This window comes from Bos grunniens, chromosome 15 (assembly GCF_055505025.1).
Source record: "Bos grunniens cultivar Pamir isolate PY7600 chromosome 15, Bosgru_T2T1.0, whole genome shotgun sequence".
Classification (NCBI taxonomy): domain Eukaryota; kingdom Metazoa; phylum Chordata; class Mammalia; order Artiodactyla; family Bovidae; genus Bos; species Bos grunniens.
In genome coordinates, this window is record NC_141179.1 from 40130723 (window position 1) to 40707438 (window position 576716).

The 576716-nt window shown below is 43.0% G+C and overlaps 2 protein-coding genes across 27 annotated transcripts; both read right to left on the reverse strand.

Moving 5' to 3' along the window:
• Nucleotides 1-112125: 112125 nt before the first annotated feature.
• On the reverse strand, nucleotides 112126-115995 carry RASSF10 (Ras association domain family member 10). Its single transcript, XM_086339970.1, has one exon. The coding sequence runs from the start codon at nucleotides 114565-114567 to the stop codon at nucleotides 113032-113034; it is 1536 nt and encodes a 511-aa protein (XP_086196096.1). The 5' UTR covers nucleotides 114568-115995; the 3' UTR covers nucleotides 112126-113031.
• A 56576-nt stretch (nucleotides 115996-172571) lies between these two features.
• On the reverse strand, nucleotides 172572-446967 carry TEAD1 (TEA domain transcription factor 1). 26 transcript variants are annotated; one of them, XM_086339985.1, is made up of 15 exons: nucleotides 446416-446553; nucleotides 445673-445816; nucleotides 387642-387746; nucleotides 359019-359274; nucleotides 252131-252195; nucleotides 249705-249767; nucleotides 249553-249615; nucleotides 235775-235909; nucleotides 234752-234798; nucleotides 233798-233859; nucleotides 232671-232795; nucleotides 214442-214615; nucleotides 194370-194510; nucleotides 186449-186601; nucleotides 172572-180610 (listed from the first exon to the last, which is right to left on the reverse strand). In XM_086339985.1, the coding sequence occupies exons 4-15, from the start codon at nucleotides 359173-359175 to the stop codon at nucleotides 180497-180499; spliced, it is 1299 nt and encodes a 432-aa protein (XP_086196111.1). In that variant the 5' UTR covers nucleotides 359176-359274; nucleotides 387642-387746; nucleotides 445673-445816; nucleotides 446416-446553; the 3' UTR covers nucleotides 172572-180496. The 26 variants fall into 26 exon arrangements, with proteins under 26 accessions (XP_086196111.1, XP_086196108.1, XP_086196115.1 ...); XM_086339982.1 differs by lacking the exon at nucleotides 387642-387746 and having other exon boundaries at nucleotides 446416-446832; XM_086339989.1 differs by lacking the exon at nucleotides 445673-445816 and having other exon boundaries at nucleotides 446416-446792.
• Between the last annotated feature and the right edge of the window lie 129749 nt (nucleotides 446968-576716).

Genomic DNA, 576716 nt, shown 5'->3' on the forward strand with positions numbered 1-576716 from the left:
AGTTACTTCAGTCATGCTTGATTCTTTGTGACCCTATGTCCTGTAGCCTGCCAAGCTCTTGTGTCCATGGGAATTTGGACAGCCCTAGTTCCTGTATTAAACTTTTCATTCCTGGAATACCTAGACAGTCGTTTTCCTGACTGAAACCTGGTAATACATTTGACTGTAAGAATTACTTCATAATTCAGTCACCACTCATAAAATTTAAAGCAGGAAGTCTAGTTTCCAAATCAGTGCAGAAGATCAAGGCAAACAAAATACTGTCCATAAACAGAAGATGTAAGGAATAAAGCAAGATGACAGGAGTAACACCAGTCATAACAGTTATGTCCACAAACGTTAACACTTTTAAACCCCTTTACAAGTAGGCAAAGATTCAGGTTGGAGCAAAACAATAAAGCAATTCAATGACTGCTCCACCAAAGATGACTTAAAATGATACTGAAAGATTGAAAGTAAAACAGTGCAGTATGGACATGCATGCAAATGCAAGCAAAAAGAAAACAAGAAAGTACTTCCCTGGTGGCCCAGTGGTTAAGAGTCTGCCTGCCAATTCAGGGGATACCAGTTCAATCCTTGGTCTGGGAAGATTCCACATGCCTTGGGGCAACTCAGCCTGTGCACCACAACTGCTGAGCCTGCACTCTAGAGCCCATGAGCCACAACTATTGAGTCTACATGCCCTAGATCCTGTGCTCTGCAACAAGAGAAGCCACAGCAATGAGAAGCCCACGCGCCTTAACTAGAGGGTAGCCCCGGCTCCCTGCAACTAGCAGAAACCCACGCGCAGCAACAAACACCAACACAGCCAAAAATAAAGTCAAGAAATAAAAATTTAAAAAGAAGACAAGCAAGAATTTAAGGTAATGAAGATTAAACAGGATAATTAGACGTTTTCAAGTGTTTATACAACTCACTGTAAAAAAGTCCAAACAATATAGAATCAAATAAAAGTAGTGGTAAACACTGCTACCATTTTGATGCTTATCCCTTTAGTCCTCTATCATCTATATACTATCTATCTGTCTATCTATCATCTATGTTATAGTGACTCTAAGATGTATCTGTTTTTTAAAGTACCCTTATTTCCTGTACATCCAAGAAAGGAAAACCCTACCAGTTAAATTATGACATGCTGGAAATTGTGAGATGCATCCCAATTTTAAATATTAAAAAATACTTGAATCTTACAATGGATTTATTTCTAATCTATTTTTTATAAGAATTGATTTGTATAAGATTTTTCTTGTTTGTCTATCATACTATCTTCTGTCATTTTCTTTCTTTTCCTAATGATATGACTTGGAAGATTGTTCTGTTTCAGGCTATAATTATCTACCTCAGTAGAAATGCTACATGGCATTTCATAATTTACATCTATCATCATTTATTCTTTTTTCTAAATGTCAAGCAATATTTACGTTCTTTTCTCTTTTTTTGCAGCGACAAACAATGCTACAATGATCACTTTATACATTCTTATGGAGCATTTGTGTGCCCGTTTTTCTAGAATAGACAACTTACTCTCTATGTACCTTTCAAACTCTGGTAGAGCTGGCAGATTGTCCTCCACCAAGGCCACATCACGTTATCACCCCATCAATACTTGCTTCCTCAAAATGGATATTGTTATCATTATATACATTTTTGCTGATTTGGTAAGTCATCTCCACTTTCTTGATTACCAGAGAGGCTGATGGACTTCTAATGTTTCATGTCCATCATATTTCTTCTTGCCTTTTTATATCTTATGCTCATTGGAATGTCTTTTATTTTCTTCTTGATTTGTAGATTTCCTTACGGTTAAGGGTAATAGTCCAGTCCGTTGACACATTATGTATCTTGCAAATATTCTCTCCCCTTGTGCTGCTTAGGGCTTAATGAAGTGAAAGTCACTCAGTTGTGTCCAACTCTTTGTGACCCTGTGGGCTATACAGTCCATGGAATTCTCCAGGCCAGAATACTGGAGTGTGTAGCTTATCCCTTCTCCAGTGGATCTTCCCGACCCAGGAATCAAGCTAGTGTCTCCTGCATTGCAGGTGGATTTTTACCAATCTAGCTATTAAGCTTGTGCTGCTATTTTTACTTTATTATGATGAAATCAGTCATATGATAAGTCATAGTTGATATTATCAATTATGTTAATCATTTCCTTTATAGATTTTAGATTTAATGCCCTGATTAAAATATACTTCTTGGACTTCCTTGGTGGGAGAGTGGTTAAGAATCTGCCTGGCAATGCAAGGGACACCGGTTCGATCCCTGGTCTGGGAAGATCCCACATGCTGCAGAGCAACTGAGCCTTCACTCTAGAGCCCTTGAGCCAGAAGTACTGAGTCCATGCTCTGCCACTACTGAAGCCCGGGTGCCTACAGCCTGTGCTCCACAACAAGAGAGAAACCGCCACAATGAAAACCCCATGCATGGCAACATAAAGTAGCCCCTGCTCACTGCAGCTAGAGAAAGCCCGTGTTCAGCAATGAATGCCAGCCACAGCCAAAAAATTCTTTTTTAAAAATCTAAAAAATACAAATGTATTATTTTAGGTAAAATATTCAGAAGGTAGATTTAGGCTGGCATGGTCAGCGACCCAATGAGGTTTTCCTGAATTTGACTTCTTTTCATCCCATCATTGATACTGGCTTTATTGCAGGCTGCCAGCAAGATGGCTACAGCAGGTACAGATTTCAGAGGCAGAGTTCATAGCAAATCCAGGGGAACAAAAGGGATTGCATTTTTCTGTCTCTCATCTTCTTTTCTTTTTTTTTTTGGCACGTGGCTTGTGGGATCTTATAATAGTTCCCTGACCAGGGATTGAATACAGACCCTCAGCAGTGAAAGTGCAGAGACTTAACAATGCCAGGGATTTCCCTTGCCAGGGATAGAAATGATTTGCTATCATTCCTAAAATCTTTGCCACACAAATGAATGAAAACTTATAACTTACTTATATCTGCATTACCTTGACTGAATAGTGAGCGTGAGTATCTCTCATATGTTACTCTCCATTCAATTTTTCTCTTCCTGCGTCTTACTTGTTTATACCTGTTCCCATCTCTCTACTGGGTTCCTGTCTTTTACTTTTTAATTTGCAAGCTTTCTTTACATATTTGGGATACAAATACTTTGCAACATGTATAAACATTTCTTCCATTCCGTGGCTTATCTTTTCATATTTTAAAACTGTGTCTTTTGATGTACCAAAGGTTTTCATTTTAATATAACATAATCATGTTCATAACTCTTTTCCTCATGGTGGATCTTGTCAAAAAATTCTTCACTCCCCACAAGGACATAAAGACATAATATAAGGACATAATATATACTTTCTGTTAATAGATTTAAAGGTCTGTGCATTACATTTGTGTCTTTAATTGTCCTAGGAATGACTTTGGATGGAATGTGAAGTAGGAATCTAATTTCTTTTTTCCCCGCTTAAAAATCCTATTGTGCCCAAACCATTTATTGACAATTCTTCCTTTCTGTACTTGGTTATTATACCTCTTCTGCTGTGTTGTACTAGAATTCCTGTCATTTGTGTTTTAGTTGCCAAGTTTTCTAGTTTGTTCTTCCAGCCTATTGCTCTCTTCCTGCTTCTAGAGACAACTTGCCCCATAATGTGGAGGACTGTGCATGCATGCACACACTATGTGTGTGTGGTGTGTGTATCTGATAGAAATGGATGGGGTTTGATCCTGGGGTAGAATGTCAGGTCTGAAAGATTTTCTTGGGTATCAGAAAGCTTCCCCCTTTCAAGAAGATCTACGATATGGGTCATACATGCCAAGATCCAGGGAGCAAAACAATAGGCACACCCCACAAACCTCAGGAATTTCAGGAATTCTGTCACCTCAATGCCATAAAGACCTTGGTTTGCAACATCTAGATTTCTTGCAAGGAACTGATGGGAACAAGTCAAACTCAACCTTTCTGTGCTTTGTACTTGGAAGTATAATCACAGGTACCTCACGATGGTCCACGCAATGTGAGTTTGAGAGTAAGGTAAGATGTCCTAATTCTGTGACATGCTATGTTGATGGGTGGTGAAACTGCCTATGATTATTCCTCTCCTTTCGGCTTTTCCGTATTTTCTAAATTTCCTTTAGTGCACATATTGCTTTTGTTTATATATCTACTAGAAATGTATTCAGCTAACAAAATAGAAAATTTGACTAACAGTAGTTTAAACAAATAGGGATTTATTTGTCTCAAAAATAAGAAGTCATGAGGTAGAGAGCCCAGGGCTGAGCCAGTGCCACGCTGCTGTCAAAGACACACTTTCAGTCTCAGATGGAGGCCTTCATTCTCACGGTCGTAACCTCATGTCACAAAGTGGCTGCTACTTCTCCAGTTTGTACTTGTGCTAAAAGATCACAAGATGGCTGCTGGTGCTCATGTTAAAAGAAGGAAGAAAGAAGGAAAGGAAGGAGGAAGTGATAACACCTTTACTAGGAAACAGGAGCTTTTCCAGAACTCCATCACAATAGCCTGCTGTCTTATTGGCCACAGCTGCCCCTTAGTGCAAGGGAGTCTGAGAAGGTGACAGTTTCTAACAGGGTGCATTGTTGCGTGGGACATTCTAGGAGTTGGTAGAGGATGGCCTGAAGGCCTGATGCTTGTTTCTGTAAATAAAGTTTTATTAGAACACAGCCACACTTATTCATTTACACATTACTGAAGGCTGCTTTTGCTACAAGAGTAGAATTGAGTAGGTGCAATAGACCATCCGGCCACAAAGCTAAAAATGTTTATCATCTGATCCCTTACATAAGAGGTTTGTGGGCTCCTAATCTAAGGGAGGAGGGGAAAAGGATAACTATTGAGAGGCAATCAGTAAGTAAGAAAAAGAAAAAAAAAGGTCCATCATTATGTAGGCAGCCAGTAACACCTGAGAAATGACTGTCATCGTCAGGAAAGCAATTTGTCTGAATGTACACATTCCACAAAGAAAAGGACAGATGTTTGAAAAGTTAGAAAGGAACTCACTGGAACAAATACATTTCTATACAATTTATACAGTTTCCAGACCCTGCTGGGCACCAGCCTTGATGTCTGAAGGGCAATAGTTTAATCCTCTAACCCTATTATTTTCTCATCATTTTCTGCTCATTAGGACAGAGGAGAAATCTCTTCAGGTTTCCTGAGACCCTTCCTAGGCTCTTTAAAAGGAAAGCAGTAAGGTGAGCTGGCTGTATGAAGCAATCTCTGCTCTCTGTCCTCACCCTGTAATGAAAGGGAAATGGAACACTGCCTTGTAAGTTACACCGAAAGGAAATAGTTCTCCTTGTATCTGAAAAAAAGTGTGGTGGTAGCTGAAAAAGAGACCATAGGATCCTGGGGAATGTCCCCTCTGAGCTATTGTACAAGCCCCAGTGGTCACTGGTATCTCAGCTCAGGTTCCTTATAACAATTTCACTGTACAAATAGATCACTTTACACCTTTGAGTTGACTTGACTGTGAAAGATCAGCGCACGTAACCCAGCATACGAAGAGTGCTGATCTTTCTTGACTCTAAGTTAGAAAAATAAATCCATCCCAAGATGAACCCAAATTCTCATGACAATCTCTGGTTGACCTTGATTCAGCGATGAGACATAATATGAGAGGGGGGCAATCCACTTCCAGGACACCCTGGCTCAGATTCTTCCTACAGGGACCATCTGCCAGTAATGATTATCAAGACAGCTCCTCACAATCTGCAATCCAGATACCTAAGGCAGTGTTTCAAGACTGAGGCCAATGATGGCCCCTTTGTTCATAAGGAATCCACCATCCTCTTGGTTGCCACAGGGATCTGTTCTCACATGCAAATCTGAAGAGGGGAGTTGGTGAGTTTCAGCTAGTGAATGAACTGTGATAGTCAATTGCTGATGTCTGGAGCACTTGTATGCAAAAGAGTCCTGAGTCTGTGAGCTGAGTGTCACTGATTTGAGACATCTACATGAATGTGGAAGGGAGAAGTGGTGTCACAAATACAGGTATTAATATTTACTGTGATTGCGTATAGTGTAGCCTTAACTTCCCTGTCATATGGTTCCTGCCGACCTCTCCAGGCTCCTTCTGATCCAAATTTACCAAAGACTCCTTCAAGGTCAGTTCAACCCTAACCTTCCCTGTCACTCTTTTTCTAATTCAGTCAGGCTTCCACCTCTGTATTCCAAAAGCACCAAATATATATATCAACAATCCCATGTTGATGAAATGATCTGTTTTGCCTCTGGCTCACCAACCACATTGTACAGTTTTTAAGAGAAGCTATGCCAAAGAATTGATGCTTTTGAACTGTGGTGTTGGAGAAGACTCTTGAGAGTCCCTTGGACTGCAAGGAAATCCAACCAGTCCATTCTGAAGGAGATCAGCCCTGGGATTTCTTTGGAAGGAATGATGCTAAAGCTGAAACTCCAGTACTTTGGCCACATCATGGGAAGAGTTGACTCATCGGAAAAGACTCTGATGCTGGGAGGGATTGGGGGCAGGAGGAGAAGGGGACGACAGAGGATGAGATGGCTGGATGGCATCACTGACTCGATGGACATGAGTCTGAGTGAACTCTGGGAGTTGGTGAGGGACAGGGAGGCCTGGCGTGCTGCGATTCATGGGGTCGCAAAGAGTCGGATACGACTGAGCGACTGATCTGATCTGATGTAAACTCTGTATCTAGTACAACCTTTGGCACATAGTAGGCACTGAATAAGGTTTTGCTGTTTTGCCCAGATTTCCTTCACAGTTGGAGACTGTGGGTTTTGCCGAGAGCAAGGATCAAACTAAGGAAATCTTCATAGAAGAGAGTCTATATGAGCTGAGTTTTGAAGGGCAAGGAGTGATCAGCTAGATGAAATAGGAGAATGAGCTTAATGGGAAGAGAAAGCAATGTTTGCAAATGCAGCAAGGCATGAAACAGTGTCACGTGTCCAGGAAATTGCAAGCAGCTCCGTCAAGAAGGAGCAAAGGGTGGAGAAACTGGTGTTGGCCAGATAATAGAGTCTTGTGAGCTAAACCGAAGACACCAAGGCTCATCTTAAAGCTGAAGAGAACCATTGAAAGTTTGTAAGCAGGGGAGCAAAGAGTGATATCTGAATTTAAGAAAGGTCATTCTGGTTAGAGAGTAGATGATGGCTTGGTAAAGGGAAAGTTGGAGGCAGGAACCATTTTTTTCAAATTAGAGGATAATTACTTTACAATATTGTGATGGCTTTTGCCATACATCAACATGAATCAGCATTTAGTATATCTGTGTCCTCTCCTTCTTGTGGAGGTTAGTCAGGAACCATTTTTATTGCAACAATCCAGGGGAGAAGAGTAGAGAGTGGAGAGGAGCAAATGATGGAGAGATTTTTAGAAGCTTGAGGCTGTAAGCAATGGTGTCTCTTTGGATAGTAGAGTTGAGGGGAGGCTCTGAGTTGGGTAACTAGGTAGAAATGATGCATTTCACCAAGATGAGCCTCTGGAAGAGGAGCAGGTATGTGGAGAAAGATGACAAGTTAATTTAGGTTGTATTTTTGTCATCAACATTCTCAAGCAGTTGGAATTGGGAATTGTTGAGTAGGGATTATATTGGGTTGGCCCCAAAGTTCATTCGGGTTTTTCCATAACATCTTATAGAAAAATGCTAATGAACTTTCTGCTGAACCCAAAATTATCACCTGTAAAATAAAGAGTCGTGTCCAACTCTTTGCGACAGTCTATGGAGTTCTCCAGGCCAGAATATTGGAGTGGGTAGCCTTTCCCTTCTCCGGGGGATCTTCCCAACCCAGGGATCAAATAGGTCTCCTGCATTGCAGGCAGATTCTTTACCAGCTGAGCCACCAGGGAAGACCAAAATAATGAGCAGCTTTTACCAAAAGCTAAATCCATTATCTTGTAGCATCTATTGTTGCTAATAGGAATTCTTATGCTGGTTTGATTCTTATTCCTTTGTCTATTGATGATTTTACTTGTTCAGAAGCTTTTTTGTTTTTATTTGTTTTTTAATGTCTTGAAAGTGAAAGTGTTAGCAGCTCAATCGTGTCTAACACTTTGCAATTCCATGGAGTGTAGCCACCAGGCTCCTCTGTCCATGGAATTCTCCAGGCAAGAATACTGGAGTGGGTAGCCATTTCCTTCTCCAGGGGATCTTCCTGACCCAGGGATTGAACCTGGGTCTCCTGCATTGCAGGCAGATTCTTTACCATCTGAGCTACTAGGGAAGCCCTTTGTTGTCTTAGGTGTGGGTTTTTTAGTTTTGTCATGTTCAGAGCTCACAGAGCCTTTCAATTCTAAGTCTCATGCCTTCCTTCTACAATGGAAAACATTCTTGTACTATTTCTATCAATTAACATTAATTCCATCTGCACTGGATCATCTGGATTGAGTCTCTATGAATCTTCTGTTTTCCTTCATATTTGCTATATGTTTATATTCTTATATTTTAAAAGAGTTTCTAAACTTTATTATCCAAACGTTTTTTTGGATTTTTGCTTTGGTAATCAATTTTTTTTTTAATTTCCAAAACATTTTTCTTTCTGGTTGGTCTTTCTTCATGGTATCTTTCTTAAAATAATTATTTTATGGTTGCAATATTGTCTCACATTTTTTTTCTGAGGATATTTATTGGGCTTTCTTTCCAAAACAAATTTCTTCCTGTTTTTCTAAAGTATGTATTCCCTGTGAAGTAAGTTTATTGGTAAATCTTGGCCTTATTTTAATCATGACAGGTTCTCTGATGTCTGGCTCTATCATTCAGAGTTCTCACAGGAAACTGATGACAAACTCAAATTGAAAACTTGAGGAAAGTTTAATAGATTATTCATAAAGATGTGAGAAAGGTGGAGGAAAACCAATGAGAGATAAGGCAGAATCCTGGGGCTAGAACTGCTGGAAGCCATCACCTCCCCAGAGCAGAAAGGGCAAGAGGAGGCATAGGAGGTAGCTGTATAGGGAGAGCTGTGTAGGAGGAGCTGTGGTCTCTTAGAGGGAAAAGTCAGCCCACAGCAACTAAAAAGGGAAGGATGCATGGAAATAAACAGCCTGACATCACTCTTCTCCTCTTTCCCGTCTCCCACCAGTAATTCCCATCACATTACCAAAAAGGAAGCTGGAGGGCAAGGAAGCTCATCGATGCAGTCTGCACATGCCAGCCTCCTGGGCACACAGCAGGGAGAAGGGCAGAGAGTGGACCTGGGGGACAGGCAGAGGTATCTAGCACAGTGATGGTCCGCAGTGAGCTGTTCACAAGGGAGTCCAAATAATAGAAGACTGGGGGTCCTGGGGTACGTGGGTGGGACTTCTGAACAATGTTTTCTTTAGGGCAGGGAACTTGTCATTAAATTTAGGAACTCCAAAACTGCAGAATGTGGAGGACGTTACTATAGGGTGCAAATATCCCCCGTAACTGCCCAAGTTCTTCCTAGATACATGACTCACATTTTCTTTCCTTGAATATCTTAAATAGATGACTTCACTACCTGCATGTTAAATCTTCTTTGTCTATCTTCAAGTATATATATCTAATTCTTTTAATCTTTCTCTTAATTTTAGTTTGATTTCTTAAAATTATCTCTTTTGGTTATTTACTCTTGTGTTCCTTCTAGTTTGTTCTTCTTTTCTAAGACTATTTTTTTCTTCTATTTATGATTTTTTCCTTTGAGTGTCATCACCTCATTTCTGAGGTTTCTGACTTTCAGTTTATGACGTTTTTTTTTTTTTTTTTAACATGTCCTTCACAGTTTTCTTCTCGTCTTTTAGCCAATTTTGAAATAGAAACTTATGGTTTTGATTTTTCCTGTGGGTATATCACTCTAGCATTCTTTCATCTTTTTTTTTAATATTTAATTGAAGGAAAATTGCTTAACAATGTTGTGTTGGTTTCTGCCATGCAACAATGTGAATCAGCCATAAATGTACACATATCCCCTCCCTCTTGAGCCTCCCTGCCACTCCCCGCATCCCACCCCTCTAGGTCATCACAGAGCACCAGGCTGAGCTTCCTGTGCTATACAGCAACATTCCACTAGCTATCTATTTTACACATAGTAGTATACGTATTTGGAGAAGGCAATGGCACCCCACTCCAGTACTCTTGCCTGGAAAATCCCATGGACGGAGGGCCTGGTGGGCTGTATGTAGTCCATGGGGTCACTAAGAGTTGGACACGACTGAGCGACTTCACTTTCACTTTTTACTTCATGCATTGGAGAAGGAAATGGCAACCCACTCCAGTGTTCTTGCCTGGAGAATCCCAGGGATGGGGGAGCCTCGTGGGCTGCCGTCTATGGGGTCGCACAGAGTCAGACATGACTGAAGCGACTTAGCAGCAGCAGCAGCAGTATATGTATTTCAATGCTACTCTCAATCATTTCATTGATGATATGATTGTTGTTATTCTTTTTTCTTATAATAATTTTGTATTATATTGATCTCAGTAATTTTCAGTTGCTCATTTTAATGCAAAATTAACTTTCCTGAACTTTTAGAATGGGTAGTGGTTCAAGTTCACAGAGTTCACTTCTCTATTGTTTTCATGTGGTGAAGAGGAAAGCAAATCCAAACCTTAAAAAAGTATCTATTGCACTTAAGACAAATCACTGTTTCCTCCATGACAGAAGGAATCAAGTACAACCAATTGCCTGCAGGGTGGAGTACCATCTTAGGAATTCAGGGTTGGGAAGGAAATGGCAACCCACTCCAGTGCTCTTGCCTGGAAAATCCCATGGACGGAGGGCCTGGTGGGCTGTATGTAGTCCATGGGGTCGCTAAGAGTCAGACACGACTGAGCGACTTCATTTTCACTTTTCACTTTCATGCATTGGAGAAGGAAATGGCAACCCACTCCAGTGCTCTTGCCTGGAGAATCCCAGGGACGGGGCAGCCTGGTGGGCTGCCGTCTATGGGGTCGCACAGAGTCGGACACGACTGAAGCGACTTGGCGGCAGCAGCACCGCTATTGGCCGGTTGAACACTCAGCAACAGCTAGTTAGCCTTGGTGAGAGAGAATCCACTTTGCTGAGTCGGACAAAGCTTCCATCTCTGCAACCATGGTGACTCTGGAAGAGGTTGAAGGACATCCATAGGGCAGTTCCTCTTATCTGCCTAATTATTTATCTCTTTTCTGATTACCTTTTATGTCTTAACATTTTCCTTGGTTAAGACTCTTCTGACTGGAATTCTAACTCTGATACCTATTATGGCAATCCTGCTGAGTTTTTAATTTAGTGCTACTACATGGCTTCTAATATCCTGGGCTTCTTGACCCAAATTGAAATTAGGAGGTCACTTTTAACTGCCGCACTTCATACCCCAAAGCCTACTACAGTGCTGTTCCAAGACACTGGGTTTCCTTTCACCAACACCAAAGGGCAAAAGTTAATGGAAAATTACAGTAAACTGTATAAGGTGGGACCACTAAGGCCAATAAGCATATAAATATCAATAATTAAAAGTTACAAGCTAAAACAACAAGATATCATTTTCAACTGTGAAATTGACAGTTGTGCTTTTAACGAAGCCCAGTATTGATAACGGCATGAGACTCTCATGCACTGCTGGTACAAATGGAAGTCTTTTTGGAAGGCAAATTCGGCAACATTAAGAGCTTTCAAAACTGTCGCAACTTTGATAATCTTCATATATCAATTCCATCCCAAAGAAAGTATCCTAAGAAAATAATCATACGCACAGAGAGATTTATGTACAAGAATTTTCATTGCATCAGTATTTATCATGGCAGATTTTAAGAAATAACTACAACTTCTATCTGTGTGGGGGATGGTTAAATAAATGATGGTACAGCTATCATACATTGAAAGCACATTCTAGATCTGTTCATTCAGTATGGTAGCAGCTAGACACATGTGGCTGTTGAACACTTGACGTGTGGATAATCTGAATTGAGATGCACTCTAGATATGAAAAAAATTGGAGTTTTGAAGACTTGGAATTAAAAGAAAAACTTAAATATCCCTTCGGTAATTTTTTGTATTGGAACACATTGAAATGATAATATTTTGGACATGCTGGGATAAAGTATATCATTAAAATTAGTTTGACCTGATTTTTCTTACTTTTTTAAATGTAGGTATTCGAATATTTAAAATTAATATGTGGCTGAGTAGGTATTTATTGGACAACACTGTTCTTGATAAAAATTACAATATGGAGGAAAGTAGGTTTCAAACAATATTGTTAGGCAGGATGTTTTTATGTTTTAATATTACGTGCAAACCAGCTTGCAAACTTGTCACGGGGCAAACTGACATCATGGGCCTCCTGATGAGATATATCAAAAAGAACACAGCATCATTCAGGAAGTATTCCTGCCTAAAACATATGGCCTAAATCTAATCGGGAGGAAACATCAGACAAACGCAAACTGAGTACACTCTAGCCTGTGCTCTGTGAATATATCAACATCACAGAAGACAAACAAAGGCTGAGAAATGCTCCTATATCAAAGAAATTTAGCAATCAAATGCCACATTTTAAAAAATGCTCTAAAGGACATTTATTGTCCAGACATGTGATAAAATCTGAATAGGGACTGTAAAATTATATTATTTTCATGTTAACTTTCCTGAGTTTGACCACTGTGCTGTTGTTAAGTAACAGCATGTCCTTGTTTATAGAAAACACACAGTGAAAAGTATTAGAGGTAAAGGATCACAGTATCTGCAATTTATTCTCAAATGGTTCAGCCAAAGTTATTGTAGGTATATATCTATGTATGAATACAGAGAAAAAGCAAAAAGGAATTCATTAAACCATTTTTGCATCTTTTCCATATTTAAAAATATTTTGAGAGTGGACTGTTAAAATTTTTTTTGAGTATAAATTTAAAATATTTGAGGGGAGCTTCCCTGGTGGCTCAGTCAGTAAAAAATCTGCCTTCAATGCAAGAGACTCGGGTTTGATCCCTGGGCCAGGAAGATCCCCTGGAGAAGGGAATGGCTATCCACTCAAGAATTATTGCCTGGAGAATTCGATGGACAGAGGAGCCTGGTGGGCTACAGTTTATGGGGTCACAAAGAGTTGGACAAGACTGAGCAACTAATATTTTCACACTTAAAAAAAAAAAAAAAAAGCATATGCGAGGCAGTAGTGTGGAAAGTGCCAAAAAAAAAAAAAAAAAAAAAAAACCTTTCATTCTTAAGCAGTAGCACACTTAGATCCAAGCAAGAGGGGCCCCTGCCCTGAACCTTGCATTTTAGAGGGTCAAATCCTAGTCCCTCTCTGGCTGTGCCCCTCCCAATAGGAGAAGAAGACTGCAGGGCTAAAGGAAAGTACCCTTCCAGGGCCCATCAATCCCATTCTAGAACATTCTCTAAGTAGCCAGACCTTGGAATTCCTTACCATATGATGCAGAGCCCATTTCAGACTTGTGTGTGCCTGTCACCTGGGTCCATGTTCCTAAGAGAGGCCCATGCTGATGGGGTGCATGTCCCTTGTGGGTACCCTGCCCACATGCAGGCTGGGGGAGAGAGCCAAGGCTGCTATGTGGGCAGGGGAAGAAATCTGAACTTCTGACTTGAGGTCTGACAGACACGAGATTTAATCCCGTCTCTCCCGCTTGCTGGCTCTGTACCCCTGGCTAATTCATTTAATTTGAATTTTGGCTTCTTCATCTAAAAATGGGGACAGTTAGACTTACCTAGAATCGCCACGTCAAATGGAATAATGGGTGGGGAAGTTCTCAGTCCAGGGCTCAGATTAGGGTAGGTATTCTGTAAATGCCTGTAGATTACAAATCTGGGATTTTCCCACTGAGCTAAGCCTTTGAGTTAAGGTATTATGTCTCCACAGAGCTTCACAAGGCAGGCATGTACCCAGAAGGGGTAAGACCTCACCTTGGCTCTATGCTTGGCATCTGCTAGACAAAGAGAAAGTACTTTGGTCCTGAACTGTCAGCCTTGGTAAGGGGACGGTGGTCCTGACAGAGAGCTGGTGGCAGAGGAGATGGTCCCCAGGGCAGGGATGCCTGGGGGTTGCAGGGGGCATGTAAGAAAGCCCAAATCAGGGGTGGCCTTTCCTGGGGCTCAGAACTTGATGTGCAAATCCAGCAGGCCCTGGGAATCCCTGAGGCAGCGAGAACTCTCTCCACCCATCCTTCCCAAGAGGGAGTGGGGTTGAGCCCCAAGGCCAGAAGCACACTCCCTCGCCCCAACTCTTCAGTCATTCCACTCTGACAAACCTCCCTTGCCCTAATTCCCTCCCCACCCTCTCCCACTCTGTCATCCTAGCACATTTCCACTCTGACCTACAAATTCAATTACCCTCCTTTGAAGAGCTCTCACAACACTTGTAAATAATTGTAACCTAAAGTGATCTATTTTTCCATAGGTACACATGCCAAGTGCTATCCTAGCAGTCTGGGGAGGAAGGGAGTTAGAGGGGGAGGTGCTGTGTGCAAGGAATCCCAGGGGCTCTTGATGGTGGGGGTGGGGTGGGGGGGTATTGCACAGCTGTAGAAGTGGGAGGGATTCTAGAGGAGCATGAGCTGTCCACAAACATCCACTCTCCTTCCAGGCACATGGCACAGCTGCATGTCTCTGCTGTTGCTTTAGAACCAGGCAGGGAGAGGGAGAAAGTTGGAGGGTGGCAGGGACAGTGGGGTGGGGAGGACATGTGAGAAGAAGGAAATATTTAGAAGTTTTTTTCTCAATCTTCTTTACAGGTTGTGAAGGAAGAAAATGTGAGGAGTATGGTTCTGGTGATGTGAGTTGGGAGCCTAAGGTGTGTGTATTTATATGTATATTTGTGTGTGAGAGAGAGACACACACAAAGGAGCCAGAGAGTCTTTAAAAGTGGGTCAAGCCAGAACCAGGCTGAATAGCCGGCAGCCATGAGTCTCTTTGTGCTGATCTATGTCAGGCATCTGTCTTACCCAGATCACTGAGGGCACCAGGGCAAGGCCTGGATCCGGGCATTGTGATTCAAACTGCATATGTTCTTTAACTACATCTACTTGATGAAAGGGCTTCCCCAGTGGCTCAGTGGTAAAGAATCCACCTGCCAACACAGGAGCCTCAGGAGACGTGGGTTTGATCCCTGGGTCAGAAAGATCCCTTGGAGGAGGAAATGGCAACCCACTCCAGTATTCTTGCTGAGATAATCCCATGGACAGAGGAGCCTGGTGGTCTACAGTCCATGGAGTCTCAAAGAGTCAGACAGGACTGAGCATGCATGCACACACTTGATGAAAAGTCTAAGCCAAAATAGGAAGGATTTACAAGATCCCCACTCTCCCACAATAGAGGCCTTTTGCTAAGATTAGGGCTTATTGAGTTTTGAAGTGAATGCAGTTAAGACTCCCAAAATTCATAGAATATATTATGCCTTCCTCTAAGCACTTTGGATCCCATCAATTCCACTGAACATCTCTGAGGTTAGAAAGTGACTCTCAGAAAGAAGAAGAGATAACCTCCTCCCCCCCCCCAAAAAAAAAACTATGCTAAAATCAGTGCCCAATAAAAATCCTAAGAAATAACCCTAGGAACAGATCTGGTATCAAGAACAGATCTCAAGTAGAGCCACTGGCCCAATACCTTGCTTACCTGCATGTGTTCTGACCTGAATAGCACCGTCTATAATTAACTATGCTGACTGTACTGGCATTAGCAAATCAGCTAATCAAGTCAGGGTGATTAGTTGTAAAACAAAACAGAACAAAAAAAATCCCGGGCTTGCAAATTCTTTAGCTCCTTGTTGTAATTTTCACTCCCACAGTTGGTTGGCCTGCATTTTACCTTGCCCAACCTAGACAGGAAAGCACGGATATCAAACCAGTCAATCCTAAAGGAAATCAACTCTGAATATTCATTGGAAGGACTGATGCTGAAGCTGAAGCTCCAATACTTTGGAGACCTGGTGCGGAGAGCTGACTCACTGGAAAAGACCCTGATGCTGGGAAAGATTAAAGGCAGGAGGAGAAGGGGATGACAGAGGATGAAATGGTTGGATGGCATCACTGACTCAATGGACATGAGTTTGAGTAAACTCTGGGAGATGGTAAAGGACAGGGAAGCCTTGTGTGCTGCAGTTCATGGGGTCGCAAAGAGTGGGACATGACTTAGTGGCTGAACAACAACAAACCTAGACAGGAGCCTTGTGTGGATAATCTGGACACCAAGAGGAAGAAAAGGAAAGGGTGGGAAGAACAGATGTGATGAGATGTTATGTTTCCAAACAAATAATCCAGTGCTGCATAGGTTGCAAGGAAACCAAGATTCTGCATTTAGCATAATCAAAGAAGGGAAAGAAAGAGGATCTCAAAAGATCTGCCTCTGAGACACCTGGAGGGACTTGTGATTTTCTCTGATATTCTACACTGAACTTGAAGCGTTCTCAGTCCTTGACAATGGTGGGTGTGGGTGGGGAGGGAAACAGAGTAGACCCAGTGTGAGCAGAGAATGTAAGGTAAAGAGGACAACCAAAAAACCTTCCTTCTTACCTTTCCTCTGAAGCAGCCTGGAGGAAAGCAGGTGGGCAGTGCAGGTGTGTCCCACATGGTGCTGTATGGAAAGTAATTTTAAAAGTTAGGAGCTGGGCTGCCAGCTCTGGGCATTGAAGGTTGTCTGGAGCCATTGGAGAAAGGGTTAGGGGCTCTGATCTGTATAGCATTAGTCAGTCATATCTGACTCTTTGTGACTCCATGGCTGTAGACTGCCAGGCTCCTCTGTCCATGAAGTTCTCCAGGCAAGAATTCTGGAATGAGTAGCCATTCCCTTCTCCAGGGAATCTTTTAGGCCCTGGTATCTAATGTGAGTCTCATACATTCCAGGCAAATTCTTTATTGTCTGAGCCACCAGGAAAGCCATCTTGAGCTCCGGCATCAAAAAGGAAATGAAAGTGAAAGTCACTCAGTTGTGTCCAACTCTTTGCGACCCCATGGACTGTACAGTCCATGGAATTCTCTAGGCCAGAATACTGGAATGGGTAGCCTTTCCCTTATCCAGGGATCTTCCCAGCCCAGGGATTGAACATAAGTCTCCTACATTGTGGATGGATTCTTTACCAGCTGAGCCACAAGGGAAGCCCAAGAATACTGGACTGGGTACCTATCCCATCTTCAGAGGATCTTCCTGACCCAGGAATTAAACCAGGATCTCCTGAGTTGCAGGCAGATTCTTTACCAGCTGAGCTACCAGGGAACCCAGCATGGGACAAAAACCACACTGCCTCAAAGCACTTCTCTCTCCTTTGACTGCCACATTGTAGTCATCCACAAGACTTAGCTTCACCTGGTTCCCTCCCAAAGCCCTGGATCAATTACACTGCCTGGTGCTTTGTGTGTGCATGCTCAGTCACTCAGTCTTGTCTGACTCTTTGCGACCCCATAAACTGTGGCCCAAAATCTTGGGTTCCAAAATCACTGCAGATAGTGACTGCAGCCATGAGATTAAAAGATGTTTGCTCCTTGGAAGAAAAGCTATGACAAATTTAGTGTATTAAAAAGGAGAGACATCACTTTGCCGACAAAGGTCTGTAGAGTCAAAACTATGGTTTTTCCAATAGTCATGTATGGATGTGAGAGTTGGACCTAAAGAAGGCTGAGAGCTGAAGAACTGATGCTTTCAAGCTCTGGTGTTAGAGAAAACTCTTGAGAGTCCCTTGGACAGCAAGGAGATCAAACCAATCAATCCTAAAGGAAATCAACCCTGAATATTCACTGAAAGGACTGATGCTGCAGCTCCAATACTTTGGCCACCTGATGTGAAGAGCCAACTCATTGGAAAAGACCCTGATGCTGGGAAAGACTGAAGGCAGGAGAAGTGGGTGATGAAGGATGAGATGGTTTTATGGCATCATCAATTCAACGCACATGGTAGTGGTGATTTAGTTGCTAAGTTGTGTCTGACTCTTGCGATCCCATGGACTGTAGCTTGCCAGACTCCTCTGTCCATGGGATTCTCCAGGCAAGAATACTGGAGTGGGTTGCCATTTCCTTCTCCAGAGGATCTTCCTGACCCAGGAATCAAACCCAGGTCTCCTGCATTGCAGGCAGATTCTCTATCGACTGAGCTATGAGGGAAGTCAACACACATGAGTTTAAGCAAACTCTGGGAGATAGTAAAGGACAGGGAAGCTTGGCGTGCTGCTGTCCACGGGGTTGAAACTGAGCAACAACAACAAAACTGTGGCCCTCCAGGCTCCTCTGTCCATGGGACTCTTCAGGCAATATCTGAAGTGGGCTACCATTGCCTCCTCCAGGGGGTCTTCCCAAATGAGAGATCAAATCCCACATCTCCTGCATTGGCAGCCAGGTTCTTTACCCCTGAGCCACCTGGGAAGTCTGCTTGGTATTCATACGTCACCCCCACTCTAAATCCCAGACCCCGCATGTACTCACCCACCCCCTTTAATGACTGGGTCCTGATATCCTATCTCCCCTAGGGTTCAGTCACTACCTGGATCCCCACTGTTCTTTATCTTCCATGTCCTGGGTGCTGACCATTCCTGGAATGCTGTGTCTGAGCACAGAATCTCACCTCTAGGAAGAGAATGGATCCTTCAGGCTCAAGTTTATCCAGACCATGGTTCCTCTGCTTTGCCCATTCTAGAACCAGAAATGTGCTTCTAAAACTCAGATGGGACGTCCCAGTTTTAGCACTCATATTTAACAATATAGGCTTTTGAAAACAAGACTTGAAACATCACGTAGATAACATTGCGGTTTCTGAGAATGATGAGGCCTCTGTTCTCTTAGAGAATTACACCCAAGAAACACAAAGGACATAGAGTGGCCAGGGACCTCGTTTCATCCGGAGTTGATAGACATTTGAACTCTGGCCTCATCTTGGGACATCTTCCCAGTGAATTCTGATGTGATGGGGCGAGGGGGCCTCACTCCCAGGTTTTAACTCTATCTCCTTCTGGACCTGTCTGGGCCTCAGGGTCTGAATATTATATTTTGAGAGTATATTCATCCATCTATTCATTGATTCAGTCTTTCAGTATATATACGTGACTTAACTAAGTACGAGACCCTACCCTGGGCTTATAGCTTCAGGAGAATAATAACATACTGTGGTTATGAGTGTAGACTTTCGCCTTGGTTCAAGTTCTGGAATTTATACTCCTGAGTTGTATCATTTTGGCCTAATTATTAGCTTTCTGAACCTCAGTATCCTCATGAGTAAAAAGGAAAAATTATAGTATCTAATTCATGGAATTTTATTATGCTTGATATATAGCAACTACTTGATATCTGTCAGTTATTTTATTTTATGCTAATCCTACTTGGGTTACCAGCCACTTCCCACCATGAAATAAAGAAATTTCTGTCATTCTCAGGCAATAAAACAGTACGAATTAAAAATCTTTGTCTTTGCTGTGTCAACCTAGATAGCCTGGGCTGTGTTTAGGTTGTTTACTGTCTTACTTTCTAATCTGCCGGGAGCAGAGGAGCTTTATCATTTAGGTAGGAATGAGGTAGAATTTCAGAGAACCTTCTTTGGGGATCTTAGAGGGCAAAAGCCTGCTCGTTGTCTCAGGCCCACCCTCCTCAGCTTCTCAAGCTGGGCAGCCACATGCTGCCCCCAGGTCCTGAGCTTGTCCAAAGTAAAGCAGGACATTCATCAGTGGCATCAGGCCCTCCAACTTATAGGGTTTCAGAGACAGTTGCTAAGTCAGTTTTGGATCCGAGTCTGCCAAGTGGTGGCAACTCTCGTGCCCCCTGTTTCAGGTCTCCTTCTGTGTCAGGAACTTCTAGACTACAGAGCGTTCTGGGCATCTGTGTATCCTCCACACCCTAACAGAGCACACCCTCCATGCCTCTTCCTCTGTGTGGGCATACTCCCAAGCCCGAGCCTCTGCCTGCATTTCCTCGCCTTAATTCCCATGTAGGGCCACACCTCCTCCCTGGGCCAGGGGCCTTGCTCTGCATCTCAGCCTGTGGCCAAGGCCCCAGTTCCTGACCCAGACTCTGAATGCTCCTCCTCCAGGCTGAAATCTTTCTCCCATCTCCCTGCTGACTGCTCCATTTGCATCCCCCTGGCTCTTGTGGTTAGATGCGACCCAGCTCACTGCTCAGTGAGCAGTTTGGAAACCATCTGTTTGCCACCATATTGCTTCTGTTATCCTTGGGGCTGATGACATCACCTGGGCTTGAATTCCTGAGTCTTTCCATCAGGACAGCTTATCCAACACCCAGACCACTCAGTGAGGACACATGGGCTTTGGAGAATCCAGTGCCTGCGATGATAGGATCTTGGGAAAGCTGAAATTTCTATGCCCCAGTTTCCTCAAGTGTAAAATGGGAAAATAAGGCCTCTCTCATAGGCCCATTATGAGGGTTCAATGAGATAATACATATGGAGCACCTAGCACAATGGCTGACACATAGTAAGCATCACAAAAGACAACCATCCCTGAAAGCTTAAAAATGGGATAAAAAGACAGTTGCTTGGCTCAGGGTAAAGTTTTAGGTTCACATATTTCTCACTGAAGCTGAGACCCCAATACTTTGGCCACCTGATGCGAAGAGCTGACCCATTTGAAAAGACCCTGATGCTAGGAAAAAGACTGAAGGCGAGAGGAGAAGGGGATGACAGAGGATGAGATGGCTGGATGGCATCATCAACACAATGGACATGAGTTTGAGTAAACTCCGGGAGTTGGTGATGGATAGGGAGGCCTGGCGTGCTGCAGTCCATGGGGTCACAAAGAGTCAGACATGACTGAGCGACTGAACTGACTGATTTCTCATCGATGCTCTCTTCTTCACACAGTTCTTCTGCCCCCAACTAGTATTCAGGACCCATGGGAGCATCTGAAGGAGTCTGAGGTGGGTAGAATCTGTGCTCCCAGGTGCTAGGCAGAGTGGTTTGGGGGTTCAGCCACCTCTTGGTCACCAAAGGTGCAGATGCTGCCAGGACTCCAGCCTCAAAGCTCTGGGCATGAGTACAACCCAGGGAAGAGGAGGAAGATAATGGGCCAGAGTTGGGGTAGCTAGGTAATGAGGACTCAGGAAATGGGAATGGGATCACTCAGCAATGGGCCTCCTTGCAAGTAGGGCAGAAGCAAATCTAAAGGCTCTTCTGTGCTAGGACCACCTGGCCATGATAGCACCCTAAAGACAGGCTGTTCCTCCATCTTATCTGTTCCACACTTTGAAGACTCGTGGGCAACACTGGGCTGTGAAGGCACTGCTCCACATTGGTTCTATCTGCTCAGCATGCAGCTTCCAGATTCCGTTTTATCAGCCCTCCAAGGCTCACAGGCTCTAATTATGCTTCCTGCCAGAAACGCATTTTGCAGATCAGGTGGTGATAAGAGCAATTAGGCTTGGCCTGTGGGTCAAAGCTGCCTCTGATCCCAGTCTCTCAAAGCACAGCATGGCCCCTTATCCCGAGAAAGAAAAGTAGAAGGGATTTATCAAGTCATTAAGCCAAGGGCCAAGAAGGACCCACAGCAGGTTCCTAGAATTTCTTTCCTCTGTTCTCAAGGTCAACTTGACTATTGCCTTAGTGAGAGAAAGGAGAGAACCCTGCCTAGATCAGGGCTTGGCAGATTCAAGTTCAAAGGTTGGCTCAGCCTCAAACTCCTCATATGATACTAAATCAAACTAAAAATGCAGATGCTCAACACTACCATCAGCAACGACATCCCACAACTGTAGGATTATGCCATCACACGGGGCTGTTAGTACCTGCTCCACACATGTCGTCCCTATGGTGCTCTGGGTCAGTGGACCAAAGCTGTTAGAGAACATACGAAGTCTGAATACCAAGTCACGGACTCTCCACTCAGAGCCTTTGAAACCATGTCAGCCTGGACACAGAATGATTGTCAGCGTGATGTGATCAGCTATGTGAGGGTACAGTCAGCTGTGAAGGTGCTATATGAAACCAGGTGGTCTGTTAGTACTCTGATGCTGCTTCCCAATCTCACTCACTTGAGAACCAGAAAGGGACTTCCGTGGGTCTCACCGGTTTCCCAATCAGGAAAGTCCTCTCCAGTGGAATGTAAACTCCACAAGGGAAGCAGATTTGGTCTGTTGTGTTCACTGCTGTATGCACAGCACAGGGTACATAGTAGATAGTCAATTAATATCTGAAAATGAATGAATGAATGAACTTCATGTGGCCAAGCCCACCAGCATCGGCCTGGAGCCAAGCTCTCCACAGAAATTTGCCTCCGCTGTCTACAATAACTGGGCACACTCAGCCTCGGGGCACACTCGGCCTCTGCTGAATATCCTCCTCAATCTTCTAGACCTTAACTAAACACAAGAATCACCAGAGGAGCTTCTGGAATAACACTAGCGTCTAGACCCCACCTCTAGACTTATTGGGGATAAGACCTTGGCATTGGTATATTTTTAAATTATCAATGAAAAATTAATAATTTCTCATGTGAGAACCATTGCTCTAGACAGAAGAAAGGATAGTTCCCCAAGGACAAAATGGGAATGGGGTAGGGAGACCAGACGAGGTCAGGATTCAGGGGGATCAAGTTCATCTGCATTCCTGCAGAGACAGATTCTTTGAATTTGATTAATCAAGGAATCAGAATAAAGATATGGGCTTTTTCTTCCCCAGGAGGAACCTAAGTCAACCAAAGCTGCTGCTGAAGGCTCCCTTTGCCTTTCCTCCCATAGACACTAAAAGGACACAATTTGCCCCCACATCTACCCAGCAGCTCTTTCAGGACTGCTCTGAACATACTTTGCTCACTTGAGACCCCCAAACAGGGACTGTAACATTGACTGGGCTTACCTGGCTGAGGTCCTCCTCCTTAATGATACCTAGAGGGATTTTTTTTTACCGAGGACTAGAAATTAAAGATAGCAAAACTATTTTGTGCTAACAAATAAACCCACACTAATGAGCTATGCACAGTGTTTATAAACACACACACACACACACCACACATATATGTGTGTGCACACACCAATCATAAAGTGTAACTTTATCTTTGGTATAGATCTGGTGCTAACTTCTGTAAACCAGTTTATTGAATGGGATGAATTCAATGGTTGTACAAACAGAAAACAGGTTAGTTTTTCTCTTATCCTTTAACCACACTGCCTTCCTTTCATGGTTTTCTGGTCACTTTTGCCTATTTAAAGAGTTCAGTCTAATTTAAAACTTGAATCATTCAAAGGTTATAACTGACAAGGAGTTAATATCCAAAATATATAAGCAGCTCATACAACTCAACACCACGAACACAAACAACTCAATTTAAAAAATGAGCAGAAAACCTGAATATATATTTTTCCAAAGAAGACATACAGATAATCAACAGGCAGATGAAAGATGCTCAAAATCATATCATCAGAGAAATGCAAATTAAAACCATGATGAGATATTACCTCATACCTCACACCTCAATTATCTTCCCACTTTTCTTCCCAGAATCATTCTTTCTAGAATGAAAAGTGAAAGTGAAAGTCACTCAGTCATGTCCGACTCTTTGCAAACTCTGGACTATACAGTCCATGGAATTCTCCAGGCCAGACTATGGAAGTGGGTAGCCTTTCCCTTCTCCAAGGGATTGTCCCAACCCAAGGATAGAACCCAGGTCTCCCGCATTGCTGGTGGATTCTTTATCGGTTTAGCCACAAGGGAAGCCCAAGAATACTGGATTAGGTAGCCTAATCCCTTATCCAGTGGATCTTCCCAACCCAGGAATTGAACCGGGTCTCCTGCATTGCAGAGGGATGCTTTACCAATTGAGCTATCAGGGAGTCTATTATCAAAAAGACCACAAATAACAAATGTTGGCAAGGATGTGGAGAAAAGGAAACCCTTGTGCATTGTTGTCGGGAACGTAAACTGGTGTAGCCACTAGGGAAGCAGTGTGGTGGCTTCTCAAAGAAACCTAGAAGTATCATATGACCTGGAAATTCCACTCCTGGGTATGTGAAAACAAAACAATTATTTGAAAGGATTTATCCAGTGTCCACAGCAGCATTATTTACAGTTGCCAAGATATGGAGGCAGCCTAAGTGTCTATCAACAAAATGAATGGACACAGAAGACGTAGTGCTATATATATGTGTGTGTGTGTGTGTGTGAAATACTACTCAGTCGTAAAAAAGAGTGACTACTTGAAATTTGCAGCAAAATGGATGGACTTGGAGGGTATTATGCTCAGTGAAATAAGTCAGACAAAGACAAATACTGTGTGATATCACTGCTGCTGCTGCTGCTGCTGCAGCCCACCAGGCTCCCCCGCCCCTGGGATTCTCCAGGCAAGAACACTGGAGTGGGTTGCCGTTTCCTTCTCCAAAGCATGAAAGTGAAAAATGAAAGTGAAGTCGCTCAGTTGTGTTTGACTCCTAGCGACTCCGTGGACTGCAGCCTACCAGGCTCCTCCGTCCATGGGATTTGCCAGGCAAGAGTACTGGAGTGGATATCACTTACACGTGGAACATAAAAAATAAACTAGTAAACATCAGAGAAAAGAAACAGACTTACAGGAATAGAGAACAAGCTGGTGATTACCAGTGGGGAGAGGGTGTGGGGAGGAGCAAGATAGAGGCAGGAGGTTAAGAGGTACAAACTGCTATGTAAAAAATGAATAAGCTACAAAGATATACAGCACAGGGAATATAGGCAATTTTTCATAATAACTATAAATGGAATGCAACCTTTGAAAACTGTGAATCACTATGTTGTATATTTGAAACATATACTATTGTATGTCAACTATACCTCAATTTTTATAATTAAATAAGTTAGGGTGAATGAGATTCTTCCAGAAAATAGCAGGAATTGAGGGGTGAAGTCTTATTCTGAATAAAGAGGAAGTGAAGACTGGGAAACAAATACAATGGATAAAGAATTTAAAAGAAAAAAACCAAAATAATTAATTGGTAAAATAATAAAAAAAAAAAAGCTTGAAACACACCTAGTTGCAGGTGTCTCACGCCTACTGTCCTTCCTCTAAGCTCAGGTTGGACCTGTGGCTTGCAGATCGTCAGTGGGAAGTAGAGGAATGCTGTATTCCTTCCCTCGTTCTTCACTTCCTCCCCACTTCCTGATGCAGATTCCTCCGGGGCTGGGCAGGGGAAAAATGTCTATAGTCTCACCTGTCCTCAGGTGCCAGAGGACTGACACCTTCTGGCAACTGTACGTGTTGAAAGACTAGCTCCACTACAGGTTCGCCAACTAGAGAGATGCCCTCTCTGGTCAACATTTTGCAATACTCTTAGCAACTTCCCCCAACAACCCACTTGGCAGCCTTCAGTCACCTCTTAACTGCTAGATCATCCTCCCTGACAGAGTTCCAGTTGATCTCAAGCTTAATTATCTTCCCTAGTGCATGTTTCGGAAAAGGCAATGGTGCCCCACTCCAGTACTCTTGCCTGGAAAATCCCATGGATGGAGGAGCCTGGAAGGCTGCAGTCCATGGGGTCTCGAAGAGTCGGACACGACTGAGCGACTTCACTTTCACTTTTCACTTTCATGCATTGGAGGAGGAAATGGCAACTCACTCCAGTGTTCTTGCCTGGAGAATCCCAGGGACGGCGGAGCCTGATGGGCTGCCGTCTATGGAATCACAGAGTCGGACATAACTGAAGTGACTTAGCAGCAGCAGCAGCAGCAGTGCATGTTTATTGGGAGAAGGAAATGGCAACCCACTCCAGTGTTCTTGCCTGGAGAATCCCAGGGACAGAGGAGTCTGGTGGGCTGCAGCATGATTTTCTTTTGGGCTAAACATGCACTGCTGCTGCTAAGTCGCTTCAGTTGTGTCCGACTCTGTGCAACCCCTGAGACGGACATGACTGAAGCGACTTAGCAGCAGCAGCAGCAGCAGTAGCAGCAGTGCATGTTTAGCCCAAAAGAAAATCATGCTTTCTTTTCACACTAAACCTTTTTCCTGCTCACTCTTGTTATCCTGCCTTAGTTGGTGACTTCAGCCACTCCTTTGCCTTCCAAATTTAGAGGCAGGTAAAGTGGGAAAGGGTGCCATTGTCACTTTGTGAACAATGACACTTTGTGAACAAATGTCACTTTCTCCCCATGACTCTCCAGATAGACCCATAGTTTCTGCAGCTCATCAGGACTGTGAGATACCAGCCCTCTTTTTTGCAATCTCGTCAGTTTCTCTTCACTTAGTTTGGGAGAGATGGGAAAGGGAAGAGAAACATCACAGCTCTCCCAGCTTAACTGATGACTCCTTACCTCAGTGACTCTCCTAGAGAGCCCCTTGCCAAATCTCTGCTTTTCCATATAATCCCAGTTGGGTTAATGGTGGCTGGACCTACTTTTGTTAACCCTTGAGAAGTCCTGAATGGATATGTTTAGCACCTCTCTAGAGTATTGGGTACTTCTCACTGTGCCAAAATTTTGAATCGATAGTAAGAGTTCAATTTCATATCATTTTATGTTAACATCCAATTCCCAGAATCCTCAGATAAGGAAAAACTGGTGGTAGCAACAATGCTGACCCACCAAGACCCTTCTTTGTGATGATATGCTATTGATACATCAAGGACACACAGTGATCTGAGTCCCTGGAAGCCACTGCTAGTCTGAGTCACACTGGGCACTCTGAGTTGAAATGCTGTTGCCCAGACTGCTCAGCCCCAAGGGGTGTTGTGCTTTCATTACAGTAACAATTTCTATTAATCACTTATTGTCTCACCATGGATATGTTGGAGGTACATGTGTGTACTAAGTCACTAAATCGTGTCTGACTCTTTGTGACCCCATAGATTGTAGCCCACCAGGCTCCTCTGCCCATTGGGATTTCCCAGGCAAGAATACTGGAGTGGGTAGCCATTTCCTTCTCCATGGGATATTCCCAACCCAGGAACTGAACTTGCACTTCCTGCATTATAGGCAGATTCTTTACCACTGAGCCACCAGGGAAGCCCCATATTGGAGATGTCTCTCTCTTTAAAATAGATCTTTATAGATCTTCTTGGATTTAGCCAGAAAAAGAAAGATAAATGTCCTGAGCTGAATGCTGCCTAGAATCTTTTCAGGATCTACTCAGAAATCTCTCCACGTTTGTTTCTTGGGTCATCTTCCCAAATGTTTATCAGCTGCGTCTCCTGTGTGACCCACTCCAGGTCTCTTGGGAGTTCTGCTGATCTGTATTTCATGTTTACTTTATTGTGGGTTACATACTTTTTGCTTTTCTCTGTCCTCCCTATTCTCTTCTTCTAGTCTCTTTTTAAACGCTTTCTTTGTTTTTCCTGCTTGTACCTCAGTTATGCCGGAGACACCCAAGATCAAAGACGTTTCTGAGTCCTGACTAAAAGTTCAAAACAGTTGCATCCGTGGCTGCAGTGCAAAATGCTGTGGTCTCAGTCCTTCTAACTGGGCTGGGGACACTATGGTCAGCTTTGGGCCATTTACATGCTGTAGTCATGTTGGCAGAGACTGTTGATGTCCCACCTATATGCCTCTACCCTTCTTTCTCTGTGCAGCCAGCTGACTTCCAACTGTGACACCTTGCCCCGGAGGCTTTCTCCAGCTGCTGAGCATACCTGGAGCAGGTCAGGTGCGAGGAATGAATACCCTACCCTCTCTTTCCCTCAGGAGCATCACCCAACCAATGGCTGCAAGGGGCCAGTGACTAAAGAACTCATTTCCCTTGCTCCTCTGGCAGGATAACTGCCAAGTGCATAATCTACACTGGCTCCCAGGGTCGCTTCCCCTGAAGGGAGGGAGCTCCAGTTGCCACACTTTCATTGGCTGCCTTCCCTTCCCTGTTCAAGTTTCTTAGCTTCAGTATGCTGGCTTAGGGTATGCTTCTAAGGAAAGCCCAACTTAGAATGATCCTGAGACAGAATCAAAAATTCAGTTGAACAGATTGGCAGGACCAATGGACTCAGACTCAGGACTAAGCAGGTCTTCCCAGGGACATGCCTCATCTGCGTTGCATCTTTCAAGGTAAGTCTGCATAGAGACAGGACATCCTTAAGAGGGCACACCTAGAAGCAGACATCCAGGAAAGGATGAGGATTTTATTCCTTCTCTTCTTCCTTCCTTCTTCTTTCACCTCCTTCTCTTCTTTCTCCACAGTCTCCCACCTTTAGAGTATGACCCCAGGCTCTGTAATTCAGCCATTCCTCCCTCCTTTCAGAGCACCCAGCCTCAAGCTGACCTGCGTATGGGTCCCAGTCTCCCTCCTCTGTCCTGTGAGTGGCTTGGGGATCATCCAGCCTGCTACCTTCCATAAGCACGCCCAAAAGTGCCAACCATTGTCTCAGGTCTTTTGGAAGGAAGTCAGCAAAATGATTCACTGATGAAAGAATCTGGACTTATGAAATAAATTGAAAGTCAAATCGAGGCTTTTTTTTTTTCCTACTAGATGATGGGAAACATCTTATCACTCTGTCAGCTGTGTCATGAAAATGACTAACTTTATTTAGTATCAGTAAAGGTGATTTCAGGACTTCAGACAGAAGGCAGTAAAAAGACGTACTACCTGTGGGAGGTGGGAGGGAGGTTCAGAGGGAGAGGACTTCTGTCCTCTCCATAGGCATCTACGGCTGGTTCACATCAATGTATGCAGAAACCAACATGATATTGTAAAGCAACTATCTTCCAATTAAAAATAAATAAAATTTTAAAATAGTCACTCTATAGCAGTGATCGGCTGGGAGAGGGTGGCACTCATTTCTTCCTCCGAGGGTTTGGAATCCCTTGGAGCTGCTCTTTGACTGGATACTTGAGTCCATATGAAACCACACAAGAGTTCCAAGATGCCCTCTGACAGGGGTGTAAGTAGCCTGAAGGGGCTATTGAAAGCCACTGTTACTGACAGTATCCCCACAACAGCACAGCCCTGAACAAGTCCCCCTGGAGCAGGTGGTGTCTGGTACCCACCCACAGTGTGTGTGCAGAAGGGCTCTGGCCCCATCTGTTACACACGGGTGGGTCAAGCATCATTGTCCTCATAGCACAGGAGCTGGAGGGATGCTTTACCTGCATGTTTTGCAGACACACTCAAATTTTCTGTGTCAGGCAGAGTGATTTATGTGCATGTCTTCATTGATGGCATTTAATTTTTAGCACCTTGCTAGGCATGCTGGGTGATCTCAATCATGAGATCACGAGTGCCTGTCTCACTTGGAGCAAAAGTGGGAAAACACCCTCTCTCTCCTGTGCCGTCCAGAAGTCCTCTTCTGACCCTGGCATCTTCCCACAGAGATGAGGAGCCTGTCTTTCTCGTCTTGAGAGCACTGGTTTGCCCATAAAAGTTTCATCAAGGATGATATTTTTAGAGTACCTCCTTTTTGGAGAGTTTTTCTTGTTTAGAAAGAAAGGAAAAACATTTCAGCTCTCCTACTTTTTTAAAGGAACAACAAGCAGCATAAACCTGATTCAATAAGTAAACCTAGTAATAAAAGTGTCTTAGATTTCCAGTTGTACATAGTTGAGGAAGGGGTAGAGGAAAACGAGAAGAAAGGAATGGAGCCAGGAGGACACAGGATGGGCCCTGGCAACAGAAAGGGATCCATGGGAAACTGGAGAGAGAGATGGAGACAGAGAGATGGACAGGGGGAAAAAGAGGGAGAGGCAGTGGGCAGGGAAAGAGCAGGGACAGACGATGGCATGTTGGGGGACAGGAGAGAAAGACAGCAAAGAGAGGGCAGAAAGGCAGAAACGGGCAGAGGGCATGACCTGCTCCCAAGGCTTCCTGGTTCTCCTTTCCCTCTTCACCAGTTTCTCCAACAAGGGTCTAGTCCAGACTCCCACTTTCTCATTACCCAATTGAAAACCCCCTCAGGCCTCCATTTGGGCGCCCACTCCCACTCACCCTGCTCCTGCGAGGCTTCCACAGGCCAGATTAACGCTGCTCTCCTTCAGTCAATGCCGGATTGACACTGCACCCCTCCCTGACTGCTGTACCTCTATGGCTTCCAAGACTAAGGAGGCTGGGTCTATGGCATACAAAGGTTCATACCAGTCTGTTGTCTATTTTAGTCTTTTAAATATTTATGTATGTTTTGGCCGCACCGGGTCTTAGTTGTGGCACACGGGAGCTTTTAGTTGCAGCACACGAACGCTTAGTTGCAGCGTGTGGAACCTAGCTCCCTAACTAGGGATCGGACCTGGGCCTCCGGAAGTGGGAGCACAGAGTCTTACCACTGGATCACCAAGGAAGTCTCCCCTCTCCCACCCCAGTTCTGTTGTTTATTAGCTGTTACACATAGGGCACGTCCTTGACCCACTTTGAGTTTTCACATCTGTGAACTGGCTGTAATAACAGTACTTGGCTCACTTCCACCATCGGATTCTGCAGTGTTTTTTGGATATATATGTAGGTTGTGCACATGTGTGTTTATATACGATAAGAGATAAGGAACATAAAGACTCACTGTGATCTATAACGCAAGTAAGCGTGCTTCGGTTTTTTTCTCCTGCTGTCACTTTCGTCTCTCCTCCCTGCTTGCTCTTCTGTGTCTCATCCACTTTATCCCCTTTAAGCAGACATTCCCCAAGGCTTGTCTTTTGTTTCTTTCAGTTCCTAGCCTCTCCTTTACTTCTTTTTCTGTAAACTACAGAAAGGACATCTCCAGCCCCCTGCTTTCTCTGCAGCCACAATCCAGGTTTTGCAGCCTGTGTGTCTCAGCGGCATTTTAGATCAGCATGCCCCACGTGGCATGGGTAGAATGTCTGCTTGCCCCAGGCTGCCACTTCCTTCTAGAGGAGTGGGGAAAGACAGACTGTGGACAGATAGGCTCAGTGTCAAGTCCTGGCAATGCTGTGGATGTGTTGCCTTGCAGTCATCTTCTGGGTTCAGTTTGCTCACCTCCAACATGGGAGTAATAAAACCCAGCTGAGAAGTAGGATGAGGCCTCATAGTGATGAAATATTGAGTGACAGCACAGGAGGGCAGGTCGGGGGCTAGATATTCTACAGACATTTCTCAGGCACAAGTGAGTGAGGGGCCACAGGAGGACAATGTTCCCCTGGGCAGGTGGCAGGTTTGATTCCAGCAAGTTGGCAAAATAAGGTAGAGATTAAGAGCACAGAGTTAAGAACCAAATCTTGGCTTTCCTACTTACTAGCTGTGTTGCTTTGGGAAAGTTACTTAACTTCTCTGTGCCTCAGCTTTCTGTAAATGGGTTGTCATGAGGTTAAATCATCAAAAAAAAAAACATATAAATTAACGTGGGCTCCTTATAATGTGCCTGGCATGAAGAAAGCATAAGTATTTTATTTAACAGCTGTTATGTTAGCCATCAGTGGCATTATTAATCGATGGCTACATGTTTGTTTCTTCCTTGGGAGGCTTTGTGGGCCCCACGGCAGCTAGAAACCAAGGGGCCTGAGGACGAGTCCCGTATGCCTCCCGCTGAGCCTTGCTTCATCTTTCTGCAGACCACAATCCTCTATCTCTGAAGTGAAACCAGGTGGGCATTCTCACTCCCCATCCCATCCTCTGCCGTGGGGCCCTGGGACAAACTACTGCACGTGTACCCAGATCTATGACGCCATCCGGCAAGGCGGACGTGTTTGTACAGGCAAGGGGATGACGGCAGGAGGGAGGCATGGAGGAAAAATGCCTCCAGGGCCATTTCGCCTACCCTGTGACTCAGGTGTATGGCATCACGGGTCACTCCTGGCCCTGTGGCCAGCCAGGTGGAGCCAGGGCCTGGCAAGCAAAAGAGAAGTAGGTTTGAGGAGACAAGGATGGGACTGTGGGTGGCTCACACCCTGTGGAGGGGCTGATCAGGTCCTAAGGGCAGTGAGGAGACACATGAGCAGAGTTTTATTTCAGAAAGTTCTCTGTGGCTCCAGCTGGGAAACAGGGCTGAGCTGGGAAGTGAGGTGAGCAGGTACAGACCCTCGATCTCAGTGGTGGCAGTGGGGAAGGAGCAGAGGGAACATACAAGTTCAGCTTTAAAGGAGGAATTGGTTGGACTTGGTGACCAATAAGTGCCAAGCTGTGGGGAGGAATGTGGGGCTTCTCAGGTGGCATGAGGTCTCCAGAACAATAGATGTGAGGGCACTTTGTCGATGGTGCCAAGTTCTATACTTTTCAAGGATGTTTCACTCTGAGGAGACTCCACAAGGAAAAGGGCAGAATTGTAGTGCCTGCCACCTCCTTTACACAGAGTGGCTGCCTGCTGGGAGAGAATGCCACATCTGAGCTGGGGAAGTGGAGGGACAACTTCCAGGCCAGGCCAGCCAGGACACCACCCTCTCTACCACTCACATGCTTGCCCAGAGCTCTGGGGTGGCATGAAGTCTTAAACTGCAGTTTTTCCAGCGGTCATGTATGGATGCAAGAGTTGGACCACAAAGAAAGCTGAACACCGAAGAACTGATGCTTTTGAACTGTGGTGTTGGACAAGACTCTTGAGAGTCCCCTGGACTGCAAGGAAATCAAACTAATCATTCCTAAAGGAGATCAACCCTGAATATTCACTGGAAGCACTGATGCTGAAGCTGAAGCTCCAATACTTTGGCCACCAGATGCAAGAACTGACTCATTAGAAAAGACCCTGATACTGGGAAAGATTGAAGACAGGGGGAGAAGGGGGTGACAGAGGATGAGATGGTTGGATGGCATCACTGACTCAATGGACATGTGTTTGAGCAAGCTCCAGGAGATGGTGAAGGACAGGAAAATCTGGTGTGCTGCAGTCCATGGGGTTGCAAAGAGTTGGACACAACGGAGAGACTGAACAACAATGACTATTACTATTATTACTGATTATTTATGCTTACTATCTTACACATCCCCCTCTGGCTCTTTTCTCTTTTTGTTTTTAACATTTCCAACACTTCCCAGTCCTCCTTCTCCCTCAAAGACTTGTCCGAGGTACAGTTAAATCTTCCCTGATATATCTCAGAGAACTTAGCGGAGTCAGAATCAGGAAAGAAAAAGGACCTTCTGGTCACTGAGGCCTGCTCAGCACCAGCCACATAATTACACTGCTTGGCAGAGTCCTTGCAGCCCTAAAAGGAGGTATCACTACCCTCACTTTACAAAAAGTGTAAAATGAAATAGAGACAGGTCAAGTGGCATGATTGATGATCACATAGAAATAACCAGGGAGGCCAGGATTAAATAGGGGGCTGTCTGATTCCAAAATCTGGGCCCTTCTAACTAACAATCACATAAAACTTCCCATCCCTTGTGGGGAGGAGCAGCCATCCTTTTGGTGAATCACCCGCAGAAGGAAAGTAAGTCATTCACTTTTGTGTGAACTTCCAGATGGAACTACCAAAGGAACAAAGAGTGTTTTCGACCTAAATAGCCCAGACTTGCTGTGTGTGGGAAACAGGGTCACTTTGTGTGCATCCCATCCCTTCCTAGAGTGGCCTGGACACAGAGACAGTTGTGAAATGGAAGGTTATAAAAAGAGCCAGGCTGAGGATGTGTGCAGGCAGACACTTATCTTCACTACACCCGGAGCCCTAGCCCAGCGTTTACCATGACCAGGCTGCCAAGGAGGAGAATTCCAAGTCATAAACCCTCGTAAGGGCACAGAGCGCCTGCTCCACCCTGACAAATGGGAAACACAAATCTCATCCGCTCACTTCCATCCCTTCTAGGTCCAGCCCCGGGAGGAAGTGTCAGCAGAAATCACAGCCAGCCCTTGAGCGTGCACTTTATCTCTTTCCTATTCATGATCTCATTCTACCACATGTGAAGGTGGAGTCAAGTCCTGGGATCAAATTCAAGCTCTTCCATTTACTGACTGTCGGTTTTGGGTAAGTTACCTCCCTCGATACAGCCTTCTGAGACTTTCAGTGGGTAGACGAGATATTCCTGCTTGTTTCCTATGAAGGGATCAAGTCAGTGTGACTTCTGGTGACCAGGCTGCTAGCCAGCACTCTGCATCATTATATTTCAGATGGACCTTCTGACTTGCCCTCCTTGATCTCCAGGAGAAGGTAGAGCCACACTCTGCATTACCTGCTGGCAGAGTCTGAAGAGAAGCAGTTTGCTACTTGTTCATTCATTCATTCACCCTGCTAGGCACTAGGGGTCCCACTGTAACAAGACAGATCAAGGCTCCTGCCCTCTCAGTCTTAGTGGAATGACATGAGATTTGGGTAGGTCGACCGGGGCTCTGCTCCCAGCCCTAGCATTTACTGTCTGGATGATCTCACCCATTCCTAAACTCCCTGAACTCAGTTCCCTCGGGTGTCAGGTGTGTGCAATGACGCCACCCTCACACAATTCAATAAATGGGAGGATTTACTCAAATAAATGTGAGTGCTTTAACTATAAAGATCATATCGACTTTAGCTATTACTGTTAATAGTAACTATTGTTATTATTACTGCTATACTTTTCCATTCAGGAAGTTTTCTCTGCCTGACCTGTGCACAGTGCCAGACTCTGAGTAAAATTTTCTTTGCACAGCCGGATTGGACAACATTGATTGACTCTGTATCATGAGCCTACTATTTTTGAGAGATAAATTCACATTCTACACAATCCACCCATTTAAAGTACACAATTCAATGTTTTGGTTTGTTTTCTCTTTTTATTATTTTAACATGGTTGTAGGACCATCATTAAATCAACATTTTCCTTGCCCCTAAAAGAAACTTTATGCCCCTTAGCAGTCACTCTCATTCCCTCCTAAGGAGGGAACCAGTAGTCTTTTTGTCTCTATAGATTGGCCTGTTCTAGATCTGACACAGAAATGGAATTGTACAGTATGTGGTCCTTCTTTCACCTAGCATAATGCTCTCAGGGTTCATCCGTGTTGTAATACGTATCAGTATTTCACTTTTTTTATTGCTGAATAACATTCTATTTAATAGGTAAAACACATTTAATTGATCCTATCATTAGTAAGAGACAGTGGGTTATTTCCCCTTTTGGGCTATTATGAAAAATGCTATGAATATTCATGTATAAGTTTCCATATAGACGTATGTTTTAATTTCTCTTGTGTATATATGTTAGACTTGAATTGCTGGTTGTATGGTAGCTCTAAGTTTAACATTTTGAGGAATGGCCAGACTGTTTTCCAAAGAATCTACACCATTTTACATCCCCTCCAATACTATGCTAATGTTCCAATTTCTCCACACTCTCATCAACACTTATTATTATGTCTTTTTGATTACAGTCATCCTAGTAGATGTGAAACGATATCTCATTGTGGTTTCGATTTGCATTTTTCAGAATACACAGAAGAACTGTACAAAAAAGATCTTCATGACCCAGATAATCATGATGGTGTGATCACTGTCCTAGAGCCAGACATCCTGGAATGTGAAGTCAAGTGGGCCTTAGAAAGCATCACTACGAACAAAGCTAGTGGAGGTGATGGAATTCCAGTTGAGCTATTCCAAATCCTGAAAGATGATGCTGTGAAAGTGCTGCACTCAATATGCCAGCAAATTTGGAAAACTCAGCAGTGGCCACAGGACTGGAAAAGGTCAGTTTTCATTCTGATCCCAAAGAAAGGCAATGCCAAAGAATGCTCAAACTACTGCACAATTGCACTCATCTCACACACTAGTAAAGTAATGCTCAAAATTCTCCAAGGCAGGCTTAAGCAATATGTGAACCGTGAACTTCCTGATGTTCAAGCTGGTTTTAGAAAAGGCAGAGGAACCAGAGATCAAATTGCCAACATCTGCTGGATCATGGAAAAAGCAAGAGAGTTCCAGAAAAACATCTATTTATGCTTTATTGACTATGCCAAAGCCTTTGACTGTGTGGATCACAATAAACTGTGGAAAATTCTGAAAGAGATGGGAATACCAGACCACCTGACCTGCCTCTTGAGAAACCTGTATGCAGGTCAGGAAGCAACAGTTAGAACTGGACATGGAACAACAGACTGGTTCCAAATAGGAAAAGGAATACGTCAAGGCTGTATATTGTCAGCCTGCTTATTTAATTTATATGCAGAGTACATCATGAGAAACGCTGGACTGGAAGAAACACAAGCTGGAATCAAGATTGCCGGGAGAAATATCAATAACCTCAGATATGCAGATGACACCACCCTTATGGCAGAAAGTGAAGAGGAACTAAAAAGCCTCCTGATGAAAGTGAAAGAGGAGAGTGAAAAAGTTGGCTTAAAGCTCAACATTCAGAAAATGAAGATCATGGTATCCGGTCCCATCACTTCATGGGAAATAGATGGGGAAACAGTGGAAACAGTGTCAGACTTTATTTTTTGGGGCTCCAAAATCACTGCAGATGGTGACTGCAGCCATAAAATTAAAAGACGCTTACTCCTTAGAAGAAAAGTTATGACCAACCTAGACAGCATATTGAAAAGCTATCTAGAGACATTACTTGGCCAACAAAGGTCCATCTAGTCAAGGCTATGGTTTTTCCAGTGGTCATGTATGGATGTGAGAGTTGGACTGTGAAGAAGGCTGAGCACCGAAGAATTGATGCTTTTGAACTGTGGTGTTGGAGAAGACTCTTGAGAGTCCCTTGGACTGCAAGGAGATCCAACCAGTCCATTCTGAGGGAGATCAGCCCTGGGATTTCTTTGGAAGGAATGATGCTAAAGCTGAAATTCCAGTACTTTGGCCACCTCATGTGAAGAGTTGACTCACTGGAAAAGACTCTGATGCTGGGAGGGATTGGGGGCAGGAGGAGAAGGGGACGCCAGAGGATGAGATGGCTGGATGGCATCACTGACTCGATGGATGTGAGTCTGAGTGAACTCTGGGAGTTGGTGATGGACAGGGAGGCCTGGTGTGCTGCAATTCATGGGGTTGCAAAGAGTCGGACACGACTGAGCAACTGAACTGACTGAACTGAATGACTGGTGGCTTCCCTGATGGCTTAGACAATAAAAAATCTGCCTGTAATGCAGGAGATGCGGGTTTAGTCCCTGGGTTGGGAAGATCCCCTGGAGAAGGAAGTGGCATCCCACTCCAGTATTCTTGCCTGTAGAGTCCCATGGACAAGGGAGCCTGGAGGGTTACAGTCCATGGGGTGGCAAAGAGTCAGATAGGACTTAGCAACCAAACAACAACGAACAAGGACATTGTAAAGCTTTTCGTGTGCTTATGGGCCCTCCATATATCTTTTCAAAACTACTTTTATTTATTTCTTTCGGCTGTGCTGGGTCTTTGTTGCTGCACATGTTTTTATCTAGTTGCAGTGCCCAGGCTTCTCTTGGGCAGAGCACGGGCCCCAGTGCGTGCGGGCCTCAGCAGCTGTGGCACGTGGGCTCAGCAGTTGCGACTCCCAGGCTCTAGAGCACAGGCAGCAGTTGTGGAGCTTGGGGGTTTGTTGCTCCACAGCATGTAGGATCTTCCTGGACCAGGAATTGAATGCATGTTTCCTGCATTGGCAGGTGGATTCTTCACCACTGAGCCACCAGGGAAGCTCCATTTGCATGTCTTATTTGGAGAAATGTCGGTTCAAATTCTTTGCTCATTTTAAATTTGTATCATCTATATTTTTATTATATAGAAATATATAGAAATAGAATATATAAATAGAAATATAATTCATATTATATTATGAATTGAAAGAGTTATTTACATATTTTGCATACAGGCCACTTATCAAATATTTACCAATAATTGTCCCCATTCTTGAGTTGCCTTTTCACTCTCTTGATGATATTATTTGCAGCACAAAAGTTTTACATTTTGATGAAGTCAATTTATTTTCCTTTTGTCTATTATGCTTTTGGTGTCATAGAAGGTCTACTTTTCAAGTGGATTCTGCCTTTTAAAACATGTGTCTATTATTTAAATAAAACTTTGATAGTAAATATCCAGCACTAATTCTAAATTAGGAAAAAGCAATAGATCATCACTATGACCTTGAAAAACTTACAGTAATTGAATAAACCTGACTGAAACCTTCTTGTTATAGAAGAAATGGGGAAAGAATGGAGTTTTCAAACTGGCAGGATGGCATATGAGGTGTGCTTACCATCGTCAATGCAAAACACTTGTGGAGGTAGGGTTGGGTGGGGCTTGCTATAAGAGAGAAAAGTATGAAAAAAATGTACCAGGACTGAGATATCAAGGAAGGAAGCAGCCTGTTACATCTCCTACATCTGCATCCGAGGGCCAAGCAAGGCCAAGACTGGATTTAAAGGCCACCTTTATCACCCTTCCCTCCCCACTTACCAACTGGGAGAGGCTGTGCGGATGATGGAGCTCTTCAGGAGGTTGGACAGGACACCAAGGTCTTTGAGCATGCCATTTCCTCTGTCTGGAATGTCCTCCACCCCTAGTCCATCCCCCAGTCAACTCCCAAACCTATTTTAATTCATATTTCATTTGTTACTTCCTAGGAAAAATCTTCCCTGACCTCCACACACCAACATTTCCAAGAAAATCAGTTACCTCTGAATAACTTTTCATAGGTACTGTCCTTTCCCTTCATGATGTTTTTCACAATTTCTGATTATATATTTAACTATTTCATAATGCCAAAGAATGCTCAAACTACCGCACAATTGCACTCATCTCACATGCTAGTAAAGTAATGCTCAAAATTCTCCAAGGCAGGCCTCAGCAATACGTGAACCGTGAACTTCCTGATGCTCAAGCTGGTTTTAGAAAACGCAGAGAAACCAGAGATCAAATTGCCAACATCCGCTGGATCATGGAAAAAGCAAGAGAGTTCCAGAAAAGCATCTATTTCTGCTTTATTGACTATGCCAAAGCCTTTGACTGTGTGGATCACAATAAACTGTGGAAAATTCTGAAAGAGATGGGAATACCAGACCACCTGACCTGCCTCTTGAGAAACCTGTATGCAGGTCAGGAAGCAACAGTTAGAACTGGACATGGAACAACAGACTGGTTCCAAATAGGAAAAGGAGTACATCAAGGCTGTATATTGTCAGCCTGCTTATTTAATTTATATGCAGAGTACATCATGAGAAACGCTGGGCTGGAGGAAGCACAAGCTGGAATCAAGATTGCCGGGAGAAATATCAATAACCTCAGATATGCAGATGACACCACCCTTATGGCAGAAAGTGAAGAGGAACTCAAAAGCCTCCTGATGAAAGTGAAAGTGGAGAGTGAAAAAGTTGGCTTAAAGCTTAACATTCAGAAAACGAAGATCATGGCATCTGGTCCCATCACTTCATGGGAAATAGATGGGGAAACAGTGGAAACAGTATCAGACTTTATTTTTCTGGGCTCCAAAATCACTGCAGATGGTGACTGCAGCCATGAAATTAAAAGACGCTTACTCCTTGGAAGGAAAGTTATGTCCAACCTAGATAGCACATTCAAAAACAGAGACATTACTTTGCCAACAAAGGTCTGTCTAGTCAAGGCTATGGTTTTTCCAGTGGTCATGTATGGATGTGAGAGCTGGACTGTGAAGAAGGCTGAGAAAGGAACACTTGTCTGAGAAAGGAACTTTGCTTTCTGGAAATCCGCAGCCAAATCAGCCCAAATCCAATCCTGACAAACACGCCTCCTAAGACTGCAACACTTGCCTTTATCGCCTATTTAGTTACATCTTATTTTAGAAAATGTGAGTGTTTTTTTAGCTCAAACATTCCATTTACCTCCACAAACAACTTCTGCGCAGGCACTATGAGTCAGATGTGGTATTGGATACCAGAACACCTGGGTAAACATGCTGTGGTCCCTCTTTTCAAGTAGCTCACAATCTAAGAGTGAGACAAATTGTCAACACATAATTATGACGCAGATGTGAGTGCCTTGATGGAGTCTTAAAGACAGAACTGAAAAGAAAGTGATTCCTTTTGTCAGAGAAGTGGGCTGGGGAGGCCTCCTGGAAGAGGTGATTCTTGAGTCTTAAAGTAGGAATCAGAATAATCAAGGGGTCACAATGAGATCAAGAAACGGAGATGCTTCAGGTAGATCCGAGTTGTGTTGAAATGGTCAGAGCAATATTCAAGCTGGAAATATCCTAAACTCGAGATAAAATGCTCTTGAGAATGAATTCACCATTTGTTCACAACCCACATCTGACAGGGGTCTCCAGGACCTGCTGATTCCATCTCCTGAGCATGTCTTTAATTCTTCTCTCCTGCCCTATTGGCTTTGCTCCAAGCCAGCCCCTCACAAACTTCCCCAGTTCTACCACACAGTCTCCTAACTGGTCTCCCTGTCTGAAGCCTCTAACACATCCTCCATCCAGCACATCTCACATCAGGAAGAAGTGGATTCAGAGATGCTAGCAGTGGACTTGATCTCTCTCTGTCTTGACTCTGTTTCCCTTTGTGTTAGTTTCACTCTCAACCTAGCCATCTCCCTCTGTAGCCCACAGCCATAGGTCAGTAGGCTTCCTGCTTCAAAAAAGAGGATTTCCTCCTAACAGTGTCAATAACAGTCTAACAGTGTATGTTCATTTCTGAATCAATCTCTTAGAATCAAATAATGAAATACAGCCTGCCCTCCATATCTGCAGGCTCAACATTCATAGATTCAATCACGGATCAGAAATATTTGGAAAAAAAAAATTACAGAAAGTTCCAGAAAGGAAAATTTGAGTTTGCCACACACCAGCCACAGTTTAAAATAGCATTTACGTTGTATTTGGGGCTTCCCTGGTGGCTCAGATAGTAAAGAATCTGCCTGCAATACGGGAGACCTGGGTTCAATCCCTGGGTTAGGGAGATCCTCTGGAGAAGGGAATGGCTACCCACTGTAGTATACTGGCCTGAAGAATCCTGTGGACAGAGGAGCCTGGCAGCCTACAGTTCATGCGGTCACAAAGAGTCGGGCACAACCGAGCGACTAACGCTTTCACTTTATATTGTATTTACAACTATTTACATAGCATCTATATTGTATTAGGTGTGACAAATAATCTAGAGATGATTTAAAGTATACCGGAGGATGCAGGTTATATGCAAACACTTTGCCGTTTTAAATAAGGGACTTGAACATCTGTGGATTTTGGTATCCGCAGGGTGGGGGGACCAATGCCCCTTGGTGCTGAGGGACAATTTACACTTATTGGCCAGGCCTGAATCATAGGTCCACTCGGGGACTGGAAGGAACCGTATGAACTGGCAGTGGTCGGGGGGGGGTGTTTCCTCTAAGCAAAACAGAGATATTATGACCAGCTGAAGGGCGAGTGAGGGTTGAAGGGGGAAAAGGAATAGTTCACTGCAGTGATTGTCTGAAACACAAATCTGATCACCCTGCTCCACTGTCTTCAGGATATGGTGAGCAAGGCCTTCAAGATGCGGCCCCAGCCCCCATCTCGGCAGGGAGTCCTTGTCACTGCCCCCACACCCTCATGCTTCCTGCTTTCCACCAAAGCTCCCCGCTGCATGGAGCAGCATGACCCACTCCGCCTGCCCTCCACGCGGCTGCGTCTCCTTCCTCCAGTGTAACACTGCTCTGCACCTGTTCACCTGCCCCTCCTCATCCCCACCCTGTTGCTTAGTGAATGTTGGTTAAACTGAGTAATGAATTAACCTGCCAGGCAAAGGAGGCTTTGAAGAAAGTTCCCAAGCCTGATTCCTCTGGATATAATTTTATTTATTTATTTTAAATATAAATGTATGTATTTTAATTGGAGGCTAATAACTTTACAATATTGTAGTGGTTTTGCCACACATTGACACGAATCCGCCATGGGTGTACATGTGTGGATATAATTTTAGAATAAACTGACTTAGGGTCCTTGCACTGGAGAGAAAAAAAAAAACAAGCTCTACTTAAGTTTTTCCCTGATTCACTGAAGAGCAAATACGTTTCACTTTTCTTTTCATGAGTGTTCATCCTGCACTCATGCGTCAAGACCCTGCATGTTCTCAAGGACTCCCGCCTCGGCCAGCAGGCAGTGCCCAGGCCCGGCCATCCCCCGGCTCCAGGGTTCTGCTCCTGGTCTTGGATATCACTGTGAGGCTTCAAGCACGTGCAATGGGCCCTGCAGGGACGGGAGCTGCTCTCCACTGCTGCCAGGGTGGCCTGGGTGCCACCGTTTTGCCCACCCAGACTCGTCTGTAGCTCTCCCTGGGTCTAAGGCTGCGTGCCACCAGGGACCGCCCTTTCCCCAGGGGCCCCGCCCCCTCAGGTGTGATCAGGGCAGAGGAGGTGAGGAGGCTGTGCCTCTGACCCCGTCGTTGTGCAAGTAGCTATTACTGTCTATTTTACCAAGACAGAAACTGAGTCTCAAAGTGACAAATAACTTGCCCTGTGTGCTTTTGTCTACACAGCTAGCTAGATATGTAATGTCTCATTCCTCATAACTGCTCATTAACTAGATTTTAGAGAAACATAGGAGTGAGCAGTTATGTCTTGTGGGCTTGTGGATCTCTGCTTGGAGACAGTGCAGGCCACCTGCGACCACCACCCCACCCCTCGGACTCCATTGACCTTTCTGTCTCACTCTCAGTTAGCCATTCATTTACTTATGAATACCTATCTTCTAGGTACTGCTCTAAGCTCTGGGACACAGCAATAAAAAAGACAGGCATCAGACTTTACCTTCCAGTAGGTATGACAAAAAGTACATCAATACGTTATATAATTTCAGATACTTAATGAATGTTATGCAAAAAAATCAAGTGTAATTGATATTCTAGATCTTAAATTGGTTGGTGGGCTCATAAGTATTTATTACATTATCATGCTTCATAGTTTATTTATTCTTTTCATATTTTCTTTGTATATTCTCCAAATTCAGTATTATGAATAATAATGTTGTGCTTATGAAAGGATTAGGGTAAGGGGATGGAGAGAGATTGGGACGGGGAGTGAGGGGTGTCTCAGGGGAAGTCATCAGACAAGATTTCTCCACAGATGAAGCTATGACAAACCTGCACAATGTATTAAAAAGCAAAGACATCACTTTGCCGACAAAGTCAAAGCCATGGTTTTTCCAGTAGTCATGTACAGATGTGAGAGTTGAACCATGAAAAAGGCTGAGCGCTGAAGAATTGATCCTTTGGAATTGTGATGCTGGAGAAGATTCTTGAGAGTCCCTTGGACTGAAAGGAGATCAAACCAGTCAATCCTAAAGGAAATCAACCCTGAATATTCACTGGAAGGACTGATGCTGAAGCTGAAGCTCCAATACTTTGGCCACCTGATGCAAACAGCTGGCTCTTCAGAAAAGACCCCCATGCTGGGAAATACTGAGGGCAGGAGAAGAAGGGGTGACAGAGAGTGTGATGGTTGGACGGCATCACCGACTCAATGGATGTGAGCTTGAGCAAACTCAGGGAGACAGTGAAGGACAGGAAAGTCTGGCATGCTGCAGTCTGTGGGGTCACAAAGAGTCAGATACAACTGAGCTATTGAACAACAATAGAAGGATGAGAGAGAGCACGCAGTGCAAAGTCTGAGCCAGGAGTGATCCCCAAGGCAGGACAGGGAGGGTGGAGGCCCCGCTGGGAATGACTCGGGGCCTCCAGAAGCAGCAGAGATTGGAATGAATGGAGCCCTGTGACTGAGAGGGAGAAAGGGAAGGAGGAGGTGGGCTGAATAGGCAGGGTGTACCCCGAGCAGAGATCTTGGGCACAAGGATCCTAGGCTCATGGCATGCGGATATTATTCCAAGTGTAATGGGAGGTGGGTTTTGTTTTTAAAAGGTTAGTCTTTCGGGAGCACCACAGGAAACAGCTGCCTCTCTCATTTCTCACCTTGCCTCCCCTCTGTCCTCACACAGTCAGGATCTATGTGGACAAGCCAGAGGCCCTTGTCCCTCTTTCCATCTTTCCAGACTCATCAACTCTGAGAATGTGGGCTTTGTTTTTATAGGGCAAGGAGGCAGAACCAGTAAAGGTTTAACTTTATGCTGCTTTTACAGGTGACAGTTAAATCCATGTTGCCAGTAAGTTTCGGGTTCAAATATGTCTGTGAAATGTTGTTCTAGTTACTTGATTTATATTGACCATTAATGTTTTCACCAAACCATATCCTCCCTTAATTACGCTAATAACTTCACTCCTGTCATCTTTGTTCAGCCCCTCAACAATCCTCCAGAGATGCCTGCCTGGACTCCAGTCTTTAAGTGAGAAAACAGAATGGGGAAGAGGGGTTAGTGAAAAGAGCCTGGTCTAGAGACCTGGCTTTAACACCCGCCATGTCTCTTTTCAGCTGAGTGACCTTGGACAAACCATTCAACTTCTCTGAATCCATCCTCTCATCTGTAAAACCAGAATAAATCCTTTCCCAGAAATAAAGTATGGAAAAAAGCACCAAGGACAGTGACTGGCATGTAAGAAGAGACCTGTAACAATGACTTCAGTCTGATTTTAATTAAATTCTTAAATAAAAATTCTAAATCTATTAAATAAATTTGACTATCGCCGGTGCTGCTTCACTGACCACTCAGCAGCTTTCTTACTATTTTTTTTAATGGCTACACATACTCCTTGTAGACTATTTGTAAAATACTAAATAAATAGTATAAAGTAGGAAATAGAAATCATAATCCCATCACTCAGAGATAATTATGCTTAAAATACCCATGTGAGTCACTTTTCATCAGTTTCCTAAGTGACTAGAATATTCTTGAAAACATGAGTAGTAAACAAGTAGACAAATCTCTGCTCTGTAGAGATGGACTGTAGGGTGAGGAGGGGAGGTGACAGGAGTAGGTCTGAGGCTGCTTCAGGGCAGCTGGGCCAGGGTGGGTGGGAGTCATGGAAAGCATCCAGGTTCAGAATGTATTGGGAAGGAAGAGGAGGCAGGGCTTGGAGATACATTCGGTGTGAGTGATCAGAGAGAGAGAGATCACAGATAATGCCTAGTGTGCAGACTGAGCAACCGGCTGAAGAGGGTTGCCGTTTACTGAGATGCAAGAACTGAAGGAGAGGCAGATCTGGGAGAGCATCCCTGGCCACAGGGACATTCTAGATTCTTGGTCTCATAGAAGACTTTCATCGGGGGATGAGAGATGGTGGGGCAGAGCTGACAAAGATAGCTGACACATGATCCCTGAGATGTTGTAGGATGTTTTCCCAACAGCACCTCATGAGCAATTAATTCAGAGGCAACCCCACGGACTCGAGTGCCAGATTTTGGTCCAGAACTAGGCCTCTCACCTTGTTAAAAAAGATTCATTTGTTTATTTTTGGCTGTGCTGGGTCTTCATCGCTGTGTGTGGTCTCTTCTCTAGTTGCGGGGAGCAGGCTTCTCACTGCGGTGCTGTCTCTAATCGCTGAACCCGGGCTCTAGTCTCACAGGCTTCAGTAGTCGCGGCATGTGGGCTCATTAGTGTCAGCTCATAGGCTCCGAGCACTGGCTTGGTAGTTGCACGGGCGTAGTTGCTCTGAAGCATGTGGAATCTTCCTGGACCAAGGATCGAACTGCATTGGCAGGTGGATTCTTAACCACTGGACCACCAGGGAAGCCCCTCCCATCTTTTTTGAAGGAGGAAATTGTAGACACAACTTTCAGCAGTTAAATGCTGACACGGTGTGCATTCCTCATTCCACAATTAATTTCTGACTGCTTTCTATATGCCCAACACTGTTCTAAATACTGGGCATACAGCATCCATCCTGGGGCCCTTATGGAGCTTATATTTTAGTGGATAAGATCATAAATAGTAACAGTATGTTCAATAGTTGTAAGTACCATGGATAAAAATAGAGGAAAAGGTTGAGGGTTGTAGAGAGGTGGCTTTGCAACTTAAATTATCTTGGTGAGAAAGGCCTCTCTGGTTAGGTGACATCTGAGCACGCGGGGATGAGTCTGGGAAATGGGGAATAACCAGGGAGACTTGGCCCTCTTGTGGTGACTGATCCCTCATAGCTCAGTTGGTAAAGAATCTGCCTGCAATGCAGGAGACCCGGGTTCAATTCCTGGGTTGGGAATATCCCCTGGAGAAGGAAATGGCAACCCACTCCAGTATTCTTGCCTGGAGAATCCCATGGATGGAGGAGCCTGGCAGGCTATAGTCCATGGGGTCGCAAAGAGTCGGACACGACTTAGTGACTAAATCACCACCACAGTGAAATAGGTTCTGGTGGTCTAAAGGCAGAGAATGGCAGTAAAGCTGGAATGCCAAGGGTAAACAAGGTCTATTAACTAGAGTTCTCAAGGGAAACAGAACCAATAGGAAATATATATTATGTACATTTACACCCACAAAGAGATTTACTATAAGATATTGGCTCATGCGATTATAAAGGCTAAGAGATCCCAGGATCTGCTGTCTGCAAGCAGGAAACCCAAGAAAGTTGTACTGTACTTTGAAGGCCTGAAGGACAGAGACCCAGTAGAGTGGATTCCAATCCAAGTGTGAAGGCCTGAAAAGTAGAAAGATCTCCGTTCCAGCTCATGCATTCAAGCAGAGAGCAAAGTCAACTTTCCTCTGCCTTTTTATTCTTTTCAGACCCTCAGCATACGGAATGATGCCCACTCACATTGGGGAGGGCCATCTACTTTACTCAGTATACAGATTACAACCGTTCCAGAAACACCCTCACAACCACAGCCAGAAATAATGTTTAACCAACTATCTGGGCATCTCATGATCCAGTCCACTTGACGTATAAAATTAGCTATCACACAGAAATAGGAAGGAGGGTGGGTTAGGAGCACCCAGGGCTTGTGATTGCTGTCTGGACTCCTGATGATGGAGGTAGGGAGGCCGGAGGAGGGCATCTCACAGGGAACAAGGATTGCTATAGGCCAATCCTCTGATTTCTGCTGATGGTGGCCTGTGAGGCCAGGGGAAGGCATTCTTACTTTGCAGAGGACTGTGGAGAGAACTCAAGCTGGGAATCCAGGAAAGGGGCCTAAGGTCAAGGGCAAGAAGGTCAAGGCCCTCAGGGAAACAGGCAGTGTTACTTCTCCAGCAGGCCAAAGATGATGGGGAGCTTGGGGGCAGGCAGGAGCCCTCTGCCCAGACTATAAACATTGGCCAGTTGTGCAGTTTCATACTATAGGCTATTGTACACTATACCATAAGTAGGTGGCATTGCTATGTCATCTGTGCTGTGGCCCAAGAGGCTGCCTGGACTCTCACAGTCTGAATGAAACCTCTAACCATTTGTAAAGTATAACTGAAGAGATATAAATAAAGTTTAGCCAAGTTATTTATATTCATAGTATTCTCGGAGCATAATAGAAGGTACTTATCCTTCATGTCAGAAGCGTGGCCAAGAAGAGCTACCCAACGTCCGAGGCCAGGGGTGGCGGCCTAGAGGAGCAACCCCACGTCCAAGAAGCGGTGGCTGCATGGGCGCAGGAGGGCCTAGAGGAGCTACTCCACGTTCAAGGTCAGGAGGGGCTGCCATGAGGAGATACCCCTCGTCCAAGGTAAGGAGCAGCAGCTGCACTTTGCTGGAGCAGCCGTGAAGAGATACCCCCACGTCCAAGGTAAGAGAAACCCAAGTAAGACAGTAGGTGTTGCCAGAGAGCATCAGAGGGCAGACACACTGAAACCATAATCACAGAAAACTAGTCAATCTAATCACACTAGGACCACAGCCTTGTCTAACTCAGTGAAACTAAGCCATGCCCGTGGGGCCACCCAAGATGGGTGGGTCATGGTGGAGAGCTCTGACAGAATGTGGTCCACTGGAGAAGGGAATGGCAAACCACTTCAGTATTCTTGCCTTGAGAACCCCATGAACAGCATGAAAAGGCAAAATGATAGGATACTGAAAGAGGAACTCCCCGGGTCAGTAGATGCCCAATGTGCTACTGGAGATCAGTGGAGAAATAACTCCAGAAAGAAGGAAGGGATGGAGCCAAAGCAAAAACAATACCCAGTTGTGGATGTGACTGGTGATAGAAGCAAGGTCCGATGCTATAAAGAGCAATATTGCATAGGAACCTGGAATGTCAGGTCCATGAATCAAGGCAAATTGGAAGTGATCAAATAGGAGATGGCAAGAGTGAACGTTGACATTCTAGGAATCAGCGAACTGAAATGGACTGGAATGCATGAATTTAACTCAGATGACCATTATATCTACTGCGGCAGGCAGGAATCCCTTGGAAGAAATGGAGTAGCCATCATGGTCAACAAGAGAGTCCAAAATGCAGTACTTGGATGCAATCTCAGAAAAGACAGAATGATCTCTGTTCATTTCCAAGGCAAACCATTCAATATCACAGTAATCCAAGTCTATGCCCCAACCAGTAATGCTGAAGAAGCTGAAGTTGAATGGTTCTATGAAGACCTACAAGACCTTTGAGAACTAACACCCAAAAAAGATGTCCTTTTCATTATAGGGGACTGGAATGCAAAAGCAGGAAGTCAGGAAACACCTGGAGTAACAGGCAAATTTGGTCTTGGAATACGGAATGAAGCAGGGCAAAGGCTAATAGCGTTTTGCCAAGAGAATGCACTGGTAATAGCAAACACCCTCTTCCAACAACACAAGAGAAGACTCTATACATGGACATCACCAGATGGTCAACACTGAAATCAGACTGATTATATTCTTTGCAGCCAAAGATAGAGAAGCTCTATACAGTCAACAAAAACAAGACCGGGAGCTGACTGGGGCTCAGATCATGAACTCCTTATTGCCAAATTCAGACTTATTGAAGAAAGGAGGGAAAACCACTAGACCATTCAGGTATGACCTAAATCAAATCCTTTATGATTATATAGTGGAAGTGAGAAATAGATTTAAGGGACTAGATCTGATAGATAGAGTGCCTGATGAACTACGGACAGAGGTTCATGACATTGTACAGGAGACAGGGATCAAGACCATCCCCATGGAAAAGAAATGCAAAAAAGCAAAATGGCCTTCTGGGAAGGCCTTACAAATAGCTGTGAAAAGAAGAGAAGCGAAAAGCAAAGGAGAAAAGGAAAGATATAAGCATTTGAATGCAGAGTTCCAAAGCATAGCAAGCCTCTGTGGGAGAGGGAGAGGGTAGGAAGATTTGGGAGAATGACATTGAAACATGTAAAATATCATGTAAGAAACGAGTTGCCAGTCCAGGTTCGATGCACGATACTGGATGCTTGGGGCTAGTGCACTGGGACAACCCAGAGGGATGGTATGGGGAGGGAGGAGGGAGGAGGGTTCAGAATGGGGAACACATGTATACCTGTGGCGGATTCATTTTGATATTTGGCAAAACTAATACAATTATGTAAAGTTTAAAAATAAAATAAAATTTAAAAAAAAAAGAAGAGATAAGAAAGCCTTCCTCAGCGATCAATGCAAAGAAACAGAAGAAAAGAACAGAATGGGAAAGACTAGAGATCTCTTCAAGAAAATTAAAGATACCAAGGGAACATCTCATGCAAAGATGGGCTCGATAAAGGACAGAAATGGTATGGACCTAACAGAAGCAGAAGATATTAAGAAGAGGTGGCAAGAATACACAGAAGAATTGTACAAAAAGATCTTCATGACCAAGATAATTACGATGGTGTGATCACTACCTAGAGCCAGACATCCTGGAATGTGAAGTCAAGTGGGCCTTAAAGCATCACTACGAACAAAGCTAGTGGAGGTGATGGTTGAGCTATTTCAAATCCTGAAAGATGATGCTGTGAAAGTGCTGCCCTCAACATACCAGCAAATTTGGAAAACTCAGCAGTGGCCACAGGACTGGAAAAGGTCAGTTTTCATTCCAATCCCAAAGAAAGGCAATGCCAAAGAATGCTCAAACTACCCCACAGTTGCACTCATCTCACACGCTAGTAACTTCCCTGGTGGCTCAGATGGTAAAGCGTCTGTCTACAATGCAGGAGACCCAGGTTCAAGCCCTGGGCTGGGAAGATTCCCCGGAGAAGGAAATGGCAATCCACTCCAGTACTACTGCCTGGAAAATCCCATGGACAGAGGAGCATGGTATGCTACAGTTTATGGGGTCGCAAAGAGTCAGACACGACGGAGCAACTTCACTTCACTTCACACTCTAGTAAAGTAATGCTCACAATTCTCCAAGCCAGGCTTCAGCAATACGTGAACTGTGAACTTCCAGATGTTCAAGCTAGTTTTAGAAAAGGCAGAGGAACCAGAGATCAAATTGCCAACCTCCGCTGGATCATGGAAAAAGCAAGAGAGTTCCAGAAAAACATCTATTTCTGCTTTATTGACTATGCCAAAGCCTTTGACTGTGTGGATCACAATAAACTGTGGAAAATTCTGAAAGAGAAGAGAATATCAGACCACCTGACCTGCCTCTTGAGAAACCTATATGCAGGTCAGGAAGCAACAGTTAGAACTGGACGTGGAACAACAGACTGGTTCCAAATAGGAAAAGGAGTAAGTCAAGGCTGTATATTGTCAGCCTGCTTATTTAACTTATATGCAGAGTACATCATGAGAAACGCTGGGCTGGAGGAAGCACAAGCTGGAATCAAGATTGCCGGGAGAAATCTCAATAACCTCAGATATGCAGATGACATCACCCCTATGGCAGAAAGTGAAGAGGAACTAAAAAGCCTCTTGATGAAAGTGGAAGAGGAGAGTGAAAAAGTTGGCTTAAAGCTCAACATTCAGAAAACTAAGATCATGGCATCTGGTCCCATCACTTCATGGCAAATAGATGGGGAAACGGTGAAACAGCGTCAGACTTTATTTTTTGGGGGCTCCAAAATCACTGCAGATGGTGACTGCAGCCATGAAATTAAAAGACGCTTACTCCTTGGAAGGAAAGTCATAACCAACCTAGATAGTATATTGAAAAGCAGAGACATTATTTTGCCAACAAAGGTCTGTCTAGTCAAGGCTATGGTTTTTTCAGTGGTCATGTATGGATGTGAGAGTTGGACTATGAAGAAAGCTGAGTGCTGAAGAATTGATGCTTTTGAACTGTGGTGTTGGAGAAGACTCTTGAGAGTCCCTTGGACTGCGAGGAGATCCAACCAGTCCATCCTAAAGGAGATCAGTCCTGGGTGTTCATTGGAAGGACTGATGCTGAAGCTGAAACTCCAATACTTTGGCCACCTCATGCAAAGAGTTGACTCATTGGAAAAGACTCTGATGCTGGGAGGGATTGGGGGCAGGAGGAGAAGGGGACAACAGAGGATGAGATGGCTGGATGGCATCACTGACTCATTGGACGTGAGTCTGAGTTAACTCTGGCAGTTGGTGATGGACAGGGAGGCCTAGCCTGCTGTGATTCATGGGGTCGCGAAGAGTCGGACACGACTGAGCGACTGAACTGAACTGAACTGAACACTTGTTTTATCTGTGTATTTAGAGTTTTCTTAGGAATTGGATAAATTCCAATTCCCTTCCTTTTTTTCTTTTGCTTCAAGAATGAGAATCTTATGTATCAAAGGCCTCTTGAGGTTGTTCTACAAGTCACTGATGCTCTTTCTTACTTTGCTTTTTCCCCCTGTGTTTTATTTTGGATAGACTCAACTGCTGTGTCTTCACAGTTAACTAAACTTTTCTCCTGAGATTTCTAATCTGCTATTAATCTCAGGTAGTGCATTTTTCATCTCACTCTGTAGTTTTCATCTTTAAAAATTTTATTTGAGTCTTTTTAAAGTCTGTTTCTACTTATTTTTCAAACATATGGAATGCAGTTATAATAACTCAATTTCTTTTTCTGCTATTTTGTGTCACTTGTTGGCTTTGACTGATTGCTTTTTCCTCATATTTGGGTCAAGTTCTCCTGGTTGTTTATATTCCTAGAAACTTGTATTGGATGCCAGACACTGTAAATTTATCTTGTTGAGCATAAAATTTTTTATATTCCTATAAACATATTTTTGAGCTTTGTTCTAAGAAACAGTTAACTTATTTGAAAACAGTTATCATTTCAGTCCTTGCTTTTATGATTCATTAGATAGGCTCAGAGCAAGACTCAGTCTGAAAGTGCAAGTGAAAGTCACTGAGTTGTGTCCAGCTCTTTGCCACCCTGTGGACTATACAGTCCATGAAATTCTCCAGGCCAGAATACTGGAGTGCATAGCCTTTCCCTTCTCCAGGGGATCTTCCCAACCCAGGGATCAAACCCAGGTCTCTGGCAATACAGAAAGATTCTCCACCAACTGAGCCATCAAGAAGCCCAAGAACACTGGAGTGGGTAGCCTCCAGCGTAGCCTATTCCTTCTCCAGCGGAACTTCCCGACCCAGGAATCGAACTGTGGTCTGCTGCATTGTAAGTTAATTCTTTACCAGCTGAGCTACAAGGGAAGCCCAAGACTCAGTCTAGGAATAAATATTCTCCACTACTGAGGAAAGAACTTCTAGCATGTTCCCCTCCCTGCCTCATGGATTACGTGCTTTTGCTGTGTGGCTAATGGAAACATGACTGTTTCTGGCCCTATGTGTGCATATTCCTTTAATCTTTTTTTGATGATTCTTTCTCCAAACTTTGACAGTTTTCTCACATGTATGTGCTGATCATATCCAGATAAAAACTTAAGAGAGACTCTATGCAGACCTCTCTCCATGCGGCTCTCTCCTCTTTGGAACTTTTCCCTGTACTGCATATCATAGCTGCTTTAGTCTCCCTTCTCTCTTAGCTTCATCTTCTCAGTTCAAGTGCTGGGCTTTCCAGGTGGCGCTGGTGGTAAAGAACCCTTCTGCAATGCAGGAAACACAAGAGATGAGGGATCTTCCTCTGAGTCTGGAAGATCTTCTGGAGGAGGGCATGCCAACCTGCTCCAATATTTTTGCCTGGAGAATTCTATGGACAGAGGAGCCTGGTGGGCTACAGCCCATGGGTTGTAAAGAATCAGACAGGACTTAGCACACACATATACACACCCCTCCCTGAGCTATGGAAACGGTCTCAAGGTAGCAAGCTTGGGCAGTTACAGGGCTCACCAAGTTTGTTTCTCATATCATAGGGATCACTGTCTTTCATTACCTGCTATCAGTATCCTGAAACTTTTATATATTTTGCCATTCTTAGTTGTTTCAGGAAGGAGGGTATATCCAATCCCTATTATTCCATTTTGATCAAAAGTGGAGTCAACTTTGATTTTTCTTCCTTCTTCTACAATGAGATTTGTGTAGGAAGATTCCTTAGAAATTATCCATAAGTTGTCAAAGGTATCAGGTTACTCTCCATAGACCCAACTTAACAAGCATGACAATTTTTAAAAAATAAATAATTGAATAAGAAACACCTCTTGACTCTCCTAGAAGCTTAAGGCATTTTTTAAATGTTCACTACTTGGCCACTGACCTTCAGAAATTGAATGTAATGGAGCCATGGTTATATTAATAAATTGCTCTAGCAAGACTTATAACTCTGTCATCCCAACTGTTGAAAAAATTGATGTAGCACCTCTCTACAGCCTGCGGGCTGAGAGCAGGGTAGGGTGGGGCCTGAAAGGGGCGCACAACCCAGTGAATTCATCTGTAAATTGGAGATTTCAAAAGACAGACTGATAAATGGAGAGTCATAAATTTATGATGTTTATCTTCAGAGATTTAGAGCAGTGGCTTAAAGGCGCTAATACAGATGTAATCTTAGTTTCAAACAGTTCAAGGTAGCAGCTGCATTTGTGAATCTGAGATTAAAGTCTTCCTGGGGCCCCTGACAGAGCCATCAGTGTTCTTGCCCGCAGGCAGCTGCAGGGCTAGTGGTTCGGGTGGTTTTCTGAGCTGCAGGTGGTAACATGGAACCTGTGTGGGTGTTAGGCTTTTAGGGAAGACAGCCTTGGGGTGAAATCCTAGCACTGTCATTTACTCTATTCCGTGAGCTGGGGCAAATCACTAGTTCTCTCTGAGCTCTGTTCCCCCAGGTTATATTTTTCTGTGACTATGGCAATCGCTACATCACATGTAATAGAGTAATATCAGTTCTCTCAAATGTCCCATTTTTAAAATCCCATTCAAATCCTCTACCTTCTGTTAGTAATCCTCTCTGACACTAGCTTCCAGCTCTCTTATTTGCAAGAGAAGGCAAAAGCTCAGGCATCTTATCTGAATTTGTGTGTTCCCAAATTGTTGAAATCTTATATTTACAGATTTGAATTGGGTTAGTTCTAGTGATGGTTACTCTCATTTGCACAAATCTTCCTAGTTTCATTTTGGGTGATATCCTCTTTCCAAAGACTGACTGGACAGATCTTTACTATACAGCTTATTACATTACTTTTGGAATTATTTGCTATTTCTACTGACTGCCCCACAAGAAGATGAAACCCTTAAAAGCTAAGATCTTAAGTATTATTCACCTTGGTGTTACCAACACCTGCAATATCAAAGACAAACATAGCAGGCTTTTCTAGAATAATCAATAAATGGACCAACCGAAGACAAAATGTGCGTGATATCTGGGAAAGATACACCTGAAATGGACCCAAGGTTGAAGACTAGCAAGTTAAATGCCTTATTGGGAATAATAATTTAAGTGAAGCCAGTCAGAACCCAAATATTATGCGGGACATTTTTTCTGGAAACCTTTCTGAAAAAAGCAGTTTGATAGAAAGAAGTGTAGACCCCACTATCAAATGGGCTTAATTTCAAATACCAGCTCTTCTATTTGTTCTGGCCTGGAGAATCCCAGGGACGGGGGAGCCTGGTGGGCTGCCGTCTATGGGGTCGCACAGAGTCGGACACGACTGAAGCTACTCAGCAGCAGCAGAAGCAGCAGCTCTTCTATAGTTAAAATATGTGACCTGGGGTAAATTATTAAATCCATCTGAGCTTTAGTTATATTTAAAATGTAAAAAGGGAGGAAAAAAATAATGTAGTAATCATTACTGTTTTTCATTGAATGTTTCTGGTGTTTCTTCTTTAGATGATTGATAAGGACTGTATTCTGGGCATGGTCATATAATTGACTTCATCCAGACACATGGAAGTGTTTAAGCTACTGTAAGATTTGCCACTGTTTCTTCCTCTTATCCTAAACACAGGGAATGTTCCAGAGGTGAAATCTTCACCACCTGGGTCTCCGAGTAGGTATGAAGTGCAACAGAGTCCCCACAGACCTAAAGAAATAAACTTTTGTTGTTTAAAGCAACTAAGACTTAGAGCTTGTTTGTTACTACAGTATAAATAAGGTCACTGTTACTGATACAAGTTGATAGGCTGTGTCAAACTGATAGGTTGTTGAAATAATTTAGAGGTTTTTTAAATGTCTGTGTCAGTTTTTAAGTCTCTGTGGGCCTGATGTTGCTGAGTCAGTAAAAGATGTAAAAAGTGTCAAATTATTGGGTTGGTCAAAAAGTTTGTTCACGTTTTTCATAACATCTTATGGAAAAACCCAAATGAACTTTTGGGCAATGGCACCCCATTCCAGTACTCTTGCCTGGAGAGTCCCATGGACGGAGGAGCCTGGTGGGCTGCAGTCCATGGGGTCGCTGAGGGTCGGACACGACTGAGCGACTTCACTTTCACTTTTCACTTTTCACTTTCATGCATTGGAGAAGGCAATGGCAACCCACTCCAGTGTTCTTGCCTGGAGAATCCCAGGGACGGGGGAGCCTGGTGGGCTGCCGTCCATTGGGTCGCATGGAGTCGGACACTACTGAGGTGACTTGGCAGCAGCAGCAAAGACCAATAAATCAACCCAGATTTATTGGTCAAATGACTGAAAAGATGGATGATTGGGCTTTATAGAAAGACAGATCTGGATTCAAATCTCAGCTCTCTCTCTTACTATATGACCTTATACAAGTTACTTATCATGTCTGTGGTTTATTTTCTATATCATAGCATAGTTTTGTGTTCAGCTGTGTTATAAAGCTTCATGGTGGCACTCAACAAAGAGTAGAACACTTTTCTGTTGCAAAATAGCTTTCACAACGATCAGAGTTAATACTCTCCACAAAGTGGAGGCATATTCTTGGCATGAAAGGAGTTTTCTAGTATATCAGTATCATAGAAAATGTGCTGATGAACATCATTATGCCTAGAGAGTCTTCCTTTTGTTGGATGTTTTCAAAGTTTGGATTCACTGAGTCAGAGAATATATCCATGGAAAAGTCATCATCTTTGAGGGGTGCTAGTTCCAGGATGCAGTCCCAGCTAGTGCAAAATGGAGCATAATTCTTACTTTTGTTAATATTTACTTATTTGGCTGTGCTGGGTCTTGGTTGCAGCATGTGGGATCTTTATTTACAGCATGTGCAATCTAGTTCCCTGACCAGGGAGAAAACCCGGGTTCCCTGCTTTGGGAGCATGGAGTCTTAGCTACTAGATCACCAGGGAAGTCCCAAGATGGGAGAATAATTATAAGAGCCCAAATTCAGCTGATGAACTTAGATTGGATTAAAGAATCTGCTTGGGCTTGTGGGCTGATTCTGTTTAGCTAAGTTGTTTTCTGGTGAAAACTCTTTGCTTGTTTTAAATTCATCTTCAGTCTTCCATCCCACCATTCTGTCTCATCTCCCAAACCCATCAGAATCACCTCTGGAGTTCAGTCCCCTTATTAGTGAATGATATGATCTGAGGTTGGTACAGCTGGCTGGGGTGTTGGATAATCACTTCCTGTGCAGTGTGTGGACCCATCCTCACTCCTCAGATGCCCTGAGCAACTTTTTATATCTTTCTGCACTGAAGTTTTCAATGTATTTATCATGTGAGCTGTAAATACTGATTCAACTTACAGCAAAAGAAGGTAAAATCCACAGTACTATAAGAGATGGCATTTCTAAGAATGAGATATGAACACTCAGGACTCTTCCTAGAACCAAATTGTGTGTGTGAGTGCACACACACATACACACACACACACACGCATACGTATATATATATTTCTTTCTCAGGGTTTTCACGCCCCAGTGTATCCAGATCATTCAATGTTTCATGTCCAAAAGCAGACTCATGGACTTCCCTGGTGGTACAGTGGATAGGAATCCACCTAGGATCCAGAGGACATATGTTCCATCCCTGGTACAGGAAAATCCCACATGCAACAGAGCAGCTAAGTCCATGCACCAGAACTACTGAGCCTGTGCACTAGAGCACTTAAGCCACAACTACCAGGCCTGTGAGCCTCGACTTCAAAAGCCTGTCCTCCGCAACAAGAGAAGCCACCGCAATGGGAAGCCTGCGCACCGCAACGAAGAACAGCCCCCACTTACTGCAACTAGACCAAGCCCGTGCACAGCAATGAAGACCCACGACAACAAAAAATTAACTAACTAAATAAATTACAAAACTAACTCAGGATCTTCTGCTTTCTCATAGTTGGCCTTTTCCAAAGTTCTTTAACCTGGTGAATGGTACCAGCCATTCATCCAGTTGGGCAACAGCAGAAACCCAGGAACTACTCTCAATTCTTCCTTTTACCTCAACACGTCCACCCCGTCCACATATGATCCTTCCAGTCCTGTAGCATTTCAACTACTACACCATCCCTGAGCCAGGCCACTTGATCTCTACTGCCCACCACACTGTTTGAAGCACCATCATCTTTCCCCTGGCAACTAGTTAACCTCTTGTGGTAGAAAAGGGAATATGCAGCGCAGATCCCCCTTCAAAGGAAGACTTACTGCCCAGCTATGGGGAGTGTAGACAGCAGATAGGCTTAAATCCTGCAGAGTCTGCTGCAGCCACCTCACCTGGGGTCATGCCCTTCCCAGGGCACCCCAGACAGGTGACAGGGAAGTATATACACTTGGTCATTTCAGTTTTATGCAGATCAACTTTGATGAACAGTACTCTGGAGCTTCCTAGCAGGCCTACTGAACCTTTGTCACTGTCTCTGTGAGTCCTTCTAGAGGACTCCACTCGCACAGTCCCCTCTCCACTCTTTCTGCTCACTGCAGTCATGGTTAACTTCTTAGAGTGTAGGTTGAGTATCACTCACACACTTACACTCCTCCATACTGCCCCACTGACTGAAGGCCAAAGCTCCAAATCCTGAACCCTGATGTTTGATCCTTCCACCCTTCCCTACTCATCTCACACTCCTCCCTTGTCCTCCCTTTGCCACACTGGCTCTATTATTAATAGTCGCCCGGGGCTGCTCTAACAAAGAACCGCAGACTGGGTGGCTTAAACAATAGAAATGCATTGTCTCACACACAGCTCTGGAGGTTGCTGCTGCTGCTGCTGCTGCTGCTAAGTCGCTTCAGTCGTGTCCGACTCTGTGCAACCCCATAGATGGCAGCCCACCAGACCCCAGGGTCCCTGGGATTCTCCAGGCAAGAACACTAGAGTGGGTTGCCATTTCCTTTGCTCTGGAGGTTAGAAGTCCACAACAAGATGTCATACAGCCATGCTTCCTCCAAAAGCTGGGAGGGAATCTTGCCTTCTTTCTTCCTAGCTTTTGGTGGTTTGCTGGCAATCTTTGGCATTCTTCAATCTGTAGATGCATCCCTCCAACCCTCCATCAATGTGTGGTATTTTCATTGTGTTCTCTGTCTTCACATGACTGTCTTCTTATAAGGACACAAGTCATGTTGGATCACAGGCCTATTGTATCCCAGTTTGACCTCTTACTAACTGAACCTTCAACAAACCTATTTCTAAATAAAGTAATATTCTAGGGTACTAGGGATTGGAACTACAATATATCTTTTTCTTTTTTCTCCAAACATATCTTTTTGTTCAGCAGGACACAAGTCAACCCATACATTGGCATGTGTTCAATCCCTGAAACAAGCCACACTTATTGTGCTTCAGGTCTTTTGTATAGACTTTCCACAGCTTCATACGTTCCACAGCTTCCCACTTTCCTATCCAAGCCACTCATCCTCTCAGACTCAGTTAAAAATTCATTCTCCTGAGGCAGACATTTTTATCTCACCCTTCCCCTGAGCTATAAACAGGTCAGCTCTTTTTCACTCACAGACCTTGTGTTTTCTTTCACAGCACGTACCGCCACTTGTAATTGTATATTTGTTTGAGCAAATATTTTCACAATGACTGTCTCTTCCACTGGCCCAGAAGCTCTGTGAGAGTAGATTGTGTGTCTTGCGTACTGCGTATATCTCCAGTGCTGAGCATGGTGTCTGGCAAATTAACAGGTACCTGCCTGCCTGCCAAGTCGCTTTAGTCATGACCGACTCTTTGTGACCCCATGAACTATAGCCCACCAGGCTCCTCCATCCATGAGATTCTCCAGTAAGGATACTTGAGTTGCCTTGCCCTCCTCCAGGGTATTTTCCCAACCCAGGGATCAAACCCTCTGCCTCCTGCATTGCAAGCAGATTCTTTACTGTTAAATCACTGGGGAAGCCCTCAAAAGGCACACAATACATATATATTAAATCAGTGATCTCAGAAAACTTTTATGGAGCTCTTAGGTTTTAACTTTCCTTAGAATTTTGAAGTCTTAGGTGCCCCTGTTTCCAGGAGATATGTATTACACTAGCCCAGTCAAGACTACAGCTTGCTGAACAAGTGGGGAAGAGGAAGAGAGTCAGTCCCAGATAAACGTGCTTGAAGTTGACCCCCAGCTACTCCCATGAAAGAGAGCAGACAGAGCCCTCTTTCAGGGGCCAGTAGAAAATCACCACTCAATTAGAGACCTCTATTCTCCTGCTGAATTGTGAGCTTTCCTGAAATCAGGACCTTCTAGAAACTTAGGCTCCTCATTGGGTTTATGGGATTATGCCAGAAGGCTTGATGAATAACAAGAGGCAAGACGCAATTTCTTAAATATTCTACCTAAAAAAAAAAAGAGGATACCTCATTCATTCAGGTGACATTCTAGAAAGCAGAGCAGTGGATACAGTCCAAATACATAAGAATAACTATTTGGGGGAAGGCGCCAAGATGGCGGAGGAGTAGGATGGGGAAAACACTTTCTCCCCCACAAATTCATCAAAAGAGCATTTAAACGTCGAGTAAACTCCACAAAACAACTTCTGAATGCCGGCAGAGGACATCAGGCACCCAGAAAAGCAACCCAACTCCTCGAAAGGAGGTAGGAAAAAATATTAAAGACAATAAAAGAGACAAAAGAGGGAGGGACGGAGTTCCGTCCCGGGAAGGGAGTCTTAAAAAGAGAGAAGTTTCCAAACACCAGGAAACTTTCTCACTGCCGAATCCGTGCCGAGCTTTGGAAGCACAGAGGACAACATAACAGGGAGAAAAAATAAATAAACAGTTAAAACTCACAGATTGCGAGCCCTACGGTAACTCCTCCAGCGGAGAAGCAGCGCAGACGCCTGCATCCGCCATTAGCAAGCGGGGGTTGGGCAGGGAGGCGCGGCGCGGGCTGCATCGCTGAGAGTAAGAATCTGGCCTGAATACCTTGAGCACTATCTGAGCGAAATAATTTGGGCTAGCAAACCAGACTGTGGGATATCTACCATGCGAAAAGCCAGCCCTAACCTAAGACACCGCCAGCCCACGCACGGAACAAAGGACTAAACAGAGGTAGCCGGCTGCAAACCTTCCCCCTCCGGTGACAGGCAGCCAGAGCCGGAAGGGGGCAATCGCAGCCCCAGAGAGACATTATCTATAAAACTGGCTTCTTTGCTAACTAAAACTTATTGGGGGTCTGGACGGTTAACATCTGCCTGAGAAGGTGCGCCGGTTTTACACCCAGATAACCAAGTGGCGGGGAGGCGATAAGTCGCAGCATTGGCGCTCGCCAAACACCTCATCACCTGAGCTGCTCGGACCTGGGAAGAGCACAAAACGCAGCCCCAACTGAGTCTGCGCCTCTGAGGACTACCTGAGTGCCTGAACCTGAGCGGCTTGGACCTGGGAGGTGCATGCAACCCAGGGCCAGCCTCGGATTGTTCCCGGCGGAACAACCTAGAGCCTGAGCAGTGTGGGCAGGGAGGCTACACGCGCCGTGAGCGGGGGCAGACCCAGTGTGGCTGAGGCACTGCGAGCGCACGCCAGTGTCATTTGTTTGCAGCATCCCTCCCTCCCTCCCCATAGCGCGACTGAACAAAGAGAAGAAATACAGCTCCACCCACCAGAACACCGACACAAGCTTCCCTAACCAGGAAACCTTGACAAGCCACCTCTACATACCCACACACAGCGAGGAAACGCCACAATAAAGAGAACTCCACAAACTGCCAGAATACAGAAAGGACTCCCAAACTCAGCAATTTAAACAAGATGAAGAGACAGAGGAATACCCAGCAGATAAAGGAACAGGATAAATGCCCACCAAACCAAACAAAAGAGGAAGAGATAGGGAATCTACCTGATAAAGAATTCCAAATAATGATAGTGAAATTGATCCAAAATCTTGAAATTAAAATGGAATCACAGATAAATAGCCTGGAGACAAGGATTGAGAAGATGCAAGAAAAGTTTAACAAGGACCTAGAAGAAATAAAAAAGAGTCAATATATAATGAATAATGTAATAAATGAAATTAAAAACACTCTGGAGCCAACAAATAGTAGAATAACAGAGGCAGAAGATAGGATTAGTGAATTAGAAGATAGAATGGTAGAAATAAATGAATCAGAGAGGATAAAAGAAAAACGAATTAAAAGAAATGAGGACAATCTCAGAGACCTCCAGGACAATATTAAACGCTACAACATTCGAATCATAGGGGTTCCAGAAGAAGAAGACAAAAAGAAAGACCATGAGAAAATACTTGAGGAGATAATAGTTGAAAATTTCCCTAAAATGGGGAAGGAAATAATCACCCAAGTCCAAGAAACCCAGAGAGTCCCAAACAGGATAAACCCAAGGAGAAACACCCCAAGACACATATTAATCAAATTAACAAAGATCAAACACAAAGAACAAATATTAAAAGCAGCAAGGGAAAAACAACAAATAACACACAAGGGAATTCCCATAAGGATAACAGCTGATCTTTCAATAGAAACTCTTCAAGCCAGGAGGGAATGGCAAGACATACTTAAAATGATGAAAGAAAATAACCTACAGCCCAGATTATTGTACCCAGCAAGGATCTCATTCAAGTATGAAGGAGAAATCAAAAGCTTTTCAGACAAGCAAAAGCTGAGAGAATTTTGCACCACCAAACCAGCTCTCCAACAAATACTAAAGGATATTCTCTAGACAGGAAACACAAAAATGGTGTATAAACTCGAATCCAAAACAATAAAGTAAATGGCAACGGGATCATACTTATTAGTAATTACCTTAAACGTAAATGGGTTGAATGCCCCAACCAAAAGACAAAGACTGGCTGAATGGATACAAAAACAAGACCCCTACATATGTTGTCTACAAGAGACCCACCTCAAAACAGGGGACACATACAGACTGAAAGTGAAGGGCTGGAAAAAGATTTTCCATGCAAATTGGGACCAAAAGAAAGCAGGAGTCACAATACTCGTATCAGATAAATTAGACTTTAAAACAAAGGCTGTGAAAAGAGACAAAGAAGGTCACTACATAATGATCAAAGGATCAATCCAAGTAGAAGATATAACAATTATAAATATATATCCACCCAACATGGGAGCACCGCAGTATGTAAGACAAATCCTAACAAGTATGAAAGGAGAAATTAACAATAACACAATAATAGTGGGAGACTTTAATACCCCACTCACACTTATGGATAGATCAACTAAACAGAAAATTAACAAGGAAAAAAAAAAAAAACAACATGTATCTATAAAGCTCACAAAGCAAAGCACAGTAAAATGAGGTATGGCAATAAAAAAAAAAAAAAAAAAATCACCACTGAAATCCCATATTGAGCAGGTGATATGCAGGGCAATTTCACATACTTTGTCTTATTTAATCCTAATGGTAGCCCTGTGATAGACATAAAAAAAAAAAAAATGAAAATAAGAGAGGAGAAACTCTATGGGTACCATTTCCCGAACTTGTACTTTCAGCTTGAGGACCCAGTGTGGGAGGAATAGGGCATGGAATTGTTGCAAAGAACCCTTAAATCCTTAGACATGTTGTGCATTTTCTGAGAATGGAAATAAGCATGGTTTCCCACTTCTAGACATACTATTGGATTTATTGTTGATGCAACCAATAAAGTGTGAGCTCATCTAAAAAAAAAAAAATCCCTTATTAGATATATGATTTATAATATTTGTGCCTAAAATATGTAGATACCATCCATGGTCAATCCTAAAATAGTCTGCAAAAAAAAAAAAAAAAAAAAAATAACTAGGACTTTTTGGAGTCAGAAAGACCAAACTCCCAACCCTAGCCCTGTCACCTCCTGGCTGCAGACCCTTGGTGTATGGGTCTCTAAGCCTCAGTTTCCATCTCTTTAGTGGGATGGGAAGACTTACCTCACTGAGTTATAATGAAGATCATGTACCACTCAACAGAAAGCAGTTTTATAGCTACAGATAAATATATAAAGCAGTTTTCATGTCACTGTGGCAGATTCTTTCTAAAAAAAAAAAAAAAGAATAACTATTTGGAGAAGGTTGCGGTTGGGGGAGGTGGAGAGGAAAGTTCCAGTTAAGATATGATTGAAGAGGACTTCCCTGGTGGTCCAATGGTTAAGAATCTGCTTCCAGTGCAGGGGACGTGGGTTTGATCCCTGCTGGGAACTAAGATCCCACATGTCTCAGGGCAACTGAGCCCACTTGCAGCAACAAGAGAAGCCCCCCGCACCGCAACAAAGACCCCCTCCCCCTAAAAAAGATACTATTGAAATACATCTATTAAATGAAGGGTGACTGCTGGTTAGCTGGTTATTTCTTGAGTTGAGAGAAGTGAGTAGTTCTTATTTGATGAAATTTCATTTCAGCTCCTCATGTGCTGCTCTTCCTTTTTTCCCTTCCAGATGCCTTTTGGGTGAGGCACATTTCCCTCCTATTTTTTTTCACTCAGGGGCTCTTAGGTCCCTCTGTCATCAGCTATAGCCATTGCCATCCCATCCTCGGCTGGGACTGGGATTTATCAGGCTGATGGGGACAAAGTGTGTCTCAGTTGGAAGTATTCTCATTCCTCAGTGCTGTGGTGGGCCAGAGTGGAAGGACCTTTCCAGAGAAGCAAGTCTAAAAGGAGTAGTTAATATTTTGGATTCTGTTCTTTTTTTTTTAACCTTCCCAAGTAAACTTTATCATAGAAGGACTCAGGAAGATTAGATTCTGTGACAGAAAGAGTGTACTAAGAATTAGCAAGCTATTAATTAGCTATGGCAATCACACTTCAGGCAGCAGGGTAGTAGGTTGCCCCCAAGGCTACTATCTTGAGAGCTGCTTTTCTAAATTCTTTAGTCTCCTCTTTTGTTATCGCGGTCTAAGCCTGAAAGACATGGCTCAGACAGTGCTTCTGTGGTGTGGGAGGTACCTAGGGTATCTAGGGTATCTAGCCAGGTACATTCCAAGTGAGCAGAAATGGAGCAAAAGACGAGCTCTCCACTTTCTAGCCCAGAAAGTAGCAGGAGACAGAAGGAGCACCCAGAGGCCAGAGAACAAAGCTGTGGGTCTTGCTGGCCACCTCCCAGCAGACCCAGGAGAGGGTGTGTTAGTTAAGTCTGGGGGAGCCAAGAAGCCTGGAGGTTCTGTTCTGCAGCCCAGTGAAGACTGGGAGGAGGCTGGTCCTCAGGCCGTCCACCCTGAACTGGGAACCAACTCCTCACCCTGGGGCTCAGCACAGTCAGGCAGAGGCAGGCCCATGGTGTAAGTTTCCTAGGTCATCTTCGGTCCAGTGGTGGAGACAGGCTTCAGAAATACCCAAGAGCCCAGAGGAATTTGCCAGAAGCATCCCCAAGGTTAGACTCAGGGATCTAAGTACCCAGGACAGTCAAAGCCAGGCAGATTCTTGGCCCAAGACCACCAAGGTCAGAGTGAATCAGCCAGAGGGAGCTAGAAGGCCCTGAACAAGCTGGGCAAGGCCAGATCACAAGTCGCCCTTCTGCAGAGACCAGAGGAAGCCAGGAGCATTGGCACAAAGACCCTGAATCCTCCCCATAGCCACAGTCGTGGGGTTGCATAAGCCACCACCACCCCTCACACACAGGTCTGGACACATCGTTGGGAACTCAAAAGAGACCAAGGAAGAATTTTATCTGTGAGACTGAGCAATTTTTTTTTCATCCAAGAGAGGTTAATTTAAAACTTTATTATTGGGTTTAATATCAAGTTAGGCTTTAATTTGAACACTTACGTTTTCCTTGCTAACCAGTTGGCTGTGGGCTTGGAGGAAGTCTGCATTAGATACTGGAAAAACAAAGTATGTTTTTCTCTGTGCATCCAAGCTACAGTATGAAGTTAATATTCTGCTTCTGACACATAAGAAAAAAGAAACCATGAAATCACTTGTCAAAAATCTCCGCAATGTTTACAAAACCAAGCATTCAGTTGCTGAAGTGTTGGATGGGCCACATTCCTGAAGCCCCCATAAACAAGGCTGACTGCAACTTTGACAACTGTAGAAAAGACAAGAGAAAGTTCAAGGGGTGAACCAGGATGGTGGACTCCTCCCACAGTTATCCTGTTCTCCACATTATCGAGAGGTGCCAACACTCAGGGCTTCCCAGGTGGCGCTAGTGGTAAAGAACCTGCCTGCCAATGCAGGAGACATAAGAGACGTGGGTTCGATCCCTGGGCAGGGAAGATCCCCTGGAGGAGAGCATGGCGACTCACTCCAGTACTCTTGCCTGGAGAATCCCAAGGACAGAGGAGCCTATCGGGCTACAGTCCACAGGGCAGCAAAGAGTCAGACACGACTGAAGTGACTGAGCAGGCACACACGCCCACGCTCAACCCCCAGTCAAACCAGTGCTCCAAGGAAAGGCTAGTCTGCCTGTGGTGGGAAGCAGGTGACTTCTGAGAACATGAAACCTGCCCTTTCACTTCCCCTCCTTGGCAATACCTGTAGGGGTTATGTCAGCAAAGCAATTTAAAATGACCAAGCCCACAATATGGGATGAACAACACATACCATACAAATGGCTGACTTACGCATAAATATAGTTAAGTAGTGATGAAATAAAAATTCCTCCTCTAAGGCAAGTCAAGGAAAATTTAAACATAAATTTTTTTCTCTGCCCTTTGGCCTCCTCTCACCCCTCTGGCATGCATTGTCTATCTGCACTGTGCCTCGACCAAACTATTGGCTGAAATACCCTCTCAGTCGTAAGAAGCAACGTTCTCCTAACATCAACAAGACAACTTAAAAGATAACATTCCCTCTTAATCCTGTAAGGGGCCATGATGACCCATGATCCACTACTTAAGTGTAGATCTGGATTGTGTAAACTGTCAATAACACATCATTTAATATACAGCCCTCTACGTCAAACACAAAACTGTGTTTTGACCTCTAATGGGCAAAATGCTCCTCGGAGCTTTCTGAGACACTGCTCCTGAAGTTATAATACTCAGTTTGGCTCGAATAAAATTTTCCATTTCTTTCTAAGATCAACTGATCAATTTTTCATTGACAGTAGCAAAAAAATTACATGATTAAAACATTTGTTCACTACCGGGTCTTCCCCACTAGGACAAGCCACAGGGACTGTGGGCGTCTCTTTCTTATTTTTTTCTAACTTTCTTTCTTCAGCTATCCTTGGGATTCTTTCACAGGTCTCCTTGTGTATGCTGTGCTGGGCCACATTCCACCTCAATCCCAGCCCATCCTTTCAGGGCTAAAATAACAATAATTGGTGAGCTCTGGGGCATTCTACCTGCAAAGCATTCATCTTCCGTTTTTGCTGTTCAGTTGCTAGGTCATATCTGACTCTTTGTGACCCCATGAACTGCAGCATGCCACACTTCCCTGTCCTTCACTATCTCCTGGGGTTTGCTCAGACTCATGTCCATTGAGTTGGTGATGCCATCCAACCATCTCCTCCTCTGTTTCCCTCTTCTCCCACCTTCAATCTTTCTCAGCATCAGGGTCTTTTCCAATGAGTCGGCTCTTCGCATCAGGTAACCAACGTATCCTAGGTTCAGCTTCAGCATCAGTCCTTCCAATGAATATTCAGGGTTGATTTCCTTTAGGATTGATTGGTTTGATCTCCTTGCAGTCCAAGGAACTCTGAAAAGTCTTCTCCAGCACCACAATTTCAAAGCATCAATTCTTTAGTGTGCAGCCTTTTATATGGTTCAACTCTCGTATCTGTACATAACTCTAGCTATTCCTGTTTTTGTTTCTATTTGCGTAACAAACTCACGTGTAAATCATGGTTCTCCCCCAGTGAAGGCCCACTTAGTAAAGTACCTATCACCAAAGGTCAGTGAATGTCCACTTGTCAACACTGCTGAGCACAGCTCTCTTTTTAGCTCCTGATAGGAAAGGACAACTCCCAGGCTAGGTGCCTCTGCTTCCACATCCCATTATTCATAAGTTTTTACTCTGAATACTGTGTATGCCCCACTACTGAGTGTCCTGCTGGCTGCAGCATGGGAACTCAAAATCATCCATGTACTTTTTTTCTGCTTAGTTCTGTGTCTCTGCAAAGGTAGATGGAATCCATTCTTACACCTGCACACTTATCCACGTGCTTATTGTTAGCAATTCTGAGCACTTGATACTATCATTAGAAAACTCTACAAGAGTATAATCCAATTCTACGGAAAATTCCTTAAGCACAGGGATGTTGGCTTATACAGCTGTCCACCTGTAACTGTGGGGATTGGTTTCAGGACCCCCTGAAGATGCCAAAATCCAAGGATGCTCAAGTTGGTTATATAAAATGGCTTAGTACAGTGGCCCTCTGTATATGAAGATTCCATACACATGGAGAAGGAAGACCAACTGTACTTCCTTCATTTCCCTCAGTTCAGTTCAGTTCAGTTGTGTCCGACTCTTTGTGACCCCATGAATCACAGCATGCCAGGCCTCCCTGTCCATCACCAACTCCCAGAGTTCACCCAAACCCATGTCCATCAAGTTGGTGATGCCATCCAGCCATCTCATCCTCTGTCGCCCCCTTTTCCTCCTGCCCCTAATCCCTCCCAGCATCAGAGTCTTTTCCTATTTCCCTCAGGGACAGGCAAAAAAAGTTACCATTTTGATTTCAGATCACTTCACATCCAATTAATATTTGATATCTAACTAGTGTTTACAGTAGACCTGAGTCCTTCTTACATATTTTCTTATTTAGTCTTCACAACAATTATGGACTATTGGATGGTCTCAACTTTACGGAAGAGGAAACACTGACTCAGAAAAGTCAGTTGACTTGCCCAATCACTCAGCTAGAAGGTGGTGATCCTGGAATTAGAATACACACTCCTCCTGCTTCACAGTACCGTGCAGTGCTATTTTCTACACTGCAGCTGTTTCTCCGGTGGTAGTCCTTGCCCTGAAGAAGAAAGTCTGTCTAAGGTCAGCAGATTTGCCCCATCAGGACAAAGTCCTTGGTGTGCACAGGCAGCATCCAGCTTCATAAAGCAGGGCCTGGAGTCCCCTCCTGTGACAGGCACCAGTCTAGCAGGTTCCCAGGTCTCTGACTGTGTTAGCAAGCTGGCCACAAAATAGCTTCTGATGCATGTAGAAGGGCAGTGTGGGCCCATCTCACTACTTCTGCCAGGAGTGGGTTACGGGGGAGAAGGCTGTCTTGGCTGGGTCCTCTTACTCACAAGGCCCAGGCTAGTGGCTTCAGCATTAGCTCTCTCCACTGAGAGGACAATATGGGGGCTTCCCTGGTGACTCAGTGATAAAGAATCTACTTGTCAATGTAGGAGACATGGGTTCAGTCCCTAGGCCAGGAAGATTCCATGTGCCATGGAGCAACTAAGCCCATGATGCTGTGCTCTAGAGCCCGGGAGCCACAACTGCTAAAGCCGGCGCTCCCTGAAGCCTATGCTCCACAACAAGAGAAGCCCCTGTGGTGAGAAGCCCCCGCACCAGAGCTAGAGAGCAGCCCTTACTCACCACAACTAGAGAGAAGCCTGCACAGCCACAAAGGCCCAGCACAGCCAAAAAGAAACACTTTCTTAAAAAACTTCAACAACAAAAAGAGGGCAATATGGGAACCCAGTTCTTCCAACACAAGGAGGGGGTGACAAGCAACACTTCCACACCCTGCCTGTCCTTAACCATGGTCTTGCAGAGCCCCAGGTACCTGCCCTTGAGCAAGCAATGGGGCCATCTATGTTATCCATCCAGGCTTAGCAGGAATTGCCAGAACTAGAAACAGCTGGGACCTAGGTAGGTCTATCCTCTCCCCATTGGTGTAGAAGCTCCATGAGAGCTGGGATTTCAAATGTCTGATTTCCTGCTGTCCTCGGTGTCTTGAACTGTGCCTGGCATATAATAGGCACCCAGTAGATACTGTTGAACGAATGACTGGATGGATGAGCAAAGGTACCAAGAGGCATGCTGTGTCTTGTGTGCACAGAATCCCGTCTGCAAGGGAAACGCAGACACAGGCCTCCCCTTAGACCCTGCCAGCCCCACTCCCTTCTTCAACACACACCGTTTCCTGGAAAAAACATCTCTGAATGATCTCTAAGCATTGCCCTTATGCTGTCACCCTCTTTTTCCAAAGGCAAGAAAAACTCGTCTATCAAGTTTCCCTTAGACGGAGCAGAAACAACTGTCACCAGCTTCAGAACCGTGGTTCTCGCAGGAGCACCTGCGCCCTTTCAGCTTAACACTTCTCTCTTGAGGCAGAGGAGAGACGGAAGCCATGCCACAGTCCGAGCATGGGTCTCCCAGCCTCCAGCTGCCCGAGACAGGCCCCACCACGAGGCCAGGCCCCAGTGGTCATCTGAGAGAGGTCATAACCTCCTGTGCACTCCGGAGACTCTCATCTAGGCGGCCTCCTGGTTCTTTGTCTGAGGAAGTCTGTAATATGTGTGACCAAGAGTCTAACAGGGTATTTGCCTAGAGGAAACTTTCTTGACTTTGCTAAGCCTCAGTTTTCTCATTTATAAAGTAAGAATAACAATAGTATCTGCCTTGTAAAATCATGATGCAAACTAAATAAAAGAAAATACACAAAGTGTTTGGCACATAATTAGAGCTCAATAAATGATAAGCATTATTTTTCCTGTTAGATATGGTTTGTTCCTGTGCTTTTGTTGTGAAAACAAACAAATGAACATAGTTCACAACCTGAAATAAGTAGAAAAAGTTCACTTATCATTATTAATTCATTCAACCAAGACTGCATCAGGCGCCATGCCAGGTCCTGCGCAGGATAGGGAAGGTCTTTAAGCTCTTTAAGTTCTCTGTGTGCTGTCATTCAGAGTCTGACTCTGTAACCCCATGGACTGTGGCCTGCCAAGCTCCTGTCCGTGGGATTTCCCAGGCAAGATTCCTGGAGTGGGTTGCCATTTCCTTCTCCAGGGGGTTTTCCTGACCCAAGGGTTGAACCTGGGTTTCCTGCATTACAAGCAGATTCTTTACCGTCTGAGCCACCAGGAAACCTTCACTTAGGTGGATCCCTGAAATGAATCACATATACTCTCTGTTTGCCTGTCTCTCTTTTAGTCTCCCAAACTCAGCCAAATGGAACCTCCTTTGGGAACACTTTCCTTGAATGGATACATCCCATGCTGGATTCCTTGGGAAGCAAATTCTGAGATTAGCATGTAGGAAATCCTGTGGAATGAAGGAAAAGAAAGAAGGGACATGATAAGCAGCAGTGCAATTCCAACAGGGGACCTCTGCACCCCACAGACCTGTCAGGTAGCAATGAGTGAGCCAGGCCTTCATATCCCCAAGTTGCATCAGTCACTGGATTCAGGCGGCCTCTGGAAGGTATGACCTTGGGTGAGGCTGTTTTCTTCATTTCAGACAATCCCCAGAAAGGGCTTTCAGCAGATGGGGATCTGGAAGCCCTCCCTGAAGCTGGGGAATGAGCCCTTCATTCCCAAAAGTGGATTTGAGCAGTGCAACGTAGCATCCACAATATACTCCAGCCTAGATGTTATGGGTTAAAAGAGATGTTGATTTCCAATGGCTTGATTCCTATCTCTCAACTGGTATATTACATGAATAGAAAAAAAAGAAAGGATTTTACCAGGCCCTTGAATTCCCAACTGCATTAAAATCTGTGTTATCCTCAGGACTTCCCTGGTGGTCCAATGGCTAAGACTCCATGCTCCCAATGCAGGGGACCTGGGTTCTATTCCTGGTCAGGGAACCAGATTCCCACATGCGGCAACTAAGAGTTCCCATGATGCAACTAAAGAGCACACACGTCACAGTGAAGATTGAAGACCCCACATGCTAAGACACGGCACGGCCAAATAACTAAGTATTTTATTTAAATAATTATTTAAATACGCACTGTGTGCGTGTGTACTCAGTTGCTCAATCATGTTCGACTCTTTGTGACCCCACAGACTGTAGCCTGCCAGGTTCCACTGTCCATGGGATTCTCCAGGCAAGAACACTGGAGTGGGTTGCCATTTCCTCCTCCAGGGGATCTTCCCAACCCAGGGATCAAACCAGTGTTTCCTGCAACTCCTGCATTGGCAGGTGGATTCTTTTACTACTAAGCCTCCTGGGAAGCCCCTTCCATTGAGGCTGCTGCTGCTGCGGCTGCTGCTAAGTTGCTTCAGTCGTGTCCGACTCTGTATGACCCCATAGACGGCAGCCCACTAGGCTCCCCCGTCCCTGGGATTCTCCAGGCAAGAACACTGGAGTGGGTTGCCATTGCCTTCTCCATTGTGTGAAAGTGAAAAGTGAAAGTGAAGTCGCTCAGTTGTGTCCGACTCTTCGTGACCCCATGGACTGCAGCCTACCAGGCTCCTCCGTCTATGGGATTTGCCAGGCAAGAGTGCTGGAGTGGGGTGCCATTGCCTTCTCCGCCACTGAGGCTAGACGTCAACAAATGTCAAGGGCTTATAATAAAAGAAGTAAATCAAGACTGGGGAGGCTGGAGGGTAGACAAGGGTTGAGTTTATCTCTGGACTGGCCTCGGCATAATTTAAGACCATTTTTGATGCTTCCATGGCTTTTTTGAAGAGAGAAGAGGTCAGGCAGATTTCAGTCTCACGAGAAAGAGCATGTTTCCCTGGGCTGTCAGGTAGGTCTGCTGCCGTTATCAGTTTGGCACAGACTGTCTTAGGAAAATGTAGCCGGTGGTTCTCTGTCTGTCGGCATGCTCCGACAAGGCCTAACTCTAGACACACTGAGAATAAATGTCTATCTGAGTGAAGTCTGGGATCACGAAGCGGATTTGCAAACATGTTTTCAATTAAAGTCTGTTCTCAGGAAACTGCAGCTGCCTTTCCACCCTAGAAAGAAAATCTCCAAAAGTCCAACTCCAAACTGAGAACTGAACTTGCATTTCAGGCTTGTAACAGACTTTTATCAAGGGTTTCTGAGTGCCCAAGATATGTTTCAGATTTCTTATTATTACCCTAATTAATTATTATTACTAAAACTTTTATGAATCTTGAGAATTATGAACACATCCTAAACTCATTGTAGTAGGTTTGTTTACTGTGAGGGCACACAGGTGAAGCAATTCTGAAGCTGTTGTATATATTTTATAGGATTGAGAAGTAAAGGAATATACTAATGTTGAGATCCAAGGTGTCCACTGTGGAAGAAGGGACATACAAGTATGAATGGATAAACATGTGTATGCTAATTAACTAGATGGTGGGACTCCTTTCAAATTATCATAATGTGCATGTTAAACATCTTACAATTTTATCTGTCAATTATACCTCAATAAAAATGAAAGAAAAAATATGGATTTGGAAAAGGCAAGAAAATATTCCATGAGGAAGGAAATGGAGGTATAAGTGTAAAATCATGATTTCTAAAACAAGTATATGTGTGTGGATACACATTTTGTGTGCACATATGTATCGGAGAAGGCAATGGCAAGCCACTCCAGTACTGTTGCCTAGAAAATCCCATGGATGGAGGAGCCTGGTAGGCTGCAGTCCATGGGGTCGCTACGAGTCGGACACAACTGAGCGACTTCACTTTCACTTTTCACTTTCATGCATTGGAGAAGGCAATGGCAACCCACTCCAGTGTTCTTGCCTGGAGAATCCCAGGGACGGCAGAGCCTGGTGGGCTGCCGTCTATGGGGTCACACAGAGTCGGACACGGCTGAAGCGACTTAGCAGCAGCAGCATGTATGAATATATATTATATTTACATACATGTATATATTCCCTAAGCTTGCCTGCCAAAAGGGTCAAGAAGCAAACCCTCCTTTCCCCTCATAGCAAGGAGCACACCTATTTGCCCCAATCTTGTTCTCTAACACCATCCCTCACTAGGAGGAAACAGGCTTCTCAGAGAAATGACCAATTTCAGAGTTGAGGTGAGGTAGGGAGAAAATAAGGCTAGAATATCCCATTATGCCAAGAATGCTCATGAGGGAGAAAGAGAGAGAGAAACTGGGGCATGCCACAAGGGCACAGGAACCAGATTAGAGGGACTACCACTGGCCAAGTCAGTTAAGTCCACTAATGCATCATAAAGCGTGTGGAAAAAACAAGACTGTGTTTGTCCTTACCAATAATGAATAAGATAGATAGATGAATGAATGAATGCATGGAGAACTCTTGCTTACAGTAAAATGTAGAAAGCCACCTGGTGAATGTGGAGGTAGTCCTGTGGTTGGAAAATGCTCGTTTTGCAACCATCATGATCAAGATAGGATGAAATAAGAACCATAAATGAAAATAAAGCCTAGGAGGAAATTTTGACTAAAGAGTAAAATATTTGAACCATCTCTCAGGTATCTCTCCCACAGACTGTTTATTAGGAAGGGAAAAAAAGTAACTAAAGAGTGGAGAAATCAAACACCTTGATTGGGTGATCAAAATTAACATCACCAAGAGGGACAGATGGACATCATGAGCCTCCAGATGTGACACCCTGAGGACATGATATGATACTGCAGTGTTCTGGCCAAGAATGCATGACCTGAATTTAATCATGAAGAAATCAGATAAACCTAAAATGAAGACCATCCTATAACCCGAAGGGGAGAGAGGTTGAATTCTTCAAAAATGTCAATGCCATGAAAGACAAAGAACTGTTGTGAAGGAAGAAGACCAGAGACTAAAGACAGGACAGTAGCAAGTGTTAGGGAGGATGTGCAGAAACTGGAACCCTCATACACGGTTAGTGGGACAGAAACCGGTGTGGCTACTTTGGAAAACAGTCTGGAAGTTCCTCAAATTTTAAACATTGAGTTACCATGTGACTTACTCAGCAATTCCATTCCTACATAGATACCCAAAAGAAATGAGAACATATATCCACAGAAAAAGACTTGTACATGAATATTCATAGCAGCATTACTCATGATAGCCAAAAAAAAAAGGCAAATGAGCAGGAACCGATGAATAGATAAAGTAAATGTGATGTATTCATACAATGGGTTATTTATTATTTGGCAATGGAAAAGAATAAAGTGCTGATAGATGCTGCAACATGGATGAACCTTGCGAACATGCTGAGTGAAAGAAGCCAGATACAAAGGACCACATGTTGTTTCATTCCATTTATATGACGTGTCCAGAACAGGAAGATCTCTGTGGGCAGAAAGCAGATAAGTGATTGCCTAGATCTAGGGAAGGATGGCACAGAATGCTAATGGGTGAAGGCTTTGTTGGGGGTGACAAGAATGTCTAAACTTTGGTTATGGTGATGGCTGCACAATTCTGTGAAGAGACTGAAAACCACTGAACTGCATGCTTTAAAATGGGTGAATTTTATGGTATGTGAATTCTTTCAATAAAGGTGGTTTTAAAAGTCTAATGTTCTTTAAAATACCGGGGTAGCAACAATATTTAGCATATGATCTATCTCTATAGACAGCAATTTAAAAAAATAAAACATGCACACACAAGGATGGTTTGGGAAGCCTGGAGGACACTGGTGACCCGGGCACTGGGCAAGAGCAACTTTAGTGAAGAGGTAAAGATAGGAAGCCGACTGGACTGGGTCAGAGGAATGGAAGGTGAGGAAGCAGACAGAGTGGGTTTATATTGCAGACAGCTCTTTCAAGAAGCCTCCATGTAAAGGGCAGTAGAGAGATGGAGGGAGAGATAGACGGGCATGTGAGGGCTGGAGGAAGCTTTACTCATATCAGAGAGCTGCAGTGTTGAATACTGTCCAGTGGGAAAGGAGATGAAGGAGTTGAAAGAAGATAATCCACAAGGCAAAGTCCAAGAGAAGTCATGGGATCCAGAATCCACATGATACCCAGAAGCACACTTTCTCCATCAAACAGGAGGGATAAGAACAGGTGAGGGGCTGGTATAGACAGGGCTAGAATTTAGCTTCAGTAAGATGAAAAAGTTCCTGACAGTTGACTTCTACCTGTGAAAAGGGACAAAGGATTGGAGGTTTGAAATTTCACATCCCAAGTTGATTACCTACTAGCTGTGAGATCTTGGCAACTGTGAGCTTCTCTGAGCTGGTTTCTTCCAGTCCCCGGTTCAATCCCTGGGCTGGGAAGATCCCCCCTGAAGAAGGGAATGACAACCCACTCCAGTATTCTTGCCTGGAGAATCCTATGGACAGAGGAGCCTGGCAGGCTACAATCCATGGGGTCACAAAGAGTCGGACATGACTGAGTGACTAACACTTTCACTTACTTTCAAAGGGGATTATACCTTGCAATGTGCTTGTGAGGATAAAATGAGATAACACAGGTAAAATGCAAAGCAGAATGACTATCATACAACAAATGTTGGGCTCTCTAACAAATTTTTAGTTCATTTCTATAAACTTGCTCAATCTGTTATCATCCCCAAATACATGCAAAAATAAGAACTTCTTAAAGACAATAACCTGGGACTTCCCTGGAAGGCCAGTGGTTAAGAATCTGCCTGTCAATCAAGTGACAAAGGTTCTATCCCTGGTCTGGGAAGATCCCACATGCTGCGGGGCAACTAAGCCCATGCACCACAGCTACTGAGCCTGTGCTCCAGAGCCTGGGAACCCCAACTACTGAGCCCACGTGCCACAAGCACTGGAGCCCACGCACCCTAGAGCTGTGCTCCACAATAAGAGAAGCCACCACAATGAGAAGCCCATGCACTGCAACTAGAGAGCAGCCCTTGCTTGCTGCAACTAGAGAAAGCTCGTGTGCAGCCAAATAAAAGGGCTTTCCTTGTGGCTCAGCTGGTAAAGAATCCGCCTGCAATGCAGGAGACCTGGGTTCGATCCCTGGGTTGGGGAGATCCCCTGGAGAAGGGAAAGACTATCCACTCCACTATTCTGGCCTGGAGAATTCCATGAACTGTATAGTCCATGGGGTCGCAAAGAGTCAGACACAACTGAGAGAGTTAATAATAACCTTATTTGATTAATCATACTCCCATAACCTGTAACAATACTTGGCACATAATCAGTTCAGTTCAGTCGCTCAGTCATGTCTGACTCTTTGCGACCCCATGAACAGCAGCACGCCAGGTCTCCCTGTCCATCACCAACTCCTGGAGTCCACCCAAACCCATGTCCATTGAGTCAGTGATGCCATCCAACCATCTCATCCTCTGTCGTCCCCTTCTCCTCCTGCCCTCAATCGTTCCCAGCATCAGGGTCTTTTCCAATGAGTCAACTTTTCGCGTGAGGTGGCCAAAGTATTGGAGTTTCAGCTTCAGCATCAGTCCTTCCAATGAACACCCAGGACTGATCTCCTTTAGGATGGACAGGTTGGATCTCCTTGCAGTCCAAGGGACTATCAAGAGTCTTCTCCAATACCACAGTTCAAAAGCATCAATTCTTACATAATAGATGTTTGATAAATATTTGCTTCCTAAATTCAGATTCAGTTCCTCTTCTCTGAGTAGATGTCAAGTGTCCAGCCCCATGGTAGGAATTTTCACCCATATCATCTCATCAACTCCTCCCAGCTACACTGGAAATGGGGTGCTGTCATCTTCCCTTTACCAGCAAAGGATCTGAGCCTGGGAGAGGTTAAGTCAACCAGACAAAGGTGGAACTCCCAGCCAGCTCTTTATTCCAACATCAGAATCTTTCCACTGTCTCCCGGGCACCTGACTTTGTTTTCGTCTTTTGCTTTGCTTTGTTTTGTTGTTTCTCCTCTCTTAGGCTGGCTGATAGGCGTGTCTCCAAGATGTTGCCTAGAAGAACCTGTGCAAGCCTCACAAGGGCCAGAAGTTAGGCATTCTGCTCACCCATCCTAACTGCCCCCACCCCACCAAAACGGCCCTCCCTTCTTTCTCCTGCCCTTCCCTGACCTGATGAAGATGACTGAAACCACAATTAGAAGGTTTAAAGGCTTCATTTTAGTTATTTCCAGACCCAATATATAAAGAAGAGAATAAAGGGTGATCTTAACGACTAGTAAATTATCACTGAGCAAGTGAAAACCTCACCTTGTAGCTTTGACATAACAGAAAGGCTTTGGAATGCTGAAATGCCTGAACTTATTGCAGGTGTGAAAAGGAAAAAAAAAGAAAAGGAAAGAGGGGAAAACAGAATCTTTTCCAGGATATGTTCTGTCTTTCTAAAAATTTCTTAACATTTTAATGAAAAGTGTTGAACATACAATTATAGTCCTATAATTGTATAATCACCTAGTAGAGAAATTAGTATAATGAACCCATGTACCCAGCAATTAGCAAGATTTTGCTGCACTGGCTTCATCTCTCTCTCTTTTTTAAACTTGATTTCTGACTTCCTGTCATTTCACATTTCACTCCCTACTTCAGGATGCATTTTTTTAAATGGGATTTTAAAAAAAAAAAGAAAAAAAATCACAGGACTATTTGTATACCTACCAAGCTGACAACGATCTAGTATCACCTGATACCAAGTCTGCTTTCAAATTTCTCTGATTCTTTAACTTTTTTCTTTCTCTCCTTCTTTCCTTCCTCTCTCCTTCCTTCTTTCTTGCCTTCATTTGGTGCATTCGAATCACAATGCCAGACCCACTCACTGCATTTGGCTGTTCTGTCTCTTAAAACTTTTTAAGAGAGATAGTTTCTCTTTCCTAAGTCCTTTCCTTGCTTTTGATGCTAACGCATTGGGAGGAACTAGATCTATTGTTCTGAGAACAATTTCTCAGAACAATAAACAAATTTGAGAAAATAAATTCTGTATTAGTTTATTTCCTTCTGATAAAATGTAACTTGCTCTCTCCCTCATAATTCCTGTACACTGGAAGCTGGCTTTTCTTGGGCCGGCTTTGGGCGTTTTGGCCCTGACTCGCTGAGGCGATGCTGCATGCTCCACACTGGGCCACACCAGGAGGCGACAGCTCTGTTTGTCCTGCTCCTGGAGATGCTGAAGTTGGTCAGTGGCTTCAGGTGGTTGTCCTGCCCTCTTCTGGGGTACAGCAACCATGAAATGAGCTATCAAAAGTCAAACTGAGAGTGACCATTAATTCATTCAGGAGTTGTTACCTGAGTTCCTACCGTGTGCCAGCCACTCCCTTAAGGAGATGGAGAAATAAATAAAAGAACACTTTTCCCGGCCTTGAGAGAACACACTGCGATAAAGGAAGCGCTGTGAACTGCCCTGGCCCCATTACTGGCTGCCTCTGCTCTAGGTTCACAGAGTTCTATACACACAAGATGCAGCCCCCGGGAAAAGGAGTACCATTTTCTCCTAAGACATCACTTGTAGCCTTCCCGGACTCCTGGCCATCATGACCTTTCCTGCGGGAAACTAAGGGAATAAGGATATTTTCTCTAATAACCACAAGGTGCCTAGGCTGAGTCTTCCTTGATACCTGAAAAGTTTGACTTCATAATTCAGTGAGCAATTGGTCTTTTTGCTGTTTGTGCCAAATTTTAAAAAGTAGAAACTCTCACCTCCAGAGAAATGAAGAGGTCTTGAGAGTTGCTTTGAAACATTTATGTGTTAAGTACCATGTGGCTGCTTATGAATGGGGAGACTGAAGTCTGTACTTGGCAAAATTAGAATTTTACAATTGTGTCAACTCAGCTTTTATGTGGTGTCCAAATGCCTTGTCCTTCAAAACCCTGGACAAGACTTCTCTGCTGGAATTCTATTTTGTATTCCACTCTTTTGTGGTGGGGGACAAACAAGGAATATTGCTCACTATACCTCAGAGGATGTCAAGTGTATTCTGAGGTCCTGTATTCTTTAAAAGAGGCTCTGCCAAGTTACCTGGTATCAGGTACCCCTCTTGGAGGTGAAGAGAGTGGAAGCAGCTGAGGACACTCCACTCTAGGCCACTTCTTCCTCTGAGTGTTTTTATTATGGATCATACACCTTTATTATTTTTATTATGGATCATACACCTCAGCACGCTGTGGAAAATTCTGAAAGAGATGGGAATACCAGACCACCTGACCTGCCTCTTGAGAAACGTATATGCAGGTCAAGAAGCAACAGTTAGAACCAGACATGGAACAGACTGGTTCCAAATAGGAAAAGGAGTACGTCAAGGTTGTATATTGTCACCCTGCGTATTTAACTTATACACAGAGTACATCATGAGAAATACTAGGCTGGAAGAAGCACAAGCTGGAATCAAGATTGCCGAGAGAAATATCAATAACCTCAGATATGCAGATGATACCACCCTTATGGCAGAAAGTGAAGAGGAACTAAAAAGCCTCTTGATGAGAGTGAAAGAGGAGAGTGAAAAAGTTGGCTTAAAGCTCAGCATTCAGAAAATGAAGATCATGGCATCTGGTCCCATCACTTCATGGCAAATAGATGGGGAAACAGTGTCAGACTTTGTTTTTTGGGCTCCAAAATCACTGCAGATGGTGACTGCAGCCATGAAATTAAAAGACGCTTACTCCTTGGAAGAAAAGTTATGACCAACCTAAATAGCATATTGAAAAGCAGAGATACTACTTTGCCAACAAAGGTCCATCTAGTCTAGGCTATGGTTTTTCCAGTGGTCATGTATGGATCTGAGAGTTGGACTGTGAAGAAAGCTGAGTGCCAAAGAATTGATGCTTTTGAACTGTGGTGTTGGAGAAGACTCTTGAGAGTCCCTTGGACTGCAAGGAGATCCAACCAGTCCATTCTAAAGGAGATCAGTCCTGGATGTTCTTTGGAAGTATTGATGCTAAAACTGAAACTCTAATACTTTGGCCACCTCATGTGAAGAGTTGACTCATTGGAAAAGACCCTGATGCTGGGAGGGATTAGGGGCAGGAGGAGAAGGGGACGACAGAGGATGAGATGGCTGGATGGCATCACTGACTCGATGGATGTGAGTCTGAGTGAACTCCGGGAGTTGGTGATGGACAGGAGGCCTGGCGTACTGTGATTCATGGGGTTGCAAAGAGTCGGACACGACTGAGCAACTGAACTGAACTGAACACCTTTAAAGGGCTTCCCTGGTGGCTCAGACGGTAAAGAATCTGCCTGCAATGCAGGAGACCAGAGTTCAATCCCTGGGTCAGGGAGATCTCCTGGAGAAGGGAATGGCTACCCACTCCAGTATTCTTGCCTGGAGAATTCCATGGACAGAGGAGCCTGGCAGACTACAGTCCATGGGGTACAAAGAGTTGGACAGGACTAAGCAGCTAACACTTTCACTACACCTTTAAAAAGCAATGAAAGCAGTTTATTGCAAAAAATTCCCTCTGTTTGCATTTCTAACAGTATTTCCTAGCCAGCTCTGGAGGTGGAACAAATTCTTTCCTCCACCTGCCCCTCCTTTCCCCTCTCTCCTTCCTGAGTGCTGGGCCAAGCCTGGAGACTGAAATTACAAGTGACACATCCATGCTGCCTGTTGACAGAGGAGGCTGTGGCCTCCACCCAACGCCTCAGGAACCTCCTCCACACAGAGTTCACCCTGTCCTCACCAGGGGTCAGAACCTTCCATCCAGGTTGGATTGATCAGAGTTCCCTTGACCCAGTTGCCTCGGCAACAGCCCTCAGTCTGAAGAGAACAAGGGTGGGAACTGCCACTCTCCTCACCCACTCTGCAGCCCAATCAGCCTCCAAGAACCGGTCGCTCCGACACCAGCTGTGTCGTCCCCAGTCACCTCGTTTCACACAATCTTCTTTCTTCTGTTTTGTTGCTAATTTTACAGAACTTGAACTCACATACCAAATAATTCCTTAGGAGACCACTGAATGTATGTTTGGGGACTTATGAGAAAACTTTGAAGAATACAATTGCCAGGGGGCAGAGTTAAGGTGACTGAAGGGCTACAGTCCCCAGGGTCGCAAAGAGTTGGACACGAGTGAGCACACAACACAGGGCTAAGGGGAGAGAGGGGTGGTTGGGCATATGCTTGTCTATGTAAAGTCTGTCACACACAAATATGCCGTATGTACTCGCAGTGATCTTGAAGCAACAGTTGCAGAGTCATAGAGGCTTTCCCTACCAGCTGGCCTCGCGTTTAGTATCTTCTATAGGAAGACATTTTGATTTATTAGCAGATCCTTACATCTGGGTTATAAATTAATACTTTATTTAAACAAATTTACAAGCTCTAAGAGTCAGACATTCTTCTCCCACTGAATCATATGAGTGTCCTTTCCATTAGAAAGAGGGAATAAAAGAAGGTGGAGACCTATAAAATCTAAAGCATTATGGAAGACCTTCTATATGCTCAGTCCTTTGCTAGAAAACAGGACGGTCTAGCTCTTCCTAATGTGCCTGAATTCGGATCTTAAGCTGACCACTTGTCTGTCTTCTGCAGGTGAAGCCTTGGAGACCACCTCGTCATACATAAATTAGGAAAGAAACAGCACTCATCAAGGTGTTGAGAGACCTTTTTTTTTTCAAGCATGTGTACAATAATCGGCTCCTAGTGGCACTCATTACTGGTTAGTCCTCTTTCTTATCATGTTGAAAATATGGAAGATTTTTCAGAATTCATTAAATCCATACAACCCACTTTGGAACATGAGCTTTGAAGTCCAACTCCCTGAGTTTAAATCCTGCTTCCCTGTCTTAAAAGCCCTATGACCTTGATCATTTTCACTAACTTTGCTGTGCCCCAGTCCCCTTATCTGGTAAGTGGGAATAGTGGCAATACTTATCTCATTGGGTTGTTGTCAGACTTCCTGGCACACATAAAGGTGCTCAATAAATATTAGCTCCATTCCAGGAGCTGAGAAGTGTGAAAGTTGGAGCAAAATTACACTTTCTACTTAACTTTGTTCTACTTTGTCATTATAAAGAACTTTCTCAGTTGAAAAAAAAAATGCTGTCACTTTTCTCTAAGAGCAAAACTTGCCCATTAAAGAGCTACTTGAATTGAAATGTATTATCAAGAGACCTTACTTTTGATGGATTGTGGAAAGTTCTGTATAGCACACAACTTGTGAAATGAACTGGGTTATGGTTGTGTAAACTCTTCCCACTCTAAGAAGCTTAGTGCCACTAGGGGTTCTCCAGCAACAATGCACGCTTTTGTTGGGGTTTGACATTAGAAGTGTTTGATTGTTCAGTACCTCTTGTTTGAAGAGTTGCTTTACTACAACTTAATGGCAAATTCCATTCTGGATTTCCTGCCAACAAATCTATAAAGCTTTGTTTGAGACTGAAAGCATTCAGAACTTCTTCTTAAAAAAACAAACAAAAAAAAAGCTGGGAGGTGCTGGGTGTATATTTAAAAGAAAAAAAAAAGGAGGAGAAGAGAAATTCTGTGGGTGTAGGATGAGTGTTTGCTGTAAGAACTTGCTGGTCGGCTCCAGAGTGGAGCAATTAAGAAAGGTTTAAGAGGGCCAAGATGAAGAGTGAGGCAAGGCGAGCAAGCAGCTCCATCATCGCCCCGCCCAGAAGAAACAGCCCTGCTCTGCCCGGCGCATTCAACAGCTGGTTCCTGTTCTGAACGGAGGTGATGACAAAGTAGCGTGGGGGCATTCTAACCAGGATGTGACATTACATAACTGCTGTTCTGCACGGCCTGCTGCAGGTGTCATGGGTTAATATCCAAGACTGGCGTTCCAGTGTTAGGCTCAGGAAATAAATGCGTGGTGGTTTTCTTGCCAATGTTCACAAATGGCATCTGGTCAAAGAGCCTTTCAGGCCTATGTTCCCAAGGCTGTATCCGTGTAAACCACCCCGTATTCATGTTGGAATAATGCAGATTAAAAATACATTGAAAGTGCCCACCAAAAGAGAACTTCTTAAAATGTGGATAAATATCATACATATAATGATAAGTGAAAAGAATGGTTGCCAAAAGGTATGTAGCTGTATGAAGCAATTTATGGGACTTTCAAGATGAGGCTGAATAGCCCTCTATATCCACAGGTTCTGCATCGTTGGTTTCAAGCAACTGTGAGTAGAAAACATTCAGAAAAAAACTTCCAGAAAATCCCTGAAAGCAAAACTCGCATTTGCCCACTCTCTGGCAACTATTTATACAACATTATATTGTATTTACAATGTTTACATTGTATTTATGACTATTTACATAGCATTTATTTTGTATTAGGTATTATAAGCAATCTAGAGATGATTTAAAGTACATGGGAGGATGTGAGTAAATTATATGCACAAACCACACCATTTTATATAAATAACTTGAGCATTCATAGATTTTGGCACCCAAGATGGTCTTAGAATCAGTTCACGGATACCTAGGGATGACTGTATTATTTACAGAAGCATTCACAAAGTACAAAAGCATGACCAGAAACCCCAAATACCAACTTCAGGATAGTTGGTCAGCTCTGCAGAAGGATAAAGAGATGAAGGAAGGGAGGAGATAAAGAGGAACAAGCCCTACCTGTATTTGAAGGGTATTTCCTCTTTAAATCCAAAATGAAGAGATCTGAGACTAATAAGTCAAAATGTTACATTTATTAAACCTAGGTGACAGGTGTGTGGATATCTGTTATATGTTCTCTACTTTAATGTTTTCAAATATTTCATAATTTAAATTTTTATTAGAAAAATAATTGTTGATCTATATCATGAAATAGCAACCCATGTTTGATCCCTGGGTGGGGAAGATCCCCTGGAGAAGGAAATGGCAACCCACTCCAGTACTGTTGCCTGGAAAATCCCATGGACAGAGGAGCCTGGTGGGCTATAGTCCATGGGATCACAAAGAGTCAGACACAACTGAGTGCATATATATGATGGAATACCATGCAGCATTAAAAAGAATAAGGCAAGTGTATAGGTTATCAGACAAATATGTGCAAGAAATATTTTAGATCAAAAAAGCAGGCTGCTTACATTGCCCAGGCCAGAGTAGAAGCTAGATCCAGGTGGAATGGGGGCGGTACAGACAGATAGGGGAGAGCCTCTGGGCCACATCTTTCTCCTCTTCTCTCCCTATCCTCTGGGTCACATATGCCAGCCAACTGAGGTGGGGGCTGCCACCATGCCCCTGACCTCCTGGGCCAACTTCTACACAGGGGTCAAGCTGTTTGTGACTGGGGGTGTGTAGCTGGGGCACGGGTGCAAGGCCTGTCAGGGTGCCCTGTGGAGGCCCCCATCATCCCTACTTCATTTCCCATATTTCCCCTTGGGCATCCCTGACTAGGACTCTCCCACCCCAAACTCAGTCTCCTGAATTTCAGCTCCTAACCCCATAGACTTGAAGCCTACTCACGAATGTGCCAAACCTCCCCACATGTTACCAAGGAAGTAATTTCCAGCCAGAAAGAGGAGGCATCATCACAAAAGCAAGAACAAATACAAAACCAAGACAAAGTAGGTTGCTGTGTAGTATGAAACTATCATCTATTTTTGCATAATAAAATATACATATGTATACACAAACACACACACATCTAAAGTTTTCTGCTGGACTCTACTCATATTCAATGCCTAAAATCTCCATTGGATGTCATTCAAGCAACCACAAAAAACCTACTGGGTCCAAAACTTACTGGATCTTCATCTTTCTCTCCATACATTCTCATCTTCTATTATTCCCCATCTCAGCACGTGAAACCATCATCCACTCTGGTGAAAATCCCAGGAGTCAATGACAAGTTCCCCCTTTCCCTCAGGGTCTGCTGGTCCTATCTGTCTGCTCTCTAATCCATCTTCTCACTTTCCTTGTCATCCTCCCCCCTCACTCCTGCTGTAAGTCCATTATCAATCACTGGAGGCCTGCAAGGGGTTCCCAACCAGCTCTCCTGACAGCAGCTGTTGATCCCTACGACCCATTCTCCACATAGCCAGAGTGGTCCAGTAAAGACCTAGTGAAAGTAAAAGTTGCTCAGTTGTGTCTGACTCTTTGCAACCCCATGGATCATACAGTCCATGGAATTCTCCAGGCCAGAATACTGAAGTAGGTAGCCTTTCCCTTCTCCAGGGGATCTTCCCAACCCAGGAATCGAACTGGGGTCTCTTGCATTGCAGGCAGATTCTTTACCAACTGAGCTATCAGGAAAGCCCTGTAAAGACCTAAGTCATTCCTTAACTAATTAATACCCATTAATACTCCCGCTGTTCTCAACTCCCTGATCATGGGTCTGGATCTGCCACTTTCCTCTGCCTCTTTAGGCACCATGTCCCCCTCCCTCCCCTGCACTCCAGGCATCCTGGAGGACTTTCATTTCCTGGGGATCATCACTCTCCCTCTAGGATCAGTGCATAGGCTGCTCCTCTTGCTTCAAATGCTCGATCCTCTTTTCCTTTGTAATCAGATGTAACCCATGCTGCTGCTGCTGCTAAGTCACTTCAGTCGTGTCCGACTCTGCGCGACCCCATAGACGGCAGCCCACCAGGCTCCCCCATCCCTGGGATTCTCCAGGCAAGAACACTGGAGTGGGTTTCTATTTCCTTCTCCAATGCATGAAAGGGAAAAGTGAAAGTGAAGTCGTTCAGTCATGTCCGACTCTTCTCGACCCCATGGACTGCAGCCTACGAGGCTCCTCCACCCATGGGATTTTCCAGGCAAGAGTACTGGAGTGGGGTGCCATTGCCTTCTCCAGATGTAACCCATAAGTTTAGTTAAAATGCCCACACTGAGGGAAAATCGAATAAATGTATTTATTTGTTAACTCAACAGTGGCCACTAGACTGCACAAGGTCAGTTTTCATTTCAATCCCAAAGAAGGGCAATGCCAAAGAATGTTCAAATTGCCATACAGTTGCATTCATTTTACTTGATAGCAAGGTTATGCTCAAAATTCTTTAAGCTAGGCTTCAGCAGTACCTGAGCTGAGAACTTCCAGGAGTACGAGAAGGGTTTCAAAGAAGCAGAGGAACCAGAGATCAAATTGCCAACATCTGCTGGATCATAGCAAAGGCAAGGGAATTCCAAAAAAATCATCTACTTCTGCTTCATTGACTATGCTAAAGTCTTTGACTGTGTGGATCACAACAAACTGTGGAAAATTCTTAAAGAGATGGGAGTACCAGGCCACCTGACCTGTCTCCTAAGAAATGTGAGTGCAGGTCAAGAAGCAACAGTTAGAACCATATGAGGAAAACTGACTGGTTCAAAATTGGGAAAGGAGTACAACAAGGCTGTATATTGTCACTCTGCTCATTTAACTTCCGTGCAGAGTACATCATGAGAAATGCTGGGCTGGAGGAAGCACAAGCTGGAATCAAGATTGATGGAAGAAATACTGACAGCCTCAGATAGGCAAATAATATCACTCTGATGGCAGAAAGTGAAGAGGATCTAAAGGGTTCTTGATGAAGGTGAAAGAGAAGAGTGAAAAAGCTGGCTTAAAACTCAACATTCAAAAAACTAAGATCATGGCATCCGGTCCCATCACTTCATTGCAAATAGAAGGGAGAAAAGTGGAAGTAGTGACAGATCTTATGTTCTTGGGCTCTAATATCACTTCAGACAGTGACTGCAGCCATGAAATTAAAAGACGCTTGCTCCTTGGAAAGAAAGCTATAAAAATCTAGACAGCATATTTAAAAGCAGAGACATTACTTTGCAAACAAAGGTCCACACAGTCAAAGCTATGGTTTTTCCAGTAATGTATGGATGTGAGAGTTGGACCATAAAGAAGGCTGAGCGCCAAAGAATTGATGCTTTTGAATTGTCTAAAACAATTGAAGAAGACTCTGAAATTGGAGAAGACTTTTCAGAATCCCTTGGACTGCAAAGAGATCAAACCAGCCAATTTTCCTAAAGGAAATCAATCCTGAATATTCACTGGAAGGGCTGTTGCTGAAGCTGAAGCTCCAATACTTTGGCCACTTGATGTGAAGAGCTGACTGATTGGAAAAGACCCTGATGCTGGGAAAGACTGAAGCAAAATGACAAGGGGGCAACAGAGGATGAGATGGTTGGATGGCATCACTGACTCAATGGACATGAATTTCAGCAAAATCTGGGAGACAGTGAAGGACAGGAAAGCCTGGCATGCTGTGTTCCATGGAGTCACAAAGAGTCAGACATGACTGAACAACAGTTTCTTGAGTAGCTTATTTATTTAATCCAGCGAATATCTATTGAATGTCAACTGTGTGCCCAGATCAGTTCTAGATGTTATGGTTCCCTTGTTTGGCTTCTACATCTCAAGCCCAGTTGCTTTAAGGTTTACATTAGAGGTTTCATTTTGATTTCAGTCCTTTGTACAGGAACATCCAAGGCTAAGCCCAGTTCTGCTATGTGATGGCTGAGACTCAGTGGAAATGCAAACACATTTTCATTTCTCATAAGACCGAAAAACTTTTTACTATAATAAACCATCACCTTCAGGAGACAAGGCTAAACAGCCATCACTGCAATCATTTTTCTCTTACTTATAGACAATTACAAGTCCAGAAAACAAGTAATTTTCACTGTGTTCCCACTGATCACTTGTTCTGAGATTTCTGCTTCCAGCCTGTCCACTGTTCCCAATAGTGGTGGCTCAACACCAACTTTGGTAGAGAATCTGCCTGCAATGCATGATACCTGGGTTCAATCCCTGGGTCAGGAAGATCTCCTGGAGAAGGGAATGGCTACCCACTCCAGTATTCTTGCTTGGAAAATCTAATGGACAGTAGAGCTGGCAGGCTACAGTCCATGGGGTTGCAAAGAGTCAGACATGACTGAGCTACTAACACTTTCACTGAGGAATTTCAGTTGGAGCCCAGGGTGAGCAGTTTCTGGGACATATAGACAAGTACCTTATGCACTGTGTGCCCTGCCCATCAGTTTTCTCATCTCCTTGGGCACAGTTCAGATCTCATTTCAAAAGCCTCCAGGCAAAAGTCTGTGAGGAAAACATCTGTTCGTAAAACCAGAATTATCTATGTTGATTACCAATATTCATTCAACCCAGTTTCTGTTTTTCCTTTTTAATCTCCCTAAAAGACCTAGCTGGGAGGGATTGGGGGCAGGAGGAAAAGGGAACGCCAGAGGATGAGATGGCTGGATGGCATCACCGATTCAATGGATGTGAGTTTGAGTGAACTCCGGGAGATGGTGATGGACAGGGAGGCCTGGCATGCTGCAATTCATGGGGTCGAAAAGAGTTGGACACGACTGAGCGACTGAACTGAACTGAAAAAACCTAGACATTACTTTGCCAACAAAGGTCCATCTAGTCAAGGCTATAGTTTTTCCAGTAGTCATGTATGAATGTGAGAGTTGGACTATAAAGAAACCTGAGTGCTGAAGAATTGATGCTTTTGAACTGTGGTGTTGGAGAAGACTCTTGAGAGTCCCTTGGAGAGCAAGGAGATCCAACCAGTTCATCCTAAAGGAAATCAGTCCTGAATGTTCATTGGAAGGACTGATGCTGAAGCTGAAACTCCAATACTTTGACCACCTGATGCGAAGAACTGACTCATTTGAAAAAACCCTGATGCTGGGAAAGATTGAAGATGGGAGGAGAAGGGGATGACAGAAGATAAGATGGTTGAATGGCATCACCAACTCAATGGACATGAGTTTGAGTAAACTCCGGGAGTTGGTGATGGACAGGGAGGCCTGGTGTGCCACAGTCCATAGGGTTGCAAAGAGTCAGACATGACTGAGTGATTGAACTGAATTGAAAAGACCTGAGTATGTAAGAAAATACTCAGTGAACATCTGACTAATTGTGGAGATGAGTGGATGTAGTTAGTTTAGCATAGTGTTTAAAGCAACGGCTTCAGAGTCAGAGAAAGCTTGCTCAACATGCTCTTTCCTTCATGATCGGCCCTTTGTTTCCAGACAAACTCCTACTCATCCATCAACACCCACCTTAAATAATTCCTTCTGCAAAATTTTTCCCAGTGCAATCAATGTAAATAGATATTCCTTTTTTCCTGGGTTCCCAGAGCATGTCTATTATGTTTAGTTTAGCACTTATTATGTTATCTTGAAATTATCTGTAAAATTTATGTCTCTTTCCATTGAATAACTGGGCTTCCCTGATGGCTCAGCAGTAAAGAATCTGCCTAAGACACAGGAGACTTGGGCATGATTCCTGGGTCAGGAAGATCTCTTGGAGGAGAAAACAGCAACCCACTCCAATATTCTTGCCTGGGAAATCCCACAGACAGAGGAGCCTGGCAGTCCATGGGGTTGCAAAAGAGTCAGCCAAGACATAATGGCTAAACAACAACACAACTGAATAACTAGGTTCTACAAGGCCAGAAGCACACCTTATTCTATTTAGTATGGGGTCTGTCATATATCATAGTGATCAAATATGAGCATTAAATAATCAGTCAGACCTGGGTTCAAATCCTGACTTTACCTCTTACCAGTTATTTAACCATGAGAAGTTAGTTCATCTTCATAAACCTGTTTCCTTATCTAAAAGACATTTTCCTTTAAGAGTTGTTGAAAAATTAAATTGGAAAATTAAATTGGGTATTAAATTAGGTATTGTTGAAAAAATTAATTAAATATTTGACCTGGTAACTGGTTTGTACTGAAGGATTTTTTAAAACTCTCACTTTTATTACTAACTGCAAAACCTTGACTGTGTGGATCACAATAAACTGTGGAAAATTCTGAAAGAGATGGGAATACCAGACCACCTGACCTGCCTCTTGAGAAACCTATATGCAGGTCAGGAAGCAACAGTTAGAACTGGACATGGAACAATAGACTGGTTCCAAATAGGGAAAGGAGTATGTCAAGGCTGTATATTGTCACCCTGCTTATTTAACTTATATGCAGACTACATCATGAGAAACGCTGGACTGGAGGAACCACAAGCTGGAATCAAGATTTCCAGGAGAAATCTCAATAACCTCAGATATGCGGATGACACCACCCTTATGGCAGAAAGTGAAGAGGAACTAAATAGCCTCTTGATGAAAGTGAAAGAGGAGAGAGAAAAAGTTGGCTTAAAGCTTAACATTCAGAAAACGAAGATCATGGCATCTGGTCCCATCACTTCATGGGAAATAGATGGGGAAACAGTGGAAACAGTGTCAGACTTTATTTTTGGGGGCTCTAAAATCACTGCAGATGGTGATTGCAGCCATGAAATTAAAAGACACTCCTTGGAAGAAAAGTTATGACTTTTATAATATAAATATAATATAAAGCATATTGAAAAGTTATGACTTTTATAATATAAATATAATATAAAGCATATTGAAAAGCTATCTAGAGACATTACTTGGCCAACAAAGGTCCGTCTAGTCAAGGCTATGATTTTTCCAGTGGTCATGTATGGATGTGAGAGTTGGACTGTGAAGAAAGCTGAGTGCCAAAGAATTGATGCTTTTGAACTGTGGTGTTGGAGAAGACTCTTGAGAGTCCCTTGGACTGCAAGGAGATCCAACCAGTCCATTCTGAGGGAGATCAGCCCTGGGATTTCTTTGGAAGTAATAATGCTAAAGCTGAAACTCCAGTACTTTGGCCACCTCATGCAAAGAGTTGACTCATTGGAAAAGACTCTGATGCTGGGAGGGATTGGGGGCAGGAGGAGAAGGGGACGACAGAGGATGAGATGGCTGGATGGCATCACTGACTCGATGGACGTGAGTCTGAGTGAACTGCGGGAGTTGGTGATGGACAGGGAGGCCTGGTGTGCTGCGATTCATGGGGTCGCAAAGAGTCGGACACGACTGAGCAACTGAACTGAGTTGAACTGAATTGCACAAATGTTTGTTAGTCAAAATAATAAATGCATGGATCTAAACCTCTGATGATAACCCCTTCATGTCAGCTGAAGAAGATACTGTGAGTGAAGTATAGGAAGAAATGTCATTAATATAGTGTTTACTTTTCTCATAAAATATATGGGTGTTTTAAAAGGTCACTCATTAAGAATACCTGTTAGGAAAAAATAGCCTAATTGTTTTAAACTACTTCTTGAGTTAGGTAAAAATCAAACTCAATTTAAATGCTGAAAGTCTTATAATGTTCATTTCAATCTGCCTGTTCAGGCAAGCGATGTTCTCTGGGAGCCTGCAAGAGACAGCTTAATTAGTGGTCCTTAGCAGAGATGCAGCTGATTACACACCACTTAAAAGCATTTCAGGTCAATTTTTTTTTCAGTTTGTAATCTTCTACCTTTATCCTTCCCTGGCAATTTTTCTGCTTACCCCTGATTAAAGTTTAAGAGATAGACACATTTTCATAAAATTTTAAAGCCTGTTATTTTGCCTCAGGCTCTTCATCTTTTCTTAATTATGATCATAGTAGCACGAATCCCCAGAGTGCCTACTATGTGCTAGCCAGTCAGTGTGCTGTCAGATATACCATATATCTCCTTTCCCCAGAGCTTATCACCATCTAACATACCAGATAATTTGCTTCTTCTTTATTTCATTGTTAATCATCTTTTTCCTTCCATCCCACCCTTCACTTCTAGGAAAGTAAGAGCCCAAAGTCAGGGATCTTCGTTTTGTTTCCTGATATATACCAAAAGATTAGAACAATGCCTGGCACATAGTAGATGCTCTATAAATATTTGTTGAATGAATGCATCTTCACAGAACCCTGAGGGAGCTAGTCTGACCATTATTTTAAGGTTGGGAAACTGAGGCCCAGAGATTTAAAATAAAAAGCCTGGCATCACAGAGCCAGTAAGCAGCAGCAGAGGCCCTTGGACTCAGACTGATCGGACTCTAAATTCTCTACTTTCTCCACAGGGGAATGCCATGTTTCAATCAAGTTCTCTTCTGGACACATACTTCCCCTGTACCCGGACTGACTTCAGACGGGATTTAAACTGGAGGATGGCAATGGCAGGGTACACATGATTGTGTTGCCAAGGCTAGAAAAGGAGACAGGTCAGACTGCTGGCCACCAGTGGGTAGCTGAGAGCCAGGTCGCCTGACCATAACACCCTCTGGCTCTGTACTCAAAGAGAACTTTCTGGTCTTCTCAAATTCTATTTTTCCTGCATGCCAGAAGTTAATATAATCACCCCCACCTCTTAAAGATCTCCCTGACTTTCTGTGAAGATTCATGGTGGTTGGGCAGAGACTTCAGGTCTTTGGAAAAAGGTGTTCTCTAAATGCCAGGTGTTATCATTAAGATCACTTACTGCTATTCATACCTTTTGATATTTGGAACTGGACACCTTGATTCCTGAACCTCTTTAGTCAAAACTCAAACCTATTTAATCCCCAGCTCCTTTCCTTTTTATACTGTGAGTTGTGAAAATGTTGGCTGAGTTCCATATTCCCATCCTGGATGTGGATTTTAGTGAGTGAGTCAAACTGAGAAATCATGACCTGTTGTGAGAGGTTTGGTACCCTCTCCTCATCACATATACTTCCTTGGTGTGCACTTATGGTCAGTCACGTCTGACTCTGTGGCCCCATGGCCTGTAACCCACCAGGCTCCTCTGTCCACGCAAGACAGAGTTTCCAGGCGAGAATACTGGAGTGGGTTGCCATTTCCTCTTCCAGAGGATCTTCCCAACCCAGGGATCAAACCTGCATCTCCTGTGTCTCCTGCATTACAGGCAGATTCTTTAACACTGATCCTCTGATTCCATAGCTTCAGCTGCTGTTTACTGATTGATTTCCCAATCAGCATCACCCTCCCACTTTGCTTTCCAAACTCCAAACTCTTTTTTTTTCTTTTTTCTGGACACACCACATGGTAGAATCTTAGTTCCCCAACCAGGAGGGATCCATCCGACCAGCACCTCCTGCACTGGAAGGCAGAGTTTCAACCACTGAACCACCAGAGAAGTCCCCAAACTCATTTGTTCAGAACTGCCTTCTGTGTAGCTCCACCTGGATGTGCGAAAAGCATCTCATATCCAGCATGTGCAAAACCCAGTTTCTCATCTTATCCCCAACTCTTAAAGACCCCTCTCAATTTTTTCTCTAAATGAATGGTACCTGTCATTTTTCACTCCTCAATCCTCATTTCTTCACCACCCACATCCAGGCATTAAGCTTTTTCTGTTCCAAATGAGAAATCCCTTACATTTGTTTACTACTCTTGGTGTCTGCCCAGTTCTGACCTCAAGCAACTTCCTCACTGGTCTTTCTGGACAGTCTCTTCCTTTTACATGTGGCTACCACAGATATCTGCTGACATGACAAATCTGATGACGTTACATACTCCAACTCTAGGGTCTTCAGAACTGGCCCAAGTCCATCATGCTAACATCACATGCCCCGTCATGCGCTAATACCTTGTCTTCATCACCGTCTTCCATCTCTACCCTATCTTTAAACTCTTCACCTTCCCCTACATGCAATGGTCTTCATTTCTTCATGCCTTCACACACTCTGTTCCCTTTGTCTGGAATACCTTTCCTTTTCTTAGTCACCCAACACATTCACATACATCTTTTGGATCCCATCTTCTCTGCTTTTGCAAATCCCCCGCAGGTGGAATAACATCCTTCTCTGTGGTTCTATAGCCATTTATAAATGCCATCTTTTATTAGCCAGGGTTCTCCACAAAAATAGAACCAGTAGGATATATATGTAGGAAGTGATTTATTATAAGGAATTGGCTCATGTTATTATGGATGCTAAGAAGTCTCCCAATCTGCTGTCTGTACCTTGGAGACTCAGAAAAGCCAATGGTTGATTCAGTCTGAATCTACAAGCCCAAGAGCCAGGAGCACTGAGGGTGGGACAAGACTGATGTCCCAGCTCAGCAAGAAGAGATGGATTCTTCTTTCCTCCAACTTTTTGTTCTATTCTGGCCTTCAACAGGTTGGATGATGCACAATGGGGAGGGAAAACTGCTTTACTGAGTCCACCAGTTCAAAGGTTAATTTCATCCAGAAACGCTTTCACAGACACATGCAGAAATAATCTTTAGCCAAATATATGGGCACCTGTGATCCAGTCAAGTTGACAAAAAAATTAAACATTACATCTCTCAAAAACAATTTTTACTAATAGCACCCTAAACACATATTTTGTGATGGGGACTTTTCTGACACTCATTTAATACCTGCAGTAACCCAGAGAGTAGTTGTAATCTTTACGTGTGTGCTAAGTCACTTCAATTGTGTCCAGCTCTTTGCAACCCTATGGACCACAGCCCGCCAGGCTCCTCTGTCCCTGGTATTCTCCAGGAAGGAATACCGGAGTGGGTTGCTATGCCCAGAAGGGGATCCCCAGGGGATCTTCCTGACCCAGGGATCGAACCCACATATTTTGCAGCTCCTGGTTTGCAGGTAGATTCTTTACTGCTGAGCTACTGGGGAAGCCCCATATCTTCATTTTATTCTCATGAGACTAAGACCAAAGTTAAGTCACTTGCCTGAGGTCACCCAGCTGGGAAATGGAATTGCCGATTCAGCTGGAGAGAGTCTACACACAGTCCATGCACTTGAACACTACCCGTTTCGTTTCTCACTCTGAGATTTGTGTATCTGTTGAGACTGTAAGTCTGTTGGTTTCACCTTCAACTATTATGCCACCCTCCCACTTTCTCTTGACTTTGTTGATTCACTAGTTCTCTGGATCTACAAGTCTATTTCTGTTTTGTTTGTATGTTTGTTTTTAATTTGTTTTTCAGGTTCCATATATCAATTCAGTTCAGTTCAGTCGCTCAGTCGTGTCTGACTCTTTGCAATTCTATGGACGGCAGCACACCAGGCCCCCATGTCCATCACCAACTCCCGGAGATTACTCAAACTCATTTCCATTGAGTCAGTGATGCCATCCAACCATCTCATCCTCTGTTGTCCCCTTCTCCTCCCACCTTCAATCTTTTCCAGTATCAAGGTCTTTTCAAATGAGTGAGTTCTTTGCATCAGGTGGCCAAAGTATTGGAGTTTCAGCTTCAGTATCAGTCCTTCCAATGAATATTCAGGACTGATTTCCCTTAGGATGGACTCGTTGGATGTCCTTGCTGTCCAAAGGACTCTCAAGAGTCTTCTCCAACACCACAGTTCAAAAGCATCAGTTCTTCGGCACTCAGCTTTCTTTATAGCCCAACTCTCACATGCATACATGACTACTGGAAAAACCATAGTTTTGACTATACAGAGTTTGTTGGCAAAATGATGTCTCTGCTTTTTAGTATGCTGTATAGATTTGTCATAGCTTTCCTTCCAAGGAGTAAGTGTCTTTTAATTTCATGGCTATAGTCACAGTCCACAGTGATTTTGGAGCCCAAGAAAATAAATTTGTCACTGCTTCCACTTTTTTCCCATCTATTTGCCATGAAGTTATAGGACTGGATGTCATGATAGTTTTTTGAATGTTGAGTTTTAAACTAGCCTTTTCTCTCTCCTCTTTCACCCTCATCAAGAGGCTATTTAGTTCCTCTTCAATTTCTGCCATTAGAGTGGCATCATTGCATATCTGAGGTTGTTGATATTTCTCTCAGCAATCTTGATTCCATCCTGTGATTCATCCAGCTCGGCATTTCACATGATATACTCCGTGTGTAAGTTAAACAGTCAGGGTGACAATATACAGCCTTGTTGTACTCCTTTCCCAATTTTGAACCAGTCCATTGTTTCATGTCTAGTGCTAACTGTTGCTTCTTGACTTGCATACAGGTTTCTCAGAAGACAGGTAAGGTGGTCTGATATTCCTATGTCTTTAAGAATTTTCCACAGTTTGTTGTGATCCACACAGTCAAAGGCGTTAGCATAGTCAATGAAGCAGAAGTAGATGATTTTTTGGAATTCCCTTGCCTTTGCTATGATCCAGTGGATGTTGGCAATTTGATCTCTGGTTCCTCTGCCTTTTCTAAATCCAGCTATACATCTGGAAGTTCTAGGTTCACATACTGCTGAAGCCTAGCTTGAAGTATTTTGAACATTACTTTGCCAGCATGTGAAATGAGGGCAATTGTAGGGTAGTTTAAACATTCTTGGGCATTGCCCTTCTTTGAGATTGCAATGAGAAGTCACCTTTCTCAATCCTGTGGTCACTATTGAGAGAATATCACCCCTCAAAGAAACTCTCGGTTATTTCCATTCTGCTTACTGCAAATGACTCTTGGTGAAAAACCGTGTTGTATCTAGATGCAGACAGGGCTGTGCTCACGGATGCCAAGAAATCAAGATATAAAACATGTATTGCAATAAAATCTGACCACAACTTCCAAATGAATCAGGAGCACGGCTTCACAGGCAGGCCAATGCATCTCACATATTAAGTATCCTTTGTTGTTTATAGCTATAGAAGCTGCTGAGGTTGGGAGTAAGGGGAAGAAACCTGCCCAGCCTTTCCTGTTGATGAAATTCCAGTGGAGTCTGGTTCTCAGGTTTGGTGATTATTGAGCCAAGTCTGGGAGATCTGACACTGAGCCAGGCTCTACTTTGCTGGCAGACCTGGAAAGCTTGGATGGGGTGGCTCAGAGGAGGGACCAAAAGACAGTGTGACTTGCTTAGAGCCTCCTACACAGTAGATGTTCAATATATATTGGCTCCCCAAATAGCCGAGGCATTCAAGAAAGAATTTACAGAAGTATGACATTTGAATTAAGTTATAAGGGTGCTTGCAAGAGTGGGAAGAAGGACAGACATTTGATATAGGAAGGATAGTGGTGTGCAAAAGGAGAGAGGTATGAACAGTAACCTCAAGTTGTTCAGTGAGGCTAGGGGAGGGGGGAAGTGGGAGATGAGGCTATTAAGATGTTTAGACTTTCTTCAGTGGATAACAGGAAGCTTCTGATGAATGCAGAGCACATGAGTGACATAATCAAAGTCATGGGCTCATTCACCCCTCTCTTTCCTAGTCACTATTCCAACATAAGCTTCCCCCACAGTCAGTGTGGCTTCCACTGATATACCTCTCTGTTCTCTCGTCACCCTCCCTCTCTCCATCCCAATTCTTGATATAATCACAGAAACCTTCAACATCCACGTGGATGTGTCTCCCAACACCCGTGGCCTCTCAGCTCTGATGACCTTCAATGTCAGCCATTGTCTTTAGCCATCCACGCCCAGAGTCTCATCACAGACCTTCTCCCCCTTGAGGATCTCAAAGCCCAGTTGCTCTCTCCCTCTGTCATCCATTGAGCAGGCAGAAGAATCAATCATGTCATTCCCCTGCTTGAAGCTTTGCAGTGATTCTCAGGGCATTACAAATAAAACTCCAAACTCCTGCCTGTGGCCTTCTGGACCCTATATGTTCTGGCCCTTGCCAGCTTCTCCAGTCTCATCGTGGGTCACTCTCCCCCTCACCTTCCATTCTACCTTTGCTCTTCATCCTTTAACCGCTACAGTCACATCCCCACTCTCCTCACACCAGACTTCTCAAACGAATTCTCATTACTTGCTCTCCCCATCTTTCCACTTCCCACTCACTTCTCAAGCCACTAAATGTGGTTTCAGCACCCCTGGTCTTCTGACATTCCCTTCTCCAAGGCTACGGTTACAAACGGCCAAATAGAATGAGTACTGGTAGCCACCCTTGTTTTGAAACTCACTTTCCCTAAACTTGATTTCCACAATGTTGCTTTTTCTTTTGCCTGCTTCTGTTTTTTTCTTAGTCTTTGTGAATTCTTCTTTTTTTTTTTTCTTTTTACTACTTAAACCTCCATGTTATCTAGAGCTCTAACTTCAGTATCTCATATTCCCACTCTACATTCTTTGAGCATCTGATTCCCTGTGCATGGCTTCCCTCCCCCTATCAGATGCACCCACAGGCACCTCAACACAACAGATTCCAAGCTGAGCTCACCATCTCCCACTCCCACTTCATGCCAAGAGCCAGTCCACACCATTCAAGAAAAGCACTCACCCATATCTTCCCATTTGCCCAACCTGAAAATCTGGGAATCATTCCAGGTTGCTCATTCTCCCTCATCCTCCACCAGTGATTAACCTCCACATGTGAGTGAGGCAGGGCTTCCCTGACGGCTCAGACGGTAAAGAATCTGCCTGCAGTAAGAGAGGCCTGGGTTCGATCCCTGGGTCGGGAAGATCACCTGGAGGAGGGCATGACAACCCACTCCAGTATTCTTGTCTGAAGAATCCCATGAACAGAGGAGCCTGGTGGGCTGCAGTCCATGGGGTCACAGAGTCAGACATGACTGAGCGACTAAGCACAGCACAGTGAGTGAGGCAAGTTTCTAAAAGTCTCCATCCCTGCTTAAGCCCATCCTCTAGTTCAGGCCCTCCTCATCTCTCTTCCAAACTTTTGGACCACCTGATTACTGTGTTCCCTGTCTTTGTTTTTTTATCTCTTGTCCTCATTGTGAAGTGAAGTGAAGTGAAAGTTGCTCAGTTATGTCTGACTCTTTGTGACTCCATGGACTATAGTCTATGGAATTCTCCAGGCCAGAATACTGGAGTGGGTTGCCTTTCCCTTCTCCAGGGGATCTTCCCAACCCAAGGATCAAACCAGGGTCTCCTGAGTTGCAGGTGGATTCTTTACCAGCTGAGCTATCAGAGAAGCCCATTGTCCTCATTGGATCATGTCTTACACAATTTTGCATCCTCTGGGGCTGCCACAGTGGCTGGCATGTGGTGTGTACTTACAGTGGGTGTCAGTGACTATACAAATGAACATGTGAATACACAACTAAAAGAAGGAATAAATGGGCCAAGGCACTTGGCATTGCCTAGTCCAAAACAATAAGTCTACAAAATTAAAATTCATGTCACTTGCACAATGACTTTGTGAGGTACTTATTCTTCTTCTTAACTTTTCTAGGTTAATAATTTAACCTAAACCATAGAATTAGTAAGTCAGAGAATCAGCAAGTGGAAGAGCCTGGATTTTAACTTATGGCTCCAAATCTTAAACTCTTCACCATGTCTTAGAGTTTTTCTCAGCAGTTGCAGCATTATTTATTTATTTATGGCCATACTGTGTGGCTTGTGGGATTTAGTTCCCCGACCAGGGATTGAACCTGGGGCCTTGGCTGTGAGAGCACAGAGTCCCAACCACTGGACCACCAGGGAATTCCTAGCAGTTGCATTATTTTTAGGTCCCACCAACCATCTGGGATTAACCAGATTATTTTACTTTGCAGCATTGTTTCTAAACAATACAGTTTTGCCCTCAGAAGAGGAAATGTATCCATTTCCTTAAAGCACAGAGGTTTGTCTTCATTCTTGCTCCAAACAATGTGTGATCATGTGCAACTGCAGGTCGACCTTTCAGTCCTGATGTGTATGTTCAACAAATGGCCCTGGATACCAAAAATAGGAAGAATTGTATGCTACTCTGTGGCTTGAAACTTTCACTTCCTTGGTGATTTTGTCAGCCAATCATCTCCTAGAAAAGCTGACAGAAAAAGAACCTCACCCAAACAGAGTTTGATTTCCTGCACCGTCTTCTCTCATACCACCTCCTCCTCCCATATTCCCTACCTCTGTGACTAGCCACCCGTTTCCCAGACCAGAAACCTGGTTATCATCCCTGAGTCTTCCTTTTGCACATCCAATCCAGCACCTAGCCAATCTGTTCCACCTCCTCAGTGTCCCCGGGGTCTGTTCTCTCTTCATTCCATGACTACTGCCTTCTTTCAGGCCTCCACCTGAATCTCTGTTGCATTAGGAATCAGTCTCCTGTCACATCTCTCCATTTTCTGGTTTTGCACACACGAACTGTCATCCACATTGTAGCCAAGGTTATGATTCAAGCAGACACATCTGCTCATGGCAGATTTCTGCCTTTGAACCTCTAATGTCTTCCCTTCTGTCTCAAGATTAAGTCTACAGTCTTCATCATGGCACACAGGACCTATCACAGTCAAGCCCCTACCCAGCTCACCAGCCTCCTCTCTCCCCACTTTCCACCTCTCAACTCTGGCTTTGTGCTGTCTTCTTCTGCACTTTGCATTAACTGGTCCCTCCCTGTCCCCCTCCAACTTGGTCAACTCCAACCAGTCCTTCAAATCTCAGTCTGGGCGTCATCTGCTCCCAGTGTCTCTGACTTCCACAATCTGGGTTAGATGCCTCCTTAATTTTCCCACAGGAGCCGTATAGCATATTGTGATTGTCTACTTGTTTGTCTGTCCTTTATCCCCACACCTCTTACTTCGTGAGATCTGTGAGAGTCAGGAGTGTATCCTGTTTACCTCTTTGTCTCTAGTTTCTGAGCCTGTGGGTGCTCATGAGTTTAAGTCAATGAATCCTTATCCTCACCTCCCCTTCCCTTGCCACTATAGTGGGGGAGACACCGGTAGAACAGCCAGTGTAAATGGAGCTGTGTGTAAGGCACCCCGGGAGCAAGGAGAAGGGAGCCATGGCAGCTTCAGATGTCTCAATGAACAGTATGGCAGAAATACGCCTGGGATTTAACTTTTGGAAAAACAGCAAATGGAAAGAGCACCCCAACTTACAATCCTGAAGAGCAACTTAAGAATAATTAATAAAATTAATAACTCTAGGCCAGTGGTTCCATATGAGGACGTGTTCTAATATCAAAAAGTTTAGATATATCTGAGTAATAGTAGTTGACACAGAAAATCTTAAGATTCCTCTAACTTCAGGAAGGATTTTATGTATTCATCATAATGCCATCTACAAAGATTCACAAATTAGCAGTACATGAATGTGAAAGATGGTTTATTATGCCCTCTGACTGCCTGCTGTAGGTATGGGTTGTGTGGATCCCCTGTAAAAACTCCACAGGGCCCCAAGCAAACAGGGGTTTAGACTCACTTATGCTACAGTAGCCCTTCATGCTTCTCAGCTACCCTTTCCTCCTGGATCTGGACTGACTCAGAAAATGCACTCATGTAGAAGACAGTCATGGCTGGAAAATGAGTAACTGGTTAACACCTTCACAACTAAGTAATTAATTCAGGCATTAAGAGATTAGTTCAAAACTTGAACACAGAATGATCAGATTAAATACTTTCCTTTAAGCAATTGATCAAAGCCTCACTCTACTCGAAAGCCTGCTTTGCTGCCAATGGCATGATGAGAAGATCATCTGTCCCAGAGACAGAGGTCACTTTGTTATCCCCGAAGGTCTACAGATTGGTTGGTTCAGGGTCAGGCTGAACCTACTCCAGTGATTCAGTGCAACCTTCACTCTCACGGTTTTAGATCCTATTTTCAACAGCTATGTTTACCCAAGATATAAGAAAACAGTCTCCCACAGTACATTGCTCATACCTTAATTATGACTTTATTCTTTTTTTTAGTTATTTAAGTTATATATACTTGCTTAAAAAGTCAAATGATACACAAATTTATAAAATAAAAAATTGCAGTTTCTCATATCACTCCCTGATCCTATTTCCCAAAGATAACCAGAGAAAATAGCATAACAAAGTTTATTATTCTGTTTTATTAAAAAGAAAAAAAAATTCATATGTATTTTCTATATTTATCTTCTGCAATTTTTTTCAGTTTCTACTATTACAATCCTCAAACCAATACATAAACCCAGAGAACAGTATAATGTATCCCTGTATACCTATCACCTATCTTCAACAAATATCAACAACTTGCCAATTTTATTTATCTCTCCTGACCATCCAACTTTTCCATGCAATATTCTCGCAAATCTCAGACATTATCTTATTTCACCATAGTATTTTACTTTGTTTTGCTAACAGGTAAAACCTTTTAAAAACAATCATTTTGCCATTGTTATATCTAAAAATAGCAATCAACCTTTAATAAATAGTCTGCTTCTATTTTTCCTGATTGTCCCTAAAATTTTTTTAACCCTTGGTTTGTTCAAGTTACTATCCCAAATAAAGTCCATAACTTGTTGGAATATCTCTTAGTCTCTTTCAGTTACAATGGTTTATTTCCATTCCCTCTTTTAGGTTATTTATACATGGATTTTTGCCCTATAGAATTGCCCAGTCTAGATTTAACTATTACATGCTCAAAATATTATTCCACATATTCTTCTCTTCTCCCTGTTTCCTATAAACTCCACAATAGAACTAGACTCTTGATTAGATTCAGACTGAATTATTTGGGGTGGAATATTTAAAACATGGGGCTAAGTGCTTTCTAGTTTATCATAGTAGGAGGTACATCATGACTGGACGTCCCTCGGATGTCAGTGTTGTCAACTGATCCATCCACTATAAAGTTTCCCATTAACTTGACACCTGCTCATTTTAATATCATCAATGATCACTATCTATATGCATTAATTTGTTATGGGTTGCATATGGGTAATTTTCTAATTTATCATTTCTTCTGCATTTGCTAGATGAAATTCTTTTGTAAAGAAAAACCTTCCCTCATCAACTGATGACTTAGAAACACAGCATGTACAAGAAAGACAGAAAAAAATGTTCTCTTTATCACTAACTTCCAGAGTAACAACTTGGTATCCTAGCCACCTCATATTAATCAAAGTTGATCAATAGGTTAACTTTTTTGTAATATCATCGTGAACTCCTAGTCTTTCATATTTTTGTTTCAATTCATGGTATGTTTCAATTTACTATAACTGTTGTTCTCACTGAAATTTGTTTTTTCCTGTCTTTAACTTTGAAGCCCCTCCAGGTTACCCCTGAGTTTATATATAGCATAAAATTCTCTATAGTTTCCTTGCTTTCTGGAATGCAGGATATAGCAAACCTATCTTATCTATTTCTCATCATGAATTTGGAATCAACCATTACTTCAAGGAGTCTTTTTAATAGAAAAAAATGGTATTTAGATATCAAATATAGGTGCTAGCGATCCTCCTGGGCAGAAACTGATTCCAGACCTTTTCTGTAGACAAAGCTAAGAAATGTCTAATTTTTAGAGTTGTGAACTAAGTTTATACTATTGCCATTTCCTTGCTTTTTTATTTGACAATATAATATACATGATTGTTTTCATGTCAGCAATGCAGATCTAATTATTTTAGTAGCTGTGTAATATCAATTTAATAATATGACTATAACATGGTTTACATAACCAGTTTTCTCTTTAGGAAAAATATTAGTTCAAAAGGCTTAATAAATTTAAAATCCCAATACCAGTGTCTTAAAGGGCATGTTAAATTACTTAATGCTACCTATTTTACTGATTTTTGCTGTTGCAGGCTTAACCCCTAGGCCTGGTATACAGCATGAACTCAACATTTGCGTGTTGACTTGGATTGAGCAAGCCAAGGCTCAAAGAAGAAGGTGTGGAAAAGAAGAAGTCCAGGCTAAGGCCTCTGTAACAACTCCAGAGGACCTTGGGGAAAGCTCTATGCCTCTGGCCCAAAGAGGACAGCAGACTCATCTCACAGATTAAGCCCATCTCACACCTAAGCCCAACCCACAGATTAAAGCCAAGTTCAGCGGAGCCTTGCCAGGATCAACCAACCCTCAAATGACTCACAGGTGCATAAGTGGGAACAAATGAATATTATTTTAAGCCACAGTGAATTTGAGAGTAACTTGTTATACTTTATTATTATCATATTCTTGGACAGAATGACTTAATAAAGATCAATTCTGCTCAAGAATATATATATATATTTACTGTGATCCCAATAAAATATACTGAGAAAGATTATTAGCTACATAAGATTTTCTATAACTGAAATTATAGATGATATCAAAATGAAGAGGGTGAGAGACCAGAGAAGTGAGACTAGTATGTTAAGATTCTTATCTTGCTTGGGGGCAAACACAGCACTTACAAATTTATATAGAGGTCAGAAAAAATAAGCAGAAGTATGCTTGGAAAATAGAAGAGCAAAATTAAATGTATAACTTTGAAATCAGTCAAAGAAAAATCTATCCATCCAATGAAAGAAAAAAAAAAAAAAAAAAACAGAGAAAAAAAAAATCTTGTAAGTGACTTAAGTGGGAATGACACAGAAAGAACCTCCAAAAAGCTACTTGTCAATAAAAGCAATAAGAATACTGTCAAAAAAAAATCATCAAAAACCTAATTGTAAGAGCTAAAACTATAAAACTCTTAGAAGAAAATGGAGGGAAAGCTTCTGGACATAGGATTTGTAAGGATTTCTTGGATAGAACACCAAAAGAACATAACAAAGGAAAAAATAAGTAAGTTGGAGTCCATAAAAAAAAAAAACTTTTTTTTAAACTTATGCATCAGACACATCAACAAAGGCAATAAATGGAATGGGAGAAAATATTTATAAATCATAGATCTGGGAAGGGACTGCTATTCAGAATATATGAAGAACTCCTACAACTCAACAATAAGAGTGACAACAACAAAAACAATCTAATTCAAAGTGGACAAATGACTTGAAAAGATATTTCTCCAAAGAAGATAACAGAGGTTATCAAGGGCTGAGGAGAGGAAAGAGGATGTGGCACATATATACAATGGAATATTACTCAGCCATTAAAAATGATGAAATAATGCCAATTGCAGCAACATGGAGAGACCTAGAGATTATCATACTAAGAAGCCAAAGACAAATATCACAAGATATCGCTAATATGTGGACTCTTTAGAAATGTTACAAACGAATTTATTTACAAAGCAGAAATAGACTCACAGACTTAGAAAGCAAACTTATCATTATCAGGGGGAAAGAGGAGGAATAGACTGGGGGTTTGAGATTGACGTGTACACACTGCTATATTTAAATAGATAACCAACAAGGACCTACTGTATAGAACACAGAATTCTGCTTAATAACCTAAATGATAAAAAGAATTTGAAAAATAATAGATATATGTATGTGCATAACTGAAAACTTCCAAATGTACAGGGCAAGGGAACCAGAGATTGAATTGCCAACATTCATTGGATCATAGAAAAAGCAAAGAAATTCCAGGGAAACATCTACTTCTGCTTCATTGACTACACTAAAGCCTTCGACTGTGTGGATCACAACAAACTGTGGAAAATTCTTAAAGAGATGGGAACACCAGACCACCTTACCTGCCTCCTGAGAAACCTGCATTCAGGTCAACAAGCAACAGTTAGAAATGGACATGGAACAATGGACTGGTTCAAAATTGTGAAAGGGATACATTCAAGGCTGTATATTGTTACCCTGCTTATTTAACTTATATGCAGAGTACATCATGAGAAATGCTGGCTGGATGAATCACAAGCTGAAATCAAGATTGTCAGGAGAAATATCAACAAGCTCAGATATGCAGATGACACCACCCTAATGGCAGAAAGCAAAGAGGAACTAAAGAGCCTTTTGATGAGGGTGAAAGAAGAGAGTTTAAAAGTTGGCTTAAAATTACATTCAAAAGACTAAGATCATGGCATCTGGTCCCATCACTTCATGGCAAATAGATGGGGAAACAATGGAAACAGTGACAAATTTTATTTTCTTGGGCTCCAAAATCACTGTGAACTGTGACTACAGCCATAAAATTAAAAGATGCTTGCTCCTTGGAAGGAAAGCTATGACAACAGCATATTAAAAAGCAGACATCACTTTGCCGACAACGATCTGTATAGTCGAAGTTACAGTTTTTCCAGTGTCATATATGGATATGAGAGTTAGACCATAAAGAAGGCTGAGCACCAAAGAATTGATGCTTTCAAACTGTGGTGCAGGAGAGGACTCTTGAGAGTCCCTTGGACAACATATTAAAAAGCAGAGACATAACTTTGCCAGCAAAGGTCCGTCTAGTCAAGGCTATGGTTTTTCCAGTAGTCATGTGTAGATGTGAGAGTTGGACTGTAAAGAAAGCTGAGTGCCAAAGAATTGATGCTTTTGAACTGTGGTGTTGGAGAAGACTCTTGAGAGTCCCTTGGACTGCAAGGAGATCCAACCAGTCCATTCTAAAGGAGATCAGTCCTGGGTGTTCACTGGAAGGACTGATGTTGAAGCTGAAACTCCAATACTTTGGCCACCTGATGTGAAGAGCAGACTCATTTGAAAAACCCTGATGCTAGGAAAGATTGAAGACAGGAAGAGAAGGGGATGACAGAAGATGAGATGGTTGGATAGCCTCACTGACTCACTGTACATGAGTTTGGGTAGACTCTGGTAGTTGGTGATGGTGTAGTTGGAAGCCTGGTGTGCTGTAGTCCATGGGGTTGCAAAGAGTCGGACATGACTGAGCAAAACTAAACAACTGGATGGCAAGGAAGTCAATCAATCCTAAAAGAAATCAACTCTGAATATTCATTGGAAGGACTGATGCTGAAGCTGAAGTTCCAATACTTTGGCCATCTGATTGGGAAGAGTCTATTGGAAAAGACCCTGATATTGGGAAAGACTGAGAGCAGGAGGAGAAGGGGATGACAGAGGATGAGGTGGTTGGATGGCATCACTGACTCAATGGACATGAGTGTGAGCAAACTGTGAGAGACAGTGAAGGACAAGGAAGCCTGGCATGCTGCAGTCAATGGGCTCACCAAGTCGGACACAACTTAGTGACTAAACAACAACAATAACTGAATCACTTTGAAATTAACACATTGTTAACACATTGTTGATCAACTATACTTCAATATAAAGTTTAAATTTTTTTAATTAAAAAGATATAGCATTTCCCATTAAAAGGAATCAGAGCTTCTTATGGTGATGGTTGATTTCAGGTCTGAGTCAGAAAACATATAGTCTGAGCTTGGAACATCTTGACACAACGAAGAGCAAAGGAAGCTATCAAAGATTATGAAAAATGTGTGAAAAGGATTCAGAACTAACCAAAGAAGCTCCCACTCAGCCAATAATAGTACCAAAAACATAGTAGACTGAAACACATTAAGTATTTTAAGTTCAAAATTTAATAATGATTCCCAAAAGGATGAACAAAGAATAAAAATCTCATTAGCCACCTTTGGAGAATGCTAGGGGAAAATCACATTATTTTGAATACCATAAATAAAAATAAAATGTAGAAATGTTGCTTTTATCCTATATTTCAGGATAATCAACATTTAAACTGTTCTTCAGGGTGACATTTGACAAAGGGAGAATCTTTCTTTAGAAGTATTCCAGTTAATGAGTGAGACAGGAACCAGGGAGGGAGAGGATAAAAAAAGTGAGGTAAAGGAAAAGACAGAGAGAATGAAGGAGGGTGGGTGGAGAATGTGAGGCTAATATTAATAGAAGAAAATATAGTGTCATACTTTTATGCAATTTCTTAACCAAGAACTCTAAACCACAAACCATAAGGGAAAGATGGGGGTGCTAGATTTGACTATATTAAAATCAAATCATTTTTTCAACAACAAATACCAGAGATACAGCTAAAGATGAAGGACAAATTAGAGTAAGATATTTACACTTGTTCTAAGATTAATAAGAAAGTAACATTCAGAAGAAGTAAGGAACTCTTGCAAATCTGCCAAAAAGAGGACCCAAAGGAAAAATGGTTGATAACAACAGGCAATGAACAGAAGAACCCAAAGGATAATGAGCATACGAAGGCCAATTTCACCTAGAATTCAAATAGAAATGTCAAGTAAAGCAAACTTGTAAACAGTAGAAAGTTGGATAATATTAAGTGCTGGTAAGGCTATGTGGGAAATGGGAATCTTCACTGCTGATGAAAGCCTGACCTGGTGGAGCCTTTTGGAAGAGCAATCAAGCCATTTAGCACTAAAACAGCCAGGTTTTAAACCTCAAATTCTCACATATGGCCATTGATCTCTGTCTGCAACATTGCAGACATTACTGCAACATTGTTTGAGGACTTGGTTACAATCTAGATGTCTCTCACTAATGGTAGTTGCTCAGTTCTGTCCAACTTTTGGCGACCCCATGGACTATAGCTCATCAGGCTCCTCTGTCCATGGAATTCTCCAGGCCAGAATACTGGTGTGGGTTGCCATTTCCTTCTCCAGGGGATCTTCCCCACCCACAGATCGAACCCAGGTCTCCTGCATTGCAGGCAGATTCTTTACCTTCTGAGACACCAGGGAAGCCCACTAAGGAAATGTATAAATTAAAAGTAACAGTATACTATACAGGTCAGAAATAATGAACCAGATTTACAAACTGCAGTGTGGAGTGCTCACACAAACACAATATCAAGTAAAAAAGAGAGAAATGTAATGAGCTTTGTAGCTCAACAAAGGTCAGGTATATTAAACATAAGCCCACAGACTGTTTCTTTCTACTTTCCAAGGATACATAAACGCACATAAGCAAACAGATTGTGCCAGTACATTGCTCAACTTCAGGGTTACTAGTCACACAGTTTCTTATGTGAATGGTGCCCTCTGCTGCACAGTTCCAGAATACAGCAGGAATGCTGCCCCCTGGAGGTGTGCAACATGACAGCCCTGAATGTGTTAAGACGGCTTTGGAAGATTATAGACTAAATACGCTAAAATAGGTGTCTATGGTGAGGAGAAAGGAAATGGAAGTAGGATTGGGGGAGGAAACATGAAGTAAAAATTACAAGAGGGACCTTGTACAAACTGAGGATGGCAGTGTGACTTTAATGAAGAAATACAATCTACTCAACTCTGTGGTCTTAAGGTGGGAAAGGATGACTCTGAAGACAGGTCTTATGTTGGCTAACCAACAACCTTATAAATTGTGCTAAGAAATGTGGGTTTTATCCTGAAAGCAAGAGGGAATCCTGGAGATGTTTGAAACAGGAAAATTTTGCATGGGACTGGATGAAAGGGGCAGAGACTGGGGCAGTAGTCCTTCACAGCAATCCACTCTAGGTGTCCATATGTGCAGTGGAGTCAGCATGGACACAGAAATGCCCTAAATCAGGTGTGCTTGCCCAACACCACAGGCACAGGGATCTTTGGAAGACCTGACTCTGCTTCCCTTCACCCTTCTCCGATCCTCATGTACCAGGGGCTCACTCAGGAACAAGGCCTGGGTAAAAGCTGGGGACAGCTCCAGCGCAGTCATGGTTGGTACCGCCTTCCAGATGTGACTGTGAACAGGGCACAGCTATCTGTGCTGATGGCCAAGGATTCCATGCTGCTGACTATGCACCTTGTCCTTGGGACACTCAGTCAAAGCCTCCGTGGTGACACAGAGGGTGCAGATTTTATGTGAGAATACTGGCGAAGTCTTCAACTCTCAGAGAGATGCCCAGAAATTTACATAGGAATTTCTCCTCCTTCATCTTGTCCTAAATATCACACTTACTGGCCCTATGGTTTTGAAAAAAATCATTCCATCTCCCTGGTGGAAACACCTGGACAAAACTTAATAGTCTCTGAGTACCACTTTCTCCAGTGCCAACACTCTGTGGGCCGTGAGCAATCTTTTTTCTGAGTGTGCAGAGCTTCTCTTGGGTAAATGTACCTGGAGTGATGCAGCAAAATGGGCATAGATTTTAGTCAAGCTTAGGTTAGATTCTTGCATCTAGTACTCACCACATGGGTGGCCTTAGCTTCTTTATCTATAAAAACTGGAGGTTAAAAAGGTCTATCACAAACGACGAATGCAGGAAAAAATGCCTGGGAGCTCAGCATGAGGACCTGGCATTTGGAAAGCACTCAAGAATAGACAGTCCCTCCTCATTCCCCTTCATTTCTTTTTAGGAGAACGCATTTCACAAACACTTTCACACTGAAAGTCTCACAAATTGTCATGATCAAATTTTCCCTTTTCAAGAATTTAAGGGTGAATTCAAGTATAGTATCAAATATAGAAAGAAATGCCTAGAAAAATCTAAACTGTTAATAGAGGCTGTTAGTAAATAAGTGGGCTTATGTATTTATTTTGGTTTAATTTTTGATAGGATGGATAGGGAGAAGCATGAAATCAAGTATGTTCTATGATATCACCTATGAAGATAATCTTTTCTACTAGACTCAAGATGGAAAAAAGACAGTGAATATTTTCTTTCTATAAATCTGATTCCATTCATTAATCCCCTTAAGTTGCTCTTATAGAGTTTTTGGCCCTCCTGCTCAGATGGGTCCCCTAGACAAGATTGCTACTAATAAGCAAGAGTTCAGGGAAATTAAGGAAGAAGGAAGAATAGAAAGCACCTTGTCCTCTTAACACTTCTGGTCGGATGACCTGCCCTTCAGGCTGTATGGATATTTTAAGTCAGTGGTTGCCAGTCCTGGATTCCAGAGGCCACAATGAATTAACTAATTAATTTTGGTTAAAATACTTTCTTAACAAAATATAATACCTAGTGAGAGTCAAGGTGTGGTGAAATATGTACTGTTATGCAAGGCAGATTGTAATTAGACCAAATCTTTTGAAAGGCAATTTGGCAACCGAGTATCAAGCCTTTAAGTGTTTGTACTCTTTGACCTGAGAATTCTCTTTTTGGGAACCTATCTTATTGGTGGAGAGCAGTATCTAATTAGGAGAACAGATAAGTACACAAAGAAGCTATCACAGTGCTGTTTTATAATAGAAAAGATATTGGGAACAACCTAATAACATGAGAACAATTACACGCAATGGGCTGCATCCAGTGCGGGGGTGGAGCCGTATACAGGGAGTCTGTCGAAATCTGAGCCTAAAAGCGTTCGGACAATCTCATTAAAATTATATTAAAAAAAAAAAAGAAGCAAAATATGAAATCTTCACAATTCAAAAGGTCTGGAAGGAAATATACCAAATGTTGATAATGATAACTTTAGGTGATGTGGTTTTGAGTGACTTCCTTCTTATTTGTCATTTTTAGGACCACCATAAAGACTATAGAATATAAATTTTTTAATTAGCAAATCATCATCACCATTATCGTGTTTTATGAGAAAGTAAACAGATAGAGATGCCAGATAAAATCTTTTTGGTTTGGGAGATGGCTGAGAATGGGATCACTAAGATCAAAGATACAATAAATCCTATCAATTCCAAAAAAAGATGGAGTTGGTTGGTAAGGAGTCGGCTCCATTTCATCCTCTCCTCCATAAGCTTGCTGATTCCTCCCCAGGAATTCTGCTAGACTTGGAGCACAGGAGAGGAGGTGGTTTTCCCAGCACACTTAAATCCTGGTGCTGGTGCATTCACTGTCAGGCATTCATTCTCATTTCTTAGTGGCATGCTGATTGTTTTAAAAGTGAATGAAATGTTAAGACTATCTAGCATTTGCTAGGCACTTTCTAAACACAGGCACTGTTTTGGTACTTTTTATCCCCATATTTCACCTTCCTCAGACTTGCAAGAGTTCTTAGTAAAAGGAACCATTGTTCTTTTTTCACCCTGTTCTCCTTTCTCCTACCCACACAGAAAGTGCCTTTGGGGGATATAATAATTGATTTGGATGAAAGAAAAAATGGGCAGACTGGGTCACCGTTTGTTATGAACAAAACTTCCTTCACTGCCTGAAGAGATAACTGGAGAAGCATCTTCGGGTGGCCAGCATGGGAAGGTTCTAGAAAGAGGGCACCAGAAAGCCCTGCAGGCCTCCTCCCTGTGATGTGGCTTATTTGCTTTATGGGCTTCAGGCATATTTGCTGACATCAGCAACCCGTCAAAGTTTAAAATAATAATAGTGAAAAGGAAAACAGCCCCTTTCTGCCAGGCAGTCCTGCTCTGCCAACTTCTGTGTTCTCTTTTGAGTTAATAAAAGTTCAAGAACCACCTCCCCTGCCACCCTAGGGGCGGGGAAAAAATTACAATAATTTTAAAACCACCAGGTCAGGCTATTGCCAGCATAAACCATTCAAACAAGTAGCGTTTGTCACACTCTAATGAGGATTTTACCTCTGCCTCCAAAAGAAAGCTATTATTAGGCTTTGTGTTTATGGGATCAGATGATTGTCTGGGGACAGTGGGTTTCTTTTGGTCCCTTCCTCATTTTAATCATGCTCAAGACCAAAGCCATAGGTGTTTTCTGCATCAGATGAAATGAAAAAACCATAATTATGCCAGCTAATGTCTTTGGAAAACATCAATTAAGAAAACGGGCTTTTAATTCCCATTTTGCTTGAAAATCTGAAAATATCCACACATGTTGTAATAGCATGGTGGTGGTGGAGGGTGCAGGGAAGCCTGTCTCTTAAAAGGCAGACAGCTCAAATGGTTTGAGGAGGTCAGGTGAGCAAATCGCTCTTGGCAACAAGTAGAGAATCTCTCCAAGGAAAGCAAGTTCTCTACAAAGTCAGGCCTCTTAAGTTATCTTCCCATGTAGTACTGAAACTGGAGCCAGCCCCTACACAGCGAGGCTGATGCCAGGCTGGCACCGCACACACACCCCATTGTTAATACCTCCTCAGCAGAGATTAGATCCCGCATTCCTCAGAAGCTCTGAGCTCCGGAGGGAACACCACCAGCAGGCTCCTTCCACCCCGGCAACAACTAGCTACAACTGATAAGTTTTCATTGAAATAACTGGAACAATTACACTGAGTCCCCACAGGGCTCCGTCACTAGCTATTAAGAGAGAAGCACTGCGCTTGCTTGCTGTGGTGTCTGCAAAGGTGTGAGCCAGACAAGAGCAATTCAAGTCTTTAGCTCCATTTTATATGCTTTTATCTATGGCTACGTGCCGTTGTGCACCAAATTTTTCACCTAAGATGTACTATTAGATTGTTTTACGTTATGTTTTCTTTTCAGGTCTTATCTAGTAAACTTGATATTTACACTATCTCAATTTAGGTTTGGACAAGTAACTAATTAATCTCTGACCAAAGATAGACTTGGGTTTGTTTGGTAAAATCTGTTGAGGTCATGGCTGGTTTTAATCATGTAGCTTAGTTAAAAAGTTGAACGCTAACAAAGATCTTTGCTTTCAAGGCTTACCTTTCAATCAGAGTGCTCATTAAACAGCAAATGTAGTTGTACTTGAATTCTGCAACTTCCCTTTTATTTTTTCTGGAATAACAGTGTCTGAAGGATTAAGTGGCAATAAGAATAAAAGGACAACACACATCACCTTTGCAGGAGCAAATCGTAAAAGGCCTAGATTAAATTTTAACCAGAGGTTATGTCCACCCTGATTCTATATCTCAAAGGGTTAGGTTTGGCTTTGAGAATAATAAAAGGTGAGTTTGAAAAAAAAGGACCCTATTTTAACATATACTGTATCTGCTAGGAGGAGACAGAGTTAGTCTTTGAAAGAAAATAAAAGGCAAGGAGTTTAGCAGATGGGTAATTCCCAAATATGCAGAAATGTAAACAGCCAGGATTTGGGTGCCTATGGGTTTTTATCAAAGATGTAAGGCTGAGGCCAACACCAGTGCGTCCTCTTTGGCTAGTTTTAACACGTTCACAGTCACAATTAACATTCAAGGAATTTCCTTTTCACCCAAGTGTTTCTTTAAAAAGTATTTTATACCACAAACTAAAGTTCTAGCTGCCATCAGTCCTTCCCATACAAAAAATTGATGGAATCGCCATAATACTTTTTTTTTCTTTTTTTGAAAATGGGCTCGGACCACGTCAATTTCCTGGGGCGTTTGTTATCCAATATAAGGGGGTTTTCGCCTCCTCCCTCCTTCCTTCCCCTGAGAGAGCTTGTAATGCAGACCCAGCTTCCTTGTCCAGCAACACCTCCACTTTCACTCCGCGGCCTGAGCAGCGCCGCTGCAGGCCCGGCGTCCCCCACCCTCCCCCTGCCCAGTCAGAGGGCTGCTGGCCGGCAAAAGCTCGGGGCCCACTCCCCTCCGAGTTTCAAGTCCCTGAGCCGGCCACGCCGGAGTTCTTCAAGGAAGGGAGAGCCGGCGGTCTCCCCCTCCCACCCTGCTCCTCCTACACAAGGGATTCGCACACGGGCACCGAGTCCGAGTCCTGGCTGTGCATGGAGCTCAGCCCGGTGTCCGAGTCCTCGTCGTTACCAGGACAGCTCTTGGCCAGTCCGCGGGCCTGGTCCACCCACACCTCGGCGCAGGCCTGCGGCCCGGGGTCCCGCGAGGGCCCACTGGACACCGGAGTCCCATCGGGCGCTACCGTCAGCTCCAAAGTGTGCAAAGTCTGGAGAAGGCCCTGGAGCTCGCGCTCCTTGCTGTCCCACTGCTGCTGGCTGTAATCCAAGTCCGACTTGACGGCCTCCAGGTCCGTGTTGAGCCGGAGCCCGATGTAGAGGCTGGTGCTGAGCTGCGTCCGGACCCGCTCGCGCTCCAGCAGCAGCTCACCGTCGAGGCCGCCCTCGGCGTCCGGGGGCTCCTCCCGGGTTGCGAGCTCCTCCTGGCGCCTCCTCATCCACCTCTGGTTCAGCTCCTCCTGGATTTCGGCCGAGAGGCGCTCGAGCAACTCCTCCTGCTGGGCCCGCTGCTCCTGCAACTGCAGTAGGTCGTCGCAGCGCCGGGCCAGCTCCTCCAGCGCAACCGCCTTCGCCTCGCCGTCCAGGGGCGGCGTCGTTGTCGTCGCTGCCGCCGGCTCGGGATCCGGCTCCGGCTCCGGCTCCTCTCCTGGGCCGGTACCGTCGAGTTCGATCCCGGCACCCACCAAGTAGGTGTCCTGCACGTAGTTCACTCCGTGCCGCCGCATGCGGTCCAGATGCACCTTGGCTTCGTAGCGGTCGATCTCTCGGTCCAGCTCCCGAAGCCGCTGCACCTGCTGACGGATGGTGTGGTCCTGGGAGAGCACCAAGTGCACCAGCGTCTCCATACGCTCCACCGAGGCGCTCTCGGTGGCCCGCGGCGACGACGACGAACAGGATGAGGCTGCGGACGACGAAGTGGACGAACAGGGCGACGACGGCTGCTGCTGGCGCCGCCGGTTGAGCTTGGCCAGCTTGCGGAAGGCCTTGCGCACCACCCGTCGCTGCTTCTCCTGGGTCATGGCTAGGCTGGGCCGCGCTGGGACCCCCCGCGCGGAGCAGGGGCGCTCGCGACTGAGCACGACGCGCGCCTCGGCACTGCGGGGACCCGCGTTGGGCAGCGACGCCTCGCTGCGCACCAGCACGAAGCGTACGTTCTCTTGTTCTTCGCCCCAGGCGGCCCAGAGGCGCAAGATGCGCGTCTTGTTGGGCAAGATGCGCTCAAAGCCCCGCCACTTCTCCACAATGCAATAGCACTGCGGGGGCCCGCACAGCATGCCCTGGGGCAGCGCCTCATCGTCGTCGTCCTCGTCGTCCTCGTCCAGGGGTTCCGGCAGCTCTCCTGGGCCTGGCGGGTCGGCGGCCGCCCCCCGCCGCCGGCTCCGCCGCTGCCGCCGTCGCCTCCGGCAGCCATCCTCCAAGAGTACCCGCACTACGTCCGAACAAGTGGTGCGGCGGGAAAGGCCGGACACCAGTTTCTCCTCCTGGCAGATCCACACTGATATCTTCTTCTCCGAAGGATCCATGGCGCAACCTGGACGCAGGTAGTGCGGGGTTGGGGGGGGCCGAGTCCCACTAGGGTGGCAGGGGCAGCAGGCAGCCCAGCAGCTCTGGAAGAAGGATTGGCGCTCGGGACCCTCGCTCTCTTCAGCACCGGCCCTTCTCCCCGCTGCGCACGGAAGGCAAGCTGAGGCGGTGCTCCGCCGGGACGGTGCGCTCCAAGAGCCGCGCGCCCGGGCTCGGGCTCCCGCGGCTCGGCTCTGCCCAAGGTTCCCCGGGCCTCCGGGTTTTGCTCCTCCCCACGTGGCTCCTCCCCCTCCCGCTCCCAGAGCCGGGAGCTGCTGCCCGAACTCCGGAGGCGCCGAGCCCAGGCCCTCCCCTCTCTGGCGCTGCGGGCGTGGGGACTCTGCAGCGCGTCGCTGTGAGAAGGGGGCTCCGGGACCCCTCCTCCGCAGGGCCTGGAGCCTGTGCCTAGGCGCGGATTAGTTCTGCGTCTCTCTGGGCCCACTGGCTCCTCTCCTTGAGTCTAGAGCTAGCTTGGACTGACTTTCGCATTTTTCTCGGCGCCCCAGGGGCGTTTCCTGGACTTTCAGAGCAGCGCCATCTGACAAGTGCCCCGGCGCAGAGAAACCGAGACGCTGGGCATCTCTAACGAAGATTAACCTGCCCTCTAGCTGGGATCTGTAACTGCAGCCTACAACGCGGAAGGCCTTCAGTCTTCTTAGTCTGGAGGCAGTGTGCTCCAGGAGCAAGTGTAGATTAGATTAGTAAAGTCTCGACTTGCGGGGTACTTCCTGGCATCGTCGTGTCTTTGACTCCTCACGTAGCCTCGGCGTCGCATAGCCTTCTTGGTAGGGAGACCCCTGATTCTAGAGGGAGTTCCAGGCCCAAGCTCTTTTGCAAATCACAGCTCTTTTCCCAGATCCCACCTTCATAAAGAGAAACCTGGTCGTTACCGCGACAGTTTCTGGCATTACCCGGTACCCAGATGTGGTCAAGTGGAGATAAGAGCCAACTTGCACAGCTCAAGAAATCCAAGACCAAAATGCAAATAAGCTTTTTTTTCATCCTCAAATGCTGATGAGGATGGTTCATTGTGTGCAAGTCTTGCTCCCAGCTTGTCCTTGGAGCACAGGCTTGATAAGATCACTTCTTTGCTTCAAGACCTTGAATGGCTCCTCACTGCCTCTTGAATAAAATATTTTATTTATTCATTCATTCATGCACTTGATAAATATTTGAGTACCCACTGTGCTCCAGTATTCAACACAGGTGCTAAACGTGTCCAACACAGGACCTTCTGTGCTCTGATAACAGGGAGCATGAGGTGCCAGAGGAATACTAGAATAGTATCCTACTCAATCTGCAAGAGTTGAGGAAGGATTTCTGAGGAAGTATCATCTTGGCAAGACTGAACGCACCATTTGAGTCAGCCAAAGGAAAAATAAATAGATGGGACAATTCCATGTGTCGGTATTTGGACTGATCCTAAGGGCAATGAGAAGTCATGGAGTGTGGATTCTGAGGTCAGACTGCCTGCGGAAAAATCTCAGCCTGTCACTTACTACCTCTTCAACCTTAGAAAAAGTATTTCATCTCTCTGCTCTTCACCTGTGAAATGGCGGTAAGACAAATACCTGCCTGATGCAAACTATTTTATATAGGATGGATAAACAACAAGGTCCTACTGTATAGCACAGGGAACTGTATTTAATATCTTGTCATAAAACATAATGGAAAAGAATGTGTATATATATATATATATAACTGAGTATATATATAACTGAGTATATATGTAACTGTGTATATATGTAACTGTGTGTATATATATATATATATATATATATAAAAGAACAGAATCACTTTGCTGTACAGCAGAAATTAACACAACATTGTAAATCAACTATACTTCAATTAAATGTTCAAAAAACCTACCTAATAACTCTAAAAGGACTGCTATGAGGATTAGATGCTTGGACCTGTTAAGTCTACAATAGAAATTTTATTGGAGGATTAGAACTCACATGGTGTATTAGTCTTCTATTGTTGTTAACAAATTACCACAAATTTAGTGGCTTAAATAACACCCTTTTTATTAGTTCTGCAGATCAGAAGACCAGCATGGCATGTCTGGGTCTTCTGGCTCATGGTCTCCCAAGGTTTAAAGGCAAGGTTTTTGCTGGGTTGAGCGCTCATATGGAGGTTCTGGGAAAGAATCCATTTCCAAGCTCACTCAGGTTGTTGGAAGAATTCGGTTCCTTGCAGTTGTAGAAATGAGGTCCTTGGTTCCTTGCTTGCTATTGGCTGGGGTTACTCTCAACTCCTGGAAGCCTCCCTCAGGTCTTTTCCATATCACACCCCCCTTCATCTACAAGCCATCAACAGCATGTCAAATCCTTTGATTCCTCCTTGGCTTGAAGTCTCTGTGACTTCCCCTTCTTCTTTTTTTTTTTTTTTTGTGACTTCCCCTTCTGTTACATGCTGGAGAAAACTCTGCTTTTAAAGGGCTCGTTTCATTAGGCAGAGTCCCCTGGGATAATTTCTCTGTCTTAAAGGCTGATTAGTAGCCTCAACTAACTGCAAAATCCCTTTTGCTGTGTAAGATAATCGCCAGAGTAACACGAGGGGGTGGAGATCATGGGGCCACCTTAGATTTCTGCCTACGAGAGACCCTAATGTGACCATTCTCCATTTTGAAAAATCACTCTTTGCATTGAGGATGATGGGTGGGGGTCAGGGTGAGATGCCAAGTGGCCCTTTAGAAGACTGTCATATTCATTCAAGGAGGAGATGGTGGCCTGCCCTGAGAACAGTGGCAGTGAGAGGACTGGACAAAATTGAGCTGTCAAGGGAGGCTGGAGATGCAGGACTTGGTAGTGGATTCAAAGGGCATTTTCATCTCCCTAGCATGGTATTGGGGTCTCTTATAATCTGGTCCAGCCCACTCCCTAGCTCCTCCCTCACATGCTTGGCTATCCCTGCCTCCTTCCCCTGTCCCTCATGATTGCTAGAGCTTTGTTATCAGCTGCAGTCCCTTTGTTATCAGCTGCAACCCCTCCTAGATTTTAAGCTCCACAAAGGGAGGGATCATATCTTCTTTGCTCGCTTTTGAGTCCTCTGCATTTAGCACATTCTAGGTTTACTAGGTATCTATTGAATTTAAAAAATGGATGAATGAATGAATCCTACATTCTTGCAAGTCAACACCTCATTCATTCAGAGAAGCATCTGCATCCTGATGCATTCGTGCTTTTGTACATGCTTTCTCTGCTAATTAGGACCACTCTTAAACAACTGAAAAGTCCTACTCATCCTTCAGAAGTTCAACTCAAACAACATGAGGTGTAGGAATTCTTTCTTTCCTCCTCCAAGTTGAACGGGCTCCTTGTTTCTCTTTGCCTCTCTTGGTGCACAGGTTACTTTGCAATGTGATGCATTTTTTTTTCCTCATGTCTGTTTGTCCCTCAAGACTTAAGAGCTCTTTGAAAGGGTGAATTGACTACCTTATTTATATTTTGGTCCTTAGTGCTTGTTGCCTGGCACATGGTAGGCCCTTAATCTTACTTAATACTGTAAGGAACACTAAGATAAATAATAGCTACGATATTGTGCTGTCCTCAGTCAGTTCAGTTCAGTCACTCAGTCATGTCCGACTCTTTGCGACCCCATGGACAGCAGCATGCCAGGCTTCCCTGTCCATTACCAACTCCCGGAGCCTACTCAAACTCATGTCTATTGAGTTGGTGATGCCATCCAACCACCTCATCCTCTGTCATCCCCTTCTCCTCCTGCCTTCAATCTTTCCCAGCATCAGGTCTTTTCCAATGAGTCAATTCTTCTCATCAGGTGCCCAATGAACTGGAGTTTCAGCTTCAGCATCAGTCCTTCCAATGAACACTCAGGACTGACTTTCTTTAGAATGGACTGGTTGGATCTCCTTGCAGTCCAAGGGACTCTCAAGAGTCTTCTCCAACACCACAGTTCAAAAGCATCAATTCTTCGGCGCTCAGCTTTCTTTATAGTCCAACTCTCACATCCATATTTGACTACTAGAAAAACCATAGCTTTGACCAGACGGACCTGTGTTGGCAGAGTAATGTCTATGGTCTTTAATATGCTATCCAGATTGGACATAGCTTTTCTTCCAAGGAGCAAGCATTTTTTAACTTCATGGCTGAAGTCCCCATCCAAAGTGATTTTGGAGCCCCCCAAAATAAAGTATCTCACTATTTCCATCATTTCCCCATCTATTTGCCATGAAGTGATGGGACTGGATGCCATGATCTTAGTTTTTTGAATGTGCTGTCCTCAAGGTTATTATAATTTCTTTTTCAGTTCAGTTCAGTCACTCAGTTGTGTCCAACTCTTTGCAACCCCACGAATCGCAGCACGCCAGACCTCCCTGTCCATCAATAACTCGAGGAGTTCACTCAGACTCACGTCCATCGAGTCAGTGATGCCATTCAGCCATCTCATCCTCTTGTCGTCCCCTTCTCCTCCTGCCCCCAGTCCCTCCCAGCATCAGGGTCTTTTCCAATGAGTCAACTCTTCACATGAGGTGGCCAAAGTATTGGAGTTTAAGCTTTAGCATCAGTCCTTCCAAAGAAATCCCAGGGCTGATCTCCTTCAGAATGGACTGGTTGGATCTCCTTGCAGTCCAAGGGACTCTCAGGAGTCTTCTCTAACACCACAGTTCAAAAGCATCAATTCTTCGGCGCTCAGCTTTCTTCACAGTCCAACTCTCATATCCATACATGACCACTGGAAAAACCATAGCCTTGACTAGACAGAGCTTTGTTGGCAAAGTAATGTCTCTGCTTTTCAATATGCTATCTAGGTTGGTCATAACTTTTCTTCCAAGGAGTAAGCGTCTTTTAATTTCATGGCTGCAGTCACTATCTGCAGTGATTTTGGAGCCCCAAAAAATAAAGTCTGACACTGTTTCCCCATCTATTTCCCATGAAGTGATGGGACCAGATGCCATGATCTTCATTTTCTGAATGTTGAGCTTTAAGCCAACTTTTTCACTCTCCTCTTTCACCTTCATCAAGAGGCTTTTTAGTTCCTCTTCACTTTCTGCCATAAGGGTGGTATCATCTGCATATCTGAGGTTATTGATATTTCTCCCGGCAATCTTGATTCCAGCTTGTGCTTCTTCCAGCCCAGTGTTTCTCATGATGTACTCTGCATATAAGTTAAATAAGCAGGGTGACAATATACAGCCTTGATGTACTCCTTTTCCTATTTGGAACCAGTCTGTTGTTCCATGTCCAGTTCTAACTGTTGCTTCCTGACCTGCATACAGATTTCTCAAGAGGCAGGTCAGGTGGTCTGGTATTCCAATCTCTTTCAGAATTTTCCACAGTTGATTGTGATCCACACAGTCAAAGGCTTTGGGATAGTCAATAAAGCAGAAATAGATGTTTTTCTGGAACTCTCTTGCTTTTTCCATGATCCAGTGGATGTTGGCAATTTGGTCTCTGGTTCCTCTGCCTTTTCTAAAACCAGCTTGAAAATCTGGAAGTTCACGGTTCACGTATTGCTGAGGCCTGGCTTGGAGAATTGTGAGCATTACTTTACTAGCGTGTGAGATGAGTGCAATTGTGCGGTAGTTTGAGCATTCTTTAGCATTACCTTTCTTTGGGATTGGAATGAAAACTGACCTTTTCCAGTCCTGTGTCTTTTTAGTAACAGATAATTACATGAAATCCCTGTCATAGGAATGTTATATATGACATTCCTGCAGGAGTAATTAAAGGGTAGAGTGATCAAGGGGTCCTGGGAAGGTTGAAGAAGCAGGGCTTTAATAAGTGAAGAAAAGGAGTTGATGGGAGAAGTTACATGAATTAAAGTGTTGAGGTGGCTGTACAAATGGCTGTGTATCAGTGTTTTAGAGTACAGGTTCTGGGGTTGTCATGCCTAGATATGAATAGTAGCTATAAGCTTTATAAGCTTTAATTTCATCATCTGGGACAAAAGGAATAATAGAACCTCCTTATAGAATTGTCATGAACATGAAATTATGTACAACACATAAAAAATTTAGTATGGTATCTGGCATACAATAAATGCTCAATAAAACATAGCTAGTTTTATCCACACATTTTGAGTACCCATCCAACCTGTGTCGGGGGCTGCGTGCTAAGGGTACAGCCGTGAATTAGACAAGCATTGTCCCTGCCCTTACAGAGATCACAATCAAGACTAGTTTAGTATTTTTTTGATTAGAAATATATTTGTTAGATTAGGTGAGGCTGTAGTAATAATAGAGTTAAGCATGTATAATGGCTCAAATGTAACAAAGGTTTATTTTTCTCTGACACAATAGTCAAAAGCAGATATCCTGGTTGGTAGGTCGCTTTATTCCAAACACTGATACAGGGATCCTGGTTCCTTCCATCTCTTGACTCCGAAGTCGTCTAGGCTTCATCATCTAAGTCCAGCCAGAGGAAAAGCAGAGGAGGAAGGGGCATAGCCTTTTCTTCAAGGCCTTGGCCAAGAAACGAAGCACACTGCTTCCCCTCACATCCCACTGACCAGAACCCAGCCACATGGCCACTTGCAATGGGAGGGAGGCTGGGAATGTAGTGAGTGTCTCAAAAGAAGAAGTGGGTTTTTATGAATAGCTAACTACCTGCCAGAAGATTTTTTATAAGAAATTGGAGATGATGCAGAGGGATAAGTTTGAAAGTCTGTTGCAACAGGAAGTCCACAGGCCAATTCTGGCCATCTTAGATGGAGCAAACCCTTTCCAAGTGGCCATGATCCCAACACCCTCTGTGTCTCTTATACGACCCAGTTCACCTACCTCCACAACTTGCCTGCCCACCGTAACCATTTGAGTTTGTGACTCCTGCTTCTGCACCTCCTCCTAGGATTATCTCACCAACCACCAGGGAGTTAATACTAGCAGTATACCATGGCTCCCAAATCTAGACATCTCTTTCAGATCTCCTTGTCTCCAACTATGCACAGGCAACTGCTTGCTGGGTAGCTCCACTTAGATGGCCTCCAAACACCCTAGACATTTGTCAAAAAGATAAATTGCACTTAGCATCTTTCTTCCCAAACCCTTTCTCCCTGCTGAACCTCTATTTCAGAGAATGGCCCCACCATTTTGGGGCTTCCCAGGTGGTGCTAGTGGTAAAGAATCTGCCTGCCAAAGCAGGAGACACAAGAGATGCAGTTCGGTCCCTGTCTCGGGAAAATGCCCTGGAATACGGAAGTGGCAACCCACTCCAATATTCTTGCCTGAAAAATTCCATGGCCAAGAGGAGCATAGGCACCTACAGTCCATGGTGTTGCAAAGAGTTGGACACGACAGAGCGACTGAGCACACACACCCCACCATTTACCAGATGAGATGAAACCTGAGACCCACCCTGCATCATCACTACCTACCTTGTTTCACACAATATAATGAGTTATCCGAGAGCAGAACTGTTTTGCTTTCTGCTTTCTCTCCAGTGCCGAGCACACAGCAGGCATTCAGTGTTGCAGAATGAATGCATGAACAAATGAATGAACAGCTTTCAGTTCAGTTCAGTTCAGTTCAGTCGCTCAGTCGTGTCCGACACTTTGAGACCCTATGAATCACAGCACGCCAGGCCTCCCTGTCCATCACCAACTCCCGGAGTTCACTCAGACTCACGTCCATTGAGTCAGTGATGCCATCCAGCCATCTCATCCTCTGTCGTCCCCTTCTCCTCCTGCCCCCAATCTCTCCCAGCATCAGAGTCTTTACCAATGAGTCAACTCTTCGCATGAGGTGGCCAAAGTACTGGAGTTTCAGCTTTAGCATCATTCCTTCCAATGAATAGCTTTAAGCCCTTATTATTTCCTACCTGGATCCTGCACTTTGCCCTATGCTAGTTTCCTTGTCTCTGTCTTCTTGCCTTTCTCCCATACTCCTGCTGACAAATGTTTGATGGCTCCTCATTACCTTCAGGATCCGATCTAGCCCCATGAGCAGAACCTGTATACCCTCAGGATCTGATGTCTGCTTCACTCTCAGCCTGTACACTCCAGCCACCCCCTTCTTCACTCTCTTCCTTCTGACCCCCTGGCTAATTCCTACCTACCCTCCAAGTTTCAACTTCACTGTCACCTCTTCCTAAAAGTCTTCACTCACAACAACATCTGCTCCAGGAAAAAATCTAAACAGGTCTGTGCTTTAGGAAGATTAATCGTTTTCAGTATGTAGGATCAACTGAAGTTATGATACACTTTTGTTAAGAAGTGTGAAGGGGAGGTACTTAAAAATTCAGACTGCTGTCACTTAAACCAAGAAACTGCCTCCCAGTACATCATGGCCATTTTCAGTCTTAATCCTCAGGGCTGCACTGTCTAATAAAAAGCCACTACACATATGCTCCTACTGAGCACTTGAAATATGGTTAGCTGAACTGAGCTGTGCTATGAGTATAAAATGTACACTAGATGCCAAAGACTCAGCATACAAAAAATTTAATAACTCAGTAATATATTGATTACATGTTGAGATGATACTATTTTGGAAATACTTGAATTTATTTTACCTACTTCTTTCTTTTTCACGGATGAAACAACACATTTATTTTGATGGATTTTGTTTTTCAGGCAACATAAGAATGATATGTAAGTGATGTTTAGTTACCAAAAAAAAGTATAGGAAAACAAAATGTAGATACTTCTACCGCATTTACCTGTTTCTTTTTAATTCTTTTTTATTGTGGCTACCAGCAATTTTAAAATGTCCATACAGATCATAGTATATAATATCCATTAGACTGTGCTGCCTGGGGAAAGGCCCAGAAAATTGAAGCAAATTCTTTGAATCTCTCCAAGTGTGGAGTTATCCTGAATATCCTAAACAATTGCATTTTTGCCTAGGTTACAGCAAGAGAAAGCCATTGCATACCTTTTCTGGATTTGTAGTTTGAATGTTTCTTTTTGTTTCATGATGTCTCTTAGAAGTTTCTTATTACAACCTACGCTACACCCATCAGGCTGTCTAAGAAGCACATTCTCTGAGTCCAGTACTACAGCGGATCCAACTGAAAGTCAAAGTGGTTACTTCCCAGACAGGACTTCAGCATTCTTGCTTATTTACCAGCCCAGACCCTTGATGGAGATTCAGGCAGTGTCCTGGGCCAGAAAACACACAGGTTTCACAATAGGGGAAAATATACAAAATTATACTTATGACCTGGATGCAGGGAAGGCATTCATAAACAGTACATAAAAAATCAAAATTCACAAAAGAAAAGATCAATAAACACGACCACAAAAAAAAATGTAAAGGGTTGTGAAGATTAAGGGTGCTATTGGCTAAGGGGGAATCTAGTTGAGTACCTGGATTAAAGAATGTGCTTCACAATGGAGTTTTGCTTTCTCTTCTCGTGCTGGCAGAGCCCTTTGCTAAAATGTCCTTATGCTGAATCTCAAGGATGGTGTGCCATTTAACACTGTGGTTTTTTAGTCCCTTACCTTTCTAACACCTAGGAGAGGGAGCACATAGCTTCCTTACCCTTGAGAAAACTGAGGCCACGGGGAAGGGATTGACCACTTTCCCAGTTCACAGAACTCTGTGGGAATTGGCGTTTTGTCTGGAGTTTCTACCCGTCTAACCTATCAGTCACGGTTCATGGCAGCTGTGGAACACCCCAAACAGGAACTTCCGCCCTTAATTATATAGAGGCTTGCAGAAGTGTGACTGGACTTACTGCCTGAATCAGTTCCACTTAATGATTAACTGTAGAAAATAATCCGGAAAATTATGTTTACAAAAACATTTGGTTGCTCTCAAATGCACTAGAGGGAATCTGGGAACTGCCATGCTCATCCAAGGAACCCATTCCTGGTCAAACCAAACACCTGGCTGGGGACATCCTCTGGGATGTTGCTTCTTAATTTGGGTCAATGGTCCACCTGCCCAGAACTGCCTGTGGTGTTTATTAAAATGCAGATTCCTGGCTTCACTCTAGACATAGTGAACCAAAGTCTCTGGAGGTAAGCCCTCAAATTTGCATTTAAAGCAGTCTCTTCTGATTCTTACTCACACTAAAGGTTGACCCCAACTTTTCTAGAAAAAAGAACCAGAGACAAGAATGCTCTTAGCGAGAATGCTCTTTGGCCATCTTGGCCCCGTAGATGGTAATCATATATAAATGACAAATATACACAATAGAGTGCTGACAATAAATGACAAGTGAGAAAGAGATGCCCCTGAGAAGAAGGAGAGGGTAAGAGAGAGGACAGAATGCGGGGGGGGAGCTGCTCAGTTTTTACCCTCTGGAATCTTTACTTTTTGGTGGGAGCCTAGATTACAAGATGATAACATAGAAATGTTTAGGTAAGGGAGTCTAAGGTAGCAATGAGTGTAGTCACCTGAAAGACATCCTGGAAGATATTTAGCATTCCTAGTCTTTGTTCCAATGAAACCAACCTAGTTCCTGATTCACAAATCATCCTGCAAATGTACAGCACGGACAGTCAAAGAGAAATCTCTCCAGCAAAAAGGCATCATCTAGTCAATGGTCTATGACATCACCATTGAAGACTAAGTCAAAGAGGGTTTTGTGTGATTAATTTTCATTATCTGTTGTTACCCAGTTAATGAAAGGTGATACTATTAACCAGTGTGTGAACGAGACAGTGTCTTCATTGCCACATCTGAAACATTTCCCAGCTTTTTCAGGGTAGAATAGAGCTGACCCAAAGTGTGGCCTTTCTTCAGTATAGAGAGATATAAACCCTTTCTCTCCAACTGCCCAACACCAAATTATTGTGTGTCAGCTGCTCACCACCCAGGACACAATATAAGGCCTGTACTTGAGTTACTGCTATTTTATGTGAGCAAAATGCTAGCTTTCTTTTCTCAGGAAAGTGGATTGATTTGAGAGAAGTTTCAATACCACATTTCTTGGTCTGAAAGCATGATTGTTTAATAGCTGGTTGTGAACTGCATGGAACTTGGCAACTCCCTTTAAGAAATAGTTAGAAGATGTTGAATTTGATTAAATGGAACCTTTGATACAAATAACTTTGAGACAATGAAATGTCTTCACAAGGAGATGTTCTTTTTCCCCCACTGAGGAAGAAATGGAGACATGTTTCTATTGTCAGTGCGTCCTGTCCATCTGATTATAAAGGAAGGCTGTGGGCTAGATAAGCAAAAATGGGTTACATCTGGGAAGCCAGCAGTGTCTGCCTGCTAGCTGAAGAAGTTCCCCTTTGTTTCACTCTTGAAGCACTGCGTTGTTTTCTTGGACTGTTGCTCTGAATTAAACCTGAGTTCAACTATGGATCCCTTACACTTGATTTTGTGATTGCAAGACCTACACAAATGCAAACCTAGAATATAATTGAACTCTTAAGAGCTAAAATCTCCACGAATAAGAAAGAAGCTACTTGATCCTACAAAAGATTGTCTGGTTGCTTTCTCTTTTGTATCCACTGTTAAACTAAAAAAATAAATCACTAAATTATCAGTCTGTCTTCACTACTTGGGAGTACACATTGAAGAATTTTACAAAACAAAATTGTGTCATAAAAAGTATTTCATTCATGTGATTCAGCCATCCCATTTCTCCATGTGTATATACCCAAAATAATTGAAAGTGGAGTCACGAATAGATACTTGCACACCCACGTTCAAAGCAGCATTTTTTAAATAGCCAGCCAAAGGTGGAAGTAACCCAAATGTCTATTGGTGGATAGTTGGATATATAAAATGTGGTATCAATACATACAATTCAGACTTAAAAAGGAAGAAAATTCTGACACATGCTACAACACAGATGAGTGTTGAGGACATTATGCTAAGTGAAATAAGCCAGTCATAAAAAAAATAATAATACTGTGTGATTCCACTTATAAGGTACCTAGAATAGTCAAATTCATAAATACAGAAAGTAAAATGGTGCTTACCAGGGCCTGGCGTAGCGGGGAATGGAGAGTTACTGTTTTATGGATATGAAGTTTCTGTTTTTCAAGAAGAGTTCTGGATATGGAGGTGGTAATAATAGAACAGCAGTGTGAATGAACTTAATGTCACTGAACTGTGTACTTAAAAATAGTTGCAAATTTTATGTTATGTACATTTCACCACCATTTAAAATCATAATACTTAAAAAAAATATTTTAGAATTTTTATGCCAAAACTCTTGTCAAAGGAAGCTTCAACTTTTCAAAATGGAAAATACTTTTCACATGACTTTCAAAGTAAATACAATATCTTGCTAATGCTCTGCACCTTTCAGGAAACTAATAAATTTCTGACCACTGTTCATTTGAAGGAAAAACTTATGTCTTCCTTCTGCTTTTATATCCTTTCTCCCTGGCTCCATGTATTTGTCAGCTTTGTCAGGGATCTATGCTGATTTGTGGATTTATTGCTCCAGTCTTTACGAGAAACTTAGGTAAATAGTTGCAAGCTTTGGTGAGCTTGAAAAATGATAGCTGGGTACAAGTCTTTTATGTTGAGAAAACTGTGACTACAAAGTATATTCTTAATAAAATTAATGTTCTCTGTAGTTCACTGAGCCATGCACAGAATAAACAGCACAATTTCTGCCCGGAGACAGTTGATATGAACACATGCTGTCCTAGGAGATATTTGCTTATTAAGCAATGGCAAAGAATAGAGCTAGAGGGACCCAAAGACATTGTTTTTGTGCCTGTTTCCTGGAGCTACAGGTTTCTAAGCAGGTCTCCTAGGAGCAACAGAAGACGGGGCTCTAAGCACCCCATTCCTATATCAGCTGGTGAAGCTTAATTTGTGTATATTTTATACACTGGGGCTCCATTCCACACAAAAGTTTGAAATTCACTGGCCATGAAAATGTGTTGCCTGACTCTACATCTTTCCTTCTCTCCTTTTCACTTCCCAATCGCCCAAATTCCATATGGGAATCAATGCAGCTATAGGGAGGCTGACTCTAATCTCAGCGATGGGAATGGACCTAGCACCACATGACCTCAATCCCACCAATCATCACATTTCATCCCGTCAGTGGTTGGTTCAGGGACAGGCACATGACCTCAGAGGGTGTGGTTAGAGTAAATCTCAGAACTTCTGCTGATAACACTGGCACAAAGATGTTTTCTTTGTGCTATTCATGAATGGGGGCATATAGAAACAGGAAACAGCTAGAAGCCCTTTTGCAACCAAATGATCTGCTGAGGTCTGCCTAAGATGAAGCCACACCAAGGAAGCAGTAACAAGAAATGGTGAGGGGAAATCTGGTTCCTGGTTGAGTTGTTTGAGCTAACCTTCAAGCTTTTCAAATCTTTTTGGGCTTTTCAATTACATAAACCAGTAAATTCCCTTTATAAGTTAAGTCAATATGAGCCAGTTTTTCTGTTACTTAGAAACAAAAATATCTGAACTGTTATACCATTGATTCCTTAATTTTACAGATAAGGACACTAGGACCCATGGATACTATGTGGATAGTTAAGAGGCATAGCCTTCCAGTTCCAGGTCATTTTCTTTTTAGTGTCCTAATCATTTAGAGCATGTTTGTGGTGTGTTCGACAACAATGAATAAAATGTTAATTCTCTTTATGACTAAGCATTCATTGGATGTGCTCTAAAGGACTAAGACCAATTTTCCTCATGTCTGACTTCTGGCAATCAATCACATTGCTTTATGGCCACTCTGTGTATTATGCACCCTGATGACTCATTAAAAAGAAGGATTAAATAGTTGGAAGAAGGTGTGGGGACCTCACAGAAGAATTTAATTGGTAGCTAGTTTACCAGCAACTTAGGATGTTACTTTGTCATTTTCTTCTAAATTTGTCATTCACTTTCATTTCTTGATAATCACCCCTTATTACCAGTTCTTATCTTTCCAAACACAGCCCCACTGTCCTGTCTTCCTACCTTTTGAGGCTTCTTCTACAGCTAGAATTTCCAGATTCTATAGACTCTTCTATATGGGCTTCCCTGGTGGCTCAGCTGGTAAAGAATCTGCCTGCTATGTGGGAGACCTGAGTCCGATTCCTGGATTGGGAAGATACCCTGGAGAAGGGAATGGCTACCCACTCCAGTATTCTGGCCTGGAGAATCCCATGGACTGTATAGTTCATGGAGTGGCAAAGAATCAGACATGACTGAGTGACTTTCACTTTCATAGGCTCTTCCTATAAACTCTAAAAAATCCTATCATTTTTATCTACACATACCATCTCCCTCACCCAGACACTGGTTTTATTTTGGGGGAAGGACTTTGTTATCTACCCCAACCCTAAAATTACTTAATAGTCAGTGAGTCTTCAAAGAAATGTCCTAAAGTGGGGAGAAAAGAGAAAGGAATCCACGTTTTATGGGCTAGGAGGGGTACTTGATGTCTTACAGATATTCTCACAGTCACCTGACAGGAAATAGGTAGTAGGGTCCTAGTCTAAAAAAATAAAGAAACCGGGTTGGGTGAGTTATAGGGTCGACACTCAGATGGGTGGGTGCAGTTCCAAAGACATTTCCTTCCACTGCCATGCTGGGCAGTAGACTTTTTTGCCAGCTCCAAATAATAGTGACCACCTGGATCCAGGGATGGGAAAACTGAGGCCTCATCCAGGCCTAGAGGGAAAGATAGTGGAGATGTCTGTCAAGCTTGCCAAAGGGGAGAGTAGCTGCCCACATGCCACATATTTCACTTCTCTGCATCCTGATGACCCGGCCAGTTCCAGAGGTTTCCCAGGAAGAAGGTCAGGTGCGTTGAAGAGTCTAGATATAAGGCTTGTAAACTCAAATGTGTTAGCAGGGATGGTTTTGTGTAAAGGTGAGGATGCATTTGTAGTGTGCTTGTGAGAAAACTAGAGGTCAGAGGGCGAATTGCTGTCTACTGGAGGTGAGTCATGAACCAAAAGGCAGGTGAGAAGTTCAGGCCCTGAAAAGACCAGTGCACTTTTGCATGGGATGCACTGGGGCCGCACAGCAGCCTCCTTTTTCAGACTCATATTGACGCACAAGTACATGAATGTTACCCTCTGGAGTGACTCACTAAGAGGAGCCAGTTCACCTGCCACCACACAGACTGACTCACAGGGTCTTTCAGTCAAAGCATACAGTGTGGCACAAGAACCCCGAGTGAGAAATGGCCAGTCTTCTTTCCCTGAAGAAATAGGGACGTCAGGAAGGGGAAGAGGATAGTAAGCTAGCAGTCAGGGAAGCCACGTCCTAGCTGCTGCTTTGAAGACATGTTCACCGTGCCTGTCCCTTAGCTGGGTGGTGGATGACCTGCAAGTGACATGCCCAGTGGTTGCGTAGATGATGGTCTTCATGTGGGGTTATTCAAGATACACAAAAGCAAAGAGGCTGGATCTGGTCCCAGAAGACATTCCATAAAGAGTCAATGAACGAATGGGCAATGGAATGGAAACTAATGCAAATCATGGATTCAGAAGACCTGAGCCATATTCATCTTATTTCCTCATCTGAAGAATATCTATGATTTTCAGTTGTCTGGGGAGGGATCTTTGATTGCAGAAGGCAAGGAGGGAAATTTTGAGTTCAGTAAGAAGTGGGGGTATGTGGGGCTGAAAGCAGCCCGTGTCAGAATGATGGGCCAGGAGACAAAGTGGATTTGCCCAAGGGATGGACACTGCAAATGACCTGGGAGGCTGAGCAGGTTAAATTCTTCCATTGGGATAGACTGTGGGTTTATCTGAGCAGGAGGTTAGCTGTGGGTTAACTGCAAAGGAGGCCATTCTCCAGAATGAATAACAGTGGATTTAAAGACAGACTTTGAAGTAGACAAATTAAAGACACCAGATCTTTGTGGTGAGTTTAGTATGATATCTAGATTCCAGGGCTCTGCTTCTCAATTCTGGCTAAACCCAGAATTACCTGGGAGCTTTTCAAACTTATCAGTGCATGGACCCTTCTCCCAGAGATTCAGATTCAACTGGTCTGAAATGAGGCCATGAATCAATTATTTTTTAAAAAATGTATTGATGTATAGTTGATTTACAGTGTTGTGTTGATTTCTGCTGTATAGCAAAGTGACTCAGGTACACATACAGGTTTTTTTTTTTCCCATTCTGGTTTATTACAGGATGTTGAATACAGTTCCCTGTGCTATATAATAGGACCTTGTTGTTTCTCCATCTTATATATAGTAGGATGCTCACTCCAAATTTCCAATCCTTCCCTCCCTTCACCTCCTCCCCCTTGGCAATGCAAGTCTGTTCTCTAATCTGTGAGTCTGTTTCTGCTTCAAAGATATGTTCATTTATGTCATATTGATATTTTACATTCTTCATAAAGTGATATAATATGGTACTTGTCTTTCTCTTTCTAACTGACTTAGTATGATAATCTCTAGGTCTATCCACGTTGCTGCAAATTATTTCATTCTTTTTAATGGCTCAGTACTATTCCATTGTGTAGATGTACCACATCTTCTTTATGCATTTATCTGTCGATGGGCATTTAGGTTCTTTCCATATTTTGACTATTGTAAATAGTGCTGCTCTGAGCGTAGGAGTGCATGTATCTTTTCAAATTATAGTTTCAGCTCAGTATATGCCCAGAAGTGGAATTGCTGGATCATATGGTAATTCTGTTTTTAGTTTTTTGAGGAATCTCCTTACTGTCTTCCATAGTGGCTGCATCAACTTATAATCCCACTAACAATGTAGGAGGGTTCCTTTTCCTCCATACCCTCTCCAGCATTTCTTATCTGTAGACTTTTTAATGATACCCATTCTGACTAGTGTGAGGTGGTGCCTCATTTTAGTTTTGATTTGCATTTCTCTAATAATTAGCTATGATAAGCATCTTTTCATGTTCCTATTGGCCATCTGTATATCTTCTTTGGAGAAATGTCTATTTAGGTCTTCTGCCCATTTTGCAACTGGGGTTTTTTTGTTGTTGTTGTTGTTATTGAGTTGTGTGAGCCTGTCTGTATATTTTGGAAATTAAGCCCTTGTTGGTTGCATCATTGCAAATATTTTCTCCTAGTCCCTAGGTTATATTTTCATTCTATTTATGGGCTTCCCTGGTGGCTCAGATGGTAAAGCGTCTCCCTGCAATGCGGAAGACCTGGGTTCGATCCCTGGGTTGGTCGGGAAGATCCCCTGGAGAAGGAAATGGCAACCCACTCCAGTACTCTTGCCTGGAAAATTCCATGGATGGAGGAGGCTGGTAGGCTACAGTCCATGGGGTTGCAAAGAGTCGGACACGACTGAGTAACTTCACTTTGCTATACAAAAGCTTTTAAATTTGATTAGGTCCCATTTGTTTGTTTTTGCCTTGGGTGACTGACCTAAGAAATGCATACAATTTTTGTCAGAGAATATTTTGCCTATGTTCACTTCTGGGAGTTTTATGATGTCACATCTTATACTTAAGTCTTCAAGCCATTTTGAGTTTATTTTTTGTGTATGATGTGAGGGTGTGTTCTAACTTCATTGATTTACATGTGACTGTCCGACTTTCCCAGCACCACTTTCTGAAAAGACTATCTTTTCTCCATTGTATGTTCTTGCCTCCTTCATCAAAGATTAATTGTCCATAGGTGTGTGGGTTTATTTCTGGGCTCTCTGTTTTGAGGAATATATAGATACAGATATATTTTTTTGACTGCACAACAGTTTGTGGGATCTTAGTTCCCTGACAAGGGATCAAAGCCACAGCCTCAGTAGTGAAAATGAGAAGTCCTAACCTCTGGACCACCAGAGAATTCCCAGGAATCAGTATTTTTAAAAAGATTCCAGGTGGCTCTTAGGTGCCACTAAGGTTAAGAATCTGCACTCTAGATATAACTCAAAGTAAGTAAGTTTTCAGGAGTCCATGCCTGAAATATGAAATTTTGAACGAACTCAAAAGAGACATTTGGGGATTATTGATCCACACAGTATATATCCTTGGTTTCTTACCAGTCCCTAGTCTCAAAATCTGGCAGATGCCAGGGTGACCTCCATCCATGAGAGAGTCCCTAGAGGGGCCAACGGGAGATACACTCATGGAACCATCCTGTAAGGTATGGTAAGTAAAGGTATGGTGTGGTAAAGTAAAATCTCAGAACTTGAGTGGCCTGACACTGTAGCAGGAAGAAAGCACACTGGAGGGTGCGGCACAGTGGAACAAGCAGGAGGCCAGGAATCAGAAGTCTTGTCTTTCACTCTCAACTCTGCAACTCCGCCATCCGGTAATCCTGGGCAAGTCAGTTCACCTCTCTGGGTCTGAGCTCTGTTACCTGTCAACTTCAGTCTTAAAGTTTCCTTCCCTATGGCTCTCTGACCATAACTCTTTTCCTAAGGCCAGGCCAATTTGAGGTCTCTAGGCCACTTGAGTTTCTGGGGAGAAAGGGTAATGGGAGGAGAAAGTGTAATAAGGAAAAAAGTAGAAAAGGTGGACAGAGGTTACTTGAGCTTTTAAGAGACACTGACAAGGTTCTACACCAAAAGACATTCTAAAATTTATTTGGTTCTAGATACAGAATTCATCACCAGTCACATCCACAACTGGGTGTTGTTTTCGCTTTGGCTCCATCTCTTCATTCTTTCTGGAATTATTTCTCCTCTGATTTCCATTAGCATATTGGGCACCTACCGACCTGGGGAGTTCATCTTTAAGTGTCCTATCTTATTGCCTTTCCAGACTGTTCATGGGGTTCTCAAGGCAAGAATACTGAAGTAGTCTGCCATTCCCTTCTCCAGTGGACCACGCTGTGTCAGAACTCTCCACCATGACCCGTCCATCTTGGGTGGCCCTACACAGCGTGGCTCATAGTTCACTGAGTTAGACAAGGCTGTGATCCATGTGATCAGATTGGTTAGTTTTCTGTGATTTTGGTTTTCATTCTGTCTGCCCTCTGATGGAGAAGGATAAGAGGCTTATGGAAGCTTCCTGATGGGAAAGATTGACTGAGGCGGAAACGTTCTGATGTAAAGTCCGATGCTGTAAAGAGCAATATTGCATAGGAACCTGGAATGTTAGGTCCATGAATCAAGGCAAATTGGAAGTGGTCAAACAGGAGATGGCAAGAGTGAATATTGACATTTTAGGAATCAGCAAACTAAAATGGACTGGAATGGGTGAATTTAACTCAGATGACCATTATATCTACTACTGTGGGCAAGAATCCCTTAGAAGAAATGGAGTAGCCATCTTAGTCAACAAAAGAATCTGAAATGCAGTACTTGGATGCAATCTCAAAAATGACAGAATGATCTCTGTTCGTTTCCAAGGCAAACCATTCAATATCACAGTAATCCAAGTCTATGCCCCAACTGGTAATGCTGAAGAAGCTGAAGTTGAATGGTTCTATGAAGATCTACAAGACCTTCTAGAACTAACACCCAAAAGAGATGTCCTTTACATTATAGGGGACTGGAATGCAAAGTAGCAAGTCAAGAAATACCTGGAGTAACAGACAAATTTGGCCTTGGAGTACATAATGAAGCAGGGCAAAGACTAATAGAGTTTTGCCAAGAGAACGCAATGGTCATAGCAAACACCCTCTTACAACAACACAAGAGAAGATGCTACACATGGACATGACCAGATGGTCAACACTGAAATCAAATTGATTATATTCTTTGTAGCCAAAGTCAGCAAAAACAAGACCGGGAACTGACTGTGGCTCAGATCATGCACTCCTTATTGCCAGTTCAGACTTAAATTGAAGAAAGTAGGGAAAACCACTAGACCATTCTGGTATGATCTAAATTTGATCCCTTACGATTATACAGTGGAAGTGACAAATAAATTCAAGGGATTAGATCTGATAAACAGAGTGCCTGAAGAACTATGGACAGAGGTTTGTGACATTGTACAGGAAGCAGTGATCAAGACCATCCGCAAGAAAAAGAAATACAAAAAGGCAAAATGGTTGTGGAAGGAGGCCTTACAAATAGCTGTGAAAAGAAGAGAAGTGAAAGGCAAAGGAGAAAAGGAAAGATATACCCATTTGAATGCAGGGTTCCAAAGAATAGCAAGGAAAGATAAGAAAGCCTTCCCCAGTGATCAGTGCAAAGAAATAGAGGAAAACAATAGAATGCAAAAGACTAGAGATCTCTTCAAGAAAATTAGACATACCAAGGGAACATTTCATGCAAAGATAGACACAATAAAGGACAGAAATGGTATGGACCTAACAGAAGCAGAAGATATTAAGAAGAGGTGGCAAGAATACACAGAAGAACTGTACAAAAAAGATCTTCATGACCCAGATAATTATGACAGGTCACCTAGAGCCAGACATCCTGGAAATTCGAGGTCAAGTGTGTCTTAGGAAGCATCACTATGAACAAAGCTAGTGGAGGTGATTGAATTCCAGTTAAGCTATTTCAAATCCTGAAAGATGATGCTGTGAAAGTGCTGCACTCAATATGCCAGCAAATTTGGAAAACTCAGCAGTGGCCACAGGACTGGAAAAGGTCAGTTTTCATTCCAATCCCAAAGAAAGGCAATGCCAAAGAATGCTCAAACTACCACACAATTGCACTCATCTCACACACTAACAAAGTAATGCTCAAAATTCTCCAAGCCAGGCTTCAACAGTACGTGAACTGTGAACTTCCAGATACTCAAGCTGGATTTAAGAGGAATCAGAGAGCAAACTGCCAACATCCACTGGATCATTGAAAAAGCGAGAGAGTTCCAGAAAAACATCTATTTCTGCTTTATTGTTTATGCCAAAGCCTTTGACTATGTGGATCACAATAAACTGTGAAAAATTCCTAAAGAGATGGGAATACCAGACTACCTGACCTGCCTCCTGAGAAATCTGTATGCAGGTCAAGAAGCAACAGTTAGAACTAGACATGGAACAACAGACTGGTTCAAAATTGGTAAAGGAGTACATCAAGGCTGTATATTGTCACCTTGCGTATTTAACTTATATGCAGACTACATCATGAGAAATGCTGGACTGGATGAAGCACAAGCTGGAATCAAGATTGCCGGGAGAAATATCAATAACTTCAGATATGCAGATGACTTCACCCTTACGGCAGAAAGTGAAGAAGAACTAAAGAGCCTCTTGACGAAAGTGAAAAAGGAGAGTGAAAAAGTTGGTTTAAACTCAACATTCAGAAAACCAAGATCATGGCATCTGGTCCTACCACTTCATGGCAAATAGATGCGGAAACAATGGAAACCAGTGAGACTATTTTGGGGGGCTCCAAAATCGCTGCAGATGGTGACTGCAGCCATGAAATTAAAAGAAGCTTGCTCCTTGGAAGAAAAGGTATGACCAACCTAGACAGCATATTAAAAAGCAGAGACATTACTTTGCCAACAAAGGTCTGTCTAGTCAAAGCTATGGTTTTTCCAGTGGTCATATATGGATGTGGGAGTTGGACTATAAGGAAAGCTTAGCACCAAAGAATTGATGCTTTTGAACTGTGGTGTTGGAGAAGACTCTTGAGAGTCCCTTGGACAGCAAGGAGATCAAACTAGTTAATCCTAAAGGAAATCAGTCCTGAGTGTTCATTGGAAGGACTGATTTTGAAGCTGAAACTCCAATACTTTGGCTACCTGATGAGAAGAACTGACTCATTTGAAAAGACACTGATGCTGGGAATGATTAAAGGCAGGAGGAGAAGGGGTCGACAGAAGATGAGATGGTTGGATGGCATCACTGACTCGATGGACAAGAGTTTGAGTAAGCTCTGGGAGTTTGTGATGGACAGGGAGGCCTAACGTACTACAGTCCATGGGGTCACAAAGAGTCGGAGATGACTGAGTGACAGAACTGAACTGGACTGAGATACAGAATTCACTTAAATTGAAGGAGAAAAGGTGAGACTGAATGTGCACTTCTCTGCTTGGAGAAAGACCTAACGTGATGATGGTGATAATAATAGTAATAATTGGACATTCTGTAGCACTTGACAGTTTATAAAGTGCTTTCACATGTTAATAATTACAACTGTGCCTTACTTTACAGTAAAAAAAAAAAAAAAAAAAGCTTTTTCATGTTCTCCCACCTGTATGGGTTGGTATTGACTGGAAATGTAAATAGGTTGTTAGTGGAAGTAAGAGGGATGGAGGTTCAGCACCAGCATCTGGACAGTGAACAGTTCAAAAGATGACCTGGCACACCTGCCTCAACACCCCTGTGTTCAACCTGGTGGTCACCTAATTGTGATCACGTGCAAAATTGGAGCGGTGCAGCCCTGCTTACTTTCCTGGGAAGTATGTCTTTCCTACGTCATCACTGAATCCTTACTTTTGTTTTACTTCTCCTTCCATTTACATTCCAATAACAAGCAGTCAGGAGAAGGCAATGGCAACCCACTCCAGTACTCTTGCCTGGAAAATCCCATGGACGGAGGAGCCTGGTGGGCTACAGTCCATGGGGTTGCGAAGAGTCGGACACGACTGAGCGACTTCACTTTCACTTTTCACTTTCATTTCACTTGGAGAAGGCAATGGCAACCCACTCCAGTGTTCTTTCCTGGAGAATCCCAGGGACGGGGGAGCCTGGTGGGCTGCCGTCTCTGGGGTCACACAGAGTCGGACACGACTGAAGCAACTTAGCAGCAGCAGCAGCAACAAGCAGTCATTTTGTCTTTTCTCTCTAGAGAGAATCCTAGCCTGCGAGACAGAAAATCTGGGTCCTGGTCCCAACTCTGCCATTTAATTATTTTGTTTCATCTGATCCTCACTTTCTTCCCTGAGAGCAGAGTTGAACCAGCTCTTTTCTACCCCACTAGGTCTACTTTGGGCTTCCCCAGTAGCTCAGACGGTAAGGAGTCTGCCTGCAATGCAGGAGACCTGGGTTCAATCCCTGGGTCAGGAAGATCCCCTGGAGAAGGAAATGGCAACCCCCTACACTATTCTTGCCTGGAGAATCCCATGGGCAGAGGAGCCTGGCGGGCTACAGTCCATGGGGTCACAAAGAGTCGGCCGTGACTGAGCGACGAACAGTTTCACTTTCAGGTCTACATCAGGCTTCCCGGGTGGTGCCTGCCAATGCAGGAGATGCAACAGATGCAGGTTTGAGCCCTGGGTCAGGAAGATCCCCTGGAGGAGGGCATGGCAACCCACCCCAGTGTTCTTTGCCTGGAGAAGGCTCAAATAGAGTAATATACGTCACAACGTTTTGAAATTTTGAAAAGCACAATCCAGATAGACCTGAAAGAATGTGCACTATTGTTATCCAGGGGCTTCGCAGGACCAGGGATTTGTTCCCATTGCCTCCAGAACATGCCAGTGCTGTGCTGGCCTCCTGACATCCTACGGCCCTCCTCCCATCACACAGTCCTTGACAGGGCCCATTGACAGGGCCCCAGAGCTACGCCAACCTCCTGAGCATCCCCAGATAGCATCCCTGGTTTTTACAGTGCTCTTATGGGCTTCACTGCTCCAACCTTCCATCTCCTGCCCACATCTGCCCCAAGTCTTACCTGAGTTAGGTATTTCCTTGCTGCTGCTGCTGCTAAGTCGCCTCAGTCGTGTCCGACTCTGTGCGACCCCATAGACAGCAGCTCACCAGGCTCCTCCGTCCATGGGATTTTCCAAGCAAGAGTACTAGAGTGGGGTGCTATTGCCTTCTCCAAGGTATTTCCTTAGGGAATACTAAATATTTCTGCTGTCAGTCTGTAATCATAATTAGGAAGATAAATCAGCAGCCCCAATAAAGGAGGTTCATATGTTACAAAGCCCAATATTAAATATATTCTTGGAATGGCAACTAAGGTTAATACCTTCACTCCCCTCTTAGTCCCTCCCTTGAAAAGTCCCTCCACTTTCTCTTTTCAACCATCTTATCCTTTTAAATTTTTATTGATACCCCAAAAATGTGTTTATTTATTTTAACTCAAGAGTCCTGACATGTTACTGAGGAAATTTGTGGTTAATTGTAGCCAGGGACTAATATTTAACAACAACACATTTTATAAGTTCTTGGAAGATGAAATAGATTCTCAATTTTTTTTAACAGTGTGTCCATAAATTAATCTACCACCAATTTCAGCCATACATGTAGAGCCTGTAACATTATGGTATTTATATAACTACATTTTTCTGAGAAAAGGAAAGTTTACTACATCAAACTCTGTTATATTCTTTTTTTTTTTAATTAATTTTTTAAGTGAGCATTCATGGACTAAATCTTTGTTGGTTATGATACACACACAGTGAAAGAGAGCAAGAATTGATTATTTGATTCTCTATTTTAAGTATTAAAATCTAGTTCATAAATAAAATACGTTTTTGCCTAATTTTGGTAAAAGTTAAATCCCTTTTAATAGAATTACCTTTAAAATGACCAACAGACAAATTTTATTGAAAAATTTTTAAAAAGAAATTTAGAGCTAATGATTATCGGACACTTGTTAACTGTCAAGCACAGGGCTAGGCACTTTGCCTCCATCATATAATTGAATTCGTGCAATCCTGTGAAGTAGACATTTTTAAATTTGGTTGTTCAAACATCAGGATATATTTTCTAATAATAATAGAAACCATTTCTTAGAGTTTACTATGTGCTAGATACTGTGCCAGACACATATATTTGCACTTCATCTCCACTATAGCCCTGAAAAGGAGGCTTTATTTTCCCACTTTGCAGTTGAAGACCCTAGGGTTGAGACTGGTTAAGTGAGTTGCCAAGGTCATAGAACTAGTAATTAACAAATCTAAACTTTAGCTTTAGTCTTCTGATCACAACACCAGGATCCACCAAGCTCCCTTCAGGTTATCCATTCATTCATAAGTCTGGGTCCAACAGATAAAATAATTCATTTCAATTTGCTCAGATTTTAGAGTCCTTGATCAAGGGACTATTTACAATGCAGGGTTAAGGGAACAAAAGAGGGATGGTTAAGCACCAAAAGATGACTGTATCAAGTCCAGTAGAAAAACAGAAACGAAAACCATGAGGGTGTGAACAGGAAGAATTCAGTATAATGGATTGATTAACCAGTCATGGAAGACTAAAAGGGCAAAAGAGAACATTTCTAAACAATTAGATCAAACCACTAAGGGAAGGCCTCTTTGCCTCTGGGCAGTAGCAGCTACTATAATCCTGCAATAAGAGGCTGAAAAGTTAACAGTTGGTCAGTGAGTCACTATATGGATTCCACTCCAGGTTCAGGCTTTAGTAAGCAGTCGAAGGTCAATTTAAGTTCAGGCTATGCTTTTAGACAGCCCAGTGGGTACCACAAAAACCCAGCATATGCTATACTGCCATTTGTCCCAGCAATTCTGTTCCTGGGCATTTATCTGAAAAAACAAAACCAATAGTTTGAAAGGACCCAGGCACCCCAATGTTCTTAGCAGCCTTATTTACAATTGTCAAGGTATGGGAGCAACCTAAGTATCCATCAACAGATGAATGGATAAAGAGGATGTAGTATATACATACAATGGAATACTACTCGGCCGTTAAAAAGAATAAAATTTTGCCATCTGTGACAACATGGATAGACTTGGAAGGCATTATGTTCAGTGAAATAAGTCAGGAGAGAAAGACAAATCCTGTATGATATTACTTATATGCGGAATCTAAAAAATACAACAAACTAGTGAACATATAAAAGAAACAGAGAAAAAACTTCTGGCTACCAGGAGGGAGAGGGAAGGAGGAGGGGAAGGTAGGGGTGGGGATTAAGAGGTGCAAACTATTATGTATAAAATGAGCTATAAGGATATACTGTACAACATGGGGAATATGGCAAATATTTTATAACAACTATAAATGGAATGCAGCCTTGAAAATTATGAATCACTATATTGTAAACTTGAAACTTATATAATATTGTATATCAAATATACCTCAATATAAACAAACAAACACTAAACCTGTCATCCACTAACTCCTGCCGCTTTGGTACCCACAGAAACAGGGCTACTGGAGCATGATCTTATAGAAACCAGTCAGGATCTATTCCAGTTTCCCTGACCTAGGAAGTGAGTCTCTTTCAAATGCCAGAGAGGAATGGTTCCTAAACAAGAGCAGTTTTATGAGAGAGGGGGAAAAGGCCAGCAGAGTATGCAGGGACCTCCCAGACCCAAGTCATAGAGGCACAAAACCTATCCCCAGGGACTTGAGTCCAACAGGCCAAGCTGATAGATTCATCTGAGACTTAGAGTTCAGGACTAGGAAGAGCTTAAAAGTTAATGCCACCCTACACACACACGGGACTATTTGGAAGGAAAGATGTATACTAACAGCAGAGAATAAACAGGTGAAGTATGGCTTAAATCTACTGAGACTCCTAGAAGCACTGTAGCTGCCCCCCCAAAAATGTCAATGATTCATTGTTGGGGTCACCAAAAGAGGGATGCGGAGGTAATAGAGGGGAACAACACGGTAGACACAGCTGCTGAATGGGTGGCCCTAAGAGGCCAAACCCACCCAATTGTTTCCCACTCTACACAAAGGAAGACTTAGACAAAGCCTGAAAATGGGGCTTCAACAAAGCTCTAGGAGGCCATGTGTTTCTAGTTAGTGAACACAGGCAATACTTTCTCCAAAGTGCAGCTTGTCAAGCCACCAGGGAGGCTCATCAGGGAACTCACTACAGAAGGGAAGCTCTGTATAGTTGGTTGGTTGAGGTCATGGTAACTTCTGGCACGAAAATATAATCAGTCGGATAGTTGAGACCTGCCCCATCTGCACAATGAACAACCTCAACGTCAGGCTCCTGAGAGGCCCCCAGATAAGCCCCATCCAGGACATACCCTGAAGATTAGCTGATTGATTTCAATGTCACGCCAAGAGCATTAAACAACTTCAGGTGTCTCTTGGTATTAGAGGATACATTTTCCGGGTGGGTAGAGCATTCCCCGGAGAAGGCAATGGCACCCCACTCCAGTACTCTTGCCTGGAAAATCCCATGGACAGAGGAGCCTGGTAGGCTGCAGTCCATGGGATTGCTAAGAGTCGGACGCAACTGAGCGACTTCACTTTCACTTTTCACTTTCATGCATTGGAGAAGGCAATGACAACCTACTCCAGTGTTCTTGCCTGGAGAATCCCAGGGACGGGGGAGCCTGGTGGGCTGCCGTCTATGGGGTCGCAGAGTCGGACACGACTGAAGTGACTTAGCAGCAGTAGCGGCAGAGCATTCCCCACTAGAACTGAAACAGCAGCCACAGTGGCTAAAGTATTACTAAGAGAAATAATCCCCAGGTTTGGGCTCCCAGGGCCCCTATAAAGTGATAATAGCCCAGCATTTGTGTCTCAAGTGACAAAAGGGATAACAAGTACCCGCTGCATAAAATGAAACTTGCACACAGCCTGGACACCCCAATTGTTTGGGAAAAGGAAAGCGACCTATTTAGAACTTAAAACAACCTTAGCAAACTTGTACACTAGGAGACTCAAAAAACACTGGATTAAGTTACTCCCAATTGCCCTGCTCCACATGTAGTTAGCCTCAAGGGATAACTCAAAGTGCATTTGAACCCATGTATGGGAGACTCGGGCTTCCCAGGTGGCTCTAGTAGTAAAGAATCCACCTGCCATTGCAGTATAGATAAGAGACACAGGTTCAATCCCTGAGTCGTGAAGATTCCCTGGAGGAAGGCATGACAACCCACTCCAGTATTCTTGCCTGGAGAATCCCATGGACAGAGGAGTCTGGTGGGCTATAGTCCATGGGGTCGTCAAGAGTCAAACACAAGCCACTTAGCATGCACACATGGTAGACTCATTCCCCAGCCCCAAAGTAGGGATACCTTAGCCCCTTGAAACAGAACAACTCAAGTACACCCTCCAGCTAGGAGAAACCGTGAGTCCTCACATACGTGGTGACCAGGTGCTGCCTGGACCATGGACCTGGCCCTCCCCCAGTTCTAGCTAGGAGATCAGATGAACCTAAACACCTGGAAAACTGGCAGCCTGCAAGGTCAGCTCACTCCTAAGAGGACCAGTCTCCACTGGGTGATCCTAACCAGCTATCCTTCCCTGAAACTGCAGGATCACTCCATGGGAACATCACAAGGAGGCCCCTGAGCCCCAGCCTGGGCAATAGACTCCCTGACTCCTTGAGTGAACCTCCCTCTGACCCAAAGTGTCTCTTCAAAAAATCATGAAAAGGGTTGCCAGGGATATTTAGCCATGGCAGTGAACCTTGACATCAGGGCACAATTACGCCTACAGACAAAGACCAAGATACCTTCATTTGTAGGAAAAATGGAATGCGTGACCATTATTCTTCTGCTAACATCTGGGCCATGCATCCTAAACTGTCCGGAATCCTCCATCTCCAAGAAGCTAAAACTCCCAATGGCGGTCGCTCAGGGATTCGAACAGTTATCCTGTGACAACCAAGTACATGTAAAGGCAGCAGGGGAAGCTCTGCTCCTCCACTCAGGGTTATGTCGACGCCCCAAACCAGCTAAGCAGTTATAGAAGACGGACCTGCACCCCTAGTGCCCCTCAAGAGTGATGATCGGGAAGAAAAACCGAGGAGGGACTGGCGGGGGCAAAGTCCATTAGCAATTCCCAGCAAATTAACATAGAATATTGGTAATAAAATAAAGTCTAACCTTTTCTCCTTCGTGCTTCATCTGGTTTCACCTGCTTGTAGGGGGCTGCGTGCAGAGGCCTTGCACTGGGCATTTCAGATGTGGAGTGTGCGGACAGCTCAGCTTGGGACCGGGTGCAGAAGCGCTGCACTCGACGCTCAGTTCAAGACGGCGGTGGTGGGGGTGGGGGCGTGCGCAGAGACGCGGAACCTGGATGGGCAATCTGGAGCCTGAGCAGCACAGCTGCGGCTGCCTCCTTGCGCTCCACTTTCTTCCTTCCCCTCCCCGCTGACTTGAACCCTATAAAGCAGCCCCACTCATGGCCTGCCTGGATGAATGGGTACTCTACAGCAATAGTCCCCAACCTTTTTGGCACAGACACGGGTGGAAGACAATTTTTCCGCAGATTGGAGGGGGAGTGGGTGGTTTCAGAAAGATTCAGGTTCATTATATTCCTTGTGCATTTTATTTCTAATCTAATGCCACTACAGATCTGGCAGGAGATACAGGTCCATGGCTCGGAGGTTGGGGACCCCAGCCTCCTCCATTTTTTTTGATAAAAAAACAGGTTCCTTTGCTTCTGAACTGAAGTTGGTCTGGTTCTACTGGCACGAGCAACAGAGGGCAGAAGATCCCTTGCTGGGGACCAACTTGAGAGAGGGTCGGTAACAATGCTGTGCTTAGAGCTAGGGAAACACAAGGAGGAGATAGGGATTATTCACTAGGAAAAACTCCATAGAACTGGACTCAGATCTGTGTGGTAGATGCTACCTACCTGCTGGCCCTGTTCTTCTGGCCCTAAAAGCTCCAGAGTTGAGAGCATGGACATCACAGAGCTAATTCCCACATCTGTGAGAAGAGGTGCCTTAGCAGGTACTGGTTAGGTGAGAGGGCACAGTGAGGCTGACGGTGGGGGTGTGAACAAAAACCTGAAACCTGGAACCAAGGGCCACTGCCGGGTGACAAACTACTGCTCAGAGCATTCTGACAGGAGCAGGAAGCCAACACTGGGAGATGTGAGACCTTTCTTCCCCTTACTGCCTCCCAGCTCCGTTCAGTGCCCCTTGTTAACTGAACCTAACAGTGAGCCACTGGCAAGGGAGTGAAGAAATGACAGGGTCCTAGCCCCAGGATGAAACTGGCGAGCCTAGAAGGATGGGTTTGGAGCAGAGAAATCAGAGCCGAATAATGAGCACAGCCTGCCATTGGCAGCTCATCATTCATGCACACTCTTCCACACATAAACTGCTACACAGCAATAGAGTTGCATGCTTCTGCCTAACAGAATGCAACTATCCTTTGTACAAATGAAGCACCCTTACTTCTCCCAGAGAAGAGAGGCACAAAATCTCAAAATTAAATGTGTCCATTTCAGGATCTTCACTGGTGGTTCAGAAGGCAGAAAGCGTCTGCTTGCAATGCAGAAGACCCGGGTTCGATCCCTGAATCGGGAAGATCCCCTGGAGAAGGAAATGGCAACCCACTCCAGTACTCTTGCCTGGAAAATTCCATGGACTGAGGAGCCTGGTGGGCTACAGTCCATGGGGTCGCAAAAAGTCAGACATGACTGAGCGACTTCACTTTCACTTTTTCATTTCAGTTCTGTATAACAGTCACAGTATCTGTCTCTGGTTGATGTGCGGAGCAGTCCTAACTGAATGCTTTGTAACCAAAGAGTAATTTTAAAATTTGCCACCATCACTAGTACTTATATAAATTATAAGGGAAAGGAAGGAAGACAAGACATAAGTGTTTATTAAATATATGTGTGTTCAGTCATGTCTGATTCTTTGTGACCCTATAGACTGTAGCTCACCAGGCTCCTCTGTCCATGAGACTCTCCATGCAAGAATACTAGCGTGGGTTACCATGCCCTTCTCTAGAGGATCTTCCTGACTCAGGGATCGAACCCATGTCTCCTGAGTTTCCTGCATTGCAGGCAGATTCTTTACCCACTGAGCCACCTGGGAAGACCATTTATTAAGTATAAATGTGTTCAAACAAAGTCACTTATATGTGGAATCTAAAATTTAACACAAATGAACCTATCTATGCAGAAGGAACAGACTCAGAGACATAGAAAACAGATTTGTGGTTGCTGAGGGGGATGTATTGGGAGGTTGGGGTTAGCAGATGCAAAACCAATTTATATAGAATGGATAAACAGCAAGGTCCTAATGTGTAGCACAGGGAACTATATTCAACATCCTGTGATAAACCGTAATGGAAAAGTATATTAAAAAGAATGCATACATGTATATAACTGTAATCGCTTTGCTGTATGGCAGAAATTAACACTACAATGTAAATGTATACTTCAATTTTTAAAAAGTACATCTTTGCAAACATGTAAAGAAAAAAAACCCATGCAGAGTGGTGACAGTCCTTGTTTCTGTAGCTGATCACCGGGCAGGGTTGAAATTTATAACTTCCTTCCCCTGTTACTCATTCTGTGCTTCCTTCCTTTGCTCTCAGCCAGCACATCAGCATGTGTGTTTTCTTTACCTGCTATAATGACCTCAGCTTTCATTTCTACAGGGTCTGAATCTTCAGTGGTTCTGACCATCTTTCCATTAAGTATTACTATTGGACATGGAAGTACTAAGAGGTGCCCTAAGCATCCCCTAGGTTCCAGACATGGTCCTCTGTGTCCACATTGTGCGGCAGGCATCCAGCTTCTCCTTGGTAATCAGAACTTGCCTCCCCAACACAGAGTCAGTCGGTTCAGTCGCTCAGTTGTGTCTGACTCTTTGTGACCCCATGGACTGCAGCACACCAGGTTTTCCTGTCCATCACCAACTCCCAGAGCCTACTCAAACTCATGTCCATTGGGTTGATGATGCCATCCAACCATTTCATCCTCTGTCCTCCCCTTCTCCTCCTGCCTTCAATCATTCCCAGCATCAGGGTCTTTTCAAATGAGTCAGTTCTTTGCATCAGGTGCTCAAAGTATTGGAATTTCAGCTTAAACATCAGACCTTCCAATGAATATTCAGGATTGATTTCCTTTAGGATGGACTGGTTGGATCTCCTTGCTGTCCAAGGGACTCTCAAGAGTTTTCTCCAACACCACAGTTCAAAAGGATCAGTTCTTTGGCACTCAGCTTTCTTTAGAGTCCAACTCTCACATCCACACGTGACTACTGGAAAAACCATAGCTTTGACTAGATGGACCTTTGTTGGCAAAGTAATGTCTCTGCTTTTTAATATGCTATCTAGTTTGGTCATAACTTTTCTTCCAAGGAGCAAGCATCTTTTAATTTCAGCGTGGAGAATAATTCTCTTTTTACCTTTTAGTTTTGTGACCCAATGAGCTCATGATGGTTCACTTCAATGGAATGTGCTGTGTCCTCTCGTGGAATCATTCTTCCCACTTGGGTACTCAGAGCCCCCAAAACATCCGAACAAAGTTCTTTGAATAAGTGCTTCCAACCCTTGATACCTGGACCTGATATTTTACCTATGTGTGAAAACAGAAATATGTATTGGTTGTTGATTCAAACAAAGTATATCCTGCATCCTGTTAAAAAAAAAAAAAAAAAAAACCTCCAAACTTTCATGGTGTTATCTCCTGCTTGGTGCCACAGATAGGTCTGCAGTAGGCTATTCCACTCTACCATCTACCTGGACTGCTGCTTCTTACGAGGTAGGAATGGTATAGACAGATCCCATGGACAAGGACCTCTTGCCTCACTTCTTTTGCGGTAAAATGTGTTCCTTGATGAGAAGAAATGCTGTGGGGGAACGATGATGGTGCATAATGTATTTTACCAGTTCATGGACTCAAAATGATTTAGTATCAGCCAAACTGTGCAACAGCTTCAAGGCAATACCACCCCTGGACCTGAAAGGGAATGGGGCAGAAATTGTACCTCTGAGCCCAGTGAGAGCTAGAGATTTGGAGGAGGCACTTCCCTCCCATCCAGCCAGAAGCAGCTGTGGCCATAGAGGGACACAGCTATCACCGGAGGCATGGCGCTGAAGCAGACAGGAATCTGCAAAGAGGTGCTCCTGGCTCACCTCCTGCTGCCCTTTGATCTCTAGCCAATGTCTCCCTTTGTCTGAACTGCCCACGTCTTCCTTTGAATCCAAAGGGAACCAGAGACTTCCCTGGTGGTCCAGTGGTTAACGATCTGCCTGCCAATACAGGGGACATGGGTTTGATCCTTGGTCTGGGAAGATGCCACATGCAACTCAGCCCATGCGTCGCAACTACTGGGCTCGCTCGCCCTAGGGCCCTTGTTCCACCACAAGAGAAGGCACCACAACGAGTAGCTCCGCACCGCATCTAGAGAGTAGTCCCCACTCACCACGACTAGAGAAGCCCGCACAGCAGTGAAGATCCAGTGCGGTCAAAAAGAAGAAAAGTGGGGGCGCAGAAAGCCAAAGGGCTGCCGTGATGCTTCCCATAGGGGATAGGCTCCCCCAGCCCAGAGCGGGCTTGCAGTGAGGAGGGGTGGTAGGGAGGGAGTAATCAATCCACAGAAAGAATAATTCAGGTAGAAGAAATCTGGAAGGAATCTCTTGTAACCTTGAAGTCCTAGGTGGGAAACTGAAAGGTTTAGGATCCCAATTCTCATGCTCATTGCTTCTTTGGGTCATAGTAGATTGGCAGAGGGTGACATGAATGTAAAGTCTGGCACAAAGATAGAGCTTAAAAATTGGTGGTTATTAATAATAAAACTACAAGGAAGGAAGAGGGAGAAAGTTTATCCAAAGAAGGTAGAATAATGATGACATGAAATAACGCTGAGGTTCTAAAGGCCAGGTTCTCCCTGTCTTCTTTGTCTTGGAATCTGGGCGCCAAGCCTGGGCCTGGCAAAGAACAATCACTCAAGGCTGATAAATGAATCAAAGTGACATGGAAACAATTCTAATGAAAGAGAGGCTCAGAGGTCTGGAGCAGGTGGCAACACACAAGACGGAGTTAACAAACCAGCCAAACTTGAAGTTCGTTTTTTTTAATTAATTAATTAATTTTTGGCTGTGTCAGATCTTAGTTGCAGTATGCAGGATCTTCATTTTGCTGCACGGGCTCCGTGGTGTGTGGGATCTAGGGCTCATGGGCTCAGTAGTTGCGGCTCATGTGCTTAGCTGCCCTGCAGCACGTGGAATATTAATTCACCAACCAGGGATCAAACCCACATGCCCTGCATTGGAAGCAGATTCTTAACCACTGGACCACCACCAGGGAGGCCCCCAAACTTGAAGTTTTAACCTAAGGATGCACACTTGATCTCACTCACATCTTTGGAATATGGGGGGACTAGAATTACAGCTTAATATGGTTAGAGAAGACTGAGACTGTTCAAAGCAAAACAGTGGAGGAAGGGGATGGACAGAGAAATCTAAATATACCTCTATCTGTGAGTGAGTACCCAGGTGAGGAAGCCAGGCAAAAGCGTGAGAAGGCTGTGTGGGAGCACCCTTGGGGCCATTAGCTTGAGGAGGCTATGAACTGAGATCACTTTAATAATAATTAACATTTATTAAATGCTTATTGCAAGCCAGGTACTTTTTTGTAAATCATCATTTTTGAGGGCCCAACATCAATCTCATAAGGTTAGTACTATCATATGTATTTTGCAGAATTGGAAATCAAGACTCAGAGAGGTTAAGTAACTTATGTATGGTAACACAGCTAACATGGGAGAGACAGGATCTGAACCTGAGTCTTATGAATTCGAATTTATGCGCTCAGTTACTTCTTGTGGTAGCCGGCTTCCAAGATGGCCCTTCACTGATCTTGGCCTGTTGGTATTCATACCCTGTGTGGGCCACTTCCCCACTGTTGGTGTGACCAGTAGAATACAGCAGAAGTGGTCCTATGGCACCTCCAAATCTAGGTTATGAAAGACATTGTCTTTCATAATGTCCGATTCTGTCCCTCGGATCATTTTCTCTGGGGAGGTTGCTGCCATGTGGTGAGAAAAGGCAGGCCCGGTTGGTGAGGAACTGAGGCTTCCAGCCAACAGCCAGCAAGGATCTAAGGCCTCCTGCTAAGCCACATGAGTGGGCTTGAATGTGGATCTTTCAGCTCAGTCAAGCTTTCAGACGACTGCAGTCCCTGCTGGCATTCTGCTTGTAACCTCATGAGATAGTGTAAGTCAAAACTATCCAGCAAAACCACTCCCAAATTCTGACCCACAGAAACTGTGAGCTAATACATGTTTTCAGCCACAATGTTTTCAGGTAATTTGTTTTGCAGAAATATATAAGCAATATAATATTGCAGCAACAACGCAAGCAAGGAATCCTAATGTCTTTCTCAAATTTGTAATGTTTCTCATCTGAGTCTTGATAAATGAGTAAGATCTCACTTGGAAAGCAGGCAAAAAACATAGCATGTGCAAAAATCAGTACAATGCAGCACTTGAGAACTTTTAAACAGTATGGTTTTGTTATGAAAAGAATATGTTTAGGAACAGAAAGAAATGGTGGGTAGCCTGTCAGGGGTAGATTATGAGGCTGTTGTTTATATCACTGTAAGATGCTTGCATTCTATCCTGTAGGTAATAAGGAACTCCTGTAACAATAATGGACCAAGGCAGTGCGGAGGAGAGATTTTTAAAATAATGTAAGAAAAACAAATACTGAATATTTATTGGCAGGACTGATGCTGAGGTTGAAGCTCCAATACTGTGACCACCTGATGCGAAGAAGTGACTCATTTGAAAAGACCCTGATGCTGGGAAAGATTGAGGGCAGGAAGAGAAGGAGACAACAGAGGATGAGATGGTTCAATGGCATCACTGATTCGATGGACATGAGTTTGAGCAAGCTCCAGGAGTTGGTGATGGACAGAGAAGCCTGGCGTGCTGCAATCCATGGGGCTGCAGAGTAGGAATGACTACTGAACTGAACGGCCCGATTTTTAAAATAGCAAAAGATTTGAAGATACTTTACTAAAGAGAATATAGGTACGGTATGGCAAGCAAATATGCTCATTTCATGTCTGACTATTTGTAATCCCTGTAGCCTGCCAGGCTCCTCTGTCCATGGGATTCTCCATGCAAGAACACTGGAGTGGGTAGCCATTCCCTTCTCCAGGGGATCTTCTCGATCCAGGGATCAAAGTGCATTGCAAATGGATTCTTTACCATCTGAGCCACCAGGGAAGTCCCTATCATTCCAGTATACATCTGTATAATCAATATGGGGTTTTCTGTATATGCCCATGTAAGTTTGAATTGGAATGGTTTCTGACAGCATTCATTTATCACTGTAGGTCAACAATTATGAATGCAAAGGATTTTTTTTTATCAAATCACATCCAACAGTTTATGCATCTTCTATAGTTCTTGAATTTTGACTACTCTCAAATAGAAAAATTTCTTTATCACATACCACAAACCCCTTTCATGATGCTACATTTGAGAAAAAGTAGAAACACTTGAAACTTGATGCTCAGTCCACATTTCTCCTCCAAGTTAAAAAAAATATTGATGTGAGACCACAGGGCTGAACACGAGTCTTACTGGGCTAGTCCTAGTGGGAGATAGTGAGAGCTGAACTGGACAGAAATGTGGCTGTGGACAATACATAAAATAGAATTGGCAAAAAAAAAAAAAGCCCTGTGGGTTCAGCAGAGGGTGTGTGTATGAGAGAGAGAGAGAGATGGAGACAGACAGATAGACAGACAGATAGAGACAGAGAGACAGATTGGAAGGAGAGAGAGAAATCGTCCTGGGACAAAGGACACTGATTTTTTGGTTCTTTTATTCTTAAGAAAGATACCAGACAAGACCTGGAATCAACACATAGAAAAAATGTAAAAGAAAAAACTTTAAGAAAAAAATGGGATTTATTTCCCCCCTCTTTTCTGCACAGAGGAAAGTTTAAGCTCTCCTCACCGAGTTTTTTCTTCTAGGGTGTTGAGATCTGTGGGCCCAGTACAGAAAGCTCCTGGTTTAATTGAGGCTTCTGCTCCCCCAGGGCTAAGGCTCCCAGGAGGATAAGGAATTTCAGGAAAGCTCTAAATGTGAGGTAGCCTCTCTACAGAAACCATCCTCCAAAGGAGGGGTAGCAGGAGGCTCCCCTCAGGGCTCTTTGAGCAGCTCCAGTGTCTGAGGTCTATGGGTGGGCTGAGCAGTCTCTCATCAGGGACTCCGAGGAGAGTGATCCCCTGTCCATCACCTGCAGAACTTTGTTCCCGCACTTCAGAGCCTCCTCCTGTTATTTGAAGGATTTTCTGCCTTCTCAAGTTCCTTTGTCAACAGCTCCAGGAAGGAGCCCCGGATGCTGGGGCAGAAATGAATGCAAGCTCACACTCTACTTGTGACTGCTTAATCATTGCCTTGATCACCACTCCTGCACTGCCTTTGTTTGGAACAGTAACATGTGGGAAAACTTCCCTTTCTAGGTTGAAATTAACAGCAAGGCAGAGAGAGGCCATTGGTGAGCAGAACCTCAAAACTCACATGGAGAAAGAACTCTGCTCGAGCGCGTGTGAGTGAACCATAGAGGAATCAGATAAAGTGATAGCAATTATCATCCTGCGGTCAAGACACTTCTATAATATTTGACAGCTCCCTATATACCCTGCCCTCTCTTGGACTCAAGAGACAGACTACCAAGACAGGCAGCTCAAAAGAAACTGAAGCTTAAAAAAAAAAAAATACTTTGTGTTCAACAGAGGTGATAGTGCAGAGGTAAGACACGGGAGGGAGGCAGGGGTACTTTCTTTCACTTCTTCCCCTTTTGCTTTTTAAGCAGCATTTATCACTCTCTGCTTTTATCTTGTCCGTGTATTTGAATTTACTATTATCTGTCTCCTCTTCTAACTTGAAAACTCCATGGGAGCCTGGCTATTTTCAGTCTCTTTATCGTTGCATCTCCAGGCCCTTGAACAGAAAGAAGTAGGCTTTAAATAAATATTTGCTGAATAATAAATGATGTCCCCAATGGTGGGCTCTCAAGAAGGTGGGCTTGTGATGGTTTTCAGCCCCAGCCTGACCACATGGCTGGAATGTATTCATGTCACTTGTCATCCCAGTTAGAGGCTCACTCGGGGAAACAAGCATCACTTAGAGGTGCAGCCATCTCTGGGGGGTAGGAGAGGGAGGGGTGGTTAATGGCAGTTCTTATCTTCCCCTGTGCCCAGTGTGGGTGCTTTCCCAAGGATAGGGACCTCAGATCCCTGGCACTGAAAAGATGGGTCTGAAGGGCAGGAGGGCATTTGGGAGTAGCATAGCCTTGATGAATCCATGCAGCCCTACGTTTAGGACAGTGAGGAAAGCTCCAGAAGCTAGAGAGGGAGGAGGACAAGTGTCTGGACTGCTGTACTTACAAAGTTTCCAGATAGCTGGGCTTATACCTCTGAAAGAAAATGAATTTTTTTCCTCCTTCTTCTCCAAGAGATTCTGAAACACAGGAGGAAACAATCTCACAGGAAACAGCAGAAATAAACAAAGAAACCACCCCAGGCTCCGCAGAGCCTGGAACGTGGGTCAGACCTGGCTGCTTTATCCATTCACTTATACATTCATTTAACCAGTGTTTATTCAGCACAAATTTGAGCTAGAAATCATGCCATTGTGTCCTCAGGAGTTTCTGACCTGTAGACTCCAGAAACTTTTGTGATCTATAGAGTAAAACAATGTTTTCTAAGGAAATGATGTTCTGATAGCTGAATATCATATTCAAATTACTGTATGGAATATAAGCCATTTTAATTATTTATTTTTAAATTTTTGTTTCTTTTTTAACATTTTGGTTGTACTGGGTCTGCGTTGCTGTGTGCGGGCTTTCTCTAGCTGTGGCAAGTGTGAGCTACTCTTCCCTGGGGCTGCTGGTTGCGGTGGCTTCTCTTGTTGCAAAGCAGGGGCTGTAGGGGCTCAGGCTTCAGCAGCTGCAGCATGTGGGCTCAGCAGTTGTGGCGCACAGGTTTAGTTACTCTGCAGCATGTGGAAACGTCCCGGCCCAGGGGGGATGTCCCCAAACCATTTTTAAATTGAGATTTGTCTGCATTGCCTTACACCATTCATGAATTCTTCCCAGGCTGATGGTATGCTCCTTGAAGACAGGCCTGGGTCTAACCATTGCGGTAAATATTGCTCACCTGGGCTTAATTCTGCTGCTTTGGCTGTTGCTTTGTTGTTTGCTTATTTCTACGGTTTCTTGTGAGATTGTTTCCTTGTACATTTTATAATCTTGAATTGTAGGCTAATATTTGAGGGTGTTTAACAGTGGGATTTCTGTGTAGTGTGGGTTGTAACTCTGTCTACAAAGCGGTTTTTGCATTTGCTTCTGCCAGCCTTGTCACCAGCTCAGGGTGTTTTTCATGTGAAGGACTTCTCTGCCCCTCAGCTAGTGTAAATTTGAACTTGTGAAATTTGAATAACCCCTGTGGGTAGAACCTTTTAGTTATAGTTGGCTTCTCAGAAGGGAATTTTCTTTTTCTTACCCAGAGCCTTTTACTGGTGAGCAGACTTTTCCAGAAGATGCCTGTAAAAGTTATTTGCTTTAGGCAAGGGTCTCAGTTTAAGGCCTTGTTCTTGTCCCCAAATGGGCAGTAAAACTTAAGCTGGACAACTCTGCCTCCAAGGACAGCCAGAGCATCAGATATTACCTGAAACTCTGTTTTTCAGCTTCCACTCCATTCCTGGACCCTGAGCATTTCCTTCCTTTATCTTTTCCTTTTGCAAAAGCATATTGCAGAAACAGGTGTCTGTATTGATCCTATGACTGTCCTCTAATGGTACATAATTCACAACAGACATGTTTCAAAAACCAATCAATAGATTTTTCAAAATGTGCTATTGTAAGTCTCCATGTAGGACACAACGAGGGAGAAATACTGTGAACCACTGAGGCTCAGGCAATCTCACATGTGTTGTCTTATTCAAGTCTCATAACAATCTTGTGAGATCATTATGATCCCCATTTTACACATGAGGAAGCTCTGGCTCCAGATGAAGTGGCTTGCTCAAAATCACATCTCTAGTCAATAAGAGGACTGGCATTACACTCATGTCTGTCTGACTCCAAAACCTGTGCTCTCCCACTCTGCCATGCTGAGGGTCATCACAGAGCCAGAGAGAAGACATAACCAGCAAAAGGCTCAATACACTACAAAAGTAGAAAAATAAAATGATAAAAACTACACTGCAAGAGATATTACTAGGCCACAAGGACATGAGTGCTGCTGGTGAATAAACCAGGGGGCTATGGCTTTAGTGAACTTTAGGGGCATAGTGAACTGGGAGGAGAGACTTGACGTGGGCCTTGATGATACTAACTCAGTGGAGAAGGAGAGAAGCACGTTCCTGACAAAGGTGGGAGCTTAAGAGGCACGACAGTGAGAAAGCACGTGCCTGCTGGGATCTCCATGAGTAGACGTGGTTATATAGAAGTATGGTCGGGAGATAAAATGGGAGAAATCTGAGGGAAGTATGGAAGAACTTGACCGCCAATGGATGAGGACTATATTGAGTAGGTAATAAAGAGCCTTTGAAGGCTTTTTTTTAGCTGGGAAAGATGTAGCCAGGACAGTGATTCGAGAATATGTAAATGAAAGTTATATACGAGATTGGCGGGGAGAGAATGAAGCAAAGGGGAGAAACTAGTGAGCCTGGGTTAAGGTGGGAGCAATGAAAAGGAAATGGAAAGGATAGATAGACATTTCTCCTGAAATATCCTGAGAATGTCAGGGGAAATCAAAAGGAAATGGAAAGGATAGATAGACATTTCTCCTGAAATATCCTGAGAATGTCAGGGGAAATCTCCTACTCTCCTACTTTACTTAGTATGTATTCAGTGAGCAGTAGTTTTATTATTAGTTCAATGCCTTCATTTTACAGATAAGGCATCTGAGATCCAGAAAGTGTTTGGATGGCCAAAAAGTTTGTTCAGGTTTCTCATAAGGTGCTACGGAAAAACCCAAACGAATGTTTTGGCCAACCCAATAGTTTCCCCAAGTTTGCAGTTAGTGGCGGAGCCAACAGCCTCCTGGATTCATATTCCTTAGCTCTTTCCACATAACCAAAGAAATCACCTACAATTCTCAGGTAAAGTGGTCATAGGGGTGTTCAAGCTTTGACTATAGATTGGCTGAGTTGATGAGAAACCTGGATATAAGGAATCAATAGCGGCTCTGAAATCTCCCTATAGCCTCCTGACGTGATCAACATCGGCCTTCTTGTCTAGTTTCTTGGGATGCTCAGCAAAGGCAATCCTCATTCAATGCTCCATATTTCTCTCATAGCATTTTCATATTCTACCAGAATTTCAAATTTTGGGGTACCAATCCTTGTCATTCTTTTCATACCCAAGGCACGGGACAAAGTTATGCTGTCTATTTGTTTTGCTTATTATTAGTTGTCCTATAATAGGCTTCCCAGATGGCCCAGTGGTAAAGATTCCTCCTATAAGTCTAGGTGGCTGATTCTATTAGTTAATACTCTAGGTGATAATATAGATTTCCCTCCAAAAAATAAACAAAACCAAAATATCTTTCTGAGTATATTAAGATAAAGTTTTGTAACTTTGGACCACACCCTCTCTCCCCTACTTTGAATAGATGAATAGCCTGTCCTTGTCAGGATGAATGGAGAACGTTTACCTTTGTCAACATTTATTGGTGCAGTACTATATGCTGCCGTTTCTTTAATAAGACAGTAAATCTTTAGCAGAGTTTATAGGCTGTCTTTAATCCAAAGACCTCAAAGTAACTTTGCTAACACTGTGTCATTATTAATCATCCAACTTGCCCAAGGAGGCAAGCGATGATTGTTTCAGAGGAGAAACTGAGGTTTTAAGGAGGTTCTATGACTTCTTGGGGTCATGAACAGGTTCAGAAAGAGTTGGGCACACTGCCCACATTCCTATCTTCAGGCCAGGACCCAGCCCTCCTCCAGCTCTCTCTAAACATTTCCTTTTGATAGAAAATGCAATTGGCTACCTTGATCTATTAAGCAGAAATGAACTCTAGACCCTCCTTCAACAGCTTGAGGAAACTAAAGTTTATTTTTGAAGTGACTTCAAGTCATAAAAAGTTTGATTCACTATATTAAATAGTAATATTAAATAGATAAACAGCTTTGTAGTCATAATGATAGCTTGGGCTTAAATGGTGCCTGTTCACATTGCACCATTTGAAAAGCCCTGCAATTCACAGGCTTCTGAAGACTGTCATTTTGGTTGCCCCGTCTTTTTGACTTCAAGTATCCTTTTCTTTCTCACAAGTCTTTCCTCCACCTGCCACGTTCCTTCATACACACCCTTTCCTTTTATTGAGTCATATCTTCCTATGCATCAGGCAATCTCAAGATAAGAGAATTGCCTTGCTTTAGCTAGATATGAAGAAAGACTTCAGGTTCTCTGGAATAGGCTGTGACTTCCCACTCCATGGGATTCTTCATGAGGCTTTCATAGGGATGAGTATAGATCCAATCTTGCTTGGAGATAAAGGATCGAACTTACAAAGAATGTTTAGAATCATCAAACATTCAAATTGTCCTCTAAATATCCCAATGCCCCTTATGTTGAGATTGGGGTTTTGTAACTAGTCAGATCAATGGAAGGAAAGACAACTGAGAATGGAATTCTTCCACCTCTCAAACTGCTGAGTGACTTTGGAGGCCATGCCCTCCAGGTGGTACCCTACAAGGCAGAGGATGGCTGCCCAACGACTTCAGACTTTATGTGAGCAAGAGACAAACTTTTGTCAGGTTAAACCACTGAGATTTCAATCAGTTGTCAATTATCCTGACCAGTACCTGGAGTAGAATATCACCATAATAAAGACATTTAAGGTGTGCGGCATTAGCAGTCAAGCTGGAGGGATGGCAATCCATGATATGCGCAAGTGGCAAAAAGTTGAGTAAAGCTGGGCCAACAATAACTTGGAAAGCAGACTGTGAGCTGACTGAATTTGTAAGTCAAAGGCAGAAGTCCACAAACTTTTCTGCAAAGAGCTAGATAATAATCTTTTCCATTTTACGGACCATATAGTTTCTTTTGCAGCTACTCAGTCTACCGCTGTAGCACGAAAACCACCACCATAGACAATATGTAAATGAATGAAGCATAGTTATGCTCCAATAAAACTTGCCATGGGCTGCATTTGACAAGACACTTCAATAAAGAGATGAGTTCCAGGAAAAGGGAACCCGCCTACTCTGTTGGTGGAAATTTAAGTTGGTGCAGCCACTATGGAAAACAGTATGGAGTTTCCTCAGAAAACTAAAAATAGAATTACCGTATAATCCAGCAATCCCACTCCTGGGCATATACCCAGACAAAGCTATAATGCAAACAGATACATGCCCCCTGTGTTCACAGCAACACTATTCACAACAGCCAAGACATGGAAACAACGTGAATGTCCATCAACAGATGAATGGATACGGATGTGGTACATACACACACACGCACACACACACACACACACACACACACACACACTGGAATACTGGCAGCATAAAAAGAACAAAAGAATGCCATTTGCACCAACATGGGTATAACTAGAGATTATCATACTAAGCGAAGTCAGAAAAAGACAAATACCAAATGACATCACTTAGATGTGGTATCTAAGATATGGCACAAATGAACATATCCACAAATAGGCTCACAGACACTGAGCTCAAGCTTGTGTTTGCAATGGGGAGGCTAGGGCGCGGGGTGGACTGGAAATTTGAGACTGGTAGATGCAAACTCTTCCATGTAGAATGGATAAACAAAAAGGTCCTACTGTATAGCACAGAGAACTATATCCAGTCTCGTAGGATAAACTATAATAGAAAAGAATATTTAAAGAAGAATGTAATATGTGTAAACGGAGTCACTTTGCAGTACAGCAGAGATTGGTACAACATTTAAATCAACTATACTCCAATTTTTTAAAAAGTGAGAGTGAGAAAAGTTCCAGAGCTATTGGCTGATTTGCAGACAGGAATTAAAGGGAGAAGTTAGAGATTTGGGTTCCCAATCTTCCATAAACTATAAGTGGGCTAAGACTGCTGTGAAACTGCCAAAGCCCATTCAGATGTGGAGGAGGGGGATAAATGCATGAGGAGTGACCTCCTAGAGAACAGAGCAGGAATGGGGGTGGGAGGTTAACATTTGAATAAAGGCATTAACAAAGTGAAAGACAAGTCAATTAGATCATAGGAGAACAGAATCACAAGCAAGTGCAAAGGCCCTGAGGCAGGAGTATGCCTCATATTTTCAGGAAACCTCAAGCATGGCTTAGGAAATAACATTGAACTATTAAAGATAAAGGGGTACCAGGCATAAAGAAGGGGTATGATACATGCAACTAACCCTCAAATGGTTCAGAAAAAAAAACATACAAAGGACATATGTGTATACACATATACAGAGGTTGTGTACGTACATGAGTGCATTGGTATATATATAGATGTCTGCTGCTGCTGCTGCTAAGTCACTTCAGTCGTGTCCGACTCTGTGCAACCCCATAGATGGCAGCCCACCAGGCTCCCCCGTCCCTGGGATTCTCCAGGCAAGAACACTGGAGTTGGTTGCCATTTCCTTCTCAAATGTATGAAAGTGAAAAGGGAAAGTCAAGTCACTCAATCGTGTCCGATTCCTAGCGACCCCATGGACTGCAGCCCACCAGGCTCCTCTATCCATGGGATTTTCCAGGCAAGAGTACTGGAGTGGGGTGCCATTGCCTTCTCCGTTGGAGGGCCTTGGGCATCACCAAAAACATCCATTAGTTCCAGAGTTTCTGCAGCCAAGCTCAGCATTAGCAGGGTGGATGGGGGTTTGAGGTCATTACTGGGAGAAGGCTGCCTTCTGCAAGAGTGATCAAGGGAAAGAGCCCAGAGGGTGCTTTCAGAAGCTTTTCTTTCAATTCACACCCCTGTTCTACCCTGAAAGCCTCTAACAGCCCAGAAAATCCAGGGGCAGCACATAACACTCGCCTGTGTCTGAGACTGGCGATCACAACTCTTGGAGCAAGCACAGAGTGGTCAGCAGATGGTCCCTAAATCTTTCTCCCGCGTGGATATCCTCCTTGTCTCCTCTCCTCTTGAAGGCACCCACCTTCTACATTCTTTTTTTGTTTTTTAAGTCATTTTCAGGACTTCCCTAGTGGTCCAGTGGTTAAAACGTTGCCTTCCAGTTAAGGCGGGGCAGGTTCAAACCCTGGTGGGGGAGCTGAGATCCTACCTGCCTTGCAGCCAAAAACCAACCAAAGAAATGTAACAAAACTGAAGCAGAACTGTAACAAATTCAATAAAAATGGTCCACATTAAAAAAAATCATTTTCAACAGCCTTGGAATGCCAGTTCCAAACAGCCTCTGGCATCGTGGTAGGCATCTCATAGGCACTTTTCATCTCTAATCACCCCTGCTCACCTATTAAAAGATACACTTTCAAAGCGATAGGAGTAAGTTACTCATTCAAATGCTGTTAACAAATAACAGGATTTAAGAGTGTAATAGGTAGTTACTCAGCTTTGAAAATTTGCCCTGAAGAGTTAAAATTTCTGCCTCATTGACAAGGGTGGGGGGCGGGAAGGTCCTCGTGGGAGGAATTTTCAGCCCCTGGAATTTTCTGTCTGATCTCTTTCCCCTGCATCTGAGCTGGAACGCGAGATCCAGCAGGAGATTGCAGGAGAGGGAGGGCTGGGGACAGTTTTGGTACCTGCAGGTGTTCATCGGCTGCACCAGCCAGGGCTACTCCCCCACCCCACGCCAACAGACACCCGCCAGGACTTGCCAGAGCCCATGTCAGGGGAGCCAGCTTGTAAATTACTCTCTGGCTCATCCTTCCAGGTTGGACAGGATCACAGGCAGGCGGAGTGTAGAGGTGCTGCAGCCCAGGCTTCAGGTGGAGGGCTTCTTGGAAGAAATCCATCCAGGAAAGACTGACAGTGCAGTGAGACATGCCCCAGCCTCCCAGCCAACTCAGCAGAGCTTCCTCCTCATCACCACCACCTCCAAAGCAGCCGGGAGCCAAAAGCTGGGGTACTGCACCCCCTCCCACCTCTGTTGTAAAGATTGCTTTTTCTTTTAATAAATATTTCCTGAAGTCCTGCACGGTGAGAATGTGACACTGAGTCCTTCCCTGTGAGACATCCTGCCGTGGGGACAATGCCTCCAGGGAGACTGCAGAGTCTGGTTCCTCGAGTTAAGTGCCCGGTAAGTGCCAATTCTCTCCTGGGGTTTAAGAAAATCTTCAGGCCCCCAGGGTCGTATTAAGAGGTAAAGTGTGAGGCCTAAAGTGAAGTCAATAATAATTAGGCAGCAAGAACGGTAAGGGGGTCAAGACTCCACCTTAAGGGACTTCATCTGAGTCGGTTAATCACCGAGAATTCCCAGGTTTGGCTAGTCTGTGTACAGGTTCAAGTTTAAAAGAGTACTCGTGGTACAGAAATTCAGAAAATATTTCTTGTACACATTGAAACTGAAGTGAAAGTGAAAGTCGCTCAGTCGTATCAGACTCTTTGTGACCCCATGGACTTAGTCCATGGAATTCTCTAGGCCAGAGTACTGGCCTAGAGTGGGTAGCCTTTCCCTTCTCCAGGGGATCTTCCCAGCCCAGGAATCGAACCCAGGTCTTCCACGTTGCACTTTACCAGCTGAGCCACAAGGGAAGCCCCCGATGCTATATTGGGGGCTATAAGCTATTGCTGTATTTAAAAAAGAAAACCAACAAGAACTTAAAGAGTCGGACAGGACTGAGCAAATAAACCACAACACAATTTCTCTGGGTTTCCCTGGTGGCTCAGACAATAAAGAATCTGCCTGCAATGTGCGAAACCTGGGTTTGATCCCTGGGTGGGGAAGATCCCCTGGAGAAGGGAATGGCTACCCACTCCAGCATTCTAGCCTGGAGAATTCCATGGACAGAGGAGCCTGGCGGGCTACAGTCCACGGGGTCACAGGGTTGGACATGACTGAGTGACTAAGCACAGAGCAACAAGGACTTACTGTATAGCCCAGGGAACTCGGCTCAATAGTCTAGAATAACCTAAATGTGAAAAGAATTTGAAAGAGAATAGAAATAAATACATAGAAATATTTCTCAAAGGAAGAAACAATGATTAAATTAGAGGTGGGCGAGAGGGGTGTTAAGACCAAGGCAAGAGTTCCCACTTGAGGTGGCTCCTGAGCGTGGAGGCACAGAGCTGAGAGGCCAAGGCGGGTACAAAAGCCACTCAAACCCCGTAGGAGCTTCAAAGAGGGTGGGGAGGGGAAAGAGGCTGAAGGAGAAAGAGCAGGAAGGGAAGAGTCAAAGGTCAAGTTCTCAAGTTCTCCTTTTCTGTGGTGAGAATAGCGGTCTCTCCGCAGGGGAAATTCAGTTTGCCTTCAAGTCCCCCTTCTCATCAGGGATTTGGCCTCATCCAGCTCCCCAGTCTGCCCCAGGCCACCCACCGACAGACTGGGCCTCTTAGATTATAGCTTGAGAGTACATGAATTCAGGACCCAACCCAGTACTTTAGGTATCTCACCTCAGAATCTAGAAATCCAGGCCTTAGCTCCCTGTGATCTTAACTCGCCTTTCTCTGCATAAATCACTTTTCAGAGTTCTTGTCTTGGATCTAATTGACACTGATCTACATTTTTGTGATAACAGTTTAATTACATTTGCATGTATCTATGGATTTTCACATCCAGCCAAAAAGGATTGGAGGCAGCCTCTAAAGTTTTCACTCCTTTGATGAATCTGGCTTTTCACCCCGCTTCACAAACAGCTATACGCACAGCTACAAAAGAGATGAATTTTCTAGTTTAACTGTAGAACAACATGCAAAGCACCTTTGAAATCTGGCTCCGAGGTTTAAAATATGTGCATCTACTTAGTATCCCATGACGTTGCAGACAATATAGGGCAGCCTGGTCACCGAGGACTGGTACTGTGGATGACCTCGGTCTGCTGCCTGTCAGAGCTGTTGAAATCCTGGGCTTTCTCAAAAGTACGCCCACCTCCCGCCCCCCAGCACGAGGCTGATTCTTGTGCAGGAGTTTGGATTCAGGGTTTGGGACACCCGGGAACAGGACCTCCTTGATCTGGTTTCTTTTGTGGTTGTTGTTCCGTCGCTCAGTCACGTCCAGCTCTTTGCGACCCCATAGGCTGCAGCACGCCAGGCTTCCCTGTCCTTCACTATCTCCTGGAGTTTGCTCAAACTCATGTTCTTTGAGTCGGTGATGCCATCCAACCATCTCATCCTCTGTTACCCACTTCTCATTTTTCCTTCAATCTTTCCCAGTATCAGGGTCTTTTCCAATGAGTCAGTTCTTTGCATCAGTGGCCAAAGTATTGCGGCTTCAGCTTTAGCATCAGTCCTTCCAATGAACATTCAGGGTGGATTTCCTTTAGGATTGACTGGCTTGATCTCCTTTCCTTGCAGTCCAAGGGACTCTCAAGAATCTTCTCCAGCATCATGCAGAGGAAAAAAACAGACAAAGTTTGTGCTGGAGAGAGGTATTTTGTCCACCCCACTGGGTACTGGAGGAGGAGGGATTCTCTTCTCTTCCAGAAGTCTCCGCAGTGCCCTGGATCTCACCAGCTCAGGACTTTCCCAGCCACACTGATGCCCTGTTTTGAAGAAGGTCCATCCATCCAAGTTGGACCTGTAATTCTTTGCTAAAAAGCCTCCTGGCTGCCACCAAGCTCATCAGGGGAGGGCCCAGCATTGTCCTTAGCAGGCTTGCTGTGCGGGGTCGCACCCTGGGGGGCTCCCATGCTGTGGGAACCCAGCAGAAACCCCTTTGCACATTTACAGAGGTTGCTGTTGGGGTAGGATGACAACAGGATTTGCTTTTCTGGGAAATTCAAGGAAGTCCCTGGGCATCTTCCCCCTGGGGTAAGAAGCACAACCTTCTCTTTATGCCAGAGACTCAGGGCCAGATCCGCTCTCCCAGCCTTAAGGAGACCAAAAGGGGGGCATTTTCCCTCATTTTTTTGTTTGTTTATAAATTTTAAATATATTCCCTCTCTTCCAAAAGCATCTGAGTGGACTTAGGGAAAGCATGACACAGAAGTTATTTAAACAGCAAATGCAGCAGCCTCTTTTGCCAGAGCAGAATCAGATCAGATCAGATCAGTGGCTCAGTCATATCCGACTCTTTGCAACCCCATGAATCGCAGCACGCCAGGCCTCCCTGTCCATCACCAACTCCCGGAGTTCACTCAGACTCACGTCCATCGAGTCAGTGATGCCATCCAGCCATCTCATCCTCTGTCGTCCCCTTCTCCTCCTGCCCCCAATCCCTCCCAGCATCAGAGTCTTTTCCAATGAGTCAGCTCTTCGCATGAGGTGGCCAAAGTACTGGAGTTTCAGCTTTAGCATCATTCCTTCCAAAGAAATCCCAGGGCTGATCTCCTTCAGAATGGACTGGTTGGATCTCCTTGTAGTCCAAGGGACTCTCAAGAGTCTTCTCCAACACCACAGTTCAAAAGCATCAATTCTTCTGCACTCAGCCTTCTTCACAGTCCAACTCTCACATCCATACATGACCACTGGAAAAACCATAGCCTTGACTAGACGAACCTTTGTTGGCAAAGTAATGTCTCTGCTTTTCAATATGCTATCTAGGTTGCAGAATACTTGCTTTCAAATAAATTTTCAAAAGATCCATCATCAGTCTGATAAATCAGTTGGAATCCCGATTCTAGCGCCCTCAGCCTAGCCGCTGCAGAGTACTCCTCTCTTACACTATTACTACCGTTATCCATTCAGTCCTGCATTATCCAGCTACCAAGGCAAAGCTAAGCTGCACACCAGCTAATGAATATCATTCCTCAGAAGGGCAAGGCAGCACAGCGATGGTTTTTTGTTTTGTTGTTTTATTGTGACTGCCCATCAATAAAGTATGCCCCGCCTCTCACATCTGTCATGCTCTTCTCATTCAGGATGGCTGTCTGCTCCTGCTGTGTATTTGAGTTCACAATCCCTGGATCAGGACATGTCCATTGATGATGACAAATTTTAGCTCTGTCTTATTTTGACACCTGTGTGTTTTGGGACTTGCCACGAGGCTGCAAAGTCCTCTTTGTACTGCTACTACTAAGTCGCTTCAGTCGTGTCTGACTCTTTGTGACCCTGTGGACCGTAGCCCGCCAGGCTCCTCTATCCATGGGATTCTCCAGGCAAGAATACTGGAGTGGGTAGCCATGCCCTCCCCCAGGGGTTCTTCCCAACCTAGGGATCAAATGCACGTCTCTTATGTCTCCCGCATTGTCAGGTGGGTTCTTTACCACTAGCGCCACCTGGGAAGCCCGGTAATTTACATAAATCAGAAGCTGACCGGGAATGAGGAGTGTTCCCTAAAGCTAGTTTTCACTGGGCTGAATCAATGCTGACCTCCTGAGAACAATAGGAGAGAGCAGAGTGAGATGTTGGATTATTGCTTAAAAAAAAAGAAACAGAAAGAAAATTTGAAAGTTCTTTCTTTGCTTGATGGGAGATGCAATCCAGGTCCCAGGCCTTGGGTGGATGAGCCATTTCCTGTGTGCAGCCTTCCCCGTGCCTGGGAGAGGGCTGGGGCATAGCCTGGGGGAACTTGTTTCCATCTGACAAAGCAAAGGCAAGAAAAAAAATGCTATTTTTCTTTTTCACTTTTGTAGGGGCATAATAAACCTGTGAAAAGAGGGTGCCTTTTTGAATCCAAGTAGAACAGGGTTCAAATCCAAATTTTCTTACTTCGTAGCTGTGTGACCCGTGGAGAAATTATATCAAGTTACATTTTGAGGCTCGTTTCCTAGGAGAAAATGTAAATGACTCAGGTTGGTGCTCGGTGATGACCTAGAGGGGTGGGATAAGGGTGAGGTGGGTGGGAGGAAGGTGCAAGAGGGAGGGGATATATGTATACAAATAGCTGATTCACTTCAACGTTCAGCAGAAACCAACACTGTAAAGCAATTATACTCCAACAATAAATAAATAAATAAATGCCATGAAAATAGAGCTCTGGACAGCGTGCTCTAAGGGTTAAAAGTCATCTCTGGAAGACCCTGTGCCAGACCCCAAGGCAGGCTCATCCCAGCAGGTCTCACCATTGGCAGGAGCAACAAGGCATAGGGCATTGCTCATCCGGCTGCGGGGCTTATACTTTCAAGGTAAAAGGAACTGCTCTCAGTACAGACAGGCTTTACTGGAGTAGCAGAACGCCAGGCGCCACCTCGCCTAAGGTGGGGCTCAAGAGTTGATGATTTTCAAAGATAAAAACAAGCAGACAGACAACCGACAGCACCCACAGCCTCGCAGCCCATAAACGTTCAGAAAAGTTGGCTTCAAACCCTAGTCCTCCTGGGTGAGAAACTGTTAAGTGGTAGTTTGCTGCCCTCTGCTGTTCCCCTCGAAAACTCCAGCATGCGTCTGGCTGTGCTGCTGGACTCTGAATCCCAAGGAGTTTGGATGGCCAGGGCTTACCTACCCTTCCGAAAAGTGTACCCCAAGAGGGAGGGCAGGTAGCATCAGGACAGGCTACAAAGTCTGAGGGGTCCAGGGTAAAATGCAAATCACTCTGTTAGAAGATGAATTTCAATACGGGGACAACAGAGTATTAAACCAGGCAATGGGCACTTGGAGGAGGGGGCCCTGTGAACTCCATGTGTGACACACACACAGAGCTGGCATGCCTCATGATTACCTGCTCTTGATATTGAACTTCTGGATCCATGTCATAGTCTTCATAGGTCCCCAAGGAGCTGAAATTTAGTAGAACATGTTAGGGGAGAGAAGGTGGGGAAAAGGCCTCCTCTAGTAAGCCAGACTCAGGGTGGAGGGGTGGTGGTGCTAAGTTTCTTTTGGCCAGAATGTAGCTGTCGCATAAATCTAATCTGGTTACTGCTGTAGTTTGAGGCAGTGTATATTGGGTTGGTCGAAAAAATTGGTTTGAGTTTTACCATACGATGTTATGGAAAGGTCCAAATGAATTTTTTGGCCAGGTAAAGAATCCGCCCACAATGTAGGAGATCTGGGTTTGATCCCTGGGTTTGGGAGATCCCCTGGAGAAGGAAAGGGCAACCCACTCCAATATTCTTGCCTGGAAAATTCCATGGACAGAGGAGCCTGGTTGGCTGCAGTCCATATGGTTGCAGAGTTGGACATGATTAAGTGATTATCACTTTCACTTTCCATAGATCTATCTATCTATCTATCTATATATACACACACACACCACAACTGTCCTGGCCTTGGGAACCAATTCAGACTCAGGAATTAGACTGCTGAAGATTCAAAATCAAACTTACAGAACAGGCTACATGGAAAGATTACCCTGGTGGCTCAGTGTTAATCTGCCTGCAATGCAAGAGACACGGGTTCGATCCTTGGGTCAGTAAGATCCCCTGGAGAAGGAAATGGCAACCCACTCCAGTAATTTTGTCTGGGAAATCTTATGGATAGAGGGGCCTGGAGGGCTACAGTCCATGGGGTCACAAAGAGTCAGACACGACTGAGAGACTGAGCACGTATATGGGAGGACAGAACTTACCAATAACTAAAGAGTGTGCTAAAATTCACACTCCAATTCCACCAGGAGATGCGCCCAAACGGAAACGTGGACCAAACGCTGTCATCCACTAACCAGGTGATTCAGTGTATGTAACTTCCACGGGCAGAGGTCAGGGGTAGGGAGAGATGCCAGGAGTGATGAGAAGAAACTCTCTCCATGGAAACCAGAGCAGTGGGGAGAATGCGTTCCCCCACCTGTGTTCATCCGGGACTAACTAGGAAAACAGAAACCAGGCATTTACAACAAAGGGAATCTGATGCAGGAAGCTGGTGGCAGGGGTGCCGAAAAGCTAAACTCCACGATGAGCAGGAACAGAACGCCACTCTCACTTCCAGGATGAAAGCACTAGAGAGACGATGGTCCAAACCCCCAGATCACTAGTGGAAGCTGGAACACTCGGGGGTCCTCGAGCAGGAGTTGGAGCCGTGAAGAAATTGCACCTGCTGCCGGAGGTGCCACCTGAGATGGAAAAAGAGAGAGCAGTGCGCCGGCCTCTCCCTGCTTCCCCGCCTGCCTGGACCTTCCAATGGCCACACTCCACTGAGAGCAGCTGGCAGAGGAGCCCGGGGAAGACAATCAGCAGGCTGCATTTCAAAGGAGGTAAAAGGCAAGGAGTGGCTCTGAACACAGACAGGCCTAGGCACAGAGGCTCTTTAATGGTTACAGACTCGATGATTGGTGCCACCTATTGGATACAATGTAAATTCAGCACCAGGACAAGAAAGGTCTTTGCCAAGCTAGACCACTTCTGAACCAGGTTTCCTGCTACTCCCTTGTCTGGTCAGGCACTTACTTCCCTATTCTAGGCTTTCAGTCTTGCTTCCTCTTCCCATAACATCCTTTGCCCATACCATCCCCTTTTCACTTCTCATTGATCTGCTTCCTGCTCTTCACTCCATGCTTCTCCTTTTTCTTTCCCTTCTTTCCTATTTCCTTCCTTTCTCTTCCCATCCAGGTCCCTCTCTCCATCTTTCTTTCCTATTAATGAGCAGACTGAAGTCCAGGTCTTTATGTAGATTAGTTATTATTTCCTAATAACTATATCTTAAAAATCAATTCTTAAAAGATATTGTAACCACTACCCCCCTCCCATCTCCATACCTAGGGAGCCCCAGACTTAAGATTTTAACTGATTAAAATCAGCCCAAATTTTCTTTACTGAGCCACTAGATGTCATATTGATTTCATAGCAGAGTTGGGAAGCCCTCGTAGGAGCTCAAACCTGCAAAGAAAGAAGCATCTTCATACTTTACTTGCATCTAAAATATCACAGCCAGACTTCTGCTTACAGTCATGACTGAATAAAATTTTACCGGATGGGGACTTCCCTGGTGGTCCAGTGGTTAAAACTCTGCGCTTCCAATGCAGGGGGTGTGGGTTCGATACTTTGTCGCAGAACTAAGATCCCACATGCCCCAGGGCACAGCCAAAAAAAAAAAATCGAAAAACAATTTTACTGGATGGACATACATAAAATGGAAGCACTGGAGAGTACCTAGAAGCAGGTGGATTTGGGTGGGAAGTCCATGTATAGAGACAGAAGTGATGGGAAGTGAGCGCCCATCTGCTGTTTTGGGCCCAGGGAGTGCTGTGCAGGCCAGTGGCGGTGCTGATGGAAAAGCTGCCATCTTTCTGGCCCATAAAAAACAAGATCGAGTGCAGGGCAACTACAGCTGCTGAAGGGAAGAAGGATTCCTGGAAGGGAAAGGCCAGAGGCCAGAGAGGAGACCCCCAAATTCTACCTGGTTGTTAATAGTTGTTAAGGCTACTCTATTTAGGTTTTCTACTTCCTTGTGAGCTATAGTTTTCTAAGAATTATCTTTTCTATCTACACTTACAAATTCATTGGCATAAAGTTTATAACTGTATATTTTAATTTTATTATACTTTTATTAGTATCTGTAAGATCTGTGTTAATACTCCTATTTTCATTCCTGTGACTCCTTTGTGTAGTTGGTTGGTTTGGTTCTCTCTTTCTCCCTCACTTGTCAGTCTTGCTAGGGCTTATAGATTTTATTTGTATTTTTGAAAAACCAATTTTTGACTTGTTGATCTCCTCTATCGTGTTCACTTCCTACTAATATCCCATTACTTTGCCCTTTAATAGTTCCTTCATTCTATTTGTGTGTGTGCATGCTTATTTTGATCTTCTTTTAACTTCATGAATTGAACAGTTTGTTAATTTTTGGTCTTTCTTTTTATCTCATATGGACTATTCTCCACATGTTAGTCTAGTAAACACTGCTTTGGCTGCATTCCACATATTTTAGTAAGTCGTATTTCTTTAACATACAGTTTTCAATATTTAATTTCTGTGATCTTTCTCATGGGTTAATTAGAAATGTTTACTAATTCCCAAATATATGAGAGCTTTTCTAAAAATTCTTTTTAAATTGACTCTACCTTAATTACTTTGAGGTCAGAGAATATTGTGTGGTATTATAACAATACTTTGGAATATACTGAGACTTGCTAAATTGGCAAGTACATGGTTTTCAAACCATTCCATGTGGCTGAAAAAATATGCATGACAATTTTGGGAGACAGAGTACACATATTATCAATACTTTCCTTTTTTTTTAATGTATTTCCTGGAATTTGCTTGCTTGTTCCACCAACTACTTAAACAGATGCATAATTTTGCATTTTTCCTTGCAGTTCTCCACTCCCTGAGAATTAAGGAAGTTTTATTAAGAGCATGTGTGTACACACTCAGTTGCTCAGTCGTGTCCGACTCTGTCACCCTATGGACTGTAGCCTGCTAGGCTCCTCTGTCCTTAGATTTTCCTGACAAGAATGCTGGGCTGGATTGCCATTTCCTCCTCCAGGGGATCTTCCCAACCCAGGGATCGACCCACGTCTCCTGTGTTTTCTACATTGGCAGGCAGATTCGTTTGCCACTGAGCCAGAAGGCAAGCCCTATTAACAGCATACCAATTTACAAGTATTTCATCTTCCTGGTGAATTTAACCTTTCATCACATGAAATTACATCTTTATTAAGATTCTCAAATAAACTGCCCTCCAGTCTTTTTTTCAGGTTCTGCTTCCAGGGAAACCTAAACTAAGACAGTTGGTCCACTGAAATGATGTAACAGCAGAGTTACTGTCAGCTGGCATGGGCTTCCCTGGTGGCTCAGTCGGTAAAGAATCCACCTGCATTGTGGGAGTGGTGGTTTCATCAAGTCGTGTCCAACTCTTGCAGCCCCATGGACTGTAGCTCGCTAGACTCCTCTGTCTATGGGATTCTCCAGTCAAGAATACTGGAGTGGGTTGGCATTTCCTTCTACAGAGGATTTTCCTGACCCAGGAATCAAACCCGGGTTTCCTGCATTGCAGGCAGATTCTTTACTGACTGAGCTATGAGGGAAGCCCCCTAATACTGACTGAGGATTTCGGGAGACTTGGGTTCAATCCCTGGGTTGGGAAGGTCCCCTGGAGGAAGGCATGGCAACCCACTCCAGTCATCTTGCCTGGAGAATCCCATGAACAGAGGAGCCTGGCAAGCTACAGTCCATGGGGTCACAGAGTCAGACATGACTGAATGACTAAGCACCTGTCATAAACTGGCATTGGTTCCACAAGGAAGGGGATGCCCTACCTTACACCATCTCTAGCATGCTAGAGCGATGGGTGGCGTTAATTATGATTGGTTGGTGGTATTAATAGGTTGGTTGTTGCTAAGTGCAATTGGTGCAAAGAGGAAGAAAATGCCAGGCTCAACTCAGGTCATGGCATAGAAGATCTCCCTGGCAGCGCTGAAAGAGATCCTTAGGTCAGGCAGTTGAAGGACAGACGGTGCTAGAAATCAAGCCAGAAATTACAAATAAAGCTGAATTTACAGCTCTCACAAGTTTCCTGAGGCCCTAATAGATAAGGAGTGGGGCACTGAAACACGGAATGGGAACATCTGGGTGGAACCCTGAGAGTGCTGAACCTCAGATTTCTCGAAACCTTCCAGGCTAGCAGTCCAATCCCTCTGCCTGGAGACCATGGTAAGGCCTCATTTGAAACAGATGCCTCACAAGATGAAGTGTTTGCCTCCCCCCAGTCCTCTCCGTCTCATCTCATTGCTTCCAGCAATTGCTTCTTGCAGCCTGACTCTTTGCTAGTTACAACCACCTAGATAAAACTGGCATATGCGGCTTTAAATAGAAGTTCAAAGGCAACTAAAAAACTCTAAGGCTTCACAAGCTTACCCAACACTTGTGCCTTTTGAGTTGGAATCCTTATCAGTTGCTCACTGATCACTTAACAGCAGCAGCTAATTTAGCCGTCAATAGGCAGTAGCCATGCTGATGAGAGTCCTCAGTCGGCTGTAAGGCAGAAGAAATGATCAGGGTTCCTAGGGACATTTCTTGACTCTCAATCTTACAAGAAGGCTTATTTAATCTCCCCCATGTGTCTTCAATCTCTCTCCTCACTGATGTTAGTTTCCCTAGCATGCCACTCTCTCCGCTGAACTCAAGTTAACTAGAACTGCAGGCAGTAACAAGGATGTTTTTGATGTGCAAAAGCATCTTGTTTTACAGAAAGTGCAGGGCCAAAGTACCACACAGCCAGCACCAGAGCCAGGACTACAAGGGAGGAGGCTTTTCCACTTCTAAATTCTTACCACTTACTAGCTTTTATGATCTTAACAAGGATTAGCTTCTCTGGGCTCCCATTTCCTTATTGGAAAATTGGAAATGATTCTTTTACTCAAGAGGATGTGGGTTAAAGGATGTCGTGAGTGTGAAGGGAACTGGCATATAACAGGGCCTCAGCAAAACACCCCAGTTTGCTTCCCTCTGCCTTGGATAGCTCGCTGGACAACCTCCTTCTCTCGAACAGCAGCTTCCTAAACACATGCCTCTTTCAAAGAAAATGGAACCCAATATTTTTCTGTTTCCACTTGCACAGTGCCTTGGGATTTGAGGCAGGTTGCATCTCAGATTTCAAAGAAATGGGGAGAAGCAAGACCACCTGAGGTCTAGTTCAAACTGAAGGATCCCAGGGTCCTGGGATCCCAGGGCCCATTGGGTCCTGCTATCAGAAGCCCACGGTTATTGTTGTTTAAGGAAGTCCCCCAACCCCCAGATTTCTGCCCCTGAGCCTCGAGTGGCTTCCACAGAGTCTCAGTGAGTCAAAAGGCAGGGGCCAAGAGTCAAAGCCAGGGTGCTCTATTGAAGGCTTCACCACTCACCAGTCACAACCCTGGACCACCTGCCCCTTCCTGAGCAAGGCTTGGCTGCGGGGGTGTGTGTGTGTGTGTGTGTGTGCATGCATGTATGTGTGAGATAACATCACTGTCATCAGGACAGCTGTGAGAGTCACACGCTGTACCAGCACACTGGCCCAGTGCCCAGCATGCATTAAACTTAGTGAATCCAAGGCTTTGTTGTGTGTGTGTGTGTGTGTGTGTGTGCGTGTGCTGCACACACCTGAGGACGGGGCAAGGGTTACAGCTCAGCATGCACCGTGTGGGCACCCACCGCCCTTTAGTTACCTCTTTCTCACATCCACTGTTCTACCCCCGGCTCCTGGCATGCACTGAGCACGGCGGGCTAACAATTTTACTAACACACTACTAAAGAGAGTAATAACCTACAGGGGAAAAGAATATGAAAAAATACATATGTATGTATGTATAACTGAATCACTTTGCTCCACCCTTGAAACTAAAACAATGTAAATCAATTACATCAATTTAAAAAGGGAAACAAAGGAAGAAACCCTCATAGACATTAACACTCATGCTGCAGTTACTATACTGAGCTGAGTGGACACCATTAAAAGATCACTACTTTAACCTCCTTTACTCTGTCCTTCGGAGAAGGCAATGGCACCCCACTCCAGTACTCTTGCCTGGAAAATCCCATGGACGGAGGAGCCTGGTAGGCTGCAGACCATGGGGTCTACAAGAGTCGGGCACAACTGAGCGACTTCACTTTCACTTTTCCCTTTCATGCATTGGAGAAGGAAATGGCAAGCCACTCCAGTGTTCTTGCCTGGAGAATCCCAGGGACGGGGGAGCCTGGTGGGCCGCCGTCTATGGGCTCGCACAGAGTCGGACACGACTGAAGCGACTTAGCAGCAGCAGCAGCACTCTGTCCTTCATAAATTCACACATAACACACAAAACACCTTTTCATTTTCAACAACATACATTTCTGCAGATAAAAAAGGTGACCCACACTTTCATTTTCTTTATTTTTCATTGATACCGTATGAATACAAAGTTTCTATAAAGCTACAAAATGTCTACCACTTTATCAAGAAGGCATCAAAATGTGTCACTTTGCAAAGACATGAAAACACCTGCAGGAACTGACACAAAAATAGCATTTTTAGAGTGATGAAATAATTGCACTTAACTGTCATGGATATTACAGTTATCACACATATGTACCGCGAAAGCTAGAATACATTTTTTTTTTTTTTACAAAGCACTTTATAAAAAAATTCTCTGCACACAAACCCTATAATTTTCATATAACTATCATACTAAAGATAAATTCACTTTAAAGCCAACACTTAGAACATTTTTAAACAAAAAGGTACCAGTACCTAAACACAGACATTAACAAATACAAGAATACTGTACTGCCAAGAGGTTTAACCAAATGCCTTTTGAAAGCTTCTGCAAATAGGTTAAGAAAACATATGTGAGAATTTGCACCCCCCACCCCCTGTCTCTCCAATCTCTCCAAGAGGAAGCTTACTGCCCAAAGGCAGACTCCTCAGCCCGCTCCCAACAGCAGTACAATATTGAAGGAACCACTGAGCAGATGAAACGCTTACATCACAAGCCCATTTTATACACGTGACACGAAGACACAGACTGTGAGAATCCCATTAAGTCACTGAGAATGTGAACAAACACACGTGGCAAAAACCAATTTACATAAAATGTAAGCATATTCATAAGAATTAAAGGCTATTCAGGTTTCTTTTTTAAATGTTACAAAACTTTTTTTTTGTCATTTTTAGGCACGTAGTTTTTGTTTTTACTTGTTTTTTTCTTCCTTATCTGCAGTCATGAGCCTACTGAGAAAGGCCTACGGAAGGGACTCTTTTAAGGAGGTAACAGGGAGATTTTTTTTTAAGAAGTGCAGTTCATATCTAATTTACACAGTGAAACTAATCACAGAAAAGGACTGAGGCAAAAAGGAAAAGAGAAAGAAGAAAGAAAGGGAGGGAGGGAGAGAGAAAACCAGAGACTGGTTTCCAATTGATTTATACCTAGATTCTGTCAGCCTCTCTTAAGAAAAAGGGGAATGAGAAATTTTCACAATGGAAGTCAGACGAAAGAGAGCCAGCCTGAGAGAGGTGGAATCTTTTGGAATCTGACCCCACTTAATGATGAACAGAGAGGGAAAATGAATGCCATTTCAAATATTAAAATGATGGAGTGGGGCATATGACAGACTCAATGCAAATTCACAGAGAATAAAACAAGTTAACAGCTTAGGAAGTAGGACAATAAATACAAATATTTCATCTTATTTAATGGTGCATGACTTCAGTGAAACTATCCTTTGCAATGCAATACATTTTAAACACAAACCTTCATTCTTAACAATATAAGCAATGAGTTATTGAGAGAAAACTATTGCCAAAGAAAGCACAGGAACAGTTGAAGAGGGAAATAGGAAAACAAATATTTGATTAATTTCTTCCAAGTTGTGGTGTAGTCTTGACATGACAGGGAGGGGCTGAATTCAAGCAGCTAACTATAACTTGTGTTGAGCAATTTTCCTTTTCATTTGACTTTTTTTTTTTCATTGTATAAACTTCTATGAGCACTCACAACTTGGTGTGGATAGAAATCACTCCTGAAGTTTCAGAGAGCCCAAAGAGGGTATTCTTAAAGACACCAGGTAGAAACAGATGGATTATACACATTCAGAGGCTAACTTTCAACGATTCTAATGTCATTGTAAAGTCTATATTGGTAAAGAACAATCTTTTTTTTTTGTCCTGGCTTTTATTTGGCTGGTGTTTTTGCCTTCTCGTCCTTTTCACTCCTCTTCCTCCCCTCTATCAGTTTTCCCAATTTACACAAAGTTTTGATAAAAGCCAACAGGGACTCTAAAAGAGTTGCCCTTTAGAGGGCTGGAACATTCTTTGAAAATTCCGAATTGTGAGTGGTACTCTTTGGGAGTTTCTCATAGCACATTCAGACAACACTCAGAGTCAACATTTTCGCCCTAAGAAGAACACGTCAATTGTGATGACCCTAAACCATTTTTTGTTCTGCACTGTCATCTCAGTTTGAGGCTTCCAACTTTCAAAACGGTATCACTGCGTAAACCGGAGAAGTGCGAGCTGGCATCTGAGTGGAAAGGCAGGCTCTACAGACTGAGCACAAGCGTACGGAGAAGGTCACATCTGTCCACTGGCTGACAGCCTGCGGGTTGTGTGCAAGTCCCCTCGGGCGGACGCAGGGCTGGGTGATGGGCAGAGATGGCGTACTGGGTCATGGCACACAAACATACCAGTTTCTGGGGATCCTCCTGCTGCCGTGGGCTCCAGGGCTGGGAGTGGTGGGGGGGGGTCCCCTACGGCGTATGATGCACAGCAGGCGGGGTCCATGTCGTGCTCTTGTGAACAGAGGCCTGTCGTTGGTTATTCATCCCGGTAAACCAAAGGCATTACGGTGATCTCAGAATATTTTTGGTCTCTCTACAAATTATCATGATTATGGCAGCACTTTTCTAAGCTGGAATCTCAAACCAAAGGCACTTTCATGCTAGAGTGCAGAAGGTTCACAAATAGCTAAGTTTTTGGTCGTGGATTTAAAAGGCAACATTTAAAGTGTACAATTTGTTTTTCATAGTAAACTATGAAGTTGCAAGACCTTCCATTTTGGTATAGACATTGGACGGTGTGGTCAATGAACTGACTTCTGTTCATTTCGGATTTCAGACCAAGAAGTCAGTTTTCTATAGATATGAAGAAAAATGGGCTTACGAAAAACAAAATGGAAAACAATGCTTGCTTGTTCTGTTTTAAATACTGAGCCGATTAGTAAAGGGACATAGAGAACCGGTGTGAGAAAAGGCTGGCGGCACGACTAAGTATCACTAAGGCACTGCTTACTGAACGCTTTGGCAGCTCTGAATTGAAAACTTCCTACAAAAGTAACAATAGTAAGAGAAATGCTTCCAGCTTACAAAAGGGCTCACAGTTCCGAGGCAGCCTTCTGCACTGCAAACCCTACATGCAACATCGCGAAGATTTAAGGCTTTTCAGAAATGACATGTGCAGGGTTTCGCCACAGAAACATCAACAGAAGGAAAGAAGCAATGCAGACGTATCCTCTTAATGTCACAGGTGTGAACACCAACACACAAAATGGGTTCTAGCCTTCGTTAGCACAGGCGTAGTGTACCAGAGCATACACAAAAATCATACAAGTGATCGGTACCTGGTTTGAAAAGTTGACTGTCATCTTGTGTGATTTAAATAATTTATGTTTGTACAAAAACAAACTGCAAAAGCCGCTAGAGTGTTGAGACCTAAAGAGAAGACTTGGGTCTGTAACATCAAGTTCTGGGCATGGGGGCTGGTTTTTTTTTTTTTTTTTTTTGGCTGGTCTGAGAGTGGGACTTTGCTGCTGGGATGTTTTGTGAAGAGAAATTTGATTCAGAGCCTGTGGCAGGTGAACTGTCCTCGGGGTAAGGAAAAGGCTCATCAGCTTTCCTGTCTGCTGGTGGGTGCCTCCCCAATAGGACCCTCAAGGAAGAAGCAGCATCAACCCCGGAGGATGCTCTTGCTCTGGCAGAAGAAGGGTCTTCCTCTCCCTCTCTTCCTCACTGAGCACCAAAGAGGAACAACCCCCACCAAAAGGCCAAGGATCTAGTGGCAACTAAAGCCTTCCTAGTCAGCTGTCACTGACCAGCACGTGACTCTGGGCAAGTCATGTCTCCTCCGGGTCTCAACTCTCTCATCTACAAACTGGAGGAGGTCACAGGCATACCTCGTTTTCTCACGTTTCACAAATATTGCAGTTTTTACAAATTGAGGGTTTGTATCAAATGAGTCTACTGGCATCATTTTTCCAACAGCATTTGCTCACTTTGTGTCCCTGTGTCCTGTTTTGATAATTTTCACAATATTCTAACTTTTTCCTTATTTTCATATTTTTAATGTGGTGATCTATGATCTTTAAGTTACTATTGTAATTGTTTTGGCATTTTCCAGCAATATGTTAATTAAAGTATGTGCACTGATTTTTTTTAGCCATAATACTATTGCACATTTAATAGACTACAATATAGTGTAAACCTAACTTTCACATGCACGGTGTGACTTGTTTCACTGTGATATTTGCTTTTTCGTGGTTCTCTGGAACCAAGCCTGTGCTACCTCCGAGGTATGCCTGTAGACTGTGCTCTCCCATAGCTTAGTAAAGAAAAACTCTAGTAGTCCTCTTACAAAATGAATCCTTCTCTCCTCCATCCTTAAAGATGAAGTGTTCCAGAAGTCTCTATAAATTCTACAAAAAACATTGAGTCTAACGCTAAAAGTAGAAGACCAGAAGAAATTCACTAAAATGATCAAAGGTCTGATTATGAGAACAATAACCTTATGAGAAATAATGAAAATAGGTGGCATTTTCTAACCAGATGAAATAAGGAATCAAGAGCAAATTAGAAATGCTCTTTAAGCAGTATGAGTTGATCATAGGGATGTTGGTAACCAGTTGTCCCCAATTTCCCCAGGGAGGAAGGAAAGAATACTTGTAGCTGAGAGACTCTGTTGTGAAGTAGAAGCTCTGAAACAGGAAGAAACATGGACAATATGTCATTTGAGTAATATTCCTACCTGTCTCTTGATGGCCTGAAACAAGGCTCCCAGGAGAGAAGCTTTCTCAGGATAAAATGGAAGGAAAAAGAAGATGTCAAATATGGCATTTGTGACCTTTGGATGTAGGGCAGTGCTTTTCAAGCAAGGGCAATTCTGTGGCCCATGGGACATTTGGCACTGTCTGGAGACACTTGGGATTGTGACAAGTGGGGAAAGAGTGTGTCTAGTGGGCAGAGGCCAGGGATGCTGCGAAACCTCCTACAAGGCACAGGACAGCCCTGCACCACAAAGAAGTATCTGGTCCAAATGTCAAAGGGTCTAGAAAGGGTTGAGAAACCCTGGTCTAGGGTAGCTTAGACATTCTGGGATTCTAGGACATGTTTTGAAAAAACCTCGACTTTACTTAGGTCTCTTGCTAAGATGGGAAATGAATGCCAAGAGACCAAAGATCAGTTCTTTAGTTTCTCCCTACTCAGGCTGTGGAAAGTGGCCTCCAAACTCTCCAGTGAAAGCACAAGATGTCCCTGAATCAATCCTGGTAGTGGAGGGTCAACCAGGAGATGGAGCACCTAGCAGACAGCCGTGAGGACAGAGTTTTGGAAAGGCTTCTTTATGGTTCAGAAAGCTTGACGAATGAATAAGACTCTGCCATGAATGGTCAAAGACCAAAAATCAGACTTGGATTAGATGTTGTCACACAAATCTAATTCCAGGGTCTAATTTAGAAGAGACAGAGAAATGGACCAGTGGTTAAGACAGGAAAACTACCTGCCCTGGAGAAACCTTTAGAACAAGACAAGAAGCAAACTTGTTTTAAGAGCAAAAAGTAACCCTCAAGGTCATCCGTGGAGACCCCAAACTCAACTACAAAGGCATTTGGAGGAAGAGGACAAGTATCAGAGGGCCTAGCCTGACTCTGTGAGGCCAGGGAATGACCTACTCTTTAGTTAACAGAACTAGTCTCTAGCTGGTGTTTCAGGGTCTCAGTCTATTTGTGCTTTGAAAAAAGTAAATCCTAAGAGCCCTCCTGGCAGCATGGAAGACTTCCATTCCTGGGAGAGAACGTGAACCAAATACCTCTCCCCCTGAAGTTCTGGGATGGCCTGGCTTTTAGCCACATAAGATCACTTGCACCCCTAGGTCCTGAGAAGACTGGGGATAATTTTCAGTAAGATGCAGGAGATGGGAGCAAAAGAAGCACCTGGAAGAGGGGTGACCAAGAGAAGTCATAAGTATGATGACCAAGGGAGAAGCTTAATACTTGGGCCGAAGACCAGATGGAAGGGTGGGCCGCTGGGTCAACTCTTCAAAGGTCCCCTCAGAATCAGGGAACAAACTGTAGTCTGTTTATGGAGGGAAGATGCACACCATCCTGCTGGCTTACGTAAGGGATGTGCATTCCAAAAGGGGAAAGTTCTGCACTTTTTCCTCTGGTCTTCCCAGGGACCAGGGTCATGGGTTTGGGTGCGGTCAGGCTTGGTTCAGCATTCTGTTTCCACAAGCCAGCCACACCCTCATGCTCCTGACCTCAGATACTAGCCAATACATAAGCAGGGTCACAGTTGGTTGAGGGGAAAGGGAAGAGGGTGTGTAGGTTACTTGAATGTGACAGTACAAAGTCTTTTTTTATTTTTCTGGCTTGATGTAAAAGTCTTGACATGCTTTAAAACTTGCAAGACATTTCATGTTCTGTAGTGTTAACATTCCTGACGATTATCAACAAGTCAATTTCCTCCAGGAAAGTGGGGAGTATGCCCTGTCCCCTTCCCAATGTATGGAAGTAACAAGACATGTGACCACACCAAACCATCTCTGCCTGGACAATGCTTTGGAATACATGGGTTGGAAAGTTGAATCTCTCTAGGGAAGGAAACCTCCCAAATGAACCTGTTTGGAAAGGGCAGAGATAGATAGCCGAGCCTCTTCAGCCTCAGTCAACTAAGTATTGTGACTTATTGAGAGATGTCAAGAAAATGGGTGTCCTTAGAGAATACACCAAGATCTACGGACACAGATTGAGAAATACATATATCAGCACCTAGCAAACTGAGTGACACTGAACAGATGTTCAATAAATAAGTGTTGAATAACTATATATGTATATGTGTGTATGTACACACAAACACACACACACACACATAGTTACAACAGGTTAATATGCATATTGGATCACCAGAAATAACTTATCCACAGGCTGGTGAGTATGCTTGTGATGTTCTGGGGAGCAGAAATCCTAAAACTGATGAGCCTTTGCAAGTTTGGTTTGATGAAATTTCTCCCAGCCACAGGGTTTTCCATAATTTGCAGCTCACAATGCAGTATTCATGCCAATTTTGAATTTTTGTTATTAAATTTCAGTGGTTCAAATATTTACTCATCTTAATAAAAAAATTTGGTTGTCCATATAAAATATAACTGCACACACAAGACTATAAACATTGTAAGCTTAGATTTTCAGTATTTATCTACTTATTGCAAAAAGAGCCATCTTTTTTTTTCATTAAATAATCATCACATTAGTACAATACAATTTTATATTTTTTAAATATACTATATATGTTAAGGATAAGGGGTGAAGTTTTCTTCCTCTGTAATACCTGTTTCAAGAGTTTAATGGATTAGGAGATTAGTTTTAACCTTGAGGAAAAAAGTACAAATTTGTCTCATTAGGATATTTCTACCAAGTATTTCTTAAGGCTATATTTTAACATTTGGTTTCAAAAGGAAAGAAGAGTTTCATTTAAAAAATAATTTAGTGAATTACATTCTTTCATAACTTCCACCCTAATTAGTTACAAAGATAAGTCTAAAGATTCTTAGTTTTGTGTACTAATTTACATTTATATTTAAAGATTAATTTTACTTGTATCTTAAAACAAGAATTTTATGTTGGAAAAAAAAACACACTAAATACATTTGTATAAACGCTGTAAATGTCCAATGGCAAATGCTCTGTCTCAATTTTTTTTCCTACCACAATGAGAAACAGGTCTCTGCAGACAGAGACTTGGGTTCTTAAGGTTCACCTTTCTGAGGAATCGTGGGCTGTGGATCTGAATAACACACAGAAACAACTCAATTTCTCTTTTTACAACTGTACCAGAACTTCACAGCTACAATGAGTATGAACACATGAAAAAATGACTTCAAACAGGATTTAGAAAAATCGGGGTGACCTCAGGGCCAGGGCAGCACCCCTGCATGGTGAGGTTTACAGTCAGTCGTTCGATCATGGAGAGAGTGTGTGTGTGTGTGCACATACGTGTGTGTGTATATACAGATATCTATATATATAAATAACCACGCTTAGTCCTTTACAAGCCTGTAAATATGATGCTGTGCTCCATGTTCACTATTTGAAACTTCAAATACACAGGCCATGCACAGGAGAGTTTCTTGTGTATCCCTGTTTGTTACCACCTGTTAAAAAAAAAAGTGTAAATGGAAAAGATTGTGAAAAAGAAAGTACATGTATATATGTATGTATGTATAACTGAATCACTTTGCTGTATAGCAGAAATTAACACATTATAAATCCCCTACACTTCAATAAAATTTTTACAAGTTTTATATATATACACACACACATATATATCTGTATCAAACACCACATGAATAAAAATATTCCACCTGTACCATGATGAAATGGTTTACTCAGAGACAGATACAAAGTCTAAAGTTCAAAAAGTCGGTTAATTAGAGATCTATTCAGCCTCACTCTGCCCCCTCCTGCACAAACTCAGGATACTAAGGGTCCAACTTAAATCCTATCTAAGTTTAGTTACCATATGTAAGAAAGACCTTAAAGATGGGGTCTCATTCATAATCTGAGCCTAAGAAGACACCACAAGAATTAGTGTGAGTTTTTTTTGAGCGGGGAGGGCTGTGACTTTTTTTTTTAACAACATAGAGAATTTTTTATAATTCTGTCCCATAGGATAGTCATTTATCCTGGGAACTGTTTCCTATCTTATCCCTGAACTTTACTAAATTTTGTTGCACAATAGTCAATGGGAGACATAGCTCTGTGAGTCACTTAACTCACCACTGCTTTAACATGTAGTGCCTGGACTCAGTGAAGCAAGTGCTGAGTAAAAGAACAGTCATGCAGTTCAAACCTATGCAGTTCAAGGGTCTACTGTATTTGCTGAATGGATGGAAATTCACAGAATAACAGCCACCATCTGTTGACTGTTAGCTATGCATCTCCTCGGTATTGAACACTCTGCAGGAAGAATCTCATGTAATATTCCAACTCCAGCAGCAGGTATCATTTCATTCCCGTATGACAATGGAGGATGCTTGGGGTTAATTTGTTTAAGGTTGTACTAATGTCAACGAGGTGCTTCCCTCCTAGCTCAGCTGGTAAAGAATCTGCCTGCAATACAGAAGACTCCAGTTCGATTCCTGGGTCGGGAAGATCCGCTGGAGAAGGGATAGGCTACCCACTCCAGTATTCTTGAGCTTCCCCTGTAGCTCAGCTGGTAAAGAATCCGCCTGCAATATGAGACCTGAGTTTGATCTTTGGGTTGGGAAGATCCCCTGGAGAAGGGAAAGGCTACCCACTCCAGTATTCTGGCCTGGAGAATTCCATGGACTGTATAGTCCATGGGATAGCAAGGGTGAGACACAACTGAGTGACCTTCACTTTCACTTTCAATGTCAACAAAAAACCCAGATCTTCTGACTCTGAAGACCTTTTTCTTACCTGTTATGCCATGCTGCTCTTAATAAATGAATGCATACAATGATGAATCATCTACTTTTTCTGGGTAATAAAGTTTTTCCAATACTAACATCCACCTGCTTTTCTAGTCTCACTCCCTGCCACTTCCCTTACAGATCAAATACTCCAAGTGTGCAAGTCTTTCATGACTGAAATCTCTCTCCCTCATCCCCACATCCAAACAAATGTCATGTTCTGCTGCTTTTACCTCCTCAAGAGTTCTTAATCTATCTTTTCTTCCCCACTGCCACAACCCAAGGTACCAGCAAACCTGATCTGGACTCCCTTACCAGGAGTCACCCTTGCTGGGCACCAGCTCCATCTGCACACAGCAGCCACTGTGACCTTGAAAGAGAGAGAAATCTGACACCACCACCCTCCTGCTTAAAAACTGAATGGACTCTTTTGAAATTCAGGATGAAGAAAAAGCCTGTTCTCATCCTACAAGGATGAGCATGAGAGAGACAGGGCCCAGTCCGGCTGGTCCTACCTGCCCAGTACCCTGCTTGCGGCCCTCCTCTTTCTCCCTATGCCAGGCACACTGCTGTTTCCAGTCCTCCCAGTGCTGCATTTCCTCCTACACGCAGTATTCTCTCCCCTCTCTGCCTATTTAGCCACCTGGCAGACACCTTTCCGTTGTTTGTTGCTCAGAGAAGCCCTCCCTGACCTCTCATTACACACCTCTTGGCACCATGCACCAACCTTTATCAACCATCTGCCACAGCTGAGTCATGCATCTGGTGACTCCCTGTGCTTGACAAACGCCCACCTCTCTCACCAGACCCCACGGTGCCTGCCCCGACTGTCCAGTATGCCGCAGCTCTGCGCCTGACACGTCAGTATGCACCCGTCGAATGACCCTTTTCTTGGTAAAGCTGAAAAATGCATCTGCTTATCCATCAAGGCAACTTAAACATCATCTTTTAACATCCCTGAGGATTCCCTACCTCACTCAAACTACAGGTGCCTGCTCAGGCAGTTCAATTACTCTTTTTCACAAGTGTACCACAGCCCTGATGGCCTTGCAAGGTCATCATCTATTTATCTGCCTCGTTCCCTCACGAGGCTCACGTTTCCTGTGTTTTATTTGCGCTGCATTGCAGCAGCTAGCAAACCTCGCCATAGTTTAGCTGAACAAATGAAAACACTCTCAGTAACCAATGAAGTGGAGAGGGCAGACTTGAGCACTTTGTAAATGGAGGAAAAATGAGGTCTGGAGATTTTAAGTCACTTAACCAAGGTCATAGGTAGAACTGGGTCCTAAACCCAAGTCTTCTCATTCCATGACCACGACATACCCTGGAAAGTGTCTTTTCTATCAATTCAAATCTTAATTTATGTCTATCACTGGCTCTGTGACCTCAGGGAGGCCTAACATTCCTCTATCCATAAAATGGGAATACAAATGACCTCACAGTTCCGCAGTGAGAATTTCATAACCTACAGAAGATTCAGCATTGTGCCTGGAACCTCTGTGATCTAGCTGACCTTCTTGAAAACTTTCTATGAAAGAATATATCCTATATCCTATTTACGCTTCTTGCTTGAGATGAAGGAGGAAAGAAAAAAATGTTTCTAGCAAGCTGTATGTCAAAGTATGACCTTGAAAGATGACTGGAATCCTTGGCCCACAATTCAGTTAATGTCTTCCTTGGCCTGACTGCCATTATTAGGGCCCTGAACCTACAGGGTCACCTCAATTCCAGAGTCATCCTGATGAAACCAGAGACTACCCTACAGGCCAGTAAGTGCCTGGAACTGGTCCTGGTGACATACAGGTTCTGTATTCAATGATCTAGTAAAACACGTCAACTATGTCCAGCAGCTGTCACCCTGGCCCTGTCCGTAACCCCACCCTCTCCAAGGAATCACTGAAAAGCACCATCTCTGCTGGTTATCAGTGAGATGACTTCATTACCCAGGAGTGTTGGCTTAATGTCATTTTTCTACAGAAAAATATCATTCCTAGCACATATTTATTAAAAGCTACTAATTCTTTATAACAAAGGGATTTATGTAGTTGATATGTTTTAAAATTAATTTTACCTGGTAAGTTCTTTGAATGGAAGCCGTGTTTTCAAAGAGGCATTACCAATATAATAGTTAATGGGTTCCGTGGGTAATAGATACTCACAACTGTCCCAGGTCATATATTCTTTGGTTGTATTTGAGGTCAGGTTTTAGGGACTGAGGACGTATTCCTTAATGTGCTGAAATAGTTTCACTGATTTGTAAGAAACAGCTAAGACTCCTTCCAGGAGAGGGAGGGTAGCCATCCATTCAGAGAGTTTTGCTTAACTTCTGAGGTTATTTAACCTCCACATAAGGATGCCACACTCACCTTCTGCTCATCTGAGCACTAAGGTGATTCGTATGTCCTTAAGTAGCAACAAAAAGCATCTACAGCCAAGTACCTGCCAGCATCCTAAACCTTGAACTGCTCAATTTTCACCAAAGATCATTAAAGAAAAGGATAATAATGAAGAGTTAGTGAAGGATATATTTTTAAAACTTTCTCCCAGATGACTAGCTTCCACGTTTCAGAGGGACATGGACACAGGAGAATCCACTGAGATTCTCTCCTTGGAATAAATGAAAACAATATACAAAACCATCTGTCTGCCTATGTCTGCCCATAATCACGTGTCTGTGAACTGAGGCCCCCTGTGGCTCACTCACCAATCCCTTAGAGCAATGCGTCTCAGCCTGGCTGCACGCCAGAACTACCTGGGGAGCAGTAAAAATAAACAAAAACCATGTTGCTCGGGTCCATCCTTTAGAATTTTTTAAAGAACATTTACTTATTTGGCTGCACTGGGGTCTTAGCTGCAGCATGTGGGATCTAGTTCCCTGACCAGGGATTGAACCTCGGTCCCCTGCATTGGGATCCTGGAGCCTTAGGCAATGGATCACCAGGGAAGTCCCCTGAATTTTTAAAAGTGTCCTGGATGAATCCAATATGCAGAAGGTTTTAACTTTCTTAATTTTTATTTATGTATTTATTTTTACAGTGGTATACAGGAACTGGTTCCTACTAGCTTTGAATGTAATTGTTATATATTGAGGAATTTCACGAGCTAGATGGCCACTGTAGCTTCAAAGTGCCCAGGGAAGGTATATTTACATCATAAAAAATGGGCAAAAACCATAAATCAGGGTTTTGGGAGAAACTAGGGGACAGCCTATTATTTTCTTTCTTTTTTACCAGTACATTACAGGGCTTCCCTGGTGGCTCAGATGGGAAAGAATCTGTGTGCAATGCATGAGACCTGGGTTTGATCCCTGGATCGGGAAAATGCCCTGGAGAAGGGAATGGCTACCCACTTCAGTGTTCTGGCCTGGAGAATTTCATGGACAGAGGAGCCTGGCAGGCTGTGGTCGATGGAATCATAAAGAGCTGGACACAACTGAGTGACTAACATACACGCTGATTGAAAACAATGTCCCACTGGATCCAAAGTCCAGGTACAAAATTCCTGCTCTTCAAGTATTCTAATTCTAAATTCTGGTAACAAAGAATAACAAAGCAGGCCTTCAGAGGGCTGAATATTTTACTACAATACTGTCCTGCTGCCCCTTTTAGCAAAATCGCTTCCACTGAATTTTGTTTTGGCATTTTGCCTTTGGTTTAACCAAGGAATGTTATTTTTTGAAAAACGAGCCTTATGAAATCCATTACTACATATTTTATGGGTGTATTTTGAGAAGAACATTGTACTTATTAACCTTCCTAAGTCACCAAATGAAGTCTCCACGAGAAATTGTTTTAAAGTTAAATATTTGGGGAAGAAAAAAACACACACACACAGAGCATTGCCCAAGGGAACTGGACAATTTTCCCACCATGGACCTTGAGCACTACTGGTTTTTCCTTGCTCTTTAGCTGCCTGTTAAGTTTTGACCATACTTTTCAGCCCATAAATATTCTCCCCCTCTCCTGCTCCTGGTTATGCCATTATATTCTAGTTAATATTTCTCCTGGTAAGAGAGTTTACATTTTGCTATATTAATATATGCTACTTATAATAAGGCCTTGTAAACCCTTCCTGAAATGAGTGTAGGTATGCCTTAAGTACAAACCTGCTGACTCAGCTTTTGCCTCATTTATGGTTTGTATACTATGGGGCAGCTGAGACTTCAGTTTAGCTGCTGCTGGGATAACCTGGGGAACTTTAGAAAAATATGTGCCTGTGTCCTATCCTCAGAGCTCCTAAGTTTACTGATCTAGGGTGTAGTCCTGCTATCAGGATTTTTAAGACATTCTTCAGGTTTCTCTAATCTGCAACCAGAATTGAGAATCTAGTTTCATTACCCCTACCTGCCTTCCCCAAATTCCAGTTCTGCCAAGCATAGAAAGCCCAGCCAGATGAGAGCCCTTCTCTTTCACAAACCTGAGCCAAACCAAGTTTGCCTTACGGATGCATGAATTCAGCTGCTGACTGACCACCTGGGACCCAGACCCACCCAGGCCCCTCTTCCCTGGCAGCTTCATGGCTGAGTCTGACAAAACAGGAAAGAGACAAAACAGTTACCAATAAAATTGTGAAGTTTTCCAAAACACTGTTCATCATATATTTCTCTGGTAAGTGTTTGAGCTTGTGGATGAAGTTGATCATATATTCACACATTGGGGAGCGGTTTATTCGGTAGACAAATCGGCCATTCTCAAACCTTGCGTATTCCGTCTGTGAGGGAAAAAGGGTTTATACTTTTGACTTGAACATACATGAAAAAGATGATTGTCTATAAAAGCATTTCACTTTTTCAACATGAATCAGCTGTCATATGTTGCACTACTTGTGTACTTTACTTAAAGAAAACCCTAACTCCAATTTTAACACCATACTCAGGATCCATTATTTTTCTGGAATTTTTTTTTAAATTGTAAAAATACTTTAATGAAAAGTTGTATAGATGTTTTTTCAGCAAAGGTCGGGAAAAAAAATGTAATTGCCTGCTGAGTGATTCCCTACCTAGAAATTTGTGAGAGCTAGTCACAATTCTTCAAAGAGCCCACAGAAAATCTTTCTTTACTGTGATAAGGCCTCACAGGCCAAAAACCAATGCAGCTAATTTCTCTACTTTAGGAAAAACTGCTTCACACTGATCAAAAGCCCCTGGCTGCGTTATGTCTTTAATTTTTAAAGATGTTTTATACATATATATATGAGAAGGAAATGGCAACCCACTTCAGTATTCTTGCCTGGAAAATTCCATGGACAGAGGAGCCTGGCGGGCTATAGTCCATGCGGTTGCAAAGAGTCAGACATGACTGGGTGACTGACAAAACACTTAAATACATATCTGAAGATCCCACTGAAACACTCAGAGAGAAGACAGACACTCTTAGATACTTTGGATCAAAGAGGAATTTAAAAAGAAATGACAAGCTATCTAAAGAGTAATGAAAAAGAAAATATTTACGTCAAATTTTGGGGACTCAATGAAGCTGTACTTGGAGGAAAGCAGCTTCATGTCTTCGTTATTAAAGATGAAAAGTTACAGAACTCAGTACACATCTTAAAAAATAAACCCTACAAAATAAACCAAAATCTGGGAAAATCAGGAACTAAAAATTAATAAAGATAAAAGCTCAAATGAATGCAAAGGAAATAAAGGTCAATTACTGTAGAAATAACTAAAAACTATGTAGAAATCAACCACTGAAAACAGTCCAAAGAACGAATAGTTTTACAGCTAAATTTTATGTAACCTTCAAAGAATTTTCATCTTGTGACATTTTCAGTGTTATTCAAACTATTCTATACCACAGAAAAAGGTCGGTATTCCAACTATTTTTGTAAAACTGATGTATGTTCAATACTGACATATGATGAAGAGCTTATAAAAAAAGAAAAGTACAGGCTACTATCACTTATGCAATGCAAACATGTGATGTAAAACAGCAAACAGTGCATTAAGGGAACCAAAGTAGAGCTTTCTTTGGGAATGCTGTGGTGGTTCATACACGGGATGTATGTTAACTCGTGATGTCAAAAAACTGGAGGAAAAACAGAGTAAGAGTTGGTGAAAAGGCATTTGATAAAATATTGCAGCTAGTACTAATAGAACAAATTAAATAGGAAGAGAAAGAATTTAACGTAAAATAAAGACCATTTATAAAAACCAATAATAAATCCAATGTTAAAACATCAAAATGGTTTCTACGACATCAGTAACCATATAAGGATACTCACCATCACTATTTCTTTTATTTCTTTGTACAACTGTGTTGGAAGTTTTAGCAAATGAAAAGAAGGTGAGAAAATAATAACAGTAATAATAATAAAAGTGGCAAGAACATTGGAAAAGAAGAGATAAAATAAAGTCTTCCTTTTTTGCTGCCTAGATAATATATCAAAGGAAACCCAAGAATCTGGAGGGAAAAAACCACTAGAAATAAATGAATATGGCAAGATGGCCAAATAGAATATAGATATGCAAAAAGTAGGAGGTTTCTTCTAGTAATTAAAATCTAGAAGTTGAAAATTGTATTAACAAATTTATATAATATTTAGAGATATATTTAACAAGAAAGAGACGAATCTATATATGAAAAGCGTAAAATCTTACTAAAATAGATAAAATGAGATGAAAATGCAAATAGATTCTTGATTAGAAAGATTTAATATCAAACTGCCCCTAAATAATATCTAAATCTAATGCAATTACAATTGTTGCTGTTGTTATTGTTGTGTTAGTCATGCCTGACTCTTTGCGACCCTGTGGACTGTAGCCCTCCAGGCTCCTCTGTCCATGGGACTCTCCAGGCAAGAGTACTGGAGTGGGTTGCTATTCCCTTCTCCAGGGGATCTTTCAGACCCAGGGATCGAACCAGGGTCTCCTGCATTGCAGGCAGATTCTTTACAGTCTGGGCCACCAGGGAAGCCAGCAATTACAATTAGGTTGCTCAAATAAGACTTCTGTTTTTCTTTACATTTTTAAAATGATCTCATAACTTTGGAAGAATAAATGCTGGTAACCTGCCTAGAAAATATGTGAAAAGAAAGCGTAGGGAGACTGATTCGCCCTAGTAGATATCAGAAAATGCTTCTGTTGTTTAGTCACTAAGTCATGTCCGACTATTTGCGACCCCATGGACTGCAGCATGCCAGGCTTCCCTGTCCTTCACTATCTCCTGGAATTTGCTCAAACTCATGTCCACTGAGTTGGTGATACCATCCAATCATCTCATCCTTTGTTGCTCCCTTCTCTTCCTGCCCTCCATCTTCCCTGGTATCAGGGTCTTTTAAAATGAATTGAGTCTTTGCAACAGGTAGCCAAAGTGTTGGAGCTTCAGCTTCAGCATCAGTCCTTCTGATGAATATTCAGGATTAATTTCCTTTAGGATTGACTGGTTTGATTTCCTTGGAATCCAAGGGATTCTCAAGAGTCTTCAGCACCACAGTTTGGAAGCATCAATTCTTTGGCACTCAGCCTTCCTTGTGGTCCAACTCTCACATCCATACATGACCACTGGAAAAACCACAGCTTTGACTAGACGGACTTTTCTTAGCAAAGTCATGTTTCTGCTTTTTAACATGCTCTCTAGGTTTCTCATAGCTTTCCTTCCAAGAAGCAGGTGTCTTTTAATTTCATGGCTGCAGTTACCTTCCACAAGTGATTCTGGAGCCCAAGAAAATAAAATCTGTCACTGTTTCCACTTTTTCCCCTTCTATTTGCCATGAAGTGATGGGGACTGGATGGCATGATCTTAGTTTTGTGAATGTTGAATTTTAAGCCAGCTTTTCATTCTCCTCTTTTACTCTCATCAAGAGGCTCTTTAGTACCTCTTTGCTTTCTGCCAGTAGAGTGGTAACCTCTGCATATCTGAGGTTGTTACTTCTCCTGGCAATCTTGATTCCAGCTTGTGAGTTATCCTGCCCAGCATTCCTCATGATGTACTCCATATATAAGTTAAATAAGCAGGGTGACAATAAACAGCTTTGACATACTCCTTCCCAACTCTCTGAATCAGTCCTTTGCTTCATGTCTGGTTCTAATTGTTGCCTCTTGTCCTGCATACAGGTTTCTCAAGGGACAGGTAAGGTGGTCTGCTATCACCATCTCTTTAAGAATTTTCCACAGTTTGTTATGATCACACAGTCTAAGGCTTTAGCGTGGTCAATGAAGCAGAGGTAAATGTTTTTTTAGAATTACCTTGCTTTTTCTATGATTCAATGAATGCTGTCAATTTGATCTCTGGTTCCTCTGCCTTTTCTAAATCCAGCTTGTGCCTCTGGAAGTTCTCGGTTTACATACTGTTAAAGCTGAGCTTAAAGGATTTTGAGAATTACTTTGATAGCATGTGAAATTAGTGCAACTGTACATTAATTTGAACGTTCTTTGGCCTTGCCTTTCTTTGGGACTGGAATGAAAACCGACTTTTCCAGTCCTGTGGCCACTACTGAGTTTTCCAAATTTGTTGGCATATTGAAGGCAACAATTTAAAAGCATCATCTTTTAGGATTTGAAATACTTCAGCTGGAATTCCATCACTTCCACTGCTTTGTTTGTAGTAATGCTTCCTAAGGCCAACTTGACTTCACATTCCAGGATGTCTGGCTCTAGATGAGTGACCATACCATCATGGTTGTCTGGGTCATTAAGATCTTTTTTGTATAGTTCTTCTGGTATTCTCACCACCTCTTCTTAATCTCTTCTGATTCTGTTAGGTCCATACCATTTCTGTCTTTTATTATGCCCATCTTCACATGAAATGTTCCCTTGGTATCTCCAGTTTTCTTGAGATCTCTAGTCTTTCCCATTATATTGTTTTCCTCTATTTCTTTGCACTGTTCAGTTAAGAGGGCTTCCTTAATCTCTCCCTGCTAGTCTCTGGAACTTTGCATTCAGTTGGGTATATCTTTTCCTTTCCCCTTTGACTTTTGCTTCTCTTCTTTTCTCAGCTATTTGTAAGGCCTGATAACCACTTTGTCTTCCTGCACTTCTTTCTCTTGAGGATGGTTTTGGTCACCTCCTCCTGTTACAAACTTCCCTCCATAGTTCTCCAGTCACTCTGTCTACCAGATCTAATCCCTTGAATCTGTTAGTCACACTGTATAATCATAAGAGATCTGACGTAGGTCATACCTGAATGCTCTAGTGGTTTCCCCTATTTTCTTCAATTTAAGCCTGAATTTTGCAATAAGAAGCTGATGATCTGCACCACAGTCAGCTCCAGGTCTTGTTTTTGTTGAACATACAGAGCTTTTTCATCTTCAGTTGCAAAGAACATAATCAATCTGTTTGCGGTATTCAGCATCTGGTGACGTCCGTGTATAGAGTCATCTCTTGTGTTATTGGAAGAGGGTGTTTGCTGTGACCAGTGTGTTCTCTTAGCAATACACTATTAGCCTTTACCCTGTTTCATTTTATATTCCAAGGCCCAACTTGTCTGTTACTCCAGGTATCTCTTGACTTCCTGCTTTTGCATTCCAACCCCCTATTATGAAAAGGACATCTTTTTTGGGTGTTAGTTCTAGAAGGTCTTGTAGGTCTTCATAGAACCAATCAACTTCAGCTTTTTTGGCATTAGTGTTTGGGATTACTGTGATGCTGAATGGTTTGCCTTGGAAACAAACCAAGATCATTCTGTCGTTTTCGAGATCGCACCCAAGTACTGCATTTTGGACTCTTGTTGACTATGAGGGCTATTTCATTTCTTCTAAGGGATTCTTGCCCTTAGTAGTAGATATAATGATCATCTGAATTAAATTCACCCATTCCCATCCATTTTAGTTCACTGATTCCTAAAACGTTGATGTTCACTCTTGCCATTTCCTGCTTAACCATGTCCTATTTACCTTGATTCATGGACCTAACATTCCAGGTTCCTACGGAATATTGTTCATTATAGTATCTGACTTTACTTTCATCACCAGACACATCCACAACGGAGCGTCATTTCCACTTTGGCCCAGACTCTTTATTCTTTCTGGAGCTTTATCTCTGCTCTTTCCCAGTAGTATACTGGACACTTACTGACCTGCGGGGCTCATCTTTAAGTGTCATATCTTTTTGCCTTTTCATACTGTTCGTGGGATTCCCGAGGCAAGAATACTGAAGTTGTTTGCCATTCCCTTCTTCAGTGGACAACATTTTGTCAGAACATGCTACAAAGCTACTGTAATCAAATCAACACAATACTGGGACATGTAGAGATAAATAGAGGGTGGAAAAGAACAGACTCCAGGAACAGTCCCCCAGGTATATGCTTTCTCCATGAAAATTCCTGGAATTTCATCATTCAAAGGCAACCAGCAACAGGTAAGCCCTGACAACTTGGCCATTTGGTAGCAAAGCCTAACACTAACTTTCCGTGTTCCCAACCACCGACAGGTACCTTTGCTTCTTCCTTCTCGGGGGAGATAGAGGTCATGTACCTCCAGGTCTCTCAGTCATGTCTCATTACACAGCCACCTTCTCACCTACCCTCTCCTTAGGGTGAGGAGCTTCCCATCTTTCTCCTTGGCTTCTCTGTCTGCATCCCCCTTCCACTTACCCCAAGGCTGGCTGCTGCTCATTCTTTATTCTGTGCTCTTTCTATTTCCTCTCTGCAACGAGCTCTCCATTCCCATAGCTTTGGTTATCTTTAATGCTTAGGATTCCCAAATGATATTTTCAGTCTTTACTTGTCTCCAAAATCCTAGTCTGGCATCTATAATCATCCCTATTTCCAGTTGGACATCTTATGTACTTATCTCTGCTGGAGACTGCACTGTCCTTCAAAGCATAAAATGTGTTATCTTCAACTCTTCCTCCTCTTTGATCTTTAATATTCAGTCAGTTTCTAAGTTCTATTCCAAATGTCTTCTCAGATCCCCTCTGCCACTCTTTAATAACACTCATAACACCTAAGCTTATGGCAACCATCTAGTCAACTCACTCACATCTTCCTCTACCAGCATTGTTCTTGTTCAGTCCTAAGTTGAGCCCAACTCTTTGCGACCCCATAGTCAGGCTTCCCTGTCCTTCACTATCTCCCAGAGTTTGTTCAGAGTCATGTCCATTGAGTCCGTGATGCTATCTAACCATCTCATCCTCTGTCGCCCTCTTCTTTTGTCTTCAGTCTTTCCCAGTATCATGGTCTTTTCCAGTGAGTCAGCACTTCACATCAGGTAGCCAAAGTACTGGAGCTTACACTTCAGCATCAGTCCTTCCAATGAATATTCAGAGTTGATTTCCTTTAGGATTGACTGGTTTGATCTCCTTGATGTCTAAGGGACTCTCAAGAGTCTTTTCTAGCACCACCGTTTGAAAGCATCAGTTCTTTGGTGCTCAGCCTTCTTTATGGTCCAACTCTCATGTCCATACATGACTACCAGCATAACCCTCCTAACACCATTCTTAGGATGCCCATCTTGTGCTCAGGAAGCTATGAGGGCCTACAGCATCCCCAATCCTCCTGTTCATCCCAAAGTCTTGAAAAACATCTCCTCGTTCCCTCTCTCCACCCAATACATCCCTTCTCTCATGTCTCATGAGAGAAAGGATTTATTTCTGTGGTACAAAAGTCAGGGTGGGCTCCTGGACCTGAGAGGTCCTAGACACCTGTGAATAAAAGTCACTGTGAGCATGGATGAATTGGGTGGTGGGTAGAAGACATTGGAAAACACAACTCTGAATGAAATATCACCTGCAAACATTATTCACAAACAGCAACCCACCCCAGTAAAATGATCATCCATGTTTAGAAAGGGAGGGAAGTGTGAACTATAAAAGCCATAAATAAGTTTTTGGTCCCAGTATGTACTGAAATAGATTTAAAACAATTATGATGAAGGGAGTGGAAATGGCAAAAGCCAAGACCAAACTCAAGGTGGCAGGGATTTATAAGTGAATGTGAAGTGGCTCGGTCATGTCAGACTCTCTGTGACCCCACGGACTGTAGCCTACCAGGCTCCTCCATCCATGGGATTTTCCAGGCAAGAGTACTGGAGTGGGTTGCCATTGCCTTCTCCAAGGGATCTTCCTGACCCAGGGATCGCATCCAGGTCTCCTGCATTGCAGGCAAACGCTTTACCATCTGAGCCACCAGGGAAGCCACCTGGGTTTTAGAAGGCAGCTGCCAATTAGTTGAAGACCACCTTGGTTATTATCAAGATGCCTGGAAGTGCACTTGAACTTGGGGGTGGGAGGGTAGCACGGTAGATAGATCAATCCTGGGTAGCAGGATCTATCTCTAACAGATTCCACTCAGCCCCCCTCCCTCCTCAAGGCCTCCTGTTGGACTGACCCACTGGCAAGAGCAGGGCTGACTTCAGGTGGCCAGGGAGGGTGGCATGGATTACTCCTGGCCTTCTTCCTTTCAGTTGCTTTCAAATCATTTTGCCTTCTTAAGTAATGGAGGGCGGGGAGTGAGAGAAGGCAGAGAAGGAGAAGACGCTTAGATTTAAAGGAAGGTGACAGGCCACCCCAAATGAAGGTTCCAGCACACAGAGGCCAACTTACCTCTACTTTTTCTACTACTTGCTTCCCAAAGGAGCAAACTTTGGTGGAGCAGGTGACTGTCATATTTTCAGAACTCTCATACTGACTGGTTACGCCATAAAAAGCCCCGGCATCGTCTTGAATATTGCAGTTTAAATCAGCCTGTAGGAAATGAAATGGAGGTGAGGGTTACTCTCTATCACAGGAGTCATGGCAACAAGCAGTAACTATCAGGCGAAGACTTCCACCACGCTGGATGGAGGGCAGTGGAGGGCCAGGGTGGCTCAGAAAGGTGGTGAGTTCATGCTCAGCTAGAAACAAGTTCTATGGCCCATCGATTGTGTTTTGAAGAGAATGCTCGCTTGGGTAGTCTTCCCTTGAAATAATGACAAGCTGCATGTATCGATTTCATTTTTACTTTCTTGCATTCAGTATTTAATCTATTTATTGGTTCATTTTTGTCTGCACTGGGTCTTCGTTGTGGTGGTTCTCTTGGTGTGTGATGCGTGGGCTTAGCTGCCCCGTGGCATGTGGAATCTTCATGGGCCAGGAAGGAACCATTTCTCCTGCATTGGCAGGTTGATTCCTAACCACTGGACCACCAGGGAAGTCCTGCATTTAGTATAGAATACTATATATCCTTGTAATAAAAGACTCATGAGGTCTCTGAAATATGTACAGAAAGCAGTATGTGAACTGGATTCATATTCACTGATCTGTGGATATGTTTAAAAGGAGAATCTGTAGCTGACTGGCCATTTGTTATATATGTAAAAAGAGAAACTTCATTACTAATTATGTACCCAGAGGGGAAATAGTTCCTATTAAAGACTGACTTAGAAAGATGTAAAACAGTTAATACAAGGCCCCACTCATTTAACATATTCTTATGACTATTTGCTATGTGAGATTCATGGTAGATATAAGACTACAAGCCAACATGAGAGAAATGTACAGAAAATAGCTCTAATTTAGATAAAGTCAGAGAAGGCAATAGCACCCCATTCCAGTACTCTTGCCTGGAAAATCCCATGGACAGAGGAGCCTGGTAGGCTGCAGTCCATGGGGTCGCGAAGAGTCGGACACAACTGAGCGACTTTACTTTCACTTTTCACTTTCACGCATTGGAGAAGGAAATAGCAACCCACTCCAGTGTTCTTGCCTGGAGAATCCCAGGGACGGGGGAGCCTGGTGGGCTGCTGTCTATGGGGTCGCACAGAGTCGGACACGACTGAAGAGACTTAGCAGCAGCAGCGGCAGATAGAAAGTAAGTACCATGTCAAAGGCACTCAGCATACAGAGGCCAACTTACCTCTACTTTTTCTACTACTTGCTTCCCAAAGGAGCAAACTTTGCTCCTTTTTCGGACCATGGAAACATTATTTTCAATTAAAGGTATTTACTTTCAGGATGGTTAAGATTTGAACATGCAGGGATGGGCTAAGGGAGTATTGCACATGGAGCAGCCTGGAGTGCTTTATTTTAGCCACACTGCAAGGACGAAGGAGATGGGGAGGAAGGAGTGTGGAAATGCAGCAAGGTCCTGGGTTGGGGAGGGCTTAATGAGGGGTGTGAATTGTATGCTGTAGGAATTGGGGACCCCTTAAAAGTGTCACCACCAGGCAATGAGGTGATCAGAGATGTGCTTTAAGAAGAGGTGTCTCAGCGTGGTATAAAGTCCACTGCAGAGGGAGGCTGGGAGGCTGCTGCAGTGGCTCCACCACTGAGGGCAGACCCCCTTCCCTCGAGCATCCACTGACCCTTTCCTGCACTCTGGGCATGGGTGTGGAGCGGGGGATCAATGAGTGAGCAGGAGATAGTCCCTGCAGTCGTGCAGCTGACAATTTAGGAGGGAGGACATTGCAACAGAAATAAGCGCTCCTGGGATGGGGACAGAGACATGAGAACAAACAGTGGGGAGGGAGCCCTTGCGGGCAGGGAAGCTTCAGATGATGATGCAGCTCAGATCCAGAGAGAAGAGCTGGCGTGGGCAGGCAGAGCATGATGTGAGAGAGTGTGCAAAAGGGCGAATGGCCAGAAACAGCTGGAACACAGACAGCAAGGAGAGAACGGGCCTGGAGAGGCAGGGGTGGGAGGGGGCTGGGGTCTTACACAGGATAGGGGCAGTGATAGTTTAGGATCAGATCTGCAACCCAGAAAGTCACCCCTGATCACAACTTGGAGACACTAGAAGAGAGTGAACGCAGAGATGCAGCAGGAAGCAGGGTCAAATGAAGCACCTGGGCTGCAGAGAGAAACAGCAGTGAGTCTGACATAAAATGAGACTGTATTTTGTGAGGTCCGGCACATTTCGACTCACTGATTGTTAATACCTTCACAGGTACTAACTACCATAAAGACCTGAGTCATCCTACATGTATTTTTAATAAAGATCTGCATTTCAACTTCCTTCTTAAATTGAGTATCAGGAAAATGTCCATTTCCTCAGGCAAAACTTCGGATATTCTGGCTTCAAATAAAACAGACCATACGCTTTATATTCCCTTTTCTTAGGTGCCAAGAGATTCAAAGCTACATTAAATGCTCTACTATAGTAATTAACTTATCCTAGGTACTTCTAACAACCAGTGTCCAACTCCTGTTACTGGATTTCTGCTTTTACTTGCACTGATACTTGTCCAGTTTTATGTTATCCATAAATTTATGTGCCCTCACATTTTGTTTTTTGAAATTTTATGGGGCATAAAGTGCAAATAATTAAAAATGCCTAGGTGTGCGTTTTTTTCACATGCAAAGGTAAGAAATGGAGCTTGTGGCTCAATGAAACAGCGGTCCAGTGGGAAACCAGAGGTCTCATCCTGAGAACTGTATCTGAGCTTCCCAAAGCTGGAGAGGGCCCTGGGACTACCAGGGCTCCAGCCTTCAGGGGAGAAAGGTACCAACGTATCCCAGGAGCTCTGACACTGGGCTGTCATCCAGCCTTCCCAGGCAGGTGTTCCCTGCTGTGAACTAACAGAACTTGGAGCTGGTCCTGCCATCCCCTGAGAATACACACAGCTGGGGAGAAACAGCTCAGGTGTTTTGTGGTAGTGGGATGACCAGTGATGTTCTTTGTGGGACTGGTGCTCTTACTATTATGATGTAGCTTGTACGAACAAGTTTTAGCTTAAAAAAAAAAAAGCACACACAGCAACAATAACAAAGATAAAAATATATACGTGGCAAGTAAATTAAAAAAAAAATCAAACTATAAAAAGGAGGTACATTTTATTTCTACCCTGTGCTTACCACTCTCCTTAGGTGACCAGTTATCAGTTTTTCAAGTATCCTCTTAGAGATATTTAGCATTTACATATTTAAGCATACACATTCCCTCTTTTCTGCACAAACCATAGCATTCTTCTGAGCCTGGCTTTAAATCAATTGATCAATCAATAACTACTTTTTAGAACTCATATAGTACTGATATAGGGCTTCCCTGGTAGATCAGTGGTGAAGAATCCACCTGCAATGCAGGAGACATGGGTTTGATCCCTGGGTTGGGAAGATCCCCTGAAGTAGGAAATGGCAACCCAGTCCAGTATTCTTGCCTGGAGAATTCCATGGACAGAGGAGCCTGGCAGGCTATACAGTCCCCAGAGTCCCAGAGCATGAGTGAGCACACGCATAGACATACATACACTGATACAGAGCATCAGTTTTTTAAAGAAAAGCCCTTTGGAAAATTGAACAGCCACACTTTTGGTGGCTGCATACCACTCCATCATACAGATGCAATATAATTTAACATATCCTCTATTGATGGACATTTCAGATGCTTCCCAACAACAGTGCAGTAACAGGCAGAGCAGGAAAGGTACATTAGAAATTATTTTGACTTTTTTTCAAAATTTAATCTTTCTTCCACTTCTTACTTATTTTTGGCTGTGCTGGCCTTTGTTGCTGCATGGGCTTTTCTCTCGTCTCAGCAAGCAGAGGCTACTCCCCAATTTTAGTTTGTGGGCTTCTCATTGTGGTGGCTTCTCTTGTTTCAGAACATAGGCTCTAGGGTGCTTGGGCTTCAGAAGTTGCAGCTCCCAAGCTCTAGACCACAGGCTCAACACTTGTGGCACAGAGGCTCAGCTGCTCTCCAGCACGTGGGGTCTTCCCAAACCAGGGATCAAACCCGTGTCGCCTGCACTGGCAGGCAGATTCTTTACCACTGAGCCACCAGGGAAGCCCCTACTTTGACTTTTGTTTTCATTTAATTTTTAAAAATTCCCAGCTTTGAAAATGAGAATTAATTGACCATAAATACATTGTTAAATAATATTGCAATTTAAATTCATTATTCTGATGTAATCAAGTTGTTATGAAGGACTGATTAATAATCAAAAGCAGTCTGGTGTTTGTGGCGTAATGGGTGGAGTGTGGGAAGGAGCTGGGGAAATTAGCAGTTGGCGGGGGAGTCAACAGGAGAGCGCAAGGAGCTATCAACCTCAACTTGCGTCAGTGCTTTAAGCAGGAGGGAGGTTTCTTAAGAAGGGCACCTCAACTCCCTAGGTACACTGTTTTCTTTCTTTTTTTTGTCCAGTGCTCCATTTTTCACTTTATTCACTTCAGTGGCATTATCTTTCTCTACAATTTTTAAGCGTTACTTTCCATTCCGTTGTTACAAAACCTTGGCTATATGCCCTGTGTTGTACATGCATCCCTGAGCCTAACTCACAGCCAGCAGTCTGCACCTCCATTCCTCCACCTCTACACTGCCTCTCCCCCCAACTGGCTACCACTAGTTTGTACTGTGAGTTTGCTTCTTTTTTGTTATACTCACTAGTTTGTCCTATTTTTTAGATTTCACATATAATTGATATCATACAGTATTCATCTTTTTCTGTCCTACTTATTTCACTTGCTATAATGCAGTGGCCTTTACTTTCGACAAGCCAAGGATTTACAATATAACCAAACTAGGACTCTTAAGATCTAAAGCAGCACAGAAATAAACATGCAAAATAATTCAACCATACAGACAATTTCAAAATGTTACCCAAGTTTAGAATGGCATTCGCCGTAAATTGATATTAGCAAAACTGCTGAAAATTTTCAGCTTTTTGGTTTCCATCTCTCCAAGTTCCCACACTTCAGTAAGGCTGGTGCTGTAGCCTCAACACACACGGCATATCTGACAACTAAGAGCGGGGGGTTTCCAAGGCCTGTTTCCTTTATTTAGCAAAATTATCACAATTATTTGAGTAATAATCAGCACTGTTTCACTGTTTTTAACTTTAAACACAAAACCTCTGTGGTAACAGAGAATGACAGAATTGAAGTAACTCTAGTTCTACTTTTTCGCCTTCATAGTTACTGCGCTCATTTCCAAATCATGGAAGCAGCAGCGCTGTGTGGACTGCAGCTCCAATGGTTCCAAACTGTCAGAACTTACTCTAGAAGTGAATATAAGAGTGAGTCTGTAATAGCATGTGCTATGAAAGAATAAGTAATAAAATGCATAAGCAACCCAAGTGTGTTAGTTTGAAGCATAAATATATATAGGTGTGTGTGTATATATACATACATGAAATAAAAACTCAAGACTAATTTTACCAATTGTTTAAGACTTAAACTAACAAAGACTTTTTTTATTAGGAACACTTCATTGATAGCGTTTTTTAGAACCATCGGCATAGGGTGATAATGAAAATGACAGCTGTTTTTAGATGGTTCTGCCATCTAGACTTCAGTACAACAAAACTCCTTAATGCCTACATCGGGGGCAGATAATTCCCATCCTCTCACCTTTGGTTCACCACTGTACCTTAGAATTCTCAAATTTAATTTAATTAGCTTTAATTGGGAATGGATAACCTGCAGGTATAATGACAGAAAGTATCAAAAATGAAAGTATTCAAGAATCCACATTATGAAACTCTGCCGTCAGAAACAATCTCGACAAACTACGATTTTCAAGTTGCCAGGATTAACTTTTTTACATGATATTAAAGTAGAACATACATTCAGAAGTGTACCAATCACAAGTTTACAGGTTGATTAATTTTTATAAAGTGAACACACCCATGTAACCAAGCGCCCAGGTAAGGACATGGAAAAGAAGTCCCCTCATCCACCCTCCATCCCAGTGAACATCAAACACTGCTCCCTTCAGTGTACCTCAAACCCCCTGTGTCACAAGAATAACGCTGATCCTTTAGTCTTGTCTAGTTTTTGAATGTTACATGAACGGAGTCACATACTGTTGATTCCTCTGTGTTTAGCTTTATTTGTGCAGCATTGCAGGGTGAGTGTCATCTATGCTGTGGTGTGTGGTTCATCCATCACTAGAGTACTCTGCTAAATGGAAAATACCACCTTCTATCCCTTCTACGGATGGACGTTTACAATGCTTCCAAACTGAACCTATTATGAAGAGCGCTACTCTGAATACTTGGGGATACACTTTTCATGAACACATGCACGCACTCCTGTTAGGTGTTCCTAGGAGTAGAATTGCTGGTTATGAGATATACGTGCATTTTCAACTTTCATTTAGGTAAGAGGAACAGATGGTTTTTGAATTATCTTGTTTTTTTAAAAAACAGCTTGAGAAAACTCCACATATAATTATTAGCATATATTTAACAGGTTGCATTTTTAAAGACTTCTCAACTAACACTAAATAAGCAATCTGTTATTACCACTGCTTCTCAATTACTTTTGAACATGGAAAATAATTACACAGTCATCCAACCATATCACGGCTGTTCTTTGGGAATTTTCTAGGAGGTATTGATGGGAAAGATAATTATCTTTAGCTGATAATATTACAATTATCCCAGAAAGAAATGTGGTCACTGAACTCCTGCAGAGCAAAGGTAATATCAAAGAAAGAATGCTAGCATTAAATCAACAACGGGGGGGGGGGGGGGTGAACTCTGTAATGAGTCTAGGATTCGTGCTGAGTTCATTATCCACCCTCTCCACTCCTTTTTTCCAACTGAAAACTCAAGATAAACCTATTCCACATAGTTTTGAAGGCAAGAAAATGAGAGAAGAAAAAAAAAAAAAAAGTGTGCTGTTTCCAGACATACAAACTATTTTTGTCAAATCAGCTCTTATCTGAAATCAGGATATTTTCTAAGAGCAAATAAATACAGAAGTCCAAGAAACAACTAAAACCAGCAAACTTACCTTCCCAGCAAATTCCAAATTCAAACCAGATCCTGTTCTTAGGAGATGAGACAGCTGTTGGGGCACAGGGCAGACTGTCCCAAAATGTGCCCCAATGGCATTTTGATTATTTTGGATTAAAGTTACTTAAGAAACAACCAATGAAGAGGGACACGTGGACCCTCCCCTCTGTCTCCCCCAAAGCAGGAAATAAGTCTCTCAGTAAAAGGTGCCCTACTTGCATCTGGAGGTGGAAGGAGACCCTTACCACCAGAGATGGATAATTTAGGGTGGAGAAGTCTGTACACACATCTTGTTACTTTAAAAATGTACTTCCCCAAGCCCAAACTCTGTTTAGATTTTCTCTAAACCTATGTTTCTTTGTCCTGTCAATTCCTCATAAATTTATCATTTATCTAAAAAGTATGACAGATGCCTGCTTTGGCCACTTCTTAGATCCGGTTTCTATGTAAACCTCAATGCCATGAATTAAAAATTTGTTTCTCTTTTCCTTCCTGTTAATTTGTCTTGCGTCGATTTTATTTTCAGTCCAGTCATAAGAAGGGTAGCAGGGGAAGTTTCCTCCTGCCTAACTGGTCATGGACCATGTTCTACAAAAAAACAAAATAAACCTTGCAAATGTGGCTGGAGCGGGCAAGTCCATGCAAACAGGCCCCTCTAAGGAATCTCTGCCCATTTTTCCCTAGAACAAAAACCCTCCATATGAACTGGGATCAGAGACCAGCTCTTTCTCCTACCACCCAATGCAGGAATCCTTCCTACAGAACCTTGATTTACACTGTCTTCTGGCTAAATACCTTTAGATATGGGAAAATCATTAGTTAATAAAATACTTACCATGTTCTGGGCAGACTTAAGTGTTAGAGAGTTGTATTAGTCTTCTATTGCTGCTTTAACAAACACTCCCAAATTTAGTGACTTAAAAACAACATCACTTTATGATTCTCTACTTCTGTAGGTGGGATATCCAACACGTCCCTCGCTCGGCTGAGATCAAGGTTTTGGAGCTGTCCCTTTCTGGTGGCTCTACTCTGGGGAAAGGTGAGTCTTTGCCTCCTTCAGTTTCCACAGTCCTTGTTTCTCAGTCTCTTCCCTCCCACTTCAGAGACCAGCAACACCAGGCTGAGTCCTCACGTGGCCAGCTGTCAGCTCTCTAGACCTTGTCTTTTGCCTCCCTCTGCTACTCTTCAGGAAACTTGTGATTTCATTGGGCCCACTCACATAACCCAAGATACTCCCCTGCCTACTCTTAGCAACGCCCACCTCGCTTTCCATGTATTGGAATATGTCCCCTAGCACCATGAGAAGAACTTGGACACAACACTGCCTACCATTCCCGTTAAGTTGCCACCGGCTTCTCAGCAGCTTCCACCTAGAGCTCCGCTCTCTGGAAGCACACAGGCCTAAGAACAGTGCTGACAGACAACCCTGCAATTCTCTTTTATTTCTCCCCTAATCTCACCTTCCACACCCACTTCTCACCCATAAAGTTGTTCAGGTTCTATCAGCTTCCTAGGATCCAAGTTCCAGGCTTATTTTTAGTAAACTCCATGTGATTTCCCTTCCACCTGGTCCAAAGACGAGAATTCTGACTCTGCATCTGTCATCTTATCGCAGACACCTGACGGGCAGTGGTCATCATTCCTTTGCATCTCATTGTTCTCATATCTAAACTCAGAGAAGACCTGCTTCCAAAGGCCACCATGGTGCTGAGAAGAGAGAACGCACACGAGACTCATGTGTATGCTGAAACATGCCACATAAACGGCCGTGCCTATCAACCCATGGACTTCAACACTGACCAGCAGAGATGAAGCAGAGCCTCAAGCCACATCTCCAGAGTGGGACCTGAAGTAGACGGTGGCTCATAATCAACAAACAAGGTAAAAGCTTTCCCCCCAGAGTTAGTCTGAGTCCCTATCCATGCTTATCAAGTGAGCAGCACAAACACAGCAATGACTTTTTTCAAACAGAAAAAGTAGTAGTTTTTTCGATTTGTGAGTTTACAACAAGCCTTAGGTTTTAGGCATAACTGCTCAAACAGGTACAAAATTACCATCTTTCCCACAAAGATATGATTAGAGATGTCATAAAATTCTGTCTGGAAGCAAAAAAACAAAACAAACAAAAAAACAAGGCAATAATTAATCAACCATCTGAGGAATGAATTGGGGATCTATTTGTGGACAAGTCCTGGAAAACAGCAATGCCAAGCAGAGAAAGCAGACTGCACTAGACAGCCAGGAAGCGAAAAAGTGAAACGTCACATTTCCCCAAATCCTTCCCTAAATAATCCTCTCTCACGCTTGTTACTTCTGCAGCCGAAACACGTAAGTTATCAGACAAGTCTGCGGCTTGGTTTCTCCTCCATTACCTCTCATTCAGCAAGCGTATCTGTTCACATCTGTGTTCCACTGTTTCATGTTTTTGAAATTGAAAAACAAAAAAAGCAATATTCTTCAAAGAATGATTCTTCCCATTTCATGGGTGAGAAAAATGAGATCTAACCCAGTTCTGCTGGATCCATACCGCAGGGAGGGCTGGACCAGGCGGTTAACTCTGCAAAACCGCAGGCCCCTGGAAAGCTAGTTTCAGATGCCTGAAGGACAGGAAGTGAGTATTAGGGTTGCAAGTGCAGAATGGAAGGGCGCAGCATTCGGCTGAGGACAACTCGTTTGTCACTAGACTCTGAAAGAAAAGGCCTGCAGGAAAAAAAAGGAAACAGATCAGCCTGAAGGCAGGGGCGCAGGTTGGGGTAGTGGGTCAGGAAAAGAGCAGGCTGCAGACGGCTCCCTTCCCACCCGTCTCTCCCTTCCCCCTGGAGGGCCTGGAAGGGCTGGGCAGAATTACTTGGTTGCAAAAAAATGAAGACATCAAGAGGACTGTCCCTGACAAGAGACAGTATAATAGGCACTGATGGATGCGAGGAGACGCTGGCATTTTCAAACCACCACTTTGAACCTCTCCTCTTCATCCTCTTCGAGCAATGATCAAAGGACCAAGATTTCAAATTGTGAAGCAATTTTTTCCAATGGCAGCATCTGGCTCCTTGGCAGGAGGCACTGGGAGCCGGGCCCTGTCGTGGGCGTCCATCCAGGCCTGCCACATGGTGAGGGCTCGGCTGCGCCGGGCACCACGTGGGCTTTGCAGCTGCTCCCCAAGGCGCCAAAGGACAATCGCTCTGCCCTTCGCCATGAGCCATCAGGCAGAAATACTCCCAAAGCAGCCTGGGCAGGGGGGTCTTGAGGTTGACGACTGCTCCCCAACCCTCTTGCCTGACTCATTTGTAAGCATCTGCTCCCTGGCCACGACCCCTGAAGCCACCCCAAGTGGCTTCGGAGCTTGGGGTGCGGGAAGCTGGGATAAACAAGGGACGAACCCCCAGCAAGACTGGACTTGAGTTTGAGGGGAGTGAGAAAGCTGCCCAAAGGGAAGGGCGTCTTTGAGAGTATTCACTTTGCCTGGTGCCCTTGCCCGAGACACAGGAGACACAGGACGGCAGCTGTAGCTCTCCGGCCACAGCTGTTTTAAATAAGAATAATAGGCATAAACTCAGCCCCTGCTCTCCAAGTTACTTCCCACTGATTATGGCATATATTTACATTTACAAAACAGAAGATTTTAAAAGACAACTGCCAAGAGCCCCTTCATAGTGCAGATTGGCACCCCGATTCGAATTTCATCAACATTTAGTACTTCAAAGAACCTTAAAAGCTTGCTCTAATTACAATAGGTACTGTCTGAAAGACTGGCTGTTTGCATTGCAAATTCCTACGAATACTGGCATTCATTAAAAAAAAAAAAATTCAATTAACATCACCCATATAACTTCAGGTAACCACCACTGGTGACTTCACACAGTGGCTGGGATGAAAGAGCCAAGGTCTCAACCCCTAGGACAAAGCAGTGGCACAGGCCAGTTGCCTCCAATGGAGGCAGTTAATGAGTCCTGGGCGCCCAGCTGAGCTGGCCCTCCACCCAGCACATTCATCAGGTGTGCGAACACTGACCAGAGACCACCCTTTCCAGAGCACAAAACAGGGCCTTTTTCTGGTCTGGAGTTTTTGTGCATGAAAAGTCTTACACAGAACAATGACAACAAATCAATCAACTAATTAACAAGTGCAGAACTGCCAAATAAAATATAGGCTGCCTAGTTAAATCTGATTTTTAGATAAACAACATACTTTTTCATAGGGATAGGGACATATCACTATGTCCCAAAGATGACATGGGACAGACACTGAAGAAGTATACACTGTTCACCGGAAATTCAAATCGAACTGGGTGGCTGGTAACTTGCTAAATCTGGTAACTCTTCCGACAATTCACCTTTACCAAAGAGAATAAGAAAAATCGGGACTTCTGCTCAAGTTTTCATTGCTGTAAGGAGACATATCCAAAATATTTTTTGAGTGGGAAAAAAATGAAGCTGCTGAATAACACATGGAGCATAGCACTTTTTTTTAGTAAAAAACAAATGGAGTATGTACAATGTTTGTAGATGCCTATAAGAAATTGAGAAAGACATAGGGCTTGTGGGAAGATCTCACTCTTCCTTCTAAAGTCTTTGGAACTGCTTGGAAAATTTAACAAGCTTCCCTTGCTTTTGTCATGTAGACATTAAATTAGAATGAGGGTGGATGGGAAGGTAAGGTGTACCCTGAATCTCTACTCTCACAGGGAGAGGGAGTTTCACGTATCGCCAAGGGTCTATGAAGGTCCAAACGACTAAGATCCTTGAAGGGTTTATGACTATAACCAGATAATCAACTTATTCCCTGGAAAACTGGGTCTAGAAATAAGCAGACACATACCCTGAGAGTGCCACTTCGGTTCTTTTCTTCTCAGGCTTTTCCCGGGGACGGCTGTAGCAGTGAAGTCAGCTGTGCCTGCATGAATGGGGTGGATGCTGGGCGGTGCAGGTGGACCACATGTGTGTGCTTCCCCCAGGCTTCTGGTTAGCAGCAGCTCTGCGGGGCACAGTGGCTTTGTATCTCAGCCTGTAACTGCGGCAGGGAGCAGAGTCAAACAGCCCCATGCAGCAAAGAATGGATGGATCCCTGACCTTGGCTTTGTTAGCAACCACTGAGCCAAATGGTCCAGGATGGGAAGCAGGAGAGGAAGAGCTGTCAGACGGATTCTTCCACGAGGTTAAAGGAAGTCCCAATTTAGATTCCACCTAGATATCCTGAAGAGTTCCAGGTTAAAAAAAAGAAGTGTCCGTGGTGGGACTGAGGTGAAGGGCCTGCGGGAAAAGCACCGTCGGCTGCTGCTCCCACTTTCCAGGCTGTCCTGGTCTGCCTTCTGTTCTCAGGGGATTCAGACTCTTTTAAATAAAGTGACTGTCAGGCAGAGTATCGTTTCCACTCTCAACTTGCACCATTGTCCTGGTTCTGTAAGGCCCAGCGGCCACTGGGACCCTCAGACAACTCTCATTAGGATTTCTGGTCTCTGTACAACCCATGCCCCGACCCAAACTCCTTCCCACTCTCCCTCCACTGATTAAATTTTCAAGAATCAGCTCAAATGCCACATTTCCTGAAGCCTTCCAGAAAGTTCTCAAGCAAAAAGAATTCCTCCTCTACCTATGTATTCGCATTTCCACTACAGCCCCTACCCTACAGCGCTGTCATTTATCTGCTGTGTGTCTGCCATCCCACACCAGACCCTAAAGTCTGCCTCTTACTCATGTCTGCTCCCTCAGCTCTCTAGGAGCAAAGTAGAGATCAGTGAGTATTTGCCGAATGACTCACTGGTGATGTGTATATTCAACGCTAAAGCAAATGATTAAACTGTTTCTATAAGAACCCAAATTCCTGAGAGAGCCTGGAAAGATTTTGTGCGAATCCCTTAAGGTCTCCCTCCACCGGCTTTCAGTAAATTCCTTGAGAAAGATTAGTCAACAAACTGTCTAGGCTGACAATCAGAGCTGGCCCAGTGGCAGTTATAGGACCCCATGTACAGCAGTTCCTCTAGGTGTACGAGATGAAATCATTCTTCATCTAACAAATTAAAGAAAATAAACTATTGAGAATCTGCTATATACATTGCACTGCTGCATAAACAAATGTTACCGGATAGGATCCCTGCTCCCTGGGGAAGGCTGACAAAGAAGTTTAGGTCATGGGGCTGGGAAAACAGGAAGGAAGCAATAAAAGACTACAGTCAATGCAGCAAGTGCTAACAAGCTCCAGATACCGTTCTCATGAAATCAAACCAAAATGGGTTGGATGTGCAAAGTTACTAACTACCATTCCCCCTCATCCCTCTACGTGAAATATCAGAACCTGCTAGCCAGAGATGATTTTTCAAAAAAAAAAAAAACCAGACCCTGGTGAAGACAATAAGAGAGTCACAGTCTACCAAAGATAACCTATTACGTATTAGTCCCAGAAGTACCTCTGAATATGGTGGTTTCTTGTTAATCTTCCTTCCACTGCATCATTCCAGCATTTCCTATTGTTCATGTAATTTCAGAGTTTAACACCATTGTGAGATGAGATAGAAGTAGAACGAAATGAAAATCTTGAACTGAAAGACCCTTTTCTTACTGATAACAGTTTAAAACATGTGGGAAGCATATTATTCCATTTTGCTAACATCCTTTTCCATGAATAGCAACAGAGACGTTTGGTCACAAATGATAGACCCGAGTCTACAGTTCTAGCCTAAATCACGCACAATCCAATTAGAAACAGGCTGGAACTCCAGAGGGGGTCCATTTGGCCAATTTACATGTGCACCCGATTTCTTATCCCTAAATAAAGTCCAGTTGTTTTATTTATAGTGCCTGTCATTTTGTCCAGCAAATGTGATTTTGTTCCTACCAAGATAAAAGCATCTTCTAAAGGCTGCCTTTTTTCCAGATAACTCCTTTCCATTTCTGTTTTATAATATCTTCTCACATCTACTCTGGCTAGTAAAACTAGTCTTGCTTTTTCTTCCTCCAGAAAAGTAGGTTAAGAAAGTTGAATGACTATGAGTATACTGTTAATTGTTTATACCGGATGATAATTCCAAAAATTAAAAAAAATAAAACATAAATAGCCATAGAGTAACTTGGAATATATCCTGATTTCTAACATGCCACTAATTGATTTGAGAGGAAAAAAAAGAAGCATTGTAATTAAATGTATATTAAGAATTTGTTTCTTTTACTAACAGGATACAGATCCATACAATCTCATTTTTCATACTATTTTCTTCTTTATTATTCCAAATAAAGTTTGAGAGTAAGTCTTCATTATCCTAATGATTCTTCTGAATAGTTTTTGACTGTAAGGTTTATAAGTAACATGTTAGTAATGTGTGGCTTTCTTAACCAATGTCACCAAGCTTGACACTTTTGAGCACTGTTAAGACAGAGTAGAACCTTGAGGCCCCTCCAAAAATATTACTTTCACTGCATTTTTTATTCCCTTAAGTAAACTACTACTACTTAAGTAAACTATTCTACTTAAGAAGGCTGAGCATTGAAGAACTGATGCTTTTGAACTGAGGTGTTGGAGAAGACTCTTGAGGGTCCCTTGGACTGCAAGGAGATTAAACCAGTCAATCCTAAAGGAAATCAATCCTGAATATTCATTGGGAGGACTGATGCTAAAGCTGAAGCTCCAATAGTTTGGCCACCTGATGTGAAAAGCTGACTCACTGGAAGAGATCCTGATGCTGGGAAAGACTGGAGGCAAGGGGAGAAGGACATGACAGAGGATGAGATGGTTGGATGGCATCACTGACTCAATGGACATAGGTTTGAGCCAACTCTGGGAGACAGTGAAGGACAGGGAGGCCTGGAGTGCTGCAGTCCATGGGGTCACAAGAGTTGGACACAACTGAGCGACTGAACAACAGCAGCAACAAAACTACTACATGGGGCTGGAATCAAACTTCTTTCAAAAGTGAGCTGAGAGTTATACTTGGGTTTCTGTCTTTTAGGATGTATGACTGAATCACACCCACCTCTTCCAGCTTTCGGGACTCTTTAATCAATTCCAAAGCAGCTGACATTTTATCTTAAATTAGCTGCATTGTCTGCCATTATCACTGGCAACCCACCTGCATGGATCTCAATTCTGAAACAAAGCACAGCTCTGTCCACTTGTGGGTGGACATCTTCCTTTCTTAGAGCCCACAAAGCATCTGATCGTTATTTTAAAAGGAAAATAAGAAGTATGGTTTTCTGCCAGTGCAAAATGTTGGCCTCACTAACCACAAATCTGGTTCCATACTCCTCCTCAATCATAATAACAATTTCAATGCTGCATCAAACTATATTTTTTCTGAGACACTTTAATTGGGGATTCAAATTTAAGCTAAAAGTTTTTAGTTTAGTGTTAGTTGCTCAGTCGTGTCCAACTCTTTTCAATCCCATGGACTGTAGCCTGCCAGACTCATCTGTCCACGGGATTTCCCAGGCAAGAATACTGGAGTGGGTTGTTATTTCCTTCTCCAGGGGATCTTAGTATAGTAGTATATACGACTAGTGCAAGTAATTCAACTAAGGTGACAAGGAGGTGGTGAGATGCTTTCTCACAAATCTGTGAGAAATTATTAATGACAACATATCCTCTTTACTGGGTGTATCATAATTTAACCTTCTTATTAGACATCGATAATAAGCCTTTCAGTGTGTGTGTGTGTGTGTAGGTATATGTGAGTTTGTGTGTAAGAAACCAAGTTGCTTTTTGAAAGTAGTCAAGCAGTTAGTGAATATACCAGGCATAAGCACACACTTGGGTATTATTTAATTCCTGGGAGGTACATGTGATAATTCCCACTTTACACATAAAGAAACTGAGTCATGGATAGGCAGAGTGACTTCTATATCGTGACACAGCTCATCAGTGCTGGATCTGCTGGACTCTGGAATCTGTGTCCTTTCCACTGTGTCTGTGCGTGGAAGCCAAGGGCACCTGAAGCGAAGCAGCATCATTGCTTTGTGAAGATCTGTCATTATGCGGCACTCAGGTGTCCGTTTACCTGGGCACCAACAGTCGTCTGCTGTTTCCAAGAAGTTCAGGTCGGACGCTACTGTGGCTCTGTTCATGTATATTCTGGAGCCTGAGTCCTGGGAAGACCAGTCAGTTTTCTGCTCTGAAGCCAGTGGAAGGACCACTGCACGGCAAAGAGTTGGGCCACAGCTTGGGCATCAAGTGCAGATAATCAGGTGGACTCAGTGTTTCACCCACAGCAAACTCCTGAGCTGCTCCAGCCTGACTGAGCCCAGGCTGGACATGGAGCGATTAAACATATGAACAAACTAAGTCATCCTGCTGGTGATAACCTGGAGACGCAGGTACTTTGAGAAAGAGGAAATAGGGAGAAGAAAGGAGATGTGTGGGTAGGACCTCTGTTGAGATGTACTGAATTTACATGAAAATGAAAATCGGTGAAGCAAACTGCTAATATGAAAGACATTTTAAAGGGAAGGTTAAGCCTGCTTAAGAGACACCCAGTGGAAACGCTGACTAACATTCAAGCACAGAGAGTCAAAGTGTAATTCATACTTTCTAAGTCTTTAGAGGAAGCCAATGAGATTTCAAATTGCAGCAGAGTGTAGACCTAATTCAAACTGCCTTTTCTCACTTATTCTAACATAGTTAGGACTGAATTTCTTCATAAAGGTTAAGTACTGCTAACAATTATACTGAAGGAGTGATGTCTTTCATCATACTCATAGGAGAGCTCAGTTGTAATTCTAATTCTGCAAATCTTAATTTAATAAACTGATATCTAATCTCATAGAAATTGTTTCTAAATCTGCACATCTCATACCTGCCACTACACTCTAAACATTTGCAAACCTAGACCTCGTTATTTGGGAATTAGTGACTGAAGGACCCCGTCACTGAAAGCATTTATTAAAATCATCCTCTGTGTAAAATGGAAAATTTTACAAGCAAAAATAAAAACTTTCTAATATCAATAGTTTCCATTCCTCTTTATAGTCAAACAACAAGCAAGTTATAAGAAGTCTTATTAACACTAAAAACCAACATTAATTTGACAGCACTGAAAATGGTTTATTTTTATCTTATCCTATATTTTCTGATTAATTTTAATTCATTTGGGTATAACAGCCTCTTTTATATCTTTCACCATAGTGGCTCTCAAACTCATCTCAGGGACCCCTTTTCCACTCTTAAGATTTATTGAGGGTCTCAAAGAGCTCTTGTTTTTGTAGGTTATAGCTATCGATATTTTCTATATCAGAAATGTAAACTGAGAAAGCTTTAAAATATTTAATACCTGCTTTAAAAATAATATAAGGTTATTTTATATTAACACACATCTTTTTTAAATTGGACATACCTATATTTTAAAAAACAAAAATTAGTGAGAAAGGTAGTAGTGATTTGCATTTTGCAATACTTAATGTATGGCTTAATGGAAAATACCTAGATTCTTATATCTGCTTCTAAATTCAATTTGTCATGATTTGCAGTTCAACTTTTGGTTGAAATACATGAAAAAAATCCAGCCTCACATAAACACATGGCTGGGAAAGGTAAGAATATTTTAATAGGCTCTTCAGATAACTGGCCATTTTTCTTTGACATTAAATCAAAACTTCACAAGCAGTGGTTTCTAAAGGTTAGAAACCTGCAGTGTGGAGTCTGAATCCCTCAATGAACTTTGCATACTGTTACATTAAAAACCCATTAGTTTATCTTGCACAGTATAAAAAAAAAATCACATTTTTTAATATGACTATGGATCCCATCAGAAAAGTTGTAAATGTTGGGAAGCCGTCAAGTTCACCAGAGTGAATACAAATTTTCCAAAATTCTTATTTTTATTTGAAAGTTCAAATTTTATCTTTGACAACAAATATCAGTTGTTTTCCTTGATGGAGCAGGCAGGTTCGTTGCATGCATTTTAGTGTGTACTCCGTCTAAGATGTAAAACTTTCATAAACGACACTCTTGGTTTGACTAATTCTTTTTTCTTAATTTAAACTGTGCATGCAACCCAGTCTGATCCCAGGCTTCAGCAGTTTTACTGTATAACACTGGAACCATCAGTATGAATATCAGCAGAATTCAAAAAGAAAATAACATATCAATGTCATAATAAAAGTAGTTTTGATCTTGTCGGCCCATTGAAAGGCTACTGAGGAACCTCCTATGGGTCTGCAGGCCACACGTTGAAAACTGTAGTGTTACCATATAACTGGCCCCCAACCACCATTTAAGCCATTGGGTGGCAGTCACTAATTTAGGAAAAGGAAGTGACTGTTACTGCTTTTGCAGGGTGTCCATATGTATTACCAATCCTGAGAACATTAATTTAAGTAGAAGGCTACTTCCACAATCCAAATTCAATACGGAAGCATGACAAATGAAATCCAGTTACCACGCAAGGATTACAAAAACAAAACAAATTAAATTAAATATGTAAATTTCCTCCCAAGGAATTTCAAACATGAATTTTTCCTTAGTCTGTTTGTTCTGACATTTGTGGAGTTTTTTTTTTTTTTTTTTTTTGGTGCCAGGCACTTGCTTAGCTTTGGAGATACGAAGAATGGCAGACAGACCCCGTGAGCAGGGTCCTGGGGGCACAAAGAAGCCAGTAAACAGAGCACAGGCACTTTTCAAATGGATCTGATTTCAAGCTCCAAGTCCCCACCTGTCCTTTGTAATCTCTGCATCTCTATTTTCTTAGCTGGATACGAGGCAAATTCCACTTAACCCTGGGAGGACTGGAGGAAAAGCACGTGATGCGTGAACCCAGCGCACAGCCCACAGCAGGCATTCAATCAGTGTAGCCACACAATGAGTAAGGAGCCTGGAGTCCAGAAAGGAGTGGGACACACATCCCAGTTAATTGTGACACAGCCTGGGAACCGAGGCACTACACAACGCGATGGGACTAAAAGAGAAATTAGTAGATTATTTATGTAAGGAAGGTGTGATAATCAAGAAGCCACCATCTCAAAAGGGGGGAAAGAAGGAAAACTGTACAAAGTCCATCCAGACACACGAAGGCCGGCTGAGGATGGACAGGAAGGAAACACCTGGAACCAGCTCCTGCAGGGCCTTTTAGGCCACGCTGAGAAGCGCGAACATGTGAAGCCATTTTCTTTTTATTTTCGTCGAGACTGAGGAGTTGTAAATGCTCAAGGCCAGCAAGTTCTCTGGTCTAAGCCCCCAGGACACACCCCTGACCCCACAGCAGTCCTCTGGCTCAAGCTTGACCACTGGAGAAGAGACAGCAGAGATCTCCTCGGAGCCTAGGGGACAGTCCCAGCAGTTGGAGGAACATGCCTTTGGTGTCTGAATGCACAAATGAGGCACGCAATAGGCAGAGCCATTTCATATTCTCTCCGACCCTTAAAGTCTTGCAGCGTGTCTTTATCTTCGCCCAAGTCCCTTCTCTGCCTCGGGTCCTAGGCTCCCGTGGAATTTATAGGTCGCTTTGCTTACTGGGCTTCTCTGGTGGCTCAAACAATAAAGAGGCTGTCTGTAATGCGGGAAACCCAGGTTTGATCCCCGGTTCGGGAAGATTCCCCTGGAGAAGGAAATGGCAACCACTCCAGTATTCTTGGCCAGGAAATCTCATGGATGGAGGAGCCTGGCAGACTACAGTTCACGGGGTGGCAAAGAGTTTGACACAACTGAGTGACTTCACTTTGCTTACCGGAGTGAGAACCAACGGAGAGTCTAGTGCCCTGCGTCTGCCACTGTGGGCCCAGCCATCTGCGAGGTTTCTTTCATTGCACAACTGAGTTCTCAAGCCCAAGGGGCCACCTGTCTGTCTCGGCAGGGACGGCAATGTCGCCTGGGTCCTCCTGCGGCTGTGCCATGTGGCTTGCGTGAGGACGCCCACAGAGCTAGTGTGTGATCCCCTGGCGACCGTGCAGATCAGTCAATGGGAACCCCAACCACTGCAGCTCTGCCCTTGGGTGTAGGACGCGACCATTCAGACAAAAATGACTGAAGTAACGGCAAGGTCTTACTCACCCAGAATTTTACGAGGAAGAAGGCATTTTGAGGGCCCTTTCCAAACAGTTCCTTTAAGCCACCTTTCTTTTCAGGAAATTTGTCATAAATCTGACGAATGTCCACTGATTCGAGCAATGGGTCACTGTAAGAATGGTTGGCGTGCCCGATGTGCACGAAGAGGTGTTTGTTGTACTGCAAGAAACAACAGAAACATTCCCATTACAAACCCTTTGGTCAACCTGGGACACAACCATCTCGAGCTGCATAAGGAGTGGTGGTCTCGAAATCCTGGAGTTCCGCCTTGAACAGCCTCAGGTCTGTGCCTTTGAAAAGATGATGATATTAAGAAAAGTCATTACAGCTCAGGGTTAAAACGATCATTGTCTATTATTGACAAGGGCATATATTCTTCCCAAATGCCTAAAAAAGTCTTTTTGTAGATACAGTAGGAAATGACTTGTGACCCAATTACCAAACCTAGAAACAATTCCATTACCCAGTTTGACCTGATCAACTGAAGATGACAGTGACTGTTACTTACAGTGAAAGCCCAATAAGAAGTATGGGTGGTGCAGCTTATGCCATCGCCCAGAAAGCACTCGTCACTCCAGTGACACTTAGCAACAGCAAGAATGCAGTACTCGGAGCAACAGTACCCACTTACTTCTTCCAGCAGGAATAAGAGAGCTGAGTATCTTTCTCATGCGTCCCCTTAGTGACCAATCTAGCACTTCTGTATAAGGGCTGGTCAGTATGTGCATGTCAGTGCAAAGCTACAGTCATGGGTATAGATCATGGAGAGGACTCATGGTGCAAGGCTATACGGGATCAATAAAAAAAGAACACCAGTTGCTCATCCACAAAAAGTGAAAGAAACAACTCAAAACCTCTCAGGTCATTTAACTAATAAATGAAAACCTTTTCTTCTCCTTGCTTTGGTATGCTGCTGCTACCAGTATAAGACAGGGTAAACTGGACCACAAACAACTGGCTCTCAACCAGGCTTCAGCAGAATCACCAAGGAACATTTAAAAATCATCAAAGCCAGGGTCCCACCCAGGATAAACTGGCATCTCTGAGACTGAGGCCAGGCATCATTTATTCTTAATACTCCCTTGATGAATTTCAATATGCAGCCAAGTTGGAGAACTACTGGCCTAGACCCTATACTCCAGATCCCCCATGCCTGCCTCTTCTACTGAATAGGCAGCCTAATCTGACACCGAAACATCTGGCGTGCAGAGGTTCCTGGGAGCTCAGAACATAATGGGGTTCATAAGAGAAACCCATGTCACCATTCTCCCAACAGTCTGCATTCACTTTTCGAGTTTACATTGGCATTTCTCCAACTAGAGTCCTTCCGAGTACTAACCCCATCAGTTCAGTACAGTTCAGTCGCTCAGTTGTGTCCAACTCTTTGCAACCCCATGGTCTGCAGCATGCCAGACTTCCCTGTAAATCACCATCTTTGGGAGCTTGCTCAAGCTCAAGTCCATCGAGTCAGTGATGCCATCCAACCATCTCATCCTCTGTCATTCCCTTCTCCTTTTGCCTTCAATCTTTCCCAGCATCAGGGTCTTTTCTAAAGAGTCAGTTCTTTTTTTTTTTTTTTTAAAGAGTCACTTCTTCAAATCAAGTGGCCAAAGTATTGGAGCTTCAGCATCAGTCCTTCCAATGAATATTCAGGATTAATTTGCTTTAGGATGGACTGGTTAGATCTCCTTGCAGTCCAAGGGACTCTCAAGAGTCTTCTCCAACACCACAGTTCAAAAGCATCAATTCTTCGGCACTCAGTTTTCTTTATAGTCCAACTCTCACATCCATACATGACTACTGGAAAAACCATAGCTTTGACTATACAGACCTTTTTCAGCAAAGTAATGTCTCTACTTTTTAATATGCTGTCTAGGTTGGTCATAGCTTTTCTTCCAAGGAGCAAGCATCTTTTAATTTCACGGCTGCAGTCACCATCTACAGTGATTTTGGAGCCCAAGAAAATAAAGTCTGTCACTGTTTCCATTGTTTCTCCATCTATTTGCCATGAAGTGATGGAACCAGATGCCACGATCTTAGTTTTCTGAATGTTGAGTTTTAAGCCAGCCTTTTTCACTCTCCTCTTTCACTTTCATCAAGAGGCTCTTTAGTTCCTTTTCACTTTCTGCCATAAGAGTGGTGTCATCTGCGTATATGAAGTTATTGATATTTCTCCCGGCAATCTTGATTCCAGCTTGTGCTTCATCTAGCCCGGCAGTTTGCATGATGTACTCTGCATATAAGTTAAATAAGCAGGGTGACAATATACAGCCTTGACGTACTCCTTTCACAATTTGGAACCAGTTTGGTGTTCCATGTCCAGTTCTAACTGTTGCTTCTTGACCTGCATAACAGATTTCTCAGAAGGCAGGTCAGGTGGTCTGGTATTCCCATCTCTTTAAGAATTTTCCACAGTTTGTTGTGATCTACACAGTCAAAGGCTTTGGCGTAATCAATAAAGCAGAAGTAAATGTTTTTCTGGAATTCTCTTGCTTTTTTAATGATCCAACGGATGTTGGCAATTTGATCTCTGGTCCCTCTGCCTTTTCTAAATCCAGCTTGAACATCTGGAAGTTCACAGTTCACGTACTGTTGAAAGCAGCAGAAAGCAATATAGAGAAAGGAAGTTTCCCCAGCCAGGTCTTGGTTTTGTGGGAAAGGAGCATGTGGAAACCACTATTGCCTCTGTAGCCAGATACCCTCCCCACCACCCCATCTTTCCACTGGAAGGCAGGCAACATTGTCACAGAACATGACTGTTGACTTATCCTGGGGCCATAAGGAGGTCATTTCTCTAGGAGTTTTGTGATGGGTTGGCCCACAAAATCAAAATACCCTCTTAACTCAAAATGATTACATAAATTATTCAGGTGAATGCATTCTTTTAAAATAATGAAATCATTGTAGGCTATGACTTTTCCTCTGTGAACATTTTTAGCTAAATAGATAGCAACTTTTTCAATTGTGATTTTCCAAATAATTTGATGGTGTGGGTGTTGATTTTCTGTAAGGTTTACGAAAGCTGTTTCAGGGGAATTTCAAATATTTTCCAGCCGTTGAGATTTTGTTTGTTCCTATAAGATCCTAATGATGACCTTTGCCAATGTCCTTCAAAGGACAGGGCGTGAACTGGTGGTATTTTTTGACCTACCAGCTTGGAAAATTTTTAGCATTACTTTGCTAGTGTGTGAGATGAGTGATGGTAGGTCAAAATATTTTGACCTACCGGCCTGGAGAATTCTTAGCATTACTTTGCTAGTGTGTGAGATGAGTACAATCGTGCGGTAGTTTGAACATTCTTTGGCATTGCCCTTCTTTGGGATTGGAATGAAAACCAACCTTTTCCAGTCCTGTGGCCACAACTGAGTTTTCCAAATTTGCTGGCACAGGGTGCAGCACTTTCACAGCATCATCTTTTAGGATTTGAAATAGCTCCACTGGAATTCCATCACCGCCACTAGCTTTGTTCGTAGTGATACTCCTAAGGCCCACTTGACTTTGCATTCCAGGATGTCTGGCTCTAGGTGAGTGATCACACCATTGTGTTTATCTGGGTCACGAAGAGCTCTTTTGCATGGTTCTTCTGTGTATTCTTGCCATCTCTTTTTAATATCTTCTGCTTCTGTTTGGTCCATACCATTTCTGTCCTTTATTATGCCTATCTTTGCATGAAATGTTCCCTTGGTATCTCTAATTTTCTTGAAGAGATCTCTAGTCTTTCCCATTTTATTGTTTTCTTCTATTTCTTTGCAGTGATCACTGAGGAAGGCTTTCTTATTCCCATAGGGAATATTCTTATATTCTCATAGGGAATGAGAAGTCCCAAATAAAAGAAGGCTGCTCCAAGCTTCTTTTGTACAAAAGAAGTGTACACGCTGTACAAGCAGTCTGTGTGCTGGCTAAGAGACAAGTTTGGGCTCAGTCTGCTCTAGCCCAAAAGACTGTGTTATTACCAATCAGCCATGACATTGGGTAAGTCTCCCAGCCTCTACATGGGGACAGTGATGGCGTCTCCTCCCAAGGGTGCTGCATATTAAGGCTTACTGGAGCACCTCCATTCAACAAAGAGCAGACACTCAGTAAATGTTAGCTATTATTATTTCTCATAAAATCTCTGCTTTGAGGTTCACAGTGAATGTAACAGGTTAAAAGCACTATGGTAGAGAAACACTGTTCAACTTTCTACAGCCTTAAGTTTTCCAAACTTGTTTGGTCACAAAACCCTATAAATGTATCTTGCAGAAGTGCTGGTTTATACCCATGACCTGCCACCCACACTGTGGATCTGTGGCCATAGTACCGAAGAGCGGGAGGGCCAATACCCCATCTGATGCCAGCTGTCCCCAAACACTGCATGTACAGGAAGTGCGGCCAGGACCTGGCATCTTCTGATCAACATCAGAGCGTCACCTTTACCAAGGCTTCCTAACTCCTAAAAGGTGTCAGGTGACACGAGAAAGAAGAACTTAGAGCTCTGACAAGGACCCCGCCTCTATCCCAGCTGGATTTCAGGATGCACTGAGTCCTGGACACAGACATGCAAGAACAGAGTATGCTGTGCTCGAGGGGAACTTTTGAAACAAAGTAGGAGCCACCGTCATGTTAGGGAGGTAAGGTTACGGGGAGAGGTGAAGTGCCTCTCTCTGATCTTTTAAAAATTTTCTCAAATGTTATCATATCATCTTTTCAATTATAAGCAAACCAAAGCCCACAGAAACATCTGGGGCACTGATGCTGAGGCACTTCCAGCCTCATTTAGAGGGTATAAGCAGAGTAAACAAGACGGCGGGGCGGGGAACACAGACACTGGTGGAAGGTCCCCAGAGATGAGGAGGGGCGGGCTCGTGTCTGCCCCTCCGCTGGTCCTCTGTTACTCACCAGCACAGGAGCAGAGGCAAAGGCGTTGCTCCTCCATTATCCAAACTGGCTGGCTGGCTGGCTGTCACCCAACCCTTATTGCTCACCTCTGACTGCAGCAAGTTCTGAGCCCTGCTGGACTCTGAGAGGCACCGCTTCTGCCGCTTGTTGTGGTGTCTACAGGCACCGAGTTTACAGGAAAGAATGGAATACAGACGGAGCCCTGGGGACATCCATGAATCGAATCTGAGTCTCTGCTAAGCACACCTCACTCCCTGCTCTTCCACCTCGCCAGCCTCCGTGGGCCAGGGCAGACCTGGGGTGAAGTATGACTCTTAGAACACAGGGACCACAGCCTGGACCTCCAGGGGTCAGAGATCAGGAAAGTGAATGGAAGGTAAAATTCACCATTCTTCAGTGGGCCCACTCCAGTATTCCTGCCTGGAAAATTTCATGGCAGGCTATAGTCCATGAGGTCACCAAGAGTCAGCCACGATTGAGCAACTGAGTATATTGCTCAGTATATCAAGGAAGTGTATCTGAAAATCAACATGCTGAGTGCAAAAGCACTCTAGAACCAGATAAGAACCTGAAATCTCAGTTTTCTCCTGTGTACAATGGGGATCTGTGACTGTCATATTGAACAGGGTGGAAGATGAAAGGAAATGATGCACAGAGGGGGTTCTGGCATACAAGAAGTGTTCAATAAATCGTAGCTGCTAAGACTACTGTTGTGGCGGTTTATTATGTGAGATTAACTAGATCCTGGGGTAGAAGCAAAAGAACTTTCCTGCCTTAGCTATCCCTCCTGCCTAGCAAAGAAAAAAGGAAACACAAATAAGCCAAGAGCTGGGAGCCAAGTTGTGGAGCTGCATGACTGTTCAGATCCTTGATTATGGCCCACTCATGACTAGCGGCTGGAGTGCGGGCCTCTTACCTATGTCTGCAGGAAGAAAGGGAGCTGTGTCTGTTCAGTGTTTGTACAACGTGCTTTCGATAAACGTGACCTCGGATAATCCTTGCCTCACAATGGTACTGTAGGCGGGCTTTATTAAAGTCATTTTCACAGATGTGGAAATAGAAGCTCAGAGATGAACAGATTTGCCTGAGGTCACACGTCCAGGAATAGTCCTGAAGTTAAGAGAGTTAAGAAGTTAAACCTGGATCCATCCACGCCACAGCCCATGCATTTGCTGTGCCATCAACCGCACTGTCTCCAGGAGAATATATAAATGCCTAGATCCTTCTAACTCAGATCTACTTTTTCTGAAAGTTGATTTCAAAAAAAAGCAAAGAAGCTGAATAGCGTTTTCCAGATTCTGAGAAGTGAAATTACAATTTGGGACACACATAATGACTCACAGATGCATCAGACAGAGCCTTCAAAGGTTTCTGTTCTGAGGAAGTTACCTCTGTGCCCAAGTCGCTGAAATGAACTGAGAACGGGCAGGCTGTCTTTGCCAAAGGAAATCGGGCACTGCCTCTAGCAAGGCTGGTGACTTGAAACCAAACCCTGACTGCTGGCATTTGAGTGGCTTTATTCCTGCCAAGAGGTGACTTTGTTTCTAAGAATACAAAGGACTAAAGAAGGCGTCCTGGAGGCCACAGCAGTGGAACAAACAGACATTTCTCTCTCCTTAATTCAACCTGGCCAGGTGAGGAATCCCTCTGCCCCCACATCTAGAAGGATGAAAAGAAGACATCTGATATGCTTGTGTTCAAATTTTAACAAAATTAAAACCCTAAAAACTATTTGGTGAGGCCTAACTTCCCATCCTGCCAGATCTCCTTCTAAAGGAAAAAGGTTAGGGTGGAACCTCACTTCTCTCCCTTCTTCCCAAATAAATCCCGTTTTCTTTCTAGCAGTGATGGTTTTCCCAAAACTAACAATGGAACACAAAACCAAAAAAGAGCAATTCTATTCTATGTGGCAGAAAACAAAATATTTATACAAACAACAACAATAACAACAACCAACAATCCCAAGTGTGTGGGGGAATGTACAAGCAGAAACAGGGCAAGTGTCAATAAGTTACATCTATCAAAGTCTAAATTTCCTTGACATCCAAAGCAGAGGTTAACACTGGCTTCTTTAATTACAAAAAAAGTCTCCCATATGCTCAATAGACATGTTGATGATCAACATATCAATACAGCAACAGAAAAGGTACTCATTTGCATATTTCTTTCTGGATTTCACACCTAAAAGGTGTGTGACCTTAGATGTGTGACTTTCACACACCTAAGTTGAGCTATTTCAAATCCTGAAAGATGATGCTGTGAAAGTGCTGCACTCAATATGACAGCAAATTTGGAAAACTCAGCAGTGGCCACAGGACTGGAAAAGGTCAGTTTTCATTCCAATCCCAAAGAAAGGCAATGCCAAAGAATGCTCAAACTATCGCACAATTGCACTCATCTCACACGCTAGTAAAGTAATGCTCAAAATTCTCCAAGCCAGGCTTCAGCAATACGTGAACCGTGAACTTCCTGATGTTCAAGCTGGTTTTAGAAAAGGCAGAAGAACCAGAGATCAAATTGCCAACATCTGCTGGATCATCGAAAAAGCAAGAGAGTTCCAGAAAAACATCTATTTCTGCTTTATTGACTATGCCAAAGCCTTTGACTGTGTGGATCACAATCAACTGTGGAAAATTCTGAAAGAGATGGGAATACCAGACCACCTGATCTGCCTCTTGAGAAATTTGTATGCAGGTCAGGAAGCAACAGTTAAAACTGGACATGGAACAACAGACTGGTTCCAAATAGGAAAAGGAGTACGTCAAGGTGTATATTGTCACCCTGTTTATTTAACTTCTATGCAGAGTACATCATGAGAAACGCTGGGCTGGAAGAAACACAAGCTGGAATCAAGATTGCCGGGAGAAATATCAATAACCTCAGATATGCAGATGACACCACCCTTATGGCAGAAAGTGAAGAGGAACTCAAAAGCCTCTTGATGAAAGTGAAAGTGGAGAGTGAAAAAGTTGGCTTAAAGCTCAACATTCAGAAAACGAAGATCATGGCATCCGGTCCCATCACTTCATGGGAAATAGATGGGGAAACAGTGGAAACAGTGTCAGACTTTATTTTTTTGGGCTCCAAAATCACTGCAGATGGTGACTGCAGCCATGAAATTCAAAGACGCTTACTCCTTGGAAGGAAAGTCATGACCAACCTAGATAGCATATTGAAAAGCAGAGACGTTACTTTGCCAACAAAGGTCCATCTAGTCAAGGCTATGGTTTTTCCTGTGGTCATGTATGGATGTGAGAGTTGGACTGTGAAGAAGGCTGAGCACCGAAGAATTGATGCTTTTGCACTGTGGTGTTGGAGAAGACTCTTGAGAGTCCCTTGGACTGCAAGGAGATCCAACCAGTCCATTCTGAAGGAGATCAGCCCTGGGATTTCTTTGGAAGGAATGATGCTGAAGCTGAAACTCCAATACTTTGGCCACCTCATGTGAAGAGTTGACTCATTGGAAAAGACTCTGATGCTGGGAGGGATTGGGGGCAGGAGGAGAAGGGGACGCCAGAGGATGAGATGGCTGGATGGCATCACTGACTCGATGGATGTGAGTCTGGGTGAACTCCAGGAGCTAGTGATGGACAGGGAGGCCTGGTGTGCTGCGATTCATGGGGTCGCAAAGGGTCGGACACGACTGAACGACTGAACTGAACTGAAGGTCCGTTATGTGCCAGGCACTGTGCTGGGCACAGGGAATCCATGAACTAATGGTACAAACAGCATGTCTTCTCAAAGAACCTGCATGGAGCCAGTCTCTTGCCTCTGCAGTCAGAACCATTGGGCATCCATTAAATATATGTTCTCAAAGATTTCTAGAGAGAAAACTGGGATAAGGACAGTCAACATTCCCTTTCTTGTACATCAAATGACTTTGTCAGCACTCACCTGCTCTTTTTATATGGATGTCCGTATTCTCCAGCACTAAACATATAGTGTTTTTCATTAACAAGGAGAACATATATGGGATTTACCTTGAAAATGGGAACAAAGGTTCATAAGCTTAAGATGAAAACCAAGTTATCCATCCCATGTGAGAACAGAACACACTCTCAGATCTGTCAGGTTTCAGAAAACTGTCCTTCCTCACAGCTATTCTCAGATAGCAACAGGAGGATGTGCTCTTATGAAATGAGGGAGTAGAACAGAAAAGAGGGATATGAAGCGGTAGCACAGAAGCGGTAACATGCTGGACCACAGCTGGGCTTCAGACCTGGACAACAGCCAGTCCAGGAGGGACAAAGACCTGGAAGCCAGAGGGCTCCTAAAGGGGCTAGAGAGGGAGTCCCTGACATAGCTGACCATCTGGACAAGAGTTTGAGAATTCTGTTAGACACATGGGGGATGACTCTGTGTAGGTATATACAAACTGAGCAAACAAAGGCAATGACAAACCTTAGGAAAAACAAGTTTTAGAATCAAGAAGATGACTTTCACAATAAAAAAAACTAAGTGTTAAACCTAAAATTGTGAAATAACCATACTGGAGGGGTGGGGATGGAGGTGAGAGGGGTCATGTGCTAAATTCAGAGAGTTAAGTCCTGGTCTTCCACAGTAAGAAGTCAACAGATAAGGTCTCCAGTCATGGACCGAGTTAGGCAGTGTAAGTACGCTGCTTAGAAATACGGAGCGCATGTACAAAGCAAGGGCTGAAAGGCTGCAGGCAGCTGTCCTGAGGAGGACTGGGAGGAGGGGGAGTGGGAGATGGAGTGGGGCGGGCAGGGCACAGCTGCTTCTCCTTACAGGCCATGCCTGGGGTTTCACTGGGCTCACACATGAAGCACATCTATTACTTTATTAAATTAAATAAGCAGCCAATCCAAAGCTATCTCGAACCATCATGGAGTTTCGTGAGGAAAGAACTATAAAGGGAAACAAAAACACACAGAGTCGTGCTCCAGGATGTTTATTCTAGTTGGCCGCAAGTTCCCTGGACCCAAAATGAGGGTGAGATCAGAGCCTTCCTCCGGCTCAAGACGCTGAGGATGACGGAGCAGGACCTCGGACCCTTGTCTGCCTGCAGGCTTGACCTGACACCGCACCGGGGCCAGTCCCGCTGGGCAGAGACGACCCCGGCCCAGCCGCCCCCGCCACAAATCTAACACACAGATTCCTATTTCAACTTGGAGAAGTGTTCATTTTCTTTTTGGATTGCTATAATCCCTCCAGTTATTCTTCACAGCAGTTGTAAACAGTAACAAAGGTAAATGTAATCCTAAAATCTCCACAGAGTGACTTGCAAAGGGCTGTTTAGCTACCCTAGGGGATTAACAAAGGATGTTCTCCCCTCCTCTAAGGTGGTTCTAAGAGGTCACTTTCCTTCCTAGTCTCTGCCTCTCCTTCTCTCTGCTGCTTAGGGAAGTTGCCGGGGGCAGCGGGGCGGAGGGCCAAATACTGGACTCGAGCACCAGAGTCAGACGGGGTCTGGGTCTGAATCCTGGCGCCGGCCTTGTTTCCTAGCTGAGTCATCGGGGAGGGGTGCTTCCAGCCCTCTCCACATCCGTAATCCAGGGATAATAATAGTATCTACCTCGAAGGAGTGTCATGAGGCTTAAAGGAGATCACACATGGAAAATCCACAACGCTGTACCAAGCGTGCAATTCTTCATTATTATTATTATTGTTGATATTTCCTCCAATAGTCATGTTGTGTCTGTACTCCGGGTGAGATTACCTGAAATTATGGCTGTTCCTCTGTATTAGGTCCTGTACTGTAAGGTGGATAGGGTGCAGGTGACCTGCACGCAAGGCCTAGAGGGATCTGGCCCCTGAATTTCTCCCAGTGAAGAATGCAAAGTCTGTCCTGGCAAGTGGGGCTGGGGCAGCCTGTGAGGTTGCCCATTACTGCAGATGAGACAAACCAGAACAAACAACTCCCAGAATGGCCACTAGGGTTTAATTTTCTTTTCTTTCCTTTTTTTTTTCCCCAAAGAGCTGCTAATACATTCTAATCCAGAGCCCTCTGATGAGGCAGTTCACTTTTTTCTGCAAAAGGAAAGGGAAAGCCCTAAGGAATCTGCTGGCCCTTGGCATCTGAGAGGCTCCCATGGACACGCCCCAGCACTGCACTACACAGTCTGACCTGAAGATGGCGGTGTTTCCCTAAACTTGTTCCAAAAATTCCAAGTATTTGAAGAACGCTGTAAAACCTTAAAAAATGACTGCTGTCAAATAATACCAGGAGAAAAATTATAATCCACTTAGGAATTTAAAGAAACCAAGACAAATAACTCACGTCAAGGGATGCTAATGTACAAGTTGAAACAGGACAAGGACAAATCACCTACATTTGCTTCCTGTTGTGTTCCTGCCTGGACAGTCTGCTCAGACACCCCCCAGAGCAGCCTGGGCAAACTGCGATGGCCTCCGGGCCCTACAGGGGCAGGGAGTGGCTACAAGACCAAGCCAAGGGAAGTGACCTGCATCTTTGGCACCTGTTGGGGTAAGAGGGCTGGGGGGCTTGCTCATGGTCCCGCAGGCTCTCTCCTCAGCTACTGCTCAGAGCACCAGCCCTGCTCTGGCTACTTGGCCCCGAGGTAGCTGGTCGCTCTCTTCCCTGTGCTCTTCCCAGAAAGAAACATCACTGGAAACAAGAAACAAGGAACAAATAAGTCCTTCCTTCCTGGATCTCACCCCTACCTCCCCATTCCAGCACCATCTCCTTAGAGTGGCTGCTGTTTTCTTAGAAGGGAGTCTTCTACACACAAGTGCAGCTGTGAAACCCCACAGGCTGAGTGCAGGGACTGCGACCAGGAAGGCACGCGGGTGGGGTGCTGACCTGCCAAGGAAAGCAAATGGAGCCTGGCTGGGCCTCTGTGAAAAGCCTATAAAACCCAGCTCTCCAGATGCTTCCAATTGCCTCATCCCCAAATGGTCATGAATAAAGAGGTGAGCGTCCAGAGAAGCTCAGACATGAACAGCAAACCACCCACCTTTGCTACGAGAGGGTGCGACTGGCATGGACAAGCTGATGGGAGAGTTCGCAGTCATGCAGGCCAGGGTGGGAAAGGCTACACTCACCACAGGGACCTGTCACTTTCAGCACCAGAGAACCCTCCATCACCTACGTCCTAGTGGAAGGCAACGCTTGGTAAAACGTAGGAGAAAAAGCAGGGGGAAGCATAAGCAGGGCACAGCCAACCATCAGACTCGCTGCACTCTTCCTCTGTAGGCCGGGAAGGCAGATGTGCTCTCAGACCATTTATTCAAAGCACGTGGTGCATACATTAAGAACACGGGTTGGAATCCAGGCTCTGCTATTTCTGAGCTGTGTGTGGCCTGAGGCAAGTTGCCTAACCTATCTGGGCTGGGGTAGCCTCATCTGCACACAGAGATGACACCTGGCCTGCTTATCTCATGGGTCAATGGCAAGGTCAAATGAAACAGCAAACATGACGGGTCTGTGTGAGCCTTAGGGAGCTACACAGATGCTAGTATGCAGGTTAATTATTAATGAGATCCACGCACAAATCATGAACTAGGGGAGAGAAAGAGCCTCCTTTCTGAAGGACCAGAAACCAAATCTGCCCAAAGAGCTGTTTCCCATGAACACACGACCCTGCTCTGAGAGGCAGCGACTGCCTTAGCAAGCACTGCAGGGCTTGGAAGCTCCTCCAGAGAAAACCTGCCATCTTCCACGCTACCCAGGATATAGGAGAGGATCCTCCTGGCCCCAAATCTAGAATCTAATAAGCCCTGCTTCTGATCTCACCTCTCTGGTCAAATCCCCACACAAGCCACCCAACTCTTCTTTTTGCCACTGGCCTCACTGATGTCCTATTTTCTGAGTTGCCCTGGTCACATTTCCCCAACCAAAGTCAGCATCTGTGAGATCTGATAAAGAAATTGAGTTGATCTGTGAATTTAGGCCTTTGAAAGAAGCAAGAAAAACATGAAATCATCCTTGGGCCCACATTTAACCAGCTGCCCATATGGAAAAGAATCAGGTTATCAGAAGAATGTATTTGCAGAACTTGAGGGCAAGGCTCCCCCAGAGGAGAGAACTTGGGCCCCGTCGGGCTGTGAAGACTGCTGACTCACTCCCCATGTCCAGGAAGTCTCAGGCTTTTCTGCTGTTCCATTCATTTAGCATTAAAGATTAGGAAACAGGTCACTTCAGACCGCAAAACTCCTCGCCTTCTGGCTGAGGACCAGCCATTGTCCACCATTCAGGGATTCTCTCCTCCTGTCAAGTGTCCTTTCTTCTCTTTCTCCAAACGTCCTGATCACCCTCTTTCACTCGCTGTGCCAGGGTGAAGGGCCCTGCTGCATCCAGCCTGGGCTTGAGGAGCTCGAGGCTTTCAAGGGCAGCTGTTTTTGCATTTGAGTAATTTTTAATTTCTTAAAAAATACAGTGACATGGTTAAGAATACAAAGTGGAGCCAAACTTTGGCTCAGCCTCCTCCTGGTGGTGGAACTTGATTACGTACCTTAATGTTCCCGAGCATCTGTTTTGTTACTGAGAGACTGGACGTAAGAACAGTATCTGGGTCAAATGCTCGGCACGTGATGCTCACGACACAGGTCAGCAAGAGCTGGAGGTTACCCTGATAGCTGTAACTCAGGGAGGTTTTCTCTAAGTGAACTCAGGTGTGCACTCCCTGCTCAGGTCTGTTCCTGCGACCATATCACAGAACTTTGCTTCTTCCCCAAGGCAGTGCTTCTTCAAAATCTAAAGAAAGCAATCTCCTATCCCACTCTCTCCATCTCAAAGCTTGCCCTTCTCTGGCTATGTAACTCTACCTAACTGAACTCCTCGCACTTTCTCTTCCGAGATCACAGTTGACATTAAACACACTGCCTTTGCCTGGAAGATGTAGCTGAGTTGCCGGGCAGCTGGAGGAACCTGCTTGCCGCAGGGAGCGGGTAAAGGGAGCCCACTGCATTTTCCCTAGTGGCTCATATGGTGAAGAGTCCTCCGGCAACACAGGAGACCCAGGTTCAATCCCTAGGTTGGGAAGATCCCCTGGAGAAGGAAATGGCAACCTAGTCCAGTATTCTTGCTTGGAGAATTCCATGGACAGAGGAGCCTGGTGGGCTACAGTCTGTGGGCTCACAAAGAGTCGGAGATGACTGAGTGACTAAAACTTCAAACTTTCAAAACTAGGGTTTAGCAGGAAAACCAGTCCTCATGCACACTTGGGATTCAGCTTACAGCCCACGAAGGCTGGGTTTTCATCTCTCTGAAACTGCAGCTGTTGAAGTTGGTCTCCTGGAACTGGGCCCTGATGACAGGTGAGGAGGCCCTTTCAAAAAAGCCCACCCTAGGTGGAAGATCTCGCACTTAACACTGAAAGTCCTTTGATAACGCAACATGGAAATCCTGTAGAAAGTGTGTCTTTAAGCATTACTAACCACTTCCAAAATAGTCTTTGTTTTTTAGATCTTCCTTTCTTCACCCTCTGCTGTTTTTCTCTCAGGTTCTAGTGGAGCCAAAGGTAACAGAGGGACTGACTTGCTGGTTCTCCACCAATATAAACAGCCACTGACTCAGGGGCAATGTCTGGTTTACAGAGGATGCAGAGCCAGCAGGGGGCGCTCATCCCCTGGATTAGTCTTCCCTTGGCTTGTAGAGTCTGGCTGGCTACAGGTACTCATCAGATGCAAATGAACCCAACAACTTTTGGTTACTGGAATCAACACATCTAGCTCTGAATCTTGGTTGAACACTGGGCAGTCTGTGTCACGGGGCTGGGTAAGACAATGCATCATGCAGGCTATCGCCAATATGACTACTGATAGGGGTGAGAGAGCTGTGAAGAATCTTTAGTGTTGGCAGTGGTGATACATGTGGTAAACAAGAGTGAATTTCCAGAATAACTGGGACTAAGAGAGACAGCTAATTGAAATGGAAGAGAATTCACAAGACTTTTTAAAGCATTCTGACAAGTCTTCTAAGCACCAGCTTCTCAAATTATATAATATGTGCTTTATTTTGCAAACATAAGGTGCTGTTGCAAATGAACATGTAAAGGCCCTTGAGGTCCAAGGTCACATTGAAAAAATGTGGAGTATGGGAATGGTTTCGTTGGTTCTCAAACTTTCAGAGCTGTCTAAAATAAATTCAGCTGGTACATTTATTTAAACAAATATAAATATGCTATCCTTAAAATTTAACATCAAACATTAAGCAGGTTAATTTGATAAGGAAGCCAACAAAGTGATCAATAGTTATGGGTCCTAAACAAATCTGACTTTAGATCCTGCAAATCTCTGTCTGCGCACAGACACGCACACACATCTCCCCTTGCGTCTCTGTAAGAGCTCAGGCTCACTGGAATCAAAGGGCTGTGGGTAGTGCTGGCAAAGACCAAACAAATAAATTAATGAGCGTGGTACAGTGTGATTTTTTCCATCCATATCACAGCCCAAAGAGGTAGGGAATTCTAGTTCTTTCTATAGAAGAAGCTTGGAGAGGTGGCTGTCAATGGCTGCAGCCAGGTCTGAACCTTCTCTGTCCATATGGTCCCCCAGGAGGACACAGGCAGGAATGCACACCTGAGGAGCAACAAAGCCTGGAGGAGGAGAACCTCGTTTTCTGGTCCAGGGTGACACCCTTTGTCCCAGCTACTCTGGAAACGCACTCTCTAGTTAACCACATTTATCATTGTCACCACTGAAGTCATGTTCTACATGAATTCTACAGAGTTAAGCCTTTCGTTCATCAGTAAAAGGTCTACTCTAGTTGAACCAGCCAGACTCTTAATTCTGAATGTACATCAAACACACATATCTGGACACTACTCCAAGGCCTTGGTGGGTCCTGCCTTTCTAAACTATTCACTAGCTTTCACCTCTTGTTTTATCTACACCAGAGTCATCGCCTCTGGAATGCTCTTCTTCCTTACTCTTCCGGGCCCCTATGGATCCTCTACCTCTTTGCATAAGGGCTGGTTCCTCCACAAAGCCTGCCCAGTTTCCTGTCCACTCACAGTACCCCTAGCCATCACACTTCCCAGTGACCCTACGGGGGATGACGGCCTCACCCACTAGACGTCAGCCTCCACCAGGGCAGCACCAGAAGGTACACATGGGTGCTCATAACTGTTTATAGGATGGACAAAAGGAACTTCTCAGCGATGCACAGCAGGGAGCCCAATTACCACTAACAACTAGAAGAAGAGGAAATGGGCATTCTGGGCCCCAATAGGTCCATAACTGAGAAGGACAGTTACCATAAGGGTGCTCCATAAGCTTCTTAAATTAAAAATAAAAATTTTTTTTGTGATAAAACATTATATTGAGTCTTTTAACAAGGATAACAACTAACATCTTGGGACTTGTGCTTCCTAGTGTCCTGGAGTTCTATTTCTAAAAAAGAAATGTTTACAAGTAAACACGTTTGCTCACCCGAGAGTACAGACTGAATGCACAATTCAAGACCTTCACCACTGGTGGTGCTTCACAGCAGTGAAAGAGTACACTGAAACAGAAGATCTGGGCTCCGGGTCCTCCTGCTCATTGGCTAAATATTCTACATCTTTTAATGTGTCTTGGCCTCAGTTTCTTCACCTGTAAAATGGGTAAAACAAAATCCACTCCACTAGCACTTGGAGGACAAAATGGCATAACCAATGACAATGCGCTCTGTGAGCGATGAGGCGTCATACAAACATGAGCTACTCAGAGCAGAAGCATGAACTGAGCCAAAGCCCAGCCTTCAGCCGAAGAAATATGTACATTTCCTTGAAGGAGGAGGAAGCAAAGAGTTGCAAAGGTCATCTTCTTGGTTGTTTATTTCAGTGCTCCCACAGACAAGGGTTTAGGCACTCACTGTCACCCTTCTGGTACAGCCACTCAGACACTTGTGAAGACTGACCCAGGAGGCTGGTCTTCTCTTCCCTGTTCTCAATACTCTTCTTTTCCTTTGCCTGCCTGGACGGGCCCAATGACTACTCTCTTTCTTCATTTTATCCTAATTTTGGAGCCGACTCTATTTTTCTACCAGGATTCGCAATTCATAGGCAGAAATGCCAGGGGGCCACATGTGGGTTCCTGAGTGTCCACTCTGGTGATGGCTGGTGGAAACCCCTCTATTCGTGGCGTCTTCCTGTCCTACCCTCAGAGCCAAAGCACAAACGCTTCAGGGAGAGGTCACCTCCTGTGGTTCACACCCAAGTTATTTACAACAGATGATGAACTCACTCGTGATGCTTTCTCCTGGTAACAGAATGGCAGCAAGGCAGCAGACAAACAGAGTGGCCCCTGTGTACTTTTGAGAGCCGCCAAGATCAGCCGGGTGGGGTGAGGTAGAGAATATGGAAAGGAGTTGGTAAAGATCCCGAAGACAAACTCATGATTCCTTCCATTTTTGCCTTGGGCTCACCCACACACAGATGCAATGCTCGTACTCACAGCCAAGGAGTGGGAGTGAAGAAAGGGTCTTGGGCTTTTCGGGTGGAGAGAAGGGAGGCTCACATGTGTAGGGGAAATGGTGGGCCCAGCTGAGGACAGGAGGAGGATGGGCACTAGATGGGGTGGGGAGACAGGAAGGAGGAAAACGACAAATCGGGTCCAGATGCTAACTTAATGGATATTTAGGGTATTAAGATGCATCGCATTCTATGTCAGACTGCTAAAGTACTACCCTGTTACTCCTCCTTCAGAAGCTAAGAATTCGCTGTCTTGAGAAAACACAGCTTTGAAAAGTATGAATAATGGCTAAATAGGCTTGAGTTTACGCTTGAGTTTTAAAGACATGAATTTGAATCTCTAGTCCATCAGATACTAACTGTGTGACTACAGAGAAGTTACTTAACCTCTCTGTTATCTCATGTTTTCCAGCACCTACCCTTATGGGGTTGTTTAAGAGTAAAATGTGATGATATCTATTAATCACCTTACACAATACAAGCCACAGGTCAGGGCTCAAAAACTGTTGTTGTTCAGCCACTCAGTCGTATCCGACTCTTTGTCACCCCGTGGACTACAGGACCCCAGGCTTCTCTGTCCTTCACTATCTCCCTGAGTTTGCTCAAACTCATGTCTATTGAATTGGTGATGCCATCCAACCATCTTATCCTCTGTCATCCCCTCCTCTTCCTGTCCTCATTCTTTCCCAGTGTCAGGGTCTTTAAATGCAAGAGCCTGTTAAGGTCTTACTCTTCTGCTCTAGTAATTCCTGGAGTTTGCAGTCCAGAGCATCCATAACCATTTAGCTCTAAAGTTTTACATATTTGTCAACAGAAATACCTTTTTACTTCATTGGAGGGCTGCTCAGCCCTCCCTACCCAGGTCTGCTTTCACGCAGGGTATCTGATCTGTCAGGCCCAAAGGCAGGGTAAGAGGAGCAAAGCCTGGGGTCAAGGCACCCAACTCTGAGCACACTCACCGAGTCTGGGTCTCGCTGCTGTTCAAGGAAAGCTGAGAATTCCACCAGGCGAAGTTTGGTTGTGCCAATGGAGCGGCCCTGCCAGGCTGGGACCGAGGGAGCTGGGGCTGACGCAGGTTCAAACCCTGAAATACAAATTGATCATTACCTTAAACCCAGCTCCTTGCCTGCCATCATCAGGTCTCAGGCCACCCCCGGGGCAGGGGCCTACAAAATGGACCACCCAGGAGCAAAGCTAACAGGTCTGTCCACCAGAGTCTAGGGGTGGAGCTAGGCCAGCAGCGGTGGGTTCTGGCAGAGGAGCCCAGAGGCATGGCCAACCGGAGAAGCGCAACGCAGGTGGTTCTTCCTAAAGCTGGTACTAGCCCAGGTTAAGGGCTGGGGGCGAGGACACCTAACCTGGGGCAAAGGGGCCTCGCTGGGGACCACGGCAAGAAAGATGAAGTGTGGAAGTGGATGCTGACAAAGCGCTCCTGTGAGACAGGAATGTGGGCACTCCCTGTGCTCTTCCAGCTCCTTTCCTGAGTAAGACTGCAGTCACCAGCACAGTGGAATGTTCTCCTGGGATGCTCTGTGGTGCTGGAGCAGAGGGCAACGTGTGAATGCATTTCAGTCTGGGAGCTTATAATGAAGAGTGTGTGTGTGTGCTTGTGTGTGTGCGTGTGCATGTGTGTGTGTTGGGAGGCAGGCAGGTTGGCCAGATGCATGCTTTCTACCTGGGCTTCCATGTAAGCACTCCTTTAAAGAAAGGGTACTCAGAACTGAAATACACTTCTCTATGAAACAGCAAATAAAACCGTCTGCCCACAAGACTGAGATCGCCCAATGTGGCCTGTTTATGAGGAGGAAGGAACCAGAGCAACTTCTCCTTTCAAGGGTGACCCAAGGCCCTGAGTGAAAGTGATCAGGCTTCCTGTTGTTTTTTTTTTAAAAAAGCCCATCAGAAGAGCTCTCTAGAGATGATGGAGGCAAAGCAGGACCTGGGAGGGGACACCGGCGACCCTCCTGAGCTCTGGGCTAACCCTGCCTTAAGGAGGGTGGTGGCAAGAAAGAGGTGTCCATGGCCCTGCAGGGGAGGGTGTTTGTGCAGCTGGAGAACAAAGTGAGAGGGTTCCTCAGAGACTCACCTGGAATGGGGGCCGTGACTGCTGGCTGGATGGGGTAGGCCTGCTGCACGAAGGGCTTGACGCTGGAGATAAGAGGACAGAGAGAGTTAGAAACCATGGCTGTAGCAGCAGCTACTTCCTAGGTCTGGCCGTGGCCTCCCAGGGCAAGGGACTCCTCACTCTGAGCTTCCCTATCTGCAGGTGGGAGCACAGCCCAGGCAGAGCTCTACCAAGATGGAGACCCAGCTGTGCTGTGCAAGTGAGAGGGGCCGGCTGGGTGCCGATGACCAAACCACCAAGCCTCATGCCAGTTCCACGGCACAGGTAGGGCAGAGGTCAGCTTGCCTTGCACGTGCTGTGGCATCTACCTCTGAACCTCGCTTCTGGTCCCTGCAGAGACCGAGGTCAGCAGTCATCATGGGCAGGCAAGATTTGGGACATGTTTCAGGCTCTCTTTCTCTAGACCAAGTAGCTCCATTTCCTTTGAGAATATACAGGAGGAGGTTCCTTTCTGCTTTTATTCCCAATCTGTCCTCGCCTTCCGGTTTACTGAGCTTACCTCCCATGCTCTCAAAGCATCAGTCGGATTTTCTATTAGCTTCCCCCACTATAGGGAAAGCCGGAAGAAAATGGACTATAGGATCACCTCCACTGTCCTCTCTCAGGAGGACCCCAGGCTCTGCCCCCTCAAAGCCATGAAAAGACGGAGATCCTCCTCCTGTTGCCAGCTGCAGGACCACTAATACTGAAGGAGGGACTGAGGTCTTTACACGTCTCCCAAATCTGAGCATCTCTTTCCTGCTACTGGCGTCAGGAGATAACAGTGGGGGATGATGTTGGTGATGTCAGGTTAAATCTCCCTCCCCCCCGCCCCCCGCAAGGCCCCAGGCAGTCTGGTGCCAGGAAACCTCAACCCGGGGTGGGCTGTGACCAGCCCCTGGTTGGTTGTCAGTGCCGGCCCCTCCTCAGACTTACTCTTGTGAAGATCCAGGCTGCCCTGTTTGTATCATTCCTGGCCAGAACTGGAAAGCAAAATGCAAAGAGCCTCAGGGTTAGGAGTTCACCTCAAAGCACTGCTCAGGATGTCTACACACTCCAATCCCAGCTAAACAGGGGGCGCAGATCATCTGCCAGCTGCCAAGTGACACAGCCTAAATGCAGATACCACAGGTTGCTGTCCTGCAGAACATGTTAACCTCCCTGAGGGCAGGCACCAGCTCTTCAAGAGTTCACCTGACACCCAATAGGAATCCGGGTACATTACAGAGGGTTCACAAATATTCCTCTGACTGCTTCATCTATGTGCCCGCTCACCCTTCCTTTCCTCCCTTCATTCTGCAACACTTCCTACGTGACGTTCTGCCTCCACAGCTCACAGCCTGGGGGGAGAACACAGCTCAGAACCAGGACGGTGCAGACACCTCCTTTGCTGTGGGCTTTCCTAGGCCCTGGTGCCTGCCGACAGCCTCTGGGAGCGGCAGATGTCAAGGGATTTGGACAGCCTTGGGTTTGAGTCCCGACATGGCTCTCCATGTGACTATGATAGAGTTACCCAAACTCTGGTTTTGTTACTAATTAACTTCAGTTTTCTGTAAAATGTAAATCTGTAAAATGGCAGTAACAGTAAGAGGCATTTAAGATTACTGTGAGGATTAAATGAGACCACAACATTAAGCTTCTCAGCCTTTGGCAGGTGCAAAATGAAAATAGTAGTAAAGAATACTTTTGTCTCTTTAGAGGCTAGTTGCCATAAAGTGACCCCGAGGACACAGGAACAGAGACTAAGGGCCAGCAATAAAATGCTCTCTCTCTCCGCCTCTCCCTAGCTCCGCTTTTCTCACCATTTTGCACCCAGCATCAGGGCACCACGAGGTGGTCCTTCCCCTCTCTTACATCTGGCACAATTAACAGGAAGTGCCAGGTACATGGGTTCATGCTCGGCCACGTCGGCTCCATGTGCTCAGGGGCCATCACTACCAGACCCAGCTGGTAACTTACCCCCGGCGCCCCCGGGAAGGTGGGGCGTGGGATCCCGGGCAGCCCCAGCTTGTTGTGAATGGCAGTGGCCGAGACGATCTGGGCTGACGACATGGCGGCCATGTGCTGCAGGGCCTTATCCTTTGCAGTCTGATCCTTGAAGGCGACAGTACACACAGACTTAATACACAACCCCCGGCTACCAGGCGGCTCAGACAGGCACAGCCGCGAGCACGGGGACTAAAATACAGAGCCACAGAAGAGGCTGGAAAAGCAAACATGCGTGGATAAATAAACACAGCCAGAAGGCCCAAACGGCCTCAACCTACTGTAACTCTGGACGTTTACTGAGAACACCCAGTAGCAAGATTTAAAAAAAAAATTTCTTTTTTAATCCATTTTCCAACAGAATGGGAAGCCTCTGAGGAGAGTGGACAATGTATTTATTTTTCCAGCTTCCAAAAGGAGATGTCTCCAATTACTTAACAGACTGAAAGAAACAAGGGAAAAAAAAAAAAAGAAAAAAAAATGGCCCTGCTTTGAAGCACACAGATGGGAGGAGGGCGAGAGAAGAGGCATGGTTGTGGATCTGGGGTGGGACCATCCACAGTGCCGGGAGGCCCGTCTGTGTGCGGCCGGGGAGCCCTGGCAGACACCTGGTGGGGGGCTCAGAAGCAGCGGGGCGGCGGGGCCAGGATGGGGCCAAGCAGCATGCTGGCGGGGGGCATGCTTTCTCAGGTATCCCCGCCGGGGTCCAAGGCTAGGCCGGTTCATTCTGTAGCCAAGGACGCAGGGGGTTCTACCAGGGACGTGGTTTCTCCTTTTCCTAAAAGGGTCTTTTCTAGGAAAGCCAAGGCTGGTAACACACAGCTCGCCAAAAAGTCTGCCAAGCACAGCTCAAGTACAGAATACTCAATTTGGTGAAAATACTTACCATGCTTGTTACCTGGATACAACAATAAACAATTTGTTAAAATGATTGCGTACAAAGGCAGGGTTATTTTTCTTCTTAGTTAAAAAATATACACATATACAAACACACAGTACAGTAAAATGTGTAGGGGTGTGGGTTTTTCCCCTCCCCCTGGCATTTTAGGAGAAATGTGTGACCCTATCTATCTAGAAAGACAATTACCAACAACCCCGGCTCCCAGCTCCTCTGAGTTGATTCTGAGGCTTCCCCAGGACAGATGGAAAAATGGTCAGGCCCCTGGTGTGTGACACGCCCTGACGGTAGGGGCAGGGATTCACACTCAGTGAACCTGCTGAGGCTTCCGGATGCTCGCAGGTCTACACACCCTACACACCGGGCCCAGACCCCATCAAAGCAGGAGCAAAATGGTGACATCGAAGTAGAAAGAGCACTCGCCACAGCTGCCATTCAGAGTTCAGACAAGAGAGTGAAGGTCAAGGGGAGCTTCAGGCTAAGACACTGGGTACCAGCTGCGAGGTGGCTTCAGGGTTTACAGGTTTACCCAAAGGTGATGAATAAACATGCTGAGGTGCCAAAGGAAGGCCAAGAGGAGGAGGGAGAAAAATCAAAGCCTACAAGGACAAGAACTAGAGGGTTCCAAGAAGATCAACCAGGTGGTCCCAAGGCACAGACACCACTTTGCCCCATAACTACCAGGAACACCATGTGAATGTTCAAAGGAGTATATTAACCCTTAGAAAACAGGCCTAAGACTTGCATAAAATTTTATACTTTATACATTTCTCTGGCTCTCAACTGAAAAATGAGCCTTATCTAACAGCTATTGGGGAATACCCATGGTCAGGGCACTGTGGCAGCTCAATGACACGAGGGTCCTGTGGACTGAAGTGATGGCCCTTGCTGCCTCTGATCAGATGGCATTTCTTCACATTGAAGCTCCATTTGCTAACCTGCTGAAGTTTCTAACCTAAAGCTAGATTCCTCTGGCAACTTTTTTAAGACCTGAAACATTTCAGACAATGAGATGCCAGGGCAAAAAGAGACAAATGTTGAAGTCAGTGGAATTCTATGATAAACTATGTGTGTGTAAATGCCCTACAGCCAAACTGAGCCCACGAGATCTCAGCGCTCATCAGTCTACCCACAGCTGGTCTTGCAGTTCCACCTGCCTGGCCACCCTCTCAGAGGGTACCCAGGTATAATAAATGGGAAACCTGGGTCAGTCACACTTACTTCCTTCTCTGTCAAGAGCATCTTGACATCAGTACAAGCTTGTGGGTTTCTCTTTGGACGGTTACTTTGGACTCCAGCCCTCAAGTCATTTAACCCCCAATAAGGGGTTATCAATACTCTCAAGGTGATTTTTGAAACTGAATGAATGGCCCAGGTATAACCCCAGGTCCTTTCCCAATGAGCCACAAGACTTACAATCTCTCCAGGGCCCAGGCAGGCATAACCAAGAAAACGGCAGCCCAGGTTTCTTGTCTGCCTGGCTGATGCCAACCCTGTGGAAGAACTATAAAGGTCTGTGGGCTTGGTTCTATTCCAAAACTATGTCATGGGGCGGTGGGGGGGGGTGGTGGTGGTACATTCAAACATGAGAGTTCTGTTTATGAAATGCTGACGACAGGGAGTTCTGCTCACCCAAACACAGTGTGTGTTTGTGCACACTTGGGTGGAGTGACCAGGAAGTATCAAGTCCAGGTCCAAATGTAGGCAAGTCCCTACATCTTCATAACCCACTCTTGTGGTGTTAGAGTTGCCTGAGATGTTTCCCTATGCTAGGCTGATGGAAAAGTTCTTCGAAATGTTCATAAAAGTTTGATACTTTTTTAACAGGGAAATCAGTCAATGAGGAAAGGAGAAAAGTCACCACCTTTACTGTTTAGGTCACAAAGCTTCAGAACATTTCAGAATACGGTCTTTTGTTAAATAAAGTCAGGTTTGACTCTCTTATTACCCAGCATTCCACCAGGTACCCAAATGAAAATAGAAGTCCAAAGCAAGAGAGCAAACCTATTGCTTTGAGCACACCAACCTGCTCTCTGTCAGTAAAAGGCATACCTGCTGGGGAGTCTGGAGACCTGGTCTCAAACCTGCCCTCCATCTGGCATTAATGGGTTGTATTACCTTGTGTAAATCACTTAACACTCTAATTTTTTTCATCTAGGAAGGAAAGAGTTGCACTTTATTTTCTAAAGGTCTTCTGGTTCTAAAAGTATTTGTAGCCATGAGTCTGACTTCTATTATAAGCAAATATGTCCTAATACATATAGCCAGAAAACCACTAGTGAAAAGACAGCCGGATGTTAAAATTTAGGCAGCTCTCAGCCGCCTGTCCTAATAGAGAGAAAGCCAAGTGCGGAGAGGAAATTTTATCTCAAGTAGAAGTTCTTTCTGCACTTGACCTACCTATTTGAGAATAGGCAATTTTCTACAAACGGACTAAAATGTCTATACCAGTGGTTTCCTACTTTTTGTAGTGCCGACATTCTGAGTACTCATTTCACTTTATAACATCTCCCCTCTATCTACTATATACATTGGAAAATTAAGAAGATTAAAATTTTTTGTTTAAAATCTAAAGCAACCGTGCAGATAACAAGCACCACCAGGGATATCTGGAAATCAGAACGGAGAGCCTGGCTGTAGATCTACTTATCCTGAAATGGGAGCACAGAAGGACACTGAGCTGGGAGATTTCAATAGAAGCATCTCTAAACTGTCATTTTCAGCCTAGAGATACATGCCTGGCTTTGGAGAAATTATAACTCTCAGTGTCAGACCTGAGTAAATGACTTCTCTGCGTCATTCTGGCCTAATACCTCGGACTTTTAAACACTGCACTCTATCATCACCACTTACCCCCAGAATAAAGACGGTGGGGTTGCTAATCTACCCAAACAACAGTAGCTTAAGTAAAGTCAAAGATATATGTGACATTTGTATACCGCATTAATTTTATTCTAACATGTTTTCACACTAACGTTTCTGAGATGTGATGGGATTTACAAGGGATGAACACATTGTTTTATCTTGAAAAACCGTGATTAAGTCAATACTGAGTTATAATGTATGATGTCTTAGATTACAGGAAATATGGAGTGTATGCATGTGTACATATAAGCACGCATGAAAAAAAAATATGCCCTAGGAAAAAGCTTGGACAACTTCACACTGACTCCTTTTTGCTGATTTTAAGCCCCTCTGTTCCTAAGACTGTAAAGAATGAGGCCACAAAAAGCAGAAGAGGGGAAAGAAAAGGCAGATCTCCCTTCTCCAACCAAACCCTAACTCAAGCCCACAACCTGAAATGTGGGAATTATTTATGGAACAGGAAACACGGGTCTCAGTCTACTAATGGCTAAGAACAAACGGCCTATGTGACCTGAGAGCGAAGGCACAGGAGTCACCCCAAGGCGGGGTGCACGCCTCGGTCCCCACTCGACTCCCTTCCTGCCCCATGCCTGGCACTCCGCACTGTCAGCAGCCTCCCTACCTCCACCACGGGGGATCCAGGAGGCAGTGGCAGACATAAAGTCCTCAGCCTGAAGCCTTTCAAACTGTTATTGTTACTAAGTAAACAGATTTTCATATTTCATGAAGCAGAGCGAGGCTGCCACTACAACTCTGGGCTCAGCTGACTGCCTCCTTCCTACGGTGGAAATGTACACAATGTTTGGAAAATGTCTTCATGTAATAACCATGACGGGAAGGCAACCTACCACAGATGCACATGGCTGGACTGGTGTGCTCTGCACACTCAAGGATATTTTATGAACCAGGCTCTGCAAAGGTGGGGACTCGTCTCCCCTCTGTTTTCTCAGCTTTGGATTTTTCTGGGGAATCAATTATCTCATAATTTTTAGGCATTAGCTATAAACTAATTTTAAAGATAATATAAAACGGCACCTGCTTGCATGTACAATATTATCGTGACTGTATATGAAGTCTGAATGAACACACTCCTGCTTAACCAGGGGCCATCATTTCAGAATTAAGGATTCCAATCTAATGTATTCATATGAAAGTCCACCAATATATCAGGAAAAACATGTACGATCAAAAAGAAAAAAGACTGGATTCAAAAACTTCTGAGAGCTATTAAATGTTTTTCTCCAAATATACTTCTCTCAGCAGTATAAAAATACAGTACATGAGAAGAAAAATAGCAATTTGCTTGAAAATCACTTTTTCAGAAGAAGACAAAATAGAACACTTTCCTAAGAAGTAATTTTGCAGATGTTGTTTCTAATCTTACACTATGTGGATTCACATGACCTCTGCAATTATTAGCAGTTGCTCCTGAGCAGATAAACACCACAAGAGTCTATGACGGTTTTGGAGAAAGGATGGAGGGCACTTGAATTTTTCTAGCCATGATCTCTAATTTGCTTATTATTAGAGAAAGCAGGAGTAAGTACAAAAGGGCCTATTCCGGTCGGGCAACAGCTAATGCTGAGGAGACAAGGCACATTCATACTTCTCCTGACTTGCCACGTAATGAGTAGCAATTAATTCATCTTATTGTATTTCCAAATGCCAAAGACTCCATTCACATCAAAGAAAAAATTTTTCAAGGCTTTTACCATTGTCCATTTTTAAATGTACTGGGCTATATTTAGTATTCTCTAATTGTCAATAGTGTCGCCTTTCATTGTGATGCATGGCTTAGCATCATAAAGGATTGCAGATGAGGGTCCAGGTGATGTGTAGGTGTGCCTGGTGCCTCTCTACCAGGAAGCCTGGGATTTAGGTCATCTAATGCCAGGTCCGGGTTTTGGGGAGAAGGCACCTTTCTGACCTTTAGCCCATTTCCCTGGGAGGTTAACAGCAAGAAGTGAGAGGCAAATCTCCCTTGAAAAGCCAGAAGGTACCAGCTCCCACCACTCATCTTCTCTATTTAATTCAACAGGCACAGTGAAAATAGGGCTCGGTTGAGGGAGACAGTGCAAAGCAACTCGAGCCAGGGCAACGAGCCCTCATCCTTGACCAGCAAGGACCCCGTAAGGAGGCAACGTGCTATCACATGAAGAGCTTGGTCTGTGGCAACAGATAGCCCTGGGGTCAAATTCGGACTTGTGACCCTGGGTGAGTCCCTTAAGCCACCACGGCAAGCCTCTGCATCCTCGTACGCAAAGTGCGGGCGACAGCCACCTTCAGGAGCTCCCTGAGAATTGCATCCGGCGCTCTGAGCACACTGTGCCACTGAGTGTGTGCCTGCTACTCCGTGGACTTGGCATCTTCAGGGCCCATGTGGCCCACCGTCCAGGCTCAAGTCTGCTCGAGACCTGAAATGCTTAGACGCCCTGGTCCGGAGTACATCATCTCTGGGCTCAATGTGATTCTAGGGCACTGTCTATATCAGAGGCCAGTTAATAACGGGATTTCTCTATGAAGGGGAAAAAAATGTAGAACGAGGCTGTTTCTGCTGCTTTTAAAGAAAAAATCCAAGCTCGGCTGACATAGAATAGAGAAGTATGTACTTCCTCAGTTTACATTGTAAGTTCTGCATCATCACGTGGTTGATGAGAAGTTCTAACTCTAAGCACAAGAAATGAAATGTCTCCAATCTTGGTCTTAACCCAGGCAAATGGAAAACAAGGTAATGAAAATCGTGTTGAGGAGAGAGGGTACATGTCATGAATGCAGAACTCCCTGAAGACTGGGAGATGCCAGGAAAGGCGGTGTATCATTTCCCAAATCCCGCGACAAGACCAAGTGTCTCAGCTGGTGCTGAGACAAAGGACATGGTAGTTTCAGGCTTCTTTTGCTGTGTGTTCTGCTGACAGCCAACGCTCGAAGGAGCGAAGCAGCTGAGAGGGCCACAGGGAACACCGCAGGATGGAGGGAAGTGTGTCTTCCCTGCGGGCAGGCCCATTCCTGGACAGAATCAGTGGTGACTTGGTCAGGATTCAGCCATGTGGCTGCAGTAGAGCCCTAGCAAAGTTCTTGAACTTATCAAGAGGATTAAATCAACAATTTGAACTTTAAGCTCTCTGCTTATTGGAAGCAAAGGCAGATTGGAAAGAACGGCCTGCTCAGAAATCAAACGACAAAGGCCACCAGGGTGAGAATGAAGAAAATGGCCCCGGGGAGCACATGGAGCTCATAAATTAGTCACCAGCGACCGGACACAATCAGAGGAGCTCAGGCCTTTTTCTGCTCTACTGGGATGATGCAATGTCAGCAAGTGCAGGCTTTTCTTCAATACAATCCAGAGCTTGACACGAACACGTCTACTGCCTAAGATGTATTCCTGCTGAGGTCAGGACAGAAGGAAGACTTCCCTTCCTCTGAGGACTGTCCAGAGTCATGCATTCACCAAAACACACCCAGCAGAAGTGGCCTGGTCCACCTTCAGGGTAAGACAAAGGCGGTCCACAGCGTGGTGGTGGCCTGTGAGCAGGCTGCCACTCACACAAGCCTCTGACGCCAGCAAATCAAGGGCTGCCTTTTTGCTGCTATCGTGGAAGAGGCCTCTGGGCAGGGACTGGACAAGCTCTTGGGACAAACGAACATTTAGAGACTCAGAGCAGGAAACTCTAGTAGGAACTCTGAGTAGGAAAGAAGAGACTGCTTAGTGCACAGAGAGTATTTCTACAATCTTTCTTTCTCTTTTTTTTCTTTTCTTCAGTCTTTCTACATGCTGGGATGATAAATCCCTGGAGCTTTAAAAAAAAAAAACAAAAAAAAACTAAGACTTTTTGATAAAATAATGGCGAGTGAAATAATTTTAAGTAGAGAATCCTTTCTGCAATTGCAGGCTGGTCCTCAGATCACACCACACTGTTTTCCAGACAGGCTGCTACCTCTCACTGCTCAAATACAGATTCCAAAGAGGGGATAAACTAGGTGGAAGGGGAGGAGACGGCAGACAATATATGAAGCCAGTGCGGGTAACACTGCTGTAGACGCAGCTGGCGACATAAGGTCCAAGAGCAATCTCTCTCAGTCGGTGTCCTTGGAATTGCTTGATGCATGCTCCAAACCTACAAGCCATCTGCATGCTGGAACTGCATGGGTCCATCTTCCCCTTTGAGGCTTCTCTGGTAGCTCAGACTGTAAAAGCGTCTGCCTGCAATGTAGGAGACCTGGGTTCAATCGCTGGGTTGGGAAGATCCCCTGGAGAAGGAAATGGCAACCCACTCCAGTACTCTTGCCTGGAAAATTCCATGGATGGAGGAGCCGGGTAGGCTACAGTCCATGGAATTGCAAAGAGTCGGACACGGCTGAGCAACTTCACTGTACTTTTTGTATCTTCTACTTTATAACTAGAACCAAGCATCAGAAGACTGATGGGTCAAAAGAATTGTGTCTGGATAGGGGTCAAACATGTGGTCCTCTCATCACTAAGAGAACTGAGTATTTTCTAGAGCAGTCGTTATCACATTCTGACTTGTAGTTTAGACATTTTGGTCAAGAAAATTAAAAACAAAACAAAACCCCAAACTGCAAATACATACTTCATGTCCCATATCCTGGCAATCTGGCTACAAATGCCCTGCATTTCCCATCTGTCTCAGGGCTTCTGAATCTCACCTGCACTCTGCTGACCCTTTCACCCCTTGCCCTTACTGCCCCAGTCTTTCCTGGCTCTTGCTCTCCTCACATCACTCCTTGAACTCTCCAACTATTCCCTAGTTTTTCTTGCCCTTTGCATCTCTCTCTCATGGTTGCAGTCTGTGTCCAAGGCCATCCTGAATTGTTGGTCAAGTCTGTCCTGGCTCAGGCCAGGAGAAACTGTAGATGAATAGTTTCACATTGGTGCCAGTGGCTTTAGGACAAGTTCACAGTAGACAACAGGTTTAAAAAAAAAGTCTAGATCAGTTCTAGGATAAAGTCAAAAGAAGAAGATATAATTTTCACTGGATATGACTTTCTCAGGGAGACAGTAAGTGGCAAGGAAAGATGATGGGTCACGGGGTGGAGAGGGGGGAGACTGAGACTAACTGAGGAAGGACAATGGGCAGAGGAAATCAGAAAAAGGAAGAATAATGTTTTGCCCTTGACTTCCTTCAGCTAAAAAAAAATAAAACTTAGAAGGAAATGTAATGAAAATAATCATTTCTAGATTGTACAAACATGAATGTTTAATATGTCATTCTCTGTACTTATTAACTATTTGTTGTTCAGCAACAAAAACATCATAGTTAATTTTGATGGACACTCTCAGTTAATGGCCATTCCTTTAAGAGAACCCAGCCTTTAATAACCTAAGTTTTAAATGCTGCTACTGCAAAGTTTCCATGTACACGTTCCAGACTTAATAAGAGTGGAACTTTTAAACATAATTTGCTGTTTAGAAACAATGAGTGAGAAAGAGGACACAGCAGTGGAGAGGACTGAAGTGGGGACCAGCCAGTGATGACAATAAGGAGGGTTAAGTGCTGAGAGTGGGGCCCCCGGGGTGCTTGGTCAGCTCCTGGTCCAGGCCCACACCTCCCTCCCTCTTACAGTAGCCCCTGAGTTAGCCTCCCTGCCGTCAGCTTTGCCTCCCTCCTAGCTGTCCTCCGAAAATGGCTGGAGGGATCCTTTCCACAGCATGATTGTGAATGACCCCTGCATGCTCCCCAGGCTCCTCACATGAACCTCACTCCTCCTGCCTCATTCCTTGCCTCCAGCTAGATGCTGTTCTTCATGGATCCCCAGCCCCCTATTCTCTGTGGGAAGTCTCTGCCTTCCTTCAAGCACAGTTCTAAGGGCACCTCCTCCATGGGGCTTTCTCTAATTCTCCCACACTCAGAATTAATCATTCTTTCACTGCTCGAACTTTGCACCACTCTGTTAAATATCTACTGCAGAGTCCCCTAGCTGGAGACAATCCACTGGGAATCTTGTATTTTCCCCAAATGTGGCCAAAAATAACAGAAAAGACGAATGTTCTTCGGGAACAGAGACTCTGCTTATTCAACTTTTCAGGCCCAACTAAAGGGTCTAGAACACATAGGTTCTCAATGGAACAGTTACTGGACTGCACTAAGTAATCATTTCTGTGCTTTTAAAGCTCAAATCTACATGGAAATCTTAAACTTCTACTAAAACCTTTTTTTTTTTTTTAAAGCAGAAATTAAAGTCCACACATTTCGGGGGTGATCTGGCTCACAAACAAGCACTTTGAGAAACACTGCATTTAGCAAAAGCCTAAAGCCGATCTCTGAAACTCATCCTAACAGATTTTCAGGAGTGTGACTTCTGTAGCTAGAATGACTCATCCGTGAGATTAACCACTCTCTCCCCAGCCTGTTTCCTGCAAAAGAATATGGCAGAATAGGCTATGGGACTCAGGAGATGTGGGCTTTCAGTGGGATCCCCAAGCTGTCTGGTATAAAGAAAGCCAGAGGAATGGCTGAAAGGGATGGCCCTTTCCTTTACCTTCTGTCTAAAGCAGTGGGTTTTCAAACTTTATTCAATAGAACCAGCCAAAGAGGCTGCTGCTAAGGATGAGAGAGTGAGCATTTTAATTAAAACAGCTTTTACATTTTCATATATTGAAATTTTCAAGTAAGATTTCAATTTGAAATGTGAATTTTGCTACTTTAAAAAGGCTAGAAAATCATTAGCCTAAAGAACTCTCCCGCACCCTTCTGAGGAAAGTCAAGACAGGCTCACAGGCAGGAGGGCGCCCTGGAAGTCACACCCGGCTCTGGCCCTGGCTACGAGTAAACTGCTTTTTCAAACTCCGAGGGAGGACAGAAATGAAACTTAACTCCAGTCTTCATAGGAGGGCCACAGGCCTGTCTACCCCAGAGAACAGAAATCCTTTGACTGCTGAGCATGCGGAGAAATGGGGAGGGGCCTGGCTGGGCAGGCGCAGCAAGGACAGGTCCTGAGATGGTCAGTCAACAGCCACCTCCTCCAGGAAGCCTGGTCACACCACCTCAGACAAAGCAAGGCCCCTTTTGTGGGTCTGTATATTTCCTGCCATCCCCACCCCTGCTCAGAAGCTCTCCTTTTTGCCTATTGGGATGACTTCAACTTTCAGCAGTGAGTTTATTTGGGAGGCCAAGAAGACAGAGGCTATCAGCCTGACTGCACCAGGAGTTTGGTTAGGATGTTCATCCCTGCCTCTCGTGACTATTAGACTCCAGAGCTGAACAAGGAAGTGCAGATCGCCTGGGGAGATGTACCTCTCCTACCAAGCTCATGGGGCTGAGCCCACTTCCCGGGAAGGGCTGGTTAGGAAGATGAAGGAGAGCATCTCTAGCATAAAATGCCCGTAGGAGATGAGCAGCAACAAGGAAGGCAGGTGACAGGCGGCCTTATTCTCCTCGGCCGTCCTGACTCCCTCCAAGTGGGGACGCAGGGGCTCTGCAGCTAGGAACGCACCTCGCCCCTGTCTTACTGATTATCAGCACAGCATCAATCCCAAATTAAGCCTACACTGTTTCCACCAATGGCTAAAAATTTAAAAATCATCTTATGTCTAAAATGTGGAGGCTGAGGGATTATGGGAAGCAGGGGCTGTCTGCCCAGCTCCAAGGGGCATGAGGGGTGGTGACAGGTTGTCTACCCCATATACTGGCATGAAGCCTGCTGCTTAAAAACCACTTCAGCCTCTGCCGGATGAAACCCCGTCTGAAGGAACAGTGGCTTAGAATTCAGAAAGATCTGAGTTCAAATTGTGACTTGGCCTCTTCCTACATTGGGTGGCTTTTGGTGAGTTAACTGAACCTTTGGAGACCTGGTTTCCTCAATAGTATTACTCAAAATCTGAAGAACGGAACTCACTTTGTAGGGAGCTAACGCGAGAGAACACACGAGGCTTTGCGCTGCACTAACTCCTTCTTTCATCCCCAGACTCAGCAGACACGGTCCATGCAACTCGTCCCTGGGATTCCCTGCACGTTTCCCTTTGGCTCTCTCTGCTAGCACTTACCCTACAGTGCCCTGTATTTCACATTCCCATCTCCACAGCCAGCTCTATGAATAGAGGATTGGTTGTTAGCTGCCCACCATGATGAGCGCCATGCCTGGAACACTCAACTGGTATTAGCTGATGGGAAGAACAAAGGCCTCCATTTTTCCCAGAATAATGAGGTAGGCAGGAAGGAGACGAACTGTAAGAAGATGGAGGTGGTTCTTGGAGCTGAAATGCCGAGCGCCTTGCTACCCCACTGCCTCTGTTTCTGCCTCCCCCTCGTGCCTACTCCAGAGGAAATGGTCCAGCGCTGGCTGAAAGTGGGGAGAGGTCATTTTTTTTTTTTTTTTAAAGAACAAATACAACTGTGTGTTGGTATGTATGTACAGGCATAACGTAACGGCAAAACTCTTTCCACGGAGGAAGATTTGTAAAGTCCCCAAGAGAGAAAAAGAGTGCTTGTGGAATCCCATAGTGATCCCCGCTGACCAGGAGAGCTTTATCCACCATTTACAGGGCTTTCGGTCTAGGGCTGTGTGCCCTGGTGAGCATACGGGAACCACGCAGTGCAGAATAGAGCAACTTATAACATCGCAGATCGGAAACACAAAGTTGATGTCTGTAAACTGCTTTGCACATCATTAATCCATTAGAGAAACTAGAAACAGAGTGAGAACTTGAGCAAACACTGGGGTAGTTACATCCATATAGAAAGGACTGCACCTTTGGTTAAAAAGCAGGAGCTATAAAGTTATTTTAGTCTTCCAACTGCTCAGCCAGTGCAGCTAAAAGCCAGCCACCATCAGCCACACGTGCGAGCGAGCCAGCATGCTGCCCACTGCAGAGGGCACACCGAATGCGCCTTCCTGGTCACTAGTCCTATTCCACAGCCAGCCTTGTTTGCATTTAAAAAGTTGGAGGACTTTGGAAAGAGTCCTGGCTTTCACCATTTAGGGCTGTGAAATTACACTTTGTTCTTCAGCTTAGAACAAACATACACATTTACTTAACATACGGGGAAAAAAAATCAAAACAGAACCAAGAACAGGCATGGTAGAAAGACAACAATATGGATTATGGATTCGTTTTTATTATAAAGCTCCTCCATGCAAACTGTAATCCCTTTGCATTTCTAGAATAGGACATTAGGGGGGAAAAAAGAGTCATGTATACTTTACTGCAAACCTTGCAAAGGGAGAAAACAAGAGAACTTGCATTTTAAAATTGTCCATGCCTCTGTTTCTGCTATGAAATATATTTTAAAACACTAGGAAATGAGGCACATGAAGAAAAAAAAATTAAATTCAAGTATAAACAGAATTGCAAACATGGATTTGATCAAAAGCTTTCTCATCTCTAAGATCCATCTTTTGTTTTTTAAGGCCTCACCTCAAATTTGTTTTAATTAACAAAGCCACACACTTAAAAAATATTATTAAGAAATGTGGAAGAAATCTGGCAGAAAATATTCTCTGTTGGAAGAACACATAAAAAACTCCATGAAGAAGATGTATTTTTCATAAGTATTGAAAATACATCAAAAACACAAATTTAAAATAATTTCTAAATATTTCAAAAAGTAATTTCATGATGATCTCTTGGAAATGATTCATGTATAATTTCTACACCAACTTTGCATCTCTTGGACTTTTTTTCCCTCTCTTAGCTCAGTGCTTTTTGGTAGGTATTTGAAGACTGAAAAAAAAAAAATGTTTCTGTGCTAAAGTTATCAAGACTAGCTCTCTGCTGCATTTGCATTGTTATTAGGGGGACACACGCGCGCGCGCTCACACACACATGCGCGCACACACACACCACACACTCTGAGCTTAATGTGAGGCTAGTACAGAAACAGAGAGATTAGACACAAAGAAATGTAAACAGCTCTCACATGCGAGGAAACTAGGTTACCAGAATCCCAGCACCAGGCATTCACCAGTCACCATGGAAAACAGGAAGTGAGATGCATAGCAACCACAAGCCAAAAAGCAGGAAAGCGCATACCTTTAGCTTGGAATGAAAATCACGAGATTTCCTTCTGGCAAGAACCTGAATGTGACTAGACACCTGCAGGGTAGGGGAAGGGAGGAAAACAAAGGAAAAGCCTGTAACCATGGAGATGAAAAGCCCCCTACAACTGGGCAAGCCAGACGTACCTTAATGGCGGCTTGAATTTCTCGAACTTTCTTTCTTGCTAAGACCTGTATATGACTAGACACCTACATTGTTCGGGTTTATGAGAGGAAACAAAACAAAACAAAACAAAACAAAAAAAGGAAATCAAATATAAAATCGCTACTCCTTGGGAGGGTTTCAGGGTGGGGGGTGGGGGGGAGGTTATTTGCATCTCAACAAAGCTCTGCAGTTAGGAATACACAGTCCCAGCCAGACACCAAGCCCCCAGCGCTGCTCTAAGCTTTTCAGACTGGGTCATCACTGCAGTGACTGGATTCAGGATGAAAGTTGAAGCTAATATTAGTTTTCTCACTCAGGAGAAATCGCGGGCCACGGGATGAGAGGGGGAGAGTGGGGTTGTTTTCTTTATAAAATTTAAAAGGTGGGGGTAGAGGTAAACGAAAATATTTATAGCTTCTCAGTATCAGGAGGGAAAATCCCTTTTTCTCAATTTAGAAGAGACTATCCATAAATTAGCACATTCTGCAGAATCAAAAAGCTGAAGCTGTCGGTTGTATTCTGATCTCATTAAGAGCTCTGGATTCTGTAGCAAATGTTAAAATAATACTGACATGTAAATTAGATCTCAAAGAGAAATGGAAAGACCCAGTTAGCAGAGCTTTTTTTTTTTTTTTGCCCTTATAAATATCTTTAATCCTTCCACTCTTTTGGGTATTGACTGGGCGCCAAGTGGATTTGCATATTATTACAAAGCGAAAAGTGTGAATACAGCCAGCCAGCCATCCTGTTAAAAATCTGGGTTGAAAAACCACACGGATTTGCTGAACAACAAATTCACATTGGAGAGGTATCACCAACTGCTGCCTAAAAACATCCCCAGGATGCCGGGGTGTGGAAACCGAGCCAAGCCAGGCTTCTGAAACACAATGATTCCACTGGGTAAACAAATTTGCATCTCTTTCAGCAGGACTTGGTTAAATTTAGAAGCCTCCCCTCACTGAAGGGGTTGGGCACATGACCAGAGCTCACAGATCAGTAGACAGCCCAGGTCCAGGACTTTCAGTATGTTGGGAATTAGATTTGTCTGTTTCAGAAATTTAGAAGCTTCCATTTAGAAGTTCAGCGACTTCGACTGTGAGGCCATTACTTGATTTCAAACACTCTAGTGAACTTAAAAACAGGCTTTATGATAATAACTGATCCGCTTATCTCTAACTTTGTTTTCCAGTATCAATTATCATTTTTTTCTTTCTATTGCTTTTACATTTTTTTTTTAAAGTACGGAGAAGCAGGAACTCCCCCATCCTCTTCACCTCTCCATCCAGCTCCTGCTTTCACCCGAATTTTGTTTTAATGTGATCCACTGGCTTGCTGTGGGCCACAGAAGGGGAGACACCCACTGAACAGACAATGCCCTGCCTCAGAGCACTGGCGGGAGGCCACCTGCCTCTGTGCTGACTCAGCAGTGGGCTCCCGGCGGGGGCACCGGGGCATTCCCAGGGAAAGCTCTCCCCGTCATAAACACTCAGAAAAACAACTCATCACCCAAGCAGAGGACTGGAATCTACTGCTCAGGGTTTCACAACTGAGCTCGCCTTTTGGTTTGATTATAAGTTTTTAAAATTCATGCCGAATCAGGCAGCATAGTCAACACTGAAACACATATTATAAATATTTCTTTTTTTTCTTGTTGAGAACTCACCCATGAGGTAGGTTTGATTTCCCTCCCCCTTTTCCATTTCTTTTTTTTTCTGCTTTTCATTAAATGTTAATTTCTCATCCATTCCAGTTCTGAACTGGGTCAGAGGTTTGGGCTGCTTTACATCACAAGGAGTGAAGCGCGCCACAGCCCTGATAGAAGGGCAGAGGAAAATTCCTGACCCAGTGCTGCACAAAGGTATTTAAGTTGTAACTTCATTTCAGTCACAGCAGCTACTGACAAAGAGCCATAGCTTAAGGAGCAACAGTTCCCTGGACGCACATCATTCAGCCTCATGTTCTGGCCAATGCTCACGGCTGCTAGTGTTACTTTTGCAGTGAAATGATGACTAATATGTAATTGTTCCAGGATTTTACAATGCGCAAAATCTCAAAATTTCATGACTTGCAAAGTGTATCTGCACCTGCAGCTTTTAGAATGTTTGCAGATGCACAGTTTGGGGAAGAAAATTAAAGATTTAGAGTACAGGAACAGTTCATACACTGTCCTTAGCAGTGAAACTTTTCCATATGTGTATAGAAGGAACTCCAGAGACCATGGAATAAAAGGTCACTGAAACGAGGAGCAGTAAAAACGGAGCCAATTTCAAACACCTACAACACTGACGTCCTTACAGGGAACTCCGGTTGGGGGCTCCTAGGAGCCAAAGCACAGACAGCCACTGCAGCCAAAATGCCTCCGTGGGCCATTCGCTGACATGCATAGTTTCCAGGTCGGTTATTTTACCTGTTTTCTGGTCCTCGTCTTCCCTGTCCTGAGTTTGATGTATCTGGCTATCAATTCATTCCTACCTGAAAGAAAAAAGAATTTACAATAAAGTGGGTTACTTTGGTGTGTGAGTGGGACAGGGGTGAGGTGTAAAAAGCCTCTGAATGCTAAGACTAGAATTCAGAATCAAGAATTTTTAAGTTGTATCTGTAAGTTTATTAATGTTAGAAAAATTAAAAGTATAATTTTTGCAGAAAATATTTACTAAGGGAAATTAGGAAGAAGGGAATTTAATCATGAACTACAGTCAGCAATTAAAATGTGCCTTTTGTTTGTTTGCATGCTTGTCCCTAAATGGATGGTCACTTGTATAAACAAATTCAAGTTTTAGTGTGGAAGTACACAGACGGGCTTCCATTCTGGTTTTATTGTTCATATCCATTTCTTCTCACCCAGGTTTCTACTCATTGTTAACTCCAGTTAGTGTCATTATATTGGAGAAGGAAATGGCAACCCACTCCAGTGTTCTTGCTTGGAGAATCCCAGGGACAGGGGAGACTGGTGGGCTGCCGTCTATGGGGTTGCACAGAGTCGGACACGACTGAAGCGACTTAGCAGCAGCAGTGGTAGCAGTGTTATTATAGCCATGAGAGGATGAACTGCTGTGACCACAGAAACACAAGGGAAAGAAGTTACAGTATGCAGGCAGATAGCCCCCAAAGGTAGTCACTGAATCAGTAATAAACTATACACAAAACTGTCAGTGGGAAGGAAAAAAATGACTCAATCTTTTCCATCCTTCAAAACTTTGGGGGGAAAGTGCCTTAAAGTATAAACAAATGTCTCTTGTCCCTACTGCACCAAGACACGAGAAATCTCAAACAGATGACCTGAACTATAATATAAATGGGAAAATAAATCCCCAAAGCCAAGTGGGGAAATGCATTACTAATACTACATGAAATAAAAATGCACTTATACAGGACACATGGGTCCAGACTGTCACTTTAAGCCTAACAGTATAGCTAGTGGTCTGATTTATGTGTACCGTCTCACTCTCCACATACTGCACAGCTGAAGACAGCAAGAGCTTTGGTCTTGCCCCCAAGGTCTCCCCAGCACATGGTACACTGCTGGGCGCACAGAAAGAAAAAATGAGACACTAACACAGCCTCTGGTGAAAGGGAAGAACTGCATTCCTCAGAACTCCCCAGCAGAGAAAAGAACTGAAGGCTCTGGTGAGAGGGTCTTGATGAGAATCTTCCCTAATAATTCAGAAAACCTCTCCCATTGCTGCCTAGAACATTCCTGTAATGATGGCTCTGTTCTCCACCTGCCTGTGTTAGGAGTGTGCAGAACACAGTCACTGCTGGAAGGCAAAGGAATTGTGGAATCTTGGGGCTGCAAAGTACTTCTGAGCCACTCTTTCTCACCTCTAAAAGTCTGAGTCCTTACAGAATGAAGGAAAAAGCCCATTCTGCCTTAAAACATATAGAAAGATAAAAAGACCCTCCTTATTTGAGGTTTTGTGTAAATTTCACCCCCCAGATTCTTTTGTATCTCTTAACAAGAAGAAGGTTAGTTCCTAATGCACAGAAACTTCTGACAGCTTTAAGGTCCTCCAGCAGCGCTTTATCCAAGCTAAACCTTTCCTGTTCTTTTGTTATCTGTGGCAAACTTTGGAACACTCCCACCTCCATCCTGTGACCATCCTTTGTCATTTCCTTTCATAGCCTGGAGCCCAGAACTATAGTCACCTGCCTGGTCCTAAATACCCATCTTTGTTGATGTAGCCCAGCACCGCCCTAGATTTGGGGGGATTACAATAAACTGTCAACTGAAGTCAATTAATTCCAAGGTCTTTTTCATATGAGCTACTTCTCAGATATATCCCTACCTCTGTTCCTAGTTTTTTCGTGCATAGTTGGGATTTTCAGATCCAAATACAAAACATTACATTTATTTCTACTGCAGTTCATTTTGTTAGATAAAGCCTATCGTTTCCACCTTCAAGTCGTCAATCCTGATTCTGTGACTGACTGAACTTACTCTTTAACCACAGGAAAAGGACCTCTAAATTCAGTTCTGAGGATTGCTTCTCAAAGCATTCTCTTTCAACTTTTGAGAACTACCAATATCCCCTGTAGTGTCATTGGGTCTACTTCTCCATCTCTCAGATGGTTGTACAGATTTTGCAATTTGTGTCAAAGGCTGGCTGACAGCAGAGCCCAGCTAGGAGTGCCTAATTACCAGAAGTCAGACCTAAATGACAATGTCTGCAGAGGGGCCAAGCATCCTCCAGCTTGGGGCCTCACCGTGCACCCTGTTCAGGGCTGAGTGGCTGGGATGAAATAAATCTAGGGCTCTGAATTACATGAAATTTCATCTGAACCTTGTCCAGATGGCAAAAACGCCTCCTGGCCCCAGACTTGCTTATTTTTCTCTGAAAGCAGACAGAATAGCTTGATCCAAGTGGCCTATAACTTATATCTCCAGTTTTTAATTTCTTATGGCATTTGGTTGAATGAATGAGATCAGCCCCCTGGAAGCCACACTTGACTGTACACCCTGTGGTTGATGCAGTGGCATAAACAATGTCAACTTATACTTTGATTAAAGTGCTTCTAAAAATCACTACTTCTACAAGAGGCCCTCAGTGAGCACCTACTACGTGCTGAGCATGACGCTACGTCGTATCGTGCAAAGTCTGTTGTGACTCTCACGTCCCCGTTCTTTACATGAGCGAGATCTCCTTTCAAATTCTATGTTCTTTCAAACCATGCTTCAAGCCAAGAAGAGTAATTAACTTGAGGTTGCTGTGTGTTTCTTCTTGCCTCATCAAAAGGAATATTGCTGATTCAAATTATAAATTCAAATTCCACTAATACCAAACATCTACCGTGAACTCAAAGCGTAACGTCAGTCACTTTATTTTATGTGTTGTTTTTTTAAAAAATGATTCTAAGGGTGGTTTTGTGCAGATAAACATTAGTCAGGTTTACTTGGCTTTAAAATGTTTATTTCATCTGTTTATTTTTTTTTTAATGCCCTAGTTTTTCTTTATGTTTTCAATTCGACTTACATATCCTATAATTTTTATAACCACTTTCAAAGGGCCACTGGTTTAATATTTGGTCCATTTTACAAACCTAGTTAAACTCCTTCAAACATTTAAACTATGTACCTAATCTATAGTTAATTTAATTTTTTTAAATATTAGAACTCTTTAACTTACAAAACCTTCCCTTAAACAACTCTTAGAAACCTAATAAATTCTCTTGAGTGTGCCAACATTGCTTACAAATTTAGTTAAGACTTCAACCCTTCCCCAAAATCAAGTCTAAGTCAATTACTTCATTGCACATTTTAATTTGGAAATACAGACTAACCTGTTATATGAGCCAAACTATTTTAAATACGCATACTGAAGAACTCATATTCACAAATCCTTAAGATAAAAATATAAACACTATGGTATTGATTATATTAAAAATTTTATATTCTAAATCTTCCCAGAATTATAATATGCTTACTCTTTAAGGGAACAAGTATGTCATTCCAAATGGTTTTGGAGTCTCTTTCCAGGTGCCTGGTTCTGAATGAATTCTTGTTAGCAACCTTCATAGGACATTCTGAGCCCTATTTGTATTTCCAGAGCATGACCCTCCAAATGGTGTGGATCCATACAGTTCAAAGCCCTAGATTTGACTCACGGTACTAAGGTACAGAAGGGATTCCCAGGTGGTGCAGTGGGGAAAAATGTGCATGCGATGCAGCAGACCCAAGAGAAACAGGTTCGAACCCTCGATCTACCTCAGTCAGGAAGATGCCCAGGAGTAGGAAATTGCACCCTGCTCCAGTATTCTTGTTTGGAAAATTCCATGAGCTGTGGCCCACGATGGGGTCCCAAAGAGCGAGACACTGAGCACACACACACGACAACAACTGAGGTGCAGAATGCTCCAACCAAGGACAGGAAACCCAGAGACACAAAACATCACTGATGTAACTGGTGGTGGGACTCTGGTCCACACAGCAGTCTTGTTTCACAGCCGGGAAGAATGCAGGATATTAGAAATGTTAACCCTCATTTTCCTCTCACTTCCAAAAAAACACTCACGTATACACACAACCATGGAGTAGGACGTGGCAACTCACTCCAGCGTTCTTGCCTGGAAAATTCCACAGGAAGAGGAGCCTGGTGGGCTACAGTCCCTGGGGTCACAAAGAGCCGGACCCAACCGAACACAAGCATGTATATGCACACGGTGGTGCTGGTCCCATAAACCTTACATGACAAAACTGACTTTCAACCAAGTTAACTTGTATCATGATATTCCTAAACTCTTCCTCCAGTCATGTGGGAACCATCTCTCCTTTGTGTCTTACATGGTGCCTGTCTGATGTATCCAATATTTAAAGACAGCCTAGTCTGCTGTTCATAAGGAGTTCACTGTCCAAAACAAGATCGCTAAGATCGCGGAGATCAGCTCAACCAGTCAGCCAGCCACTGACAGTGGCTCTTAGCAACACATGTGGGTCACCAGTCATAAACAATTCCATCAATCTAGAAAGCCTTTCCCAAAGTTCTGGAAGAGAAACTAGCTTTTAAAGACAGATTATACTTTCTCCAGCACCCCACTGACTGTATAACCCCCCAGGCACCTCTGTCCATGGAAGTATCCAGGCAAGAATACTGGAGTGGGTAAGCCATTCCCTTCTCCAGGAGATCGTCCTGACCCAGGGATCAAACCCTGGTCTTCTGCATTACAGGCAGATTCCTTACTGTCTGAGCCACCAGGGAAGCCCTTTCCTCCAACGTTTTATTATGAAAAATTTCCAACATACAGAAGTCTTCCACAGAGACAGTTTCACAGTGAACACTATATACACCCATGACTCAGACCCTACCATTCACTTTTTCTACATTTGCTTTATAACATGTCACTCCACCTGTCCATTCTTCTATCCATCCACTGAGCTAACTTGCTGTTTTCTGTTGTTGCTGTGTTTCAAAATAAACGGCAGGCATGATCACCTCCCTACATCCTTCAGTGTGCATTATCATTAACTAGAGTGATAAGCCTGATTTTGACAGGCAGAATGGAGGGGGTAGGGTGAAGATCCTTTTAGACAAAGGAAGCAGCATTAAAAAAATATACAGAGGAAACTGCAGCTTAAAAACCAGGCATGCTGATCTTCAAGCCCCCCTTGACCACTGCACACTCTATCTTTCTGAGCCCAGAAATCTCTAGATTATACCTTCATGGTATCCACAACTAATTTCCTTCATTCTTCTTGATGCTGTGGCTGCTTACTCACTTCAGTCATGTCCAACCCTGTACACAATGGACAGCAGCCTGCCAGGCTCCTCTGTCTACGGGATTCTCTAAGCAAGAGTACTAGGGTAGGTTGCCATGCCCTCCTTCAGGGGATCTTCCCAGCTTTCCTGCAATGCAGGCAGATTCTTTACCGGTGATTCGCCAGGGAAGCCCTTCTTCTCTGTTCAGTTCAGTTCAGTCGCTCAGTCGTGTCCAACTCTGTGACCCCGTGAATCGCAGCACGCCAGGCCTCCCTGTCCATTACCAACTCCCAGAGTTCACCCAAACTCATGTCCATCAAGTCGGTGATGCCATCCAGCCATTTCATCCTCTGTCGTCCCCTTCCCCTCTTGCCCCCAATCCCTCCCAGCATCAGGGTCTTTTCCAGTGAGTCAACTCTTCGCATGAGGTGGCCAAAGTACTGGAGTTTCAGCCTTAGCATCATCATTCCTTCCAAAGAAATCCCAGGGCTGATCTCCTTCAGAATGGACTGGTTGGATCTCCTTGCAGTCCAAGGGACTCTCAAGAGTCTTCTCCAGCACCACAGTTCAAAAGCATCAATTCTTTGGGGCTCAGCTTTCTTCACAGTCCAACTCTCACATCCATACATGACCACTGGAAAAACCATAGCCTTGACTAGATGGACCTTTCTCTGTAAACACCTGTAATAGCTTATAGAGCTGAGTGGCAATGTCACACTTCACCACTAGGTGTCACTGTACTACAGCTCCTCTGTAGCGCACAGTGCCCTTTAGAAAAATGCACACTGTATCACAGCTTTAAATCTGAGATGCTGCAGCTGCAGCCGCCCTTGCTTTTCCCACAGGCAAGAGGCAGCAGCAAAAACAAATACACCCTGACCTGTCGCTTTATACTGTGATACTCACCAGGCGCAGCGATCTAGTTTTTATTTCCTTTTTCCTTTCTCCTAAATAATATAACACAGTTGAAAGTGAGGCCATCATTGGCTTCTCCAGCCTCCCAGATTGCCGTGAAATTTTGTGCTAAAGGGGCAAGAGAGGCAGAGATGCCAGCAAAAAGGCATGGAGTTTGTGCTGTGCTCGTCTTACCCAGGGAGAAAGCTGGTTAACGTTGTTGTGGGCTTGGGTGTAATGGGATGTGGCCTCAAGGTCATGTTTGAGGCACAGCAAATGCAGGGTCTGTGGCTAGAAATTGTAGCCCAGAGACACTCGGCTTTAACAGTGTAAGAGCCACTTTGTAATTGAATGGAGTCAGGGAGCCACAAAGAAAGAAGCAATAAATGGAACCTCCTCTTTCCTGGTTGCGGCCAGTCTGAAGGCAAACACATATCCTGGTCTGGGGAAGAGGCTTGCACTAGGGTACCATATGGCCCACTCTTTGCTGGGAGGACAAGGGAGGAAACCCTACACTTTTTCCCATGTTGAAAGAAAGAACACTCAAGCTTCTGATTGCTATACCAAAGCTGTTTCACACAGGCACCGGTGCTATGGTTGTAGCCATCACATCTTCCACACCCCCTCATAAACCCTAACTTGGCCCAAGGGCACTGTAAGACTGCTTCTCGTTAACAGCCCGAGATGCCTGAGCTCTGTACCTGACTACACAATTGCTTTCACAGCCTGCATCTCCTTGTCCATTACAATATGTGAGGATTCTGCCTACATCTCAAATGCCTTGTCCTTCATCAGTCTTCCAGCTGCAAGTGGCTGCCCCTTTCCCTAAACATCCACTGCCCTTGACCCCGGTCTCTTTGCTGCTGGTTCATTTGTTTCCCCCTGCCCTCTATTCAATCATTTTGGCACATGCCATGGCTCCAACCAGATCATAAAGTCACTCAGAACAAGATGAGGGAATTCCCCAGTGGCACAGTGGTTAGGACTCCCCACCCTCATGGCCAAGGGCCCAGGTTTGACGCCTGCTCAGGGAACTAAGATCCCATAAGCCGAAAGCACCAAAAACAAACAAACAAACCCACTGGCATTCATCTTTTCTTCTGCCTCCCCATCCCAGGCAGCTCAATATTTATGGAATGGATTGTCATTAGGAGCATAAGAGGCAAATGACACCAAATGATCAGCTGCTGCTGAGTCACTTCAGTCGTGTCCAACTCTGTGCAGCCGTGTAGACGGCAGCCCACCAGGATGCCCTGTCCCTGGGATTCTCCTGGCAAGAACACTGGAGTGGGTTGCCATTTCCTTCTCCAATGCATGAAAGTGAAAGTGAAGTCACTCAGTCGTGTCTGACCCTCAGCGACCCCACTGACTGCAGCCTACCAGGCTCCTCCATCCATGGGGTTTTCCAGGCAGGAGTACTGGAGTGGGGTGCCATTGCCTTCTCCAGAATCATCAGCAGAAAGTAGAAAAAGATGACCTAGTGGGAAGAAGCAAAGAAAGATGCCTTCTACAAAGTGATGACACCGCAAGGCAGAAATGCCCAATGAGGCAACGATTGACAAAGGACTATCTTGGGCCAGGAGAGATAAGAAAGCCTTTCTAACTGAACAATGCAAAGAAACAGAGGAAAACAACTGAATGGGAAAGACTAGAGATCTCGTCAAGAAAATTGGAGATACCAAGGAACATTTCATGCAAAGATGGGCATAATAAAGGACAGAAGCAGTATGGACCCAATAGAAGCAAAATATATTAAGAAGAGGTGGCAAGAAAACACAGAAGAACTATATAAAAAAGATCTTAATGACTCAGATAACCATGATGGTGTGATCACTCAACTAGAGCCAGATATTTTGGAGCGCGAAGTCAAGTGGGCCTTAGGAAGCATCACTGAGAACAAAACTAGTGGAGGTGATGAAATTCCAGCTAAGCTATTTGAAATACTAAAAGATGATGCTGTGAAAGTGCTGCACTCAATATGTCAGCAAATTTGGAAAATTCAGCAATGGCCACAGGACTGGAAAACGTCAGTTTTCATTCTAGTCCCAAACAAGGGCAATGCCAAAGAATGTTCAAAATACCACACAATTGCACTCATTTCACATGTCAGCAAAGTAATGCTCAAAATTCTCTAAGCCAGGCTTCAATAGTATGTCAACTGAGAACTTCCAGATGTTCAAGCTGGATTTAGAAAGGGAGAGGAACCAGAGATCAAACTGACAATTTGATCATAGACAATTGTCTAGACAATTGTAGACAATATGTCTAGACAAAGTCATAGACAATTTCTATGACTGGATCATAGAAAAAGCAAGAGAATTCCAGAAAAACATCTACTCTGCTTCATTGACTACGCTAAAGCCTTTGATCGTGTGGATCACAATAAACTGTGGAAAATTCTTAAAGAGATGAGAATATCAGACCACCTGACCTGCCTCATAAGAAACCTGTATGCAGGTCAGGAAACAACAGTTAGAACTGTACATGGAACAACAGACTGGTTCCAAATTGGGAAAGGAGTACATCAACACTGTATATTCTCACCCTGCTTTTTAAACTTATATGCACAGTACATCATGCAAAATGCTGGACTACATGCCGTGGAGAATTCCATGTACTGTATAGTCCATGGGGTCGCAAACAGTTGGACACGAATGAGCGTCTTTCACTTTCACAAAGCACAAGCTGGAATCAAGATTGCTGGGAGAAATAGCAACCTCTAGCAATACTGTTAGCAATATCTAACAACCTCAGATATGCAGAGACCACCACCCTTATGGCTGAAAGCGAGGAGGAACTAAAGAGCCTCTTGAGGAAGGTGAAAGAGGAAAGTGAAAAAACTGGCTTGAAACTCAACATTCAGGTAACTAAGATCATGGCATCCGGTCCCATTGCTTCATGGCAAATAGATGGGGAAATAATGGAAACAGTGAGAAACTTTATTTTGGGCTCCAAAAGCACTGCAGATGGTGACTGCAGCCACGAAATTAAAAGATGCTTGCTCCTTGGAAGAAAAGCTATGACAAACCTAGACAGTGTATTAAAAAGCAGAGATATTACTTGCTGACAAATGTCCGTATGGTCAAAGCTACGGTTTTTCCAGTAGTTATGTATGGATGTGAGAGTTGAACCATAAAGAAGACTAAATGCCAAAGAATTGATGTTTTTGAACTGTGGTGTTGGAGAAGACTCTTGAGAGTCCCTTGGACTGCAAGGAGATCAAACTAGTCAATCCTAAAGGAAATCAATCCTGAAGATTCATTGGAAGGACTGGTGCTGAAGCTGAAGCTCCAATACTTTGGCCACCTGATGCAAAGAACTGACTTATTTGAAAAGACCCTGATGCTGGGAAAGATTGAGGGCAGGAGGAGAAGGGGATGACAGAGGATGAGATGGTTGGATGGCATCACCGACTCAATGGACCTGAGTTTGAGCAAGCTCCGGGAAATGGTGAAGGACAGGGAAGCCTGGCGTGTTGCCATTCATGGGGTTGCAAAGAGTTAGACATGACTGAGCAACTGAACAATAAATTCTTAGGCAAGATTCCATGAGATAGTGTTAAAATACTTTCCGGCCATGGACCCCTCTGTGTGACCTGAGGCTCATATTAAAGGAAAAAGAATCTTAGCACATTAAAGCCAACAACCAAAAAGCACAAATGTAGAGTACACTGCAGGAACCAGTGTCAGCAGTGAGGGAGAGGTCTACAGAACATGGTTAGTGACCCTATCCTGCTAAAAACCTGGGAGTCTGTATCTATGGATACTGCCAGAGGAGGCCGTAGACCATTTTTATTCACTAACCTGTGAAGAGTTAATAATTAACATTTCCTCCACGCTGCTGCATCGTCCCATCAACATTGGGAAAGAAAGGAGGTCTACCAAAGCTGGCCAGTCACCTACTAGTCACCTACAGGGTTCAAGAACATACTAGGGTTCTGGGTGTAAAGAGATGTCGTCTCTGCCTTCAGGGAGCTTACATCGGTGAAGGACACTCATCCATGAGAACAGACTCACCTACCCCTCTCCATGCCTCTCACTCATGGCATGTTCCATTTATCTGAAAGACTGTATGATGAACACCTGTCTCCCCCATTGAAGACACGAATTTCCAAAGGAGCACAGACCCTGTGTTTTCACTCACCACTGTACCCCTAGTGCCAAAACTCAATGGGTCCTCAGAAAGCATATGGTGATGGAATGAGTAAGTGAATGAGAGGGACGGAGAACCAGAGTGGGAGAGGGGTACAAGGCTGAGCTTGGGGGTGAAGGAAGGCTCATGAAAAAGAGCATTCACAATTGTCCCAGAGTGTTGCAAATGAGGAAGTTTAGACACCAGTGTCTCAGTTAATCCCTAGTATAAATCACTGACCAAACATCAGCACCAACCAACATGGAAAATCACCAGAATGAGCCAGGTACCCCATTCTGGGTTGTTAGGGGCTGGTACTGCATGTTCCTGATCTAAAGGTTTACAAAATGAACTGATGGCCTTCAGGAGGTGAACACCAGCAAGTTCCTAAAATAAAATACACCTTGTCTGCACTCACCCAGAGGCTTACAAGGGACAGCTTTAGAAGGAAGAATACACAGATGAAGGCTGTGTTAACCCTGGTTGGTCAGAGCTTATTCCCTGAATCCCTTCAAAACGTCTGTGAGTAACTCAGGTCCCATCTTCTCCAAGTTCCTATCAGTCAATGGCAGCTGATAACATTATCAAGTGATGGCCCCATAAAACACTGCGTTCTCCTTCATCTGAGCAGGAGAGCTAACAAACCACACCTCTGCATTAGACAACAAGGGTCAAAGAGAGACAGCAAGTAAAATTGACTAATGTTACGGACTGAAGGTTAACAATCCCTAACATAGAAGGGTGGAGAAGGCAATGGCACCCCACTCCAGTGCTCTTGCCTGGAAAATCCATGGACGGAGGAACCTGGTAGGCTGCAGTCCATGGGGTTGCTAAGAGTCGGACATGACTGAGCGACTTCACTTTCACTTTTTACTTTCATGCATTGGAGAAGAAAATGGCAACCCACTCCAGTATTCTTGCCTGGAGAATCCCAGGGACGGGGGAGCCTAATGGGCTGCCGTCTATGGGGTCGCACAGAGTCGGACACGACTGAAGCGACTTAGCAGCAGTAGCAGCAGCAATGTAGGAGGGAAATTCTTTTTGTTATTTATTTCTAGAAGGAAAAAATAAATATATAGATGCATACAGATTTTTTAATGGCTCATTCTTTATGAAGCAAAAAAGAGATGCTATATAATCACTTTTTTAACCCTCTAAGGAATAATTCACCAAGCCTTCATACTTTATGCCTCTGGTTGTTCTTTCTAACCAATCCTACACACGGCTACTTGAAACTCGGCTCTGGTTTAGCCCCTCCACTGCTTCAAGACTTCTGACTATAGTCTAAAGGTCAAACTCCTCAGTGTGGTCCCATCATCTGGCCCTAACTACTTTTTTATGACACACGATCATCACTCTAACCCATTTTATCATCATCAAAAAGGACACCTAACTTTCAGTTCCCTGAACCAAACTGCCATTCAGAGGTTTTGCTCACGGGTACAAGATACCTTAAGAGCACCAGTCAAAAGCCTTCCAGGTCCAGCTCAAAGAGTGTCTCCTCCACGAAAGTCCATGTAAGGCCTGAAATATGCACTATGCTTGGAGTGTGTGAAGAGGAGTGAGCCAGGGAGCCAGGCACCTGGAGCTCACCTCACAGACCAGTGGTTGTGAAAGACCACAATATTATAAAGCAAACTACAAACAAAGACTCTGTGAGTTAAAAACAAACTGTCCAGTATATATGAGGAGGGCGATGGCTTGACTCTGACTGGGAAGTAGCACAGATTCCCCACATTACCTGGGTCCAAAGTGCTCGACTTCTGCATGGGTCAGGGCACTGTCCATATCCTGGCTCTACTAAGAGTTTCGTGAGTAAAAGATCATAAGCTCCTGAAAAGTACGTCCCCATCCACTAAAAGAAAGTCACACACTCCTTAGCTTGTCACCTAAGGCTAACAGCCCATTCCTGTACTGTTATAGTAGCTTCAAAGAGCACAGCTATCGCCATGCTTTTGTGCAAACATCTGTCTTGATATGTTCTTTTCTTCTTCTTTGCCTGTAAAACTCCTATTCAGCCCTGCAAACCCTAACTGAAGCATTTCCTCCTTTAAGTCTTCTGGGAGGTTTCCAAACTGAGTTACTCGTTTCTCTTTCATGTACTCACGTTCTGAGCACATAGCCCTGCTGCTACTGCTGCACCGCCCTTACTTACCTAAAGGATGATCCAGTCCCCTCTTAGGACAGTGACTGCTCCATGAACAGAACCCTTCTGGTTCTGACTCCAGATCTAACACCTATTAAGTACATGATCAATAAATGTTTTCAGTTAAAAAAGAAAATGAATGGGCTTCCCAGGTGGTGCTAGTGGTAAAGAATCTGCCCGCCAATGCAGGAGACGTAAGAGATGTGGGTCTGATCCCTGAGTTAGGAAGATCTCCTGGAGAAGGAAATGGCAACCCACCCCAGTATTCTTGCCCGGAGAAACCCCATGGACTGAGGAGCCTGGTGGGCTACCGTCTATAGCGTCGCAAAGAGTTGGACACGACTGAAGTGACTTAGTATGCACATAAGTAGGTGATCAATGAATGTGTTCAATTAAAAAAAAAAAGAATGAATGAGCTCTTCTCTTCCATATGAAGATAGTTAGGAAGAAAATGATCTAGAAAAAGGGTACCTAACTTCGATAGCAGCATTGCCGATATCAGCTGAAATCTGTAGCCCTTTAACAGCTGTGACCTTTTTAGTGAGACACGGCACAACTCTCCAGAGTCTCGCTGTGCTCTCTTGCCTTGGCACAAGAGTGACCAACACATGCTCTTTTCCTCCTTACCCCTCCCTCCCCTGATGACCTCCATGTGCCACAGTAATATGGATCTGGTCCAAAAATTTAAAAAAAGGTAATCTCAACATTAACCCAGGAGAGTCATGTTAATGAAAAACTTTGGTAAGAACACTCTGTTTATTTATTAATTATTTGGCCTCAGAGATGTGTGAAATCCACACATCTGAAGTGCTAAAAACTGTAGGTCTTTAATGGAGAATCTTTAATCGCAGCCATACTGTAGAATTTTTTTCTTTTCTTTTTTTTGGACTCAGATGTATGATTGCCTAGATCTTTTCTGGGAAATTTGAACCTGTACTTCCTAGCTGTGTGAGCAAGGAAAACTTGCTTCATTTCTCTGGATCTCTTTTTCATTATTTGAACTGATATAGACAGTTTCTGTCTAAGACACCTTACTACATGATGTCTCGTATAAACCTACAGTGTGTCTATTTTCAATGTTGTTGAAATTAGCATCTTTTGTAAAGAACAGACTTTTGGACTACGCTAGAGAAGGCGAGCGTGAGATGATTTGAGAGACTAGCACTGAAACATGTATATTACCATATGCAAAATAGATGACCAGTGCAAGTTCAAGCAGGGCACTCAAAGCTGATGTTCTGGGACCACCCAGGGGATGGGGTGAGGAGGGAGGTGAGAGGGGGGTTCAGGAGTGGGGGACACATATGCAACCATGGCTGATACATGTTGATGTATGGCAAAAACCACCACAACACTGTAATTACCCTCCAACTAAAATAAATTAATTAATTAAAAAAAAAGAAATTAACATCTTTTCCATGCTACAGTGAAAAGGTTCTCAAAATTTTTGCATTACCTTAAATTGTCCAATAATATGGCCATAAAACTTGTTTCCAAGTAAAAGTGTTAGTCGCTCAGTCATGTCCGACTCTTTGTGACTCCATGGGCTGTAGCCCACCAGGCTCCGCTGTTCATGGAATTCTCCAGGCAAGTAAAAAAAGCCCTTAATGGTGAAAGCTGAATATTAAGAGAACATCATGTAAACTATCACACTTAATTGCTGCAATGAACTTTTAATTTAGAATAGATTCTTCCATGAATAAAACAGTAGGAATTAGGTCCTCACTGAGGGCTAAATGAGAGAAGGGATAGGCTACCCACGCCAGGATTCTTAAGCTTCCCTTGTGGCTCAGCTGGTAGAGAATCCGCCCGCAATGTGGGAGGATCTGGGTTCAATCCCTGGGTTGGGATGATCCCCTGGAGAAGAGAAAGGCCATCCACTCCAGTATTCTGGCCTGAAGAATTCCATGGACTGTATAGGCCATGAGGTCACAAAAAGTTGGACATGACTGAGTGACTTTCACTTTTACTTCAAGAGCTATATGTGGCCAAAATCCTTATAATTTATGGCAAATTGTAAAATTATGTCTATCAATCAGCTGCAGGCACTGTATTAAAGAGCATGTCCCAGCCATGCCATCTGTGGTCACCATGCAGAAGTAATAGAGGGCTTGTCTCCACCTAGGAGGTCAGTTTAGTTCTGTATATTCTCACAGTGGTGATGGTGGACACTCTGGTACAGAACCAAGAAGGGACTTTAGAGGAGGAGCTGACGGATATGGAAAGTGATCCTGGATTTATACAAGTCAGGAAGCAACAGTTAAAACTGGACATGGAACAACAGACTGGTTCCAAATAGGAAAAGGAGTACATCAAGGCTGTATATTGTCACCCTACTTATTTAACTTATATGCAGAGTACATCATGAGAAATGCTAGGCTCGAGGAAGCACAAGATGGAATCAAGACTGCCAGGAGAAATATCAATAACCTCAGATATGCAGATGACACCACCCTTATGGCAGAAAGTGAAGAAGAACTAAAGAGCCTCTTGATGAAAGTGAAAGAGGAGAGTGAAAAAGTTGGCTTAAAGCTCAACATTCAGAAAACGAAGATCATGGCATCCAGTCCCATCACTTCATGGGAAATAGATGGGGAAACAGTGGAAACAGTGGCTGACTTTATTTTTCTGGTCTCCAAAATCACCGCAGAGGGTGATCACAGCCATGAAATTAAAAGACTCTTACTCCTTGGAAGGAAAGTTAGACAGAATATTTAAAAGCAGAGACATTACTTTGCCAACAAAGGTCTGTCTAGTCAAGGCTATGGTTTTTCCAGTGGTCATGTATGGATCTGAGAGTTGGACTATAAAGAAAGCTGAGTGCCGAAGAATTGATGCTTTTGAACAGTGGTGTTGGAGAAGACTCTTGAGAGTCCCTTGGACTGCAAGGAGATCCACCAGTCCATTCTAAAGGAGATCAGCCCTGGGTGTTCATTGGAAGGACTGGTGTTGAATCTGAAACTCCAATACTTTGGCCACCTGATGCGAAGAGTTGACTCATTTGAAAAGATCCTGATGCTGGGAAAGATTGAGGGTGGGGAGGAGAAGGGGATGACAGAGGATGAGATGGTTGGATGGCATCACCAACTCAGTGGACATGGGTCTGGGTGAACTTCGGGAGTTGGTGATGGACAGGGAGGCCTGGTGTGCTGCGGTTCACGGGGTCACAAAGAGTCAGACACGACTGAGCGACTAAACTGACTGAACTGACTGACCCTGGGTATGGAGGAGGATCTGGATAGGGCTATTTTCAAGGCAGCCCTGGTTATGGAGGCTATTAGCCAGAATATTGGTGGAACAGACATAATGTTATTCCTTTGAAAATTTTTAGTGGGTATGCAGAGTTAGGAAGCTATTGTACATCTATAATTTAATAAAAATTATTTTAAAGGAAAAAAGAATAATAAACAGCATACACACCACTGGATTTCCAGAATTTAGTTCTCAGTGTAAAAACACAAGTATTAGTTATACAGCAGTAGCTATACAAAGGTAAGTTATGCAAGCATTAAATCAAAATGACACTCACGTGGGATTACCTGCTGCTTAGAAAACATAAGAAAAAGAATTCTAAATGTCTAGGCATTTATTAATTCTTTTAAAAAATAATATGGAAACCATAATCATATATGCATATATTTAACCTTCATTCCCACCTTATTAACAGTTTATAAATGCTGAGGTTTTTTTTTTTTTAAACCTGAGGTTCAAAGAAGAAACTTGCCCAAGTTCCCAAACTAGTTGAGTTGTAGACTTGGGATCTGAAGCCAGCTTTGTCTTCCAAGTTCATTATGCTTAACATCAGACCTACTGCTCTGAAAATAGCCTCTATAATAAGTTAAACTTCTCACAAGATTGTCACTAAGTGCTTAACGAAGACAAAATCTTAGAAGGGGGACTAAGCCAATCATGAAGTGGACTAAATTGTATATATACCATTTTAAAAGTCCATTCACCACCTACAATACAAGATAAAAGGCACACCACCTTCAAGGCCTTCATCATCTGCCCCCAGTGCAGCCCCTCTTCCCTGTTCAATAATATCTGTTAAACATTTTCTATACAAAAGGCATTGCACTAGGTGCTGAAGGAGATACATGCTAGAACAATATATATTCTCTGCTCCAAAGGAATTTGTAGTATTTTGGAAGAATTTAGGCAAGAAGCCACACAACTGTAATAAAAGGCAGAATATCTAGAAGGAGAGGAAACATACTGAAGAATAGTCTGAGAAAAGTTCAGAGATGCTTCCTCCAGTGGTTGCCACGCTCTGTCATTTACCCAGGGTTTGACTGTTTTCAAAACCAGGAGTAGCCAAAGGCAACAATGCCATTAACGAGAAAGCAGTGGCCTATGAAGTGGGCTTTCATTTTAGCTGATCATCAAGCAAACCAAACAGATTAGTTCTTTTGGTTGAGCTTTAGATTCAGGAGAATTAACCCATTTTTATTCCCCTTTTAAACTTCTAATTACTCAGGTAATATGCAATATATTTTCCCTGTAAAGAAATTGCTACACGTACAAATCCACTTTTTGCCCTTTCCCTTTCCCTCTCTCCACAGAGAGGTCTTGTCCATTTGGGGCTACTCCCTTTGTGTAGATAACTTGCCTTCGCCTTTCTGCCCTGCCCAAATCTGCTGAACACTTTTTTCTGAGTTGTTAAGACGTGGTTCCAAAGGCACTCCTCCAGCTCCCTGGCAGTTAGTTTATTCTGCCTCTTCAGCTCAGCAGCCTGCATGCAAACTCTAGCACAGCCCTTGTCATAGGCTCTTCCTATGTGAGTTTTTGCTCCCCTTTCCTTTTTTTTTTTGACAAATTAGGAGCTTCTTCAAAGCACGGCCTACATCCTGCTCTGACAGTCTCCCTCGGCCTCTAACTCCTGGCATTGTCCTGAGAGCCTGCTACTTAATGATAGCACTGCTGCTGATTTCAGCCCCCTCTTGAAAGAAAAAAATATCTGAAGAGGTGACATCATGGCACACAGGAGGTGGTGACAATGTTTTCTTTGAAGAGGCAGGAAGACGGGGAGGGAGAAGGGACAGGAAGGACAGAAAAAGCACTGTGCTGCGCAACTGGGATATACAGGGACACAGCCAGAGTTCGAGGAACTCACAGTCCAGCAGAAGGCTCAGCTCATGGTACCCATGCACCTCTCCTCCTCGAAAATTCCAAGAAATGCATGAGGCACCCACTATCATATCTAGGTTCGGGGGGCAATAAAGGACGGTGTGAAAGGCTGCTTCACGCCCTAGTGGACAGAATCTGGAAAACTTAAAGGCTTTCCCTCTTCAAAATTAGCTCAAACCACTCTGTTTTTAATTCTTGTGATCTTTGACAATTTCAGATTTAGCATCTGCCTCAATTCACCACCCTCACAGAGGACACCACTCAGTATTTAACTCAGAAAAATAAATTTTCTAAGAAAACAGCTAGAATAAGAAAAATACACTTGATAAAATGCAGACAAACCAGCTCACTCAAGGCTGTATTCTAGGTAGCCAAAATATTTTTTAAAGACAAAAATACACACAGCTGATTAGGCTTCATCTGTAAGTTCATTCACCACATACAAGTTTGATTTTTTTTTTAAAGAAAAGACAGAGTCCAAACTACTTTTCATGACTCCAGTCCTGAAGGTTCCTTTGCAAAGATATCTCAGAGTGAAATTATCCAGCAAACCCTTGGTGGATAGAAGGTTCCACAAGTCAACAACCGCTTAAGCAGTTTAAACCAACAAGCAAGATGCCCTCTATTTAAATGCTATGAGCGAATCTATTTTAAGCCTTTAAAAATCCTTTGGGCAGGTGTTTAAGCTGTGTACAGACTGAGCCTAGGGAAGCTCTGGAGGTGGGGGAGGGCGGGCTCCACTCTCCATGCTGGCAACATTTTGTTCAGACAATCTTCCTGCAGTAGGTCATGTGACAAAGGCCAAATAAACAGCATCTGGGGATTTTCAATTACAGACCTTCGCCCAGCATGCCTGCACTGTAATCTCTACCAGATGAGGCTCAGGCCTCCCTATTTTCAATAATTCACACACTGTGTACACATAACATGACAATAAGGGCATTCATGGTGCGGCCTGATTCTCAGATCAAAGCTAGCAAAAGGCCAGCTGTAAGCACACTCGGCTGCTGGATGATTCGAGCTTTTCACAGGCTTGGAAAGACACTCTGGACAACCTGGCAAGCCGGCCTCTTTCCTGTGCGGTACGCTGAGCAAACTCTGAGCATGAACCAAGCACATCCTCCTGGGGTGGCTGAGAGGCGACCAAATGTATGTCTATCTGCAAATTCGGGGCAGCTTCAAACTCCAGCCCGCTCAACAAGCTGCCTCTCAGAAGAGGCTTGCCTTGAGCTGGTGCAAGGTACGTGCAAAACCTCGCCCACTCTCAGGAGCAGGTGGTTCTTGAAAATAAACCTGTTCTAAAAAGATGTTCCCGTACTTAATAAAGCCTCAGCCAGGTGCTCGCATTTACAAACCCACCAGCTGTGGAGTTTCCACTTAGCCATCACGCACACAGGTGACTCAGACACAAACTACACGGAGGTGTCTATTTAAGGCATGTCACAGAGCTTTGAGTCTGGGAAATGAAAGAGGGTGCTCTGTTGTTAGTGCTGAAACCCCCATATGTTAACTCAATTAACTCATGTGTATAGATGAATGCGTTTAGGCAGTGTGTGTGTGCGTGTACGCGTGTACGCATGCGTGCCTGAGCGCTTGACAAGCATTCAGAATTCCCAAGTCCACAACATTCCACACGCCTACTGCCCTGCAGGGAGAGTTGCAACTGGAGGAAATGAGGACACCGCTTCCTCATATAAGGATTTCATACCCATCAATCAGGGTAGGAGCTCAGAGAAAGCTGTCATGGTGACTTCCTCGGCAGCAAACACATGCTGTTCGCCAGCTGTGAGCTGGGCGTCCTTACCCCTTTTTCCCTCTCATTCAGAATGGTTTCCTCTTAATCACAATAATCCCAAAAGTGCTAAAACATATCAATCGTTGGGTAAGCCCTGCCTACAAAGGGCCAGCCGGATGGCTTTTATGGCCTTGTCCAACAGCAGCTGATACTTCATTCAGTGACAAATCCAATTTAGCAGTTACAAGAGGTTTAGCGTCCCTGAAAAAATATTGGGGTTGATCTGGCTCTCTGAAGTCAGCAAATGCGCCACGGCCATACTGTTGCAGAGATTATTCTGCTGTCATATTTGGGTGTCTACAACCAACTGTCTCGCACCTTCTCCACCCTTGCCCCTCACAAGCTGATGGCGGTAGTAGCAGCAGCAATTTAATCCCCAGATTTAAAAAATACATATAACCATACTTGGAAACTGACTAAATAATGTAATTTTTACCACAGCCTCCCTCCCCCCTTCAACCTCCACACACCAGAGTAACTAGCTCTCCTTTTCAAAAAGAGTATTTCTATAACACATCGAAGGAAAAGCTATGGGGTGAGAGTAATTTCACTCCAACCGTTCAATTCTGTTCAATTCAACCGTTCAATTCACTCCAACCGGTCAACTTTGATGAGTAAAAGGAGACAAATGACATGAATAGATTTTATCCTTAGATTGAAATTCATGTTATTAAAAACTCTTGCATGAATAATGTGAAGACTTAAAGAATTAAATTCTTTACATTCATTTTAAACAACAAAATGTTAAAACACAAGTGTCGAGCCATGGTGGAGGGAAGCAAATAAGTTGACAGAAAAATTAGCTTCTCAGTTTTTAATATACTCAAAAAATATATATTCTTAATATATTATTATATAAATTCAAGTTAAAAGACTCTAGAAAGAAAATAACTTGGATAACTTACCTACAAAGGGGATACACAACCAACGAAATGCCATTTTTAAGCACCAGTACAAGGTAATTTACAAAGTAGAATAAAGGGGAAATGATCTACTAGGAACACAAGTTGATTATTCCCTTAATATTAGACTTTGTAGTCAACAGTTGGTTATTTATCCCAGCTCCAGTTTTAACGATACCCAAAAAGTGACCACAGAGAAATCTGGTTTTAAAAAAAAAATTTTTTACTGCCATAAATGAGACATGCGCAATTGTGGCTGGCAAGATATCAACGATGGAATATGCCATACATAAGAGTTTTTACTTCATGTGCTTTTAAAACTTAATTTTTTCCTCTGGATTTTTAAAAAGCATATACTGAAAATTAAAACAAAAAGCAAACATTCAAAGCTGGAAGACTAGAGAAGACACTTAGCTTCTGTGAATAACAATCCATTAGATTAATATTTTGTCAATGTCACTTATCACAACAAAAGCAATGGCATTTTATAATTTACCCTAAGACTGGTTTGATTAAAATTTTAAAAACCACGACAAAGCTATATTGAATTTCATTTGCCGCATCGTACTTACTTACTTTGTAGCTGACTATAAACAGTATTTTATTACATCCACAAAAATGCATTTAAAAACTAACAGTAATTCAGAGACACTAGAAGAACCTAGAGAACACGTCCCATCACTTCTACTTTGAACAGAGTGTTAGTTTCTTCATTAATGTAACATCAGAAAGCAGGGACCCATGATCTCTGAGTCTGAGTCTGACTCTGCCTACACTGCCTTTCCTTAGAGCAGGGTTCGGACTCCCTGAGACCACAGCTCTGGCAGAGTCAGATCAGTGTACCTCCCTCCCAAGACCAAGAAAGACTCTCACTTGGCTCCAACTCAACAATGAGACAATAGAGGCTGCCAGGCATGATGGATGACTTAAAAGGCTTAAAACTACTATTTGCATCCTCCCAGATAAACAATTAGATGAAAAAAAAAATTTTTTTCTGGAGGCAGCTTCCAATACTGTTAAGATACCTGGTAGAGGAGCGTTAGTTTAGTAAAATGAAGACTTACTTTAAAAACATTTGTCTGAGCCATTTTCTGAAAGTGTCTTTTTGGAGTGGGAAGAAACAAACCATTCATTTTAAATAAAAAAACAAATTTAGAAATTTAAAAGTTAGAAACATATAACTCCCTTAAAGCTAGGATCAAGGTTTTCAATGCATTTGATTACTTAATTTTTCCATCCCTTTATTTTAAATGCATAATTCTTAAAGGCGGCATAATAAAAAAAATTCACTTATTGAACAAGGCAGGCAAGCATAAACACGATTTAAGCATGAAAGAGAGGAAACGGCCTTCACGTGCGCTTGCCAGATAAAAATTGGTGGTTCTGCAATAGTTAGTACACAGGCAATTTTCTGGAGCTCACGAGGACCCAGGAGGGAATGACTGAGAAATGACAAAGACATATCTGAAAAGTCAACCTGCATTTCTCTAGAATGAATTTACAGGACAAGGCAGGACTACCTCCGGAAGTTCACCGAGCCTCCATTAATAAATGAGGCAGCAGTGCGGTTTCCGTGGCAACAGAGACTACAACTCCGCAGCAAGCTTAGTGCCAAAGGTTTCTCCTCGAATCTCAACTTCCCGTTTCCAGGTGCTGACAAAACCAAACATACTTTTAAGCCCAGGGAAACAGTGCAAGGCTTTTCGAAAGGGATTCTCATAACACTGGTTTGGCCAAAGTGGTGTGGCAGCTTCAGACAGAACTCGTCAGCTCCATCTTGCCTGACAAGAGGCCTGGAGCTTGATTTTAAAGGGAGTTAAGAGTCCCCTGAGAATGTTCTGTGAGTTAAATACATTTGCTGTAATATTATAATGTGTTACGACAAGTTATATATCACTTGATTATATATCCCATGATTAACATTAGTCTGACTGATTTTTCTTTGCTCTGTAGAAATCATTTCAGAGGTTAGGATCAGCTTGCTCACCAGTATTCAGCACCTGAGGAAAACTGACTGCTTTTCTTAAACATATGTAACCTGGAAGCTTATACTTCATAATGTCATGATACATTTTTAAAGGAGACCTTTCAAAAATGTTCCATATGAACAGGGAAGTGTGGTGCATACTCTAGAACTCTGTTATCAACTAGCCACTGATTTTAGAAAGAGAGGGGAATACCAGTCCACCTGACCTGCCTCTTGAGAAACTGCATGCAGTCAGGAACAGTAGAACTGGACATGGAACAACAGACTGGTTCCAAATAGGAAAAGGAGTACGTCAAGGCTGTATATTGTCACCCTGCTTATATAACTTATATGCAGAGGACATCATGAGAAACGCTGGGCTGGAAGAAGCACAAGCTGGAGTCAAGATTGCCGGGAAAAATGTCAATAACCTCAGATATGCAGATGACACCACCCTTATGGCAGAAAGTGAAGAAGACCTAAAGAGCCTCTTGATGAAAGTGAAAGAGGAGAGTGAAAAAGTTGGCTTAAAGCTCAACATTCAGAAAACAAAGATTATGGCATCCGGTCCCATCACTTCATGGCAAATAGATGGGGGAACAGTGGAAACAGTGGCTGACTTCATTTTTTTTTGGGGGGGGGGGCGGTGCTCCAATATCACTGCAGATGGTGACTACAGCCATGAAATTAAAAGACACTTACTCCTTGGAAGGAAAGTTATAACCAACCTAAACAGCATATTCAAAAGCAGAGACATTACTTTGCCAACAAAGGTCCGTCTAGCCAAGGCTATGGTTTTTCCAGTGGTCATGTATGGATCTGAGAGTTGGACTATAAAGAAAGCTGAGTGCCGAAGAATTGATGCTTTTGAACTGTGGTGTTGGAGAAGACTCTTGAGAGTCCCTTGGACTGCAAGGAGATCCAACAAGTCCATCCTAAAGGAGATCAGTCCTGGGTGTTCATTGGAAGGACTGATGCTGAAGCTGAAATTTCAATACTTTGGCCACCTGATGCGAAGAGCTGACTCATTTGAAAAGACCCTGATGCTGGGAAAGATTGAGGACGGGAGGAGAAGGGGATGACAGAGGATGAGATGGTTGGGTGGCATCACCAACTCAATGGACATGAGTTTGGGTAAACTCCGGGAGTTGGTGATGGACAGAGAAGCCTGGTGTGCTGCAATTCATGGGGTCGCAAAGAGTCAGACACGACTGAGCGACTGAACTGAACTGAAGTCACTCAGTTGTGTCCAACCCACCAGGCTCCAGTGTCCATGGGATTCTCCAGGCAAGAATACTGGAGTAGGCTGCCATTTCCTTCTCCAGGGGATTGTCCTGATCCTGGAATTGAACCTGGTTCTCCCACACTGCAAGCAGACTCTTTACCATCTGATCCACTGATTTCAGGCTTTACTAACCTTTTTGAGCCTCAGTTTTTCCAAAATCATGATGAGATCTCACTGCTTTACTACCAAACACAAGCAGTCAGAGAACACCAGGAAAGCACTGGTGTCCTTTGATCCTCCACCTTCCAGTTCCCTCTGAATACTGAAAGAGCTGAGTCTCCAGGGTCCAAACCAAAGAAAGACGGCATCCTCCCCAGGAAATCCAAGCAGCGAAAGAAGGACTCTTAGGAGAGCAGTAGTGGGGGAAGGGGAGGTATGGAGGGATTCTTGGAAAAGCCCAAGAGGATTCTAAACCAAACCCTCCAAGAACAAGGCAAAACCAACATTCACCACAGAGTTCCTCTTGGAGAAAAATGCTCAAGGAGAGTAAGTCCAGCTTGTGTGTCAGGTAGGGAACACACTTTCTAATCAGCATCCACTCCCGCCATCTCTAGAGCTGTGCTCAGAGAACAGAGACAGTATCTAAAGTCAAAAAGGAAATGACTCGGGGGCAGACTGCTAAGAGTATCAAAGGAGGACGAAAGGCCGCACCTCTGCACCCACAGAGCTTACACTCCGTCTGCCCTGTGGCATAGAAGAGATGCAGGTAGGAAGAAAAGGCAGATCCACAGTGGTTATATGATTTTAAGGGTTTTCCTTTTTAATTCTTGTCTTTTTTAAAAATTTGACTGCACCACACAGCATGTAAGATCTTAGTTCCCCGACCAGAGATCGAACCTGTGCCTTCTGCAGTGGAAGCACAGAGCCCTAACCACTGAACCTCCAAGGAAGTCCCAGTTCTGTTCCCTCCCTCCCCCAACACAGGAATCGTCTAGTTTGAAGTCCCTCTCTGCATCCACATAATACGGTAACTTCCCACGGGAGTACTGCCTGTAGCATGTTATCATGCTTAAAGGCTTTAGCAGACAGTAACAGATTCCTGACAGCTCCGACCGATAACTTGAGACAGAAAAGGTACTCCATTTCAATTTTCAGACAGGTCTGGCTTGGGGACAAACCAGCTGAAGGACAAAGAGGGTAAATTTCCAGTACGACTCTCCCTGTAAAAACCATAAAGTTACCATCCAGGGGGAACAAGCAAATGTCTACCAGAACTCTGAAAGCCACTGCATATCCAATTCCATTCCAGTCATGAAGTCACATACAGGGAGCTGTCATGCATGTATAAACTCCCTTAATATGAAGCCTGTGTCTCACTTTTCTATTCCTGAGGAAATGAGGTTTCTGGTGTGAATGGGGCCCTTCTCCCCTCGAGAGGAGACACGCAAAGAGCTGATGTACCTATTAATAGACCCGACACTCCCAAGTTACGCGACGGACACAAAGAGAGACGCTATGACATGAGCTGAACCCTAAGACCCAGGCATCAAGGGCCAACAGATGGTCATTTGTGTCATGAATATGAATGCAAGAAAAGTGGAGAAAGACCCTTACTCAGAAAGAATCATCTTCATCATATAAATTTTGACTGACCTTTCTCTACAATTTAATTACAGATCTTTCAGCGTGACTGAGCAATTGGGAGTATTTATTTAGCTTGGTTTATGAAGTGAGCAGCTAGAGGAATGGAGGAATATGAGTTAAGCTTGCTGACGGGCCAGCCATACTGAGTTTAGACTGTATACTGCAGACAATGTAAAGAGCCATCAGATGTGCTCAAGGAAAAAGGATGCTTCAACATCCTATCTGGATTTTGAATAGCTAAATCTAGCAGTGGAATGAAGACCTGAAAGCTAGCTACAGGATGAAAACTAGATTGAGGGGACTAATTGGAGGCAGGGAGATAAGCAAGCTCTATTCTAGAGCTAAAGTTGCATTGAGAAGTGATGAGGGCCTGAAGGTGGGGAGCAAACCTGAAGAGAGCAGGAGAGGAGACGCAATCAAAACGAAGACCTGCCAGGACTTCTTAACACATAATCTGGTGTGGATGGAGAGAAAGGATTTCCATGGCAGCTGAAATTCTTAGCTCCAAGATGGTAATAACAAATTAGAAACAATAAGGGAAATTCAGGAGACCGGAGCAAGGCAGGCAATAGGTTTCATTTGCAGTATTTTCATTTCATTTAGGATATTTTCATTTGAGGACATGAAAGGATGTCCATCTGGAGCCATTCAGCAAGTAGGTGATTGTGCAAGGCTGGAGATTAAGAGATACAGGCGGAGCAGGAGACACAGGTCCAGCCTGTTGCTGATAACCGAACCAAGAGCAATGGATTACATCCAGACAAGGAGTGTAAAAGGAACCGGGCACTGGGGAGAACTCATGGTAGAACAGAGGAAAGGGAATCAGCAGAGGTGGCAGAGAAAGAGAGAGAGAAATGTACTTGGTCCAGTAATATCATGGAAAGCCAGGAGAGATAAAGCTGAAAAAAGAGTGCTAAAAGAAGTCAACCACACAAAATACTAGAGAAAGGTCCAGTGGGGTGAGAACTATGAGGATATGTTATGGGACACATTAAATTACATCTCTTCAATGCTACAGTAAATACCCTCATGTGCAAAAGTAGCTGTGGCCCACGTATAGGTCTGGTCAGTTCAGTCTGGTTCTCAAGTGGGGTTTTAAGGATCAAGGGGCCTTTTGAGATTTTACATGACTCATATGGTCTCATATGCCGAGACTTTCGTCACCAACCTAGGAAGTAGGAGAATGAATGGAAACGTATCCAAAAGCAGCTACTGAAAGGTGTGTGGTCTGGAACAAAGTGTAGACAAAGCGGGGTGTGCATCGAGCAGACCTCTGGTGGAGAGTAAGGGAGGGTGAGGACTTTCCCAGACCTATGTAAAGACTGGGGGTGTAGGGTAATGACACTCCTGGGTCAACAGCGATCACAGTTTGACTTGGATGGAAGAGATCATCAGTGAAAATATTCTATGAGGAAAATTAGTTATGTGTGACCACCAATAAAAAGCATGTATATTTTATTAGTAATTTAAAATTAATTGTGTGCTATACATGCCTTATGTTAGTAAAAACCTTAATCAATACTGTGTGTGTGTGTGTGTGTGTGTGTGACTGTAGTTGGTTTAAAGTATTTACCAATACACCACTGGTTACCACCTCTTAATTCCAATCACTGCTTCTAAAGTCACCACCAAAGGGGCAGCAGGTTCCTAACTCAACAAGAGATGACACACTGGAGGATCCAAAGATTACTCCTTTGCCAATGAATTTCTCAAGGGTGCTCCAACCAACTCCCACAGGTTAGAAACCCCACAATCACGTCTGGCTTCCCATTCTGGCTCCCCATCCTTATGCAATCCTTATGCAATCACTCCATTGCATAAATATCCATCTCTCAGACCTGCCCATACCTCCAACCTTCCCTGCCTTTTCTTTTGTATCTTTTGAAGTAGCTTCCTGGTTTCCTTATCATCAATCCACTCCACCCTATCTCTGCCCCTCCCACCCAACCACCACCAACGACCACCTTCTTTAAGGCTACAACCAGAATGATCTTATTTGAAATAACAAGTCTTATCACGTTTCTTTCAATGTCACCTTCCCATCCCTGGGTATTCTATCATGCAGCCCCCTACACCAAGAACGCCTATCCTTGCTGCTACCTGCAAACTTCTATTCGTTTTTCAATAAAGCCTTCCATGACCTACAATTAGTGATTCCCTGATCAGGCTCCTTATACTTCCCTGATTTCAAAACTACATTCTACCATCATTTGTTTCCACAACCACACCCCCTACTAGTCCAGGTCCTAGGTATTAGATGGTGGCGGTTTAGTCGCAATGGGATTGCAAGAGTAGCCTACCTGACTCCTCTGTCCATGGGATTTCCCAGGCAAGAATACCAGAGTGAATTGCCATTTCTTTCTCCAGGAGATCTTTCCAGCCTAGACACTGAACCCGGGTCTCCTGCATTGCAGGTAGTCTCCTGCATTGCAGGCAGATTCTTTACTGACTGAGCCACCAGGGAAGGTCAGGTGCCAGAGAGCAGGAGCTTTTTTCTGTAACTCCTCTAATCCCCAGCCCCACCAGGATACCACCTAGCATATAGCATATGATCAATAAGTGCTGACTGAATGAATGGACCAGAAATGTACAGAGAGGATAGACAGAACTTCTTTCTGAAGCTCACAATATTAAAAAAAAAAAAAATTTAATTAGTTGGAAGAAAAATATTGTTTTGAAAAAAAATATTATTTGGGAATTTTCCTATGTCTATGAAAAGCAATGCTCAGAGGTCTTTCATGAGTCGCTTGTGTGGTGACATGTTTTTCAGGAGAAATTTATAACCTGTTTTCCACACAGATTTTCTGCTGAGAAATCCTTTCATACCATGTGTGTGCTTTCTCATCTTCCCAGGCCTCATAATGACAAAATATTATCATGAAGACCAACCAGAAAACAATGAAAATATTTGTAACCATTAGACTTAAAGGAACTCTCTTAGTTATTCTAATACTAAAGATAGTCAGAAATGTTTGGCTTCAGAAGACACTTTAAGGATAACTTTAACAACTTCAACGTTCTTTACAGCTGAGAAAATTGAAGCAAAGATAAACCCAAAAACAGTGGGCTTCTCTGTCCATGGAATTTTCCAGGCAAGAATACTGAATGGGTAGCCATTTCCTATTCCAGGGATCTTCCCGACCCAGGGATTGAACCAGCATCTATGTGTCCCCTGCACTGGCAGGCGGATTCTTTATCATTGCACCACTTGGGTACCCCCTTCAGAGCACTGTCTACATTCAATATTATCCGAGGACAATACAAGGTTCCCAAGCCCCTCAACAGTGAAACCCTGTCTGTCACACATTCCTCCTGAATGTATTCAAAGTTTCTTGAAAGAAGGTCCCATATTCACACGAATCCAAAACTTCTCTTACTGGAATTCATAAGGCATGTTGTATATCATGAAGTGACAGGAGATTTTTCAAAATTCCATGAGCTTTGAAGAGAAAGAATAAAATATCTTCTTTTTTAACTGGATAGATAACATGACAGAGATTACAGGAAGCAAAAAGACTAAACTTGAGCAAATCCACAAACATGAAAGATGGCTTAAGCTGTCACCTGAATCCTTGCTTTTACCCCATAAAGAGTGGTCTACTGGGACAGTGATGGCTCATATCTCTTGCTCTGACCCCCAGCCCGGCCTGGCCCAGGTGGGCAACTATGATCTGCTGGAGGACAGTCTGGTGGTCCTCCATCTATAACTTCAACTTCAAATACTTTGAAGCCTCTCTCCAACTACACAGCTTCGCTGAACCGTTCAATCTCTGAACCATTCTCTATGGATCATTCCTTCAACCACAGAATGTCTGTGCCAATTAAACCTCAGCTGTTAAGATACACAGAGTAATAAAATTTGAAATGTATTATGTAACTCTGTTCTACAAGTCCTTCTTTGTAATTCTAAACACATCTACACTGCAGCACTTAGGAAAACACTGGATAAATCCACATACACCTTTTGTGATTTTAAGCTTCCTTGATGACTCCCTTCACCTTTCTTCTTTCAGACAGAAGGAGCCTAATATCATCAGTCCACCCAAAGGCAACCCCCAGGATCATTTTCATGGCCAGCAAGTATCCTCATCTCTCAATACCCTCCTGAAGGAGCAGCCTAACACTGGGCATGGTATTCCAGAGGCCAACACAAAATTAAACTAGATACTTATATAAAAATACTGGTACCAGATCTTACATACAAGGCAGATTTGATGGTTTAGAAGGAAGGGTCCTTGGCCGGTATGTCTGGAGACTCGTTTGAATTTGTCTGAACCTCAGTTTTCTTATACATAAAAAGGGTCTGAAAGTCCCTTTCTAAAGTGTCATAAGGATCGAGAAAGAATGTTTCTGTGAAATCAGTTGGCATGGTCTCTGGCACATGTCAAACACCCTGGACAGATTAGCTGAATCCCAAATTAGCTATAAGTGAATTCATTTCTCATCACTATTACAATTTCTCATCCACATTACTGTAAATGTGATCTGAATACAATTACTCCCTCAGTCCAACAGAAGCAGGCCCCCACCCTCCTCCAGCATTCATCACTGGCAGTTAAGTGAGGGGAAAGAGAATGATCAGACCCCTGCAACTTTTTGTTCACTTCAAAGTGTCACTGCACCTGTGAAAGAATGGTTCAAAAAAAAAAAAACACTGACAGCTAAGTCACAAAAGAAGAAATAGAAACACTTTGATAAAATAAGAAAATACCTCCAACAGTAATATTTGCCCCTAGGAACATCAGAAAATTAGTACAGGGAAAAATGGGTATTTTATTGTTGCTTTACATTGCATTGTTCCTTCTCAGTACAGCATAACAGGGATTAAAAAATAATATTTAACAGGAAAGGTTTAATGCTGTATGTTAAGAAAGCAAGACAAAAATATGCATATAGGATGATCACAACTTTGTAAAATAGAGTCATGTGAAGGAAACACATTAAAACATCCCTGGCTTTAGGTGATAGGAATTATAGGTGGGTCTTTTCCCCTTCTTTACTCCCCTACTTTTTGTTTGGACAACCCATCTCACTTCTGCACCCACCTGTGGAACACATCACCTGCACAGAAGCAGCACCTGTCGGTGGTGGATGAGGCTGGATTACAAACCCAGAAAGAGCAGAACAGGCACACGGGGATAGGCTACTCTGTCCCTCAGTTTCCTAACCCTGACTCTCCACAGATAAAAGGTGACTGCACTTCATCCCATCTTCACATGGAGCACTGCTCACAAATCCAAAGACAAAAAACACTGATTCTATAGAGCTGACACAATTCAAGACTACAATTCATGTGTACATAGCATTCAAATCCAAACTGAAAAAAAAAGCAAACTATTTCTAAGCCCAGTCATACTGAACTATCCACCACATCCTCTTCCACATTCTCTGGACCTTCAAATGTGTAACCTAAGTTATTTCTCTCCCCCGCCACCTTCCTGACCAACTCCTACTTCTATGTCAGTCTCATCTCACACAGTCCCTGCCTCCCACTAATTCTACCCCAACTAAGGCCGGGGTCACACACAGGGACTACCACCTACCCATCTGGGTAACTACCAATATTAACATGTGTTATAGACTAAATTGTGTCCCATCAAAATTCATATGTGGGAGCCATAATCCTCAATGTGACTGTCTTTGGAGATGGAGCCTTTAAACAAGTAATCATGGCTAAATGAGGTCATAAGGATGTGGCCCTGATCCAACATGACTGGTGTTCAAGAAAAGGAAGAGACACCAGCCGGGATGCCTGTACACAGAGAGGAGATCACAGGAGAACACAGGGAGAAGGTGGACGTCTGCAAGAAGAGAGGCCTCAGGAGAAACCAAACCTGCCGGCACCTTGACCTTGGACTTCCAGCCTCCAGAACTATGAGAAAGTACGTTTCTGCTGTTTAAGCCTCCCCCCATCTCCGGTCTTTACTTACAGCAACCTTATCAAACCAACACAATGTGTCTATAGCTTTCAAAGAGACTCAAATCACTTACGGCAGCAATCACATCTGCCCTGTCCACTACTGAGGGCCCAGGGCCAGGCTCAGGGTAAGAGTTCAGTGAAAAATGAACACATCTTGAAAAAAGGAGTACAGAGAAACTGTGCCTGATTGCAGAAATTAATAGTAATTTCAAGCATACAGCTTTAGAGTGTGACAGGAATGGCTACTTGTCATATTAACAGCTAAGTAGGTAAAGAGATACTCCAATACTTTGGCCACCTGATGCAAAGAGCCAACTCAGTGAAAAAGACCCCAATGCTGGGAAAGATTGAAGGCAGGAGGAAAAGCGGACAACAGAGGATGAGATGGTTGTTCACCAACTCAATGGACATGAGTTTGAGCAAACTCTGGGAGATGGTGAAGGACAGGGAAATCTAGCGTGCTGCAGTCTACGGGGTCACAAAGAGTCGGACACAACTTAGAAAGTGAACAACAACAAGGTAAAGAGACGAATGACGGGTAGCCCACCATGCCGGCCCCTTGGATTATAAACAGCTTCTAGGGTATGCTTGTGGTGTAAACGCCTAGACATTATAAAGAGTTAATTTCAAGAGAATTATGGATGTAGAGTAAGTTAATTAAGGTGTTGCCTTTATGCACTAGGGTATATGCAAGTGTACCTGGCTTCAGAAAGAGTCACTGTGGGATGTGCAGCGTTAATTAACTTGGGCTTAGTTGCTGAACATAAAAAAAAAAAAAGCACATATTTAGGCCGAGTTAGCTGTATTTAAGGAAACTACATTTCATAATACAACACTTTTCAGAAGTGACTTTCGCCAAAGAAAAAAATAGATCTACTTTTTCTTCTTATAACAAATGGGACTTTGTTCTTCACCTTTCCTCCACTCTATCCATGATTTGGTGAAGGTTCATCAAAATAACACCTAATGTACAGAAACTAGCAGGCGGAGTACCCAGCCTGAGAATGGGTTGTCCTCCAAGGCTTGAAGTCGGGAACTGCAAAGTGGTATAAATTGCCCCTGAAAAGACAATGTGCAGTGTTCAGGTTCCAGCTCATCCACAAAATCTTGGCAAGCTTATAAATCCAAGACCAGTCTTTTGATCCAACCTGTAAGAGTAAGACTACTTACTAACAGCAAGGACTTGTATTTTTTCTGTGGCGCTAAACAGAAGTGGAAGTGGCCATCCACTTTCCCCTTAATCTAGTAAGAAGTAACAATTGCTTTCTATCTTCCTCCTTTCCCCCAAATCCCATTTTCTTTTTCAGATCTCAGGTACCACTTTATCCCTAAAGTCTGCTAGATTACAAATTACTAAGCCTTTTCCCTGTTCCAAGTTAAATTCCCATTCCCTCAGCGTAATGATCCCACTTATGGGTTACGAGGAATCAACCTGATTGACCTTGTGTACACCACACTCAGTGCCCTGTATTCGTGATCACAGGAATGGTAACAATTTAAAAGAGGATGATTATGATTCTCAAATAAAGCTCCAAAGAGCAACATTAAGGCATTCATTTGTTCATTCATTCATTCATCTAGGCAACAATTAACGGTATAAATTTCACCATTTAAAAGCTCACTGCTAAACAAATGTATTCTCCTGCAAACAGGAAAGTGTTCTGTAACTGTAAAATGTCAGACCTAGATTGGATAATAAATTATTGTCATTACCAGAAATCTACCCCAAATCAGTGAAAATAAAATACTACCGCAATGGTGGATCTGCTGCTTTCTAGTAAACAAACAAACAAAACCCCAAGGTTTGATCATACGTGTATTTGCCACTGCTGTATTAGCACATTAGCTTGTGCCCTCTTTCTTCTACATTCTGAGCACATGATGCTCTGAGTCCCACGGAAGTGATAATATAATCTCAGAGAGGTAATGGCAATTGCATGCAGCTAGAAAATGAGAGAGAGGCAGGGTAAAAATCCCAAACTATATAAAGCATTTCCTCTACATACACAGTTGTATTTATACTCCACCTTTCTGAACTCTGAGAAGGAAGCATCAAAACATTATTTTTAATCAGTAACAGGTATCACTTATTAAGTGCCTACTGTGTACCAGTCACTGAGCAACACATTTCCCAAATACTTCTCTTCTCCATTATCACAAAAGTTCTATTAGACAGGTACTACTATTATTCCCAGTTTCCAGATGAGGAAGCTAAACCTGAGACCAGTTAATGAGCTCACTCAAAGGACAAAATTAATGGACAGCAGTGCTGGGACTTGAGCCCAGGTCTGTCAGAGTGCACTGCCCTTAAAAGGAGGTTGCATCAGATGTTCGCAAGTCCAAAGCTTCCATGGATATCTATTCCAGCCACTGTCCAGCCTAAGTTACAGATGACCTAAAAAGGATGAATAGTCCAAGTAAATCAAACGCGAGAAAATCTATTCTGTGTGATTCACACACCATCCTCCCCCCTCCAAATGTGAGCTGAGGAATTTATCTTTCACACCTCAAATGGCTTGTTTTACACCAAACTGTAATTATCCCCCTAACACTGGTTGCCAACCACTTGTTGACTCTGGCTATAATACATATTGCTTGACATCTAATTTTATCCAAGTCATCTTTCTTGCATTCAAACTTGGAATTCTCATCCCTTAAGATATAACTACTGCAACTCAATTCAACAAGCATTTATTAAGTCCTTACATAATTACACGTGTCAAGCGTACAGATATAGCCCTTGCCCAAGGCTAGCGTAAAGTCTAGTTGGGGAAACAAGGAACCAAGTGTGTAAGCACCAAAGAGGTGGCAGCTAATTCAGTTTGAAAAATTCAGAGGCGGTACCCAGAAAGGGTTCTTGAGGAATAAGTGAGAATCACTAAAATGGCTAAACAGTATTAGAGCTTGGACATAATAAGTAATTTGGTGTGTCTAAAAGAACAGAGTGGAATAAACAGTGGTGGTAGGTTGTGACAATTTTTATACATGAAAAACTATCCTGCAGGAACAGGTGATCCAAAGCTTTTCTCAGCAGTGTAGGAACAGGAATAAATTTAAGTTTCAGGAAGAGAAAACACTGGGGTTGGGGGTGACTTACTTTCTAAGGAAGAGGCAAGACAAATCCACATTGGTAGGCTTTATGTGCCTAGTTTGTTGGGTTACTAATGATATCAAAAAACTGTTTATATTTCTTCTTTTTTTCACTGTCTTAATTCATGCACAGTACTCTTTTGCTCTGTACATAGTAGATTCGACTTGAGCCCTGTATAATACATTTCAGCATAAGAAGGCCAGGAGGAAGGCATATCAGCAGCCTTTCAGCACCTCTCTGCAGACTGGAATGCAATGTTGTTCATAATTAAGATGATCTGAATTCCCCCCAAATCTTCCTTTCCTCAATTCATTGATAAAATCTTGATTAAAAACACAGACATTTTGTCATCCTTACTACATTTACCTCATCTCAAAACTCTCCTGACTGGGTGAAAGCTAATGCTGCTTCTTCTGTCTGGTCAATTATAGCATGGACACAAGGGACCAATTAATGCCATCCATAAAAGCCTGAATCATTCTGTCAATTAACAAGAACTAACTATGTCATCAGATATATTACTGGTGAGCAAGTCTATTTGGTTGCAATATGTCTTGAAGGAGAGCAGTATCAAATGAATCACAATTGACTTGGACAACTGCTAGCATAATTTCGGAAGATGAAAAGACAGATGTGGTAGTTATTAGTGGTCCCCTGAGGAATTACAGCCGAGCAATTGCAATGTGCTAAGACCGCGCTAGCAGGTGCCTGCAGTACAAATCAGACAGAGGGTTAAATCAATATTTTCAATTTCTTAGGATCAATCTGGTGTTTGAACGAGATGGAAACTTGTTAGCAATTGGCAGGATGTGTAAATGAAAAGTCAAACTTCTTATTATTTGTTAAAAAGGAATGAGTGTACTGCCTCATGCCCTGGGCACAAGGTAATACTTTCATGATCCAGTAGCTGGGGCATTCACTGAGAATCAAGCGGTTCTTAAATTTTAATAGAGTGCAAAAGGTTAGCTTTATAAAGGTTGAACATTCAAGATCTTTAAAAATGATTGAAGTGTCAATAGGAAAGTTTTGAGCTGTGACAACAGTATAGTTATTAATGATTAGTGCCAAGAACCAGAAGGAAACACACTCAATGGAAAAAGAGGGGAAAATAAGGTCTTACCAAGAATTTATAGATTAAACACAGCCTTGGGAACATGACTACTTTTCTCTTGTTTTACTAAAGAAACAGTCTGGCTTTGAGGACACTTTATCAAAAAGTCATCTATATTGTATTTATAACCCTTGCTCAGTATCTAGATTAACTGAATGACTATCTCTGACAAGGTTCCATCTTGGTTTTTTATTAAGCTTCTTGCTTTTAATTTAGGGATAGACAATTCTTCAAATGCCCCTAAATTATGAAGATCCAACACACATAAACACACTTGGAAATGTAAACAAAACTTGCAAACTAATGCATTTTGTGTGTACACAGTAACCAGCTTAATCATTACTGGGGAGCAGTGTGGTTCACTGGAAAAAGTCAGGTGTGAGTGTGAATCTGGACTCTATGACTCCCTTGTTATGAGCCTCAGGACACTGCTCTAAGACCAGTTAGCCCATGCGCTCTAGCGGGGAGGGATGGAGGGTGGGGTTTCTTGACTCTTATGTTTATCGGACGGAGTAAATCTCCTGCCCAGCATATATTAGAAGTGTCAATGTTTGCTTCCTATTTAGAGCAAAGTGGCATAATTTCAATAAGAAATAAGTAAAGAATAAGTACAATGCAAAACTTAAATAAAGCCAATATATATAGTTACAGACAGATTCAGATTTATAATATTTTCCTTTTGTTTAAAAAAAAAAGATCGTCTCCAGAATCTTTAAAAAAAAAAATTAATGCAAACAAATATTTCTTGACTATATAAAAACCAGATTTTTCAAACACAAAGATAATGAGGCCTGGCATCCGCCCTTGAGGAGTTTGAGGGGAATACTCACCTAATTAATGGTAAACAAAGTGGATCTTAAGATCAGGGCACTGGGGGAATTCAGAGAAAGGAGAAAGCCTTATTTAGGTGGCAGAGGGGCCTGTGGAAGGGCAGGCTCTGCAGGAAAAAAAAATCCATAGAAGAAGTGATATTTGAGATGACTTCTGAAGTATAGATACATCACAGTGTGTGTCTGTGTATACGTAATATAATTATAAACAACACACATTAATTCATTTATAATTAATGTGTAAAGCAAAGGTGTATATGAACTTATGCATAGTATGCATGTGCTAACAGATTTTCTTTTTTTTTTTTTTAAAGAAGGAACATGTAACAGTATCGTTTATCAAATGCACATAAGCAGCAGACACCTAAGAACAAACGGGGTGGGGCTGTGCTGCTTGGGAGGCGGCATTTCCCCCAAACGATGGACGATGTGAGATCCTGAGAGCTGGGCCTTCACTCCTGCCCAGCTGAGCATGAGAATCTTCAGACCTGGGGGTAACCGGGTGTGCAATGAGGGGAGGCCAATCCCCAGGCTGCTCAAATGGGTGGCTGGGTTTGAGCTGAGCTCTCCTTAGGGCCACAGACTCAGGGGCCATGGCACCAGCTCTGGAGGGCAGCAATAAACTGCCCAGGCAGCCCAGTGAACGAGGTGGGACAACCACAGGGAGGCTGTCCACTTCCTGCCAAGATAAATACAAAATATGTAAAGAAATAACAAGATGAGCAGTGCTGATTTCACTAAGGGATTCAGGAATTAATTATAATATTAACAGGATGACCCCCTAGAAGCTTCTGTAATCTCTGCAGGACAGGCGAGGTGAGCCGACTGGATGGACATCACACCACCAGTGTGTGGCAGATCAGAGCCAGGGCTCTGAGTCCTGAGTGGTCCCCACAGCTATTTGGCACAGCCCAGTGGGCCTGGTGATGGTTCTCTGGTTCGGGTGAGGCTTAAAGGATGCTCACACAGAATGAGAGAGAAGTTGAGTGGGTGGGCTCACTTGCTAGTTCATTCTTTTATTTTCTGTCTTGGGTGAGGCAACAAAGAAGGCTCTGGAGATTCAAGGGTAAACACAAACTCTCTGCCACACAGAACGATATGATCCTTTGGGGCAAAGTGCACCGGATATAAACTCTGCCTACTGTACTCAGGTCTAGGGTGTGCTAATGAGACATGGTGCCTCTACATCCACCCTCGCCAGTCACATTAATCAGGTGGAGGGGCTAAAACCATGGAGAAAGAGACGGAGGTAGCAGGCAAACTTCCTTTTCTTTCCTTCTGTTTTTGGAGGGTAATTTTTCTATACGATATTTAAAAGTCCTCACAAGCTTAAATCAGTGATTTAATTTCTGCTCCATAAACATTATCATCTGTTGAAGTAGTTTGTGGGAATATACAGAACAGAATCTAATTAATGGATACTCACTCGTTTTCAAAAGGGTTCGAGGCAGGTTCCTAAAAATACAGAGTGAAGAAAACCATGAGGACAAAAAGAGGGGAAAATGAAGCAGGAATAAGATTATACCAAAAAAATGAAAAGCAAGAAGACACAAAGACTCTATATAGCAAAGCCTGGGTTGACACTTCTGATACCAGTGAAGGAACTGTGAGTAGAGAAACCATTTGCTTGTATTTTTGGTTAGTATACACTATAAATACTATAAAATACATATTTTATAGAGAATTTTTTTTTAAAAATCACCCTCTCTGGGGTGGGCTGTGTATTGCTTAACTTTAACTTTGCAAAAAGGAAAGCTATGCCTTTAAGAAATTCAACTCACAAACGCCAGCTTTTGAAACCAAGGTTCAGCACAGAAGAGCCAATAAAAATGCTGTAACTTGAAACCAACCTACACAGCACAAAAAGAAAGGAGGGAGGTCAGCCCGGTTGCCCTCTGACACACCCTTCTAACTTGGTTCTAGAACAGCAGCGCCCAGTTTGCAAGACAAGAAGCTAATTGACTCGAATGTCTGCTGCATAAGCTATAAAATAAGTACATAAAGAACAATATGAACATACAAGACCATCAGTTCCATAAAAAGGCCTGCTGTCCAGCGCCACACTGGGCACCAAACAAGCGGGGCAATTGTTCCAGCAGGCTGCATGATGAGGAAGGAATAATTAGCGTACTTGTGAATCAAGTGTCCGCCGGGAAGAGAGCTCCAGCCCAGAGCGCCAGCAGGCAGCACCCTCGGCCCTCAAGAATCAAGCTGGGGTTTTTAAAGATATTTATTGACAATTGTGATGCAAGCAAATACATTCTTCAGCCCCATAAACTAACAACTTGCTCCACTGTGGCAATTTCTTACTCACTGAAACACACACACACACACACACACACACACTTAAGTTTCACCAACTGTTACTTTCCATTACCAGAAAATGTCATTTTCTCTCACTCATTTTTTTCATTAGCTAGGGAATACAATTTAACTCCTGCCAAAAGGGGAGAGGTGGTGACAAAAGCATCCATTTGAGCTGTCCTGACACAAAGAGGGCAAAACATGGTATCAAATCCATAAACATTTGTCCAGAAAGTGGGGGAGGGGGAGCAGGAGTAAATACCTTTGGTCCTAGGATTTTTCTCATTATCCAACCTACTGAATGGAGAGAGCGGGACAGGGGTGGGGGTGGGGTGGTTTTCTTTCTCCTACAAATCTGAAAACAAGCAAGTGAGATGTGTGGTCTGTCACTAGGACAAACTCCATCGAGCAGGTGGTATCTGATGCACACGACAGTCTGCAGCATAAGCAACATAAAGCGATAGGAAGAATGACCTTATGACCTAGAGCCAATAGATCTGAGTTCAAATCTGTGTTCTCTCTCTCAAGAGCTGAATCCTGTTTGGCAACTCATTAACTTACCTGGACCTTAATTTTTCTATCTGTAAAATACAGATAATAAGTGTTCTCACTCCCACAACCTTCCCTGAAGGGTTGTTGAGTGAATGAAATGACATTGTGCAGATAAACATCATTTGACATGAATATAATTCCTTAACTTGGTCTATTTGGAAACTCAGAAAACACCAGGCATAAACCTAGCACCTTGTGAATGCTGAATGTTTGCTCAGCACCGAGGCAGGTGCCTCAGAGATGCAGAGAATGAAAAGGTGCAGTCTTCCTGCCTGTGAAGAACTCGAAGGCTAGCTAGAGGCAGGATATATTCGCTTAAGGCTAAAGCAGGATTAGGCATGGTTCGCTGGAGGTAATAAAGTCTAAATGCTTTCCCCTCAACTGACTTAATTCCTCTGCACTCAAGAAAATCCACTGGGTTCCATCCAGAAGGCTTACAGCCCTAAAAACAATAACAACAGAACTGATGAGTGGTATCTCGGCAGCACCCAGAGGTATGCTCAGAGACGAGAGGGATTCCCTCTTGCCCTTCAGTCACTCTATGAATTGAAACCAGAGGGAACACAGTGACCCCAAAGGACATGTTGTCTTTAGGGACAGAAAGATCCACTCCCAACCCTTCCAGTGACTTGTACTTTTAAAAGAAGAGAAGCCTACATGGACACCTGGAAGGACTTCCTTCTGGAAGCTCTAAGCCCAAGGATGGGAAATCTGAACTCTAACAATATGCATTAAGAGTGGGTTCCTGGGAGTTACCTTACGGTCCAGTGGTTAGGACTCTGCCCTTCCACTGCAGAAGGCCCAGGTTTGATCCCTGGTCGGGGAACTAAGACCTCACAAGCCATCCAGCTTGACAAAACAAAACAAGACAAACAAAAAAACTGAATGGGCTCCTATCTACCAGATAGAGTGCTAACAAACCTTTACACATTATTTCATTTGATGCTTAAAGCACCCTGAGAGAGAAGTAATTATCAGATCTCTATTTTGCAGGTGAAGTTAAGGACTTGATATGGTTAAACAACTGGCCCAGGGTTTGCATAGCTGGTAAGAACTATGATTTCAACACAAGCATGTTGATTTCAAATTCTACACTATTTCTCATCGCACTTGATTATTGCAGGTCCATCTTCTGCTATGCTGTTCAGTTTCTTGAAAACTAGTCACTCACACTACTTTCCTTGCAGAAGGGCTAAAACACTATGAATCTACCATTTGAACCAGTGTTGATAAGCAAAGTGTAACCCAAAGTACAAAGCCCCACAAACTTATGTTCTTTTCCAAGAAAATATTTCCTCCTGAAACGTCTAGTAGATTAGAAAAAGGACAGAGAGCTAGAAGGTCCACAAAGTTTTAATAATTTTGAGGGGTTAATAAGTGAAAGTGAAAGACGCTCAGTCGTGTCCAACATTGTAACCCCATGGACTATACAGTCCATGGAATTGTCCAGGCCAGAATACTGGAGTAGGTAGCCTTTCCCTTCTCCAGGGGATCATCCCAACCCAGAGACTGAACCCAGTCTCCCACATTGCAGGTGGATTATTTATCAGCTGAGCCACAAAGGAAGCTCAAGAATACCGGAGTGCGTAGCCTATCCCTTCTCCAGCAGATCTTCCTGACCCAGAAATCAAACTGGAGTCTCCTGCATTGCAGGAGGATTCTTTACCAACTGAGCTATCAGGGAAGCCCGAGGGGTTAATCAGGTTTTTCAATTCAACCTTACTAGTAACAAGAGAATATAGTAAAATAATGTGTTCACTTTCATCCACTGAATGATTAAAGATTTTTTGAAAGACAATTTTTCAATGCTAGCAAACCTTCTACAAAGTAGTCTGGCATGCTGTGTTTCTAGTTTCATATCTAAGAACTCTTTGCCTAACCTAAGGTCATGAAGACTTTTTACTATGTTATATTCTAGAAGTTTTAGTATTAGCTTTTGTACTTGCCTTCTACATTTAGGCCTACAATTTATTTTGAACTAATTGCTGTGTATGGTGTGAAGAGTTTAAACTGATCTTTTTGTGTGTGTGCATAGATATCCAATTGTCCTACACCATTTGTTTAAAAGACTATTTTTTCACTATTAAATTGCTTTGGCACCTTTGTAGAAAAATCAATTGACAATAAATATAATGGTTTATCTCTAGACTCTCAACCCAGTACCACTGATCTACCCTTACACCAATTACACATTGTCTTGATTACTGTATTTTAATAAGTTTTGAGACCAAAAGTGCAATCTTCTATTTTCTTCCTTTATTTTTATTTATTTTTTTAATAAAAAAAGTTTTTTTCTTTATTCTGAATCCTTGGCCTTTCTGTATAAAGAACAGCTTGCCAATTTCTACCAAAAAAAAAAAAAATCATTCTGGGATTTTTATAGGGATGGCATTAAATCTATAAATCAATTTGGGAAGAATAAACAGACATTGACTCTTCCTTCCATGAACACAGAATATCACCCCACTCATTTAGATCTTCTTTTTCTCCCCAATGTTTTACAGTTTCCTGTGTGCAGATCCTGTACTTCTGCAAAGTTTATTCCTAAGAAGTTAATTTTTGGTGCTATTTTAAACAAAACTACTTTCTTAATTTCATTTTCAGATTGTGTTTTGTTAGTATATACAACTGGTTTTTGTATATTGATCCTCTTTCCCATAAACTTGCTGACAAAGGTCCATCTAGTCAAGGCTTTGGTTTTTCCAGTAGTCATGTATGGATGTGAGAGTTGGACTATAAAGAAAGCTGGGCACCAAAGAATTAATGCTTTTGAACTGTGGTGTTGGAGAAGACTCTTGAGAGTCCCTCGGACTGCAAGGAGATCCAACCAGTCTATCCTAAAGGAAATCAGTCCTGAATATTCATTGGAAGGACTGATGCTGAAGCTGAAACTCCAATTCTTTGGCCACCTGATGCGAAGAGCTGACTCATTTGAAAAGACCCTGATGCTGGGAAGGATTGAAGGCCGGAGGAGAAGGGAACAACAGAGGATGAGATGGTTGGATGGCATCACTGACTCAATGGACATGAGTTTGAGTAAACTCTGGGAGTTGGTGATGGACAGGGAGGCCTGGTGTGCTGTAGTCCATGGGGTCACAAAGAGTCGGACATGACTGAGTGACTGAACTGAACTGAACTGAACTGCCTATAAACTTAATGAACTTAGAGGTTTCTGTGGGTGTGTATGTGTATGTAGTCAAGATTTTCTATATAAACGCTCAATCCACTTGCAAATAAAGACAGTTGTGCTTCTTCCTTTACAATCTGGATATCTTTAATGTCTTAACTTGCAGTATACTTTTTAATAGAAATAATAATAAGAATGAACATCTCTGCCTTGCTCCCAATCTTAGGAGGAAGCCATATTCAAATCTTTCACAAAGCAGCATACACAAGCTACTATCTTTCCTGAAGACTTTATGAAACAGAGCTGGATAAATATTTTCTTATACTGATGACCCATGATCACACACAAATGAAAAACATACTTACAAACTGTGTTTTAAATTAAGAACAAAGAACCAAAAATGTCACCTAATAGATTAAAAAAAAAAAACTATAAAGTTACTAAAAGCTAAATGTTAATACATGAAAAAGCAGCACTGTCCTATTTGATGACTGCGTCAAGTTGAGACAAGGTGACATGCAGGAGGGCAAACAGGGGCAGGCCAGTCTGGGGAAGATGACATCACTGCCAGCTGCTGAACACCCTCCAGGTCAGGAAGGCTCGTGGGCCAGGAGCCCAGCCCCACCAACTCTCTCCACCCTCTGCTCTCCCCACAGTCTAATTCTGGAAGGGTCCAGAGGGAAGGGGCTCCAGCAATCTGGCCCAAACCCTCTCCCCCATCGGCACGTGAGCCAGAGGGGAGTGAACTGTGCCAGGGTCTGGAAGAGAGCAAGCCTCCAGTGGGAGTTCTCACTCAGCAATTTTCACACAACAGTTTCTTTTTTAAAGAAAGAAGAAAAGCCAGACTTCTTAAAAAAAAAAAAAAAGGAAGAAGAAGAAGAAGAAAGAAACTTGGTTCCAGAATGGAAACTATCAGGCACCATGTAGCACTGTCTGAAAGAACACACTGGTTCCAAAGACCTTGTTTGCTCTGAAAGGTGAAAGTTTAGATGCCCCAGCAAAAGCACCGATGGGTGTTCCAAATCCAACTGCTCCACGGAACGGACGGGTCTGACACACATTCACACTCTATCCCGTACACAGCTTCCAGCCTGTGTCACCACACCTGCCTGGAACAACTGCTGTTTACACTATTAGACATGCCTGCAGACAATGGTTGAACACCCAATGCAGGCACCATGCCCGCAGTATACACCGAGTTCTCTGTAAGGTACATATTCTATCACACATTGGAATCCATCTGCTAGGGAAGGATGAATGGACCCCGTAAACAGACTAGACATCAGGGATTTCACAGAAAGTAGGAATTTCACAGAAAATAATTTAAAAATAAAAAACCTCTTACAAGGATTCAAAAGCTAGCCAGAGATAGAGAAAACCTCTACAGGCAGAACTAGAGCTCATTTCTCTAATTTTACAGTAAGCCTCATCTTCCAGTAACTTAGGTGAAAAACCACGATCAGTTTCAAAGAGGCAAAAAGCCACAATCGATTTCTTCAAGGACAAGACTTAGTTTGGGGTGGGGCAGGTGGACACCCCCATCTGCTGAAGGGAAAGGGGCAACACACACGCGCCCTTTGCATACTTCCATTTATACACTCACATCATGTTCTGCACGTTAACTCTAGTTCTCACCCCAGCTCTCATCCTCTGTCCTCCCCAGACCCCAACAACCATCCCTCTTGCCTGTGTCGACCCTGTGCCTTGTGGCTAAGAGGTGCCACACAAATATTTCCTTCTCCTTTCCTCTGGCAATGGTCTTCTGGACAAGAAAACATGATACTGGAAATACTCTACTGTAGCTAGAGTCCTGTCACCCAGCACTGGTGCATTATGTGATGTGGCAAGTCCCTGCCTTGTAGCTTTCCCACATACAGCTTGGTCTCCATCAGAGTGGTGTGGCGAAGAAGAAATTACCCATGTCAAGGAAGTACCCACTCTCCCTGCCCTAGGTCTCATGGAAGGTCCCTACCACCTGCACCTGCGCACCAGCCTGGGCAGGCTTGGCCCCTGCCCTACCCCTGGGAAATGACGTTCAAAGGCCTTCCATGGTCAAGGCAGGGGTTGGCCCAGGAGTATTTCCTTTAAGTCTTGACACAACCTTGCAAAGCAGGCCTCAACTATAAAGTGGGAACATTTTACAAGCAAAGGTTATCAGTGTTCAGAAGCCAAGTCATGAACCCAAGATCACACAGCAGCAAATCAGCTTTCCATTTAGAAAAGACCCCCAAGATTCCACACATATGTCCTGCAAGATCTCATTAGTCATTAAACAGTTTCTAAAGCCTTCAGAGGAACAGCCTAATGAGCCAGGTGAAGGAGAACCAGGACAACGGTTCTCTCTTCCTCACTGTCATGACCAAAGAGGAGATGTGCAGGGGGATGTAAACTGTTAAACAAGTAAAATTTCACACATGCCCCCTCTCCCCTGCCACAATATATACACACAAATGCTGGACAATTACCTACTAAGAATGTTGTCTTGAAACATAAAAACTACAAATTAAACTAGAGCTAGGTCTAAATTGCCTCTTCAGTTCACTTGTTATGTAGTCTGTACAACATGTAATCAAGACATGGTCTGAAGATTACCCCCAATAAGCTTTGAAACAAGCACAATCATTAAATAAAATCATCAGATAATTGCATGGTTCTTGGGGTTGGGTGTTACTAATACGAATGCTAATTTTATCTGTGCAACCACACTGATAATAGAAGGAGAGCACTCGTGAAACAGAAGTCCCTTCAGCAAAGCTCCATTGCACCCCATTCTACAAGGTGGCCAGGCTGAGGAACGTTCCCGGGTCTCTGCTGGGCTGGAAGCAGCAGAGTAGGGGAGCACAGTGACACTCCTCAGCCCCGGTGCCTGAAGGAAGCATGGGCCTTCTCCAGCTAGGGGCTTTCTTCATCTTCCTTCTAACAGAGACACCTCACACTCAAGGCCTCCATCACTCCGTTTTCCACTGGACTCCTGTGGAGAAGCTGAGGATGAGAAATTTGGGGTAAATTATCTGAGCTCTCACCCTGGGAGAATATGACAAGGTGGACCTATCGCCCCTCAAGCCTTCATCTGCAATGGGTATGTGCACCCTGATGTAATGGTTCCTTCAAAGTAATTATTTCAGTAATTGTTCTACACGTGTGAGAGAGGTGCTCCAGATTTCCCTGACAGAGAGCCTGTATGTGAGAAATGGGACCTCTCGCTTCCCTGAAGGGAAGGCAAAGCGGTCACGGAGAAGGGAAGGAGAAAAAGGAGGAGGAAAAGCAAAGGAAGGAAGGAAGAGGACAGAAGCAGGGGAGGGTGTGAAGGGCAGGGGCCAGGGGCGCACACCGCAATGCTTTACCAATGCCCAGCCTGCCAGCCTGGCTACAAGTTCCACCCAGGCTAATCAACAGTAAAAATACAGAAAAATAGACCTGGGCATTTTCTATAAAATCATTTTTCACTTTTTCGAGAAGCTTCCAGGTGACCCTCTATGATGTCCTTAGCACTATGAAGTCAAAACCTAGAAGCCATGACTCTCCAGGAGGGCTAGGGGCTCAGGGTTCCAGGTCATTTGCTATAATCAGAAAGAAAGGTGTGTCTGTGTATGTGCATGGGCGTTATGTGTGTGCACACACCTGTGTGTGTGTGTGTGTGTGTGTGTGCGTGTACTGGAAAAGCCAGGGGACAGAACCTTTATGTTGCCTAGAAAAGGAAACAGTCTGCAAGACAAACCAGAGTGAACTGTGGTCTGTGATACCCCTGGTACACGAAGGCAAGTTCCTCAAGCCCCAGAGAACATGAGGGTCACAAAGCTGTACCTAAACAGCCGTCTCCATGAAGCTGGACACGTCACTTGGGCATTACTCACAGAACCATCGCCATCACCACACACCAAGAGATCCCACTGAACATGGAACTCTGTAACCTGGGGCTCTGGTTTCTCTTGCTGTGGCATACAAATTTTGCATGTCACCAAATGAATGCGACTCTCTCAAGTGGAGAATATCAAACCCAGAATATTTGGGTCTTACTAACTTGAAACAGACTGAATAGACAGGAGGTACTCTGGAGCCAGACTGCCTAGGTTCAAATCCCAACTTTTCCACTTACTAGTTTTGGACTTGAAATCCACCATCCTATTAAATAGCAACATAATAAGGTAGTTATGAGGAGTAAAACAAGTTACCTATATAAAATAAGTTATAAAAATGTTGTTATCATGCTGGATTTATGTATAACGTTTCCTCAACGTACATGCTACAACTAAATGCTCGTTCTCCCCTCCAATTCCTATGTCGAATCCTGACCCCCAGTGCTGGTATTTAGAGGTGGGAAGTTAAGAGGTCATGAGGGTAGAGCCTTCATGAATGAGATTAGTGACCTTAAAGGGGCCTAGGGAGATCAGAATGCAGCCCTTCTGCCATGTGAGGACATAGAGAGAAGACAGGCATCTATGAACTATGAATTCCCCGTTGGACACCAAATGTGCCAGTGCCTTGATTTTGGATTTCTAGCCTCCAGAACTGTGAAAAGTCACTGTCTGTTATAAATTCCCAGACTACGGAGTTTTCTTACAGTAGCCCAAACACACTAAGACGACACACATTTGAAAAACATTACGGTTCTTGTGCCCAAAAGTATTTCCCTGTCATAGAAGTAACTGCTAACATTTTGTCTTGTCTCTTGGTCCTCCTATTTGTAACTGGGCTTCCTAGGTGGCACAGTGGTACAGAATCTGCCTGGCAATGCAGGAGATACAAGAGACGACGGTTCGATCCCTGAGTGGGGAAGATCCCCTGGAGGAGGAAATGGCAACCCACTACACTACTCTTGACTGGAAATTTTCCATGGATAGAGGAGCCTGGCAGGCTACAGCCTATGGGATCACAAAGAGTCAGACATGACTGAGCCACTAAGCATGCATACATTTTGTAATTATACTTACTGGATGAGAAACCTGGCCCAAAGAGGTGAGCTGACCAGGTGGACACCATAGCACCAGTGTGTGGCAGGTCGGAGCCAGGGCTCTGCGTTCTGAGCGGTGCCCCCCAGCACTGCAACTGTACTACCTCTTCATTCACATGAAACAAAGATTTCCTGTTACAACTCGGCCTTGACTAGAGATGTACAGTATCAATGCTCCCTAGCTCTTCTGCTGGGATTCCCTCATTGTTTACTCACGTCCTGTCTTCCTTACACAATTCTGACACACCACAGGAAAACGATTAGTCATAACTACAATCCCAACCCACATGGCCAAATGGAAGCCAAAGAGATAAGCCATGAATGAAATGAGATGCAGCCTATCCACCCATTCAGAGGCCACCCTATTGTGGGACACAAATGCCTTCTAAACCCAGTACCACCTGTACACCTTAGATGCCCCACCAGACAGGGGGCAACCTACCTCCATCCCAAAGATATTCTATCTGCCCCTGGGCTGTGTAGCTGAGGTTCTAAATTTCCATTCGTGCTGAGGGGAACTCCCAGTGAAGGCCTCAGTTATGTTCCCGTTTTACTGAAGAAACTAAGCTCCGACAGACATCAACTTTCCTGCGTGTCCATGTTACGTTATGAGGCAATTATGAATAAAGACAGCCTCTCATGAATGCATACAGCATGAATGCATACAGCTTTAACAACATCTAAATATTTTCACAAGGATCATTTCCTGTGGTCCAATTAAGTTTCTTTTTAAGATAAAGGCTCAGACTTTTGGGACGAGACCAGGGTCACAGGGCTTGGAACTGAGGCCAGAACTCACAAATCTCTACTTCATGTTTTCATGTGAGGAATGGCAAATCGCTGATCTGAAAGCACCACCTACTACAAAAGCACTGAGTCTTAGGCTCATCGCTCATCGCCTTGAAGAAAGTCATCTCACAAAGATCCTGCCTGTGGATAACAACAAACTGGAGACGATGAGCTCTGCTACGGGAAGCCCTGTACAGCAGCAAGAGTTCACTTCCTCAAGTGAAGGTCAGATGGGCTAGCGGGGAGGTCAAGGCAAAAAACAGAACCAAGCATGCAGAGAGGTGCAAAGCTCCCCAGTGGCTGCACACACTTCCCTTACCTCCAAGCCCATTCCACCATCAGCCTTAGGTGGACTAATATTCAGTATACCTTCCTTGGTTCCCAGCTTGATTTTCAGATTTACTCTTGCCATTTTATAACTGTCACCTTTGATTTCTTTAAATTAACGTACATCAATGTCCAACAAAATCATTATGATAATGAACTTAAATGAGGAAACCAGCCCTCACAATCCCACATCCCTTACAAGCCAACAGTTTTCATCTTCTGGGTTCCCTTCGGGTCCTTGTCCCCTGAAACTGTAGCCACAGTCGTGGAATAGGAACTACTTTGTATTCCACATTTTTCATGTAATCACATTTCCACTCACAACCGAAGCATATCTAATGATCCTGGCACGTTCCTACTCCAAAGGCTTCTTTTAGGGCGCTTCAATTTCATCACCAATGTAGACAACTGATCTCAGAAGCTCTGTGACATGTCTGACTTGTAACTCCTAAGGTCTGAGATCATGGTTTGGGTGAGCAGGAGAATATGCTTTGGGGGTGGGAGGGAGAGGAAGAAAGGAAAAACAACGGTGCCTTTCTTCTCAGGAGACAAAGTGCTATTAGAGATGAAGGCTTGAAATGCCCCTGTGGGTGGGTGGGTGGGGGCAGGGGACGCCTATGGCTCCCAGGCAACACAGCCATGGTTCTGCCTTAATGGTGAAGCCATTCTCCAGTCCCCAGAATAGCAGTGTCCTGTGGGTTGCAGAAAATGTCTGTAGGGCAAGAGCCTGAACATATCTCATTCAAACTGAATCATGTCACTACTCTCTGCAACAGTCTCTCCTGTTCAGCACCTTTGCCACCTGGAGAAGTTTGCCACCTCCACAAATGGAAAAGTTTACAGTCCACGGCATGGCACACGGTGCCCTCAGAGACCTGCCACCAGCCTCTCCACCTCCTCCCCTCCCCACAAGCCCGAGCCCCAACCCATGTCCCTGCCCACTGGGCCCACTTTGCTTACTCAGTTCCTCCACATCCAACCCCAAGAAGTATGTATGGCCCTACCCTCAAAGAGCTCACAATCTGGCTAAGAAAATAAAGATTCTGAGTACATGTTTATCACATGAAAATCAGTAAACCATTAAGCTGTTATGTGAAACAGTAACAACATATTTTTAAACCATCATTCCAAATGATGTAAAACTGGGCCAATATAATGACAAAATAAGTTCGTCTCTTAAACAGTTTTTTTCTACGGTGAAATAAAACATACACACATAAAAGTACATAGGTGACTCAATATTGTTTAATTAAACAATCCCCTCTGAACAAGCAGTGATAATGCAATCACAAAGCCTTCGTCACCAGTAAGAGTGGGAGAAGCTGAATTGCAGATCTTTTTCTTGAATGGCTCATCATTCGCATCACTCTTAATGCCCTTTTATTTGTATTTCAGTCAGTATACATTCCACATTTCCCAGGACAATCCAAATTTCAAAATTTAGGTTCTCTGGTCTCTATAAACCACCAAAAGTACCTCAAATTCCTACAGATCTCCAGGACTTTCTGATGAACCAGAAGCATCATAAAAAACCTTGAACACACCGTGAGCCCTAATTTGGGATTCAAAATTTATTTACTCTTCCTGTAGCCTGTTTTCTGTGTCTGCTTTCTGTTTGTAGTTCTCTCAAAAAACCTAAGAGGACTCAGTTGTGTCACAGGGGTCCCAGGTCAGTCCTAAGTTAAATCACAGAGGTTTTCTCATCTCCACCACTATGCATGATAAAGGCTACAAGTTATTTCCAGTGCAGTTATGAATTGCATCTGCACACCCCAGCTTGTGAGTGCCTCAGGACAATTTCACACTACTCTGCTTCAGTGTCTCCCGGTCGCCCTCTAAGCTTGAGAAACCCATTGATATTGAATTTCCTTTGACAGCAAAGGCAATTATGAGAGTTCCGTGTGAGGCGAGGCAAGAGGGGAGGGCCAAGCCAGGCACAGACAGAGGGGCAGTTCTAAGGAGCTGGACTTAACTGACCCTCCCAGACTCAAACGGCTTTCATCTCCCAAGGAGCCGGACGCCCTGACTCTAGGTCATTAGCACCAGCACTGATCTCCAAACCAACATGTCCCCAGAGAGGCCCCAGAGCACTGCTTCCTCAACTTTTATTTCTCAACTCAAAAAAAAAAAAACAAAAACACACTGTCATGTCCTTTGAAAGAGCTTAATGAGGTCTGGCCATGCGAGAACTATTTAGAACACATCCACACTTCATACGAATGTTAACCGTGGTTCCACAGATAATGCTGGTGACTCCATATTTGATGGATTCTAGTTACAGTTTGGAGCACATCAGCTGTAAAATATATGATCAAAAGTACACATGCACTTTCATTCTCTCAATAGTTTAGGACAAAGGTTACAAATAAAAGGTGTTTAATGGTTATGAGCTACAACCGCCCACATATATGAAAAGTAATGAGAACACGTCTCCCGATTTCCTAAAGGTTGTCTGCCAAATTCCTGCCTCCTTCCTTCACAAGGAGACAGAATCTGCAGTGTTTTCTTTGCCATACAGATATATCCCGTATCACCATAAACAAACGCTGCTTTCTTTACAGCTAATAACCACATTGTGTGGGTAAGAAACCTCTCCAGTATAAATCCGTGGGGACAAGGCTGTATTGTGGGCATTAAATAATTATAACAATCTGACATGAGTCAGAGGATTGTTTTTCAATGGCCCTGTTGCACTTCAAACTTTCGAGTCAACCCCAAACTCTCTTTGCTGGCACTGCATCCGTGTGCTGGGCTATTGTGAAACAATTCTCATTCTTTAGAGTTTGGTCCCATTGCAAGGAGCTGGCAACGTGGGCACTCATGAAATATTAACATGTTACATTGATTTTTTTTTTAATAAGTGTGGCCAACAGTGGGTCAATTATATTAGTATGAAAAGCTTTTCATAATTCATTTGGGGAGCATCAAGATCTCATTTCCAGAAGGGACATGGATGATGAAATCAACAGTTTTGAAGAGGCTGGCACTCACACACAGAATACAGTAACTGTAAGCGATGGAGTAGAGACACTGTACGCAAAGTAAGAAGAATGTTTCAATGGCAAAATGATTAAAACAGGGTCCAACATACCGACAAGCTGAGAATCAAGTCCAGTGCAGTCTCTATAAACAAGAACAGAAAAGCCTCAAATGCTGGCAATTTATACCCCTTGTTGTTGACCTCCATGTTTATTCCTGCCTCCTTCAAAAAATAAAATTTGCTAACTTTTACACAATAGAAGAATTATTTCAACCTATCCCCACTCTGAAGTACCCTTATTCCAAGAACATTAACAGCTGGCCTGAAAGAACAAGGGTCTCCTGGCTTGTGTGTGTCCAGGGAGAGTCTGCTGTGAGGCTCTGCTCATCTGGTAGCTGGTATCTTCTCTTTAGTGGTGCAGGGTGCATAAACTTCACGTAGGCTGCCCCATCAAAGACAAAAACACTTCATCAGCTAGGGGAAGACAATATGCAAGGCAAGCAGGCCTCCAGCCATGCTGCCCAGAGAGGACAGCTTCAACAGGGAATAAGGGAGGGGGGTGTGCTGTTCTCAATCCTCTACTTTCACACTATTAACACCGTGGTGACCTGTGTCCAGCTGTCTCTGCCACTGAACCGTGAGCATCTTGAGAGGAAGAGCCAGGTCTTATTCATCTTGGTATCCCTCTCCCTAGCAACAGAGATTTGCACAAAAGATGTGGTAAGTGAATAGCCACAGGGTGTAAATTCCCTCCCACTCTGGAAATCCTGCATCTGGCCCACATGTACAAACTAAACTTAGCCTCTTCCTTGCACTGATCCACAGCAGCACCAGCAGAGTGAAAGGTCACCCAAAGGGCCATCCTCCTGATCTCGGAGATTAGGGGACCCATGTGAAAATGCCCTGAATAAACCAACAAACACTTTCCATTACTTTAGGGTTTTGTAAGCCACTAGGAAAACCAGCAAAGGGTGGGACAAGTTAAACTGCTGAACCAACCCTGAAATCCCCCAGAAAATAAATATGCAGACAAAAGAGGCACCCAGGGGCTAACAACTGACAAGCAGCCTGGTTCAAGGGTCCTGAAACCTGGACCACCGCCAGAAGGCTTCTCCAAAACTCTATGGGGCTTTCTAGAGGGCCTAGTGGGCATGTGGTCCCATGGGCACTAGAATAAGAGAATGACCATAAGATAGGCAATCTGACCCCCACCCAGCCCCAGGTGGCGACCATGTGTGCACTGGCACCAGGGTGACAGAAAACCTCCCAGGTGCTGGCCTGGTGCCCAGGAGGATGGCTCATGGCACACCCGGCACCAGCTCGATGGTGCTTCCCAACTAGGGGAGGAGACGTCAGTCCCCAGCTCGTTCAGCCGCAACAGAGGTCTGGCCTGGGGTCCTCAGAAGCCTCTATCCTCTGAAAAGTGAAAAGGATTTCAGTGAGGCCCAAATCGAAACTAAAGTGCTATAAAAAATAATCTAAAAGGACTAGGTTTAAGTTGTATTTACAGTCCCGACTGGCTGCCTTCTTTTTTTCTCCAGAACTGGTAAAATAACAGAGAAAATTCATCACCCTTTAAGGCAGGCAGCAATTGACCTGTTTTGGTGCGACCAGCACCAGCTCTCTTATGCATCCCAGTGCTGACAACACACATTTCTCCTTTGGCTCCACCTAGGTTCTTAAGGATCAGATGGTAAAGAATGCACCTGCAATGCAGGAGACCTGGGTTCGATGCCCGCGTTGGGAGGATCCACTGGAGAAGGGCATGGCAACCCACTCCACTATCCTTGCCTGGAGAACCCTCCTGGACAGAGGAGCCTGGTGGGCTATAGTCCATGGGGCTGCAAAAAGTCGGAAAAGAATAAGCGACTAAGCACGGCACAGCACACGTTTTAAAGAATGTATATACAACACGCAAGCACACGCGTACCCCTTAATGCAAAAACGTTCATGAAAACTGTCAAATCCCTATGCTTCAGCCTAGATTACAATTTCGTCCAATCATCACCCAATCCACTGAAATTAGTTATTACTTGGTTACCTTTAGCTAAATCTTTCACCAGGAACACCTGTCACCAGAGACATGACCTCATATCCATGCTGAGTTTTAATTAAAGAGGGCAGTCACTGCACACACAGCTGCACAGTGTATTCCACATGTTTGCAGCTTGGGTCCATTATATTTCTGGGACCTCTTTTCTGCCCCAGATTCCTCTATTTACTATCCATATTTTCTGAATTATTTAAAACGCAGTGTTTAAGAAGACATGTTCCGAAGAACAAAAACCAAATGGAAAGCGTTGGGGTGGGGACAGCACTGCTTATCCCAGAGGCAGCTGGGAGGCCTCTCTCTTCCCCAGGGACCTCCACAGCAGAGGAGGGCAGTGGCCTGGCTTGTCTGGGAAGGAAGGGAGGGAGGCTTCCTGGCCCCGGCAGGCCTGTCTTCCAGCCGCTGCAAGAAAGCCACACAGCTTCCATTTTAACCTCACCCTCTCTGAGGATTGAGGACAGGGGCTCTGGAGCCCACAGACTGAAACCTACTCTTATCTGTAAACAAAAACGGGCTTTGATGTTAGCCAGCTTGCTTGCCTTTTTCCCTTTTCAACTGTGGTTTATCAGCAGCAACATCTCCATTAAGCACTTAGTCAGCAGCCATTATGGGGCCCACTTCTGCACTGGGTGCCTGTTCCTGAGAATAATAAAAGGAAAAAAGCATGCGCCTGGCCCACAGGGAGGGAGCATCCACAGATGGGTGGGTGGGCATATATACATGCACACCCCCCCCCCACACACACCGCACACACAGCTTTGGGACAGTCAGAGGACAGCCAGACTCGAGACGGGGATTCTCAGCTCTCTATGTGACATATGTGACCTTTCTAAATCTCTACGCCCTCCCTACTGTTGGGAGATGACAGAGACAACACAGGCAAGATTCTCAAGTGCTGTTATTTGATCCACTCATTTGACTTGTGAATCCCTTCTCATCTGGACTTTCCCTTCATTACAGACCCTGGCACTCTTGACAAAGACAAGCCCCTCAGACTCCCTGAAGCCAAAAGTACCCTCCCAGCCCCAGGGTACCCCTCTTCCACCCAAGGTCTCTAGCCAGACCAGCCGGGGCTCAAGGAGCGGTCAGGGATCTCAACCCCACTTCGGGGCTGGCCAGAACCTGTCTCACACATTCTTACACTGGTTTCTACCATCTTCGGAGATGCCCAGTGGCTACACACGAATCTGTTTCAAAAGGGAACAGGCTCTCTTTTCAAGAGCGGAACCGGCACTCAAACACAGGATCAGTGGCCCCGGACACCACCCTCTGAACACAGAAGCTCATACGCACTCCCAGGGTGCCCAGGCGTCCCTGCGGCCTCGGCCTCGACAGCCAGAGTGTGGTCTCCGGCCTCAGCCAGCCAGCCTTCTTGCGCAGACAGCTAACAATGGCGTGCAGTGTCCTCTCAACACGTCAGCCCCGGTGACCAGTGAGGGTGGCGGGCAGCAGGCAGGAGGCAAAGGGGAAGGAGAAACAGCCAGCAAAACAGTTTGTTTGTGTCCAGCTGTTGAGAACCTGGATAAAGTGCCAATGAGGAAAGAAACACCCTCCTTGTAGCACTTGTTTGGGGCCGCAGACTTGTGGTCAGCACCTCCCAGCTGTGTCCAAGAGAGCCGGACCCACGCCGGGCCCCACCCTCTCTCCTCCGCCATGGGCAGTGACTCAAGACACTGGCTGCAGGAGGTGGGGACACCAGCACCCCAGCTAAATCCAAATGAAATGCAAAGGTCCCAGGCGAACCTGCAGCTCAGTGCGCTGTCCTCCTGCACCACTACCCTCCCTAAAGAAGGGAAGGGTGAGGTATCATTGCATCGAGTTCTTCCACACGCTTGCATAGGAAGGGCAGACTGAGGTTCACAGAAGCTCACACAAAGTCACACAGCTCTTATCTTAGAGGGAGGCCTCTGGGCTCCTTCTGTTTCATTTCCAGTAATGAAAAGCACAGTCTTGGCTTTACTATCACACTGCCTATCAAAAGTACCACGTAAAGAATAACACACACACACTATTTTCCCAGGCCCAAACCTGGGATGCAATGTCCGTACGGGCCGCCAAAAGGGCAGAATGTGACCCACAGTGATCCTTTCACCACAGCAGCTCTTCCCTCCCTATTTTCTAATTTGGCTCACATGAAGCCCTCTTCAAGGGGGCTTCCTCACCAGCTGATTGAAAAATGGCATGTCTCTAATTTCATAAGGGAAAAGAAATCCCCAAAAGCTTCCTCTCACTTCTCAAGCATCCTAAGTGTTAGAAGCTGCGGCCAGGACTCCCAGGGAGACCCGGGCTCACCCTCCCTGCCTTTCCAGCTCCGACACCCTCAGCCCTATGAATGTCCACACCAGGACTAAGCTCCTCCCTTCCAGCTCCAGGCCGCTGTTAGCTGTCTGGCTTAGTTGCTCCTCCTGACTCACATCTGCCCAGCAGAGCCCACTGACAGAGCTCTAGCAGGTGCACTCGAGCACCAGTGACTCTGCCCACCAGCACTCACCCCACTCCCACAGACCCTGTGCCTTGACTCTCTGTCCCGAACATCACGGTCATTAACCCTTTCCTTCATTCCAAGCCCTTTCTTCTCAGCCTGGCCAAGTGTCTGAATTCAAAGAGGTATCACTCTACTTAACTGTCTCATCACTGGGTATAGAGATGACCTCTCTGAAGCTCATTGGGGCGATTCTCCAGATCAGGGGCCTGAACCAGAAGACAGCTCAGGTGCCACCCTCTCCAAAGGGAGTGATTCACATGGCTGATTCCTTCTGGTCCCGAATGTAGAGGGTTCAAGCTTACCAAGTGGAACGGGAGAAAAATGGTGGGCCTGCAGCATTTCCAAGATGTGAAGTTTTCTCTCGATAAATTTCGTAAGCCTCATATTAGGTACTATTAATACATTTGAAAGAAGACTGGCTATCAGCACAACTGTTTTTAAAAAAAAATTTTAAATATGTGCCAGTGTGAATTTCATCTATTGTCACTTATCCCACTTATTACAGATCTGATGTCCATGTAAGGCTGATAACTCCTTCAGATAGAGACTAATATCTTTATGATTTCCATCTCCCAGGGATTGGCAGGTAAGTCTCTTAACTGGCGCCTTTACAGAATTCTAACGAGAAAACACCAGAGAGGGATTAGCCCTGTGTACTAGGATGTACTATTCCACCCTGCCTACCCAAACACCTCTCTGCAAACCCCTGAAGTCTTCTTTCACTCACATCCATCCCCAAGTGCTCAATCCAGGAAGTCATCGCTGAATAAGTGCTGGCAAGAGGGTCATTTCCCCTACCTTCCCTGTAAACCCAGGAAGCAATTTGCTCAGTCCACAACCACAAGCCCAAAGCCACAAGCTCAAAAACCCATGTGCATCATAAAGACAGTATTTCTGCGCATGGCCGTGCCCCTGTGGTTAGCTCTGGCTGGCATATAGCAGCCGTGGACAAGATGATCTATCCAACCAGAGACTGCCTCTTGGCTCTTTTCAGGACAGAGGCAAGAGCTTTACAAAACAAGCAAAATAAGCAGACTACTTAGGGAGAAGTTATATCTATAACACGCCCAGATTCCCTAAGTATGATAGAATTTGGACTTCCATGCCACCCTCACCCCTATCCCATCCCCACAGCCTACAATAACTGAGGACCTATATCTCCATGCAGGGAACTTTTGTTTTTTTACTGACTACGTTTTGAGCAGTTTTAGGTTTACAGCAATATTATGCAGAAGGTATAAAGTGTCAGTTGTTCAGTTGTGGCCGACTCTTGAGACCCACCAGGCTCCTCTGTCCGTGGAATTCTCCAAGCAAGAATATTGGAGTGGGCTGCCATTCCCTTCTCCAGGGAATCTTTTCAGCCCAGGGATCAAACCCATGTGTCCTGCACTGCAGGCGGTTTCTTTACCCTCTGAGCCACCAGGAAAGGCACGGAGAGTTCCCTGCGCCCACACAGGAAGCCTCCTCCATTACCAATATCCCCCAGTAGAATGGCACATTCACTACAACTAAGAAACCTACATTGACACATCATTGTCCTGGCCCCACTGGGCAGGAGACGGGAGCTATGCCTCTCAACCCACCGACCACAGCTGTCAGGCAGGAAGGCACTGGGCCCTATGGGTGCCAACTCAGCCAAGATAAGGACTCAGAGGAGACTTTGTTGCAAATTCTTCAACAAATTCTGACTGGAAAGAGTCTTCATGTCAGGTTACTACTTCCAAGAAACAATAAAACTGGCTTTTAAGCAAAGGATGGGGGAAGGATGCTCAGTTAAGTAAGGATGTGCAGTGCCTCATTTAAGTCTTAATCCAGCAGCTCAGAGGACATAATCACAAATCTGCCTCTCCCACTAGATGAACGACTGGTTCCCACCAATGACTGCTGCTGCTAAGTCGCTTCAGTCGTGTCCGACTCTGTGCGACCCCATAGACGGCAGCCCACCAGGCTTCCCCATCCCTGGGATTCTCCAGGCAAGAACACTGGAGTGGGTTGCCATTTCCTTCTCCAATGCATGAAAGTGAAAAGTGAAAAGGAAGTCGCTCAGTCGTGTCCGACTCTTCACGACCCCATGGACTGCAGCCTACCAGGCTCCTCCGTCCATGGGATTTTCTAGGCAAAAGTACTGAAGTGGGGTGCCATTGCCTTCTCCACACCAATGACTAGTCCTGTACATGTGTAGGTTCTTCATAAAATAAAACTGCCACCACAGTTGCAAACCTTATGTCCTGCATCACACCATCCACAGGCTGTGAGATTCTCTTTCTGAAAGCTTCTGCAGAAAAAGTACTTTTTATAAGCCCCAGGGAGTGGGGGGGGGGGGGGGACATCGACTGCACCGGCTCTGAGTGGGTAAGCAAGCAACCACTGTGGGCATAAGTTGCTTGGCTTCCATCAAACACGCCCACCTCTGCAGTGGCCAGTGAGGGTGGCCCCAGCCCAGAGAACGAGGTGAAGGCTAGCCTGTGTGCTTTTCTTAAGGCAAAGATAATGGGTGCTGAGGTTCCCAAAATGTCCTCTACAGCTTTGGAATGTTAAAGTACCAAAGACTCCCAGTCTTACAGGCAGAGAAGTATTACTGCAGCCAGCCACCAGGTGAGGAGGTGCCAGCAGCCCCAAGGAACGCATCTCAGGACTGAGGACAAGGCAACAGCGTCACAAGAGGCGCAGAATCGCCAGAGACCTCAGTGGCCAAAAGGGACAGTAAGAGCATCACCACAACGGAACCCCCAGGGGTGACACCAGTGTGAAGGAGGGAGTGCTGGACACCCACCCACTGCTGCCGACCCCGCCAGCCCAGGATGCTGTGGCGCGGCTCCCAGTCACACCAGAAAGCACGGACCCGAATCCTGAGCTCACCCCGCCAGCCCAGGATGCTGTGGCGCGGCTCCCAGTCACACCAGAAAGCACGGACCCGAATCCTGAGCTCACAGACACTCAGCAGACGGACACGGACACGGAGAGGGAAGAAAATGCGCCTCAGCCAGAAAGGTCAAGACAAAAGCCTCCTCAGCTCTCCTGCAGGCAGGGAGCCCAGCGTTCTCCCAGCACACCCCGCGCTGGAGAAAACGGGGAAATGTCTCCGAGTTCACTCTGGCCATCTTCCCAGGCTGAAACCCTCACGGACAGAATGCTCCAGCTTCCGTGTTTGTGTCGAAATTCCCAAGCTCCTTCACGCCTAAAAAGCCTTCACCTGTTACTAGTTACTTAGGATTAACAAGGGTTGTTTCTCTTCTTTATCCTTCCCTTTCTGTTGCTCTGAAGAAGTCTTCCTGCCTTGGGGGTATCTCCCTAAGAACACGGCTGACTTGTCAGGACAGGGCTCAGAGAACACGAGGTAAAGCCTGGTTCCTGTAGCTGCAGCTGGAGCAGAAAGTTTCTCTTAACTTCTCCTGGTACAGAAGTCTCCACAGACCTTGGCGGCTGCCCATTGGGGCCCCCAGGGGCAAAGCACCAGAAGCTGGATTTTGGCAGCCCTGCTTTAGTCCAAAGTGGCAGCATTATCAGCTTATGGCTGCTGTAAAGATGCACGGTACCCGCAGAGGTGAGCAAAGGCCATGCCCAGCCTCCTAGCTGCGTCTAAGACTGCGGAGGAAGAGGGTCTCATGACCAGATCAGGAACGGAGGTCTCTGAAGAGCTGGGGACATGCACCCAGGACATGAACCCCATCGGGGCCATTCCTCCAGTGGGGCCTCTGGAATGTCTGCTAGATAATAGGCTGGGCTCAGAAACGGGGCTGGGAGGGGTGGAACCATGCCTCCCTGTAACACTGCATACCAGTGGGCAAGGCAGTGGGTTTGAATCTTCCAGATTCTATGTGCCTCCATGCAGAGAGGAATTTAAAGCTCTTCCACTGAGCAAGGGGAATGGTAAGGCGTTAACTATAAAGAAGAACAGAAAACTGAAGACAAATATCCTAAGGTTACACAGACCTATGAGACTAGTGGGGTTAGGATCGGATGGTGAGAGAGTCCATCACTGACAGTACACCACTCTGGCTTCTAAGCCTGTCCCCTCTCGGATTCTGAGGGTCCGTAGGTTCATTCACTCCTGCTAGCTCAGGAAGAATGTAACGCTAATCACTACAACACTCATTAAGAAAGAAAACCAGTGTTGATGCCATATTCAATACGACTCTTCTGATTTCTACTTTGGGATGGGTCTCATTCCTTTTCTTAACATGTTGTTTAATTAGTAAGTCATGCCCAGCACTTTTGCAACCCCATGGACTACAGCCTGCCACACTCCTCTGTCCATGGGATTCTCCAGGCAAGAATACTGGAGTGGGGTGTCATAACATGGGCTCAGAATTCAAAACTCCAGTTCAAAAAAGATCTCACAGCTCTGTTCCTCCTCTTCTAGCTACTCTGACTGCATTTATTGGCATCATACAGCCGTGCACCCGAATCATTCCATCCTCACAGCCACTTAGAGAGGACACCATTCTTCTCCCCACTTGACTGATGAAAAAATGGAAACTTGGGTGAGTTTTTCGAGTACCAACAATGAAAAAGAGAACATTGCTTACAACTTTAAAGAATGTGTACGGGGATAAGTAATAGCAGTAATTTTGAAATCGGGCCTGTGTAGGAAATTCTGTGAATCACACCTGTTGCTTTCGCCTTAGTGTCTCAAACCAGAGAGGCTTGGTGAGCAGTGCAACCATCTACCTTCCCACGAACAAAAGAAGGAGTTAGCTTGCTTGCATGCTCTGGGTAGTCCCATGCTAGGTGCTTCCCCCCCACCCTACCCCCCCAGAGTCTCAGAGCACCTTGGCTAGTTGGACACCTGTCTCCCTTATAAAGTAGGAAATTGAGGCTTAAAAAACGGGAAGGAGCAGGGGTGGAACATTCACTGGGGATTCTAGAAACCCAATACTGTAGAAAGGAGCCGGGACTCCTGTCCCACGTGAGCCATGTGGCTTTCATTGGAGAGGGCTCTGGGGCAGAGCTAGCTGAGGACACAGGAATGGCAGGAGTGTGCTGCCCCATTCCATGGCCAATCTCAAGTTCACTCGAGGCACTATTTTATGAGCCTGTTATGACCTGTAATTTCCCTGTCGATGTTTGAGGCCAGTATTTGATTATTCCCAAGGGAGACTATTTAAGCACAAATCACTAAAAATAATGATAGCCACAAGTTACTTGGGAAGTGAGATGAATAGTCCATTTAGAAACAGAAATAATTTTCTTCCTCATCTTTTCCTATATTTTTCTGAGGCTATGTACTGTATTCACTTAGGAAAAAAAAAAAAAAAAAACTTCTAGTGTTTCCTTCATCCTCTTTCATTTTATATTCAAAGAGGAAGAACCATATTCTTCAAAACCACTTTGCAGATAAGCAATAAATCACATACATAGTGGGCTCTGACTACTAAGGATTCCTTGTAGATGGGCGAGTACTATAATCTACCATTCAGGAAGGGACACAGAAACCAGAGGAACCACTGAGCTCTCAACATCCATCCAGGTCTGATCACCGCCAGCACTTCAGAGCACCACCTACTTCACCTTAACAGGTAAATTCTAGAAGGCCAATCATCCACAATGGAATCTTCCTTACAGCCCTTTGGAGTTTTCATAAATTCTCATGGAAAGGCCCTTTTACCATAACACGTTGCCGTTATATAAACCCTCAGACCTTCCTTGCACAGGTGAGCTAATGATGATTAATAGTTTCCATCTGTTAAACTGTTAATTAACTTATCACTAGTTTATTATGTGCTATGCTATATAGTTGTATTTCTTTAAAATCCTTATTGCCATTAAACAATACAAGTGCTATTATTCAATCCACTTTACAGAAGAAAAAACTGAAACCTAGAGACAGATTAAGTAATTTGCTCAAGGTCACACAGGCAGCCAGAAGTGGCAGGGCCAAGAGCATGATGACCTAGGACTGTGATTTCAGAACTCACCTAAACACCTTAAACCATCACGCTATACTCTCTTCAACCATGTGCTATACACAAAGACGTTTTAAAGTATCCTGTGGGGAATTACTCTTCATAAAGACTGTGTGTGGAACTGACAGAAACAGAACTCTGCCTTGTGACAGACAAAACACTAAAAGCTGACCAACTGCACTTCCCTTAAAATACAAAATCCATAGGACAAAAAATTATCTTACGGTCATCAACTGAACTGTGCATGCAAGCATTATTGCTTCCAAATACCTTTGCAAAAAAGGAGAGCTTTCAAATTTGAGGATTTTATTCTGAAAACCAGCATAACATTTCTATCTGTGCTATTATGCTCAGAATTTTCACATCATTCTTCAACAACCTGCAATGCAATTTGCTTCCCCAGAAAAGTGTATTATATTTGATTCTTATTGTAAGTCACTTATTACTAGTTATATTTTGTAATTCTTTTCCAAACAATCTCAGGATTTTGCCTATGGGAGCCAACCTACCAATTCGTTTGATTGTTCAGCACAACCTACAATTCTTATAGGCAATTTCATAGCTGCAGGGATTTCATAGTGCATGTCTGCACATCTACAAACTAAAAAATAGGACAGAATTCAAACCTGTTCTGATCATCACTCATTTTTTTACTCAACTCTCAGACCATGATGTTTAGATAATTCACAAGGTTAAATGACAAAAGTTACTTAAGTTAACCCAACTACTCAGTTTACTATTCAATAAAAAGCTCAAAAGCCAGTTGGAAGTTGTGTGTGTGTGTGTGTGTTTTAATCCATATTCAGTACTGTCCTTAGGCCCAAGCCAGAAGGTCCAACTTGAACCCTAGGCCTCAGAAGGCCCTGCCCTGGTCCTCTTTCAGGCATACTTCTCCTCTGCTGGTGAGGAATCTTTGAAAGTCATGGGGACAGCCCATTTAGGACACTTTCAGACCATGAACCAAGGTCCTGAGGTTTCAGAACTCCCAGTTCAAGAACTCCATTCCAACTTCATGGCCTGTTCAGGCTTATTCCCTGAGTCTGCCTCAAAAGGCCACTTTTGTCCCTGGTGTGTGCACCCTTAGGTGCAAGAAGTAGCCAAGGGGCAGCTTTGGGGATTCAGGGAGTGGAGGAAGATTTGCTCGTCCCAATTTGGGTATCTATACAAACATGTTACGAGATGCAACTAAGGGTAGGAACAGATGGGGCCAGGCCCTAAATTTGAAGGTGGTTCCAGATTATTATGAAGGCATGTTTTGTCAAAGAGGTTAGAAAATGTTAGTTAACCATGCATTACCTCGATGTATAATATTACCTTTACTTATGATTTTCAAGTATTGATACATATAGTATTGAGCTTCCACTTACACTCGTGCTTCAGGCACCATAAACATTAAGGGCGGGTCTATCGAGATTCAACACAAAAGTGCTGCCATTTAAACAGACAGATGAGAAGTGCACAGAGTCCTTCAAAATTTATAACCAGCCAGTCAATCCAGGCATTAAAAAATCACTCCACAAAACTCCTAGGAAAAAATAAACAGAAATTCCATAAAACTGTCTAATCAATCCAGAGACACAACAAATAGAGTTGTAAACTAACTTGATTTAAATAGATCAATTCTTCAGAATGTACAAGGTATATCAATCAATGCTTCAACAAATTTCTGTGGCTACTTATCTTTATCTAATTACTCAACACCTGAGTTTGGAGAGACAGTCTCAATTCTTAAAACTCCAAGGGTTGTTTTAAAACTAGGATACATAACTATCAAAAACAAGAGGACATTTATACCATCTTTAGGATCAAGCATTTTGAAAATAAAAAGGATAAATGCCTTTGGTAGTGTTAAACTTTGGTGGTTCTGCACCACAGATAGAGTTTATAATAACTGTTAACATTTTTATAATGGCCAGGATATACATTACTACATGATCTTTACTTTTAGACTCAAAAGGGAATTAGACACCCACAATATATAATTATGCCAAAACCACTACAGTGAATTGAATCTGTGCTGTGATTCTAAAGGCAAGGACTGCCTGCAGTAAAAACTGCTCCTTTCATAAACTACAGTTACAAATGTCCTAACATTTTAAAGTTGATCATATTCAGTTATCTCCCCAAAGAGATAAATAAATAATTTAAAGGAGTCATGCTAATTGTGATACATATCTTCCTTCACTACTAGAATTTGTCTCCTAGGCAGATGACAAGCTTGTTCTATGACCCATGCTTAAACACTTCTCACTCACATATCCCAAAACAGAGGCCTAGTCCACCTCCATAGGACTATTAGAAAATAATCTTTCTATAATTGAGCCAAAATTTGACTGCTCCCGTCATAATTAGGTCCTACAGGACCAACATGCTTCCTTTTAACCAATGAGCATCTTACACTTATTTTAAGATAATTCTCATGTCACAAAGAGTCAGACACAACTTAGCGACTGAACAAGAGCAACATGTCTTTGTGGAACCTTTTCCAAGCTGGGCCAAGCATCCCCTAGCGCCTTCAGTGATTTTGTGTAGCACATGGCTTTTTGGTCTCTAGCTTTTCTCCTCTGAACAAGCTCCATAGTGTCTACGTTCTCTTTAAAGGGGGCTTTCTTCTGTCCACACTTGGACCCTCAACACACAGAAAGGTACCCAGCAGAGTATACAGGAGGGAGAAAGGGGAGGAAGGAAAACAGGAAGAAAACAGGACACCCTTACTACAAGCATGACCTAATATGGTCATCAACACAGCCCAAGATGACACATTTCTGCAGAAGCCTCAATTATAAACTCGCTATAATCTCACAGTCAACAGAACTCACATAGCACTGCCAACTCACATGCTATCTACTCTGAGACGTCTGGGTACCTTTATCCCTCTAAAATCTCCTCCTCCTTAGGTGGACTCCCCTCCAGCAGGGGCAGAGCTCTGGCTCACAGTGAGCATGCTCTCCTTCTTCAGATTTCATATTATTTCAACGAGAACACCACACAAACGTGGGCCTGGGCACAAGACAAGACGACACCCACCAGGAAACCATCTCTGTTTTACCACCTGCTCATCCTCAGGCATCCAACCAGCTGCAGTTCAGAACCGTAGTCCTTTCATTCAAAACACTGAATACATCTCCATTTTGGGCAAAATAAGTATGATTAAAAATTGTATCATATGGCCCCGCTTATCCTTTATGTTGACTACTGTTTTCTGCTGTATGAGACTAATGATAAACTTTTCAAAGAAAGAAAAAAAGCACACCTTGTGGATCCACACTAGTCTGACTGATCACCACAAGGCCAAGACCACACTTTTCAGTCCACAGTTACAGGAGTTAAATACCCAAGGATGGTGGTCTGCTGAACTGAACTCAAAATGCCATGTGTCTCAATTTTGGGAGGCCCTTTTCCCCGTAGAGGTCCCTTAAAGGCCTGAAGAATGGAAACACATAAAGCACAGTCTTTCCAGGTTAATACTCTGAAAAGAACAATACTGATTTAAACGCTGGTGTGTGCATATGTGCATGCTAAGTTGCTTTCCTCGTGTCAGACTCTTTGTGACCTTATGGACCGTAGCCTGCCAGGGTTCTGTCCATGGGATTCTTCGGGCAAGAATACTGGAGTGGGTTGCCATGCCCTCATCCAGGGATCTTCCCAACCCAGGTTCTCATAAGAGAACCCATGTCTCTTATGTCTCCTGCATTGGCAGGTGGGTTCTTTACCACTTGCGCCACCTGGGAAACCCATAACAGCTGGGCTTTGTGATTTTCCTGAACATAACTCAGGGATCTAATGACACATGTATGCCACCAAAGTTTAACCAGGTCCCTTGGGCCAAAGTTTCCAGAGCACTGCTACACACCCCCTCATGCAATCCCCTTCACCGGGGATGGGCAAAACCACACCACCAAATCCTGACAGGAGGTCCCACATTCATCATGCTGCCTGATGGGATTATGCCTCATACATCAACAGACCTGGTCTGCATTCTGCAGTCCTGGGCAGACTCCTTAGAACACTGACATCCAGCTCATAAAATATGGATGATCAAGGCTAGCTTGCAGAGATGCTGGGGAGAGTCTGGGAGATCCCACTCTGTGAAAGGTCCGGCTCAGTGACTGGGTCATGGCAGGCACTCAGGCAACACAAGCTTCTCTCCTCTTCACCTCTCATCTCCCCTTTCCCTAAAGCCAAAACTCCCAGCACAAAGGCATACACAGTAGACAGTCAATCAGGGAAAGCCATGAAAATTATTATCTTTGTTGCATGGCTTACAAAAAGCCATAGTTCCCCTTCCTATTTACCAACACGGCACCTAAAGATGTCTTTCACACAAGATCAACTTAACCACCCAAGCCATGGGTAAAAGGCAGAAGCCTTCCTCATTATAATTAAAAACAAAGCCGGACTGACTAATTCTCATGCACACTTGTAATCCCTCATCCAGCGGCCTTCAGAAATGCCAAGACCCTCAGGGAAGCGAAATTTCCTCGAATGTACAGTGGCAGAGAACACCCGGGGTTTTGAGATGACTAATAATGGAAATGTACTATAAACAGGGAATATTAAAGAGCTTAGAAAGCCTCTCGGGGAAAGGGGGAAAAAAATCCTCACAATTCGGAGACTGGTGGAGAGAATGGCCGTTTCTAGCCAACAACAAAAAAATATATATAGGTGAAAATGTGAGGCCCTCGAAACTTTTGTTTTCGCAGAACCCGGAGCCCAGGTTGGCCCTGTTAGGGAGAAGGCTCCCGGCTTCTCGCTACCATGGTGTTTTTTCTATCTTGACAATTCACTTCCCCGAAAGGCACACCGCCAACTCAAATGAGACTGAGAGCAGTGAAAAGCCCTTCAGGTAAACAGTGTGATAAGCTAAACTGAAAAACTAGACAATGTTTTTGGACTATGAGGTAGTTGCTATGGAGACAGTTGCTAATTAACTGCTTTCAACCAGGAGAACAAAGGGCTCGGGGCAGGCAGGCCTCTGTATCTCCACATGAGCAATGCTCCCAGGCCTGCGCCATCAGCACACGGCTCATATCTGGAATACCTGAGACCCGGCTGGGTCTGCCACATGCCTGAGGAAATGACAAGGGTGCGTTTTCTTCATCTCACCCTGGGTGCACAGCACCCGGCCACCAGTACCTCTGGGGGAATGAAGATGCACCAGCATCGACATGTGCCAGGCACTTCCACAAAAATGATCTCCCTCTCCATCCGGAGACGAAACTAAACTATTCAATGCGGGGCGGGGTGGAGAAACATATTAACTGCTTTAAAAGATATATTTTACTTAACATGCTTTATTAAAGAAAACAAAAGTAGAACATAAATTCAAAGGGGAATAGATAACATCTCCCCTTCTTTGGGATTATCTTCCTCATGGGGAAACAGTGACTGGCTATTTCTCAAAAACAACGAAATTTGTAGTCATTCCATATTTGTAAGCTCCACACATTGTGGGTGCCCGATAAACAATAACCACAAAACCCTTAACTGCAATCTGACTTATCACTAATGGATTTCCTTCTCTGATACCATCCCAACTGACCTGGCTACCTGGAACGTGGTCTCATCTTTGGAGGTTAAGATTGGTGCCCTGAGATGAAAACGATCCATCTAAAGGGCTGACCTTTGAGCAGCATCCAGTTAAGATCAGTGATCTATGTTCCCTTCACGAATAGTTAAACTCAAGTGTGAAATGGGAAGAGAGCTGGCATAACTACCTCTGTTTACTCCACGGCAACCTGAGAGGGCCTGCTTCAGCCCTCTGCCTAATTTTGGCTTATACAAAATATATCCACATCAAGTAAATACCAAACTCAACCAAGTTATGGTGTGATTCATTCTGCCTCCCCAGAGCAAAATCAACTTTTCAACTCGTAAGACACACTGATCAATACAGCCTGTGAGCCTCCCACCTTCATGATTTAAGACAGAATCTGGAAGTCCAGCAATCATGTAGCACTAAAATCCACTGACAAGCACAAGCACTGGAAGCAAAGAGGCCTATGTTAGAAACAAGGCTGTTTAACATGAACATTTAGGGGCATCTGATTGAATGTCTTCAAAATAAGGACATCTAATAACTAGCTCAGAAAGTTCTTGCAATAATTCAGTGAAAGGTATTTAATCCAGTCTGTTGCCTATGGCAGGTACTCAAGATACTGTGGATGTTAATTAAAGCCTCCAAGCTTTACTACTTTTCTTAAAAATGGGACAAAATGGAAGGCCCTAGTTTCTACCTCCACAGCCAAATTCATCAAAAGAGAGGAGAGGATTTGTAGGCCAAGCTGGGACCCTTTCCACCCACCAAGAGACCTCTTCTCTCCACAGCATGCCATCCACATCACTCACCAGCCAGAACCGGAGAAGTTTTTACTGCAGTTAAGAACTGCAGGTACTGGGGCTAGGTTGTCAAACCCAGCCCATATCTGGGATAGACTCAGTCCTTTCTTATGAAGCTAAAGAGTTACACTCTTGCTTTGCTGATGGCAGCTTTTCATAAGGCTTTCATTCCATCTCCTTCCTGCTTGTGCTAAACTGTATCAGTCACTGTCCAGTGGCATTGCACCTCTTCTCATTTTGGCCTCTCTTTCCACTGTTCGTTCCAGGCTGGGCATCTAGCAATCCCCACCCACCATCCATTCATCCATCCATCCAACATATTCAACACAATTTACCAGCCACTATCTTCGTGCCAGGCACCGTGTTGTTGTTTAGAACACAGAGGTAACTGACTCCATTGAGAGGCATTCTTAAGGCCAGTGTGGGACAGGGACATATATACAGAATTAGCACAGATTAGCCCTGTGCTAGGAGATGCATGTGGTTCTGGGGCACAGATAAAGGTAAGGGAACATCAGATGCCTGACCACAGTATCCCCAGAGAAGCAGACCATGGCTCCTGAGGCTCTTCGTCCTTCTTGCACCATGTTCACTGTCATCATACCACTAACGTCCCCAAATTAAGCAGAGTCCTGGAGTCAAGGGGGGCTACTCCTAGGGAAATGAAGGTGGAAATGGGGAGGGGAGAGAAGGAAGGCTGCTATCTAACCAGCACACCAGGGAACAGTCCCTGATTGACATCCAGATCTACAGTGTGGATTATGTACCACCCTGCCCCCCTCGCCAAGCCCTTGGGGCCTAGCTCTATCTGTTGTTCTATCTCAAGAACAACAGGACCATCACCTTGTTTCCCGGCAGTCTCCCCTGATAGTCTGATAGCTCTCTGAGAACAGAAAGCTTATCTAACTTACATTTCTATCTGCAGCACCTACCAGGGCGCCTGGCACAGAGCTGCCCCATAAAAGTTTGCCACACTCAACTGGACTGAGGTCTCTAGCGTGTGGGTGAATTAGGCAAGATCACAGAGCTAAGTGGCGGGACTGGATTGGAACCCAGAGCTCTGACTCACTCACTCTGCCCGAGGGTGACTGCAGGATCTTTCCTAGGGGGACTATTTAGCACTGGACAAACAAGAAGTAATTGTCTTCAGGCCTAGGTATTTTACTGGACGAACAAGAAGTAATTATCTTCAGGCCTAGGTGTTTTTGTAACAAATGGGTTCTCCAGCCTCAAATCTCTCCTTAAAAGCCTCTCTCACCCAAGTCTGTAGGCCTGCTCAGCTAGAAGTGAGAACATTCCCACAGTGGAAACTATATTTAATTATCAGCATTATGCACATACTCCCCTGGGGTGCCTGAATCCAAAAATATCAAGGAAAATCCTGCAAAACTTTCAATCTTTAGCTATGAAAAAAAAAGAATTCCTTGTGGCATCTGATAATCTCCCTTCTTTCAGAAAGACAGCATCCTCAATCTGCCTAGTTTCACCTTCAACCCTATAGACCTGGGATATGGATTGAAAAAATACTATTGTTGATCCAGGTTAAAAAAGCAAAGCATGTCAAGAAAAACAAATAAGAGACTATAGAACTTTCCAAGTTACAAGCAGCATATTAGCATGGGAAGAGCAAAGGATTAAGAGGACTTGGGTTCAAATTCCAATGTACTAATCATGTTAAGGCCACAGGCCAGTCTCTTAACCACTCTAAGCCACTTACTTGATTTAATAAATGGAAATTAATAACTCTTCTTACCAGAGTTGCTGGACTAAGGGAGATAACATCTGAAAAAGCACTTATAAACTGTAAAGCACTGGAAGAGATTTTCTCGGTAGGTGTTAAAATGCAGATACACACACCACACATACACACCATTGTGGCCAATCTCAGAGAGAAAACAAGTACAGCTATGACCATAAAAAGGAACTAGAATGACTTAGGGAGATAAAAGATATAGAACTAGACATCCAATTGGGAATAAAAGACATTTAGTCACCTGAATAATTGTTGGAGGTCAAGAAGTATGAAATATAGTCATTGCTAAGAGTCTTGCTTAAAAATAATATCCCTGAACTAGGTGTATGAATGTTAATGGGCCACTTAAGTCACTCTGTGCCCAGATTCCTTATCTATGAAATAAGGGTAATGGGAGCATCCATGTCACGGGGTTGTTACAACATTTAAATGAATTCATATTTGCAAAACACTTTGATTGCAGCCATGAAATTAAAAGACGCTTACTCCTTGGAAGGAAAGTTATGACCAACCTAGATAGCATATTGAAAAGCAGAGACGTTACTTTGCCAACAAAGGTCCGTCTAGTCAAGAGGCTATGGTTTTTCCTGTGGTCATGTATGGATGTGAGACTTGGACTGTGAAGAAGGCTGAGCACCAAAGAATTGATGCTTTTGAACTGTGGTGTTGGAGAAGACTCTTGAGAGTCCCTTGGACTGCAAGGAGATCCAACCAGTCCATTCTGAAGGAGATCAGCCCTGGGATTTCTTTAGAGGGAATGATGCTGAAGCTGAAACTCCAGGACTTTGGCCACCTCATGCGAAGAGTTGACTCATTGGAAAAGACTCTGATGCTGGGAGGGATTGGGGGCAGGAGGAGAAGGGGACGCCAGAGGATGAGATGGCTGGATGGCATCACTGACTCGATGGACTTGAGTCTGAGTGAACTCCGGGGGTTTGTGATGGACAGGGAGGCCTGGCGTGTTGCAATTCATGGGGTCACAAAGAGTCAGACATGACTGAGCGACTGAACTGAACTGAACTAGATTAATGCTTGGCACATTTCTAATTTGATAGCTAAGTAGGTAGGTAGGTAAATAAACAAGCAAACAGAAGATAAATGTTAATTCCTCTTTTCCATGACACTTATTTATTCAGATTTTAACTCTCCTACAAATGAAGAGGGACTTCCCTGGTGGCTCAGATGGTAAAGTAATCTGCCTGCAATGCAGGACAGCCACGTTCATTCCCTGGGTCAGAAGATTCCCCTGGAAAGGGAACGGATACCCATTCCAGTATTCTTGCCTGGAGAATTCCACAGACAGAGGAGCCTGGCGGGCTACAGTCCATGGGGCTGCAGAGAGTCAGACACAACTGAATGACTTTCACACTCACAGAGGAAGGCGGTATAGTGCGTGCATGCTCAGTTGCCTAGTGTGACACCTCCAACTTCACCTGAGTGGGTGGAGAGATATGAAACACGCTTATCTTTCCATTTTAATACGGTACCAGCAAGCACAATGCCAGACTTTTCTTTTTTATTGAGTGGGGAGGTGAGGGGAGGAGGAGAGAACAAGCAAATGAATTCACAGACTGAACCTACATCACCAGCACTGGGGCTTGCCTCCTCAGTGGGACAGCACCGCCTTAAGACAGCTGACATCAACCGCCACCTCCACAGATGTTCATGTTCCTTCCACAGAAACAGGGCATTCAAGGTTTTACAATATTTGTACCAAAGAAAGAGAAACCAGTGCTGATCTGGTTTGGTAAATACAGATGAGAACGTTATACTTTTGGCATACACACTGTAAGGCATTCTCGGTCTACACACTTAAATACACTCATCACAGGTTTCAATTCTCTTCGTGCATTTATCTGACCTTAAGCCACTGACTTCCTTCTATGTGCAGGCTAGTGCCTTGCAGTAGGCAAGTGAAGACAAGATACACAATCCCAGACCCTGGAGAAGACAAAACTCCCAGTAACATTTCCTTATACTGCAAGGTAATACGAAGGTTGCTCTATAAATGACAAACTCAGTGAGATAAACCATGCTGGGTTCCCCCTACAGGGCCTGCCGTGTGCTATCTCCATGGCACTGTTTATGCTCCTCCGAGCCCCCAGTCTTGATAAACAGGTTTCCACTCTACGGTGAGTACTTTGTAAGAGATAAAGCCAGAAAAGAAGTGCCCTGTGATACTCCGTGCTCAGTCTGTCCTCCCTGAAATACATTTTCCCCCACAGTTTCTGCACTTTGTGGAAATAAAAAGACAATCTTATGCGGACAGAATTCCCATCCTTAGTACTGAAAAGTCTACATACTCTTCCAGCAACGAGCCCCTCCAGGCCCCCAGTGGTTCTAGACTCTGGCACTGAATCAGAATAGCAGGTGAGCTTTTGAGAAAAACAATGCCAGCCATCTCCTCAGAGATCTGATTCAGAAGGCTCGGGGTAAGGCTGCTGTCATTCTTTTTCTTTGTTTCAGAGTTTCTCAAGTGATTTCAATACACAGTATGGAGAAGCAGTACACTAGGCAGGAGCTCCACCAACCTGCACTTCCAACCAGCTCCCAGGCGATGGGGTTGCCCCCAGTCCATGGAGCACAGTCGACAGAGCAACTCCGTAGAGCCTAGGCCTCCTGTGTTTTTTTTATTAATTCTCCAAGTGATTCTGACACAACAACGGTTACTGGAAAGAGAATTAACTGGCTTTGGGGTCAGACTGACCTGGGTTACAATCCTGGCCCTAGGACTTCGTAATCGAGAACGTGGCCAAATTACTAATCCTCTATAATCCTGCGCCCCTTGTATACCACATGAGTGTCATGGACTGGATTCTGTCCCACCCCCAAAAAGATATGCTCAAATTCTAACCCTCGGTGCCTCGGAAGCTGACCTTATTTGAAAACAGAATCATTTCAGATGTAACGATTAGTTATTTGATGTCATTAGTAGTTAGTAGTAGTTATTTGATGACACGCTAGAGTAGGGTCCGTCTTGAAGGCAATGTGATAGGTGTGCTTATAAGAAGGTTGTGCAAAGACACACGTGGACCAAACATTATGAGGCAACCAAACAACAGAGGCAAAGACTGGAGAGATGCAGTAAGGAAAGCCAAAGGCTGATGGCCACACCGGAAGCTTAGAGGAAGGAGTGGACCAGCCCTTCCCCTGGAGCCTCGAGAGAGAGCGTGGCCATGCCGACACCCTGATTTCATACTTCCCGCCTCTGATCTAGGAGATGTTACATTTATTTCTGTGGCTTTAAGCTGCCCAGTTTCTAGCTCTTTACTATGGCAGCCCTAGCAAACTGGTACCTTCTTTGGCAGGGCTGCTGCAAGCCCGAATCTGCTATAGGGATGGGGCGGGCCCCGCTGTGCAGTGCAAGAGTTTCTTTTCCTTGTTAGATGCATTAAGTGAAAGCACCAGGGGATGAGCATCCCCTTTCGGGGGGAAAAGTAACTGCTCAGAGAAGTGTTGCAGCACCTGGCCTCTCAGAGGGTACTGGAGGTGGCAGCAAGGGCAGCAGGGCCCATTATGTGTCTGCAAACCCCCTCAGGCACTCCCGGTATGGTCTAGGAGCACCTCTGCTCTGTCATGAGTGAAAACAATTACAGGCCCGGCTGAGTCCTAGCAGCCCACTCTGGCCCCGAAGTTCTGTCAGGGAGCCCACAGGCCACACAAGGGGAAACCCAAGGTCCCAGGGCCCTCCCAGACAGGAACAATCAGTGCCTCCCATCGGCTCCCGCCCTGACCCCAAGAAGGACTGCCATGAGTCCCAAAGGGAGGGTTCCAAGTGCCAGTTCACATAGGACACTCCCAAATCAGTGCACCCCGATTACCCAAAAGTCACCCACACCATGAGGTATGTGTTTTTAATACTTTTAAACGTGTATAAGAGTGACATATGTCCCACTTGGCATATAAGTCTTAGGCTTCCCAAGTGGCGCTAGTGGTATGGAACCTGCCTGCCAATGCAAGAGACATGAGAAACACAGGTTTGATTCCTGGGTGAACATCCCTGGAGATGGAAATGGCAGCCCACTCCAGTATTCTTGCCTGGAAAATTCCATGGCAGAGGAGCCTGGCAGGCTACAGTCCATGGTGCAGCAAAAATCCAGGCATCTCACACACACACACACACACACACACACACACAAGTGACGTACAGAGATTGTGTTAAAGTCAATTCTCGGTCTTTGGAACACACTTGCTTCCACATAACCTGCTGCCCTTGGCCTCATTCATTCAGCCATCACGGAATCACACAGTGACTGTTACGTGCATGAGGATACAGAGATGGATATGGTGGACATCAAGCCTGGAAAAGCTCATGGTTTGGAGGGGACGAGGAAAAATAATTGACAAGCATTTACTGGGTGCTTAGCCCTAACCAAATGAACCACATATGTTATTCACTTTACCAACACAGCAAACACAGGGAACTAAGTGGCATGATATCACCTATGCAGGTCACACACGTCAACTACTGGTTCCAAACACTTCCCACAGCTGTTTCTCAAGAGATTAGCCAAGTGAACAAAATTTAAGGTAGGTTAGGGAGGACCAACGGAGAAGGCGATGGCACCCCACTCCAGTACTCTTGCCTGGAAAATCCCATGGATGGAGGGGCCTGGTAGGCTGCAGTCCATGGGGTCACTAAGAGTTGGACAAGACTCAGCGACTTCACTTTCACTTTTCACTTTCCTGCGTTGGAGAAGGAAATGGCAACCCACTCCAATGTTCTTGCCTGGAGAATCCCAGGGACGGGGGAGCCTGGTAGGCTGCCGTCTATGGGGTCGCACAGAGTCGGACACGACTGAAGTGACTTAGCAGCAGTAGCAGGGAGGACCAAAGTTCAAGGCCATTTTACTCCAGAGCTACAGAATGAAATGTCTGCTTCCATTATCCCCGAAAGTGATCCAAAACCAATTCTTTAAAGAAAAGCATTGCAGATACACATGGGACACACTCAAGGAATTCCCTGTGTCCTGACTTCGCCAGTGAGGAGCAGCATCTGATGAGCTGCAGTGAGGTCACAATGAGTACATGAGCTCCAGGTGTTAGGCCCTCAGCAGACTCCCCCCAGCCTGCTGCATCACAGACAATCCCTAGGCTTAACAGTAAGCGAGTCATCGGGATAGGTCTTTCGGGCTCACATTCCACATCCTGCATGTCCTTTTCCTAACGAAGTCTTAGGTCACCGTGTCACTGGGTATCTAAAAATGCCCTAAAAACGGAAAAAGGAGTGAAATGCTAAATTCAGTATATCTGTAACACATGTGAAAAGGGTCAACATCCTACAAATAATATGGAAGAAAATACTCTAAGGGAAAAATAGAGGAAAATACTAAATAAATAATACATGAAAGAAATACAAATACATAATAAACATACACTATTATTTAAGCTCACCTGTAACCACAGAAAATACAAACTGAATTAATAATGAGATATTTTCTATCTATCAAAATAGCAAAGACATTTTAAAAATTAAACACCCAGTACTGATCACAGACTGGAGAAATGAGCATTCATATTACTTTTTTTAGTAAGGCGGACATAGTTAATCGGCAATTTTACCATAGCTCTTAAAGAAAACAATCTACCCTTTACTATGTATTTCACTTCTTGGAATTGTGCTAAAGAAATAATCAGGCATATTACTCAAGAGCATTTACTACTTGTGGCAGGGTAAAACTACTTTAATGGCTCAAAAAAGGGCAACTGGCTCCACAATTACAATTCTATTAATAGATAATTTTTTAAAGTAACTTAATAGATTTTCCATGATATCACAAAAAATCTAAATTGTGAATCTAGTGTTCAGTTATGTAAAACAAAACTTTCTAGGCATAGAAAAAAAAACAAAAAATGAATACACAACAAAATATTAAATTAACTTCCAAATAATGGTAAGTTATTTGTTTATATTTTTCCAGTAATTTCTAATATTATAATCAGAGGGAAAACAATAAATGAGTATGTACTAGATGTTATTCTCCAATTATAACTTTCATTATAATATAATGGAACATTTTAGCATTTACCCTGTTCCTGGCATTACACTAGATTCATGAATGTCTCATTTAATCCTCATAGTAATCATATGTATTACATATAAATGCCCCTCTTTAAAGAAAAAGAGAAGCTGGGGAACTTGCCCAGAGTTGCTCAAGCATAAGCTAAGCTGTGCATACCCAGGCCCATAACCAGGACATTATTCTAACACAGTGATACAGGGGAGGTCTTAAGAACAAGTTCATATTTCCATTTCAGTGACTATCACAAGGACATGAACATAAACAGGATTCCATCAAAGAAGGCCAACTAAAGAAGAAAGCAACAAGTTTTCAGATTTACCTCTATTTTGACGTCTAGGCCAAAACTTTCTTCATGGTGCTATACGGTAAACAAATACTTTCCCCCTTACTTTCCTTTTCTGATTACTCCTATAATATCCTTAGAAATACCCACCTCAAAAACATATGAGAGGTCAGACAGCTGCCTAGAGCGAAAATGCCCCAGGGCAGAGAGGTGCTATTTATTCATCACCCAAAGCTCGGTGGAAAACTCCTTCAAAAACACTCACTCGCTTCTGTCCTACTTCTGGACTCACCAAACAACTTTCTAATCAGTGAGGTGATCTCAAAGTGCCCCCATGAACATAGAGGAGTGTCCTGAGCACTTGCCCAGCGCCTATCTCCCTGAAGTCCGCTCTGCCACTGAAAGCGCTCCTACTGCGCATTGTTCCTTTGGCGGAACAATGTCATCATTTTGTTATTCCTCTATCTTTACGTTTCTGTAATTATACACTATGGTTCCTGCACAAGTTTCAGTCTAACTTGCTTTGTATACAATAAACACTTCACCTATGTTGTCCAAATAATAAGGCAGTTTGCCTCATGCTTTTTGCTGTCTCCCTACAGTCATCTAGCTTTATTCTGCCTACTATTAAGAAAGCATTTCTCCCATATTCCATTATAATTTTATTTTAAAAAGAACATATCTCATAGGCAAGAAAATAATTGTGTAGAAAACCAGCTTAAATTGGCCCCAAGTCTCACGGTGGAAGCCCTCTCCTGGAGGCCAACACTCACTGACTCCCAGTCTCCAAAGACGCATCTAACATGTTCCACTCCCACACCCAACCATCATTGACTGCAGCCAGGAAAAAGCCTGCTGATCGGGTATATCCGTCACTAGAAACCTCTACAAGGAGGACCTGCCCACTCTTGAAACTGACAAGGGTCTTATCAGTGCCTTCCAGAGATATCCCATTACTGCCAGAATCTTCTATCAGACCAGGAATGCATCTTCAAATGCATCTTGAGAGCAACTCACGTCATAACAAAAAGGGGTCATCCCATGCCAATGACAAGGAATGTGGGAGACCAAAGTCTGAGAGACTAGATAGCTTCAGCTGATAAAGGTTTCTACAGAAGCCCAAAAAGATACTCTGAATTTGTGTTCTTAAACACAGACCAAACGGGCAGTTCTCTGAAAGTCAAAAATCATGAAAGGCAAAGCTAGGCATTTCCTAGGCATGAGCCACACGATAGACCCAGAAGGAGAGCAGCCAACCCTTGAAGGTCTTTTCCGCAGGATGTCCCAACACCCAGTCTATAACAGAAACCAGGTATTCGTACATAGCCTATAAGAAGAACCCTGCTTTGAATACTGGCATACAAGTCTTTGTGTGGATATATGTTTTCCCTAAAAGTGGATTACTCTACATTTATCCTTTTGAGGAATTGTCCATCTGTTTTCCAGAGACTGAACCATTTTACATCCCCATCAGCAGTGTCAATCTGATTGAAACCACAACGAGCTACCCCTTCACACCTGCTAAGATGACTGCAATTGAAATGACTAACAAGTGTTGTTGAGGATGGGGTACCATCCTCAGACACTGCTGATGGGGATGTAAAATGGTTCAGTCTCTGGAAAACAGGTGGACAATTCCTCCTAATGGGTAATTGTGGAGAAGGCAATGGCAACCCACTCCAGTACTCTTGCCTGGAAAATCCCATGAACAGAGGAGCCTGGAAGGCTGCAGTCCATGGCATCGCTGAGGGTCAGACACGACTGAGCGACTTCACTTTCACTTTTCACTTTCCTGCATTGGAGAAGGAAATGGCAACCCACTCCAGTGTTCTTGCCTGGAGAATCCCAGGGACGGAGGAGCCTGGTGGGCTGCCATCTATGGGGTCGCACAGAGTCAGACACCACTGAAGTGACTTAGCAGCAGTAGCAATGTGTAATTGGGCTTCCCTGCAATGCAGGAGACCTGGGTTCGATCCCTGGGTTGGGAAGATCCCTTGGAGAAGGGAATGGTAACCCTTCTTGCCTGGAAAATTCCGCAGACAGAGGAGCCTGGTGGGCTACAGTCCATGGTATCGTAAAGACTCGGACACGATTGAATGACTTTCACTTCACTTCACTTCAGTGGCTAATTATCTTGAGCATCTTTTCATGTGCTTTTCTAGTTATTTCTGTACCTTCTCTGAAGAGATGTGTTATGATCCATTGGCAATAAATAATTATTAATTAATCAATAAAAGTTAACTCAATCAAAACATGCAAATAGGCTTCCTTTTACATCCTGAGTGTTTGATATTCTTTGACACTAGGGATAAGGGAGGAGCAGAATCTGGGGAAATTCTCTGTTACCACAGATTACCAGAACCGCAAACCCTGTCTCTCCTCAGAACAACTGAGGGATGCAGGCAATGTCATCTCCATTCTTCAAAGTTAAGTTACTATTTGCTTAGCACCTATTACCACCAAGGGACATGGAGATAAAGATATGTGAACAGCCCTCAAAAAGTACACTAACTATAAACAGAGGGACTACACTAACTTTCCCAAGGTCACTTAACCTGACTGACTGAGTCCACGTTTTCTTGATGTACAATCCCAAGTGTCACAGTACCCCACCAGGCTGGCAGGAAACAAAACTCCAGAAAAGTCCACTGAAGGCATGGTGGAGCTGGTGGGGGGAGCATAGCAGGCAGTAGCACTGTAAGGGCAGCAGGGCCCCCACACTGGGTCCAGACTCACCAACTACCTTGGGAGGGTCAAGACTAACACAGGGGGCTGCGGTGCTAGCCTCTGCACCCAGCCACCCGACAGGACCCCCGCTGAGGCAATGTGCTGAGACCTGTAGCGTGCGCACTGCCTCTGCCTAGGCTGCAGGCACTCACCAGCAATGATGGATTTAAATAGCAGAGCAGAGGCGTGCATAGCCCTGGCCCGCAGAAGACAGCAAAGCAGCTGGGGGCCGCAGCCACCCACAGGGGCAGTGTCTGTACACCAGCTGAGACCCAGGTGGGCCCAGCTCATAGTCATGCCTCTCCCGGACCAGCTGAGCCCGGCTACACACCCCAGCCATGCTCAGGCCTCCTGCCGCCACATCCTCCTCTTGCCACATATCCCCATTGTAGAGAAGCAGCCAGGAGCCTCCCGGCTTGCATCTGTTGAAGCTAATTATCAACCTGGCTGAACAGCCATCTGGAGGGTGATGTCAAGTATAATGGCACATTCACCAGGACCCTGGGTTTCCACCTCCCACTTATTCCTGAGCCAAACTCCCTCCTGTCTATGCTCTCTTCTCTCAAGGCATTCGGGAGACTCTAGCTGCCCACCCCAAACTTGAAGCTGGGTGGCCTTGGAAATCATTAAATAATATAAACTGTACAATCTTCATTAGGAAACAATAAAAGCAGTGCCAATAAGGATGACATGGGCCACCACGCATGAAAGTTTACTATTTGCCAATACTGTCCAAGGAACTCATGGGAGTCGCCTCATTTAATCGGCACAATGACTTCACAAGGTAGGTTTCATTAACCCCACTTTACAGAAAGGAAACTAAAACTCAGAGAAATCAAAGTCAACCAGCTAGAAGTGGTGATGCTATATCTTCCTAACTCTAAAATGAATGCAGTTCTACCTTGTAATTCTAAAGTGAGGTGGGAAAAATCTTAATTTATCCTGGTTGGGGTCTCAACTACATTAAAGTGGTTTACAGTGAATTTCTGTCCCTGCTTAAGAAAACAGCTAAAGTTACTGCTGCAACTGCTGCTAAGTCGCTTCAGTCGTGTCTGACTCTGTGAGACCCCATAGACGGCAGCCCACTAGGCTCCCTCGTCCCTGGGATTCTCCAAGCAAGAACACTGGAGTGGGATGCCATTTCCTTCTCCAATGCATGAAAGTGAAAAGAGAAAGGGAAGTCATTCAGGGAAGTCATGTCCGACTCTTCGTGACCCCATGGACTGCAGCCCACCAGGCTCCTCCGTCCATGGGATTTTCCAGGCAAGAGTACTGGAGTGGGATGCCATCGCCTTAGAAAAGGCTTAATCTAAAATGTCCACTTCTCGGGAATTCCTTGGAGGTTCAGTGGTTAGGACTCAACACTTTCACTGCTGGGACCCCAGGTTTAATCTCCTGCTAGGGAGCTAAGATCCTGCAAGACACACAACATGGCAAAAAAAAAAAACCCACTTCTCTAAATTCACAATGTATATACCTCTGTTTAAAACATACAACACTTCATTCCATGATTTTGTTTTGTTTTAGTGGTCACCCCAGCAATTCTGCATTCTTAATGCCCAGCATATAAACCAGCACAGGACAGTCCTTTGAAAATTTTTGCTTAAATACTGATTCAGTCTTAATACATTTTTCACAACTCTGCCAAAACACATCATTTTCACATTTAGAATGTCTGCACTATACATTTTTTAAATTGTTTCATTTTTGCATTTTCTCAAATTTTACAGAAATATGTGAAAATGTAAATATTTATTAATAACATTATTTACCAAAGCTAAACTACCAATGTGCCATCTCTAAGACAACAGGACTGTCAAGGGTATTTGGAAAATATGTGCCACTCCTTTTAAAATTACAACTCTCAAAAAAAAAAATTATAACTCTCATCATGAATTCTGGCTGACATTTAAAATAATCCTACTGACCAAAAAGGCATGCTTTCATAGCTTCAGTATTTTTCTCCAAAGAATTATTTTATAAAAGAAAATGCATATATTCCTTAGTTTTTACATTCTTTAATTGGAAATGTGAAATATGTTAGCTTAAAAAACAATTAGACTGCTTTAGTGAGGTAAAGCAGAGAAGTTCTGTAACACATACCTTTCTTGACTTACAACTGAGTTACCTCCTAATAAGCCCATCATAAGTTGAAGATATCATTGTCAAAGATTAATTTGACACACCTAATCTACTGAACATCACAGCTTAGCCTAGCCTACCTTAAACATGCTCCGAACACTTACATTAGCCTACAGTCGGGCAAAATCATCTAATACAAAGCTTCCTTCAAACAGTGTGGCACATCTCATGTAATGGGCTGAATGATATACTGAAAGTGAAAACCACACTGGTTGTATGGGTACAGAATGGTTCTAAGTGTCTCTGTTGTCCACCATCACGATGGCTGATTTGGAGCTGTGGCTGCTAATGCTGCCCGGCATCATGAGAGCGTATCATACCACCCACTGCCAGCCGGGAAAAAAATCAAAATACAAAATTTTATGTATGGTTTCTACTGAAGGCATATCGTTTTCACATTCTGGTGAAGTTCAAAAATTCTAAGTCGGACTGTGTGGCTCTTCAAGGACTAGAAACAAAGGACATGCTTTCAAGCCCTTCAGCTCTCAAACAAAAATTAATTAATTAATTAATACAAAGGAAAACAACTTCTTCCCATACCAACAAAAAACTGATATACTTTTACTGAGTTATCATTTTAGGTCTGAAAACCCCAGATACATAAGGGATATCCAGCAAGTCACTAACCTTTTCTCTCAAGTTTAACAGGTAACATGAAGGTCTGGTCTCTCAAACCAGGTACGTCACACGGTGCTTGGCAAAGAGAGACAGGTAAAGACTACATATTTCTCGCCTTATTCACAAGGAACATTCCATTCAAACAGGGAAGAAAATCAACCAAAGTTAGGAAAACAGAAGTCTTAAGATCTGTGTCCAGGGAGCAACATCCATTTATTCCAAATGACAAGCATGTATCTCAAGTCCCACAGCCCACACCTGAGGAGGGGGTGGGGGTCAGGGACCCTGGCTGGTTCGTGGTCAGTTCTCCACCAACAGCGACTCCCTTCAAATCTAATCAGATCATACCCCTGCCCCCAGGCACCCCAACCCATAATGAAAGCCAAAATCCTTAAAGAGACCTCCAGGGCTCTCTACAAACGCTGGGCCTGTAACCCACTGGCTTATCTCCCCATTTCCCCCTTGTTAACCACTCTAGCCACACAGGCCCTCAGGCTCCTTAAACACACTAGGCACACTAGGGCTCTGCCATGGTATGTGTGTGTAAGGGTCAGTGTGTCTGTGCGTGCAAATGTCTGCTTGGCCTGTACCCTCAACCCTTCACCTCCTTCAGGTGTGAACCCTCCCAACCCCTTTCCTGCCTTAATTTCCTCTTTACCACTTGTACCATCTGATTGAGTAACTTACCTTCCTCATTAGCTATTAACCCCACTAGATGTAAGCTCCGTGAAGTCAGGAACTCCTGCTGGATTTTGCTCACTGCTGTAGCCCAGCACCCAGAGCAGCACATAGCTGGCACTCACTAAACATCCTCTGAATGAAGGGAGCACTATGAACAGTTGGTTACACCATGCTCGACTGGAAAGCCAAAATGTGGCCCGGCCCTACTAACCCAGGGATGCCAAGTAAAATACGACTATGGCATGGGGTATATGTATACGAAAAATAATATTTTGTTTATCTGCAACCTAATGTTTCTTTTCCCCCTAAATCTGACAGCCTCAGTCCTCACTCCAGACTGGTCAAACCCAGGTTATCCAGGTCATCCAGGCTGAGGCAGAGGTCTGAAGACATAATTAACAGCCAAGGGAGAGCTCATTTCCTCCCCTCACACCCTCTTCATTGAGGCCCCTGGTGATCCAGGTTCTGCCAGTTTAGGTAGAAAAATGGGCCCATGCAGGCTAAGGAAGCCACCAGGCAGAGTACTCAACTCTGCCCCTCTGCTCTCCAAAAGGAACACCTTCTTTTCCTAAATCCCCATTTGGCCTGGTCTCAGAGAGGCCCAGATGCTCAGGTTCCCTCCCTGAGCATTCTCCTCTGTGACTGTGAAAACCACACAGACAGAGCATAAACAAGTCCCTAACTCCCGGCTCCCTGCACACTCCCATCAGGGCCCAGAGCCCGGGCTCCTGCTCCACCTCCGGGTTGGACCATGTAGCTGCGTTTCGGACTCTATATGGGGCCATAAGCTCCAGGAAGAGGATGTTTCTCTCCTTATCTGTTTGTTATCATCAGGCCACCTTCTGTGACATGTGAGAGGAGACTGAATATACATGAAAACAACAGTTCAGAGCTTCAAATAAAAATAAGTAACCAGGACATAGCCAAACTATCCAGACCAAGGTTCTGAATAGTAAGGGATTTTTCAGATATATGCTGCCCCTGGTTATTACCAAGTTTTTCATCTCCTGAGTCTTCCAACATGGGAGACCCCTAAGGTTTTCATTCTGTAGCCCAAATCTCAAGGACCCAAAATCTCTAAGTCCCTGGCACCTAAAGTCAGGTGGGTCATGGGGGAAAGAAGGTTAGGCTTGGCACAGGTACAGAGAAGATCATATATCCTGGTATGCATAGGAAGGTCCCAGCTTATTTCTGTTTGCAGGTGTTACCTTTAACACTGCTCCATTTATTCTCCAAAGTGTCTTAATTTGGACACTAAGTTATATGGTCAAACCGAGAATGACCTTGGCATCCTGGAGCCCAGGTCTGTGTGACAGGAGGGAACAGCCATGCAGAAGCAGCTGGGCTTAAGCCAGGCCAACTCAACCCCAGGACCGGCACTGGGGAAAGGGCGTCTGTGGGCAGCAGCTTCCAATATGAACACAGAGGAGAGAGGGCTAATCTGTCTGATCCCTGCAGCTCTGAATGCTAAGAGGACAGCTGGGAGAGGTGCTTGTGTCCCCCTCCCACTGGGTCTGCACAGAGCACATGCAGGCCCACACGTTCCCCTCAGTTCCCAGGCACAGGCCACCAGGAGCCCAGCCCTGGCTCTGAAGCATCCTCACATTAGGGCTGAGTGACTGAAAAGTCAGTCTTTGATGTGACACAGAGAGAGGCCAGGCCCTGCTGCTTCTCACAGGTCACACCTACTGCCTCCGGGTTTTCTCCAGTCTTCTTGGCCCTCAGGCTGGCCCCAAGAGACCACACTGAAGCAGATAGGGGGCTGATTCCCTATGCTCCCCATACTGTGACATGTCTGTGAGGGGCTCTGGGGAGACTGTCATTGTTACTCACTGCAACTTCTCAGTTGCAGGAGCTACAGTTAACAGGTGGCTGATGTCTCACAAACTACCAAAGGAAATTCAGCAACACGCTCAGGGAGACTGGGAGGAAGGAAATCACACTTCGGGCTTGGATCAGAGTTGGCTTTTAAGAAAAAAGGAAGGAGTCACAGTGGATTGGGGTCCAACCCATTAACACACTAGGGAGCCACAGATTAGAACATGTCAACACATTAGGCACCCCATTAATCTCATAGGTATTTCCACCAGCATACCACCAAGGGACAAAGCTAAACACTTCAATATACTTAGTATGGTAAAAATGCAGGAACTCAGGCTCCCTTGGTCCAGCATTTGTAAGGTTTCATGTGACACACAACATGCTTCCAAAGATATTCACAGGAGTGTTGAGCTGGGACTTGAGCAATTGACTCAGTGCTTCTAATGGGTTCTCTCCCTTAGCCTTCCTTCCCTCTTCGCCTTTTCTCTGTCTCCTAGACAACCTCCAAGGTTTCTGTTCCAAACTCTGAGATGTTCCAAACCCTGGAACAATTTTCCAAAAATTGTTCTCAACCCAGAATGCTGAATTTCCAAGTGCCTGCTGGCTCCCGCTCCATGGAGAGCCCTCTAAACCTTATACATTCCATACAACTCAAGCTCATGACCCCTATTCTACCCCTTAAAACCTGTGCCTCCATGCTACATACATTCCTTGTCTCTATCAATGCACAGTTGCTCACGCAGATGAAACACCTTCATCTCTTTCCTTGCACTAAACCCTACCATGTCTTCTGATCTCTAACCTAACACCTTATCACAAATATACTGACCTGAAATACCTTTCCCACCCTGCTCCCTCCTCGTCACTCCCATAGCCTCCGACCTAGTTCAAGCCCGTCTGCCAAGAGTACTGCAGGAGCCTCCTTATGGGCCATATTAGTGTTAGTCGCTCAGTTATGTCCGACTCTTTGCAACCCCATGGGCTGTAGCCTGCCAGGCTCCTCTGTCCATGGGCTTCTTCAGGCAAGAATACTGGAGTGGGTAGCCATTTCCTTCTCCAGGGGATCTTCCTGACCCAGGGATTGAACCCAGGTCTCCTGCATTGCAAGCAGAATTTAACTCTCCTTTAATACTATTTGTATATCCCAAAACAATAGTTTCTATCCCCCGGCCCACACCTCCGCTCCAGGAATGTGATACTTGTGCAGAGAAGTTGAACTCTGGTGCCCCAAAGCAATTGCCTGGTCCATTATTCTACAATCTCTCATCTTGCCCTTCCCAGCTCATAAGCCACTCTACTTCATTCATCCTTCTTAGCACCTCACACTCCAGCTCTGCCAGAACCCTACTGTTCCTGAGAACATTATGTGTTTTCACAGCTCTCTGCCTTCGATCCTTTTCCTCTTCTTACTGGTCCATTCCAAAAAGGCAGTCAAGCCTAGTAGGTAAGACTAAGAGCAAACTATCTTGGCAGTCATGCAGACCTGGGAGATTTCTGAGTCCCCACTCCACCACTCAGTACCATGGGACTTCAGATGCCAGTGTGTGGCCTTAACATCAGAAAAGCAGCTCACTTGGTTTTCACCAAAACTGAAATATGGGAGATTCCTTCCACAGGTAGGTCCCTGGGGAAACAATACTGTGAAATGTGTTAGCAAATACACACAACTTAGCAGAGAACCTTCCTGTCTAGTTGACACATATTTTCCAGGCTCTAAAAGCACTAGTGACCAGCACAGGGCATCTGCAGTGCTGATGCAAAGCTTCTGCAGGACTAAGCTGCAGAGTATGCGGGCTGGGCTTTCTGCTCATCTCCTCTAGAGAGGTTTGAACACGCTGGCCCAAAGGCAGCCTGCAAAGAGCAAAGCTGTTCACCTTGGACTGACTACGGGAAACTGAGTTTCCCCAGACACTGCCTGGGAAAAAACACAGAGCGCCAGAACTAAAACCCTGGTTTTTGTCATACTTACTGTAACTTAAAAAGAAAACACACACACATCTGGTTTAGTGACTCCTGGACAAACCCCTGGCCTGTATCACACTAACAGTGATTATTCTTTTGTGAAGAACATCTGGTTTGGTGACGTCTAGATCCGAAGTTCACCCACATTTTAAGGGTAGCCAAGTTCAATGTATGTAACAGTCTGGAATGCCTACTATGAACCAGGCAGGCACTTCTGCCACCACGTGACTGGACTTTTACATTAGTTTTTCAAACTCAGTGTTCAGCTGCTGGCCTACTGCTGTCCACAGATTCAGCCACCTTCTCTTTCACTCTATATCTCAATTAATTGATATGTCCACCGACTTTGTCAGCATTCTCTTCTCCTTTCATCTTTACTACTAGAAAAGTGAAAGAGAGTTTTATTACAATGGTAGGTAATATTTACTGACCACTTTCAAAAAGGGCCACACACGATACTAAGTATATACATATACAAACAAACCAGCTTTACTGAGCTGTAATTCACATACAATTAACCCATTTCAAGTGCACAATGTATTGATTTTTAGTATACTCACGGAGCTGTGCATGCCTCATCACAACCAGTTTAGAACATATTGATTATTTCAGAAAGAAATCCCAAACCCATTAGTAGTTACTCCACAACATTTCTCAAACCGTCCAGCTCTAAAAAACCACTCATCTGCTTCCTGTCTCTAGACAGGCCTATTCTGGACATTTGACACAAATGGAATCACACAGTATGTAGCTCCACTTAGACAGTCTTGTGACTGTCTTCTTCCACTTCTTTCACATTATGCTAAATATATATTATGCAAGTGTATTATTAGCACTTGTTATCGCCAAATAATAATCCACTGTATGGATATATCACATTTTATTTACACATTCATCAGCTGATGGACATTTGGGATGTTTGTACTTTTTGGCTATATGAATAATGCTGCTACAAATACTGGTATACGAGTTTTTGTAGGGACACCTGTTCTCACTTCTCTTACACACAATACCTAGGAGGACAATTGCCAGGTCACATGACAATTCTATGATGAACCTTCTGAAGAATTGCCAGACAGTTTTCCAGCATGGTGGTATCTTTTATATTTCCACCAGTAATGTATAGGGGGCTTCCTTGGTGGCTCAGACAGTAAAGAATCTGCCTGCAATATGGGAGACCCAGGTTCAGTCTCTGGGTCAGGAAGATCCCCTGGATATGGCAATGGCAACCCACTCCAGTATTCCTGCCTGGAGAATCCCACGGACAGACAAGCCTGGTGGGCTACAGTCCATGGGGTCACAAAGAGTCAGACACGACTAAGCAACCAACAATCTCACTTTCTTTTCTTTCAGTAATGTATAAGCGTCCTCATATTTTTACACCTATGCCAACACCTACTGCCAATGTTTTTGGCTATTGCCGTGGTAGTGGATAAGATGTAGTATCGCACTGTGGTTTGTAATCGGCAATTCTCTGATGTGTAATGATGTTGAGCAGTTTTACATGTGCTTATTGCCCATTTGTTTATCTCCACTAAAGAAATGTCTATCTAGATCATCTGCCTATTCTTTTTGGTCTTTTCATTAGAGTTGTAAGAATTCTTTATCCATTCTAGATACAAGTCCCTTATCAGATTTATAATCTGAAAAGGTTTTGTCTTATTCCCTGAGTTGTCTTTTTATTAAAGGACAAAAGTTTATAATTTTGATGAAGTATCAGTTTATCTATTTTTACTTTTATTACTTATTATTTATTACTTATGCTTTTGGTGTCATATCCAAGATGGCTAACCCAAAGTCAGAAAGACTTAGTCTCACATTTTGTTTTGTTTTTCCTGGAGTTTTATAGTTTTAGCTCTTACATTGATGTCTATGATTGATTTTTAGTTGACTGTAGTGTATGAGAAAGGGATCCACACTTCATTCTTTGCGTGTGTATATTCAATAGTCCCAGCACCATTTGTTGAAAAGACTACTGTTTTCCACTTACCATCATCTTGACACATTTGCTGAAAATAAACTGACCGTAAGCGTGAGGGTTTATTTCTGGACTCCTGATTCGATTCCACTGAGGTGCATCCCTAACCTGATACTTATCAGTTAGGACTAACTGGTAAGACACTCCTAATGAACTTTCCACATGGAAATTCAGGAGACCCAGAAGAGACCAAAACAATCTTGAAAAAGAAGAAAAAAATTGGAGAACTCATACTTTTTCATTTCTTAACTTATACCACACAACTGCACTCATCTCTTTACTGCACGCTAGTAAAGTAATGCTCAAAATTCTCCAAGCCAGGCTTCAGCAATACGTGAACCGTGAACTTCCTGATGTTCAAGCTGGTTTTAGAAAAGGCAGACGAACCAGAGATCAAATTGCCAACATCCTCTGGATCATGGAAAAAGCAAGAGAGTTCCAGAAAAACATCTATTTCTGCTTTATTGACTATGCCAAAGCCTTTGACTGTGTGGATCACAATCAACTGTGGAAAATTCTGAAAGAGATGGGAATACCAGACCACCTGACCTGCCTCTTGAGAAACGTGTATGCAGGTCAGGAAGCAACACTTAGAGCTGGACATGGAACAACAGACTGGTTCCAAATAGGAAAAGGAGTACGTCAAGGCTGTATATTGTCACCCTGTTTATTTAAGTTCTATGCAGAGTACATCATGAGAAACGCTGGACTGGAAGAAACACAAGCTGGAATCAAGATTGCCGGGAGAAATATCAATAACCTCAGATATGCAGATGACACCACCCTTATGGCAGAAAGTGAAGAGGAACTGAATAGCCTCTTGATGAAAGTGAAAGAGGAGAGTGAAAAAGTTGGCTTAAAGCTCAACATTCAGAAAACGAAGATCATGGCATCCGGCCCCATCACTTCATGGGAAATAGATGGGGAAACAGTGGAAACAGTGTCAGACTTTATTTTTCTGGGCTCCAAAATCACTGCAGATGGTGACTGCAGCCATGAAATTAAAAGACGCTTACTCCTTGGAAGGAAAGTTATGACCAACCTAGATAGCATATTGAAAAGCAGAGACATCACTTTGCCAACAAAGGTCCGTCTAGTCAAGGCTATGGTTTTTCCAGTGGTCATGTATGGATGTGAGAGTTGGACTGTGAAGAAGGCTGAGTGCCGAAGAATTGATGCTTTTGAACTGTGGTGTTGGAGAAGACTCTTGAGAGTCCCTTGGACTGCAAGGAGATCCAACCAGTCCATTCTGAAGGAGATCAGCCCTGGGATTTCTTTGGAAGGAATGATGCTGAAGCTGAAACTCCAGTACTTTGGCTACCTCATCCGAAGAGTTGACTAATTGGAAAAGACTCTGATGCTGGGAGGGATTGGGGGCAAGAAGAGAAGGGGACGACAGAGGATGAGATAGCTGGATGGCATCACTGACTCGATGGACGTGAGTCTCAGTGAACTCCGGGAGTTGGTATTAGACAGAGAGGCCTGGCGTGCTGTGATTCATGGGGTCACAAAGAGTTGGACACAACTGAGCGACTGATCTGATCTGATCTTATCAGTTTCTACAAAGAAATTGGCTGGGGTTTTGATAGAGATTACAATGAATCCATAGATCAATTTGGTGATCACTGCCATCTTACTTATATTAAGTCTTCCGATCCATAAGCACAGAATGTCTTTTAAGTATGATGTTAACAGTGGATTTTTCATAAATGCCCTTTATCAGTGAGGAAGTTCTCTTCTATTTCTAGTTTGCTGAGTGTAAAGTCACAAAGAGGTGCTGGATTTTGTCAAATGCTTTTCCTGCATCTACTTAGATGATAATGTGAATTTTGTTCTTTATTGATGAGATGTATTATATTAACTCATTTCAAATTTTAAACTAACCTTGCATTCCTGGAATAGATCCCACTTAAGCACAGTGTGGAATCCTTTCTATACATTGCAGGATTCAGTTTGCAAGTATTTTGTTGAGGACGTCTGCATTGATATTCATAAAAGGTTTTGGTCGATAGTTTTCTTATAAAGTCTTTGGTTTTGCTATCAAGGTTAACATTACTCTCAAAGAATAAGTTGGGCATGCAAAATGTTTTCATGCATTATCTTACTTAACCTTCCCATCAAACTTGTAAGATGGGCACTTGAATTTGCCTCATTTATCAGATGAGGAAACAGACGTCCAAGAATTCTAACTTGCCCATTGTTACACTTTCACTGAAGTAGCAGAGCCAGGATCTAAACCCAGACAGACCTCACTCCTGACCCTATGCTCCTAATCACCACGAAGAACTTAACTCCTTTCAGCTAACTGACAAGCCCTCATACAAATCAGACACTAACTAGATTCAGTTCAGTTCACTTCAGTTCAGTCGCTCAGTCATGCCCGACTCTTTGCGACCCCATGAATCACATCACGCCAGCCCTCTCTGTCCATCACCAACTCCCGGAGTTCACTCAGACTCACGTCCATCGAGTCAGTGATGCCATCCAGCCATCTCATCCTCTGTCGTCCCCTTCTCCTGCCCCAATCCCTCCCAGCATCAGAGTCCTTTCCAATGAGTCAGCTCTTCCCATGAGGTGGCCAAAGTCCTGGAGTTTCAGCTTCAGCATCATTCCTTCCAAAGAAATCCCAGGGCTGATCTCCTTCAGAATGGACTGGTTGGATCTCCTTGCAGTCCAAGGGACTCTCAAGAGTCTTCTCCAACACTACACTTCAAAAGCATCAATTCTTCGGCACTCAGCTTTCTTCACAGTCCAACTCTCACATTCATATATGACCACTGGAAAAACCATAGCCTTGACTAGACGGACCTTTGTTGGCAAAGTAATGTCTCTGCTTTTCAATATGCTATCTAGGTTGGTCATAACTTTCCTTCCAAGGAGTAAGCGTCTTTTAATTTCATGGCTGCAGTCACCATCTGCAGTGATTTTGGAGCCCAAGAAAATAAAGTCTGACACTTTTTCCACTGTTTCCCCATCTATTTCCCATGAAGTGATGGGGCCAGATGCCATGATCTTCGTTTTCTGAATGTTGAGCTTTCAGCCAACTTTTTCACTCTCCTCTTTCACTTTCATCAAGAGGCTTTGTAGTTCCTCTTCACTTTCTGCCATAAGGGTGGTGTCATCTGCATATCTGAAGTTATTGATATTTCTCCCGGCAATCTTGATTCCAGCTTGTGCTTCCTCCAGCCCAGCGTTTCTCATGATGTACTCTGCATAGAACTTAAATAAACAGGGTGACAATATACAGCCTTCACATACTCCTTTTCCTATTTGGAACCAGTCTGTTGTTCCATGTCCAGCTCTAAGTGTTGCTTCCTGACCTGCATACACGTTTCTCAAGAGGCAGGTCAGGTGGTCTGGTATTCCCATCTCTTTCAGAATTTTCCACAGTTGATTGTGATCCACACAGTCAAAGGCTTTGGCATAGTCAATAAAGCAGAAATAGATGTTTTTCTGGAACTCTCTTGCTTTTTCCATGATCCAGAGGATGTTGGCAATTTGATCTCTGGTTCGTCTGCCTTTTCTAAATCCAGCTTGAACATCTGCAAGTTCACGGTTCACGTATTGCTGAAGCCTGGCTTGGAGAATTTTGAGCATTACTTTGCTAGTGTGTGAGATGAGTGCAATTGTGCGGTAGTTTGAGCATTCTTTGGCATTGCCTTTCTTTGGGATTGGAATGAAAACTGACCTTTTCCAGTCCTGTGGCCACTACTGAGTTTTCCAAATTTGCTAGTATATTGAGTGCAGCACTTTCACAGCATCATCTTTCAGGATTTGAAATAGCTCAACTGGAATGCCATCACCTCCACTGGCTTTGTTCACAGTGATGCTTTCTAAGGCCCACTTGACTTCACATTCCAGGATGTCTAACTAGATGAGAGGCAAGTTAAATCTACACTAACCAGATTTTGTCACAAAGATCTTATAACCCACCCTAACTTAACATCTTCTGAACTCCAGAGATAGTTTACTCGGTTCATTGTTCCACTGAAGTGAGTCACTGGGAATTGACAATGTCACCTTAAGACCATCAGAGGTTGAAGTCATGCTCAGACACCTAAACCTAAACCCAGAGTCAACCTGAAAAGAGCAATGGACACACATATCTCTCAGTTAGAGACATCCTGGATAAGCTTACAAACATACCGTGTCAGGTATCTACTGGGGGAAAACTGTCAAAGGCTACCTTTCTAGGGATGAACTTTTCGACTTGTAAAAATCAAACTGGGATGAGAAACGGGTAGATTCTGTCACGAAAATAACCAAATCCAGCTCAGTATTCCTTTATAGCCCTGCATGTCCCAGATAAAACCATTGTGATATTGCCATAGATGTGAACTAAATAAACTGTTGTCATTTGTAACACCTCAGGCACAGGGTCAATATGCTTAGAACAGATAAGTATAAACATGGGCGTGAGGTGTACACTAAGCTCTTCTTCACCAAGGGGTTCCTCAAGATAAGAAGCTCTAATGGAAAACATTATGGGCTATGTGCCTCAGCTTCTAATCTATGAAGTTATAATCCTTGCCCTCATTATTTCATTAGAATGCTGTAAGTGTGATGGCAACAAGGATGTGGAAAAAACATCTCATAGAGAAAGAAGATTAAGTTATTATCGCCAGCAACTTTCACTAATTCAAACATATTCTGAAGGCCTAATGTGTGCCAGGCACTATGCTAGGGGCAGGAGATACAAATACACACATTAAAAGTGAGTCTGAAAAGTGCTTTGCCGGGTGGTCAGATACTGTGGGGGGACTTCCCTGCTAGTCCAGTGGCTAAGACTCTGTGCTCCCAATGCAGGGACCGGGTTCGATCCCTTGTTGGGGAACTATATCCCACATGCCACAACTAAGACCCAGCACAGCCAAATACATAGACAAATCTTAAAAAAAAATACTGTGGAAACACAAAGGAGGGAGCACGTATCTCTGCCTGTGGAGACTAAAGAAGACTTTGGGGGCGAGAAGGGCATTTTTGCCAGGGTCTTGAAGGGCCAGTAGGAGTTTACCAGGCAGAAAACAAGAAAACTATCCTGGGTACCAGGAAAGCCCATTCTCCCTTTTGCACTGATTCCCTGGAACCAAAACTCTTCCACATAACAAGGCAGCAACGTAGGACGTGGACATGGTCCAGGGACCCTCAGGTTCCTGTTCTGTCACAGCTCAGAGGCAGCAGAAGATGGTGTTTAAGAGCTCAGGTAATGGAGCCAAGCTGAATGGGGTTTATGTCAGGAGTTCTAAGCCATATGATCCTGGGCAATTTACTGAACCTTTCTAGGCCTTGATTTCCTCATCCTAATGTGGGAATAATAATGGTGGCTACTGATTTGTAGTGAGGCTTAAATGAGTTGATATTAAGTATTTAGAAAAGTTTCTGGCACATTGCAAGCACTGGATAGATTATTTATTAGCAGTAATCCCTGTCACAATGCCTGCCCTGGTCAGTCCAGACTTAAGATTTGTCCATCTCAAAAGGCCCCTATCCCAATGCATGTGGTCATCCCACCTGGCAATTCCCTTCACCTAACAACTGTTCATGACTGCTGTCTCGGGACACATGGGGACTGAGAGAATGCTTCCTAATACTCATAGCTTACGATCCAAGTAACCCAAATAGCATCTTCCATAGTCAGGATCGTATCGCCACGGCATTCGGTGTGTTGCTGTGAGACAGCAAACACAAAGGCACATTCGAGTACAGAGATTGCAGTGACAGTTGAATAAACATGCAATCCAATACCTCACATCTGGCATGTCATCAGCCCCAGCACCTTATTCACAATCAAATACGTGTAAGGCGGTGGCTACTTTATAGGTACAAATGTCTTTATCAGGACATTAACGTGCACCAAACATCTCTCAATAAAAAGCAGTCATAAACAACAATCTTTTTAAGCAGTCACAGAAGCTACCATGTTTGTAACAGAACCATTCATCTAAGAGACAGTTGCCAAAACCCATCTCAGCACAATAGCAAGCAAGTCATGGAGCATAGAGGCAGACCCAGGGAAGAGGGTAGGCACAGAGGGAGTAATTGGGACATTTGCAAATGGTTGGGGTGGGGGTGGGGGTGGGGGATGACTCAGCTTATTAACATATTTTCAATATTACCCTGATTCTGCAAAGCTTTGGGGAGTGATCAATTACATTTCCCCAATAGCACTTGCTTTGAAGGTAACTTAAAAAGTTGCTGTAGCCATTCCAAAAAGAACAATGTCTATAGAAATGGTCAGCTAATGACCAATTTCACTGCTAGGGGGCAGGGTGTCAAAAAAGCCACAACATTATATACATTTTTTTTTTTTAATAAATGTCCTGGGCAGGAAATTTCACTGTCACACCTTTCAGACTGCATTCTAAAAGGATAAAAAGGAGAGGGGTGTATTCTGATATAGCAAGAGGCTTTAAAGAAATAATATTCATATGGATTTTGAAGAACAATTTGATTTTACGATATACCTGGAATTGAAGCATTTGAGAGAAGGGAAGGTGGGCAGATGCAATAATCTGCAGTGAAGGCATAGCAGGTAAACATCAGGTAAATGAAATATACCTGTGATTAAATCAAATGATTATAATCAAAGGAGAATTTACAGCACTCTGTACAGTCTCCAGAGTGTTTTCATACTCTAAAAGCCACCCACCTCTGCCTAAAGGCAACACAAGTACAAGGTTACCTGCCAGGAATCTGTTACAAAGAATAACAGGACCATTAAAAAGACTACCGACATTCTTAAAAGACAGGCCCGCAGCCCTCCAAGAATAAAGCTTGTCCGCCCTACAGTACAAGTGAAACAATAAATACTGGCTCGGCAGAGATGTGGGGCCTGTCCATTCTTCTGTAGTAGCTTGCTGTGAGCACGTGGACACTGGATGAATGGATCTGAACATGTTCCGGTCTTTCTTCCACCACCATAGCACCATAAAACATGAATGTCAGAGTAATGCCACTTTTAGTGTGGAGAGCTGACTGACAGATCCAACTGACCCAGCACCTGTTGAACTCCCGGACCAATGTCCTGAATCGTACAGTAAGAACACCCTGTCCTGCTTCCTGGCCACGGCACCCCACTCTCTGACCACCTGTCTCTGCAGATCGGTGCCTCGGCCACTCACCCATGGAAGGGAGAGCTTGCTGGCACCAGCTCCTCCCCCAGCACCCCTCTCCTGCCCACCAGGACCTTGCAGAGCCCCTCCCACAACCAAACCCCAGGTAAACATCACTCCAGTGTCGACCTGGATGATACGATTTGCTTCTCATTCTTGGTATTTGCCACATTTTTCTTTAATGAGTCTTTCTTGCTCAGAATCAGAGGAAGAAAATAAATGATATAGTTATTTTTCCTCTAATTCCAAAAGTAACATATGTTCACTATTAGGGGGGGAAAAAAACACTCCATTAATACAGAAATATGTAATAGAAACGGAGTTCCCCGTGAATCCATCCCCTGAAGCAACTGCTATTTACATGTTGTGAATTCCTTCAAATTTTTTCTATGACCTTAACCACAATATATTTATATATTTTCATTTACTGTGTTGAGCATTCTCTAAGATAGGCTCTTTATTACAGAGATCAGCAGAACAATATCATAATAATGCTAATCTGGAAAATGACCACTTTAAACACTCATTATCAAAGAAATGGGATATATATAAATCACAACAGTAGTAAAAAATTAAGACCCAATCCCAAGTAAAATGCTCTAGAGGGGAGAGGAACTGAAGCTCTAGATGTGGAAGTCAGTGGGGACAGAACAAAGACAGGCGTTGGAACCCAGGGCCATGCAGCTAAGAACCGGCAGGTTCTCGAGCCGTCCAAGCCCCCATCGCCTTCCATGCAATGGAAGCTGCTTCTCCGGGACCTGCCCACTCCCACTGATCCCTTCCATCATCTGTGACTCTGACCCAGACAAGTGTATCCTGACCTCCCCTCTCCGACAGCACAAACTCTGAAAGGGGGATACCATTCAATTGCTCCCTTAACCAAACAACCCTCTACATAGGCTAGGCAGGCTTACCTGAGTGGCTGCTCCAAAATATCTGTTCTTACCTTTCTAACATGCTGGGAACAGGCTTAACCCCTGTTGTAGGATTTAGTTCAAAACATTTTCTCACACATAATTGGATTTTCTCGTGTATAATTGCATTTTCTCAACATCACTGAGAGATACGGAGAAATTGATTTTCTCACCCCATTCTACAGATGATAGCAACAAGGCACAGATACATTGCAAAGAGGTAAAGTTTCAGAGCAGCCAAAGACTTTGGGAAGAGAGAGGTGGAAAATGTTAGGGTTTTCTTGTAACCCCAGTATTCCTTCTGCCTGGCTGTTCTGCTGCCTGCTCTTCACTAGCCCCATGCCATTCACAACAATATTAAATTCTCTCCATTCACATCCATGGGGTCATGTCCTCTCCAGGAAATCCCCCTAACACCTGGTTACTTTGGTAGGCTTATTTACAAATTCACAGTGCACTACAGTAGACTTCAACATCAACGTGATTAACCAACCCAATGCTGATGAGTCTCCCTATGTCTTACTTCCTCGTCTCCAGTAGCCATCGCCCACATTCGTATCAGTTGACCGTATTTGCAGCCACACCTCGAAACTCATCACTTGAAATCTCTCCACCTCTAATCTCAGATGCTTCCTCTCACGTGCGTGACCACAGCCTCCTTTCCAGCCACCTCTCCTGTGTGTACAGAGCCTCTAAGAGTACACGTCATGACTCGTCAGCAGCTCCAGCTTCACCTTGTCCCTGTCCCCACCTAGACTGGTGCAAACGTGCACTCACTAGCACTTTAGTGTCTCTGGTCCGGAGCCTTGACATTGTCAAAATTTAGATACACCAATAATCCCCTAGCAGAAAAAATACATATGTATCACATAATAATGCCAGTGGCTTTTCCCAAAGGAAATACTCTTGCATTACACAAAAATTAATTTAAAAAAAGGTCACAGATTGAGATGTAAAACATAAAACCAGAAACCTTTTAGAACAAAACGCAGAAGAAAATCGTCAGTGCCCAGGGCTAGGCAATGAGTTCTTAGACTTGACATCAAAAGTACAAACCATGAAGCAACTAAGCTTGTGCACCATAAAAGGGAAAATTAATAAATTGGATCTCATCAAAATGTAACACTTATACATGTGAAGAAGATGAGAAGATAGGCTACTGACAAGAACACAGCTGCAAACTACATATCAAAGGACTCATATCTAAAATAAAGAACTCCCCAAACTCAGCAATCAGAATATAAATAATCCAATTAAAAGGGGGACAAAAGACATGAACAGACATTTCTCCATTTATTCTGTATATCTCTGTATATTCTCTGAAGGGAATATACAGATGGCAAATAAGTGCATGAAAAGATGTTTCACATCATTAGTCACTGGGGAAATGCAACTTAAAATCACATGGGGTATCACCACACACCTATCAGAATAGTTAAAACAAACAATAGAGACAACACCAAATGCTGGTAAGGATGCAGAGAACCTAGACTGCAGGGGAGTGTAAAATGGCACAGCTGCTCTGAAGAACAGTTGAGTAGTTTTTTAAAAAGAGAAAGAAAGCTGAAGATACAACTACCATTTGACCCAGCAATGAATGCATTTATCCCACGGAAATGAAAACTACATCTACCCAGAAAACTGTATATAGGGCTCCTCTGGTAGCTTAGTGGTAAATAATCCACCTGGTAACACAGGAGATACAGGTTCGATCCCTGATTTGGGAAGATCCCACATGCCCTGGAACAACTAAGCCCGTGCATCACAACTGTAGAGCCCATGCTCTAGAGCCTGGGAACCACAACTCCCGAGCCACGTGCTACAGCTGCTGAAGCCCGCGCGCCCTGGAGCCCCTGCTGCACAAGAGAAGCCTCCACAATGAGAAGCCCGTGTGCCGCAACTAGAGAGTAGCCCTCACTTACCGCAGCTAGAGAAAAGCCCGCGCCGTCAACAAAGACCTAGCACAGCCAAGTATACATGTATAAACTGTTTAGAAAATGTGTGTATAAATGGTCATAGCAGCTCTATTTGTAATAGCCGAAAGCTAGATTCAACTCGATACCCTTGAACAGGTGAATGGTTAAACACACTGGTGCAGACAGCCTAGAGAACTGCTCAGCAATCAAAGGAACAAACTACTGATACACAACCAACCTGGATGAATCTCCGGGGAATTACGATGAATGGGGAAAAGCCAACCCTAAAAGGTTACATACAGTATGACTGCACTAGATAACATGCTTGAAACAACAACATTTTAGAAATAAAGAATAACTCATGGTTGCCAGGAGTCAGGGATAAGGTCGGGGGAAGCAGAACAGGGATGGGTATGGTGACAAAGGGCAACCCTGGGGATCCTTGCGGTGCTGGAACTGTTCTGCATCGTCGTGGTGTGGATACACATACCGCACAGGTGGTAACACTGTACACAACTTAACATAACACACATACACAAATGAGTACCAGTAGAGTTGGGAAAATCTGAGTAAGATCAGTAGTTTATATTGACATTAATATCCCGGTTTTGATATTACCGTTTTGCAAAATGTAACCACTGGGGGGAAATGGACAAAGTGTACAAAGAATCTTTGTACTATTTCTTACAATTGCATGTGAATCTACAATTATCTCAATAAAAATTTCAATTAAAAGAAGAAAGGAATGTTCTCCGACTTCTCTCAGGCCCTTCCTCCACTGCTCACAATTCTATTACTCACCCCTGTCCCCCCATATCCAGTTCCCCTACAGTATCTCTACTAAGCTTGCTCTACTTTTCAGAAGCTCATAACCCACCTCAGCCCACATGGCCTTACTTCTCATCTGAAGACAGGAATCACTATGCCTTCCCTGCACCTTCTACCTGAACCTTCTCCTGCCATTATGCATGAGAGTAAAAGAAGCCCTTCTCCTTTTAAGGTCTCTTCCTGGTTCTATTCCATCAAATAATTCCTCAATTACATACTTTTCCCGCCCTACTAACCAAGGGCTTCCTTTGTGGCTCAGCTGGTAAAGAATCCACGTGCAATGAGGGAGACCTGGGTTCAATCCCTGGGTTGGGAAGATCCCCTGGAAAAGGGAAAGGCTACCCACTCCAGTATTCTGGCCTGGAGAATTCCATGGACTGGAGAATATCCATGGGGTCACAAAGAGCTGGACACGACTGAGTGACTTTCACTTTCACTACTAACCAAATGGCCAAGTCTCTCTCTCCTGTTCTAAAATAAGCCCTCCTTTAACTTTCTATGCCTTCCTTTAACTTTAAGATACCATCTCAAGGCTCTTCCTGTACATGCAAACCTGGGCCATGGTAATCTTTCTTCTCTATACAGAGGGAGCATTAACTGAATTATACAGTTCATTTCCTATCCCCAAACTTTCCAAGGACTGTTTCAAAGTCAGTCTCATTCTCTGCTCATTAGTTTCTTTTACCAGCTCTAGAAGTGTGGCCCTCTCCTCTTGGCCCCAGGTAATAGTTTAGCCCAGTGACTCTCAAACCTGCCTGATCACCCAAATTACCCAGAGAGCTTTTAAAAACATAAGATTCTCAGACCACACTCAGAGATTCTGATTCAATGAGTTTGAGTCAGTTATGTCTCTCTTTTTTAAGCTTTTCGAGTGCTTCTGCTGATGATGATCAGGCTTAGGAACCACTGATGGGTCTCCCTTTTTCTTAAAAAGGCAACCTCTTTACTCTCCCACAAATACAGACACCCCATTTAAAATCCTTGCTGGTCTAACCACAATACACGGGGGCCTAAGCATATCGCCCATTCTCATCTCTTCTCTGCTGATGAGGCCCCAAACTACCCCTGCAACTCCAGGCTGCCTGAGCTCCAAGCAGGAATTTCCAAACCCCACAGATCATCCTCATGTGGACGGCCCCCCGAGTACACGTCCAGAACATGACAAAATCCAACTCCCCATTTCTCCACTCTACAAGCTGCATCTCTTGTTTTCATTCCCCATCCATTTAATAGTCCCACCATTCTCCCCATTGCCCACAAGCAGAAAGAACCCTGGAATCATCTTCAACCCCTCCTTCTCTTTCACAAATCACATCCTGTCAGCCAGTCCTATAGGTTCTACCCATGAAGCTTCTCCACCAGGACTGCAGTTTAAGCTCATCCTCTGCAACAGTAATCTAACTTGTCTTCACGCCTTCAAAGCTGGCTTTGTCAAACACAGGATGAGTCACAACCATCTCTCCTGAAAACACGCAGTGGCTTCCTCTGTCCCCCGGATGAGCACCAGACACGACGGCGTGGCACTCCAGGCCTCCACGACACACTGCCAGCCCACATTTCCAGGCTCAACTACCATCCCCCTCCAGGGCACATCCTCATTTCCAAGAGCACCAGAGTGGGTCCCTTCAGGACTCTGTGCCTTTATCATGCTGCTCCCTTATGCCTGAATTCCCTGAATGCCCTTCCCCTCTCTCTCTCTCCCCACAGTAGTAAATATAAACCTAGGCTTCAGAAATCCCCTAATGTTCTATTGCAACAACTCTGTAACTGTGCACAAGCCTGAATATTTTTTGAAGATGAGATCCACAACTTTCTGTAGATTCTCAGAAAAGGGTGGAGGGCAGGGGGCGGTGGCGGGGGGGCGGTCTGCCATCCAAAAGAAGTTTAAAAACAAAAAACATTTAAAAAATTTAAAAAAGCAAAAAACACTAAGTGGCCTTTTCCCACTGAAAGTTGGCTCACCTAAATCTGCCTCTCAGACTCTGATTCTTCCACTCTTTTGCATTTTCAAATATAGATATGTGCATTCCCCATATAAATAATCACACTTTCTGCTGCCCTACCACTGAACTGTCGGTATCTCTAGTACACAGTGTACTTCCTTCCATATCAGTACTGTGGTTCGTTGTCTTAACTGGCTTCTTGTTTTAAGCTGACATTCAAATGTCAACTCCACCACTTATCCACTGTGGCCTTGAGCACGTAACTTGATTTTGGTGGGCCTCAGCTTTCCTGGATGTAAAAAGGGTTCTCTGGTGGTTCAGGCAGTAAAGAATCTGCCCGCAATGAACAAGATCTGGGTTCAATCCCTGGGTTGGGAAGTTCCCCTGGAGGAGGGCGTGGCAACCCATTACAGTAGTCTTGCCTGGAGAATTCCCATGAACAGAGGAACCTGGCAGCTACAGTCCATGGGGTCTCAAAGTCAGACACGACTGAGCGGCTAAGCACACAAGCACAGCGTAACCTACATCATCAGTTTGTTCTGAGGAATAAACAAGACAACACATTCTAAAGCAACGAGAAAGTGCCTGGTACACGGTAAGTGGTCACACAGGTCAGTTCTCTTAATTATCCTACATCTGTAGGCCCCATTCACAGTCAAAGCACAGTACAGGTCCACAGCACTCATTAACTGATTTACAAATCCATGTCTTCTGAATGCCAGGGCTCACCCGCTGCCACAGAAAGTTGTTGAAAAGCTTAACTTTCCAACTTGGTAATAATTTAAGATTCTCTGTCTCTTACTTTTTTTTCCTCCCTCATGACCAATTCTCAAGCCATCCTAAGTAGCTATGTTTTATCTGAATTGCACAAGAGCTCACACCTTGTGCACAAACCTTTGTAGGCCGGACCCCCGCTATGTTAAACTTTCCCAACACAAACACTGATGACGTTGGCTCTGCTATTCTCAGAGGAACGAAACTATTTCAAAATCCCCCATTACTCATCTGTTCTGAGGATCCCAGAATTAACCCTTGCTCTACCATGGTGCCAATGTGAGTAGAAATCCTTCCTACCACTTGAACTAACATCCGGCAGCACACAGAGCAAAAACCAAAGTTTCTTCCTTCTCAGGCTAGGAAGACCATGAGATATACAAACATCTTTCTCTCTCTTTTTTTCTGTTTTCTCCCTTCCTTTCCAGCCAGCTCCTCTTGCAGCTCAGAGGCTTACTTACTCATCTTTCTTTGTCTTAAGCAATAACCCCCACATGCATACACTCAACAAACATCACTGACATCTTCTCTGTCCAGCAAGACAGCCCCTGCCTTGTGGGGCTTCTAGCCTGTTCTAAGGGCACAATGCTTTGTGCTTTACATTTTTTGCCAATTTACTGGAAATAATATCCCACATCACAAGTCAGACACAAAGATGAAATCACAGATGCCACATGATGTTCAGATGAAGAACTGGGACGAACAAGTTCAGCTCAGGCCACAAGGCTCACTCTCCCAAAGCCTGGCGATCCTCTAGGGCCTGGAGTCTGCAGCCACTTCTGCATCAGGGCTTCTGGGGCCTCCACAGATGTGGACCACCTTCCTGGTCCTCACAGAAACTATGGGAAAGTTCACTGTCTAACACAGTGATGCCCCTACATTCCCTTGACCAGTTCTGATCGGGAGGAGCCGGGGGTCCTCAGATGTCAGCCTCTTTGCCTGCACTGATTAACTGGTAATATTTGTGCCTGCCTGTGTGCACGCCTTCTCAGATCCCCTTGTCAGTCTGCCCCACCTCATTGAACCTGCCCCTCTTCCCTTCTATCTTGTACTTCTATGAAGTAAGCAAAGAGGCAAGTCCAACTCTTATGCTCTCCTGGCTGGGAAGGCTCAGGTCAGCAACAGGGGAAGACCTATTAGAGAGGCCTAATCCAGAGATGCCTTCCTCTTCATCTTCTCTATGCCTCACAACTGAGCTCTTTAGGGCTGATCAGTAGGCCTGGCATCCCAGCAAGAAAGGGGCACCCCTGGAGCTATCTGGAGCAAGAACCCTGAAGATAACTGCTCACAAAAGGAGAAAGTCATTGTTCAGCAACTGCTCTGCCCAAGCTGCCTATGGGATCCCAGGGCACCAGAATCTTCCAGACATCTTTCTGGCTGCCACCAAGGCCAGCCTTGTGATCTAGGATCCTCCCTACTACGATATTTGAGAAGCTTTCTTCCTGCCAGCATTGGGCCAGGTGCCCTGGACACTGGTGGCCAAGAACAGGCTTCAAAAGGCTAAGTGGAAGGTGACCATCTTCAAAGGCCCTCAGACTTCCCAGAAAGCTCTGGCACGCAGTCCTGACCTCAGGTCAGTGTTTCCTGCAAATAAACTTAGGATGGCTCCATAAGGGCAGGGATCATGTCTGTCTGGCTTACTGCTCTATCCCTGAAAATGCCTAGTATGGGGGTTGGAATACAGGCGGCACTTAATACTGACTTGTTGGATTTATTTACAATGACCTCCAGCAAGGAAGGAAAGAGCCCATGTTTGGGAGTCAGATAGAGTCAGTTTTGAAAGAATCCAGCTATACCATTTATATTGGTCATGCACAAGCCACTTTATGCCTTTTAGCTCCCTCATCTGCAAAGTGAGACTCACAAAATTGACCTCAAAATGTTGTGAGCATGAGATGGAAGTTGCAACTTACCCAGAGCCTAATGTCTAGAAGGGGTAGAGCCAGGCTTCATAACAATTCCAAAGGCCAATATTTAAGGTGCTACACTTGCATGTCTCTGAGGCAAGCAGCCAGTGAATGTTTAGCTCTGGTCCCTAACTTGATTATGGGAGATACTTGACCACTCTGCCTGACTACAGTTTTCAGGTACAACAGAAAGCACATCTAGACAAATCCTCTGCTTCACTGTTTTGTTTCTGTCTTGTGTTAAAAACTGTGGGCTGCTCCTATGAAATTCAGTTCCAGACAGCTTTGCTGATCAAGAAAGTCTCTGCCATCTTGTCCCCCTGCTATCTCCTCCACAACTATCTACAAGGATACACAGAGGAACATCTATGTAAAAATAAGAAAAAGAAAACACGGAGAAGAGAGGGAATGAGCTTGCAAGCTCTTGGGAACAGTCAAAGAAGTCTCACCCTCCTTCTAATAATCCCTAAGAACAACTGCCGACCCACAGGGTGCTGCAGGCAGAAATAATCTGTCCACATGGAGACGAACCACACAAAGGCTTGGCCTCTCCGCAGACCCAGGTAGCATAGGGAAAATTAAGCCATCTTTTCTAATGGCCCAAACCTCATCATAAAGAGAGCTTTCCAATTTTTCCCCTCTCTAAGACTGCATTTGCCCTACTGCCAACCACAGAGGAGATTTCATTACCAAATAAATCAGTGCTGCACTTGACCTTGCCTCTCCAAAGGCTCAGAATTAGTGACATCACAATACTCAACAGATGCTCAGAAAATATCGGAATAACCCCCTCAAGTCAAAAACACTTGGTATTTCACTAAAAGGCATTAAATTATTTTGATCTCACTCCATGGAATCCTAAATGCTTTCAATGTTTTCATTTTCAAAATGCTTAAGAGAAAAAGCATGCTCTTAGGACCTTCAGAAACCCAGGCTCCCAGTCTGGTTTGTGTCCTAATTCACATATGGTAAGATGGGGAACAGGCCTGAAGCCAAGGAACAGCAGCTCGGCCCCCACATCGCTCACATGACTCTATCCCCAAGTGGCTGGAGCGTCACTGTGGAGGCTCTCAAACCAATTTTCTCTCATCCTCAGTTACAGGTGGGTTACAGGCAGCTGCTCCCAGGAACCCAAGGCAGTTTCTCTTAAGGGGTCCAGTCGCTACCTCCCATAAACACGATAACCACGTTTCCCTTCCAAAGCATCAGGATAAGCCAAGCTCCTCCACACTGGTCAGCTGCCTGGACAAGGAGGCCACTGCAGGGCTACCACAGCAAATGTGTCTCTTGCACCCCTAATCAGGACACACAATCTTGCAGTTATAATCGTTAATGCTGCTCGCTCAAAATGATTGCCCAATTTTAAATAATGGTTGGTCACCAACACTGTCAGAAAATGTAACGTGGCTTTCAGGGAAAGAAGAACACATACATCAAGAACACGCACTCTCAGGAAGCACTCGGAATCTGATTACTCTCAGTATTAACAACATGCTCCACGACCAGCGCCATGTTTGTCAACGGATTGATCACTCTTACTGAGGGACAAGTCACAAATCCAGAATCATAAAACATACAAGCCCCAAGGATCACAGATATCATCTACTTTACCCTCTTTCTGTACAAGGGAGAAAACTCACAGACCAAGGGCAGGATCATTCAAGTTCACTATGGGTAGATGACTCAAATCCAGAGCTTCTCACAGTTCTCTTGCCTAGCCTACTGTTTTTGACCCCAAACTAACATCAAGTGTCCTTTTGCAAATTATTTTCATAGAAAAATGATTTTTATGATGGAGTTACAGGCAAATTGGTTCAATCTACCATGGGTGCTGCCTAAAAAGTAAAAGCAATGGAGGAAAAAAAACTGGAGTTGAAAAAAATAACATTTGCTTTGAACTGTGTTCCTATTCCTAGTCCAGAAACCTGGTTCCTAAAGGGACAGTGCCATTCCCAGTATTCCCAGTGAGAAATGAAAGGCAGGAGTACTTCTTCCCAACTGGCATGTCCAACACTAGGCCAGTTTTTTTAGATTACAATAATTTCTGGGTAAACAAATGGGTGTTGTACAAGGTACAGTGGCCCGAAGTCACCTTCACTACTCCTAATAAAATCTGCTTCAAAGAAGGCTCACAGATTAAAGTGCTCTTCTCTGCCTTTAAAATGGGGAAGTTGCATTTTTAGGTATGAAAACGAGACCTTGAAAGCAAACAACCAGACTGAGAAAGGGTAGCCCAGGAAAGATACAAGCACACAGAAAACCAGAGGCCCTGAAACTTTCTACCCACAGCAGCTGAGATGTTTCACCCTGAGTCCATTTCACCAAACATGAAGAAGCTTCTTTGGCTACAAAGGATCACATGAGAACATAAAACAAATTCGGAAGGTTTGGGTTCTCTCTCTCTCCTGTGTGTGTGTGTGTGTGTGTGTGTGTGACACAGACTGGCCAAGGAAGAGACACTCTAATGCTGCAGAAAGCAAAATTTTCCTTGTTTCCATTACATCATCCACATTGGAGAGGGGGAGGGCAGGGTGGGGGCACAGCTGGTGGCAGCTGCACCACCATCTGCTTTCTCCTTAGCAGTGTGTGCTAGCCTGGTCTGTAGCCTCCTACGGCTCCTGATAGAGGAGCTGCAGTATTAAAGGTACAACACCCTATTATGGAAAAGCTTTCAAATTGTTTAGAAATAAATCACTCCTGTGATAAGTTAACAACCTCCAGTAGGCTGCTGAGCCAGTTCTCTTTTGAGTTTAGGTTATTCGTTTGCATCTCTTTAGACTCAGCCACAGTGCAAACTCTGTCAACTCAACGTGCCCAATTAGACAAGCAGAATGTATACGTAACCACCTGCCATCTGCTTCCCAAAAGGTAAACAGCCGAAAAGTACAAGTTGAAGGTGCAGGGAAGGTCCAAACCCAGCCTGTACACCCCACACTAGTGGATAGATGCCTGCTGCCACCTTCAGCATCCCCAGCCATCTGGTCAACCGATTTCATTCTCTTGGGCACGCTTGGGAGTTTCTAATGCACTGTGAGGGGTCCCCATGTAGAAAGGGAGACTGGAGAGAGTAGCCTGGGGGTCAGTGCCTTTTCTGGCCATTCAACTGAAGATTGGTAACAAGGCAGTAAACTGGTAGTTCAAAGGTATGATCAAGTCCCTGAGCAGTTTTATCTGGCCTATGTAGTTAAAAAGAAAAAAAAAAAATGCTGGGTTTTAAAAATGTAAACATCTAGCCTGCTAGATCTGGCAGCATGTGGCTCCACTGCTATGCAGCTCCAGTCAGTTATCTGGAGCTAAGTGGCAGCACTTCCTTTAGATGGGGCATGCATTCGGAAGAATTAGTCTCCATGTCTGGTGTCTGCATGTGCCACTGCAACTACCTAAGTTCCTAAGGAGTCCTTGAGAGCTTTTGATATAAAAAAGGAAGCCCCAGGGAATGATTTCCCAATGGTCCTTTACTGACTCCCTCTTCAGTTGAGATTCAGTCCCTTGAATGGCCAACTAGAATTCTACAAAGATCATTCAACCCCATACAAGGAATGTGTCTCACCTAGTAGAAGGCTAGTTATGATAATCTCTTAATCACAAAAGTGGGTTGCAGCATTTCCCAGGAGCATTTGAATCACTTACCATACATCTTGCCTTCGTCTGATAAGATGATTTTCCTCCTCCCGCATGGTGGATAGATAGCCAAGGCTTCCTGAAAGCTCTGCTCAATGTCGGGGCTCCAGACCCCTTCTGCATCATTGTCAATAGGCTTATCTGCAGAGTCACTCATCCTTTCCATGTTTTCGGCAGGGCTCTCACTGCCGCTCCAGCTGCTGGGCTCAATTTTGGCGGTTGGATTTTCCAAGCCGAAGCCTGGAGCCTTTTCAAGAAAATAAACCTAAGAGAGAAACCAAAAGATAGTATGATAAGGACACGGTAGCCATCAATACACTGCTCCTGCTGGTTCTACTGCACTCTCTCCATTTGCCAGCTTTGCTTGGCGAATAACTACTAAGAGAGAAGATGGAATTCTGAGATTTAAGTGGCTTTTGTTCTTTATGTATCATGTTAGGCACTCACACAGAAATGCAACAGCAGGCAGAAGCTGGATAATCTTCACAGATGACAGGAAATTTTTATCTCAGAATAGTACTCTCTGAATTGCAAGTTCACAATGAATCATGCAAAACCATTTGCTAAGTACCTACTATCTACTAGAAGCGCTTTGCTCGATAATAATCAAATCTTCAGAACAAGTTGTTTAAAAGAAAATAGTGTAAAACAAAAGATGTCTGCCTCACTGTGGCAATTGGTATGATAACTCTGAAATGTCAGAATTTGTCACTGGGATCACCAAGATGCAAGATGGCAGCAGAATGGTGGGCAGAAGGAGGGAGATTAACACGAATACTCATTCTACAGATAGCAATGCCAGCAGACCTGGACCTGCTATCCTATAGCATTTATCCACAGGGTTTTCTTTTACCCTGTACAGTCAGGTCACTTTACCACCTTCGACTTCTGAAACCTTCTGAAGCAGGAACCAAGTTGTCCCCGGTTCTTGCCCTCCCTTAAACAACTACCACAAGAGGCCAGTACATTTGCAAAAACATTTTATACCCACATGGACTACTTCATCTGGGAGCCTCCTTGGAATTCCTGATCACATGAAAACTGTGGGGGAGACTTCCATTTATGTTTCTGCACCACTGATGATTACAGAACCAAAAGAAATCTTTCACAAAGATTTATTCCCCTTAAATTATGCATGTAACCTATGGCCATAAAGGGATAAGCTTTCCAAACAAATGTCAAACTGGCACCAATACCAATGTGAAAATGATCTAATTCAGTACCCCCTGCTGTCTGCACACTAAAATATCAATATTCCTTTGTTGAAAAGGCATCAGATCATGCATTCAAAACAAATAAGAGGGATAAGAATTGCTCTGGGGGATTGATGGGAAGAAGGGAGGTGCAGGGCCTGAGGAGGGTGAGAGAGCTCAGCGGATGCAACCACCACTCCATCCGCTTCTGCCACCTCAAGTTCATGCAACGTTACAACAGAGGCAGCCAGAAGGGAAGCAGATGCGAGCGGCCCCACTAGGTACCAGGCTCTGCTCTGTATCCCAGGTCAGTCACCTCTGAGAGCAAGCACCCTGCCTCCTCTCCTTCGCTCTCCCAGCTGAATCCCTTTCCCCTGCCATCCCCCACTGTGGATATCAACAGATCCCAGGTGCAGACACTCCGAGGCACAGGAACATTAAACCATAAATGGTGTGACCGGTGTGTGCGTTTGGCTCCGTACCCTGACGGCTTTTTAGATTTGGCAGCACCTGGATGAAAGAAACCCTCAGGTTGTCTGCCTTTAAACGCTGCCACTGATCCGTCTTTCAAAGAACTTGTCAGCAAAATATTTACTACTTCTTACCAACACATGTACATTGACACAGGACTTTAAAAACTGCCAAATGTTAAAGGTATAAATTATGCCACAAGAAAGGGTTCTGTGACTGACCCCTAGATGAACTCTACAAGGCCTGCTGTGTGGGCCTTTTGAATTCTCAAGTTATTACACTTTTTTCCTCATTTGGGTCTAAGAATCTTACAAAATTCCAATGGAGAACTCTATGATAGTCTGTTCTAGCTCCAAAGAAGTATTATTAGAGAAATTATAAGAATATGTGTGAACTCTTTGAGCAGTGGCTAGTTGCCAGCATTTTCCTTCTCCACCTTAGCCCCTAATTCAACAAAACAAACAAAACCAGACATTTACAAAAGCACAGGCCAGTTCTTCAGCTCCAGGCAGCTTGAAGAAGTATGAATTCTCTACAGGGAGCCATATTTTAAGATTAAACTGTGGACATGTCCGGCACTCTACTATAGTAGAAGGGTGGAATCCAGGGGACCAGGGGAACGTTATTTGACTTTAAAAAGATCATTACTATATAACTGAAATCCTCAGAGGCTCCAGACCAAAACACAGTACTCCTAATCCAACAGTTGAAGTCCCCTCTGACACATCTCATCAACTGGTTGTTGGATTTACGCTTGAACACAGTTGACAACAAGGAACCTACTGCCTTCCCAATACCAGCTCCTTTGAACTAACATATTGAAATTCTTCCATCTACTAGGACAAAATGCATCTCCTGGTTAAGTTTTACCCATTAATCCTTGAGGTCTATCCATGCCGTGGGAAGCAAATCTACCCTGAGACATCCACTTGGGTATGACAAGAGCAGCCCCCAGTCTGCTGACTGGGTTCCAGACTAGATACAATTTACATTACCCCTCTTGCCCAGCCGAGTGTGTACACAATCTTCAATAAATGACACTCGGAGGAAGACTATGATCCATAAAACTAAGCCCCAATCCTCCATGTGCTGTTTCTAAATTCTGACTCTTGATCAATTGGTTTAGGAGCTAACACCAGGAATTTATATTTATTCTACTAAATTCCATTATTTTTAGCCTTAGTCAGTGACTCAAAACTGGAAAGATCTTTCTGAATCATAATCGCCAAGCTTAATGTCCTCAAACACCAAACAACTTCTGAAGGTGTTACATACAGGCAGGGTGTTGGACCTGTTTTGTGGAAGTCCTAAAGAAGGTTATAGCTCACTTGACATAAGGAAAAATGTCCTGTTAGTTCAACAAGTGGTAGACAGCCTTATAAGAAAGATAGCAGAGTTGCAGATACCCCTAAAGCTAAGGGTCGCAGCTCCTTTGTTGTGTGGGGAGTGCGATATTAACTAGCATCAATTAATCCATCCACTCAGGAAGCACAAGGGCTATTCTAAATGCTCCCGTGTTTTTATTCACTTACTTCAGGGAAGAATTCTATGTCAAGGCTCTCTCATTTGGTCAACTAGAGCTCAGCAGGATGGAATTACCAACTCTGGACAAGGGCCAAGACACAGCCCCAGAAGCTACCAGATACATAATCCACAGACTTTTACAGACCCCTGGTTTTACAACCCAACTGTAAGATGAGGCCCTGTATGGGCAGAGAGTTTCCGATCACCAGACTGGCCAAGAAACGCTCCCCGTACTAGTTACCAAATTCCATCCCTCAGTTCCCTTCTAGCCCAGGCTCAAAATCCACCTCATCCTAGAAACCATCCTTGTATCCAGTGGCTCTGAGAGAATCAGCCTCACATTAAGAGTACCCCAAAAATGTGTGGAATTAGTTAACTACCACCCAATCTACCTGGCTTCTGAACGTACAGTAACAAGTACCTGCTTATTATCAACAATAAGATCTAATCAGGTGAATGACAAATAGAATACCTGTGTCTGCAGAGCTGATGTCCTCTGCTCCTCATACATCCATTTAGCAAGGGAGTCAACTCTCATTCACTTCAGTAAATGAAGAAGAACACAGTATTGCGGGGTGGGATGGGTGGGTATGTTATTAAGATTCAAACAGATCTGGGTACCAAACCTAGCTCACCTATTGGCCATGCAGCCCAGACTAAACAGGTTAATCTCTAGAAGCTCAGGTTTTAATTTATAAAATGAAAATAACAAATGCAATCCCAATGCAGAAAATCATTGAGATCATGAGACCCTACTCCATGGAGCCACCATATTTGGTGAGATAACGAGTGAAGGTGCTCTACCGTCTGAACAACCATGAACAGAAGATGTTTTCAAGTCTATCATCTCTAGACAGTGGTATGGACCTTGTGATCCTCGAACACCAACTGATAATGGGATGGTAAATAAATGAAGGGTCTCGTTGGGAAATAAATTTGAAAGATCCTCTTCTTAAGGTCTTCAGTTGCCTGAACAGAAAATTTAAATAGGTAACAAACACCTGTACTTCTAACACACACACTTCAATAGTTTTCATATTTATTTCTGGGAGGTTTGGTTTAGGGGGATAATCTTAAACCTTAATGAATGTCTAAAAAGAGACAGAGAAGGGAACTCTTCTTTACTGAAAATATAGTGTGTATCACATAGCCTCCATATGCCTCAGTCTCCATCATTAATGCTTTTCTAAAAAGCTCCATTTTTTCCTGAAATTCTTCCCAGCCACACTAGAATAAGCTCCAAAGAGAAATGTTACCAGACGCTGCTCACCGCCCCAATAGCAACACTCTCTAAATGAATCACTCTTTCATGATTACCCACTGACTCTTCAAGACAGGTAACATGAGCACACTGGAATGACATTATATATATTCAACCCACGTATATTTAACCAATGGGCTTTCCCCAATGACTTCCCTAGTAGAGAATTCACCTGCAATGCTGGAGATATTGGATGGAGACTTGGGTTCAATCTCTGGATCAGAAAGATCTTCTTGGGGGAGGAAATGGCAACCCACTCCAGTATTCTTGCCTGAAGAATCCCATGGCCAGAGGAGTCTGGCAGGCTACAGTCCACAGGGTTGCAAAGAGTGGAACACAACTGAAGCGACTTAGCATGCAGCACATTCAACCAATACATATTTTAATATAAAAATCTAGGGGAAGAAGGAGGTTAGTTAATCAAATGCAGGTGCTTCTGACACCAACTGTATTCAAGGGACGAATGCACAAGGGGCATGACACAGGAACTGCTGCTCCTTTCATGTTAATTCCTGCGAGTCTCTCATAATGTAAGCATCTCACTTATGGGTGATTTAAGAGCTCTTAAATAAAAGGATAAGTTATAACTAACCTTCATGATTAAGAAATGGCACTGAACATAAGGATTAAAAAAAAAAAATAGTCCATATAGCTTATTTTAGTCAATGTATTCATACTCTATGAGGCACCAAGAAAAGAAGTGGACTGGAAGTTGGGACTCTGCCTCCATCTGAGTAACCCAGGACCACACAGTACCTGCCATGTGCCTCGGTTTCCAGCACTAACACTGAAGGATACCAACTTCATCATTCATCATCTGTGTTTCCATAGACTACTTATAACAGAATTTAGTTTAAGTTGGCTTGTTATCACTTCTCCCATCTGCACCCCAGTGTCTGTGAGGGCAGGGATTACTACAATCACCACAGTATCCCCTGTGCTAGCACAGTACCTGGCATAATAAATATGCAGAGAAATAAAGGATGAACCAACAAACAAATGATGGGAACAGTCTTTGGGTAACAATGTCAATGAATTTATCACCCAAGCTTTCCATGAGAAGGGGCACAGTTTCATCTCCTTTCCCATTCCTCACCCTGACTCTGGCTAAGGTTCTAATGACTGGTTAAGAATCCAAAGGAAATCAGCAAATCAGGAAGATGTAAGAGGACAGAGTAATGCCAAGCACTGCCTGGATAACCAAGAATTGGCTGGCTGATTCAATTTCTTATTTACTAATCATGATTGCAAACAACCAAGAGCCTTCTGTGTCAAAGGGATAGATATGGTCTGGGTCTTCTGGGAGGTAAGCTTCTTCTACAACAAATAAACCTTATTTGGAGTGGAATAGTAGTTTCTGAGATGCAATATTTGACCTTATCTCCTTCCCTTTTCATTTGATCACTGGAAGAGATGAGAACCAGAACCTGACAGCTAAGTCATGAGGATCTGAAAACAGGAAGCCAAGTGGTGGACAAAAAGAAATCCAAAGAGGTAAAAAATGGGAGCAAAGCAAGTTTAACTGCATAGGTGAATGAAAAAGGCAATATATAGGGAGTGGTACTGAGAAGAAAGGGGAAAAAAAGACACTAAATGCTCAGGAGAATGTGGAAGGAGGCACAATTGGGAGCCATTTTAGGATTTAAAAAAAAGAAAATCAAGTAGTTGGAAGGACATCTGTAGTAGACAATGCAACCAAGTATTTGATGGCTCAAAGATCACTGTGATCTTAGTGAGTGGCCGAATTTTCCTCAAAAGAGAAAAGCTGCCCTTCAATAACAAAGCTAGGAAAAAAGCGCTTCGAAATAAGTTGACCAGAGTCATGTATACTCAACAGTGATTGCTCCAGACAGAATGCGCGTTCCATAGGAACATCAGACGCAAACTCCACCCTCACTAGACAGGGAGCTAGAGGCTGGATTCCAATGGGAGAGAACGTAGGCAGTGCTGAATTCTCAGCTCTGTCCACAACTGACACCATCAAGCACAGTCTAATTAATTCCTAATGAATAGTTATGATACTGACTCACTTCCCTGGGTACTTGGGAGGAATGTCAGGCACTAATGATGGTTAATCGCGTTTGCATATGTAAATGGAACACGCTTTTCTTTTCTTACCATTTCAGACACTAGCCAAACTTGCCCACATGTGGCCTGCAAAATACAAGTGAAGAGCAGCAGCCTGGATTTTGAAGGCAGCCTCCAGAGAGATGGAACATCTGCCGTGTAGTCAATAGCAGCCAGTGAGCCTTAGTGTCATATACTCCAATTGCCAATAGTTCCTCTAATTTCAGCAGGAAGAAGCACGTAATTACTCCCTCTTATTTTCGAAAATTACTTCTATATTAACAGGATCCATCAACAAGCCAATACCTCTTCACCGAGACCCCGGTACTGAGCACCCCATCAAAGGACCTAGCATTACCCTCCTGAGATTCCTTGATTAATTCTCTGCTCCATCAGCCCCAAGAACCTACCCAGGTGACAACTCGAGAAAGTCTCTGATTGATTTCACGCTATGTAGTTCTGTATTACCAGCCTTTAAAGGAATCGCCCTGCCCATCCGCTTCAGGAATCTGTTAGCCATTGAGGATAGAAATTCCTATTCTGTTCCTTTCCCCTTCACCACCACTGCTCTCCTTCATCAGTAGGCTTCTTCAAAAAGACAGGCAAGTGCACTCAGTCTATGGCATCTGAGCATTCCAAGTGAAGACTTGCTATCAAGACAGTACACTTGTAAGGGGAGCATGAGCTGGATGACAAGACCTGTAGCCTGAGTCATGGATCCCTGGAAGGTGGGCTCTTTAACCTTGGCAAACACATAGCAAAGTCAAAAACAGAAGCTCCTTGAATGGTCTAAGAAGAGAAAAAGGAAAACTGCCACAACCGTTGGCAGTAAGTAGCATTTCAAAAGGAAGATGCCTAAGCCCTTTCCTAAGAGTGATAATAGTCAAAGAAAACCCCCAAACTAACTCCTTCATTCCAGCAGGCCTGCAGAGTGAACATACATTTAAAATAGACTCATCAATTCTGATGCTTACTAAAAACAAAGATAACTACTACTAGGAAAATAATACTCCTAAGTCACTAAGTTACAGATAATGTTAATTTCTTAGTTGGTAAGCTGCGCCTTCAGACTATCACAATGCCTTAGCATCTTAAATGACAATGAGTACAAATTATAAGTGACAAGTATACAGTTCATATTTTAAGAACTACCAACTCATCACATAAATAAATACACGACATTTGGTCAGACCCTAAGAAGTATTTCAAAAGGTCCATCTCAGCCCCATGCCGGAGGGAATGCCTACAAATGGGTCTCATGCCATCAAGGTGCTGGTCCTTGGGTGGCAAGTCTATAGGTCATGCCTGGGGAGTCATATTTCTTACAAAAGCTGGTGGAGACTCACTCAGTGTTACCAGCTCACTGCCAGCCAACGTAGTGGTATGTTGGCTCTGAACTGACCCGAGGCCCAGCAGCTGACCTGACCAGATGCAGCTCCTTTGGCTGCTGAGAAATCCTAGTTCAGCTGCATCAGAAGCGGTCCTCCCCACCCCACAAAGAGAAACCGTCCTGGGCTGCCTTCTCCAGTTTCTATGACTTGGGAGTGCTTCTCCCATTGTGGCCATGCCACCATCTACCCTGGATTATTCTACAGCATGCTAGGGAAAAGTAGGAACAGATAAATCCACAGGTCACTTATGGTTGGGTCATAAGTCAATCAACAATGAAAACTGGAACAAGATGGCATTTGAAAGTACTGAACTGTGAGGTCCAAGCTCTGCTCTGGGTCTCTGACTAGGTACACCGGCATTCAAATGCTCTCTAAAGATACAAGGGATGCATGTGAATATCAATAGCACCACATCAGAGAATCCAAAAGCTAGACTCCAATATGCCCAGAAGGAAAAAACTGCTCTTTCCTGCCAGCTTAGAGTAGGATTAGTCGCTCAGTCGTGTCCAACTCTTTGCAACCCCATGGACTGTAGGCCTCCAGGTTCCTTTGTCCACAGCGTTTCCCAGGCAAGAATACTGGAGTGGGTAGCCATTCACTTCTTCAGGGGAATCTTCCCAACCCAGGGATCAAACCCAGATCTCCTGCATTGCAGGCAGATTCTTTACCTTCTGAGCCATCACGGAAGCCCCAACTTAGGGTAACCAAGACCCTAATGCATGACGACAAATTTTGTTCCTTTCCATCCTCTCAACCATCACAAATCAGAATTTTACTTTTTTGTATGAGTGATAGTCTGGCCCATCTTGCTTTAAATACTCACTTCTAATACATCTGATCAGACTGATCTCATATCATTCATGAGTACTTCTGAGTCCCAACGCTTGATCATAAAATACCTTGGGAGTAGAAATAGAGCTTGTGTGACCTTTAGGACCAAGGGTAGTGGTATGTGGAAGCAGGACCCTGGATACATGAGGGACAAGACAGAACAACAGGTAGAACTAACCATTTCTGTTACTATTCCATTTCATCCGTAGTGATTCCACAGTTAGTGGAGTTAGAAAAGTGTATCCCAAAAGCTCCAGATAAACTTTAACTGAATTATGCTTTTATGTGACGCCATCAGCATACTCAGAAATATTGCATGAATTAGTCACTGGATGTACTCCAAGGAGTATGTCCTTCATCACATCACACAGAACGCTCTTTACAAAGGTCCCAAAGGAAAGTTCAGTAACCAACAAAACACCATGTGCTTTTCACCTCCTGTTCACCCAACTAGGCGTCCTCGCTGGCTGCCAAAGAAAGAGCACTGAGCCCCACTGGCAGGTTTCTCAGAGAAAGCCCAGAGGTCATGTGGTCAGCAGTTTTGGTTTCATTCCCAAGCCCACATTAGGTCCCTACCTCAGTTCTCTTCTTTTTCTTCCTTCTTTTCCTTACTTTTTAATGTATGCTATTTTACTTGCAAGCTGCCTTAGATCAATCCTGAAACAAGACAGGATAGCATATCGAAGGGGAAATTATTTCCGTTTTTTTTTGTATTATCTGTTTCAATTCAATGTGATTAAAGATTTACTGAAACCCCCTACCCCACACCTCCCCAACTAATGTGCCAGGCACTAGAGAGATAAAATAAGCATGCTCCCCTCCTGCCCTCATGGCACACCCCTCCAGCAGGGAGACAGAGAAATACATTAATTATCCTTCAAGACTTCAATCCCCTTGCAGGGAAGCCTGACCGTCCTCCACTCTCCCACCCCCTCCGTGTTCCTACAGGAAGCACCTCTGCTCCACAGGACAAATGGAACCCCTCACTCACTGCATAGGAATGATCCTGTCCTTGTGGCAAATCCATCTTGTTTGTAAGATCTTTAAGGCTTAGGTCTATGCCTGCAGTCTTTTTCCTTGGCGTTTCCTTGGCATATCCTTGGCATTTAATGAAGCTATGGCACACAGTCAATGTTCCCCCAAAATAATGACCTGATGGATGCCTAAAATAATGAGCCCATGGGTGAATAAACGAATGAACAAGTGCCTGAATATAACATGGCAAAAAAGGAATAAATCAAGTGCTGCTGGAGCACAGAAATAGGAGCTGATTCTGTCTCTCTGGTCAACAAGGGCCTCATGGGAGGTGGTGCTTAGGCTGGTTTTGAAGCCTAAGTAGGATTTACCCAGCCAATTATGAAAAAGCTCACAGAAGCCTACACTGAGAAGGGTATCTGTGGAAAGGATATGGTGAAGAAAGGAAAAAGCATGATAACAGAAAGGTATACTGAGCCAGATCACAAGGGACCAGACACTTAGCAACAAAAAGTTTGGGCTGTTTCACCCAATCAAAAAACAAAAAAACAAAAAAATTAGCAGAAAACCTTTCTCCATTTCTCCAAAGAGGACATACAGACGGCCAACAGGCACATGAAAGATGCTCAACATCACTAATTATTACAGAAATGCAAAGCAAAACTACAGTGAGATAACACCTGATACCACTCAAAACGGCTATCATCAAAAAATCCACAAACAAATGGTGGAGAGGGTATGGAGAAAAGACCACAGTCCCACACTGCAGGTAGGAATGTAAACTGGTATAACCACTACGGTGAACAGTTTGAAGGCTCCTTAACACACTAAGAACAGAGCTACCATGTGACCCTGCAATTTTATTCCTGGGCATGTGCTGTGCTGAGCTTAGTCATGTCCGACTCATTGCAACCCCTGGACTGTAGCCCACCAGGCTCCTCTGTCCATTGAGATTCTCCAGGCAAAAATACTGGAGTGGGTTGCCACGCCCTCCTCCAGGGGAGCTTCCCAACCCAGGGATCAAACCCAGTTATCTCACATTGCAGGTGACTCCTGCGCATGTAACTGGAGAAAAACATGGTCTGAAAGGGTATAAGCACCCCAATGTTCAGTACAGCACTGTTTACAACAGACAAGACATGGAATCAACCTAAATGTCCATTGACAGAGGAATGGATGAAGAAGATATAGTACACATATGCAATGGAATATTACTCAGTCATGAAAAGAACGAAATAATGTCACTTTACAGCAACATGGATGAACTTAGAGACTGTCAGACTGAGTGGAGTCAGACAGAGAAAGGGAAATATCATTTATTACTAATATAAGGAAACTAAAGATATTTAAAAGAAATGATGCAAATTATAGGAGGAATCTAAAAAGAAATGATACAAAAGAACTTATTTACAAAACAGAAACAGACTCACAGACTTAAGAGAATTTATGGTTACCAGGGGAGATGAATGGGGGAAGAGATAGATAGGGACTTTAGGACTGACATGCACAGTCAGCTATATCTAAAATGGATAAACAACAAAGTTCTACTGTACAGCACAGGGAACTCTGCTCAATGTTGTGTGCCAGCCTGGATGGGAGGGGAGTTCAGGGGAGAATGGAAACATGCATATGTATGGCTAAGTCACTTTCCTGTACACCTGAAATTATCACATTTTTAATCTGCTATGCTAATGCTAATGCTAAGTCACTTCAGTCGTGTCCGACTCTGTGTGACCCCATAGACGGCAGCCCACCAGGCTCCGCCGTCCCTGGGATTCTCCAGGCAAGAATACTAGAGTGGGTTGCCATTTCCTTCTCCAACGCATGAAAGAGAAAAGTGAAAGTGAAGTCGCTCAGTCGTGTCCGACTCTTAGCGACCCCATGGACTGCAGCCTACGAGGCTCCTCTGTCCATGGATTTTCCAGGCAAGAGTACTGGAGTGGGGTGCCATTGCCTTCTCCGTTAATCTGCTATACTCCAATATAAAAAAAAAAGCTTGAGCTGTTTCATACAAAGGCCACAAGAAAACCCCAACAACGTCAGGAGTGTATAAGCAACTTTTAAAGGAGTCTGTATCTTAGTCTATGGTATGTGTTTGGGGGAATAAAGGATGAAGAACGGGTAGTTTTATAAATTTAGAATCCACATTTTTTAATCCAAAGCATTTTCAGTGAGGTTCAAGACCAAAAAAGTTCTCTAGACAAATTCAGGTGTTACAATGTGACACATCCCTTGAGCATTCCAAATTTATAAAAAACTTTTAATGCACAAAAAGACAGTGACCATTTATACAGGTGTGCTTGTTTAAGCAGTCCAGAGTCACAGGATTAACTTCGCTCTGCGCCCACTCAGCTCTTCCAATACACCCTCTCCGACTTGGTCGTGGAGCACTCCACGGCCCTCGCTGACAGCTCAGTCATCCTGAACTCAGTGTGAGGACTAGGACACTGTGCTCACACGGTCACACTCACGTGTGTGCACGGCCCGTGTTCAAATGCCGGCTCATGGGACTGTGAGCAAGTATATCAATGAACCAAAAATGTATGACACAGCTTGTTCACAAACGTCCACCCGTTCCCAGGGTAGCTGACACAAGGGAGTCCCCACCCCTCCAGTGAGGAACCTGCCATTTCATGGATGACACAGGGATGGAGCAGCTGCAACACCGGTCTTAAACTGAGAGGGATGCAAACTCAGGGGCCAGTTAAAGCCTCACCCTCACCCCCACCCCCACTCCCCAAATCGAAACCCTTGTTTTATACCCAGAGCAACCTCAACAGGAGAAAGACTCTTGGCAGGAAACCGGCTGAGGCAGAATAAGTATTATTCTTCCTTAGACAATACACCAGTCTTTCAAATTAACCCAGTATAACTTGAGCCCCGACTGGGTGCACACCAGCCCTAAGCAGTCCATAAGCACATCAGGGGAATGTAGTGGGGCCAGAAGACACCCAGGCAAAGAGAGTCCTGGTCACAAAGGCTGAAGCACCCAATTCTGCTATCAGGACAAACCTGCTTCGCTTCTGCAAGGCCCCGGGAGCTCTGAAGGAGAGCTGACCCTGACCATGTCACCTGTCACCAGACTCCTCCCTCCTCACCCCGGACATTCCTCACCCCAGTGAATGAGGCAGCTGTAGCAAGCAAAACAGGCAAAGGGCCAGGGCTTGATTCGATCAATATTTCTGCACCTCCCCAGCGGCACTTCTGCAAACTTGTGTGTGTGCATGCACGCGCGCGCACACACAAACACACGGAGTTTTCAGGGAAAAAAAAAACAATAATGACAATAATAAAGGGGAGGGATGTGTAGTTCCTTCTAGGATCTCTTCCTCCTGCAGATTCTGCTAACCTTGATAGACGAAGAAGGAACTCCTCTCTCTAATCAAAATGCAACCCATTTCCAATTATATCTATGACTTGCCACTAAAGCCCTTCCAGTCTCGGACATTCACAATGTGGATGGCCCCTCAGTCCAAATTTAATGATGACTTTACTTCCAGGGCGAGACTTTAGAGGCCAAAAGGCCCAAAGGCAAAGCAAAGCAAACCTCACGTACACACAGACCTGGCGCACCAACACTCACACCTCCCAGGGCACTTCTGTATATTAACCATCTGTCTCTAAAAGCACCCAAGAAAATCCAGAAAGGATGTTCCCGGCCCTGGGGGAGGGAACCCAATCCCTCAGCCCGGCTCTGAGCGATTCTTCCATTCAGAGAACCTGGCTGAATCAGCGCCCAAAGGAAGGCCAACATCTCAAGCTTCTCCCATCCCTTTCCCTGCAACTTGTCACCAAGAATGTCCGCTTGGCCCCTCATCTCTCAACTGCATCCCCTCTGCTCCTCCCCAACCCACTAACTTTGCTCCTGTCTGACAGGCAGGACCTCATCACCGCTCTCTGAACTGGGCTGTCGCCTACATCCCCACAATGCCACCACTACCAACAAGCTGGTTCTGCCAGGTTCCCAAGCCTGGAAGAACATTAGGATGACATAAGTGGCTTCTTAAGAATATCGATCTCAGCCACGATACCAGAAGTACTGAATCAGAATCCCCAGCTCATGTATTTTTAGCCAGCTTCTCCTATGCTATTCTACAGCCAGAGAAGTTTTCCCAGAATGCAAACATGGCTTTCATCCTACATTCATTTTAAGTCTTTCAGCAGATGCCCACCCCGTCCAGAACCCAATGCATAGCAGGACACTCACAGCCCTCACCACCTGCCACTAGCCTGCTTTGCAGGCATCTGTGCAGTCAGTCCCCCATAGCTAGGGCGCCCAAGGTGCCCAGGCACAGCAGGCTGCCTGCTTCACCCCCTCAGCCACCTGGGTCCCTCTGCTCAGCTGCTTGTCTCACCAGCAATTTCATCTAAAGAATGTCTACCAGTCCTTTCAAGACTAAAGTCACCAACCTCTCCTCCGGGAAACCTTGACAGCTTTCTCCACTAGGAGAAGTCACTTCCTTGTCCTCAAAGCACCTCAAGCGAACTTCTAACACCATACTTGGTACGCTTCATCAAAATTTCTCTTAGGATACTATCTCCAGCTGATCAGTATGCTCTTTGACATTCCTATGTTTCGTACCTCTCAATACCAGATGAATTGCTGAAACTTAAAAAAAAAGTTTGTTTTTTTGTTTTTTGCTAAATGCTTCCCTTTGTGGGCACTCCTACCATTCTAGAGAGGACACTGTGCATCTGGAGAGTCTATGTGGCCCAACAGTTAAAAAAATATGTACGTATAAAGAATACACACGGTTTTAGAATCCTAGAGGTTTTTATTTTGAGCTCTCCACTTGTTAGCTATGTCTCAGGGTGACGTGTGTATGTGCATGCATGCAAAATGGGAATTAATGTTACCTACCTGCTGAAAGATTAAATGATCCATACAAGTACAGACGTCTCAATCCTCGGGAGTCATTACATACGTTACTCATCTGTACGCTTACAGATCAGTGGGTATTTGTGCACACACGGCTGAGAACTGTGCCTGACACATTGCAGGTCCTCAGCTAATTGTTGAACGAACGTACACAACTATAATTAATACTTAGTGCTTCTATATCTGTCATTCCTGCTACACTGCACATTTTCAGAAAACAGGGGTTCTGTCCCATTCATTTCTGTACCTCATTCCCTACCCCAGCGAGATGAAATTAGTTTAACATAAAATATTAATACAATCTTCATGACTATTAAGAAATTCATCCTTGTCTAAGGCATTACAAAGACAGCCTCAGGCATAGTCTAGATGAGACCCACAGAATGCAATAAAAAAACACAGTAGTTTCAAAACCTTCCTCCAGTCTCCAGAACCCCTGACTAGCTGGCCTCTGCTGGACTCCCAACTCAAAGTAGGGCCTATGACCTAAGAAGCCACAATCTGAGGTCTGAACTGTGACACGCACCCTTCCTGCCCAGACTGTGGCATCATGACCCGGAGCCCCCAGCCCCCAACCCTGCTGGCCCCCAGCCCTGATGCAGCAGCTGCTCCGCATGGGACACCGGGACACTGGATCATCAGATCGGGAGCCCGGCTTTTCAGCTCACAGCCAGTTCACCCCCCGGGGGCCTGGGGGATGCAGTCGCTGGCCAAAGTGTCAGGTTACCACAAAAATAACAGCAGGCCTACACCAGGAAGGCTTGCAGGCCAAGTGCAGAAGGGAAGAGGCGAGAAAGAGAAAACCAGGCGAAGAAAAGCAGACATTTGCATCTGAGTCGAAGAGGAACTGGGTTTCATAAAACGTACTTTAGATTCTTAAGTACACTCTTTTAACATCGCCACTGCAGCCTCTGCAATAACTCATTTATTTAGCATCCAAGCCAGAGTAGCTTATATTTATATTATACTTAACTACTTTAAACGTGCTTTTAAAAACATTATTTTAAGGTAAGAAGGGGGTGGGTTTTTTTATTTGCTTATTTAATACTATTTAGAAAAGTCAGAGTTGGGTCAATAAAGATTTCAACAAGTATTCCCATTCAACAATTCCCAATATTACTCAGCTCTAATTTTCTCAAAACTACAGCCAAACGTGACAGAGCTAATTAGGCCTAGAGAAGGAGGGACAGACCTTCAAAAAATAAAAGGCCAATGAAAAACATGTATGCACTTTTTTTTTCCTTAAAATAAAATTACAGATAACTCTCACGCTACCCTTGTGTAGGAACACTGCTGGCTTGATGTGGTCTGACCCAGCCTGGGTACTTCAAAGTTGACTTCAATCACCGTAGGGAGTTAGCAGGTTATTGAATCTCCATCCATTGTGCTTTCATCTTGGTTTACTCCACACACTATGCCTGTTTAATTGGCTCCTCGCAACTGTTTTATAAGAGGGTGGATAGAGACCCAGCTACAAGGAAAGGAGGCCCTTCTTCCATTGGGCAGGTAAACCAGAGACCAGGCAGTGGACCAGGTGGGTGAAGTTTCCCATCGTAATCTCGTACACGTGAGAGTCGCTGTGAATGCCCTGGCAGCTAACTCTAATAGGCACCTTACCAGCCTGAAGGTGTTGAAAGAGAAGGAAGATTTTAAAAAATTAAAAAAATCCAAATGGGGGAGAAAAAAAGGATTCTCTGTTCTCTTTTTCAAAGTTAATTATGATGGAGAAAAGTTCCCCAACATCATATTATTTTGCAGTTACCAATGTTTGCTTCGTGTTAAAACATCAGGGTTACAAGTATTAAATGGTTCAGCAGTGTTCTAAACAGGACTCTATTGCAAATACTTAAAAGGGGGACGTGGGGATCTTTAAAATGATAATCCTAGTGGTAGCCAACAGCAGCTGATAGACATGCAGGTAAGAAGATTCTGGTATCTTTTATTTTTTAGCTTTGAAGAAATAATAGCTCTTTCCCAATCCAACCAGTAAAAAAAAACTTCAGAAAAGGAGCCTACTATCAGCAGAGTTTGAGCTCTATAAATGCAGAGGAGCATCAAATCAACAGTGAAATGAGAGGCAGCTTCATTCTGCTTTAAAAACAGTCAGAGTCGAGTTCCCAGAAGAGAGGACCCCATCAGGCTCACGCGGTCAGAATTCACACAACTCATGCAGGACACACCACACCGTGCAATTATCCACCAGCACTGCCACTGCTAAAAGATCTTTAATAATCCTGATTTTTACCATAAAAGCTCTCATTATTATCCCAGCTCTCTTTTGCTTGTTCAGCGGGCCTGGTCACTTACAGGAGGATGAGAAAAACCCAGGGACTCGGCTCATCTTTCCCCAGCCGTATCTTCCAGGGAGTGTTAGTGTCCCCGCAGCCCAATGCCACGCCACCACGCTGGCCGGCACACTGGATTTAAAATTAGACGAGCCCTGGAGAGCCACGGGTAACCTTCTGACAAGGTTAGCCGGCAGAGGAGAGCACGGCTCAGTGAGGGACATTAATACGAGGCCAAGGAGGGCCTTTCAACAAGTACATTAGGGCCTCTCGGAGCCCTTGCCGTCTGGAAGCTGGGGCCCCAGCATCGGCAGGCTGACCCAGGCTTTTACTTTTTATTCCACCGAGTCAGCAGCTTCCTTTACAGACGATAAACACAGCCTTCAAAAGTATTTCTCCCTGATTAAATTCAAAATATTTGGTCGCTGATCATACAAATAACATTTTAAAACTCTAAACTGGATTTTAGAAATACAGTATTTATAGGATGCCTCTAATTATAAAGTTAATGCCCACAGGTGACTACAAGAATGGAAACAGAAGCACACGTTAACTCTACCCACTGCCCTCCACCAAATAATAGTCAGGGCTAACAATGCATTTTAATGTATTTTCATGTACTGTAACATTATTATTACTATTACCTATTGTGTGAGGTTCTTTTATTGTCCACCTAAGGTTTCACATTCAGCATTTTTCTGAGTCCTGAAATATCCTCTGTATTCATGAATTTAAGAGGCATAATAATTTCATGTCGTGGATATACTATTCTTTGACTATTTTCACACAGCTCGACATTTAGATTTTGCCCAACTTTTCACTGTATGGCAGATATCCTTGTAGTGACTTCCAACAGATTTCCTAGAATCCAGGGGCAGGAGAAACTTGAAGCCACTGGTACAGATTGGGAGCCTCGTAAAGACAGGGACAGTGCCTATCACGCTGTAGTGTTCTCTGATTAAAGCAATGTGTCTCAGCACTTTCCAGACAGACACCCCTAAATTCTAATGTGAAACATTCCAGGCACCTACCAAGAGATCACCAGGCCAATACCACCAAGGGCCCTCAGCACTGAGACAAAGGAAGACAGCCAAGGCACAGAGCCAACACTTCCTAACATCTGTCAAAGGTGATTCAGACGCCGCCCCTGCCAGCACCTGTTTAAGACACTGAAACACTTCCACACAGGCTGGAAAGAGACGGGGACCCAAGCCTGACGAGTGCCTGGCCCCTTAGCTCCCGCCCCTCTCCCAGGGCCCCTCACCGCCACACTACCCAGCAAGTACAGGGTAAGTGCCTGGCACACCTGGGGGCCTCCAGTGGGTTCCACTGTGTTGATGTCCACACTGTCTGTTAAATATTTTAAACATCACCCTTCTTCACATACCACTTGTAACTCAGGATATGCTTTTTAAATTTTGTTAATCTTCCCCTCCAACCAGTTCCTCAAATACCACTGTTTAAAATCTTCATTACCATCACATCAGTGCTGTTTCTTAAACTCATTCTCTAATATTCTATCTTTAAAACTGAAATGGACAATTAATAGAAAGAACTTACCAAGATGTTGGGTGGGCGGGGGTGGGGGTGGCGAGGTGGGCAGTTCCCACTAAATTATTCTCTACAAAGCACAGTGAGTTGGTTCAGACAAAGACAAACATCACAATCCTGAGGGTCATGGACCTAGTAGAAACACCAATGACACTGGTTCCCCCAAGGGTAAAAGTTATCTGCTTAAATCACAGGAGACTTGGAGGAGCTCTCAGATCCTCAATTATAGTCTCAGCAAGCTAAAGCAAAAATACAGAAATGCTGAAGTCTAGAGATAAAAGGAGTCAGGACAGCCTAACTTATGCCCAGACCACCCTGGTACTGGATTACTCTATAATACCAATAAAAGCAGCATGTGGGGCAGGGCATTATCACTATGCACTTGGAAGCATGACCTCTACCTTAGCCCTCTCTTTACAGAGCTAACTGTTTTCTGTGGGAGAGAACAGATAACTAGTTCTGTTATCTGTGGAACAGAGTTTCATTTCCTTCAAATGTTTTTGTCCATCCTTTACTGGGGCTGCCAGGGCAGGAACACCAGCCAGGAAAGGGAAGAAGGGCAAACAAGGGGTCTGTAAAATCAGGCTTTCAAAACCAAGAAGGTGTCAGCCTGGATACATTACAGCACTGTCCAGTATAGCCACTGGAAAGGTGGCTCAAGCTGCAATCAGCTCAAAGACAATGTCCATCCTCACCTCCATGGTGGAAGAATATACTCCAAACTCCAAGTCACTACGGGGGCTAAGATTTCTTTCCAAAATCAGTAAAATTCTAATTGATGGGTATAAAAATATTTTTGATTCTTAAAATCAAACATAATAGCTAAAATGTAAGGAAACACCTTGCAGTAGTAGATGGAAATAATATTCAGAGCTAACATTTATTCCTCACTACTGTGTGTGAGGAACAGGGTTTAAGACTCTACTTTTATTATTTCTTCTAATACTCATTACAACACTATTAGGTAGAGATATATTACCTCTAATATTAGATGTATATTACCATATACATCATTCAGATAATGAAGCAAATAAGGTTTAGAAACAGGCTTTTATCCACAGATAAAACAGAAAATCCAGACCCAGACCTATCTCACCTTGAGTTCAAGGTCTGTCTTTGTGATAGAGTGAACCTCTCATCACTGGAGGTAATCAAGGAGCAGCTGAGCAATCTCTTAACAGGGATACTGTGGAGGGGACTAGAGTAGGAAGAATGTCAGAGAAGGTCCATTCCAACCCCTGATCTATGACAGATGAAAACAAATTGCCTGCTGTATGCTGGCTAGCAGGCACTGGGCATGAGGAGTAGGAAAGAGCCAATAAATGAAGTTGGCACACTTTTAGAGTCAAGGTAATGGATAGACGCTCTATTTTCACAATAAAAAGCAGCTACAAAGCAAGGTCACTGGAGAGTGTCCAGACTCTTGGCCACTGGGACCCCAGTAGAGCTGGCCTAGCAAGCAATGATGCCTCTTTCTCCCTCTTCAGAAATGCAGTGGCACAGATGAGAGCCTCGCTACTGCAGGACAGGGAAACAGTTCGGACCCTTATACCTGAATTTTTTTTCCAACACAAAGCTAGTATTTATGGTAAATTAATGACTCAAATTTGTACTGGAAAATATCAAGAACATAACCAGAAAAGGAAATGAGTGAACAAGTCACACAGGAGAATAAGCATATGACAAAACATGCCTCTTCACCAGGAGGGAGAAAGGATGGCAAATTCAAGCAAATTTAAAGTGTTATTTTAAACTTCCTAATCAGCAAACCTTAAAAGAGCAATAACATCTGTAGTGAATATGACCCAGGAACTATCCTAGAGGTACTGGGGATGTGAAGATCCAAATGGCTATAGTTACTAAGAGTCTCAAAAGGCTGAAATTCTTTGACCTAATAATCCTAACACTAGAAATTTATTAAGAGAAGACCCCATGGGAGAAAAAAAAAATTAGAAGCACAAAGACCTACATTATAGAATTGTCTATACTACTATGAATGGCAGAATGATTAAGAAAACCACAGCACAAATGCAAAGGAAAACTGTGTGTTCATTTACAAGAAAAATCAAAAAGAATAGACAAACAAAGGAAAGTTTCTCAAAGCAAAATACAAAAATACAAATTTTTTAAAAGCAAAATACAAAACTGTGTGTATATGTATTATCTACAAAGTTGTGTGTATATATGTATATGTGTGTATACATATGTAATTACAACTCTATGCTATGTCTACAGAAGTGAAAAAGAAAACCGTTACTGTTAGGAGGGTTTTTATTTTACACTTTATAGGTTTCCAGTGGTCATGTATGGATGTGAGAGTTGAACTGTGAAGAAAGCTGAGTGCTGAAGAATTGATGCTTTTGAACTGTGGTGTTGGAGAAGACTCTTGAGAGTCCCTTGGACTGCAAGGAGATCCAACCAGTCCATTCTAAAGGAGATCAGTCCTGGGATTTCTTTGGAAGGAATGATGCTACAGCTGAAACTCCAGTACTTTGGCTACCTCATCCAAAGAGTTGACTCATTGGAAAAGACTCTGATGCTGGGAGGGATTGGGGGCAGGAGGAGAAGGGGATGACAGAGGATGAGATGGCTGGATGGCATCACTGACCCGATGGACGTGAGTCTGAGTGAACTCCGGGAGTTGGTGATGGACAGGGAAGCCTGGCGTGCAGCGATTCAGGGGGTCACAAAGAGTCGGAAACAACTGAGTGACTGAACTGAACAGATAGGTTTTCATTTTACACTTTTTATGTTTCATTGTTTTGTAATTTTTAATAAATTATCCTGACTTTCTTGAAGAAAATTTAAGTAGACGCAGATACAAGAGATATTCAAGTACCTAAATACAAGAAAGCTTGGAGGTTGGGCATCTATGAACACTTGAACCCTGTTTTACCACTAGGATCCACCCAACCAATCTCAAACTCCATATCTAGTCTTCACAACCTCCAAATGCAGAAACAATGCACAGATTACAGCCGACTTTAGGTAGACCTAAGGACTTAAAGTTCCTCTAAACATTTCAGTAGCAATAATGGCTAAAACTTACAGACAGCATGTATTCTGTACCTGACCGGATTCTAAGCAATTTATATGTCAATGCATTTAACTCTCATAACAACACTGTAAGAAAAGTACTATCATTATTCCCATTTAGAAACAAGGAAACCAAGAGACAGAAAGAGAAAGTAGATTTCCCACATGGTTCATTTAACCCTCATAACAAGACTATAAGAAAAGTACTATTATTATTCCCATTTAGAAACAAGGAAACTAAGAGACAAAAGCCAGGATCTGAACAGTCTGACTGCAGAGTCTAAACTGATAACTACTCAACTAGATTGCGTGAAGTATAGACAAGTCTCCCAGCTGCTGCTCTGCTGGGCCCCTTTTCTGAAACGTCTTTCCTCCCCTTAGCCACCTATACAGTTGCCACATATACTTTGGAGGCCAACTCAAGTGCTACCTCTTCAGCAAAGCCTTGCCTGGCTCTCAAGTCATCTGCTACATTGCCTCTCATGTCTCATGGAACTTCAAACACACAACTACAGTTTCACTGATACTGCTTAGTAATTGCCCGAGTCCACCTTCCTCATAGACTAAAAGTTTGGGATGGGAAGCAAACAGAGGTAGTCTTTGTCTTATGGGTCACTAGCCCAATGTCTGGCAGGTAACATGTAATCAAAGAGGGAGGGGAAAAAGTGAAGAAGGATGAATGGGTAGCCAGAAAACTGCATGAGTGACTACTCATTAAAGGCAGTAGAGAATGAATTCATGTGTTGGTGGGTGACTATTTCACACATGCTTGGGGTTAAAATAAAATAGGGCCTTGAAGAATATGCATCCCCAAACAGGAAAGAAATCCACAACAAGGATAAAACTTGAGGACATTATGCTAAGTGAAATTAGGTCACAAAAGGACAAATCTACATCCACACATTCTAGTTTGTATGGGGGCTCACTGAACCAGCTCCTTCACATACCAATGGACAACAGTACTCAAAGATATTCTAACTTGAAACTGAAAAAAAGGTGGGGGAGGGGGAAGCAGGAGGAGTGGGATGGGGCAGGGAATCCAACTGCAGATGGCCAGACAGGTTCCTACTCCTCCATTAGAAAAGGGGGGACGTGTGTGTGTGTGTGTGTGTGTGTGTGTGTGTATGTGAACAGCTTATTTCCAGAATCTATACCCCTCCCCTCCAGAGGTACAGCTCCGTGCCCATCTTCTAATACCCAGACTGAGACCCAGGTGCCAGGCGCGGCACAGGGGCTTAAACACATCGCCTCTTCAAATTCTCTTGAAGTCAAGGGAATATTTTCTTCTTCGCAGAAACAAAAGTTTAAACAGCAGTTAGATCAATTCGTCAGGCACCTATCTTTCGGGCTAAAATTAGAAAACACTCTTTAAAGGCTGATAAATCTTTATCAATACTGAGGGGTCAGTCCAAAAGGCAGGGGAGGTAATTGCTGTTCTTTGCCTAGACCATTTTCCCTTCATCAAGGCAGCTGGTACCTGTACTGAATTTCCTCTGTAAGTGTTTCTGCCATATAAATTACTTCACCACCCCTAAAACTGTTCTGCTGCACATACCTCCAAGTCTGGTGCATGCCTCCCAGAGGAGAACAAACTTTTGGATTTGCTACCGAGCAAGTGTGTTTTCTTTACACTCCCCCGCCACCCTCCTAATTACTGGGCAGACTATGAAGAACAAGGCTAATCCACTTTGGAACTCCACTATGCAAAGCATATAGGACCCAAATGAAGAGTGTAAGTGAATTCCAGCATGAAGCTGACTTTAGGGCACATGTACACATTTGAGCTACTCACAGCTCCAACCAGGTCACGCTGAAATGAAAGTAAAGACTGTCAAGGTAAGAGATACACCTGCCTGTGTGTTTCTGGAAACCCTCAATCAGTAAGCAAAGTCCTTACATGAATGTTAGGTTTTGTTCTTACTCATTCACAAAAAATCATAAGTAAAGGACATTTGAGGATCTGAAACAGAGAGGACTGACACTCAAAGGGCATTTTTAAACTGAGATCATGATTACTTTGTCTCTCTCCCTTTTTTAAATTTTTTTTGCTTAATCTTGCCTCTTTAGTCAATTTAGTCGATTAAAACACATTAATTATGGGGACAGAGATGTGTCAACACTAACTCTGAGGACTTAATTTCTGCTGGGAAAGATAAGATAGGACAATAACATAACCTTTAGCAAAAGAATTTTCCTCATCTACAAACAAGGGAGCCGAAAGAGGACTTTAAAGTAGCTGTCAAAAGTAGATTCTATTAACTTCTGGCCCAAACATGGGTGGACTGTCCAACACTTGAATCTTGTTAAAGTCTCCTAAATATTACTGACCACATCATTCATTCATATACACGTGTGTGTGTATATGTGTGTATATATATATACAAACATGCATACACATACACACATATATGCACATTCTGACAGACTGCTGCTTCTGAAAGAAGCAGACTGTGACAAAATAAAAAAAAAATAGTGTTTATAATTCTGTCCAACCGTTTCTAAAGGCTTTTAATATCTTTTAAGAAAATTATGGGTAAGTTTTAAAAAGAAAATACATTCTCATGTATAACAACTCATTTAAAGGAGAAGTAAAAGCTTCACTTGGCTGTCTATCTCCAAGGAATACTTCTTGCTTCCCTTTCCAGCCCTGCTTTACCTATGAATTGACAGGAATTGACAGGAATCAAAAACCCAGGTTCCAGCTGGAGTCCATCACATTCCGTATGTCCATCAAAATTGATAAAAATTCCCTATTTACTTAATATGTTCAAGCCCCATTCAATAAGCTTGAGGATTATACCTTCATCTGAAACTCAAAATACAGTGATTATTCAGACACTGAGATTTTTTGGGTTTAAAGAATAATCACTGATCAGTTGTTATCTTCTAAAGAAGAGAGATGACCGCATCGATTCCACTTTACCACTAGTTGAATTCAACAAAGTATGTAAAATCCTAAATACAAATAATACTCCCAATTCCATGTGCCTTCTTTAAATTGAATTATTTCTATTTTAATATATATTGCTATTATGCAATCCTGTGTTTCCTGAAAAGTTTCTTCCAGAGAGGGCAGTGGCATGTGCACATCCACTCACACACAACACACACAAAGTCTAGAAAATAAAAAAAATCTCTTTGGTCTTAACAGGCAGTAAATACGTTCACACACTCCAGTTTTGAACAGAAATAGTACATGAGAGGAAGAAAAAGGATACATTCGGAATTTCAGGATATTACATATAGATTCAAAGAAATCTGAGAGGCAATTTGCCAGAGTAAACAAATATCATAATCATATTAACATTTTAAAGGAGACTGTGTTCACAGTTCACACATACTGATACAGCGCTTAAGGGGCTGCCTTATTCCCTTCTGTAGATGTGCAGATAAAGCATGGCCTACAGAGAAACATTTCCTACTTCCCTCCTCACTCCTGCTTTATGTGGGGCTGGGACACAGAAGTGTTAGGTACCTGGACTGCTCATAATTTATTTCGGTGTCATAAAACACATACAAGCATTTGTTCAATTAGCCTTAAACAGGCATGTGGCCAACTCTGGGCCGGCTTTGCGCTGGAGAGATAAAGATGAGTAATAAACACGCACTCCGCCCTCAAAGATCTCACAGCCCAGTGAGAGACAGACACATCAGCTGAAACCTGAGAATCCAAAACAGTACACAGCACAGAGTAGGTGCTTGAAAAACACAGAGCAGGTTTAGGAGTCAGGGAGGGCAGGCAAAGATCTCCTTGAGGATCTGGAGCTGGGTCGGGAGCCTGACTCGATGTGGAGGGCTGGGCTGGAATGCACACTCCACCACTTCGCTGCTGTACCAGGGCAACGTGTGTAATGTGGTCACGCCCCAGTGTCCTCATGTGCTCCCTCCCAGGGCAGTGATGAGCTAACATACAGGGAAATGCCTGGATTGGCAAACATGTTAACCCCATCTCTGCCCAAAGGCAGCCCCTGGTCTGTGGCAGGGACCAGGAATGGCAGAGAACCACTGCAGGAGGAGATTTTTTTTTTCCTACTTCTTTCTCTCCCTTTTCTAACCCTTCTTGCTAAACCTCCTTTCCCCAAAGTTGACTCAGAAGACTCAGAGTGAATGAACCAAAAAAGGAAGTGGGAGGAAGGGAGACGGAAAGAGAACCCTGGCTAACTATGAAGAAAAGATGGCCATCCTTTGGAGGGGAAGCCATCAGTAGTTCTAAACTAGAAAAGGGAAAACACAAAAACCAATGAAAAACTCCTGAACCAGATACCTAAAACATTTCAACTTCTGCTGGTTAAACTGCTTTTCTGGATGGCCTCGGACTCTCGCCAATTAGCTAGAGTTATTTTCTTCCCATCTCCCTGTTTGAACTTCCTTTACTAAATTAAAATAATTGCAGCACATTAACATTTAATCAACACAAAAGACTAAACCAAGCTCAAACATAATTTTAGATCTTTCATTTTCTTTTTTTAAATAAACGGCTGCTTGTGTATTTTTGTATATCTAGTGATGACTGCTCACTTATTTACATCTATATACATATGCACACATATACATGCATTATTCAAGTAGGTGTGCATCTACATACAAATATAAACCAGCCTCCTCATAGTTGAGGGGAGTGTGACAGATGCCAGCATGTACGGGAGGCAGCAGGAAAGGTAAATTGACTGTCTACCCCAGAATCCTACAACCTCACCTTGCACCAAAAACTAAGGTCCCATGCACTGAAGAAGCCATGAAATTCCCAAGAAGACCAGGGCTGGAGGTAAACAAACTCCAGGGACTAGACCCAGCCCCTAAAGACCCTCTCCCGATCCAGAGGGATGGCATGGGGAGGGAGGAGGGAGGGGGGTTCAGGATGGGGAACACATGTACACCCATGGCTGAGTCATGTCAATGTATGGCAAAACCACTACAGTATTGTAAAGTAATTAGCTTCCAATTAAAAAGAAAAACAAAAAAAACCCTTTCCCTCTTCCTGGAGGAAATCTTGCCTTTCAATAAACAGGGCCCTTGTCCCAACTAAGAGAGCCGAAACTGTTGGGGGCCGGGGGCGGTGTGGGGGCTGCGGAGCAGGGGCCCCAGCACTGCCTTCATGCCTGCAAAAGCCCACTGCCACATGGAGGTATCTGGAACCTTCACACTGCTGTCCCTCCATCCTCATGAGGTTAAGAAATGCTGCCAAGTTCACTGCCATCTACCTCAGCAGGCCTTTACTTAGCAGCAGCTATGCCCCAAGTCCAACGCTCAGACCTCACTTCTCACGGCACCATCTCATGTATGTTTCACAAAAGCAAGGAGGCAGTATTACTCTCCTTTCAGAGGTGAGGAGTCTGAGGATCAGAAAGGCTGTATCAGGGCCCAAAGGCAGAGACCACAGTGGGTAAATGGAGGAGCCCCAGGCCACTTTCACACCATCGTGACTGGCCCAGGGCGCCGAATCTGAGCTTCTGGGCTCTGGTCTCCCTCCAACTCTAATCTAAAGGGAATCAACAGGAAACAGGTCTTACCTTGGTGAACCTTAAGCTTAATGACTATAAAAGGAAAAGAGAAGCCAACTTTTGTTCGCCACCTTCCAATACAGTCAAATAAGAACCCTCTCTGTGACCATGATTCAGCTCAGTTCTCAGAAGCTGCGTGGTGTTTCCCATCATCAGCTCTCTCAGCAAACAGCATGGTCCCTGTCCCCTACCATTGCTGTTCTCTCAGCTCAGGTTTTCATGGCCTCAGACATTAACCTACTGCGCCCAGAGGAATCCCTTCACCGCCTGCCTTCCTGGAAGACAGGAAGATCCTTCTCAACAATTAACTTCAGCCCAAACGAGCAATGCTTGAGCAACCTCAGAGGTCTCTACGCTTATCTTTACTATATCTGATACTCAGGTTTTATTCTCTTCAACCCCACTGTAGGCTCCTTACCCAGAAACCCAGGCTTGACTTCTCTAATATTTGTCACCACTATGACACTACCACCAAGCCTTCATCCCTGGAGAGAAAGCAAAACAAATATCCATATGTCAACATTTTTTGGGTAACTGCTAGGTCACATAAAATAAAAACTGAAGTAGGAATTAGGTTTTTTAAGAAAAATAATATGATATGGTCTTGGCCCCAAACAACTCACAACCCAGTGAGGAAGACGGAGACATAAATGACTGCTAGGATCTGCTGAATCATTTGACACTAGAATTTGCCAGTGACTGGGAGTTGGAAGGGACAGTCACTCTGAAGGATGAGAGAGTCTGCTCCTGATACCATCTCAAAGGAAATGATGACCAGCTGACTTTAACAAGGTAGAAATTTAATAAGGATAAATGTCAAGTCATGCACTTAGGTCCAAAAAAAACCCACTCACAAGTATAGGGTAGAGAAGATCACATGAGAAAGTCTTAAGGGATTGGGTTGCCCAAAAGCTCAATGACTCAGTGTGATGAGGCTCCTGTAAAAGCAAATGCAATATCAGGCTGCCCTGAGCAGAATGCTGCATTCACAGTAAGAAAAGTGAGATCTCAAATCTGGGTCCCAGCAATCATACAAGGATGAACAGTCAGAAGTGTGTACATTTCAGAGAGTTGACAGGAGGGTGACACCATGTCCTAACAGGAATGAGGATCGTGAAGCTGGAGTAAAAACAAGGTACATGGCTACAAGAGTCATCTTCTAACTAGTCTTGGACTTTACCATTCTGCTCCCAGAAATAGACAACAGAGATATAGCTGACCTAACTTATAGAGGTTGGAGAAGGAAATGGCAAGCCACTGCAGTGTTCTTGCCTGGAGAATCCCAGGGACGGGGGAGCCTGGTGGGCTGCCGTCCGTGGGGTTGCACAGAGTCGGACACGACTGAAGCGACTTAGCAGCAGCAGCAGCAACTTATAGAGGCACTGACATTAACCCAAAAGCAGGGATTTAAAATATGAGAGGGAACAGGCAAAATATCTGATGAAACTGAATACATTACCTATCTCATCATAAAATGTTACCAACTGCAATATCATAAATAGTTACTGATAGGAAAGTAAGAAAATTCTGTCTATAAGGAAAAGAAAATTACACACTACTATACACACAGATTCATTCTGTAAAAACAGCAACATACACATACAGCAAACACCGCACTGAAAATGGAATGAAAGACAATGTGGTATGAAGCTCACAACACTGATTACCTATGAGCGGCGAGTTATTGACAGTTTCCAATTCTCTTTTTTACTTCTCTATATTTTGCTTCTCCATATATTCTCAGTGTTTCATAGTGGACATACACTGTAAATCTGGAAAGAAAAACTCTCATAAATGTTTCAAAAGAAAACGGGCTATCTAAAAGCTCTAACATATAAGAAGAGGAATTAGGTTTGTAACGTAAGCAGGAAAGCGGGGATTGGGATAAATGGGTGAAGTTTCTAGGAGACCTTATTTGACTCGCTATAAGACAATGGTCTGTGAGAGAAATAAACAGTTCCACTGCTACGGTGAGTTCTCCATCAAAAAGGCTGTGCCTCTAGAATGCTTTGAGACTATCTGGGGATGTACTGCAGGGAAAGCCTCCACGGTGTACAGGGTCAGCTTCTCCTAAATCTATACACTCCAAATCCTTTAACACTGCTCAAGTCAACTATGCTGCAGAATCCATAATACCTCTATTTCACTCTCTACGTAAGTTCACATTCTCATTCAAGCTTTTAGGATCCAGTTCTCTGTTCTCTCACCATTTCAGAGCCAACGGAGTACAGCTCAAAGAACATCCAACTGGGAATCAAAGGTTCAGATCCCAGCAGTAGCACTGGAAAGAACACAGCCGTGGACGAGTCACAATCTTCAGGAGTCTCAGTCTCCACAACGGTAAAATGGCAGTAAAATGTATACAACCTCACAAGGTAAAGCTGACATTTCAAGATAAAACCTGTGACACTGCTTTTATAACCAATAAAGTGCTATACAAGCAAAAGACAATACATTCCTGTCATGAGAGCTTATGCAGGAGCTGGATGGGCAGTTACAGGGATCCTATTCCACTGGAAGCAGAAAGCTTTAATTCCGAGATCATATGATTCTACCTTGGTGTTTAAGCATCACCTCCACGAAGAGGTCCTCCACTCCTTTTAACGTTCTTCTGACTTCTGACACCACAGAGTATAACAATGATTGCTTTTTCTCAAACTTCTAAGGCTGAGTCTCGATTTTTCACCATGAAGACATTTTCTTGAGACAAGGACCAAGGTTTCCATCTTTATCCTCAACCCCTAGTGCTGCTGGTAATTCACAAACGACTATTGGTGATTCGACTGAACCTTAATAGAACCCCTAGGGCTTCTCAGGTGGCTCAGCGGCAAAGAATTCACCTGCCAATACAGGAGGACACGGGTTTGATGCCTGGGTCTAGAAGATCCCCTGGAGGAGGAAATGGCAACCTGCTCCAGTATTCTTCCCTGGAAAATCCCACGGACAGAAGAGCCTGGCGGGCTACAGTCCATGGGGTCACAAAGAATTAGATACGACTGGACGTGCACTCCAGCTCCAACACCCCAGAACCCCTACTTAAAGTACAGCCTAAGGACCAGCACTACTGACATCAATATGGAAACATGTTGCAGTGCTGATTGCCTAGCCAAGTCCCAGCTCCACGAAATCAGAACCTGCATTTTCACAAGATCCCCAGATGATTCCTATGCTAACAAAGTGAGACTGCTGCCGCCAATGTATAGACTACCTTCAAGAAGCAAGGGCCAGGAGTATGCTTATCCAACAAGCTCTCTCTCTAAAGCCCAGCAAAAGGACTGACTCAGCCTCTCACTCGTTTATTCAGCCATTCACTCACTCAACAACCATATATTATGTTCCTATACGACTCCAAGCATGTTCCTAGGCACCAAGTCTGTTCGCGCAGGTGTAATTGAATGGTAAGGATCCTCTAATACCACAGAGAATGGCCCCATCCCGCTCCCTGACCACAAAATCCAGCTAAAAACAATTTAAGTGCCTCTGAATTCCAGCTCCTCCAACCCTGGCCCAGCGCTTCACATGCTTTGCAGGTGTCAGGGCTGATAACTCTTCACAAACCTCGGAGAACCCACCCACACAACAGCCACAGCTCAATGGTTTGGGCACAGCCCCTTTATATTTCTGCAGGTGTTACATTCCAAAAATACTTCTTCTTACAAAGCATGGCAGGAATTCTACACTGAGGAAAGAAAAGAGGTTCAAGAAGGGCCTGATTTTTCCCGAGGGACAGAAGAGACTAAACCTCTCACAGAGAGGTTTACATTTTTAAAATGTATTTATTTTATCAACCACATGCTCGCAAGTCAAATATCCCCTCAAAGACATTTTGCAGACAGAGATATTCTGGGAACATACTGGAGGCAGCTTATTTATCTGACTAGCTATTATAAGACTAGCCCGAAGGGATGAGTATCAGATGCTATCTCCCGCTGAAATGACAGTCTGCCCGCCTGCCACCTCGATGCCAGGTCACAGCTACTTCATGCCCCCAAATAGCCCCTACTTGGCTCTTAAAAGATTGTCTCTGCCCCCACCAGTCTTGCAAGAGGCTTCCAATTAGCCCAGGTCACTCCCAATGGGGAGGGCTATCAGTTTGCTCTAAGAATTCTGCAACATCTTTGGGGTCTGTAAACTGACAACAGAAAATGTAATTAACATACAAACATGATAATAATATGGAATACTGCCACAGTGCTGGAAACCCTCAGGGGCTGGTAGGATCCCAGACAAACTCAGTTCTTGGATTTTATTGTGCAAAAGGGAATTATAAGAAAGCATACTCTGGTCAGCTGCAACTGTCTCAAAGCTCTCTCCTTTGCTATCTTTAACCAAACTATCCTTACGGTTAAAAGATTTAGCAATTAGGAAAGCTTTCCACTTCTCCTGTAGGTCCTCTCTACCTTAGACTAGTAACTGTTTCCTTCCCCACAGTGAGCACATTGGGGTGGCGGCTGGCTTTCTATTCAGTGCAGTATCTCTGGAGCCCAGAAGATAGATATTAGGTCTTCAGTAAAAAAAACTTACAGAATGATGACAATTCATTCATCAAGCATTTAATGAGTGCTGAGTTTTAGGATTAGAATACTAAATACCCAAAGATGAAAAAGAAATAAAGAAATGGTTATTAGGTCTTATTGACCTTTGGAGACTAAACAAAACAAGAAACGAGGACTATAAAAAGCCTGGATGCAAACTCCAGTGTGAGAGATGAGGGAATTCCTGGAGCAGAGCAAGCCAAGTGCAACAGAAATGGAATTTTCTTATCCACAGCATGTCACACAGATCCACCCCCAGTCTGTAATTCACTGTGTACTGCACGCATTTCCCACACTCCAGCCTCTTACTCTCTGACTGGCCAAATTTCTCATCTGCCTTTTAAAACACCAGTATATACTGTATGGGATATCCTGTCTTCCCACTAACCTGTCTTATCATCAGGAGGATCACAGCTCATACCACGGTGCACTTCTCAGAGGCATTCTGACTTTATTCTCAGGCCCAGCTGTAAGGCTGTTAGTGTCACATTACACAGAAGGGCAGGGGCGTGCAGGCTTGCCGCAGGCTGTACCTCTGGACCCAGCTTCCATCTCTTCTAAATCCTGTGTTCTCATCACCGACCCACTTCCTCTCCCGGGCGCCTCTCCACCCAGCACCGCTGCCCAACAGAAACACAAGGTAAGCCACACATGCCATCACACATTTCCTACTAGCCTCATTACAAAAGGAAAAAAGAAATGTGAAATTAATTTCAGTAACTTCTATTAACCCAGCACACCCAAATATTATTTCAACCTCTAATCAATATAAAGAAAAAATTGCCAATGAGGTATTTCACCTTCTTTTTTAGTACCAAGTCTTCAAAGTCCAGCGGCCACTGAACACTGATGGAGCAACTCAGTTCTAGGTGCTGAACAGCACTGTGGCTCGTGGCTATGGACTGCACGGGGTGGACCTACTGCGAGCACGTCTTACACATGCTTGAGTCTCAGGGGGCCTAACTCTTGCTGTTTCTAAGTACCTAGAGGACATACATAAAGCCTTTTCAGTGGCACCAGTTTCTGCTGGATATTAATTTGGGGAGGCCCCAGATTTCAGCTGACATAGGTTCTCCATGTTTCAGTGACTTGCAGCTCCAACCTTCAAGTCTCATTGTAGCCACCACTCCTTTAAGGAAGCCTCTGTAGCTATGCCCCCAACAGAGCCCCCAAAACTTCACACCTCCAAACCTTAACCCCATACTGTGAGTGCCTGCCTGTATTACCCACTATTGGACTTCCTTGAAACAAGACTGTTTCATTCATCGCCCAAGCCTTATCTCCCAACATAGTACTGCCTCAATAAATATTTGCCAGATGCATGGATGGATGGTTGGATAAATGAATGAAATCCCTCCTAACACAAAATCTCTCTCTCTCTAGGCCATAGTTTCCTCCTCTGTAAAATCTCCATGGTTCCTTTCAGCTGTGAAAGTCGACAAGGCCATGGAGCAACTTGCGTTGCTCACGCCTGGGTCACAAATACCAAATGGGGCACTTACCCCGAGCCCACATTGCACAACCAGCTTGACCAGCCATCTGACACAGGAAAGAACACTCAGACTGCACTTGAAAGGTTATTTCTCTGGACCAGTACAAAAGGGGGCAAACCAGATTATTTTCAGGTCTTTAAAAAGTATCCTATAAACTTCCTGCTATTCCAGAGAACTACAGAAATGTCTATGTTCTCTCATGTACATCTTTCTTTTTTTGGCTGCAACTAGAAGCATTTAGGATCTTAGTTCCTCAACCAAGGATAGAACCGAGGCCCCCTGCCATGGAAGCGAAGAGTCTTAACCACTGGACTGATGGGGAAGTCCCTCTCATGTAATTCTTGAATAGCTTCCCTAGCCAATCATTTATGTTTCTTACACTGTTCTTTTTCAGTTGCTAAGTCATGTCCAGCTCTTTGCAACCTCATGGACTGCAGCATATCAGGTTTTTCTGTCCTCCACTATCTCCCGGAGCTTGTGCAAATTCATGTCCATTGAGTTGGTAATGCTACCTAACTATTTCATTCTCTGCTTCCCCTTTCGCCTCCTGCCCTCAGTCTCTCCCAGCACCAAGGTCTTTTCCAATGAGTCACCTCTTTCCATCAGTGGCCAAAGTATTGAAGCTTTAGCTTCAACAACAGTCCTTCCAATGAATATTCAGGATTGATTCCCTTTAGGATTGACTGGTTTGATATCCTTGCTGTCTAAGGGACTCTCAAGAGTCTGCTCCAGCACCACAGTTTGAAAGCATCCATTCTTTGGCACTTATCCTTCTTTATGGTCCAGCTCTCACACCCCTACCTGACCACTGGAAAAACCATAGCTTTGACTATATATATCTTTGTTGGCAAAGTGATGTCTCTGCTTTTTAATATGCTGTCTAGGTTTGTTACAGCTTTCCTTCCAAGGGGCAAGTATCTTTTAATTTCTTAAATAGAAAATGGTTAATTTTTGCCTTTAATGAATGAATATCATCAAAAGATCACAAGGTCAGGTTTCAGACTCCAAAGTCCTGGTTTTCAGTGCCATTGCTAGCCACTTGGTCATCAATTTCCTTATCCATAAAAGAGGGGCAACAAAATAACCAGATCACAGAGTTGCTGTAATGGCCAGAATGCCTTATACACTGTAAAGGACCAAGTGAATGTAAACTATTACAGAAACTACTTCTTCCGAAGTATGTCAAAGTGAGATGACAGAGCAGTCCACAAATAATACTGCCAGTGGCCAGGCCCAGGCCTGGGGAACTCAGAGAAAAGCTAGAAGAAACCCAGTGCACTCCACTCCTGGGCAAACATCGAACAGGCCCGGAATTCATGGCTGCACAAAACCAAGCCCCAGACGTGCTGCCCAGAGATCTGAGGTAGCAAGCAGTCCAGAGGGCAGGCCCCCCAGGTAAACAGGCATCTGTCTGCCAGGCCCCACTGGGAGGTGGCCATAGGGGAGGCTGCCTACTGGAGCGCAGAGGACAGCACAAAGGAGCCAGGCATCCGAGCTAGGTAGGGAGTGTCTATCTCCGAAGTGTCTATCTCCTGCTGCACTCTGGCAGGCCAAGCCAAGGAGCTGGAGAAAGAGCTTCATCTGTCCTTTCTCTCTCCTGCAATGTTTTCAGGAGGTCTGAAATTTCCCATACTAACTCTGCCCATTTCAAACAGGAACTAGGTTTGCATGTACGTGTATGTGTGTACATGCGTTTTATTATTTCAGAAGAAAGCACTTTGCAGTCTGAGAATGAGTCATCAGTAATCCTTGTCGATGTGCCAGCAGCCTGCCCCTCTTCATTACAAACAGAAAGATAAAAGCTCTTGCACTACATTAGCTGGCATACGCCTCCACAGACAGTACAAATAAATTAATTGTGCCTCATCTCAAACAGCCCGGGAGGTGTGCGGGAGGGGAAAATGCACTCCGTCTTGTTTCATTAACAAATTAAACTGCAATAGAGCCATGACCATTCTCTTACGTACAGACGTCCGGCTATTCGGCCAACTCCAGGCAGTGGCCCATTTGGGGTGGCACTACCCAAGGTCCACACGTTGAGAAACCTGTGTCTCCTGCTGAGAGGAGTACGCGTCCTTTATCCCTTTCATGGTCCTTGGAGAGGGGATGGTGTGATCCCAGGGGCCACTGTAAGGACACCTGGGGGACCAGAGTCACCCATCTCACGCTGGGCACTGCTGCAAAAGGGAGGAGTTTCAATCACTTACCCCAGGCAAATAAACAAACCAGTTCTGCGGCCCTGGTATGTACATCACAGTGAAAGAGTCTGCCATCAAGCAAACTCTGTCACGCTAAGGATGGTGAGCATTCCAGAAAGAACAAAGTTATTCAAGACCGACTTGAAAAACAAGTCAGACTCCCCTTCACCGCAAGCTAAGATTACACCCTCAAATACACCTTCCTGCGATTCTTAGACGACTGCTTTTGCAGTGCAGTTAAAAGCAATTTGCTACAACGCTGTGATTTTCTTTATCCTGGTTCCGTACTACATAATTTAGGCAACCTGCATTTTAAAGTTGAAGGAGCAGACTAAAAAGATGATCCTTTCATGTTTTATCTCCAAAGGGACAAAAACAGTGCTTACAGGGGAGGTGGGGGACAGGAAGTGGGGTGCTGAATGCTAAAAGGAAAGAACAAAGTGGACTCTAAGGAGAAGAGGAAGGGCCCCTCTCCTTTGCAAGGATCACCCGATTAACCAGTGACCTGCAAGGACATTAAGATCCCAAACAGTGAATCCAACTGCAAAATATGTCCGAAGTGTTTATTATACAGATGGCCTCTGGGTTTAGGTACTGGGAATTTGGTTTCTTTTTTGAACTGTAAAATCTAAGAATCTAAAAAATTCCAAGCAGAAAATCTGACCTCACAAGGCTAGGTCCTGCCCATAACAAAAAAAAAAAAAGAAACTAAACCTAAAGATGGAGAAGGCACTGGCACCCAACTCTGGTACTCTTGCCTGGCAAATCCCATGGATGGAGGAGCCTGGTGGGCTGCAGTCCACGGGGTTGCTAACAGTTGGACACAACTGAGCGACTTCACTTTCACTTTTCACTTTCATCGGTTGGAGAAGGAAATGGCAACCCACCCCAGTGTTCTTGCCTGGAGAATCCCAGGGACAGGGGAGCCTGGTGGGCTGCCATCTCTGGGGTCGCACAGAGCCGGATACGACTGAAGCGACTTAGCAGAAGCAGAAGCAAACCTAAAGAAGATAATGATAGGGATTTTCCTGTGATTCAGTGGTTAAGAATCCACCTTCCAACACAGTGGGTATGGGTTCAATCCCTGGTTGGGGAACTAAGATCCAATGTGCCGCAGGGCAACTAAGCCCACACACAACTAGAGAAGCCTGCGATCTACACAGAAGAACCAACACAGCCAAGAAAAAAGCATTATAATAATAAATTCAACCAGATTCAAACCTTATCATAATTGAAGAAATACCAAGTAAACAATGAGGTATCATTGAGCCAAGCCTTTGTAAAAGTGACTTTATCTAATGTAGGCCAAGTGGTTGAAGTTAGTACCTTACTGCTTTGCTGGTGGCATTGTAAACTGGCACAAGTCTTCTGGAAAGCAATTTAGAAATATCCATTGAGAGCCAAAAAAAAAAAATTGCGCCCTTTAACCCAGAAATCCTGCTCTTGGGAATCCACCCTAAGGAACTAATCTACAATAAGTATGAAGCCATATCTCCAAGTATTATTTATAATAGCACAAAACTGTAGGGGGGAAAAAAGTCTAAATGTCCAATAACAGATGAATGGTTAAATAAATTCAGCCTGTGGGATGATAGATTGTAAAACCATTAAAAATCATTTTGAAGACTATGTAACCATTTGGAAAACATTTGCTTAAGGTTTACTGAAAAGAGCAGAATACAAAATTGGGTCTACATATGATTACAACTATACAGAAATATGTCTGCATGCAGACAAGGGTTAAAAGGAAAAATGAAAACAGTTGTGGGAGGATAGTGAGCTTGTGGGTGAACTTTTTTCTTTTTTTCAATCTTTTTATTGTGGTTATAGCATTTTATCTTGTGAAAAAAGAAAAATCATTGGGTGCATATGCAGCTGCTCAACTCGCATTCAAAGGATGAATCAGGAATCTGGGAAACCAAGATGCTGATTTGGGACATGGAACAATTTCTAGCACTAGTCTCTATCCTAAGCTTGCCTGGGTCCCTCCTATCACATCTCTCAGCCCCCGAGGTAGGCTGATGAGCAAACAGATGCTTGGAGAAGCAGGAGGAGGTACCCAAATCTGTACTAAGCTACAAATGACAGACAGGATGAGACTTTATATCAATTCTGCTCCAAGGCCCCAGCCCGTCCTGTCAACTGCTGCTGCTGGTTTTGAGATCCCTCCTGTCTCTGGGAAATAGTTTCCTCCTTAATAAAATGAAGAGGTTCACCTTTCTTCCAGCACTGTGTGGAACCATCCATGTATGGTTCATAAACAGCCTGTGTCCAACTCACCTGTAAAGCAGGTGAAATCTCAGATAAACGGTCCCCAACCAGAGCTGGTGAATTAGTGACAATTCTACTAGGCATACTGATGGTCCAACTGAAAGAGTTTTCAAATTTGCAAGGTTCAAACGTGACACACACTCAATAAAAACCATACTTCAAATTTTAACTTCTGGTCTTTTCCCTAGGTCACGATAAGTAGTACAATACTATCTCGTGATGCTGGACAGCAGTAACAAGGGGGAACTTCCTCCCCTTCCAGTCTGTTTTTCGCTTGCAGTACAGTATTGAATCAATTACACGAGACAAGCAACACTTATTATAAAAGGGGCTTTATGTTAAATGATTTTCCCCAACTGTAGGCTGAGGTAAGTGTTCTGAGCACATTTAAGATAGGCCAAGCTAAGCTGTGATGTTTAGGAGGTTTTAAGTGTATCAAATGCATTTCAACTTACACTATTTTCAATTTAGGATGGGTTTTATCAGTTTGATGACATAACTCATCCTAAGGGGAGGAAGATCTGTAATACTTTCTCAATTTTACATGGCAGAAGAAGTCTGATTTTTCTTTACAACTAAAGTACGTAAAAGTTAAGGAATATCAGGATGTAACCCTGCCGAGGAAGATCTGTCTGGGAGTGGAACACCTGAATCTGAATTTAACCAGCTGCCCAGGCAATTCTTCTGCACAGGAATACTTGAGAACCACTAGTTAAGAATCCTGGGCTTCCCTGGTAGTTCAGCTGGTAAAGAATCTGCCTGCAATACGGGAGACCCCGGTTCAATTCCTGGGTCAAGAAGATTCTCTGGAGAAGGGATAGGCTACCCACTCCAGTATTCTTGGGCTCCCCTGGTGGCTCAGATGGTAAAGAATCCACTTGCAATGCGGGAGACCTGGATTTGATCCCTGGGTTGGGAAGATCCCCTCGAGGAAGGCACGGCAACCCACTCCAGTATCCTTGTCTGGAGAATTCCCACGGACAGAAGAGCCTGGCAGGCTACAGTCCATAGGGTCTCAAAGAGTCAGACACGACTGCCAGAATAAGCACAACAGAGTACAGTTAAAAATCCTGCAAACATCTGCCAGATCCAAACACCCAACTCATATGTCCACCTCCCCACACTTAAGAAAGTCCCCTGGATTGGAGAGGAGGTTAGGTTTAGAAGCTTGTACTTGTTCAAATGAGTATTCATCGTCAAAGAGTGAAAATGTTTTTCTTTTTAATGTTTAAGATGGAAAAACACAAGAGGGTAATCTGTGTTCCTCAGACACTTCTTTTTCTGGTGAAAGAAGTCCTGGGCTCCCAAGTGTTATCCAGTTTCACACGCCCATGTTTAGCGTAGTGCTGGGAACATAATAGGTATTCAAACCACCTGTTGAAGAAGCAGAGACATGAATGACTGCTCGAGCTGGTGGTGAGGCAATATCTTGCATCCAACTACACTTAATGTTTGTTTTGCTTGCTTGTCTGCCCGCACCATGCAGAAAGGCCCATGATGTGGGGGTGGGGTGCAGAGCATCCCGTGTCCTACGCAGTGATGCTGTATCCCAAACGCTAGAAGAGGGCCTGGGATGCTGTGCATTTGTCAACAGTGGTTGAGTGAATGAACAGTAGGCACCAGCAAGAGCCAGAAAAAAACGTGAGGGCTCCTGGATCTGGTCATTTCATCCATAAACAGACACTGTTCCTACAGGAGAAAGGAATGGAGAACTTGTTTACCAAGTACACATCATGCCCACCACGTGGGCCGGGTGCTTCCACACTCACAGGTCCTCAGACACCCAGCAGACTAGATGACATCCAACAGACTAGCAAGTAGGACTAGATGGTTTACCGAAAGACTTAGGCAGTAAGGAAGAGACTCTGGGTTCAAGAGCACATTCTCTACAGTCTTCACTAAATACAAGGTAGTCAAACACGAAAAATAAGAGAATGAATAAAGTCTAAAAGAAGGTCCTAGAGAGGATCCACTGTCCAAAGGAAACACGCTGTACACACACGTTCAAAGGTGTGGAGTAAACCTGAAGAGGTTTCCCAGAGGGAGCGCCGGGGCCAACCTCACACCAAGCTGTGGACAGGAAGTGGCCCTTGCTGGAGCTGCCTCTTAGCCTGTGGATGCTGTGAGAGCCTCAGCTGCTCACCTCAGGACCCATCTTTCTCCCTGAATGCACTAATGGTAGCGCTTACGCTGACCCCAAATTCCCATCAGCTGCAAACACTTTAGACGCCAGTGACACCCAGACCACTTGCAGGGTTCTACTGGCTACAGTTATCAAGCACTCATGGGTGCACGTCCCCACGTAATCAAGAGTCAAGATCGATTATGAACTCAAACTGGCCTGGATTCAAACTCTGCCTTCACCATCTTCTGACTGCAAGGCCTTCATGTCCCAAGCCTCAGTTTCCTCATCTGTAATGGGGGATAATACTAATGCTCACCTCAGAGAGTTATTGTGAGGGTTAAGTAAAACAATGCCCTTAAAGGACTTGCCACAGGACTGGCACACAGTCAAGTTCCAGTGGATGGCACCTATTACAACTGGAAGCACCATAAAATCGGAACACTAGACGTTTCCCCAGTGCACAAGCACATACGCTACCTATGTGTCCTGCATTCTCCACTTTTTCCAATTCCACATAAAAAAAAATTCATCTGCTAATACAGGACATATATTTGTTATTTTTAATAGGCACAGAATAAGTATCTATTCCTCTCCCCAGGGATCAAACTTTTTAATGATTTCCACATTAGATTTAACATTAAATGCAAATTGATCCATAAAGTCACCTAATTAGAAATTAAGCATGCCATAGACATTACCCATGATTTAATTAGAACAACAACACAATATGAAGAGAAATGCCCCTCCCTTAGGAGGAGAAGCTGGGCGTGGCTCTCCAGCTGGACCAATTACAGGCTAGGATCTGAAAGGTCACCTGGCCTGCCAGGGCCCCAGAAAAACGATCGAGTTAGATTTCAAACTTCCTTCCCAAAGAAAAGAAATCTATAGTCCAAATCACTTCAGTAACTATTTATGGAGCAACCGGCTCTGGGGATTCAAGGACTCGTTCATGTTTTGAGAAGGACACAGATTAGGGAATCCATGGCCGGTTCCATTTACCAGCACACCCTGCCTTGAGGAGTGGAAGGGTTTGAACTTTTATTATGGACAATGCTACCAGGCAAATGTTCCTCCCACTCTGCCTTCCCCTCCTTTGGGAGGCCATGCCCCCAATATTCATTTCCCAAAGCAGAATTTTAAAGTCACAGAGTCTCAGGGCTCAAAGCTCCAGACTGGTAGAGCTGGTCAAGCTATCTGATGCTTAAATCATGACCTACACCTCCAACCCAGGGCTTCTCCCTGATCAGATTCTGAAAAGGCTGCCAAGACTTATCTCAGCACGGCTTGTCCTTTTCGGTGCAAAATCATCTTTGTCCCTAGCCTGGCCTTTTGACCAAAAAAGTGGAAGAGGAGGAGGGGGAGAGACAGCGGTGTACCGAGAGCCCTCTGGAATCATGCACATGGCACGGAATCTCAGGGGTTCAGCGACGCTCTGCGTGGCCAGGAACTGTGCAGGGGTCCGGCAAGGCGTGAGGCTGACTGACCAGTAGCATCTCAGGTTTCGGGGAGCCTGTGGGACAGTATCCTACCCTGGATGTGTGCGGGACCCTCTCCTTCCCTCCCTCACTGTGGGACAAGGACATCCTCCATAGCATGCTACAGCAAGCCCTTGCAGTCACTCCCCCATCCCCAGGCACCTTCTATCACCTCCTCAAACTAACTACTCTTCTTCTATTCTGTTGGGGGTGAGCAAACAGGGGCTGCTGCTCCTGCAGAGACCCTGAGGAGGGGGCTTGTGACTCAGGCCAGGGCAATGAACCCTTTCCTGATTCCTGGAAATGTCACTATAAGAGAGTCACAGAAAGTAACTACAATTCAGCAGCGGTTGCTCAAAAGACTCTTGGACGATATCCACTGCAAGAAAATGCCAGAGCAAACTTCTCCAACTCTTAAAAGTTAAAGAACTGCCCTTCATTGAATACGCTGATTACATGTAAAGCATATGTAAGTAAAATTTATACTACTCAGCCCAAAGCAGGGTAGAAGAAGATACTTTAGATACCATTAGGATGCTGGTTATTGAAACTTATGGAATTTCTCCTTTAAAAGAAAAGCCTGAATCACAGTGAAATAAATATAAAGACATCTGACTTTAAACTAGCCTTGCCCTATGCTTGAGAACCCTACAGGGATAAAACAAGAATGTAATTTACGGAAAAGGATTTGGAATTGGACTCAGAAATGCCAGTACACGAAATCAAAATGTTATTATCACACAACTTCAAATTTTACTTTTGCCAATTAATTCCACCAAAAAAAAGTGGGAGATAGCGAAATCCTTACAGAAGAACCACGTCACTCTATAAACATGATCTCAAAGCCCTTGTCCCACAAAGGCTGAGGGGCAGAGAGACCAAGGGGATGCGAGAGGACATCTTGCCTCTGAAGAGCAACTTTGCAGCTTACAAAGCCTATTCACTTTCATTGTCTTCTTTGATGCCCCCAAGACAGTCCTGTGGGGACTGTGGAGATGCCCACGAATCTGTCTCACGCTCTAAGAGGGGAGGAAGCTGTTGAAGGTCCCACAGCCAACAAGTGACAGCTCAAGCAGGTGAGCCACGGGTCATGTCAGGGCCAAGCATCATCCATGGACCACTACTCACAAAGAACACCCAGGATCTTTCCCAGGGATGCTCATGCATCTCTGTATGAGAAAGTGGGAGGAGGGGGTGGAGTTATGAGCCTGTTTTGACCCATTCCTACCAGAGTTGTACTTTCCAGACTTCACAACATGAGGTCAAAGGAAAAGAAAGCCACTTCTTCATACTTTTATCTCAATAAGGATGCACGGGCCAGGCACAATCTTAAGCGCTTCACGTACATTAAGTCATTTTTACTCTTACAACAGGTCTATGAGGTAGGAACTCTTAATGCCCCTATTGTACTATTCAGTAAACAGCAAGGTTAAGTAATTTTCCCAAAGGCAAAAGGCTCGAAACTGGTGGGCTGGGAGCCAGGAGCCAGGAGCCAGGCAGTCTGGGCCCAGTTGCTGTTCTTTTGACCATTAAGCTATCCTGCCTCACACGAGATGCCAGCGTTCGTGAATTCAAACCTGCCACAGGTCTAGGTGCAGGTCCCCAAGAACTCCCTGATATCACCACACGAAGCTTCCTTGACTTCCAGATGCGCCGTGTTTCAGAAACATGCAGGTCACCACATTCTATCCCTGCCCCCCTTCCACCTCCCCTTATTGAGTTACTGCAGGAGGATCGTGTATTAAGGCAAACACCACTTTGACATAACCTAATAACCACCCATCTCCTAGCACTCGGCAGGAACGAATGCTACAGGGCACACGTGCAAACTCGATTCTCAGTCCAGGAGTGATTTCTGTGGGAAGCGTAATTCCATTGTTTTCCTCACCCAGCACATCTTATATCCATAAAACACAAGACCCCCATCAGTCAGGACACTCAGGAATGAAAGGCCCTGCCTCCTAACCCGTGTTTCAGGTACAGCTAGACTCCATCTGGTGACAGAAAGTCAAACCTAACCTGATCTTCCCATTTAAAAACACAGTACCAAACACACACATCTGTATGTAGAAGGCAGCATTTGAACAGAGACATTTAAGTGTTTCATATCCAATTCCTCTGCTTACTTATTTATTAGCCCCAAATTACTCCTGATACTGTTGCCTATGGTCACTATAAACTACAGTTATATCTTGATATTGAGGGTTCTGTTCCAGGCTACCACAATAAAGCAAATATCACACTAAAAGCAAGGTACACAAGTTTTTTGGCTTCCCAGTGCATATATTAATAAAAGCTATCCTTATACTACTTGGACTGGAAGAGTCTGCGAGAAGACCCTGGAAATCCAACCAGTCAATCCTAAAGGAAATCAATCCTGAGTATTCCTTGGAAGGACTGATGCTGAAGCTCCAATACTCTGGCCACTTGATTCAAAGAGCCAACTCATTAGAGAAGACCTTACTGCTGGGAAAGATTGAAGGTAGGACGAGAAGCGGATGACTGAGGATGAAATAATTGGATGGCATCACCGACTCAATGGACATGAGTTTGAGCAAACTCTGGGAGATGGTGAAGGACAGGGAAGCCTGGTGTGCTGCAGTCCATGGGGTCGCAAAGAGTCAGACACAACTGAGCGACAACAATGTTTATACTATATTGTAGTTGATTAAGTGTGCAATATAGCAGTATACCTAAAAGCAACGCACATACCTTAATTTCAAAATACTTTGTTACAAAGTGCTAACCATCATCCAAGCTTTTGTCAAGTTGTAATCTTTCTTTTTCAGTTATTTATTTATTTTTGTCTGTGCCCGGTTGTCATTGCTGCACAGGTTTTTCTCTAGTTGCAGTAAGCAGGGGTACTCTCTAGTTGCGGTGTGTGGGCTTCGCATTGTGGTGGCTTCTCTTCTTGCAGAGCACAGGCTCTAGGGTGCACAGGCTTCTATAGCTGGCGGCACGTGCGCTCAGCACTTGTGATGCATGGGCTTAGTTTCTCTGTGGCATGTGGGTTCTTCCCAAACCAAGAATCGAACCCCTGTCTCCTGCACTGGCAGGTGGATTCTTTACCACTGAGCCACCAGGGAAGCCCAGGTCATAATCTTTTTGCTGGTGGAGGGTCTTGCTTCACTGCTGATGGCAGCCAAGTGATCAGGGTGGTGACTGCCAAAGGTTGGGGTGGTTCTGGCAATTTCTTAAAATAAGACAAGAAAGGCTGCTACATGGATTGACTCTCCCTTTCACAAATGATTTCTCTGTAGCTGCAATGCTGTTAGCATTTTACCCACCGTAAAACTTCGTGCAAAATTGGAGTCAATTTTCTCTCAACCCTGCTTTATCAACTAAGTTTATGTAATAGTCTAAATCCTTTGTTATCATTTCAACAATCTTCACAGCATCTTCATAGGAATAGATTCCACCTCAAGAAACTACTTTGCTCATTCATAAGAAGCAACTCCTCATCTGTTAAAGTTTTATCATGAGATTGTAGCAATTCAGTCACAACTTTAGGCTTTCTTTTGGTATTTCTACAACATCTGCAGTTACTTCCCCCACTGAAGTCTTAAAGCCTTCAAAGTCACAGAGGAGAGTCAGAATCAACTTCTTTCAAACTTTCCTTAATGTTAATATTTTGACCTCTTTGCATGAATCCTGAATGTCTTTAATTGCATTTAGAATGGTAAATTCTTTCCAGAAGGTTTTCAATTTACTTTTCCCCCAGACCCATCAGAGGAGTCACTGCCTACAGCAGCTATAACCTTACAAAATGTATTTCTTATATAATAAAACTTGAAAATCAAAATTATTCCTTGACCCACAAGGCTGCAGAATGGATGCTGTATTAACAAGCATGAAAATCTCATTGTACATCTCCATCAGAGCTCTTGGGTGACCAGGTATATTGTCAATGAAAAGTCATATTTTGAAAACCATCTTTTTTTCTGAGCCATGGTTTTAAAATATTCAGCAAATCATTCTGTCACCAGGTATGCTTTATTCTTCCTTTTACATAGTAGAGGCAGGACAGATTTAGCATAATTCTTAAGGGCCCCAAGATTTCCCTAACAGTAAATGAGCACTGGCTTCAACTTCAAATCACCAGCTGCATTAACCTTGTCTTTGAAGCTAGGCATTCACTGACTTCTCCTCTCTATCTATGAAAGACTGAGCTGGCCTTCTTCCAATATTAGGGTATCTGATAATTTGTTGTTTAGCGTAGCCACCTTCATTAATGGTCTTAGCTAGATCTTCTGGGTAACTTACTGTGGCTTCTACATCAGCACTTATTTGCAGCTTGCACTTTTATGTTGTGGAGATGGTTTCTTTCCTTCAACCTCAGGAATCAAACTCTGCTAGCTTCAAATTTTCCTTCTGCAGCATCCTCACCAATAGTGGCTTTCACAGAATTGAAGAGAGTCAGGGCCATGATGTGGACTAGTCCTTAACTTAAGGAAGGTTGTGGCTAGTATGGTCTTCTGTCCAGACCGCTGATGCTTTCTCCATGAATCAGCAACAAAGCTGTTTCATTTTCTTTTAAAGTGCTACTGGAGTAGCACTTTCAATTTCCTTCAAGAACTTTTCCTTTGCCTTCATAACTTGGCTAACTGATGCAAGAAGCCTAGTTTTGGGCCTGTCTCAACTTTCAACATGACTTCCTCACTTCCTGCTTCACCATTTCTAGCTTTTGATTTTAAAGTGAGAGAGGTATGGCTCTTCCTTTCACTTGAGCAAAGGCCACTGTAGGGTTATTAACTGGCTCACTTTCAATATTTCTGTGTCTCAGGAAACAGGGAGGCCTGAGAAGAGGGAGAGAAATGAGGGAACAGACACTTGGTGGAACAGTCAGACTCATACATTTATGGATTAAGTTCACTGTTTTAAATGGGTACGGTTCATAATGTCCGAAAACAATTAGAATAGTAACAGAAAAGACCACAGATCACCCCAGCAAATATAATGAAAATAACAAATAGAGCAAACAATGAAAAAGTTTCAAATATTGTGAGAATTATCAAAATGTGAGAGAGAGACACAGTGAACAAATGCTGGTGGAGAGATGGCACCTGGAAAAGCAGGGTTGCCGCAAACTTTCAATTTGTAAAACATGCAGTACCTGCAAAGCACAATAAAACAAAGCTTCATAAAATGAGGAATGCCTATATGTTCACTGTACTACTGACTCTATGCACAGACTTGACCATTAATGGCTCATTTTCAAAATAAGATTTACAAGACTCAGAAAATAAACTTATTGTGCCAGGGGGAAGGATGGGAGGAAGGGAGAATTAGGGAGTTTGGGATCGACGGGTACACACTGCTGTATTTAAAATGGATAACAAACAAGGTCCTACTGTGTAGCACAGGGAACTCTGCTCAATGTTACATGGCAACCTGCATGGTAGGGGAATTTGGGGGAGAATGGATACTTGTACATGAATACCTGTATGGCTGAGTCCCTCTACTGTCCACCTGAAACTATCACAACATTGTTAATCAGCTATGCTGCACTTAGCCACTCAGTCGTGTCTGACTCTTTGCAACTACGCTGACTGTAGCCCACCAGGCTCCTCTGTCCGTGGGAATTCTCCAGGCAAGAATACTGGAATGGGTTGCCATGCCCTCCTCCAGGGGTTCTTCCCAACCCAGGGATCGAACCCAGGTCTCCCGCATTGCAAGCAGATTCTTCATCATGTGACCCACCAGGGAAGCCCAAGAATACTGGAGTGGGTACCCAATCCCGTTCTCCAGGATCTTCCCAACCCAGAAATCAAACCAGGGTTTCCTTCATTGCAGGCAGATTCTTTACCAACTGAGCTACCAGGGAAGCTCTAATCAGCTATACTCCAATACAAAATTTAAAAGTTTTTTTAAAAATAACAAATAAAAGAGGTTTACAGACCCACATGGGAACCTGTTCTGTATAGCAAACTTTGGGATGTGGTCTGTACTTACATCATAGGAAGCTGAAATGCAAACCCACTGCCTAAGATCCCAGCCCACTCAGTCACCTGGTGGCAGCAGCAGCAGCTGTAACCTCAGGGCGAGAAGCCATTCAGCTCATAAGTGGGGGACTAGAGCCAGGCTTCGGATCTGTAATGGTCTCTGCTGCTGACTTAGAACAGGGTTGGCAAATCTGGCCTGCCATCTGTTTTTGTATGGCCCACGAGTTAAGAATGGCGTTTGCATTTTTAAATAGTTGGAAAAAATCAAGAGAATAATAAATTGCATAGCATTCACATTTCTGCATCTATAAACAAAATTTTATTGGGAAACAGCCACACCCATTGGTTTGCATTTCATCTCTGGCTGCTTTCTGACTCCAATTGCATTGCTGAGTAGCACAGACAGAGATCCCATGGCTTGCGAAGTCAAAAATATTTACTATCTAGCCTTTTACAGAAAAAGTTTGCTGACCCCTGACTTAAAATAAAAGCACTGCTAGAAAAAAGACAAAACCTAAAAGGAGCCCAGGAGAAAAACACAAACGGACCACTTGATCAATGGTTCAAGTTCAAGGATTCAGGATCAAGGACCTCTGGTACCCAATGAAAGGGGAAGAGACATCAGCAGGAAATGAGTGGCCCAAGGACAGCAGGAAAACCTGGGGCATTTCTAGCCACACTCCCCACTGCACCCCCTCAGACATCCCCTTTATCTCAGAGAGTAAGTGGGGCTGGACAGGGGCCGAGTGATTCTGCTTGTCCTGCTGCTCCAATGCAACAGAAATGAGGGCAGGGCAGAGAGAACCAGCTGGAGTTCTCACCAGAGCTGAGAACTAGCCCAAGTCACTAAGCTACAACCTCTTTGTGATGTTTCTTAGTAGAAAGGAGGCAAATTACAGTCTCAGTTTGAGGTAAACTAGGAAGTGAGCACAGTATTCCCGTGTCAAGCTTTTATTAAAAAAAAAAACCACAGCTGATTTAGGGTTATTATCGTCCTCCTTTTCCTCATCTTCCTCACCACCTCTGTTGAGCCAGGAACCCCTAGCGCTGGGGTTGCCAGATTTAGAAATAAAATACAGGATGCCCAGTTAAATTTGAATTTCAGATAAACACACGAATAATTTTGTATTATAACTCTGACCCAAATATTGCTTCTCTGAAATTCAAATCATGAGACAGACTTATCACTAAAGAAGTACTGATTGTTTCTGATATTCAGATGTAACTGGACATCCTGTGTTTTATCTGGCAACCCAACATAGAATCCATATCAAGCAGAGGAGGTGACCCCCTTGACCCCAGCCCCTCCTGGTGAAGACCCTCCAGGAGCCCCACTTGCTCCCAAGGATGGGGCTGGTCTGCCGCTACTTCCAGAAACAAGCTTCCCCAGGAGCAGAACACCTGTGACCTGGGGACCCAGGTCCCACAGATGTGACCAGCACCCAGTCAAAGCAGATGCAGTTACCCCTGCTTCCCCTCTTCAACCACCAACTGAACACAACACCTGCCCTCTCCCCTAGCCTCAGTCTCCAGGCTAGATTCCATTCTCCAATCTCTCAAGAAGCCCCTCTGAACTATTACAGAAACAACAGCTTCTCTCTCACACCTGTTCTGCTGGTTACACTAGGTCGCAAGGTATCGTCACACCTCTGTCTCTGGAGAAGGAACGACTCCAGGGCATGGCATTTACAGTAATAAGGAGTCTGTGGGAGAAGAAGGTGCTGAAACCACACTCAGCTATATGGTCCCAAACGGAAGCCAGAATCGGTGACTTGAGGACCACTCAATTCTCCATCCCAAGGCAAGCACCATACGGGCAGGGATCTTTAGATGTCTGTTTCACTCACAGCTATAGCCCTAGTGCCTAGGACAGTGCCTGGCACACTCTGGCACTCAGTAGATAACTGGGGTAGGAGTCATGCGTGAGCATCAACCAAAGTTGGGTGAGTGCAGAAATGTAAACAGGGCTCACAGAAGAGGGCAGGGCCAGTGATGGTTGGAAAGGCCTGAGAGGCCCTTGACATTTTCATATCTGAGGGCTAGACCAGTGATCCTCCAAGGAGGAGCTTTAATCAAGGGAGCAAGGGAGCAAGGAGAAAGGGATGAAAGGACAAATGGATGGGCAGGTGGAAGATTTTGAGGACGAGAGTGAGTCCATGAAGAAATAATTTAAGACGACGGCCCCTGTATAGGGCTTTTACAGAGAGTATCCCTCAAAAGATGTAAACTCCCCAGGGGACCTGAACACGGACATTCCACATTTAGCCGAGGGCACCTTAATTACACGCGGATGCCTAACCCTGGGCTGAGGGACCTGATGGAAAAAGATACTGGGAGGACATGGAGTGGGGAGCTGAGAAGAGAGGAAGGTTGGCACATTCAACCCTGGGGAGTGACAGATGAGTCCAGGAATCTGACCAGGAGTTGGGGACCAAGGATCAGGGACAACAGTTTTGCAGGAGCAGAGCCTCTGAGGGACCGCAAGCCTGCCTCACTGTTACTGTTGTCCATTTGTCACCTTGCTTCTTTCATCTTTGCTACTTTACCTCTGTTACTCTGTTACCTTTGCTTCATCAGTTTCCTTTCAATGATTCTCAGTAAAACCTAGGAGAGTGAAAGGCCTGTTTGTAGTCTTTACCGACAAGGAAAAGGGGAGGCTTCCCAGGGGGTGTTAGTGGTAAAGAACCTGCCTGCCAATGCCAGAGATGTAAGTGACATGGGTCAGTCCCTGGGTCAGGAAGATCCCCTGGAGGAAGGTGTAGCAACCCACTCCAGTATTTTTGTCTGGAGAATCCCATGGACAGAGGAGCCTGGTGGGCTGCAGTCCACGGGGCTGCAAAGAGTTGGACATGTCTGAAATGACTTAGCACGCATGCTCTCATTTCATACACACACTTATGTATAAAATATGGGAAGGGAGGAGGGTTCAGGATGGGGAACACATGTATACCTGTGGCAGATTCATGTTGATATATGGCAAAACCAATACAATATTGTAAAGTTAAAAAATAAAATAAAATAGGATCACACTACACATATTGATCCATAATCTAACTTTCTCACGTAAGTGCTTTGCCATCTTTCCATAACAATATATTAGTACAAGATGACCTCATCATTTTCAAAAAACTTTATAATATTCACTACATGGTTTTTCTGGAGTTTATTCAACTATTCCTTTATTAATGAATGTTTTAAAGTCCTAGTTTGAGTAGAAACAGAACTACCATATGATACAGCAATCAAGCTCCAATACTTTAGCCACCTGATGCGAAGAGCCGACTCACTGGAAAAGACCCTGATGCTAGGAAAGACTAAAGGCAAAGGAGAAGGGCAGTGGGGGAGAGGATGAGATGGCTAGATGGCATCACTGGCTGAATGGACATGAATTTGAGCAAACTCTGGAAGACAGTGAAGGACAGGGAAGCCTGGTGTGCTGCAGTCCATGGGGTCACAAAGAGTCGGACATGACTTAGCAACTGAACAACCAACCAGCAATCCCACTTCTGGGCATATATTCAGACAAAACTCTAATCCAGAAAGATACATCCACCTCTGTGTTCATACAGCACTATTCACAGTAGCCAAGACTTGGAAACAACTTAAATGTCCACTGACAGATGAATGGATAAAGATGTGGTACACATATACAAGGGAATATTAGTCATAAAAGAATGAAACAATGCCAGTTGCAGCAACATGGATGCAACTAGGGATGATCATAAAGTGAAGTAGTTGGAAAGAGAAAGACAAATACCTTATGACATCACTTACATGTGGAATCAGGTGGTGCCAGTAGTAAAGAATCTGCCTGCTAACACAGGAGACACAAGAGACCTGGGTTTGATCCCTGGGTCGGGAAGATCCCCTCAAGTAGGAAATGGCAACCCACTCCAGTATTCTTGCCTACTAGAGAATCCCATGGACAGAGGAGCCTGGCGTACAGTCCACGAGGCTGCAGAGTCGACACAACTGAGCACACACGCATGCATAGAATTTCTCAGGGATTCCTCACACTCACGTGTGGAATCTAAAGTACGACACGAACGGACCTACCTATGAGACAGAAACACAGTCACAGACACAGAGAACAGGCCTGTGATTGCACGGGGGAGGGAGTTGGGGGCGGGAGGATGTGGAAGGTCGGGGTTAGCAGGTACAATCCTTTATGTACTGAATGGATATCCCCTTCAATTATTCTTGTTCTCTAAGGGATTCTGGGAACTGCCACAGCAGTTATGCTTCACTCACAGGCGACCTCCCCAAGATTAGTTACATCACTAAGGTGATTACTCTGCTCTGTTTGTTCTTAGAAAGTGTTAATTGTTTAGTTCCCTTCAACTCTTTGCAACCCCATGGACTGCAGCCTACCAGGCTCCTCTCCAGGAGCGTCCATGGAACTCTCCAGGCCAGAATACTGGAATTGGTAGCCATTCCCTTCCCCAGCGGATCTACCCAACCCCAGGGATTGAACTTGTGTCTCCTGCATTAGAGGCAGATTCTTTACTGTCTGAGTCACCAGGGAAATTTGTTCTTAATGTATTTGCAATTCTAACCTGCTTAATGTCTGCTTCCCGCAGCATACATAGCTGGAGGGGACCACTTATGGCTCTAAAGTAGAGAAGGGGCCCCTGCCAGAGGGAGAGAAGCTGACAGCTGAGACAAACACAACAGTAGGCACATTCTAAAAGTATATTACAATGGGGTTCTTCAGCCTTCATCGCCCTGTTGCTCTGAGCGGTGAACTCTCTTGTGGGTGTTCGTGATACAACTGTGATCCTTAGGAAACATGCTTCTGTCTAGTGACTTCTGTTTAAGCTGACAGCGAAGAATCACAGAAATATTCTGGGGCACAGAATATTCATTCAAGAGTCATCACTACACTGAACGTGTGCCTTAAAATGGCTTGCAGACAGCTCCAGCACATCCTTGAGGGGAGGGATTTCATCTTTGACACACAGAGGCAGGCAGCTGGTTGGCCGCCAAAGGAAAAAGTGTGAGAAGGAGTGGAAGGGTGATCCTAAGGTCTCGGGTCCAGTGTTTTCGAAAGAACACATCAACTGGTCTCCTCCACAGAAAACAAGAGGCACATCCAGGCACATAAGGACAGTACCGCAAGTAAACAAGTCTTCTGCTGGCATGTTACTGCTAAAAAAAAAAAAAAAAAAAGTGTTGTGTTGCAAATGTTGTTATTGCTTTCCCTTTCTTAAGCTTTCTGAAAAATCTCCAACTAGCCAAAAATTTGGAGCTAACACGTTTTATAAATGACAACTCTCCTCCTGGGCACAGCGAGGGAGATCTGCAAGTGTGGAATCACCTGGTGAAAAAGAGTGTTGGGGTCGGGGTCCAGGGACAACCTTGGGCCAATCTTATAGGCCCTTTCTCAGCTTAGCTTTCCCATCAGCATAAAATGGGGCTGACACCTGCTCTTCTCTGAGAAAAGAGGACTGTCCTGGGGAGTGTCAGGAGACACGGCTGTGACCACCATGATTCCACTGGGGTCAGCCAGGCTGCCCCTCCCACTGGAGCCTGGAGCATTCAGGAACTGCAGGAGCACGTGCATGGAGAGTGTCACATCTGGTCCAGCCACCCCAGAGGATCTTGAGGGTCCTAGATGGAGCCAGGAGGAAAGGGGTTCAATGACAAGTTTCTCATTCAGCACAGCAGGCTGCTGCCCTGAAGCTCCACTGTCAGCTTTAAAAATATGGCGATGTTTTGTTTGGTTTAATTTTTAATTTATTTATTTTCGGCCGCACTGGGTCACTGTTGCTGCGTGCAGGCTTTCTTTAGTTGCAGCAAGCAGGGGCTACTCTTTGCAGCAGTACAAGAGCTTCTCATTGTGGTGGCTTCTCTCGTTGTGGAGCGTAGGCTCCAGAGCACAAACTCAGCAGTTGTAGTGCATGGGCTTAGTTGCTATGTGGCAAGTTGGAATCTTCCTGGGCTAGGGATCGAACCCGTGTTCCCTGCTTTGGCAGGCAGATTCTTATCCACAGTACCACCAGGGAACTCCATCATGGTAATGGTTTTTAACAGCAGAATCACCCTCTGTCAAAGGAAAATTTACATACTCCCCCAAAATATAACATAGGCAAAAAGTGGTATTTGAATTTCTTATAGTAATTATTTATTATAAACACAGTGAGGCTGCTCTCATGATTGTAAGTTTAATTCCAAATAAAGCATCTAATATATTTCCCTTTTATTTTTCCTAGAATATAGAAAATATAAAGGAATATAAATCAGGAATACAAAATCCTGATTCAAAAATAATTCAAGTGATACCTATTTAACCTTTTCCTTACAGCTTCAGGAATCCATACAATTAAACCAGAAGCCTAAACTTAGGACAATAGGAAATTTTTATTTCAAACTGGATTACATGTCTTACTGGGAAATGTTCAGTTTGGAGGGAGCTGAAGAGTGGTTTCACTGACTAATTCAGGCTTTTATTTGTGGAGGAAAGCACTGTTAAAACGTATCCTGGAACATAATTCAACGTTCTCTGAGGTCAGCTCTGAAAATCTCCAGATGCTTGGTACCAGGCTCTGACAGATATTTATGCAAAATTTCAAGAGTCAAATTTATTTCATTTCGCACACTAAGTTCAAACTAAGTTTCGATTTCATCACTGACACTCTATACCAGCCTTTGTAAATACGCACAGTGAGAACACAAACCCATATTGCCTAATGGAGCTCATTCAATTTATTGTAAAAGTTTCAGCAAGATACAGGCGAGGGTACCAAATTATATTTGAGAGATTTAGGTAATGGATTTCGTCAACAAATGTAAAAAAGTGATTTATTGCCTCATCTGAATTATCTGGAGCTCAACCTTTCCCTGAGCGGTCAACAAACTGCAGCATGAAGAAGTAAACTTCTAAGAATTATTACCCATGTCATTACAAGTAACTAATAAAAATAAAAAGACAATGTCGTAGAATAAGGTCCACACTGTATATTACATGTACAGCATCATTCTAAAATGTTATCTACTGAATAAGTAGAATTTTGTATATATTTACAACACACAACTTTTGGTAACAGCTGTATACAAACCAACCTTTGGCAATTTTTGCTACCATTGTTCTCACAATAGAAGATGAAATTTTCTTCACTTGTGTGTGTGTCAGAAGTGGTGGAAAAAAACTGGTCTTTCTCATGTTTGCCTAGATAAACATATACAGATGCAGGCAAAATGTTGACAACCGCCACCATTCACACTTCCACTGGGGCGCATCCTAAGAGCAGGAGTCACCCAGCCCCGGTATTTCACTAACCAGGGGGGGCATTCGGTCCTTCTCCACATGCATCACTCCACAGTGATATCAGTCACAGTCATGGAGGACTGTGAGGTGAAGACGGGTGCTGCAGTGCATGTTCCATGTTGAGATCTGGTGGTAGGACTCTAGGACTCTGAAGAACAGGGTAAAACCTTGGGATCTAGGAACATGCGAGGTGATACTCAAGAGCTGCTGGTTCTCAAAAACAGAAATGATGAGAAAGAAGAAATGTGGGTTCTGGGGGAGTTTCTGTCAGCTCAGCTCTTGCCTCACTCAGCCTTCAAGCTGAGCAACGTGTGCAGCTTCGAGAGCAGTGAAGATTGCAGCCCCTTTCTCCCTTCCCACCCTTTCCCCATTCCCAGAGGACAGAGGCTCATTCCATTCATCCACTCACTTGTGTGTTAACTCAGTCATCGCATAGACATCCACTGGAGGTCTACTTCACAAGCCATATGCGTGGGTATGTTTTCATTAACATACACTTAATTATATTTTATTTTGGAGCATTCCTCCATACCCTTAAAAGTAACCTGAAGACACCCAAAATGAGTGACTATCAACCACCAGAACTCACCTCTGTTAACCAAACAGGTACAGCAGTTGGCAAATGCTAACTATAACTATATCATCCAAATACTTTGATTTGTGCAAGCACGCTCTGAGCTTCTGTGTACCAGGCAGGATACACAGATAAGATTCAGTTCCTGCCCTCAAGGGACTCAGAGGGAGAGAATGGAGTAGGTCCAAGATATAGAGGGCAATGCAATCAATGCTAAGGCAAAGTAGGGGAGGTGATGGGGAACTAGAGAAGGGAAAGAAGCCTTAGTTGTATTAACCTGCAGGAGTCGAGAAGGCTTCTGTGAAATGCTGCATATTCTTCTCTTTAGAGAGAAGCACCGGCTGAACGACAGCAAGAACATATCCCAGTAGATGCAGGAGGAAGTGAAGGCATGCAGCCAGAAGAGACAGTCGAGTGTGGCTGAAACCGAGGAACAGTGGGTGGGAGTGGCTGGCCAGGAGGCTGCAAGGGAGCAGCAAGACTTTCTCATCAGCAGGATTAGTACGATTTGGGTCGTTTGGTCTCAGACACCTCAATCATCTGTGAAGTGCAAAGAGCTGCTCCCCCAGCAAATTCCGCATACCAAACCAAGTGGTCACACTGCACCCTCCCTGTGCTTAGCGGAAGGCTTGGTCAATACATACATCATCTTCCTCTGGTCTAGGTACATGGAGGGGAGCTCCCCAAACAAACCAACCACAATGCCGACTCAGCCAGAATAGAAGATAAATATAATACATGTCTCTAACTTGGCAGGAGTCAAGTTCCTCTAACATAACTCTTTCCATGCACTAAAACCCATGCAGTTTTTAAAAAGCACATCCAAGGTCACTGGACTTCCAGGATACCTGGGGTTTTAGCCAATTTGCTTATAAGATGGCTGTACAAATTTGCATTATACTGGGTTTGAAATAAAGGGGAAGGATCTTGGCTGTAAGAGGGAAGAAATTCAATAAAGAGCAGAACCCAGAGCCCATGCAATACACAGCTGCTCTTGCAGGTGAACCGCACTGGACACTGCTCACCCAGCTCTCCGAGGGATGCAGTAACTGAATCCCAGGGGCCCGGAATTCACTCACTCTGCAGATACATTCTGAATGTCTATTTTATGCAAACTACCATGGAGATCATAAAGCTGTGCAAGCCACATCCTGAACCCTGAAAGAGCATATAGATCATGAGGAAGGTCACCTATAAAAGCCAGTAAAACATGCTGGATGGGGAAAGTGGTATTAAAGCATTGATGGGCCAAAGGAAGTAAGGGTTTCTTCTGGTATAGAAGGAAGAGACTTCCTGAAGGAAGTATCCACAGAGAAATGGAGGAGGTTTACAGACAAGACAGATGGAGAAGGTGCTCCTCTTTCTTTGAGCCCTACAAACCAGGGTGCCAGGCGATGCCCTCTGGACTGGGCATGGAAATTCCAGTGAGCACAATGTCACAAAAAGCATGGGTGGCAAAGGCTTCTCTGCCAAGGGAAGCTTTTCTGGTAGAGGGACGGCATGACTAAAGCCTGTATGGGATATGAAAGTGAAAGTGTTAGTCGCTCAGCCCTGTCTGTCTCTTTGTAACCCCATGAACTGTAGCCCGCCAGGCTCCTCTGTCCATGGAATTCCCCAGGCGAGAATATTGGAGTGAGTTGCCACTCCCTTCTCCAGGGGATCTTCCTGACCCAGGCCTCGAACCTGGGTCTCCTGCATTGCAGGCAGATTCTCTACCATCTGAGTCACCAGGGAAGCCCCTATGGGATATGAGGAAAATCCAATTTGTTGGAAGGACACACTGCAGGACACCAGGCTAGAAAGATATACTGAAATCACACGGCGGGGGCCTCATCTACCAGGCCCAGGAGAATGAGATTCTGGACTGAGTGATGAGCGACGCAGGGAAGAGGAAGCTTCTGAGCAACAAGAATCCAGGATCAGCCATAGTGGCTAAGGGCCACTGGGGCCAGCCAGCCCTGACACCTACTGGGTGTGTAACTCTGGACAAGGTTTTTAATTTCTGTGTGCCTCTACTTACTTCCTCATCTATTAGACGGGGATGACAATACTATCTAATTCAGAGAATTATGACACTAAATGAATTTACAAAGCAGTAAGAATAATGTTCCCCAATAAAAACTTCTACAGAAGTTATCACTGGATAATGACGGTGACCACATGAGACACCCAGAAGTTGGGAGATCATCTCCGAGACGACTAGAGTAATCCAGACAAGAGAGGATGGGAGCAGCTTTAAGGGAGATGGAAAGGAAGTAACCGGTCTGAGACAGAAGAGAACTCGGAGCGGGAGGAAAGGCTTGCAGCCTGGGAGAAAAGAAGTGCTGCTGGAGGGGCTGCTCAGCCATAAAAGCACTTGGCAAAGACTCAGAGGACTACACTGTGCTGGACTCTGATCCTTATATACCCTTGCACTTCTCTGAGCCTCAAATCTTCCATCTCTAGGACGGAGTCAACATTCCTTACCCTTTCTACACTCAGCATCATTATGAGGAGTAAAAACGACAAGGGACTTGGCCACCGAACTGTACAGATGGGAGTTGTGACGAGGGACCAGGCTAGGGAAGGAGCCCAAAGAAAAAGAGATACTCTGCTGAACCTTGTCCATGACGTTCCCAGAGTAAGACTGAGGATCAATTCCAACATCCTTGCCCTGCACAGCTGCAAGCTGGCACCAGTGACATCTGGAACTGCCTGCCTCCCAGACACCCCGCCCAGGGTTTGGTTCATGGGACAGGCCCCAGTGCTGACAGCAGAATTCACCATTCTGGGGTGCCCTGGGGATAAAAGAAGCCCATGGAAAAACCAGGTGGCTCTATCTCCTCCAGCTCTCTGATTATAAAGCCTGTAAGCAGATGGTGACTGCAGCCACAAAATTAAAAGACGCTTACTCCTTGGAAGGAAAGTTATGACCAACCTAGATAGCATGTTCAAAAGCAGAGACATTACTTTGCCAACAAAGGTTTGTCTAGTCAAAGCTATGGTTTTTCCTGTGGTCATGTATGGATGTGAGAGTTGGACTGTGAAGAAGGCTGAGCGCAGAAGAATTGATGCTTTTGAACTGTGGTGTTGGAGAAGACTCTTGAGAGTCCCTTGGACTGCAAGGAGATCCAACCAGTCCATTCTGAAGATCAGCCCTGGGATTTCTTTGGAAGGAATGATGCTAAAGCTGAAACTCCAGTACTTTGGCTACTTCATCCGAAGAGTTGACTCATTGGAAAAGACTCCGATGCTGGGAGGGATTGGGGGCAGGAGGAGAAGGGGACGACAGAGGATGAGATGGCTGGATGGCATCACTGACTCGATGGACGTGAGTCTGAGTGAACTCCGGGAGTTGGTGATGGACAGGGAGGCCTGGCGTGCTGCGATTCATGGGGTCGCAAAGAGTCGGACACGACTGAGCGACTGATCTGCTCTGATCTGATCTGAAGCAGATCAAAAGAAGGGTTCTGGAGTCAGCCAGAGACGGGGACAAGAAGACCAGCCCCCAAGGTTTCAGCAGGCAGCCCTCCAGCAAGTTGGTCTTCCATTATAGCCAAGTGTTTGTTTCTATCTCCTGCATTATCTTGTCACTTGTTGGATAGGATTTCTTACAGAAACTCATCTTTTTCATGTTAAGGGTAGTCCACATAGTCCAGGAAGCCATAGAGATCAGCAGCTCACATTCCCTATGTAAGTTCTCTTTATTGTACCTTTGGAAGGAACTCAGAAGCCCCAGCCCCATGTCTCTTCTCCAGCAGACACCACGCCTCCCCATCACACCATTCATCACAGAAGACTGGAATAGTCCCCCTTAACACAACTCTCTCCCTCCCTCTACTCTGGAGTTCCTCAAAGTTCCTTTAACTAGTCTATGGTCCTCCTCCTTCTCTGGATACCCACCACCCAACACAGACCCTGGCATAAAGTGAATTGAAATTTCTCCCCATTTTTTGAAGCCCAAAGACAATGAGAATCCACAATCTGCTCCAATTATTCAACTGTGCCCCTAACTCAGTGAAGTGTTTTAACAGAGCAACACCACATGCATTCAAGCCTCCCTCTTTCCTCAAAACCTGACTTACCAGATCAAAAAAAAGGATCTAATTTAGGTTTATGACCTTAGCCTGTATCTTATTTTACAGTTTTGTTTTGTCTGACATGGCTTATGGGGACATAAAGGCCTTCCCTCCAAAATACAGTTACTGAATTCAAACCACTTCAGAATAAGGCCTTTTCCCTGCAACCAACTTTTCCAGCTGACTTTTAACAGTTTTAAAGTTGATAAACTAGAGGAAGCGCTTTATTTAAAGAAAGAAAAAAGATCTAAGTAAACAGCTCCCAGTGTTCTCTAAGAATTTAGACTCAGAGAACACAATCTGTCTACACAAGGATAAACGCAGTTTTATTAAAGAAAACACAACGGGCTTACACACACTCTTCAAACAGTGTACACTGTCCACATGAAGAAGCAAACACAAATTCAAAAGGGGTGGACAACAGGGTCATCATGGGGAAGCGCCATGGTTTGTTGCTCAAAAGGTAGATTATATAGCAAAGATGTGTTAAGAGACAGACTTGCTTTTTCTCAAATCATCTCGAATGGAGCTCAAGGAGATGACCACAGAATCAACCAGTGGAGATACTGTGATTGTTTCTTCAAGAAAAATTATTTTGAAAACAATCAACTGAACTAAATAAAATCTACAAAACCAAGCCCCTTGGCAGCAAATGTGTTAAAGGCCTCCAAGAGCACTGGAGTTTCAATTTATTCCAAATATAGACCTGAAATCACAAACTAGAGAGCCAAAGCAGCAGTGTTTAAAATGACTGACCAACGCCATCCAAATATCCCACACTTCTCATTTCAGAGTGAGGGGAAAGTAAATGTGAGTCAAGAAATACAATTTCTAGAAATTCTTCCATCCCAGAAGGGAAAGTTTTTTAAGATCAGTGTGGCTTTTAAGAAAGCCAGCAGAAACTAAAACATATGCAAAACTGATTCCCACTGCACTCTGCACATAAAATGTCACCTTTCTAACAATTTTAAAATACATGGTAGAGTTTGGTTTTTCTCTCACTACTCGAGCTTTCATCAAGCAACTAGATGTTAAGAGTTACAAAAATGAAGGAGGATTCTAATCCTGTCCACAAGGTGCTCACAAGTTGTATGCATGCATGCTCACTCAGTCGTAGCCCTCCAGGCTCCTCTGTCCTTGGAATTTTCCAGGCAAGAATACTGAAGTGGGTTGCCACTGCCTGCTCCAGGAGATCTTCCTGGCCCAGGGAGCAAACCCATGTCTCTTGCGTCTCCTGCTTTGGCAGGTGGATTCTTTACCATTGGTAAGCCCACAAGTTGGGTATTTGTATCCAAAATGAAAGGGTTTAATAAACAGGTGATGTGAATTTCAGTAAGGGATTTCAGAATATAAGTCCAAAGTTCTCCGCAACAATATTTTATTTTCCCTTGTTGAAAAAAAAACTAACCAAAATGATCTAAAAGGGAGACACTGCTATACCCAAACTGGTGGAATGTGACCAGAACATTATATGGGGGGAATTGCATACATTCATTCCCAGTTTGTCATTTCCTGTTACATAACTTTCCATGCAGAAATTAATTTTACATCAGATTTATCAACTTTTCCTTTATGGTTTCTAGGTTTTCCATTTGCATGCAAAAGGCTGTCTTTGAAATTACTGGGGAAATGTCTTACGCATTTAAAAAAGGAAAAAAAAAAATGGAGTCGTTTTTTTTCTAACTCCTGAGGTGACAAAGGTATTCAGCCTAGTTTGAAGTCCAGTGGACAAGATTGTGAGTCCTTTCCTTTCCTGCTCTTTCTGAGCTCTGAATACTGCAGAGACCCGTCTGAACTTGTAGTTTAAAACCACTGCTTTCCCACTCTCAGCCCCCTCAACCCCGTGCTCACGTCACCTCACTGCAGCCTTATCCTCACATATTCTCCTGTTACAATAGAGGCTGACAAAGGTGAGGGAACACAGCAGAGGAGGCCCACAAGCATTAAGCGGCATCCTGGTGACGGCTCACCCAGTCACTGTTTAACCACTTACTGGCTGTGTGAGTCTAGGTTAGCCTCCTGATCTCTCAGACTGCATTTCCTCACTTACACAAACCAAGTGGTTATAAGGGTTTAAGTAAGTTATGCTATTGAAAGAACTGTTTAAACTGTAAAGTATCATGTAAAATTTAGATGCTTTTTATTAGGTATGTGACATAGGGAACATACGTGTCTCGGTCTGAACCCCTCATGTCCATGTCCCAATAAATATCTACATTGTCCCCCTTTCCCACCTCTTCTCAATTTATAGAAGAAAAAAAAAAAGAAAAAACATTCTCCGGGTTTCCACTTTCTAAATATACAAACTAAACACTATGAACAAAACTTGTAGAACATGAAAACTGAAAACAGAACAGAACTACCATTGTTGTTCAGTCGCTAAGTCGTGTCTGAGTCTTTGCGACCCCCATGAACTGCAGCACGCCAGGCTTTCCTGTTCTTCACTGTCTCCCAGAGTTTGCTCAAACTCATGTCTATTGAATCAGTAATGCCATCCAACCATCTCATCCACTGTCACCCCAGCAATTCCACTCCTGGGCATGCATCTGAAACAAAACTAATTGAAAAAGATAAACTTACCCCAATGTTCATAGCAGCATTATTTACAATTGGCAAGATATGGAAGCAACCTAAGTGTCCAAAAGATGAATGGTTAAAGAAGATGGTGTGTGTGTGTGTGTGTGTGTGTACACACATACAATGGAATACTGTTATGGTAGTTGTTATTTACTCGCTAAGTCATGTCCAACTCTGCAACCCCATGGACAGTAGCCCGTTAGACTCCTCTGTCCATGGGATTTCCCCAGCAAGAATACTGAAGAGGGTAGCCAATTCCTTTTCCAGGGGATCTTCCTGACCCAGGGATCAAAGCTGCTTCTTCTACATTGGCAGGTGGGTTCTTTACTGCTGAGCTACAGGGAAGCCCACAATGGAACACCGCTGCTGCGGCGGCTGCTGCTGCTGCTAAATCGCTTCTGTCGTGTCCGACTCTGTGCAACCCCATAGATGGCAGCGCACCAGGCTCCGCCGTCTCTGGGATTCTCCAGGCAAGAACACTGGAGTGGGTTGCCATTTCCTTCTCCAATGCATGAAAGTGAAAAGTGAAAGTGAAGTTGCTCAGCCGTGTCCAACTCTTCATGACCCCATGAACTGCAGCCTACCAGGCTCCTCTGTCCATGGGACTTTCCAGGTAAGAATACTGGAATGGGTAGCCAATTCCTTTTCCAGGGGATCTTCCTGACCCAGGGATCAAACCTGCTTCTCCTGCATTGGCAGGTGGGTTCTTTACCGCTGAGCTACAGGGAAGCCCACAGTGGAACACTACACAACCATAAAGAGAATAAAACTTTGCCATTTGCAACAACATGAATGGACCTGGAGTGAAGTAAGTCAGACAGAAACAGACAAATACTGTATGATCTCATTTATATGTGGAATCTAAAAAATACGACAAACTAGTAAATATAACCGAAAAGAAACAGACTCACTGATATAGACAACAAATTAGTGGTTACCAGCAGAAAGAGGCAAGGGGTAGTGGCAATATAGGAGAAGAGGATTAAGAGAAACAAACCATCAATATCATGTATAAAATAAGCTACAAGGATATATAGCACAATACAGAGAATATAGCCAATATTTTATAATAACTCTAAATGACATATAACCTTTAAAAATTGTGAATCACTCTTATATACCTGTAACTTATATATTATACATCAACTACACATCAAAAAAAAAAAGGAAGAAGTCTCCAAACTTTCTCAGTTAAATAAAAGAAAAAACAAAAAAGACCCACAGGTAGAACATGTTGTATCAAGCCTGAACAAAAAATGGCTTCAAATTTGAAAAAGATGCCAACAAATATTACATGTCTCCTAATCCACCTGGTAAGGGTTTTCCAAAACAAATCCTCTCCCCTTCAACAACTTCTCCTTTGTTATTTCTGAAAGTGAAGTCTCACCTGAGCCTTCTTCCTGTCCATTTACACTGCCACCCCCACAGCCCTCCAGCCTGGGGAAGAGCCGGTAAAGCAGGCCTTCTGTCTCTACACCACCCCCAGGGGCACACACACATCTTATTGGTCTTAAGAGAGGCGTGTGCTATTTGATCCATTTGCTAATAAAATCCATTGAACCTGGAAAGTTCTCTGACAGAGGGAGCTTGACACACGTGCACGATATACACACTGGATTTATCATTGCCAAGCATCTGCCAAAGGGCACCGAGCGCATGCTTTCCACATTGATCAGCAATGGGAGGGGAGGAAGGAAGGGGTGGCACCACCAGGCAGGGCACCCAGGTCTAATGACACACCTGGCCTGCCTCTTTCCAGGTGCTCAACCACCCAGAACTCCTCAGTGCCCTGGGGTATGACTGGGAAAATTCCTTACCTGCCACATTTCAATCAAGCTGCTGCATTACCTAAATCTGAGTGGCAAACCAGCCAGCAGAAAGGCCTACATAAGGCCTTGAAATGTTCCAGTCTAAAACACAGGTTCCCTGGAGGGTAACCCTTATTGTTTTGACCTAGTTAGTTCCCTCAAAACAGAATCCAAACTAGAAAACTGGGTCCAGGGCAGCAGCCCTGCCTTGCAGACCAAGCAGAAGCCATGCGCTATCACTCTTGAGGAGGGCCTCTCCAGAGCACTACACAGGACTTGTTTCCCAGCAAACTAGTCAGCCATTTGGTTTCAATTAACAGAAACCCACTCCCACTAACCTAAGGAAAAAAAAAAAAAAACACATAAGAGTAGGGGAACCTGGGTTCATTATAAGGACAAGGGGTCTATCAAATGACCCTGAATCAGGAACTGCAGCCAGCCCTCATGGGAAATGGAAACCAGGAAATGGAAAACCATCCGGAAATGAGACTATTCCCAAGATCTCTCATCTCCTCCTCTGTAGAACCACTTTGTTCTTTCCTCTCTGCAGAGCAGTTTTCATTCCATGCTTCTGTATACCCATGGGTCACACAGCGACTCCTCTGTTAACTTTTCCCAGAATTGTAGGGTGAGCGTCAAAGACCAACTAGGATTGTTGTCTCAATCCCAAAATATTCAGGAGACAGAATTCAACTCAGCTTGGGTAAGACATCCCCCTTTGATCCAGACAGCAGAGAAGAGGTGGGAGAGCTGCTCTAAGGATAGAGGATATCTACCTGTCCAGCGCAATTACAAAAAACAATAGAAATGACAACGGCTTCATGAACTTTGACTTTTGTTAAAACCACAAGGTTCTCCAAAGGTACCATCTTGTCTTATCATCACTCCAAGGAAGCACAGCTGTAAAGCCAGATCCTCAAATAACAGATAAATGTCTTCTTTGTACTTTGCCTGTTGGTCGCTTGAGTCGGAGGAAAGAAAGCACTTTGTTGTTATCAAAAAGGAATTTATTTCTGGTTTCTCCTTTTCTCTTTAGAGGAGGGTTTTTGGCGGGAATCTTGCCTGGAAACGGGCCGAACCTGGCCAATACACGGAAGTGTCCTTGAATCATGACTGTAAAGGTGGGGGAGAGAAGCAGTCATGGTAGAGAAACACACACACGGAACTAAAGCCTTCTGGGGCAGGCATACTAAAAATCATTTTTCACAGGAAGAATTTGTTCACTGTAAAGGTTAAGCAAGGCTCTTTCCTTACAAAAGCCTCTGGGTTTCTCATAAAGTAGACCCAAAGAGTCCATCAGTGGGAGGTCTATTGCACCTAGGGCAACAAACACATTCCTCCCAGATCATGGGCTGCTCTGTGTGGTTGCTAATAAGATAATCTGTTACAGGAGGCTTACAAATCCATTTACATTGATTTTAATTAATGAATCAATCCCTGGCCCTGAACAACTTGGTCCAGAGACGGTAAGCAATTCAAGCTTCAGTCTGCACTCCCATCCTGAAAGCTACATTAAAAAGAAGTTAACTCTCAGATCAATGTAGGACAAATAAAAATAATTGGATTTGTATTTCTCACAACATAAGGAAAAAATCTCTTCCAAGTTTAGACAGTTACTCTTCACACATTAATAAGAGAAATATATTTCCAGTGGTTTCTTAACAGACTCACCTAGGACTAAGGGGGTTTTTTTGGACAAGCCTGAAATTTGGAAAACCAAAGTCAGATATTATGACTTTCAGTCTAACCTCTGAAATCAAAACGAGTCCAACTTGCTCAAAAGCTCATCAGAACCTCTTAACTCAGACTGAAGTTGAAGAGAGAATTACCCAAACACAAAATACAAATGACAAGTAAGAACAAAGTGGCACCCACCAGCCTGGCTGTGCTCTGAATCAGCCAGGCTTCATTAAGAAGGCAGGCAAACTTTTGCATTTCCTTTTACTTTAGCCTTTATAAAGGCTGAAATAGAGTTTGACCTTTTTGAGCTATTGCCAGCTATGAATTGGAAACAAGCTCAAGTTAAAAGATGGCACCAAAAAGTGACTGCTCACGGTTTCATTTTTTTTTCTCTTTCCTCATCTTTTTCATAAGATTTGTCTATCCACTCTATTTTTAGACTCCTATCAGAGCTTCCAATGATTCCATGTAAAACTGGCAGAAAAAAGTCTAGTTTCAGTCCCACTTTCTCAAATCCCCCCAGCTAGGCAACACCAATTAACATCGGGGAAGAACATTAGCGTTGATAAATGAAAATGCATCACACTCACTTTGATTTTTTTTTTTAAGACGGGAAAAGTCCATAAACTCACAAGCAAAGCATAAAAGCACAGAGAGACACCAGAGTCTGTGCCCACTTGACAAGGCAGAGGAGGGGAAGCTGCTCATAAGAGAATAAATAAACACAGAACACAGAGCACGGAGACCCATGACTTTGGGAGGCAGCATTTCACATTTCTCCCGTACTTTTTACACTACTTAATAAAAGAGTTATCAAATTGATTTTGAAGTCAGTAAGACTGGCCTGAAACACTGTAAAAGGAATTAAAAGAAAAAAAAAAAACAAAAACCCTGTACATAAGGAAGTAAACTGCAAGCAAGATCAAGAGCCGGGCTAGAGCTGGGCGGGCTGGCACTCGCGTGTTCTCCCCTCCCTTCCTCTCTGTTCTGTCTCCCGACAAGGCAAACAAAACAAAAGCAGTGGATACTCAGCTATACATATGGACTCCAGAGCTTTCTGCCCCTAACGTCTGCTTGCATGCCCTCAGGTCTGAGGACTCACTGGACCCTAACTAAAGCTCCCTGAAACATTCCCCGTGCATTTGTGGGGGCATCTTGTTGGACCAGCCAGCCGCCTTGCCTGGCCTGAGCTGTGCAGGGCAGGGTATGCCAATGCAGCCTGACATTCACAGCAAGACCACAAATAATAAACACTTTCAGTAAATTGACTCGAGTGTCTTTGTTCCTCAGACATATATCTTCCTACCGCTTTATAAAGGCAGGCAGCAGAACCTAACCACCAACTCGACTATAGCCAGGACTGGGAAAGGAAGTTATTGAAGCCTGGATTTCCTGCTTTTGCTTGTAGCCAAGAACTATGAGGCTTGTAGTGGTTTCAGGAACTGACTCATCTAATGATTCATGGATAAGATACTACTTTTAATATGTTTCTGACCCTAAGACTCAGGAACTTCAAAACCACTCTGAACCCATGCTTCACCCTTATTTACAAATGAATATATTCATAGCAAAATAAACAGGAGGACAATGGCTAATGAAACAATGAAAATATCACACCCACAGCAGGAAAAGCAGAATGTGGAAGCTTCATATTGGAAGCTGTGATCAAAAGCCTGATCTGTGGGCTGTGACTTGGTAGCACAAGTCTTGGGAAGCCAAACTTCCCAAAAGTGAAAAACAGGTGGGATAAGGTTTATTTTTAGATGTCATTCTCCTAGATGTAAAAATAGATTTAGCACGGCAATATTTTAATTTAGGCGCATCTGGAGCGGTGACTCGAAAAAACCAAAGTCGGAAAGCAGCATGTAGTTCTAGATTTAACTGTTACAACTGCAAACCAGGGAGAGTTCAGGGTTAGCTGACCAGTGAGTAATAGGTAATAAAGGGCTCATGGTGGAACTCATTCTCTTAAATCATCCATTACAGGAAGACTGCAACTCAGTATTTCCACCCATCCTCTGACCAGACTTCTCTTTCCTCCACTAGACACACACACACACACACACACACACCCTGAAAAGCAAACCGCTCTCAAAGTTGTCGGGAGTTGGTACCTCTGACCGCTCCCCGTGAAGTCCCTATAGATTCATTCATCATCAGGAAGCTCCCCTACGGGGACTTCGCTAGTGGTCCAGTGGCTAAGATTCCACACTCCTAAAGCAGGGCCCCGGGTATGAGCCCTGGTCAGGAAACTAGATCCCGCATGCTGCAACTAAAGATTCCATAGGCCGCGACTAAGACCTGGTGCAGGCAAATAAATAATTGAAAAAAAAAAGTCCCACTTAAGGAAAGGCTTTCAAGCCTTCCTGGCCCATCAGCCCTTGGGTTTTCCCTGCCCCGGTCCTTCCCCTAAGGGCATTAAGATCAGGATGAGTTTCAGGGGTGGCTTTCAAACAATTTCAGGTTTCAACACAAGTCCAGTTGCCCAGTCACACAGAGGGAAGAGGGGAAAAAAAAACAAAAATGGGAGAAAGGGATGAGGGGGTGGGGGGATGGAATGCTGTGGGGGAAGGGGAGGGTGCGGGGATGGAAGAAGCAGTAAGACCAGTTGACCAGGCAAGGCCAAAGTGCAAGGGCTGCCTGGCAGGCACTACCCAGCTGGGCTCCTCCAGCAGATTTACTGACATGACGTCAGTGGCTCCAGTCCAGCTTTTTCTTTGGTAGCTTTTACCACTTGCCTCCTGAAGCCTCCACTGTGTTAGGAAGCCACAGGACCATAAAGAAAATTCCCTTTGTGAAACCAGTTTAACCTCAGGGCATGGAGGCCTGCCTGTGAATTACAAGACCCCTCGCCCTCTCTGTGTACCCCTGGAGGAAGAGGAAGGGAATAAGCCCCTACTCTACTGTACTTAATACAGATGAACCATTAAATGAAGCTTGGTGCTTTAAAAAAAGGGGAGGGTGGGGGGGCAGAGAGTGGGTGGGGGGTGAAGGAGGGGGAAGGTGGGAAGGGGTTGTGGTGGGGCGAGATGTTAAATGAGTATCCAAAATTTCACAGGACAGGATGCTGGTTAATTTCCTAGGATGTCATGAATGATGATAATTTCAGTGCTAGTCACTTTGCTGTGAGGTTGTGTTGGCTGCACTGTGAATGCATTCGGCTTTGTTTTGCCACCAACAAAAAAAGTATTACTGAAGCTGAAACTCCAGGCCTAAATGGAACCTCTGAAGAGAGCACTGTAGATGTATTTAAAAATGAGATTTCTTTTTTCCCCGCCAAAGCGCATGTTCTGCGCTGCACCAGCGTTGGGCATCAAACAATTTCCAAAATGCCAGAGAGAAATTACTAAATTAGTAATGGAATTACAGATAGAATTACGAAAACATAGAAATGCCAGATAGAAAGATAGAAATTACTAAAAATAAGTCTAACAGGAGACTCATGAAACAAAAAAACACTCATTTTAGACTTAAAGGTTTACTACTGTATTCCGACAATGGCAGCTATTCCAACAATAGCTGTGTTCCATCTAGGACTCCAATAAACAAATCTGCCTAAAATTACAGAGCTTTAAAATTTTTTAGCTCATAAAAATAATGTATTAGTGATAAATTCTTTAAATGAGTGAGAGACTAAATATATTCTATTTTAAACATTTCAGAAAAGAAAAGTACAAAACTTAATTCAACAAGCATTTATTCAAACACAGGCATGTAAAATCAACCCCAACAATATCATCAAAATATAGCCTGCAGTCTGAATGGCTCAGAGTGGTAATAAGACAAGGAATCTCTCACCTTCTGGTTATTTAAACAAGGTGCAGAACAAACCATCAGGGAGATAGGACTGAAGGCAATGATTAAAAGTCTTCTGTGAAGCCTAAATTAATGTGAGCTCTGGCCTTCAACATGAGAGTCAAACCATGAACTGGCCTGGGGGAATTTTTCAGTTTGGTCTTTTTCTTAAGGGAGAAAAGGACAAGATGACAAGCCCAAGCACAGAAATGTAGAATGAGAGCCAAAGGAGCCAAGCATGAGATAAATGTGCAAAGAAAGATTTTACCATGAATCAAAAAGTTGACACAGTAGGTGGGATCCATTTCTGAAGGGGGTTAGGGGGTAATAGAGACCCTACCCAAGATGTAGCTCTGAAATAGCATTTCCTACCAAAAGGAATCAAAGTTCTGCAGAATTTGGTTCACTCTAAATCCAAGAATACACAAGAAGACACAGGACAGCAAGGAAGATGCTACCTAAAACTGTAAGGGTCACATCAAAAGGACACAGAAGCCAACTAAAGATACTCCCCTGGCCCAAAGACTCTATAATGCGAACATCAGTAAGAGGAAACTGGGCTTCCCCAGTGGCTCAGCAGTAAAGAATCTGCCTGCAATGCAGGAGACATGGGTTCAATCCCTGCATCAGGAAGATCCCCTGGAGGAGGGCATGGCAACCCACCCCAGTACTCCTGCCTGGAGAATCTCATGGACAGAGGAGCCTGGTGGGCTACAGTCCAAGGGGGCTGTAAACTGACCCCAACAATATCATCATGCATGCAAGAGGAAACTACAATGGAGTCAAAGCATCCAATAATTTAAAATCTACAACTGCATAATGATATTAAAAGAAACAAAAAAAGAAAACCACATACCTGCTTTTTCTGTGCAACCATATGCCAGATTAACCAAACAACCGATGACAGAACGTTTCCATGAGAGAATCTTGGCTAATAAATGAAGTAGGAACACGAGAACTGGAATATGATCAGTTTACGAAGCCGGTGTGAAACAACAGATACAGGCACAGGTCATAAATCAGTGTCTAACCTCACAAAGAAAGAGACAACTGGACATCATGTGCCTCCTGGCAGATTACTAGTTATGAAATATTCCTGTCATAAAAAAAACAAAAAAAAAAACCCCAAAACCTTGAACCTGAAACAGATCAAGTTTCTAGGTCTAAATTCCCATTTATAGGAGAGACTGAGGACAGTGGAGCAGGATAAACACCACCAAGAGAATGCAACTGCATATTCCAGAATGAGAGAAACTCTACAAGAGAAACAAGGCTTTTCTAACAAATCACCTGTAAAGAGTGAAAAAAGAGAGACACAATCTTTAAAGAGTTTTAAGAAACAGAACAACTAAAGATAACCTTCAATTCTGTCTGGACCCTGATTTAAACAAACCAACTATGAGAAAACACTGATGAGTCGAACAGGAAATTTACAGCCTCACTAGATATTTTATATTAAGTAATCAATCAGGATTAAAATGTTAGTGTGATGATATTGCAGTTTTGTTTTTGTTTTTCTTTTAATTTATTTGACCATGCTGGGTCTTCACTGTGGCATGTGGGATCCAGTTCCCTAAAGAGAAATCGAACCCAGGCCCACTGCATTGGGACTGTGGAGTATCAGCTACTAAAGCACCAGGAAGTGGTGTTTCTTAAACACCAACAGTTGGTCTTTCTTTAAAAGTCATAATTTTTAAAATATATACTGAAAACTTCACAAATAACATGGTCTGACATTTTGGGATTGTTTCAAAATAATATGTGGGAGAGGATGCTGGGATTTGAAAGAAACAAGAATGGCCAGGGGTTGAAAACTGTTGCTAAGCGATGATGGTCCAGGGTGGTTCACTGTCCTCTACTCAAGTTTGCACAATAAAAATTGTGAAAGTCTAAAATAATAAAAATAATAAGATACTGTTCCTGTCTTTTTCCTTCAAGTTAAGAGAAAGGAAGAGATACTTGGCACTCTTAATTCTTAGCCACCAGGTGATGGTAATCACAGCCATAACTATAATCAGCAGATAACTTTAATGGTACATTCTGCCAGGCAACATGCAAACCCTCAGCTAACTCTCACTATAACCCATGAGAAAGGCACTAGCATGTCCATTTTACAAGTGAGAAACTGGGGTTCAAAAAGAATAAAGAGGTTGCCCAGAAGCAAATAGGTAAGTGGAAGAAATGTGTGTAATTCCACAAATTCATAAACGTAGTAAGAATCAGAATGAGTTAAGCCTTTTCAAAACAGTAACTCTTAAGAGTGCCAGTAACACTCTAAGCCAAGAGATCCAATGCTCTCAATGCAAGAAGACAGCAAAATCAAGAAGTGGTGCTCTGCCGCTAACCATTTTTGGTGAAACCTAGGAAACTGAAGGGGCAGTCTCTTTTAGATTTCAAAATGATAACAGCAGAAGAGAAAGGGTGAAAAAACTGGACAGCATGTTTTGTGTCTCTGTGTGCGTGTGTGAAAATATGAAAGCAAAAGGGAAACTGTCTGAAGAGAGAAAAACAGAGCAGGAAATCCAGCTCGAAGAGAAGCTGGAAAAAAGCTTAAAACTAAACCCAGAGGAGGAAGATGGAAAAGCAAATAAATGAGCGCCTGTCAGACTGGTGTTCTGGATGGGACAAAACCCTCAGGTCTTGGACCAGGGACTGGAGGGCAGAGGAAGCAGGAAACATCAGTATGGGTTGGGACGACCCGTGGAGAAGCCCACTGTGGGCTGTTCGTCATACTCTGTCATACTTCACTCTATCTTAATATTTTCATTTTTCAGATAAAGAGACAGAGGCCCAGAGAGATTAAATCATCTTCCCCAAGACCGTATAGCCAATAAGCATAACTGGGACTGGGTCTGACTTCAAAGCCATGCTTTTAGGCTATGTTGCAAAATATATAAAGTGCTAGTGAGATCTACACCAAGTCAGGGAAACACCAAAATAGCCAAGAGCAGAAGTACCCAAAAGGCACTGGGTATACGACAGCTGTAAGAAGTGGGCAAACCAGTACAGGGAAGGAGGGGAAGACCGGAGCACAAGTCCTGGCCATCAGTGGCCCCGACCCCTTTTAGCCCAGAATTTAGTCTAATTCAGAGTCACCAGAATTAGGTGAACAAAAGTAAGACAGTATCAACCATCCCATAACCATCCCATAACCTTGGACTAAAAGCCAACCAAGATATCAAAGATGGGTAGCAACCCCACTGGCAATCCCATTTCAAAGTCCTTATTATCTATTTCAGAGATCTGATTTATTAAGGGCTTGGACTGCTTGGACTCCATGGACTGGAAGGAGATCCAAACTAGTCAATTCTAAAGGAAATCAACCCAGAATATTAACTGCAAGGACTGATGCTGAAACTGAACCTCCAATACTTTGGCCACCTGATAGGAAGAGCCGACTCATTCGAAAAAGACCCTGATGCTGGGAAAGATTGAACGCAAGAGGAGAAGGGGGACAACAGACAATGAGACGGTTGGATGGCGTCACCAACTCAATAGACATGAGTTTGAGCAAACTCTGGGAAGCAGTGAAGGACAGGGAAGCCTGGCATGCTGCAGCTCATGGGGTTGCAATGAGTCGGGCCCAACTTAGCGACTGAACAACAACAACTGAACAGAGCGGTTAACTCCCTTTGCCCTTCTGCCCCTGCCACTGTCCATCACATTCCACAGGCTAAGACATAGTTTCCAGCTGGTCACCTGGGTGGGGAGGGGAGAGATTCACCTGTATCTCCCATGTTCCCAAGCAATCCCACTATCAAGGGGTCAAGTCAAGGTCATCTACCTAGCAACTCTACCCCTAGCACGAGGGTATTTCCACATCCAGGCTTCCAGGGTGGTAGAGGGGGCTAACCATCTCTGCCTGCAGGCCAGCTTCTGCAGCTCAACTGCAGAGCACATTCCAAAGAAAAACCAGATAAACTGGCAGGTCCAGGCCCAGAGCTCCAAACCAGACCTGCTTCTCCCTCCATGTCCCCAACAAGGAAATCAACCCAGAATATTCACTGGAAGGCCTGATGCTGAAGCAGGGGTCGACAGAGGATGAAATGTTTGGATGGCATCACTGATTCAATGGACACGAGTCTGAGCAAGCTCAGGGAGATGGTGAAGGACAGCCTGGTTTGCTGCAGACCATGGGACCACAAAGAGTCAGACACGACAGAGAATGAACAACAGAAGCCCAGGGAGCCAGGAGAGAGGTTCCGCCCTTCTCCCCTCATCCCACCCCCAGGCTTTGAAGACTGACACTAAAAGGGAGAAGAGAATCTTGCCCGCTCTCAACATGAGGAGCCGGGGGATCCCCGAGTAAAGGCTGGAGTGGGTCACACCCAACATTTACATGTTTGTTTTGAAAACATGGGTTAAATGGGCCATCAAGAACACAAAACAAAATAAAGCATTAAGTACTCTGCACAAATACACCAGAAGAGTGCAAGTCTACTTCTGTTTCAGTGTCACAATCTATCTTAACAAATGCCACAAGTGCTTAATATGCAGTCTTTTGTTAGCCTGAAAGCTGTGGAGTCCATGGGATCTAGGAACTGACATCAAATTTTGGCCCTGTTCATCTGGCTGCGTGACCTTGGGCAAGTTACTAACCCTCTCTGAGATTCACTTTCTTCAACCACAAATAAAGCTCTCAGGTTTAAATAAGGTAATGTTGAAGAATGGGCTCAAGACAGAACCTGGCCTGTCAGCCTTCCTTTCTTATCCAAATTCTCCCAGGGTGGCCTGGGAATTAGCATAAATCAAAGAGTGAGAACAACTGAGTTGTGGAGTGAACTCAGCAGTATGGCTCCTCCTCCACAAAACCCCGATTTGGGTGGGGAGTTTGGGGATGACTCAGATAACAACCCCTCCAGGACCTTTCGGCCTAAGGCTCTAACATTTTATCTCTTTAATCTACAGCTCAGCTCAAAAGTAGGCTGCAGTATCTTCCCAGAAAGGGAAAGCAAAGAGTTTTCAAGCGACTTCCCCAAGGTCACAGGAAGAGCCAAGTGAGGGGCTATCTAACCCTTACAGCTGGAAGTGAAGGGACCAAGATCCTAGCCCTGGAGGGACTCTCAAATGCCTTCTCCCAGTGAACTGCTCCAACGAAGAAACAGTTCTCCCAGTTCTCAACGGTGAAGGCCAGAAGCCATTCTTTCAAACTCAACACCTGGCCAAGTTACTGCCTAAAGCACATGATAAAATAACTAACTGAATAGTGTTGTCAAAAGAACCATCTGGAATTGAGCAGTGTCCTTACAATTATTTTTGGTTTTGGGCAAAGTTCTAAAATTTCTTAAATTTTTAAGATTCCACTCTGTCTTCTCTCTGTATCCACAGGTTCCAAATCTGAAGATTCAACTAACCCCAAATCGAAAAAATTTGAAAAAAAATCCAGAAAGTTTACCAAAAACACACTTGAATTTGCCACAAGGTGGTAACTATTTACATTCAGTATAATATTTACACCCTACTGACAACTGCTTACGTAGTATTTACACTGTATCAGGTATTGTGCTGGGCTGTGTGTGCGCTCAGTAGTGTCCGACTCTTTTGAGACCTCGTGGACGGTGGCACACCAGGCTTCTTTGTCCATGGAATTTCTCAGGCAAGAATACTGGAGGTGGTTGCCATTTCCTACTCCAGGGGATCTTCCCAACCCAGGGATTAAACCCAAGCCTCTTGTGTCTCCTGCATTAGCAGGTAGTCTCTTTAGCACTGTGCCACCTGGGAAGTCTCTAGCAATCTAAAGAGATGATTTAAAGTATACTGGAAGATGTGTGTAGGCTAGATGCAAAAAACCTGCCATTTCCCACAGGGTTTTGGTACCTGCAAAGGTCCTGGAACCAGTTCCCTGTGGATACCCGCTCCAGTGTGTTTAGGCACATCACAGGATGTCATTACACAGTCTCCCAAGGAACAAAGATGAGCAGGTCTGAAACCTAAGAGTGTCAAGAGCTCCAAGACTAGTTTCTAAAATCTGTAATCTGAAATCCCCAAATTTCACACAGTACAAACCTGTCAGAATTCCACTGGGAAAAACTTCTGAACTTTGCAATTCCAAAAGGAAATGAAACAGAGCTGAATCATTCTTATGAATGATGAGACGCTTTTTTAAATTCGTTATGAATTGATCCACAGAATAGCAGAGGGTTTGAAACAATTTGTTGAAACTAGCACAGGTTTATAACCAAAGTTGTTCTCTGAAATTCCCCTCTGTTGAAGCTCAGAAACAGCCTGGAACACTCCAAAAATAACACTGTTATGAGCTCAATACAGGGTACCACAGAAGTCTCCTGCTTGAGATTTTTCTCTCTATTCTGCTTAATTGAAGGGAGTTAGCCAGCTTCCTCATCAGCTCCTGTTAGTAGGATGATCATATGGTTTATCCTCCAAACTGGAACATCTTGAGTAAACGAGGGTACTATTAAAGATTGTGCCATGACAAGCAGAACAAACCAGGACCATGCCAGGCAAGAAGTTACACAGCCACGAAGAGCAGTAGAGAACAATCCTTTGGTAATATAAATGAATAAAACCACCACAGACAGTTATTATGACACTGTGCATCTGGTCAGAGGACACAGCAACAAAAAAGCCCAAGGTAAAATTATAAAAAAAAAAAAAAAGGGCAAAGCACAGCCTGAAACTTGAAGTATAAATTAATCTATATCCCTATCTTAAATCAACTTACAAATCAGATTCACGACTTGACTTGTGGCCTCACATGCCTTCCAGGTCTCTTTCCCTTGTGATCTCCTAGTTTACTTATCCTCTAGCATTTAGTTCACAGATGTTTAAACTGTAAGCCATACGGGTGGTTAACATGGTCAACATTTATCATTAAGAAGCGAGTCATCCCTCAACACTGAAGTTATACTTTCGTAAGTAAAAAAATTTTCCACTGTAGTTAGTTCTAACTGATACCTTTAGGCTCCACACTAACACCAGTAAAGTAAAAGAGATATAAACTCTTATTAAGTCATCGCTCTGAATATCAATCTTAATTAATTGACCAGTTAAACAAATGGACTCACCACATAAGGAATTCTGGGAGCACTGTGCTTTACCTTCTTCTATGAGATATAATTCACACATCCTTTTTTTTCTTTTTTTTAATATAAATTTATTTATTTTAATTGGAGGCTAATTACTTTACAATATTGTATTGGTTTTGCCATACATCAACATGCATCCGCCACGGGTGTACACATGTTCCCCATCCTGAACCCCCCTCCCACCTCCCTCCTCATACCATCCCTCTGGGTCATCCCAGTGCACCAGCCCTGAGCATCCTGTATCATGCGTCGAACCTGGACTGGCGATTCGTTTCACATATATTAAACATGTTTCAATGCCATTCTCCCAAATCATCCTACTGTCGCCCTCTCCCAGAGTCCAAAAGACTGTTCTATACATCTGTGTCTCTTTTGCTGTCTCGCATACAGGGTTATCGTTACCATCTTTCTAAATTCCACATCCTTTTAAAAGTTTAATTCAGTGACTTTTAATAGATTCACAGGTTGTAAACCATTGTTTTTAAATCTTTCTCCCCTGCCTCTAAAAGCCTTTATTGCCAATTTATCTTATCTCTCCTAACAATTGTTAATTTTTAATTTAAACTAGGAAACCAGATTAACACACAGTTCTATGTACCCTGGTTGACTACAGCAGAAGACAAAACTGCACATGGTCTTCAGCCCAGGTTCACACAAGGCAGTCTTAACAGCTCAGACCTGTCACTGGGAGTGGCCCCGATCTGAAAACACGGGGACAGAGACACGCCCTGAAGTGCAGTTGGCTATCAAGTGCAACAAGACCAGCTTAGGGCCTCTGGCTTTGAAAACACAGGTTTTCAGTTTTCAAATCCACCAGTTTTCAGAAAAGATTCAGCTAATGTACCAGGAAGTACCTGGGTACTAACTCAAGTAGACAGTCATCTTGGATTAATAAACATTCTCTTAAATATGCAACTGGCAAAGGGTCAGTCTGCCATTCACACACGAGTACGAATTATTATTTGAATTACATTTAAGGCCTAAACAGAGGAATCTGATGAGAGGGGCAAAGATTTAACTCCAGAGCCTTGCATACTTTCAGGAACAAGATAATTTGATAGCAGTCATACCTGTTTCTGCTTTCCTAATGGAAATCAACCCTGAATACTCATTAGAAGGACTGATGCTGAAGTTGAAGCTCCAATACTTTGGCCACTTGATGTAAAGAGCTTACTTACTGGGAAAGACCCTGATGCTGGAAAAGACTGAGGGCAGGAGGAGAAGGGGGCAACAGAAGATGAGATGGTTCGATGGCATCACCGACTCAATGGACATGAGTTTGAGCAAGCTCCAGGAGATAGTGAAGGACAGGGAAGCCTGGTATGCTACAGTCCATGGGGTTGCAAAGAGTCGAACATAATTTAGTGACTGAACAACAAAAACACACGTAGCTCCAGCCTACTGAGATAACTCTTATGTACACCCATCACAGCCCTTCAAAATAGTTAACACCAGCCCACTTTCCAGATGAGAACTGAGGGCAAAGAGGGCAGCAAAGGTTGGGGAGGCACCTGTCTGCCTCTTGTTCTCTCATCTCACACTTGGAGCTGAAGCCTTCAGAACTCTAGCAGGGATTCCTCAAAGGCTCCACCAGCAGGTCCAGGGCCCTGAAAATAGCTACTCTACCAAAAGACAAGTTCCATACAACCACCTAGGGGAAAAACTTTTAGAACCCAGTCCCAAAGTCAGGAGAGTGGCCCCCATGCCAGAATCTAAGGAAGACATTTCCTTTTGAGTGGATGAAGGTGTACCCTGCCACCCACCTTTAGAAGTTCGCGCTACCACTTGGCAAGGAATAGCCTCAAATATTACGTATTTACTGATGGATTTCCTCTACTTTTATGAATAGAGGAAGTGTGGTTCAAAGAGATTAATAGTCTCAGACTTGATGGGATGCCTCAGCCTCTCCTGGATCTCAATCATTCGCCTGAGACCGTTAAGTCTGGCTCTTCGTAGCAACTGCTTCAGCCTCGGGTGTTCTTCAAGAGTCAATGCCCAGGCTGACCTGGCAGGAAATCCAGGAAGACCTGGTATACAAGATAGCATGTGAAGTTGCTGTTTACTGAGCATTTATTAAGTGTCAGGCACACAGGAGGCATTCTATTAAAATTTACCGATGGCAACACCGAGGCTCAGACAGGAAGCAATTTGTCCAAGGACATAGGACAAGTGCGGCTGAGCCAAGACTCCAACTGAGGTGTGTCCAACTCCAAACCTGTGTTTTTAAACACAGGTACGTTATTATCTTGCCTTTTTCGAAACCAGAATCAGGAAGCTTCCAGCTCCCCACAACTAGTCCCCTCCCTCCCTTTTGCTTCTTTCATTAACTGAACATAATGAAGTTTTAGATCCTATACCAGCTCACAACTGGCAATGAACTGTCTGTATTACTATTTGAGAGTCGAGTTCATCACTCTGGAGGCTATTTTCGGCAGGGGCAGGGTTGGGGAGGGTGTTTATTTAACAACTGGGTCCCACTCTAATTCCAAAATGGTATCTGGCAAAAAAAAAAAAATTTTTTTTTTAAATTTTAAAAAACCTTCCCTTCAAGGCCTAGTTCCAACATCACTTCCTCTGCAAAGCTTTCCTCATTCCCCACCACTGAGCATACACAGCTCTCTGGCTATATCATGAGTAATGAACATAACCCTCAAACAGTAATACAGAAGGTTCATTGCCAGTCATGAGCTGGTATAGATCTAAAACTTGATTACAATCAAGTTTCCCCATTGGATATTTTTTCCCTTTGATATTACATAAACACATGTTCCTAAAAACTACAAATGTGTAAAAATGAACGTATCTCCCCATCCCAATCTACTCCCTCAAACCAACCCATCAATAATATATAATCTCCCACATCCTTTTGGATAGAGATGCAAACACATTTCATGAAAATTTCATCAACTCAAGACACCAGTGACTGTTAAAGGCAGTATGATTTTATTTCTAAGAAATATTGTTGTGAAACACCTTGCCAGAGCACCGCCTTCTGACTTAAAAATTGTATTTTATACATATTGAAATGTTATCATATGTCAGTCTTATGAAGGCATAAAAAGAAAACTATAGGCAAACTACAGTGGGTTAGATAATACTAAACTTCTCAGAGAGATCAACACCCATGCCTTTCCACACACTGCTGCCCTCTGTGCCAACAAGAGAACTGGCGACATCAAGAGCATTCTTAGGAATGCTTGGCTACTGACTTTGGAATTTTCTTCCTCTCCACTGCACTTGTTCTGCAGGCTGTGATGAGTGTACGCAACCACGTCAGGGTCATGACCACCACTTGGCCAGCCGTGATTGTAGGATGCATCCCAATTTTGGAAACATTCAAGTAAGGGGGAAAAAACTGCACCTTGGGACTCTTGAAATACGAAATACACAGCTTCCCCAGTGGACTGTGATCTCTTTAATCTCTTCACATGCCTGTTTTCGTTGCTAAATTGGAAGCTCTGCAGGGGTGTTTTACTGATAGTCATTCATTGACCACCCTTGGCTGGATCACCAGATCCCAGGCAAATGGTAGTACCTACAAAGGTTTCAATGTAACAGTTCTAGGCAAAGCTGGGACCGTCTGGATTTCTAAGTGCCTAAGAATGTTAGATTTCTAAGTGCCTAAGCCATGTTCATCTCTGGGATGCTGTCACGATCAGCCTTCCTATGCCCTTATTCTGCAGTATCAAGGGGGACCATGTGAGACCCTCCATGAACATCCCCACTACTCAAACATGAAAACTACCTCTGCAAACAGTCAGGCAAGAATTAGTCCTTAAACCCCTTGCCAAGAAGCCTGACGCTCACCTCTATAATCACATCTGGAAACAACTGCTACCTTACCAGAGGGTAACAGATGCGTACTGAGCACAAAAAAAGTAGTTCTGCTCATCATCTCTCTTGCACATTTCTGTGCAGTCATATCTTTAAAACTAACAAGATCTTAGTGAATTCCATGAAGACTTAGTATACACTCTTAGGTACATCACCTCACAAATACAGGAAAAAGCCCATTTAGAGTTAGGAGGCATGGGCAAATTTAGCCTGATTCCATCTGAAAGTAAAAATTAGAATACCTAGAATACCTAATTCTCAATCAGATAATTCCCAATAATTCTCAGTATCTGAGGTCTCTTAGAAATATAAAAACACTGCACCTCTCCCACCCTCCTAAGGCCCCAGGGCTGATAACCCAGTCTGTGGAAAGCTCCACAGAGGCTGTGATGCACGTGTTCAGGTGGGAACCACTGGTGAGGCAGAGGCTCCCGGGGACAGGAATGGAAAGAGGCTGCCCTGGGTTTGACTCAGAACCATCCTGAATTAGCCAGGTAAACAGATCTGTGTTCCGAGAACTAGAAATCCCAAAGTCAAAAGGTGAGAGGCCTGGAAGGGAGAATGAGAGTGTTCAGGAAGGCTGGGTAGGGAAAGAGACACACAGTCTTACCCTGGCCCCCCCAGTACCTGGCACACATTAGGGACACAAATATTTACTGAATGAGATTCATGCGGTTGATAAACACATAGTCATGCACATCATGTAATTTCCACTAATATACCTACTGTGTGCAGAATTCTTGAAATGGCCCCAGCAACTCAAGGCAGGAGTCCCTCTGGATTCACCAGCCGCAGAGATTCAACTTTTGGCTCAGATTCAATGGACATCTGAGTAGAGATGTTCTAGAAGCATCTCCCTCTTTAAGAATTCCTAGTCATAAAGAAAGCTGCTTTTTGCCTCCAAATCACAGATAACTCTTCCTCTGAAATCACTTTCACACTTGATTTTTTTTATTGGCATATAGTTGCTTTACAATGTTGTGATAGATTCTACTGTACAGCAAAGTGACTCAGCTATACAAATACATATATCTCCTCTTTTTTAGATTTCCTTCCCATGCACTCAATGATAAGGTAAAATACAAAGATGGAAGAAAATTAAGGAGGTATTTTTAATGAACAAAAAAACTAGAAACATTTTGTCAAAATAAGCACCATGCTGGTCTTATCCTCCCAACTATTTACAACCAAAGCAAATTTTGAATTACAGGAATTTCTTGACTCTGCCAGTATGAAATGCTATTATATAGCTTGTTTTCTGTTTTTCCTTTCAATGAAAATACCTGATGAGGTCTTCTAAGTATTCCAGATTTCAAGACAGGGTTGAGGGTTCCCTCAGATGACGGAGCCCTTTCTAGCTCTAACCACTATTGTCTCCAAAAAGCTTTGAAATGAAAAGGCAGTGAAGGAGAAAGGGCTGAAAGAGATTCCACCAAAGGAAGCATCAGCTCACAGACGTTTCAATGGTTTTGGAATCAGTTAGCCCCCAAGACACCCCCAGCCATGGTGATGGGTGATCTGAAAATGAAGCATATCAAAATGCTATTGATGAGCTAAATTACCAGACAGCTTATCTGAGGCCCACATCCGCCATATGGTGCCCCAACTTCTGCCGCCTGTTGCTGCCATAACAATAGGCACGCCTACCCAGAAAGCACCGTCGGACAGAAACCCAGCAGCAGCGGCATGTGGGGCGGCTACTGTGTTTACATTTTATTTTGTGCTATTAGCTATGTGCCTCTCCCTATCCCAGGAGTGACCTGAAACACACACACACACACATTCAATGTCAGAGATCCGAGTTACCTGCAGGACACATGTGTGCACACTGCATGTGTGCGCGTGTGTGGGTATATATCAGGTGAACAGAGAGAAAACCAGATGTCAACTTCAGAAACGGAGCTGCCCGATGGGGGAGGGCGAGCCAGGCCAGCTCCTAGCTAGAGCTGCAAGCAGACAATGCGCTTTTCTCCAAACACTCGGGCGGGCAGGCCTCAGGGAGTGGCTATTTAAAACACTTGGCTCCTTTTATTTCACCACCAGGGAAGTGAATCCGGCTCTTAAGTGCCAGAGCAAATGAAGTCATTTGGTTTCCGTGGGCTCCCTTTGCATTTCAGCAGCAGAAATCAGACTGGATGCAAGTCGGAAGGTCCAGCTGAAGTTGTTCTTACTTCCAATTAAAATTGATTCCACAGAGGATTTGGCACCTGGGCTTCATTAGCTTTTTTTTTTGAAAAGACACTAAGGTCATGGAAAATATAAAGGACATTGGACACTGGAATGAATACTGTCAAAGATGACCCCTTTCACAAAATGCCATCAAGTATGACCACATAAGGACCTTCTAAAGGCTTGGTTGGTATAAAAGGTTAACAGTGATTTTTGTCAAACGAATTTATAAGATTTCTGCCTTTCTTTCTTTCTATTCTCTCAAAAGAAAGTTTGTCTTTGCAGAGATTATATCACTGATGTAATAAAATATCTACTTAGTTAATTTTCTATCAGAAAAAGACATTGGTTTCCAAAGAAAACTCAACAGCATATAGCATCTGGTTATGCAAAAATACCCAAGATGCAGGTTTGGATACAGTACAAAGCCAAAAAAAAGGTCTCTTTCCTAATATTCAGATCTAATTAACTATTATACAAAGCCACTCATTTCATCCCCCCAATTAACCACACCTAAGCAGACAACATTCTTGGATGAACTTTTCAAAATTTCTTAAACGTTCTCAGTTTAAAAAAAAAAATCTCCTTTCAAGTTAAATTGAGATTGCACTTGAACTCCATCCAAGAGCAGAGCTGAACTGAATTATGATAATTAGAAAGCTGTGCCTATAAAAAAGCAGCACAGTTCATGCATTTTTTTTAAAAGTTCATGCCAGAGAATATAAGTTCAATATGTTCTCACATAATTAACATTTCCCACCATTAGCAGCAGTTTTTCAGTTTATATATCAGTAAAAACAACAGCACCCGCCATTGTTGTATCTGCCCCAGCAACAGTGTTTCAGTCACTTTACATACACATCTAAACCTGTCAGATGCTCCAAAGCAACCAGAATTTCCCAACGGAAACAACGGTGGTGCTTAACTTGTTCATCAATACTGACTTTTTCTTTTAATCCCCTTTTCCAATTCTGGGCCCAGCTCCTCAAACTAAAACTACTAGTGAAATCCAATGACAGAGCCTTAAAAACTTATGTGAAAAGGGCAGGAAGCATTGCATCAGGATGGTAAATACTTGGGGGGTGGGGGCCAGTAATACCACCAGGACAGAGCCTTCCTCTCTGCGCCTGCCATAAAACTAGAAAAGACGGCCTCTTAGGAACTCCCCCCACCCCTTATCCAATCAGAAGAGAGACTAGTGGTTTCACAGTTAGCCAGGCAGGACTCCCAGACTATGGAAAGTATTTTCTGTGAATCCTCCCAACCATGCAAAAAGCCAGTGGACAAAAGGAGAACTTAAGAGCTGAAAGCGACCCACCCAGTAAGAAACACTGTCCTGAAAGCCCACTCTTCAGGGCATCCCATTTGCTTGGACTAAAATAAAAATACACATTTCAAAATTCTCTTATGCTGCACCACTACAAAGCCCTAATGTATCTTAAGAAACGGTTGGATTTCCACAGAGTTCAAACTTGGGAGTGTGTCGAGGAAGCTTATGATGACAATCTTACAGACTGAAAACTCTCAACTGTCCACAGCTTTGAAACAAAGCTATGTAAAAACCTACACAAAAATACTCCAGATATTCAGATCCAAACATTCTAGCATTCCACAAACTATCCCAGAATAGGGAAGCCCCCAAACATCCTTGATTTCAGAAGTATTCAATAATTGCAATACAAGGGGGTCAAAATTGGCATTGGTATCTGTCAAAAAGGCCAACTCTGAAACATTAAGGTGCTTACTATGGATCTGAATTACTTGATTTTATCACCTTTGTGAACAAGAAACTAAAATACATCATAGATACTGTTCAAACATGATTTGCGATCTAATTTAAACACCACAGGGTAATCTGTGGCTTCTACAGATAAAATAAGAAAAAGCGCCACGCAGCTGTAAGAGATTACGCCAGTCACCGGTCAGTCCCCCAATAGCCCAGCAGCACAGCCGGAGTCTGTCAAAGGGCAGTAAGCTTACAATACACTTTGATTGCCGAGTTCAGAAGTAGGACATTCGCACTTTGCAGTTCCAGTCACTGAACTCGAAAGAGGAAGCTGTAATGCCCGCATTTATCAACAGAAAGGTGGGCTCTGATTTCGTTGCGGTTTTACAAAGAAAGCTGGACACTCTCTCTGGCCAGTATTCTTCAGTCTTTGGGGAAAAAAAAACCCAAAAGTTTTTATCACTGAACAGATCCAACCTCTAAGCACAGCTTTCACTCCGCAGTATTTTTCCTCTCCTTTCGCAATCTCTTTATTGAAAACAAGATAAAATGCCTAAAATACATGCTTAAAAGTGTTATCTACACAGTTTGTATGTGAGCACAATCATTTTCCATACGTGTGATCATACAGGCAGTTATTTGCATCAACCTTTTCAATGATAAGACACCACAATTATCATTGCAGGCAGTTTAATTATGCTCATGATTAATACATGATAACACAAGAGATTAGAGAGAAGAGTAATCCCAAAGACGCACAAACTCCTGTCCCACCACCATGTACAACAGATCAATCCATTTCAGAAGCAAGAAACTTAAAATATTGTTAATGGCACAGATCATTCCTTCAAAGGCCTATCTAACATCTGGGATCTACATTTTCTAACTGTCCCCATCACACATTTTCCCACTGAAAATGTGACAACAAATATGATCTAGATCCCCATAAGTATGTATATTCCGCCAAATTTTCCCATTAAGAAATGCCCTCTTAAACTTGCTGTCCTGTATTGTCAAAACCAGCAAATTCAGAATTGTTAATGACTGAAACTAAAGCAGCAAAATACCCGAACATTTTTTTCCCTATGACTTGCTTGTCCTTTTTCTTTAAAAAAAAAAAACAAAAAAAAACCTGAGGGTACCAGTGCCCAAAGTGTGTATGTGAACATATTCTTTCTATATAAAGCAAAAGAGGGGGAGGGGCAGAGGAGAAGAAAGGAGGAAGCTGACTTTCCCCAGGCTGCCCCCTCAAGCCCACCACCAGCAGCTCTTAAGTATTAGTACGCTGCTGGGGTCTAGGTACACACTGTAACATAAAGCAAGGAAGCACCTCTCATGAGATATTCAGTTCAGTCTGACTCAAATTAAGATATCATGTCCTCTTTCTTTAAATTAAATTTCATTAAGTATATGCCATGGTGAGTCCTGGTTTATGTTTTGGGAAAAGAAGCAAAAAAAAAAAAAAATTCTCCAATAATCTCTCTCAGGCATGTTCCCTGAATGGAGTCCTATTTGTTACTTCATAAAAGATCACAAAGAGGAGGAATCGACACAAAAATTCTTTCCTTTAATAGTTTTTTACTCTTAAGTGTCAAGGCAAAGTGTCACACTGGTTTTATTTCAAACTTGTAAAGAGAAAGAGGGAGAAAGAAAGGAAAGGTAGTCTGATATTCTCCTAAAACTGTGAACTAAATAGTACTTAATCATTAAAGTAAAAATAAAATGGTCTACACTGGCACTTTTATACCATCGGCAAGAACCAGTAATGGATACAGCTTATCAGCTCATTATTTTACACCAACAACAAAAGAATTATAAACTTGGTCCAAAACCTGAAACCTGAAAGTCCAACACAGAGTTGCACATACAAAGAAACACTAAACAAAAATATCTGTGACCATTTATGGAAATAGTGAAATTAGAAAAAAATCAGCCTTTTCCCTAAAAAACAATCAACAATTCAAAACCTCACTGTTGACAAAGGTTCAACTAATACATTTGTCTTTTCAGAGCGACTTTGTAATTAGTTCTACTATTTCCTTCTAAAAAGGAAAGATTCTTACCAAAGTTGGATCTAAGTCTGGCCCTTACAAGCATTCAGATGAGCTTGGTGCTCATAGTTTCTGCTATTTACAGAAGGGCACAAGCCCAACAGTGAAAGGATGAAGCACTGGGCAAAGCCTGACGTCTGTTCCTCAACCACCTCACAGTACCCTAGTAGAGAAGCCCCCGTGCATAAGACACCAATCAAGATTCACTGCAAAGTGCAGAGAACAGAGCCCACTCCCTGATCTGAATTTGCAGTGGGATCACATCTTCCTGAAGGGATCTGTCTATTCAGGTAACCACCTGCAGGCACCCAGCACACCCCAAGCCATCAGACCACCTAAACTTCCAGAAACAATCAAGGGAAAGGGTGGGGAGGAAGAAATATGTGGGTTGGTTGTCCTGAAGAACTAGACAAGTGTTCTACTCATTGTACTATCTGTAACATTTTTAAAATACACACATATATATATATATTTAAAACTCTTTTGAAAGCTGATAGGTCTTACAGACCTTTCTGTTCCAAGACCTGGGCTTCCTCCAAGGCACTGTTATTAAAACTCGGCCTTTTTACATGACCCGCTCCTGGAACATCATCTGTCTCTAACTTTTCAGGGCTTAGTGAAGTCAATTTTCATTTCTGCAAATCACAGGCAGCCACTTGCTTCTGAGAAGTTAACAAGCCTCCTGAGAAATGCTAATGGCTGGTATTTCATTGTTTCATAAATATTTTTATACAGTGACAGCATTCAATTTTAAATAAATCTTTTAAAACAATTAAAAAGCCAAGAAAATTAGGATCTGGATTTTATTTTCGTGGGAGAAAAAGAAGGGAGGTGTGAAGCCCTCCATTGTCTTCAATTCATTTAAAAAGCTGCTCCGGTTTAAAAAAAAAATTACAAACATTAAAAGAAAAAAAGGAAACTCATAGAAGTTGAACTTTCTTTAAAGCGGGCCTGTGGACTTTAGAACAAAACAAATGTTGCTGCTACGAACAAAGAGAAGAAATGCACTGATTTTCTCCCCTCTGGGGATCATTTCTCTTCCAATAAACAAACAAATCCCCCAGTATTTCCTACCGAAGGGAAGTTTTCCAGGGAGAGTCTCCTCCAGGATTTGGTGGTAACTGCGACTCAGTCTTTTTTGGACACAATGTTTCTGCTGACTCCTGAAAATTTTCCACTTGAATGTGCAATGAAGCGGCGGCGGCGGCAGCAACAGTCCTGGAGAAGCGGCAAAGACGACCGTGCCTCCTTTCATCTTTGAGAAGAAGGAGCGAAACCCCCGCCAGCAGCACAAGTCGGCGCAGCCCCCGGGCCGGCCTCGGGGGACCCCGGCGCCTGGGGCGGCAGGGGAGGCGCGGCGGGGGGGATCGGGCCGGCTTCGGGCTCCCAGGCGGCGCCGGCGGCTCTCCCCGCCCGCGCTCGCTCCGAACTTCTGACTTCTCCCAGAAAAACGTGGAAACTGCCCGAGGGTGTGTGCGTGTGCGCGCCGGCAGGCGGACGGGCGCAAGAGGGGGGCGCGGGGGGCGCGGCGCGGCCGGCCCGGCGCCTGCAAGGCCGCCTGTTGCCGCGCGGGCTCCGCTGCGCGCGGCCCAACTTGGCGTCCCGGCAACTCCCGCGGCGGCGCCCGGCCGCTCACCTTGAAGGAGCGCGGGGAGGCGGGCGCGGGGGCCCGGCCCCGGCCCTCCGCGTGCCCGCTCCTCTGCCCGTCCGCCGCACACAAAGCAGACTCCGGAGAGAAAGAGCGGACGGGGCCAGCCCCCGCCCCCGGCGCCCCGCGCGCCCCCCGCACCCAGCATCAGCCCCGCGCGCCAACTTACCTCGGCGAAGGGAGCCGCCGCAGCGCCTGGCGAGTCCGAGGCAAACTTCGGCGCCGCTTCCCCCGCCTTCAGCTCGGAGCCCGGCTCCCTCCCCGATTCCCGATCCCCGGGCTGGGCCACCCCACCCCTGCCTAGCACCGCTCCTGCCCCGGGGCCGGCTGGACGAACTGGGCTCCTGCCCGCGGCTCCGGGCAAAGGTGGACGGGGTGGGGGGGATTCACTGCATGGCCTGTCCCCGGACGCGGCCGCCCCGAGCCCGGGCCCCGCCGCGCGGACTGGCCCGCAGGGTGGAAGCGAGTCTGCAAAGTGCTTGATGGGCGCCCGCGGCGGGCGGCGGGGCCGCGGCGGCGGCTGCAGAGGCTCGGCTCGGCTCGGGCGGCGCGGCACGGCGCGAGCGATGCTAAGAATGTTCGGAATGAGGACAGGAATGAAATGAACGCCAGGACCGAACTCGCTCCGGAGGGGTGGGGCCTCGGTGACGTCATGCGGCCTGCCGCCCGGGGCCGGGGCGGGGCCTGCCGCCGCCGGTGACGTCATGGGGATTCGGGGCGGGCCCGGCTGGGCAGCCTAGCCGTTGGGGCGCGGGCGGGCTCCATCCCGAGGGGCGGCAGGGCGGAGTCTCGCGCCCACGAGGGAGCGGGGCGCGCGCGGGAGCCGCCCTGCCCCTTCCCGGCGCGGGCTCCGGGCTTTGTCCCGAGCTGGGCGGGGCGGACCAGGGCGGGGAGGGCGCCTCTGAGGTGGCTGCGCCGCGCGGAGAGCTCTGGAATCCTGGGTTCCCTCCTCCGGGCGGGCGCCGAGACCGGAGCTGCGCGCGCCGCGCCGGCCCTGCCTCAGTTTCCCTGTTCCCGGGCGCGGAAGCTCGCGCGGCCGCCTGGAGCACTTCGGAACTCGCGGAAGTCTGCAAGTGCGGGCAAGAGAAGTTTCTGTTCTGAAAATTCACGTCGTTGTTCTCAAGCGCGGTGGACGCCTTCTCGGGGCCGGATTCCCAGCCTGCCATGACTTCCCCTCTTTTCCACTTTACAAAAGTTCAGGGCTCTCATTCAAGTCGAAGTCAGACCTACTGTTCGGAAGGGAAACCTTTAGCATAGCAAAGAAAAGAGAACTGCGGAGTTCCTAATAATCCTGCCCTGCTAACACGGTTTCCTCCGAGTCGCTCAAGAAATCGAGTTCACTCATCCCTGCGAGTTGTACTTTTCGAAAGCAATGGGTCAGGTAAAAACTCCCAAAATTTTTAAAGGCTACCTCCGACAGTTTCACGTCACTCTTTTTTTTTTTTTGCGTGGGGGGAGGGGTAAACTTCATTTACACATAGAATAACTTTAACCCTACCTTTCGAAGTACTGACGCTAAAGTGACATAGCAGACGCCGTGGATAAAATCAGAAAACACCTGGATAAAGCTGAGCTACTGTGGCAGAACTGTCTAAAGTTTGGGGGTAATTGGTAACCGACAGTTTCACTAAGATCAAAGTAGCAAAGCAATCCTGCCCTGTTGATTTCTTTCCTTGGAGCACTTTGCTGTCCTTTTTAGTTGGGGCCACCAGCATACATAATACCGCCTGTTTTGTGCCCCCCAGGAGGCCCCCTAAATATGGGTAACTGAGAGAAGCGAAATGTGACTGGAGACAGCACATTTTCTACAAAGCATAGCTTCTACTAGCGCGTTTTTAATTGAAATTTTTGTTCAGAGAATTGAATGCAGTTGTAAAAAATAACAATATAGAGAAAACCTTTGTTCACTTTGCCCATTTCTCTCACCAATGGTAATGTCTTAACTGTAATATCACAATGGGGATATTGGCGTTGATACAATCCACCACATCTTATATACATTTCCCTTCTTGTATTCATTTGTGTGTGCCACAGTCGGAATATTGAGATTGATAGAATCCACCGCATCTTATACACGTTTCGCATTTTACTTGTACTCATTTTTGTGTGCCTGTATTTAGTTCAATACAATTTTCTGTGGTGGCTAGGTATCCACCACAGTCAGGTACTGATTCATTTTAATTCTATCTAGTTTGCATGCAATAACACAGTGATACAATGAGGCTCTCAGTAATGACTAGCCACCATTAACACTCTGGTTTTTGGACATTTGTTAGGAAAACATAAAATTAATTTGGCATTACAGCTGTACAGGGCATATCTGTCTCCAAATACCATCTTTTTAAACACGCCAGAGAGAGTCTAACAGCAGTTCCAGATAGTAAGGTTTCAAAATCACTATTTGTTAGCCCAGTATACCTGGGTGCCTTTCTGACACTAGCTGCCATCTCACAGTCACTTGGCATTATGAGGTCTCCCAGTCCTTAATGAATTCAGGGAAAAAATCCTTTGCCTGTGATTCAATGCTCTTCATGATCAGTATTTTCTCCAACTTCTCCCATCTACGTGCATATTTTTTGAGATTCTCCTCAAAAGCCTTTTCTTCCAGGTAGACTACTCACATAAATATTTCCTCCCTAGTACCCTCAAAACTCCTTGCTCAGACACACTACTTGATTTATGGTGAAAGAGAAAGTCACTCAGTCATGTCTGAGTCTTTGAGATTGCATGGAATAGTCCATGGAATTCTCCAGGCCAGAATATTGGAATGGGTAGCCTTTCCCATCTCCAGGAGATCTTCCCAACTCAGGGATTGAACCAGGGTCTCCTGCATTGCAGATTTTTTACCAGCTGAGCTACCAGGGAAGCTGTATTCTGTTACTTAACTACATACTGGGGTGTCCCATTTCTGAGCCATTAGAAAGAGGACTGGGTCTCATTCAGCTAACGGTACACTGCCCGGGACCTCCACATAAATGGGAATAACTTTTGTAGTCTTTCCACCATAACCTCCACACAGTCTTATTCTCCTCATCCATCCATTGGTCAGTGAAGAGGAGCTAACAATCAAAGGCCCAGGAGCTGTTCACCCCCAGCATCTGAGGACAGGAAAAGTAGCTCCCACCTGCTGAACTACTACTAGTTAGCCCGTGGCATTTTGCATTTACCATTTCCGTTCATCCTCATGGCACCTGTACAAGGTAGCAGCAGTCTTTGGCTCAGTTTATACAGGTGAGGAAGTGAGCTCTAGGGAAATAATGACTTGCCTATGGTGCCATAGTCAGAAAAGAGTAGAGCCAGGTCCTGAATTTCTTCTGACTTCAGCCTATGTTCGTAACCACTCTACTGCCCACAAAACTGAAATGGATATATGCGGCGTGCTGTAGAATTCTAGACACTGATCTAAGTACTTCCCATATATTACTTCATTTAATCCCTACAGTCACTCTATGAGGTAGATGCTTTAATGTATTCTCATTTCATCAATGAGCAAACTGAGAATCAGAGTGGTGAAACAATTTGGTCAAGATGATACTGCTAGAAAGTACAGAGTGAGGATTTAAACACAGACAGTTCAGTTCCAGATTTCATGTTCTTAACCTTCCACTAAAGGTCCCAAACTCAGTAATATACCAAACACAGAAGATTGAGGTCTGCAAGGGGTAACTCCTCCGAAATGTAACAATTATATGTAACACCTATGATAAAAGAGAGTTTGTTACCTTCATGTTTTAACAAGAAAGAACCTAATTTGTACCATGTAAGAGAAACAGTGATCCACTTAATGGTAACAAGTCATGCTGAGATAGAAGTTGAGTCTACCTGAAACTAAAAAGGAGAACCAGTGGTTAGAATTTACCATGAGGAAGCACTCAGCTCAGAAAGATACTACTTTGAAAGACAAAGATGTCTAATTATAATAATGATACAGTTTATCTTATTTCTAAGAAGATGATCCCTTTTTCTTATAGGAGTGAAAAAATTGGTACAACCAGGTTGGAAAAGTTTGGTATTAGTTAGTGGAATTGAAGCTATGCATACTTTGTGAGCCAGAAGTTCCTCTTAGAAATACAGCCAAGAGAGAGACTCAGGTATGTGTGCACCAGGACACATGTACAAGAATGTTTGTTGGGGCATTTTTGTAGTAACCCCAAGCAAGAAACAACCCAAATGTCCATTAATAATAGAATAAATGAATTTTGATGTAATCATATAGTGGAATACTGTACAGGGCTGAAAATGAGTAAAGTACAGTTACATACAACAACATGGATAAAGGCTAAAAATACCATATTGAGTAAAAGAAGCATAAAATTTTAAATATCCATATTGTGTTTATACAAAGTTTAAGCAAAATTTAACAGCATTGTTTAGGGATATATAATTACATTCAAAACTAGAAAGAAGGGGAGGAGAACTAGATAAAAGAACATGAAGTAATTACCAGTAAATCTGGTTTCATGATTTATTGGTAATCATGATAACCATCATTAGTGATTATCATGAATGATAGGATGTCCTGGCAAACAGGGGAGACATGGGAGAGGTTTTATAGGTTACATGGACGTTTATAATAATAATTAATTAGATTATATATTTGTTTTAAGCATTCTTTTTTACATACCTGGTATATTTCACAATTTGTTTCAAGTTTTTTTGAGAAATAATAGGCATACATCACTGTATAAGGCATACAGCATAATATTTATATATATTGTGAGATAATTACCACAGTAGGTTCAACTAACATCCATCTTCTCATATAGGTACAATAAAAAGAAAGGAAATGTTTTTCTCCTTTTGATGAAAACTCAGAATTTGCTCTCTTAACAACTTTTCTTTCAATCATATGGTAGTGTTAGCTATAGTCCTCATGTTATATATTGCATGCCTAGTACTTATTTCTCTTATAACTGAAAGTTTGTACCATTTTACTATCTTGCTCCAGTTCCTCCACCTCTGGTAACCACAAGTCTGATCTTTTTCTATGGCTTTTTGCTATTGAGTTTGTTTGTTTTGTTTAAGATTCTGCATATAAGTGAAATCCCATAGTATTTCTCTTTATCTGACTTAATTCATTTAGCATAACTCCTTTAAGATTCATCCATGCTGTCCCAAATGATAGAATTTCCACATTTTTATGGCTGAATAATATTCCTGTGTGTGTGTATCACAACTTCTTTATCTGTTCATCCACTAATGAACTCAGGTGGTTTCATATCTTGGCTGTTATAAATAATGTAGTTAGGAACATGGGAGAACACGTATCTTTTTCAGTTAGTGTTTTCATTTCCTTGGGAAATTTCATTTCCCAGAAGTGAAATTACTGGATCATACCACTTCCTGATGTTCAAGCTGGTTTTAGAAAAGGCAGAGGAACCAGAGATCAAATTGCCAACATCCGCTGGATCATGGAAAAAGCAAGAGAGTTCCAGAAAAACATCTATTTCTGCTTTATTGACTATGCCAAAGCCTTTCACTGTGTGGATCACAATAAACTGTGGAAAATTCTTCAAGAGATGGGAATACCAGACCACCTGACCTGCCTCTTGAGAAATCTGTGGGCATGTCAGCAAGCAACTGTTAGAACTGGACATGGAACATTGAACTGGTTCCAAATAGGAAAAGGAGTACGTCAAGGCTATATATTGTCACCGTGTTTATTTAACTTATATGCAGAGTACATCATGAGAAACGCTGGGCTGGAGGAAGCACAAGCTGGAATCAAGATTGCCAGGAGAAATATCAATAACTTCAGATATGCAGATGACACCACCCTTATGGCAGAAAGTGAAGAAGAACTAAAGAGCCTCTTGATGAAAGTGAAAGAGGAGAGTGAAAAAGTTGGCTTAAAGCTCAACATTCAGAAAACGAAGATTATGGCATCCGGTCCCATCACTTCATGGGAAATAGATGGGTAAACAGTGGAAACAGTGTCAGACTTTATTTTTGGGGGCTCCAAAATCACTGCAGATGGTGACTGCAGCCGTGGAATTAAAAGATGCTTACTCCTTGGAAGGAAAGTTATGACCCACCTAGATAGCATATTCAAAAGCAGAGACATTACTTTGCCAACAAAGGTTCGTCTAGTCAAGGCTATGGTTTTTCCTGTGGTCATGCATGGATGTGAGAGTTGGACTGTGAAGAAGGCTGAGCGCTGAAGAATGATGCCTTTGAACTGTGGTGTTGGAGAAGACTCTTGAGAGTCCCTTGGACTGCAAGGAGATCCAACCAGTCCATTCTGAAGGAGATCAGCCCTGGGATTTCTTTGGAAGGAATGATGCTGAGGCTGAAACTCCAGTACTTTGGCCACCTCCTGCGAAGAGTTGACTCATTGGAAAAGACTCTGATGCTGGGAGGGATTGGGGGCAGGAGGAGAAGGGGACCACAGAGGATGAAATGGCTGGATGGCATCACTGACTCGATAGACGTGAGTCTGGGTGAACTCTGGGAGTTGGTGATGGACAGAGAGGGCTGACGTGCTGTGATTCATGGGGTCGCAAAGAGTCGGACACAACTGAGCGGCTGAACTCAACTGAACTGAACTGATTGTAGTTCTATAATTTTTTGAGAGTCTTTTGTACTGTTGTCTATAGGGTTTGTACTAATTTACAATCCCACCAACAGTGCACAAAGGTTCCCTACTCTCCACATCATTGTCAGTATTTATCTTCTCTTGTATTTTCATAGTGCCCATTCTAGCAGACACAAATGATATCTCATTGTGGTTTTAATTTGCATTTCTCTAATGACTAGTGACATTGAGGATTTACCTGTTGGCCTTTCATATATCTTCCTTGGAGAAATATCTGTTCAGATCCTTTGCCAATTTTGTAATTGGGTTATTTGTTGGGTTGTTGTTGTTGTTTTGCTATTGAGTTATGTGAATTCTCATAATTTTAGATATTAACCCCTTATCAGACGTATGATTTACAAAAATTTTTTCCCAATCCCTGTGTTGTCATCTTTGTCAATGGTTTCTTTTGTTGTGTAGAAAATTTTATTTGATGTAGTCCCACTTGTTTGTTTTTAATTTTGTGCCTTGTGCCTTAGGTGTCACATCTAAAAAGTCAATACCAGGACCGGTGTGAAGGACCTCTCTTCCTATGTTTTATTCTAGGAGTTTCATGGCTTTGTCACTTACACTTAAGATTTTAATCCATTTTGAATTAATTTTTCTGGGTGGCATAAGTTATGGGTTCAGTTTTATTCCTTTGCATGTGAATATCTGAGTATCCGAACACCATATTGAAAAGACCATCTTTTCTCCATTGAGTATTCTTGGCACGCTTATCAAATATTATTCTTGAGTTTATTTCTGGGCTCTTGGTTCTGTTCCATTGGTCTAGATGTCTGTTTTTATGGCAGTCCCATATTGTTTTGTAGTATACCTTAGAATCAAGAGAGGTGTTGCCTCCTACTTAGTTGTTTCTCAGGATTTCTTTGTCTATTTGGGGTCTCTTGTGGTTTCTGCTTTATTGACTATGCCAAAGCCTTTGACTGTGTGGATCACAATAAAACTGTGGAAAATTCTGAGAGAGATGGGAATACCAGACCACCTGACCTGCCTCTTGAGAAATCTGTGTGCAAGTCAGCAAGCAAATGTTAGAACTGGACATGGAACAACAGACTGGTTCCAAATAGGATAAGGAGTACGTCAAGGCTATATATTGTCACCCTGCTTATTTAACTTATATGTAGAGTACATCATGAGAAACACTGGGCTGGAGGAAGCACAAGCTGGAATCAAGATTCCCGGGAGAAATATCAATAACTTCAGATATGCAGATGACACCACCCTTATGGCAGAAAGTGAAGAAGAACTAAAAAGCCTCTTGATGAAAGTGAAAGAGGAGAGTGAAAAAGTTGGCTTAAAGCTCGACGTTCCAGAAACGAAGATCATGACATCCAGTCCCATCAGTTCAGTTCAGTTGCTCAGTCGTGTCCAACTCTTTGCTACCCCATGAATCCCAGCACGCCAGGCCTCCCTGTCCATCACCAACTCCCAGAGTCTACCCAAACCCATGTCCATTGAGTTGGTGATGCCATCCAGCCATCTCATCCTCTGTCATCCCCTTCTCCTCTTGTCCACTAGACTCTTGTCCACTTGTCTTCTTCTCCATTCTGCACCCAATCCTTCCCAGCATTAGGGTCTTTTCCAGTGAGTCAACTCTGCATCAGGTGGCCAAACTATTGGAGTTTCAGCTTCAACATCAGTCCTTCCAATGAACACCCAGGACTGATCTCCTTTAGGATGGACTGGTTGGATTTTATTGCAGTCCAAGGGACTCCCAAGAGTCTTCTCCAACACCACAGTTCAAAAGCATCAATTCTTCGGTGCTCAGCTTTCTTCATCATCCGACTCTCACATCCATACATGACAACTGGAAAAATCATAGCCTTGACTAGACGGACCTTTGTTGGCAAAGTAATATCTCTGCTTTTGAATATGCTATCTAGGTTGGTCATAACTTTCCTTCCAAGGAGTAAGCATCTTAATTTCATGGCTGCAATCACCATCTGAAGTGATTTTGGAGCCCCCAAAAATAAAGTCTGACACTGTTTCCACTGTTTCCCCATCTATTTCCCATGAAGTGATGGGACCGGATGCCATGATCTTCGTTTTCTGAATGTTGAGCTTTAAGCCAACTTTTTCACTCTCCACTTTCACTTTCATCAAGAGGCTTTTGAGTTCCTCTTCACTTTCTGCCATAAGGGTGGTGTCATCTGCATATCTGAGGTTATTGATATTTCTCCCGGCAATCTTGATTCCAGCTTGTGCTTCTTCCAGTCCAGCGTTGCCCATGATGTACTCTGCATATAAGTTAAATAAGCAGGGTGACAATATATAGCCTTGACGTACTCCTTTTCCTATTTGGAACCAGTCTGTTGTTCCATGTCCGGTTCTAACTGTTGCTTCCTGACCTGCATACAGATTTCTCAAGAGGCAGGTCAGGTGGTCTGGTATTCCCATCTCTTTCAGAATTTTCCACAGTTTATTGTGATCCACACAGTCAAAGTCTTTGGCATAGTCAATAAAGCAGAAATAGATGTTTTTCTGGAACTCTCTAAGTTTTTCCATGATCCAGCAGATGTTGACAATTTGATCTCTGGTTCCTCTGCCATTTATAAAACCAGCTTGAACATCAGGAAGTTCACAATATCTTAAATGTCTAACACTCTATTTTAAATGGACAGCAACTTAGCTTCAGTAAAATTTGTAAACTTTTACACATTGTAGGTTATTATGTTACACTTTGCATTTTTTAAAATATTGTTTAATTAATAACAGATTATTGTAGTTATGGCTATTTTTACTAAAGTTTTTTTAACTAAAATTGTAAGTGAATTATGCTCCAGTATTGCCAAATTGTGGAATCTAATTATGATTATGTATTTACCATTACCAGTGAGTTTTACACTACATTTTTATGTTTTTATGATATTAATTAGTATTCTTTTACTTCCACTCAAAGAACTCTATAACATTTCTTGTGAGGCAGGTCTGATGGTAATGAACTTCATTACCAAACTTTTGTTTGTTTGGGCAAGTCTACATCCCTCCTTTGTTTCTGAAGGAAATCTTCACTGAGTATAAAATCCTTGTTTGACAGTTATTTTTCTTCAATGTATGAAATATGTCATCCCATTTTCTCTTGGCCTGAAAAGTTTTTGAGAACTCTACTAACAGTCTTATGGGGTTACTTGCATATCACTTTTCCTTCTTCTCTTTCTGCTCTTAAAATTCTTTTTTGGCTTTTGACAATTTAATTATAATATGTCTCATTATAGCCTTATTTGAATTCAACCTATTTGGAGTCCTTTGGGCCTCATGGATCTAGATATCCATTTCTCTCCCTGGATTCAGGGAGTTTTCAGCCATTATATCTTTATCTGTCCCTTTTTATTCTGGAATTCTCACAATGTAATTATTGTTTCTTCTCCTTGTGCCCCATAATTCCCATAGAATTTCTTCACTCTTTTTTCAGTCCTTTTGTCTTTTTGCCCCTTTTACTGGATGATTTCTAATGTCTTATCTTCCAAGTCACTGATTCTTTCTTCTATGTGGTTGAATGTGTTTTGAAACTCTCTTGAATTCTTCAGTTTAGTTATTGTATTTTTCAGTGCTAGGATTTCTGTTTGGTGGTTTAATTTTTGTTTTTGTTATTTGAAGGTTGCAGTTTTTTGGGGGGAACTTCTTATTTTGTTCATGCAGTAGTTTTCTGATTTCATTTAGTTGTCTTTTTGTGTTTTCTTATAGTTCATTAAACTTCCTTTAAAGAATTATACTGAATTCTTTGTGTGACAGTTCATAGATATGTATTTCTTTAGGGTCAGTTTTTAGAGCTTAATAAAGTTTCCATTGGTGGTGTCATAATTTACCCAATTTTCATGATCCTTGATTCTTTATGTTGGTATCTGTGCATTTGCATAATGGGGTTCCTCTTCCAGACTTTACGTATGTGACTTGACAGAAGCAGTTCATCAGTCAACTTAATTAGGTTTCTGGGTATGTCTGCAGGTAATATACTGGGGCAGGTGAGGCCAGCTATTATGGTCTATTTGGGGGCAAGGCAACTGTTCAAGCTCTGAGGACATGGATGGAAGGCATATGCCACTGGCTGAGAACAGTTGGATAGAAGTGCTAGCATAGTTTCCTACTCAAGTGAGGCTCTAGGATGGGGTCTGCAGTTGCCTGGATTCTCTGCTCAGGTTTACTAGGTGGTCAGGACTGGGTACTATATTCAATAGCAAGGGGACTATGAGTTAGCTTCTGTGCCCTAGGAGGGCAGCAGAACCAGGACCCTAGCCTGTACAGTTTGCTGTCTGGGGACCCACATCAAGCCAGAATGTGCAGTAAGTTCCCTGGTTGGGTAGGGCTACCATTTTATGCTGCAAATGAGGGAAGCCATAGGCTGTGTTCTCTGTTCACGTGCCACTGTGTGTAGTACTGTTGAAGGGTACATGTTTCCCGTGTACTGTGGTTAGATTCCCTGATCAGACAGGTTGAAGGCTGTATTCTGCAATGAGAAGAACTACAAATTAGATTTCCTGCCCAAGGGTAATGCGAGAATCAGCCCTAAAGCTGCTGAAGTTCTATGTTAGTTGTCTCAACTCAAGCTAACCCATACCCCAAGTTCCCTGACTGAATAGGGTCACTGACTGTGTTCTGCAAACTGTCAGCTCTGTCAACCAGCCTCTCAATTCAAGTGCTCCTGGGATACAGTACTCCCAGGAATTTTGACCAGCCCTTGTGTTCAAATGAAGCTGGGAGGCACTCTCTATAGTGGGTGGGACTATGTAACAACCTCATTTCCTGCACAGGAAGGAGGAGACCTGCTCTACATAACTCTCAATTTCCCAAACAGGGTCTTATGTTTTATATATGTGTGCTTAGTCGCTCAGTCATGTCCAACTCTTTGTGACCCCATGGATTGTAGTCTACCAGGCCCCTCTGTCCATGGGGATTCTTCAGGCAAAAATACTGGAGAGGGTTGCCATGCCCTCCTCCAGGAGATCTTCCCAATCCAGGGATTGAACCCAGGTCTCCTGCATTGCAGGTGGATTCTTTACCAGCTGAACCACCTGGGAAGCTCTTTATACATAGTAGTAGATACAATGGTCATCTGAATTAAATTCACCCATACCAGTCCATTTTAGTTCACTCATTCCTAAAATGTCGATGTTCACTCTTATCATCTCCTGTTTGACCACTTCCAATTTATTTTGATTCATGGACCTAACATTCCAAGTTCTTGTGCAATATTGTTCTTTATAGCATTGGACTTTACTCTCACCACCAGACATATCCACAACTGGGTATTGTTTCTGCTTTGGCTCAGCCTCTTCATTCCTTCTGGAGCTACCATCATGGTGTGATCATTTACCTAGAGCCAGACATCTTGGAGTACTAAGTCAAGTGGGCCTTAAGAAGCATCACTATGAACAGCAGTAGTGGAGGTAATGAAATTCCAGCTGAGCTATTTCAAATCCTAAAAGATGATGCTGTCGAAGTGCTGTACTCATTATGCCAGCAAATATGGAAAACTCAGTAGTGGCCACAGGACTGGAAAAGGTTGGTTTTCATTCCAGTTCCAAAGAAGGACAATGCCAAAGAACTACTGCACAATTGCACTCATTTCACATACTAGCAAAGTAATGCTCAAAATTCTCCAAGCCAGGCTTCAGCAGTACATGAACCGAGAACTTCCAGATGTTCAAGCTGGATTTAGAAAAGGCAGAGGAACCAGAGATCAAATTGCCAACATCCCTTGGGTCATAGAAAAAGCAAGAGAATTCCAGGAAAACTTCTTCTTCATTGACTAAGCTGAAGCCTTTGACTTTGTGGATCACAACAAACTGGAAAGTTTTTAAAGAGATGGGAATACCAGACCACCTTACCTGCCTCCTGCAAAACCTGTATGCAGGTCAAGAAGCAACAGTTAGAACCAGGCATGGAACAACGGACTGGTTCAAAATTGGGAAAGGAATACGTCAAGGCTGTATATTGTCACTCTGCTTATTTAACCTATATGCAGAGTATGTCATGTGAAATGCCGGGCTGAATGAAGCACAAGCTGGAATCAAGATTGCCAGGAGAAATATCAATAACCTCAGATGTGCAGATGACACCATCCTAATGGCAGAAAGTGAAGAGTAACTAAAGAGTCTCTTGATGAAGGTGAAAGAGGAGAGTGAAAAAGCTGGCTTAAAAGTCAACATTCAAAAAACGAAGATCATGGCATCTGGTCCCATCACTTCGTGGCAAATAGATGGGGAAGCAATGGAAACAGTGACAGGTTTTATTTTCTTGGGCTCCAAAATCACTGCAGATGGAGACTGAAGCCATGAAATTAAAAGATGCTTGCTCTTTGAAAGAAAAACTAGACAGCATATTGAAAAGCAGAGACATTACTTTGCCGACAAAGGTCTGTCTAGTCAAAGCTAAAGTTTTTCTTGTAGTCATGTATGGATGTAAGAGTTGGACCATAAAGAAGGCTGAACACCAAAGAATTGATGCTTTTTGAGCTCTGGTATTGGAGATGACCCTTGAGAATCCCTTGGACTGCAGGGAGATCAAACCAGTCAATCCTAAAGGAAATCAATCCTGAATATTCATTGGAAGGACTGATGCCGAAGCTGAAAATCCAACAATTTGGACATCTGATGAGAAGAGCCGACTCATTAGAAAAGACCCTGATGCTGGGAAGGATTGAAGGGAGCAAGAGAAGGGGATGGCAGAGGATAAGATGGTTGGATAGCATCACTGACTCAATGGACATGAGTTTGAGCAAGCTCCAGGAGATGGTTAAGAACAGGAAGCCTGACATTTTACAGTCCATGGGGTCACAAAGAGTTGGACATGACTGATCGACTGAACAACAGCGATACAATTTTATATCTATAAAATTCTCTGAGTGACAACATCATCCGGGTATCTCAAAAGTATGTCAGACAACCTGTCCAAAATTATGATTTTCCACTATGAATATGGCCTTTGTCAGATGTTTCTCATCTCTGGGAAAAGCACCAGAAATCTAGATGATGGGCTTAATACATCCCTGCTGCTGCTGCTGCTAAGTTGCTTCAGTCATGTCCGACTCTGTGTGACCCCATAGACGGCAGCCCACCAGACTCCCCCGTCCCTGGGATTCTCCAGGCAAGAACACTGGAGTGGGTTGCTATTTCCTTCTCCAGTGCATGAAAGTGAAAAGTGAAAGTGAAGTCACTCAGTTGTGCCCGACTCTTCGCGACACCATGGACTGCAGCCCATCAGGCTCCTCCATCCATGGGGTTTTCCAGCGAGAGTACTGGAGTGGGGTGCCATCACCTTCTCTGAATACATCCCTACCTGCTAAATATCTTTCAGTAGTGTTCTACCACCTTTAGGAAAAGTCATTCTAAGACCTCGTGTGATCCAATATCTCCCTACCTTTTCAGGTATCTTGACTGTTCCATCCCAACTGTGTGTCCCTAGCACACTGGAAAACTTTTATTAGTAGTTCCTCAGGTTTATCACTTGTCCAAAGGGTCTTTTTTTGTGTTAGCACAGCTCTTTGGAGTACTTTTCCTTCCTCTTTGTCTAATTCATTCTTCTCCAACCCTGTTGTTAGCTTAAGTGTTATTTCATATAGTGGGTCTTTCAAGATCCTCCAGACTTTATCATGTGATTTCCTATTGTTATCTAATGCTAGGTAACCAATCATTCTAAAAGTTAATGTCTTCTCCATAAAAAAAAAAAAAAAGTTAATGTCTTAAAACAAGGATAATATCTTTCATAGTTTCTATGGGTCAAGTATTTGGAAATGGCTTGGCTCGGTGGTTCTGTCTTACAGTCTGTCATGAGATTATAGTCAGAGGTCAGCTGGCGATGCAGTTATCTGAAGGTTTGACTGGGATTGGAGTTTTCACTTTAAGACTCTCTGCTTATATAACTGCCATGTTGGTGTTGGCTCTTGACAAGAGAACTCACTTTCTCTGTACATGTACTTCTCCAAGTTTCTTGGACTTCCTCACAAGATGGTGACTTTTGAGTTCAAAGGTAAGCACTGAGAAAGAGACTGAGAGAGAGGGAGGGTTGGGAGGTGCAGAGAGAGAGCTACTGCAGACAAAAAGCTGTATTCTTTTATGAGTAACCTTGGAAGCCACAGAGTACCCTTCTCCTGTGCTCTATTTGTTAGAAGTGAGTCACTATGATTGGCCCACATCCGGGGGGTGGGTGGGCAGGATCAGATTCTATTGTTTAGTGGGGGAATGTCAAAAAATCTGCAGGCATATTTTAAAAATCACTTCACCTACACCATCCCTTCCTGGCCTTGCCACAGTCTGTGTATATACTTCTGTGACTCTTTGATTAATGCCTATCTTCCCACACTAAAATAAACCAGTGGAATAAGCTAGTGGGACAGGAATCATATCTACTTTGCTTGCCATTTGATTCCTAGTACCTAGCACACTACCTGGCAATTAGTGTGGAATAAATATGAATATGTTGCTGATTACATGTAATACCTGCAAAGCCCCTTTTAAGTAGGTATCATTCTTTCCATTTTATAGATATGGAATAAAAATGGTTTGATAATTTCTTCAAGTACCAAGGTTTGAATCCAGATCCCTTTGATGCTAAGCCAGAGTTATTTTTAGGACTCCAGAATTTCTCCTTTTGAGCATAAAAGAGGTTCAGAAGTTACTCAGGTCTGAGTGGAATTGTCTCCTATGTTTCTATATTTTCTCATCAGGAAGCATTGGGATAACTAATTCAGCTTCCCAGGCGTAATGATTTAAGGACAGACTGCCCTTAAAGTACACAGAATCTAGTCATGCATTAAAAAATGATTCTCCAAAGTAATTGATCCTTTTGAGTTTGCTTATCATGAAAAAAAGAAAATGTGGAGTTTCTGAAACTACAGACCTACTCTTGGGAGGGTCACCCAGAGTAGTCACTGGAAGAACTAGTGGCTCTCAATACCAAATTCTTCTATCTGACACCATGCATTCCTCCACTCCTATGCAAGGTCTTATCCCCTTCTTTACTATGAAGAAAGGAGATACTTATTAGCTGCTCTGTCTAATAAGATGGCCATCAGTTATTTGTGATGTTTTAAATTAATTGAAATTAAGTAAAATTTTAAATTCAGTTCCTCACTTGCACTAGCCATCACAGCTACTCAAAAGTCACACGTAGTTATTGACAACCATGTTGAAAAGTGCAAATTTTAGGACATTTGTATTATCACAAAAAGTTCTACTGAATGGTGCTGCCGGAGAACCCAGATAATCCTAGCCCAGAGAATTCCCAGGCCATGGAAGAAGAAGAAACCAAGGACTAAACGCAAGGAAAATGGTCCCAAATCATGGGTCTCTGGGTATGGGTTTGCCTCTGCAGATCTGTGCTCTCTCTCCAAGTTTTCTGTCTCTTCTCCATCTATCCTCCAAGCCATCTCTCTGTAAATAATCCCCAGAACTCTCCAGACCAGATAGCTCCTCACCTGCTGCCCTGGACCCACTGAGCCTAGGCCTATCCTAGGCAGATACTCTGCCAAAACATGTCTTTACCCTTGTCCCTGCTTCAGACCATTCCATCTCTGTACTTAGGCCAGTCTCTGCTCCTTCTATCTCAGAGTATGTAGTTTCTTTCTTAGGTGGAGCTCCTCCATCCACTTCTCCATCAAGAGATGTGTTATGGATTCTCTGCTCTTCACCTTACTTGAGAACATGCTTTACTAATTATTCTCTTTCTCCTCATCATCTTCATCTTTTCCTCTCCACCAAGTATGGAGCTTACCCAGTGTTGTTAACCTTAATGGACCCTTATGCCACTGTCCCATCTTCCCCTTTTTTTACCTACCAGTTGGCCCTGGGGAGCTGTCTACACCTTCATTTCCTACCTAGAGCCTAGCTTTCATCTAACTCAGTTGCTTCCTATTTAATAAAATTTGTTCAGGATATGACATGCAGGGTTCCCCCCAGTCAATCCTTGGCCTATTTTTCTCTTTGTCACCTTTTAGGCATACTCATTTCTTCACCATCCACAGGTGTCTAAAACATTCCTGTCCTGCAGCTTTGTTAATCTCTCGCCAGAAATACTTGCTCTGTATTTATCTCTTCCTCATCGGAAGCTGAGCCCAAGTCCCCCCTTCTCAATGAACTCCTTCTGATAGTAGAAGGCCGAGTGCTTCACTGACCCCACCACCGAGCATAGAACTGCCTGGTGCTACTGTGTACTGTCATATGTATATCTGTCTTCTGTCCCTAGTTGAATCTCAGTGTGCATTCTGGGAAGAAATTAGCACTCACATCTTTGCACTCCCAAGAGTTTTGAGAGGCAGAGCCTTGTGCATAGTGGATATTCAAATATTGGTTGATTGACTCATATACTGACATATTCTATCATCACTTCAAAAGGGGCCAGTGGTAAACCACAAAGTACTATTTTAAATAAACCTCCTGAAAAGAATATTATGAAGTGGAGACTGACAACTATTAGCTGTGTAAATGCCCTGAGGATGAAGGTGGTGCGTTAAAAATAGTATGCCTCTATTGTGCCAAGTGAAATATGTTAGAGGAAGACAAATACTGTATGATATCACTTATAGATGGAATCTAAAAAATACAACAAACTAGTGAATAGAACAAAAAAGAAATAGGCTCATAGATATAGAGAATAAACTAGCGGTTACCAGTGGGGAGAGTGAAGAGCAGAGCAAAATTGGAGAAGGGGGTAAGATTATTATGTATAAAATAAGCTACAAGGATATATTGTACGACACAGGAACTATAGCCAATATTTTGTAATAACTATAAATGGAGTATAAACTTTAAAATTGTATAAAAAACAAGTTAATCCATTAAAAAGTTAGGCATGAGAGAACCAAAATAAAATTTCAGATTAAAATAACAGTATATGTGAATATGTATGTTTGCACAGAAAAGGACCGGAAAGCTACATGCCAAAATATTAATACTATAGATTATAGGTGATTGTTTTCTTTTTTGGTATTTTCTGTGTTCTTCAAGTTTAAAGCACTGTGACTCTTATAAAGAAAGTCTGCCAAAAAAAGTATCTGAGTTAAAGAATTGCAGCATAACATTTCTTGATTATGTGTATTTTAAGTAGTTTGAATCATTTCTCTGCATTGAAAGATGTGTGTTTTTCTTTCAACAATCTCAATATTCAGAAAAGATGAGTGAAAGCTACCAACATGATGCCCCATCACCCCCAAATCTTCAGTGTATCTTTCTTCCAAACAAGAGCATTCCAAATACATAACCTTATACAGTCATCTAAATTAGGAAATTAACACTGACCCACATAAGCCTCAAATCACATTCAAGTTTTCTCAATTATCTAACAGTGTGCTTTATAGCAAAGGAAAATGTTTCATGTGTGTTTGATTGTCATGTCTCTTTAGGCTCCATTAACATGAGTTACTTCCCAGCATTTTCTTAACTTTCATCATTGCAATGGTTTTGAGGACTATAGGTCAGCTATTTTGTCGGTTAATGTGAGTTTGTTGGTAGTCAGACTTCAAAATGGCTCCAAAGATTCTTATCTTCTTGTATTCATGGCCTGTGGAGTCCCCTCCCGCATTGTATCTGGGGGTGACCTGTGTGACCAGGAGAATACTACAGAAGTGAGAGCATGTACCTAGAGGCCACGTGGTAAAAGATGTTGCAACCTTTGCCTCAGATTGCTTGAATTGCCTCTTGGATTGCTTATTCTGGGGGAAGACAGTCATTGCATCGTGAGGACACTCCAACAGTCCTGTGGAGAAGCCCACGTGGAGATCAACTGAAAGAACCAATTAGCCAGAAAAAAAGAACATTTACATATTCGTAACTCCCTTCTCCAACAGTGAGAATACTGGCTCCTATTTTTCTTAATATATGATTTTATTAATTCCCGATTGTAACCAATTTCCCTTCACCACTTCCTGCCTTCCTTCCCCTGACAGGGATTCTCCCTTCACCCTCCTCAGGTTCCTGTACTTCACACTGGGGCCATCCTAGTCCAGGAATATGGTGAATTAGATATCCCATATGATTCTTTGTATCAGTTCTCACATTTGGAAAACTCAGCAGTAGCCACAGTACTGGAAAAGGTCAGTTTTCATTCCAGTCCCAAAAAAGGGCAATGCCAAAGAATGTTCAAACTACCACACAATAGCTCTCATTTCACATTCTAGCAAGGTACTGATCAAAATCCTTCAAGCTAGGCTTCAGCACTATGTGAATTGAGAAATTCCAGATGTACAAGCTGGGTTTAGAAAAGCCAGTGGGATCAGAGATCAAATTGCCAACATTTGTTGGATTATGGAGAAAGCACAGGAGTTCAGAAAAACATCTGCTTCATTGACTATGCTAAAACCTTTGACTGTGTGGATCACAACAAATTGTAGAAAACTAGTAAAGAGATGGGAATACCAGACCATCTTACCTGTCTCCTGAGTGACCTGTATGCAAGTCAAGAAGCAACAGATAAAACCTTACATGGAACAACTGACCGGTTCAAAATTGGGAAAAGAGTACTACAAGGCTGTATATTGTCACCCTGCTTATTTAACTTATATGCAGAGTACATTATGAGAAATGCCGAGCTGTGTGACTCACAAACTGGAATCAAGTTTTCCAGGAGAAATACCAACAACCTCAGATATGCACATGAAACCACTCTAATGGCAGAAAGTGAAGAGAAACTAAAGAGCATCTTTTAAAATATATATATATATATATAAATGTATTTATTTTAATTGGAGGTTAATTACTTTACAGTATTGTATTGATTTTGCCATACATCAACATAAATCCGCCACAGGTATACACGTGTTCCCCATCCTGAACCCCCCACCCTCCTCCCTCCCCATACCATCTTGATGAGCATCTTGATGAGGGTGAAAGAGGAGAGTGAAAAAACTGGCTTGGAACTCAACGTTAAAAAAAAAACCAAGATCATGTCAACTGGTCCCATCACTTCATGGCAAATAGAAAGGGGAAAATTGAAAGCAGTGACAGATCTTAATTTCTAGGGCACTAAAATTACTGCAGATTGTGACTGCAGTCACAAAATTAAAGTGGAGTGACTGGAGTCACTTGCTCCTTAGAAGAAAAGTTATGCCAAACCTATACAGCATATTAAAAAGCAGAGGCATTATTTTTCCAACAAAGGTCCCTCTAGTCAAAGCTATGGTTTTTCTAGTAGTCATGTATGGATGTGAGAATTGGATCATAAAGAAGGCTGAGCACCGAAGAATGGATGCTTTCAAATTGTGCTGGAATAGACTCTTGAGAGTCCCTTGAACAACAGGGAGATCAAACCAATCAATCCTAAAGGAAATCAACCCTGAATATTTATTGAAAGGTCTGATGCTGAAGCTGAAGCTCCAATACTTTGACCATCTGATGCTAAGAGCCAACTCATTGGAAAAGATCCTGATGCTGGCAAAGATTGAGGGCAGGAGGAGAAGAGAGCAACAGAAAATGAGATGGTTAGATAGTATCACCGACTAAATGGACATGAATTTGAGCAAACTCCGGGAAATAGTGGAGGACAGAGGAGTCTGACATTCTACAGTCCACGAGGTCACTAAGAGTTGGACACAATTTAGCAACCGAACAACACTAGTTTCCTATGGATATGTAACAAACCACCCCAAAACTGAGTTGCTTGAAACAAAATAACTTATTATTTTTAATAATTCTCTGGACTGACTGGGTGGTTCTGCTTGTCTCAGCTAGGCTCACTCATGTGACTGCATTCAGATAGTGGTTTGGATGGAGAACGGCCTTTCACAGATGTCCTCATTCACATTTCTGAGGTATCAGCTGAGATGGCTCGGATGACTCAGTCTCTCCTCATGTGGTCTTTCATGTAGGACTTCATTACACGATTCTGGAAGTGTTTCAGGAAAGCAAAAGCTGAAAGGTCTGTTAAGTCATATAGCATCACTTACACTACATTATATTAGTCAAACCAAGTCACAGGACAGCCCGGACTCAAGGGATGGGGAAACAAACCCTCACTTCCTGATGGTTGGAGCTAAAGCAGCAGGTTATTAATACGTCACAGAGGAGCACAGAAAGACAGGATTCATTGGTGGCCATGAATGTAACGGTTTAGCATACTTTCCTAATTAAATGATTACAATGTCAGTTAAAATATTTTTTTCAAACCATTATTTTAAATGTTTCTCTGAACTGGAAAGAATATTTAACAATCCATAGAACCCAAAACAAAGTAAAAGCAGAAAAATTAGGAGACAAGCAACTCCAAGATTTGTCTCTCTCCTTGAGGTTTTCTGCCATCGCTGGAGAACTTAAGCTCTATCTTAATAGCTACATGATGCATTGGCATTACAAGACAAAGCAAAGGGTTCCAAAGGAAGAGAATCAAAACATGAGACCCTTACATAAAGTTGGACCCCATTCTCAGTCTAAGGTGAATGAGAAAAACAATCTTACTGAAAAAAAGGAAACAGGAAATCTTGCATACACTTCTTGTCCTTGGTACTGGATGTTGGGGAAAAGAATCATCTGAAAATCTGTAACCCAAAACTGACCAGCACATGGGTTTACAGAGTTTTCTGTAAAGGAAAATACAAGATGATTGTAGTATTCAAAGCGGTCCCCTGTTGTAAGGCCCTTCATTGACTGAGAGATGAGAATCATCCCTGGAAAAATTCAAACTCAATCCAGGCCTCTAAGAATTCCTACAGATGAAGTTCCAATACAAATGAGAAATGCATTGTAAAACAACATCACGTATTTAGAAGCAAGGCATCAACTGTGAGAACAAGAAGAAAAAAAATAGAAGGCAGAAATAGAGCCTTTATGTATTCAGATACAAGACTAAAGGACATGGACTTAAAGTAAAACTAACTTTAATGTGTTTTATGGACTGAATCATATCCCTTTAGAATGTATGTGTGGCGGTCCTAACCCCCAGTGTGAAAGTATCTGGACTAAGGAAGTAGTTAAGGTCAAATGAGGTCCTGAGAGTGAACCCCTCATAGGATTAGTGTCTTTATAAGAAATGACATCAGAAAACTTGCTCTTTTTCTCTATCTAATGATGTGGCCAGAAAGTTCCATCTTAGGCTAGGAAGAGAGTTCTCACCAGGAACCCAACTGTGCTGGTATCCTGCTTCTGACTGTCCAGCCTCCAGCCTGTGAAAGATAAAATTCTGTTGTTTAAGCGACTTATCCTGTGGCATTTTGTTATGGCAGCCCAAGCTGATTAATATGGTGTGTGTGTTACTCACTCAGTTGGGTCCGACTCTTTTTGACCCCATGGACTGTATCCCTCCAAGCTCCTCTGTCCATGGGATTCTCCAGGCAAAAATACTGAAGTGGGTTGCATTTCCCTTCCCAACCCAGGAATTGAACTCAGGTGTCCTGCATTGCAGGCAGATTCTTTACCATCTGAGCCACCAGTACATATAATATATTTACATAAATATAAGACAGGGTTGAAACAGAGCATGGAATAACTTGACAGAATTGAGAGAAGTCCATACCAATTCTCAAAATTAAAATTTTAATAATTGAAAATAAAACACCTGTTTGAAATGTGGGTTCCACCACTGAACACAGTTTCTACCACTGAATAAAGTTGGATGAATTTGTATGTAATATAAACAGTTTGAAAATATGATACATTACAGAACTTACCTGGTGATCCAGTGGCTAACGTTCTGCACTCTTAATGCAGGGGGACCTGAGTTGGATCCTGGTTGGGGAAGTAGATCCCACATGCTGCAATTAAGAGTGCACCTGCCTCAACCAAATATCCTATGTGCCAAAACTAAAGAGTCCACATACTGCACCTAAAGACCCTGCATGCCACAGTGAAGATGGAATATCCCGAGAGCTGTAACAAAGACCCAGCACAGCCAAATAAATAAATAAATAAAAAGGAAAATGTGACAGGTGCAAGATATGGCAGCTCTATTGAGAAGGTCTGCATATGTCTAGTCATATTTCCAAAAGGAGATAAATGGAATGGGAAGATTGGAACCTTCAAACATTGCTGGTGGAAATGTAAAATGGTATAGCCACTTTAGAGTATGGTTTCACAATTCTTCAAAATCTTAAATATAAACAGTGTATGATTTGAATATTCCACTAGTATTTTACAAGAGAAATGAAAACATACATCCACATAAAAACTAATTCACAGATATTCATAGCAGCATATTCACAATAGCCAAAATTAGAAACAATCCACATGATGAATGGATAAACAAATGTGATATATCCATACAACAATATCATTTGTCAAAAGTACAAATAAATACTCCAACATGAAATCATTTCAAAAACATTATGGAAAGTGAAACAAGCCACTAACAAATGGTCACATATTGTAGAATTCTATTTATATTAAGTTTTCAAAATTGGTAGATCTGTAGCAAAAGAAGCCTTCCCAGGTGGCTCAGTTGATAAAGAATCCACCTGCAATGCAGGAGATGCAGGTTCAATTCCTGGGTGGGGAAGATCGTCTGGAGAAGGGCATGGCAACTCACTCGAGTTTTCTTCCCTGGAGAATCCCATGGACAGATGAGCCTGGCGGGCTACAGTCAATGGGGGTCACAAAGGGCTGGACATGCCTGAAGCAACTGAGCACGCATAGAAAAAGAAGGCAGATTAGTGGTTTCCCAGGCCTAGGCAGGAGCTGGTGAGGTACGGATGGGCAGTGATTACTAAACGGGTATAAGAATTCTTTAGGGTTATAAAGTATTCTAAGATTAAATTATGGTCATAGTGCACAACTCTAAATATACCAAAAAATAAAGAACTGTACAGTTTTAACAGGTGAACTTTATGGTATATAAGTTGTATATCAATGAAGATGTTTCTAGAGAAGGAATTGGCAACCCATTCCAGTATTCCTGCCCAGAGAATCTCATGGACAGAGGAGCCTGGCGGGCTTTAGTCCATAGGGTCACAAAGAGTCAGACATGACTGAGTGACTAGACAACAAACACAAGCTGTTTTAGAAGTGGTAATAAATAGGAAAGAGCCAATATTCAAATTCATTTGTTGTTGCTCAGTTGCTCAGTCGTGTTGACTATTTGCGACCCCATGGACTGCAGCATACCAGGATTCCCTGTCCTTCAGTATCTCCCAGAGTTTGCACAAACTCATGTCCATTGAGTTGGTAATGCCATTCAACTATCTCATCCTCTGTTACCCACTTCTCCTGCCCTCAATCTTTCCCAGCATCAGGGCCTTTTCCAAAGAGTCAATCTTCACATCAGGTGGCCAAAATATTGGTGCTTCAGCTTCAGCATTAGTTCTTTCAATGAATATTCAGGGTTGATTTCCTTAGAATTGCCTGGTTTGATCTCCTTGCTGTCCAAGGGACTCTCAAGAGTCTTCTCCAGCAGCACAGTTAGAAGGCATCAGTTCTTCGGGGCTCAGCCTTTTTATTGTCCAGCTCTTCACATCCATACACGACTACTGGAAAAAACACAATTTTGACCTGACAGACCTTTGTCAGCAAAGTAATATCTCTGTTTTTTAATATGCTGTCTAGGTTCGTCATTGCTTTTCTTCCAAGGAGCAAGCGTCTTTTAACTTCTTAGCTGCAGTCACCATCTACAGTGATTTTAGAGCTCAAGAAAATAAAGTCTGTCATTGTTTCCATTGTTTCTCCATCTATTTGTCATGAAGTGATGGACCAGATGCCACAATTTTCATTTTTTGTATGTTGAATTTTAAGCCAGCGTTTTCACTCTCCTCTTTCATCAACAAGAGGCTCTTTGGTTCTTCTTTGCTTTCTGTGTCACTTTTTAGACTTTTTAGAGTGGTGTCATCTGCATATCTGAGGTCATTGATATTTCTCCTGGCAGTCTTGATTCCAGCTTGTGCTTCATCCAGACTGGAATTTTGCATGATATATTCTGCATAGAAGTTAAATAAGCAGAGTGACAATATACAGCTTTGACATATTCCTTTCCCAGTTTTGAACCAGTCCATTGTTCCATGCCTGGTTCTAACTGCTTCATGCAGGTTTCATAGGAGGCAGGTAAGATGGTCTGGTATTGCCATCTCTTTAAGAATTTTCCAGTTTGTTGTGATCCACACAGTCAAAGGCTTTAGCCTAGTCAATGAAGCAGAAATAGTTTTTCTGGAATTTTCTTGCTTTTTCTATGATCCAAATGGTTGTTGGCAATTTGATCTCTGGCTCCTCTGCCTTTTCTAAATCTAGCTTGTGCATCTGGAAGTTCTCAGTTCACATACTGTTTAAGCCTAACTTGAAAGATTTTGATTATTAATTTGCTAGTATGTGAAATGAGTGGAATTGTGTAGTTGAACATGCTTTGGCATTGCCCTTTTTTGGGACTGGAATGAAAACTGACCTTTTCTAGTACTGTGGCTACTGCTGAGTTTTCCAAATTTGAGAACTGATACAAAGAGTCATATGGGATATCTAATTCACCATATTCCTGGACTAGAATGGCCCCAGTGTGAAGTACAGGAACCTGGGGAGGGTGAAGGGAGAATCCCTGTCAGGGGAAGGAAGGCAGGAAGTGGTGAATGGAAATTGGAATGAAAGCTGACCTTTTCTAGTCCTGTGACCACTGCTGAGTTTTCCATATTTGCTGGCATATTGAGTGCAACACTTTAACAGCATTATCTTTTAGTATTTAAAATAGCTCAGCTGGAATTCCATAACTTCCACTAGCTTTGCTTATAGTGATGCTTCCTAAGGCCCACTTGACTTCACACTCCAGTCTGGCTCTAGGTGAGTGATCTCACCATTGTGGTTATCTGGGTCATTAAGATCTTCTTTGTACAATTCTTCTGTGTATTTTTGCCACCTCTTCTTAATATCTTCTGCTTCTGTTAGGTCCATACTGTTTCTGTACTTTATTGTGCCTGTCTTTGCATGAAATATTCCCTTGGTATCTCTAATTTTCTTGAAGTGACCTCTAGTTTTTCCCATTCTATTGCTTTCCTCTGTTTCTTAGCATAGATCACTTAGGAGGCTTTCTTATCTCTCTTTGCTATTTTTTGGACCTCTGCACTCCAATGGGTACACCTTTCCTTTTCTCCTTTGCCTTTCACTTCTCTTCTTTTGTCAGCTATTTGTATGGCCTCCTCAGACAACCATTTTTCCTTTTTACATTTCTTTTTCTTGGGGATGATTTTGGTCATGGTCTCCTGTACAATGTTACGAACTTCCATCCATAGTTCTTCAGGCACTCTGTCTATCAGGTCTAATCCTTTGAATCTATTTGTTACTTCCACTGTATAATTGTAAGGGATTTGATTTAGGTCATACCTGAGTGTCCTAGTGGTTTTCCCTACTTTCTTCAATTTAAGTATGGATTTTGCAATAAGGAGTTCATGATCAGAGCCGCAGTTAGCTCCTGGTCTTGTTTTTGCTGACTGTATAGAGCTTCTCCATCTTCTGCTACAAAGAATATAATCAATCTGATTTCAGTGTTGGCCATCTGCTGATGTCCATGTGTAGAATCATCTCTTATGTTTTTGGACTAGGGTGTTTGCTATGACCAGTGTGTTTTCTTGGCAAAGCTTGTTAACCTTTGTCCAGCTTCATTTTGTGCTCTCAGGCCAAACTTGCCTGTTATTCCGGGTATCTTTTGACTTCCTACTTTTGCATTCCAGTCCCCTGTGATGAAAAGAACATCTATTTTTGGTGTATTTCTAGAATGTCTTGTAGGTCTTCATAGAACCATTCAATTTCAGCTTCTTTGCCATTAATGGTTGGGGCATAGACTTGGATTACTGTGATATTGAATGGTTTGCCTTGGAAACGAACAGAGATCATTCTGTCGTTTTTGAGATTGCACCTGAGTACTGCATTTCAGACTCTTTTGTTGACTATGAGGGCTACTCCATTTCTTCTAAAGGATTCTTGCCCACAGTAGTAGATATAATGGTCACTTGAGTTAAATTCACCCATTCCAGTCCATTTTAGTTAGCTGATTCCTAAAATGTCAATGTTCACTCTTGCCATCTCCTGTTTGACCACTTCCAATTTACCTCGATCCATGGACCTAACACTCCAGGTTCCTATGCAATACTGTTCTTTACAGCATTGGACTTTCACCACCAGGCATATCCACAAGTGTGTATTGTTTCCACTTTGACTCAGCCTCTTCATTCCTTTTGGAGCTATTGCTGCACTCTTGTCCAGTAGCATATTGGACAACTAATGACTTTGCAGGTTCATCTTTCAGCATCATATCATTTTGCCTTTTCATACTGTTCATGGGATTCTCAAGGCAAGAATGCTTAAGTTTTTTGTCATCCTTTTCTCTAGTGGACCATGTTTTGTCAGAACTCTCTATTATGACCTGTTCATCTTGGGTGGCCCTACACGACGTGGCTCATAGAACAAAAACCACAATCACAGAAGACTAACCAGACTGACCACGTGATCACTTGCCTAACTCAAATTCATAATAACTGATAATTTTCTGGAAGAGTTGAAAAACACACATCTTTAGATGTAGGAAATCCAATGAATCCCAAGCAGAATGAATAAAAACAAAACATGTATCTAGAGACATCAGGTAAATAAAGAACACCAAAGGCGGGAGGAAAATATTTTAAAAGCATCCAGAGACAAAAGACGCATTACCTACAGAGGAGCAGTATTGATTGCTGTCAACAGCAGAAGATCTGATTGAAGCTGGCAGACCATAGAATCACATCTTCATTGTTCCAAGAGATAATAAACTACAATTCTAAATTGTGCACAAACTATATATAACATACATATTTTGTATGTCAAGATGGGTTAGAAATGAAAAGAACTTCAGACAGATACAAATGTGAGAGATTATGTCATCCACAGATCTTCACTGAAAGAAATTTTAAAGGCTGTACTTAAGCCAAAAAGAAAATGAATGCATATGGAAATCTGAGGAGCATGAAGGAAAGATGGTGTATTTATAAACATGTCAGTAACTCTAAGCAACAGGCTTCCCAGAAGTCTTAGTGATAAAGAATATGCCTGCCAATGCAAGAGATGCAGGAAATGCAGGTTCAGTCACTTGGTAGGGAAGATCCCCTGGAGGAGGAAACGGCAACCTATTCCAGTATTCTTGCCTGGAGAATCCCATGGACAGAGGAGCCTGTGGACTATGGTGCATGGGGTCTCAAAGAGTCAGATACGACTGAGCGACTGAGCATGAGTACAAACTCTAAACAAATATTTTATAAAAAAATTTGTTTAGTGTCCTGTTTGTAGAGGAATAAAAGAATTAAAATAATAGGCAATGGTATCATATAAAGTAGGGGATAAGTTCATGTGTCTTAAGATTCTTGATTGGTCTCCCAACAGGCGACTGATGGCTTCCACTGCACACTCCTATTAGATTGTGCTGCATTAAGCCCTTTGATCCATTCTAACTTTCTCCCTTTAACTGTTACATTCTGACCCCTGTCCTAGTTGCTACTGTGCATGCCTCTGAATGACTGACTAGGCCTGTTGGAGCAGTCTTTTCTTTAAATATTAAAAAGCTAAAACTGGCCCATGCAAACACTGGTTCTAAAAGTTGTCTTCATTTGAAACTATTCTTTTAAATTTTAGAATGCCTTTTTTAATTCAAAAATTAGACATGTTAATTTTGTTAACATGGGCATCCAGTCCCATCACTTCAGGGCAAATAGAAGGGGAAAAAGTGGAACAGTGACAGGCTTTATTTTGTTGGGCTCCAAAATCACTGCAGATGGGAACTGCAGCCATGAAATTAAGACACTTGCTCCTTGGAAGAAAAGCGCTGACAAACCTAGACAGCATATTAAAAAGCAGAGACATCACTTTGTCAACAAAGGTCCATATAGTCAAAGCTATTGTTCTTCCAGAAGTCATGTACAGATATGAGAGTTGAACCATAAAGAAGGTAGAGCACTGAAGAACTGATGCTTTCAAACTGTGGGGCTGAAGAATACTCTTGAGAGTCCTTTGGACAGCAAAGAGATCAAACCAGTCAATCTTAAAGGACAGGAACCCTGAATATTCATTGGAAGGACTGATGCTGAAGCTCCAATACTTTGGCCACTTGATTCGAAGAGTCAACTCATTGGAAAAGACCCTGATGTCAGGTAAGAGTGAGGGCAGGAGGAGAAGGGGGCGACAGAGGATGAGATGGTTAGATAACATCACCGACTCGATGGACATGAGTTTGAGCAAACACCAGGTCATAGTGAAGGACAGGGAAGCCTGGTGTGCTGCAGTCCATGGGGTCACATAGAGTTGTACTTAGTGACTGAACAAAAAGAATGATTATAAAATTTAGAAAATTGAGAAAAATATAAATAAGGGAAATAGTATCAAGACACTTACTCCTTGGAATGAAAGTTATGACCAACCTAGATAGCGTATTAAAAAGCAGAGACATTACTTTGCCAACAAAGGTCCATCTAGTCAAGGCTATGGTTTTTCCAGTGGTCATGTATGGATGTGAGAGTTGGACTGTGAAGAAAGCTGAGCACCAAAGAATCGATGCTTTTGAACTGTGGTGTTGGAGAAGACTCTTGAGAGTCCCTTGGACTGCAAGGAGATCCAACCAGTCCATCCTACAGATCAGTCCTGGGTGTTCATTGGAAGGAATGATGATAAAGCAGAAACTCCAATATTTTGGCCACCTCATGCGAAGAGCTGACTCATTGAAAAAAACCCTGATGCTGGGAGGGACTGGGGGCAAGAGGAGAAGTGGACGACAGAGGATGAGATGGCTGGATGGCATCACCGACTCGATGCAGATGAGTTTGGGTGAACTCCAGGAGTTAGTGATGGACAGGGAGGCCTGGTGTGCTGTGATTCATGGAGTTGTAAAAGAATCGGACATGACTAAGCAACTGAACTGATTGTATCATATCATAAAACTAAAAAAAATTTTAAACTGTAAAGTCCAACAAATAGGTTAATGTAGCAGTGTCACATAATGTTAGTGTTTCTTCCATTCAGAATTGAAAATTGCTAACCATTTGTCATATTACTTGTAGACAGTTCCTTACATTTTTAAAGTGTGGGGTAGAGTACAAATGGAGACCCACACTTTTTCTGTCTAAATACTTAAGATCCAAATCGAGACAACAGACTGTTAAAGTATATCTTACCCTCTTACACTGGCAGTTTTCATGACAAAAAATGTATAAAGCTATCTTTAAGACTTGGGCTTCCCTTGAGGCCCAGCTGGAAAAGAATCCGAGCAATCTGGGAGACCTGGGTTCAATCCCTGGGTTGGGAAGATCCCCTGGAGAAGGGAAAGGCAACTCACTCCAGAATTCTGGCCTGGAGAATTCCATGGACTGTATACCCCATGGGGTCACAAAGAGTCAGACACTACTGAGTGACTTTCACTTAAGACTTAAAAGTTAGTAAGTAATAAATATGATTTAGTTTCACTTATTACTGTGCAGCTGTGGGAGTTTGCTGATGGGCTCTTGATGTTTAGATGATTACTAAATTAAGATATATATAATCTATATTAATTATATATTTTCCACAAAACTATTTTTCTTACCTTCATTTCAGCAGGTCACTAATAATATTGTTATAGTCAAGATTTTCATCTACTTTGTCTTCTATTGATCATAATACCAGATTTTAACAACTTTTCTTCAGTCATTGAGGTTTTTAGATAATTTTTTTTTGTTAATTTCAGTTCAGGCAACTTCTTTCATCTAACACAGTATCAACTGGAATTATCATTAAAATTATTTAAAAGTATTAAGTATTTGGGATGACCCAGAGGGATGGTACGGGGAGGGAGGTGGGAGGGGGGTTCAGGATGGGGAACAGGTGTACACCCGTGGCGGATTCATGTTGATGTATGGCAAAACCAATACAATATTGTGAAGTAATTAGCCTCCAATTAAAATAAATAAATTTAAATTTTAAAAAAGTATTAAGTATTTGCAACTCCTGTTACAAAGGATTAATTGACCGAAAATATAATAAAATCCTACAAATTAACTAGAATATAAACCCAACAACCTGATAGAACAATAGGCAAAGTATATGTTTCATAGCCAATTGTACTTTTTTTTTTAATTATTCGAATTCTTTGCATAGATGACCAGTTTGTTGTCCCAATTACATATACCTGCTGATACGTAACTGTCACTTTGTAATGTGAATTCTTTTACATGTGGATCTGTTTCTGAGTTCTTTATCATAGAATACTGGTCCATTTATGTAGCAATAAATTTCTAAAAATTTCTGTAGATTTGTGTGTGAGAGGTTTTTTTAAATCAAATTATAACTTACATACCATAAAATAACAAATCTTAGTTTTACAGCTAAAATGGAGTTTAACCTGTATAAAACCTGTTTAAATTTTGAACTGTGGTGTTTGAGAAGACTCTGGAGAGTCCTTGGACTGCAAGGAGATCCAATCAGTCCATCCTAAAGGAAATCAGTCCTGAATATTCATTGGAAGGACTGATGCTGAAGCTAAAACTCCCATACTTTGGCCACCTGATGGGAAAAACTGACTGATTGGAAGAGACCATGATGCTGGGAAAGACAAGCAGGAAGAGAAAGGGATGATAGAGGATGAGATGGTTGGATGGCATCACCGACTCGATGGACATGAATTTGAGCGAGCTCCAGGTGTTGGTGTTGGCCAGGGAAGCCCAGCATGCTGCAGTGCATGGGCTCACAAAGAGTTGGATACGACTAAGCAACTGAACAACAAGTATCTTACGCTCCTTCACTGTCAATACCTTTGAAATCTAACCATTATACTGATGCCAATCATTATTTTTGCCTGTTCTTGAGTTTCACTTATATGGATATCATACAGAATTTTCTCTTTTGTGTCTCTATTTGTTTGCTCAGTATTATGTCTCAAAGATTTACCCATTTCATTGTATTTAGTACTTTCTCATTGCTATGTAGATTGCCGTTTTATGAAAAAAACAAAATGTATTGATCTGTTTTACTGTTGGTATATATTAGCATGCTTTCCAGTTTGGGTATATTGTGAATAGTCTTATTTTGAATATTTTTGCATGTGTTTTTGATTGATATAAGCAATTATTTACATTGGGAACATACTCAGGGATTGAATTTCTCGGTCATAGAGTATAAGTTTATTCAGGTTTAAGAGACACTTTGAAACATAGTGTCTATACCAATTTAAACTTCCTAAAAATTGGATGAGCATTCCACTTGCTTCACATTAGCATCAACACTTGATATTCTCTTTTAGGATAAGGGTGTAGTAGTGTTGATGATGGTTTTAATTTGTGTCTCCCAGATTGTTGATAATACTGTACAGCTTTTCATCCATTTATTAGTGATTTGCCCATCCTCTTTTGTGATGTGCTTGTTTAAATTTTAGCTCAGTTTTTGTGAAAATCACCTTTTATTTAGTGAATTGCTGGAACATATTATATATTCTGTATAAGATTCCTTTGACAGAGATGTACACTGCAAATATCTGTCCCATGCCCTGAGCTTGCATTCTTGCTTACTCAATGTTGTGTTTCAATAGGGAATATTTAAGCTTCAATTTATTATATTTTCCTTCTGAGTGATTGTAATTGGTACTCTGTTTTAAATTTCATTTTCCACTTCTTCCTTTCTAGCATCTAGAAATACAGTTGATTTCTGTGTGTTGTTCTTGTTCCCTGTGTCCTTGATGCTGGGTTCACTTATTAATTTAGGAGGTTGTTTTTATGTTACTGTTTTAGATTCCTTGGGATTTTCTATGTAGGTAATTATGTCATCTAGAGATAGGGACAGTGTTATTTCCTCCTTTCCAAATTATGTACCTTTTATTTTCTTTTATTGCCATATTGTGCTGGCTAGGCCTTTTAGCACTATGTTGGACAAGAGTGGTAGGAATGAGCATCCCTGAGAGTGGTTAAAACCGTAGGAGGCACAGATTTGATCCCTGGTCACAGAATTAAGATCCTGCATGCTGGGGCGCAAAGCAAGGAGTGAGTATCCTTGTCTTGTTCTTCAATTTAGGGAGAAAGTATTCAGTCTTTCAACATTAAATATGATATTATTGGACAGTTTTTTATATAGATGCTCTTTATTTGAGATGAGAAATGTCCCCTTTATTCCTAGTTTGCTTGGTGTTTTTATCACAAATAGGAAATAGATTTTGTCAAATGCTTGTTTGCATCAGTTGATATCATTGTCTGTTTTTTCTTCTTTGGCCTCTTGATATGGTGGCTATATTGATAGGTTTTTGAATATTGAATCAATTTACATATGTTTTAAATTCTTTTCAGCAGTGTTATCATTGTCAATGTAGAGATCTTAAATATCTTTTATTTTATTTATTTCTTTATATTTGGTGTTTTTGTTTGAAAATGGTTTTCTTTAATTTTTTAATGTTTATTATTGGTATGTAAAAATTTTTTTTTAACATTTTTTATTTCATATCCAGCAACTTGCTAAATTTGCTTAATAATTCCAATAGTTTTTCCTATAGATTCTTTTTTATTTCCTATGTACTCAATCATATTTCCATGAATAAGGCCAATTTTAGCTTTTTCTTCTTGATTTCTACTGTTTACTTTTATTTGTTTTACTTGATTTATTATAGTAGTTAGGCTCTCCAGTATAAAACTGAATAAAAGTGATAATGGACATACTTGCTTTAGTTCTGAGATCAATGAGAAAACATTTAATATTTCACCTTCAGTAGTATTTCAATCATAGATTTTTCTGGGGTTTTCTTCCTCCCATGTTCAAAATTCATAACCATTTAAAAAAAATATCCTTTAGTCCCATATGAATTATTATGACATGCTACATAAATGCAGAAGCCAATTTTTAGAAATGACCAATAAAGAATAAATAAAATAGTTTACTTTTAATTAAGATTGCTGCTGCTAAGTCACTTTATGTCTGACTCTGTGCGACCCCATAGCTCACGAGGCTCCCCCGTTCCTGGGATTCTCCAGGCAAGAACACTGGAGTGGGTTGCCATTTCCTTCTCCAGTGAAGGAAAGTGAAAAGTGAAAGTGAAGTTGCTCAGCCGTGTCCGACTCTTAGCGACCCCACAGCTCACGAGGCTCCCCGGTTCCTGGGATTCTCCAGGCAAGAACACTGGAGTGGGTTGCCATTTCCTTCTCCAATGAAGGAAAGTGAAAAGTGAAAGTGAAGTTGCTCAGTCGTATCGACCCCATGGACTACAGCCCACCAGGCCCTCCATTCATGGGATTTTCCAGGCAAGAGTACTGGAGTGGGGTGCCATTGCCTTCTCCGAATTAAGACTGAGAATGCAGTAAATATTTAAAGATTTTTAAAGTATTTTAATTCAAAGTAAAATTTACATAGAAAAAAATGCACATGTATATAATTAGATGAATTTTAATATATTCATATATTTAGTACCATAATCAAGCCTTAAATATTTTTATATCCACATTCCAAATTTTGTCTTGTCTTCCTTCAGTCACTACATACAGCATATCGGCAACCATTGTTCTGATTTCTGTCATGGTTTTACTTTTTTCTGTTCTAAAATTTCACTTATATGGAATTGTAGAGCATGTATTCTTTTGTGTTTGGCATATTTGCTCAGAAAAATATTTTCACTCTACCATAAATACCATAAATTTTAGTTTATTTGTCTATTTGATGAACATTTAAGCTGTTTCTATTTGAAAATATTATAAATACAGCTACTATAAACATTTCCATACGAGTCCTTTTGTGAACCCAAACTTTAGTTTCTGGTCGGATAATACCTAGGACAGGAACTGTTGGGTTATGGATTAAGTCTATGTTTAACTTTAAAAGAAACTTCAAAACAGTGTATGATACTGGTAGTGCTGTTTTCCATTACCACTAGTAATGTATGAGTTCCAAATGTTCTGTATCCTCAACAACATTTGGTGTTAGTCTTTTTTAAATTTAGTTTTTCTTTCTCCTTCCTTTGTTTTTTTTTGTAATACCCTTGTTATCAAATTACAGAGGTTCTTTTCTATTCCTAACCTGCTCTGGGATTCTATTATTTATAGGTGTTAAATTTTATCAAATCCTTTTTAGTATTTATTGAGAAACTTATATAATTCTGCTGGAGAAGCTGAAGTTGGAAGAGTTTTATGAAGACCTACAAGAGCTTCTAGAACTAACACTAAAAAAAAAAAAAAAATGTCCTTTTCATCAAGGGGATTGGAATGCAAAAGTAGGAAGTCAGGAGATACCTGGAGTAACAGGTAAGTTTGGCCTTGGAATACAAAATGAAACAGGGTGAAGGCTAACATAGGCTAACTAAGAACTTCCAGATGTATAAGCTGGATTTAGAAAAGGGAGAGGAACCAGAGATTGAATTGCCAACATCTGTTGGATAATGGAAAAAGCAAGGGAATTCCAAAAAGCAACTACTTCTACTTCATTGACTAGGCTAAAGCCTAATGTGTGGATCACAACAAACTGTGGAAAATTCATAAAGAGATGGGAATAGCAGATTACCTTACCTGTCTCCTGAAAAACCTGTATGCAGGTCAAGAAGCAATAGTTAGAACCAGACATGGACAACGCGTTGGTTCAAAATTGGGAAAAGAATACATCAAGGATGTATATTGTCACCATGCTTATTCAACTTAAATGCAGAGTATATCATGCAAAATGCTGGCCTGGATGACTCACAAGCTGGAATCAAGATTGTCAGGAGAAATACCAGCAACCTCAAATATACAGGTGATACCATTCTAATGGCAGAAAGTGAATAGTAACTAAAGAACCTCTTGATGAGGGTGAAAGAGGAGAGTGAAAAGGCTGGCTTAAAACTTAACACTCAAAAAACTAAGATGGCATCCATTCCCATCACATCATGGTAAATAGATGGAGAAAAAGTAGAAGCAGGGATAGATTTTATTTTCTTGGGCTCCAAAATCACTGTGATGGTGACTGCAGCCACAAAATTAAAAGACATTTGGCTCCTTGGAAGAAAAGCTATGACAAACCTAGACAGCATATTAAAAAGCAGAGACATCACTTTGCTGCAAAGGTCTGTATAGTCAAAGCCATGGTTTTTTCAGTAGTCATATATGGATGTGAGAGTTGGACCATAAAGAAGACAGACTGCCAAAGAATTGATGCTTTTGAACTGTGGTGTTGGAGAAGACTCTTGAGAGTCCCTTGGACTGCAAGGAGATCAAACCAGTCAATCCTAAAGGAAATCAACCCTGAATATTCATTGGAAGAACTGATGCTGAAGCTGAAGCTCCAATTCTTTGGCCACCTGATGCGAAGATTCAACTCATTTGAAAAGACCCTGATGCTGTGAAAGATTGAGGGCAGGAGAAGAATTGGGCAACAGAGGATAAGATGATTGGATAGCATCACTGACTCAATGGACATGAGTTGAGAAAACTCCAGGAGATGGTGAAGGCGGGGAAGGCTGGCATGTTGCAGTCCATGGAGCTACAAAAAGTCGTACATTCTTAGGGACTGACCTACAACTAACAACAGTTTTATTAATGTGGTGAATTATATTGGTTGATGTTTTAACAAATAAGTGTGATTTACATATCTTAAAATCATAAATTTTAAATGCATAGCTTGATGAGTTTTAGGAAATATACACTGTTGTGCCACCACTGTAACAAACTATTGCCCCAAATGTTTCCTTCTCCCCACTTGCAGTTCACTGGAGTTCTTATTCCAGACTCTAAGCAACCTCTGAAATGCTTTCTGTCTGGGTAATTTTGTTATTTCTAGAAATTCTATATAAGTGAAATCATAAAATATGCTGCTTTTTGTGTCCTTTCCCACATGGCAAGGAACAGAGGCCTCCTGCCAACAACCATGTAAGTAAGCCATCTTCAGAGCAGATTATCTGGTCTCCATCAAACCGTTAAATGACTATAACCTCTGTTGATATCTTGACTTCAACTTCATGAGAGATCCTGAGAGCCAGTCCAGCAACTCTCAAACTCCTGATCCATACTAACTTGAGACAGTAGGTATTTTTTTGTTTCAACTCTTAAATACTGAGGTAATTATGCAGCAACAGATAACTAATACACTTGCATTCCTGAAACAAGCCCAGTTGGTCACAGTGTCCCTTTTAAGTATCCCTGTATTCAACCCACTCCAGTATTCTTGCCTGGAGAATCCCATGGACAGAGGAGCCTAGGGAGTTACAGTCCATGGGGTTGCAAAGTCAGTCATGACTGAAGCGACTTAGCATGCATGCACATATTCAGTTTGCTATTATTTTACATAGAATTATTATTTAGTTTCATGAAAGACAGTGATCTATAATGTTCCTATCTTATAATGTCCTATTCAGGTTTTATTATAATTTTGCTGATTCATAAAATGAGTTGGGAAATTCCCTTGAATTTGTGATTTGATATGTATCTTTAAGTTTGGAAATTTGGAGTTTAGTGTATCTTCAAATATTCATCTGTTGATATTTCATCTCATTTCCTTCTGGAATTCCGGTTATATATGTGTTAAATTTTCACACTGTATCCTATACTTCTCTTACAGTGTTTTATTTTTTACCACTCTGATTTTCAACCTGTATTTTTCACCTCCAGTTTATTAATCCTCTTTTTTGCTCTGTTGTAAACTGCTCCTAAGCCTGTCTCTTGAATTCTTAAATTTGGTTATAATTTATTTTTCATTTCTAGAAGTTCCATTTGACTTTTTTTTTTAAGATTTATTTATTTATCTGGTTCTCTGTTGCTGTGCAGTTTTTCTCTAGTTTCGGTGATTAGGGGCTACTCTTTTCTGTGGGCTGGGCTTCTCATTGAGCTGGCTTCTCCTGGTGTGGAGAACGGGCTCCAGGGTGCATGGGCTTCTGTAGTTGTGGCTTGTGGGCTCTAGAGCGCTGGCTAGTAATGGTAGCACACAGGTTTAGTTGCTCTGCAATATGTGGAATTTTGCTGGGCCAGGGATTGAACCTGTGTCCTCTGTGTTGGCAAGCCCATTCTTAACCACTACATTACCAGGGAAGGCCTCCATTTGACTTTTTAAAAATATTTGCTGATTATCTGTTGAAATTTTTTTTAAATGTTAGTTACAGTTAATTAAAATGCTTGTTTAATAACTAATTTACTTTCAATTTTCTTCTGTTGTCTGTAGTAGCTTCCAGATAGGAGACCCCACCGTCTACACCACTGATATTGCCTAACTGATACCACATTTTAAAAGTATTATTTAATATGACACCAAAGTGCAGGTACAAAAGTTAAAGTAGTTAAATGGACTACATAAAAACTAAAAATTGTGCATCAAAGGATACAATGAACAGTGAAAAAGAAACCTAATTGGAAAAACATTTGCAAACCATGTATTTGATAGCAGGTTAATATCTAGAATATTTAAAGACCTCTTAAAACTCAACAATAACACAAAACAACCTGATTGAAAATGGACAAAAGGCTTGACTAGACATTTCTCCAATGACTTTTTGATGACTAACAAACACATGAAGATATGCTCAACATGACTAATCAGTAGGAAATGCAGTTAAAAACCACAGTGAGATACTATCTCATAGTCATTAGCTTGGCTCCAGTTAAAGAAGCAGAAAGTAAGAAGTGTTGAAGATGTAGAGAAATTGGAACACCTGTGCTCTGTTGATAGGAAAGTAGAATTATATAGCCAATAAGGGAAACACTATGGTGGTTAGTTTAGTAATTGAACACAGAATTACCATATCATCCAGCAATTTCACTTATACACTCAAAAGAATTAAAAGCAAGGTCTCAAAGAGACAATAGTACACACAGATTCATAGCTGTGTTATTTGTAGTAGCCAAAAAGTTGAAGCAACCCAAGTGTCCATCAACAGATAAATGGAAAAGCAAAATGTGTTATGTGGATACAATGGAATATTTAGTTCAGTTCAGTCGCTCAGTCGTGTCCAACTCTTTGCGACCCCATGAATCACAGCACGCCAGGCCTCCCTGTCCATCACCAACTCCCAGAGTTCACTGAAACTCATGTCCATCGAGTCGGTGATGCCATCCAGCCATCTCATCCTCTGTCGTCCCCTTCTCCTCCTGCCCCCAATCCCATCCAGCATCAGGGTCTTTTCCAATGCATCAACTCTTCGCATGAGGTGGCCAAAGTATTGGAGTTTCAGCTTCAGCATCAGTCCTTCCAATGAACACCCAGGACTCATCTCCTTTAGGATGGACTGGTTGGATCTCCTTGTAGTCCAAGGGACTCTCAAGAGTCTTCTCCAACACCACAGTTCAAAAGCATCAATTCTTCGGCGCTCAGCTTTCTTCACAGTCCAATTCTCACATCCATACATGATCACAGGAAAAACCATAGCCTTGACTAGATGGACCTTTATTGGCAAAGTAATATCTCTGCTTTTCAATATGCTATCTAGGTTGGTCATAACTTTCCTTCCAAGGAGTAAGCGTCTTTGAATTTCATGGCTGCAATCACCATCTGCAGTAATTTTGGAGCCCCCCAAAATAAAGTCTGACACTGTTTCCACTGTTTCCCCATCTATTTCCCATGAAGTGATGGCACCAGATGCCATGATCTTCGTTTTCTGACTGTTTAGCTTTAAGCCAACTTTTCCACTCTCCTCTTTCACTTTCATCAAGAGGCTTTGGAGTTCCTCTTCACTTTCTGCCATAAGGGTGGTGTCATCTGCATATCTGAGGTTATTGATATTTCTCCCAGCAATCTTGATTCCAGCTTGTGCTTCTTCAGATTACTCAGCTTTAAAAAGGAAGGAAATTCTGGTATGTGTACAACATAGATAAACCTCAATGATGTTATGCTAAGTGAAATACACCAATCACAAAAAGGCAAATACTTATGATTTCACTTGTGTGACGTCCTTAGAGTAGTCAAATTCATAGAGACAGAAGGGGGAATGGTGGTTGCAGGGGCTGGGGGAGGAAGGAGTGTGGAGTGGAGATGTTGTTTAATGGATATAGATTTTCTGTTTTTTTAAAAAATTATTTAATTGATTTATTTGCTTATGGCCGTGCTGGGTCTTGGCTGCTGCGTTGGCTTTTGCTCTAGCTGTGGAGAGTGGTGGTTCCTTTCTAGTTGTGGTGCCAAGGCTTCTCATTGCAGTCGCCTCCTTGTTGTGGAGCGCAGACTCTAGGGCACATGGGATTCACTAGTCAAGCATATAAGCTGGTAATTTCTGCTCACCAGCTCTAGAGCACAGGCTTAATTGTTTGCGGTATATGGGATCTTCCCGGACCGGGGATTAAACCGTGTCTCCTGAGTTGGCAGGCAGATTCCTTTACCACTGAGCCACCAGGTGAGGCCTGATTTTCAGTTTTGTGAGATGAAAAAGATTCTGGAAGTAGATTGCACAAGAATATAAATGTGTTTTACACTATAGGACTGTACACTTTAAAAATGGTTAAGATGGTAAATTTTATGTTGAGTGTATAATTAAAATAATAAAAATTTATAAATATTAAAAAAGTATTGTTTAATATATTTGTTACAACGAAGTTGAGATTTTCTTAGTAGAGTTTTTTAGCACAAATTAAACTGGAAGCTAATAACATGGCTTATAAAATCTATTAATGCTGTAAATTAATTGATTGATATTTTAATGTGAAATCATGCATTCTTGAATAAATCCAAATTAAGAAACTTATTTTTTAATAAACATCTATATTCAATTTGCCAATGATTTTTAGGATTCTTGATTCTAGATTTCTTGAAGAGATGTGTCCATAATTTTCTTTTCCTATATCATCCTTGTCTAGTTTCAGTGTCTTATTAGAATCATAAAAGAAATTGAATGTCTTATCATCTTTTTCTCTTCTTTTGAAAGTTTATATAAAAGAAGATTATCTTCCTTTTCAAAAGTTTGTTTAACTTCACTCATAACACATGGTGCTTTGGAAGAGATATTTGACTATTAATTCAATTTCTTAAATAACCTTCAGTCTATTTAGGTTTTCTATTTCTTTTTTTAAAATTTTATTTTATTTTTAAACTTTACAATATTGTATTAGTTTTGCCAAATATCGAAATGAATCCGCCACAGGTATACCTGTGTTCCCCATCCTGAACCCTCCTCCCTCTTCCCTCCTCATACCCTCCCTCTGGGTCGTCCCAGTGCACCAGCCCCAAGCATCCAGTATCGTGCATCAAACCTGGACTGGCAACTCGTTTCATACATGATATTATACATGTTTCAATGCCATTCTCCCAAATCTCCCCACCCCCTCCCTCTCCCACAGAGTCCATAAGACTGATCTATACATCAGTGTCAAGAATACATTTGAATCAGTTCTAATGAGATGGATGAAACTAGAACCTATTATACAGAGTGAAGTATGCCAGAAAGAAAAACACCAATACAGTATACTAACGCATATATATGGAATTTAGAAAGATGGTAACAATAACCCTGTAGGTTTTCTATTTCTTTTGGACTTAATCTTGGGAATATAGTTTGCTATATATTAAATTTCATTTAAATTTTATTAGCATAAAGTTGTTCACTATACTCTCCTATGTTTTAAAGGACATGTCTACTGAAACAAGCACTCTTCTTGTTATTCTAAGTATCCAGTCAGGTTTCAGAATTCCGAAATAGTTTTTGTTGTTGTTGAAAATTTGACATTTTAAATGTTATATTGTGGCAACTTGAATACTTATTACCTCATTCCCACAAAGTTTTTGTTGTTTTTTTCTTTGCTTGATTGGTTGCTTATTCCTTTAACAGCTTGGATGAACTTATTGTCCAAAGTCTATTTCTCCTGTGTTATGAAGTCTCTAATGTACCTATTCAGGTTTTCTCCCTTTGTTTTTATCCTTTAGCCTGGATACCTAAGAGTCACTCCACGGTCAGCATAAGTCACTAATTGGTCAAAGGTTGTGCTTAAGCCCCCTTAGCCAGTTAGATCTGCTACCTTTTACTGTTGTGTTTTGCCATCTGCTATCACAACTCAAGATAGTTACATGTTTGCACCACATTCAGCCAGCGACTGGTAACTGGAGGTTCCTTCTCTAATCGTTCCTGAGACGCTGCAGGCTTGTGCGTCACACGTTCTTCCAGATTGCCAGTGATGAGTGTGATTTGATTTTTAAGATTGGCTTCTTAGGCATTGTCTCTGGGACAGAGTAGCTTATTGTTCACTTAGTGTTTGGTCATATGAGTATAGGCAGACCTCTGTTTTATTGCACTTTGCAAATATTGCATTTTTTTAAAAAACAAATTGAAGGTTTGTGGCAACCCCGCGTTGTCAGACAATGGTTAACATTTTCTAACAATAAAGTGTTTTTCAATTAAGATGTGTACATTGTTTTTTAGACATAAGGCTGTTGCACCCAATAGATTACAGTAATAGTGTAAGCATAACTTTTATATGCGCTGGGAAACAGATGTGAGACTTGCTAAGAAAGCTGAGTGCTAAAGAACTGATGCTTTCAAACTGTGGTGTTGGAGAAGTCTCTTCAGAGTCCCTTGGACTGCAAGCAGATCAAACCAGTCAATCCTAAAGGAAATCAGTCCTGACTATTCATTGGAAGGACTGATGCTGAAGCTTTGACCACCTGATGCTAAGAGCCAACTCACTGGAAAAGACCCTGATGCTGGGAAAGACTGGAGACAGGAGGAGAAGGGTATGACAGAGGATGAGATGGTTCGATGGCATCACTGACTCTATGGACATAAGTTTGAGCAAACTCTGGGAGACAGTGAAGGACAGAGAAGCCTGGTGTGCTGCAGTCCATGCGGTCACAAAGAACTGGACACTACTTAGTGACTGAACAACAACACAAACCCATCCCCTCAAAACGTTTGCTTCTTAGAGCCACATAGATGATTTTACTTATGATGAAAGAGGTCAGGAAGTTCCCAGAAAGAAAAAAAGATGGAGATGAATATTTTGAGAACTTTTACCTTATATCCTATTTGTAAGTGATCTTCCCCTATGTAAAAACTACTTGTTTAATAATTCCCTACCTTTAAGAGAATTTCTGAAGTAGTACAATGAGAGATAGCTCTGCTTTATTAGATATCTTGATTGGGTTTGTTTGGACCATGAAGTCACTACACATATGGGAAGCGGAAGGGACTGACGCATAGCCACTTTCTCAGGAAAGCAGAGCCTTTGCTAAGGGTCTCTGGTGTGCCTTGGCCCAAAGTGCCCAAACTAACCTGAGGTGTGGGAAGCAGGCAGATAGTTTCCTACTTCTGTTAATATCACAAGGTCCTGGGGAAGGCCTGCGATCCGTTGGTTCCAAGTGAGAAAAGCAGGCAGGGAAACTGGATGCTGTCACAGGCTGAAAGCAGGGCCAGCAAGCCAGGGGCTGGCGGTAAGCCTGGGAGAATGTTCAGGGCAGGATCGGGCAGACATGTCAGAGAAGAAAGCAGGATCCGGAGTACTCAGTGGGACAGACTGGGATTGGACAGGAAGGGACGCCTGCAGTCTAAGTAATACCACCTGGACTCTTGGTGTGAGGCTTCCTCAAAGAGCCTCCTCTGCCCTGGAGGATTCTAAACCTCCATAAACAGGAAATTCACTGCCCTGGGCGCCTTTCAGGAGCTTTTTGCCCCTTAGCTAGCTTGAGGGGCAAGCTGAGGCCCTGGGCTCTAAACACCCTCCATTCATGGGGGTGTTCTGATTGTCCTAAATGGCTTGCCCTGCTGTTTCAAGGCTTGGGGAGTGGGAACCAAGAAGATGCATGTGTAAGGAGATTTGTGTCCACATTTTCCACACCCCACCTGAGCACACAAAGTCTGACAAGCATGTGTGTGATTGTGGGATTATGACCAGAATATGTGTAAACAGAGGTGCCCCAGAAATCTGGCATCTGCTGTGGCCAAAGCTTTGAGCAGTAGGATCCCAGCTTCTGTGGTCCTGACGACCCTAACAGCTGCCTTTGTTTGTGCTATTGTCCAACGTAAGATCATAGCAGGTGACATTCAGGTCACAGTGGGAATCTGGGATGATGCCAGAGGCTCTGAGACACCCTTACTTGTGTAATTATATCTTGATGCAACCCCAGTTTCAGTTAGAGTTCTTGATGAGGATGCTTTTCAAAAGCAGTGTTGGTAGCACAAGGTCATTTTTGTCATTTAGATTAGCAACACGTTTTTTTAAATGATAATACTAGCTATAGTGAAAGATGAGGGTGAGATGGGCAGGAGTATACATTAACAAAATTTATGAAAAGGAGTTTGCTGGTTTGTATAAGGACCCTTAACAAGTTAGACAGATTTCAAGACAGCTCTTTATATACATATCTGTCTCATACTGCATTAATTTCTTTATAACAACCTCCTTTCAGGAAATAATCAGCTATACGAACACAGATTTTTGATGTTTATTCCAGTATTGTTAATACCAAAATAATGGAAATTTACTTCAGTGTCTAATAATAAATGAATGATTAAATTAGACACATTAAACTTATAGAGTGGAATATTATGCCACCATGAAAATATTACACAGTCAGTCCTCCATATCTGTAGATTCCGTACCTGTATAAAGAACCAACCACAGATGGAAAATATTTGAAAAAAGAATTCCAGGAAATTCTAATAAATGAAACTTGACTTTGCTCTGAACCAGTAACTATTTATATAGCATTTATGTTGTATTTATAACTATTTACATAGCATTTACTTTGTATTGCGTGTGTGCTAGGTCACTTCAGTTGTGTCCCACTCTGTGTGACTCTATGGACTGTAGCCCTCCAGGTTCCTCTGTCCATGGGGATTTCCCAGGTAAGAATACTGGAGTGGGTTGCCATGCCCTCCTCCAGGGGATCTTCCGGACCCAGGGATTGAACCTGCATCTCTTAGTTCTACCTGCATTGGCAGGTGGATTCTTTCCCTCTGAGTTACCTGGGAAACGCTTACATTGTATTAGCTATTATAAATTATTTAGAGATGATTTAAAGTATACAGGAGGATATGTGTAGGTTATATGAAAGTACTGTACCATTTTATATAAAAGGCTGGAGCATCTGCAGATTTTTGTATCTGTGGAGATGCAGCAACCAATCCTCTGTGGATATAGATGGTCTGCTGTATTTATAAAAAATACATAGCTCACAGAAAAGGAGATATCAGATCAGATCAGATCAGATCAGATCAGTCGCTCAGTCGTGTCCAGCTCTTTGCAACCCCATGAATCGCAGCACGCCAGGCCTCCCTGTCCATCACCAACTCCCAGGGTTCACTCAGACTTACGTCCATCAAGTCAGTGATGCCATCCAGCCATCTCATCCTCTGTCGTCCCCTTCTCCTCCTGCCCCCAATCCCTCCCTGCATCAGAGTCTTTTCCAATGAGTCAACTCTTCGCATGAGGTGGCCAAAGTACTGGAGTTTCAGCTTTAGCATCATTCCTTCCAAAGAAATCCCAGGGCTGATCTCCTTCAGAATGGACTGGTTGGATCTCCTTGCAGTCCAAGGGACTCTCAAGAGTCTTCTCCAACACCACAGTTCAAAAGCATCAATTCTTCAGCGCTCAGCCTTCTTCACAGTCCAACTCTCACATCCATACATGACCACAGGAAAAACCATAGCCTTGACTAGACGGACCTTTGTTGGCAAAGTAATGTCTCTGCTTTTCAATATGCTATCTAGGTTGGTCATAACTTTCCTTCCAAGGAGGAAGTGTCTTTTAATTTCATGGCTGCAGTCACCATCTGCAGTGATTTTGGAGCCCATAAAAATAAAATCAGCCACTGTTTCCACTGTTTCCCCATCTATTTCCCATGAAGTGATGGGACCGGATGCCATGATCTTTGTTTTCTGAATGTTGAGCTTTAAGCCCACTTTTTCACTCTCCTCTTTCACTTTCATCAAGAGGCTTTTGTTCCTCTTCACTTTCTGCCATAAGGGTCGTGTCATCTGCGTATCTGAGGTTATTGATATTTCTCCCGGCAATCCTGATTCCAGCTTGTGTTTCCTCCAGCCCAGCGTTTCTCATGATGTACTCTGCATATAAGTTAAATAAACAGGGTGACAATATACAGCCTTGACGTCCTCCTTTTCCTATTTGGAACCAGTCTGTTGTTCCATGTCCAGTTCTAACTGTTGCTTCCTGACCTGCATACACGTTTCTCAAGAGGCAGGTCAGGTGGTCTGGTATTCCCATCTCTTTCAGAATTTTCCACAGTTTATTGTGATCCACACAGTCAAAGGCTTTGGCATAGTCAATAAAGCAGAAATAGATGCTTTTCTGGAACTCTCTTGCTTTTTTGATGATCCAGCGGATGTTGGCAATTTGATCTCTGGGTCCTCTGCCTTTTCTAAAACCAGCTTGAACATCTGGAAATTCATGGTTCGTATATTGCTGAAGCCTGGCTTGGAGAATTTTGAGCATTACTTTACTAGCATGTGAGATGAGTGCAATTGTGCGGTAGTTTGAGCATTCTTTGGCATTGCCTTTCTTTGGGATTGGAATGAAAACTGACCTTTTCCAGTGCTGTGGCCACTGCTGAGTTTTCCAAATGTGCTGGCATATTGAGTGCAGCACTTTCACAGCATCATCTTTTAGGATTTGAAATAGCTCCACTGGAATTCCATCACCTCCACTAGCTTTGTTCATAGTGATGCTTTCTAAGGCCCACTTGACTTCACATTCCAGGATGTCTGGCTCTAGGTCAGTGATCACACCATCGTGATTATCTGGGTCATGAAGATATTTTTTGTACAGTTCTTCTGTGTATTCTTGCCATCTCTTCTTAATATCTTCTGCTTCTGTTAGGTCCATATCATTTCTGTCCTTTATCGAGCCCATCTTTGCATGAAATGTTCCTTTGGTATCTCTGATTTTCTTGAAGAGATCTCTAGTCTTTCCCATTCTGTTGTTTTCCTCTATTTCTTTGCATTGATCGCTGAAGAAGGCTTTCTTATCTCTTCTTGCTATTCTTTGGAACTCTGCATTCAGATGTTTATATCTTTCCTTTTCTCCTTTGCTTTTCGCTTCTCTTCTTTTCACAGCTATTTGTAAGGCCTCCCCAGACAGCCATTTTGCTTTTTTGCATTTCTTTTCCATGGGGATGGTCTAAATGCTCTTAAATACAGGAAAATCTATGATTTAATGTAGGAGGAGAACACTTAAGAACATAAATAACAGATAAGGATTATAAGGGCCATCTAGGAGGCTCATATGGAGAAGGAAATGGCAACTCACTCCAGTGTTCTTGCGTGGAGAATCCCAGGGACCGGGGAGCCTGGTGGGTTGCCGTCTATGGGGTTGCACAGAGTCGGACATGACTGAAGTGACTTAGCAGCAGCAGCAGCAGCAGGAGGCTCATATACTCTGCAAGTGGGAAGATAAATTCCACAGTCTTCTTGAAAGATAATTAACAATTTATTTTTTTAAATTGAAATGTAATTGATTTACAGTGTTATGTTAATTTCAGGTGTACAGCGCAGTGATCCAGTTATAAATATATAATATATATAATACATATATACCTACATACACACTATAGTATAGTATATATACTATATATGTGTGTATGTTTGTATATATATATATACACTATATATGTGCATTCAGTTATTTATATATATATACATATTCTTTTTCAAATTCTTTTCCCTTTTGGGTTATTACAAAATATCGAGTGTAGTTCCTTGTGCCATATAGTAGGTCCTTGTTAGTTATCTGGTTTTTTTTTTTTTAATTATTTATTTGTCTGCACCAGGTCTTAGTTGCAGCATGTGATATCTAGTTTCCTGACTAGGGATTGAACCCGGGCCCCCTGCATTGGGAACACAGAGACTTAGCCACTGGAAATCTAGAGAAGTCCCAGCAATCTATTTGATATATTGTTACTCTTGCCTGGAAAATCCCATGGACGGAGGAGCCTGGTGGGCTGCAGTCCATGTGGTCACGAAGAGTGGGACACTTACTGAGTGACTTCACTTTCACTTTTCACTTGCATGCACTGGAGAAGGAAATGGCAACCCACTCCAGTGTTCTTGCCTGGAGAATCCCAGGGATGGGGGAACCTGGTGGGCTGCTGTCTATGGGGTCGCACAGAGTCGGACACTACTGAAGCGATTTAGCAGCAGCAGCAGCAGCAGCAGCAGTGTGTATATGCTAATCTCAAACTCCTAATTTATCCCTCTGCACTGCCCTTTCCCCTTTGGTAACCATAAATTTGTTTTCCGTGCTGTGAGTCTATTTCTGTTTTGTAAATAAGTTCATTTGTATCTTCTGTTTTTTTAGATTCTACATATAAGCAATATATGATATTTGTCTTTCTCGGTTCATCCACTTTGCTGTAAATGGCGTTATTTCATTCTTTTTTATGGCTGAGTAATATTTCATTGTATGTATTTAACACATAACACATCTTCTTTCTCCATTCATCTGTTGATAGACATTTAGTTTGCTTCCATGTCTTGACTATTGTAAATAGTGCTGCAATGAACAACAGTTTATATCAGATTTTAAAATACACAAACTTTTGGACTTAGGACTTCTACTTTTAGAATTTATCCTGCAGATTTATTTGCATTTATGTCTTATGATATATATACAAGGAGAGTTATTACAGTATTGGTTTAGTGGCAAAAGCTGAAAATGATTAAGTGTCTACCAATAGAGCACTGGGTGAATGTAAGATGGCACAACTTTAAAAGCAGAATACTAGAGAGTTCCCTGGTTGTCCAGTGGTTAAGGCTCCATGTTTCCAATGCAGGGAGCATGAGTTCACATGGGGAAGTAAGATCCCGATGTCCCATGGCATGGCCAAAAAACCCCCCAAAAGTAGCATACTATTAGCTGTTAAAAAGAAAGAGGTAGTTCAGTTCAGTCGCTCAGTCCTGCCTGACTCTTTGTGACCCCATGGACTGCAGCATGCCAGGCGTCCCCATCCATCACCAACTCCTGGAGCTTGCTCAAACTCATGTCCATCGAGTCAGTGATGCCATCCAACTATCTCATCCTCCGTCATCCCCCTCTCCTCCCACCTTCAATCTTTCCCAGCATCATTGGTCTTTTCCAGTGAGTCAGTTCTTCATATCAGGTGGCCAAAGGATTGGAGTTTCAGCTTTAGCATCAGTCCTTCCAATGAATCAGTCCTTCAGGACTGATTTCCTTTAGGATTGACTGGTTGGATCTCCTTGTAGTCCAAGGGGCTCTCAAGAGTCTTCTCCAACACCACAGTTCAAAAGCATAATTCTTTGGCACTCAGCTTTCTTTAATGGTCCAAATCTCACATCCTTACATGAGTACTAGAAAAACCATAGCTCTGACTAGGCGGCAAAGTCATGTCTGACTTTGTTGGCAAAGTAATGTCTCTCCTTTTTAATATGCTGTCTAGGTTTGTCATAGCTGTTCTTCCAAGGAGCAAGAGTCTTTCAATTTCATGGCTGCAGTCACCATCTGTGGTGATTTTGGAGCCCCCCTAAATAGTCTCACTTTGGCATTTATTTGCCATCTATTTGCCGTGAAGTGATGGGACCAGATGCCATGATCTTAATTTTTTTAATGTTGAGTTTTAAGCCAGCTTTTTCATTCTCCTCTTTCACTTTCATCAAGAGACTCTTTAGTTCTTTGCTTTCTGTCATAAGGGTGGTGTCATCTGCATATCTGAAGTTATTGATATTTCTCCCAGCAATCTTGATTCCAGCTTGTGCTTCATTCAGCACAAGCTGGTGTTTCACATGATGTGCTCTGTATAGAAGTTAAATAAGCAGGGTGACAATATACAGCCTTGACGTACTCCTTTCCCAACTTGACATACTCCTTTCCCTGTTGTTCCATGTCCAGTTCTAACTATTGCTTCTTGACCTGCACACAGATTTCTCAGGAGGCAGGTAAGGTGCTCTGGTGTTCCCATCTCTTTAAGAATTTTCCACAGTTTGTTGTCAGGTAGTTCATTACTTACAAAACAGAGACTGACAGACTTAGAGAAGGAGCTTATGGTTGCCAGGGGGAAGGGATAGCTATGGAGTCTGGGATGGACATGTACAGGCTGCTGTATTCAAGATGGATAACCAACAAAGACCTGCTGTATAGCACAGGAAATTCTACTCAATGTTATGTGGCAGCCTGGATGGAAGAGGAGTTTGGGGGAGAATGATATATGTGTATGTGTGGGTGTGAAACTATCACAACATTGTTAATCAGCTATGTTGTTGTTCAGTTGCCAAGTTGTGTCTGACTCTTTGTCACCCTGTGGACTGCAGCATACCAGGCTTCTCTGTCCTTCACTATCTCCTGAAATTTGCCCAAATTTATGTCTATCCAACTATCTCATCCTCTGTCACCCCCCACTTCTCCTCCTGCCTTCAATCTTTCCCAGCATCAGGGATTTTTTCCATTGAGTAGGCTCTTCACATCAGGTGGCCAAAGCATATAGCATCAGTCCTACTAATGAATATTCAGGGTTGATTTTCTTTAGGATTGACTGCTTGATCTCCTTGCTGTCCAAGGGACTCTCAAGAGCCTTCTCCAGCACCACAATTCAAAAGCATCAATTCCTTGGCACTCAGCTTTTTTTGTGGTCCAACTCTCACAACTGTACATGACTACTGGAAAAATCATACCTTTGACTATATAGACCTTTGTCGGCAAAGTGATATCTCTGCTTTTTAATATGCTGTCTATGTTTGTCATAGCTTTCTTTCTAAGGAGAAAGCATCTTTTAATTTCATGTCTGCAGTCACCATCTGCAGTGATTTTGGAGCCCAGGAAAATACAGTCTACCACTGTTTCCATTTTTTCCCCATCTAATTTGCCATGAAGTGATGGGACCAGATGCCATGACCTTAGTGTTTTGAATGTTGAGTTTTAAGCCACCTTTTTTCACCTTCATCAAGAGGCTCTTTAGTTCCTCTTTACTTTCTGTCATTAGAGTGGTATCATCTGCATATTGGAGGTTGTTGGTATTTCTACTGGCAATCTTGATTCCAGCTTGTGATTCATCCAGCCTGGCATTTCACATGATATACTCTGCATATAAGTTAAATAAGCAGGGTGACAATATACAGCTTGATGTGCTCCTTTCTGAATTTTGAACCAGTCCATCATTCCATGTCTTGTTCTAACTATTGCTTCTTGACCTGCACACAGGTTTCTCAGGAGGCAGGTAAGATAGTCAGGTATTCCCATCTCTTGAAGAATTTTCCACAGTTTATTGTAATCCACACAGTCAAAGGCTTTAGCATAGTCAATGAAGCAGAAGTTGATATTTTCTGGAATTCCCTTGCTTTTTCTATGATCCAATGGATATTGCCAATTTGATCTCTGGTTCCTCTGCCTTTTCCAAATTGGCTATCAGTTCAGTCACTCAGTCATGTCCGACTCTTTGTGACCCCATGAATCGCAACACGCCAGGCTTCCCTGTCCATCACCAACTCCTGGAGTCTATCCAAACCCATGTCCATCGAGTTGGTGATGCCATCCAACCATCTCATCCTCTGTCGTCCCCTTCTCCTCCTGCCCCAAATCCTTCCCAGCATTAGGATCTTTTCCAATGAGTCAACTCTTCTCATGAGGTGGCCAAAGTTTTGGAGTTTCAGTCTTAGCATCAGTCCTTCCAATGAACACCCAGGACTGGTCTCTTTTAGGATGGACTGGTTGGATCTCCTTGTAGTCCAAGGGACTCTCAAGAGTCTTCTCCAACACCATAGTTCAAAAGCATCAATTCTTCGGCGCTCAGCTTTCTTCACAGTCCAACTCTCACATCCATACATGACCACTGGAAAAACCATAGCCTTGACTAGACGGACCTTTGTTGGCAAAGTAATGTCTCTGCTTTTGAATATGCTATCTAGGTTGGTCATAACTTTCCTTCCAAGGAATAAGCGTCTTTTAATTTCATGGCTGCAATCACCATCTGCAGTGATTCTGGAGCCCAAATACAAAACAAAGAGTTAAAAGAAAAAAAGAGTGAGATATTTTATTTAGCTGATGACTTCTGTGAAATTATATATTAAATAAAAGTCTGTATGAAATCAAAACAGTGTGGCACAAAAACTAATATACCACTAATGTGTGTATCAGTGTGTGTGTGTGTGTAAATTTATAGACTATCTCAAGAAGGCTATAAAAAGCTGTTAATGTTAATGGCTCCTTTGGGGAGTAAGATGAAGGGAAAACATCCCATTCGTTCTATGTTCTTTCTTATTTTTCAAATTTTGTACAATGTAGATATATATAACCCATTCCAAAATGGAATATATATATCAGTTCATAAAAAAAATAAGAGTAAAATTTAAGAATAAAAGAAATAGAAGCAAACTTAAAAATTACTAGGAAAAATGCTCAGAGTGAATATAAATGGAAAAAACCCACAGTAAACTATATATATGGTATAATCTCATTTGTTTTTAAAGTGATGTGCACAGAAAGAAGACAAAGAACAAATTAATATGACACTGAATGATGCACAAATAAAGTTTTTTCCTTAATATTTGTTTATTTTTCAGATTTTTCTATAATGACTATATGTATTATTTATATGACTAGAACAAAAAAATAGACGACTTATTTCTGGTTAACTAGAGTAAGGGAAGCTTGCCTTATTCTTTATTCTTTTTGTTATTTTTCCATAATAGTTTTTTGTTTGTTTGGCCATGCCACATGGCTTGTAGGATCTCAGTTCCCTGACCAGGAATTGAACCTGGGCCATGGCAGTGAAAGCTCACAGTCCTAACCACTTGGCCACCAGGGAACTCCCTGTTTTGTATTGTTTCAAATATGGGGGAATAAAAAGATTTTAAAGCTCTAAACTGAACTCTCGATCCAAATGTCCATAATTGTGCTTGGGGCTCCTGAGCAGTGCCGTACAGAGTGAGAGGCTTCTGTTCCAGGACACTCTCTGACCAGGCTAGGCTCCACCCCACAGTGACCACTGCTTGTCCAGGAGAGCGGGGGAGAGAGCACTCCCTTTCTCAGTGTTTCCCAACCAATGACCTCTCTGGTTTTTTTACTTTAATATTTATTTTTATTTATTTTATATATTTGGCTGTGCTGGGTCTTAACTGCATCACATAAGATCTTCAGTCTTCCTTGCAGCATGCAGGATCTTTGGCATGTGAAGTCTTTAGTTGTGGTATGACAACTCTTAGTTGCCGCATAGGATCTAGTTCCAGGGATTGAACCCAGGCCCCCTACATTGGGAGGGTGGAGTCTTAGCCACTGGGCCACCAGGGAATTCCCGTTTCTCTGTTCAAGCAGCCACAGTTGGTGCTGCAGAGGGGCTCTGGGAGTGAGGAAAAGGGGAACGAGGAGAGTGTGAAAGAGCCAGAAAGTCAGAGGCCAAAGAATAAAGCCAGGTACAGAACAGCTTCCAGGCTGCAAACGTCTGGGGAGCAGTGTCCTGGGCTCCCTTGTTCTCCAGGTTTGTTGAGGTTTCTGGAGTATCTCTTAAGCTGGAAGTCTCTGCCTCCTCCATTTCCCTGGGCTCCGCTTGTCGTTCCAAATAAACCGTGAGGATCTACAGCCTGAAGTTCCTGGCACAGAACCCAGCCTGCTGAAATAGCTGTTTTGCTAACTAATAGCAGACATATAAATGTAGTATGTTAAATTCAATAGTGTGAAAACAAAGAGTAGAAGGACAATTCCTGGGTGCTGAGATGAGACGGCTGCCATGTACTGCTGTCTGCATGACTACTCCCACATTTTCGATTCTAAAAGTTGTTGTTGTTGTTGTTGTTGTTAAGTCGCTTCAGTCGCGTCCGACTCTGTGTGACCCCATAGACGGCAGCCCACCAGGCTCCCCTGTCCCTGGGATTCTCCAGGCAAGAACACCGGAGTGGGTTGCCATTTCATTCTAAAAGTAGATATTATTAATATTCATATTTATTACAGCAGTTTTTTTTTTTTTCCTGAAAGGTGACTGTAAATTGTTTAACAAAGTACATGATGACAATTTTCAGATGTAAGAAGAAAAGTGTCTTGAGAAAAAGGTGCCCTTGTTGGTTGTATGGATCAGTGCCAGATCTGCTAGCAAATGCCAAATTTTAATTTACGGGCCACTTCTTGCTCTCATTCACAAACCAGTCCAATCTGCCGTGGAACTCCCAAAGATGAGTGTGGGTGACTGGACAGTACTAAAAGGATAGTCTCAGATACTCATTTACAGATGTGAGAAGGAGTCAGAACTATGGGCCTTTTCAGCATCTTAAACGTGCATAGGAGAGATTGTTCTGCCCTCCCATTTGGATTTCTGGCTTCCCCAGTATGAGAATTGCATGTTGATGTGTAGATTTCAAAGCAATTATTGAGACCTAAGGGCTCTATTAAGCAGAAATTGCTATCTGACTCAGCAAGCTTCAGTGACTTGGTCGCTGTGGTGTTTAATCCTAACTCACGGACCCACACACTCTCTCCCAGATTGCAGAGCATAGATTCTGTGATTGACCACATCTGAGTGCTCACATCCTTGTACCTTGTGTATGTGTGTGTATGTGTGTGTGTAAGCATGCGTGGAAGTTCACTCATATGTATAATGAATGCACACTGGCTTCCCTCCAAAATTCTTGTTGAAAGTGATACAAATCATTTTGGGCCACATTCAATTTTAAGATGAGAAAACCAATTTGCTCTGCTGAAACAAATAGAGCAGAAATATGTCAGCAATCTTGGGCTGCCATGTTTGGGGAGGTGTTTTGGTAATGAGAAGCCCTAAGTCTGGGCATGGCCCTGTGGTCTACTACACAAGGCCTCTCTCTTGTTCTTCCCTGTTTGCTCTTCACCTCCTCAACTGCTTAGAAAGAGCTTTGGGTAGAAAAACCAGGAAGTCACTGAAATCCCCTGGATCCCTTTGTACTATTATGTCTCCTGTAAGGAGATACCTGAGAGTCCTTTTCTTGCAAAGCTTTTCCAGGGGCCACTCCCTGATGTCCTATCTGAGCAACCCAGACCCACTTGCTAAATTCTGTATATTTTGCTGGTTCCCAAACAGTAAGAGGAAAAGATATATCAAACTCAATATTTTTTTAAATGAACATATTAGTCACTTTCCCTACTTACTGCTACTTCTTCTCCCATATTCCCTACCTTGATGCAGAGGCTCCAAGAAGGCACCTACCAGAACTTGAACTACAGAGAGTGTAATTGACCATGGACCCCTTGTGCTCTGAACTGCATCACTGTGTTTGTGCTGAGACCATGTTTCCCATGGGATGCTGCCAGTAATGATTAAGCATGGAAAGGGTACTGAGGCAGATCCACATGGGATAACTCTGAAGTCTAACAGTGGACTTCAGCTCAAGGATTCCCCAATAACCTTAAAAAATCATCCATGACAGTCTAGGATCCTTTTACCCAAACTTTCTTTTCTTACTCCAACACTTGGGTCTCCTGTATTTGTGGTCTGATGGTTCTCTGAGGTTTTTGCAGCTCCGTTTCCATTTTCTTAAATGAAAATCGGTGCATAGTTAATTTCATCATGGCATGTCCTTCTCAAGGACTTAGATAACAAAAGTAGTACTGAGGGTGGGGTAATATTATTATTGGCTTCTTTCCATTCCAGGGGGCTTCCTTGGTGGCTCAGACAGTAATGAATCTGCCTGCAGTGCGAGAGACTAGGGTTTGATCCTTGGGTCAGGAAGGTCCCCTGGAGAAGGGAATGGCAACTCTCTCCAGTATTCTTGCCTGGAGAATTCCATGGACAGAGGAGTCTGGGGGGCTACAGTCCATGGGGTCACCAAGAGTCGGACATGACTGAATGACTAACACTTTAACTTTCACTTTTTTTCATTCTGAGAGGGCTTGTATTTCATCCTCACAGGGGTAGATACTCATTGTGAGTATGGGTTTGCCTTTTGTGCCTCTGAATGATGATCAGAAGCTCGTGTTTGCCAGGGCACAAAGCAAAAATCCTATTGAACTACAGGGCATTAATACTAAAACTCTCTTTCATCAAAAGACACAATTAGAGATTGAAAACATCAATCCTTCACAATGGGAGAAGATGTTTGCAGTATATGTGTCTGTTATAACTTGTGTACAGATTATATGAATTCTTACAACTCAGTAAGGAAAAAAGCAGGTAACCTAATAGAAAAGTGGGCAAAGGACTTGAACAATACTTCACAAAAGAGAGTATCTAAATGGTAATAAACATCTGAAAATATATTAAATTCTACTAGTTATTTGGGAAATGTCTATTAAAGTCTCAAGGTGGTGCTACTAGAAATGGTCAAAATGAAAACACCAGACAGTGTCAAGTGTTGACATGTAACTGGAGTCAAGTGCCCGGAACTTTCACACCCTGCTAGTGGAAGTGTGTTTTGGAACAATTGTATGGGAAAACTGTTTGACAGTATCTACTGAACTGTACATACACATTTCTTCAGATCAGCAATTTCATACAAACATGAATTCACCAAAAGATGGGACAAGAATGTTCCCAGCAGCATATCTATGGGACCAAAAGAAAGTAATAGTATAAATGTACCCTGAGAGAAGAATAGGTAGATAAATTGGGTTTATATGTTCATATAATAGAATACAGGGTTGAGCGTGAATGAACGACTATTACATACAACAACATGGGCACTCACCGACAATGTCAATGAAAGAAGACAGACTTTACAAAGCATAGGGGATGATTCCCATTTGTAAAGTGCTTAAAATCAAACTAAATCAGTCTAGACTGTTAGAAATCAAAATAGTGGTTATCCATGTGGGGTGAGTAATGACTTGGGTTCTGGTGAAAGATATGTTTCAGAACTGGTGCTAATTATAAAGATGTGTTACTTTATCAACATTCATCAAGCTGTACTAGAATTTGTGAGCTTTTTGATGTCTGTGTTTTGCTTTACCCCTAAAGTTAATTTTTTTCCTCAATATTTTCATTGTAAAACATCTAGAAAATACAAAAATATTGCAAGGGAATACCCACCTTAAGAATTTTACTCATTATCCTTTTGGCCTTTTCTCTTTACACTCATATGTCCTCTTCAGTCCTTCCTTCAGTACCATGTTCTCAATTCTGTTTTGTAACTGCATTTTGCAACTTCCAGAATATATACAGTCAGCCCCTTTCCATGTCATTAGAATTCTCTTACCACATTTAAAAGCTTGCTAGTTATCCACTGAATTGGAGTTCCGTATTCTACGTAAGAAGTCATTTTTTCATGTTTAGGTTGTTTCTAATTTTTCAGCATCATAAACTATACTATGCGATGATCAGGACTTCCCAGGCAGTCCAGTGGTTGGGATTCCATGCTTCCACTTCAGGGGGTGCAGTTTCCATCCCTGGTCAGGGAACTAAGATCCACATGCCATGCGGCATGACCGAAAAAAGAAATGCGATGATCATTCTCACAGCTAAATCTTTGCCCTGAATCCATGATCATTTCTTTAGACTCAAGTTCTAGAGGTTGGGTATCTGTATATAAAAGGTTTTATAATCATGAGGTTTAGACACCTCCTAGTTAATTTTTTTAACAGCAGGGTAACAGTTTGCACTGAGAGCATGCTTTGAAGTGTTCCTATCAAATGATTCTTGGAATCCTGAGAGCGACAACAGTGACAGGAATGATAATGTCTATAACCACCATGGTGCCTATTATATCACCTCATTTACTTCCTACCAAAAACTGGCTAGGTGGGGACTAACAGCTGCATTTTACAAATGAGGATACAGGTTCAAGAGAAGGACTGTATTCAAGTTCTCTTAGAATTGAAAGCTGGATTCAAAGTTAGACCTGTCCAACCCTAAACCAATCCCTCTGTCACTCCATGGTGTCGTTTAGGGAATGGCAAGTCCTTTTGTTGAGCTACCAGGGAGTCCAGCTGAAGTCCAACTGGACCAATGATTACTGTAAGCTACAATAATAACACTTAATAATGATCGTAGTGAGAGCTAATGCTCCACTGATACTAATAGGCTGATTGGGAAAGCGAATGAGATTGAGACAGAATAAGAGAATGAATCTGAAATGGTGGTGAATGCAGGGAGGAATTCTGAGTTATATGGAAGTTACCAGCAGATAAAAAATTGAAATCCGTGTCAACTCACTTGGTGACATGTCATAAGCTTGTACAAGCCTCCTCAGCCACCAGGGCACCAGGCTGTTGGCCTCATTCCCCTGGAGTAAAATTGATAAGCACATTCCACAGAGACCAGATGTAGCTGTGGGAGGCCAGAAGCCAGTTTACTAGAAGACACAGGGTAAGTGGAGAGGCTTGTGCAAGCTTTTAGATTGTGTCTTAGAATTTTTGAGAAAGGCTAAAGAAGTGAGACTTCCTGTAGATGTTCCAGTGAAATTCTGATTCAAGCTACATTCATTTTTCCAGGAAGCTATTAGGGCTGGCTACTCAGAAAAAGTAAGAAAACACCGTGTATGAGAAAGAGAGAAAGAAGGAAGGAGAGGGAGAGGGAGAGAGGGCAACCATCAGACCACCTATGAAAGAAGCACTGTGATTGACAAATGACAAGTTTGTGGGAAACTGGATGTGTATGCCTACGGATAATTTGTTCTTAGTCTTTCTCCCTGCTGACTCACATTTCAACACCCACTCTGCTTGTCAACTGATAGGGTGAGTAGCTTGGAAGGTACAGAGAAGAGAAGAGGCAACATGGGGAAGTGGGAGAGAAGGCTTTGGAATGCCACACATAGAGCTTCTATTCCAAATTTAGCCACCAGACAGGTCCATGTAGGAAAACAATGGCTAGCTTGTATTTCAGGATCTGTGCTGTGTGCTACTTCTGCAACACTTAATTTTCAAAGCCAATCCACAACAAAGGTTCTTCCATCGTCCTTGTTTTATAGATGAGGAAACTGAAGATCAGGAGGCTTAGAATGTTTATGGGAGGCATAAAATTTGTTGAGAGGCACAGTTGAACTGAAGCCTGCCTAAATCCAACATGCTACTCTTCTTAATGGTGTGACTTAAAGAGGATTTTGTAAGCCAGGCTTGAGCTTCTATTCTTTAAACTAGAAATAAATACAACTGACCTATACCACTGCTGGAGGCCTGAATTATGGTATTTTATTGTATTTTTATTTATAAATATGTTTATAAATAAATGGTATTTATTGTATTTATGGTGTTGATCAGTGATCAATGCAAAGAAATAGAGGAAAACAATAGAATGGGAAAGACCAGAGATCTCTTCAAGAAAATCAGAGATACCAAGGGAGCATTTCATACAAAGATAGGCACAATAAAGGACAGAAATGGTATGGACCTAACAAAAGCAGAAGATGTTAAGAAGAGGTGGCAAGAATACACAGAACTATACAAAAAAGATCTTCATGATCCAAATAAACACAATGGTGTGATCACTCACCTAGAGCCAGACATCCTGGAATGCAAAGTTAAGTGGATCTTAGGAAGCATCACTGCAAACAAAGCTAGTGGAGGTGATGAAATTCCAGTTGAGTTATTTCAAATCCTAAAAGATGATGCTGTGAAAGTGTTGCACTCAATATGCCAGCAAATTAGGAAAACTCAGCAGTGCCACAGGACTGGAAAAGATCAGTTTTCATTCCAAATCCCAAAGAAAGGCAATGCCAAAGAATGTTCAAACTACCGCACAATTGCACTCGTCTCACACGCTAGCAAAGTAATGCTCAAAATTCTCCAATCCAGGCTTCAACAGTACATGAACTGTGAACTTCCAGACGTTCAAGCTGGCTTTAGAAAAGGCAGAGGAACCAGAGATCAAATTGCCAACATCTGCTGGATCATAAAAAAAGTAAGAGAGTTCCAGAAAAACATCTACTTTTGCTTTATTGACTACACCAAAGATTTTGACTGTATGGATGACAACAAACTGTGGAAAATTCTTCAAGAGATGGGAATACCAGATGACCTTATCTGCCTCCTGAGAAATCTGTATGCAAGTCAAGAAGCAACAGTTAGAACTGGACATGGAACAACAGACTGGTTCCAAATTGGGAAAGGAGTACGTCAAGGCTGTATGTTGTCACCCTGCTTATTTAACTTATATGCAGAAAACATCATGAGAAATGTCAGGTGGAATGAAACATAAGCTGGAATCAAGATTTCCAGGAGAAATATCAATAACCTCAGATATGCAGATGACACCACCCTTATGGCAGAAAACGAAGAAGAACTAAAGAGCCTCTTGATGAAAGTGAAAGAGGAGAGTGAAAAGGTTGGCTTAAAGCTCAACATTCAGAAACTAAGATCATGGCATCTGGTCCCATCACTTCATGGCAAATAGATGGGAAAACAGTGGAAACAGTGACAGACTTTATTTCTTTGGGCTCCAAGATCACTGCAGATGGTGACTGCAGCCATGAAATTAAAAGGTGCTTGCTCCTTGGAAGAGCTACCACCAACCTAGACAGCATATTAAAAAGTAGAGACATTACTTTTCCAACAAAGATATGTCTAGTCAGAGCTATGGTTTTTCCAGTAGTTATGTATGGATATGAGAGTTGGACTATAAAGAAAGCTGAGCACTATGAAATTGATGCTTTTGAACTGTGGTGTTGGAGAAGACTCTTGAGAGTCCTTTGGATTGAAAGGAGATACAACCAGTCAATCCTAAAGGAAATCAGTCCTGAATATTCATTGGAGGGACTGAGGTTGAAGTTGAAACTCCAGTACTTTGGCCACCTGATGTGAAGAACTGACTCGTTGGAAAAGACCCTGATGCTAGGAAAGATTGAAGGCGAGAGGAGAAGGGGACGACAGAGGATGAGATGGTTGGATGGTATCACCAACTCGATGGACATGAGTTTGAGTAAGCTCTGGGAGTTGGTGATGGACAGCGAAGCCTGGTGTGCTGCAGTCCATGGGGCCGCAAAGAGTTGGACCGGAGTGAACTGAACACCAGAGTCTGGCACACAATAGGTCCTCAGTGATTGTTACTTTCTCTAAGGAGAGGACTTCCAGAATTTTCAGGAAGCTAGAGGGCATTAAAAAACCAAACCAAAGAAACTGAAAACATCTAGTGGGTTAGATAAGGCTAGGTTGGACAGATGGCAATACTATCAAAATACAAGGATTCAGATTCAACCAAGAGTACTAACAGGTTGAGGAGCCCTGGGCTCAGAACTGCATGTATACTGACTTCTGCTGTTGTTCAGTTGCTAAGTTGTGTCTGACTCTTTTGAGACCCTATGGACTGTAGCCCGCCAGGTTCCTCTGTCCATGGGATTTCCCAGCCAAGAATACTGGAATGGGCTGCCATTTCCTTCTCCAGGGGATCTTCCCCACCCAGGGATTGTATATACATCTCCTGCATTGGCAGGCACATTCTTTACCACTGACCCCCCAGGGAAGGTCATGGGGTAGATATACAATCACACTGAGTTAGCCACAAACTTGTGAAGATGATGGTATTTATCTAGTTGGCAAATGAAGAAATGATGTCCTAAAAGACTAAGTACCTTGCCCCAATTCTTATTGCTGGAGCTCTCTTCAAGGAATAACGTCTTCTATGCTATATATTATATATTTTTTAAGAATGTTCATACTGTGAAATTTACCTCTAGATAGTGGTTCTTACTATTCACCAAAAAGGGCAACTATATAACTAATTATCCACTATATAACTATCTAATTCCAGAGTATTTTCATTGCCCTAAAGAGAATCTCTGTACTCATTAACAGTCATTCCCCATTCCTCCCTCCCTTGGACCCTGGCTACTAGTGTTTTGCTTTGTATTTCTATGGATTTGCCTTTTCTGGACATTTTATATAAGTAAAATCAAACAGGATGTGACCTTCTGTGTCTGGCTTCTTTCATTTAGCATAATGTGTCAAGGTTCATTCATGTTGTAGCATAAATCAGTATTGCATTTCTTTGTTTGACTGAGTAATACCCCATTGTATGGATAGATGACATTTTGTTTATTCATTCATTGGTTGATAGAAGTTTTGATGGTTTTCATTTTTTGTTTTGAGTAAAATTGTGGTGAACATCTGTGTACGAATTTTTGTGTAGATATATGCTTTCAGTTCTCTTGGGTATATACCTAGGAATAAAATTGCTGAGTCACGTGATAAATTTACAGTTAACTTTTTGAGGAATTGTCAAACTGTTTTTCCAAAGTGGTCGCATCATTTTACATCCCCAACAGCAATGTATGAGAACTCCATTTTCTCTACATACTTGTCAACACTTGTTATTATCTGTCTTTGGATCATAGTCATCCTAGTGGATGTGAAGCGATATCTCACTGTGGGTTTGATTTGTGTTTTCTTAAGGACGAGACTTCCCTGGTGGCTCAGACGGTAAAGCATCTGTCTATAATGCGGGGGACCTGGGTTCGATCCCTGGGTCGGGAAGATTTCCTGGAGAAGGAAACGGCAACCCACTCCAGTACTCTTGCCTAGAAAATCCCATGGACAGAGGAGCTTGGTGCAGGCTACTGTCCGTGGGGTTACAAAGAGTCAGGGCACGACTGAATGACTTCACTTTCACTTTCTTTTTCTTTCAAGGACAAATGATATCAAACATCCGTTCATGTGATTATTGAGATAGATATATATGCATATATAGTCACATTTTAAAGCTCTATTAAGGTAGAATTTGCATATCATGAAATTCACCAATTTTAAATTTACAACTCAAATGGCTTTAAGACCTTAATTTTTTCCTGATATGGGTGTTTAAAACTATCCCTTTAATCCCTGCTTTAGCTACATCCCATAAATTTTGATATTAGGTTTTTATTTTTTATAGAGTTCAAATTATTTTCCAACTTTTCATGTTTTTTTATTGAACTATTGTTGATTTACTATTAGTACATTATGTCAGTTTCAAGTGTGCAGTAAAGTGATTCAGTTATTCACATCTATGCATATATGTATTTAAAGTTCAGATTGTTCTCTTTTGCAGTTTATTACAAGATATTGAATACAGTTCTTTGTGCTATACAGTAAATTCTTATTTCTTATATGTTTTATGTATATTAGTTTGTATCTGTTAGACCCATCAGATCAGATCCGATCAGTCGCTCAGTCGTGTCTGACTCTTTGCGACCCCATGAATCGCAGCATGCCAGGCCTCCCTGTCCATCACCAACTCCCTGAGTTCACCCAAACTCACGTCCATCGGGTCAGTGATGCCATCCAGCCATCTCATCCTCTGTCGTCCCCTTCTCCTCTTGCCCCCAATCCCTCCCTGCATCAGAGTCTTTTCCAATGAGTCAACTCTTCGCATGAGGTGGCCAAAGTACTGGAGTTTCAGCCTCAGCATCATTCCTTCCAAAGAAATCCCAGGGCTGATCTCCTTCAGAATGGACTGGTTGGATCTCCTTGCAGTCCAAGGGACTCTCAAGAGTCTTCTCCAACACCACAGTTCAAAAGCATCAATTCTTCAGCGCTCAGCCTGCTTCACAGTCCAACTCTCACATCCATACATGACCACAGGAAAAACCATAGCCTTGACTAGACGGACCTTTGTTGGCAAAGTAATGTCTCTGCTTTTCAATATGCTATCTAGGTGGGTCATAACTTCCCTTCCAAGGAGTAAGCGTCTTTGAATTTCATGGCTGCAGTCACCATCTGCAGTGATTTTGGAGCCCCCCAAAATAAAGTCTGACACTGTTTCCACTGTTTCCCCATCTATTTCCCATGAAGTGATGGCACCAGATGCCATGATCTTTGTTTTCTGAATGTTGAGCTTTAAGCCAACTTTTTCACTCTCCACTTTCACTTTCATCAAGAGGCTTTTTAGTTCCTCTTCACTTTCTGCCATAAGGGTGGTATCATCTGCATATCTGAGGTTATTGATATTTCTCCCGGCAATCTTGATTCCAGCTTGTGTTTCTTCCAGTCCAGTGTTTCTCATGATGTACTCTGCATATAAGTTAAATAAACAATATACAGCCTTGAAGTACTCCTTCCCGCCCCTGTATCTTCTCCCTTTGGTAACCAGAAAATTGTTTCCTATGTCTGTGAATCTGTTTCTGATTTGTATATAGATTCATTTGTATTACTTTCTGATTCCACAATAAGTGATATCATATGGTATTTGTCTTTCTCTATCTGACTGCACTTATTTTTGTATTCTCTAGGTCCATCCATATTGCTTCAAATGGCAACATTTATTCTTTTTCATGGCCAAGTGATGTTCCATTATCTATGTTTATATCTCTATCTCTCTCTATATATGTGTTTATCACCTCTCATTAAACCAATCATCTGTTGATGAGCACTTGGGTTGCTTCTGTATCTTGGCTATTGTAAATAGTACTGCTATGAACATTGGAACGCATGTATCCTTTCATATTAGAGTTTTCATCTTTTCCAGATAAATGTCAGGAGTGGAATTGTTGGATCATATGATGGCCTATTTTTAGTTTTTTAAGGAAACTCTTTAAGTTTTCCATTGTGGCTGTACCAGCTTACATTCCCACCAATAGTTTTGAAAGGTTCCCTTTTATCTACATCCTACCCCGCATGTATTATTGATATTTGCAGACTTTTATATGGTAACTATTCTGACTGATTTGAGGTGACACCTGTTGTAGTTTTGATTTGCATTTCTCTAATAATTAGCAGTGTTGAACATCTCTTCATGTGCCTTTTGTTCATCTGTATGTTTTTCTTAGAGAAATGTCAATTGAGTTCTTCTGCCCATTTTTTGATTGAGTTGTTTGGTTTTGTGATTGGATTGTTTTGGTTTTTGATACTAAGTTTTTTGAGTTGCTTGTAAATTTTGAATACTAACCTCCTATCAGTTGTATCATTTGCAAGTATTTTTTCCTATTTCATAGATTTTTTTTGTTTATTTGTGGTTTTCTTCGCTGTGTGAAATGTAAAAGATTTCAAGTTTGATTAAGTCCCATTTGCTTATTTTTTGCTTTTATTTCTTTTAGGAGACTGGCCTAAGAAAATAGTGCTATAATTTATGTCCAGGTATATTTTACCTATGTTCTCTTTTAGGAGCTTTATGGTGTCATGTATTTTATTTAGGTCTCTGAACAACTTTCAGTTTATTTTTGTACATTAGAGAATGTTCTGATTTCACTGATTTACACGTAGCTATCCAGCTTTCCCGGGCTTCCCTGGTGGCTCAGCTGGTAAGACTCTGCCTACAATGCGGAAGACCTGGGTTCGATCCCTGGGTTGGGAACATCCCTTGGACAAGGGAACGACTATGCACTCCAGTATTCTGGCCTGGAGAATTCCGTGGACAGAGGAGCCTGGCAGGCTACAGACCCTGGGGTTGCAAAGAGTCGGACATGACTGAGCGACTTTCACTTTCATCCAGCTCTCCCAACACACTTACCAAAGAGATTGCCTTCGCTTCATTGTATATTTTGCCTCCTTTATTGTGCATGAATTGACCACAGGTCTGTGGGTTCACTTCTGGGCTCCCTGTTTTACTGCTCTATGTGTCTGTTTTTTGTGCTAGTGCCTTGCTGCTTTTGACTACTGTAGTTCTGTAGTGTTATCTGAGGTCTGGAAGAAAGGGTTGTATCTCCAGCTTCGTTCTTTTTCCTCAGAATTGCTTTGCAATCCTGGGTCTTCTGTGTGTATATATGTTTTTGAGAAGTGTCTTCAGCTGCTTTTTAATTGGATTATGTGTTTTTTTGAGATATAAGAGTTCTTTATATATTATAAACACTAAATACTTATCAGATATATGATTTACAAATATTTTCTCTCATTCTGTGGTTTGTCTTTTGACTTTCTTGATAGTGTCCTCTTATGCTTAAAAGCTTTTACTTTTAATGAAGTAGAATATATCTAGTTTTCTTTTGTTACTTGTGTTTTTGGTGTCACATCTAAACTTCTACTGATTAAGTTCAAGATCATGAAGCTTTACCCTTATGTTTTCTTCAAAGAGTGTCACAGTTTTAGCTCTGATATTTGATCTTTAATCCATTTTGAGTTAATAAGGACCTAACTTCATTGCTTTGTATGTTAAATTGTCCCACACTATTTGTTGAAGAAATTATTCATTCCCCATTAAATAGTTTTGGCATCCTTGTCAGAAGTCAATTGGTCATAGACATATTTCTGGACTTTAAATTCGATTCTATTGGTCTGCGTGTCTATTCTGGTGTCAGTACCACACTGCTTTGATTACTGTAAGGTTTTAGTAAATTTGGAAAGAAGTGATATTTTTCTTACTGTATTCTACTTTTTAAAGATTCTTTGCATTTTCATAAGCATTGTAGGATTAGCTTCTGAAACTATATCAACTGGAATTTTGGAAGAGATTGTACTGAATATGTAGATCAATTTAGGGAAGTATTGCCACCATGGCTTTCTTGGTGGCTCAGATGGTAAAGAATCTGCCTGAAATGCAGGAGAGATGGATTTGATCCCTGGCTTGGGAAGATCTCCTGAAGAAGGGAATGGCTACCCACTTTAGTATTTTTGCCTGGAGCATTCCATGGACAGAGGAGCCTGGTGGGCTACAGTCCCTGGGGCTGCAGAATTGGACATGACTGAGTAACTAACTTTCACTTTCTTTTCATTGTCATTTAATAATATTAAATAAACTTTTTAAACTTATTTTTGTTATTGTTGAGATATTTTGACATATTATATTAGTTTCATGTATAGAACATGATTCAATATTTGTGTACACTGTAAAATGATCACCACAAGGTCTAGTTAATATCCATCCCCATGCATAGTTAGAAATAAATTTTTTCTTGTCATAAGAGATTTTAAGATTTACTCTCTAAGCAAATTTCAAATTTGTAATACAGTATTATTAACTATAACCATTACAATGCACATTGTATACCCATGATTCATTTATTTCTTAACTGGAATGTTGTGCCTTTTGCCTCCCTTCTCCCATTTATCTCCTCTCCTATCCCTCACCTTTGGCAACCACCAATCTGATTTCTGTATCTTTGAGCTTTTTTTCTTGTTGTTGTTTTAGACTACACCTATAAGTATGATCATACAGTATTTGTCTTTCTCTGTCTGATTTATTTAACTTAGCATAATGCCCTTAAGGTCCATCCATGTTGTACCAAATGGCAGGATTTCATTCTTTTTTATGGTAGTATAATATTCCTCTGTGTGTGTGTGTGTGTGTGTGTGTGTGTGTGTGTGTGTATCACATTTTCTTTATCTATTCATCCATCAATGGATACTTGGGTTGTTTTCATATGTTGACTATTGTAAATAGTGCTTCAATGAACATGGAGTACAGTATCTTTTCAAGTTAGTGTTTTCCTTTTCTTCTTTTTTTAAAATCTATTTTTTAATTGGAGTATAATTGCTTTATACTATGGTGTCAGTTTCTGCTATACAAGTGAATCAGCCTTAAGTATACATATAATCCCTTCTCCTTGCATGTGTTTTCCTTTTCTTCAGATAAATGCTCAGCAGTGAAAGTTTGGCTCATATAGTAGTTCTACTTTTAATTTTTTGAAGCACCTTTATATTATTTTCCATAGTGACTGTACCAATTTACATTCTCACCAACAGTGCACAAATATTCCCTTTTCTCCACATCCCTGCCAACTCTTACTATTATTTCTTGTCTTATCTTTCTTTCTTTTTGGCTGCACTGGGTCTTTGTCGCCACGTGCAGGCTTTCTCTAGTTGCAGCGAGCAGGGGTTACACTTCATTGCAGTGCATGGGCTTCTCATTGTGGTGGCTTCTCTTGTTGCAGAGCATGGGCTCTAATTGCATAGGCCTCAGTGGTTGTGGAGAAGGCAATGGCACCCCACTCCAGTACTCTTGCCTGGAGAATCCCATGGACAGAGGAGCCTGGTAGGCTGCAGTCCATGGGGTCGCTAAGACTCGGACACAACTGAGTGACTTCACTTTCACTTTTCACTTTGATGCATTGGAGAACGAAATGGCAACCCACTCCAGTGTTCTTGCCTGGAGAATCCCAGGGACGGGGGAGCCTGGTGGGCTGCGGTCTATGAGGTCGCACAGAGTCGGACACGACGGAAGCGACTTAGCAGCAGCAGCAGTGGTTGCAGCAGGTGGGCTCTGTAGTTGTGGAACACGGGCTTAGTTGTGTCACGGCTGAATACATAGCCAAGTGTATGTAGTCAATGCATGTTCAGCCTGGTTAAACATGAAAACCTACGTTATAAGTGAATCTCAATATACAACCTCTTCTTGTTTGTAGACTAACTTTGAAATTTCCAACTAGAGCTGCATCTCTCTTCTCATTTGATCCTCATGGATTCTCCTGACTAAGGTCTGCAAAGTCTCTTTTCCCATTTCTCCCTCAAGGAACAAATACATATATTTCCTGTTTGTGACTGTTTCCAGTCTAATTTTGCCTTTGTTCAAGCAATGCATATCAAAATAGCTCAAGGAACTCGTCTTCTAGTTATCTCTTGCCCTACAAACATCCTCTTTCAGGAAACTTTTCAAGAAAATCCAAGCCTAAAATGTTGATGGAAGGACCACACAGCTTAATGTGTATTGAGTAAAGAGAGAAGTATTGTGTGGGTTAGATCACCCCGTGAGGTCTTCATGAACCAGGCACAGAGCTGAGCTGAGACTTGAAGTATAGGAAAGACTTGGAGTGATGTGGAGATGAGAAGGATCATTCCAGCTTCAGAAAACAATGTGAGATGTTCCCAGCTCTCAGTGGTAATATTGCTACGTATCTGTGTGGCAATAAAGAGGTAACCTGATTGGATCTGTGTATGGGAAAACTTGGTAAGGTAACAAACCAATGAGAGCATTTTTAGAACTTTGAATAGCATTAGAATTCTATTTCACCATTCTCCAATATACACTTCTTAGTACACTAGTATCCCTCTTAAGCAGAGAAGGCAATGGCACCCCACTCCAGTACTCTTGCCTGGAAAATCCCATGGATGGAGGAGCCTGGTGGGCTACAGTCTATGGGGTCACTAAGAGTCTGACACGACTGAGCGACTTCACTTTCACTTTTCCCTTTCATGCATTGGAGAAGGAAATGGCAACCCACTCCAGTGTTCTTGCCTGGAGAATCCCAAGGACGGGGGAGCCTGGTGGGCTGCTGTCTATGGGGTCACAGAGAGTTGGACATGACTGAAGCGACTTAGCAGCAGCAGCAGCATCCCTCTTAAGTATTGTGTTAACTGAGATATAATTGACATAGAACATTACATTAGCTTCAAGCATACAATGTAAAGATTTAGTATTTGTATAATTTGAATAATCACCACAATAAGTTTTTAATATCTATCACCACACATAGTTACAAAATTATTTTCTTATGATGAGAACTTTTAAGATCTACTCTCTTAGCAACTTTCAAATATACAATACAGTATCATTAACTATAGTTACCTCTAATTATTAATGAATTTCTCCCAATGGAAAAAATATTAAGAGGTTCTGTGGTCAACTCCATGTAATGATTATTGTTAAAGTCCTTACAAAAAGTTGTCTCAAAGCCTTCAATCAGTGAAGACTTAGATATCTCTAATGAGGGAGTAGTATCCAAAAATTTCCTACTTTATTTGGCCATCATGTCCTGTTTCAAAGAAGATGCAAGCAATATATTCAAGATAGAAAATTAAATATTGATTTTAATGTTGATCCAGTCCAACCCCTAACCTTTCAAATGTAGCCTTGAGGAAAGTGCTTCTCTAAGGTTACCCATTAAGCCAGAGCCTGTGCTAGGGCTAGAATCCAGGTCTCTGACTCTGGACCGTGACAAATTGTGGTGGGTCTTGGTTGTCATGTGTGTGAGTTAGGGGAACACTAGATGTTCTAACAATCAAAGTCAAAATTCCAGTGCCTTGACTCAACAGAAGTTTATTTTTATTCATGCGGTGGTCTAGTGTGGGAGTTCATGGTTAGCAGGCACCTTGCTTCCCTGTTGCTAATCAGAAAACCAGGACCCTGAATTGTGTGACTCTGCCATCCCCTGAGGCCACTGAGTAGCTAGGGAACCCCGATTTGCTTTTTAAAGGCCCTGGCCCAAGAAAAAGCATAATGCAATGGTTAAGAGTAAGGACTCTGGAGTTAGATGTCTTAGGTTGGAATTTCATCTCTGAGACTTATGTTCAACTAATTATTCAGTAAAAATTCAGTAATTGTTCAACTACAATTTTGTCTGTGAAATGGAGACAATAATAGAACTTAGCTTATAGGATTGTTATGTGAATTAAATTAGTTAATGTTTGTCTAACACTTATCTATATCTGATACATATTATGCACTTTATAAAGGGAAAGTGTTAGTCACTCAATTGTGTCTGACTCTTTGTGATCCCATGGACTGTAGCCTGCCAGGCTCCTCTGTCCATGGAATTCTCCAGGCAAGGATACTAGAGTAGGTAGCCATTCCCTTCTCCAGGGGATCTTCCCAACCCAGGGACTGAACCCAGGTCTCGTTGCGTTACAACCTGATTCTTTACCGTCTGAGCCACCAGGGAAGTCCATGCACTTTGTAAGTGTTTTATAAGTAATAGTAATAATCATGATACTCATGCCTTTTGCCCGTATCCCACTAGCTATGTCTGGTTGTAAGGAGAGCTAGGCAGTTATTTCCCAGTGACTCTTAACAGAGGAAGGAATTTGTTAATTTTTTGTAGCTTTTGCTAACCATCTTTGCAAAAGCTAAACATCAGAAGTTTTTGAAAATAAAGTTTTATTGGAATGTAGCCATGTTCATTTCGTAGTTTTTTTTTCCTTTCTTTTTTTAGTGATTAAACACCAAGTGGATACCTTGATCTAAACATCCAGCCTCCAGAACTGTGAGAAATAGATTTCTGCTCTTTATACGTCTGTGGTATTTTGTTACAGGAGCCTGAATGAACTAAGACAAGCGTGTGAAGTCTGTGCGTGTGTGCTCAGTTGTTCAGGCGCGTCTGACTCTGCGACCCTGTGGACTGTAGCCCGCCAGGCCTCTGTGCCCATGGGATTCTCTAGGCAAGAATACTGGAGTGACACATGGGCTTAGTTGCTCTGCAGCCTGTGGGATCTTCCCGGATCAGGGATCAAACCCGTGTCTCCTGCATTGGCTGGCAGATTCTTTACCACTGTGACAAGGGCCTAAACTAGCTTATTATAGTGGGAACAAAGGACAATAAAGCATTAAATAAAATAATAAAATAATAAAACAATAAAGTAAAAGCATTATTCACACTGTATTCTTGAACATTGTGCCCTCTTCTAGGCCTCTGTCAGTCTTAGATAGGGGAGTGACTTGTAAATGCACTTGGCAATCATAACAGCTTCCTAGGGAATGGCTTGACTTTGCCTCTGAATAGTTTTTAAAAACCTAAGGCTAATTATGTTTAATGTACTGGTGCAGCTTGGTTATTGGCTATTATCTTAATGACAGGATTTTTTCTTATCTTGTGAACTGAAATCTCTTTAACGTGATAATTATTACTGAACAATGCAGGATTCAATTTATTCTGAATATAATCATTCTGTAATATCAGGCATTGCTCTTTGCAATCAATGGGGATTGTTCTTTTTCATTATAACAGAAAGAAACACTAATTTTAGGAGCCACAATAGAAAGATAAGGTCCATTGGAGCCATTATTGGTATAGGCAACTGATTTCAGGTCATAGCTAGTATTGTTTGCTGAATCACAATAGACTGAGATCCCAGGGCCACTTGTGTATATAAAAGTACTGATGTAAAATACACACCTAACCTGAGGGAATTATTGAGTGCTTCCTAGATATTAGCCAAGTACAGAACTGTTCCCATCATCTTGGTCTGTAGCTCATTGTTTTGGGAAAAAGCCTTCCTAGAAAACTGCCTCACCAATATCCAATATTCAAGTTTAGTATAAGATCACTTAGCATTTCTCCAAACCACTAATGGACATGTATGGGAAGATATTAGTCCTTTTGTTGATGTGATATTTATTATTTAAAAAATTGCCAGGAGAACTGGGTTATGAAAGTCAATTCAGCAAATATTTACTGAGCAGCCACTTCTACTTATTCTAAACAAAAGCCCTCATTGCAATGAATGTTGTTACTCTGGAAAGCGGGATCAGTGAGTGGAAGATATAATTTAAGTGATATGCCTATGTGGTTGCCCTGTACACGTTAGAGTTTTCAAAATGCTGTTTTAGAGTTCAATTGTCATGTATCTTCTTTATATTTTAACTTTTTATTGGTATCTAGTAGTTCAAGTCCTTCAATGTTGCTCTTTTTTCAAGTTGGTCTTGGCTCTTCTCAGCTTTTGCATTTTCATGTAAATTTTAGAAACAGCTTATCAATTTCTCCCAATAAAACATTGCTGACTTTTTGATCAGGAGTACACACAATTTATAGAATCGATTTGTGGAGTTGGTATCTTTAAAATACTGTCATCAGTTTGTGAAAATGGTATATTCTTCCACTTATGCAGATTTATTTTTATTTCTCTCAATTACATTATGTGGTTTTCAGTGTAGAGGTCTTGCATATCTTTTATTACATTTATTACTATAGGTGCATGTGTGCCAGATAGCTTCAGTCATGTCCAGCTCTTTGTGACCCTGTGGATTGTGCCCCACCAGGCTCCTCTGTCCATGGGATTATCCAGGCAAGAATACTGGAATGGGTTGTCATGCCTTCCTCCGTGGGATCTTCCTGACCCAGGGTTTGAACATCTTGAACCTGCATTGCAGGCAGATTCTTTACCCCTGAGCCACTGGGGAAACTCGTTACTATAGGAACTTGATGTTTTTTGATGCTACTTTTAGAATGCTGAAAAATGGACCCCTACCAATATTAGGTCCTAATCCCTGAAACCTGTAAATGTGACCTTATTTGGAAATGAGGTTTACAAATGTGATTAGGTTAAGGGTTTTGAAGTGAGAAGATTGTCCTGGATTATCTGGATAAGCCCAAAATGCCACCACAGGTCATGTTTGAAAGAGAAACAAGGGAAGGTTTGACATAGGCACACAGGGGAGAATGTCATGTGAAAACGGAGAAGAAAGAGATTTGAAGATGCTGGTTTTGAAGATCAAGTGATGTTACCACTAGTCCCAGAATGCCAACAGCCTCCAGAAGGCAGAAGAGGCAGGAATAGATTCTCTTCTAGAGCCTCCAGAGGAATGTGGCCCTGCTGACATCTTCATTTTGTCCCAGTGAAACTGATTTTGAACTTCTGTCCAGAAGAATAAGAGAATAAATGTCTCAAGACACTGAAAGAAAATAAACTCTTGGTAGACTTCCCTTGTGGCTCACCTGGTAAAGAATCTGCCTGCAATGGGGGAGACCTGGGTATGATCCCTGGGTTGGGAAGATCCCCTGGAGAAGGGAAAGGATACCCACTCCAGTGTTCTTGTCCGGAGAAGTCCATGGACTGTATAGTCCATGGGGTCGCAAAGAGTCGGGCACAACTAAGCGACTTCACTTCACTTCTGGAGTTGGTAAATGTCTCTAGTTAAAGGAACTCCAAATTCCTGATACCACCATACTTCTGCTTTCTCCCACATCTTGGCCCAGCAAATTTTAACTGTTTTTCCTCAGTGATTCTGAACAGATTTAAAAATTTTTGTAAAGTTCAGCAGAAGACTGGTTATCTAATTTCACATTACTCAATAACCTCATCTGATTTTTCTTGAGTATATTATAATTTTTAAAATGTTTATTAATTTCTTGTATTGTTTATAATTTTTCTACACTACTCTCTTTCTCTCTTTCTTCTTTTATTTCTCCTGTCTCTTCATTTCATGTTAATCTGTTATGTTAATACATAAACTTTCTCTAGATGTCTAGGGAATCTTGTTTTTTAAAAACATACATTTGAGAAAAGAAGAGACTAAATGTTGTTTGGAGATACATGTGTGTCTGTGTGTGTGAGAGAGAGAGAGAGAGAAGAAGGAGGTGGGAGGAGGTTGTTAGCAGACTTCACTGATTAGGGCTAACCTGGCCGTTTCCTTGAGGGGACATTAAAACGTTGGTATATGTAAGTCCTTTCTCTTGAGCAGGGGTACACTCCTGACTTTGAAAGTCCTAGGGAGCCTCTAATCAGTTTGATGATTTTTAACTTCTTTCTTCAGTATTCAAGCCAGTGCTTCCCCACTGCCTTGATGTGTTCCCTGAGTTTAGAGCGCCTCTGCCATGGGTCTGACCAGCTTCATTTCTGGCCCAGTCAACTGCCATCAGGGACCTGGTCACATAGCGTATAGAGCTCCCACTTTTGTACTGAGGCAAGGCTATTTTTCCAAGAGGATATCAAATGGAAGGACATTATGCGCCAACTCTTTATAAGGCACATGTCTACATCTTGACTCGCTTTCTTGGAGCACTTTTGAAAGTTCTGGAACCTGTTTCCAGAGAAACTACTCCTTTTGGTTTGGGTGAGTGGGAAATAATCAAGCTCTCTTGAGGAATTATCTTCTTATCTTTGCACTTAAAAGTTTTCATAAGCCCAGCCTGGGATACATTTCAGATGATGGGGTATCCATCTACTCATGATGGCTCCTACCTGGGCCCTCTCATAGCAGTGTCAGTTATGGGACCTGCAGGGACAATTAGAGTAGAAACTTCTTTCATTGTTTAGGTGAGTTCTGTTTCAAATTTGGATGAAGAGACTTGGGGAACCTGCTCATATTCTCTTGATGTAGTTGAATAAGAGAGAATAAACTTCAGTAAAGAGACTTTCATTGGAGCCAGAGCCACTCTAGCTGTGTGACCTCCGGCATGTTATTCAGACTTGCAGCTTCCCTTTTCTTTAAAATGGGAATAATATTGAATCCTTGTTCTGCTCTTAGTCTGTGAAAAGAGTAAACATGTTAAGCATAAGGCAGTTTTTCCTTACACTCTTTCATAATTCCAGTGACTTGAAGGCATCTTGCAAAGTTTTCAACCCAGAGAGCCAGGGTCAGTTTGATTCCCCATCCTGTTCTAAAGAGGACCTTCCTGTATCTGAGGAACCTGAGTCAGTGGCAGTTTGGGGCATCATTCACACTAGAGCTGAAATGGATGGTCTGAGGGAATGACTAGAGAGAGAGCATCTTGTAGAAAAGACAAATGAAAAGCTAGTCTATTTGTCGATTCAGAGGAGCTGACTCACAAGTGAGAAGCTCAAATTGGACTAAAACTCGAAAAATCAATCATGAGTGAAACTTTGAAGTAGGCTTGGGGAACAGTCTGATGTAATCCCCTAAACTACTAGGCATGGCTCCTCTGCTCCAGGCAGGGCATGGCCTGAGGGCTCAAAGATCAGGCCCTGAAATCCACTAGCCTTATGATTTTTATGTTTTCTATTGATTTTGGTAAAAATTCCAGCATCCACATAAGTATGGGAAAGTAAAAGCTCACCTCTCTCTTCCCCCTTTAAATCCTTTTTTGGTGCATTTACATATATATAAAAATATTTTATAACATAAATGAGATCAATCTGTACATAGCATTATTTTAAATTTAAAAATACATTTTGGCAGTTCAATATCTCAACAAAAATTTTGATTGTCCACCATTTTAGGTGATAGAAATGGAGTGATAAGTGAAACAGAAATCCCTGTACTAAGGATCTTTTCATATAGAGACAGGCCACTTATTTTTTACAGTGACAAAATTATTTTACAGCTTAGGGGGCATCTATTGTTTTCTCTTAGTCTGAATTTTGCCTTTTCATTTCCAATGGTGTCTTTTAAACAACAGCCTTTCACTTTGCTTAAGTCCAATTTATGATTTTTTTCTGCTTTCATGATTAGTTCTTTTTTGATGTTTAAGAAAATATTCGCCTATTCCAAGGCTATTATCATGTTTCCTTCTAGAAATTTCATGTTATATCTATCCCTTTATGTAATATCTATCCCTTGATTAAACACTTGGCCTGGTCTGAATCACAAAATTGGTCCAGAAATGGTCAGCCACAGCTCCAACTAGTGCATGAGACACTCTTTACCTTTTGGGGTAGAGAATCTTGTGGCATAAAAGTCTGAGCTGCTGTTGGCTGTCTTTGCTTCCTGAGCATGAAGTATATAGAGAAGAAGAAAGCATAGATGAGAGATGAAAAGAAGCAGCTTCCTGAATGCATTGTTTGGATACCTGGTTCCCACTGGACCTGAAGCCATATATCCTTAAGCCATTCGAGTCCCTACTTTGTCCTCTGGGACTTTGAGTTGTGTTTATTTTAACTGCACTTAAAATTTAGATGCCTCACAAACAATGTTAAGGAGGTAGCACAGGCTTTCCAGATAGCACTAGTGGTAAAGAACCTGCCTGCCAATGCAGGAGACATAAGAGACTTAGGTTCGATCCCTGGGTCAGGAAAATCCCCATGGAGGAGGGCATGGCAACCCACTCCAGTATTCTTGCCTGGAGAATCCCATGAACAGAGGAGCCTGGTGGGCAACAGTCCAAGGGATCTCAAAGAGTCGGACACGCACACACGCAAGGATGTAGCGTAATGTGTTTAATTCGCTCTCTATGGAGGGACATGCAAGTTGCTCCAGGTTTTACCTATTATGAGCCGTGCTGCCCTGGTGGCTGAACAGAGGAGTAGAATGGAGGAAGACTTTGCCAAAGTTTATCTATCTGTCTGGCTGCACCAGTTCTGTACACAAGGTCTTCTATCTTTGTTGCAACATTCTGGATCTTTTTAGTTGCAAAAGGTGGGATCTTTGGTTGAAGCATATGGGACCTTTAGTGGTGGCTTGCAGAATCTCTAGTTGCAGCATTCGAACTCTTAGTTGTGGCATGTGGGATCTAGTTCCCAGACCAGGGAGAGAACCCAGGCCCCCTGCTTTGGGAGCGTGGAGTCTTAGTCATTGGGCTGCCAGAGAAGTCCCAGGAAGATTTTAGGTAAATGGCAGGGCTGTATTTTGAGGGAGATGCTGTAGATTTCAGAAGAAGAATAAAGCCAGCCTGCAGCCAGCCTGCATAACTGCACCAAGGAAAGGGGACTGTATCATCAAACTCTCCATGAGAGGACTGGAGAGCCCTGCCCAAGGGCAAAGGAGTGGCCAGGAAGCATGTCCCACATGTCTCAGCACCTGTGCCAGGAAAAGGGAGAAGGCAGGAGAAGCAGGCTGACATTATGTGTGTTCCTGAAGCGGGCTCTAAGAAGGCCCTTGCCATGCTCATGATCATGGTCTTGGCTTCAGCCCTGTTCACAGATCTCTTCCTACTCACCTCTGTGTAGGTGACTCATCCTGAAACACAGGGTCTTTCTGTGACCTTGGCCATAATCTTGAATACAATCATTTGAGTAAATTTAAAGTTTGCAAGACAAAATATGTGATAAAGACAATATCATCATCATCATCATTATTATTATTACTAAGTAAGGTACACTGAAAAGTCAGAGAGCATACTGGAGATAAAAGTGCTTCAGCATAAACTTCGGAGTCAGAAAGATCTCAGCAACTTTTACTGGCCTAAACCTTTGGGCGAGTGACTTCTTTGTTGTTGCTGTTAGTCTCTAAGTCATGTCCAACTCTTTGCAACCCATGGACTGTAGGCCACCAGGCTCCTCTGTCCACGGAATTGTCCAGGCAAGAATACTGGAGTGTGTTGCCATGCCCTCCTCCAAGGGATTTTCCTGAACCTAAGTCTCTTATGTCTCCTGCATTGGAAGCGTTTTCTGCATTGGCAGATGAATTGTTTACCACTGAGCCACAAGGGAAACCCCAAGTGATTTCTTAGGCCTCCATTTCTTAGTCTACAAAATGGGGATAACAGACACTTCCTTCATATAATTGTTGTGAGGAGAAAATGAGGTAATTTTTAGCAGCACGACCCAGGGAACAGAGCCAACAAATGGCTCAGATGGTAAACAATCTGCCTGCAATCAGGAGACCTGGGTTCAATCCCTGGGTTGGGAAGATCCCCTGGAGAAGGGAATGGCAACCCACTCTGGTATTCTTGTCTGGAGAATCCCGTGGACAGAGGCTACAGTCCACAGGGTCACAAAGAATTGGACATGACTGAGCAACTAACACTTTCAGATATTATTAATAAGAAACAGTTCAGAAAAGTAGAGACAGGTCCAAATTCTCATCACCAGGGAGAGTCCAAAACAGTCTTCAGTCCATGAGTTCCGACCCTTGTTCTTACTAATACACTACACAGCTTCTGAAGTGACTTTTGAAAAGGATGCATGGGAAAAAGACTAGCCTCATAACTGGTGAAGAGAGATTTTTTGTTCAGCGTTAGACAGTTTTCCTTTCTCAAATATTCTGCGAATAATGGTTTGTTTACTTATTTATTTATTATTGGAGTATAGTTGCTTTTACTGGTCTATTTAGAGCGAGGTCCTTGCAGGCACAGACCTAGGGCCACCACAAAATTTCCTGCCGCAAGGAAGACTTCGAGTGGTCCAACTTCCCAGCCCTCCCAGCCCAGGCGCCCCCTAGCGGCAGCTGTGGGACACTCTTATGCCAACTGGGACAGGAGGCCTTGGGCCCTCAGAGGAGAGGGGTCACTTACCAAGAGCAGGCAGGGCAAACACTTGACAGAACGTACCCAGTTGTGATGCAATGCTTCCCCACGGGAAGGACACACATTCTGCTCTGCAATTCTAGGGCCAGAGATCAACAGTAGTAGGGAGCAGAGTTGAGGTCCTCCTGGAGGAATGTGGGTGAGGACCAGGGTGAGGACAGATCCTTTCATGACCCACCAAGATCTTAAGTAGCTCACTCTTGACCCCGGGGCTGGGGTGCTTGGCCAACTGGCTGAAGGAACATTCTCATCCAATCTGGACTTGCCTCCAGAAGCTCTGTGCCTCATCCTTTGTCCTGCATTCACAGTAACTCCTGTCTTTGAGAACTCTGTCTCTAATAGATTGCAGTGGAAGTCTGCACTATTTAATGCCCAGGACACCCTTGGAGCAAGATTCTTTTATTATCCTTGTCTTATAAATGAGGAGACTGTGATTCGGAGATCCAACCTTATCTGCCAAGGATCACACACTCACGGAATGGAAAAGTTGGCACTCAAGCTCAAGGCTGAGAACTTCAAAGGCTGTTTTCTTTCCACCAGGCTACCCTGCACTGGACACGGTAATTATTTGTTACCTGCAGACACCATCAATCATAGAACTGAAGAAAAACTTGGAATCACAGCAGAGAGGGAAAACCTTGTTTTCCACAGCTGAGCTTATATCTCCTTTCCCTGCTTCTTACCCATCTTTCTCCCTCCAGATGGTCTGTCCTACAAGCCTTCCTTTTATCTAAGAACCATTGCCAAGCCACAATTTCCTGTCTTTTGTCCCATTATCCAGGGTAGAAACCAGCGTCTGCCAGCCTGATCTGTGACTCGGGGCCATAATTACTTCTGGACTGTTTGGGTCCAAAGGGCTGGCTAAACATTTCTAAGAAATACCACAGCCTTCCGGTTCTTTTGTCTCCTTGGTAGAAGTTAAATACAAGAGAATTAATATTAGAACACTATTAGTATTGTCTATTGAATTAATATATATATAAATATTTATGAACATAAATATAATACATTTACATGTATATACATATATGTATACTTCTCTGTGTATATATTTACTCCTTACTACAACTATTTGATATAGGTATCAGTACTCTCACCATATAGATGAGGAAACTGAAAATCTGAGAGGGAAAACAATCTGTCCAAAGTCACATCATCTTTGGGATTCAAGGGCTGGGATTTGAACCCAATTGGTCTGAATACCAGTCTGTAATCTATTTCCTGCATCACACTTCCTTGTTCTTTAGTCTTTTTTTTCAAAAAATAAATTATCTATTTATTTATTTGGCTGTTCCAGGTCATTGTTGCAGTACTCGGGCTCTTCATTGCTGTGTCCCAGCTCTCAGTTGCAGCAATTGAGATCTAGTTCCCTGACCAGGGACCGAACTCAGGTGACCTGTATTGGGAACACAGAGTCTTTTTTTTTTTTTTTTCTTAACTACCTTTTTTTTTTTTTTTTTTTTTTTATTTTATTTTTAAACTTTACATAATTGTATTAGTTTTGCCAAATATCAAAATGAATCCACCACAGGTATACATGTGTTCCCCATCCTGAACCCTCCTCCCTCCTTCCTCCCATTACCATCCCTCTGGGTCGTCCCAGTGCACTAGCCCCAAGCATCCAGTATCGTGCATCGAACCTGGACTGGCAACTCGTTTCTTACATGATATTTTACATGTTTCAATGTCATTCTCCCAAATCTTCCCACCCTCTCCCTCTCCCACAGAGTCCATAAGACTGTTCTATACATCAGTGTCTCTTTTGCTGTCTCGTACACCAGGTTATTGTTACCATCTTTCTAAATTCCATATATATGCGTTAGTATACTGTATTTATGTTTTTCCTTCTGGCTTACTTCACTCTGTATAATAGGCTCCAGTTTCATCCACCTCATTAGAACTGATTCAAATGTATTCTTTTTAATGGCTGAGTAATACTCCATTGTGTATATGTACCACAGCTTTCTTATCCATTCATCTGCTGATGGGCATCTAGGTTGCTTCCATGTCCTGGCTATTATAAACAGTGCTGCGATGAACATTGGGGTACATGTGTCTCTTTCCCTTCTGGTTTCCTCAGTGTGTATGCCCAGCAGTGGGATTGCTGGATCATAAGGCAGTTCTATTTCCAGTTTTTTAAGGAATCTCCACACTGTTCTCCATAGTGGCTGTACTAGTTTGCATTCCCACCAACAGTGTAAGAGGGTTCCCTTTTCTCCACACCCTCTCCAGCATTTATTATTTGTAGACTTTTGGATCACAGCCATTCTGACTGGTGTGAAATGGTACCTCATAGTGGTTTTGATTTGCATTTCTCTGATAATGAGTGATGTTGAGCATCTTTTCATGTGTTTGTTAGCCATCTGTATGTCTTCTTTGGAGAAATGTCTATTTAGTTCTTTGGCCCATTTTTTGATTGGGTCGTTTATTTTTCTGGAGTTGAGCTGTAGGAGTTGCTTGTATATTTTTGAGATTAGTTGGTTGTCAGTTGCTTCATTTGCTATTATTTTCTCCCATTCTGAAGGCTGTCTTTTCACCTTGCTAATAGTTTCCTTTGATGTGCAGAAGCTTTTAAGGTTAATTAGGTCCCATTTGTTTATTTTTGCTTTTATTTCCAATATTCTGGGAGGTGGGTCATAGAGGATCCTGCTGTGAGGTATGTCAGAGAGTGTTTTGCCGAACACAGAGTCTTAACCGCTGTACCACCAGGGAAGTACCCAGCTGTTTCTTCTTTTTAAGTCAACTCTAGTTAGATATAATTAACTTACAACTAACTGCCCTCATTTTGAATAGTTTGATGAATTTTGACAAATGTATATACACTTGATAACTACCACCGCAATTAAAATAAAAAATGTTTCCATTGTGCTCAAAAATTCCCTTGTGCCCTTTTGGGATCAGTTCCATCACAGAATAACCTAACCCCGGTAACCGCTAATCTTTCTCTCACTATAGATTAGTTTTGGCTTCTCTAGAACTTCATACAGATAGATTCATATAATATGAACACTTAGGGGTTTGTGCTCTCTTGCTTAACATTTATCCATGTTATTGCACATATCAGTTGCTTGTTTCTTTTTATTGCTGAATAGTACTCCATTGAGTCAATGTACAATTTGTTCATTTATTCACCATTTTTCCTAATTGACATTGTGTGGTTTCCAGTTTTGAACTATTAATATAAAAATTGCTGCTGTGAACATTTGTGTACACTTTTTTGTTTGACATACGTTTTTAGTCTTCTTGAGTAAATCCCTATGAATGGAATTTCTGGGTTGCATGCAAGGTGTTTAACTTTTTAAGAAACTGTTTTTCAAAGTGGCACCAGTTTACACTCCCACTAGCAGGGTGTGAGTTTCAGTTGTTTTATGTCCTCACCAACATTTTGTCCCCACATGGCAGAAAACTCTGATCTCTTTAGCCTCTTATAAGGGCACCGCATTCGGAGGTCTTCATCCTTATGAGATAATCATCCTCTAAAGACCCCACCTCCTCTAGGATCATCTTGGGATTAGGCTTTAGTATATGAATTTCAGGAAGACACAAATATTCAGGCCATAACAGTATTCAGGTATAAATTCCATTTCTTTAATAAAATATGGATGTATACATATTTTCTATTTCTTCTTGAGTCAATTTTAGTAAGTTGTGTACTTTTAAGGAATTTGTCCATTTCCTCAAGGTTGTCATATTTGCTGTTCGTAATATTGTCCTTTTTGAATCTGCTGTGTCTATAGTTATGTGCTTTCTTTCGTTTCTAAAGTGGCGCTTTGTATCTATTCTCTTTTATTTTTGAGAAATCTAGCTAGTTTTTTTCAATTCTATTGATCATTCCAGAAACTATGTCCCTCCTATGAATTGATATTTTGGATTTAATTTACTCTTCTTCTAGCTTCTTAAGGTGGATGCTTAAGTCATTGACCCCATTCTCTGCCTCTGTTGATTCAGAGTTTATATTTTGTCTCTTTGATCTTTCATAGCATGTTACGCAAATATTTCCCCCATTATCGCTCATTCTTTTATTATTTTGGAACATGTCTTGTTTCTCTATTCTAATATGATCCATTTGATAGAGTAGGTAGATAGAATGATACTTTATTCTTTGCATTTTTCACAAATATTAACATAGTGTTTTGCATGTACTAGGTGCTTACTAAATAATTATTAAAATAACAAATAACATTTTAGTGTGTTTCTAAGCACCAGATATATATGCAAAGTGGGGCGAAGTGCACATTATAGGGATTGGGCAGCTTAAAATTCCAGTTTGATCATCAAAAACCAGCTCAGACATCATTTATTCTTGAAAAAAGCCTCCTTGGTGGAGAGCACCATGTTCTTATCCAATTTTCTTTATCATTTGTGTGCTCCTGTTGCCCTTATGTTGTGCTTGCTCAGTTGCTTCAGTCGTGGCTGACTCTTTGGGACTCCATAGACTGTAGTCTGGCAGGCTCCCCTGTCCATGGGATTTCCCAAGCAAGAATACTGGAGTGGGTGGCCATTTCCTTCTCCAGGGGATCTTCCCGACCCATGGATTGAACCCATGTTTCCTGTGTCTCCTGCATTGAAGGCAGATTCTTTTACCTCTGAGTCACTAGGGAAGCCCAGCACTTATGTTGTATCATAATATTTAAAATTAGTTTATATCTCCCCTACTGTAGTGTTGAGGCTTCCCAGCTGGCGCTAGTGGTAAAGAATCTGCCTGCTAATGCAGGAGATGTAAGGAGTGTGGGTTCACTCCCTGGGTTGGAGAGATCCCCTGGAGGAAGGCATGACAGTCCACTCCAGTGTTCTTGCTTGGAGAATCCCATGAACAGAGGAGCCTGGTGGACTATAGTCCATGGGGTTGCAATGAGTCTGAAGTGATTTAACACCCTGCAGTTTTAGTTTTTTGGGTTTTTTTGACAACAGGGTCCTGTTATGTTCCTCAGTGCCTGGCACAATGCCTAACATACAGAAGTCTTTCAATAAATGTTTGTTGGGTGAAGAAGAGAACAGAAAATGCCTTTCTCTGCCTTTGAAGTCTGGTGAAACATTCAGAACATATGTAATAATCTGTGCGTTCTGTTGTGCTATACTTCAGAGAATAAACATGCGGGCCTATTGTGTTTTTGAAATGCATTTTTAATGGAAAAACATTCAGCATATGTTGTAAGTTACTGCTCTCACTCGAAGGAGAGTCCAGAATGAATGTCTAAGACCCAACAGCAAGTGGACACCACCACCACTCCTCCCTGACCTTTTTATTTGTCTTGAAGAAAAGAACTGGTTTAAACCAAACTAACCTCTCCTGTCTTTGTTCCTGGAAATGAGGACTGTTTCACAAAGAAAAGAGGGTCTGCATCTCCACTGCTTCAGAAACACTGCCTTCAGAACAATTACCTAATAGGAAATGTCCCTAAACTCCAGCCAGATCAATTTGTTCCCCTCCCCGGGGCTATTATCACAGTGCCCTTGCCAAAGCTCTCAACAAGTCTTCATAATCTCTCACATGCTTAGTTCTCTGTGGAGTTTTCCAAGCACTTTCCCACCCATTATCTATTCTAATCATCACAACAGCTGCTATATGTTCCAGAGGACACTGAAGAAAGGGAAAGAGATCCAGTTCTGGAACAAGACAGCACTGATTTCATTTATGCTCTGCCACTTACTGGTGGGTGGCAGCAGGCGAATCTCCTTGTCTCGCTGAGCCTCAGTTTCCTCATTTGTGAAATGGAAATAACAATACTTACTTGTGATGCTTAGAGCTAATATGTGTAGACTGTGCGTCACGGTGTTTCAGTTCAGTCACTCAGTCATGTCTGACTCTTTGCGACCCCACGGACCACAGCACTCCAGGCCTCCCTGTCCATCACCAACTCTCGGAATTTACCCAAACTCATATCCATCAAGTCGGTTATGCCATCCAACCATCTCATCCTCTGTCGTCCCCTTCTCCTCCCACCCTCAATCTTTCCCAGCATCAGGGTCTTTTCCAATGAGTCAGCTCTTCACATCAGGTGGCCAAAGTATTTGAATTTCAGCTTCAATCAGTCCTTCCAATGAAGACCCAGGACTGATCTCATTTAGGATGGACTGGTTGGATCTCCTTGCAGTCCAAGGGACTCTCAAGAGTCTTTTCCAACACTACAGTTCAAAAGCATCAATTCCTCGGCGCACAGCTTTCTTTATAATCCAACTCTCACATCCATACACAACTACTGGATGTCATGGTGTTTGGCCTATGATAAATGCTTGATAAGTAGTAGTTATTATTTTTGTGTTCTGTGAATGTTGCAGTTATTTTGACTTCTTGTAGTAATTCTGGGTGAAATTAAATTGGGTTCAGTAAAACAATGCTGGATCAAAATTGGGAAAGGAGTTCACCAAGGCTGTATATTGTCATCCTGCTTATTTAACTTATATGCAGAGTACATCATGCAAAATACTGGGTTGGATGAAGCACAAGCTGGAATCAAGATTGCTGGGAGAAACATCAACAACCTCAGATATGCAGATGATACCACTTTAATGGCAGAAAGTAAAGAGAAACCAAAGAGCATCTTGATGAGGGTGAAAGAGGAGAGTGAAAAGCTGGCTTAAAACTCAACATTCAAAAAACTCAGAACATGACATCTGGTCCTATCACTTCAAGGCAAATAGATGAGGAAAAAGTGGAAACAGTGACAGATTTATTTTCTTGGGCTCCAAAATCACTATGGACAGTGACTGCAGGCATGAGATTAAAAGACACTTGCTCCTTGGAAGCAAACCTATAGCAAACTTAGCATATTTAAAAGCAGAGACATCACTTTGCTGACAATGGTCTGTCTAGACAAAGCTATGGATTTTCCAGTAGTCATGTATGGATCTAAGAGTTGGACCATAAAGAAGGCTGAAGAACTGTTTCTTTCAAATTGTGGTGCTGGAAAAGACTCTTTAGAGTCCCTTGGACAGCAAGGAGATCAAGCCGGTTAATCCTAATGGAAATCAGCCTTGAATACTCATTGGAAGGACTGATGGTGAAGCTGAAGCTCCAATACTTTGGCCACTTGATGCAAAGAGCTGATCCACTGGAAAAGATTCTGATTCTGGGAAAGATTGAGGGCAGGAGTAGAAGGGGGAAACAGAGGGTGAGATGGTTAGACGGCATCACCGACTCAATGGACATAAATCTGGGCAAACTCCAGGAGATAGTGAAGGACAGGAAAGCCTGGCATGCTGCAGTCCCTAACATCTCAAAGAGTTGGACATAAGTTAGCAACTGAACATCACCAAGAACAAAACAATGCTAACAGACATCATATATGCTGCCAGCTTACTGCCTCCCAGCACAACAACTTCTAAAGGCAAGCATAGAAGGAACTTGAAAAAAACAAACAAAAACACACCCTCCCTCAATACTAAATGGAACCAAGGAAGTCTTGTAACTTAAATAAAGCAGAACTGAATCCATTCTAGAATCTGTGTAGACTTTGTGTTTAAAGTGGTTGCTTCGGAGAATTTAGTATTTGTCAGTCTATGTCTTTGAGTATCATTCAACAGAAACCACGTTGGCAGCTACTCTGTGCTAGATGCTAAGGTTAGAGAGATAAATGAAATAATCCAGTAACTGAATGAATCTTTGCTGTCCAACAGAAGGTTGTAGAAATAACACAGAGAATGGACCCACTAACTGTGTCTGGGAGAATTGGGAAAGGCTCCACAGAAGATTCTTGAAGGATAGGTGGGGTTTTCCTCAGATGGTGCTATCACTCAGTCTTAAAGGTGTAATGAGATTTTATGATGTTCAGCCATGGGGAGCAGGGAAGTTACAGGGGTCAGCCTGGCCTGCTGGTCAGGTGTTTGCTCTAGAGTGCACCCACTGTGTAAGAATCCATGCTCTGTCATTGATGAGCTGTGGAACCTTGGATAAGTTGGCTCAGTGCTTATGTTTACATGACAAACTGAAGATACTAATAATTCCCACTTTGAGGATTTTAAGGGATCAACAAATGCTTTCCCATCTTCCCAATACTTCAATAATTGAAAGGGCAGAAGTTAGATGGATAGATATCCAGTGTTGCTGTACTACTAATAAGGCTGTTTGGAAAACTTGGATGTTTTAGAAATGATGTACTTCTTAATCCTATACCACAACACTGAACACATCGCTAGGTACAGGAAGAAATGGAAATACAGGCCTGTCCCCTGGGGCTAGGGGAGCCCCACTAGCTCCACTCAGCTGCTCCACTCAGCTCACCTTGAGACTCGGCAACAGAACAAAATGCGTCCTTTCTTTAGGCAGGGAGATACAAGAGTGGTCCTGAATGTGGCCGAGCCAGACTTGTCTAGTTCCTCTTCCCAACCAACCAATGAGGTGAGTGACTCCCTCCAGGGAGACTGAAGTAGTGCGCAAGAGACCAAGAGTTTTACTCTAATGGAGATCCTTCCACATGGAAACATGAAGCCAGAGAAAGGGAGATTGCTTCCAACACCTACAATAAAGTATTATTGTGAGGATGAAATATGAGGCAGTATACACAAAATAAACAGCACACTGCTGGCACGTAGTCAGCATCCACCAATGTTAGTTAGCCTTTGTTGTTATGGCAGCAGATTACCAGGTTCCAGTATATTGTCTGATATCTTTGTTGATGATTTGCAAAAAGACAAATGTTGGAAGCTAAGGAGAAGACCATGTGCCACAGTCTGAGGGAGAATTCCTTCCAGCTGTACTGTTGAGAAAGACGCGCATCCTAGACTACACTCTCCTTTAGAAAGCATGGATCCCCCTTTGGAGGAGGAGTCTAAAGTGACCCCAAATATCAGCAAACCCTGTGTTGCTACAACCCTCCTGCATCTAGGGTTTATCTTTTGAACTTGATAGAACTGGTCCTATCCTCTCAATTCTGTAAGTTCTACTCCATATATAGGCAGAAGCCAAAATTTTCAGGACATGTGGTATCTTGCAACTGGAAATGAGTAGCTATTTAAGGGGAAACACTCTGGTAGAAATGGTAGGGTTCTAGGAACAGTGTATTAGGTAAAGATGGGGTGGTAATGGAGGCAGAGGCAGGAAAAAGAATATGGTCTTTTGTGCTCTGACCAAAGAACTAATGAATGCATCTGCCCCAAAAGTCAGTGGGAGAGAACACACCTTAGTCCTGCCTAGTCAAGTGAGACAATTACCTACCCAGCCCAGGACTAGGGACCATGTGCCAGGCAGTGTGCTTAGTATTTTGTATATACTGCCTCATATTTCATCCTCACAATAATACTTTATTGTAGGTGTTGGAAGCAACCTCCCTTTCTCTGGCTTCATGTTTCCATGTGGAAGGATCTCCATTAGAGTAAAACTCTTGGTCTCTTGCTCACTACTTCAGTCTCCCTGGAGGGAGTCACTCACCTCATTGGTTAGTTGGGAAGAAGGAACTAGACAAGTCTGGCTCGGCCACATTCAGGACCACTCTTGTATCTCCCTGCCTAAAGAAAGGACGCATTTTGTTCTGTTGCCGAGTCTCACGGTGAGCCGAGGGGAGCAGATCTGCCCAGGGGACAGTACATCCACACCTTTTCCATGTATAGATCTTAAAGAAGAATACTGCAGTGCCCAAATGCACAGGGGGAGAAAGGATGGAGATCTCATGGCCTCACCTCTTGGGAAAGGTTGAATCATTTTTTAAAAAATAAGTCCAAACTTTAAAAGAACAGAGCAAGATCAGTGGAGAAATAACTCCAGAAAGAATGAAGGGATGGAGCCAAAGCAAAAAGAATACCTAGCTGTGGATGTGGCTGGTGATAGAAGCAAGGTCTGATGCTGTAAAGAGCAATATTGCATAGGAACACGGGATGTTAGGTCCAGGAATCAAGGCAAATTGGAAGTGGTCAAACAAGAGATGGCAAGAGTGAATGTCAACATTCTAGGAATCAGCAAACTGAAATGGACTGGAATGGGTGAATTTAACTCAGATGACCATTATATCTACTACTGCGGGCAGGAATCCCTCAGAAGAAATGGTGTGGCCATCCTGGTCAACAAAAGAGTCCGAAATGCAGTACTTGGATACAATCTCAAAAACGACAGAATGATCTCAGTTCGTTTCCAAGGCAAACCATTCAATATCACAGTAATACAAGTCTATGCCCCAACCAGTAACGCTGAAGAAGCTGAAGTTGAACGGTTCTATGAAGACCTACAAGACCTTTTAGAACTAACACCCAAAAAAGATGTCCTTTTCATTATAGGGGACTGGAATGCAAGAGTAGGAAGTCAAGAAACACCTGGAGTAACAGGCAAATTTGGCCTTGGAATACGGAATGAAGCAGGGCAAAGACTAATAGAGTTTTGCCAAGAAAATGCACTGGTCATAGCAAACACCCTCTTCCAACAACACAAGAGAAGACTCTATACATGGACATCACCAGATGGTCAACACCGAAATCAGATTGATTATATTCTTTGCAGCCAAAGATGGAGAAGCTCTATACAGACAGCAAAAACAAGACCAGGAGCTGACTGTGGCTCAGACCATGAACTCCTTATTGCCAAATTCAGACTTAAATTGAAGAAAGTAGGGAAAACCACTAGACCATTCAGGTATGACCTAAATCAAATCCCTTATGATTATACAGTGGAAGTGAGAAATAGATTTAAGGGCCTAGATCTGATAGATAGAGTGCCTGATGAACTATGGAATGAGGTTCATGACATTGTACAGGAGACAGGGATTAAGACCATCCCCATGGAAAAGAAATGCAAAAAAGCAAAATGGCTGTCTGGGGAGGCCTTACAAATAGCTGTGAAAAGAAGAGAAGCGAAAAGCAAAGGAGAAAAGGAAAGATGTAAACATCTGAATGCAGAGTTCCAAAGAATAGCAAGAAGAGATAAGAAAGCCTTCTTCAGCGATCAATGCAAAGAAATAGAGGAAAACAACAGAATGGGAAAGACTAGAGATCTCTTCAAGAAAATCAGAGATACCAAAGGAACATTTCATGCAAAGATGGGCTCGATAAAGGACAGAAATGGTATGGACCTAACAGAAGCAGAAGATATTAAGAAGAGATGGCAAGAATACACAGAACTGTACAAAAGAGATCTTCACGACCCAGATAATCACGATGGTGTGATCACTGACCTAGAGCCAGACATCCTGGAATGTGAAGTCCAGTGGGCCTTAGAAAGCATCACTACGAACAAAGCTAGTGGAGGTGATGGAATTCCAGTGGAGCTATTTCAAATCCTGAAAGATGATGCTGTGAAAGTGCTGCACTCAATATGCCAGCACATTTGGAAAACTCAGCAGTGGCCACAGCACTGGAAAAGGTCAGTTTTCATTCCAATCCCAAAGAAAGGCAATGCCAAAGAATGCTCAAACTACTGCACAGTTGCACTCATCTCACACGCTAGTAAAGTAATGCTCAAAATTCTCCAAGCCAGGCTTCAGCAATATGTGAACCATGAACTTCCTGATGTTCAAGCTGGTTTTAGAAAAGGCAGAGGAACCAGAGATCAAATTGCCAACATCTGCTGGATCATCGAAAAAGCAAGAGAGTTCCAGAAAAACATCTATTTCTGCTTTATTGACTATGCCAAAGCCTTTGACTGTGTGGATCACAATAAACTGTGGAAAATTCTGAAAGAGATGGGAATACCAGACCACCTGACCTGCCTCTTGAGAAATTTGTATGCAGGTCAGGAAGCAACAGTTAGAACTGGACATGGAACAACAGACTGGTTCCAAATAGGAAAAGGAGTACATCAAGGCAGTATATTGTCACCCTGTTTATTTAACTTATATGCAGAGTACATCATGAGAAACGCTGGACTGGAAGAAACACAAGCTGGAATCAAGATTGCCGGGAGAAATATCAATAACCTCAGATATGCAGGGGACACCACCTTTATGGCAGAAAGTGAAGAAGAACTAAAGAGTCTCTTGATGAGAGTGAAAGAGGAGAGTGAAAAAGTTGTCTTAAAGCTCAACATTCAGAAAACGAAGATCATGGCATCTGGTCCCATCACTTCATGGGAAATAGATGGGGAAACAGTGGAAACAGTGTCAGACTTTATTTTTTGGGGCTTCAAAATCACTGCAGATGGTGACTGCAGCCATGAAATTAAAAGACGCTTACTCCTTGGAAGGAAAGTTATGACCAACCTAGATAGCATATTGAAAAGCAGAGACATCACTTTGCCAACAAAGGTCCGTCTAGTCAAGGCTATGATTTTTCCAGTGGTCATGTATGGATGTGAGAGTTGGACTGTGAAGAAGGCTGAGTGCAGAAGAATTGATGCTTTTGAACTGTGGTGTTGGAGAAGACTCTTGAGAGTCCCTTGGACTGCAAGGAGATCCAACCAGTCCATTCTGAAGGAGATCAGCCCTGGGATTTCTTTGGAAGGAATGATGCTAAAGCTAAAACTCCAGTACTTTGGCCACCTCATGCGAAGAGTTGACTCATTGGAAAAGACTCTGATGCTGGGAGGGATTGGTGGCAGGAGGAGAAGGGGACGACAGAGAATAAGATGGCTGGATGGCATCACTGACTCGATGGACGTGAGTCTGAGTGAACTCCGGGAGTTGGTGATGGACAGGGAGGCCTGGTGTGCTGCAGTTCATGGGGTCGCAAAGAGTCGGACACGACTGAGCGACTGATCTGATCTGATATGTTACTTTGGAGAAGGCAATGGTAACCCACTCCAGTACTCTTGCCTGGAGAATCCCATGGAGGGAGGAGCCTGGTAGGCTACAGTCCATGGGGTCGCAAAGAGTCAGCCATGACTGAGCGACTTCATTTTCATGCTAAGAGTTGGACATGACTGAGCAACTTCACTTTCACTTTTCACTTTCATGCACTGGAGAAGGAAATGGCAACCCACTCCAGCGTTTTTGCCTGGAGAATCCCAGGGACGGAGGAGCCTGGTGGGCTGCTGTCTATGGGGTGGCACAGAGTCGGACACGACTGATGTGACTTAGTAGCAGCAGCAGCATTTGTTACTTAGGGGATAATCTTCCTGAAGACACAAATAGGTCATTACTTCTCAAACTGTAATGTGTTCAAATCACCTGTTTAAAATGCAGATTCAATAGGTTTGAGGTGGAGCCTGAGATTCTGTGTTTTTAAGAACTTCCTGGATCAAGTCAGTGCTGCTGGTCTTGAGCCACTTTTCAAATAGAAAGGAAATAGGGGAAGTTGAGTCAACTGAGGATTAGCAATAAGAGGAAGTCACAGTTGTCCTCTGAGTTGAAGGAACACTGAGAAGAGACGTGTTACCAAGGTCTAGAACTTGGTACCTTGGTAGTAGCTAGCAACATGGCCATAACTTCCTTATGGAAGCTGGGACCAAGGGTTGTCTGGGAGGATCTGAAGTTACCAGCAAAGATGCAGCTGCTGCTAGAGACCCAGCTGCAGGCAGAGAGATAGGGAGTCTACCCCTCAGCTTCTGCCCTCCTTCTAGTCTCTGGTCTTCTGTGAGCTTTTCCAGCTTACTAGCTGAAACTCTCTTCTCCAGTATGGTATGCCACCTCCCTGTGTCTCAGCTTCTCCCTGTGGCTCACTCTTAAATTTCTCATTCTGTTAATCTGCTGAGTAATTAAGCTTGATCTCAACTAGGTTCCAATTTCTACCTCCAAATTGGTGCAGTCAAACATATCACAAGGGGACCCTAGGTATAATATTCACCCCCTTAGAAAGAGGAGAGGTGGAGAAAGTGGAGAAGTGGGAGTGGGGAGTAAGTGACTGGGAAATAACAAATATAGTTAATATTAACAACAAACATAGCCTTTCTTTATGCTTATTACACAATGTAGCTCCTCTCTTTCAGTGCCTTGACCACGCCAAGCTTTCTCCTACTTCAAGGTCTCAGCAAAGGCTGATCCCTTACCATTTCCCCCTAGTCTGTAACTAGTTAATTCATACTTATTTATTTATTTAAAACAGATATCTTTTTTAAAAATTATATGTTTATTTATTTGGCTGCACTGGGTCTTGGTTGCGGCACATGGAATCTTCCGTCTTTGTAGAGGCACGTGGCAGGAGGGGTTTTTAGTTGCAGCATGTGAACTCTCAGTTGTGGCACGTGGGATCTAGTTCCCTGGCCAGGGATTGAACTCTGGCCCCTGCATTGCGAATGCAGAGTGATAGCCACTGGACCACCAGGGAAGTCCCTTTACTGATCATTTAGATCTTAGCTTAAATGTCTCTTATGAACAGATAGCTCCCCTAAACGCTCCAGATTATAATTTCTCATAACATCTTTTCCTTGCTCTTCAATCTCAGTGTGAAATTATGTATTTATGTGATTATGTTCATGTTCTTATCCCCAACAAGCCTTTAAGTTCCATGAGGGCAAAGAATGTATCAACCTTGTTAAATGATGTATTTCCCATGCCTGGAAAACTAGACTAATAAGTCAATAAGCCTCTCTACCGCAATGGTATGAAAAAGCAGGTTGGGTGTTTTGGTGGCTGGACACATTCCTGATTTTAATATTTGAATGTGAATATGGAAATAATGTGATTTTTGGAAAGCATTTTGCTTTGGTAATGAGCTGGTAAACGAGGCGTTGATATTATTCTAAACTTTCATAAGTTGCGTCATATGTGTATCTGCATAACATTGGCCTTTAAAAGCCGATAATGTCAACAGTTACCGTGTGTTGTGGCGCTAGTGGTAAAGAACCCGCCTGCCAATGCAGGAGACATAAGAAACTCGGGTTCAATCCCTGGGTCGAGAAGAGCCTCTGGAGGAGGGCATGGCAACCCTTGCCTGGAAAATTCCATGGACAGAGGAGCCTGGCGGGCTACAGTCCATGGGGCTGCAAAGAGTTGGACACTGAAGTGACTCAGCACACACCATGTGTTGAGCACTTACTCAGTCCCAGGCACTGTGCCTTTTTGTAGACATCATTTCATCTTCACAACCACCCATGAAGTTGTTATAATTCCTTTTACTGATGAGGATACTGAAACTCAGAGAGATCGAACAATGGCCAACAGCTTACATGCAGTATGGTAAGAATTACGACCCATGTCTGTTTTTATCAACAATATAACTACATTTTGTAACTTCTCAATAACTCATTTTAAGAATAATTTAGTAGGCATTTTGCCCCCTTTTCTAACTCAAGATAAAGGAAGGGAAATGACCTAAGCTGTAAATAGCAAAAAGTCTTCAGAGAACTTTCCTGCCTTGGCAAAACATAAGTAAAGCAGATACCTGTCTGTGCAGAAGTGTGAGAACCCCCAAGAAGTCCAGTGTGGAGAAGATATATCTCCTAGCCATCAAGAGCCATGAAAGGTCTCTGTGGGAAGTTAAGTTCAGATTGGCAGGTTGAATCCAGTGGTGTGCCAGCTCACAAAAGCTGATTGTTCAATTTTTAGGAATTTTGTGAGCTGGTTATTGGATGTAGCCATTATTAAAAATAAAATTTATAGATATATAATTTGAAATTATACTAAAAACAAAGATACTACAAAGTCAAAACTAATCACTTCTTAATTACTTTGCTACATTTTACTTTTATCTATGCTCTTGAGTTGTTTCCATCTGTTGACACTAAATGGTGGAAATATTAATACTATTTAGTGATTAGCCACTGTGCATCTCTTTTTTACTCTGTGTTCAGTGATGTCACATAGGTAGCTTGAAGAGGTCCATCATGGAGCATTTATATCATTTGTTGTTTTTCAGTCACTAAGTCATGTCTGATTCTTTGTGACCGCATGGACTGCAGCACACCAGGCCTCCCTGTCTATCACCAACTCCCGGTGCCTGCTCAAACTCATGTCCATAGAGTTGGTGATGCCATCCAACCATCTCATCCTCTGTCATCCCCTTCTCCTCCTGCCTTCAATCTGCCCCAGCATCAGGGTCTTTTCAAATGAGTCACTTCTTCACATCAGGTGGCCAAAGTATTTGAATTTCAGCTTCAGCATCAGTCCTTACAATTAATATTCCGGACTGATTTCCTTTAGTATTGGCTAATTTGATCTCCTTGCAGTCCAAGGGACTCTTAAGAGTCTTCTCCAATACCACAGCTTGAAAGCATCAATTCTTTAGCACTCAGCTTTCTTTGTGGTCCAACTTTCACATCTGTACATGACTACTGGAAAAACCATAGCTTTGACTATACAGACCTTTGTCGGCAAAGTGACGTCTCTGCTTTTTAATACATTGTGTAGGTTTGTCATGGGCTTCCCTGGTAGCTCAGCTGGTAAAGAATCTGCCTGCAGTGCAGGAGACCCTAGTTTGATTCTTGGGTTGGAAAGATTCCTTGGAGAAGAGATAGATTAACCACTGCAGTATCCTGACCTGGAGAATTCCATGGACAGAGGAGCCTGGCAGACTACAGTCCAGGGGTTACAAAGAGTCAGACATGACTGAGTGACTTTCACTTTCTAGGTTTGTCATGGATTTTCTTCCAAGAAGCAAGTGTCTTTTAATTTCATGGCTGCAGGCGATGTCTGCAGTGCTTTTGGAGCCCAAGAAAATAAAATCTGTCTCTATTTCCACTTTTCCCCCATCTATTTGCCTTGAAGTGATGCGACCAGATGCCATGATCTTAGTTTTTTGAATGTTGAGTTTTAAGTCAGCTTTTTCACCTCCTCTTTCACTCTCATCAAGATGCTCTTTGGTTTCTCTTCACTTTCTGCCATTAGAGTAGTATCATCTGCATATCTGAGGCTGTTGATGTTTCTCCCAGCAATCTTGATTCCAGCTTGTGATTCATCTAGCCCAGCATTTGCATGATGTGCTCTGCATAGAAGTTAAATAAGCAGAGTGGCAATATACAGCCTCAATGTACTCCTTTCCAAATTTTGAACCAGTCTGTTGTTCCATGTCCCATTCTAACTGTTTCTTCTTGACCTGCATACAGGAGGCAGGTAACATGGTCTGATATTCCCATCTCTTTAAGAATTTTCCAGTTTGTTGTTGTCCACACAGTCAAAAGTTTTAGCCTAGTCAACGAAGCAGAAGTAGATTTTTTTTTTTATTCTCTTGCTTTTTCTATGATCCAACAGATGTTGGCAGTTTGATCTCTGGTTTCTCTGCCTTTTCTACATTCAGCTTGTACATCAAGAGGTTCTTGGTTCATGTACTATTGAGGCCTAGGTTGAAGGATTTTGAGCATTACCTTGCTAGCATGTGAAATGACTGCAATTGCACGGTAGTTTACACATAGAAATCAACAAACGCTACAAATCAGCCTCCACTCTCCCCAAAGATTGTTGCTAAACATTTATTAGGACACCACTGATTTATTCCCTGGGAAAGGGGAAATGTTCAGAGCCAATGTCAAAAGTGAAAAACAGTAGTGATTAAAACTACTGTTGCCTGTGGTTGCTCTCCTCAGTATTTGGGGAAACTAACACTCAGGGGTACTAAGGAATGGGGCTTGGTGTCTTACAAATAAAAATGTTTGGTATGGGTGTTCTTTAGTTAAAAAGGAAAGAAAAACACTGATGAGAATGGAGTTATGAAGGAGAAATTAGACACTGTTAATATAAACTCAATTTGAAAAAAATTTTAGGGGCTAGAGAGTCTCCTTAAATAACTATGAATGGGATTCTTTTTTATTTTAGACCTGATTAAACTTGGAGGTGATGCATGAGGTTTAATATACATGTGCACGTTTAGTCATGTCCTACTCTTTGCCACCCATGGACTGTATGTAGCCCCTCCAGACTCTTCTGTCTGTGGAGTTTTTCAGGCAAGAATACTGGAGAGGGTGGCCATTTCCTCCTTCAGGGGATCTTCCCAACCCAGGGATCGAACCTAAGACTCTTGCATCTTCAGCATTGCCAGGCAGGTTCTTTACCACTAGCACCACCTGGGAAGTCCAGGTGGTTTAATATGTTTACAAATTTTAATCTTGCCACATTCTGCCACTGTCCTGCTACTGCCCTTCTGTCCACGTCTTTAGAAAGCAACGAGATGTTTGTGTACATTTTGGCATGCTTTGCCTCTTGTTATATTTGGAAAAGGCTCTGGAACATGTCTGAAGAAGCCGAGTATTATTTATAGCAGATAAAGCTAACGGTGCTACCTTGTGGTGGTGGGACTACGGTTAGAGCTATTGTCAGCACCAGAACTTTGGCTGTGCTTATATAAAAGGGTTTTTATAGGGGTTTTATTTGACCTTTGAAATCTAATTCTTAGCAACCCAGGCAATATGGTAAAGAACATGAAAAATTATGGAAACCTTCAATTTAAATTATTTGAGTGAAAATTAGCTAGGCTCAATACCTGGGACATTTTTTTTCTAGCATGATTTTCCTGCTTGTTTAAAAGTTTTACATGCAAATTAATTAATTACAAAGCAATATGTGCTTATTGTAGAAATTCCAATGATACACACCATGAATATGTTAGAAACTTACAACCCAGGACTCAGAGGTCAGACCCCATAAGTTAAGTAGTTTCAGAAGTATTCCAAAATTTTTCTATTCATTAGTATTTAACACACATGAGAATGAAAGTTCAATGAGATCATACTACTCTGCAAACTGCTTTTTTGTTTTTCTTTTTAAAATATTGTGATATATTATCATACAGATGATTATATAAATGGATATGTACATTTTAATGAATTATAATTAAATGTACACAAATGCAGCCTCTACTCATGTTAAAAAATACAAAATTTTCTGCACCTTAGATGCTGTGTCCCTTCATGATCACAAGGACTTCTCAGTCTTCCATAGGAAACTATGACCTTGATTTTTGTGACAATCATTGCCTTGCTTTTCTTCATACCTGCATCACATATCTGTGTATCCTGAAATAATATTTTGTTTAATTTTGACTCTTTTGAACTTTTTATGAAAGAAATCATACTGAATGCATTTTTTATGACTCCTTTCTTTCATTCAATAATGTTAATGAGATACCTTCATGTTGTTCATGTAGCTATAGTTCATTTATTTTCATTGATGTATAATATTTCATCACGTGGATGTGAGTCAGTTTGTGCATTGACCTGTTGATGGACATTTGTGTTTTTAATATTATAAACAATGCTAAGTAATTTATTTACATCTCTTGGTGTAACTGTATAAAAGCTTTCCTATGATATGTCCCTGGGAGAGGGATTGTTCAATCATAGGATTTGCACTTGTTTGTTTCTACTAGAAAACCTAAGTCGTTTTCCAAAATAGTTTTACCAGTTACTCTCTGACCAGCAATAGATGAGAGGTCCTATTTCTTAATATCTTTGTCAACACTTGGTACTGTCAGATTTAAAACCTTTTGCCTATATGTGGAATTAATTTGCAATTACCTGATTCATAATAATGCTTTTTTCCACATAATTAATGACAATTTTGATTGTCTCTTTCTAAAGTATCTATCCAAGTCATTTGTTCATTTTTCTTTTGAGTTGTTTGTATTTTATTTAATGATTGTTAAGTATTCTTTGTGGACTTTCTGGTGGCTCAGATGGTAAAGCATCTACTTTACCATGTAACACTTTAATGTATTTAATACATTAATACTTTACATGTAAAGTATTCTTTACATGTAGTTTTTAGTCAAACCTAAGATGCCATTGATTAAAAATGCACTGCTATTTTGTTACATTAAAAAAAGAGAACATTATCAATTAAATTATGACCTACCACTGACTGTGATATGCACCTAATTTCTGTGGTGGCAAAATATGGAAAGTGTTTTAAAAACAAAAATGTGGTATTCCAAGTACAAGATAGTTGGTAGACACGTGTGCTGCAGACAGCTTCTCCCAATTATGGGGTTGGATTTTCCCTTTCTTTATAATTCCTTTGACTAACTGAAGTTGTAAGTTTTAATGAAGTCAAACATCTACTTTTAAAAAATTATCATTTTATTCAAAATAGGACATTTATACAGAAATGTGCATAAAGCCCTATATGCATTTTATTTTATTTTTTCTAAGTATAACATGTATAGTTCTTATTCTGTAACATAAAGGTTTCAAATATTCAAAACTAAAATTACATCAGTAATGATGTAGATACAACTCTAAAATTGAGTATATACAGAAACAATTTAATCTTATTGTATTTCAAATAAACATCGCAACTTCAGAGAAAAATAAATGAATCCAGGTAATCTGGGGCACAGTACTTTATCCTCAATCCTCTATCTATTCTGAATATTCATTGGAAGGACTGATGCTGAAGCTGAAGCTCCAATACTTTGGCCACCTCATGTGAAGAGCTGACTCATTAGAAAAGACCCTGATGCTGGGAAAGATTGAAGGCAGGAGGAGAAGGGGACAACAGAAGATGAGATAATTGGATGGCATCACCGACTCAGGGGACTTGAGTTTGAGCAAGCTCCGGGAGATGCTGAAGGACAGGGAGGCCTAGAGGGCTGCAGTCCACGGGGCCGCAAAGAGTCAGACACGACTGAGTGACTGAACAACTTTACCCTCAGAATAAAAATAAAAAAGAAATGCCAACAGATCTTAAATTCTATAACTGGTTGGAAATGTCAGGACTTTTTTTCCTTTTTCTTTTTTTTCTAGTTTTTTACTTTAATAAACACATACCTTTAAAAAAACCAGGGGATTAAGATATATTTCACAGCCATACAACTTATCCCTTTAATGCATAAAATTCAGTGATGTTTAGTGTAGTCACAGAGTTGTACAAGTGTACATTTTAACAAATAGAAAGAAATACTCATGTAACCACCAATCAAGGTTAGGAGTAAAACGCTGGGGAAGCCCTCTGGAACTCTCTTTTTTTTTTCTTTTTTATTGAAGCATAGCTGATTTACAGTGTTGTGTTAATCTCTGATGTATGGCAAAGTGACTAGTTACACATATATGTACATTCTTTTCTATATTCTTTTCCATTATGGCTTGTCTCAGGATATTGAATATAGTTTCCTGTGCTGTGCGGTAGGACCTTATTGTTTATCCATCCTATATATAGCCATTTGCACCTGCTAATCCCAACTCTCAACACTTGCCTGCCCCACTCCCCCACCCCCACCTCGGCAGCCACAGGTCTGTTCTCTGTTTCTGTTTCATAGAGTCATCTGTGTCATGTTTTAGAAGACGTACTTTTTTCTCTATATTTTTTTCCTTTTTGCATCTTGTTTAAGAAAACCAGTGAAAGAATGAAAGTATTTTCTGAAAGTGATACAGTTTTACTTTTTTCATTTCATCCTTTATCTAGAGTTCATTTTAGGTATAGTATGAAGTAAGGGTCCAGGAGTGTATTATTGATTGTGGCCTATTTTCTTATGAGTGACTTTGATTTGGGGTTCTATACTTTCCCATTGGGCTTCCCTCATAGCTCAGTTGGTAAAGAATCTGCCTGCAGTGCAGGAGACCCAGATTCAATTCCTGGGTTAGGAAGATCCCCTGGAGAAGGAAATGGCAATCCATTCCAGTATTCTTGCCTGGAGAATCCCATGGACAGAGGAGCCTGGCAGTCCATGGGGTCACAAGAGTCTGACACGACTTGGCAACTAAATTACAACTACTTTCCCAGTATTTGTCAACTTTTGTGTCAATACTTATCAAATCTCCTGTAGCTTAGCCTTGGTTAGAACAAGTCCCTCTTCACTGTTTTTCTTCAAGGGTATTTTGATTATTCTTGATCCTTTGCACTCATTTATCGCGCACACAAAAATTACCTCCCAAACAAAAAATTGCTAAAACTTTATCACATCGAATCTATGAATGAAGTTGAAAAGAAATGACATCATTATAATATCGAGTCTTACAGTTCATTGTCGTGATATGTATCTCCATTTTGGGGTCATCCTTACTAATTTCTCTTGATAGTGTTTTATGATTTTGAGGATGTCGTCCACATTTTTTATAAGACTTTCTCCTGGATACTTTTTATGATATTAATATTTAAAGCAATATTTGTATTTTTTGTGTTTTGTAGTTGATACATAAAAATATAATTCAGTATTTGTATTGCCCTTGTATTCAGTAATATTGGATTAATTCAGGTTTATTAATTCTAGTTATTTATGCTAAAAATTTGTTCTATGTATGTAATCATAACATTTGTGAATAATATTAACACTTTTTCTCTTGATTTTTTGCTTGCCATAATGGATAGCTAGGATTTCCAGTGTAATGCTGAATAGATTTAGCAATATGTAGAATAAGACAGTTTTGTCTTATTCCCAGTCCCCAAAATAGTTTTCTACAGTAAGAATGGTGCTTGCTATTGTTTTGAGGCTTGGGTTTTTTGGGGGTTTTTTGAGTTGTACTCTGTAAGATTAATGAATTTCCTTGGGTTCAAAGCCAAGTTTTATGAATAACTAGTTGGGTGATCTTTGGCAAGTAATTTCACCTCTCTGTGTTTTCTCATGAGAAAAAGATAGATGTCCTACTCTAGATTCTTAGATATATAGAGACTGGGACAAGGATTAAGTGCAAATGCTTTATTAAGAAAGTGTAATCCCAGGGTAGCAAGAATGTGTGCAAAGGAAAGTGAGGCCAGGTAGCATGAGAAGCAACACAAGGTAATTACCTGTGGTCACTACCCTGCCCACTGTCTCATGACAAGCTACAAAGACATAAGCAGTGGCTTAGCTGGGGAGTCTCTCAGCCGTGCAAGATGCCTTCAGATAGGCTGAGGGACAGCCTGGGTCTCAGAACAGTCAGCAGGTAGGAGGAAGGAGAGGGATTCTATCCTCCAGTTCCCTGTTTTTCCCTGCAGTAGGGATGTCAACATTTGCCCCACTGGAAATTAAGTTTCCCTCCTTCTCTGTTGCATCATCAGGCTTTTTGGCAGCTGTGGACAACCAGATCTGATACTTTGTGGAATGGCATTTCCTCTGAGCCTGGAAGTTGTAGGGGAGTGGAGCTGTAGGCTCCAGGTAAGTGTTTGGCCAGCCTTGGGCATGGAGACCACAGGGGCCTTAGAAAGTCCTGCTGAGGCAAGTAAAGCAGAGCAAATGGCTGAGAGTCCAGAAGATGTGAGGCTAAGAGACTACGAGGACATGCACAAGAGAGGTTTATTTATAGGGCTAGTACTAGTACCTACATCATAGGGTTGTTACATGGATTAAATACATTACTAGTTTCTAGGTGCTTAGAAAAGTGCCTGCTACAGTAAGAGCTCTCAAATACTATTAGCTAAAATGCAACCTAATGTATCAACCTTTTCTATATAGACAATAATCCTTGTGAAATGCTTAGAGAAGTCTTCTTTACTCAGCTATTATAGAAATAGCATCCATCTGGATTTTATTCTAGAATATGAAATGAGGTCAAAATTGCTTCGTATTTTTCCAAATGACTTGACACCAGTCAAAACACCATGTATTAAATATTCCATATTTTGTCCTTTGCTTTGAACTTTGATTTATAATACATTAAATATGCATATTTATTTACTGATTTACTAATTTTTATTTCATTTCATTGATATATCTATAAATTGTACTATTTAAGAATTATCATCTTATGATAATAATGTTGTATGACATGTTACCATTTCTTGTTCTTTTAAGGATTTTCCTGGTTATTCTCACATGTTTATAATTTTAGGTAAATTTAAGAATCATTTTTTCAGACTCATTCTAAAAATATCAAGATGGAATTTTGACTGAAAAATCACTGAATTTGTAGTTTAAGTTAGGAAATATTTATGATGGTGAAATTTCCTTTTAAAAAACAAGATATCTCTTTCCATTTATTCAAGATTTAATGTTCTTGTAGAATTTTGAATTTTATAATTTCCAACAAGTTCCAAACATTTCTTGTTACATAATTCCTAGATAATTTATGATTTTCTATGGTTGTGAATGGAATGTTTTCTTATATATTTTACTTGATTATTGTTTGTGTATCAGAAATCTCTTGCTTTATTTTTAATTTTTTAGTAGCTTTATTAAGGTAAATTTTACAGTATGGTAGAATTCACTCATTACCAGTGTGCATTTTGATGAATTTTAGTAATGTTGCTGAGTGGTGGAACAATCACCATAAATTAATTTTAATACATTTTCTTTCCTCCTCTGAGATCTTTCAGGCCTACATACAACTAATCCCTCATCCCCAGCCTCAGGTGAACACTAATCTACTTTCTGCCTCTGTAAATTTTCTGAACAATTCATATAAGTAAACCATATAAATAAGCATTCTCAAGTGTCTGTCTTTCATTTAGCGTGTCAATTCTTTTTGAGATTTATCTGTAATTTAGCCTAATGGCACCCCACTCCAGTACTCTTGCCTGGAAAATCCCATGGACGGAGAAGCCTGGTAGGCTGCAGTCCATGGGGTTGCAAAGAGTCGGACACGACTGAACGACTTCACTTTCACTTCTCACTTTCATGCATTAGAGAAGGAAATGGCAACCCACTCCAGTGTTCTTGCCTGGAGAATCCCAGGGACGGGGGAGCCTGGTGGGCTGCTGTCTATGGGGTCTCGTGGAGTCGGACACGACTGAAGCGACTTAGCAGTAGCAGCAGTAGTTTGTTTCTTGTGGGGTGTGTGTTTAGTTACTCAGTCGAGTCCAACACTTGGCAACCCCATGGACTGCAGCCTGCCAGGCTCCTCTATCCATGGGAATTCTCCAGGCAAGAATACTGGAGTGGATTGCCATGTCCTTCTCCACGGGATCTTCCCAATCCAGGGATGGAACACAGGTCTCCCACAGTACAGGCAGATTCTTTACTGTCTGAGCCACTAGGGAAGCACAAGAATACTGGAATGGGTAGCCTATCCCTTCTCCAGGGGATCCTCCGAGCTCAAGAATCAAACCAGGATCTCCTGCATTGCAGGCAGATTCTTTATCAACTGAGCTACCAGGGAATCCCAGTTTGTTTCTTGTTACTTCCAAATAATATTCTACTATATGTTTGTATCAGTTCAGTTCAGTTACTCAGTCATGTCCGACTCTTTGCAACCCCATGAACCGCAGCATGCCAGGCCTCCCTGTCCATCGTCAACTGCTGGAGTCTACCCAAACCCATGTCCATCAAGTCAGTGATGCCATCCAACCATCTCATCCTCTGTCGTCCCCTTCTCCTCCTGCCCTCAATCTTTCCCAGCATCAGGGACTTTTCAAATGAGTCAGCTCTTCGCATCAGGTGGCCAAAGTACTGGAGTTTCAGCTTCAACATCAGTCTTTCCAATGAACACCCAGGACTGATCTGCTTCAGAATGGACTGGTTGGATCGCCTTGCAATCCAAGGGACTCTCAAGAGTCTTCTCCAACACCACAGTTCAAAAGCATCAGTTCTTCGGCACTCAGCCTTCTTCACAGTCCAACTCTCACATCCATACATGACCACTGGAAAAACCATAGCCTTAACTAGACAGACCTTTGTGGACAAAGTAATGTCTCTGCTTTTTAATACGCTATTTAGGTTGGTCATAACTTTCCTTCTAAGGAGTAAGCGTCTTTTAATTTCATGGCTTCAATCACCATCTGCAGTGATTTTGGAGCCCATAAAAATAAAATCAGCCACTGTTTCCACTGTTTCCCCATCTATTTGCCATGAAATGATGGGACTGGATGCCATGATCTTAATTTTCTAAATGTTGAGCTTTAAGCCAACTTTTTCACTCTCTTCTTTCACTTTCATCAAGAGGCTCTTTAGTTCTTCTTCACTTTCTGCCATAAAGGTGGTGTCATCTGCATATCTGAGGTTATTGATATTTCTCCCAGCAATCTTAATTCCAGCTTGTACTTCCTCCAGCCCAGCATTTCTCCTGATGTACTCTGCATATAAGTTAAATAAGCAGGGTGACATTATACAGCCTTGACGTACTCCTTTTCCTATTTGGAACCAGTCTGTTGTTCCATGTCCAGTTCTAACTGTTGCTTCCTGACCTGTGTACAGGTTTCTCAAGAGGCAGGTCAGGTGGTCTGATATTTCCATCTCTTGAAGAATTTTCCACAGTTTATTGTGATCCACACAGTCAAAGGCTTTGGCATAGTCAATAAAGCAGAAATAGATGTTTTTCTGGAACTCTCTGGCTTTTTTGATGATCCAGCGGATGTTGGCAATTGGATCTCCGGTTCCTCTGCCTCTTCTAAAACCAGCTTGAACGTCTGGAAGTTCACGGTTCACGTATTGCTGAAGCCTGGCTTGGAGAATTTTGAGCATTACTTTACTAGCGTGTGAGATGAGTGCAATTGTGCAGTAGTTTGAGCATTCTTTGGCATTGCCTTTCTTTGGGATTCGAATGAAAACTGACCTTTTCCAGTGCTGTGGCCACTGCTGAGTTTTCCTAATTTGCTGGCATATTGAGTGCAGCACTTTCACAGCATCATCTTTCAGGATTTGAAATAGCTCAAGTGGACAGTATGAAAAGATAATTGGGAGCTTTCTTTCTCTCATCTATGCTTCTTAATACTTATTACTCTTAAACATGTTGACAGATGTTGATAGAAGCTCAATGATGATACAGTTTTTCTCCTTTGATGTCTTTATGTAATGAATTATGTTGATCAGTTCAGTTTAGTTCAGTCAGTCATGTCTGACTCTTTGCGACCCCATGGACTGCAGCACGCCAGGCCTCCCTGTCCATCACCAACTCCCAGAGTTTACTCAAACTCATGTCCATTGAGTTGGTGACGCCATCCAACCATCTCATCTTCTGTTGCCCCCCTCTCCCACTTTCAATCTTTCCCAGCATCAGGGTCTTTTCAAATGAGTCAGTTCTTTGCATCAGGAGGCCAAAGTATTAGAGTTTCAGCTTCAGCATCAGTCCTTCCAATGAATATTCAGGACTGATTTCCTTTAGAATGGACTGGTTTGATCTCCTTGCAGTCCAAGGGACTCTCAAGAGTCCTCTCCAACACCACAGTTCAAAAACATCAGTTCTTCAGCACTAGGCTTTCTTTATAGTCCAACTCTCACATCCATACAAGACTCCTGGAAAAATCATAGCTTTGACTAGACGGACCTTTATTGGCAAAGTAACGTCTCTGCTTTTTAATAAGCTGTCTAGGTTGGTCATACCTTTTCTTCCAAGGAGCAAGTATCGTTTAATTTTATGGCTGCAGTCATCATTTGCAGTGATTTTGGAGCCCCCCAAAATAAAGTCTGTCACTGTTTCCACTGTTTCCTCATCTATTTGCCATGAAGTGATGGGACCAGATGCCATGATCTTAGTATGTTGATCAGTCTTCTTCTATTGTACCATCTTGAATTTCTAAAATAAATCCTAGTTGGTAATATGGTTTTTACTGTACATTTTATCCACTAATACTTTATTTAGAATTTTTCTTTCTAAATAAATGGATGAGCTTGATCATCTTCGTTTTGTATTACCTGTAACCAATTTGGTTGTTAAAATGTTTGCTAGTGGGAATTCCCTGGTGGGCCAGTAGTTAGGATTCTGTTCTTCCATGGCAGGGGGCTCCCTAAAGTTACAGAACTAAGATCCTGCATGCCATGAGGCACAGCCAAAAACACACAAACAAACAAACAAACAAAAACTAACCACAAAGTGCTAGTAAAATGAATTGGAGAGTTTTCTATATTTTTATGTCTCTAGGAGTAATTTAAATAGACAAATAATAATTTGTCTTATAGATTAGATATAGCTGAGTTCTAAACCCATTTGGTTTGAATGCCATTTTTTTAAAGAAAATGATTTATTTACTTGGCTATACTGGATCTTAGCTGTGGCACATGGAATCTTCAGTCTTTGTGTGGCATGCGGAGTCTTTAGCTGCAAACTCTTAGTTACAGCATGTGAACTCTTAGTTGTGGTCTATGGGATCTAGTTCCCTGACAAGGGATCGAGCAAAGGCCCCCAGCACTGGGAGCTTGGAGTCTTAGCCACTGGACCACCAGAGAAATCCCTTTAATGTCATTTTCAATGGTAGATTTTTTGGGTCATTTTTCAACATTTATATTTGGTCTATTCAGACTTTCTATTTCCTTTCAGATTAATATTGACAATTTTAATTTTGTTAGAAAATTATCAATTTTTTGTAGCTTTTCAAATTTGTGCCTATGGGTTTTGCATGAGACATTCTCTTAACTCTTTTAAACTCTATTTTGTGTTTGGTTAGAAATTGGTTATACTAATTTACAATTCCATTTAAAACCGGAAATAGTTTCTGTCTCCTTCTGTCTTCTTCCACTCTTGATGTTATTAGATGTTAAATCGCCAAGCTGATGTGTACATATTTTATCACAGTAATTTTCATTTCTCTGATTATAAATGAATGTGAGTATTTTTTTGTGAATTTATCAGTTTATGATTCTCTGTCATTGCCGAAAGTATGTTCCTAACCTTCACCTCTTAAAAAGTTATTTGTAACTTCCAGTGCTGGTCAAGATGGGTTAAGTCCACTACAGCCTATGTTTCCCACAGATTATAATAACTCAGAATAAAAATTTTTTAGAAACTACTTTAAGTCTAGGAAAAATTTTTAAAAAGTAATATTCAAATTGGGGAAGGAAGTCAGCTCTTGAAGAAAAGTCAATACGGGACTGAATTCCTGGTTTTGCTTCCTCTTTTCTATCCCAAGCTTTAACCCACGGGTGGCTCCAGTTATAGAACTGAAACAGGTATGGAAAGTAAATCTCAGAGCAAAACTCCTTCTGGCAAGAAGACCAAGAAAGGTAATCTCTGCTCTTTATGCTTAAAGTGAGTTTCTTATAGGCAGCATATGATTGGGCCTCACTTTTTTTTTCTAACCTGACAATTTTTGCTTTTAATTAGAGCAATTAGACCATTTACACACAATGTGATTACTGGTATTGTTCTGTTTCCTACTCCCCACCCACCCCCCACCCCGCCATTTGTCCTATTTTTCTTTGATCCTTTTACCCTCTCTTTCTACTTCTTTTAGATGAATTGAATACATTTTGTGATTCTATTTTATCACAAAAGTTATGAATAGATTATTAATTTTAGCTCTTTTTATTATTTTAGAAGCTGCTCTAGGGTTTGTAATGTAGATCGTTGACTTATCACATCCTACCTTCAAATGATATTACGCCACTTCGTATGTAGTATAAGAACTCTTCAACAGTGTGCTTCCATCTCTTTCCTCATAAACTTTGTGCTACTGTTACGTTGCTGTGGTTGTTGTTCAGTTTCGAAGTCATGTCCGACTGTTTGCAACCCCATGGACCGCAACACACCAGGCTCCTCTGTCCTACAGTATCTCCTGGACTTTGCTCAAACTCATGCCCATTGAGTCTGTGATGCCATCTAACAACCTCGTCCTCTGTCGTCCCCGTTTCCTCGTGCCCTCAATCTTTCACAGCATCAGAAACTTTTCCAATGAGTCAGCTTTTTGCATCAGGTGGACAAAGTATTGGAGCTTCAGCTTCAGCATCAGTCCTTCCAATGAGTATTCAGGGTTGATTTCCTTTAGGATTGACTGGTTTGATCTCCTTGCAGTCCAAGGGACTCTCAAGAATCTTGTCCAACACCACAGTTCAAAAGCATCAGTTCTTCAGCAGTCAGCCTTCTTTATGGTCCAACTCTCACATCCATACATAACTACTGGAAAAAATATAGCTTTGACTATATGGATCTTTGTCGGCAAAGTGATGTCTTTGCCTTTTATTACGCTGTGTAGGTTGTTCATAGCTTTCCTTCCAAAGAGCAAGCATCTTTTAATTTCCTGGCTGCAGTTTACTGTCCCCAGTGATTTTGGAGTCCAAGAAAATGAAATACATCACTGAAATATATAAATACTTCCACTTTTTCCTCTTCTGTTTGCCATGAAGTGATGGGACAACTATTGTTACAAATTTTCCTTTTACATATGTTATAAAACCCACATTCAGTCCCTTTGTTTAAAGGGTATTAGCTTTATTTGAATTTATATAAAAGAAAGAAATCTTATATATTTAACTATGTAGTTACCGTTTGCAGTGTTCTTTCTTTTTGAAGATCCATTTTTGAAATCATATTTCTTTTTGTTTCTGCCTGAGGGATTTCTTTTACTATTTCTTACAGTGTGGGTCTGCTGGTGGTAATTTTTCTTTCTTTCTTTTTTTAGCTTTTGAGTATCTGAATAAATCTATTTCATCTTTTCTTTTGAAAGGTCTTTATGCTGAGTATAGAATTCTAGGTTGATATTTATTTTCTTTCAGGATGTTAAAGATTTTGTCTGATGTCTTCTCATCTGCATTGCTTCTGGGAAGTTATTCTTGTTCCCCCTTATGTTATATATTGCTTTTTATGGATTTATTTAGGTATAATTGGTAAATTATAAGGTATTTATAGTGTACCTTGTGAGGATTTGCTATGCATGTACATTGTAAAGAGATTCCCACCATCTCGTTAATTAATACATCCATGATGGGACTTCCCTGGAGGTCCAGTGGCTAAGACTCTGCATTTCCACTGCAGGGGGCACAGGTTTGATCCCTGGTTGGGAAATTCCTGCATGACGCAGTATGACAAAAAAAAAAAAAGACAAACCTCAAAAACCACCCAATCGGAAAAAAAAACCACCCACATTTACTACCTCATATATTATCTTTTTTTTTTTTTGCTAAGAACATTTAAATTCTACTCTTTTAGAAAATTTCAATTATAAAATGTGGTGTTATCAACTGTAGTCACCTTGTTTTACATTAGATCCTCAGACTTTATTCATTTTATACCTGAATATTTATATCCTTTTACCAACCTCTCCCTATTTCCCCCACCTTCAGCTCTGGCAATCACTTTTCTACTCTCTGTTTCTATCACTTTGACTTGTTTTTTAAGATAACACGTATTTAAGTGATAGCATGCAATATTTGTCTTTCTCTGACTTGTTTCACTTAGCATAATGCTCTCAAGTCCTATCCTTATTGCAAATAGCAGGATTTCCTCCTTTCTAATGGTTGAATAATATTCCATTGTGTATGTTTATGTAAGTGTGTCTGTCTATCTATCTTTCTTCTTTATTCATTCACCCTTGATGGACACTTAGGTTGTTTCTGTGTCTTGGCTATTGTGAATAATGCAACATGAACTTGGGAGTACAAATATCTCTCTGATACTGTGCTTCATTTCCTTTGGATACATACCCAGAAGTGAAATTGCTGGATCATATGGTAGTTCTATTTTTAATTTTTGAGGAAACTCTGTACTCTTTTCCATAGTGGCTACACCAGTTTACATTTCCATCAATGATGCACAAGGGTCTCCTTTCTCCTCATCCTTGTCAGCACTTATCTCTATTCTTTTTGATAGTAACTATCCTAACAGGTATAAGGTGATATCATGGTTTTGATTTCATTTCCCTGATGATTAGTAATGTTGAGCACCCTTTCATGTACCTATTGGTCATCTGTATGTCTTCTTGAGAGAAAAATGTCTATTCAGTTTTTAATTGCATTGTTTTTTGCTATTGAATTTTATGAATTCTTTATATATTTTAGATATTATCCCCTTACCAGACACACGATTTGAAAATATTTTCTCTCATTCAGTAGCTTGCCTTTTCATTTTGTTGATGGTTTTATTTGCTGTGTGGAGTTTTTTAGTTTGATATAATTCCATTAATTTTTTTTTTTTTTTTTGCCTTTGTCTTGGCGTCAAATCCAAAAAATCATTGCCAACACCAATGTCAAGGAGCTTACTCCCTATCTTTTCTTCTAGGAGTTTTATGGTTTCCTGTGTTACATTCAAAACCTTAATCTGTTTAGGGTTAATTTTTGTGTATGGTATTAAACAGTGGTCCAGTTTCACTTTTTTGCAGGGGTCTGTCTACTTTTTCCCATCATTTATTAAAGAGACTATCCTTTCCTGTACAGTATTGGCTCATTTGTTGTAAATTAATTTACCACATATGCATGGGTTTATTTCTGGACTCTGCATTGTGTTCCACCAAATTATGTGTCTGTTTTTATGCCAGCCGAAGAATTGATGCTTTTGAACTGTGGTGTTGGAGAAGACTCTTGAGAGTCCCTTGGACTGCAAGGAGATCCAACCAGTCCATTCTGAAGGAGATCAGCCCTGGGATTTCTTTGGAAGGAGTGATGCTGAAGCTGAAACTCCAGTACTTTGGCCACCTCATGAGAAGAGTTGATTCATTGGAAAAGACTCTGATGCTGGGAGGGATTGGTGGCAGGAGGAGAAGGGGACGACAGAGAATGAGATGGCTGGATGGCATCACTGACTCGATGGACGTGAGTCTGAGTGAACTCCGGGAGTTGGTGATGGACAGGGAGGCCTGGAGTGCTGCGATTCATGGGGTTGCAAAGAGTCGGACACGACTGAGTGACTGATCTGATCTGATCTGACCATACTGTTTTGATGACTGTAGCTTTATACTATGGTTTGAAACCAGAAGGTGAGATGCAACATATTGTTTCGTTTTAGCTTTCTTAAAAAATATGACTGCTTTTATGTTTTTTATCACTTGTTTTGAATGATTTATGATGGGAAGTGGTATGTTTTTCTTAATATTTCTTGTTCTTGTGGTTTGCTGAGGTTCTTGGATCTGTGGGCTTATAGATTTTACCCAATTTTTAAAATTATAATAATTAATTCTTGATATATTTTTTCTGCTCCTACATTTTCTGTCCTTCAGGGACTCTGATTATAAACATAATTAGGCCACTTGAAGTCTTCCCATAGCTTACTGATGCTATGCTCATTTAAGAAAATTTCTCTTTTCTTTCTAGTTTCTTTCTCTGGATAATTTATATCCTTCCATCTTCAGGTTAATTAACCTTTTTTTTCTGCAAAATCTAATTTGCCTTTAATCCTATCCAGTATATTTATCATCTCACACATTGTAATTTTCTCCTCTAGAATTTTTTTTGTTTCTGGTTCTTTTAAAACTATCTTACATACTTCTACTTAACTATTTTTTAATGTGTGGAATACAATCATAGTAACTGTTTTAATGACTGATGTTTGCTAATTTTAATATCTGTGTCAGTTCTGATTTGGTTTTAATGTTTGTATTTATTTTATCTCATTATGGGTCATCTTTTGCCTTTTTTTCTTTTCCATCTGGAAGTTTTAAAACTTGGATCACAGACATTGTGGGTTTTTCCTTGAAGGATGCTGGATACTTTTGTTCTCACCCTTTGATCTGAGACACACTTAAGTTACTTAAAATCTTTCAGGATTTGTTTCTAAGATTTATTCGGCAAAACTAAAGCAGTGCTTAGTGGAGACCTTATCTATTCCCCACTATTAACACAAGAGTCTTCTGTGTATTCTACCTCACACTCTGAGAATCATAAGCTTTCTCAGCCTGACTGGTAGGAACAGGCACCATTCCTAGCTCTGTGAGAGTGCTGGACATTGTTACTTCTAAATCTTTAGATGGTTCTTTCCTCAGCCTTGGCTCCTTTCCTCACACACCTGTGCTTATTATACTCAGTTGAATAGTCGAAGAGACCTTCTACAAACCCTGGAACACTTTTTGTGATGCTTGGTCTCCTCTTTTACTCTTGTCCTGTAAATGCTAGTAACCTCAGACTCCTCAGGCTCTCAGCTACATCTCAAGTCAAGGATTATTTCCTTTGTGATGAATTGACCTCTTTATTATTATTAAGTGTCTTTCTGTATCCATCACTATATTCTTTGTTCTAATTCTTGGTATTACTAATGAAGTGACATCCTTCCAAGTATTCTACCCAATGCCTATGAATTAGGAGGTTTTCCATGTTGGCTGGCAGGAAAATGAACTATTCCTGGCTTGATGCAAGCTTTGGGGATTTTCCCTCTGCTATTTTTGGTTGATTATTTCCCCATCCTTGGGTAGTTTTCTCACAAGCATGCTCTGATCTGTATTCACCTGAAGACTCAAGAGGCTCTGATGATCTCTAGAGCTGTCTCTTGGCTGATTTTTCTCTTCTCTGGTTTTCTGTCCTGGGAGCTCTAGCCACTTCAGCCTCCCATCTTACACTCTCTCTTTTCAACATAAGGAAACTGCAAGTCTCTGCCTCCCTTCTCTTTTCCTGTGTTGTGGCAGGAAAATTCCCTCCAAGCAGTAAGCTGAGGCAATTGTTGGGCTCACCTTTTATGTTCCCTCTCTCTTAGGTGTCATGTCCAGACTGGCTGATGACCAATATCTGAAGACCATTGTTTCATATAGGGTGTCATTTTGGGGTTGTTTCAAATGAAAAGCATATCCTATCTCTGTTACTTCATGTTGGCCAAAAGTGGAAGTTTTCATATTTGGTAACTTCAAGCATATCTATCTTATGGATTCAGACCGTACCTAAGATTTCAGTTATTACATCGTGTTGTATATGGGGCACACAGTTTACTCATGGTACATTAGTTTTCAAATGTCTGACACTGATATCTTTTATTATAAGCTCATCCTCAGTGGGCATTTTCTGTTGAAATCCTCTGGAGCCAGCCAACACTGAAGGCATATCCTTCCAGGGTAGTTTTGTATTTCTGTCTGCCAGGTTATATTAATTTCTCGGCTGTTCAGTATTCCCACCTATTAAAAACCCACAGAAGATAAACTGACAAAATATATAAAATAATTTGTTTCAACCACTGGACAACTTTGATGTCCTCAGATTACATGGAGAAAGTCAATTTCAAGTCCAAAGCCATGTATGTTGCAGGCTTACATTTTTGAATTGTCGAAGAAATTTTCCTATTTATCGATGTAGATCCTAAGAAAAGACTGACAAACTTTCTTATGACCCTCACGTGTTAATAGATAGTTTTTCCCCCTTAGGAGGTGCTGAGCTTTGTGTAGATACCTCATTTCGAACTCCTAGCATTACAAAAGGTTTTTCTGTCCTTACAAGGGTATGGAAATCCAAATCCCTAGGTTACTGAAACTAGCATCACTTTTCTTCCTCAAGGGCACTTCCTCACAGAGTCACTTCTCATATTTACTATTCTGATTTTCAGTTTCTTCTTCATTTCTAGGATGTGGAGATTTCTCTTTATTTCTTATGGTATTAACTATTGATATATATGCAGAAGAACTGTACAAAAAAGATCTTCACATCCCAGATAATCACGATGGTGTGATCACTCACCTAGAGCCAGACATCCTGGAATGTGAAGTCCAGTGGGCCTTAGAAAGCATCACTATGAACAAAGCTAGTGGAGGTGATGGAATTCCAGTGGAGATATTTCAAATCCTGAAAGATGATGCTGTGAAAGTGCTGCACTCAATATGCCAGCACATTTGGAAAACTCAGCAGTGGCCACAGCACTGGAAAAGGTCAGTTTTCATTCCAATCCCAAAGAAAGGCAATGCCAAAGAATGCTCAAACTACTGCACAATTGCACTCATCTCACACGCTAGTAAAGTAATGCTCAAAATTCTCCAAGCCAGGCTTCAGCAATACGTGAACCGTGAACTTCCAGACGTTCAAGCTGGTTTTAGAAGAGGCAGAGGAACCAGAGATCCAATTGCCAACATCCGCTGGATCATGGAAAAAGCAAGAGAGTTCCAGAAAAACATCTATTTCTGCTTTATTGACTATGCCAAAGCCTTTGACTGTGTGGATCACAATAAACTGTGGAAAATTCTGAAAGAGATGGGAATACCAGACCACCTGACCTGCCTCTTGAGAAATCTGTATGCAGGTCAGGAAGCAACAGTTAGAACTGGACATGGAACAACAGACTGGTTCCAAATAGGAAAAGGAGTACGTCAAGGCTGTATACTGTCACCCTGCTTATTTAACTTATATGCAGAGTACATCATGAGAAACGCTGGACTGGAAGAAACACAAGCTGGAATCAAGATTGCCGGGAGAAATATCAATCACCTCAGATATGCAGATGACACCACCCTTATGGCAGAAAGTGAAGAGGAACTAAAAAGCCTCTTGATGAATGTGAAAATGGAGAATGAAAGAGTTGGCTTAAAGCTCAATATTCAGAAAACGAAGATCATGGCATCTGGTCCCATCACTTCATGGGAAATAGATGGGGAAACAGTGGAAACAGTGTCAGACTATGTCTTTTTGGGCTCCAAAATCACTGCAGATGGTGACTGCAGCTATGAAATTCAAAGACGCTTACTCCTTGGAAGGAAAGTTATGTCCAGCTTAGATAGAATATTCAAAAGCAGAGACATTACTCTGCCAACAAAGGTTCATCTACTCAAGGCTATGGTTTTTCCTGTGGTCATGTATGGATGTGAGAGTTGAACTGTGAAGAAGGCTGAGTGCCAAAGAATTGATGCTTTTGAACTGTGGTGTTGGAGAAGACTCTTGAGAGTCCCTTGGACTGCAAGGAGATCCAACCAGTCCATTCTGAAGGAGATCAGCCCTGGGATTTCTTTGGAAGGAGTGATGCTGAAGCTGAAACTCCAGTACTTTGGCCACCTCATGCGAAGAGTTGACTCATTGGAAGACTCTGATGCTGCGAGGGATTGGGGGCAGGAGAAGAAGGGGACAACAGAGGATGAGATGGTTGGATGGCATCACTGACTCGATGGATGTGAGTCTGAGTGAACTCTGGGAGTTGGTGATGGACAGGGAGGCCTGGCGTGCTGCGATTCATTGGGTCGCAAACAGTCTTTTTGGGCTCCACGTGTTTTTGGGACACGACTGAGCAACTGAACTGAACTATATATTGGTATACTATATAGTTTTATATAGTTAATATATAACTATTAAAAGTATTTGTGTGTGTTAGTCACTCAAGTTGTATCCAACTCTTTGCAACCCCATGGACTGTAGTCTGCCAGACTCTTCTGTCCACGTAATTCACCAGGCAAGAATACTGGAGTGGTTGCCATTTCCTTTTCCAGGGGAATATAATTCTTCCAGATAATTACATAACATCTTTTTGATTACTAGTTAGTGGCAACTTAGTGAAGCTTCCAGCCTTCAATAATTTGCAATTAAAAAATAAGTACCTAAATACAGACAAGACAAAGGATTTTAAAAAGATATTGTCAGTAATTAAAGGAAGTGGTGGTTGAGAAATGGGACCAGGGAATGAAAAAAGCAAGAGAACAAAGAGTGGGATCCAGGCCAAAGGGGATAGGTGAGGTGAAACTAATGATCACCATTCACTCTGTGACAATGTGTAGGTCACTTCACACGTGGTCTCACTGTTTGAGCCCAGGGAACCAAAATGTGAGAGGTCTGATTTTAACTGAATCTGTTATTTGTATTAAAATGCGCTGCCTCCTTTAAGTGTGTAGAACACACTGGATTCTTGTGAGAAAGAAGAATGAGGATAAGATTATTATTATTTTTTTTTTTATTTAAAGGTTTAGATCCATTTATTGTCCATGTAGCAGAAATAGTAGGATAAGATTATTATAGCCCCTTTGAATGAAGATCTTGATCCTAATCTCACTACTTTGCCGTGAGAGCATATGCATATACAGACATATATGTATGTGTATATGTGTGTACATATACCCATGTAATTACATTTTATATATGATAATAATGATGATTTTATCTATACTTATATCTCCAAAGCAGGATTTTTTGTGGTGATTCCGGCTACATGTCTATCTGATTTTGTCAGTGGGAAGTTGCTGGATGTCAGGCCTAGACACTCTTGCACTGTGTTAGGTGAAATTTTTCTGCAAAAGGCTAGGTAGTAAATATTTTTGGCTTACAGGCTGTATGTTCTCTTCTTGCAACTACTCTGTTCTGCTTTATAGCATAGTAGTGGCTATAAACAATATGTAAATACATGAGTGTAGCCCTGTTCCAATTATATTTTATTTACAAAAACAGGCAGTGGGCCAGAATTAGTCTGTGGGTTGTAGTTTGCTGACCCCTGCTCTTGAGTCTATTCCATGATGAAATGCCATAATCACATACATTTATCCATAAACCAAGCCTTCCGCTGTACTCATGAACCCTTCAGGGGCTGAGTCAGATAGAGTCTGGATAACAACTCTTGAAATTCCAGCAAGAGTTGAGAGAAAATGAGATGTACTCTCTGGCACACAACTCTTTTCTTATCAGAGAAAAGTTAAACAATGCTGCTGATGGCCAGGGAATTTTCACAAAGATAGTTATATTATTCCATTGATACTTTGAATCATCCTTGTCTTCTCAGAGCCTGATGGGGCTGGTAGAATAATCAATATGAGGTTGGGTTTTTAGATTATAACTTGTTAGAGAAATATGAGTTTTAAGGAAAGTTTTTTTTTTAAATAGTTTTGTGTTAATCTTAACAGTTAGTTTAGTAATTTTATAAAAATACAAAGTGGCTGGGCCAAATAGTGACTTTCTAGTCATGACAACTTCCCTTTTGAATGCCATTGATCTTAGTTTCATCGAGGGTGTAACAGGTGGGGCTGGATTTGAATTGGTACCCACTGACCTGATTTGATTGCTCAAGACTCTGGGACCCAGCGAATGGATAGGGCCTGAATGATGTTGTCCTAAGCATCAAGGTTAAATAGATTCACTTGGCATATAGAATATCATTCCATGATTTTTTGTTTGTTTTCTGTTTGGACTAGGACTTTCTTATACAGCATTTCTGTTCTCTTCAGGGAGTTTCTTTCTCTTTTTTTCTCTGTTTTGGCCCGGCAGTGTGGCTTGTGGGATCTTAGTTCCCCAATAAGGGATCAAACCCAGGCCCTCGGCCATGAAAGCACGGAGTTCTTTTTTTTTTTTTTTTTACTTTACAATATTGTATTAGTTTTGCCAAATATCAAAATGAATCTGCCACAGGTATACCTGTGTTCCCCATCCTGAACCCTCCTCCCTCCTCCCTCCCCATACCCTCCCTCTGGGTCGTCCCAGTGCACCAGCCCCAAGCATCCAGTATCGTGCATCGAACCTGGACTGGTGACTCGTTTCATACATGATATTATACATGTTTCAATGCCATTCTCCCAAATCTCCCCACCCTCTCCCTCTCCAACAGAGTCCATAAGACTGATCTATACATTAGTGTCTCTTTTGCTGTCTCGTACACAGGGTTATTGTTACCATCTTTCTAAATTCCATATATATGCATTAGTATACTGTATTGGTGTTTTTCTTTCTGGCTTACTTCACTCTGTATAATAGGTTCCAGTTTCATCCATCTCATTAGAACTGATTCAAATGTATTCTTTTTAATGGCTGAGTAATACTCTATTGTGTATATGTACCACAGCTTTCTTATCCATTCATCTGCTGATGGACATCTAGGTTGCTTCCATGTCCTGGCTATTATAAACAGTGCTGCGATGAACATTGGGGTACATGTGTCTCTTTCCCTTCTGGTTTCCTCAGTGTGTATGCCCAGCAGTGGGATTGCTGGATCATAAGGCAGTTATCTCCACACTGTTCTCCATAGTGGCTGTACTAGTTTGCATTCCCACCAACAGTGTAAGAGAGTTCCCTTTTCTCCACACCCTCTCCAGCATTTATTGCTTGTAGACTTTTGGATCACAGCCATTCTGACTGGCGTGAAATGGTGCCTCATAGTGGTTTTGATTTGCATTTCTCTGATAATGAGTGATGTTGAGCATCTTTTCATGTGCTTGTTAGCCATCTGTATGTCTTCTTTGGAGAAATGTCTATTTAGTTCTTTGGCCCATTTTTTGATTGGGTCGTTTATTTTTCTGGAGTTGAGCTGTAGGAGTTGCTTGTATATATATATATTTTTTTCTAATTTTATTTTATTTTTAAACTTTACATAATTGTATTAGTTTTGCCAAACATCAAAATGAATCCGCCACAGGCATACATGTGCTCCCCATCCCGAACCCTCCTCCCTCCTCCCTCCCCACACCATCCCTCTGGGCCGTCCCAGTGCACCAGCCCCAAGCATCCAGCATCATGCATCGAACCTGGACTGGCAACTCGCCTCCTACATGATATTTTACATGTTTCATTGCCATTCTCCCAAATCTTCCCACCCTCTCCCTCTCCCACAGAGTCCATAAGACTGTTCTATACATCAGTGTCTCTTTTGCTGTCTCGTACACCGGGTTATTGTTACCATCTTTCTAAATTCCATACATATGCGTTAGTATACTGTATTTATGTTTTTCCTTCTGGCTTACTTCACTCTGTAAAATAGGCTCCAGTTTCATCCACCTCATTAGAACTGATTCAAATGTATTCTTTTTAATGGCTGAGTAATACTCCATTGTGTATATGTACCACAGCTTTCTTATCCATTCATCTGCTGATGGACATCTAGGTTGCTTCCATGTCTTGGCTATTATAAACAGTGCTGCGATGAACATTGGGGTACACGTGTCTCTTTCCCTTCTGGTTTCCTCAGTGTGTATGCCCAGCAGTGGGATTGCTGGATCATAAGGCAGTTCTATTTCCAGTTTTTTAAGGAATCTCCACACTGTTCTCCATAGTGGCTGTACTAGTTTGCATTCCCACCAACAGTGTAAGAGGGTTCCCTTTTCTCCACACCCTCTCCAGCATTTATTGCTTGTAGACTTTTGGATCACAGCCATTCTGACTGGTGTGAAATGGTACCTCATAGTGGTTTTGATTTGCATTTCTCTGATAATGAGTGATGTTGAGCATCTTTTCATGTGTTTGTTAGCCATCTGTATGTCTTCTTTGGAGAAATGTCTATTTAGTTCTTTGGCCCATTTTTTGATTGGGTCGTTTATTTTTCTGGAGTTGAGCTGTAGGAGTTGCTTGTATATTTTTGAGATTAGTTGTTTGTCGGTTGCTTCATTTGCTATTATTTTCTCCCATTCTGAAGGCTGTCTTTTCACCTTGCTAATAGTTTCCTTTGATGTGCAGAAGCTTTTAAGGTTAATTAGGTCCCATTTGTTTATTTTTGCTTTTATTTCCAATATTCTGGGAGGTGGGTCATAGAGGATCCTGCTGTGATGTATGTCGGAGAGTGTTTTGCCTATGTTCTCCTCTAGGAGTTTTATAGTTTCTGGTCTTACATTTAGATCTTTAATCCATTTTGAGTTTATTTTTGTGTATGGTGTTAGAAAGTGGTCCAGTTTCATTCTTTTACAAGTGGTTGACCAGATTTCCCAGCACCACTTGTTAAAGAGATTGTCTTTAATCCATTGTATATTCTTGCCTCCTTTGTCGAAGATAAGGTGTCCATATGTGCGTGGATTTATCTCTGGGCTTTCTATTTTATTCCATTGATCAATATTTCTGTCTTTGTGCCAGTACCATACTGTCTTGATAACTGTGGCTTTGTAGTAGAGCCTGAAGTCAGGTAGGTTGATTCCTCCAGTTCCATTCTTCTTTCTCAAGATCGCTTTGGCTATTCGAGGTTTTTTGTATTTCCATACAAATTGTGAAATTATTTGTTCTAGCTCTGTGAAGAATACTGTTGGTAGCTTGATAGGGATTGCGTTGAATCTATAAATTGCTTTGGGTAGTATACTCATTTTCACTATATTGATTCTTCCAATCCATGAACATGGTATATTTCTCCATCTATTAGTGTCCTCTTTGATTTCTTTCACCAGTGTTTTATAGTTTTCTATATATAGGTCTTTAGTTTATTTTTGAGATTAGTTGGTTGTCAGTTGCTTCATTTGCTATTATTTTCTCCCATTCTGAAGGCTGCCTTTTCACCTTGCTGATAGTTTCCTTTGTTGTGCAGAAGCTTTTAAGTTTAATTAGGTCCCATTTGTTTATTTTTGCTTTTATTTCCAATATTGTGGGAGGTGGGTCATAGAGAATCCTGCTGTGATGTATGTCGGAGAGTGTTTTACCTATGTTCTCCTCTAGGAGTTTTATGGTTTCTGGTCTTACGTTGAGATCTTTAATCCATTTTGAGTTTATTTTTGTGTATGGTGTTAGAAAGTGTTCTAGTTTCATTCTTTTACAAGTGGTTGACCAGATTTCCCAGCACCACTTGTTAAGGGGATTGTCTTTAACCCATTGTATATTCTTGCCTCCTTTGTCAAAGATAAGGTGTCCATATGCGCGTGGATTTATCTCTGGGCTTTCTATTTTGTTCCATTGATCAATATTTCTGTCTTTGTGCCAGTACCATACTGTCTTGATAACTGTGGCTTTGTAATAGAGCCTGAAGTCAGGTAGGTTGATTCCTCCAGTTCCATTCTTCTTTCTCAAGATCGCTCTGGCTATTCGAGGTTTTTTGTATTTCCATACAAATTGTGAAATTATTTGTTCTAGCTCTGTGAAGAACACTGTTGGTAGCTTGATAGGGATTGCATTGAATCTATAAATTGCTTTGAGTAGTATACTCATTTTCACTATATTGATTCTTCCAATGCATGAACATGGTATATTTCTCCATCTATTAGTGTCCTCTTTGATTTCTTTCACCAGGGAAGCACGGAGTTCTAACCACTAGACTGCCAGGGAATTCCTCTTGGAGTTTCTAATTGCCTTTCTGTTCTTATGTTGATAAAAGGGTAATGTGCCTTCATCTTATAATCCAATCTATGCAGTTTCCATTTTAAAATAAAAATTTCTATTTAATTTTTGGCATATAAATAAAATTTTAAATAGAACATTTAATTTTTGGAGTATGGTATACATTTCCAACGGTCAGCTATCAGTAATTCTAAAATAGTCTCCTTCTGACTTTATTCCTATATTTGCTCAATTCCTATAGTACTACTTATTGTTATTAGCTTATTAATAATCTTTTCATTGAATTTTTATGCACATGCAAGCCAGTGCACATAATATTTTTTCTTCTCTCCTTTTTACACAAGGGATCATATAAATATTTTTCTGTATCTTGCTTTTCACTTAGCAATATATCTCCATGATCTTTTTGTGTAGAGAACTTTTTCATGTGTTTTTACAGCTGCAGTTTTCCATTGTTTAAATAACCATAGTGTATTCAATCCTTATTTTATTGACATTCTAATCTTTGGCTAATGACAACAATGTTGCAATGAATAACTCTGTCCATTGGTCATTTCGCATGTGTCTAAGTATAGAAAAAATTCCCAAGAGTGAATTTTTGGGTCAAAGGTTATATGCATTTGAATTCTGATAATTATTGGCAGGGGCTTCCCCAGTGGCTCAGTAGTAAAGAATCTGCCTGCCATGCAGGAGCCCCAGAACAACGGGTTAGATCCCTGGGTTGGGATGATTCCCTGAAGAGGGCATGACAACCCACTCCAGTATTCTTGCCTGGAGAATCCCATGGACAGAGGAGCCTGGCAGGCTACAGTCCATGGGGTCATGAAGAGTCTAACATGACTGAAGTGACTTAGCATGATCAAATGCAATTATTGGCAATTTGTCCTGAATACAGGCTGTACCATTAAAAACCCTAATGGAAATGTATAAAAATAAACGTTTCTTCAAAGTGATGTCATCACATCAGTCTAAAATCTTTTGGATTTTTGCTAGACTGATGAGAAATAATATCTAAACATAGCTTTCATTTACAGTCCTTTTATTATGAATAAAGTTGAATATTCTATATGCTTTATGAATTGTATATATTTTTTCCCTGAATTTTTCATATCCTTTTAAATTTTTTTTTATTTTTTTATTTTTTTTATTTTTTTTTAGTTTACCAGTAAAGAATCTATTGGACACTTTATTTTAATAGGACTTCATAATCTTCTCTAGAGGTCTGAAAACAGAAATTTGTACCTATCCCAAGCATTATCCTGGAACTTTTTTTTTTTTTTTTTTGATGTAATTGCATCTTTTTTTTTTTTTTTCTCCCAAATCTTCCCACCCTCTCCCTCTCCCACAGAGTCCATAAGCCTGTTCTATACATCAGTGTCTCTTTTGCTGTCTCGTATACAGGGTTATCGTTACCATCTTTCTAAATTCCATATATATGCGTTAGTATACTGTATTGGTGTTTTTCCTTCTGGCTTACTTCACTCTGTATAATAGGCTCCAGTTTCATCCACCTCATTAGAACTGATTCAAATGTATTCTTTTTAATGGCTGAGTAATACTCCATTGTGTATATGTACCACAGCTTTCTTATCCATTCATCTGCTGATGGACATCTAGGTTGCTTCCATGTCCTGGCTATTATAAACAGTGCTGCGATGAACATTGGGGTACATGTGTCTCTTTCCCTTCTGGTTTCCTCAGTGTGTATGCCCAGCAGTGGGATTGCTGGATCATAAGGCAGTTCTATTTCCAGTTTTTTAAGGAATCTCCACACTGTTCTCCATAGTGGCTGTACTAGTTTGTTTGTAAATTGTAGTTTAGTTTTTTTTTTTCGTCTCTGTCTAGGACATTTTATATTGTGAGGAGATTAGCCTTTTGTTCTGAAAAGAATTGCAAATATTTTCCCAATTTGTCATTTACCTTTTGCTATGTTGGTTGTTTAGGAACTAAGCTTGACTTATGTTAGTGTAGTTCTTTTTTTGCCTTCAAGTTGTTTTTGTTTTTTACAGGAGTCAAAATTAAACAATTTTATTTGTGGCTTTTTGATTTTGTGTTTTGATTAGAAAATTCTCCACTCCAAGGTTATAAAGAAAATTGTCTACTATTTTTCTAATACTTTATGATTATCATTTAACATTTCAAGGTTTGATGCTTTAGAATTTATTCTAGTATGCAGTGTGAGATATGGTTCTAACTACATCTGTCCTCATTATTCACAGATTCTGTGCTTACAAATTCACCTACTTGCTAAAATATGTTCGTTACTCCAAAATCAGCACTCACAACGCTTTTGCTGTCATTTGTGGACACACAAGGAGTGGCGAATATTAGAATTTCCTGTCACATGCGTGCTCTCAGCTGAGGTTCACCACGATGATGCTCTGCCTTCTTGTTTCAGCTCTGGTACTGGAAACGAGTCTTCTTTTTGTGGTCTATTTAGCACCACATTTTGCATTTCTGTACTGTTTCTTGGGAATCTTGCTATTTAAAATGGCCCCCAAGTGTAGCACTGAAGTGCCGTCTAGTGTTCTCAGGCACAAGGTTACAATTATAGTACTGTACAGAGAAAATATGGGTGTTAGATAAGCTTTGTTCAGGCATGAGTTACAGTGCTGTTGGCCATGAGTTACATATTAATGAGTCAACAATCTACATTAATAAGGGGTCTTTAAACAGAAAGGCCCATAAAACAAGGTATTTGTTGATCAGTTGAGGAGATGTTGTGACCAGAGGTTGGCAGAACCCTAATCCTGTATTTCTCCTAGCAAAAATGGTTCAGTATTCACTAATTCAGTGTCTGCAGCTTTTTTATAGAATATAACTACTGCTGGTAATTCCCTAGTGGTCCAGTGGTTAGGGCTCTGTGCTTTTACTGCTGAAGGCCCAGGTTCAATCTCTGGTTGGGGAACAAAGGTCCCGCAAACCCACCCTTCACCCCAGCATGACACTACACACACACACACACACACACACATACACATATTTAAAACTACTGCTGATGAGAATTGAATGTCTATTGGTTTTCACAATGGCTACTAACTGCCCAACACCATCAACACCATTTCTCTTCACTGATTTGAGATGCCTCCCTTATGGTACACTACAGTCTCATTTCTTATTCTTTCTGTTCATCAGTCTGTGAATTCATGTACCAAGAGCACACGAAGCTTTATAAAAAAACTTAAAATCTGCTCAGCATAGTTCCCTTCTCATTTCTTTTTTTAGAATTTCCAGGATATGTTTGTTTTTGTCTTTCATATAATTTTTAGAATCACCTTATCTAGTTCTGAAAAACTTACTCGTATCATAAAACTGATTTATGAATTAACTCAGGAATAATTGACATCTTTATGACATTGAGTCTTACTACTCACTTAGGCAAATCTTTTATTTTCTTCAGGAGAGTTTAGAACTTTTCTTCATGTAAACCTTGCAAACTTCATTATTATTATTGTTGTTATTCTCACTACTATTATTTCTATGAGATAATCTGTCCCAGAAATCCGCAGGGCATCTATGGAGGATGGGAAAAAGCACATATGTTCCAAGCCTAGTTGGTATATCTAAAGAATATTTTCACATGAATATTTAAGGAGAGAGAAATCTAAATAAACCAAATCTTATTTGGAGTAGAAGAGATTAATAAAAATGTAAGAAAGCCTTTATGGTTCATTTAACTTACTTTAGCAAATACTTCCAGGGCTTTACTGTGAATCAGACACTGTTCTAAGTACTTTATAATTACTAATTTATTTAGCCTCACAACAACTCTTTCAGATGGGTTTATTACCATCATGACCCTCATTTTACAAATTAGGAAGCTGAGGTAGACAGAGGCTTGAGGTCACACAGCTTGTTGAGGGGGCAGCTGGGATCAGACAGAGCTGACTGGCTTCTGGGGCCTTGCTTTTAACCAGATGTTATTCTGCATTATATGGAGGAGCAGTTGGAATAGAGACTAGATTATTATGGCCCAAATCGTAAAGCTTCAATGTGTGGAAAATAGGTAACTTGCAAAAAAAATATGAGATTTTTATTCATGACTTGAGAGAGATCTCACAGTGTCATTAACACTGTGGAGGCTAGAGGTGGACTGGAATATAGTGGCAGAAGAGTCACCTTCATTCACAGAGCTAGCCCCACGAGAGGGGCAGGGGTAGAACCTGGGTCCCTTGAGTGAGAATCAATGAATCTGGGGGTGGTGAGGATACCTGTGGGATTCTCTGCAGGCCACATGGCCATGGGGAATCATCCAGTGATCCCAAAAACTTAAAAAGAAAATTTGGCCACACCTCATGGCGTATGGAATTTTAGGTCCCCAACTATGCCAAAGCCTTTGACTGTGGATCACAATAAACTGTGGAAAATTCTGAAAGAGATGGGAATACCAGACCACCTGACCTGCCTTTTGAGAAATCTGTATGCAGGTCAGGAAGCAACAGTTAGAACTGGACATGGAACAACAGACTGGTTCCAAATACAAAAAGGAGTACATCAAGGCTGTATACTGTCACCCTGCTTATTTAACTTATATGCAGAGTACATCATGAGAAACACTGCACTGGAAGAAGCACAAGCTGGAATCAAGACTGCCGGGAGAAATATCAATCACCTCAGATATGCAGATGACACCACCCTTATGGCAGAAAGTGAAGAGGAACTCAAAAGCCTCTTGATGAAAGTGAAAGTGGAGAGTGAAAAAGTTGGCTTAAAGCTCAACATTCAGAAAACAAAGATCATGGCATCCGATCCCATCACTTCATGGGAAATAGATGGGGAAACAGTGGAAACAGTGTCAGACTTTATTTTGGGGGGCTCCGAAATCACTGCAGATGGTGACTGCAGCCATGAAATTAAAAGACGCTTACTCCTTGGAAGGAAAGTTATGACCAACCTAGATAGCATATTCAAAAGCAGAGACATTACTTTGCCAACAAAGGTCCGTCTAGTCAAGGCTATGGTTTTTCCAGTGGTCATGTATGGATGTGAGAGTTGGACTGTGAAGAAGGCTGAGCGCTGAAGAATTGATGCCTTTGAACTGTGGTGTTGGAGAAGACTCTTGAGAGTCCCTTGGACTGCAAGGAGATCCAGCCAGTTCATTCTGAAGGAGATCAGCCCTGGGATTTCTTTGGAAGGAATGATGCTAAAGCTGAAACTCCAGTACTTTGGCCACCTCCTGTGAAGAGTTGACTCATTGGAAAAGACTCTGATGCTGGGAGGGATTGGGGGCAAGAGGAGAAGGGGACGACAGAGGATGAGATGGCTGGATGGCATCACTGACTCGATGGACGTGAGTTTGGGTGAACTCAGGGAGTTGGTGATGGACAGGGAGGCCTGGCGTGCTGCGATTCATGGGGTCGCAAAGAGTCGGACACGACTGAGTGACTGAACTGAACTAGGGATTGAACCTGTGCCTCCTGGATTGGAAGCACAGAGTCCCAACCTCTGGACCACCAAGAAAGTCCTGAAATTCAACTGTTTTTTATTCTGATTAATAAGGAGAGAGCGGCTGTTTAATGGGACTGGGAGGAATCTATGCTATTTATAGCTATTTTGTTGTTTTTCGGTTGCTAAGTCATGTCTGACTCTGTGACCCCATGGACTACCAGAGGAACCCCATGGAGCATGCCAGGCCTCCCTGTCCCTTACTGTCTCCTGGAGTTTGCCCAAGTTCATGTCCATAGAGTCAGTGATGCTATCTATCTCATCCTCTGCTGCCCCATTCTCCTTTTGCCTTCAGTCTTTCTCAACATCAGAGTCTTTTCCAGTGAGTCAGCTCTTCCCATCAGGTGGCCAGAGTACTGGAGCTTCAGTTTCAGCATCAGTCCTTCCAATGAGTATTCAGGGTTGATTTCCTTTAGGATTGACTTTTTTGATCTCCTTACTGTCCAAGGTAATTTCAAGAGTCTTCTTCAGCACCACAATTTGAAAGCATCAATTTTTCGGCACTCAACCTTCCTTATGGTCTAATTCTCACATTCGCACGCGACTACTGGAAAGTTCCCCTTTGCTTTCTGTCATTAGGGTGGTGTCATCTGCATATCTGAGGTTTTTTTATATTTCTTATGGCAATCTTGATTCCAGCTTGTAACTCAGCCAGCCTGGCATTTTGCATGATGTGTTCTGTATATAAGCTAAATAAACAGAGTGACAATATACAGCCCTGTCATATTCCTTTCTCAATTTTGAACCAGTCAGTTGTGTCATGTAAGGTTCTAACTGTGGTTCTTGACCTGCATACAGGTTTATCAGGAGACAGGTAAGATGGTCTGGTATTCCCATCTCTTGAAGAAGTTTCCACAGTTTGTTGTGATCCACACAGTCAAAGGCTTTAGCGTAGTCAATGAAGCAGAAGTAGATGTTTTTCTGGAATTCTCTGCCTTTCTCTATGATCCAACAAATTTTGGCAATTTGATCTCTGGTTCTTCTGCCTTTTCTAAATCCAGCTTGTACGTCTGGAAGTTGTCAATTCAAGTACAGCTGAAGGCTAGATTGAAGGATTTTGAGCATAACCTTACTAGCATGGCAAATAAGTGCAATTGTCCAGTAGTTTGAACATTCTTTAGCACTGCCCTTCTTTGGGATTGGGATGAAAACTAACTTTTCCAGTCCTGTGGCCACTGCTGAGTTTGCCAAATTTGCTGACATATTGAGTGTAGCACTTTAACAGCATCATCTTTAGGATTTGAAATAGCTCAGCTGGAATTCCATCACCTCTTCTAGGTTTTTGTGTGTGTGTGTGTGTAGTAATGCTTCCTAAGGCCCACTTGAGTTCCTAGGGCCCACCTCAAGACATCGGGTTCTAGGTGAGTGACCACACTATTGAGGTTATCCCAATCATTAATCATTAATACATTACTCATGTATTCTTGCCACTTCTTAATCTCTTCTACTGCTGTTATGTCCTTACCATTTCTGTCCTTTATCAAGCCCATCTGTGAATGAAATGTTCCTTTGATATCTTCAATTTTCTTGAGGAGATCTCTAGTCTTTCCTATTCTATCGTTTTCCTCTATTTCTTTGCATTGTTCATTGAAGAAGGCCTTCTTATCTCCCCTTGCTATTCTCTGGAACTCTGCATTCAGCTGGGGATGTCTTTCCCTTTCTCCCTTGCTTTTTGCTTCTCTTCTTTCCTCAGCTATTTGTAAAGCCTCCTCAGACAACCACTTTGCCTTGTTGCATTTCTTTTTCTTTGGGATGGTTTTGGTCACTGCCTCCTGTACAATGTTATGAACCTCCATCCATAGTTCTTCAGGCACTCTGTCTACCAGATCTAATCCCTTGAATCTATTCGTCACCTCCACTGTATAATCATAAGGGATTTGATTTAGATCATACCTGAATGGCCTAGTGGTTTTCCCTACTTTCTTCAATTTAAGTCTGAATTTGGCAATAAGGAGTTCATGATCTGAGTCATAGTCTGCTCCCGGTCTTGTTTTTGCTGACTGTGTAGAGGTTCTCCATCTTTGACTGCAAAGAATATAATCAGTCTGATTTCAGTATTGACGATCTTGTGATGTCTGTGTGTAGAGTTATCTCTTGTGTTGTTGGAAGAAGGTGTTTGCTATGACTAGTGCATTCTCTTGACAAAACTCTGTTAGCCTTTGCCTTACTTCATTTTGTACTCCAAGGCCAAACTTGCCTGTTACTCCAGGCATCTCTTCCTACTTTTGCATTCCAATGTCCTATGATGAAAAGAACATCTTTTTTTTTGGTGTTAGTTCTAGAAGATCTTGTAGGTTTTAAGAGAACCATTCAACTTCAGCTTCTTCAGCATCAGTGCTTGGGGCATAGACTTGGCTTACTGAGATGTTGGATGATTTGCCTTGGAAAGGCACTGAGATCATTCTTTCCTTTTGAGATTGCACCCACGTACTGCATTTCAGACTCTCTTGTTGATTATGAGGGTTACTCTTCTATGGGACTCTTGCCCACAGTAGTAAATATAATGGTCATCTGAATTGAATTCCGCCTTTCCCATCCACTTTAGTTCACTGATTCCTAAGACGTCGACGTTTACTCTTGCCATCTCCTGTTTGACCATGTCCAGTTTACCTTGATTCATGGACTTAAGATTCCAGGTTCCTGTGGAGTATTGTTCTTTACAGCATCAGATTTTACTTTCACCACCAGACACATCCACACTGAGGATCGTTTCTGCTTTGGCCCAGCCACTTCATTCTTTCTGGAGCTATTAGTAATTACCCTTCATTCATCTCCAGTAGCATATTGGACACCTTCCAACCTGGGGGGCTCATCTTTTGGTGTCATATCTTTTTGCCATTTTATACTGTTCATGGGATACTCATGACAAAAATATTGGAGTGATTTGCCATTTCGTCTTCCAGTGGACCACATTTTGTCAGAACTCTCCACTAGGACCCATCCATCTTGGGTGGCCCTGCACAGCATGGCTCATAGCTTCATTTAGTTACGCGAGCCGCTTCACCGCAACAAGGCAGTGATCCACAAAGGGGATTTACAACTATAATGCTATGTAGAAAAGGTCTGGTTAAGTGACTACATTATCTCAGTTCAGATTAGAGATGAGGGTGGTCAGACCTATACCCTAAAACTCAGGGTGAAAGATTCTATTAATAAATAGATAAGAAAAATTAAAGAGACATGGATTTATAGATTGGAACTGTGGAAAGAGAAAGTATATAGGAAGGCTAACAAGAGATGAAGGAGATAATTGACATTAATTATGCACTGACTGTGCCTCTGTTCTTTACAGACATGTTGTAGCTCAGGAATAAACCATTAAGACAATGAAACAGAAGATCTAGAAACAGATCTTTGCATTCATGGAAATTTAATGTATGATAAACATAGCACATCAAAGAAGGGGGATAGGAACACTGGGTCTCCACTTAAAAAGAGAGAGCTCAAGTTCTATCCCCAAATAGGTTCCAGATGGAATATAGAGTTAAACCTAAAAATAAAAAGTTAGAAGAAGGAAATATACTCCTTTATCATCGTGAGTGGGAAAGGACACAAAAGTCAGAAGCCATATGTAGAAAGAAACATCTGAACCTGACTACATCAGATTTTAAAAACTTTTGTGTGACAGACTGTATTATATCAAAGAAATAGCCTAGGTGAAACTTTTTGCCACAGTTGTAATAATATTCAGAGTTCCTAAAATCAACAACCAAAGACAAAGAACCCAATACAAAAAGTGGGCAAAGACGATGAGTAGGCAGTTCATAGGAAAAATATAACTTGCCAACAATCAATGGAAATCAAGCTTAATGTCACAGTACACCTAGAAAGAAAGTGTTCGTCACTCAGTTGTGTCTGACTTTTTAATGAATGATGAAATACTATTTTTTACCTATATTTTTCAGTGGTTTAAAAATTGATGGCATCCATTATTGGCAAGGGTGTTAGGAAGCAGGTAGTCTTAAACAATGAGGGAGAGAATTAAACTGATACAGCATTTTTAGATTCAAATGTTCATCCCCTCAGACATAACAATTCAATTTCAAGATCTCCATCCAAACAAAGGAGCACAGTGATAGGCCTTTGGTGCAAGGTTGACTAGGGTCCAAATCCTGGCCGGATAACTTATTCCCTGCTGACTTTCGGGGCAAGTCATTTAACCTCTTTTTTCCCTCAGTTTTGTCATCTGAAAAATGGAAATGATGATAATAACACCAACCTCAGATGGCTTTTGTGAATATTAAATAAGTTAATACATGTAAAGTACTTATAATAGCATGATGATAATTACTATTTCTGTTCTACAAAAACAATAGCCAGGATATTCAGTATTACTTGTAAAGGTTAAAAAAAAAATGGAAAGAAACCATCTATTTCAATAAAGTAACCATTCTTGTTACTTGAATGGGGAAAGGTTCAATAAATACCATTGAAGACCGTGTAGACATTAGAAGAACAAAAGAGGCTGGTCAATCATTAGTTGAACCTTTCTTTCTTTCTTGGGGCTCCCAGTTGGAGCAATGGTTAAGAATCTGTCAGCCAATGCAAGAGACACAAGAGATATGGGTTCACTCCCTGGGTCAGGAAGATCCCCTGGAGGGGGAAATGGCTTCCTCCCATATTCCAGGGACTGTTCTAGCACTGGAGATACAGTTGTGGAGGGAACAAAATCTTTAACTGAAAAAGAAGGTGCACCAAGAAATGTTCAGAAGGCAGTTGCAGAACAATGTGTTTGGAATAAATAAATTAATGATAAAAACTAATAATTATATAAAAATCTATGGATATGTGGAGTGTTAAGAAAAATATGTGGAAAGATACCTAGCATCTTTTTTCATCTTTTAATATCTTTGAAGTGGGCATGCATCTGACAATCGATGGCATTTCAGATTACGTGAAATCTGGTATGAGCAAAGGTAATCTCAGAGGTAGGATCTATGATTGGGTAAGTGATGAAAGACTTCTGTATTGTTCTATATACTTTAATATTGTTTGAAACTTTACTAAGAGGCTTACTTGTATAAGATAACAACAACAAATGGAAGATGTTAGAAAAACTTGAACGAACTTTTTGGCCAACACAATACTTGTTTATCTTTTAGCCTTTGGAGATGAAATGGAAAGATGTCTTCTTGCAAACACTGGAGATAAGATGAAACAGAAAAATAAACTCCAGAGCTCCCAGTGTCTCCATTCTTTCTGTATCCTAGCCTAATGGTGCTAAAATAAAAAAGTCTTATCTTAACAGCCCTTACTTAACAGTTCTTACTACAGAGAACTCTTCTCAAAGGTCTACC

Excerpts from the sequence above, each read along its gene's own strand:
- RASSF10 (XM_086339970.1), bottom strand. The coding sequence starts at position 114,567 with ATGGATCCTTCGGAGAAGAAGATATCAGTGTGGATCTGCCAGGAGGAG.
- TEAD1 (XM_086339972.1), bottom strand. The coding sequence starts at position 446,952 with ATGACGTCACCGGCGGCGGCAGGCCCCGCCCCGGCCCCGGGCGGCAGG. Across the intron at positions 249,768-252,130 it reads AGACGAGGACCAGAAAACAG|GTGTCTAGTCATATACAGGT; the intron begins GTAAAATAACCG and ends CGAACAATGTAG. Across the intron at positions 186,602-194,369 it reads AAGTAGTAGAAAAAGTAGAG|ACGGAATACGCAAGGTTTGA; the intron begins GTAAGTTGGCCT and ends TTTCCCTCACAG.